Genomic DNA, 576716 nt, shown 5'->3' on the forward strand with positions numbered 1-576716 from the left:
TTCAAGGATGCGTCCTGAGGGATGGAGACGAGCCAGGCTCCACTGGGAAGATAGTCCTTGCTTTGTGTCTTGTATTTGATGTTACTTCCTACACTGAGTGGCTTACATCTTGGTCTATATGGTTACTTCTGAAAACCTCAGTCTTTATTCTGTAACAACAAGATTGTTAACTAATAACTCATTAACTCATCCATGACATGTTTGTAAATAAGAATTTCACATGATAATGTACAAAAAGGACTTGCCATACAGGATGCATTGAATTATGCATTTCATGTTAGTACATTCTGTCTCTTTTCCTATTTAACCACACAAGGTCAGAAATAGTCATGCAGATTTATGAGTAAATTGGTATCATCCAAAACCATCCACTAGTATCTGGGCAGACCTCACTTTGCAACTTTCCCTTGTGAATTCCTGTTTCTTTATCCCTTGGATTTTTTTTTCCTCTAAATTCACCAGTCACTCTCAATTTTTCTTTCTGATTTTATTTGTGTAAAATAAACATCCACATTGCTCCTCTGGTTTTTTTCTTTAAAGTCAACAAACCATGAGCAAAACCCAAATCCCAACCCACAAAAAACCACCAGCAAAACAGTGGTAGATTCAGATGCAGACTTGTGTAGGCTGGGTGCCAAGGCTCTGAACCCTTCAGTAAGAGAGGGTTTTGAAGTTACAAGATTTCCATAATACTTACTTTCATAAAAATGGCCCAAATTAATAGCTTGATGGTAAATTGATGATAATCTAGTTCATATTTCTTTTTTCAGCCTCTCCCACTCCCAAATTTATAAATTAGTACTTTTTATACAAGAGGATATTAACAGATGTACATCAAGGCTGTATTTTGTTACCCTGCTATTTAACTTATATGCAGAGTACATTATGTGAAATGTGGGGCTGGATGAAGCACAAGCTGGAATCAAGATTGCAGGGAGAAATACCAATAACCTCAGATACGCAGATGACACCACCCTTATGGCAGAAAGCTAAGAGGAACTAAAGAGCATCTTGATGAAAGTGAAAGAGGAGAGTGAAAAAGTTGGCTTAAAACTCAATATTCAAAAAACTAAGATCATGGCATCTGGTCCCATCATGTCATGGCAAATAGATGGGGAAACAATAGAAACAGTGACAGACTTTACTTCCTTGGACTCCAAAATCACTGCAGATGGTGACTGCAGTCATGAAATTAAAAGACACTTTCTCCTCAGAAGAAAAGCTATGACCAGCCTAGACAACATATTAAAAAGCAGAGATATTACTTTCTCAACGAAGGTTGGTCTAGTCAAAACTATGGTTTATCCAGTAGTCATGTGTGGATGTGAGAGTTGGACCATAAAGAAAACTGAGCTGTGGTATTGGAGAAGACTCTTCAGCATCCCTTGGACAGCAAGGAGATCCAACCAGTCCATCCTAAAGGAGATCAGTCCTGAATATTCATTGGAAGGACTGATGCTGAAGCTGAAACTCCAATACTTTGGCCACCTGATGCGAAGAGTTGACTCATTGGAAAAGACCCTGATGGGAAAGATTGAAGGCTGGAGAAGGGGACAACAGAGGATAAGATGGTTGGATGGCATCACCAACTCAATAGACATGAGTTTGAGTAAGCTCTGGGAGTAGTTGATGGACAGGGAAGCCTGGCCTGCTGCAGTCCTTGGGTTTGCAAAGATTCAGACATGACTGAGAGACTGAACTGACTTCACATATACAAAATTTATAAGGTCTTTAGGTAGAGATGTTAGTGCCAATGCAGCATGGTTGTAATAGAAATATAATTTTTAAAAACCTGAAGAAGTTTTTTTTCTATAAAATTACTGGGTTGCTGGCCATTTGATCATCAAATGTGTTGGTCTGATTTTTACCACATTCCTTTTGTGGCATTTCGTTGAGCTTTTGGATCTATGGGTTTACAGTTTTCATGAAATTAGGAAAATATTGAGACATTATTTTTTCAAATATTTCTTTCTGTGCTGTCTTCTACAGGGGCTGGAATTACACATGTATTAGAATGCCTGATGTTGGTCCACAGTTCACAGCTACTCTGTTTATTTACAGTATTTTTCTGTGTTTCATCGTTTTGGGCAGTTTTTGTTTCTAAGTCTTTTCTTCCATGGTGTCTAATCTACTGTTTATCTCATTCCGTGTATTTTTCATCCCAGGCAGTATATATTTTCTTTAACCTAGAATTTCAGTTGGGACTGTTTTATATCATGTTGTTGCTGCTCAGTAGCTAAGTCGTGTCCGACTCTTTGTGACCCCAGGGACTGCAGCATGCCAGGGTTCCCTGTCCTCTGCTATCTTCCAGACTTTGCTCAAACTCATGTCAGTTGAATTGGTGATGCCATCCAACCATCTCATCCTCTGCCATCCCCTTCTTCTCTTAACCTCAATCTTTCCCAGCATCAGGGTCTTTTCCAATGAAATGGCATCAGGTAGCGAAAGTATTAGAGCTCCAGCTTCAGCACCAGTCCTTCCAATGAATATATAGGATTGATTTCCTTTAGGATTGACTGGTTTCATCTCCTTGCTGTCCAAGGGACTCTCAAGAATCTTCTCCAGCTAAACAAAGGCATTTTTAAGTTTTCTCAACTCTGTTTACATTAAAAAAAAAAAAAACCCGTAAGAAAAAAAAATACCCTAAGTTAATCATGGCCAAGAGGTTTATTTTAATTTCAGAGTGCTCAGAATTTCCCTACTTGAAATATTTTTAATATTTACACATAAAAAATGTATGCAGTTAATTAATTTTTCTTTGTGTTGTTTACAGACCTCATACATGTGCCTGGAGTGGCTCTTTAGAAAGGATTTTACTGAGATGGTAAAATGGACAGTCTGCTAAAAATAGAGGAAAAAGTTTCTTAGAACTACAATTATTTTTCAAATAGATTAAATCTGTCAGGGACAAGGATTAAGTTGCTTCAGTTTTATCTGGCAGTTAGAAGACTTTTTAATCCTGACCTTCCCCAAATTTCAAGACAGAATATAAGGAAAATTTAATTTTTAGCCAAATACCATGTTTACATATGCCACTTTGATTGAATAAAATTAGTGTTGTGCAAGAGTTGGATACGACTAAACAACAACAAATTAATATGCTTATATTTTTTGGTTCACTCTATAAAGCTCTTCTATTTCAAAGAGATTGAAAAAATTTTGACATTAGAGCCAATCTCAGGTAGGTTGAGGCTTGTTTCAATGCTGTTCATTATCAATATTTTCACAGATTGAAATATTTCAAAGAGCTTTAAATTTGTATATGTACATTAATTGTTAGCGATTTGCTTCTGTGTACTGGCTTCTGGTTCTGAAAGGACCAAGAGGTTGTTTATTGCTTTGAGATAAAGAATGTACCCTCCAGCAACTCAGAATCATTTTTCTACTATTATTTTGTGGAATTTTGCTTCAGAGTGCTCCAAAACTCCTTTCCATAAATTTTATTCTCTGACTTCTAAAGGGCGCAATACCAAAGGCATTTGTTATATGTTCTGACCTGCTATGGGCTTCCCTGGTGGCTCAGCGGTAAAAAATCCACCTGCCATGGAGAAGCCTCAGGAGACGTGAGTTCAATCCCTGGGTCCGGAACGTACCCTGGAGGAGGGCGTAGCAACCCACTCCAGTGTTCTTGCTTGGAGAATCCCTTGGATAGAGGAGCCTGGTGGGCTGCAATCCATGGGATCACAAACAGTTGGACAGGACTGAAGCAATTTAGCATGCATGCATGCTAATCTGTTATAATTTCTTACAAAATGTATTACTGTTTGTTATTTTAGGGAGAGAGGCAGATTAGATAGAAAACATAACACTGTTTTATACTTTTAAAGAAAGTCCTCACTTTTGAAGGCTTTATTGCATTTGTTACAACATTGCTTCTTTTTTATGCTTTGGTTGTTTGTTTGTTTTTTTTTTTGGCAGCAAGGCATGTGAAATCTAAACTCCCTGATCAGGGATCAAACCTGAACTTTCTGCATTGGAAGGTGAAGTCTTATCCACTAAACTGCCAGGGAAGTCCCAGCTCTGCTGTTCCTACAATGAAATCTTGGCCTTGGTGCTCCCCTCTGACTGTCTTTCAGCTTTAGGAGATGAGGGCTTCATCCTGTACCACCACCAGGCCCCATCACATTCTTGTTTCTCTTCTCACTACTGTCTCCCTCCCCAGCACTAGGAAAACCTTCATATTTTAACAGCTCTGAAGGCTCCCTTCCAACAGCAATAGCCCAGCAGTAAGTAGAGTCGGCAGAGGATCGACCTTGGGCCACGGCTGGACCATGCCTGACCAGCTCTGCTCAGAGAAACTGACTCTACATCTGTGCTCTGATTGCTACTGAAGGCCTGGCTCTGGCTGATAATCCATCTTGACAAATGTTGTCCATTTCCTCAAATTCCTATTTTTCTAACCTTTCTGGTAAACGGCTGGACCCATTCTCGGCAGTATGTTGGAAAACCTATCAAGTTGAAGTGTGTTAAATTTAGGTCCAACCTGCAAAGCATCCTCCGCTGCTCAGACCCCCTCCTCGTTTGGCTGAGAGTAGATCTTTCTTTGTGCTATTTGTCATTTTATCGCTGTCACAGGCCGTTTACACTACTCTAGGGCTCCAGCTTCATGAACTGCAGTAGCTGAATCAGAAATGCACGAAACATTTTAAATTCAGATGCTGGTCTCACTGTACATGGAAGAAAAAAGTCTCCACTCCAACGGGTGATAGGCAGGTGAAGGAGGAACTGGGGCTAAGTGCACGGGACAGCGTACCTGTTTATAGCTGGCCATCTTCCTCTGTCCACAGCCCCATGAGAAGGGAGGGCTAGAGTCCCTCCGCGGGAGTGAAAGGGGCCTTTACAAGCATTGGAGGCTCTGCTCTCTCGGGCCCTCCCACCACCACCCATGGTTCTACTTCTAGTGTTAGACGTGGACTTCGCTCTCTGCCCTCCCGGATCACATGTGTTCCACAAAGTCCCGCTTCATCTTTAGCAAGGCTGCAGGGCTTCACTTTGCCCTGACTCACCGAATCAACAGGATCTTTGAAATCCTTGTGTTTCTGAGAGCAACTGCATTTCTTGGACAAGCCAGCTGATCACTTTGAAACTGACAAAGGAGAAGTTGGGATTTTGGAGCTCACAGCCCTCGGGCCTCCCTTGCCAAGGGCCCCCTGTCTCCCCAGTTGTGTCAAAGTTACAAATGCTATTGGGCAGCCTGGAGGCATCCCTGGCTGTTCGATTCTTGCCCCTTGACCATAACTGCCTGACATGTGAACCGTGAAAAATCTGGCTTGAGTTTAGAAACCTTCCTCTGAGAAACATTCCTGGCTTTCTGAAGAACAGTCAGCAGTTCTTCAGAACTTAATATCATAGTCAACAAGATTAATTTATGCCATTAGGAATGTGTACCTGGCTGACTGTGATACACTTCCCTGGAAAAAATAATAGAATCAATATAAAATATTGGTACCGTCTGCTATTTGACAGAGTGGCAACATGGGGCCAAATATTCGTAAAAATTATGTGCCTGCATCTGCGGCTTTCAGGGCAAAGGGTTTGAAAGACTCATCTTGAAAGTATGATATTTTCCCCTCCCTTCAGGATTTCTCCGCTGGGAAAGAACAGGAAAACCAGAGCCATTCAAGGGCTCTGAGGCCGCATAGTTTTAAGTGGACCCTGGCGGCCGCTGTGGCTCCGATGACCTCCTGCTTGGAGAGGCTCACAGACCAGCTCCTCGGGACTGGCCCGGGCTGCACACAGGAGGAAGGTTGCCGCCGTTTCAAGTAGTTGTTGAAATCGTCTTCCCTCTCCGCTCATGACTACAGCAGGCAAAACCAAACAGTCCCTAAATCATGCACTTAAAACAACTGAAAAAAAGATGCTGGACTGAATAAGAGGTCTTTATTCCCCCCTTTGCCAGAGACTTAAAAAATAAGAAACATAGGGTTATGCTTTCATCTTAGCTGTTATCTCAAAGAAGTTTAAGAAAGTGTGACCCTCTTCTGTCACAAGATTTATGGTGGCAACAGGCAGGTGAACATCTGACAAAGAGGCAGACTCTAGGGACTGATGTGAGAGGCATCGTGAGATACTAGGGCAGGGTTCCTCTGGGCCAGGTACTACCGGGCTGAATCTGAGCAAGTGCTTCACCTCTCTGCCCCCCACCCTCCCCTTTAAAAGGTGGTGATGCTCCATGTAGGTGTGGAAGTGATGTGATGTCATTCCTGGCCCACAGGGGCACTGTGTAGATTATTGTATGGTTGCCTGCATAGTTACGACTTCTTACATCCCCAAAGCTACACCAGCAGTTGCTCAGAATGTAAGGAAGTATAAGAGCTTCTCGAGGTCCTAAGGAAGCGTGCTTGTTTCCAGGGGAAGAAAGACATCCCTTTGGCCTCTCTGGGCTGACCACGCAATTTATAGTCCAAAGTGCACTGTACAGTCTATGAGTGGAAATGCTCAGGGTGTAAATTGTGCTCTGATAGCAGGTATCACCCAGGACCATCCTGGCAGCCAGCGTGTGGTCACCCTGCATCACATCCAAAGATCCCAGCTCTCCCTGGATGAGGTTGGGCCTCTTGCCTGGCTTCCACGGCCTCTGTCCTCCCACCAGAGCCCTCGCCACATTGGGTGGAACTGTTTCCTATGCTCTGTCACATCTAATCCCAGATAAGCACCTGCTCAGATGTCAGGTGAGTGGTAACGTCAGGATTAGGGCCTGTGTTCCTCTAGTACATCCCAGTGCTGGGCGTGTAGTTGGGGTTCAGTAGTTGTTGAGTGATTATAACTTTAGAGGGAGTGGTGTCTATGGGTATCAGTAGTCAGACCCATTTTCTGTCTCATTGGAATGTCTGGATGTGTGTGCTCCTGTGTTTAAAGTGGGGTCTCTAATGCCCACGTGTGTGTAGGGTAAAGTCCCAGATGCATCCATTCTGCCACTGTGCAATAAACAGCCACAGATGACTGTTTAAGTGAATAAAAACGAAGCAATAAAAGGATTCAGCACCTTATTTGCCTGGGTCACACTCCCACTGCTCTGATGGCCGCCTGCAGGTCCTGGAGACACATGGGGAAGCACTGATGTGGACATTCCCATCACTGAGGCCAGTTCAGTGGATGGTGCTAGCCTAGGCATATGTGCCCATTGCAGAAGAATGCTGAAAAGCCAATCATTATCAGTTCAGTTCAGTTCAGTCGCTCAGTCGTGTCTGACTCTTGCGACCCCATGAATCGCAGCATGCCAGGCCTCCCTGTCCATCACCGACTCCCATAGTTTACTCAAACTCTTGTCCACCTAGTCAGTGATACCATCCAGCCATCTCATCCTCTGTTGTTCCCTTCTCCTCCTGCCCCCAATCCCTCCCAGCATCAGAGTCTTTCCCAATGAGTCAACACTTCGCATGACGTGGCCAAAGTACTGGAGTTTCAGCTTTAGCATCATTCCTTCCAAAGAACACCCAGGGCTGATCTCCTTTAGAATGGACAGGTTGGATCTCCTTGCAGTCCAAGGGACTCTCAAGAGTCTTCTCCAGCACCACAGTTCAAAAGCATCAATTCTTCGGCGCTCAGCTTTCTTTATAGTCCAACTCTCACATCCATACATGACCACGGGAAAAACCATAGCCCTGACTAGACGGACCTTTGCTGGCAAAGTAATGTCTCTGCTTTTCAATATGCTATCTAGCTTGGTCATAACTTTTCTTCCAAGGAGTAAGTGTCTTTTCATTTCATGGCTGCAGTCACCATCCGCAGTGATTTTGGAGCCCCCCAAAATAAAGCCTGACACTGTCTCCACTGTTTTCCCATCTATTTCCCATAAAGTGATGGGACCAGATGCCATGATCTTCGTTTTCTGAATGTTGAGCTTTAAGCCAACTTTTTCACTCTCCTCTTTCACTTTCATCAAAAGGCTTTTTAGTTCCTCTTCACTTTCTGCCATAAGGGTGGTGGTGTCATCTGCATATCTGAGGTTATTGATATTTCTCCTGGCAATCTTGATTCCAGCTTGTGTTTCTTCCAGCCTAGCGTTTCTCATGATGTACTCTGCATATAAGTTAAATAAGCAGGGTGACAATATACAGCCTTGACGTACTCCTTTTCCTATTTGGAACCAGTCTGTTGTTCTATGTCCAGTTCTAACTGTTGCTTCCTGACCTGCATATAGGTTTCTCAAGAGGCAGGTCAGGTGGTCTGATATTCCCATCTCTTTCAGAATTTTCCACAGTTTATTGTGATCCACACAGTCAAAGGCTTTGGCATAGTCAATAAAGCAGAAATAAATGTTTTTCTGGAACTCTCTTGCTTTTTTGATGATCCAGCAGATGTTCGCAATTTGATCTCTGGTTCCTCTGCCTTTTCTAAAACCAGCTTGAACATCTGGAAGTTCATGGTTCACATACTGCTGAAGCCTGACTTGGAGAATTTTGAGAATTACTTTACTAGCATGTGAGATGAGTGCAATTGTGTGGTAGTCTGAGCATTCTTTGGCATTGCCTTTCTTTGGGATTGGAATGAAAACTGACCTTTTCCAGTCCTGTGGCCACTGCTGAGTTTTCCAAATTTGCTGGCATATGGAGTGTAGCACTTTCACAGCATCATCTTTCAGGATTTGAAATAGCTCAACAGGAATTCCATCACCTCCACTAGCTTTGTTATGCCTCTAAATAAAAGGCTACACTCTTATTTATGTCTCTTGACCAAATTTCTACAGCAGTCTAAATCTGTGTAACCCCTGTGTGCTTGATCTCTCTTTTTGAGTTTTCTAGATGCTTGCTCCTTGGAAGAAAAGCCATGACAAACCTAGACAGCTTATTAAAAAGCAGAGATATCACTTTGCTGACAGAAGTCCATCTAGTCAAAGCTATGGTCTTTCCAGGAGTCATGTATGGATGTGAAAGTTGGACCATAAAGAAGGAAGAGCGCTGAAGAGATGATGCTTTTGAACTGTGGTGCAGGAGAAGACTCTTGAGAGTCCCTTGGACAGCAAGGAGATCAAATCATTCAATCCTAGAGGAAATCAGTCCTGAATATTCATTAGAAGGACTGATGTTGAAGCTGAAGCTTCACACCTGATGCAAAGAACCGACCCATTAGAAAAGGCCCTGATGCTGGGAAAGATTGAAGGCAGGAGGAGTAGGGGACAACAGAGGATGAGGTGGTTGGATGGCATCACTGACTCAGTGGACATGCGTTTGAGCAAACTTTGGGAGACAGAGAAGGACAGGGAAGCCTGGTGTGTTGCAGTTCCATGGAGTCGCAAAGAGTTGGCCATGACTGAGCGACTGAACAACAAGAAATGGTAGCTGGAAGTGAAGATGTTCAACACAGGATTTTTCTTTTCCTTTGTCGATGCTGTTGCCTGACCTACTCTCTCTAAAGCTTCTCAAATTTAGAGTTTAGGAATTTACACAGATCCTTCAGCTGTGAGCCGAGGTATTTATTCCTTACGGGAATTTTCGTTCTATAATGCTGTTTATTTACTGTCCTGAAACTTAGTAAAAGAAACACTTGAGGACTAATTTCTTATTTTTAATTATTATTTGCTGTGGTAATAACGAGGAGTCATAACCTAGCAATGCAGTGTTGTCAGGCATTAGAGCATTAGCTGACTTTCTTAGACGGTGGGTTATCTATGAGCCTGAACTTTCCACACTCATGTGTGTGCTGTGTGCTCAGTCGTGTCCAATTCTTTGTGACCCCATGGACTGTAGCCCGCCAGGCTCCTCTGTCCATGAGATTCTCTAGGCAAGAATACTGAAGGGGGTAGCCATTCCCTTCTCCAGGGGATCTTCCTGACCCAGGGATAGAATCCATGTCTCCTGCAATGGCAGGTGAATCCTTTATTACCAGCTCCACCTGGGAAGCCCATCACTCTCATATCAACTAGCAAACCAAAGCCTCCTATAGTTTTAGTACCTTTGGTGGCTATTTAAGTTAAAAATTCTTTCATGTAGACCCTATGATGAAAATGACCTCTTAGACTTTTCTTCCCAAAGGCTTCATGAAGCCAGTGTCTTGAAGGGGAAATATTCCTGCAGCCACATCCTGCCCCCAAGTCCTCCTTCTGCCGAAGTCACAGCCTTGTGTTTACTCTTTGATTCTGGATCATGATTGTGCCTGGGGTTCTGGATAAAATATTTTAGATGAGATTTGATTAGCACAGTGGGTGCCACCAAAGAAAAATATTTTAGTTTGTTTTGGTTCTGCAATTTTTATGTCTGTATATGTGTGTTTATTTCCAGGAGCTGATAGATTTGCTTTTAGACATTTTGGTGTTGGAGCCACAGGGCACAGATTCCTTTCAGACCGAGCCAATGCTCAGATGTCAGAGGAGGATGGAGATGTAGCCAGTTCCTGGATTTATCTTTGGAAGAGAGATTTACGGTTGTTAATAACACTCAGAAAGAGCATCTGCCTTAGATGTAGATAGAGCAACTGGTCACCCAGTGGATAGAGGGTCTCCAGGGAAGCTTGCTCTTCCTAAAAATTAAGTCCTCTTTCTTGTGTATAAAGTTGTGGATGCTGCAGGTGAGGAGGTGGTCTTTTAGCATGAGGACCCTTGTCCCCTGTTGAGTACACACCTGAGCCTTTCATCTGTGCATCGTCACGGTCAGCTTATTAGCTTCTTTCCCAGAGTAGGTTTTGAAGAGTGAAGAGGAAGAGGAGAAGAACAGGAGGAAGTAAGTTTCCACAGGAGCAAGAAGAGGATGGAAAATGCAGAAAGTGGATGGAGTCGGTGCCCACGTGATATAACAAAAATTATATGGTTTTGGCCTTTTTTCATTTTTATAAGTTTGCCTTTTAAAATTTATTTAAATTAAGATTAAATCTATTTAATTTATTTAATTAAGATTAATCTTTTCTTTTTTAAATGTTAAGTTCCCACTGTTTCATTTGTCTTTTAATTTTTGAAATGATTTTCTAGGCAATATTATTGGAGTGGGGTTGCCATTTCCTCCTCCAGGGGATCTTCCTTACCCAGGGATCAAACTCACATCTCCATGTCTCCTGCATTACAGGCATATTCTTTACCACCTAGTCATCAGGGAAGCCCATACAAAACCTTTCAATCTTAACATGGTCAAATATTACCTTCTTTAAGGTTTTCATGTTTTTTAGCTCACTTAGGAAAGGCTTCTGTTTTGAGTGACTTCCTTATTCATGGAGGACAACAACAGCAAAGGCATTCTTTCAGATGAAGATTAAAAAGCGTTTCTATGTCATTAATTAGCTTTAAGGGTCAGTTGACAATATTACCCAATTATATCAATTATGTTAGACAGCATTTTGATTAGACTAGCATTTAATTGCCTTTGAGTTCGACTCTTTGAGTTGCCTGGACACACACTTTGCAACTGTTCTGTCTTGGTGAGAGCATCAGGCAGTTTTACTGTTCAGAGTCAAATACTCTATGAGAGCTTTATTGATTTTTTTTTTCAATTACAAGGGGGGTGTTTGTTCTTGATTTTAAACATTCCTGGTTGTTTATGTCACCTCTAAAGAAACGGGTTTCTGGGACTTGTCAGAAGGGCGGCTGTGGGTTAGCCTTTCTGGACTTGCTCTCAGTTGCTGGGGCCCCCATTAGGGACTGCAGACCTCACTCCCCTCAAAGGGGGAGCCATGTCCATCATTCTGGTGCTGTCAGGCATCCACATATAATTCTATTGGGATAAAGAATCTAACTGCCATAAGAGCCTTGAGAGCATGGATGATGGCCGAAAACTTTTAAAGGTGACCCTCCCGTGTTCTGATCTTTCCAGGTGGCTCAGTGGTAAATAATCCGCCTGCTAATGCAAGGAACATGGGATCTATCCCTGGGTCAAGAAGATGCCCTGGAGAAGAGAATGGCAACCTGCTCCAGTATTCTTGCCTGGGAAATCCCATGGACAGAGGAGCCTGGCAAGCTGCAGTCCATGGGGTCAAAGAGAGATGGACATGACTGAAGTGACTTAGCATGCTTGCATGTGCCCCATGACGGCCTTTCTGTGTCTGCCCCGTGCGCAAGGAGCTGCTCTAACTAGCCCTTGACCGCGGGTGAGCGTTTTCTTTCAGGCATTTCAGGTCATCTATTATTTCCTTCTTTTAATCTGTGGCCAAAATGCTCAGAGCCTTTAAAAAAAACTAGACTAGTCATAAATATAAATAAAAGACCTCACACCATGAGTTGGGTTTTATCTTTATTGCTGCGTCTTTGCTATCATTATTTTATTGATTTCGTCATCACTTTAATTTAAAATTTTGTTACAACGGATATGCATTTATGCAAACTGCCTACATTCCCTTTTCTTTAATTTTATAAAGGAAGGTATAGAAAATAAAAATTACAATTCAGGTATAAAATAGGATACACTCAAGTCAGCATGTTTCTACTCTGAGGCATAAGAAAGTGAAAGAAAGAAAGAAAGTGAAGTTGCTTAGTCGTGTCCGACTCTTTGTGACCCCATGGACTGTAGCCCACCAGGCTTCTCCATCCATGGAATTTTCCAGGCATGAGTACTAGAGTGGGTTGCCATTTCCTTCTCCAGGGGATCTTCCCAACCCAGGGATTGAACCTGGGTCTGCATTGCAGGCAGATGCTTTACCATCTGAGCCACCAGGGAATCTCCACTCTGAGGCATAGCAACTGGTTAAATGTTATTTCTGATGATTAAATAGAAAATTTTATCTCACATGTATGTGTGGAGTCATACATGCTGACCCTGCCCTGACCCCTCTACCCCAGCCCCTACCTTTCAGTCCACTAACCAGAGGGAGTGGTAGTGATTCGAAGGGGTGGGGTGGGGAGTGGTGTGGTGGTCTTGTGACTACATTCTAATAGAGAAAACGCAGACTCCTTAAGTGAAAGAAAGGAAATATGTGTTCCTCTAGTGTCACCACATCCTGGAAAGAAAGGCAAAGTTGAAAGCAATATTTAAAGCATTTTTAACAGATTCAGATTAGGGGACTGTACTCTCATATCAACAATTGAAAGCTGGCGTCTGGGGCCGGGCAGCTCAAATGTTCAGGACAGTACTCATTTCCATGCTGTGGTCTGTTATCCACATCCTCGTCACCTGTCTTCACCGTTGAGAAAACCTGGTCCCTCCATGCACCTATGAGATGTGAATTGAGAATACGGCTAAGAGGGAACATCTAGTAAATCAATTTGTAAACAGCCTTTCTTTTACAGAGACTTTTGCAAACACCCTGGGTTAATTTATTACCCGGCAGAAGTTTGTCCACATTGTTATATACACAGTAGATAACCAACAAGGACCTGCTGTATAGCATGGGGAACTCTACTTAGTATTTTGTAATAACCTAGAATGGGAGAGGATTTTAAAAAAGCCGTCTCCTCGGTGCTGTGATAAACATCATGAAAGGAAAACAAACTGAAAAATGCACACTGATTTATGTTTTTCTTTTTTTTGATTGAAATTGTTTTCAATTATGTATATAATTGAATCACTTTGATGTACATCTGAAAGTAACACAACATTGTAAATCAACTATATTTCAAAAAGAAAAAGGTAAATCAGTGTGCGTTTTCCCACTGATGCCTCTCACTGTTGTTGACAGTATAACCTAGTATTTTCCTTAGAGGACTTTGAAATAAGGGTGCACATGGGGATCCACGGTGCCTTAGATTCATGAACTGCACTTGTTAAATAAATAAATGGAGTTAGTGAGATGAGCCTGTGAATTAACCAGGACACGTTCCAGTTCACCTTCCAGGAGGTGAACTCCTTCAGTGATCCTTCAGGGAATTTAGAAATCAGCCTTTTGACTTGCTACCTGATTTATGAACATGAAACTCGGCTTCAAAACCCACAAAGGCCTTGGTTAGAATGGCACCCCAGGAACTTCACCCAGGAGAATGGGCTGAGGTCTAGTCATGCCCTGCACCACGAGGTGAGCCGGGGCTGAGCATGGGCAGTGAGGTGGGGCCTGTGCAGGTGGACCACCTGGGAGGCTAAGGCAGGCGCCGCTCCCACTCCTGTTCCCAAGTCTCTGTTCAAAGCCTGTAGCTGTAGCACACATGGACGTGCCCAGCCTCTTCCTTTTCTGTTTTTCTTGCTTTTGGTTCAAGACATCACTTCTCTGGCCAGGTGGCCTGGCAGCCTCCATCCCTAAAACAACACCTCGCTGTTTTTCACTGTTTATCCCGGCCCCTCACCTCTAAACTGCAGGCTGAACCCAGCAGCTGGCAGAGTCCTGCCCCCAGCCCCTGCACATGTACAAGAGCCCCACCACCACACCCCACACCTTTCCTGTCCCTGATCTGACTCTGGCCAGAGCTTGGACCACCAGCATCTCCTGCTTATATCCCCCCGGTGCTGTGATAACTATCAGGAAAGGAAAACAACTGCAGCCTTTCCCTCTTGTGTGTATCTGAGGGAGGGTATGCTCAGGGCTGATGGAGAATCAACATGTGGACTTAGGCATACTTGCCTTGCATCTGGAGAGGAAGTCAAGTCTGGGGACCCTGGTAGGAGAGAGATGCCAGCTTTCACGTGTACTTCCTGTGTCACATTCATAGGGTGTAAGACACACAGTATGTTCCTCCCACATGTACAGTGCAAACATGTTCACAGAATCAACATTTTTCACACGTGGCGTTAACTCTGTGATGTTGGGATTCAAATTACGTGACGCCCTGCCACATACAAACACTGTCCTCCTTTTTTTTTTATTTGAAAATAAGTATGCATTTTTTTCTTACAAAAGCAGTATGTGGAAAGCATTAGAGTATTTTTATTTAAAAAGGGACCATGACCTTTTCTACAGAAAGTGAGGGAGAACTTTAGCAAATTGCAGCATTAAGCTCTAAAAGAAATTTTGTGGGATGATTTCTGTTAATATTATCCATGTGTCTGTCAGGATACACAGCTCAACCTACAATGATTAGCTGTCGCAACCTCAAAAAAGATTGCTCAGGTCATTCAGCTTCTAGTAAGCTTAGGTGATTTGAGTCACAAAGCAATCTTTTTTTCTTCTTTTAAACAAACAGTACTGAAAACAACAGAATCGGGCAAGGCTATTGGATTCTTGAGTGGTCAATGGTGGGCTTGCTGGTTTTAAAAGCAGAGCTGTGTACCATGTGGGTAAAGAGACTTGAGATTCAAGCCAGGCTGGCTGGGAGGCTTTAAACATGGGCCAAATATTGAGGAAACTGGGGCTGAGGTTTGGTTTGGATGGAGGCCAGTGAATTCAGGGTGTAGAATAGAAGCAACACATTGTGATCAACATGGTTTCCATCCAGAACAAGGTAAGACTTCAGACCGCAGAGCTCCAGGAGCCAAATCAAGGAGCAGCCATCACAGAGCCATCGTGGAGCTTGGTGATCATCCAATGACGGTGAGCAGCAGGCCTTCCCCAGGGTGGACGGCGGCTGACCATGGCCAAGGATGTGGAAGGTGTCCTGCTGCTGTCGTGCCTGCGTGGGGAGAGCCGGGCCGCAGGGGGATTCCTCCAGACAGTCACGTTGTGATTTACCCCAGGCATTGTTTGGCTTCCTTGTCCCACAGTGACTGGTGCGGCCACACTTGTGACCTATGTGTGCCAGAGCTCCTGGTGTGGAGGGTGGGAGAGCTGGTCAGTGAGGCCAGGTGGGCTGCCTGCTCCCAGGTAGGGATTGGCCATCTATATCAAGGTCCACAGGCATTTTTAATGAAACTTCACTATCAACAAAATGTTTTAAAACACTCTGTGAACTGATGTATTTCCTTGTAAGCCTGAGAGCATTCTGTTGTCCAGGCCCTATACATTTTAAATGAAATGTGTAAAGGTCCACATAAAAACAAAATGATAACTATTCTTACCTGCACACGTGGCTCCTGTTAGGAGTATGAGTCCCTCATTTTTCTTCAGCTTGTATCACGACAGTCGTCATCAGTTGGTGGTTTATCAGTTAAATCTAGATGATACGATTGGTAAATTGTAGGAACATGCAGCCACCGATGCATCACGGGAAGCAAAACCGACGTGCCTGTACCTCTGCGCCATGTGACAGCGCCCAACACACACTTGGGGGGTGGATGGGATGTGTGTCTGTCCTCATTCCATGGGAAGAGAGCCGAGCCTTTCCTATTTTCAGGTGGAGATCACAGTGGGGGGATGTCAGCTGAGGTTTGGGCACCTCCCCCCAGCACTCTATTATTTTGTGCCCCCAGGTACATGAGCAGCTTTAGAGAGCTGGCTTCTAAATCTCCAAGAGTAAGTTCATGGTGGTTTGACCCCATCCGGCACTGCTTCCCAAGGCCTTGCCCCACGGATGACCCTCCCCGTCACGGCCCCTCTCCTCCTCCTCTTCCCACCTGGGTCTCAACTCCCCTTCCTCAGTTTGCTCTGAGCCTCTGCCAATCTTCCCCCCGCACCCCCCACCATGTATTAACCTCACCTTCTGGTCTCAGTTTGGGGCCGTTCCTGCCGGAAGCTTTCCTGGGGCTCCTATGTTGGATCAGATGCCCCCATAAACACACAGCAGTGCCTACATTTTCCCTCGTAGGGGTCATCGTCATTTACTTCTGTATGCTGTGATTATATGGCTCATGTTTGCTTCTTTAAAGAAAATAAAATAAGAGCTAGAGTTAAAAAAAGGACCATCTTTGCAAAATATTTATTTCCTTTGATAGGGCCCCTTGAGGACATAGCTTGTCTTTTATTTTCAAGGAACTAGATGAACCATTTCTGGCTCAATGGTTCACTGCCCCCAGACCCCTCTTACCCTTCTTCTGGGAGGAGAGAAGTCACTTAGCCAAGGAGACAACAGGTGTGTTCAAGAAATATTGTACATGCCTGCATCCTAAAATCCAAAACATTAAAACTCACTCAGAATTATTAATATCTTTTCCTCTTCTCGTGACCAGGGCTTTCTCTTACCTCCATTCAGGCCCAGGGACACTTGCTGATGACCTCTTGCTGTGGAGACAGGTCAGTACTGGGTAGTGGGTGTGGATGGTGTGGGCCTCTCTGCTCTAAAAAGGCTGAAATCCTGCATGAGCTGGTTGTGCTGTGTTGTCTGTTTGGCTATAAAATATCAGGTGGACAATTAATACACAGGTCTTTAGTAACTTCCACAATTAAGACTTCTTGTAGGGACTAGGAAGTGGCCCTTCTTGCAGACAACTCAGTCCCCGGGGGACTTGCCTAAAGACATCTAGCTCTAAGGTAGCGAAGTTGTGCTCGTGAGTTTTGACCCTTGGCCTCAGCCCTCTTCACATGGCGCCTTTGACCTGTGACTTGCAAAATGATGCGTCCTTTAGACGTTGAGGCTCTCAGTGGATGAAAAGGTGGAGACCAAGTTTCACTTGAGAGTTTATTAGAAAATGACTTGGTGACTGAGAGGACGTGTCTCACAGGGACGTGGTGGTGGACACATTCTGTACAAAGTCTTAAAGGCGGAACATGTGGTTTAGGAGTGCTGCCTGACGATGCCACGCTTTTCCTGATTTGGTTCCCAGGAACTTCATTTCTTAACCTGCATCTTCCAGCAGCCGGAGAGAGCTGATAGCACTTTTCAGCCTTCTCTGTTTGATGGTGAATCCTACTGAGTGAGAAGGGGCTGTAGAGCCAGGCTGAGAAGGCAGTGTGTGAGTCCAGGGAGCCTCTGTCCACTCTCCCCTACCCCAGTGGCCCTGTTGGTGGGGATCGTTATATGTTAAAACCCTTTGTCACGCATATCATTTTGTTCTGCTACCACCATCCAAAGAAAAATATCCCTGAAAAGGAAGAAGTTCAAACAGGAAGGAATCAACTAACGAACAAGTAATTCCACTGGTTCCCAGGTCATGAGGTGCTGCCCCCAAGGAATCTAGACACATGGACTTCAGTTAGGTTCCAGAGGTGGGTTAGGCACAGTTTAGGATTCTCTTCAAATTATTTAATAACTGAAACTTCTGAAAGCCTATGCCTAAGTTTCAAATCTTGAAGAAGTCTCTAGTTTGAGCTCTAAGAAAGATCAAATCAGGAGGTATGCCATACATCTTGTTAAAACTGACATATTCTTATAAACACATTTCTTTCTGTTTTTGAAAGGTTTAAGTAAAGGCTGAAGCCGTTATTCAGGATGTTTTAAATTGATCCTTTTACTTGTTGGGCAAAAATTGCCTGACTTAGTATTAATATCGACTGTCTTAGAGTATTTAATATCGACTATCTCACAGTATTTAATATTGACTGTCTCACCTTAAAAAAAAAAAACAACTTCCTTGGGAAACATTCCACAGCCACATTTGGTACTAACCAGAAGTAAATTCAAGTAGATTCATAAAAGTGAAAATGAAGTGAATTGGAGCTTCTCAAATATAGATTAAAGTAGTGAAGGCAGGTTTGTATTTTTCATGGAACCAGGCAATGGGAATCAACACTCCAGGTAATTTGTAAAATGCAGAGAACTTAGAGAGCTTAATTTTATACTTTGCAATTTTTTGTTTTGTGTATGTGAGCTCTTAAGAATAATTGCATTTAACTGAATGAATCAACATTAAGGTAACTATTTAAAATATCATATTCTTATTTTCAAGATTGTTCTTGATTTTGAATTCAATTTTTTAAGCAAGAAATGTTTAAATTGTTCTCAATCTAAGATGTAAATAACATAGAAATGCATCAACTGCAATCATTTGAAACATGGCTGATCCGTAGAAGAAAAAATAAACAAAATTACGAGATAAAAACCAAACTACTAGAAGCCCCAAGTCTGGCTGGCTCACTAGGGCTCCTCAGCTCCTTCTTAATTATAGGAAAAGGTTGCACTCACCTAGGAGTTCTTGGTAAACAAACTCAGGCCTTCATAATACCCTAGAAAAATCATTTATATATATTTTGGAAATCAACCCATGAGGTAACTTGGTTTCTTGTTCTAAAACCAGCAGTTTTAGATGTATAAATTACAGCGCTAGGAGATTGCCTGAAGTCAGAGGTACACTTCAGTTCACTTACTCAGTCCTGTCCGACTCTGTGACCTCATGGACTGCAGCATACCAGGCTTCCCTGTCCACCACCAACTCCCAGAGCTTACTCAAACTCATGTCCATCGAGTCGGTGATGCCATTCAACCATTTTATCTTCTGTCATTCCCTTCTCCTGCTGCCTTCAATCTTTCCCAGCATCAGGGTCTTTTCCAATGAGTCTGTTCTTTGCCTCAGGTGGCCAAAGTATTGGAGTTTCAGCTTCAGCATCAGTCCTTCCAATGAATTCAGGACTGATTTCCTTTAGGATGGGCTAGTTGGATTGCCTTGCAGTCCAAGGGGCTCTCAAGAGTCTTCCCCAACACCACAGTTCAAAAGCATCAATTCTTTGGCGCTCAGCTTTCTTCAGAGTCCAGCTCTCACATCCATACATGACTACTGGAAAAACCATAGCTTTGATTAGGTGGAGCTTTGTTGGCAAAGTAAAGTCTCTGCTTTTTAATATGCTGTCTAGGTTGGTCAGAGCCTTTCTTCCAAGGAGCAAGCATCTTTTCATTTCATGGCTGCAGTCACCATCTGCAGTGATTTTGGAGCCTAAGAAAATAAAGTCTGTCACTGTTTCCATTGTTTTCCTATCTATCTGCCATGAAGTGATGGGACCAGATGCCATGATCTTAGTTTTCTTAATATTGAGTTTAAAGCCAACTTTTTCACTTTCCTCTTTCACTTTCATCAAGAGGCTCTTTAGTTCTTTGCTTTCTGCCATAAGGGTAGTGTCATTTGCATATCTGAAATTAATGATATTTCTCTCAGCAATCTTGATTTCAGCTTGTGCTTTATCCAGTCCAACATTTCTCATGATGTACTCTGTATATGAGTTAAATAAGCAGGGTGACAATATACAACCTTGATGTACTCCTTTCCCAATTTGGAACCAGTCTGTTGTTCCATGTACAGTTCTAACTGTTGCTTCTTGACCTGTATACAGATTTCTCAGGAGGCAGGTCAGGTGGTCTGGTATTCCCATCTCTTTCAGAATTTTCCAGTTTATTGTGATCCACACAGTCAAAGGCTTTGGCGTAGTCAATAAAGCAGAGGTAGATGTTTTTCTGGAACTCTCTTGCTTTTTTGATGATCCAGTGGATGTTGGCAATTTGATCTCTGGTTCTTCTGCCTTTTCTAAATCCAGCTTGAACATCTGGAAGTTCATAGTTCATGTACTGTTGAAGTCAGAAGTACTTGTAAGTTCAAATCTTTGATCCTAGCAAACCAGGATGGCAGCTCCTTCATGGTGAAAACAACTTCTGTAGAGAGTTCTCTGACAAAGGTTAGATTTCAGTGGAAGATTTAAAAAAATCACAAATGTGGAGAAGGAAATGGCAACCCACTCCGGTATTCTTGCCTGGAGAATCCCATGGACAGAGAAGTCTGGCAGGCTACAGTCCATGTGGTCGCAATAGTCCGACACAACTGAGCAGCTAAACCACCACCACCACATGCTAAATATTATTAAGTGCATATGAAATATGCTAACAAATGATCATCATTCAATATTATCTTTTAAAAAATAAAAAATCACAAATGTTTTTGGTCTTCCAATAAAGATTTCACCCAATGTGGTGGCCTTATTAAGCTGAACAAAGATCCTCCAAAATTCAATTCAAGCTGTTCTTGGCGATGTCACTGATTGGAGGATGAAAGGCATGAATAAGGGGTTTAATGAGGCACATACTGCATCTGGCGTCTGCCTCATCTTGAGAAGAAACATGATGCGCCGCAGTCAGGATCCTTTGTCCATGTGTTTCCAATGGCTGCCCCCTCGCTGCAATTGGAGTGGGGCAGATGCCATTGTGACAGCCAGAGAGCCCCAAAATACTCATCTTTACAGGAAAAATGTGCCAAGCCTTTGCTGAGACACCAGCGACGTGAGCTGTTCCCAGAGCAGTGCCAGTGGACTATCTTTGTGCCCAGCATCCATCCTGAGCTCCACTTATCTACATGGAAAGATGCCTCCTCACCACTGATAACTCAGTTTTTAAGTTTGCTTTTGTTGGGGGCTTTAGAGTTTGTGTTTGAGACTTTTTGCCACTGTTTCTAGGCTTGCATCTACTCTGTTTTGCTTTACAAGTTTTTTTCTGTTTTCAAACCTGAATTTGGAGTCCTGCAGACTTGTATTTCCATCTGAACAGTGTGAGCAGAGTGACGGGGACAGTGCCCGTGGCTTGGCATCCCCTTGTGTAGTCCTGAGGCCATGGTCGGGGTATTAAATTGCTCTATTCTGTTCTGCGGGTGCCTGGTCGGGAGCCTCTTGGAGGAGATAAGCCCCCTCCATTTATTTCTATGCTGTTATGAGAGTGAGACAAAAATGTGGAAAAAGTTTTGGAAAAGTTGGCGTGCTATTTTATTTTAATGAGGATTTCTGGAAGAAAGATATGGAATATTGTCAGAAGACAAAACCAAATTAGCGCATCTTCACTGAGAGCTTCCCGAAAGAAAGTACGTGGAGGCCAGAGGTGGAGGAGAGTCGAGCCTGGAGCCCCCTCCCTGGCCCCACTGGCCTCCCCGGCCTCTGGAGCCTTCCCACACTCATGGGACCTGAGCCGCCCGACCTGGGCAGCCTGTGACGACCCTGAGACTCTGTCCTTCCCTGCAACGTCTCTCTGAACTTCCTGCGCTTTAGTGACCTTGGAGGCAGAATGCTGCGTCTGCACTTGGCTTCTCCCCAAACATGATCTTAGCTGGTTGGAACCCTCACAGGCAGGGCCTCCAGTTTCATCATGGACACACCAGGGAAAACTCAGCCATCTCGCCCAGCTGGCAGTAGAAAAGCAGTTAAGAGCAAACCCTCTGCAGTGAACGCGCTGCCAGCAGAAGCGATTCACAATGATGTGTCTGCATTTTTAATGTCGACATTGACCAGGAAGGCGCGGCCGGCGCTGCTCTGTGTCGTCTCCTGGATTCAGCCAGTTTCTCCTTTGAAATTAAGTGACAGCATTGTAGGCTCCACAGTTCCACAGATGTTGGTTATTTTGGAATGTTTTCTTACTAAATGCTCAACAGCATTAAAATAGTCTCTGGGGAGCCTTTCCTTCTCTCCCTCTCTCTCTTTTTTTAAACACACTCTCATTTCAGACAAATGGCCAACTTTTCACTTTTTAAATTTCCTGAAAATTCAGTGGGTGTAAACCATAGTTCCCAAGGATGAAGAGCAATGCAATCAGGAGATTATTCACTTGGTGTTTTAATGGTGGAAAATTGGTGAAAACGTGCACTGCTATTTACAGTGTAAATAGACATCCAGCATGTGGATTAATCTGCTTTTATGAGATGTAAATAGGATGACTTTTCTGCCATGTGAGGCCCCCTCACCACTAATAATCACTGTAGCTCTGGGCTGAAATTCAGTTTCCAGGGATGTGCACACACAAGGAATAAAAACTGAAAATCCTTGCGTTTTTGTGCTTACACTCTACCTGGAGAACAGAGGTAGCAAACAAGGTCGCTAACAGCTTGTTAGCTGAGTTTGGTTTTAGAATCTGGGTGACCCATGAAACGCTAATGCCTCTCTGTGTAGTCAGAAAGGCAGGATATCATGACCTCCACCTGCTACACCCGCTGCCCTGGTCATTGAACCAGTCTATTCTCAGCATCAACATTGCCTCCTCCCTGCTTGGCCCTAAAATTGTCATTGGTTTACACGGCTGAGAAGTCAAGCAAGGAAAGTTTAGGAGGAGAAATGAAGGTGCTGATGGAGCAGCCAAGTCACCCTGGACAGTGGTGTGGACTGTGAGTGGCTTCTTCTGTGGGTCAGACGTGGAATCCATTAACACAGCATCTCCAAAGGGTCCCCCTTCCTTGATTTCTAGATAAAAATTCCACAAAGTAGGAAAAATTAGCAAAGATAATCTTGCGTATGTATTCGAGGCTCAGTGTTCTGGTCAGGCCTCCTGAGGTTATTGGGGAGCATAAGCCCATAGGGCACCCTGACCCCTGCCTGGCCCAGCCATCAGGGTGGACCAGTAGGGGGCTGAAAGGCACGCTCCATGAATAGTGCATTTGATGTTTTTCCTCACATCCAGACCTGTGTTGGTTCCAATCCACCCAACTCCAAGGCCCAGATCTCTTAGACTGATGGCTAGAGGAATCTGCTTCCTAGGGAACCAAGAGTAAATGCATCTATAGATTGTCACCAGCATGCTTTCTGTCACTTCCATCTGAGCAGCAGTGCAAGCCTCGGCCCTGTCATCACACCAGCTGCATCCCAGGGCCAGGGGCTGACCTGCTGCTCGGTGCCTGCTCAGCTGCTCAGAGCCTGAGAGTGTGATTCCAGGTTCCAAATCCCAGGGCTCTGCTGCCTTCCTGCTGGGGGTCGGCAGGGAGCAAGAAGAACCCGGTCACTTGGGAGAAAAATCAAGCATTCACATACTTTCAGTGTCAGATGTCAGTGTCTGATGAGAGTTAGATTAGTAACAGAACGGGAGCTCTGGGAAAGATCGCCCTGTGTTTGAGGGTGATTGGGCCAGTGGTCTAAATCTTTCCTTGAGAACAAGTTTATCTTGTGAGGGACAGTCATGCAGATACAGGGTGCGAGTCGACCACGGTGAGATGTACTAGTGGACGAGTAAGCCTCTATGAGAGGAAAAGAGCAAGGGTCCCTCTGTTTCCCAATCCCCCCATCCCCCACTCCTCTCACCCCCCATCTAGTGATGCCAGACCCCCACCCCCTGATCCTGGCTGAGGACTCTGGAGACTTCTATCTGAGAGCGTCTCCTCTCATTTCCAGGTGGCTCAGAATCTCATTTATCTAACTCAGCTGAAGGAGTTGATTCTGCAAAACTGTCCCATGTCCCTGCCCTCCCCTCATGTCCCCCAGGTCCTTCCTCTCCTGAATTTCCCTCGTGGCCCCCAGGCCTATCTGTCCATCAGCCCAGCCGGCGCACCATCTGTCTGTCCCTGAAGGTATTTCTGACAATGACTTGAAGCAGGAAGAAGATACTATCATCAAAGTGATCTGCGTTGCATATTATATACTTTCTTAATAAGACAGGAACATGGATGGTTTTCATTTTCCTCTGTTTTTCCATCAGATTAACCCATCAGTTCATCAGAAAATTCAATTAATCAGCACTCCACGTTCCTCATGGAGAAGGCGATGGCACCCCACTCCAGTACTCTTGCCTGGAAAATCCCACGGACGGAGGAGCCCGGTAGGCTGCAGTCCATGGGGTCGCGAAGAGTTGGACACGACTGCGCAACTTCACTTTCACTTTTCACTTTCATGTGTTGAATAAGGAAATGGCAACCCACTCCAGTGTTCTTGCCTGGAGAATCCCAGGGACGGGGGAACCTGGTGGGCTGCCGTCTATGGGGTCTCACAGAGTCGGACACGACTGAAGCGACTTAGCAGCAGCACATTCTTCAGGTTAATCAAATCTTTGCTATGCTTTGGAAAAAAAAGCTGGGGTGAGGGCTCTTTTGTTCTTACAGAAAAGTCATAGTTTCGTTTTATGCACCAATTCCTTCAGGGTGACTCTACGTTATATAATTTTAGATACTGTCCAGAGCCACCACTATGTGCTTTGACACAGGTTATGCATTGAACATTTAAACATTGACAATGGTTACAAGTGTGATGGGAACAGTCTCTGTGGTTTGACCTCAGAGCAGCAATAGTGACTGTGGAAACTCAGGTTGTATCATGTCACCTTCTGAAGGAAGAAGGGAAGGAGGGAAAGATGAAATGCTTTCAAGGTTAATTTAGCATAATTCTACTTGATATTTTTTTAGTCAACTTTTGGATATTTGAATATCCAATTCTATTTTGGATATTATTTCCATGTTGAATTTATGAAATTTCCGGAGTATAACAATGTAAAATTAATCAATGTTGTTGTTGCTGTTGTAGTTGCTAAGTTGTGTCTGACTCTTTTGAGACCCCATGGACTGTAGCCCATCAGTTTCTTCTGTCCATGGAATTCTCCAGTCAAGAATACTGGAGTGCATTGCCATTCCCTTCTCTGAGGGATCTTCCTGACTCAGGGGTTGAACTCGAGTCTCCTGGATTGGCATGGAGATTCTTTACCACTTAGCCACCAGGGAAGCCCTAATCGGTGTTACTTGCAACAGTCGTTCCCACATGTGGGAGCGAAAACTTGAAGAAAACATCAGATGTGCTGTGATGAACAGCTCCCTGGCTGTTGGCAGACGGGGTTGGAGTCCATGGCTTAGCGTGTATTCTGTGGGACTGAGGGAAGCCACAGTCCACATTCATGGAAACAGGTCTTTCTCTGCACCTTCTCTAGAGGGAAGCCTGTGGCCCGATACTCCTTTGTCTAAATTCCTCTTCAACCACTACTGAATGAGCCCGACAATTCCTCCGCTCATCTCAGACAAGGTCTTAGTCATCAGCTCTTTGGCTGGAAGGACCCTGGCTTTCCAGAGATGCAGGGGCGTCTCCAGGGAGACCCCACAAGTGGCGCCGAGGGGTGGACAGTCGCATTTCACTCTCTTCCAAAACACTCCCTTTCCAGGAAGTAGCAGTCTCCTTAGCATCCTCTGGAGTAAAAAAAATTGTAATTGCCATAACAAATCGATTAAAAGGAGCATGCACAGACAGACGCTGCTCCTCCCTCTTTCAAGAGAGCCATGAAATATTAAAAGGAATGTGGAGAGGAGTCGAGCAGAGTCTGGAGAGATGGCAGTTAGGCCTTGGGGGTGGTGCTCTGCAGGGGACACTGTAACCAGTAGCAGCCTGGGGAGGAGGCAGGGGGAACTGGCTTTTTGACAGGTCTCCACTGAGGGTATCACCATGGAACCTTCTCTAGATGGGGCCTCCTTGTGGGCACCAGTCAGGGACTCTTGCACGGAGATGAGCTGTCTTGGGTTTTCTGTGCTGCTGTTTCTGGATTTCTCTCTTCTCTGTAGGATCAGGCTCCCCTCTGGCTGTGGAGAGAGGCCCGGTGGTTCCTCCTTTGCTGTCAGACCTCAGTTCCGAGACACTCATGGGTATCATGTTGGGACAGGTTCATTTGTCCCTCTGAGTTCTGTGGCATCGCAAGTGTCTAGCACTTTCCACCATGGCAGAGAACTAGACTTACTTTTATTTAACTTCTGAGAGTGTTAGGGGAAGGGGAACTTGGACTCATATGTATTTGTGTATTGGTTTAGAAATACTGGGGGCTGGAAATAGCACATGAGTGTGAGTGGATACAAGGTAGGGGAGGAGAGAGGGCAGCACAAGAGACAAATATGATACAGTAACACTTATATGCAGAGTCTAAACGAACCGATACACATGAACTTATTCACAGAAAAGAAACAGACTCACAGACAGAACAAAGTTATGGTTATCAGGGGGAAAGGGTTGGGGAGAGGGAGGGATAGATTGGGAGTTTGGAATTAACATAAAGACACTGCTGCTGTGTATAAAATAGATAACCAACAAGGACCTGCTGTATAGCACAGGGAACTGTAGTCAACATTCTGTAATAACTTACGTGGGGAAAGACTCAAAAAGAATGGACATGAGTATATGTATAACTGAATCATTTTGCTGTATACCCGAAACTAACACAATGTAATTAATCGACTCTGCTCCAGTATAAAATAAAAAATTTTTAAAGGAGGGCAAAGCAAGGCCTGACCAGGTTGGCTTCAGGCAAGTGTGTGAGTTGGGATTCAGGGCCTTGAAGGGGCAGGAGGCCAGGCTGGTCTTGGTGCTGGTGTGGGAGGGACAGCACCACGGGGGGTTGCCAGGTCGCCTTCAAGCCCTGGTGTCTCCCAGGCCTCTGATCAGGTCTGCCAAGGATGGAAGCTAGATGGTCACGCTCTAGATACCCAGAGACAGAGCATCTCTGCCCAAGGGGAGGAAGACAGACTCAGGGTAACTGGAGCAGGAAGGTTCTATTGTGGTTCAGGCAGGAAAGGCCTCCATGGGGCGGGGGGTGCATGAGGTGACCAGGGGAACAGGGACAGGCAGCATCTGAGGAGGGGCCGGGGCACTGATGGGGAGGGGCAGAGGCTGAGACATACTGTCTAGTCTTCACCTTTACGCTCCCTGGGGCTCTGCCCAGGAAATGATGCCCGAGGATCATCATAACAGTTGGTTCTGCAGGAGAGAAGCCCTGGTTCACATCTGCCCTGAGAGCTGTCCCTCCTGTGTGCTGACCACACCCACGGCACTGGAGTGAGTCACTGTGACAGGTGGTTGTTGGCAAGCCACACACAGGTTTTAGGAAAGCCCTTACCAATTTCCAAAGCCTTAAATCCCCCTATGTCCAAAGTTCTTTTAATATTGTAACTAAGGGTTAGAAAAAAACTGTAATTTATTGAAAAGCAATATTTCCAAAGGTCTTTTTATAGTATAGTAAAGGATTAGGATGAAAAAAAAAATCTATGATTCATGTAAGACGTGTCCTACTGACTGTAAGAAATAAAAGTTCCCTCATAATCTCTGCATCGGAACCCACAGGTATGTCGTCAACCACTTTTTCCTCTGACTCCCCAGAAGTGCCTCTAGCTCTCATACTGATGCACACACCCGTTTCCTGACAAACATCCTTACTGTCTGGATGGCAGGTATTTATAGGAGAGGTTTATGGACTCAGGCTGACCCTGGTCACCAGCCAACAACCCCTGCAGAATGAAAGGGTGGCTCTTGGCCAGCGAGGCCCCTCCCACACACCTTCATCCTGACCGTGATTTGTGATCAGTTTGCTTCATCTTAGAACTCATGGCACTGCCTCTAAAGAGACATCTCGTGGAAATAACCGTCAAAGGACATGGCTCAGAATATTATCTACAGCCCTTGAGGAGGAACTGGGGCTTCCCAGGTGGTGTTAGTGGTAAAGAAGCTGCCGGCCAATGCAGGAGAAGCAACAGACGTGGGTTCTATCCCTGGGTTGGGAAGATCCTCTGGAGGACAGAATGGCACTCCACTCCAGTATTACTGCCTGGGAAATCCCATGGACAGAGAAGCCTGGTGGGGTACAGTCCATGGGGTCCCAAAGAGTCAGACATGACTGAGTGACAGAGCGCACACACACTGAAGAGGAAGTGAAGGTCTTGGACTTTGTTTAATGGTTAAACCAGTATTATTTTCTCTTGCTTGATCCTTTCCCTTTCTTTCTGCGTTTTCTCACTTCCCTGATTAAATTTATTCTTTGGATCTCATGGGAGGCCTAGGAGGCTAACATTTTTCTATAGACAAGAGATAGGCAAGGGCATGGAGTGGCAGTCTATCCTGGGAAGGCCCCGTAGGGTCCTGCTTGGTTACAGTTTCATCACTGGAGTGAGGTTTCAATTGTCCAGGATGAGGAGCGTGAAGTTTCGAAGTGAAGGAAAAGCTAAAAATCATTTGTTTAGTGAACACTTCTTGTTTCCTTTCTTTGATTTCAAGGATGCCACTGATTACTTTCATTCTTGAAATGTCTCTCTTGTACAGAATCAGAATCCATCCATGCCATTTAGAAATTCATGGTGGGAGATGGAGGAGTTGAGAGACATGGTCTAAGGACTACTCTTAACATAAGACATTTCTCAGCCCTGGTTCTGCCCTGGTGACAAAATGCTGCCCACTTCCTCTCACTGTGACGGGTAAAGTGTGCCCAGGGAGGACTGGCTAGAAATGGTTCTGGAAACGGAGAAATATGACCGAGAAGAAGCAGCTGTTCCAGAAATCACAAACACTGTTATCTCTATTGGCTGTTAGGCATATTTTACAAAAGAAATCATGAAGTCAGCTTATTGGGTAAGATAAGAATTTAATGAAGTTTTATACAAAATATTTAACTGGTTAGAGGTCAAGGGCTAGCATTTCCCAATGAACTTCCTTTGCTTAGATGTTTAAGAAAAAAAGAGTTTCACTTGATAACACGGACTCATTCTCTCATGGTTCAGGCAGTGATTTCCTGAGACCAGCTCTTGAGCCTGCATTTGGAAATAGACTCTGTCCATCGTGTATGTGTGTGTGTGTGTGTGTGTGTTAGGGAAAAGAGGGTTGGTATAAGCTAGGCCTAGGAAGGAAGAGAAAACACCTCTGACAGTATAACCTATAGTGGAGACACAGAGGTGGACTATTTTGTCCAGGATTCATCAACAGCAGCTGTAATGGAAACCAGCAAGAATGTTTGCCCAGGAATCCCTCCCTTAAAGTTGCGGCCTCCAACCCCTGTTCACATAACTATCATGGAGACTACTGCATCGATCAGGTAACCCCACCTGCCAGCCTGCTTGTGTTTGTCCAGCCCTGGGAATGAGGTCTGTTCAGGTTAACACAAATGTCTCTTTCGAGAATTTTGGAAGGAGAAATCTAGAGCCTCAGTCTCTTCTGGGTGCCTTTATCCCATGATATGAAGGGAAGGGACAGGTGGTGGCCAGGCCGACCGAGCAGCAGAGAGGCCCACGTGGAGGAGGGAAGGCCCAGACGCACCAGGGAGAAGGGAGAGGAGCGATGACATGGCATCGGCTGGTCTCGTCCCCCCGAGCCTGAGGCTTAGCTCTAATCTGGTCTCTGAGGTTCCAGGTTCATCCTGGGAAGTTTGCCGCTTTGCTTTGTAAAGTTTGAGGTGAGTTTGTGTTGTTGAAAAACCAGAGTCCCAGCTGCTGTGTATCCTTCAGCAAAGAAAACAATGTGATCTTGAAACCAATTTTATTTATTAAAGATTTTTTGATATAGACCATTTTTAAAGTTTTTATTGAATTTGCTACAGTATGCTTCTGTTTTTTTTATGTTTTGGTTTTTTGACCCTCCAGGCATGTGGGATATAGCTCCCTGACAGGAATCAAACCTGCACCCCCTGCATTGGAAGGTGAAGTCTTAACCACTGGACCACCAGGGAAGTCCCTTGGAAGCCAGTTTTAGACCCAGGAAGTCCTTGGCAACCAGGGGTGGGTGGGCACTCCCACGGGAAGGTGGAGGAGCCAATGCCCAGGGCTGAGGCTGTTGCAGTTTGTACTGTTTCTGCTCAGACTGCCACTTGTACTAGCGGAACACAGAGAAGAGAACAGAGTATTCCTAATCTTGTTACATGAGAAAAAACCCCTAATTTGAAATTGCCAGGGGAGGAACTCCCCTGCAGAAGGTTGAGGGGAACAGAGTTAAACATACAAGGGAGGAGAATGCTCTGATTTTTTTCACAAAAAAGAGCCCAGAAATGCTGAGACTGTATGATTCTTGGCTTCAGAGTTTCTTGGACCTGATAAGTAGGAATTTGCAAAATGAGCACATTTTCCAAGAAAGGAGGATTTAAAAACTCTCAGTGAAGGCCTCCAATGAGAAAGCCCCAAACAAACAGTAAATTCTTGGCAAGGAAGCAGAGTAAGAGATGTGAGAATGAAGAAAAGTGTCAACAGTGTAAAAAAAGACAGAACACCACAGATCTGAACTCAAAAGCAGTGGCTCCCAAAGAGTGTGAACAGAGGAAAGCCAGTTCATCTGCTATTTAGGTCCATCTGTCTGTCCATACTTCATAGCAACAGTCGTTGTGTGGTATGTGGGTGTGTGGCCTAAAGCAGAGGCTTGGCTGAAAACCACAGTTTCCCAGGAAGTGGTGTGTATGTGTGTATGTGTGTGTGTGTGTGTGTGTGTGTGTGTATGCAGGGTTCCAGGTGGTGATGAGCATGGAGGTGCTGAGTTCACTGAAGCTCACTGTTTGCCCAGGATGTTGGACAGACCCATTCAGAGAATCCCTTCTGGGAGTTTCCCATTACAGGTAGCCCACCCCTGATGTACAGAAGGCCTTCTCCCGAGGGGTCGTATTTGTGCAAAATACGACTGTTCACACACTCACTGTTCAATCATTATTTAAGTTACGGGACACCAACTTAAGTGAGATGGTTGGATAGGATCACCAATTCAATAGACATAAACTTGAGCAAACTCTAGGAGATGGTGAAGAACAGGGAAGTCTGGCATGCTGTAGTCCGTGGGGTCACAGAGTCGGACACGACTTAGTGACTGAACAACGACAAAAACAACAACTCATGTGCTAGATTCTTGAGGTAAACACAACGTAGTGAAGACCCAGGAACATCCGGTTCCAGTACAGCCAACTGGGTGCGTGTAGACACTCTCACAACAGGAGTCTCGGTGCCCTTAGGAAAGGTGCCCAATCCAGCCTTGGAGGCAGCAGAGAAGGCTGAGCAGGTGAGGAGGCCTCTGCCGGGAACTCTGAAGGATGACGAGGCATCGGCAGGGGCTGGTGAGGAGGGAGCAGAGGTCGAAGAGGCTTGGAAACACAGCCATGTCAGCACGTGTGTGACCCCAGTCAGTAGTGTGAAGAGTGTGTGTGTACATGTGCATGTGTGCATGTGTGTGATATCCAGGTCATCTGTGGGGCTCACAGTGACCTCCACCAGCAACAAGAGCAGAGGGTGGGGAGTGGGTTCTTCTAAGAGCCACCCCCTCGATGGCAGGTCCTGACAGCTGCCTCATGGTCACCGTGTGTATTTTGGTGACCTCGAGCTCATGGTCCCTCTGTTCTCAGCTCACAGGGATAAGGAGACAAAGTAGAGCTCACTTTGGCAGCACTTATACTAAAACTAGAACGGTACAGAGATTAGCGTGGCCCCTGAGCAAGGATGACATGAAAATTCATGAATGTTTCCATATGTTTAGAGGGAAGGGACATATGTATACCTCTGGCTGATTCTCATCATTGTATGGCAGAAAGCAACACAACATTGTAAAGCAATTATCATACAATTAAAAAATTTAAAAAAAATTTAACAAGAAGAAGACAAAATAACCTTTGAGTTTTGCCTCTTCCTCACACTCCCAGCCAGCCTCTTGTGGAGAACACACCATCAGTGCCTTTGACAAAGGCAGAGGTGAGGGGGTTTGGATGGGAGGATAAGAGAGGAGGAGAGTGGAATCCGTAAAGCACAGCCCCTCAATCACTGAGCATTGGCTGCAGAATTGCACGAGGAGAGTATTGAAATGCTGTCCAACTTTTAGTTAGTAGAGTCAAGAATGAGTAATGAATATCCTGTTCACAATCGTAAGGTACCAGGGAACACCAGACTTCAGCCCCCAATCCCCTTTCAAGGCCTGAGACACGGCCTCTCATCAGGATCTCGAGCATCCACATGGACGGACAGAAACCATCATTCACTACCGCTCACCCTGAGCACAATCACAGGCCCATGTTTTCCCTTGGTGACACCGTCTCTGGCCCAGCGGCCTGGCAGCAGCACTGTATTTCACAACTAATAAGATGGGGTTGATGGAACTGGTGCACTTGAGGGTTTTCCCTAATTTACATGCTGCTTCTTTACACTTCCTGTCTTCCCTCACCTGCACACACACACACACACACACACACACACACACACACACACACTGGGTACACCTGAGGTAGTTTGTGGCTTCTAGGATTCCTCATTAAAAAAGTGGAACAACATTTAAGAAAAACATACCATATAAAACGTACAGTACAAAACCTGAGAGCAAGTCCTGGACCAAGAGCGAGTCAGGAGTGTGACCCTAGGCTCAGAACTCACAGCCTCTGGGACGCATTTTCCCGTGAAGCTAGCAGTGCTGGATGGAATGTCCTTTCGTGTCACTAAGGGATTCTGTGCAGGTCAAGGTCACACGAGCTCAGTGAACTCTGCGACCCCAGGGCATGGAGGACGTTCATTTGATGCTTTAGGTTGGAGTGTTCTTTGCTCTCCAACGGCTGGAGATAATTAATTGCAAATCCAAAAATACTATGTGCAGCCCAGCTTTAGAGATGAGACGCTTTGTAGATGGTATTTCCATGAAGTCTGCTGGATTTATTAGCTGTGGAATACAGACGGCTGGGCTTGTCTGAACCGACTTCAGGAATGGGATTGGAGCAGAACTGACTCCAAGAAGCCAGAACCACCTGGGAAGAAAGAGGTGACACTGATCCCATGAGACCTGGGATCTCAGTTGCCATAGTAACAGGGGCATGGGTGTGAGCCACAAATGAAGCTGAATATGAGGCTTTTTAATCTGAATTCTTACCAGAAATAGAAAAAATAATTGTTTTCAATCAGCTGGAGAAACTTTATTTGGACACATTCAGATCTCTTCTCCAGCAGCAAATTTTATTTTCACTTCCATAGGCAGGTCTATTACATACATTTAGGCAAATGATGGGCTTCCCTGGTGGTTCAGTGGTAAAGAATCCACCTGCCAATACAGGAGATGCAGTTGGGAAGACCCCCTGGAGAAGGGAATGGCAACCTGTTCCAGTATTCTTCCCTGGGAAATCCCATGGACAAAGGAGCCGGTGGGCTACAGACCATGGGGTCGAACAGAGTCAGACACAACTGGGCACACATGCATGTTTTCTTAATTTAACTTGTGATTCAATAAGTATAACAGAATAATTTCAAAGTAAAGGCATACTTTCCTTCTGAAAAGCTATCCCTTTCTTTTCACCCCAACCAGATGATAAATGACATAATACAAAAGAGCTCGAGGGCTGTCTGTTGTCAGCAGCTGGAAGTGAAACTTCTGGCGAGATGATGTGTCTGAACATTAAAATTCAGCAGCAGCATCAAGCCTCCTGGTCTGGATGTCTTTTGTTTAGACCCCTCTTTTTTTTTGGTTTCTGTTGCCTCGGGATGAAAAGAAAGAAAACTCAGCCTGAGATAGCTTAGCTGGCTCTTGGCACCGAGTCTCTAACTCAGAGAACTGCAATGCTTTTAGCTCTTGTAACTCTGACCTAGAGGAAGGCAGGATGACATCAAGCTAACAAGAAAAAGGTGTTGGAGGTAAGACTTGGATGCAGCGAAACATCGAATTTATCTCCTTGACTTCAGCACATTCTTAACTCTTCCCAATAGCAGACACAAGATTGAGATGTCTCAGGTGGAGTCAGGGAAAGCGCTGGGGGTCAGCTCCACCCAGGAAACCTATTCCATGAACTGGCACAGAGTGTGACCCTAGGCAAGTTCCCTAAACCAGAGACTCTCAGAGTTGGATTTCCAAGGGTAGACTCTTGGAGTATCTTTGAATTTTTCAAAAAACTCATGAGGGCAAAACTATTAATAAAACTAAAATGCTATTTACCCTTTCTAGCTATGTTGACTTTGGTATTTAAAAGAAAAGAAGAAATGTTAGCTGCTGGGCAGGACTTGTGACAAAACCAGAAGTCACTCCTGTGCTCGTCGTGGCCACAGCCACGGAGAAAAGGAATGTCCCACCCTAGAACGTTGTGGGTGAAACTGCACGCGTTACTAACTCTGTGACATTGTGTCCCTGAGCATACCTTTTGGATGCCTCAAGTGGAGAGGTGGGAAGTTCAGTCTGCTTGAGTGGGAAGCATGGGAGCCCTGCACAAGGCTCTCACTCAATTCCTTCTAATGCAATCAATGTGACTGTTTCTGAGACATTCCTGAAAAACCTCAGTTTCCCAGACCTGGGTTTTGGCCAAAAATGTCCTCAAAAGAACTAAACTTCTTACCTTAAATAAAACAACCGGCAGTATTTGTTGCCAATGATAAACCTCAAAGTTTCAAATTAAAAAACAAAAATCTTGAAAACTCGGAACTAGCTTACGCGTGTGTGCTCTTGTGCTCGTGTGTGTGTGTGTGTGTGTGCCTATGTGTGCACACACGCTCAGTTGTGTCTGAATCTTTTTGACCCAATGGACAGTAGCCTGCTAGGCTTCTCTGTCCATTCCATGGCCTGTGAACCTGAACACTGGCAATTTTAAAGAAAGGTGAGATTTGCCATGAAAATAACAATTGTCAATTTTTTACGTTGTGTAATGAAATGTATCAACATTTATAAAGTCAGCATAACTCTGTGAATCAGTGTTTGCCAGCTGATGAATGCATGATGTAACAAAATCTTATATAGAAAATGATCCATTCCAACTGAAACACAGACAATGATTTTTTTTAAATTCAAGTATAGTTGATTCACAATGTTGTGTTAGTGTCAGGTGTACGGCACAGTGATTCAATTATATATGTTTAATATATATAGTATATATTATGTAATATATTCTTTTCAGATTTGTTTCCCTTATAGAGTATTATAAGATATTGAGTCCAATTCCTTGTGCTATACAGTAGGATCATGTTGGTTACCTAGTTTATATATGTTAGTGTGTATCTGTCAATTCTAAACTCCCAATTTATTCCTTCCCTAACTTTCTTCTTTGGTAACCATACTGTTTGTTTTCTATGTCTGTGAGGCTATTTCTGTTTTGTAAATAAGTTCATTTGTATCATTTTTTTTAGATTCCACATTTAAGTGATATCATATGACATTTGTCCTTCTCTGTCTGACTTATTTCACTTCAGTATGATAACCTCTAGGTCCATCTATGCTGTTGTAAATGTCATTATTTTATTCTTTTTTATGCCTGAGTAATATTCCATTGTGTACATATACCACATCTTCTTTACCCATTCCTCTGTCAATGGATATGGTTGTTCCCATGTCCTGGCTATTGAAAACAGCGCTGCTAGGAACATTGGGATGCATGTATCTTTTTGAATTATAGTTTTCTCCAGATATACACCCAGGAGTGGGGTTGCTGGATCACATAGTAATTCTATTTTTAGTTTTCTGAGGACTCTTCATACTGCTCTCTACAGTGGCTGCTCAAATTCACACTCCCACCAACAGTGTAGGTGGGTTTCTTTTCATCAGTATCATTACTGATTCTTCACTGCAATTATACTATGAGAAATTACCATTTGTCAGATTTGGGTGTACTGTCCATGAAAAATACTTATAATAATCTGAGAAAACTCTAAAATAATCTTGTGTTTTCCACATCCATCATGCATCTCTGTGAGGCCGGGTGATTTTTCTCCTAAATGGCATGTCACAGCACTTTGATTATGGAAGCAGATACGAGAACCCACCCACTCTGTCAGTGAGGAGGCTGCCCTAGGTGAAGGGACCAGGGAGAGGGGGAGCCTTGCCTGGAGAAGAATGGAGATTGTGAGTCTGGGGAGGGCTGAGCAGTCAGACAGCACAGAGAGTGATCCCTGAGCCTGAGCCACGGAGATCTCTGCCCTGAGTCTTCATCTGACTGTGAGTCACTGAGTGAAGTAAGGAAAATACCAGGCGCTGGGGAAAGACCCACCCGAGAGGAAAAGAGGAAATGAGGCTGGAGCTGCAGGCAGGTGGGGACGCTTCCTGCTCCCAGCGGCCAGCGAGGACACCTCATAACTCACCGGGCATCGGGCAGAGTGTGCAGAGCTCCACGTGGACACGTACCAAGACTGACCGTATTCTGGGCCATGAAACAAATCCCCGCAAAGGATCCAAGTCATACAAAGTATGTCCTTTTCCCACAATGAAAATAATTTAAAGGTCAATAGCAGAAAAACATCAGGAAAATCCCCAAATATTTGGAAACTAAGTGGCATACCGAATAGTCCACGGAAAGAAGGGGGGCGGGGAAGCGGGATGGGGGAAGGAATAGAAAGTCTTTGAATTTAATGAAAATGAAACCGACAATCATCTATTCAGACTGATAAGGAAAAAAGTGCATGCACAGACGACAAATATCAAAAATGAGACAGGTGATATCACATTAATGAAAGAATAATAAGGGAAACTTATGAACAGCATTATGACAAACAATAATGTGGATGAAACAGTCAATTCCTTGGAAGAGACAAACTGACAAAACTTGATCCAGAAAAAAATGAGAAACCGAATTCCACTAGATTTACTCATGCAGCTGACAAGGAAACTCCAGGCCCAGGTGTCTTTACTGGCAAATTCTGCTAAGCATTAAAGAAATAAATAATAGCAATTATAAACAATTCTTCCAAAAAAATGGAAAGTTAGGGGATATTTGCCAACTCCTATGAGGTCAGCATTACTTTGATACTAAAAACAGACAAAAATATTGAACCACATTGTGGTAGATTTCTGGGTTTTCCTTTATCTCTCAGGTACCCCAGACTAGGCCCTGGGATGGTTTGGATCTTACTATTTAGGGGAAAAGGAGTCACACCTGTGATATTCCCTCCTCCCTGGCTGTCATTAACTGTGCCCACTAAATTTTCGGTACTTTATTAAGCGGGAGTGTGTTCTTCCTTTTGCCTTTCGTCCCCCAAAGAGCAAGGGCAGTGAGGGGATCTGTCAGTGTAGATGCCTCTTGAACTCTACATACAGCAAGTTCCTACAAATGGCAATTGTGATGACTTTTTAAATTAAATGCAGTCATCCCTTGATACCTGTAGGGGATCAATTCCAGAATCCCCTGCAGATACCAGACTCCACGGATGCTCAGGTCCCTCTGCAGTCTCAGGTTCCTCCTTCATGGATTCAATCAACTGTGAATCTTGTAGAGTTTTCCATCCCCTGTTCCTTGAACCTGTGGATGCGGAGGGCTAACCATGGCATGATGGACTCTTCCTACAACAAGGGTTCTTATTCTTCCTACAAGGATACTTACTCATAATAAAATCCCCATTAGAAGTATTCAGGTCTAGGGGGTTGTTACTAAACTAAATTGGGACTAGAAAGACTTTGGCAAAATGATATCTTAAAAATCCAAACATCCTTTTACCCACCCAAAGTCTTCAATACACTTATACATTAATTACACATATGTATTTAAAAGTAATCTCTATGTAGAGTTGTTTACCATGTACACATTCAATGTGGGGACTTCAGATCAATCATACTGACCTTATAATTCAACTAGCAATAAAACTTACCTTCTCTTTGGCTTTCCAGACCTAATGGGTACAGGAACTTTTAATAACACTTAGGTCAGCAGTCTACAAAAATTTATAGACAAACATTTCAGATGAGCCAGGTACTGCCAAGGCTTGAGATGGCTGCAGTTGCTAAGAAATCTTCATTAAACAGTGGAGAAGGCCTGCTTTTCCTTCCGTCCTGTGCAGAGTTTGTCACTGCTGACGAAGCTTCTATTTTTTTAATCCTTCCCTTCTTCTAGAGTTACTACAGTTGAACTTCAGAGTCCCAACACTAAAAATGTCTTTCTTTTCTTTATCTTATAATGTAATATTCTTTCTTCCCAAAGAAGATGAGGTAAGCAATGTTTCCTTCTGTAATTATTTTTTCAAACCAAACATCTTGGTAGTGAATGCTGCATAAGAAACAAATCTGATCATTTTTTCTAAATATAATATATTAGGACTTTAAGTAGGGCCTATATTTTCTATGATAAGGGAGTGGCCCCTCTCTGGGGTCTCCTCTCCAGCCTTACACTCCTCCTGAACTGAGGTCTTAGCTGCTTGGAACCCCTCAGCCCCCACCACCTAGCAACCTGGAGACAATTTGCAATGTGGACCCTCAACCAAAGTTAATCCCTTTACTTTCTTAATTTTGTTGGCAGTTTGGGTCTTTATAACATATGGCACTTTCTTCCAAAAGCAAATCCGAAGTCAGCTGCTATTTTTTTCCTCTTGCTTGACTTTTGGGCTATGTAGAGCAATTATGAGGTAGCCTGTGTGTGTGTGTGTGTGTGTGTGTGTGGTCGGGTGTGTGTGTAGTGTGCATTTATATGTAAAACCTACTTTGTAGGTTAACTTCCAAAGGAGAGATGTAATTACCAAATAGTTTTTTTTCTTTTCATAGGAGGAACAATCCCCTTGAAAGATAATACCCTGAATATTCATTGGAAGGACAGATGCTGAAGCTGAAGCTCCTATACTTTGACCACCTGATCGAAGAGCTGACTCATTGGAAAAGACCCTGATGCTGGGAAAGATTGAAGGCAGGGAAGAAGGGGATGACAGAGGATGAGATGGTTGGATGGCATCACTGACTCAATGGGCATGAGTTTGAGCAAACTCAGGGGGATGGCGAAGGATAGGGAAGCCTCGTATGCTGCAGTCCATGGGGTCGCAAAGAGCTGGCTGAGCTACTGAACCACAATAACAACTCTGTTGCCTAAGGAGAGAGTCCATATCACTGAAAACGTGAGGTATAACCTCAGAGAATAATTTCAAGTATTCACTTTTGAGGGAAACTTAAAATTCGCTGGTATGGAAAAAACCCCGGTATAACCAAGATATTTTTTCTTATTTAAAATTCTTAAGCTTATATTCTCTACTGAACTTGATTTAGGGTATCACCATTTGGGGGAAAAAGAATCAGAGCTGTGATAGGTCCTCATTCCTAGCTTTCAATATATGTGCCCACTTGATTTTTAGTAATTTATTGAGTAGGAATGTGCTGTTCCTTTTGCCAGAGTCAACCTCCCTTTTCTAAGACTAGCTTATCAAAATAGGCTTAAAAAAAAGCTTAAAGTCTAGTGAAAACAAAGTTTCATTGTGGTATTCTGATGTGATTCATGGCTCTTTAGAATGAGGAGAAAAAATTTTAAAGACATTCTTCAAAGATAATCTCTTAAAAAAAAAAACAAAGATAATCTCTTGTGAAGATTTGCGACGCTTTAGGAAAAAAAGAGTAAGCCTTTTCAGATAATCTGCTGAAATTATGCCTTTAGTGGATTTACTTACTAAATCTTTAAAGTTATGACATTTTTCTGACACAAATTATTTTTGGAATAAAAGATGGCATAAACAAATATTACCGTATTGTGACACTGTAAGCTTAAAGGCTTTTTTAATGAGCAAATGATGATGAAAGGCAGGAACTCGAGAAGCCCAAAATCTCTGTCATCACTCTTAAATCTGCATAAGGGCAAAGTTAGTGAATTCTGCCTTTCTAACATTTGATATGAGATACATAGCTTTTCTTCTACTAAATGATGTCCTTTCCAGTTAGAAACTGAAAATATTCTAACTGTAGCATCTCTATTATAACTTGAACATTAAAATGAAGTAAACTCAGTGTACCTAATGTACATAAAATCTCTTTCTTTCTGACACTATTCTCCTTTTCATTTCTGAGTAGCTAGGAAAGCCTTTAAGGCTGTGATGGAATTGAGCAATTGTTCAATTTCCCGTTCTTTGTTTAGTGAGAACAGAGCTCCTGCCTATGGTGAACAATTCAGTCCTTGTGGACAGGACTCCACGGATCAGACAGTGCTTTTGGATGAGATGATTTGAAGATGCATCCTGGTCTGTGTTGGTGATGCGGCACTAGCTTTCGTAGGCTCCAGAATTCAATAAACTCCTCTTCATGATGCCTGGCATATCACGAGAGCCTGATGAGTGTTTGTTGAGTATGTGAATTGCTGCTGATTGTAAGGTCACTGAGAGCTTGGCTTTATCTTCTTTTGGTTGTTGCTATAACCTTGTTACCTGCAATAGCGCCTGCCACATAGTGGGGACTCAATAAGTGATATATTTGGTGAATGTAACAGCCATCGGCCAAGCAGAACCATGGAGGGCCCCATATGCAGGTGTGGGTGTTCAGGTCACACCTCAGCCACCTGGCAGGTGTGTGGCCTGGGACCAAAGACTACCAATGAGGATGAGAATCAGTTTTCATGCAGGCAAAGTGGGCATCATTTTTATACCAAACTCACCAGGTTGTGGGGCTCCCCTGGTACCTCAGAGGATAAAGAGTCTGCCTGCAATGTGGGGGACCCAGGTTCGATCCCTGGGTCAGGAAGATGCCCTGGAGAAGGAAATGGCAACCCATTCCAGTATTCTTGCCTGGAGAATCCCCATGGACAGAGGAGCCTGGTGGGCTACAGTCCATAGGGTTGCAAAGAGTTGGATATAACTGAGCAACTTCGCTTTCTTTCTTTTACCAGGTTGTTGGGGAATATACGGGAAGACCCTGCCCAGGGCCTGGTGCTTGGTAAGCACAGTAAAGATGCACAGTGTGAGCGTTGCGCTGGACCCATGATGCAGTCACTAGCCATTCTCTGCAGGGTATTCGAAGCCCCGCCTACTCCCTGGCTTTCTGTGGAGCAACTCATGTGGCCCTTCTGGTATACCCTTGGACCTGCCGACTCAAAGGGCTAAATAGTTCAGGAAGTTTCCTATTTTCAGAGCCTTGAAGGCCCTAATGTAACCTCTTTATTTGACACAGAAGATCTGAAATAGATTTTGTGACTCATGCCTCACTGCTTCTACTAGCTTCTTTTTTTAAAAACGTTTACATTAAAATTTTTTTTGATCATGCCACAGAACAGGTGGGATTTTAGTTCCTGGGCCAGGGATTGAACTTGTGCCCTCAGCAGTGAAAAGTGCAGAGTCCTAAACCACTGGACTGCCAGTGAATTCCCTTCTAACTAGTTTTTAATTCCTGTTGTAACAAGTTATCACAAGCTTAGAGGTCTAAGACAAGAATGTGTTGTCTCACAGTCCTGTTGTTCAGGGTCCCACGTAGGCCTCCCTGGGCTGAGATCGAGGTGTGGGCAGGCCTGTCCCTTCTGGCGGCTCTGGGGAGGACCGTTTCCCTGATGCTCCAGCCCTAGGGGTGCCTGCACCTGGAACAGGTGGTCACCCCCCAGTGTCCAAGTGAACAGTTCAGCATTTCCCTTACCTGTCCCGTCATCACATCTCACTCTCTTCCTTTGGCTTCTTTCCTGTTTGTAAGGACACTGTGATTACATTGAGCCCACCAAAATCATCCAGAATCAACTCCCTACCTTAAGATCCGTTAATGGCAAATTCTCCTTCCCTTTCTCCTCGTAGCCAAACATATTCCCAGGCTCTGGGGATCAGGACATGTATGTCTCTGGGGACCATTGTTCTGCCTAGGAACCAGGCCCTCAGGGCCAAGTGTTCTGACTCTAAATCAGGTGATTTTTCAACTATGCACAATATTATTTTCAAACCAAAGATTTCCTTAACAGACATCAAACTACTGACTTTGAACAATGACGAACGACTATAGCCCACAGGTAACTGAGTCCTCTGCACGTGGATGGACGTAAAGTCAAGATTCTAAGTAAAACCAGGACCTTATAGAGATCAAAACCACTATGAGGTACCATTTCACGCCAGTCAGAATGGCTGCGATCCAAAAGTCTACAAGCAGTAAATGCTGGAGAGGGTGTGGAGAAAAGGGAACCCTCTTACACTGTTGGTGGGAATGCAAACTAGTACAGCCACTATGGAGAACAGTGTGGAGACTCCTTAAAAAACTGGAAATAGAACTGCCTTATGATCCAGGAATCCCACTGCTGGGCATACACACTGAGGAAACCAGAAGGAAAAGAGACACGTGTACCCCAATGGTCATCGCAGCACTGTTTATAATAGCCAGGACATGGAAGCAACCTAGATGCCCATCAGCAGACGAATGGATAAGAAAGCTGTGGTACATATACACAATGGAGTATTACTCAGCCATTAAAAAGAATACATTTGAATCAGTTCTAATGAGGTGGATGAAACTGGAACCTGTTATACAGAGTGAAGTAAGCCAGAAAGAAAAACACCAATACAGTATACTAACGCATATATATGTAATTTAGAAAGATGGTAACAATAACCCTGTGTACGGGACAGCAAAAGAGATACTGATGTATAGATCAGTCTTATGGACTCTGTGGGAGAGGGAGAGGGTGGGGAGATTTGGGAGAATGGCATTGAAACATGTATAATATCATGTATGAAACAAGTCGCCAGTCCAGGTTCGATGCACGATACTGGATGCTTGGGGCTAGTGCACTGGGATGACCCAGAGGGAGAGTATGGGGAGGGAGGAGGGAGGAGGGTTCAGGATGGGGAACACAGGTATATCTGTGGCGGATTCATTTCGATATTTGGCAAAACTAATACAATATTGTAAAGTTTAAAAATAAAATAAAATTAAAAAAAAAAAGAACAGAAGATGCAGCTCACTGGCTTGGACTTCTGACAGAGCAATCCTCGAGGGATTTGGAAACTCAGCGAGTCGAGCTCTGGTCCTCTGGTTCACTTGTCCCTGCACTGGGCTATATCCTTATGGGTTATTTGAGAAAGAAAACCATCTTAGAAGATGCCATCATGTGCACATGCTCCAAGGCCCAGGCCTCTCCTCATGCTCAAGCTTTTTTCAGCTAAAAGACTGGCAGTGGCTTAGGCATAGTTTAGGTGGAGCCTAGCAGGTTCAGTCCAAAGGCAAACAGTGACCATATTAGATGTGTCCAAGAGTGATGAATAAACATGAGAAGAAAGTGAGTAGGGGGGAGAACAATGCGATCTACTTAAATGTGCTCATTTTATCTTTTGATATTGATTTCTAAAATAATTCCACAGTGATAAGAGAACAGACTGTATATGATTTCAATACCATTAGACCATGAATTTTTTGTACTTTGTTTTATGTCCCTACATATGTCCCATGATCACTTGGTTTATAGTCTATGGCAACTTGAATAGAATTGTTTTCCTGCTATTGCATAAAAAATAAATTTTAATTATGTTGAATTGGTTCATAGTGCTTTTCAGGTCTGCTGCTGCTGCTGCTGTTAAGGCGCTTCAGTCGTGTCCGACTCTGTGCGACCCCATAGACGGCAGCCCACCAGGCTCAGCCCTCCCTGGGATTCTCCAGGCAAGAACACTGGAGTGGGTTGCCATTTCCTTCTCCAATGCATGAAAAGTGAAAAGTGAAAGTGAAGTCGCTCAGTCGTGTCCGACTCTATGCGACCCCATGGACAGCGGAAGAAGGCAATGGCACCCCACTCCAGCACTCTTGCCTGGAAAAATCCCATAGATGGAGGAGGCTGGTAGGCTGCAGTCCATGGGGTCGCTAAGAGTAGGACATGACTGAGCGACTTCACTTTCACTTTTTACTTTCATGCATTGGAGAAGGAAATGGCAACCCACTCCAGTGTTCTTGCCTGGAGAATCCCAGGGACGAGGGAGCCTGGTGGGCTGCCGTCTCTGGGGTCGCACAGAGTAGGACACGACTGAAGCGACTTAGCAGCAGCAACAGCAGCATATATCCTTTGACTTTTCTGTCTATGTATATTCTATTGATTTTTCAGAGTTTGATATTGAAGTTCTAACTAAAAATCTTAATTTATCTACTTAAAAAATAATTGTAACATATAGTGGAACTATATAGTGGGCTTCAGTGGGCTTCCCTGGTGGCTCAGATGGTAAAGCATCTATCTGAAATGTGGGATACCTGGGTTTGATCCCTGGGTCGGGAAGATCCCCTGGAGAAGGAAATGGCAACCCACTCCAGTACTCTTGCCTGGAAAATTCTGTGGACGGAGGAGCCTGGTAGGCTACAGTCCATGGGGTCGCAAAGTCAGACATGACTGAGCGAATTCACTTTCTTTCTTTACTTTTAGTGGAACTATATGTAACTTTGTTCTGTATTTTCCAATTCTCTTATAAATCTGTTAAATTACTTTCATAATTTTAAAAATTAAAAACAAAACTGCTCATTTTCACATTTTTAACTAAATTTTTCTCCCTTGATAAAACTCTTAAGTCTTATATTATTTAACTCAGTATTTCCTATAAACCCCTCAATATAAAGCTAATGGTGTGATTACATTAATATCATATATTAACACATGTTTTTCTGACTTAGAGAATGACTAAATAATACTGTTTTCTACAACATGGTATAAATAAGACTGTTTTTATTAGAAAAGAAAACAAGCAAAAACCAAAAGGCAGCTACCTATAAGATTTCTTGTAAAACATCCCTTGCTATGCTTTCTGCTAAATAAACAAGGTTTTCTTAGATTACTGCACATTTAGGCTGTCATATTATGGTTACAATTTCCTTCAACCTTAACCTCAAAAGTGAATTAAAGGCTTTGTAGATATCAATTCCTTGTCGATTTGCTGACTGTGCAGAGATCTGTGTAAAAAGTTGGCACGGCTGAGGAAACATCGTTATTGAACAAAGGCAATATGTCTTTACATATTGACTTCTGTATGATTCAATTTGCAGTAAGTATGACAGTAACCTCTCTAAATGGCCCTGTGTACTTAAAAGCAAGTTTGCATTTTGTGGTTAACTTTGCTTTGAATTCCGGACTGATGACCCAGCTTCTCTGAGCTCCTGAAGCCTTTTAACTGAGTGATGGAAATGAATGACTTTCCAAATGCTGCGAGTCAGAATCTAAACACTGGAGAGAGACTTGGGGGAAGGCAGACTCTATTAATTTATAATTGTAATAATTAAGTTAGTAAAAGACAAATTGTACTTTAATTCTTTGCATAGGAAGCCAATAAACATTTAACCTTAAATCTGTCATTCTAAATAAAGTCATAATTTCCACAGTAAGTAGAAGTTTTTCGTCTGAAAACCAAAGTGAATCCTTCAGTATATTAGTTTTAAATTTTCTCTTATTTTATTTTAGCCTCTTTGGCAACGTGAAAACCTTTGCACACTCAACTGATTATTAAGCATTATTCAAACCATGTTCTGAATCAGTATTTCCTCTGTACTTAACCATGGATTATGTTAAGAAAAACAAACACTGATTTTTATGCTTTTGACTCCATTATTTTCTTATATCTCATTGGTTCATTCTGGGCCATCACAGATCTATTTGAAAATTGTGGGATTTTCCCTATCGAAGTTCATTATTTTATATCTTTTGAAGATGGCCTTTTTATACTAGCAAAATTTCAGCTAAAATTAACCAAATGAAGCTAAATTAAACATTTGAGTAGAAGATTAGGAGACTAGTCCACAGTGTTTCCATAAGCCTAGTTCAATCGTCATTTTATATGATCTGACCCTAAACAGGCCTACGTGCTTTGCATCACGTATTTTCAAACATTCTTGCTCTCCAGAATTGCATGGTGTTACCTTAGGAGTTTGAAGTTCTGTAGGGGTAACTGATGTGAGGACGAGTTCGCTGCTCACATTAGTGTCTCGATTCAAAGGAAAATGAATGTGACGAGGCTAGAGCAGATGACCTGCAGAATCCCTTCAAGCTTTAATGTTCAATGATTTATACAGTGCACAAGGAGAAGTAATTTCATTGTTTCATCAATGAAATATTGTAATATCTTGTCTTTTTTATTGAAGTATAGTTGATTTACAATGCTAGTTTCAGGTGTGTAGTAAAGTACTCAGTTATAAAAATATATGTGTGTGTTTTTCATATTCTTTCACATTATGGTTTATCACAGGATATTGAATATAGTGCCCTGTGCTGTATAGTAGGACCTTGTTGTTCATCTATTTCATATATAGTGTTCTGTATCTGTTTATCCCAAACTGATAATTTGTCCTCCTCCTCCCCATTTCCCCTCTGGTAACCATAAATTTGTTTTCCATGTCTGTGAGTCTGCTTCTGTTTTGTAGATATGTTCATTTGTGTGTGTGTGTATATATATATATATATATATATATATATATATTTACACTTCACATATAAGAGATATCATATGATATTTACCTTTGTCTGACTTACTTCACTTAGTATGACAGTCCCCAGTTCCATCCACGTTTTGGAAAATGGCATTATTTCATTCTTTTGTGGCTGAGTGATATTCCATTGTGTATATATATACCACGTCTTCTTTATCCATTGATGTCTATGATGGACACTTACATGGCTTCCATGTCTTGGCTATTGTGAATAGTGCTGCTATTGGGATGTATGTATCTTTTTGAGTTAGAGTTTATTAATATATTTTCTTATTCCTCTTACACAGTTCCATTTTATTCATCTTTTTCAAAATTCTGAGACTCACAGATCTTAGAAATGTAAGTAATTATGGCACATGTACCTAATATCCTTCCAAATTACCAGACTCCACTCTCCCTGTGAGCAAGCTGATGCCCTGCAGAGTGAGGCCAACAGGGTCCCCGACCTCCTGGAGCTGGCAGCCTAGTGGGAGAGAAGGCATGTGATGAACAGCAATAAATAATCTATGAATTTGTGCATGACGGGAAAGCACATTCACTTTGCATTATGAATCAATCTTTCAACTAAATATTTCTCAGGCTCCTGCAGGAGAAGACCGCCTCTTCTTCCCAGGACCATCCCCTCACCACCCGCCAGCCCATGTCTCAGCAATGACCTGCCTCTTCTTGCCAGGACCATCCCCTCACCACCCGCCAGCCCATGTCTCAGCAATGACCTGCCTCATCTTCCCAGGACCTTTCCCCACCCCGGAGCTTTGGTCTCAGCAATGAATCCTCAACCCGTACCCCAGGGTGGGAGTCACCCTGGAGGAAGCTCGGTGCCCCTCAGATGCCATACTCCAGCTCTCTTGCGAGGGGCTAAGGACGCATGGGATCAGCATTTCTCCTAATAACCTGAATTGGAACCTAAAGCTAGTTGTTCTAGAAATACTGTTGTAGGGTGGTTAGACTTTTAAGTGCTCTAATTTAGTTGTACAGTAACGGATTAAAGTATCATGAATGAATTGGCTTATTTATTGTTATACTTGTAACCCACCTCTTCCTATTCTGGATTTTAAGCACAAATAAATAAAATGTAATTAAACTTTTGGAACACATGTTGTTTTGCTAATTTGTATTCTTCTCTTAGATGTTTGATGTAGATTATTCTCTGCTGCTACTAAGTTGCTTCAGTTGTGTCTGACTCTGTGTGACCCCATAGATGGCAGCCCACCGGGCTCTGCCGTCCCTGGGATTCTCCAGGCAAGAACACTGGAGTGGGTTGCCATTTCCTTCTCCAATGCATGAAAGTGAAAAGTGAAAGTGAAGTCACTCAGTTGTGTCTGACTCTTAGAGACCCCATGGACTGTAGCCTACCAGGCTCCTCCATGGGATTCTCCAGGCAAAAGTACTGGAATCGGTTGCCATTTCCTTCTCCAGGGGATCTTCCCGACCAAGGGATCAAACCTGGGTCTCCCACATTCCAGGCACATGCTTTAACCTCTGAGCGACCAGGGAAGCCCCAGATTATTCTCTGCTGCTGCTGCTAAGGCGCTTCAGTCGTGTCCGACTCTGTGCGACCCCATAGGCGGCAGCCCACCAGGCTCCCCCATCCCTGGGATTCTCCAGGCAAGAACACTGGAGTGGGTTGCCATTTCCTTCTCCAATGCATGAAAGTGAAAACTGAAAGTGAAGTCGCTCAGTCATGTCTGACTCTAAGGGACCCCATGGATTGCAGCCTACCAGGCTCCTCCATCCATGGGATTTTCCAGGCAAGAGTACTGGAGTGGGGTGCCATTGCCTTCTCCGAAGAACGTTATTACTGATAGAACTGGTCTATTAGTCAAATGGATAGATTTATTGTTCTGATAACACTTTTAGAATCATGAAAGACCTTTGTCACCTTATGTCTCTTTAAAGAAAAGCATATATTATGAAAGCCTCCAAGCTAGGTTTCAACAGTATGTGAACTGAGAACTTCTGGATGTTCAAGCTGGAATTTGGAAAAGGCAGAGGAACCAGAGATCAAATTGCCAACATCTTTTGGATCATAGAGAAAGCAAGAGAATTCCAGAAAAATATCTACTTCTGCTTCATTGACTATGCTAAGGCCTTTGTGTGGATTACAATAAATTGTGGAAAATTCTTCAAGAGGTGAGAATACCAAACCATCTTACCGGCCTCCTGAGAAACCTGTATCAGGTCAAGAAGCAACAGTTAGAACCAGACATGGAACAATGGACTGGTTCCAAATTGGGAAAGGAGTAAGACAAGGCTGTATATTGTCACCCTGCTCATTTAACTTATATGCAGAGCACATCACCTGAAATCCTGGGCTGGATGAAGCAAAGGCCAGAATCAAGATTGCCAGGAGAAACATCAATAACCTCAGATATGCAGATGACACCACCCTTATGGCAGAAAATGGAAAGGAACTAAAGAGCCTCTTGATGAAAGTGAAAGAGGAAAGTGAAAAAGTTGGCTTAAAATTTAACATTCAGAAAACTAAGATCATGGCATCCAGTTCCATCACTTCATGGCAAATAGATGGGAAAACAATGGAAACAGTGACAGACTTTATTTTCTTGGGCTCCAAAATTACTGCAGATGGTAACTGAAGCCATGAAATTGAAAAGATAATTGCTCCTTGGAAGAAAAGCTATGACCAACCTAGACAGCATATTAAAAAGCAGAGACATTACTTTGCCAGTAAAGCTCCATCTAGTCAAAGCTATGGTCTTTCCAGTAGTCATGTATGGATGTGAGAGCTGAACTCTAAAAAAAGCTGAGCACCAAAGAATTGATGCTTTTGAACTGTGGTGTTGGAGAAGACTCTTGAGAGTCCCTTGGACTGCAAGGAGATCAAACCAGTCAATTCTAAAGGAAATCAGCCCTGAATATTCATTGGAATGACTGATGCTGAAGTTGAAGCTCCAATACTTTAGCTACCTGATGCGAAGAACTGACTCACTGGAAAAGATCCTGATGCTGGGGAAGATTGAAGGCAGGAGGAGAAGGGGGCAAAAGAGGATGAGATGGTTGGATGGCATCATCAACATGAACATGAGCTTGAACAAGCTTCGGGAGTTGGTGATGGACAGGGAAGCCTGGCCTGCTGCAGTTCAAGAGGTCTCAAAGAGTGGGACAAGACTGAGCTACTGAATTGACTGACTGTGTTCCTTGAAAATGAATTTATTTGTTTTTCTATAACAAAGTCTGGATGCAAAGTGAGCCTAAAATGATCTGTGAAATGTTTGATTTCTTTCTTTTCTGAGTCAAATTTAAAGTAAACTCAAAGAGGAATGAGAGCTTGAGAGTCTGCTGCCATGAAATCTGCTGGGCTCAACAAAGAAGGTCTGTGTGCTTAGAGGGGTCTTAGCCCCTCCCCACACCCTCAGCCTTTGGTAGCAGTGACTTATGGGCTCTGAGGTGCTGTGCCTCAAACAAACCCCAAAACTGCTGAGAGCTTGACAGGACCATCAGTCATGGCGCCCACTCAATTTTGCACCCTGTTGAGTCAGCAGCCTGGATTTAAGCGTTGGGTTTTGTTGCATGTTTCGTGGGGCTGGGCCAGAAATTCCTTCTTGTATTTAGCTGTGGGTTTCTTGTTCACAAAACCTGGGCCAGCTCATGCCCTGGTGGCTTCTATAGTCTCTCTCTCCCATTTGTTCTTAAACCACAGGTGTTGTGACAGGAAGATTTTATTCCACAGGTAACACAGCCCTTCTTTCAAGAATTCCCTAGGAAGAGAGAAGTAAGGTTTTCAAACAACAAAAAAATTCAGATTGCCCAATTCCCACAAAAAGAGAATGTCTTTTTTTTTTTTTTAAATCTGTGAAGCCCTCTCTGTGTCTGTCAGGTTCTGCCATTGGGGTAGGGGGGTGCCACAGATGGTTGTCTGGACGTCGCCCCCCTCCACCAGCACCACAGGCATCCTTGAGTTCCAAGCTTACTCTGCAGGATCTGTCTACACAGCAGCCTGTGTTGGAGCGGCCGCATGCCCACACCCAGCAGGCAGCCTGTGCTGGAGACAATCCCACCCCATGGCAGCTGGCCTGACTCCAAAACCCCGGCTCTGGCCTCAGCTGGTACCCCACTGCAGGCGCCCCTGCTGACCCCCATCCTGGACGGGAGCTCTGAGTGGTGCTTTGCAAATCACCAGGCTTCCAATGCTTGGAGCCAGTATTGCCCGCCACTCACTGGCCTGAGCAGCCACCTGTAGAGGCAGCGGCTTGGTTCTGGAAGGCCTCCGGCTTCTGGACACACAGAAAAGGCTCCTTGACCTGGGTTTGTGTTCTTTCCCATGTTGAGAGCCAGTTGAGCCCAAGTTTGTCTCCTTCTCAAACTCCAAATGAGCACTTATTCTATCAAACCCCCTAAATTTAAGACTCCATCACCAATACATGTTTGGCCACAGCCTTGCCATCAGTGACAGGGGCCATGGTCATCACTGAACCTGGCTCCATGCTTCTTCCCATGTCTTCTGACGGCTTCTCAGGGTTAATTCAGCCAGAGGGAAGCCTGACAAGGGACAGGCAGTTGGGATTGGGGAGCAGGAAGCTCAGTGGCTGGTGTTTCACCAGGGGTCCTGCAGCCATGAGCTGGGGAACCTGTGATCGCCCGGCCTGCCTCTGACCCATAACCTTAAAGAGAAGGTTGCCTGGTAAGCACACACAAACTCATTCTTCTAAAGCAGTACTGACCATGTTGCTTTATTTACTCGTCAAGTTCATCTAGTCCCTTGCCAAGGGCCTCTCTACCTCTGCACCCAGCCCTCTCCCTCTCTGCCCATCAGCCTCCATTCATCCATCTTTTTGCCAGTTTTCACTAAATCTGGTTCACGTTCTATCTCCAGGACCAACCCCAACTGCTGCTGGGATCATCCTCTTGACCCATAGCTGGGTGAGCCTGTCTGTCTGTGACCCTGTGGGCTCCTCACCCTCCAAGGGTATGCCCAGGGCAGCTGGCGTCCACCACAGGGCTTCTCTGGTGTCCACCACAGGACTGACCTTGTCCCTCAGCCCCCTCTGCATCTTCCTAAAGATGCACTGATGCCAGATGCCCACCGTCATCTCCCTCAGCACCTCACTACTCAGCCTGGACACATGTAACCCTCCCTCTCATGTCCCATCAGCCCTGAGTCCACTACAGTCTTGCAGGGGTCAGAGTGAGGGGTCACCCTGGCTGAAGGTCACCCATACTTTCTTTCGGGGACCCTTGGGGTGTCTCTGCCACCAGAGATGGATTTTCATCCCAGTTACCTGCCCTGCTCCCCTAGGCAACCTTGTCTGTGACCCAGGGATGGTAGCTTCTGTCCTGCAGAGCTGTTGCTGGGGCTAGAAGAGGTCATCTTCTAGATGCATTTCTGAACACATGGCTGATACACAGGAAGAGTTCAAAGCAGACTGTTCCCACCTTCTTTTCCAGCAAAGAGCTGACGAGCCCCTGTCCAGTGGACCTTTGCTCAGTAGCTCTTCCCCGAGTGCCCACTGCAGGCTGAGAACCTACTTCCTGCATCACATGAGACAGTCCACCCCCTTGAAGGAGTTTAGGGCTGAGTGTGGGGGCAGGGCAGGCACAGGTGTGTGAGAAGGTACACAGGGCATCTCACAGAGTTGGGGGCAGGTGAGATTACCTGCAGGGTGGGGAGAGAGGGGAGGAGGCTGCCCAAGACACAGTAGGTGCTCAGGGAGCATCTCTGAACATGCCACATGTTACCCAAGTGTCTGAAGGAGAAGGACAGGACGCAGGGGCAGGCAGTCGGAGGCTTTGCAGCCTCACTCCCTTGGGGCGGGCCTTTTGGGTTCCTTCTCGCGGGCAGCCCAGTGTTTCTGTTTTTCAGGCTGGAACTCCTGTTTGGCGCTTCCAGGGGGAACTGCCTGACCTGGACATGGACAAGGTTATTCCAGGACTGACGATCAGGGAAAAAGGCGTCATCACCTGACAATCCTCTGGAGTTTTATTCAGCCTTGTGCCGAGTCCTAATGGTTTTTGCAGAAGGTGTGGGATGGAGGACTGTCTGAGTCACAGGGAATCTCTTCAGCTGGCAATCCTGAGAGGCCTGTGGAGGGAGGAGGTGGCGGACTCCCCCAGAACATCCAGGGATGTGCCAGGCGGCACAGCCTGTGAAACACGAACCTTCCAAGAGACACTGAGCATCCACTCTTCTGGAGAGGGTGCGCATTCCAGGACGTGCCTCGGGCCTGGGTCACACATCACATGCTACTATTACAGGTGTAAGACTTCATGAAGACCATCTGTGTTCCAAGGGCTGAACTTAAAGATGTCGGCTGCCCGGTGCAGTGGGGCTCGGGGCCGGCTGGGAGCCTGCCTCTCTCCCTCGGGGCTCGCAGGCCTGGAGGGCAGTGCAGAGAGTCACCATGTGACTTAAACACAAGAACAGGACCAGAGGTGACTGTGTGGTTTCCTTTACTTTGCAGATCACATTAATCCTAGTCCATCAACTGGTGGCACCCCACTCCAGTACTCTTGCCTGGAAAATACCATGGATGGAGGAGCCTGGTAGGCTGCAGTCCATGGAGTTGCTAAAAATCGGACACGACTGAGCAACTTCACTTTCAGTTTTCACTTTCATGCATTGGAGAAGGAAATGGCAACCCACTCCAGTGTTCTTGCCTGGAGAATCCCAGGGGTGGGGGAGCCTGGTGGGCTGCCATCTATGGGGTCGCACAGAGTTGGACATGACTAAAGTGACTTAGCAGCAGCAGCAACTGAAGCATGGCTTTTCTTATAAAACATCAGTTGAATATAGTTTTTTCTTATAACACATCACTGTGTTAGAGGTTGGTGTCTGTATCTTGAATGGATTGAGTGTAGCCATGCATGTAGAGAACCCAAAGGACATTTTCTAGGTGCTGCAGTTTCCACGGTTTCTTCCCGCTTCTCTTCCTTGGGCTGAGGTCACTCATTTCCCTTCTGAATGATGCACTGGGGCCTTCCAGGGTGAAAGGAGCCAGAGAAGGGATGGGCTGAGATTCTAGTATCGATGCTATATCATGCAGCACACATGGCTGCAGCTTGAACTGAGAGTGGCAGTGGGGTCACAGAGGAGGGAGGGACAGAGGGTGGAAGTACAGAGGGAGAGGTGAGAGCAGGCAGCACAGGGCTATCCCCTTACATGCAAACTGCAAGTGGTCCATGCGGCCGGTGATGCGCTGGCCAGCGAACTCGTGCTTGCTGATCCCTGTGTCTCTGCAGCACTGTTTGTCTTTGATTCCCCCAGAAATCTTTCCTTCTGTCATCTTTTCTCATGGCACAGCCTCAGCCACTTTTGTTCTGCCAGTTCCCATTTTTGAAGATGCTCCAGGGAGACTGGATTTGAATTTGATAGTGAGAGTTGTGAACTGGGATGAGGGAGGAAGGGAGAAGGAGAATGGGGGTAGGAAAAGAAAAAGTGGTATGGAGAAGTACGTGAACATTTTGTGGCCAATGAGCGTCGAAGCTCAGAAGAGCACCTTTATCCACTGAATTTACAAATTCATGTGAATTTAATACAGTGGTCTCATTGTTGTGGTGTTGTTTCTCTTTTCTTTGGGAAAAAGTGGGATGGAAACCGGTTTTCTACTTTTCTTCTTGGCTGCAGAAGAGCACAAGACAATTACAAAACTGTGCAAATATGATGTGAAATACCATAGCTCTGTAATTACCAACCCAAACCCTAGGTGCCTTCCAGGTTGCGTTGCCACAAAATTGCTGCATAGTTCTCACAAACTTCATCAAACCCCTTAAGATAATCTTAATCTTTTCAACTTTTTATAGTTTTGAAAGTCAGAAAAAGCTTTCCTTTAGTTATGAGACATGAAAAGTCCTAAAGCTTAGAGTCACTTTAAAAATATGCATATATGAAAAGGCACAGACTGTTTTAAAATTAAAAGACATTTTGCTTTCACAGCCCTTTAAAGGGCCAAAAATTCATGCGACATACTTGTCTCAAACTTGGGAAGATCCCCTGGAGAAGGAAATGGCAACCCACTCCAGTATTCTTGCCTGGAGAATTCCATAGACAGAGGAGCCTTGTGGGCTACAGTCCATGGGGTCACAAGGAGTTGGACACGACTGACTGACTGACTTTGCTTTACTTGTCCCAAAAGCTAATCCTGTGAGTGGTTTGTCACCTGCACTCAACGACATTAGAAGGGAATAGTCTGAAATCAATAAAGCGTTATTGAGCATTTTCTTTTTGATGAAAACCATTGTTTTTTCTATTGTTCTAGAATTATTTACTACTGAAAAGAGATACTTAAAAATTTTTTTCAGAATATACAAAATATTTATATGTTCCATTTACATATCAAAATTATATTAAAATGTACACTCAGAGAAGTCTTGCTCCCATATAAGCCCTCAGTTTCTGATGATCCATCTTGTATTTTTTTTTTTTACATAAATAAGCAAACACACACACACACACTTCCTCTCCTTCCTTTCACAAAAGACTGGACACTAAATTAACTGTTCTATACCTTGTGTTTTTTACTTAACAGTGTATGCTTTTATCCGTTGTTAAACTGAACTTTATTGTTTTAGAATTTACTAGAATACTATCTTATATAGAATTTTAAAATACAACCTTTAATAGTTTTTGTTTAGTAGAATTTATTTATGCGATAAGTTTAGGTGATTCAAGAATCCGAACAACATAAAACTGGTATATTGAGAATTCCTAACAAGTTCTTCCCACCTCCCTCCCCACCTCTATACACTTAGCTGCTGCTGCTGCTAAGTCGCTTCAGTCGTGTCCGACTCTGTGCGACCCCAGAGAAGGCAGCCCACCAGGCTCCCCCGTCCCTGGGATTCTCCAGGCAAGAACACTGGAGTGGGTTGCCATTTCCTTTTCCAATGCATGAAAGTGAAAGTGAAAGTGAAGTTGCTCAGTCGTGTCCGACTCCTAGCGACCCCATGGACTGCAGCTTACACTTAGAGGCACCCTTTATTTATCCTTGTGAATCATTTGGGTTATTTTATTGTAAATATGACTCAGCTATTATTTGTCCCACTTCTATACACAGAACGGGTCACTCTATAGGTATATTCTGCCATTTGGGTTTTCACTTAACAATATGTGTGAGAGTCTTCGAATCAGCCTAGAACTCATCTTATTCTGTTCCTGCCAGTCCACAGTGTTCTTCCTCATCTGAATGGCTAATGTCAAATTCAAGGTGTAAGCTGGGGGTGTATGAGTCCCCAGCCTTCCTTACATCTTCCCAGCTGCTCCCCTTCCCCTCTTCTCCCGAGGGCCCCCCCTTGGCCAAGCTCTTGCAGCGGAACCCCCCTCCCCACCTCCAGGCTCTGTTCCTCCAGGCCATATTCTTCCCCACAGGCTCTGCTCTCTGCCCAGACTCACCCCGGCCCAGACTCTGTGAGCCTGGGGACTTCATCCCAGGACTTACCTCCGCATCCTTGTGCCAAAAGCTACCGTCCAGGGAAACATTCCCTCTAGGTACTGCCTTACTAATGGGACCAGCTACTGACGGTATTGATTGCCCCTCCTGTTTCACGGCATAGCGTTTATCTGGTCACTGGGATGAACTGCTCCTCGCCCTCCATACACATCTGTTCTGTTTAGCTGGCATGTTGTTTAGATGTGTTAGTATCTTCTGTCAGGGCAGTGGGGTCATGTTTACTGCGGCTTATCCTGTGTATTTGAGGGGACTGCAGTTTTCTGGTTCTGTCACTTTGGGGTTTGTTGTACAGTGAGCTCTCAAAAGGCAGTTGTGCTCCATCACAGCCTGGTGCCCAGGGAGGAAGTGACATCTGTGCCAACTCAGTACCTGGGTGGGCATGAATCTCCCACCGCGCTTCTGGGAGCAAAACCCTCTAGACACTGTCATCATCAAGAAATCAAGGAGGAAGACTTTTGTTACAACATGTAGCTTGCGGAAGATGTGGTTACCTTCATCTGCACATCGACTTTCCCTGTGTGTGATCTGAATAGCAGTGTTTCTGTGCCCAGAAGGTGCATCTACTGGCAGAGAGGGCATTTCAATCTTCGGCTCTGAGTAAATCTTCGGGTTAGAAACTTGTCTGGCTCCCTTCTAACCTAACTCCCAGGAATGCATTGCAAACTCATGAGATAACATCTCAGAAGCACCCTGAGCTTTTAAGGGAAAGGAACCGAGGTTGCCAGGTATCATCCTTGTAGCTCGAGGTCTGGGTGACGTCTCCCCACTCTGCACCATTTCTGGGAAAGAGGCTGGACCCTGGTTCTTTCCAGGGGCTGTTTACCCAAGTGGCCGGATCCTTGCTTTCCACACAGGTGGTGAGCTGAGTACCCCAGTGGCCACACCTCACCTTCATTATTTTTTTGTTTTGTTTGTTTCAGAAACAAAACCACACCATTTTAAGCAACTGTCACGTCTTGCAGCTTGGAAGTGCACAAGCTGGGGTTTGACGGTAGGTCTGTTTAACTTCAAATCCCCTCCATGCCCCCAACACACATCTTGTTTTTCTATTGTGGAGGCTGAGAGGGCCTCCTGGACTCAACCCCCTGCTTCCACAGGAAGGAAGAAAGGAGACTCTGGAGGAGAAGGGAGGGCAGGCAGCCAGGTGGCAGTGCCAACTCTGGCAGGTGTGCCTACCTGAGCTCAGGCCGGGGGCAGGGTGGCATTACTGCACAATGCGGATTCCTCCCTCCCCAGGATTCTCCAGGATGGTTGAAGCCCTGCATCCTAGCACTCACGGGCGGGTCCACAATGAGCAGACCATGCAGGGGCTGTGTCTCTGGGGCCCCAGGGTTGAGCCCAGGCCTGCACGCTGTGCTTGCCCTCGAGGGCTCAAGTGTCACCATCTTGGTGAAGATGAATCCTGACTGTGCTCCACGCTTGCCATGACATCTTTAGAGGTCCACCTGCCCAGCCAAGATGCCACGTGAGCTGGGAAGTGGGGTGAAAAGCCCAATTTGGAGGCAAAGGAAAGGGAGACAGTCACAACCTCTTCACCTGTGCTTCATTCAAATGCACATGAACACACAGAATCGAGGGTATTTGACTCCCCCGTTGGCCACAGCTTTCTTCTTCCATCCCCTTGCCCTTTGCTTCCCAGGCTTCCATCATATGAGTGGTTGGAATTTTTGGAACTGAGTTAGATGTGGGCTGACTCAATACCGAAGATGACACCTGGACACACAGTTGGTGAGGAGGGACCGGATGGGGTTGTGCGGAAGGTACTCCGTTCCCTCCTGGGGGGCTCTGTGGGGGACCCACCTGACCAGGCACAGCTCTCCCCTCCCCCACCCCTAGAGGGCCTTGAACTTGATGTGATGCCCCTCCCCTCCAGCTGTGTGTCCAGGTGTCGTCCTCGGTGTTGGGTCAGCAGACATCTAACTCGGTTCCGAGAAATCCAACACATTCTATACCATTCCTGGCTCATTGCTTTTAAATTTTGTAGTGTGTTTCGCTTTTAAAATGTCCACTTTTCTCAGTTTTTTTTTCAAACAGAATATCAAAAGAGGCATTTCCTCCCCTGTTAGGAAGGGAAGGAAAGTAGAATGTTGGGTAGCTGTGGGCAGGGAAGTTCAGACCCCTCTCCACCAGGGGATTCTGACCCAGAAGCAAATCTCTTCAGTCTAGGGGCAAGGAGCCTAGTGTCTTTTATTTATTTTTGTAAGAGGGACCATTTCCTCACATCCCCAAACAAACAAGCAAACACTTGTTTGAAGGATCTAAAAGAATCTTGGAAAAACCTATGTTTATCGCATCCTTGGACAAACTGGAGATGTTTGTGCTGATCGATCAAGAAACATGACTGGGCTTTTCAGAGCCAATGACGTCTGCTCTGTTTGTGGGCTCACAACGGCTGACGCCATACATCTGATGAAAAGTCGTGGAAAAGTCAGCCTAGGGTGCTGCTCCTTCTCTACCTGTCTGGATAAGTCCTTCACTCATTCAACAAGCATTTACTCAGGGTCTGCTCTGGGCTACCTCCTATCTCAGGTTCCAGCCACACAGCAATGAACAGAAGAGGGTTCTTGCCTTCACGGAGCTTATACTCTGCAGAATCCACAGCCACTCTTCAAAGTGCAGCAAGCACCACCTTCTGGAGAAATGAGAATAAGTGTGGTTCACCACCACGCTCTCCCGTGGTACCTGATTCTTCCGCTCGGTCCTCTGCGCATGGGCCTGGTTTCCTTAACTATCTACAGTGATTGATTCATGTCTGTCTTTACCAGATGGTCTCTGCATGAAGGCGCCGCTGTGTGTTTGAGCCCATCAGCCTGTTGTTGGCTGCAAGAGAGGGTTGTTGGTTGTGCCTAATTTCTTGCTTTAGGTACTTGTATTTTTCATTATACTTTTAGCCAAAAGGTGGCGCTGCAGGAGAATAAGTGAAGGAAGCTCCGAACTTGCTGACTTAGTTACTGAAGGGCCTGAGACAGTCCCAGTTGCAAGTTAATGTAGGCTAATGTCAGTAACTAGAACTGGCCATACCCCAAACGTGTACACACCCCACACAAACACACATCCCAAAGTTTTTAAGAGCCAAGAATGAAAATCACTTTGACTCACCAAGAATATTCACATTTCAAAGACCATTTAAGAAATCCTGATGGAGTTCCAGGAAATGAAACTGGAATCCAAGTCATTTTGAAATGTGCATTTATTAACTAATAAATGTCTATAGAATACAGACAAGGAAACTTTTCCTGTTTCAGTGGATCCAAGTAAAGAAAAAAACTTGCAAATTTTTTGTTTACTAACTTGCTTTGAGTGACTACGTTTTACTGTTAAATTGCTCCCCAAATTCCTTTTAGACTCTTTCCAGAGTTTAATTTAGTCTTTCTGGATGAAATGAAGCCCTCAGCCTCTCCAAAGGCTTCAGGAGAAATGACACAGAAAGCAGCTAAACAATCCCGAGATAAAAATCTGCTCAGAAACCTGGTGTCGACTGTGAATAATACATGGTGGTTCCCATGTTTTAGAGTCAGCCATCTGGGCACCAGTGCCTAAGGTGAGTCACCGGCCTCCACAGAGCACCCTCCCCATGGATTCATAGTTGCTTCCTTTATGTGTCAACCCTGCAAAAACAGATAGAACTGTACATGCTCCTCTATTTTCATATGAGATCTTTCTTACCCTGTAATAGATATTTGTGTATGTGTGTCTGTGCATGTATGTGTGTGTATGTGTAATTGAAGCAAGTAACCAGAACACAATTTGGAGACGATATTTTGCTGTATAGCCTGCTTCATAGCTTGCTTTATAGGTGGAATTCCACCCATGCCCTGAAAACCTAGAATCTGATTGAAAAACTAAGGCATGGACATGTCAGTTGGCTGATTTTTCAAAGTTCTTGATCATCAGACACAAAACCAGCAGTCGGCTTCAGATTCTGAATCCACATGACAACTTAAAAATTGCACTTCAGGCCAAGGTGTAAACTTCTGTACATCCTGCAGAAAGATGGCAGGTAAGGGCCAGATGCCACAGATGGGAAAGCAGGGATACACATAGGGATTTTGTTCATTTTTGCTGTAGATGACTGTGGGGGAGACCATATAGGGGAGAACCTCTTTAGAAGAAGCAGAGCACAATGATGCCTCCCACAAATCATTAGAAGGTGTCTAGGTTTTTGGAATTTGGAGACCTTAAAAATACTTCGGCTGTAAACATCAAACTGACAGCTTAAAAAGTGTAACCACAGAATATATTAGCAAAGAGAAGACAGGCTTTCATTCTGCTTCCAAGTTTTTCAAGTTTAAGAGCCAAAAACCACGTGGCTTCTAACTAAAATCACTTTTAGACGAATACTGTGACTTACAAATGAAAACACAGAAATGTGAATCTCTGAAAATATAAAGTGAGTACATATGTTGACAGAACACACATTACTGATGGGAGAAGAGGACCTTAAGTTGGCTGGAGGCAACACTTTCTCTGCAGGCTCAATGGCGCCTATGGATCTTGGCAGATTTCACTGGGAGAAGAAAATGCCAAGTTGACAACTTTCATACTCCTCTGGGAAACACTGGTGAAGTTACCATTTGAGACTGAAAAAGGTTATTAACTCCGTGTTTGCATTTTGAACACAGTAGAGAAAATTAGCCTTTGGGACAAGGATGGTGTTTCTGAGTGATTTTGTCAACTGGGGGAGCATCAGACCAAGTTCAGAAAAGATGAACCTAACAGGTGAGATGAAACCCACAGGTGAGAAGAAACCCACAGAAGCCACAGTGACATATTCTCTGTGGCTAAATCTCACTCAGAAGAATGTCTCTCTGGGTGGCGGGGGTCAGTTTTTAACACGTTACTAAGGCCAGGACATCCTTATGAGTATCAGAGCAGGTTATGGTGTTTTAGCATAACAGCCTCAGAAATGCAGGAATAGTTCTGGTTTTTCAATAATAGCAATGGCAATAGCATTAATACTAATATTAGCCGCTACTATTCATCGGACGATGACTGTGCTCCAGGCATCTCTGAGGGTTCTCTCCATCTACGTAGTGCTTCATATGAGCTAGTCTGTATGGCTTTCCTTAAGGTATGGAAGAGGAATCCAAGGCAATAAAGTGTCAGTAATGACCCACCCATGTGGATGCAGAGATGCCTGGAGTGACCAGTGCCTGATTCATCACATGGGCAAAAGTTGGGGTTATATGCTTTAGGTGCTCATCAGATATCAAAATGCTGTGTTTATGAGTATCCAATGGAGTTGATTTTCTCCTTAAAGCATTTCTACTTTGTGCCAGGTTTCAGGCAAGATCATGCTCAGATGGAGGATGAAAGTGGCTGGCCAAACAGGGCTCCTCACCAATGGCAGCCGTGTCTTGTGGGCCAGAAAATCCTTAAAAATCAACCTGTCTAGATATTAGCTACTGCTCCTCATACTTGGAAAATTTTAGGGTAAAACAGCCCTTGTAAAGATAACACCATTGACTACTGCCGTGAAGACCTGTATCACTGCAGTATGAAAACACAGCTCCAGAAAGGTGGCATTGCTTGGGTGAGGCAAGTTTTGAAAACCATGGTCTGTTTCCGGAGTTCTGACATGTGAATGAGGACTGTGGTTCTCTCCTCTGACTGCACACCTGAGCACCATCTCCTGGCTTTCCCAAGCACACCGGTGTGGGGGCCGAGAACAAGTCAGAGTCAAACTCAAGGGCTTTGGTTTAATGGAGAGATCCCAGGTGCCTGTAGCATGCAGCCAGGGGGAGCACACCTTCTAGTAAAATGCAGACAACTGAAACTCCTTGAGTGTATGTGTGGGTGGACGAAGAAGTGGGATCTAGGTCTTAAAGTCTCTAAAGACCAAATGGTCAACTTGGTACACAGAGGGACAGGACAAGCAGGAGGTGGATTAGGGAAGATCGTGCCTCTCCTAACTGGGTATCTGAGACAGTGATTTGGAGGACATCTAGACAGGTCTAGGTCCTGTCTATTGGACCTAGTCCTGTTTGACCATTTGACCATAGACCATTGGACCTAGACCTGTTTGACTATTTGACCATAGTCAAAGCCATGGTTTTCTAGTAGTCATGTATGGATGTGAGAGTTGGACCATTAAGAAGGCTGAGCACTGAAGAACTGATGCTTTTGAATTGGAGAAGACTCTTGAGAGTCCCTTGGACTGTGAGGAGATAAATCAGCCAATTCTAAAGGAAATCAACCCTGAATATTCATTGGAAGGACTGTAGTTGCTGAAGCTGAAGCTCCAATACTTTGGTCACCTGTTGCAAAGAGCTGACTCATTGGAAAAGACACTGATACTGGGAAAGATTGAGGGCAGGAGGAGAAGGGGGCGACAGATGGTTGGATGTCATCATCAACTCAATGGACATGAGTTTGAGTTATCTGGGAGACAATGAAGGACAGGGAAGCCTGGTGTGCTGCAGTTCATGGGGTCGCAAAGAGTTGGACATGACTTAATGACTGAACAACAACAAGAAAAAGACGGTGTTGGAAACCTACCAAGAACACGACGAAATATTCAGAGTAAAGTGAGAATTCATGTGGTGACATAGTGTTACATAAAATTCAGGAGGGCTTTGTGACCTTCTAATTGGGTTCCCAAAACAAGTTGTACCAGAGAGATTGAGGGAGAGCCAGAGGACACCACCTATGAGCATCACAGTGTTAGACTTGGAAAATAGGTGCAGATTGTCATCAGGCTTCTACAAAACACAATTCCTGGTAGAGGACAATGATTTGCTTAAGTTCCTGTTATCTTTTCTAGGCCTAGTGTAGTGTACATTGACATTCGGAGTTCCGGTGGTAAACTTCTTGAGGACTCTAGAATACAAGGATGGTCTAAGTTTCGGTGTGTCTTTGCAAGATCTGACTGCATCAGACTTCATAAAAAAGTGTTGGTTCACAGTGTATTTGTCTTTCTCAGGGAATTTGTGAAGACATCTGGGCTCAAAATGCAAGGTTACTGTATCTCTAAAGGGAGAACTTGTTGGTTATCACAGAGAACTAAGGTTTGTGTAAATTTCTATCAGTAGACTTTTCCATCATCAAACACCAGTTCAAGACCAGAAGGCTGGTGGAAGTCAAATTCTTGCCTCTCTGCCCTCCTGATGGAAATGCCAGTTTTGAAGGGTCCTCCCTATAGGCCAGATCACCTGTTTCAGGTCTCCAGGGTCCCCTCAGTGACAAAACTGCTGGATAATTGAGAAAAGAGCATCTCCCAGCTAGAACCAGGTGTCTCTAGATCTTACCTAGAGAAAGAGAAAACAGGGGTTATGAGTAGAGAAGAGAAACAGTATACTCTCTTCCCAGGGGCCACGACAAGCAACAAACCCAAGGCGAAAACAAGACGTCTGCAAAATCTACTAAGTGGGCGCGCATCTGATCCCTATGTCCACTCGCAGATTTCCCAATGACCCAATGAATTTGGAAAGACCCAGAATTTCCCAGAGCTCCGTCAAAGCTGAAACTTCTTGCTCCGTTCAGAATGCGCAGGGACACTGGTCTGGACGAATTCTGCTTTTCTTCCTCTCAGTGCGTGCATGTGGGCACGTGTGGACCTAGCACAGTGACAGTCGCGCCAACTTCTGCTTTCCTGTCGCCTGTGCACAATTCCTGGAGCCTTAAAGGACTCCCCGGGTGAGCTCAGGGCCGCGCCCTGGGGAACGGATGGTTCCTTCAGTCTGCAAAAGGACAGGACCCAGCGGCGCTGAGGGTCCGGGGAGCGAGCGCGCCAAGCCCACCGCTCGCAGGCGGGGGCTTCCCTGCGCTGGGTCCCGGCACTCGGGCCCCGCGCCCGCCTCCAGCGGTCCAGGGGCGGGACCCCGCACCGCCCCGAGCCACCTCCCATTGGCCGGCGCGCACGCCCGTCCGCGAGCGCGGCTTCGAAAGTTTCATTGAAGGTGGAGAAGTGAGCGCCCGCCCGGAGCCGGGGCTGCGCCGCCAGGGCGAGGCTGCACTGCGCGGGGCGGGGGCGCGCTGGCCGCCGGGCGGCGTTCGTTTTTCATTTTATTCCTTTAAGTCGAGGCCGAGGAGGAGCGAGTGGAGGCTGCCCCCTCGCGCGCCCCGCTGCCGACCCGTCAGGGAGCCCCGAGCAGTCGGGAATGGTTACGCGAGTCCGGCCGCCAGCGCCCCACTGTCTCCGGCCCGAAGCCCGGGGGCGCAGAGGCTGAACCGAAGACCGCGGAGGGAGCCACCGCGGGGCCGCTCGGGGCCAGGGCCGCTCCGAGAGCTCAGGCCGAACGAGGGCCGCGCCGTCACCTCTATTCTGAGAAGACTCCACGGAGAAGGCTCCCCGCTGCCCGTGAGCGACATCCCGGGAGTCGCCAAAAGGACAGCACGCCCTCCTCTCCCCTTTTCTCGCCGCGCCGCCTCGCGGGACCCTCTCGAAGTGCCTGGTCCCCGGCTCCAGCCTCCGGCACCCGCTGCAGAAACCTCCGGCACCGGATCGGGGAGTCCACACTGGATGGGCCGGGTGTGAGGGGTCGGGCGCCCTACGAGGGGGCTTCCTAGGGCCTGGTGAGCGGCGGCCGGGAGAGCGGAGAGGCGCGGCCAGGAAAGCGGAGAGCGCGCCCTCGGGGCGCACGGCGCCGCGGCTCTAGCCGAGGCGATGCCCAGGCGGCTGCGAGCCGCCGGCCGCAGGAGGCCCTAGGAGGGCATGGGCTTGGCACCCCAGTCCTAGAGACCCTTTGCTCGGAGTCGAGGGACCGACGCGATGGCCTCGGAAGTGGTGTGCGGGCTCGTCTTCAGGCTGCTGCTCCCCATCTGCCTGGCAGTAGGTGAGTGTTTCCTTCTCTCCGAGGGTCCAGGGAAGGGGAGGGGGCGCCTGGGGAGGGGGCGGGCTTCAGAGCAAACCCGGATCACCAGCTCGAGTGCCCGAGACCCGGTTCGGGGAGTCAGCTCCGCGGTCTGGGTGCCGAAGCCCGGCACTTTCAATTCTCGCTCTGGGGCGCAGGAACGGGGTCTGTATGATCAGGGTCTTAACCGTCCAGCTTCACAGTCCGGGCGGCCAGATCGGCCAGTGCTGGAGACGGAGCTGAGTTTAGTAACACACGGAAATTTTTGTGGAGTGCTGACTCGTGCACAATGGATGCGAATCCTCCTGGAAGGTAGTTGTAGACCCCTTCCCAGGTTTGTACAAGAGCACCCTCCCCCTGTCCCTGGACGCAGGACGCTCGGCGCATCCAGAGGGTTTCTAGGCCACCTCTGCCCCATCCCGTGTCCCAGCCCCTGGGGGGAAGAAGGGAAGGACTCGGGTCGCGCAGGGAAGCGGTGCCCTGAAGTTGCTGGCTTTACTCACACAAAAGCCTCTACAACAAAACTGCTGGACGCAGAGGCTGCGGAAACGGAGGCCCAGCTCCGCTCCCGCGTGGTCCAGAAGGATCTGTAGCTGCGCTGGGATTCCGAGGTTTAAGCGAGGCCAGAGGGAGCCTCCCGGATTCCCAGGCAAGGATCTCACTGTTTTTATGCGGCCGGTAGGGCGTGAAAAGCCACCGGCCTTCAGGTCTAAAGACACCCGCGGGGCGCGGGCTTGGAGTGAGAGGGGCCCAATTTCTCCTCTAGTAGAAGTGCCACGCTGAACCCCGCTAAGGTGACTGTGGGCGCCTAGCCCTCACCTGTTCGCACAGGAGCTAGAAAAGAGGACACGTCTTAGCAAGTAGCAATTGCGTTTGCAAGGAGAGCCAGACCCATGCGGAAAAAGCCACCTTTGTCCATTTTGCTAGAGGTGGAGGATCAAGGTCACACCTGTGCTAAATGGGGACGTAATCGGAAGGGGGCTTGGGTGGGTTTCCTGAGGGCTGACCCCAGCTCCTGCGGGGATTATGTGGCCGAGTATTAACACACAAGAAACCTGCGCGGAAAACCGAGAAGGCTCGCGGAGAGGCGAGAGGCCTGGTCCCTGGGCAGGAGGAGGGGCCAGCGCGGAGGCGGTCGCGGCCTCTTTGCCACTCGAGTTTCCGGGCAGGACCCTTCTGCGGGCATCTTTGTCCTTGAGCATCGCTCTGCCGGCGAGGAGCGCGGCTCCCACGAAGCTCCTATGGGCGTCTGTCCCCGCCAGTTTGGGAAATCGATCAGGGACACTGTGCGGCTGCTTCGCAGGTCGCGTCAAGTCCAGGGACCGCGTGTCTCTGCAGGGCCTGACACCAAGCCCGGCTTAAGCAGGGGCTTTCGGTGTGGGGCCGATTCGTGTAGTCAGTGAGGTGGGGAGTGGCTCTGCCCCATTCTGCGCGTCCCTCCGGCCCCACCTCCCTGCTCCACCGCCCCCCCCCCCCATCCCAGCCCCGCGCCAGGTTCGGAGGGGTGGCAGCTCCTGGGGACTGCCGGTGGTTACCTGCGACGCACACCTAGCGGAGCGACAGGACAGCAGCGATTACCCGCTGATGGCTGGCGACCTCGCGCTGAACTTGGCAGCTGCAGAGCCTGCCGATTTCCCCTGGAGGTCCGCGGCCTCTGGGGTGGGGTCGCGTCATTCCAACTCATCTTGGGGGTCTACACCGCAAAACCCTTCTGCAGGAGGGTTAGCTTTGAGCCCTCGAGGGCCGGGCACCGCGCACTTTCCAGCTTTGGAGCCCGAAGCTCGAGGCGAGAGCCACAGGCTCCCCGGGGCGCCTGTAGGAGCGGGGACAACGGTCGTGCGGGTGGGATCCCGCCATCGTTCGGGGCCGCTTCGTCCCTCCCCTGGCCTCCTCCCAGCGCCTCTGAGCCCCGCGATGCGGTCACCGCCGGGGGCGCACTGGGGCCCAGCCAGGCTCGATAGGGGAGGGGACTCGCACGTGTGCCCCACGGGTGCCCGACCTTCCCGGCGGGAGAGCGGCATCCCGGAGCCGAGGACTACCCGGCCGGCCGCGGTCCAGCATCCTGGCTCTAGCCTCGTCGCCTTCCCTTTCCAGCCCAATCCTCAGGATTCCCTCCGCCTTCCGGATGCAGGGAGGGGAACCCGGGGTGTGCGAGTGTGTGTGTGTGTGGCTGCGCACCTGGGGCGTGCCAGTGTGACTGTGTGTGGGGGCGGGCTGCTTGCGCTGGGTGGGGCCTTAGGTTATCTCTCGTTGCTCCCCCTCCCTCGGGGAGGAAGGGGAAGTTTTGGGACCTCGGACCTCAGACTTCAGCCCCACCCCGCCAACCCGCCCCACCGCCTGGAAGAGAGCGGAGCTCCAGGGAGGACCAGAGCACTGACTCCTGCCACTGACCCCTCGCCGCTTAGTGAGGAAAGACAACCCACTTCCGACGGCTGCTGCGCGCCTTCTAGTCTTTGTACTTTAACTGCAGGACGCGAGGCTGCTGGGTGGGTGTTGCCTGATGTAGGCATTCAATTCTCTTCTACAGGAAGTGGATGTTTTCAAGGTTATTTGAGGGTTTTCAGGCTCCCCGGCTCCCAGGGTGCTACTAAATCAAATATTCAGATTTCCCTAATATCCTGGACATGGAGAGTGCAGTGATCCGCTTGCCATTAGAATCGATTTTTACGTTTTAGTCGTCTATTTTTGTAACTGGCGGAGGCAGTCTTCAAAGCCAAGCCTTTGCAGAAGCTCAGGCCTTTGTCTTTTATCCACCCCTCCACCATCCATGTTGAAATGTTTCTGCAGATGGATGTCCACCTCTCTTCCCCTAAGGATGGTTGCTGAACATTAACTGCCATTGTGCTTAATCTGATGTTTTAAGAGTTCTTTCTTGTCCTGTAAAAGAAATTTACAGAGAAACAATAAGTGAAATCAGTCCTCTTTCAAGCCGGCATTAGGTGGCTCTTGAGTGTTTAAAGCAGAACAAAACCATAACGTAGCATAATGTAATATAATACAGTATGATGTAATATGTTGTTTAGCATCCAAAGTAGACATCCAGTGACAGATTTTCCTACATCAATAGTAAATGAACATTTTGAAGATCTCCAAAACTGTCTGTGACTGCTTGAGTAACCACCCTGATTATTTTTCCTCAAACTATACACAAAGGAGAACCTAGATAAACCCTTCCATTATATTATGCAATCTTTAATAATAATAATAATATCTGGTCACCATTGAGCACTTTAGAAATATTTTCATGTTTATTATCTTTTAGCCTGACTCCACCATCCCGCTCAACTCTAAGTCTACAGTTGAGTCCATTCCAGGGCTGGGAACTGGTTGGCATGCTGCTGACCACTCCTTCCGTCTTGCCTGCTGTTGCCTGGAGTCTCCTCATGTCTTTCCTGGAAGAGCTGACTTAACGTTATTTTTGGGGGAGAGGGGAACCTAGCTTGGACAGAACGGGTTGGCCCAGGAGGGGCAGAGCCACAGGGCACCATGAACTTATGATGCCCCTAAACGAAGTGACCAGAGCCACATAGGAGACTGTTAGTTACAAAAAGAACCAGCCAACCAGTTAGCACTATGTGGGCAAGTCCCACTTGGATAATCTCATAAATCCAGCAAGAATCTCCAAAATTCCCTTTAGAGATAGTTGGCTTAAAGTGAGCAAAACCATGGAGTCATTTTTGGAATATGCATGCATGTGGCTGTATCTGAATATAATTTCCTCACTATTGCATAATATATTGCCCCTGCAGCATGTGTCATTTTGCAGCCACATTTACACATACTCCAAGAATTACCAGTGAAGCCTGAGCAAGGTCTCCCCCTTGCCTCTGCTGTAGGTCTTAGATGGAGGAGGAGGTCTCAGCTGATGAAGCGAGGTTTGGCAGTTTGAAATCGCTTTCTTTTTCTGTCACACCTTCTGAAGCTTAGACAGATAGATACTATTTATTACTTTCAGCAAGGACAAGAGTGCCAGTGAAAAGGATCAGGAATGTATAGCTTAAACCTAAAATAAAATATTTCATAAACATAGGCAGGCAAGAGGATTTTGTTAGCCGGGCAGTGAAGGCTGGAGCCATGTGTCCACCCCATAGATTGTCACTGGTCTGTCCCTCTACAGGCCATGTGTGCCTTGCTCATCATCAGAGATGACTTTGGGGAGAGGGTTTGGTGACTCCACAGTTTAGAGACCTCCATTCAGATCTTGCCTCTGATCACAGAGCTGGTTCAGCCTGTTTGATTTTGTCTTCTTTCTGCACACTGGAGATGTTAACACTTCCTTCCTTGGTTAGTTGTGAGAGAGTGTGCCCTGCACGTCTTGGGTAACGCCTGACACACTGCAGGTGCTCCTAGAGGGAGGGATCCTGGCTGCCTTTGGGAGGAGAGTGGCAGGAAGGTGTGAGGGAGGTCCAGGCAGAAGTTAACAGACCGTGAGTCATAGGAGCCTGGGCTGTGTAGATAGGGTTTGTATGAAAACAGTTTGGTACCGAAATCTAGAGCCAGATTGTTCCATTGAAAGTTGGTTTGTGTGTGGCAGGAGAATTTCTAATAATCAGGACTTTTCTGCCAGTTTGTTTAGTAGTTTGTATATCGGCATCACATTCTGATTAAATAATAGATTCTCCCTAGAACTGTACCGACAGTTTACTTTTGCCTTCCTGATGCTATACCACCATTTTCATAGCCTTTAATGTGATCTTATTTTTTTCCTTTATTTGTGTTTACACGGCCTTTTCCCTTTTAGATCCCGTGCTACTACAAGTTAGTTGTTTATGAAGTTGCATAGTAACAGCATGTATATCACATTATAATTTTTCCATAAATGTCCAGGAGAACTTAGAATAGTGTAAGTGTAGCCAGATAGTTAATGAGTGCTTGATTGAAGAAACATATGATACTATGATGCATAGAACATAAAACTAACTCATGTAAGATTTGCAGATATAAACAGTTGTTTGAGGATGAGGAATCAGGTCAACAAAATAAAGCAAATATCTGATTGAATGGAGGCTAGACACAAGGTTGAATTGAAAAACACTTAAAAAATATTTGGCTGTAAGAGATAAACCTAGAGGAAGCTTGTCATTTTCATCAGCCCCTCACATGGCCTTTTAGACCCACTCAGACATGGCAGGATCAAGAAAATGAGAAGACCACATGCTAAGTGTCTGTGTAAAGAGCATATCAGACATACAGTTTTAGCAATTGAATAATTTTTGAACTGTCCAATAATTATCTAATGGGAATTTAGGAATGATAACATGCAAATATGCGTTTTCCTATTTATTGGTAGATTAAAACAACTAAGTATACTAGCAATTTTAAAATGTTTTCCCAGGCTCCTGCAGAATATACAGATTTTCATCTGCCTTCTTTCATTGTGCGGGATGGTGCTAGTTCCTGATTCATAAGCTATTGTTGGATTCTTCTTTTCCGCTTTGCTGGTGGTCATACTTTTGCATTAAACTAGAATATTATAGGGCTTCCCTTTGCCAGCTCAGGTGGCAAAGAATCTGCCTGCAGTGCAAGAGACCCTGGTTTGATTCCTGGGTTGTGAAGATCCCCTGGAGAAAGGATAGGCTACCCACTCCAGTATTCTTGGGCGTTCCTGGTGGCTCAGATGGTAAAAAAAAAATCCACTTGCAATGCGGGAGACCTGGGTTTGATCCTTGGGTTGGGAAGATCCCCTGGAGGAGGGCATGACAACCCACTCCAGTATTCTTGCCTGGAGAATCCCATGGACAGAGGAGCCTGGCAGGCTACAGTCCATGGGGTCACAAAGAATTGAACACGACTGAGCAACTACATACAGTGCAACAGGATGAGGGGATGTTCAACTTTTTTCTGTATAAGTTTCAAGTTTTCCACACTTTTCATTAAGAAGAACAAAGCTGTGTATCCATGTGGTTAGTCCTGGTTTTCTGTGGCGATTTCACCAGTCATGGGGGGACTAGGGATGGTGGTGGAGGTTATGCTGAGCCTCCACCTCTCTCACAGGGAGTTATTCACTCTGTGACCAAACTCCGAGGATTCTGCCCCTTTGAACTGCCCCTTCCCTACCCTTAGACTTGACTCCATCATTGCCAGGCCTCCTGTCTTTGCCCTGCAGACATCTGCTGTGTGCTCAGTGAAAGCTTTCCTGCACTGCTGACCCTGCACATTTCTGGTGAGACATTGGGTACCACTGCCCAAAACTGAAGTTCTGTCCAGATCACACATCACATCCACAGATGTCCATCTACGTTTGTCTTTGCCCTTTCACCCTAGTTTACAGATGCATTGCCTGCGTTCACACCCTGTGTGTCCTGCAGTGCCAGGGATCCTCAAGTCTCTGTCTTGGCCTCTTGGTCCCTGTCCATCCTTCCCGTGTGCTGAGCCACGTGCCTTCCACTGTTGGAAGCCTTCCGCCCACTCCCGCAATCTACTCAGTGGTCCAGAGACCTTGAGCTTTCCTCCTGTCCATCACCGTCCAACCTCAGCGCAGCAATCAGCCAAAGCCCCATGGCCACGCCCACCCCCCCACCAGGCGTGGCCTTGACCCAGCAGGTGCGCAGGCTTGGCTTGAAGCCAGGAGATGCTTTCTTTAGGTGACAGATGGCCCTTTCAGTCCATTCTAAGCAAAGACACGTCCCCTTGTCAATGTAGGTTAGCAGGGTATTGAGGCTGAAATGAATGAACTTTCTTCGCCTCACTGTCGGGATGCAGTGCGCATGCTCTCTGTGCCCTGGGAGGTGGTCCAGGACAGCGGTCAGCACTCTGTTCTGCCGCAGGAGTTGCATCCTTTCCCGGGGTTCAAGTTACTGGTCACACATCCACGTCCAGCTGGAGGACGGAAGGAGGACACACAGGAGGGACCCCTTTCCCACCCTCCCAGGACACAGCCTGGAGGTCACGTGATTCACTGCTGTTCACATCCCAGTAGCCTGACCCTGCTAACGTCATTCACCTCTGACTGCTCGGGAGCCTGGGGAGTGTTATCTTCGTTTGGGCTGGTGTGAGCTCAGCTGAGGATCGGGGAAGGGGCTTCTGCCACAGGGGTGAGAAGGAGAGACGGGGAATATATGTCCAGATGTCGGTCTCTGCCTCCTGTGGGGAGGGTGGCTTAGGTGCCTGCAGACCTGTGGATCTATCTTCGCGGAACTCCGCCCTCGGCTTCTAGGCTGGAGTTCCAGCAGCTCCCACATGTGAGGGACAGACTGTGACCCAGAGGAGGCGCTCTAACCTCCAAAGGGGCGGCCCGGGTTCCCTAGTTTATACAGACAGGAGCCTGAGGAACTTGTGTGGGAGCGTCTGGGGGTGAGGGGGTAAGGAGGGGGAAACACAGAGCTGGCTCTGGCCCAGCTGTTGGTCGTGGAGCCTCCGAGTGGCGGTTCTGGATTCAGGATGCCAGGAAAACTCAGGGAGCTGCTCCCTGCAGAGACGTCCACTTCTAGGAAGGGCTCCTGTGCTTCTGCTCATTTCCCACCACGTTTGTGTGAGCCAAAAGTTCCTTCATCTAAAGTGTAGATATTTGTGGAAAAAGAAGACAACAGTTCCTCATCCTTGTGTTTATGTGATTTGTTCAATCAGCTTGTTACACTTTGTCACCCAGCTGGGGTGGGATGGGCATCTTGGCTGAATGGGACAATGTGGGGTATGGACGCTGGGTGAGATGTCATGGCTACTTTTAGGGGACCAGAATGCCCCTGGGAATTTGGAGGTTCACCAAGAAGAGCTCTGGTGCCAAAAGACACACATCTTCACAGGGCTAGCTCCTTACACAGGAAAGAACACAGAAATTCTTTCTCTTCCTCCTTCTCTTATTTGTAGTGCATGGTTTCTGATGTCTAAGGGGAAATGCCTGGGTTGTAAAGTCTGAATGTTTTAGATAACAATCTTGGCCTGTCATACTAGCTGTGTGACATTGATCAAAATGCTTAACCTCTCTGCTCAGTGATTTCCCTTCTAAACCAAGTTGTTAGTTGTAGTACCTAGCTCAGAGCATTGCTGACAGTCCTTGTGAAGCTCTTGGTGCAGTGCCTAGCCTGTGGTAAACACCTAATAAAACGTGGGTCTCCTTGTCAGGTGTAGGCTCAGAATTTAGGCATTATTATTGTCTGGGGGGAGTCTGAGGACCTACTCCTTAAATTGCAGTTGCAATCAACTTCAAGGAAGCTACAGAAGAAGGCCTGATTGAAGGAATGTCTGGATGCCCCTCAAGTCGGATAGGCTGGAGGGCCTCTGGGCCATTGCTTGTTTTTTGCCTTGGAAACAAGGGGACATCTGCTCACCTTTAGTCCTTCTTTCTAGGCAGGCTGAGCCATCTCCTCTGTGTTCCCCTGCCACTTGGCTTTATATAATCACAGACTTATGTGCTGAGTTACATGATCTCTCTCTTCCCTTCCAAGTGTCTGCAAGTTCCAGTACCCTGTGTGATCTTTCATGCCATCCCCAGCACTAAACCTACTACCTAACACACAGTAGATAGTAAACAGGTATTTGTAGGTTTTTGAACTGCAAAGATGTGTCCCAACATTGCCCTTCAGCTGCCCGGCCAGGGCTGTGACCCACAGTGAACACAGAAGAAATAATGCCGATTGATTGATGATGAATTCACGGGCTAAATTTTTTTCCCTTGAATATCTCAGAAGTCTGAAAAAAAAAAGTTTAGTCTAGCATCTTACGCTCTGGGTTTTTACATCTTTGAATGTAAAATTCATAATGGTCTGATCTGAATGCTCTGCAACTTTCCTAAATGTGAATTTCCTCAGTAGGACAATTAATACCTTTTACTTGCTTTGCAGTGAATAGAGAAAGGAAAACTCACTTGAGATGGTAGAGCTTGCCCAGAGCATCATCCTTGAAGTGCATATTATTTTTTAAGATGTTTTTAGTTCTCCTGGAACCACACGAATTGATCTGTTTTCCGTTGTGGTTGAATCCTCCAAGTCAGCAGTTTTGGCCACAGGTGCAGGAGAGGAGGATGGATGGAGGACCTTAGCAAGCTAAGAAGTTGGAAGCAGAGTGCCCTGGGAACAGGTTATAGATCTGAGCTAACCCAAGTCCTGTCTCCTCCTGCTGCCCCAGGACAGTGCCCACCTGCGGGCAGGTGCTGCTCCGGCATCTCAGTAGGAGCACACCGCTGTGCTTGGGGATCTGCACAGCACGTGTTTTGGGAAGTGGCCTGGTCTGAACGTCTAAAGACCAAGTCTCCATCCTGTTCATAAGGAGCTGTGGGCCTTTGCCAAGTCATGGAAACACTCTTCCTTAATTACACTCTCTAGAAACAAGGTGCTCCAGGCTAAGGAATATTTTCCTGATTCTCCAGTAATATTTCTACACACACTTTCTTTCAATATTAGAAAGGAGGACTAGAAAATCATACCTTTTAGTAAACACATTGGAATTGTTGTTGTTCAGTCACTTAGTCATGTGTAACTCTTTTCGACTCTGTGGACTGCACCATGCCAGGCTCTCTCATCCTTCACTATCACCGCAGTTCTCAAACTCCTGTCCATTGAGTCAGTGATGCTATCTAACCATCTCATCCTCTGTCTCCCCCTTCTCCTTTTGCCTTCAATCTTTCCCAGCATCAGGGTCTTTTCCAGTGAGTCAGCTCTTCAAATCAAGTGACCAAGTTATTGGAGCTTGAGCTTCAACACCAGTCCTTCCAATGAATATTCAGGGTTGATTTCCTTTAGAATTGACTGGTTTGATCTTCTTTAAGTCCAAAGCACTCTCAAGAGTCATCTAACAGCAATTCCAAATAAGAATATGGATCAAACCTGGCCTCCAAACTTATATTTTGATTACCAAAACCACTATGACTTTATGAAGTATCAACTTGTTAATAATTTCAGGTCATGGTTGATTTTTCATTGCTTTCACATTCATACAGTTGTTTATTTGCTGTTAGAAACTCAGAGATGAATAGTTTCATATCTTTTAAGCTAAGGAAAAGAAAGCTGTTTTAACACAGTCACCTGCTCCATTTACTCCCCAGAGTGATCTGGAGTTGGCAGGACAAGGGGCAGCCTCAGTGTGTCTGTGACGGAGAGCTGGGTCCAGTGATACTCAGGTTGAAATGCTGCACTGATGTCGAGGACCACATTCTTGTTCTCTGCTCATTCTGTGCCTCTGCTACCTTCATATTTCATTGTTAATATAACCCAAAGAGGCCAAATTAGCTTTTAGCAGAGAAAGTTCAAACATAGTTCTTTAAAACATAAATAGGCAAAGACAGTTATCTGTTGATGATTTTTAAATTAAGCCATAATAGGTTGATTTTCTTTTTAAAAACTTTTAAATTTTGTATTGGGATATAGCTGATTAACAGTGTTGTGATGGTCTCAGGTGAATGGCAAAGGGACTCAGCCATACATATGCATGTATCCATTTTCCCTCAGATTCCCCTCCCATCCAGGCTGCCATGTAATACTTTTTTAGATCGACTTTTAGAAGCTGATCAAAGGATATGCACATTTTATTCTATTTGCTGTACATTGCTGAATTACTTTTGAAGAGGGGTTTGTCAGTTGTGAGTCATAGTAACTTGGTTTTATTTGTAATCAGATGCTAATATTTGCTCTACTACTCCCCCACCCACCCGAAGAACTATTCTTTTCATCTTTTTTAGTTTGTTATAAATCAGACTGTTTGGGCTTCCCCCTCACTCCCTTTAGAGGTTCTCAAGGCAGAACAGCAGTTATATAACTATGTGACATGATGCCAGCTTCCCCAAGGATAGATTTATTTGTGTTGTTTGTTGTCAAGGTGAAGAATTAAAAATCCTCCTGTAGATTAACATTTGTGTCTCTTGCCCTGGGTCCCACTCTGCCTGCAATGATATCTAAGATGTTTACTTGAACTGCAGATTCTTCCTGTAGAGTTGGGTGCTTAAGTCTCTTCTTCATGTAACTAACCCCACCTGACAGATGATGTGTTTATTTGACTCATTCTTTATGTTAAAGACTCACATGAAACAGTGTACCCAATCTGAAGTTGTATCAGTGATTCATCCTTAAGAAACAATCTTACAATAAAATAAGGGAATGTAAGGCATCTTTCATGCCTCTCATTCCGCTTCTTGATGGTATTTTTTTTTCTTTTTACATTATTTCTTTTATGAAACTTTCCACCATTGTCTGGCCTTTGAAGGAGTTCCAAAGTTTGGGTGCAATTGATCGAGTCTTACTATTTTTTTTCTGATGTTCTAATGCTGTTTGGAAGAGTTTGTTCCCATCTGAGGCCAGTTGGAGATGAATGATGCTACCACATCTTGGGGTTCTCACTCCAGGCACCTCCATTGTGCCGTGAAATGAAAAGGGAACAGGTGTGAAAGAGGACAAGCCTTGGACAGTGCCTGCCTCCAGAACCCATAGAGGGTAGTTGAGAGTAGTTAAGATTGTGCTCTGGGGACCAGAGCGGTTGGGGTCACCTGTGGCTGGGTGACGTGGGTAAGCCTTGCCTCAAGTGTGCCCATTTGCAGTGATCACACTGCCTGGAGAAATAATTCACACAAGTAGAATGAGCAGAGGACAGGCTTATAGAGGTAAAAAGAAATGTCAGCTGGGTGAAATGTGTCAAGAAGTTTATGGGGATTGAAGGAAATATAAAAATTGCTACATGTATGCTGACAGTGTAAACTTTCAGCCTTGCAGCTAGGAAATAAAAAGAACGCTTAGTGCTCTGAGTCAAAGGAGGCGAAGCTGAGAAGCTGCTCTCTGAAGGCCTTTGAATGCAGGCTCTGTATCCCTTGGCGGTGGAGTATGGGGTTGAGCATGGCTTGCCTGGTGGCATTCAGCCTCTTGGAAGCAGAGGCACTGACTTCACGTCCCTCTTGGACCTGGTGATGCTCTTCCTTGTGAAGACTGACACCTGAAGAAGAAGCCCATTGATCCAACAAGCTCTTCCCACCCAACCTTTTTGAAACATTAGTTGGATCTTTCAAGTAGATGCCACGTTTGGATCCCATAGACCAATAAATATTCAAAGGCTAATGTTCTGTCTCAACTAGAAAGACTTGATTCTTAGACTTTGGAAACAATTTTAGGACCTAGTGATGTAGGTGATGAGTGAAATGTTGGGAAAGCATTGTAAACAAAACTTGTATTGTTGGAGGATTCCCAAGGACTCAAATGTGTGCTCACTGACCAGTCAGAAAAATCCTGTGTGTTGCCTTCACAGATTGTGCTGTGAGCCCTATAGACTGAAGGAACGTTTTATGGTCCCTTAGGTGGTAATGCCAGCTTTTCCCCTAAGCGCTCAATACAATCATGACTCACCTAACTTCAACCAGGCTGAGCCCTTAGGTTCCCTTAGTTGATCAGCATCTGTCTCCTCTTGATTTCTGAAGGTTTTCCCATCTGAAGATCTCCTTATGATTTGCCAAATCTCCTTCCACTTTAGGTATTGTGTTCTGCTTCCACACAGAAAATAATTTCTGACTCACTACCATGGGGTTGGAAAAGAAGTCTGCAAGTTTTATCCATTCACACCCAAGGAACAAATCAGCCAAGTGTTATGGAAGTATGTTTTCACGCCTTCTGAAAGCCACCTTCTGGAAGTTTTTCTATAGAGCTTCCTCCAGTATCTCTGGGGCTCAGAGGAACTTGGCCCTCATGGGAGCACTCACACCCCTAGAAGTTTCTAGAATCACATACCAAACAGGACATGGCCTGATATTGAAGGCATCATCGTACTCTGGACATTAGTCATTTTTCACTTTCATAATTCTTTTAAAATCTGTTATAATAAATGTTGGAAGATGGCAATAATTAGAGACAGTGACTGTATTTTTATAGGGTACTTTCTTAGCTTGTTATGTTTATTTTTCAGTTCTGTAGACTTTCTTCCTTAGAGCAGTTCTAGATCTACAGCAGAGTTGAGTGAGATTTCCCACGTTTTCCTGTTCCCCCATGAGCAGCCTCTGGCTCTGAGGAGTATGATGTTGCCGTTGCTAGGTCTACATTGACACATCATTAGGTCTGTAGAAAATAACATATTAATTGTTACAATGACTGTCTATTGGTTTTCTAGATAAATTATGCATATTTCACCCAAGGGAGCTCATTTAATCAAGTCTTTATAAAATTGTTGAGAAAATATATCTCCTGAGACCACATAAATTTAGATAGACTTACCCTTTCCAACTATAAAAGTTCAGCATAAAAATGTCTTTTCATTGGGCAGAGTGTTTTTAGGTCTAAAATATGACTTGGCTTTCAACTTGGTGGAGGAGAATCTGAAGAGCTGGGGTTGCCATGATGCAAGAGGTTCAGTTTATTTTCCCAGTTTTGTAAGCAAAAGGTTTGAGTTGTCTGTCGCTTACCAGAATTCAATAAAACTTGTCTTAGTTAATTTGAAACAATGTTCTGATATATTTTTGTGCCATGTATTTAGAAAGATTAAGTTTTCTGAAATACATTTTAACCATGTGTTAAATATTTCCAGTTCTTCTATGAAAATTCATTTTAATAGTGAGTTTTAGAATAAAGTCATTTTACTCCCAATTTAACTTAGTTTTTTCAATATCAATAGGCCATTTAGTCATTTCATTTTTTTTCTCTTGGATTTTGTGAGGAATAATTAAACACTTTAATCAGAAACTGAGCCTTCATTCAACACATGAAGTCATAACTTGATAGCATTTCATATTGTGTGGGTGGGTAACTGCAGATTTACTAAAATGCTTTTTTCTTTCCAGAGTGTTGCTATAGCATGTTTTTCCAATTCCAGATGGCTTCAGCAGCACAACATATTTCTGTCTTGATGTTTTTTTTTTTTCTCAACAGTCTCCCCTTTGCATAATGCTTTACGTACATTGGACCTTGCAGCATCTTCTTGATTTCTAGCCTTTGTTTTTTCTAATATTGCAAATGTGCTTATAGAGGCTCCTTTGCATCCTTTATGGAGGAAGGCAAGGCACATCTAAACAAACAATAAAATGACAAGATCAGGTAAGCTGGGGAGCTCTGTACCTGAAGGTCAAGGGAGGAGCCCTGGGGCTGGAGGAATCAGAGTTGGAGATGCTTCCCTTGGCATCTGGACAGGGTTCAGGGTGAAAAGGAAGGCAGGCCCAGGCACCTACACCTGGAGTTAACTCCGTGGTTACTTCTTGGAAAGACCCTCTGGGGTTTGTTTTCTGCCTGTTCTTTCTGAATGAAACCAATTCCTTGGCCCTGAGGACCGAAATCATGATTCAGTCCCGAGTAGTCCACAGGCTGGCAACAGAATGAGACAGAGGTGCGCAGAGCAGAGCGGGGGCTGGGGAGATGCTCCTGAAGGGATGGGCTGGGGACAGCCTGACCTGAAGCTGTCCCCTCTTTGAGGATCTCTGACTGTGAGCTGCACAGAGAGAGGGGAGGTCACTTAGGAACAGGTGGCATTATGAGGGATGCTGAACCGTGTTTCCGTGTTTCTCACAAGGGCTTCTGGCCTTGGACTTGAGTGTCTGTGGCTTGAGTGATCCCTCATAAGATCGCATGTTCTCTGGTAGCTTCAGGAAGATCCTCACCACATGACTCTGGGTAACTGCAGAGACCTGTAGTAACACAACTAGGGGTGCATATGAACTTGGGAAGTAGATTGAGAGGAGATTTGGGGACCTTGAGTGCAGGTGGAGGGGTTTAGACTTTGTGTGTGTGGGAAGCGTCATGTTAGTGATAGAATCTCCTTCAACCCAAACGTCTTCAGGTGGTATTTTGTGGCTGTGATGCAACTAGACATGTGCGATGACTCCTTCCACGCTTTTGGAGAAGCTTATCAACCTGGATGGTGTCTGGTTACTCAGCGCATCTCTGACTTGAATGTAGCTGACTCCATGATACCTGCACAAGATTGTCAAGGACTTGGCTTTGCTGGAGTTGTTGAACCACACAAATACTTCACAAGAGCCCCGGGAGTGGTGTGATACGTACTGAAAGAGAACAAGGCTGAGAAATTCTGTCTGAGGGGCTAGCAGTTGGGAACAGCAAGGTTGGCAGGACACCGCCCAGACACCTCCTGGGTTCTGTCCACCTTGGGCCTTGGGAGGGAGTGGGTGGCGGAGAGGACCTGCCCCACCACACACTACGCCTAAGGAGCTAACCTGTTGGCTAATATTTGAGTAGTTTCCTTAGTGAAATGCAAAACCCATTTTGGATTTCAACAAGGAGAGACTTTATCCCAAGGACCATGGGAGAAGGGCGGATGCTCTGGCTGTAAGACCCACCAGCATCTCATAGGTTGGGAAGATAGAGCTTCATTTTCATGGGGTGGGGGGAGCGGTAAACAAGTTACAGGGGTTCAGGGCTTAACAGGACAGCCCAGTGGTTTTCCCCGAGGGCAGTCTGCTCTCTGGAGCCCCTTAGGGAGGACTGTCCCACTCCCAGTGTCAGGTCCTGGGCCCCATGGGGGGCAGTGTCTGACTACAGTTTGGTTAAGTCGTGTCAGTGGGTATTTCTTCTTGATTGGTCACTGGGGACAATCAGTTCACCTTCCCACAAAGAATGCGAAGGTGCAGCATGCTTTTGCAAGGTAAACAAGGGGGACCCTGAATCTCATTGGGTGACAGCGGGAGAAAGCTTTTGTGAACTGAGCTTTTTCTGGAAGATGAAATGGGGAGACTTTCTTTCTTTCCTTCTTTCTTTTATTTTGATGATATTGCTATTTTAATAACATTAGTTTTGACATCTCTTTGTACATGTGTTTAAATGTGGCTTTCAGCCCCTGCGCCATAGCAGTTGGGTATTAAACCGTCTTTCCAGGAAGTGAGCAAAGCTGTTAATAGCAGACATCCTACCACCAGAGGTTATCTTATGCATTGTAGGGAAAAATAACTAAGCATCTACATTTTTCATTGCACACCTGTGGATTGGTTTAGATTGAATAGCTCAAATGAAGCAAATACAGGCAGGTTTCCTGTATACAGGTATTCTACCATGATAGGTATACCATATGTATTGTGAAAGGATGAAATTTTGACTGCATGTGCGACCTGGATCTGTTTCTGACACCCTGAATCCAGATGATGAGCAGGGCTCAGCGCTCTCTGGGGTCTGTGGTCTGGAAGCGCAGGCTCAGGTGAAGCTCAGTGCCACCCAAAGTGTGTTTCCAGGATGCTGTTAGCTCCATCAGCAACTTTTGGTGCCTGCGTTCTGCCGGGCGCTGGGTCAGGAGCCAAAATGAATAAACACAGCATGACCTTGATGTCCAAGTCTGGACCTGATGATCGGAATGGCTCTGTGCAAACCCCAGGGAGACTCAGAGAAACAGAGGACCCACAGGCACGTTTGAGCCCTGCCTGTCCCCTGTCCTCTGTGGTCCCCTGTCTGTGCACTGGCTGCAGAGGTAGAGCTGGGGAGTCTGAGCAGTCAGGGGATGGCCTGTGGGTAAATACAGTGCCATGTGAGTTTTGGCCTAAAGCAGCATTTTTCAGAGATGCGTAGGCAGGATGATCAAAAGGCATTTTAGAAGTGTATTCGTGGCTGACTTTTCATCCTTGTGCTGAAAAATGAGGCCTGAACTTTTCACATAACCCGGCCCTTGCTGCTTTCGAGAAGGGCCCCATGGGTCTGTGGTGTGGGACCACGTGTGGTTCATTAGGCCCCAAGTCTCGGCTGGAGGGAGGATCAGTCTAAATGCGTTGCTCCTTGTTGTCCAACATAATTTTGCTCATATCTTATAAGACAGTTTTTATGCAGTTAAGGAGCTTTACAGTCAAACCTCAGGAAGCACTGGCCTTCAGTAAACCATCCCCTAGCTTGGGCAGGCTGCCTTCTGAGTTCTGTGGGATCCTGTGGGGGAGACCTGAGCCCTGTGCAGACAGTCATGTACATTTTGTTCAAACCTCACCCCTAGGGCTTCCTTGGCTACTCAGAAGCTGAGGAAACTGAGATAAACTGGGCTGGAGAGACTTGCCAAGTGGTGGCTAAAGTGTGGGAGCGTGTGACCATGAAGTTGCTAAGACCTGGAACAAACTGCTGAGTCAAGCTTTATCTGTCCCTGGAAGCATTTTACAGATGGGACATCATCTTATCAGTTTGAAGAGCGTGGTGTCTGTCTGGTCCACTGGCTTGAGGAGGAACTCTGATCTCTGGCTTCCTTCTCTCCAGACACTGACTCTCCAAACAGGGGATGTGAGTCTATTTTGATTTGCAGTGTGTTGGCTCAGAGCTTTATTTTTTGGTTTCAAGTTCTGGAAACAAACCAAATCTTGATTAAAGAAAGTGGGTGATTTATTGGCACTTCCTCAATCATGGCAAGCCCTGAGGTCCGAATCTCATGTCCTTTTCTGTTTCCTGACCCCGCTGTCTACTGTACGGGTGTCATTCTTAGTCAAGCTGTTCTTCCAAATGCTGGCAAGTGGCATTTCTGTGCTAATAGACTTCAGACTTGTGGTTCCCATGAAAGGAATATCTCTGGGGGCTTGGCAGGTCAGGAGCCGTCTGGGAAAGGAGGGAGAGCCTGCCATGGGGAAGACAGTGAGCACTGTCTCCAGACTTCTGAAGGCTCCATAACCAAGATACCACGGATGTTGCCTTTGGAGGCACGAATGTGAGAACAAGTTAGGAGCAGGTGGTTGGAAGAGGGCCAAAGAATTTTGGTTCAGTAAAAGGAGAAACTTTACCGTTTAAAGTTCTTCCGAGATGAAATGTTATCTTGGATGATCCAAAGTTCCCTTTTCCTAGGGGAGTCTGGTGTGTGGAAGGGGTTCAGGAAGAGGTGGGAAGTGAAGCTGGGGGTTAGGATCTCAGATCCATGGCAATAGATTAGTTACTAAACTTCATGTATACTTATCCAGTGCTTTGAAAAGCTGAAAGTACTTGTATGATGCATGCCAGGTATCCTGAAGTCTGTTTCCTGTGATTTTGGCAGCTTATACTCACCAATGAGCTTGTCTGCCCATATTCTAGAATTTTCTTCCTGGGGCTCCTCCAGGACAGATCCTGAGAGCCTCTTCTCACAGAAGGAAAGGTGAGAGCACAGGGGACCCAGCATTTTTTGTGACAGAGTGATTGAATTCAGAGCAGTTCTGTGACTCCAAGTCACAAATCCAGGATGCATTTTTGGTTTACTTAGGCTTTTCTTTTCAACAAAACAATCAAATGATTGTGGACTTAGGGCATTGGGTGTATTCAATTAAAAACCTCATTCTTTTTGAATAATTATGGAAACTTTCCTCTGAGTCCAAACCTTTAATCTTCTCTGCTGAGCAAGATGTAATTTCCTGCTCAGATCAGTGAGGAAAAATGGTCCAGGTACTGGGGCTTCAATTTCCCATGTTATCTCTGTCTAGGAGAAGACTCTTGAGTGTCCCTTGGACAGCAAGGAGATCAAACCAGTCAATCCTAAAGGAAATTAGCTGTGAATATTCATTGGAAGGACTGATGGTAAAATTGAAGCTCCAATGCTTTGGCCACCTGATGTGAAGAGCCAACTCATTGGAAAAGACTCTGATGCTGGGAAAGATTGAGGGCAGGAGGAGAAGGGGGTGACAGAGGATGAGATGGTTGGATGGCATCACTAACTCGATGGATATGAATTTGAGCATATGAGTTTGAACTGTGGGACATAGTGAAGGACAAAGGAGCCTGGCGTGCTGCAGTCCACGGGGTCTTAAAGAGTCGGACACGACTTAGTGACTGAACAACAACAATTAAAAGCTTTATATTGATCCAATTTAAAATACTCTTAATTTTCTTAATATAAAATAATTAAAGGATTTTTTATGATGAAAACTTCATAAAGCTATATAAAGGCCAAATATCTCTGGGGAGAAAACATTTGTAATGTGTATAATGAACAAAGGTTTGCTCTCCATGGTTTGTTAGAGGATGTGATAATTTGGCTGCAATAAAAGAGAGAGAGCTTTCCAAGAAAAATGGAAAATATTTATCAATAACTTACAAAAAAGAAGTGCAAGTTACCAATAAGTCATACAAAAATAGAGTCAAACCCATTCATGATAAAAATGTAATTAAAATGATAAGAAGACCCCATACCTCACCTGTTGAAACATAAATGGCAAAGACAACAGACTGATTTGGAAGTGTTGAGGGTACATTTAACAAGGAGCTCCTAGACAGGGCTTTCCCTTTTTTTTTTCCTTGAGGAAAGTATGGTATTAACTGGGTTGCCCTGGTGGCTCAAACAGTAAAACATATGCCTGCAATGCAGGAGACCTGGGTTCAATCCCTGGGTCAGGAAGATCCCCTGGAGGAGTTATGGCAACCCACTTCATTATTCTTGCCTGGGAAATCCCATGGGCAGAGGAGCCTGGCTGGCTATAGTCCACAGCATTGTAAAGAGTGGGACACGACTGAAGGGACTTAGTATGCAGCACCCGCATGGTATTAACTATTGAAATTCAAAATATGCCCACTTTATCTTCCAAAAAGATGACCTACAGAAATACTAGCAAGATAACTAGATGTGTGTGTAAGATTGTTGAATGCAGGGGATGTCATAGTAACTATGGCAACAACACAGTCATTCTTTTTCATGTAAATATGTTAAGTCTGTTCTTATAGTGTGACCATCTCTGTTTACCATTCAGAAAGATGATTGTGTTATTAGATGTTCAGGAATCCTGTTTCCTGGCAGATGAATATTCTGAGGTCAGAAGACGTCTGTGCTTTGCCCTTGTTTAAATTTCTGTATGTCTTCAGGTACCTGGGGATTAAAACAAGGGACTGAGCTGGCTTGCTGGCTTAGGACAAGTCCATTCTTCTAGCCCTTCATATTCAGACTTGGGGGGTGTCGGGTCAAAGCTTCATTGCCCGACATTCTTTCATTCTACTTGAAAATAAGAAAGGCTTTGCAGTGTTGGGTTTGGAAGGATTGACATTTCTCCCTCACGGCATCTGAGTTTAATTTATGGTCTCCTATTCCAACTCACTACAAATAAACTGAGGGCCTTACTCAACAGCTGGGCCAGAGTATTATTTTTGGAAGTCTGGGGAAGTCAGTGCAGGAAAAGGAGGCCAGTTCATCCTATCTCGCCTCTGATCTGCAGCAAGGGGATTTCAGGGCTGTTTGGACCAAATCTTCCAAACTGGTTGACGTCCTAACTTGGGATCCAGGAATCCTGTGAGCAGGGGTTCACGTTGAGGTTATTAGCTTTTATTAACCACATGGCAGGATATGCCCATTTCTTTCCCACTGCCATTTGATTCTCACTTGGTATGAATGAAATAATTTTCACCAGCATTTTATGAGTTTGTTAGGTTTTCCATATGGTTCAGAAATATATTCGACCACATATTGAGTTAATTTTAGAAATGGCAGAGGGAGCTGGGGTGTGGGATAATCAGGAGGGGCCGAGTGGATCTGATCTGGGTTCTAGTTTCTAATTTAGCTCCGATCTGGGGCAAGTGTCTTGGCCCCACTGGGTATCAATTTCCTCACTTTTAAAATGAAAACCACGTAGTTCAAACACCAGTGATTCCAGAGCACAGAGCCAGGGCATTCTCTCTGTAAGTAGCTTGGATCTCCCATTTGGCAAGGAAGGGGAATATTACTTCTTTTTCGTTGGGCCCCAGGAGAAAGGGAAGGAGGCCGGTGTCTAGACTGCTGGGGCTCAGTAGGTTCATCCTTTCACTGTGAGCTGCACGTGGAAGTGGACTGTGGCTCTCTGCGAGTCTCTGCTGTGCAGCCATTTCAACGTGACCACAGAGAGATGCTCCATCAGAGGGGACGAGCATGTCCCCAGCCTGAACTGGAAGTCTTCTCCGTGGAGGGCTGAGCAAGAGCGGTGTGTAGGGACCACAGAATCCTGGTCTCCACCCCTGAACGTGCACCAGTTCACTGGTGGGCCTCGGATCCCTGTCCGGTGGGTGATTCCCAGGTTCCTAGGAAGAGCTGACGGGGCTCCTGAGATGGCTCCCTGTCAAACCAGCCCTGTGGTGCTTCGTGTGATGTTTTATTAAGTGCTTCTAAATTTGCAGACAAATGTTTACGAAGGAGAGATGCATTTATGAGAACTGGACAATGATTCCAGGCAGTATTTACAGATATTCTATAATTTATAGAGAATGATTGGTCCTCATCTAGCTCCTGTTTCTCTTTCCTGTTTAAAGTTTGTACTGAAAAATCGAGAAGGAATGTCTTCGTTTTATTAAGAGAAGCAAAAATACAGCCGGAGGTCAGTAGGAACGTTGGGGTGCCCGTGGGCAGTGGGTGGTGGCATCTGTTTTCAGATGGTGATGGGCAGGGCTTCTGGGAAGGCACCTGCGGAAGTCACCTGGTTTTGGAGCTGCTGGGACAGTGCTGTCGGCTCCTGCCACTGTATGAGTCTCTTGCATTTTGCCACTAGGCCTTTAAGAGAAGGAAGTCGCTTTGCTCACTCAGTGAGTGAAAATCACTCAGTCATGTCTGATTCTTTTGCGATCCCATGGACTGTAGCCCACCAGGCTCCCCTATCCATGGGATTTCCCAGGCAAGAATACTGGAGTAGCTTGCCATTCCTTCTCCAGGGGATCTTCCTGACCTAGGGATCGAATGCACGTCTCCCTCATTGCAGGCAGATTCTCTACCATCTGAGCCACCAGGGACGCCCCTTACTCACTGATGCCACTGGAAAATAGTGGAAAGTCATCAGTTTGGAATCACAGAATTCCTAGACTTAAACTGCTGTACCTGCAACATTCTGTCACTTGATACCTATTTATTGAATATTTGTGGTGCACTGGGTTCTGTGCCAGGGGCTAAGTGTATGGGTTTGAACAAAAAAAAAGATGTATTATTTACCTTCAGGATACTTACAGTCAGAGAAGCATTTTATTTAGCTCACTATAGTGCTGAAGATGTAAACCTTTTAAAGTTTCGTGTAAGGTAGTTTAAGATGTGGAGGGAAGAGATTTGATATGAAAGAGCAAGTCATCTTGGGGGCATCTGCCCAGCATTTGAAAAGGGAGAATTTTGTGCAAGAATATCTGGTGCCCTGATACCCGGCTTCCCTGATAGCTCAGTTGGTAAAGAATCTGCCTGCAATGTAGGAGAACCCGGTTCAATTCCTGGGTCAGGAAGATCTCCTGGAGAAGGGATAGGCCACCCACTCCAATATTCTTGGGCTTCCCTTGTGGCTCAGCTGGTAAAGAATCCACCTGCAGTGCAGGAGACCCTGGTTTGATCCCTGGGTTGGGAAGATCCCCTGGAGAAGGGAATGGCAACCCACTCCACTATTCTTGCCTGGAGAATTCCATGGACAGAAGAGCCTGGTGGGCTACAGTCCATGGGGTCTCTAAGAGTTGGACACGACTGAGTGACTAACACGCTACACCTATCTGGTGCCCCAGATCTGACTGTCATCTGAGAACATCAGAACTAGCCTACTGTCATCTTGATGAACTTAAATGAAGTCTTAAAAAGATTAAAAAAAATAATTAAACTGTGATCAGTTATTGTTTGCTCCTAAAATTGTATCCATGAAGGTGAAGTGATTTTTACATCTGTTTTAGGATCTTCCTCTTCTATCAGCTGTTGGTCATAAAGCCTGTTGGCTGGGAACCAACCTGGTGGGTGTTGGGCCATTGCTCCAAATGGTCCCCGCCTCTCCATTCATGTTACTCAGGTTTCTGGAGCTGGCAAGTCACCTTCTAGACCAGGGAAAAAGATAGTTTCCTTCAGGCTACTTTTCCGCCATGTATCAAGGGGAAGCAAAGCTGCTGAAGTTAGAATGTTTCCAGAAATCATCTCTGATTTGAAAATCTGGACACCAAGTGGCCCTGATGCCAAATACAATCAGTGTTGAAGGCTCTAGGGCTTGTCAGGCCTTAGAGTCTGTGAGAATGCCGGGGTTTTAAGATCGCCATGGACACGTATTAAATCAATTTTTCTGAGAACAGGTTTTGACAGCGAAAGGCAAGAGAAAATGTGAGACCTGCTCCTTCTGTGGAGGATGGGTGTGTGGGTCCAAGGCTGGGAATGGCAGGTGGGGGCGCTCAGGCCCTGTCATTTTCTTAGTTCTGACCCTAATGACACAGGCTCCGTTACTGATGGGCCCCGACTGAACTCATCTGTGACGCTGTTTCCTGGTTTTACAAAACCCTTTTTGTTCGTGTTTATCCAAGATTCAGAGTTGAATCCAGATTGCCCTGTCCAGTGAAGTTGATTCTTGGTTATGGAAAGAAATGTGTCTTGGTTTTTTTGTGAGAATTAAAAACAACTTTAATAACTTATTTTCCTGGCTACAAAAATAACCTATGTCCATTCCAGAAAATATAAAAAGAGACTGAAATCTGTAAATACAGAATACAAATCAATTGTAATTGCATTCCTGAACGATGACTATTCCTACTATCTTTATGTTTCCTTACCCTAGCTCTTATCACTTCATGTGACATCTCATAAAATCAAAGCAGATGTTTAGATGTGGTTTGTAATTTGCTATAATTATTTAACAATCTCTTGGTAAAAATTTGTCAGCAGCATGGCTTCAAGTGGATGAACAGTATTGCATATTATGGACTTTAAAGCATATTTTAAACTATTTCTTACTGTTATTTCCAATTCTTTGCTTTTGTTGCTAGAGTACTTGAGACGATGTGTTTTTAATATCCTCTGTGACTCTCCATCTTCAATCTCTTCCCGTAACCTCCTTCTGAAAGTTGACTTTCAGCGGCGGGTCTGAGTGAAACTGACCCCATGTCTAGGAGCACATATGCTGCCCACTCCAGAGAGTCCTGTATTGGACCCCTGGCTGTGTTTCACTAAAGTGCATGCAAACCTGCTGATCTCCCCCTTCCTGCACTGTGATGGGACAGGCCGGCTTCAGGGGCTTTTACAGCGGAAGAAGGGCATCTGTGAGTCTGAGGAATGACTCTGTCCAGGGAACTCTGTGCTCTTGAGCTGCGGCTGCCAGGAGATTTCCAACAACAACTGCTTTATGAACACGAGCAGACCCTTCTGTCATGCTCGCAACGGGCCAGCCCCTTCTGGGCATGCTCCCATCTCAGTTAACCTCCCTGTCACACCAAAATAGGCACCCATCTCCTGTCTATGCTGTCAGTGGGAACACATAGCCAGAAAAGCTCTCTTCAGATGAGTTGTTAGATCATCTTGCCTTGGAATAAATACATTTCCAATGTAACACCCCCTATTAATGCCAGGGCTCAAAGCCCGCCATTCTAGTAATTTGTCTCCACTGCACCTACACATTTATTAGGGGATGTTTCTTGTTTAATTTTAAACAGATACTAGAGGGGTAACATTTCTTGTGTACTAACACAGGGATCCGTGAAGCTGTATGCTTGTGGCTTTCTTTTTTATAAATTAATTTTTACTGGTGGAATGGATTGGCTTTACAATGTTGTGTTAGTTTCTGCTGTATAACAAAGTGAATCAGCTATGTATGTATGGACATATCCCCTCTTTTTTTGAATTTCCTTGCCATTCAGGTCACCACAGAGCACTGAGTTGAGTTCGCTGAGCTATACAGTAGGTTCTCACTAATTATCTATTTTATACATAGTATCAATAGTGTATTGGAGAAGGAAATGGCAACCCACTCCAGTATTCTTGCCTGGGAAATCCCATGTACAGAGAAGCCTGCCGGACTACAGTCTGTGGGGTCGCAAGAGTCAGACAGGACTTAGCGACTAAACCACCATTAATAGCGTATATGTGTCAATCCCAAGTTCCCAATTCATCCCACCCCCTCTTTCCCTTGATGCCCATAGGTTTGTTCTCTACATCTGTGTCTCCATCTTTGCTTTGTGAATAGGTTCATCTGTACCATTTTTTGTGGCTTTCTTAAGAAATGGACCTTCCTGTGCAAACATGTGGGCCTGTTTGAAAGACAACTGTGCCTCGTGCAGCCTCTCACAGAAAGCAGGACGTGTGGTTGGGAAAGTCTGATTGGAAAGATAAAATGCTTGTGCATCTATTTTTGCTTGTATTTATACTTGAAGCTTATTGGGCAGTTTGCCCGGAAGTAATTGACTTCCCTTGCCCTTGCCCTCTTCCCGACCACCCCGCCCCTTCGTCTAGAATAGGTTTCCGCAGCCTTCCGTCAGTGCAGTTAGTGGACTCTGTGAAGCCCTTAGACCGTTTGGGATTGGTGCGTCCTGCATGGAGGGAGCCTCACACTCACTTCCATTTTTTTAAACTTAAGCCAAATATAAATACTTAGTTTTCATTTTGATTTTAAATGAAGCCCTTAGACCGTTTGGGATCAGTGCGTCCTGCATGGAGGGAGCCTCACACTCCCATTTTTTTTAAGCTTAAAGCCAAATATAAATACTTAGTTTTCATTTTGATTTTAAGGGGCCGTTTGTGTTTCTCCCTCCCTCTCCTTTGTCTCTTGGGCATTTAATCTGTAGGCTTGACTTGGCAGTCAGCTTATCAGAGGTCAAAGGGGACTGCTATTGTCTGTTCCAGGAAAAGGGCCCTAAGACAGAGGCTCCGAGATGGGGAATCAATAGGAGGACAAGTCCTGGCTACTGAGCTGAGCTGGGGCACAGATCAGCAGGGTCTGGGCATCAGGGCCAACTTCCTGCTCTGCCTCCTCCCGTTGGAAGGGCTCTGCCTGGCTGGTCAATACCTCGAGCTCCATTTCAGAATTTCCAATTAAACTTGTGTGCTGTCCTCTTCACTGTGATGGAATAGGGAAATGACTGACATCTTCTGTCACAATTGTATGATCCCTCTGAGATCAAGGCTCAGGAGATCAATTGGCTTTCTTGGTAAGACTTGTGATGCTCTGGGCTTTCATCAGAGCCTTAACTGTGGTGGCCATGGAGGGCCAGCACAGGAGACAGAATTGCTTTTGAAACACTGCTCGCCTCCTTCTCACCTCTGTGGACAAAAAGGAGGCCCCCCTCCTTCTTGTTGAAACCTTCGTGATCGGATGGACTGTTTGAGAAGATGGATGGATCCTCCACCCGTCCACATGCTTTGCCATCAGGACGACGAGCCAGCTGGAAAGCTCTGTCATGGACATACGAGGGACTGGCTGGCACCCCATGCACAGCTGCTATTCTGAAATGCTGGACGGTGGTCATTATTCCCAGGATGAGGAGATGTCCCTTACCCACTCCCATCATTCAACCTGAAATCTTTGTCTTTTAAAACTAATTTCAGGAGTTCAGGTCATCAGATTACTGTACATCCTTTCCTTGTTATTTTGCAAGTCCTGGAATGGAAAGGCATTTGAGAAGGTCCCAGAGGCCATTGGTGATCTGTGCACACTTATCAGCCACCAGGCTTTGGAATCTCATCTGTCAATGAGAGAATAATTTCTCAAACTTAGTTACATCTCTTCTGTTGGAGATGCTCCATCACACCTGTTCAACCCAAGGACATCCCAGTTGTCCAGTTCAACCCAAGGACAGATTTTAAGTCTCATTAGGGAGGTCTTCAGTCCCTCTGTTGAGAATTCTATTGTCAAGATGAGTTCAGGGCTTCCCTAGTGTTCCAGTGGTTAAGAATCCACTCTGCATTGCGAGGGTAACCAGTTTGATGCCTGGTCTGGGAAGATCACACATGCCACAGAGCAACTAAGCCCGTGCCACACAACTACTGAACCTGTGCTCTGGAGCCTGCAAGCTGCAGCTACTGAAACCCTCACACTCTAGAGCCTGTGCTCCCCAACAAGAGAAGCCACTGCAATGAGAGGCTTGTGCACTGCAATGAGAGAGTAGCTCTTGTTTACTGCAACTAGAGAAAGCCCGAGTGTAGCAACAAAGACCCAGCACAAGCCAAAAAAAAAAAAAAAAGAGAGAGAGAGAGAAAGAAAGAAGAGTTCAGATGAATTAAGCTCTGAGACTTTACATGGATGGCTACCAACTTGGAAAAGCCACAGTTGTTAGGGTGCTGGAGTTTGGATTCAGAGGTTCAGGAGGTTGTGACGTGTGGCCAGTTGTCAGGACACTGAGCCGGGTACACACACATGGGCATGTCATGAACATGAGCAAACTGCCAATTGCTGGAACTGACATACACAGAACATCAGGGGAGCAGTGTCTGTGATAACTAAACAAAACTCAGTGCTGCTGGTGCAGGTACCTGGCTCGCTCCCATGGGCTATCCTTTGCTCTGCCCTCACTGGTCTGCGTGGACTGCATTAGGGTGCTTTTCCACCCTTGTTCTCCTGGGTTGGGTGGCCATGGAGAGGTGCTGGCAAGAGATGAGGAGGGTGGGGTGGGACAGAAGTTGGGTGCAGGTTTCTCTCCTCTGTTGATCACCCCCTGCTGCTCTGCTGTGCTTTGTACCTTTTTTGAACCCAGACTGTAGCCCTGGATGTAGTCCTTCATTACCCGATTTGACTGTGTCTCCTGTGTTCTGTTGGGACCTTGATTGACAAAGTCTTCTTTATTGGTGGCTGAGAGATGGCAGCTGTGATGAGGAAGATGATTGCTAAATGGATTATGCTTGGGCTCAAATAACTAGGAAAGTAGACATCTATGGGGTCTCTGTGAACATTCTTTGTTTCTGCCCCATAGAGATGAGGGCATGCTGATTAGTGTAGATAGCCATGGAGAATTCTCTGGATTTCTCACGTGAGGATATGTCGACACACTTCATATCATCTAGGTTTCCTTGGTCAGGCCACTGTCAGCGACGCATCAGAGTGGGAGTTCCACCTCATTCGGACTCACTGGGAATTCTGGTCTTGTGTGTTCATCTCAGGACCTTCTCTGTTGGTCTTCTGAAGATACAGGAAAACCTAGGATGGAGCTGATGCCTCTGGGAACTTAAAATGTTGGGGGACAGTCGAGACATAGTGGGTACATGCAGAGGTCTGCACAGGCCCCCTGGGAGCACAGCCCAGGAGGTGACCCCCTTCAGCATCAGACGCTCAGGAGATGGCTTCCTGAGGATGGCACTTGAATCAGTCAAGACGGAAACGCAGGACACCGTGGGTTTTGGTACAAAGGTGGCGAGAGAACAGGGAAAGAAGCAGCAGTGGGAGGGTCTGCTGGCAGGTGGTTACACCTGGACTCTGAGTGTGGGCAGAGGTAGCGTGTGGAAAGGCAGGAGCAGCAGGGTATGTGGTCCCCATGGCCCTCAGAACCCTCTTATTGCCACACCTGTGTCCAGCACTGGAGGAAGATGAACACCAGAGGGGGATGGACAGGAGCTGAAGACCTGCTGTGGGGAGTTAGGTGCTCTTGATGAAGGGCTTTGGGGGAAGGGAGGAAGTGTGGAGTGATTCGGGGATGCAGAGAGGTCCAAAGCAGGGACTAGCAGCCTCACCCATTGCAGGAGGCACCAGGGTGTCCACCTGGCTTCTTCTCCCTGTCTATTGAGCTTATAGACTCCTCCAGCACCAGCTCTGTGTTCTTATTAATTTGCAGAGAAAAGAAACACCTCCATTGTCTAGAGTCAGAAAAATATGTTTAGAATCAAAGGAGCAAAGACCAAGTGTATTGCTTGGGAGAGGACACTGTCAAGCAAGCAGATTGGCCAGGAGTTGCAGTCACCTGGGCTCTGCCAGTGATCAGGGCTGACGGTGACCCTGAGCAGGATGTGGGCAAGTTCCCGACAAGCCACAGCAGGACTGGCCACTCATTTCTATCCAGAACATACAAGACTTAGGCTATTCCATATAAATACTTTGGGGACTGGCGTGTAGTTTTGAATTAAAATCCTATATCTGTTAAATATGACATTTTCAGCTCCTTTACCTTTTCTCGTTAAAAAGACTTTGAATTATTTATTTGCCTCATTTTAAAAATTGCAACACAATTTGGTTAGAGGAACAAGACTCCATTCTCACCATTTAATAGTGTTTTCATATCAGTTACTTCCTTCAGAATAGTTACTGGCAAATTTGCAAATTGGTTCTTGTTGTTTGATTATTTATAATAACTTCCTTGTCCTCCTATTTCTTTTTTCCTCTTATCAGTTTCACTAATCTGTTATTAAGACTTCCACATTGAATTTTCTTATTGCTAGAAGAAGCAAGATGATGTTTTTAAAAGCCATCTTCACATCAATTTTTATGGTAATAAGTTTAATATTTCTCCTTTTTGACATATCCATTTTCAGGAACCTGTGTATATCATAATAAATATTATTTCTTGTATGTCACATCAATGCAGTTCAGTGAACAGGTGTTTATCCATCTTTTGCTGTGTCAGGACATCGTCCTGGGTGCTGGGGATGCAGGGGGATGGTTTATAGTCTCTGTCCTGAGTGGCTCACAGGTTTCAGGTCACCACCCTCACCACCAGGGTTTTCACTGTGGGAGGTCCACCTTCCCTCCTCCCCTCCCCTCTTCTTTCCTTCCTTCTTTCCTTCCCAAAGCAGGATTTTTGTGTGCCAGTAAGCATTCCAATTCAAGTCTGCTTTAAAAAGTGTTTGGTTTTTTTTTTAACACATTGTGGGCTGGACCCTCAGGCTGTGAATGGTGTGGTCTGGCAGGTGGAGTGGGTCCTGGGCTCACCCGGAGGTGGGATCACCTGGGCTCACCTGGAGCCTCCGAGGAGTCTACAGAACAGAGGCAGTGACAACTGTTAAGGTGACTCTGTGACAAACACTGACACCTCTGATTCCTAGCAAGCTACAGATCGATTCAATCCACTGTGTATCTTACATTCCTTCATCCTGGCTTGTGTATTTGATGTTATTTGCTGGGGCCAAATAGTGCTTTTTCCTATGAAATGGCCCAGTTATTGCTATCTGGAGGAGGCTTCCAGAAGATGAGTTTTGGGGGCCCCAGGATATGTTTCGAAAGAAAAAGAGTAAGAAGAAGAAGGCTGGAGATTGCTTTCCTTTCCAGGTTGTATTTCTGGGCAGTCTGCTTCAAAAATTAAGAGGTTCCAGCTGAAGATGAAAAAATACAGCAACAAACTTTAGTTCTCTATCTGCGGGGGGGAAAAAAGAGTTATTTGCTCTTTAGGATTCATTTGTGCCAAGGAAGGGTGGGTCAGCTTAGAAATGCAGAATCACCTCCACGTGGTACCCTTTTCTGTAGAAAGTGATCACCACCAGTGGTCTTCATCCCCCCTTCCTTTGGCTCCTGGTTACCTGTTCACGAGAAACTTTAATCCTTACTGATGAGGGAGGTGGATGTTATTTGGTTGTGGGCTATGGTGTGATTTATGCCAGATAGTTGAAGTTTGATTTTGAGAGGTTCCTCCCCATTTGGGGGCTTCCCAGGTGGAACTAGAGGTAAAGAATCTGCCTGCCAATGCAGGAGATACAAGTTTTATCTTTGGATCGGGAAGATCCTCTGAAGTAGGGAATGGCAACCCACTCCATTATTCTTGCTTGGAAATCCCATGGACAGAGGAGCCTGGTGGCCTACAGTCCATGGGGTTGCAGAGAGTTGGACATGACTGAGCGCAATCTCCATTTTTAACTGAAGAAATGGAAGAAAATACTGGAGATCCTGAGGGTGAATTTGATTTAAAGAAGTCAACTGGAAGCCTTTTGCTCCCAGCTATTTTTCTCCAACCCCAAGTGGAAGTTGAACTTTGCCCCTAGATCATGCCCGGTTAGTGCTAAACCAACCAAGGAGTCGTGTCCAGAAGAGAAGTGGCCCTTGGACAGCTTAGGAGGTCTTCAAAGTCCTTTCAACTCATCCTACCTATGATTTAAGTACTGCTGATTCAACTGGCCCTAGTAGCATTAAAAGATCATTCCTGGCATATTTCCTCCTCTGGGACAGGAAGTTGTTGCTCAGTTGTATCCGACTCCTTGTGACCCCATAGACCACAGCCCGCCAGGCTCCTCTGTCCATGGAATTCTCCAGACAAGAATACTGGAGTGGGTTGCCATTTCCTCCTCCAGGGGATCTTCCTGACCCAGGGATCAAACCTGCATCTCTTGCATTGGCAGGCAGATTCTTTACCACTGAGCCACCAAGAAAGCCATGAGACAGGAAGTTGAGGCTTAGATGTTGGTGGATTTGTCCAATGCAGCTCTATTCAGGTTCACATTTTGACTTCCTCTTAGTTGCCACCAACTAGGAGTCCGGTTGTGAGAGTCAATGTTTAAAGACGGACACTGAAAACACATTTCCCTACTTTCTTTGTGTGGTATGAATGGTTAAGAAACATCTTTCCATCCCCCAAAGCTGACCAAAGCCTTATAGAACCTCTTGCAGTGATGTAGAATTTGCACTGAATCCATCTGTAAGAAGGAAATGGTTAAGAATTGGACTTTTAACTTCATATACCTTTTTCTTCCAAGAGAAGCTCCCTAGAGTGTAACTTCATCATGACAGAAAGATTCATGATTCAAGAAGCTTTCTTGTTTCTTGCCTCTTCCTGGATGCCTAAGTGGAAATTATTACCCAGATATTGTTTTTCCAACAGATATCTTTGTCTCATCCCTTTTGAATATTCTTCTTTGTAGCCATATCATTATGTGAGCCAGACTGAGCATTGCAGAGTCATCTGTTTGGTGAAAGCCATTGAACATTTATACCACTTGTCAGACACCACAGCTTTTCTCAGATATCTCTGTCTCCAAGGGTAAGAGAAGTCCAGTGTTTCATTCCTTCATTCATTCTGCACCATTGTCACATGACTGTCATGTGAGAGGTACTCTGCTGGGCTCCCAAAATCACAGCTGACACACAGTCCTGCTCTTAAGGGGCCTACAGTCCATTCAAAAGGGTGATGAGTTTTCAGGGTGAAATACTTCAAGGTCACATGGAGCCAGATCATAAATGTGATGGGTATTCAGAAATGCAAGCGATTACATTTCCTTAGATTTAAAGAACTCACCTGCCAATGCAGGAGATGTAAGATACCCAGGTTTAATCCCTGGGTTGGGAAGATCCCCTGCAGGAGGTCATGGAAACCCATTCCAGTATTCTTGCCTGGAGAATCCCATGGATAGAGGAGCCTGGCAGCTATGGTTCATGGGGTCACAAAGAGTTGGACACGACTGAAGCGACTTAGCTTGCACACAGTTTGATTTTAAAATGCAAAATGTACAAATACCTGTTATGAGAAAAATTAATGTTATTATTTAAAAGGTGACTACTATTCTCCCTCCTTCAACCCTTCCTCCCAGAGGTTAATGGTCTGATGTTCTTCCAGATGTTTTCTGTGTGTATAGAGGGCTGGGGAGTGGAGGAGGTAAGACTCAGCCTGACTGGGATTAAATCCGAGTTCACCTTGACCTTGGGAAAGCTGCATATCCTTTGTGAACCTTAGTTTCTTGAAAATGGGAGACCTTAAAAATATTAATGTCAACCTCATAGGCCTGTCGTGTTGTACACAGCTGTCTAAGCCAGGTTTTGACCCATCATTTTGTGCATATCTTTTTGTGTTAACTCCAATGAGCAACAACCATTCTTTGTGGTGCAGAGTTCCCAGTGTGGCAGTCTTACCGAATTGTTTTCTTACTGCAGGAAAGGTGTGCTTTTTTATTCAGAGAATATTACTTTTTATTGGGTGATGGGGGCATTATCTGAAGGAGACAGACATTTGGGTAAGTTTGAAGTATGTTCTGGAATTTGGGACCTACGGTTGTGCAGAGGGCATTACAGGTTTGCATAGAAAGAAGCAGGGATCTATTTACTCTTTCAGTAAATATTTACTGACTGCTTACTATGTTTAGAAATGGGAATAGAAACTGGAAATAGGATAGTGAACAGGAGGGAGTCTGTGTTCCAATGTGGTCGAGGGCCTGGTGCTGTGCATTTGGGGAATGGCTAATGGGGGTGGGGTGGGTAGAAGGGGCATGTCTAAGGACATGCATTGTTGTGTGAGCTCTTCCTGGGCACAGGCCAAGGGTGGAATGTTTTGCAACCGCCCGTCCCTGTGGAAATGGGCCCAGTGACCTATTGATGACATCTGTGGAAGTAACCCAGCCTGAACAGAATCTTGATAGGAAGCGTCCAGCTGAGCTGGGCTCAGTGGGCTCAGTGGGCTCAGGACTCAGACCTGCTTTGTGGAGTTAGACTGGGATGCCCAAACAGTCTCACTCTGAGGACTTTGGGGAAAGTTCTGACAATTATGGGTCATCTAGCAAATCCAGGACATAGCCATGGGTCAGAAAAGGTCATCTACACTTGGAAATCTAGGAGATCCAAAACTTGTTCATTTAGTGACCAAAAATCAAACACGCTCTCATGTCAGGGTCATGAGCTGATTAAAGCTTGTATCGTAAACTTAAACATGTTCCTGTAATGATCAATTTCCCCAGTAGAGCATCTCACCAGTGATCTTTAACTGCCTTAATTTTATGAGGCAAGAGAATGTGGTGGGTACTGAAAAGAAGGGTAGTAAGAGAGAGCAGGGGCTTCCCAGGAGACTCAGTAGATAAAGACTCTGCCTGCGATGCAGGAGATTCAGGAGACGCAGGTTCAGTCCCTGGGTCAGGAAGATCCCGTGGAGGAGGAAGTGGCAACCTGCTCTAGTATTCTTGTCTGGGAAATCCCATGGACAGAGGAACCTGGCTGGCAGCATTCCGTGGGGTCCAAAGAGTCAAACACGACTGAAGGGATTTAGCATGCATGCACAAGAGAGAGAGCAGAAGGCAGAGGCAGCTGGGGATGGGATGAGGCTGGGGTCATGGCCTGAGTGTCCTGTGGTTTGTCCACTGCTAGGAGTGTGTGGTGCTCACCCCATCCTCAGTTATGCAGACTTTGAGTGGGACTGGCATTTGCAGTGATGAGGAAAGGACTGAGTGCAAAATCAAAGGATGTGAGTCCAAATTAGTCCCAAGCAGGCTATCTGGTGGAGAAGCTGATTTTGAGGCATTAGTCCAGTTCCTCACTGTGTTGGACGTTGTTCTGGAAGCAAGCGTTTTGCACTGTGGTCAGTGGCTGTTCCTCGTTACTGCGGTATCAGAAGCATAAAGCCCAGACATAGTCGAGGGCTGAATTCATGCCATAAAAGGTGTGTCTACTTCTCCAGCACCAGAAATATTTGAAGGCAATGGCGATGGCTCCATATATGTCAGGGAAGAGGGTGTTCCTGGGAAAAAGCAGGCGGAATGTCAAAGTAAATTTATCAACATAAAAACAGTGCTTTTTAATCATTTTTCAGCCATATTAGTTGTTAAAGGAGAGACCACGTCGGGCAGCATCGTGTGCTGAGGGTGGAAGAAATAGGACTTAATGTCGGCAGCTGAACCAACTTCTTTTCATGCTAATGCACACAGCAGTCTGGGGAGGATGCTGCCAAGAATAATATAGAATATTCTGAAGCCTACAGTGAAAGCTTGCAAAAAAAGAAATCTCATTTTACTGAGTTCTTGAAAGAAGGAAACTGTGGCAGGCAGTAAATTAATCCTGTTATTAAAAGTGGTGCTGCCTACATGAAGCCTACACACACACACACTTGCCTACACATACACACACACACACACGCCTACACACACACACACACATATTCTTCAGCCCTCATGTCTCCTTTTCTATAGCTGTCTCAGATCACTCAGGGACCAGCATGTGGGTGGCCTTTGAACACTGATTTCTCTTATTTCTAGATGAAGATGCCACTTAGTCTCCACTTATAATGGAGTCCAGTAATCAGTCCTGATTTATTTCAGGTTGAATGGCATGAACTTCCTAATAGTTGACTACTTTTGTTATATTTTTGTTTTAACTACTATATATTTTGTTATAACTACTTTTGTTATATCAAGTTCAATGGTTCATCCTAATAGTTTAGACATACTGATTAATGGAGGGTTAGCTTTCCAAATTTGAAATCTTGATGGATCTTATAGATGATTAAGTTGTGAATGAGACTTAGTATTAAAAATCTAAGAAATCCAGCAAGAAACACTGCCATATTATTAGGGTTCTAAGCACCTCTCTTAGGTTTTTCAAAGGACCAGTGATGTAAAAATCCAACTACTGTGAACTGGTAGTCTAGTAGAATTTGTATAAATTAGGAAGATAAGTTACCTTTTGGGAAAATTACAGAAAAGTAGTGTTAATTAAAAATGAGACAATTAATGAAATTAATTAAGAATTAAAAACTGGAATTTAAAAGTTAGTATAAAATTAAACATGACTGATTATCAGCTCTCTTTAAAAATTTTTCTGGGGAAAATAAGCTTTAAATTCTTTAAGATGAATAGATTTAATCTTTATAGATTAAATAGATACAATCTTTATAGACTAAAGCTTAATTGTAATTATTATTTAAAAAAACTACAAGATAAATCTGCATTCTGCTAGTAATAGACTAGTAGACAGGTATAGTGGTCTAGTTATAAATTGTTGCATTACCTAAAAGCGAGTTGACTTAGGTAAAGGGTACCTTCCTCACATGAGAATGAGTGTTATGTGAAGGATGATGAGTGATTTCTAAAGAAATCAGTAAATACCAAGACACAGACCTCGGTGACTCTGGATGACCCCATTTACAACACTAACCCTCCTCATCAAGAGATTATGGCGGGTGAGCAAAGAAACAGTTTCAATGCTGCACCTTTTCTCTGCACTTACTTACCCAGCCTAATTTCTTCTTCATCACAATAGTAAGAGAGCAGGTTCTATTTTGAGGAATTGTAGGAACTGTGGATTTAATTGTTGGGCCCTTCAGACTCAATGAAACAGATCTATTTCTGAGTATTCAGAAAGCTTAAGGAATTATGTACTGGTATAAAAGCTTTATTTACTCATTGCAGTCACGAGAGGCCATCCATGCTGTTACTCTCAGGATCGAGTTGCTGAACTGAACTGAACTTATGTGATGAGAAATTTCTGCTTCTTACAGTATCTGAAACATATAACTGATGGATTCAGTGTTGACTGACAGACTTCCAAGTACAGTCAGCTTTCATACATCTCTGGATAAAAAAGTAGTGTTAAAATACAGGGACTGCCTGTACGTGTGTTTTCTTATTTGACGAATACTTCTGTTCCCCTTTGTGTCTGGCACGTGTGAACTCGGTGGTGGTGGTGTGGGGAGCAGAGGGCAGGTGCTGCGTGGTAAGAGTGTGTGGTCAGATGGCTGCCTTCTGAACCGTAGTGGAAGGGACTCCCTGGTGTCCTCCTAGAAGAACTCATTTCTGCAACTTTTTGAAGGAAGCACTTGGAACCAGACCTCTGCTGGATGTGGAGGTCGGAGATACAAGAAGAGGGAAGAGAGGGATCTTGTCCTGTCTGTCAGCTGTCCTAAAGCATCACCATGTGACATTTATAAGTTTCACCAGATGTGAAACACAGGAGTATGTCCTGGAGGAAAGAATTTTACACAGACAGACAATGAATAAGGTGACTTGGCAGTCTTTCCTGTCTCTCGTTTCTTTGATGGTTTTGCTTCCTTAGGAAAAATCTGCAATTGTTGGGCTTTTTTTTCTGCTGCATTGTAAATACTTTGCAGCTGTTTCTCTTGTCTTTACTGTTTTCTATAAAAATCACCATGGTTTTGAGAGGACATCCTTTTAAAAGCCATTGATGGCTTCAGACAGCAGAAGGAAAATTATTGAAAGTATAAACACAAAAAGAAGTTCTAGAATCACTGACCTGACAGCACTGTTTTGTCTCTTGGTAGTGAGGTTGCTTATTCCGAATAATGTGTATCTACTGGTCTGGCAAGTTAAAATAAACAAAGCATTTTGAGGCCGTTAAGGAGTATTTAGAATGTACTTAGTTGAGATGGAGGTTCTAAACATTTAAGCTCAGTCCTCTTGCAGGCGATTCGTGGTGGGGGCCTCTTTGGCCTTGCTGAAGGGTGTGGAGGAAGGGAGGACACATTCTTGCTAAAAATTCAGCTCTGAGGGCACTTATTTTTAGTAAAGTCAGAGATTATTACCTTCAATTATTGTGGAAGTTAGAGTGTGCATAAATCTCTTTGTGATCATATAATACATTGTAAACTAGTACACCTGCATTGCAACCCAAGTATTTTGTATAAATGTTATGTGGCCATCTTAAAAATTTCACATTTGCAAGAGATTTTCTCCCTTCTATACTGATTAAACTCTAAGTTGTCAAAGTGACATCTATGTTTTCTCCTACTTAGAGAGTTTTTCCTGAACTATCTGTTTTCACCTTTAAAAAATGAAATTTGTTAATGAGACCAGTCCAGTTGTCTATAGTTCAAATGACTGTACTAATGTTGATAATGCTCTTTACTTGATAACTTGTTATCATGCAGTTTCTAATTGTGATCTCTCTAAGCCTGGCAAGGTCTTTTTTGGGGAAAATTCCTGTTGTCATTCTTTGAGGGAACTTTCCACATAATTTTGGATAGTTGAAACCAGGTAGAAATAGTGGGAAAGAGTGCATTCTTAGCTAGAGTGAAGAATTTTTTTTTCCCTAGAACAACCTGATCTGTATTGTAAAAACTTGTAGTGTCCACAGTAAATCCCTGAGGCAGAGGACAGGGTTCCAGGTGCCTGCGTGGCCCCTGAGAGGTGTGGGTGCTGGCATCTGATAGATTTTTACAAAGGCAGGGGGTGTGCTCCGTGATTCCAGGTCGTGGACCATGAGAACATCACACTGCATAAGAGAGCGTTGCTGTTTACCTTCTGAGGCTTTTCTAGCTCGAGTGTGCCTTGCTGACAAGTTCAAAGGCATATTTTGCCCGTAAGCTCAGGTGACTCCTGGGTGGCAACTTCACACATAAAATAAAGCAGAAAATTCAACAATTAGGCCACTGTCATCAGTCAAACTGGATAATTTCAGACAAAAATAAACGAAGGTGGATTTTTAGAAGTGGTTTGATTCTTTTAAATGAAAGTTTGGGTATTAGTCATCTGTTCTTGCATACAAATTACCCAAACATTTAGCAGCTTGAAGCAACAAACCCTGCCGCAGAGTTTCTAGGAGTGGGGAATCCAGGAAGTTTCAGCAGGCGCCTCCGGCTTAGGCTCTCATGGGCTGCAGTCACGGTTGGTCAGGATGTAGTCAAGGTCAGTCAGGGTGCAGCCTGTGAGGCCCTCTTCCAGGCTCACCCATCTCCTCTTTTTCTGGTGCAGGCTGGCTGCTGGCTGGAGACCTCGGCTCCTTCCTTTGGGGCCTCTCCTTGGGGCAACTTGCAACCCAGTGGCTGGCTCCCCTCAGGGACCAGGGGTACCCAGGATAGAGGCCCCCAAGAGGGATCCTGGTACTTTCACTGTCTCTGGTCACTCAGAGCCCCAGGTCCAGCCCACTCATGAGAGCAGGGGGTCACATATTGTATGGATGTGAGAGTTGGACCATAAAGAAAGCTAAGCGTCAAAGAATTGATGCTTTTGAACTGTGTTGTTAGAGAAGACTCTTGAGAGTCCCTTGGACTGCAAGGAGGTCAAACCAGTCAATCCTAAAGGAAATCCATCCTGAATATTCATTGGAAGAATTGATGCTGAAGCTGAAGCTCCAATAGTTTGGCTACCTGATGTGAAGAACTGACTCGCTGGAAAAGACCCTGATGCTGGGAAAGATTGAAGGCAGGAGGAGAAGGGGACAACAGAGGATAAGATGGTTGGATGGCATCACTGACTCCATGGACATAAGTTTGATCAAACTCCGGGAGTTGGTGATGGACAGGGAGGCCTGGTGTGCTACAGTCCATAGGTTCTCAAAGAGTTGGACACGACTGAGCAATTGAACTGACGACCCTCCTTGGGTTGTCCCTGCATCTCCTTAAGTGTTTGGGACTTGGTGATAAATAATGGGAGCTAAAGGCTCTGCCCTGAGAACCCAGGAGTGGGCTCATTTCTCCCTCTTCAGAGTTAGTGTTTGGGAATGTCCTCAGTGTACACATTTCCAGTGTGAACGATTTGATACCTCACAGAACGAGGTTATATAAAACCAAAACAGTTACAAGCATCCTGTGGAAGCAAGGTTCTGGCCCCTTGAGGCCCTGATGGTTTCCTGGGGACGAGTCAGACAGGTGAGGATGCGGAGTGGAGGCGGCCAGACTTCCTGATGGAGACGCAGAAGTGGGACGAGCTCACAGGCTCCAACCTCAGCCCGGCTGTGCTTCCTACTCCTGCTGCTTTGTCATATGTAGAGAGAATAAAAACAGGATCTGTGCAAGGAGAGTGGTGAGAGTGAGAGGTAATGCACAGATAAGGCTTGACGTGGGGCAATGCTGGTGTGAGCTGACACTGACATGAACTCATGTGTCCCAGGCATGTGTCTCCAGAGTAATCTGCCTGAAATGTCTTCTTATCCACGTGGTCAGGGACTAGTGATGTCAGCTCCACATTCTCTCTGACAAACGTTCATCCCCATACTTCTTCATCCTGTGAATCTGTTCAATGGACCAGCAAGTGAGTGGGTCCCTGAGCCTGGGGGCCCGTCCTTGTCAGACAGGGTTCCTGAGATAACTGGAGTCGAGCCTGGCCGCAGAGCGTTTGACAGACTTTCTTCTCTCATTTTTCCCTTCAGTCTCACCTCTCCTACTACCCATAGCCTCCTCTGAACACCTCACATACTCACAGCCCGTGCCCTGCATCTCTGAGGCACTTTTCATCTGTGACAGGTTTCGTTCCTGTCACAGGGGTGCTGGTGCTGCCTCCTGGTTTGGTGATGGGAGCACTGTCATTCCCCGATTCTCACCACACTCCGTGTGATGATGGGCACAGACGGATGCAGCTGTGTTTTCTTCTTAATGGAAGATGTGCTGTGGTCATGCAGCCGCCAGACGCCGCGATGCCCGAGGCCACCGTCACCGTCACTAACGCCCTCTTCTTTTCCCGCAGCCTGCGCCTTCCGGTACAACGGGCTCTCCTTCGTCTACCTCATCTACCTCCTGCTCATCCCCCTGTTCTCGGAACCAACTAAAGCCACCATGCAAGGTAAGAGCCCCTGGCTCTCTGCTCCAGGGCGGGGCACATCTGGGGGTCCCCCGGGTGTTGCTATCGGAAGGGAGAGATGCCGGTCCAGTGGGGAGCTGGGGTACTTGGTGGTGATGAGTTTCTGTCACTCGCAGTTGTTTTTCCCACACATATTCCCCAGCAGGCCTGCATTTGTAGGTTTACAGAGGGTCTGGAAGGTTCTGGAACTCAACGTGTGGTCATGAAAATGAAGTGGATCTGCAGGTTCTCTGTGCTGGGAGTAGGCGGTGGGAAGTGCAGCTAGGACATGAGCAGGAGGCCTGGGGAGGAAGCCGGCGGTTGCGAGGGCTTCACACGTCAGCTGGGATCTGTCGTGTGTGCCTCAGTCAGGTACAGAAAGACACAGATTCCAGTGCTAGTTTTTCAAGTGTGCGATTGCAAACCTGTAGCTCCTTCCCCAGTGCGCTCCAGGAACCTGAAGGCATAGAGAGAAATAGTCACTCTTTCTTGAGGCTCCGACAAGGAAGCTGGCCTGATTTGAAGTTCTTCACAAAGAGAGAAATTAAACTGCACTGAGTTAATCGAATTAATTGTTTTTTTGAAACGATGCCATTACAAGAAATCAGGACTGTGCCCTATGTCTTAGGTGAGAATGATGGCCCTGTGTTTATAGCAAAGGACAGGAAGTCAGGCTTGACATGGGAATGGCCATGGCTCCATGGTGCCAGCTCATAGTGCTGACTTCTCAGGAAAAGCAGTAAAGTCCTGGTGTAAACAGAGTAGTAAATCATGACTCTGTCTTTCCTGTTCTCCCCCGACTGTTAAACTGATTGTTCATCCTGATGGTTAGGACTGCAGATGCACTGTTGGTTTTCTTGCCTTAGGAAGAATTTAAGTAATAACTCTTCTAATTCGCTTAAATCTTAATACACACAGTGAAGAAGGGCTATAGAAATGTGAGTCTATACAAATCCTTATCAGACCAAAAATATGTTGTTTACGAGACCCTGCCCACCCAAGCCTCCTTCCTAGAGTCCAACATAAACAAAGACATTTAAACAGCATAGCTTCTGGCCTCCTAACCAAGATGGTAACACACAGGCAACTCCTACCTCATGGCTGGGAGTTCATGTATTAAAGAAAGAAGGTTTCACCTTTAGAATTAAGTGTTTTAGAAATGAGTACCTGTTTGTCCTCAATTAAATGATCTGTTGCTTTTCTGTCAGGGTGTCCCCTTGTTTTATCTGGAACCAGGTCATGGGGTTTCCTTGTCACACTCAGTGATGACGCCTGGCTTTGCTTCTTCCCAAGTGACCCAGCCCCGCTCTGCCCAGGGCCTCGGTCTCTGTGGGGGTGGGCGTGTGTAACGTGGCCCATCATCTCTGCCCGAGCACAGAGAGGGTGACTCAGTCAGGAAACACACAGGTGAAGGATGAGATCAGACACGCAGAGCAGTTTCTGTGTATGGGAAGCAATGTCTGAATCCCCAAAGTGTCGCAGGTCAGAACACAGACAGCATCGTGTACACAGGTGTCTGCCTCCCCCCAAAACACACCCCAACCACCTGGGGCTGAGGGACCAGCAGCTCAGAGGGAGCCTGCAGGCATCTTTCCAGCTGTACCTGGGGACAGGGCTTGAGGTTGTGTGTCCTGTCCTCCCATCCTTCCTGTCTTTCAGCGCCAAGGGGCATGGCCGAGACTCACAACCTTATCTATTTGCTGTGTCTGGAATCGCACAGGGACTGGAGGGAGGGAGGCCCCATGTGGTCTTTATGAACTCATAGGACTCACATTCTGGCAGTTCTAATTCTGTGATTGGAGGCACCCAGCCCAGGCGTTTCTAGTGGAGCTGTGGTCCAGGGTTCAAGTCACATGGTCCAGGAAGATGCCTGTGTGGCATCCACACAGATGGTGGTGGACCTGGTGGACCTGGAGGGGTGATGCTCTGTGGCTTTGCAGAAGTCTTGGGGTCACACACATTTCTCACAGATGGGTAGGAAGGTCCAGTGTCATCTGGGAGAGAACTCTAGGGAATCTGCTTTGCCTGCCGTTCAGGGCCTCTGCCGCACAGATGCACACACACACACATGCTCACATGTGCACACACACATACACACATGTGCATGCACAAACACATACACACTTGTACACACATGCACATGCCCCCACATGCACACATGCACACACACACCCCCGCATACACACACACAGGTGGGCATGCACAGTCAGGGCTCAGAGGATGGGAACTTCTAGTAAGTCAATGTGCAAATTGCTTCTCCCTTCTTTCTCCTTGGATTTCTCAGCAGGAGTCAGATGTCAGAATAGTTCAGGCTCAGGGTGGTCTCAGTGAAGCCCCTCTCCTTGGGCTGGGAATCTCCATCCTCCCAACTCTATTGGCTCCTCAGACATTCTCCTTGTCCCCCGTCCACTCAGGTCTCCCCAGAGGCTGAGCCAGAGCCCACTTTAGTGCAGTTAGTTATGGAGTCCCTCCTTATGCACCACCTTGAAGATGGCAAGGGTTTTGCTCTTTTGTTTGCGACTGTGTTTCCAGGACTGGGGACAGTGCCTGGTGTCTAGCCGTCTGTCCAACAATATTTACAGAATGAATGAATGAGTGCATTTGTTTTCAGAGTCTAGCGTTCTTGGCATCTAGGAACCCAGGCCTTGTCCTCTGCTTCCCTCGGCCTCCACGAGAGCAAACGTTGCAGGACAGTTGATCACTCACACCTGTCTCTCCTCTGGAGACAGAAGCTTGGGTGTGGGGTAATAGGTCCTGGGAGTTTGCTACTTTAGATTTACTGGGGATCAGAAGATTATGAATAATTGAAGAAATCAGAATGTTGTATGCTTTCCTTACAACGTTAAGGATTTTATTGAAGCCTAAGATACTGAAGAAAGGCCAGGAAATCTTCACTTGCTGTTTGCTTAGCAATGGGCTTTGCATTTAAATTGAGACATCACTCCATTAAATAGAAACTAATATGTAGTTAACTTCAGGTGGCCCAAATATTCCAAGTTGATGAGATATTAAGTTCTTTAACTAGACGTGTATGTATTAAGTTCCCTATGCCTATGCATAATGCGTATCCTCATTGTGATGGAACAGTTGGTATTTTGTTTGGATGGAACATAAGTGGTAAAATGTATGAGATATAAAAGTCCGTATACTGTGTGTACTCAGCACACACTGACTAATGATAACATGACTGTTATTTTGAAGGATAATGTTATTACTTTGAATATCAGAGTGAGCTAGATTTAGAAATCTCAATCTCATAGCTAGTCCTAACCTCAAGATATTTCCTAGTGCTCTTTAAATATCAGATAAGAATTGTGTGATATCCAGGCTTTCTTGTTAACAAGCCCAGGACACACAGGTACTGTGTAGGTGGTCATGCTCTTAACCCCTGTGTTGTCTGACCCATGCCCAGGACAGAACAGTGTTCTCAGTATTACAAGCACAGAGGGAAGCCTAATCACTGAGTAAATACTTGTTGGCTGATAGAGTACCAGGCCCTGGGCACAACGGTCTGGAGAGATGATACGGGTTTGTTGAGAGGAGACATTTCAATTTGCTTCAGTGCAGATTGATGACATGTGGATATTATATAGAAAATACATCTTATTGAGTGTGACTGTTTATTTCTTTCAACAAATGTTAATTGAAAGACTGCCCTTCACCAAACACTATGTTTGAGTTTGTGGAGAGTAACAATGAGAAGAAAGCATGGTTCTTCACCGTCATGGTCTCCCAAGCATGCTGGCTCTTGTGTGTTTCCTTGAAGCTATCTTTGGAAGCCATGGACTTATTCCAGTGATGCTGTCATTTTTTTAAACCAATCTCAGATTAATCCTCTGCAGTCTCCTTTGGACTTTGCCTTAAGTAGCTTCAATGGTGGGCTTCCCAGGTGGCTCAGTAGTAGAGAATCTGCCTGCCATTGCAGGAGTCAGGGGTTCAATCCCTGGGTTGGGAAGCTCCCCTGGAGGAGAGCATGGCAACCCACTCCAGTATTCCTGCCTGGGAAATTCCACAGACTGAGGAGCCTGACAGGCTACAGCCCATAGGCACACAGAGGTGGATACAACTGAAGTGACTTAGCACACACGCATGCAGGCTCCATGGTGGCAAGTCACTGCCCTTTTAAGGGGGGTCTGATGTGATAGTATTTGGAGTCAACTTTGATGGGGAAAAAACTGGAGATGAATTAGTTATATCAATTTTAGAGAAGAAAAAAAAGACAAAACCTAGAGTATTGAGTGTAAAACAGTGTCTGAAGGTCAAGCCTCATGATCATTGAGGTTTAAGATTTATTGGATGATACACCCGAGTGACAGAAAAATGGAACATCTTTCTGTGGTGGGTTCATGTGGATGCGCAGATGTATGAGACTAAGACGCTGGGCAAAGTGAGATGGGGGAACCAGAAGGCAGCATCCTGAAGGAGGTACTGATTAGCTCGATCTACCTGAAGTCTTGACCACAGCCATCCGGCTGCGCCTACCTGGCCCAGACCAGAGAGTCGGGTGGAGTATCTTCAGAGGCCTGGGGACTGAGGGTGCTAAGAGTAGGTCAGTTTCCTACGTGTCGGGAGCTGCGGTGAGTGCTCCCTACACACGACCTCATTTAATTAGAGGATGGAAAGTGATTGATTGAAATGGCAGGAACCCCCCTCCACTCTGGAATGGAAAAACCCACTGGGTTATAAATCCACTCAACAAGCTAGGAACCTGCATGGTGAGGGGCTGGTATGACTGCACTCTCCTCCTGCCATGGAGGTTGGTGAGCCTCAGTCACTTTTAGGACAGTCTAGACTCCTGACCAGTTCCCGTCCCACTTTATCAGCCTTTCCACCCATCAGGGAGCGTTTCCGCCATAAGGCTGGGACTCACCATCTGGTTCCACGCACCTGATCATACTTTCTTAGATTTTGGTTCTGTAGATGTTCAAAGTCCCGAGTCTTTTTCGGTTGGTTTCAACAGAGTTTTATTTACATCTTTGCCTGCAAGGACAGCTCTTACTGTATCAGTAAAGTGTCCGGGGTCTGGGGTGAGAGCCACAATCTGGTGTGGGATGTGGACTTTGCTGTAAATCTCTTCTGTCTCCTTGCTCAGTCCTGCCGGCATCTTGTCTTAGTTCTTGTGCCCTCCTGCAGGCTGGGGAGGGTAAGAAGGTCTTCTCCATTCTTTTTTGTGTGTGTGTGGTGGGGAGAGTCATTTACTTATTGGGGGCTGTTTGAGAAGGAGTTCTCCAAATGTCAAGACTACAATGCTTTTTGGGCAATACTAGTTGTTGATCTGCAGTGAAGATATCTTAGAAGCATCATTATTTAATCAGTTCACAGGTGACATGTTGTGTCTCTCTCTCACACACACATGTGCACGCACACACACATGCACACACAAACATGCTGAAGGACCAGAGACAAGGGTAGTCTACGGTGGGTAATTATTTCTAACTGCAAAGCTGTTGTTTGGTTCAGGGACCCTCAGTCATCGGAAGCCTTCTCTGAGATTGAACGACTCATAGGTGGGAACAGAGCCCTGAGGGTGGAGGGGAGGGAAGGGCTTTGGGTACCTGGGTGGGTCTTCCTAGGTCTCCCTGTTCAGTCACGGAAGCCGGGTCCTTCTGAAGCAGGTGAAGCTCACCTGAGGGTCCCAGCATGGCTGAGACACTCAGGTTGCCAAAGGAAACCAAAGGGACCAAACTTTCAGGATATGCCCTCCAAATATTTTTCAACATGTGGTTTTTGTGGAGAAGATTTTCTCCTTTAGTTGAAGGGGTGGGTTTCTAAATTTTTTTTTCCTACATAACTTTTTTGTATTTTTTTGAGCAAGGTAACAATTTCCCTGCTGTGTTTGCTTATGTTTACAATGATTCAAAAGTCATTAAAAAGGTCTTTTTCTCGTAATTCGGCTCTCTTTCAACATTTGGGAGGAGGATAGCGTTAGAAGGCGGGTGGTCAAAGAGAGGCTTCACTGTGCTTTGAGGACAAAGGCGAGCAATTTAGCAGGTCGGGTTCATTTCCGTAAACTGTTGACAAAGTTATTCGAAAATAATAAGAAAAAATATTTTATTCTCTTCAGCTCTGAACAGGGTCCTAGTTTAAGAGGAAATTGTAATCATCATAGGATAGTGTGTGTGTGTGTGTGTGTGTGTGTGTGTGTGTGTGAAGTAATCACCAGAAGGCCTCACCCTCATGTTCTGACCCAGGAAACACTTTACCAGAGTCACTGAAGGCTCCTGAGAAAAGAAAAATGATGCTGCATTTGCCGATGTGAAGAGGCAGAGCGGTCTGTAAATTGTAAAGCTGTGTTTAGACATCAGAGAGGAAATAGTAGCAGATATTTTAAACTGCTGGCATCTGGTTTTTGTTAAAAACACTGTTACTCTTTATACCATTAAACTTATTATTACTGTGGTTTATTATGTCATCATAAAGCAAAAGGCAAGGAAATATTTAATTGAGCAAATTATTTGGGGGTAAGTGCTTTATTATCAATATCAGCTCAACCAAACAGAATGCTACCAAAATGATGAGATGCTTGCTTCTTGAATTTTTGAATAAATTAATGGTAAGATGTTTAGGTTATTTTATCTGTTCTTTTTTTGGGGGGTGGTTATTTTGAATTTGGCAAAGAGCATTCAGTGACACAGAACTTTCAGGCACACATATAATTCTCATCTCAGGAAACACAGGGTCATATTATTATATGAGTCAGGAGATGTTTTCAGAAGTCCTGACCTTTGCATTTTATTTGGCTGTGATCAACCAAATCTGCAGTGTGACCTCACCAGTGATTTAGGTGCTGTTCATCATGACAAGGTCGGGGGTGGGTGAGGGGCCTGAACTGGATGTCAGTTTGCTGATTCAAGCTGGAAATGACTCTCTTGTTTATTCACTTGATGGACACACACTGCTACCCTGTACCAATGCTGTCCTGGGCATTTGGACGCTGAGAAATGGCACAGGATGTGCATTAACAGCACAGTCCTGGGCAGCAGGTTCCTTCAGTTCCCAGGGTCCTGGTTCTTCCCCCCATGTTGACTCCACATGCTGGTCCTGGACAGAACACTAAGTCATCTGCTGTGGAGTCAAGTTCATGGATACTGTGTCCCGTGCTTGTGCTGAATAAATGGTTAAAGAGCTCAGAGGAGGAGGTCATCCCTTTTACTTGAAAAATGTATCTTCCCTTCGAAAAGGTTCAGCTGATTTGATTTGCTTCTCTGTGTATCTGGAGTCCATTGGCTTCAGTTTTGAAGCCGATTTATTTCACAGTCTGGACGAGACTAATTTTTGATGGATTGACTTGTTAGAGTCTAGGCTTGGCTTTGCATATATCCATTTCTCTTAAACAGACCCACGTATGTTTGCAGATTCATACAAAAGAACCCTTTCAGATGAAGACTTACATTTAAGTTTCAAACAGTGCTAATTGCTAATTGGAAGAACAACTAGGTAACACATGCAGGGCTTGTGTCTGCCAGGCGGCTCCCCCAAGCTTTCTACACCTCATTGAGTCCTCCCAACACCCCATGAAATAGGAATCCATACTATTTATGTTTTACAGAAAAGGAAGCTGAGAAACACACAGAGGTTCATGAATAATTCCTGAAATGAACATTAAAAAAAAAATTGATCCAATAAGTGAAAGCTTCTAAAATAAATAATTCAGTTACTAACCCAGGCATTTCCCACATTCTACTGGTTTTATTATAAAATTAATACAGAGTGAAAATAAGTGGAGAGATTTTTTTCATATAATCCAGCCGCCTTGTGACAATGTAAGTGGACGGTTATAGTACTGCAAACACCATTTAGGATATTTTCTCAGCATTAAGCAGAGAAGAGGATCCCAAGGATATTTTTTTCTGAATACTTAAAAGTTATTCATTTATCATGTGTTGACTAAAAGACCATTCACATTTATCTCATTCTATAGATTATGTTGTGTATAGACATCTAAGAGAGGGTTACTAAAGGCTGATCATCTAAGAGCCTCTGCCACAGGGTCCTGGCCAAGAGAGTGTGTGAAGCCTGAATTCTGACCCCTATTTTGCTGACCAAGAAAAAAAAAATACTCCAGTACAGGGTCGAGTGCTTCTGGAGGAAGGGGTCCCATGGGGGAGGCAGCAGCAGTAGTCCTGCAGGGAAAAAGAGAGCACAGAAAAGGCATGTTTTACAGCAACACACAGGCTCCTGAAGATGAGTCCCATTTGTTTACTCAACACAATCCCGTCAACTCCCCTCCTAACCCCCCAGCATCCTTGAGATGAGCCCTGAGTGACCACCAGGCAGTGGTTAGCCTGTAAGTTCCTGCTTCGTCTCCCCAGAGAGACCTGGCCACCCCGAGGCCACAGAGATCCATCACCACTTCATCTCAGTGGAGACACAGAGGCAAGTGGTGGAAGGGCTAATGGCCAGGCCGGATCTGGACGGCAGAGCGATGGGCACCATAGCCGCGGGACCAGGTCTTCCGGTCCCAGATGCCATACTGCTCTGTTTTCCTCTGTTTCTCAATTACTTGCTTGCGGACTGTACAATAGGTGAGGATTAATCATCTCTTTGCTGCCAGGCTCATTCAACAGCCAGCTTATTGGAAAGGCATGATCGTGCATGCTGGCTGTGCTGGCTGTTCATGAAGGTGAGAGTAAAGCAAACACTTGTCCATCAGAGGAGCTGACAGTGTGATGGGGGCTGGTGGGCTGTGTCTGTCTGTAGATGGCAGGGACTGCTCTGTCGTTCAGCCAGATGCTGCTCATCAAATATTCAGCAGCCAGGGCGTTTACAAAGGCCTGTCGTGGGCCCACGCGCAAGCCAAAGGGAGCCAGAGGCCAGGCTTCTGGACGTGGGGCTGGGCTTGGATTTTTGTTTGGAAATGAGACACTGGCTTGTTGCATTGAAGGAGGGGGGTGGGGGGTAGTTATCTGGGGAATTAAACATATTTGTGGTCCAGAATTTTGCTGTTGTTTGGACTCTGGGTGTAATGCTCCGACAAGAGTCTGAATTAACAAGTCCCCTGTATTAATTCTCGGGACCACCTGTTGCAGGAAGATAGACCTATGTTGAGTGGGGGTCCAGATGAAGTGTTGATTCATTCCTTCATTCATTCATTCAGTCATCTGAAAATTATTGATGAGGCATTTACTCTTTATAAATAACATGTTGAGAACCAGCGATACCACAGAGAACAAAAGTAAACATAGCTCCAAAATCCAGAAACTTACTCTCCAGTTGGTAATACAAAAGGATGTTTAATTTTTTAGAATAGGTTGATCCTTATCATTGGCAGGTTCTGTGTTTGTTAATTTGTCTACCTGCTAAAATTCATTTGTGACCCCCAAGTGATGCTCACAGCACTTTCATGGTCATTGTTGGACCCTTGAGTAGTGGCAGGAAATTGGAGTTACCAGCCGTGCATGTGCGGCTGAGGAAGGTCAAGACCAGGTCTCCTTTTGGGTTCAGCTCAGACTGTGAACAGGACACTAGTTAGTGCCACGTATACCACGCTTTTGTTCTTTGTGTTGGTGATATTGCTGCTTAAAATGTCCTCAAGGGCACTGCACTTCCTGAGCTCAGGGAGGTTGGACATATGATTATACAACCCCACTCCTGGACATATATTTGGAGAAAACTCTATTCGGAAAGATACACGCACCCCAGTGTTCATAGCAGCCCTGTTTACGGTAGCCAGGACATGGAAGCAACCATAATGTCTGTTGACAGATGAAGAGATAAAGAAAATGTGGTATGTATACGTAGTGTAATATTACTCAGTCATAAAAAAGAATGAAATAATGCCATTTTCAGCAACATGGATGGACCTAGAGATTACCATACTAAGTGAAGTAAGTCAGACAAAGATAAATATCATATAATATCACTTATGTGTAGAATTGAAAGAAATGATACAAATGAACTTATTTATACAACAAAAAAAGACTCACAGACATGGAAAAAAAAACTATGGTTACCACAGGGAAAGGGGATCAGGGAGGGATGAATTAGGAGGTTGGGATTAGAAGATAAAAACTGCTACATATAAAACAGATGAACAACAAAGACCTGCTGTATAGCACAGGGAAATCTATTTAATATCTTGTGATACCTATAATAGAAAATCATCTGAAAATAATATACTATATCAATATTTATATTGATACATATCTGAATTCAGTTTTTTAAAATGAAACAAAAAGGAGGCTGGGATGTGCCTTGTGAGGAAAATGCATTTATCAGAGAGACTACATTCAAGCAGGAGTCACAGTGCTATTGGCCGTGAGTTCAATGTTGATGAATCTGCAATAGGTATTGAATAAGGTGTCTCTAAACAGGTTACATATTGATCGGTTGATGAAAATGTTGTAACCAAAGGCTTCCAGGATCCTACTGTGTTTCCCCAAGGACCAGTGGTCAGTATTATCCACTCAGTGTTCAGGGCATCATCACTGAGCGTCACTGCCACAGGCAACAGGAGGTGTGTGTGTGTGTGTGTGTGTGTGCATGCTCAGTCACACAGTTGTGTCCAACTCTTTGCGACCCCATAGACTGTAGGCCACCAGTCTCCTCTGTCCATAGGATTTTCCAGGCAAGAATACTGGAGTGTGTTGCCATTTCCTACTCCAGGGGATCTTTCAACCCAGGGATTGAACCCATGTCTCTTACATCTCCTCCACTGGCAAGCGGATTCTTTACCACTAGTGCCACTTGGGAAGCCCTGATGAGAGTTAAATGCATATGTTTTGCACTGGAATGTGGGGCTCAGGGTTGACCTGAATGAACACACATGAGGACTCTAGGGGGTGATGGTTACAGGAAGCCCAGCAATGCCTTCCTCCTTAAGGACTGAGTCTCTCCTGGAGAGAACATAGATGTGTGAACAGTCACCATCTGCCAGGAGCTCAGAACATGGCCCCACTACCAGGACAGTGGGACCTGGTTGGAATAAGGAGGAGACACTCTTTCTGCTCAGTTTCAGGTTATAAATTTTTAAAAATTAATTTTTATTGGAATATAGTTGCTTTACAGTGTTGTGTTAAGTTTCTGTTGTACGGCAAAGTGAATCAGCTGTATGTATGCATATAGCCCCTCTTTTTTGGATTTCCTTCCCATTTCAGGGACCTTAGAGCACTGGGTAGAGTTCTCTGTGCTACAGGCAAGTTAAAATTTTTGATGGGGCTGAATTTTGCACAAAGTGTCAATATAGATTTTGAGTGCGGAGGTGTTACTGTGTCAAGAATTACATGAAGATGTAACAAGTAGATGAGTTCCTTATAGGCTGTTTTACTCAGTTCTCTAGATTTTAGAATAGTTATATATTTTTAAGTGGTATTAAAGCAACTCAGTAATATGTACTGTTTCTCACGTTAAGAAGATCCATACAATTCACGGAGCAGGAAAATGAACAAATTTAGTCTAAACACAAAAAAACCACAGATGCGGGCAAATAATGTGGTAAAATAAACAGTGACGAACATGAGATTTCCTCCAGTTCCAACTATTTAGTTTAAAAATCCACTGACCTTTAGCAACAATTAGAGTGAGTGTCTGGGTCTCAGGAGGGCTTCTGTGTGCTGTTCGCTCTGAAATGGCGTCTTTGTTCCTCTGTGGGTTGAGGGCCATGAGGCCCAGTCACCCCTCCTCTAATCTGTGTGGGCCTCTCAGCTCCTGCACTTGGTCGGCTTGTTCTTTCTCGTCCATCTTGGAGCCTCGGGATTGAATTTGAGGAGTGTGTGAGTTGTACCTAATCTCCAAGTGCCCATATGTGTCTGTACCTCACCATTCAGGTTCCCCCAGGCCAGTCACCCCAGAGGATTGGGGTCAGTGATTAGAGCAGTTTAACTGAAGATAAACCATTCAGGGATTCAGTTTTCCCACCTGCCATGGACCATCCAAATGCCAACAGCAGACTCCTCCTCCTCCCCCATTGTCACATCTTCGGAAGACACCCCAGGTTCTGGGCTGTGTGATGCGGTCCAGTCCATCCAGAGAAGGTTCTGTTTCCACCAGAGGGAGCCGCTTTGTCCCAAACAGTTTCAACTGTGGCATTTCAGGGCCTTTTAGGCAGTTCCCACTAACCCCACTCACTTGGCCTCATTGATACTGTTTTTCCTGTTAAAAAAAAAAAAAGTAATCTTAAGTAACCATTTATTGTGAGTAGTATTTGAACTTAAGTTATGAAAAACAAGCATTTTGGGGAAAGGAAAGTGAGGGAATCCAATCAAACATCCTAGAAAAGAAAGTAGCCCTAAGTGCAAGAACTTAATGATGAAACCAAAACACACTTTTCACCTCCACAATGAGGTCCATTTGAGGAGTAGAGCTCCGAGGGTAGAAGAAAACATTTCAGAAAGGGAAGTACTCTATCCTAAGTATAAAGTTAGGAAGTAATCTATATAAGCACATAGGTAACAGTAGACAATGCCTTTTCTATATAAACAATGCAGTCCTGAGCATCTCAATATTCCAGGTCAAGTCCTCTCAAGCTCTCACTCAGGAATGACAGCAAAACATCCAGGGAAGTAACTACATTAATGACACCACAGACATGAGACACAGTTATCTCATTAGTAGTGGTGATGATGGTTACCTTCTCACTGTATTCTCAGGATATCCATCATCTCTGAAGTCTTCACTGGAGATTTTCTAAGTTAGGACTCAGGGTACAAAGAAATGTAAATAAGTCAACGTCTTTAAATTCAAGGAGTTTCCCATCTAATCCTAAGATTATACTTGGAAATTAAGAGTCAGTGGATAAGTGTAACATCATGTCAATAATATGATGAATATTATGATGGATAAGTGTGAGATCATGTCAATAATATGATAAATATGATGAATAACAGCACAAGTAGCTAAAGTTTGAGTTGTTAGTCGCTCAGTTGTGTCCTACTCTTTGCAACCCCATGGACTTTGGCCTGCCAGGCTCCTCTGTCCATGGAATTCTACAGGCAAGAATACTGGAGTGGGTAGCCATTCTCTTTTCCAGGGGATCTTCCTGACCCAGTGATTGAACCCAGGTATCCTGCATTGTAGGCAGATTCCTAACTGTCTGAGCCACCAGGATATAAATGATATATAAATATATGTTATATATTCTGCAACTAAAGAGGATGGGAGGGCAGTTCCTGAAAGCTCTGATTTTACTTGGGTGTCATTGATTTGTAGTCTGCTTTTCAGACAGTGTTTGGCCACAGCCCTGTGTGTTTTTGCGATGTCTTCTGAAATGTGCAAGCAAGGCCACGCCATCTGGGTGGGATGAACACGTGATTCTCCAAGGTGGCAGTTTATCTGAGGCTGTTGGATTTGTGAGGCTCTCTGTTAAAGGGTTTGAGTCTGTGCATCTTGGGGGGAGGGGTTGGGAGGGTTAATGCAATTGTATTTCCTGTTTGTAATAAAGCGTCAGGAAGAGATATCCTTGGGGGATCTTAACATATCAAGTACTTTAGCTGGTTTTTACTAAGTTTTGATCCTGAGGATGGTGATGGAGTGGAGAAGAAAGTGTGTGTGTGTGTGCATGTGTGGGAGTGTGTTAGGGTGCATTTTCAATAGATCCAATGTCAGAAGGGGGTTATTTATGTCCAGGAGAGGAGAAGAAGGGACAGAATGAGTTAGGAGAACTCAGAACATTTGCCTGAATGTTTGCAAGGAGTGAAGTACTATAACATAAAGCCAGATTGTGGGACATCACAGAAACTTCTCCAAAGCAGCCTGTGTTTTCAAGAAGTCTGTTAAAATGATGTCTCTACCCTATCCTGGAACTTGGCACTGCTTTTTCCTCCTTCTGCCTATAGAAAGCTTCATTTGTGGGAAGAAGTCCAGTCAGTGCCCGGCTGTTACGTTCCGCAGAGCGTGTGTTCCCGCCACCTAATCCGTGCCCAGCAGCCTGGCCCCTGTGCCTGTGTGCAGACCGTGCCTGGTGCTTTATGACTCTCAGTGTCCAAGGGCATTTCCTTCCCACTTCCTTTCTTTCTCTTCTTAACTTCCCTTCTCCATTCTTTTCATCTTCTCTGTGAAATCCTGCAGACAGTGTGAGTCTTGTGAGGACTAATTTTGTGAATCAGTTGTGCTTTAGGCAGTGCCCCCCTGGGTCTGGTATTTTGTGTAAGAACTCACTTATCCATCCACTTCTGGTCAAGTCTGCAGTGGTGGTCATGATCCTTACTGTCTTCTCTATTATCGTCAAGAAATGGAAAAAAATTGAAAAATTAATCATTGCCCTTTATAATTTCTTTTTTAATTTGCTTTTTATTTTACATTGGAGCATAGTTGATTAACAGTGTCAGTGTTAGCTTCAGGTGTACAGCAGATTGATTCAGTTATACATATACACTTATCCATTTTTTTGTCAGATTCTGTTCCCTGTATAGGTTATTACAGAATATTGAGCAGAGTTCCCTGTGCTATACAGGAGGTCCTTGTTCACTATCTATTTTATATATGTAGCTTGCATTTGTTAACCCCAGTCTCCCAATCTATCCCCGCCCCAACCTTTCCCTTTTCGTAGCCATAAGTTTTTGAAGTCTGTAATTTCTAAAAGCATCATAAGTGATCTAATTTGTCTGTCTCAACTGTACCTAAGGGTTGCATGGAGCTCATTTCAATTCTTTTGTATTGCATTTTACAAATGAAGAAATTGAAGCTGCACAATTTATCTAAAGTACTACCAATAAGAAGTGGCAGAGCCAACAGAGGCACCCATGTTTTGCGTTCTGATTCCGGGTACTTTCTTAACTACCATGTTGCTAAGTAACCACAGTGCCATGCCCCCTCCCCCATAGGTGCAGTCCAGTCCTCATGCAGGAAGTTTTCATTCAGGGAACCACATCCCAGAGCTCATGAGTGTTGAAAATGGTGGAGGAAACGATGAAATGGGATTGGGCCTAAACTTTTGGAATGGATGGAGAGTCTGAAATAAGGGCCCTGGCTTACACTTGCCAGGGGTATACTTACCTTTTAATTTCCTGTCATTAATAAGTTTGAGTTAAAAATCAGGGAAAGAAAATACACCTTAGACATAATACTGCCAGCTCAGCGGTTTGAAGGCTTGTGGTTCTTCTCTGCAAGTATTTTACATTATCCAAATATAACATGATGAATTCTATGTGAATAAGTGGTATGGTTTTTATGGCTATGCTGCTTTATAGTAAATCTGGAGAAGAAGAAAGTTATACAGAAGCTAAGATGCCAAGGACCTCTTACCGTATTTGAGCTAATGAAAACCAAGTGTGATGCTGCTGTCTGTCGTATTTTTACTTCTCACCCAGTTTTATTTATTTATGTATTTTTCAAACTGAAGTTTAGTTGATTTACAGCATTTTAGGTGTACAGGAGGCATATATATGTATGGGCTTTACTGGTGGTTCAGACAGTAAAGAATCTGTCTGCAATGTGGGAGACCTGGGTTCGATCCCTGGGCTGGGAAGATTCCCTGGAGAAAGGAATGGCAAGCCACTCCAGTATTCTTGCCTAGAAAATTCCATGGACAGAGGAACCTGCTGGGCTACAGTCCCTGGGGTTGCAAAGAGTCAGACATGATTGAGTGGTCAAAGCCACTACCACCACCCATCATGATATATATGTATGATATTATATATTCAGATTCTTTTTCATTATAGATTTTTACAGGATATTGAATATAGTTCCCTGTGCTATACAGTAGGTTCTTGTTTATCTATTTTATATATAGTAGTGTGAAGGCAGTGGCAACCCACTCCTGTACTCTTGCCTGACAAATCCCATGGACAGAGGAGCCTGGTAGGCTGCAGTCCATGGGGTCGCGAAGAGTCGGACACGACTGAGCGACTTCACTTTCACTTTTCACTTTTATGCACTGGAGAAGGAAATGGCAACCCACTCCAGCGTTCTTGCCTGGAGAATCCCAGGGACGGGGGAGCCTGGTGGGCTGCCGTCTTTGGGGTCGCACAGAGTCAGACACGACTGAAGCGACTTAGCAGCAGCAGCAGCAGTATCTATTAATCCCAAATTCCTGATTTATTCCTTCTTCCCTTTCCCCCTTGGTAACCATTAGTTTGTTTTCTGTGTCTGTGAGTTTGTTTTATAAATGAGTTCATTTGTATCTTTTTTTTTTAGAGTCCTCATAGAGGTGATATCATATGATGTTTGTCTCTTTCTTTCTGACTTACTTCATTTAGTATGATAACCTCTTAAGTCCACCCATGTTGCTGCAACTGGCATTATTTCATTTTTTTAAAAATGCCTGGATAATATTCCATTGTGTATATGTATCACGTCATCTTTATCCATTCATCTGTCAATGGACATTTAGATTGTCTATCTTGGCTAATGTAATTTTTTGAATATTGTGCGTGTGTTTTTTTGAATTTTAGTTTTCATCTTTTCCAGACACATGCCCAGGAGTGGGGTTGTTAGGTCATATGATAGCTGTATTTTGAATTTTTAAGGAACCTATATACTGTTCTCCATAGTTGTTGCACCAATTTACATTCCCACCAACAGTGTAGGAGGGTTCCCTTCTCTCCACATTCTCTCCAGCATTTATTATTTGCAGGCTTTTTGATGATGGCCATTCTGGTGGGAGTGAGGTGATACCTCATTGTAATTTTGATTTGCATTTCTCTAATAATTAGCAACATCCAGCATTTTTCATGTTCCTGTTGTCTGGCTGTCTTCTTTGGAGAAATGTCTGTTTAGGTCATCTGCCCATATTTTGATTGTGTTTTTTTTTTTTAATATTGAGCTGTATGAGCTGTTTTTATATTTTGGAAATTAATTTTGTTGTTACTTTCTCCCAACTTATTCCATAGGGCAAACTTAATAGAACGATACTGGTTACACTAGTGAAACCAGTGCCTTCAAGGTTATCAGAAGTTTTATAATGGCTTACTGTCTGCCTATCCACCTAATAACATATAGCATGATACAGAGCATAGGAAAAAAATACACCTGGAATAAAGTGAATTCCCAAGGTTCTGTGGAATTTAGCAGGGATGGAGTCACAGGAAAGTCCAAGCCCTGAAGCAGCCAAGTCCAAGAGGGAAGTCGTCACATGAAGAATTCGAAGCCCGTGAGATAAAAACCAGTAGGTTTCTCAGAAGCAGAGCGAGTCTTACTGCTGGAGCTTGGAGTCGGTTCCACTTACTCAGCCTCAGGAAGAGACGCCAAGAGAGGCTGCGAGCCCTGCACTAACAGTTGCTTCAGCAAATGAAAGAACCGCAGCTATTTCCTCACTTATCTCATCCACAGGGTGAAAACCCAGGCTTTGCAGGGCAACAAAAGAATGCGTTTGCTTCAGGCCTAAGCACTCAGCGCGACGCCATGTACCTGGGCCTCCAGGTGGCCCTGACTGTCCGCACCAGCGGCTGTTTCTGATTCTTCCTGCCGGCGCCCAGCCTTGCTGGAGCCCAGCCTGTGCTCCGAGGCTGAGCTGCAGACGTGGACTTCTCACTCATATGCAGGGGTTGGAGGGCAGCTGTTGAGTTTCTGCCTCTGACAGGTGTCTGGAGCACAGATGTTACTGCTGCTCCTAGGGAAACCCCATGGGCTTTTAGGTCAGGGCTTTGTGCATGCCTTGTTAGGAGTTCTTTTATTTATAGGTGTGTGTCACACCCGTGTCGCACAGGAACTGAGTTTTGGAAACACTGATCCCTCATCATTCTCTCACCTTTAAAGCCTATGTCGACCTTCTTCAGGGAAAAAAATGACTTCCTGTTCATACTGGAGGTCTTTGATGTTCTTTCTACTTCCTGATCAGGTTTCCCTGGTGGCTCAGTGGTAAAGAATCCGCCTGCAATGCAGGAGATTCAGGAGACATGGCTTTGACTCCTGGGTCGGGAAGATCCCCTGAAGGAGGGCATGGCAACCCACTCCAGTATTCTTGCCTGGAGAATTCCATGGACAGAGGAGCCTGGTGGGCTACAGTCCATGGAGTCTCAAAGAGTCGGCCATGACTGAAGTGACTGAGCACATATGCAAGTCAACATGATGCTGACTCTGATGCTTATCACACTGGATACATGTGGTGACAGGTGAGACCTGTGCACAGACCCCAGGCCACACCTGTGTTCAGTTGTTGGAAGGGAGGGGATCCCCCACTAGCCAGGACCCCCCACCTGCCAGAGTCAGCCCCCAAATCTAAAATCGAGGTGGCTGAGTGTCCAGACTTGGGAAGTCCATGAACTTGGAATCAGATCCACCTCCCCTGCTGACCAGCTTAGAATGTGGCAGTCACTTGGCACCTCCGCACCTTGGTTTTCTTGTCTGTATGGTGCAGGTAAGAGAAGGTGCCGGCTGGGGGCTGCTGAGAGCGACTGGGAGCTGGGCTCAGAGTGGGTGGGCAGAGATTGTCAGCTGTTATAACCTCCCTACCTGTTCTCGTCTGACCGGGTGGAAGGATGGCAGGTGCACTGGTCACTTGTGCCCAATCCCCACATACTTGACCTGTGGGGTACAGAGAGTCAAATGCTATCCTGGCTGAGAATGGCTGGGCTTCCTTCTCCTCTCTTCTCTGAATCACCAGGATGGTCCTGCTCAGACCCCTGTGGGCTCTGTGGGAATGACTTAATGGCCAGGCTCCAGAGGGTTCTTGAGTGTCTGACTTCAGAGCATCTAGGGTGGGTAGTCTGGAAGAGTAGCCTTTCTGTAGACAATTCAAGGTCTTGGGTGTGTACACTTCACACACACACATACACATGTGTACATATATACTTTTGCTTATGTGCAATAATGTTTTAAAAATGAAAGACACTTGCCTTCTGGCTTTGAGCATACTATCCTTTTCAAGGACACACACACATCTTTGTATCTCAACGTCCTCCCAGCAGCATCAGTGTGTTTGGCCCTGATGTTCTTAGACCAGCCAGTGGCCAAAGTCTGTACACTTGCTCTGGGCCAGTCTGAGAATAGTTCCCTGCACCAGGGCAGCTGGGGCTGATGCTCAGCACGTCCTATTCCCAGGTGGGATAAAGGATGTAATGGGCGGATGCTATTACCTCTGTCTGCAGACACGGAAATGAACGGCCGTAGCAGTGTAAGTGGCATTTATTCCTTTGCAGCAATCCCTGTGGCCTCGTTAAGAGATCCCTGAGCTTCGTTTGTTTCAAATGTAGTCCTCTGACTTTTAGACTGTCCTGGAGACCTGAAGATCCACAATGGGACAGAAGGCGCTCAGCCTCTGTGTTCATTTGGGTTTACATTTCTGCCATTCATTAAGTTTTTCACTTCATTGGTTTGTGGTTCAGATTAAATAAGATAATTAATGTCAGGTATGCCTGGCACAAGACAGATTCCCAAACAGTAAATTCTTGTGATTATTACTGTATCATGATGAGAGCTGACTGTACAGATCTGTGTACATGTGTGTGTATGAGAGAGAGAGAGAGAGAGAGAGAGAGAGATTGTTGTCTTTGCATCTGGGAGATGTGATGTGAGGATAAAGGATCGGGCTGATGTTCAGCTGGGATGCACCTGTGAAGCCAATTGGATTACAAATTGTATGAAAACACACCTGATAGGCTAATAAACAGCCACCACCCCGAGCTTGCCACCCACTCGCTCGCCTCTGTGCCCCACTACCCCAACGTCCCAGCTCCTGGCTCCTCCTCCAAACCATGGCATTATGATACAGTGATGAGCTGGTTATACCTAGCTCACCTGATCGCCCCCAGAACCTGCCCCAGTGATGCAACTGACATTGGTTCTGAGTAGTTGCTGTGTATGTCAGTTGGTGGGTTGGTTGGTTTAGTCACTACGTCGTGTCTGACTCTTGAGACCCCATGGACTGTATAGTCTGCCAGGCTCCTCTGTTCATGGGATTCTCCAGGTGAAAATACTGGAGTGGGTTGCCATTTCCTTCTCTATGTGTAGGTCAGACTGCTGGTTAAATAACTTGAATATTATTTCTGGAAAAATTATAAAAATAGTACAACTTAAATATCACTTTTGTGAAGATTATTAAAATGTTAAACTAGTATGATCCCAGAGTCATAAAATTCAGCTATGTTTTAAGAAATTACAGGACAATTAAAAAATCTTTAGCAGTATTCGACATTTATTTCTGCTAAGAATTAAGAGTGGAATATATCTTTAAAAATCGTGATGTATGAAATTAATTTGGGGAGGGGACAAAAAATGAGCTTACTCAAGATCCTGACGGGCCAGTTAAAAAAAAAATTGCAAAAGTAAGATTGTGTTGCCCAGTTGTGTTTGAGATGGGTCCTCAAATCCTGCTAAGTAGCAATGCATTTTTCAGTGACCAGAACTAAACCCAAGTTAACAAAAATGCAATTATTTACTGAAATACCATTTTCTCGATGCTCATCTTTATGGAATCCTTTCTTGAGTGTGTGCAGCCCTGGGTGAGGTCTTGCCAAGGGTCTGTAAGTGGCAGCACCAGTCCTGCCTGCTCCTCGTCGAGGACCCAGAGGAGACCAGAGGTTCTGTGCGGTTCTGTGAGAACCCAGAGGTTCTGTGCTGGCCTTCTCCTACACTGTTTTTAAGAATTTATTAAAGAAAGAGACCTCACTAGTGAAACTGTCTTCTTAACAATTATTTTAAAGTCTATTCTGGGGTTAAAAAGAAAAAAAAAATTACCCCTCTCAAATGGAAAAACCACTTACCAAGTCATAAACTGAAATTTCAGTATTGAACTGAAGCTCTAAATGACACATCAAGACCACTGGCCATCTTGGAGCTATGCTGAATGGCCATTTTCAGTTCATGTTAATGATTTTCACATTTATTTGTACAGCATAATTGTGAAAGGATAGCCCACATGAAACTCAAACCCACTGAACTCCCATTCATCCATCAACCAATTACCTAAGACAGATGTTTAAATGAAATTCGCTCCAGTTTTTCTTAAAAGATACCAACACTGCTTTCTAAAGAAAACCATACGAATAAATATGAACTTGCTGGTAATTGCAGATGACTTGTAGGTGCTCATGCAAAGCCTATATTGTCTTGAAAATTAAATTTATGCTTTTGAATTGTGGTGCTGGAGAAGACTCTTGAGAGTCCCTTGAACAGCAAGGAGATCAAACCAGTCAGTCCTAAAGGAAATCAACTCTGAATATTCACTGAAAGACTGAAAAGGCCTTGATGCTGGGAAAGATTGAGGAGAAGAAGTGAAGGGGGTGACATGAGATGCTTGGAAGACATCACTGACTCAATGGACATGAATTTGAACAAACTCTGGGAAATGGTGAAGGACAGGGAGGCCTGGCGTGGTGGAGTCCATGGGGATCACAAAGAGGTGGACATAACTGAGCAACTGAACAACCAGAAAATTTTCTTCTCTCTGTCAATTTGATTCCTGTTCTTTTTTTTAACCTCTTGAACCTTGTTACTGGAGCTCCCAGCAGGACCATGACTGCCTGGTGGCCCCCAGGATCTGCATGGCTGGTGGGTTCCCTCTCACACTAGAATGGGAGCCCAGAGCTCAGGGGCACGGCTGCTCCTTCTGTTCCCTCCTCCCAAATGCTGTTCCCTTCATCTCTCCAAGTCTTACCCACACTCCCGGGTCTGTTCAGATCCCCCGGACCCCAAGAATTCTGCACTGGCTTTAGTTATTTGGAGTCTGTCTCCATTATCAATGTGAGGCGGGGCTTCTGCTGCTCTGCACACAGCCCGGCAGTGGATGCTGATGCAATCTTTCCTGCATGTTGGTCGTATGTCACTGAATAGCCTTGGAGCGCTCTTGGGCAGAGTCAAGTCTAGTGACCATAAATCCTGGACAGAACTTGGAAAGGGCTCCCATCAGCTTGAGGGCTGCCAGAGGCACTTTTGACAATTCTTTCCAGGGCAGAGGTCTTTCCTGTTTCTCTTTCTCAAGGCTGGTTTGACTCCAGACTCATTTAATTGATGCTTCTCCCCCTATCTTGTCTGGGAGCTGACAGTCCAGAGCTGAATGTGTGGTCTGTGTTCCAAGCCTCTTATGGGTTAGTGGGGGAGATGGATACATCAACAGATAATACATAATACAGCAGGAGGGCTTGGGAGAGGGTATTGGGGAAACAAACAGAAATTGGCATCTGAGCCTCCAGGAATTTAGGGGAAGTATGTTCCAAAGACTAATAGAGTTTTGCCAAGAAAATGCACTGGTCATAACAAACACCCTCTTCCAACAACACAAGAGAAGACTGTATACATGGACATTACCAGATGGTCAACACCGAAATCAGATTGATTATATTCTTTGCAGCCAAAGTAGGAGAAGCTCTATATAGTCAGCAAAAACAAGACCAGGAGCTGACTGTGGCTCACCACCATGAACTCCTTATTGCCAAATTCAGACTTAAATTGAAGAAAGTAGGGAAAACCACTAGACCATTCAGGTATGACCTAAATCAAATCCCTTATGATTATACAGCGGAAGTGAGAAATAGATTTAAGGGCCTAGATCTGATAGATAGAGTGCCTGATGAACTATGGAATGAGGTTCGTGACATTGTACAGGAGACAGGGATCAAGACCATTCCCATAGAAAAGAAATGCAAAAAAGCAAAATGGCTGTCTGGGGAGGCCTTACAAATAGCTGTGAAAAGAAGAGAAGTGAAAAGCAAAGGAGAAAAGGAAAGATATAAACATCTGAATGCAGAGTTCCAAAGAATAGCAAGAAGAGATAAGAAAGCCTTCTTCAGCGATCAATGCAAAGAAATAGAGGAAAACAACAGAATGGGAAAGACTAGGGATCTCTTCAAGAAAATCAGAGATACCAAAGGAACATTTCATGCAAAGATGAGCTCAATAAAGGACAGAAATGGTATGGACCTAACAGAAGCAGAAGATATTAAGAACAGATGGCAAGAATACACAGAAGAACTGTACAAAAAAGATCTTCACGACCCAGATAATCACAATGGTGTGATCACTGACCTAGAGCCAGACATCCTGGAATGTGAAGTCAAGTGGGCCTTAGAAAGCATCACTACGAACAAAGCTAGTGGAGGTGATGGAATTCCAGTTGAACTATTCCAAATCCTGAAAGATGATGCTGTGAAAGTGCTGCACTCAATATGCCAGCACATTTGGAAAACTCAGCAGTGGCCACAGGACTGGAAAAGGTCAGTTTTCATTCCAATCCCAAAGAAAGGCAATGCCAAAGAATGCTCAAACTACCGCACAATTGCACTCATCTCACACGCTAGTAAAGTAATGCTCAAAATTCTCCAAGCCAGGCTTCAGCAATACGTGAACCATGAACTTCCTGATGTTCAAGCTGGTTTTAGAAAAGGCAGAGGAACCAGAGATCAAATTGCCAACATCCACTGGATCATAGAAAAAGCAAGAGAGTTCCAGAAAAACATCTATTTCTGCTTTATTGACTATGCCAAAGCCTTTGACTGTGTGGATCACAATAGACTGTGGAAAATTCTTCAAGAGATGGGAATACCAGACCACCTGATCTGCCTCTTGAGAAACCTGTATGCAGGTCAGGAAGCAACAGTTAGAACTGGACATGGAACAACAGACTGATTCCAAATAGGAAAAGGAGTTCATCAAGGCTGTATATTGTCACCCTGTTTATTTAACTTATATGCAGAGTACATCATGAGAAACGCTGGACTGGAAGAAACACAAGCTGGAATCAAGATTGCTGGGAGAAATAGCAATAACCTCAGATATGCAGATGACACCACCCTTATGGCAGAAAGTGAAGAGGAACTAAAGAGCCTCTTGATGAAAGTGAAAGTGGAGAGTGAAAAAGTTGGCTTAAAGCTCAACATTCAGAAAACGAAGATCATGGCATCCGGTCCCATCACTTCATGGGAAATAGATGGGGAAACAGTGGAAACAGTGTCAGACTTTGTTTTTCTGGGCTCCAAAATCACTGCAGATGGTGACTGCAGCCATGAAATTAAAAGACGCTTACTCCTTGGAAGGAAAGTTATGACCAACCTAGATAGCATATTAAAAAGCAAAGAGATTACTTTGCCAACAAAGGTCCATCTAGTCAAGGCTATGGTTTTTCCTGTGGTCATGTATGGATGTGAGAGTTGGACTGTGAAGAAAGCTGAGCACTGAAGAATTGATGCTTTTGAACTGTGGTGTTGGAGAAGACTCTTGAGAGTCCCTTGGACTGCAAGATCCAACCAGTCCATCCTAAAGGAGATCAGTCCTGGGTGTGTTCATTTGAAGGACTGATACTGAAGCTGAAATGCCAATACTTTGGCCACCTCATATGAAGAAGTGACTCATTGGAAAAGACCCTGATGCTGGGAGGGATTGGGGGCAGGAGGAGAAGGGGACGACAGAGGATGAGATGGCTGGATGGCATTACCAACTCAATGGACATGAGTTTGGGTAAACTCAGGAAGTTGGTGATAGGGAGACCTGGGGTGCTACAATTCATGGGGTTGCAAAGAGTCGGACACTACTGAGCGACTGAACTGAACTGAACTGATGTTCCAGACCAGGTAGGGGGCAGTCTGCAAGGCCCAACGTGGTCTGTCTGCATCCCTGGCCAGTCCACTCAGACCCTAAGTAGTTCCTCTGAAACAACAAATGCTGATCCTGCCTTATTTATCTCCTGTAATATTTGTGAGGCTCCAAAAAAACAAAAAAATATACATATTTAATAGATAGCTTACTACTTAAATGACACTCCTTCAAGAGTGTTATGTATTTTAATTGCAACTGAAAAGGACACGGATAGTTTGGTTGTCATCTCCGTTGTGCTGATGGGGACTCTGATCAGAGAGAGCCTGAGTTCTCACCACCCTTGTGTTAAGGAGCTGAGAACCTGGCACTGGTGTGGAGTGCCCCTCCGCCCCCAAGAAACCCCTCTTAGACCTACTTCCAGGAAGATAGAGTCTGTCTGCAGTGGGTGTGTTGCACATCCACCTGGAGGCAAAATTGCTGTCAGAGTCTCTTGGTTAAGCGAGTATGTCCACTTCCAGTGGTGAAACAGCTTATAATACCATCTGCTTTCTTACTTGTTTACCTGCTTGACTTCTTTGATTTTTCTTTTGGGTTAGATTTGTTTGGGTTTGTTTGCTTGTTTTTCAGTTTTAAAGATAACAAGAACTAACCTGAAGTGTAAGATGAAGAACCCAGTTGCAGGATAGAACTTGCTTCTGAAATGATGAATTCGTTCTTAGTGTTGCCTGCAAGCCCTTGGGCTTCAAGAAAGGATTCAATTAGTGAGACCAGTTAATTGTCTAGAAAGAAAGGGCTCACTTTGTGAAACATCAATTGTCATTTTGTCTGTCTCTTTTGCTAACTTTTATTTTGTGGTTGGCAGACACCTGCAATTTTAATGTTTTCAAAACACCATTCTGCAGTTATTGAGCAGTTCAGACACTGATGTCTGCCGTGATCTTGTCCACAACCCTAAGAGCTGTGAGAGTTTATTTTTCTAGAAAACTCCAGCAATTCATTAGGGCCAGGCACAGACAGTAAAAAAGCGAGTCTGCAAATGTGTAACTCAGAAATACCTAATTTTGCATTTTGACTTGAACGAATGATGGGACATTATTGTACTCCCAGTGCCAGCTCAGTTTCAGCCGAGCAGGAATGTTCCTGCAGGAAACCTCAGGGGGCAGACATTTGAATCATCAGATTCCCTGGAGCCTTAGTGTCTGTCGGTGATGCTGAAACACTGATGGGACCCATCAGGCAGAGAAGGGTCAAAGATGACAAATTCTATGGGATTACACAGAATATAACTAAAAGTCACATCTAATCTTTTAGCAAGTGGCCTCTTCCTGTGTTGTCTTTTCTTGCCGAGGGAAGAATTGTTTTCTGTTTTGTTTGGTTTTAAATCAGTCCCCAAATCCCAAACTTTGAAAACTAGGAAACTGAAGTTTCTACCTTGTTTCGTAGAGAAGCATTTTTTTTTTTTTTGAGAGAGTGCAATATTGGGTCAGATGGAGAATAGATCGACTTGGCCTCAAGTGAGTTCCTGCATCGATGGCACCAGCACTTCTCGGGCTCGCATCAGGCTCACTGAGATGCCTGTTGCCTTCACGGATTCTCTCTCCAGTGATTGTAGTAAACAAGGAAGTAATTCCATTACAGATTGTGATTAGTGCTGTGGAGAAAGTCAACAAGATGCTGAGATGGAAAGTGTATCAGACAGCTCTTGCTGCATAACAAACAATCACATCTCAGTGACAATCAGGAATCAGCATTTCTTACCCACATGTGTGTCTCAGGCAGAAAAGTGAGGGCATTTTGCCCAGCATGAGGCCTGGCCATATGAGGAAATACGCTCTTAGCTTCTGGGGATTAGATAGAGATTATAGAGTGTGGACATATTTGGGGGCCATTATTATGTCAAAAAACTTTTCAAATGGATAATGAACAAGTAGAAGATTTGATCAGAAATTTTTAGAAGATGTGAATAACCTAATGTTTTAAAAGAATGTGTTGATAACCAATGTAAGGGAAAGACAAATATTATATTTGTTTATAAGCTAACAAGTAGGAAAGGATGGCTGTCTACTTTCTGGTTTAAAGATGTTTTCATGTGCATATGTGTGCATGTGTTAGTCGCTCTGTTGTGTCCCACTCTTTGCAACCCCATAGACTGTAGCCCGCCAGGCTCCTCTGTCCATAGTGTCATATAATGAAGAATATAAAAACATCAACCTATAACACCACCTGGACTGTCATCCTGGACTGTCTCATGAAAATCAGAAATTTATATTTAAACTGCCCACACAAGTATTCATATCTGTCTAATTATTAAATAGAAATCAAGCTTGATTGAAAGTTGTTAGACTCTAGAGATGTGTAATAGGCTTTTCACAATGTCTGGAGGTGAGAGATGGGACCTACCAGGGCTGAGCTCTGTGCTGAGGATGCGGACAACCCCTGGACACTTGTTCATGAACCTGTTGTACCTGAGAAAACCTGATCAGTAGACACTGTGGGTGGACATTTTGAGCTAATACTTAGACGTCACCATGAAGCCCTTAGGAATTTGAAGAAGATGCTGAAAGGATGTTCTGAAGTTCTAAGGAACAATTGTTTAGATTTATACACTCTTGAAAATATTTTACCTTTAAGAATTGAGTGAAGCCCTCTAATGTCTCCCCTGGAACTTCTTTTTTCCCTTTTGCAAAAGAACAAGAATAATGAAACCATTGGTACTGAACCTGTTTCAGTTATATTCATATTTACATATATTTTTTTGTGAACATAGATATATCAAGGATTGTGGATTTAACTTTTCTTGGGGATACAAGTCAAAGAGCACCTAACTGCAGTTTGGGGAGGGGGCTGCTCCCTCGAAGGCCTTGAGGTGGGATCCCCTTCCTTATGCAATTATAGCATCTGAACAGCAGAAAATAAATGATAGAAAAGAAATAGGAATGCCCATTGCAAAGTGTTCAGTTCTACTTAAAGTAGAATCCTAATTCTAACATATGAGCATTAAAGCATAATTACTAGCATATTTAAAATAAACATTATACAAATATATGCAGTGATAAGAAATTTAGTAGCAATGGAAAGGAGATATTTAAATTGATATGAATATAAATACACTGCAAAATGAACAGAATTAACATGCATTTATGCCTCCTTGCAGAGCCCTGCAATACACCTTTCTCTGCTCCAGACTTCAGCGTTTTGATTTGGCCTCACTGTGTGTTGGGCACATGGACTTGTGTCTGATAACAGTTTCATTTAATTGTATAATAACTTTATTCTCCCTGATCCCTATTTTATTGCTCCCTCTCCCCAGTGGTAACCACTACTTTGTTCTCTGTATCTGTGACACTGCTTCTTTTTTTGTCATATTCACTAGTTTGTTGTATTTTTTTTAGATCCCACGCATAAGTGATACTATATAGTATTTGTATTTCTCTGGTTTATCTGATAATCTTTAATTACTGGTGAAAAGCTGCACATTTGTTCAAGCCTTAAGCCTCTAGAACACCTTGTCACCCTCTCTGATATGTAACTCAGTCATCTGTCCCCTCACCCCTTGGGAAACAGGAAAGCTTCCAGTGCAGGGACCTTGTGTTGTTTACTTTTGTCACCACGGCAGCCAATATATTGCTGGCATAAAGTGTGCAGCCATCAAGGGTTAGGATGGATGGTGAATGATTAAGAGCTATGTGAATGATGGAGCTCTGAACCACAAAAGCAACGTGGAAACTCAAAAGTCAGAGCTAGCTAGTGGTCCAGAGGTTTCAGTTACCAAAGGTCAAAAGCCAGTGGACCAGAGAGAGATGGGGGTATGCAAAGACAGATGTGCATGGGCAGGCAGTTCCAGGACTGGGATGGGCATCGTTAGACATGAAACATGCAGGCAGCCAGGAAGGCGCACCATCACAAAAATTAAGTAGTCACTGGTGGAATGACCTCCTGAAGAGGTAGGCCTGTGTTTGTTTTCTTTTTATTACTTTTTGGCCATACTTTGAGGCATGTGGGATCTTAGTTCCCTGACCAGGGATTGAACCTGTGCCCCTGCAATGGAAGCTTGGGGTCTTGAACACTGGACCACCAGGGAAGTCCCAGGCCTGTGTTTGACAATTGCTGTGACATCTCTTGGTTGGATAGATGCTGGCGTCCTAGTGTGCTGCCTATCTCAGTGTGGGGACAGCATCTCAGTGACCAGCACAGGTCATCCCTGTGTCTGGAACACATCGCAGCCTCAGAAGGCAAAGCGAGTTTGGTAATTTTGTAGCTGATCTGAAGAAAGGAGTCCTTTTCTGAAAGGAACATTTCTAGATTCAGAATGTGTGATGCCTACTCAGTGGTGGCCGGGAAAGCTGGTGGTAACAGAGACCTGTGTTTACATGTTCCTCTGTATATGCAGGTATTGGCCACTTGTCAAATACACCCCATATCTGCCAGGTGAGGAGGAAGCTGTGCCTCTGAAGGCAGTCAGGGGCTGGGGAACTCTGCTGGCGGGTGGGGTGGGGGAGGATATATCCATGCCTGCATTTGCTATTTCTGCACAATTTGGGATCCTGTAGATCTGAGTTGCTTGTTGTGTGATTTTCCTTCCCTGAAGAACTTCTTTTTGCATTCCTGACACAGAAAATCTGTTGGTTGCAAATCCTCTCAGTTTTTGTCTTAAAATGGCTTTTTTTTTTTTTTAATTTTTTTTAAATTTTATTTCATTTTTAAACTTAACATAACTGTATTAGATTTGCCAAATATCAAAATGAATCCGCCACAGGTATACATGTGTTCCCCATCCTGAACCCTCCTCCCTCCTCCCTCCCCATTCCATCCCTCTGGGTCGTCCCAGTGCACCAGCCCCAAGCATCCAGTATCGTGCATCGAACCTGGACTGGCAACTCATTTCATACATGATATTTTACATGTTTCAATGCCATTCTCCCAAATCTTCCCACCCTCTCCCTCTCCCACAGAGTCCATAAGACTGTTCTATACATCAGTGTCTCTTTTGCTGTCTCGTACACAGAAAATGGCTTTTATGCTTGCCTTCATTTTTGAAGGACAGCTTCACTGGGTATAGAATTTTTGATTGAAGAACTTTTCTGTTTCAGCACCATGAATATGTCATTCCAACTTCTTCTGGCTTCCACAGTTTTTGGATGATGTCAGTCATATATCTTGTCATTATCCACTTTTACATAATGTGTTATTTATTTCCAGCTCTTTTAAGCTTTTTCTCTTTTCTTAGACTTTCAGTAGTCTGGCTGTGATGTATCCCAGGGTGAGTTTCCTTTGTTTTATTGCCCTTGGGGTTCTTTGAGATTCTTAGATTTCTATAAAGGTGAGAACTGGCTGCAAAGGACATGAAGGACATTCTGGGTCTTGTTGTGGTGGTTTCACTGATGCAAACATTTGCCCAAACTCATTGCACTTTACTCTTAGCATCTATTCATCTCACTGTATGCAGCCTAGACAAGTGACTTAAAGCTTTAATGCAAAAAAAAGTGTAACCTATGGAAGCTAGACGTGTTGATTTTCCTTAATAAATGAGTCTATTAGAACTAAGTCTGGGGATTCAATTTGCCATTTCATTTCTGAGGACATTTTTTAAATCTCTGCAGATATTTTGTCTTCTAAATGATATAAGTTCTGGTTAAAATGAAAAAAATAGGTAATGTAATAAAAAAGAAAGATACTTTAAAATCATTTTCTAAACCATTAGGGGAGGATCTTCATGCTAAGAAGATGTGGTCAACAGAAAAGTAATCTATGAAACTGAAAGGGACACATCTTGAGATCTGTGTGTGTGTGTGTGTGTGTGTGTGTGTGTGTGTGAAACAGAAAGGAAGTTAAGGAGGAAGGAAAAGATGAATGAACTTGAAGGTGATGGGAAGGAGGATTTGTGAATTTGGCTGCTCTATTTCATGGCAGATGTTGGGGTGTGGATGCAGGCCAGTAGGCTAACACTAGGTAAATTTTTGAGCTCAAGGAGTTGAATTCTGCAGAGACGCTTCACTGTCATGCACTAATGTTCTGCTCCCCTCAGTCCTTCACCCTATGTCAACGACTGTAAGTTAACATATGACTTCTTCAGTTCATCTGTGACATTCCTTCATTTGTTCATTCATTCAACCAATACTTGTGTGCTAACCGCCTGCTAAGCATTCTTTTATGCATCTGGAATACAGTAATCACAAACAGGGCAAATAGGATCCTTGCACTCGTGTGTTTGTGTTTGTGTGAGAGAGAATCAGGTGATAAGAGAAATAAAGGTGATTGCAACCGATGCACACAGCAGGGTCCTGTGACAAGGAGTCCCTGAGGTGAATGTGTCTGTTACAGCTTAAATGACCAATGAAGGCCTAAACATCACATCTCGGGCCTGAGCCAAAGGGACAGAGAGGCATGTACCATCTACAGACAGAAATTTCATTGTCTTCTTGCCAGTTTCCTAGGTAGGTGAAAAAATACCATGGGAGTCATTGGATGAAAAATTAACAAAAAGGCTGGTTTTCCAAAGTGTGCTGGGCTCTTTCTGGGGAGAGAAGTTGTGGACAGTCTGTGCCTCTCCCTGGAGCCCCCTGTGTGGATGACTCACTGTCCAGGACTCAAGAGTGCAGAGAACAAAGAGAAGCAGGGCTGGCTGATGGCTGCCCCATAGCCCTGCAGCCAGAGAGGGAAGCACGGGGCTGGGGAGATAAACACACCAGGTCACGAGGCAGTTAGTCATGGTCACCTGTGTGTGTTCCCCAAGGGAACAAGATGGTAACAATACAAACTGTCTCTCCTGCTGGGTCAGCAGGACAGGAAGACTCCCAGCCAGCAAAGCTGGACATCTTACACCTGACAAGAGCAGATGTGAACACAGCTCAATGAGGCATGTGGATGGTCATTAGTCTGTACCTGGACCACTCCCTGGAGTGTGGAGACACCCCAGACCGAGGCTCTGACTCTCCATCAATGTGAAGCTGGAGGCGGTGACTATTCATGGCTGATGCTCAATCAGTGTGGAACCAAACTGGGCTTCCTGGCAAGAGAGGTGAAAGGGAAGGACAGGGCAGAGTCCCATGGAGTAGAAGGTAAGCCTTGTTTCCAAGTCATTGTTTTCCTAGAGGGACTGCAGGAGAGCTCCATGCAGGAAGCTAATGGCTGGAAGAATGAACGATTGTGGGAGAGCTTGGTGCAGGAGACCCAGGAGGCTAACAACCAAAAAAATGCTCCCCGAGATCAGCCGGCCTCCAGGGGAATGGACTCCATCACCTGGTGGTTCTTCACTCCTTACCATTTGCAGGTCCCTTGGTGCAGAATTCCACAAACGGGCCTAGTGGTTCAACGAGCCCTACAAGGTCTTCTGGTCGTCTGTACACACCCACAGGCACTGGGATCACTGCTCTGGGAGCAGCTCCTCTCCCACAGTTTTCACATCTTTCACGTCCTTCTGGTGACATTGGACGGGATGTGCCAAGCACTGTGCCAATGTTCAGGAGTGTTCCAAGGCTGTGATACCTCACTCCTGCCTTCTGGAGGCCTCTGGTCAATGTAGGATGTCACACATCTGTCCCCTAGGGTGACGTGTTGCCAAGGGCTCTCATCTGACAAAGCCTCCTTGCTGGAAGGTGGTGAGAATTTGGGGAGCAACATGTAGAAGGGGCTTTCCGCCTCTGAATGATAAACTAAGACAACTGAAGTTCTCAGAAATGCGACCCATGAACCTCAAAATTGCTTTTAAAAAGTGCTCCTTCTGGATTTTGACAGCTCGTTTTGCAGAGCAGATTTTAGGTGTGTATTATTTATTTTATATTTTTTTCCTTCCATATCCTCTCTGACCCAATGCCCCAAGGCTGCTGCTTGGTTGAAAGTAAACGTGTGGACAGCCAACCACACTTCTTATATTTTGGATCATCTTAAAAATGACTGAAGCATTTATTCCCAAATGGCTGCCCTCTGCTATACCTGGGCTGCAGTACAGTCCCTGAGGATTGAAGTTGGGGCACTGAATAATCTGACAAACATGTGACACCCCAGAACCAGGGGTGACGAGGGCTAGGATCTCCAGTCAGGAGCCACATCTGGTGGATATCTAAATTACTCCCTCTTTCTGCATGTTTTCCTCTGGACTTGGCAGGGTTTCCACCTACAGGGAAGCAGTGAGCAATAAGGTCAGTCCTGGACTGCTGGCACCCCGGGAATGACCACTGATAGCCCCTCCCCATGTGCCACGTGGAGACCCGGAGCTCCGGGCCTGGGCAGGGCATCTGTGCAGAAAGACAACGTGACAGTGGATGAACCATGCTCTACCTCACCTTCTCAGGCCTGGGAAGAGGAACACAGAGACCATCCAAAAACCTTGGACCCTTAGGTTCCAAGGGGCAGAAGTTGTAACGTGGTTAAAAGAAAAAAAGTAAAAGCAGCAAAAAATAGTGGTAACTCGCTTTTCTTAGTCCTATAGGTGGTTTACCGAATTGGCCCAAAGCTCTAGCTCAGAGGTTTCACTTATACATGAAAAGTTTTCCCAGCATGAGTAAATATCATACACGTTCCTGATGCCCCCAGCCTTATTCAGCCTCTGAAGGCTGTCCTGCCTCCAAGAGGAAAGACAAGGCTCATGGCAGAGGAGAGTCAGGAGCTCTGCAGAGGGCAGGGCAGCTTCCTGACCCCTGCCTTTGAATCTGTTGGCTGAAGCCTGCCCTTGACTTCATGCAAAGGCATTGGCTGCTCAACGAGAGGCCTCAGAGCTTGTGCCCTTGGAAACGCCTTCCTCTTTCTGAGCGGGGCTGGTTAATCAATTGATTCCATGAAGAGAATTCTTCATCTCCACGTTGGATGTTTGTATTGGCCTGCTGTCTGCCAAACCCACCCACGCAGGGCCGTGAGAATGTGCTAGGAAAGCCTTTTTCTTTGGGTGCTTGAACTTGAGTTATTCAATTTGGCCTCTTGTCCATAGTTCAGGCTTTCAGACTTTAGCAGGAAATTTTCAGTGTGCTTATACAACGTCCTGTGTGTTTTAATACATTTCTACCTGAATAGCTTTCTTTTTCCCCCTTCTCATAGAACATCGCAACAAGACAACTACCTCATGACATTATGAATCCAGTGTATATTTACAACTGGAGTTCTGAATGTTGGCTCGATTTCTTCTTTGAAATGGTGAAATTAGAGAAAGTGAAAGTGTGTGGTGGGTCCTCTCTGGGGAAGGTGGCCATGTGAAGGCCAATGGTGGGCGCCAGTGTTTACGACCTGGTCAAGCTAGATCAACACCTGCTTTGTTTGTTCCCTGTGAATGGGACTGACCCTCAGACATCATGGAACCAGGGGGATGCCTGCTAGGCAATTTCTCGAATATCAGAACTCAGTCTCTTGCTTTTCTAACTTGCGAACGTTTTGCTTCAGCTTCTGTGGGGCTGAAGTACACAAACTACAGCCCCAGGGTCAAATATACCTCTGTGTGAAAGTTGCTCAGTTGTGTCTGACTCTTTGCGATCCCATGGACTATCCAGTCCATGCAATTCTCCAGGCCAGAATACTGCAGTGGGTAGCCTGTCCCTTCTCCAGCGGATCTTCCTGACCCAGGAATTGAACCTGGGTCTCTGGCCTTGCAGGCAGATTCTTTTCCAACTGAGCTATCGTGGAAGCCCAATCTACCTCTGCCTATCGGTTTTTAAGATGATCTGCATGAAAAAAATCGAGATAAATCATGACATTTGCATGTTAACCTGACTTCCAGATTCAGTGCCCACAAATAAGGTTTTACTGGATCATGGCCTGTATTGATTTGTTCACATATTGTCTGTGTGCTTTTGCACGGGGAGGGCAGAACTGTGCCCTCATCTAAGATCTTTACTGGTCTGGTCCTTGGAGCTGGAGGATTTATTGTTAGAATTTTTAATTCAGTTGAAATCTTTGGCTCCTCCAACCTATTTTCATGCCCCAGTGTGTTTTTACATATATTGTTTCCAACTAAACAAAGCTGTTACTTCCAATTTCTGTCCAATTTTTACCATCTTTATGGTACACCAGGCACTTCCTCTGCTCTTTGGTAGCATGTCTGATCTCACTGTGTACCTGTTCTGTGCTGGAAGCCTGAAGTCTCAGCATGGTGACTCTCACATAGGAGTCATCAAACACTTGTTTGTTTATGAATAAATTAACAAATAAATGAACAGAAGACAATTCATCAAAATATTTATTTCCCTGTTTATGCTGCTGTTCTGGAATTCCTAACCACACGTAAGTAGAATTCTCTCAGCCTACCCTCTGTGTCTCCCAGCTACTGTTTAATTTCTTCCTTGTTACTCTGTGTTGAGTTCTGAGTGAACTCTGTACTGTCATCCACTTCACTAAATTTATCTTTGCCTTGGTATCCAACCAAGAAATAGATACAGCTTAGTGTATCTATTGATGTAATTCACTAATTATATGACTATGTTGTAAATTCCTAAGACATATAGTTGCTTTTGTCAGTGTCATCTTCTTCATTTCTGTTTGTAAAAAATAATTTCTTGTTTACATTTCAAGATTTAATTAATTAATTTTTTTGAGGATCCCAAACAACTTAGTTTAAAGTCATTTTCAGCGTGTTTCACAATTTTTAATTTTTGCTTTGGTGAATCCATGTCCCAGTTATCTTTTCTGGCTTTATTTTTTTCATAATGTTTTTAAAAATTTTTTAATCTTTTGGCCATGCCTAGAGGCATATAGGACCTTAGTTCCCCGACCAGGGATTGAATCTGCCTCCCCTGCATTGGAAGTGCAGACTCTTAATCACTGGACCACCAGGGAAGTCTCTCTTTATATGCTTTTGAATCATGTTTTGTTTCTTCATATTGAAAGAAAAGTTCTTCTTTGTCTCATTCCTTCTCTTTCTCTCTCTCTCTCTCTGCTCTTCTTCAAGCCCTTCCTCCACACCTCTGTGCTCACCTCTCCGACTCTTTTGTGTTTTTCGCACCTGGACCCCTGGGGATGGAGAGTTAAGATGTGCCCTTGGATGATGCTGGGTATTCAGGCTTTCCCACTAGTCATACCTACAGTCTTTCTCCTCCCTAAGCTCCTTATAAACCATAAATGCTTTTCCAGCATCATTTTGAAAACTGGGGAGCTGTAACCCAAACCCTTGTTTAATCAGTGATTCCTACAGTGGCCTCCTTGATGACACTGAGCATGTCATGAAATGCTCCCCAGGAAGCCCACTTTGGTCTCCAATGTCTGCCTTAAGGATGCCTGCACACAGCTTTTCATTTCTGTTCCATTTCTAACCTTAGAAATATTTATCTTGTGTGACTGACTGGTTATGTGTTTCTGGTGACCCTCTTCAGATTTTACCTATGATCTCTACATGTTTAGAGCCAAGAAAGTAGTTCTTACCATGAATTACTGTGTCACCTGGAAGCCCCCGGCTCTTGGAATTTTCTGGAATTGGAAGACCCCCACAACCTTATGCCCTCCCACTTGCTTCTTGCCTCACAGATATTTAGCCGTGAGGTTCCTGCGAAGCTTTCCCTGTGCTGGAAAAAGTCCTTGCTTCTAGGGTGCTTATGGTCTGTCTGAGGCCAATCAGTGTCTAGAACCAGAAGGCCCAGTGGCCCAGCACCCTGTGATCATGGTGCCAGTCTCCCGTGGATATTTCTGACTGTAGGCCTGCAGCTGGTTCCTCCCTAGGGACTGTCTTCACCTGTAGGAAGCTGCAAGTAATACTCATCTCTAGGGACAGTCCACATCAAATTTCTGGTCAGCGATGGAGTGGGTAAGGTGCAAACACTTAGCCCTGTTGCCTCAGTTCTAGGTATCTGTGAAGGGCCATTCCCACTCCAGGCTTCCCAAGGACCAGCTGAGGGCCCCCTGGAGCTGCTTTCCAGGCCAGCATCTCCCCTGTCTCAGTCCTGCCCCTCGCTCCCCTGTCATGTCCTTGCCTAGAGCTCTTCTCCCAGTAACTGTCTGCACAGCAGCCCCAACTCAGAGGCTGTCTCCTGGTAACCAGCCCAGGACAGCAGCTCACACTGTAAGATGCCAAATGTTAGATACAGACACTATGCAATGTAGGGGTCAGAGGGAGGTCCTTGTGGTCAAGGCGGTAAGGAAAGATGTAGAAGCAATGAGACCTGGTCACAAGCGGTAAGTTTGGAAGCACGAGAGGAGTGGACACGTGATACTGGAGGCTTCACATCCCCTTCTCTGGCCCCTCAGCCACCTCCCCCCAACCCTGCATACCCCAAGCACTGTTTTCTCTCTGATCATATCAGCTTTGGTGTGGAGAAACTTTTAGAAGAGGTTACAACACTTTAAAACTTATTAAGTAATAGTACATAAAGCCAGAGTAATAAATGATAGATCCAAATGGGAAGGGAGAGGGGAAAATATTGTTTTGGCTTCAATAATCTGCCAACAACAAAATTGGAAATAGAGATCTGAGCTTTTGCAAAGGAGGATTAAGGGGTGGGGCACAGGGGAATTCCAAGTCCCACTTGGAGACATGCCGTGGAAGCTTCTAGTTCAGGCGGGAAGAATTCTGGGCGAATAAGCTCGTCGTTTATTCTTCCATCGCTTCTGCAGTGTTCCCAGAAAGCCTCTCTGACTCATTCTTTTTAGCAGAAAAGGGTTCTGAGCAGTGCTAGAATGATGGCCTTGCTGAGATTTCAAACAGCATATGTAGTCAATGTGTATTTCTTCTCTCCTTTTGTATTAGTTTTGTGCCAACGAAATGGCACAGAACTTCTTGTAAGTCAGATGTTGAGTGTTAGCACCTTCTTATACTTAGCCTTGAAGCCTGACCGTCCAGTCTGTTTTGAAGTTGCAACATGCTCTTTCGAGCTAATGCATGCCAAGTCAATTCAGTTGTGTCCGACTCTTTGTGACCCTATGGACCATAGCCCATCAGGCTCCTCTGTGCATGGGATTCTCCAGGAAAGAATATTGGAGATCCCCCTCCAGGGGACCCACATCTTCTGTGGCTTCTGCATTGGAGGCGGATTCTTTTACCACTGAGCCACTGGGAAGCCCATCTAATGTGTATTTATATTCAATCTCATTTTGAAGAGAAAAAGAAAAAAGTTTTATGTATCAACTTGCTTTTCATTTCTTCTGTCTGGAGCCTAAAATTATGGGCGATTCATAAAACAGAAATACTTGCTTTCCAAGTATTTTTTCTAAATGCCATGTATATAGGCATCTTTCTAAATAAATTGTAGTCAGATAATAAAAATATTTTGGGGAAGGCTAAAGGAGACTTTAAAAAGTATTTTTTAAAAAAACCTCTTAAAACTCTGTATTTATACAGAATTTGCATTTAATTCATTAACTTGGGGGCTTACCTGGCAGCTCAGTTGGTAAAGAATCTGCCTGTAGTGCAGGAAACCTGGGTTCAACTCCTGGGTTGGGATGATGCCCTGGAGAAGGAAATGGCAACCCACTCCAGTATTCTTGCCTGGAAAATCCTATGCACAGAGGAGCCTGGCGGACTACAGTGTGTGGGGTCACAAGAGTCAGACAAGACTTAGTGACTAAACCACTATCCATAAAATCATATCAGTGAATTTTTTTGCTGTTTCATTCTTACCGCAAAAAAGATTGCTCAAAGGCTCAGAGCTCTTCTGGAAGAATTGCTCAAATATGGTGATGCATTGCTTCTTAATAAGAAAATTTCCAGATTAGCTTACAACAATGGGAATCATAGATCTTTCATATTAAAAGTCACCTTTAACATCACTTGAAACCATAGATCAGAAGTGGTGACTATAGCAATAACCTCTGAATTCTTTCAAGAGTGTAATAAATGAGGAGCTAGATTTATATTTAAATCCCAGTTCTTGGATGGACTCTATGGAGTAACTGTTGTCTTTTTTAAAGCTCTATTTGAGGAAATACATTAAAAATAAACAAAATCAATCAATAAAACCTAAGTTAAAGTTGATGGGAAAAACTCTACTTTTTCCTCCTTGTTATTTATTCCTTCCATTAATGTTGAATTTCTTCTGCTTAATAACCAGAGAAAACAGTGTATAATTGTGCAGGTTGGTGCCATGTCATGCTGGCCATGAATTGCCTATTTTGTGAATCTGCTATCTGAGTTACTTTGAGAAATCATTCTAAAGTTAGTGTATATATATATATATATATATTATTTCTTTTAAATATATGCCCCATTTTCTTATGATTCTAATTATGAATGATTATTTATTAGGTGACATAGCTTTGGATAATTCATATTTCTTGTATAAATAAGAGTGACTACTCAAGACACATGGGCAACATAACACCCTCAATTATTCCTGTGCACACAAAATACTTCAAAAACCAGAAAAACAGAGATCATTTCTAGAAATACCCTGAGTTAATTGGAGCATGGCTGTAATTGGGGTGTGTGTATGTGAGTGTGTGTATGTGTGTGTGTAAGAGAACAAACATCTTTTTACCCTTTCCTGTTGCTCTTACTCATGACTAGAGTTCCACATTTCCCTTTCACTGCCCTTCAGCCTGAAGAAACTACATTCGTGCTTCTTTTAGAGCAGACCTCCAGATGACAAATACTCTCAATTTTCCTTCATCTGAAAATGTCTTCATTTGCCCTCATTCCTGGAGGATGTTTTCACAGGGTATAGAATTCTGGGTTCGTAATTCTTTTCTTTCATAACTTTAAAGATGTCATTCCAGCTATCCTGGTCTTCATCATTTGTGATGAAAAGCACATAGTAATTCAAACTGCTGTCCCCCTGTGTATAATGTGACATTTTCTTCTCTCTGCTTTCAGAGTTTTTCTTTTCTTTGGGTTTCTAGCAGGTTGGTTATTCTGAGTCTGGCATGGTTTTTTCAAGTTCATCCTTCTTAGGATTTGCTGAGCTTGTTGAATGTGTAGATTATGTCTTCAAAAAATTGGGGGAACTTTTGACTATCATCCAATCCTTTTTCTGCACTAGCCTCTCTTTCCTCCCCTTCAGTAAACCTAATGACAGAAGTAACTCAAACATGGACCTTTGATCCGAGGCCTATGAATTCTTTTACTCTCTGATATTTACAGTGGATAATTTCTATTAATCTCTTCAAATTACTGGCTTATTTCTTTATCATCTCTACTCTACTACTGAGTCCATCAATTGAATTTTAAATTTCAGATATTATATTTTTTTTCAGTTCTAAATTTCTCCTTTTTTCTGTTTCTCTACTGACAGCTTCCATCTTTCCATTCATTTCAAGATTGTTTACCTTGAGCTCATGGAGTGTAGTTGTAATGGACGTTTTAAAGTCATTTTCTAATAATTTAAACATCTGGATAATTTCAAGGTTGACTTTATTGTATTTTCTCTTGGGACTTGGTCAGATTTTCCTGGTGTTTTCTATGCCAAGTAATATGGGTTTATATCCTGGTCACTTTGAATATTATGTTATGAATCACTGGGTCATCTTAAATCCTCTGGAGAAAGTTGTTTTTTTCCCCCTTTGTTTCTCAGTTTCCAACAGGCAATCAGTCTGGTTGGTTTCAGCTCACAAGCTTTGTCTCACTTTCTGTGACTGGTGGTTCCAATGTCAGTTCTCAAAACTTTGCTTTTCTATTTGGGCCTTCCCTGCACATGCACCCCTCAGGGGTCAGTCTGGGACCCATGTGGTTCTTTATATTGTAGTTCGGTTCTCAAAGGTCCTTTGGGTCTGTTGCACACATGTGTAGCTTGGGGGTGAGACCAGAACTTGTACTGGTTTATAACAGAATTAGAGGATTCTCATTTAGTCTTCAGCTCTTGAGACCCCTTTCCCTAGTTCCCCTGGTCAGAGAGATGGAATGGGGGTGGGGGAAACTTGATGTCTTCAGGGCAGGAGCCAGTTTGAAATCAGGAGTCTTTGGGGCAGGATCAGGAGGGAAAAAAAGTGTTTTGAAAGAGTATATATTTGATGGTCTTATACTCCAATTAATTAATTTAGTCTTATTGTTAGTTTGGAAGAAGGTATAGGGTTGGAACAAGATAGATATGACAAAGTCCTACTCTATAGCATAGGGAATTGTATTCGATATCTTGTAATAACTTACAATGTAAAAGAACCTCAAAAAGAATATATGCAATGTAAAAATTAATTAACTAATTGATTAAATTTTCTATGTTTTAGAAGATGATCTTATATAGGCAAACATGCTTCAAAAGTAAAAAACGAAGAAGTAATAGAGGGAACAAATAACAAAAAGCTATGACATACAGAAAAGCATAGCAAAATGTCAGAAATGTATCCTTATCAGTAAGTATTTTAATATAATTGGATTAAACTGCAATGAAAGGTAAAGGTAGCAGAATGCATAATAAAATATAACCCAATTATGTATTGTCTGCAGGAGATTCATTTAAAATCCAAAGAAGAGTTGGTTGAAAGTGAAAGGATAGATGTCCTATACAAATAATAACCAAAAAAGTACTGAGGTGGCTACATTAATATTAGACAAAATATACGTTGAGTCAAAAATCTTTACAAAAGGACATTGTATATTGATAAAAGGTCAATTCAAGAAGATGTAACAATTATAAACATTTACTCAACAAACAGCAGAGCCCAAAAATATATGCATCAAACACATTGGCAGACTTAAAGGGAGAAATAGATACTCATACAGTAATAACTCACTATTTCAATAGCCCACTTTCAATACTGGAGAGAACACCTAAATAGAAGAATGATGAAGAAAAAGAAGACTTGAACAATACTATAAACCAACGAGGCCTAACAGATAAATATGAAACCTTCCACTCAACACTAGGAGGATACATATTATTCTCAAGTTTATATGAAATATGCTCCAGGGTGGACCATATGTTAGATCATGAAAAAATTCTCACGAAATTTAAAAAGACTGCTGGAATGTGAAGTCAAGTGGGCCTTAGAAAGCATCACTACAAACAAAGCTAATGGAGGTGATGGAATTCCAGTTGAGCTATTTCAAATCCTGAAAGATGATGCTGTGAAAGTGCTGCACTCAATATGCCAGCACATTTGGAAAACTCAGCAGTGGCCACAGGACTGGAAAAGGTCAGTTTTTATTCCAATCCCAAAGAAAGGCAATGCCAAAGAATGCTCAAACTACCGCACAATTGCACTCATCTCACACACTAGTAAAGCTCAAAATTCTCCAAGCCAGGCTTCAGCAATACGTGAACCATGAACTTCCAGATGTTCAAGCTGGTTTTAGAAAAGGCAGAGAATCCAGAGATCAAATTGCCAACATCCGCTGGATCATTGAAAAAGAAAACATCTATTTCTGCTTATGGACTATGCCAAAGCCTTTGACTGTGTGGATCACAATAAACTGTGGAAAATTCCGAAAGAGATGGGAATACCAGACCACCTGACCTGCCTCTTGAGAAACCTGTATGCAGGTCAGGAAAAAACAGTTAGAACTGGACATGGAACAACAGACTGGTTCCAAATAGGAAAAGGAGTACATCAAGGCTGTATATGGTCACCCTGCTTATTTAACTTATATTCAGAGTATATCATGAGAAACGCTGGGCTAGAAGAAGCACAAGCTGGAATCAAGATTGCCAGAAGAAATATCAATAACCTCAGATATGCAGATGACACCACCCTTATGGCAGAAAGTGAAGAGGAACTCAAAAGCCTCTTGATGAAAGTGAAAGAGGAGAGTGAAAAAGTTGACTTAAAGCTCAACATTCAGAAAACGAAGATCATGGCATCTGGTCCCATCACTTCATGGGAAATAGATGGGGAAACAGTGGAAACAGTGTCAGACTTTATTTTTTTGGGCTCCAAAATCACTGCAGATGGTGATTGCAGCCATGAAATTAAAAGACGCTTACTCCTTGGAAGGAAAGTTATGACCAAGCTAGATAGCATATTGAAAAGCAGAGACATTACTTTGCCAACAAAGGTCTGTCTAGTCAAGGCTATGGTTTTTCCAGTGGTCATGTATGGATGTGAGAGTTGGACTGTGAAGAAAGCTGAGCACCGAAGAATTGATGCTTTTGAACTGTGGTGTTGGAGAAGATTCTTGAGAGTGCCCTGCACTGCAAGGAGATCCAACCAGTCCATCCTAAAGGAGATCAGCCCTGAGTGTTCTTTGGAGGGAATGATGCTAAAGCTGAGACTCCAGTACTTTGGCCACCTCATGCGAAGAGTTGACTCATTGGAAAAGACCCTGATGCTGGGAGGGATTGGGGGCAGGAGGAAAAGGGGATGACAGAGGATGAGATGGCTGGATGGCATCACCGACTCGATGGACCTGAGACTGAGTAAACTATGGGAGTTGGTGATGGACAGGGAGGCCTGGAGTGCTGCAGTTCATGGGGTCACAAAGAGTTGGACAAGACTGAGCAACTGAACTGAACTGAACTGAAAGCATACAAAGTGTCTTCTAAAAGTACAATGGAATGAAACTTAAGAGATTAATAACAGAAGGAAAATTCACAGGTCTATGGAAAACAATGCATTCTTAAACACTAGCAAGTCCAGGAGATAACTACAAGGGAAATTTAAGATTATTTAAAGGATTTCTCCCGTGGCGCAGTGGTTAAGACTCTGTCTGCCAATGAAGAGGACGGGTTTGATCCCTGGTCAGGGACGATTCCACATACCATAGAACAATTAAGCCCGTGCACCACAGCTACTGAGCTTGAGCTCTAGAGCCTGTGAACCGCAACTACCAAGCCCATGTGCTGAAAACCATGCCTGTGCTCTGCAACAAGAGAAGCCACCACAATGAGAAACCCACGCACTGTGAAGAGTAGCCCCCCACTCACCACAACTAGAGAAAGCCAACACAAAGCAATGAAGACTCAGCACAGCCTTAAATAAATAAATAAATAATTTTAAAATGGTATGAAGAGAGTAATCTATGCATATATAAAAAAAGAATACTTAAAGGCCAATGGAAACAAAACATAATATGCTAAAACTTATTGGATGCACAAAAGCAGTGTTCACGGGGTAATTTATAGCTGTAAACAACTGTATTAAAAAAAAAGAATGATCTTAAATCAATAACCTAGATTTACACCTTAAGGAGTGGAAAGGAGAAGGGCAAACTAAAATTCAAACCAGCAACAGGAAGGAAGAAATAAAGATGAGAGCAGAGCTAAATGAAACAGAGACTAGAAAAACCATAGTGAGAATCAGTAAAACCAAAAGTTGGTTCTTTGAGAAGTTCAACAGAATTGACAGACCCTTAACTAAACTTGAAAATCAAAAATGAGACAAACTGAAGCATTTTAGTTATATTTAAAACAGTTTAGACCTTTAAGCTTCAACTTAAAGGCCAATTATCTGTTCTTTTCAGGACTTAAAACTGATTGAATGGGCCCACCCAGATTATCAACGAAAAATATGTTAAAGTCAGTTCATTGCAGAATTTAGCAATATCTGTAAACTCACAGCGACATTTGATCAGTGTTAGATTATACTGACACCTTGACAAAGCCATTACAATATAGTTTTGTTTGCTAATTTACGCTGTATCTTGCTTTCTATTTGATTATTGCCAACACAGAGGAGCTATACTTACTTTTGCAAGATGATGTTGCATCTGAATCATTGTTGTGTATTTTTTCTAATAATTGGTCTGTGGATTAAGTTTGACATCCTATATTGATGATAAGGTCATCTGCAAATGATTCCATTTGATCACATTACTGGCAAATAATTCTAGTTATTACAACTCTTCTTTCTTTTTCTTATCTTACATCACTGGCCAGTATACCTAGTGGTATAAATGATGAGGGCTTCAGTTGTCCTTGGTGATTCTCTGATATTAATACAACTACGTCCACAATTCCACCAGAAACAAGATATTTGCTTTAGTTATGGTATAAGTTCTTTATTATCTTAAGGCCATTTCCTTCTATTCCCAGTCTTCAGAGTATTATATTGTCATAAACAGATTTTGAACTTAATGAAATTATTTTATGTATCCATTAATAAAATTATCAAATCAGCCTACCAGTGTATGATATAACATTACAGATTTTGTTACTATTAAGCCACATTTGTTTTTCTGCAACAAAGCTTATTTTGATGTATTTTTTTAACTTCAGATTCCTTTTTACTGTCTATATATTTGCCTTGAACTTTACTCAAAAAATTTTTTTTACAGTAGGTCCTTTTTGATTATCTCTGTACATGTTGATCCCAAACTCCTAACTATTTTGCCCCCCCTACCCCGCTTCTCCCTGGTAACCGTAAATTCATTCTCTAAGTCTGTGAGTCTGTTTCTGTTTTGTAAATAAGTTCATTTGTATCATTTTTAAAATTTTAGGTTCCACATATAAGTAATGTCATATGATATTTGTCTTTGTCTGACTTAGTTCACTTAGTGTTGTATTTTACTTTGCTATTTCAGCTGGTGAGCAAATATTGTTTTCAAATAATTTGTGTCTATATTCATAAGTAAAATGGCCTTATAATTTCCTTCCCTTTTCTAGCCTTATTTTATTTTGAAATTAAACTTACTGTAAATTGTAAAATGCTTTAGGCAACTTTCCTTCTTTTTCTACTCTCTGGAACTACTTTTATAAGATAGGGATTATCTGTTCCTTCAAAGTTGGCAGACTCCCTTATAAAGCTTTCTGGACCAGAGGCTTTTTAGTGGTTCCATTTTGTGGTAACATACCCTATGATAAGGGCTTCCCAGGGGCGCAGTGATAAAGAATCCCCTTGCCAGTGCGAGAGCTGCAGGAGATGAGGTTCAAATCCCTGGGTCAGGAAGATCCCCTGGAGTAGAAAACGGCAACCCCCTTCAATATTCTTGCCAGGACAATCCCACGGATAGAGAAGCCTGGCAGGCTTCGGTCCGTGGGGTCACAAGGAGTCAGACACGACTGGGCACACAAACATGCAAGCAAGCATCCTGCGATAAACGCATTTTCAATCAGTGTTAATCATATAATTTTATAAAGGTAATAAATTGCTTTTAGCTTTAAACTAATAATTAAGAGAGTCACTATTACATTTCACATACATTTGAGTCATTCTATAGAACAGATTGCTGTGCTGTGCTTAGTCACTGAGTTGTGTCTGACTCTGCTACCCCATGGCCTGCAGCCCTTTAGGCTCCTCTGTCCATGGGGATTCTCCAGGAAAGAACACTGGAGTGGGTTGCCATGCCCTTCTCCAGGGGATCTTCCCAACCTAGGGCTCGAACCCAGGTCTCCCACATTTCAGGCAAATTCTTTATCGTCTGAGCCACCAGGGAAGCCCATAGAACAGACGATGTAGACACATCTCCTATGTAAACTTGTGGGAAGGTCAGAATGAGTGTGGTCATCCTAGCTTCACTCACATCTCCCTGCTCTCCTCCCCAGGACACACGGGACGGTTGTTAAAGTCTCTGTGCTTCACCAGTCTCTCCTTCCTGTTGCTGCACATCATTTTCCACATCACGTTGGCGAGTCTGGAGGCACAGCACCGCATCGCGCCTGGTTACAACTGTGAGTATGATGGGGCCTTTTTATCATGCTGTGAATGTGCCTAACAAAGCTATGTGTTGTGACATTCATAGAAAATCTAGGCAACACATTAAAAAAAAAACTGTGGAAGTTTTTGGCTATTTGTTGACCTCATGCATCATAAATATATACAAAGAAATTCATGTGCCTTGACAATGGGGTAATGTGAATGCCTTAATTAATGCATCTTCAACACATATTAGCTACTAGACTCCAATCTGTATGTAACACACTATGGCTGGGTGTAGTCTTAAAAAAAATCGAGATTTATGTACAGACCCTAGAACTTTCATTACAGCTAGTGAGATGAGACAGGTACAGTATGTACCAGGATAAATAAGAGTATAAAAGTTGAATAACATTATACAATAGTGACCTCAATCCATTTCTAAAGCATAATGTAAGATTTCGCTCATCTTTATGGGGAAAAAGTAAACGACAGTTTCTTTTTCAAACTGTGATTACTTTTTGCTATTCATAATAAAATGATATATCTTACACAAAAAACCTTATATTTTAAGGTTTTGATCTGAAAAAGTCAACACATATATGCTTTATCTAGGTAGTGTCATCTTTCTAAAATTAATCTATTATCAGGTAAATTCTACTCCTGTTTTTTTTAGGATGTGTGTTTGTCATTTGAAAAAAAAAACCAGAAGGATTTCAAAGAGATGGAATACAATCCATATGTTTTAAGTTAAACCTGAAGAAATCCTGAGATATTTGGAAAAGACTAAATTAATAGTTTTACGTTGTCAGTTTTTCACTGAGGAACTCGTTTGTGGGTTTGAAATTTCCTGGTCTTTCATAAGTGCAACCACAAGTAAAAGAAGTAAACCAACCCTTCCCAGTAAAATAAAAAGAGATTAAAATTCTTCATGGATCAAAGAATGTTAGCATAAATGTAGTGAGAGATTCTTTAATAAAACCCAGAGTTATAGATTATTCGGTATCCCTCACTGCATAACTTTCAGAGAGCTAAACTTCACAGAGCTAAGTTAGTGTTCATTTTGGCCATTTTATTAACTGCCCAGGTCCTTGGATAATAATGCCTATCAAAGTGATTCTTGATTTAAGATCTATGAACTAAGATATGTTTTTAAAAAGACTTAGATAGGACTCATATACCATAAAATTCACCCATTTAAGGACTGCAACTCAGTGGTTTTTAGGTTGTGCACCCATTACTACTCTCTAATCCAGAAACCTCTCATCACCCCAAGAAGAAACCCTGCACCCATGAACACTATACCTCCTTCTTTCCCTCTCCACGCATTCCTAGGCAACCACTACTTTACCTTCTGACTCTGGTGGATTTACCTCCTCTGGGCATTTTATCCAAACAGAATTGCATGATGTCTGTGTCTGACTTCTCTTACTCAGCGTAATGTTTCCAAGGTTCATCTACGTTGTAGCCTATGTTAGGACTTCATTCCTTTTCGTGGCTGAATAATATTCCATTGTTACCATGTGGTTTTAATGTCTGATGAAAGTCACATAATTATTAAAAACTTGATAAAATGCAATGTTTAAATAATGGTACTTTAGTTATGTTATTAATATGATAGGAAGCATTTATTACATGTGGCCAGATTCAGGTCTTTTTGAACTTAGTAGAAGTGTTGCTGCTGCTGCTGCTAAGTTGCTTCAGTCGTGTCTGACTCTGTGCGACCCCAGAGACGGCAGCCCACCAGGCTCTGCCATCCCTGGGATTCTCCAGGCAAGAACACTGGAGTGGGTTGCCATGGCCTTTTCCATTGTGTGAAAGTGAAAAGTGAAAGTGAAGTCGCTCAGTCACGTCCGACTTGTAGCTACCCCATGGACTACAGCCTACCAGGCTCCTCCATCCATGGGATTTTCTAGGTAAGAGTACTGGAGTGGGGTGCCATTGCCTTCTCCGATGTTAGCAGTGTTATTTTTTACTGTTCCTGAATCAAAAATCCTTTGGGTAGGTCTTAATCAGGGATTCCCAGAGCCAGAAGGAGGGATTTTTTAACCATAAGTATTTTCTGAACAACTTGCTACCTTCCCCACAATAAAAGCTGAATTTGAAGCAAAAAAGGTAGGTGTGAGAGGAAGAACATGGAAAAATTATTTAATACATCGCATCCAGATGAGATTCCATAATCCAATTATATAATGTTATATATTCTGTATATATAATGTTTTGACATCAAAATTTTATTTTCTTTATCTTGAGTAATATCTCATACTGTAGCAATGTAGAAAATAAAATATCTCTTTGTTTTAAAAAAGGGTATTTCATAAATAATAAGTTATCTTTGTCACTGAAAGTATTTAATCACAAGATATATTACAACTGATCAGATTTTTCAAACTTGGGTTTACAAATATATAGCTTGCCTGTGTCTGCAAATACTGTTTGGTGCTGAGCGATGGTGTAGACAGAACTGTGCTGGAGGGTGTCTAGATTAGGATATGAACACATAATCTCCTCTGATCCAAAGTCTAGGTCTTTCTATTTTTATTCAAAATAGTATTTGAAACAGTTCTACAAAGGTCAAAACAAAAATGAAATGTGAAATGCTAAGACTGTATTCCATTTTTCACATTTACAAATGAATTTACTGTATGTGGAGGAGCTTCTCCCATAAGGTATAGATAGAGTCAGAAAGACATACAGGCTTAAAGCACACACGCATCATACATCACACACACACAGATCACACACATAGAGATCAGACATCACACACGCACACACCACACATACACAGATCACACACATAGCACACATCGTGCACACACAACATACACATAGATCACAAACACACATTACACACCCTACACACACATACCACACACACACGCACCACATACACACACACATCACACATCTCACATGCATACCACACACACACACACAACACACATACACATCACACACATGTCACACCCACACACCACATACACACATCACATGCCACACACAAAGCACACACACAGTTCACACACACATCATACACATACACCACACATATACCACACACACACCACACATCACGCACACCTCACATATGCACACACACAGAAGCTTGTACTTGCGTTTTCTCCGTCTTCCCAGGCCAGAGTCCACATTACTTAGACCCTTTGGATGGAACCTATGTTGGTGTCCTGGGCTGCCTTGCTCAGAGGTGAAAGTAGAGACAAGTCAGATCTGGCCTCTTGACATGTCTCTTACTGGCCATTCCCTGCAGTACAGTCTTGGAGAGTCGACCTGCCTTTCCTAACCTCACAGCTGAATACGTGGGCTTCCAGACACCATATATTCCTAGGGATCATTCTATTCACGTGCAGTGCTTTCTGCTGTTACTCTTCACAGAGATGTGTCTTGGACATGTCCAAATCTATCATACTGCCCTTCTTTCCTTTTTGACGTCCCATATAAAAGCTCTATACTCTTCCACCCAGGTCAATATAATAGAAATCTAACAGTAAACTATTCCTAACAAGTTAAATTCTACTTTGAAGCTTATTTTCACAAAAGTGGGTGTTCCAATGTGAAGTTCCAGCATTTTTGAGGAAGTCACCACAGAGACGGGAGATACAAAAGAATGAGTTAGAGAAGGGATGTGAGCCCCATGAGCACCTTGAGAGTGAATCTACAAAGAGAAATCACCAGTGTCTCCTAAAAACCAGCGATGCTGCAAAGCATCGGTGCAGCAGGTCTACAGAGTTTTTTTGTTCAGCTTCATGTGCAGTGTTTAAAAATCATACATTCTTGAAAAGGGATAAAAGAGGAGAGCAAACAAACTTCAGAGCTTTGCAAACTAGTTTAGTCCAAGGTTGACACAGACCAGGTTTTCAGCCTGGAGCATTTTTTAATGATCAAGTTATATAAACTCTTGAAAAACCCAGTCCCCGTGGTAATGGAAACACTGACTTTTCATTTGGGGCTGACTTCACCTTATTCGTGTTATTGTTTCTCTAGCATTTGAAGTTTCGATTACACCATCCGAGCTGTAAACACAAACTCCGCTGTTTTGATATCCCACATTTGACGTTCCGCCTTCTTTTGGCATCCATAGATGTAAAGTAGCAAAACTTCAAATGAAAAGGCACAGAGTGCCTGTGCCGTCTGAATGCCTCCTCTGTGTGCCAGACTTTGTCAAATTAAAATGAAGGAACCCAGACACGTCCGGCTTCCCCATCTCACTCAAGTGGTCTTCAGACTCCAAACCACCGAGTGCTCATTTATACGTGTTTAATTTGGTGTTCCTAACGACTCCTCTCCCTGTCTAACACTCATATGCCCTCAACCTCGTTATGGCAAAAGCTCCCAGGATCCCCCAGGAATCTGAGCCGTGAGTCTGGTGACAACGGTAGCCTTTATAAATATCCAGCCATTGGAAGTTCTCTCCCCCAAGAGCCCTGTGAACAGCCACTGGCAGTAGTAAAGGTTGTTTCAGACCAGCCCAGTTAGTGCTTGGCGGCTGGCGGATTTGTTAAAGATGCCATTGTGCAGAAGGGGGACCTGCTGCCCAGCCCCTCCCCCTTCACTTCCAGGTAAGTGAGGAAATCGTGGGGCGGGGGTGTGGGCGGCACCTCTGTAAATTCTCCTCAGACACGTGTTGTGCAGCTTACTAAAATATTTTCATTCCATCAAAACTGGACTGTTTCAGTCATGTCCTGCCAGAGCCTATAGAAGCAGTCTGTCTGCCTCAGTGAGGGACCTGCAGGGGTGGGGAAGCCAGGGTGGGGGGGAGATGCAGGTCCCGTCTGGATGATGCAGGGGCTGTGCTGAAGCAGGCTGTTGATTGAAAGAAATGTTTGCTGTCCGGACTGTGAAGGGAAGCTTTGCAGTGATGACGGCTACTCTGTATAGAGCCCCTCCTGTCATTGTATCCCTCTTCTAATTAATGCCTCCTTTATCCTTGTTACAAATGGGCTCTGGTATCCTTTGCATAGGGCACTCCATGCACACGGTCCCATTCAATTTAGAGCTGACCTGACCATGCAGGCTGGGTTTCAGGAGGTGAGTGGCTGCCCTCTTCCAGCCTGGATCCATCTGGAGATGGGGACCCAGCTTGCTCCTGCACAGAGGCCAATCTGATGGCCAAGTCTTGCCTCTGCAGAGCAGGGCCACCCGTGATCTCGCTTCTCCGGGGACTTGTAGCGCCCGGTTTGCACGTGCGGCTGAGGTGGGATAAGGAGGGGTGGAGGAGATGGGGAGGAGGGTGGCTTTGAGGATGGAGATGGAGAGCCCAGCTGAGAGGGCGAGTGAATGGGCGGAGCCACTGCCGTGTGAGCCAGGATCTTTTCTGATTTCTCTGCTCCTTCTTGTGGAGCCCCTTGTTTTGCACCAGTTTGGCATTAATTTCTCCACTGCACTTTCTGCATGCATGCAAGCTTAGTCACTCAGTCATGTCCAACTCTTTGCGACCCCATGGACTGTAGCCCGCCAGGCCCATCTGTCCATGGGATTCTCCAGGCAAGAATACTGGAGTGGGTTGCCATTCCCTTCTCCAGGGGATCTTGCCAACCCAGGGATTGAACCCCGCTCTCCCACATTGGCAGACGGATTCTTTACCATCTGAGCCACTGCGGAAGCCCATTGCACTTCCTAAGACTCTGGATTAGTGCAATTTCCAAGAGTTTAAGTAAGAGCTTCTGGTGTTCAGTCCATGGCTTTCTCTTCTTTGGAGATTTGTCCTTATAATGAATTGCATATTTTCATTGCTTCATTCAGTTGCTGGGTTCATTGTTAAATCTGTTTTACCCTGAGGGTCAGACCCCTCGGATCAGCTACTTTCTTCTCCTGTGGAGGGAGGAGCACCTAGGATTCCAACTTTTCTTATCCCATGAGCTTGGAAGCCACTGACCAAGAGGTTATTCTAGGCCTCGGAGGTACTTTGTCCTGCTGCCCTTCGATCCTCAGACCACAAGGGTCCTGATGCTGTGACCCAGCATCTGAAACCTTAGCAGGTAACAGGAACACCCAGGGCCAGTCATGGGTCTGGAAGTTGGGCATCCCATCCTGATGACATGGGGTGAGCACGGAGTGTGGAGCATCCCCTCAGTGCCCTGCTTCCTGGAGCCCATGCCGGCTTGTCTCTGGAACCTCCATCCCCAGTTGGTGCTTCATAAGTCATGCTGGTCAGAGATGAAGCCTGAGGTTTACTGAGTCACCTGGCGGGTCCATCCTCCTAAAATTAAGTCCATTTCTTTATGTTCCTCTTTATGTCTTCACTGGACACGGTACTATGGAAGCAAGAGCTGATGCTTATGAAACAAGAGACAAAATACTCAAAAGGACACTGGCCTCCCTCCTCTGAGAGCCGTTTTCTGGCCCCTGTCTGCTGCCTGCATCCTTGTGCTCCCTGACCGGGGGTCTCTGAAGGGTGGCGTCTGGTAGTGTCACTTCCTCTTGGCCCTGTCACACTCCTCTCCTCTGCCAGCTTCTGAAAGCAGGATCTGCCCAAGATACAACAATGAAAGCAAAAACCTGGACCAGGTTGTCAGCTCTCTCCTGGCCCTCTGTGCCAGGGTGAGGACCACTCTCTGATTTTCTCTTAAGGGAAGTAGTTTAAAAGCTTCTGGATTGTATGTGCACCTTCCACTAGCATATATTATAAGAGGAATAAGAGCCTTAAGTGGTATTTCCCACAGCCCCTGGTAATGGAGGCAGATTGCTTTTTCAACTCACTGCACATGGATGAATGTGCCCACTGAGAGGAGTCTGACGTCCAGCGATGGGGCAAAGGCCCCTCAGTCTGGGCCTGACCTGTGATCAGTAGACCTTGGTGGAGAGCATGCTGAAAGAGAACTCTGGTGACCTGATACAGATGAGTCCATGCTCCTAGAATGATGGACACAATTAGTTTTTACTGGCCAGAGCTAACCCCAGGTGTCAGGGAGGGTAGTGAATAGGGGTGGGGAACGCAGTGGGGAAGAGAGACCCCATCAGGGTGAAAATCTCGCAGGCCAGGGCTGCTTGGTGTCCTGGTTCACTTGCAGTGAAGGCTGTTGAGCACTGTCTGCTTTTATCATTTATCAGCATTTCTTCCAGGACAATATCCCATTTTACAGGAGAAACATTTTTCATGAGAATTTTTATACTATCTACTATATGAGTGAACGTAGGACCTCAGGGGACGGGGGGGAGTTGTTCTTGTTTGTGCCTGAGTTTCCTGGACTGTAAAGTGAAGGTGATGTGATCACCATCTCGCCGGGTGGCCATGAGGTCCACACACACGGGCCATGCACTGGGTACAGCGCCTGCCCCATGGCAAGTGGTCAGTGACTATAGACTATTACTACTGCTGTTGTTAAAGTTTCTGTCATTATTAGAGGGGCAGAAATAACCCAGAACCAAATTGTACACAAATTATACACAGTCACGTGGATGAAGCTTGGCGGAAAGGTAACAGAGATGAAATCGGATGACTTCATTGTTTGGAGACCACTTTTCCACGGGTGGGTCCTCACCTTCTGGGCCTGTGAGTGCAGCTCCAGGGCGGGGACGCCCTCTCCCTGCCCAGCCCGACTCCCTGCCCTGGATGCACACTGTACATCTTACCCTGTAGTGGTTACCACCTCCCTTCTTTTCAGTTCATGAGGGAGTAGGAGAAAGACATGTCCACTTGAAGCCTTTTATTGCTCTCTAAAAACACCCATCAAATAAAGTCACCTGGTGCAAAAGGAAACTCAGATTTCCATTTGGATTTGGGGACATTGGGAGTGTAAACATGAAAGACAGAGCTGGCCTTAGAAGCAGCGAGGAGGGGAGAGGATGCGGGGTGGGTGGGTGGGTAGGCCTGATTGATACCTGGGTGGGTGGGGAGAGAGGTCCACAGTGAATGACACCCCGGCCAGTCTCCTCAGGCCCCTCTGCTCCCACCCACACCCTCTGAGCTGGCTGCAAGGTCCGGGAAATTCAAGATGACTTGGGATCGATTGTGTTTGCTTAAATAACAATTTCCTTACCCTCAATTTCATGATGCAGCATTTCTAGTGTAAATTATTTACCATAAAAGCTCTAAGGCTAGTCTATGTGGTGTGGGAGTAAACTCAACCTCAAAATTATAGATGGGCAACATAAAGCTGTAACTGTGTGTTTCCAAACGCCTGGTGTGATGGAAGGGTAGTTCAAGGGCATCAAGGAGTACAGCTGGGCCAAGAACAGTCATGCCATTCTAGGAAGTGTAATTGTAAGATAGTTTAGTTATTCTTTAGACTCATTGAACAGGTGTGTATTGTAGGACCTAGGCATGTGGACTCATAAATAAAAAACATTTTTCCAGAAACAGAATTTTGGATTCAGAAAATTCCTCTTGATTTCATGTATTGAAAATATATTTCAGGGACATAGAAGACTGGCGAAGAAATTGCTAGTATAATTTATCTCTTATGTTCATGTTTAGAGACATTTAAACATTTCCTAAGATCCCCATTGTAGGACATGAGTATATAGTGAATAAAATACTAAAGATATTCCTATTATTGTTCATTGTCGTTCAGTTGCTAAGTTATGTCCATCTCTTTGTGACTCCATGGACTGAAGCACGCCAAGTTTCCCTTCGCTATCTCCCCAGGCTTGCTCAAACTCATGTCCATTGAGTCACTGATGCCCTCCAGCCATCTCATCCTCTGTCGTCCCCTTCTCTTCCTGCCCTCAATCTTTCCCAGCATCAGGGTCTTTTCCAATGAGTTGGCTTGTCACATCAGGTGGCCACAGTATTGGAGCTGATATTACTATTAAATGTTATATTGTAGATGGATGTTATAAATATTGCATGTTGATAATTATGGTTTCAAATGCTTTTCTTTCATTACTTTGCATTGTTATTTAGTTTATCATCTCTCATTTTTAAATGGGTGATCATTCTTGAAGATCCCAAAAGCATTTTAAGAAGCAGTGCAGTGGAAGATGGGTGGACAGCTGGTTTCCCAGGGTTCGCATGTGGTGGTTTCTTCCTCTTCCCCACTAGCCAATGGGTGATAATCAAATCAAAGGACTTATGATATGTAAACCACCATGATCAGAAGTGAGTGCACATATTTACTTCTTTTTAGTTTTGCAGAATTTGGAGGATATTTTCCTTTTTTTAATTTAAATTTATTTATTTTAATTGGAGGCTAATTACTTTACAATATTGTATGGGTTCTGCCACACATCAACATGAATCTGCCACGGGCGTACACATGTTCCCCTCATGTTTATTTTTTATTTACTCCTCAAAAATATTATTGTTGTTGTTTAGTTTCTAAGTCATGTCCACTTCTTTTTGATCCCATGGACTGTAGCTCTCCAGGCTCCTCTGTCCATGGGATTTTCCAGGCAAGAATAATGAAGTGGGTTGCTACTTCCTTTTCCAGTTTATCTTCCCAACCCAGGGATCAAACATGCATCTCCTGCATTGGCAAGTGGATTCTTTACTGTCTGAGCTGTATTTATTTTCTTAATTGAGAAATCCGAATGAATGTCATATTTAAATTGTAACAATGATATTATGATATCTTGCATTGTTAACTTTGAAAATGTTTCTCCATAAAGTAGACTCTACAACAACTACAAAGAAAATTAACTTTAAATAATTCAGGTTATTTATAATCCCACAGTCTTGTCATATATTAATTTATGTGATAATTTTTTATTAAATGCCTACTGTGTACATTCATGGTAGCCTATGGACATCACTGTCCTGCCTTCACAGACCTTACAGTCCACTGGTGTGAGGTGGGGGCCGATATATGAATGACCACCACCAGCAGAGTTGGATATAGTGCTGATATTGGGGATGTAGAAAGATCAGTGGAAATATACTTAATAGGTACCTAGTCTAGCCTGGGATGGGAGTCTTCCTGGAGAAAGTGATGTGGAAGTAGGTACCCGAAGGTGTAGCTATTTGTCGTGACAACCATGAAAGTGCCCTTCTATCATGAAATGCATCCACCTCTATCATCTCATGAACTCTGAAGATTAGAATTGGCTCTGGGGATACATACATACTCAAGAACGTTCCTCCTATCAAGTTTTAAAAAGGAGAAGGGAGCGGCAGAGGATGAGATGGTTGGATGGCATCACTGACTCAACACACAGGAATCTGAGCAAGCTCTGGGAGATAGTGAAGGACAGGGAAGCCTGGCGTGCTGCAGTCCATGGGGTTACAAAGAGTTGGACATGACTTAGTGACTCAACAACAACAACAACAAATCCCTGGAAAGAATCCGTTGACTGTGAGATTCCTAACAGCCCTTAAGACAGTAACTTTGACTCTGTGAAGTAAAAGCCACATTTCTGTGTCTCTGCCGAGAGTCTGTTGAAGAATTTCAATGAATACGTATCAAATTTAATGCAAGGTCTTGCCTTGGTGCATCACATCCAGAAAACGTTAAAGGTGGTTTTTCTCATTAACTGATTATACTAGAGAACAGTAAGGAAGACATTTAACTTCTTTCTGCATTTATCTTCTGTTTCCTCAAAATAGATGGCAGTCCTTCTTTGACATTGTCACAATGCGTGGAAGAAGGATGGATAAAAACACTTAAAAATTAAGTGTGATCTGGCTTCCAAAATGTATGGTATTTTAACTTCCTTTAGCAGAAGTTATTTATCAATTTGTGGCTTGGTATTGAGACATACACTTAGTTTATGTCTTACTCTGAAATGAAGGTGGTTGAACATGTCAATATATGGCAGTTCAGGCTGTTAGCATCTGGATTTTGAAGTCCTCCAAAACCTACATTTTCTACTTGTATTTTGGTTTTTCAGACTTCAGAGTCTTCTCCAAAAACCACCTTAATTTTCATGATGAAAAGAAACAAAAACAGGTACACTCTTGATCTATAAAAACCTAACTAAGCAAAATCAGTCATAAAGTTAGATAGTTTTTTGTTTTGCCCAACTAGATGAGCTGGTTGGACATCTCATGGGGAATGGGGGAGAGGATTGGTAAGCGCAGGTGTTAACGAGAAGTTGACAAACTGAGAGAGTTTTCAGAATCAGTTTGAAGACTTCATTCTTTAGATCTGGATGGATGTGTCACATACATAGCACCTTAGCCATACCTGCCCTGGGTTATCTCCGTGTGATCTTCCAACATGTTGGTAATGAACTTGGGCATGTGACACTTCCCTCTACCCAAACAATTGAGTCATCCAAAACATAAGTTATTATTTAAGAGCTGGCCTTTGGATAATTGAAAGCTTAGAATCCAGACAGGCTGTGAAGTCTCTGATGACATCTCTATAAGATCATTTACCCTTTCCATGCACTTGGATGCGGGTGAGCACACTATCTCACCATGAAGACTTTGAAAGCAAAACAAACGAAAACACATGTTGCATTTAAAACAGCCAAGACACTAGTTTATACTTTAAACTTTGAATCAATAGGCTAGTGAAATGAAACAACAGACATTTTACCCTTAAGGGTGAATAATCAAGGTATCTTTTTTTGGTCAACAAAATATATTCAATGCTTTCTTTCTGTGCTTCAGTTATAGATAGACATTCTTGTCCACAGTAACTGGCATTTATTTTACTCTTGGAAATATTATTTATTCTTGGCTTTGAGTCAAAGCAGTAAACAGTCTCCATAATGATGTAATATTAAAATTTATGATGTTTTAGTAACTATACCAGTAAACTTTATACTTGATAATATACAGTCCTCATAGAGTTGGTATTTTTATTTATATTCTAAAGTCAAAGGGACCAAATTTATTTCCTAGAATATGTCTACATTTTAATGGCTATAGCACTTATTCATTTGTTAGAATTTTTTCTAATTGAAGTATAGTTGATTTACAATGTTGCTTAAAACTTATTTTAAATTATAGGCTGCCTGAAGTCGCTGAATGTGCTTCTGGGAAAAGTAGGCTTTTTGTTTCTAGTAGAGTAAAACTAAGGGGTATTATTGTAAGGATGTTGGGATTAGTCTGGAATCATGGAACTGGATCATGATAAGACTTCTCCATTGAAAACTTACCGCAGGCACCGAGTCATATAAGACCTCGTACATGAATTCCATGAAATTTATTTCAATCAACAGAGAGAGGAGTAGCCCCTCCCCACCTCCAAGGATGTCAAGAGTCTTAAAAGCACAGCTCAAGTCCATCCATCCACCCAACAAATAGTTATCTGTTGTCTGTGTGTGCCAAGCACTGTTCCAGCTGCTGGGGATGCAGCAGTGTAAACGCAAAAACAATTGCAATTGTAACCCTTATGGAGCTCGTATTCTGTAACATGGGAGATGTATAAAATAAGTAAGCTTTATAATATTCCAGCTGTAATAATGCTCCGAAGAAAATTAACCCAGGAAAGTAGAAATGAAACATCAAGGTCAGCATGGTGATGTTTCAGGCAGGGAGGTCACGGAGAAGCAAAGTGGACACATGGGAAAATGCAGCCGCCACCGCCCCCTGCTCAGCGCCTCTGCTTCAGGACTCCTTTGCTACCTGTGCGCACACTCTGGATAGTTGTTCATGAGCTGAAACATTGTAGATTGAAGAGTTATTCCAACCAGTCTGTCACATCTTCCTGTGATAGCAGGGGGTACCCTACCTTCCTGATGTTATGAGCATGTGTCCCACAGCTCTGCTCACTCTGTGACCCCTGTGGCCCCTCAGAGCACGCGACATCCTCCTTCCCAGGGTCAGGAGTGTTTGTGACTGAGAAACTCTGCCAGTCCAATCTGCTTAGTGTTGTGTGTTGTGCATTCAACCATCTCATTCTGTCGAGGCAAGGGATCCTGCTCTCATCAAGAGGTGAATAGGAGGTGCTCAGAATACTGTAAACCACTGTAGTCGAGCTGCTTTGCTGCTGGTGAGAAGACAGACGTACACATTAGTGAGAGAGCAAGAGGGTACAGAAATAGATCTGCACATACATGGTCAGTTTTCAGCAGAGATGCAAAAGCAGTTTTGTGGATAAAGCACAATTGTTACTGAAAAAATGTGGGCTCCATATTTAAACCCATATTTAAATCCATTCCACTTTAAAATTCGTATGAAAAATAAGGGCTTTAACCTTTACCTTGTACCATATATAAAAATTAACTCAAAGTGGATCATTGAAGTTAAAATGTAAAACCATAAAACTCTTTTAAAAAAATAGGATCTTTGAGGCCTTGGGTTGGACAAAAGAAATGATTTCTTAAATATGACACCAAAATAATGATTCAAAAGGGGGGGAAATGGATAAACTGAACTTACATAAAAATTAAGAACTTCTTCTCAAAATCCAATAAGATGTTAAAAAGTGAAGCCACAAATTGAAAGAACAATATTTGCAAATCACATATGTGGTAAAGGATTTCCATCCAGAATATATGAAGAACTCTCAAAACTCAATACCAAGAAAACATACATTTCAACTTTAACGATGGGCAGAAATTTTGAGCAAGCACTACACTAAAGAAGATACTCAGATGACAAATAAATGCATGAAAATCACTTAATATCATTAGTCATTAGGAAAATGGACATTAAAAACATGAAATTACTGCTCCATATCTCTTAGTATGGGAGAAAGGAAGGAAGGAAGGAAGGACCCCAACTTCTGATGAAGATGCAGAGCCCCTGGAATTCAAACGTATTGCTGCTAGGAATGCAGAGTCATGCAGCCACTTTAAAAACTAGTTGCCGGTATATCTGAAGGTCAGCCACATACTACTTGTTCAACCCAGAACTCCTACTTTTGGAAATTTACTGAAGTGGAATGAAAATTTATATTCACACAAAAATCTCTAAGCGAATGCTCTCAATACCTTTATTTGTAATTGACCCAAGCTTCGGAAAAACCCAGATGTCTTTCAGCTGGTAAATGGATCAACAAACTGCAGACCCTGGATGGAGTATTAGTCAGCTGTGAAAAGTACACAGTGCTGATCCACACAGTAACACAACTGACTCTCCAGTGAAAGATGCTGAGGGACAGAAGCCAGTCTTAGATTCTCCAGCCCATATGTGACATGAATGATGTTCAAGAAAAGGTCAAACTCCAAGGACAGAAAATAGATCAGCAGTCACCAGTGGCTGGGAGACTTTGGGGCTGGTGGAGCTTCTCTGTATCTTGACAGATGTGTTAGTCACAGGACTGAATGCATTTGTCAGAACTTGAAGAGTTGTACAAAAATGAATGAGTTTTAAGTTATGTAAATTATACCTTAATGAGATTTTTTTTTCCCCTGGAGGAGGAAATGGCAACTCACTCCAGTATTCTTGCCTGGGCAATCCCATGGACAGAGGAGCCTGGCAGGCTACAGCCTGTGGGGTCACAAAAGAGTCGGACATGACTTAGCGACTAAACAGCAACAGCAAAGAATGCTTTTTAAAAACCACTGACCATCGTGGGAACAAACTGGAGCTTCCCCTTGTTATTTGCTTCAGGGCTTCTGTGAAGAGTGGTGGCATCAGAGTAGTAGACTCTGGTCCCACTGCAGATCCTAAAGGTCGTGATTTCTTATCTCAAGTGCTGTTGTGAAGACCAGATCGGAGAGGATGGATTTGAAAGCGCTTCCTAGCTTATTGATGTTTCATTAATTTATTCAATAAGTCTTGGTTGTTCATATGGGGCTTCTTTGTTCTGGGCGTGTGTCAGCCCCAGGGAACCACAGATAAGACTGCTGTAGCTCCCCCTGCTCTGGGGAGCTCCTCTTCTAAGGTGAGGGGAAGGCATGCAAGCACATTCCTGCAGTAACATGTGATCTGATGAATAAAGTCATCCCCCAAAGGCCTGAGGAACCCCAGCAGCTGCCGGGCATGGAGAGTGACCCAGGCATTGTTAGGTCTTGGATATCACTTAGACGAGTTCTCAATTTAGCAGAAGCAGGAGCCCCTGAGGTTTGTTTGTTTGTTTGTTTGTTTTTATGGCAGAAATAGGAATGAATGATTCTTTAAAGACTTTTTTTGATGTGGACTATTTTTAAAGTCTTTATTGAATTCGTTGCAATATTGTTTCTGTTTTATGTTTAGTTTTTTGGCCATCAGGCCTGTGGGATCTTAGCTTCTCAACCAGGGATTGAACTCGCACCCCCTGCACTGGAAGGCGACATGTTAACCACTGGACCTCCAGGGAGGTCCCTGACTGATGCTTTAGAAGGATCATCTTGGCCACAGTGCACACCTTTGTGTGGCTGTGTGTATGTGAGTGATGGCCGGTGGGGCGATGGAAGAGGAAGGGCCAGTGACAAGAACCTGAACTAAGGAGACTACAGAGGAATTTTAGAAGAGATGCTTCGAGAAAGACAGTGCTGTCTAATTCAGCATGGTGGAAGAAGAAAGAGACTGACTGGGTGGGTGGAGGTACTGTTTCAATAGTGTAAGGACCACATGGGGAAGATTTGACTTGGGGAGGGAGGGAGGGTGGGTATCAGTTTTGTGTTTGAAATCCAGATTCATGCATCTGTGTAGCTGTAAGAGGAAATGCCCAGTAGGTTATTGTGTAAATGGATCTATAGTTCAGGAAGGACATTCTCTTGGCAACACAGATGAGGGTGTTATCAGAGTACTGGTCATAGGTAAAGACGCATTTCCAGTAACTCACACGACCTGCTCCTTAGTTGAAAAAAATAGTTGAAGCCATAATAGTGTTGGGTTGGCGAGTGGCTGTCCCACCTGCATGGTTTCCACCCTGTTCTGAGTCTGTGACGATGTTCTGTTTGAGTCCTGGGAGGAAAAACGCCTCCTCACCTGCTGTGTTGCACAAGCTGGCCCTGTTAGTGGTTCGGAGGTGGCAGTTTTTCTGCTGCTCTGGCTGGTGTCGTGAGCACGCTCAACCCTGTTCTGAGACCTCCCCTTTGGGTGGAGCAGAAAGGCGGAGGGCAGATCACTGCGGAGGCCCCCGGCCGGATGGCTCCCCGTCCTCCTGGAGCCGTCTTGCCCTGCAATTGTGGACGAAGGGGTGGGAATGAGGTTCTAGAGAATTATTGGCTGACCTTTAGGGAGAGTGCTGGTGGAAGGACTCCTCTAGCTCCAGAAAGTTCTTGTCCAGCCTCTCTTTTTAAACATGATTTCCAGCATATTTAGGTTGGTATTGATGGCATTTGCTTGGTTTTTCTTATTCCTGGAGGTTTGCTGATGTGAAGGGCAAAAGCTACATGGACTCTCACCCATATCCTGCATTAGTATCGATTCAGGCGGCTACAAAGTGGGAGGAAATGAGAAAAAAAAGTTTCTTATTTCTCAGTCATTAGCCAGTGGGGAGTGGGGGGGATTAAAACTTAGGTTGCTGCTTCCTGGGAAATTTTATCTCAAAATAGATCTAACTACCATTTCTATCAACCAATAAATGATGATCTCTGGGTTAACACTCAGAGTTCCGTTACTCAGCCTTTAAGCTTCCTTAAAAGCTGCTTGGCCTTGCATTGAGATGGAAATAGTCTGTTTTCTGGAGCAGGTATAGGTGCTGGAATATAATCAACATGATTCTAAGAAGCTGATTTTTACAAACAGGCTGTAACACCCTCAGATCCCATTATGGAGGGAGCCAAACATCTGCACGTGTCTATCCAAGACATACCACTTGGTGTATTTGCATGCTTTGTAGTTCTGTAACACACATGTGAACACACGCTTGTGCACACACATACACGTTATAAAAGAAGATGTAGAGTCAGATTCTCCATAAGTGAAAGTTGTCAGAGAGGATCACATCTTGTGAATTATTACTGGGAAAATGACATGAGAGTTTGGATAAAGAATCAACCAGTCTCTTATAGCTGATTCGGGTTATTTCCCTCTTTGGGAGATACACAGTCTGCACCCCACTCTGAGTATTTCTGGTCTGTACCATACTAACTCCTACCATTTCTCACCCTCTCCAATGAACACACTCTTGGAACCCATTCCAATCAAGAAGACAAAAAAAATGTTTCAATCTTAAAACATCATCGATACCATGCATTAGACAGGGTGCTGAGGGCTGGTGCACTGGGATGACCCTGAGGGATGAGATGGGGAGGGAGGTGGGAGGGGGGTTCAGGATGGGGAACACATGTATACCCATGGCTGATTCATGTGATTGTATGGCAAAACCCACCACAATGTTGTAAAGTAATTAGCCTCCAATTAAAATTTAAAAAAATAGATACAAAACATCATCAATACCACAACTGGAGGACCAGATCAGCTTTTACTAGGATTATCTGACATTTGCTGGTATTCAAAGATTGCATTCATCAAAAAGCATACATCACAGGTTTTCTTGAGGATACATCTCTCGGTGTTATAATTTAAAAAAATTAATAATAACTCATCTCTGTGATAAATGAAGAGTTCTCAGTCAGAATATCAGAGTAGCTCATTTGTGTGTGCATGACCATTATTACAGTGATTCTCAATACTGTAGAGATTCTGTAAACACTTCTATGTATATTTTAATTTTTAGTATATGTTGGAATCATGTTAAAAGTGCAGAGATTAGCAATACAGCTAAAACACTGCCTGTATCTCAAAGGTGTTAAGTGTACCCCTTGCAATCTTGAGATCATCTACGTTCAATGTGGTGGTGAATAGGTTTGCATTGTAGCCCCCTCCGGGGGTCCTCCCTGTTGGAAAAGCTGGCCAACAACCCCTGGAGGCTGTGTCTCTGAAGAGGACAACTGTGGCCTGGGGTCCAGCTGGGAGTCATCTGACACGCACACATCTCCCAGGCCTGTGCAGAAGCACCCTTAGCGTCCGAAACAGAGTCCTGCCTACGGTCACCCTTCCTGTTAGACGGCTGTCGCGTTTGTGGTGTGTGATGTACGTTCTTCTTGGGTTGTCACTGTCCATCTCAGCTTTTCTAAGGGCAAAATGCACAGGCATCCATGGGAATTAAAGTTTTGCTGCAGCCTATAATTATTTGCTAAATCTCTCACTTTTTATAGAGTCTTCTCTTGAAACTATGTTGACAAAGACAAATATATGATATCACTTGTATGTGGAATCTAAAAAAAATGATAAAATGAACTTATTTATGAAATAAAAATAGACTCACAGACACAGAAAACAAATTTATGGTTACCAGGGGAAAAAGGGTGGGGGATAAATTAGAAGGTTGGGATTAACATATAGAGACTACTGTATATAAAATAGCTAACAAGGACCTACTGTATAGCACAGGGAACTCTACTCAACATCTTGTGATAACGTATAATGGAAACGAATCTGAAAAAGAATATACACATATGTGTGTGTAACTTTGGTGTATACTTAAAACTAACACAACCTTGGAAGTTAACTATACTTCAATTTTAAAAGTTTTTTAAAATAATGTAAGCCTGCTTTTGAAATGTGAATAACCATTACCTAGCTGTCTCTTTTGATGGAAATTTCCTTCTAGAAAATCACCTTAACTTATAAAATGAATTCACTTATTAATTCATTTTTAAAATGCACTGAGTATCCTCTTTTCTGGTTAAGAGGAATCTTTCAATAAGTTCATTATTGTCTGTTAGAACAATGTATTTTATTCAAGTCTAAATAATTGATTTCTAGCAGTCTTCTGGAGTTGTTCAGTGCTCATTTAACTGGAAGCTAAAAATGTTCAAGTCTTTGCTGACTTCCTAAGGATGCTTCTTAAGGGGACTGTTTGATTTATGGGCCTTTCCTTCCTCTGTCTGGCCCTGGATTTTTGGCACAAGTCAGAGCTTAAAATGGGTGTTTGCCTGTGGTCAGACCTCGCTGCTATTAATATCTATTAGACGCCTAATATGTTAGCTTTTTGTAGTACTGGGCTCTTTGCAAAGCATGCGTCCCAGTATTATTTCAATTTAATGCTAAGAACCACATGAGGCAGGTATTATTAAACCCATTTTACAGATGAGAAAGCTGAGGCCAAGGGTCAAGTTTACAAGTTCATAGTCTATGAGTCTTCCAACCCCAGGTTTGCTCTTTCTATTACTCCAGCGATGCCCTGCTTCCTGTCTTGGTCAATTATAAAGTGGAATTGAATATGAAATGAATATAAAAATATAAAATGAGATCTTTAAGTGCTATTTTTCAGATTAAGTTGGTGGCTCAGATGGTAAAGAATCTGCCTGCAATGCAGGAGATGCGGGTTTGATCCTTGGGTTGGAAAGATCCCCTGGAGAAAGAAATGACAACCCACTCCAGTATTCTTGCCTGGAGAATCCCATGGGCAGAGGAGCCAGGCGGGCTACAGTCCATGAGGTCGCAAAGAATCAGACACAACTGAGCAACTAAACACTTTAGCCAAAATCTGCCAGAATTCTCGGTCACCTGTCCCCTCCCAGCCTCGGCGTGGGGTGGCTCTGGCCCCTTTCTCCTGACAGAAAGCTCACAGGCTCAGAACAGGAAGGTGCTGTCTTTGCACAGCTGGTGGGGGAGTGCACTTCTGAAAGGCCAGAATGCCTCTGTCCAGAAGCCAAACTCAAAACCCGAGAAGAGTCCATTATGCCTTCTTGTGTGTGTTAGCGAAGAACCCCAAGACCCCTCAGGTACTTCACACGTTGGGGCGTCCCTCTGATTTACCCACCTGAGAGCCCCTGGCATAGGTGGCTCCACTCACCTACTTTGAGGAGATGTGTTTAATTCCGTGCCATCTCCTGGTTGTTACGTGTCATTTTCTAGCAACTAGTTTGCTTTTCATAAACTAAACATCCACTTCTCTTGCTGACAGTAAGCTGGATAGTCTACTTTAGGAGTTCTCATTGTAAAGAAAGCAGAGTAGGCTACAATGGATCTTTAAACAAGCTTAAAAGCAGCCCAGGTCTCCAGGATGTAGAGGAGAAGGCAGTCCCAGGGTCGGGGAGGGGGAGGTTTACGAGGCAGGGCTGGGGTAGCGTGCAATGCTGGAGAGGAGGCCTTGCTGGGCAGGGGGCTGCTGGGGCAGGTTCCCCACGGACGGGAGCTCTGTTGACTTGTGTGCACATAACCCTTTGAGCAGAGCCTGGTGGGACCCGGCTGCAGCGTTTGGCTTCTCTTATCTCCAGCACAGGTATGTTCTGTGGGTCAAGTTGCTGATCACTGGCCTGAAGTGATGACATCGGACAGCTTCCTTCCTAAGTTCAGGGGCTGAAATTTGAGCCCCAGGTATTTTAGTCTTGGCAGAAATCTTGCAGTTTTGATGCCAGACCTTGAACTTCCCCCAGCCAGGAAAGTTAGCCAGCCCACACATCAGCAGAAAGGAGGAGACAGCGAAGGCCAGGGTTTTGACAACAGCAGCACTGCACTGAGGGCGCGTTTCAGTCTGAACACTTCTGAACCTCCCTTCTAGGACCCTTTCTTTCTCTTTTGAGGAGTGTGCTAAAAAGCAGTTTCATGAGAACAAGCTCCAGGAGACATTCCAAAGCCAGCTCCACCTTTATAAATCCATGAAGGTTTATGAGCTGTAAAGTTTGCATGACTTTCTTAAAAAAAAAAAAGAATAGAGGCATTGCAATTGCAGAAGCCTGATCCTAAAACCGGAGAAGGCAACGGCAACCCACTCCAGTACTCTTGCCCGGAAACTCCCATGGATGGAGGAGCCTGGTAGGCTGCAGTCCATGGGGTCGCAAAGAGTCAGACACGACTGAGCGACTTCACTTTCACTTTTCACTTTCATGCGTTGGAGAAGGAAATGGCAACCCACTCCAGTGTTCTTGCCTGGAGAATCCCAGGGACGGTGGAGCCTGGTGGGCTGCTGTCTATGGGGTTGCACAGAGTCGGACACGACTGAAGCAACTTAGCAGCAGCAGCAGCAGATCCTAAAACTGCTCAGACAGAAAGTGAGGTGAGGCCTTCCTGCTGCAGGAGAGCGAGCATCATTTTTCCCTCCTCCCGGAAGCTGCTGAAGGGCCAGCACCAGCCCCCAGCACTGAGTCACGGCACAGAACCCTGCTTCTTCTGCTCAGTGACTGGGGCCTCTCCAAGGACCTGAGCCTCGGCTAATGTGAGGAAGAGGGGGTTTCTAAGATGCTGTGTTAAGTGAATCACTTCCCATTAGGACATACTACCAACCCTCCAAAGTGTTAGGAAAGTTGTGAGTCCTGGGACGTGCCATCTGCTCCCAGGCTAGTATGGGCTGAGAGCTTTGCGTGGACAGTCGACTGTGACTCCAGGTGACCCCCCCCCAACCTCTTAGTTCGAAATATTCTTCTCCTTTCTTTTACTTCTTAAAACTTTGCTGTAATTTTTAATCACATTGCTGTCCTTGTTGCTTCTCTTCAGCCCTAGACTATATACTGCAGGTGGGCACAGACCATGGACGCTCTGCTCCCAGGCTTTTACTCAGGGCCTGCAATGTGCTCAGCTGCAGCAGCTGCTCCTTCCACACTTTCCGCATGCTCAGTAAAGTAATGAAGTGCAGTTACTAAGGTTCTTTAAAAAATCTGCTTCTGGTATGTTGAGTCCTATGTGCTTAGTCTTCAGTCCTGTCTGACTCTTTGTGACCCCATGGACTGTAGCCCACCAGGCTCTTCTGTCCATGGGATTCTCTGGATAGAATCCCGGAGAATAGTGGAATAGTATAGTGGAATGGGTAGCCATACCCTTCTCCAGGGGATCTTCCTGACCCATGGATCAAACCCAGGTCTCCTGCATTAACGGCAGATTCTTCACCATCTGAGTCACCAGGGACGCATCCTATGAAATGGCTTTTATAAACAAAAGCAGTCAACTATATCAGTTTCGTAAGTTTCAAGTTGTAAATTAATGGGATTTTGGAAGACATTTTTAGTTGTAAATATTAAAAGGTATAAATATGTCTATCATCTTGCTAGTTCTTTGTTTAAGGAGATATCGTAGGGTTTGCCAAGGGGTAGCCACATGGACTGCAAGGAGATCAAAGCAGTCAATCCTAAAGGAAATCAACTCTGAACATGCACTGGAAGGACTGTTGCTGAAGCTGAAGCAACTTTGGCCATCTGACGTGAAGAGCCAACTCACTGGAAAAGACCCTGATGCTGGGAAAGATTGAAGGCAAAAGGAGAAGGGGGCAGCAGAGGATGAGATGGTTAGATAGCATCACTGACTCAATGAACACGAATTTGAGCAAACTTCCAGAGATAGTGGAGGACAGAGACGCTTGGCGTGCTGCAGTCCATGGATTTGCAAAGAGTCAGACATGGACACAACTTAGCAACTGAACAACAGCAACAACAACATAAGGGAAAAGAATCTGAGAAAGAATACGTATATATGTATTACTGAGTCAGTCTGCTCTATGCCTGAAGCTAACATGATATTGTAAATCAAATATACTTCAATAAAATAAAATAATCTGTGGGCGGTAACAGCAGCCTCTCCTATGAGGGCTGGTTGTAAATGGGGCCAAAAGTGGGGTGAGAGCCCTTCCCTCTCCCAGCCCACCTTGGACCCTCTTTTTCCCAGGCCCTCAAAGGTGAGATGCGAGTGTATGAGCCCAGTTTCCTGCTTGTGCCTCGTTTGAAATGGCTCCCAAATGTGAAACTTCGGAAATGCAAAATTATGGTTCACAGCGAGCAGTCAGGAAGAGCTGTTTCTTTTTTGTTCAGACTCTCCAGCCTTCCTTGAAGGTCCAGGAAAAGGCATTGGAATCCTGTCAAGACCATCCAGGATGCCTTTGCCCCTGGGGTGACTCTGCACCACTCTGGACTCCGTAAACACAGGATAATGATGGGTCCCCATCACACAGACCAGGGCATCAGCATCACTTAGGAGCATCCCCATCACCTGGTTTCTTCTACGGAGCCCGTATCTCAGCAGGGCGCTGAGGCAAGACACTCCAGCTCGTCACATAAACAGGGGTTTTTTCTGTGGCTCTGCCGTGCGCTGCAGCTGTGGTTACTGCCGGGGGTGTTTACACAAAGACCTTTTCAGCAGCAGCTGGGAGGCTGCAGTCAGCCAAAGCCTCCGAAAGTTCTGTAAATCTTGAGCCAGCACAAAGACAAACCAGGACTCTTTTTTTCCCTCTCTCTGTTAATGCATCCGAATTAAATCATTAAGCAGGGATGAAGGTGAAGTGCTGTAAGTTTCTCACAGATAGGAAGGGGCCAGACATGTCCAAACGTTTCATGTGCTTGCTAAGTTGCTCAGTCATGTCCGATTCTTTGCGACCCCATGGATTGTAGCCCACCAGGCTTCTCTGTCCATGGGACTCTCCAGGCAAGAATACTGTAGGTTGCCATGCCCTTCTCCAGGGGGTCTTCCCAACCCAGGGATCGAACCCGCGCCTCTTACGTCTCCTGCATTGGCTTTTTACAGCTAGCACCACCTGGGAAACCCTCAAAGGTTTTACAGCTCTTTCCAAATGTTCCTGCACTTTGAACCACAACCGGGAAGAGATGTTCTGGCCTGTGAAGTGAGGCAGCTCGTAGGATGGTGGCCCCGGATCTCTTCGGGTCGCTAAGTAAGAATCACCAGGATCTCTCGGCTCTTGTCAAGCCAGCTCCGTGGACCCGGATGTAACCGAGTTCAGACCGGGGGCTGTGCTGGCTGAACCACCTGCTCCGAGTTCATCACATTTTTTTCATTTGCAACACCCCCTTTTCATTGAAAGTGAAGTGGAACTGTGAGTGCTCAGTCGTGTCTGACTTTTTATGACCCCATGGACTGTAGCCTACCAGGCTCCTCTGTCCATGGGATTCTCCAGGCAAGAATACTGGAGTGGGTTGCCATTTCCTTCTCCAGGGGAATCTCCCTAACCCAGGGATCAAACCCTAGTGTCCTGCATTTCAGGCGGATTCTTTACTGTCTGAGCCACCGGGGAAGCCCTTTCATTGTTTATGTATAGTGTTGTAAGGATGCGGGATTGAAAATCTAAAACTCTGGCTCCTTCTCCTGTGAAGGGGAGTGAGGATCACATGTGAGGCAGAGAACTGGGGACTCAGGGACCCGGTGGGCATGTGTACCTCATTCCTGAGACGTCAAGACAGGAACAGTGCACATGCCCTGCCAGCAGCCCATCGCCTGCTTCTCTTCCCCTCAGGAGCAGTCTGTGGCCACGCTCAGGACTTCCCTTTGTCAGCCTGCACTCCCAAGCAGAGCTCACCACCCTCCTCTGCTTTGTAGACATTCCACTTCCAGTCCTAGCCTTCCTCTGCCTGTCTGTCGAAGGAAACACTGGTGTTTATTTCAAAGCCCAAGGCCTGGGCAGGTGGCGGGGGGTATCCTGTCTCCTTTCCTAACCATCCGCCTGGGGCCCCACTTCCTCCCCTGGGAGGTCACTTCCAAGGGACTGCATTAGGGACCCTGCCTCCACAGGAAGGGAGGGCATGGCAATCAAGGAGGGACTCCTAAAGGTCTGAATCCCCCAGACTATATACATTACCCATGTCTGAGTTCTTTGGGTTGCCCGCCCTCATCATAAATGTTTTATTCCCCTAGAAATGCAGTTTTTATGTCTTACTTTGACCAAAAGCAGAGAGAGGACACAATAAAGTGAAGGAGCCCGCCTGCTAGAGTTATCAGCGCCCAGACAAGCTTCTGTCTGCCATGAACAGTGTCCATCTGGATTCCTGGAAAAGCACAGAGAGGGGGCTTCTGTTGTGAGTCCAAGAATGCTTCAGCCTTTGCGTCAGGTGCCACCAGACACTTCGTGTTTGAAAGCACAGTATGGAGAGACTTTTTCAAAGGCGGGTACTTGCTGCATCTTTAAAAGCTGACTGATGGCTTTTCAGCTGCTTCACATTTCAAGCTCAGGGATTGTGCTCTGTGCCAGGAGATTAGTCAGACATTCTTATATGTGCCTGTAATGTCAGCAATATTTATCAGTAAGGAGCATGATTTTGGAGAAGACGCTTGGCTATCCCAGAACTGTTACATCAGCCTCTCTGTGAGCCTGCGGGGAGAGAGAGCACTCCCCCACCCCCCGCACCCTCAACCCATCTGAGGCCTGAAACTCCCCATGAGTCTCCTCATCTGAACAAACTTAGGGTTCTGGGCAGAGAACAGGGCTCTCCATGGATGTCTTTTGGGGCCAAGAACTTGCACTTCAGAAGAGTCTGTCTAAAGAAGTGCATGCATGGCTAAGGGGTTTCAGTCGTGTTCAACTCTGTGCAACCCTATGGACCGTAGCTCGCCAGGCTCCTCTGTCCATGGGATTCTCCAGTCAAGAATACTGCAGTGGGTTACCATTTCCTTCTCCTGGGTATCTTCCCCATCCAGGGATCTATCCTGCGTTGGCAGGTGAGTTCTTGACCACTAGCACCATCTGGGAAGCCCAAAAGCAGAACAGAAAAGAAGATCCTGACTTCTGAGAGTGTTAAAGGGTGGATCAGATAATTCCTGGGAAGCGGAAGTGAGGCCTTATGGGGATGCCCAGATGAGACACCTGGGAGTGTGCAACCTGCCTCCCCTGCATGTGACCCTGGACTGCGCAGGCCTGAGACCCCATCCCTGAGGCTGCGCAGCGAACTCAGCAAAAGAAAGTTCACAAAAGAAAATACTGACATTGTGTACAAACCTAAGAATGTTTGTTTAATTCGTTCTTATTTCTGAAAATATAAATTCAAAGAAAATGTCTTATTAGAGATAAAAAGATCCATAAAACAATTCAGTCAAGTATATATATTTGAATAAAATTTGAGGGTAAAAACTTTTATAGTGTTAACCAAAATTTTACATATGATACATCACAGTGCAATAGGTCTACTTTGAGAAATTTATCTTAAATAACTGAATAGATGTTCAAAGATATATGTAAGAGGTGTTCAAAACATTGTTATATGTAACAGCAAAAATGTAGGTATAATTTATATAGCACCAGAAATTGATAAGGAATTTACAGTTTATTAAATTATGTAACACTATGTACATTAAATTGATCATGGGCCCATATTTATTGACATGGAAAGAGTTTCATTATTATTACATGACTAAAGCAGTGTCATATAGATATTAAAGGTCAGAGCAGGGAGTAATGGACATTACAAAACAAGAGTATTAGGTAAAGGCAAAAATGATGCTTTAAAAACTATACCTGTATAGGTCATTTAATATTTTTAAAAAGTGTTAATTAAGGGGTGGTAAAGAATTTTTTTCCTTATCCTTATCTTTTACAGTTACTTTTAATCCCCTAATGATAAATATCTTCTGGAAATTAGGACTCAGAAAATTTTGCAGACCTCACCATTTCACCCAAAAAGCTGAAGTTGCTCCTTGTCTGCGAAAAGTGCATCATGTGTGTACACACCACCCGTCACAGCATCCATTTCTGTGGTTTGATGGAGCTCAGGCACAATTCAACACAAGAACCTCTTCACACTTGCAGAGTAAAATGTCACTCCTAATCAACTGAGAAGATTCTATTTTCCTCTTAGAACACATCCTGTCCAGCGTTCAATGTGTGGTAGAATCTTGATTCTTTGATTGGATAGGGAAAACTTTTCCTTTAAAGAGTTAAAAATAATGTCAATGAAGAAAACTCATAAGTGATATAATTTCCTGGTATTTGAGTGTTTTGTCACCAATTTCTGTGCCAGGTCCCATGTTCAGCTGTCTGGCAGTTCTTATGATATATGAAAATGCTTCCATTTTTATAGGAATATGCTGGCAAAAAATCTACCACTTCCATGAATTATTAGTCCTTTTCTGCTAATTATTTTGAAAAAAGCAGAGGTGCACGTCCAAGTTCAAGCGGCTGTTAACGTCTGGGACATACTTAGTGTAGGACTATTCAATTAGGAGAAAATCGGTGCCTTGTTTGACCACCAGTTTTCTAATTGCATTTTGAAACTTATAGGAAAAACCAAGTTACATTTTTTGTGTTAGAGATTGAGCAATAAGTTGATTTTAAATGATTGATAAAAGTAATCAGTGAGGAAACATAACAAAGTGAGTAACTAATCTACAACATAAAGATAGAAATTTTTACACTTTTGAATAACGTTTATGAAAAAATGAAATTACAAACTGAATGGGAGCTGTGGAAAACCCCCTAGTGTTGTAAAGACCCCAGGGTAATTTGTTTAAAAAAAAAAAATACAGACCAGAGGCAGGGCTGGGAGAACTCAGCTGTCTGGTTTCAAGTAGCAGGCAAAGTCCTTCAGTTTTCAACCACTACTGCAGAAAAATCAGACAAAATAAAGAACAAGCAGCCCTACTCCACGAGTCTCAGTCTTTTTGTGTGGACTGAGCTCTTGCGGGGCGTCCTGCGTGTCTAACAAAATTCCCGCAGGAGTAGCTCACTGGTCCCGCTGACGGAGGAGGGCTGGATGCTGCAGAACGTCTGCTGTAGACACTTCATGCTTCTCAAGTTAATAACCAGACACACAAAACTTTATGGAGCTAAAAATAAAACATTTGGAATCTCACATTGTAGCCAGATTGTGGCAAGAGACAAATGATAGGAAGGACAAAAAGGAGAGGAAAAGGAAGAAGGAAGGAGAGACGAGGACAGAACCCCATGCAGGACAGAGCAGTGAGGGAGGGAGCTAAATATGGTGCTGGATCTGGGGTCTGCCCCCCTCAGCTGATCACCTGAAAGCAGGGAGTTAGTAGTACTGACCTCACGGATTAAATGAACTAATGTGTATGAAGTCGGCACCTAATGAGGTGTGAGTGTAACCTGTTGGGTTTTTAAAAATTGAGTTATAGTTGATTTACAATGTTGTGTTAGTTTCAAGTACACAGGAAAGTGATTCAGTTATAGGCATATATGCAGATACTCTTTCAGATTCTTTTCTCTAACAGGTTATTACAGAATATTGAGCAGAGTTCCCTGTGCTATATAGCAGGTCCTTGCTGGTTGTCTATTCTATATACAGCAGTGTGTAATGTTCATCCCAAACTTCTAATGCATCCCTCCCCTCTCACCTTTCCCCTTTGGTAACCAGTTTTTACAAGTGAAGAACTGCAATGCATTATTTCTAGCTACTTCATCTAAATTGGATAGGAACACCCCCCTCTTGTGAACTGTATCCATATCTCTGCTGTATTTTCCTTTCCTGTTGTTTTTGCTGTCCTTTGCTTTCACCTGAAGATGGTAACGTGTTCTAAACTGCTCCATATTATAAATCTCATTTTTAAAAGTGTTGAATCCAGGCAGTCTGCCAGCGACTTTGTTTTCCCTACTTTTCTCTCTGTGTTGGACTTTTCTGGCATAGGAGAATAATATTACTTTACCATGTAAAACACGGGGAATGGCTTTAAAAGAATTCCCCAGCAACTGAATAATGGGCTGTCAAAAATATGCTTGGTGCCAAAGGATCTGGACACGTCTGTTCCATTTATTGTGTGTTTCTCGTTCCCTCGTGACTAAGTGCTCACAAAAGACACAAAAGCCCAAACCTCTGGAGTATGTGGTATTTGAGGGCAAAAACCATATTTTCATATATTCAGTCCCATACCTAACATATTAAGGTGATTAGTAGGGGATCACCAGCAGACAATGATGAGTGTCTACGGTATGTAGGATTCTCAAATTACTAATTAAGTTGACTTCTAGTGATGAAGAAAAGTGTGCTCCCCAATCTCCACTGTGCTTGGTTGAGTGGGTTAATAATGTTTATTTTAAGGAGCACTAGAAGTCTTGTCCCCAAAACTTTTACCTTATTCTACCCTTTTGAATAAGTTTATTTCTCTCAGAAATATGAAACTTATTTCTTACTTAAATTTCCATGTTTTAAAAGCCTGATAGTACAATAGAGCAAAGTCACTTATTTTTATTTTACTTTGATAATAAATTGAGTCTATTTTAAAAAAAATCAATATAGGAATGCACTGAGACTACCTAGGGGGAAAAATGGAAATGTGGAAAAATTTTAAAGGTGGCTTGTTTCTCAATGAAAGCAAGGAAAGTCAAGGAGAATAGCATCTGAACGCCTCCCTACCCTGGCTCCCACCGCGACCCTCCCCACTGGGTCCAGCACAGACTGTCTGCTTCTCGCTTGGCACAAGGTTCTTCATCTCTCCCACCTGAGTCTCGGCCGGGCTGTTGCCAGCTCCCCTGAAATTCAGCGTGGTTTCTGATTCAGGTTATAATTTTTGACCAGCATCTTAATGGCTAGCATCTCAAGGGCAAGAATTCCTGAGCCTGGAATCTCCACTGTCTAGCATGTGACTCACAGGACACATGACATTCTTATGGGGCCCACTCCCCCAGGCCATGAGAAATTCCTGGACTGCTTAACGAAAATTCCACGGCTTTCCTCCTACTCAGCAAAGTCTGTTGGAATTCAGTTGGGCAAGAGTAACGTCATCTGAGGAGATAAATCTGAATCTGCTTTAAATTTGTGTGTGAATGCAGGTGTGTATAGTTCAGATTCCAAATTTATCCTGCATCATTTATAGCAGTTATTGAAAATGCTCTATCATAACAAAGTAGTATGAACTCAAGTCCCTTAGTGAGATACCACATTCATGCCCACTTAGACTAGCTTGGAAACCATCCTGTCTAATGCCCGGGAGGCACTGAGTGGCCACCTGAGAATAAAGTGCTGGGGGGAGAGTTCTCTAGAAAGAAACCTAAATGCCCTCTTGGTTTATTTAGACTTGAGGAAAAGAAGCAGCGTAACTTCTTAGCTGCCTCTGGAGACCCAGTGCTGAACATTCCACTTCCTATTTGCAGGACCAAATTGTATGGAAAGGTGGTGATTATCTTCTGTGATTATTAAAGCAACTAGTACATGACACAGCTCATGGATTTAGGTCTGGGAGGCGAGCAGAGGTGATAACTCAAACAGTTACTAAAGTCAAGTTATTGTTGCCCCAGACAATGCACTGGGAAAATGTGAAAGTGTGGCTGAGCAGAACCCTTGTTGTTCTTCAGCTGCTAATTTGTGTCTGATTCTTTGTGACCCCATGGACTGCAGCACGCTGGGCTTCCCTGTCCTTCACCACCTCCCAGAGTTTGCTCAAACTCATGTCCATTGAGTCAGTGATGCCATCCAACCATCTCATCCTCTGTCATCCCCTTCTCCTTAGCCCTCAGTCTTTCCCAGCATCAAGATATTTTCCAATGAGTTGGCTTTTTGCATCAGGTGACCAAAGTGTTGGAGCTTCAGCTTCAGCATCAGTCCTTCCAAAGAATATTCAGGGTTGATTTTCTTTAGCAGAACCCTGAACTCTTATAAATGCAGACTTTTATTAACATGGTCTTTGATTAAAATGAGCATTTTCTTTATATAAAGTACTCAGAAAATAGTCACGCTTATAGTGTAAGGAGAAACATGAAAAAATAACAGAAAATCATTTTTATACCCAGCTTTTCTTTTGGGGACTTGGATACCCTTCAGATCATGTCATTGGAAACAGCACTTTTGCATTCAGGAGACTTCTGATTAAAATGTTTAGCTTTAAAAATAAACATAAATCCCATGCTTCAATATTGAGGAGGTAAAGGCATGATGGCCAGTGAATTGGAACATCAGAGTCTCCTCCAGCTTTCCAAATGCCACATGAAGTTAAAAGTTGAATTTTGGAGAGTACAGCTTATAATGTGCTACTATTTCATTATTTTTAACAGGAGAGTATTACTCATTTTTCTGCTCAGGACACATGTAGACTTTGAGAGGATGATTAATGGGCAGTCGTATCAGCAGTGGAAGGGGTGGGTGTTGTCCATGGCAGGGGGTGCTCACCCAGACTGGTCTCTGAGAGGGAAGACAGTCACCCCACTTACATGTATCAGTACAAGCAAATCTCTATCAGGCTGTGTAAATCTGGACAGAACTGAGTCTTTGATGTGCATTAATTGTGTCCCTTCCTCCCATTGCAGGCTCAACCTGGGAGAAGACTTTCCGACAAATCGGCTTTGAAAGGTGAGCTGGGCTTGGTTACTCATGACCTGTTTATTCCAGCAGTTCACTGATTATCCACTGATGATCTCACCACCACTACTTCAGTGACTGTGCCCTTGAGTAAATTGTCCTTTTTGAGCCTCAGTTTCCTTGTAAATTAAACCTTTGATTTATACCATCCTTGCCTGCACACAGATTGAATTTGATGATTTTAAATAGGGCAATTTATGTGAAAATGCTTCTTCTACTATGAACCAGTGTGAAAGATAAGTTGTAGAATTAGGGCATTGCAGAGAAGAGAGTTGACTTTCTTATTGCTTCCTGATGTCATATGTTATATTCAGTTCTATAGGTTTAGTACAGAGAAATTTATATTTATATTGATATCTTCCTGATTATTAAAATTATCTGATCTTATCTGCTCCAAGTGAAAGGCTGAGATCATGTCACTCTTAGCTAAAAGCATTTCTGCACCAGCATGTCCTGAAAAGAAAAAAAGTTGACTCATGATAACATCAGAAAATGTGCAGGTAGGCTCAGTATAGCCCTAATGACACCATACGGACAATTTAACATCTCACAGTGAACTTGCAGCATTGGAACAGCTATTGAGACAGAAAAGTAATTAAAAATTTTTTTACTCTAAAGGTAGATTTTTGACTAATTCTTCTCAGCATAATAGCATTTTTGCATTCAGAAGACTTCTGAATAAAATGTTTAGCTTAAAAATTAAATGTAAATCCTCTGCCTTGAGGAGGTAAAGCCATGGTGTCCAGTGATTAGAATGTCAACAGCCCTCTAGCTTTCCAAACACCACATGAAATCAAGAGTTGAATTTTAGAGAGTACAGCTTACAATGTGCTACTATTTCATTACATTTAACAGGAGAGTATTACTCATTTTTCAAAATGTGTCTTTATGTGTATCAATCAAGCTGATGGAGTGCTTAGAGCATATGAAAAGAATAATAAAATACCTTAAAATGCATTATTTCTCCAGTAGTGAGTAAGAACAGATACCTCATCACCAGGCTGACTGTGATGGCATTTCTGGTACCATTTGTAATTGACTCAAAAGTCTGTTTATTTCTCTGCCTGCTTGTCAATGACATCAGCACCGTCACTGTTGATCTCTCAATGAGTTCTCATGGTTGGTCCTTGAGGTTATTGGATGAAGTTGGTTTGGGGCGGGCAGATCTGGTGGACGAGCTTTCAGGCTGAAAATCACATGCAGCTTCGTGTGTGTGAGACCTTCCCCAAAGCATCTTTCTCTTGATTCTTCTTCTGTGTATCGACAAATGTCAAAGATAACCAAAGAAGCTGTTGTTTTTGTTTTAGTCTTTAAGTTGTGTCTGACTCCTTGCGACCCCATGGACCATAGCCTGCCAGACTCCTCTGTCCATGGGATTTCCCAGGAAAGAATGTTGGAGTGGGTAGCCATTCCCTTCTCCAGGGGATCTTCTTGACCCAGGGATCAAACCCATGTCTCTTGCATTGGCAGGCGGGTACCACTGGGCCACAAGGGAAGCCCGCTTGTTTGTTCACTCTATCCCTAAACCAAGGTTTATTGTAAACTTACAGAAGTCTTTCAAGACCCAAAGTCTTGTCAAGGAGAGAAGATAGCAAATTGAACATCAGTTATTTTTCTCCTGGCTTCAGGAAGACATTGCTATACTTGCTTTGTCCATTTTTAGGGTTGGATGGGACTGAAATATTGTAAAGAGAACCTCAGATACTGTGTCATCATCCCTACCTAAGTCAGTACTGTATGTCTGTGAAAAAATGGATGTTCTCTTGCAGAATCATGATGCCACACTGGTACTGAATACAAGTACCAGCCAGTTCTTAGCACCATCTAATACCAATCAGTGCATACACTTCCTGATCATCTCAAAAGTGTCATCTAACAGACACTGGTTGAATTAGCATGCTCGTAAAGCCCACACTTACTATTAAATTTTTTTCAACTTTAAAAAGTAAAAAAAATTTTTACTGAGTTATAATTAACATACAATATTATATTAGCTTTAGGTGTATGACATATTGATTTGATATTTTTATATGTCACGAAATGGTCACCACTGTGTGACTGGTTTCCACTGTCACCACCGATTCTGTTCTGTTGCCACATCTCCCCCTCTGTATTGAGATTGTGTCCCCCGAGTCTTTCCTACCTTCATTGGGTTTCTCTTCCTGTCACTAGCTTCTGAGGAAACCAGCTCCTCTGTCTTGCAGCACCGCTGTCTTGTCTGGAGTGTCTGTTTGTGGCTTTGTTTACCTTGTCAGTCTACCCTCTGATTCACATAAACTCAAATCGCTCCTCTTTGGCTGTTGGGGACAGCTTCATGGTGACTTCTTGTCCTTTGTCAATGGCTGCCTGGTCTTTTCTCATTTCTGTCCTTCTAGCACAGCAGGAGGTACCAAGACCATCCAGGATTTTGGACCTGGCATCCACCATCTGTCCTGAGGGTGGCCATCTGGGCATTTTCCAGCCTTTGGCTCTTGTAATGAACAAACTTGTGCACATCTATATTTTTGCCAGGTATTCTAGGGATAGATTCCTGAGTACAATCAAAGAGTAAATTTTTGTGGAATTTTGATGAACATTGCCAAGTTTCCCTAAAATTTTGGCAGCAGTTTCGGCAATTATTCCCCCAGAGCCTCACCAACATAACGTGCTGTCACACTCGAGGTTTTTTGCCAGCCTGATGGATGAGAAATGGTAACTTGGTGTCCTTCTAATCTGCGTTAATCCTGAGTCATTTTTCCATAGAGTGGAGCTCAGGCTGAGGTTCTTTGTCATCTCCTGAGTGGAACTCTAAGAGCAAGAGCTTCTTCTAAGATGGCTAAGGATTCATTGATCTGCAGGATTCAACAATTGAAACATTTTCTTTCTAGTTTGTGTGACCTTAACCTTTTGCCTACTTGAATAATGATGTAATGAAAACAATTGCCATATACCAAGGACTGTGTCACATCATTTTCAGTCTGTGCAGCAGCCCCACAGACCAAGGATTGGCAAACATTTTTCTAAAGAGGGAGAGGCCACATTTCAGGTTCCATAGGCCATACAGTTTCTGTGGTAGCAGAAGGCAATGAGCATGCTTTGTCCCAATAAAACTTTATTTAAAAAAACAGGAAGTTGGCAGGACTGGCTACTGGCCAGACTTTGTGACCCCATCTCACAGGTAAATAAACCTAAAGAAAACCAAGCAGCTACCCAGAGAGCTGTAGCCACACACATTGACCTGCGTTCAAGAGAAGGTCTGCCTGGCTTTCTACATCCAGCCACAATGAATGCTTGAATTATAGCTTTTTTTTGCTTTTGTGTTGTTTATATTTCCTATCCCTGTAGCTCTGGGAACATTGTCTTTAGTCTTATCGACTGTTCTTATTTTATGAATATTTTGAAGAAGGTCAGGGAGTAAAATTTGCATATCGTAATGCCTCTCTAAATGGGTATGCTTCTGAAAAGATGTATACATTAAAATATTATTAAGGGATATATTGAGTGAAAGCTGTATTTTTGAACTGTAGGCTAAGTTTGGTGCACATACCCAGTTTTAGATATTATCTTAAAACATCACCCTTTGTTTTCCTGTGTTGTCACATGTTTTCTCCTGAAAGGGCAGGAGTTGTCTCTGCCTTGCATCAGGTGTCTTGAAATACAGACTAGATATTGATAGATGGGGTTATTGTGCATTGACAGTTGCAAAGACTGTGTCATGCAGTGCTGTTAAACATGGCCTTGCTTGATTTCTTCTCAAGTTTAACACCATCTTTCTCTTCAAGGGAATTCCAATTATATCCTAAATGAAGCTGTCTGGCCCTTTAGAGCCATTGTGAGCGATATTGATCCTTTTAGTGCTGTGTCCTTTAAAGTTTGCCCGTCAGTCTGTTTGCTAACAGTATTTCGAAGTGGTCACATGTTAAAAAAAAAAAAAAAGTGACTAAGTCAGCCAAACCTCAAAGCTTTCTCCAAGAAAAAGAAAGCCAAGTTGTCCTCTGCTGTACATTCTGTGATGGGGAGGAAGGAGGGGACCTAGGGAATGAGCCTGCCCTTGTAGTAATATTGCCATGAGATACGTCCTGGTGAGCAAACTAAAAGATCAGATAGAGGGAGACACGTGAGGACCTGATTCTGTGGCAGCAGCGTCCGGGAGCTTAGCAGATGTCTGTAAACTGTTTCATTGTTTTCCCGCTTTCCTGCCTGTGGTTTCTTCAGGACATGGCAGCTGCTGGTACCCAACAACCCCACCTCCTCCCAAACCTCCCCAGGTCCACAGCCACCACCCTCAGGCTCTCTCCTCTGTCTTCCAACACCTCCTGTCACGAAGCCACCAAGTGTGTTCATGATCTTGTGTGGACTTACTGTGCGTCATTCTAGACCCTTGCTGCTGAGATGTATGTCTTGTCATTTTACACCTGCTAGTGCCAGCCCAAGGGTTGTCCAGTGATAGGCATTTAATAAATGTTTCAGAAACAAGCATTTTATGAGAGCACTAGTCCCATTCACTGGGTCTCAACACTCATGAGCTGATCACTTCCCAAAGACCCTCATATTTTAATACCATCTCATTGAGGGGTTAGAATTTCAGTAGGTGAATTTTGAGAGAATGAAAACATTCAGTCCATAACATGTGTCACTAACTCCCATACAAGTGAAAGAAAAGTTAGATCTTATGTTTGAGACTTTTATATCCTGTGATATCATATAATCCATTTCATTGGACTTTACTCATGCAGCTGATCAATTTTGCTGTTTTCTTTGATCGGCTGAAATACCTTGGTTATACTCGAAATGGAAAGTAAAAGCTATGATTAATATATGCACACATGTGTGTGTCTGTGTGTGCATGAGTATATATGTGTGTGTATTGTTTGTGTGTGTATAATAAAAGTAGGTGATATCCATTTCTTAGGCTGTTGAGAGCTTTACCTAACTTTGACTTCCAACTTGGAAAAGAACTTTTTTTTAATTCAAGTACAATGACATCATTTAGTAAGTATTTGGTGAACAGATCTATTTTTCTTCTAGGAAAAAAAAAAAGATGTAATCCTTCCTCCTTTTTCCTTCAAAATATGTCTGGAAGGAAAGATTTTCTGATTTGTAATCTCCAACTTCACTGAGTCAGGTCCCTAGGACTTAATATAAACAGTCTCTGAATGAATGAGTGATAAAGATCAGGTCCTGTGGAGAATGGTGCATTCATGAACTGAAATCCCAAATTCCCAGGTGGTAAGCTTGGCACCTTGTTCTGTACAAAATGTGAGGTACCAAGCCAGAACGTTTTATATTTCATTAATGACATGAGCAAATGAACTGTGTAATAGATCTCTGAAAGCTTTTTCGAACCTTGGTGCAGACAGCACCGTGAATAATAGGAAGTTCACGCTGTTTGATACGGAGGTAAAATCTGGATGTTGAGTCTGTAGAATGGAATGTTTTGGGGAATCATGCTAGCAGATACTCCCAAGCCTCAGTTCAGATTTCTCATTTGCTCTGCATCGTGAGATCCTGAAATTAGCTCTTTTATAGCTGTAACTGCAGTGAAATTTATTTCCCGCAGCCCAGCCAGGTAAACACCTCAGCTCGCGACCGAGCATCGTTGCTTTCATGAAGTGACAGTTTGTATGAGGCAGATTTCAGAGGAGCTGTGTGGGTTTTCCATCAGAATCCTCAGAAACCCCATCACCCACGGTGAACAAAGTGGAAACAGTTCCTCCTGGCTCTTCTTTTTCCCCCCTACTTATCTCTACATGCTCACAGCCACACAGACTTCTAAACGTACACGAAATCTTGGAAGTAGCAAAAGTGACGGTGTCACACACCTTCCAGAGTCTAGTGGTTTCATTCACTCAGTGGTGAGTAAATGAGGATTCGGAGGATTAAGTGACTTCTTTATGCAGGACCAGGTGGCATTAAGTCTTTCGTCTTGTGAAGCCTGTGCCTCTTCTTCTCTAAGCCTTGTGGACCTCTGAAGGTCTTATCACACAACAGGAGCAATCATGGCACCTCAGTTGATCACATCCCTTGGTGCCAAGGGGGCTCGGGAAGCTGTGGTCAGGCAGGACCCCACTCGTCCGAGGCTGGTGTATTAATCTCTTACCCTGCCCTCCCCAGACCATCCTGTACCCACTGCCTCACCCATGATGGACTCCCTTCTGCCTCTGAGAGGCTCTGATGTCCAAGTCCCCCTTCCACACCCTTGCTGTGGTCACTACTGAGGTTGATGCCCACCTCACTCTTCCTGGGGATAGAGAAGTGGCCTGGAGTCCTGTCATCCAGAGAGCAAGTGAAAACGCTGGTCAGTGAGCAAGCCAGCAGCCCAGGGATTGTAATCACCAGATGGGAACAGGCGGAGCAGCCTGGGGTACCCTCCCGTGGCCGTCCTGACCCACCTGCCCCACACAGAGGGAAGGTTGTCTCACCTGGTCCTCGCAAGAAGTGGTAGGTTTGAAATGTCCACTCTTTGCTCTGACTGGTGAGATATACTGACTGAGGAATCCAGGCAGGTCACTGCTTTCATCCTGGAGTGAGCGTGTTTCTGCGGACGTGCTGGTGTCTCCCGCTGGGACGCTGATGGACGTGCGCTGTGCTGTGGGGCAGCGGGGCCCAGTCCTCGGGCATCTGAGTGCAGCACTGGTTTCACCCTGAGAGCGGTAGACTCCAGCACATTCCAGAAAGAGGAGCATAAGGTCCAAAGGAAGATGGCAGAGATGCTGTTCTGGTTGACTCTTCACTGACGGTGGGGTCCCTGGGCTGAGGGGCTTAGTGGTCGGTGTCTGTCCCCTCACTGCCCCCCTGCACCCCTGGAGGGCTGCGTGTCCTTATCCACACGTTGCCTAAGTGACTTTTAGGGAAAAAAATAAAACCAAAGCAGACAAACAGAAACAAAGCCCACTCCCTCTCTTGCCAGGCACAGGGTCTGAGGAAGTGCTGCCCCCACCATGGGGTCCCAGGGGTGCTTCCTACTCTGACTGCCTGAGTCAGGCCCCACGTCCGCAGTCCCACTCAGGCCAGCACAGTACCACCCAGCCCGGTTCCGTGGGGGCTCTGTAGTAGGATGGAGCTGCCCCACCAGGTCCGGGTGTTCTCTGCTGGACAAGCCAGGGGAGCCCCAGGTTTCTGGACACACACTCTCTCTGGACAAACAATAGCTGGCTGAGGCCCGGGTAGGGGAGGAGGAACCAGGTGGGCGCTCAGGCCAGACTCAGCTCTCCTTCAGGCAATTTCCTGTCGGTAAGGAGGGGCCTGGATTGTGGAACCCAAACACATGGGACATAACATGCCGCGTGCTGGAGGAAGCTCCCAGGCCGGGCAGGGCCCAGAGCATTGCAGGCACTTCGCTGAAGGGCTCGTTTAGCTGCCCTGGGAGGATGAGAACTTCATTCCAGCCCTTATGGAAACATTCAGTGCCACTATAAAAATTTACTGTAAAAAAATGATGATTTCTCATGTAAGTCAGGAAAGGAGCATTTATACATGTAGACCTGGGTGGAGGGCGGGCGTGGAGAGAGTGGAAAAGATGGGTAAGAAACACCCTATCCTGAACTGCTGACCCACTCTCAGTGGACTTCCCAGTGCTCAAGGTTAACAGGGACAGCCTTGTGTTCATCAGCATCAGGGGCCAGAGCGTACGGACCCAGTGTGGGCAGCTGCTTTCGTGGTGGTGGATCCTGGGGGTCAGTGTTTGCACAGGGAGGGTCCTGAGAGGGGACCCAAGGACCCGAGGAAGCAGGAACTTCCTGAGCATCCTTGGAGCTCTTAATCTCTTCCACCTCCCGAGAACAGGACAGAAACGTGCACTGTTCAGATTTGCAGGCATGCAAACCTCAGTGGCCACTGCTCACTCTAGAAGTGTTTATTTTATATGCTTATTTATGAAAATAATGAATCTGTGTTTAGAAGAAAGTCTCCCAATAACCTAGCTCCAATCTCATAAATCAGCGATTTTGTAATAGGCCTTGAACTGTTAAAACATAATTTCCCAGAATTTCAAGCACAGGGATTTGCAGAAGAAACCGTCTCCTCCACACCCACGTGGTTAATTTTATCCCTGCCATAAATTGTTTGCGTGGGGAAGTCCCCTGGGAGAAATGGCCAAGGAGCAGCTCCATGGAAATACTGAGGAGAGAGATTCAGGGACCTTGGGGACCACCTTCCTTCCTGGGACCCTCTCTGCCATTCAGTACATTTTCAACAGTTACATATTTATAGATGCAGATGGTTTATACAGGACATTTGTATCAAGTATTTATTAGGTTTTCCTGCCATTTATTTATTTTTCAATTATTTGTTTCTAATTGGAGGATAATTGCTTTACAATATTGTGATGGTTTCTGCCATATATCAACAAGAATCAGCCATAGATATACATATGTCCCCTCCCTCCCACCTCCCACCCCATCCCACCCATCCAGAGTGTCACAGAGCGCTGGGTTGAGCTCCCTGTGCTATACAGCAAATTCCCTTTGGCTATCTGTTTTACATATGGTGGTGTATATATGTTTCAGTGCTACTCTCTCAATTTTTTCCCACCCTCTCCATCCCCCAGTGTGCCCATCAGTCTGTTCTCTATGTTTGTGTCTCTACTGCTTCCCTGCAGATAGGTTCATCAGTACCATCTTTCTAGATTCCATATATAAGCGCTGATACATGATATCTGTTTTTCTCTTTCTGACTTACTTCACTCTATAATAGGCTCTAAGTTCATCTACCTCAGTAGAACTGACTCAGATTCATTCCCTTTTATGCCTAAATAATATTCCATTCTGTGCATATACCAAAGCTTTATCCATCGATTACATTGTCTCAGATTTGGGGTTTCCTCTCAAGTTACCCTTGCCACTCACTCTGCGTTTCTCCAGTGCCTCCCTCATCAGGTTTATTGGGGTGTAATTTACAGCCTGGGAAATTCTCCCCTTTTTAGGTGTCTCATTCTATGACTTTGACAACCTAGGCAGCCATGTCATCACCTCCATTTCAAGATTTATAATATCTTCACCATTCCGGAAAGTCTCCTTCTGCCCCTTTGTCATCAATCCCTTACCTCCCCCAGCTCCAAGCAATCACTGATCAGAGTTCTCTTTCTCTGGTTTCACCTTTTCCAGGTTGTCATGTGAATGGACTCATAGTTTGTGGTTTTCATATCTGGCTTCTTTCACTTAACATAATACTTCTTAGGTTCAACCATAGAAGTTGAAAGCATCCTTACTTTCATTGCAAATTATATTGTGTTGTATAGATCACCGCAAATTATCCAGGGAGCAGCTGGTAGGTGTTTGGCCTGTTTTCAGCTATTGGTGATTGTGAATGAAGCTGCTGTAAACCTTTGCCTACAGATCTTTGTGTGGACAAATTTATGTGATATGTCCCTTGATTATGTCCTCTGCCTTCAGCCTCTTTAGTTAGTGAACCCTAAATTACTCAAAGTGCTTTCTGAAAAAACCTTGAAAACTCAATCACATTTTAGCTGCACGGAGAAGTGTATGTAGAAAGATGCTTTGGTGATTCTGTTCACAGTGTGGGCCAAGACACTATAATTTTTGCTTCACAAATTTTTATTTTCATTTCTTGGATTTACTGAGCATAGAGTGCATCTTTGGATAGGTGAAAATTCAGAGTTTTTTGCATTTGTTTGATTAACATTTTATTCCTGAGCAATTTTGGTTTGTTTCAGAGCTTAGTGTTTCTAGTTTGTTATGATGTGCTGGAGTATGAATCTTCAACCTTCACCTGCAATCTCAAATTCTAGTATGCTCTCAACACTTGGTATTTTAGTCTGATTTCTCGGTGGCAAAAACCTGACCTGAACTGACCTGGGAGCCAGGGGGAGAGCATTGCACTGAGTGTGAAGGGATGAGGTGTGTGTGCTGGAGGAGGGGACACTGCCCTCGAGCCTCCTGCCACGGTTACATGGTCTGGTGAGGCACCTTCCCGAGATCTGGAAAAGTATGAACTTTGTAATACATTCAGCTCCAAGAGATTTGGAGGAAGGATCTGTTTTTTCTCCACCTGTCTTCGGCACAACTGCCCCCTATCTGTTTGATGGAACTGAGTTGTGCTAGAGAGTCAGTCTGAAGCTTTTTTTTTCATTGTGACTACACCGGTACACTTCATGCCACGACCCAATACAATGCAAATACATCCAGTTTCCAAAGCAACAGCTCCTCTTACTGCATGTGGTGTACTCCTCTCTTCCTTTGCTGTGTTCATGAAAAAGAAAATGCTGGCTGGTGCCACTGCATTTATTTGATTACAAACTGGTTAGTCATGGCTGCAGCTGAGAGAGCCACGAGCTGCGGGTGGTGCTTAGCCAAGAGGGAGACTGGAGGTCCATGCCCGCCTCGCTGTGCCTGGGCCCATGTTTATGTGTCTGTCACAGTGACACATGAGGCCTGCTTTACCACAGAAATGCATGTGCAGGTTTGACTCAAAATCTTTGCAGTTCAGGTCGAGCAGAAGGAACCCTGAGACGGTGTCCTTCAAACTCCTGGAGTGAATCACCCAGCTCCAGAGAGACTAGACTAGATTCTACTTACCTCCTGTGTTTCGATTGTTCACAGGGCCGTGCAAACCAATCAGAGGATCACCATGGGGTGGGCTGGTGGAGGGAGTGTGAGACAAAGGTTGTATTTCAGGAGCTAGACTGTGCACAACCATCGACACTGCTGGGGAAATGAGGGGTCCTGGAGAAAGAGGAGGTGAACCAGTCTGCATTGGTGCTGAAGTGGGGCCCCGATGAGACTCAGGGAGGGTGCCTGGGGCATCCCTGTCCCTGTGCAGCTCCCCTGCTGTGGGATGGTGACCAAGCATCAGTGCCTGGGCTCCAGAGGCTACCAGAAGACCAGGTACAACCATCTCAGTAGTTCATATTCATCTAAATAATGCTCATTTGCATTCTAATTGTTTTATTGGAATTCAATTGAAGTTGACCTTCCTACCAACTCTGAACCAAAGGGCTGGCTTCCAAAGGAGTGGCATGAATGGGGTTGTACTTTTCCAGCTTCTGAAGGTAACAGCGTTTGTGTTTGTTCCTAAGTCTGCTTTTCAGCCCTACCTGAAATTCCAACACTCTTCTTCTTTCAGCCATACCTGGAATTCCAACACTCTTCCTCTTTCCCGGTCCCTTCTCAATTTCCCTGTGTCTTTATTTGGAATTTTCTGAGTCAAAATGAAACCTGACAGTTGGGAAGACCCTGAGAAGTCATTTTGTTGGTGGGAAACTGAGACTTACAAAAGCAAAGTGGGTTGCCCGTGAACATCCGCCCCAACCTCACTGCTTCCCCGGACTTAGATGGGAGGATGGTAATTGAGTTTGACCAAATATAATCATGGCTGAGACTGCAGCAGTTGGTCATTTTCTTTCCCAGGCAGGTAATCGACTTTGTGTTTTCATTATATGTTCTACATGAGGAATTCTGAGCAGTATGACACTTCTGATTTTAAAAAATAATATGAAATATTAAAAATACACTTTTGTGCATGCCAACCAGCTTTCAAAGTTAAGAACCTAGGTGCTGCAACACAGGTGACTGTGTCCCTCTCTCTGTCCAGAAACATGTTTGTTGCTTTCATGGAGTTCTTTATGGGTGAGTCCGTAAGTGATCAATATTCTGTATGCTTGCTACTTCTTTTTTTTTCCCTCAATATTGTGTTTATGAGATGCATCCATGTTTATTGGTGTAGATCCAGGTTGCACGTACATTTGCACTAACTTACTGATTCACAGTGTTTTATGGCTACATTTTCTCTCCTCTTGATGGATAAAGAATTTTTTTCCCAGCTTCCAGCTTCCTAGACTCCCTTTCAAGAGGAATAATCACCCTGCACAAATAGGATCATGTGACTGTAACCGGTTTGGAGAGGAAGTGTCTGCCTGTCGAAGAGAAATGAGGTTTTAAGTTGTTTAGCTTGTGCTTTTCTATACGGAAAATGTAATTGAGCTGAGCCCGGAAAGTCATGCGATATAGGATAACATTTTATGGGGAAATGTATACATCAATCTCCTTAATATATTAGAACAGGGCTTCTTCATATAACCTGGTCAGCCTGATTTCAAACACAGGATTTACTTTTATAAAATTTAATTTGTTGGGCTTCCCTGATGGCTCAGTGGATAAGAATCCATCTGCCAATTCTACCAGTGGAGACGTGGTTTCAATCCCTGATCTGGGAAGATCCCACATGCTGCAAAGCAACTAAGCCTGTGCACCACAACTACTGAACCTGTGCTCTAGAGCCTGGGAGCCAAAACTACTGAAGCCCACTCACCCTAGAGCCTGTGCTCTGCAACAAGAGAAGCCATGGCATTGAGAAGCCCGGCCACCACAACTAGAGACTAGCCCCCGATCTCTGCAAGTAGAGAAAACCCGTGCAGCAACAAAGACCCAGTGCAACCAAAAATAAATTAATTAATTACACTATTAAAACATTTTAATTGTTATTAAATGCTCTGAAATGAACACCGACAATTCATTTACAGAGCCTTCCATAAATATTTATACTCTGTGCAGTCCCTGGACCATCTGACTTACTCCATGGACTTTAGCCAACCTACATGAGAAGAAATCTCTCACTCTGCCCCTCCAGCCAAGACCTCTCTCAGGCACAAACCCCACGTGGGTCCAGGGTGACCTGTCACGTCCATACCTCATGTCCGTACCTCATGTCCGTACCTCACCCTCACCATGGAAAGGCCACCTCCCAGCCCCACTTCCTGCGACCAGATTGTGACTTTCTTCTGGGCTCAGTTCCTTGGTGATGGTGGAGAGTCCTTTGCTCCAAACCCTTCAGCCCTTCTGGTTTTGCAGATGCTTCACCAGAGTCTGAGTCCAGCAAGGAGGACCCGGCCGCAACACCTCTTCCTGATTTATCTCTGTGTTTAAGACACACTTTCATAACCAACACTCAGTGCTCAGGGAGAGGGCCTGGCACTCGATAGAGGCAGAATAAATATTTTTGGAATAAATAAAAAATCTGACCAAATCAAGCCATTTCATGTTCATTGGCTACAATTAATAGTTCTTGTTCTTGAAATGTTTTCTCTGGTGTATGCAAAAAGTGCATATATATTTTTAATGGTTTATAGTTTCCACTTGTGACCATTAACTCACATCCAAAGAACTGAGATTGTTACCCATCAACCTCCGGTCCTCAGGCGCTCCACAGACACTAGTGACTATCCTGCCCTTTGTACTTTATCTTCCCTGAACTGAATTATGGAGATACTTGTGGCAGACACCTGATCTAATTCTTCAGCAGGACTTTGCACAAACTATTGTCATAGGAAAGAAAGAGTAAATATTTGGAGATCGCATTAATTCTGCCAGCCTGTATTCAGAGCACACACTGTACCACATGTACACACACATATACACACATATACACACATACAAATATAATATATACATATATATATATAGTCCTCTTGGATATAGAGATTCACAAATAAGTGAGCAACATAAAGTGTTCGGGGTCTAAAGGAAACAGATGGTGAGCTTTGCGGTGGAGATGAAGGAGGGGAGTCTTGACTGATGAGGATGACGTGGAAGTGTGTGTGAGGAGGGCTTTGTGGTCCGAGGGAGAAGACGTGCTCTGACTCAGAGGGACGAACACTTGCCTGTCCTTGGATGTGCAGCCAGCACGGCTGGAATTTGAGGTCCAAGGAAGTCTTAGCAAGAGACAAGACACACACGTCTGCAATACAGAGGTCCTGTAGGTGAGCTTGGGAATATGGGCCTTCTCATCGCTGGTGCAGTGAGCAAGTCCAAACTGTGCTTCTAAAAGTTTAACTTGGCCTGGTTGGCAGAGGGGACACCCCAAGGCAAAGTGTCAGTCATTCAGAAGAGGAGGTGGTGAAAGGAGACTTGTGGAGATATGGTCAGGCACTGGGTAGAGACATCTCATAGGAAGAAGGGTGTCTGCAGATGGTCTTGGGCACGTGCTGGGACTGAATGAGCGGCTTTGTGAGTTATTGTGCACTTTCTGGTCTCTTCCAGTCTGTCCCAAGAGCAAGTGGACATTTGGGAGAGGGGGTGGACACTTGGGAGATGGGGTGGACAGCTGGGAGAGGGGATGAGGGAAAAAAATCAGGTGTTGCTGGCACTGTAGTTATTAGGGGCTTATTCAAAACCAAATATATGAGTATTAGTTACATCTAAGTACAGTTTCCAAAGTATCCATTCATTGTGATCAAAAATCTAGACCAATGAGGAGACTCCAAGCTCAGCATTTTCTAAAACCTGTGCCATGAGCAGTAGGTCAGCAGAATGTAGTCGATTTTAGATAAAACGTAAGAAATGGTTTGAGCTCAGATAAATTTGGGAAGCAGAGATTTGCACACAAGTTCAGTTGCTTCAGTTGTGTCCGACTCTTTTGCGACCATATGGACTGTAGTCCACCAGGCTCCTCTGTCCATGGGATTCTCCAGGCAAGAATACTGGAGTGGGTTGCTGTACCTTTCTCCAGGGGACCTTCCTGACTCCAGGATTGAACCCATGATTCCCATGTCTCCTGCATTGCTAGTGGGTTCTTTACCCACTGAGCCACCTGGGAAGCCCAGAGGTTTACACAAACTCCAATTTACTGTTTTTCTACAGAACTTCTCAAGTCCTTTACTATAATAATAACCGTCATGATTTTCTAACACTTATTTGACCAGAGGCAGGTTTTTTTTTCTTTTCTTTGGTCATGTTTTGCTTTAATTCCCAGTATTTCTGAGGACTAGCTCTCTCATGAATGTGCTTCAGTTGACTCTGGTCTAGACAGTGAAGATAGAGACTGTAGTGATAATATGGTCCCCATGGGAGGTATCAAGTGGACTCTGACCTGGTCATTGTCCATGGCCCACACCGTCATCTTCTGGAGGTTCCTGGAGCCCGTGGGCTGGCAGTGCTCTGAATGTGCTGCTTTGTGAGCTCGGGTGACAGCACCAGCTAACAGGTTGGCACCTCCATGGCTGATGGATTCCACTCTGAGCTGGACCACAGCCCAGTCTTGTTTCTGGGAGCTGCGTTCTGTCATGGCTGGGGAGTAATTGCTTTGCAGTTGGGGTTCATTTACTCTCTTCATGTTTGTGGGTGATCGAGTGTCTGCTTGGGGACCTAAGAGCTCAAAGCTGAGGCTGTTGACTCGAAGCCACTGTTTGCAAATTGAGAGCCATGTACAGAGTGCAGGTTGGGGGTGGCGGGAGTGGGGCAGGCAGGCACAGTGGCTCCTGGGTCCACTGTGCCGGGTGGGACTCTGGGTATGTTCCTCAGAGAACTCTTTCCCGCCAGTCGGCTTGGTTTGTGCTTCTCATAAAATGTCATGATCAATTCGTTTTCGGCAAAAGAGCTGCAGTAATTTATCCCCCAAATCCACTCAGGAGGGACTGCTGGCTCCCCCGACCTCAGCCCCATCCAGGAAATACTTCCCCGCCCAGCCTGGCCTTCATTTCCTGGCTTCTCTCCTTGATCTCTGAATTCCCGTTCTGATGATGTGAATCCTCCTCTGCTCTGTCTGATCACGTTAGGTGTACTTGCAAAGTAGGCAAAACCTCTATGGTTTTCTTATGATGAAATCAATCATCAGATTTACTTATAGATTTGGATTATAAATTTTATAAGTAATTATAAAATCTGGATGAAGTGTTTACAGTATTATACGTTTGGATGAAGTTTTCCTATTTGATTTCTCTTACTCTTAGCCCAAATGCAAGGAATTTGCTATTTTTTAAAACCTTTCACACAACCATGTGTGTTTTATTTATGGAGGTAAAGGGATGTCTCATCACATCCATGTTTCTCTGTTCATAGAAGTTTCAGTTCAGTCAGTTCAGTTCAGTCTCTCAGTCGTGTCCGACTCTTTGCGACCCCGTGAATCGCAGCATGCCAGGCCTCCCTGTCCATCACCAACTCCCGGAGTTCACTCAAACTCATGTCCATCGAGTCGGTGATGCCATCCAGCCATCTCATCCTCTGTCATCCCCTTTTCCTCCTGCCCCCAATCCCTCCCAGCATCAGGGTCTTTTCCAATGAGTCAACTCTTCGCATGAGGTGGCCAAAGTACTGGAGTTTCAGCTTTAGCATCATTCCTTCCAAAGAACACCCAGAGCTGACCTCCTTTAGAATGGACTGCTTGGATCTCCTTGCAGTCCAAGGGACTCTCAAGAGTCTTCTCCAACACCACAGTTCAAAAGCATCAATTCTTCGGGGCTCAGCTTTCTTCACAGTCCAACTCTTACATCCATACATGACCACTGGAAAAACCATAGCCTCGACTAGAGGGACCTTGTTGACAAAGTAATGTCTCTGCTTTTGAATATGCTGTCTAGGTTGGTCATAACTTTTCTTCCAAGGAGTAAGCGTCTTTTAATTTCATGGCTGCAGTCATCATCTGCAGTGATTTTGGAGCCCCAAAAAGTAAAGTCTGACACTGTTTCCACTGTTTTACCATCTATTTCCCATGAAGTGATGGGACCAGATGCCACGATCTTCGTTTTCTGAATGTTGAGCTTTAAGCCAACTTTTTCACTCTCCTCTTTCACTTTCATCAAGAGGCTTTTGAGTTCCTCTTCACTTTCTGCCATAAGGGTGGTGTCATCTGCATATCTGAGGTTATTGCTATTTCTCCCGGCAATCTTGATTCCAGCTTGTGCTTCTTCCAGCCCAGCGTTTCTCATGATGTACTCTGCATAGAAGTTAAATAAGCGGGGTGACAATATGCAGCCTTGATGTACTCCTTTTCCTATTGGGAACCAGTCTGTTGTTCCATGTCCATTCTAACTGTTGCTTCCTGACCTGCATATAGGTTTCTCAGAGGCAGGTCAGGTGGTCTGGTATTCCCATCTCTTGAAGAATGTTCCACAATTTGTTGTGATCCACAGAGTCAAAGGCTTTGGCATAGTCAATAAAGCAGAAATAGATGCTTTTCTGGAACTCTCTTGCTTTTTCCATGATCCAGCAGATGTTGGCAATTTGATCTCTGGTTCCTCTGCCTTTTCTAAAACCAGCTTGAACATCTGGAAATTCACGGTTCATGTATTGCTAAAGCCTGGCTTGGAGAATTTTGAGCATTACTTTACTAGCGTGTGAGATGAGTGCAATTGTGCGGTAGTTTGAGCATTCTTTGGCATTGCCTTTCTTTGGGATTGGAATGAAAACTGACCTTTTCCAGTCCTGTGGCCACTGCTGAGTTTTCCAAATTTGTTGGCATATTGAATGCAGCACTTTTCACAGCATCATCTTTCAGGATTTGAAATAGCTCAACTGGAATTCCATCACCTCCACTAGCTTTGTTCGTAGTGATGCTTTCTAAGGCCCACTTGACTTCACATTCCAGGATGTCTGGCTCTAGGTGAGTGATCACACCATCGTGATTATCTGGGTCGTGAAGATCTTTTTTGTACAGTTCTTCTGTGTATTCTTGCCACCTCTTCTTAATATCTTCTGCTTCTGTTAGGTCCATACCATTTCTGTCCTTTATCAGGCCCATCTTTGCATGAAATGTTCCCTTGGTATCTCTAATTTTCTTGAAGAGATCTCTAGTCTTTCCCATTCTGTTGTTTTCCTCTATTTCTTTGCACTGATCACTGAGGAAGACTTTCTTATCTCTCCTTGCTATTCTTTGGAACTCTGCATTCAGATGCTTATATCTTTCCTTTTCTCCTTTGCTTTTCACTTCTCTTCTTTTCACAGCTATTTGTAAGGCCTCCCCAGACAGCCATTTTGCTTTTTTGCATTTCTTTTCCATGGGGATGGTCTTGATCCCTGTCTCCTGTACAATGTCACGAACCTCAGTCCATAGTTCATCAGGCACTCTTATCTATCAGATCTAGGCCCTTAAATCTATTTCTCACTTAGAGTTGTGTATAAAACCCAGGCTTCTAATGGGGAGGTCCTTTTCCAGACCATTTTTATAAAAAGCCAGTCAGACTGGTCTGAGGAATTTTTCCTAGAAGATCCTGGATTAGGAGACTCTTTACTTAAGACTTGACTTACATTCATATTATGGTACCAAATAAATGGTAATATTCTAAATGTGCAACAGTAGTGGACTAGTTAAGTAACTACTATCTGCCTGTGAGTGTGGTAAAGGTTTCAAAATCTTCAGTGAGTTGTGAAGATGTGAGTGATGTGTTAAATGAACAAATTATTTTCAAAAACAATAGATAAAGTATAAGCCTAGTTTTGTTAACTCAAAGATTGCATGGATAGTAGTTTCTTATGGTTTCCAAACTATTGAGTAGAGTTCCCTGTGCTGTACAGTAGGTCTTATTGTTATATATAGTGCTGTGTATATGTTCATCCCAAATTCCTAATTTACCCCTCCCCCCTCACCTTTCTCCTTGGGTAACCAGAAGTTTGTTTTCTTTGTCTGTGAGTCTATTTCTGTTCTGTAAATAGTTCATGTCATTTTTTTAGATTCCACATAGAAGCAATATCATATGATTTTTTAATTCACTAAAATGTCAACATGATTATTTCTAGGTGATAGAGGTCTTGCTATTTATTATGTTTTTACCCAAATACGTCATATATCCAATGTAAATGATGACTATATATTTCATCACATAAAGTGTATTTGAAAAATACGTATCTTCACATGAGATAATTTCCTATCTTCTGCTGCTTTTCCAAACTAAACAAGTTTTAGCTCTGATACACACTGGGTCACTTTCATTTGAGTCCTGTGCAATAAAGATGAACAGTGTTATCTCTTCAAGACAGAGGGGAGCACAGGACGAGGGGAAGGTCCCAGTGAAACACAGCCACCAGGTCCTGCAGACACTGGGACCAAATCTTGTGAGCTCTGTGTTAACGACCTGCCTTTTCTTGGAACAGGATGGAAAACAAAATCGACTCAGCATTCAAAGTAATGAAGGGCTCCTGTTCAAGGATGGCTTGAATGTTTCCTATGTTTTCCCTCTAAACTTGGATTTACTTCCAGGGCTGCTCATGTACATCCAGTCTTTAACTGCTCCTACCAGGTTGCAAACCCCTGTCTCTGTCCTGGACACGTGGCTTATTTAATAACAGTTTAGTTCATCAGTACATTTTAGGAGTGAGAGTTGGTTTCGGGTTCTTCATGCTATTCCTGAAACTCCCTGAAAGCTTCCTGAGTCTTAGTAGATTATGTGAGGCTGGAGTCAGAGAAAAGCTTTCTGATACCTTCCAGGCAGAAACTGAGCATTCTTTAAGTCTTAAGAAGATTCAAACATACTGTGATGGTTTAACCATTGCAACGTCAAAACAATTGAATTTCCTCCTCCCTGTTTTTCCCTCCATAGCTTAAAGGGAGCCGATGCTGGCAATGGGATCCGAGTGTTTGTGCCTGACGTGGGCATGTTCATCGCCAGCCTGACCATCTGGCTGGTCTGTAGGAACATTGTTCAGAAGCCAATGGCCGAAGAGGCCGCGCAGTGTAACCCGGAGTTTGAGAATGAAGAGTCGGTAAGTCTGAGTCTGGGCCTCTTCCTGGTCTGATTTCTGGGGCCTTGTAGGTTGTGACATGAAAAGTGAGATATGCACAGAGCTTCGTGCCCTCCTATGCTGGGTGGTTGCTTTGTACACCTCGGGTGGTCCTCACGCATGTGCATTCTCACCCGCACTCGGCCACATGGAAACAAGTCCGGGACGTGAGGGCTGCCCTGTGAGATGCATTAACCCTAAGGGCCTGGGCCTGACCCGGTCGGTGTCTCTTCATTACCATCCGCCCTTAACTCACACTGGAAACCTTTCAAGTTTGTGTCATGGCCCGTGCCCTAGATACTTAGTTACTGCAACATGCTTAGAGAAGAAACACCTGGAAGTTGTCAGAGAAAAAAAAAAATTAATTCTACCTTGATGGAAGCTTCCAGTCTGTGCACCATGCCATCCTGAGTCAGTGGTTAAATCTGCATGCTTCCATCGAGGTATTTTTTAAAGTACTCCAGAGAAAAAAATACATGCATTTGGAAGAGTGTAAGAATGAGTTAAACGTTTGTGAATTTTTAGCTGGATCAGGGGACACGTCAGATTTCACTCCGTGGTGAATGGAAGCGGGAGACAGCTGTCGCTCCGTCACTGACCTGTTTGTTCTAATAACTGCACTTTGCCATGTGAGTCTAGGTAACAGTGACTTAAAAAGTAATTGATCTGGTAATTGAAAGATAAAATTTACAGGGAAAAAAAATCTTTAAAAGACTGTATTTGGACATTTGACCCAAGACATTTGTAAGTACTAAATGTTTCATTCATAAGCTTTGGCAAGAAATTAAACCTATAAAACTGAAGTTAGTTGAAATTACTTATATTGAGAATGGTAACCATGATGACATCAAAGAAAGAAAGTTTTCAGTTATGGCAAATAATGTGTGTGCTTCACAAATGAACAACATTTTCCCTTGATATTTATTAGAATACAACAATGAAGAAAGAATGAATATGATTCCATAAACCTCTGCAGATTAGAAATGATGTTATTGCCTAAAATCCTTGTGAGTAAAAAATATACAATCCTGTGGCATATCCATATTCTGCTGTTTTTAAGGTAAATGTTAAAAAGGGTACATGGTGTTAAAAATCATTACAGCAAGGTCATAACTACCTATCTCTTGCATTCAAGTTCACAAACTGTACAACATTTGTCAGCGTCCTAGAAATAGAACTATGAAGGTGCTTTTTCTTCTGGCTAAGACAGAATTTAAAATTTTAACCTCTGCTTTTATATTTGAAATTTCTTTTCTAGTATTTACAGTTTTGAAAAATCATCTGGCTTAAACAATCACCCTGTTTTTTCCAGATTCAGTGAAAATAAATCCATTAACTCAAGCTCTCCGGACTTAGGACTTTTCCTTATTATTTTTGATAAGGCAAGATTTGTTTTCAGTTCTCCTCATATTGTAGATGGAGGGTAAGGGATAGTTACTGTGAACTGAGTGGACTCTGAAGTCAGACTTGGAAGCTGTGTGATGTTGGGAAAATTGTTTATCCTCTTTCTTCTTCCGCAAAGTGGAGATTGTCCTGAAGACTTAATAAAGGGCCACGTGCTTGCCTCCCTTTGTTCTTCTCCAGTTTGAAAGGAAGTAGAACAATTGCAAAAATGTAAAATTTAAAGCCTCTTAAAATGAGAGAAAGATAAGTTGGAGGGTGTGTTTGAGGCCAACTCACTCAGTAAAGGACTTCCTTCCTTGTCATCGGTGAAGGACAACCATGACTGAATTACAAAGCTTCCTACAGAAAGAACTTCTGTCTCCAGTTCAAACACTGTTTTGACATAAAACTAGGAAAACCTGCACTGAAAACTAAAGATAAGGGATGTTAGGTCAAGGTCACCCGTCTGGTGAAGAAGAGACACGATGTCACTGACCGATACTAAAATCATGTTTCCTTCCTGATTCCCCTCTGTTCTCCAGGATGGGCTCATGATACCTCTCTCCCATGTGAAATTTGTTTAAATATTTGCACCCTATATATTATTGATTACATTCAGTTCAGTTCAGTCACTCAGTTGTGTCCTACTCTTTGCGACCCCATGAACTGCAGCATGCCAGGCCTCCCTGTCCATCACCAACTTCTAGAGTTCACCCAAACTCATGTGCATCAAGTCAGTGATGCCATCCAGCCATCTCATCCTCTGTCATCCCCTTCTCCTCCTGCCCCCAATCCCTCCCAGCATCAGGGTCTTTTCCAATGAGTCAACTCTTTGCATGAGGTGGCCAAAGTATTGGAGTTTCAGCTTCAGCATCAGTCCTTCCAGTGAACACCCGGGACTGATCTCCTTTAGAATGGACTGGTTGGATCTCCTTGCAGTCCAAGGGACTCTCAAGAGTCTTCTCCAGCACCACAGTTCAAAAGCATCAATTCTTTGGTGCTCAGCTTTCTTCATAGTCCAACTCTCACATCCATACATGACCACTGGGAAAACCATAGCCTTGACTAGACGGACCTTTGTTGGCAAAGTAATCTCTGCTTTTTAATATGCTTTCTAAGTTGGTCATAACTTTCCTTCCAAGGAGTAAGCATCTTTTAATTTCATGGCTGCAATCACCATCTGCCGTTCTAATCCTAATTGATTACATTATTTAATGATAAAAAGGGATAGATTCTCTAAGCATTATTTTTGGGGAGCTTGGAAAGTGAAAGTGTGAAAGCGTTAGTCACTCAGTCATATCCAACTCTTTGTGACTCCATGTACTGTAGCCCACCAGGCTCCTCTGTCCATGGAATTCTCCAGGCAGGAATACTGGAGTGGGTTGCCATGCCTTCCTCCAGGGTATTTTCCCAACCCAGATATTGAACCCAGGTCTCTTGCATTACAGGCAGATTCTTCACTGTCTTACTCACCAGAAAAAACCCTTAATATTGAAAATGCTAAATATCATTACTATAAAGTTGAGTTCCCTCTAGGTTAAATTTGTTTGTGCCTAAATTAGATATTAGTTTCCATAGTCTCAGTACATTCCAGCCCCAGGTGGCCCAGGGGAGCAGGCTAGAGTGACTGTCCAGAGATGAATCCAGGAGGAAATTTTTCTTACTGGGGAACCATCTGGCTGGAGTCTGAAAAGAATATAAATACACGGCCAAAATAAGCAGGAGAATTTATTTTATTTTGAAGTCCCTAGCGTACTTCCTGCGACTTGTAAATCTTGGCGATTGTGTTCTAGATTGCTTGGTTTTTGAGGATCCTTTGAAAGGACAGTGTTTGCTGGCGTTGCTTCTTCTTTCATTTATCTCAGTGGAGAAATGGCAGATTAGTCAACCCTCTGGTGCCTGGGAGAATTGCTTCTCAAATCCAGCTTTGTTTCAGAGTAGTAAGTAATCCCTGGAGAATTCTCAGGACTCTTCCCAAATCTCCATGGACATGATAATGAGGCTTAAGTTCATTGTTTTAAAGGGCATCAGAAATCCAAGGATTCTCCCAAAAAAAACCCAGTGGGCATGGAGTTGGGGAGGAGGCTTTGTCCTGTTCTTGAATTTTATAGAAAGCAAACCTCGGTCAAGGACCAACTCCCCAAGTGCCATGAAAGATTCTTTGCCAACTGACATACTTGTGGTCTTGTTTATTTGTTCCTTTTAATTCAGAAGCATATTGACAAATCATAACTGAAAGATTCAGATTCTTACGTCTTTAAAAAAAAATGAGTTGTGTTATGAGAGTTAAATTGTGTAGAAAGGTTATCTGTGCAATAAAACACCAATGACATCAGTAATTTCACCAAGTTGATAGTATCTGCATATTTATGTACTTCCAGCTCTTTCTAGCTATTTAATGAGATTTCAGGCTTTATTATTTTTTTGAAACAAAGAGTAGTTTAATATGAAACCAAATTTATGATAAATGTTTATTCACATAGGAATTTTAGTCTTGACTTAGTCTGCTGCAAGTGGCTTCTTCTATATGGTCTAACAAATCCAATATGAATGATATAAAGAATATTTTGGTGTCAGTCTTGAGAAACCTATATGCAGGTCAGGAAGCAACACTTAGAACTGGACATGGAACAACAGACTGGTTCCAAATAGGAAAAGGAGGACGTCAAGGCTGCATATTGTCACCCTGCTTATTTAACTTACATGCAGAGTACATCATGAGAAACACTGGGCTGGAAGAAGCACACACTGGAATCAAGATTGCCAGGAGAAATAGCAATAACCTCAGATATGCAGATGACACCACCCTTATGGCAGAAAGTGAAGAGGAACTCAAAAGCCTCTTGATGAAAGTGAAAGAGGAGAGTGAAAAAGTTGGCTTAAAGCTCAACATTCAGAAAACGAAGATCGTGGCATCTGGCCCCATCACTTCATGGGAAATAGATGGGGAAACAGTGGAAACAGTGTCAGACGTTATTTTGGGGGGCTCCAAAATCACTGCAGATGGTGATTGCAGCCATGAAATTAAAAGACACTTACTCCTTGGAAAGAAAGTTATGACCAACCTAGATAGCATCTTGAAAAGCAGAGACATTACTTTGCCAACAAAGGTCCGTCTAGTCAAGGCTATGGTTTTTTCAGTGGTCATGTATGGATGTGAGAGTTGGACTGTGAAGAAAACTGAGCACCGAAGAATTGATGCTTTTGAACTGTGGTGTTGGAGAAGACTCTTGAGAGTCCCTTGGATTGCAAGGAGATCCAACCAGTCCATCCTAAAGGAGATCAGTCCTGGGTGTTCATTGGAAGGACTGATGCTGAAGCTGAAACTCCAGTACTTTGGCCACCTTATGCAAGGAGTTGACTCATTGGAAAAGACCCTGATGCTGGGAGGGATTGGGGGCAGGAAGAGAAGGGGATGACAGAGGATGAGATGGCTGGATGGCATCACCAACTCAATGGACATGAGTTTGAGTGAACTCCAGGAGCTGGTGATGGGCAAGGAGGCCTGGTGTGCTGTGATTCATGGGGTCGCAGAGTCGGACACAACTGAGCGACTGAACTGAACTGAACTGATATACCTAATTTATCCCTGAAGCAGCCCTGTTGTTGAGGGCATGTTGGGACCTGTCAGTGCTTGATGGGGTAGAGACTCTCCTTCATCACTCAGGTTGAAGCCAGGGCTTCAGACAGCAGCAGTTTCTAAAGAATGGAGACACATTCAGTCCCAGAGCTGCGATTATAATCCTGGCTGTTCTACAGATGTAGAGTCTGGAGGTGTCCTCTGGGCAACAATTGCAGAAATTGGGAGTCTTGAGGGTTACATAAGCTCCTTCTGGAGTCTGGCTGAGCAGCAGCAAGGCCTCGGGGGTTCGAGGATGATATCTCATGGCTCACTTTCCCAGGGGCCCCTCCTTTACCTCCATGTGTGAGGGAAACCTGAGGCTCTAGGTTCCACAGACGGATCTTTTTCACAAGAAGCTTGGGGCTGTGTTTGTCTGCTGGCCTGTGATGCTTGGGGGTGGTGGCCTGATAAGAGCGCTGTCTCTGGTTGTTACTGTCCCGTGGGGCTCAGGGTCTCCAGTCCTACTGGCCACCAGGGCATGTCCCCATATGCACTGTGTATGCTCCTGCTGGGCTCAGCCAGAGGGTGTGGGGGCCGGACTTGCTCCCTTGCTTTGGGAAGACAGGGGGAGAATGACTTGACTTAGGTGGGAGCATAACGGTGCCTCAGTCTCTGGGCAGTGTCTTCCTTCCCCCACCCTCCAGTACACCTCTTTGGATTTGCGAATGACTGTCCCTTACACACAGTCTCAGCAGGTGTCACACTCTGGGCATTTCACCTCTCTTGGGGCAAGTTCAACCTTGTGCCTTCCCTACCTGCCTAGGTGTGGCCCTTCCTGTCCTCTGCTGTGGACCAGATATTCAGCTAGTTCTCAGGTCCTTTCCAGGGAAGATCGACCCATGTGTAACTGCATGTTTGTTCTTATGTCCTCCCATGAACATATTTGTCATGTCCATGGGAGGAGGTGGGTTCAGGCTCTTCCTTCCTCACCACCTTGAACTGACCTTGACCTAGGAGTTTGTAAGGGTCCAGGTACAGACTGCATCCCAGATATGTTCAGTCAGAATTCTGGGAGGCAGGCGAATGTTTGGTGGTACCAGGATTGTTTTATTAAAGCTCCCCAGGCCTGTGGTCCTGGATAGCCTAGCGGGTTGCTGCCTGCTAACTTGGTCTGTCTTAACCTCCTTTATTGAACTTGTATTGCTCTGTAGGAAGTGGCTGAAAGCATACATCTCTGTACTCACGCTTCCAAATGGAACAGGGAACAATTTAACTGTGCTTATACATTTGGAAAAGTAATCTTCCTAAAACAAGCTTAGTAACAGAAAAAAACCTTGGCTTCGTCTGCACCATGTTGTCACGATAGGCTTACGTGATGCACGTGACCCCTGCCAGCATGGCTCCGGAGCTCTCTGGGCACTGTGTCCATGGGGACACTGTGGAGGATGGTGGACGATGGTGATGAGTCACAGCACTTGCCTCTTCCTTCCATGGACTCTTCTGTTTCGATGACTCCACTCCATGAAGATTAATTATTAACTTTCAATAATAAACAATGAGTAAATAACTTGCAACATTTTAAGAAAGTGCTCCCTTTGCTTCTGGATCTGCTGGCTCATTATCTGTGCCTCTGATGCTCTCCCATCAAAGCATCTTTTCGAGCATGGTTTAAGATACAAGGAAGAGGAGGATGGAGTCCATGGTCTGAGGAGCGCTGGGCTAACATCTAAAGTTTGTCTGAAATCAGAAAAAAATTCCATTAGATAAATCACCTCAGTGTTTTCCAGTCAAGGGAGTCTGCCTCACATCCAACTCAAACACAAGGCTTCCATGTAGGATGAGTTTGTCCATGGTCACAGGTATCAGGAAGAGTGTGGATTCTAATCTGGCTGCTTCCACATCATCTCATGCAGTCCTTTAATCAGACAAGTTCCTGGGACTTGCTTCTGGGATTCCTGATTCAGGAACTGTGAGGTGGAGCCTGGTAATCTGGCCTCTTAAAGAGCCCCAGGTGAGCCTTGGATTTAGTCCAAGACAGGTAGACTCATTTAGTGCTTGGGGATAAGGGAAAATGAATGTCTGGTTCTACTAGAAGTAATTGGTGGTGTCTTCCTGGTCCAGAACTGAGTGGGAGTAACTGCTAATGCTTGACTGCTGGGGACGAGGCTGCAGGGCTGAACGCGGTGATGGGATGAGGCATGGAGGCTTGGGTCCAGGCTCAGGACACCATGACCTCACACCCAGTTGACTCCATAGCACTTGCAGTGTCCTCACGTGACATGAGATGCTGCCTGAGTACATCTGGCACATTTTGAAGTCAGGGACTTTTAAAGATGAGTCAAAGCACTTAACATTTCTTTACATAAGCTATAGACTTCAACCTGGACAATGCTGATATGTAATATTTTATTAGGCTTTTTAAATTATAAAGGTTTTCTTTATCTTTCATTTCTAAGATAGCTCAGGAACTAGAAAAATAAATCTTTATTTACAGCTACTCCTTCTTATGAAGAAACTGAAAGACAAAGTTTAAGCATGCTTCTCCAGGCAAGAATACTGGAGTGGGTTGCCATTCCCTTCTCTAGGAGATCTTCCCCAACCCAGGGATGGAACCCCGGTCTCCTGCATTGCAGGTGGATTCTTTACCAGATGAACCACCAGGGAATCCCTTCCCAGGTGGTGCTAATGGTAAAGAACCTACCTGCCAATGCAGGAGATGGTAGGAAATGGGAGTTTAATCCTTGGGTCGTGAAGATCCCCTCGAGGAGAGTGTGGCAACCCACTCCAGTATTCTTGCCTGGAAAATCCCATGGACAAAGGAGTCTGGCGGGCTACACCCCATGGGGTCGCAAAGAGTCAGACAGGACTAAAGTGACTTAGCATGCACTCCTTCTTAGCTCCAAGGCCAGGATCCAGTTGAGTTCCAATGTTGGGACAAATTTCAGCTCCAGCAGCCCAGCCTGCTTGCTGGTGAGTGAGCTGAGGGGCTTCCAGGGCGTTGGTGTTTATGCTGCTCCAGATGGATCATTTCGGGGAGAAGACCAGCCTGACGTGACTAATGGCACTTCTGGCCCCAGCTGGGATGGTGGGGCTCACTTTTGGCTCCCTCTCAGTTTGGCAGGTTTAGAAAGTATTTTCAACTGAAAGCCCCAGGGATTCCGGTACAAAAATGCTGAAAAACCTCAAGTACACTGGTCTGTTTATAAAAATCATAGGGTCCCTGTCCCGCCCAGGAGAGGTTGGGGAAATGCATTCATCTAAACTCGAGAAGGTTCTTGACTGGAGATTTCTATCTGATTTAATCTACATCCGTAGCGATTCCGTAATTGAGCAATAAGTCATTTATTGTGAAAGTTAGGAGTGTGTTTCTGACTGTGACCCAGGCAACCCTAGCTGTGTTCCCTCTCTCTGTCTCCTTGGTCAAGTACAGAGACTGAAGATTTTGGACTAATTTTCTTCCTCTAGAAGCATTTTTAGGATGTTGCCCACCTGCTGTACAAGTAGTATTAAGCAACAAATGCCCATGTGTGTGGTGATGTGGGTGTCATAGCAACAGCATCCCTGGATCAGTCCCCACAGCAACTCAGCTTTGGGAGATGGAGAAGTTGAAAGAAAGCTGGCCTGGGAGCCGGAGCCTCGGATGCTGGGGAAGGGCCTTCCCAGTGTGGGGACAGCACATACCAAGGCAGAGAGCCTGTGGATTCCAGGTTCTCTGCATGGTTCCCTGTGTGTGATGTTTCTGGGCCAAGAGATGAGGATAAAGTTGGAGAGAGAGACTGGTCCCAGGTGTGGCAACTCCAACAGGTAGGCAGCTGTGTGTTCTCCCCAGGTCACCTCATCAGAACCCACTTTGACAGTGACCTTCAGGTAGACCTCTCCAATTCTCACCTCTGTCCACACTCCAGGTTCCTCACTAGCTGTCCCCGTGATACCTCCACCTTAGAACTGGCTTCCCAACTTGCTCCATGACTGGTCATCCTGATCTCATCCACAAAGACAAGAACTCCCTCTGATTCTCCTTCATCCCTCCCCCTACCATGTGAAATTTACCAACTGGGGTCTGCTGACTGGACTTACGAGATGCTCGTCCAAGACGTGAACCCCCTTCAGCTCCACTCCCCATCCCCTCTTCCACCAGCACAGCCTCCTGGCTGCAGGACTCCCTTGCTCTTCCCCTACTGCAGCTGCTGGAGTTGCTCTGGGAAAGAGATCCCGTTGTCCCCCTCACTGGGTGGAGTGCTCTTAGCTTGGGTTCAAGAGAAGTGAAGCATCGGACAAGTCCTGCTCTGAGTCCAGCCACCTTGGAGACTTTTGCTTTGAAACTCCCTCTGTGGGTGATACAGGGCTGGGGGGTGGGCTTTCCTCCTGGTACCCCAGCTCTGTAGCTCTCCCATCATCCCAGGTGGGGGCCGAGCACCTGTGCACAGGTGGGGCTGCTGGTGTTGGCACTGACTGGAGCTCAGCCCCCATGTCTCTATGACGTGGGATGCAGGGGCATCAGCTGACAGTGAGGAGGAAGAGCAGGTGGAAGAAGAAGTGGGTCTGGGGATGCGCTATGTAGGCTCGGCCACCCCTTCCTGCTGTCTGGAAGGCTCTGGCTAGAATTTCCCCATGGCTGGTGGCTCTGTGACATTCAGAGCTCAGCTTAAATGTCACCTCCTCAGAGAGGCTCTCCCTGAACTCAGAATCTAAAATAGCTGCCCTGACTCCCTCAGTCACATCACTCTGTTTTAATTCTTGGAATAGCAAGTGTCACTGTGAGGTGTTTAGTTCCTGACTTATTTGTGTCTCTTACTAGTGACATTGAGGCACACTGGGCTCTGAGCAGATTGAAAAATCTTCACACATAAGCCTGAGACATTCTTCTTCCTTCTGGAAAAAGTACAAATGTGCTATGATGAAATACAGTATAATGCAAAACCCAATTTGGGTATATGAACTTGAATAGCCTGGGATTACATCCTCGTGTGTGTGTATTGTGTGTATTTATGTATGGTGTGCATGTGTGTCTTTGTGTGTGTGTGTGTGTGTGTGTGTGTGTGTATGCATGCACAGGGGTGGGAGTGCATCCTGTAGCCTTGGCTTCATTAACAGCCAAGGTAAATCCCAAGTGGCCTGTACCCACCTAGGCAAACAGCAGGTCTGAGCCCTCAGGTCACTCAGCACTTACTGAGCTGTGCACCAGCCTCCTATACCCATCTTCCTCCAGTGAGGTGGAAGCTCAGACACCAGCAGTGAATATTATGTAATTCTGAATTAAGCATATCAAGAAATATATATATGTATATATAAATATATATATGAAAAAAAACAAAGACCCTAATTGGAAAAGAAATAGATACCACAGTGTTCACAGAAGCACTATTTATGAAAACCAAGACACAGAAGCAACCTAAACGTTCATCTACAGAAGAATGGATAAAGAAGATGTGATTGATATATATATACATATATATATACACACACACACAATGGAGTATTACTCAGCCACAAAATGAAATAATACCATTTGCAGCAACATGGATGAACTTGAAGGGCATTATGCTCAGTGAAATAAGTCAGAGAAAGATAAGTACTGTTTGATATCACTTATATGTGAGCTATAAAAAATACAACAAGCTAGTGAATGAAACAAAAAAGAAGCAGACATACACATGTAGAGAACAAACTAGTAGTTAGTAGTGGGGTAGAGAAGGCGATGGCACCCCACTCCAGTGTTCTTGCCTGGAGAATCCCAGGGACGGGGGAGCCTGGTGGGCTGCCATCTATGGGGTTGCACAGAGTCTGACATGACTGAAGCGACTTAGCAGCAGCAGGGGAAAAAAGACTTATTATGGAATTAGATGAAATCATATGTGTGAAATCTTTGAAACTGTAAAGCACTGTAGAGTTTAAAGGATCTTTCAGTCAATAAAAATTTTTAAAAAGAAAGAAATTTTAAAATGGGAAAATGAAGCAAACGGGTACTGCTTGGACTCGATGTCTGATCTGGGCCTCAGAGTTGTCTGACTCTGCAGAAGCTGCTGTCTTTTCAAGATGAAGCCTGTCCTGCATCTGAGACAGGCACCTTTTGTCTTAAGGGAATGGTTTATATTTATAATTCCTTAAAAAAAAAATCCTAACCCTTCCAGGGAAAGATTGTAATTATCCAAAAAAAAATCTTATGTATTCTTTAAAAATGAACAAAAAAGCCCATGGTATACACAGTTTAAAATAATCCATGTAAGTGTGTATGTGCCGTGCATGTGTTTCCTTCTGAATCTCTAGTGATGGTCCTGAGGTCCCACGTGGCCTGGGATTGGACCCGTGCACAATTCTCTAAAAGGATGAGATAGGAAGCGACTGTTTATTTAGCCAAGTAGCCGGGACCACTCGTCCTCCCACGGGCAGGAAATACTAAAATAGTGAACAAAGATAAACTCCAGAAAGAAAAGGGATTTCCTCAGCGCTGATCTGGCCCATCCTTTCCGTTTAAGCCCATTCATCAAACTTCCCATCACCTTAGTGGCACACTAAGTAAATCTGGGGAGCCAAACCCAGATTGCTGAAAGCTAAGTTATGAATAGGTGTTTCAGACAGTCTTGGCTTCTGTGTGTAAAATAAAATGAGCTCATGTAGGTGAGATGACCTGCCATTGGGGACCCTATGATTAGCGATGCTTCCTGTTTATGCCTTGAAGAAAGATCAAAGTTCTTTGGGCTTCACACAGGGACCACCAGACACCTGAGGGGGCTTACGTGGTTGAGTGGTAGTCTGCATTTTTTCCTCATTTCTCAAATTCACCTCACTGACCTACTGGTAAATTAGAAACCATATAATATTCTGGGTGGATAGGCAGAGACTGCAGTGTTTTCTGTTTTTCATTTATTTAGGCTGGAGGAGAAAAAATAGACTCCGAAGAGGCCCTGATCTACGAAGAGGACTTAGACGAGGGAGACGGTGCTGAAGGCGATTTGGAGGAAAGCGCGAAATTAAAACTCTTCCGCAGGCTGGCCTCTGTGGCCTCCAAGCTGAAGGAGTTTATTGGCAACATGATAACCACTGCGGGGAAGGTTGTTGTGACGATTTTACTGGGTTCATCAGGTGAGAACCTCCAAGTCCTGGGGCGCACAGGGAGCGACCTGGCGAATGATGAAAGAAGGAAACTGTTCTATTCCGCGGCAACAGAATCATAACTGTAGCTTTTGTGAAACTGGCCACGTGTACAAACCACACACACGTGCGCGCACGTAGCTTTTCCCGTTCAGTTGTAGGTTTTATGTACTAGATGGTTTCTGTTAACCTCTGTAAAGCAGTCTTTTCCCTTAGCAGTTAGGTGGCGTTGTTTTCTACGTGACAAACAGGACCACTGTTCACCTCCCTCAGAGCCTGTGGGTGGTGATCTGTGACAAGGGACCCTTTTCTGTCCCCATCCAGAGCTACACATGGGCTTTCGGGAGCTTGTCTGTTTACATTGAGTCATTAGATCTCTTAATTTAACTCTTCAGGATACAGTGTTTTTCTTCCCCAGTTAGATGGTAATCTCGCAGCACACACGCCCACTTCCTCTCCCTGTTGGCTGCAGGCTGCTCCTTCCATAAAAACCTTATCTCCATCTTTGCCCCATCCCCATTGCCCCAGAGCTGCTGCAAACTTTATTCCATCCTACTTCTGTGAAGTTTCATGAGATGAAGCAACTGTTTTTCCATAGGAGAGTTAAAAGTTAGAAAAGTGAAGAGTATTTCTCAAGAAATGTAACTCAGGACTTTAATGAGAAGTTGTTTCAAAATGCTCCCTACCAAGTTTTTAAATGCCTATGAAGGAATGATTTCATTTGACATTTCCACTTTTAGTGATAGAGCAAATCACATTTTGTTGGGCAGGGCAAAGATTTAGTGAGGTTTTATCTGCCACTGAATGCAATATTATCATGAACCCTCGTCAACAGACAAGCAAAAGTAAATCATTATTTTAAAAATTTATCGAGGACAGTTAGAACAGACATACAGTATTCCTGAAAAACTGGGAGAGAAATAGAGACATGGAAACAGGCAAGTAAACATGCTAAATTCTACTGGTTGGAGAAGTGAATGTTTGTTGTTGGGGCTCAAGTGCCACAGGTAGGATTTCTCCTTATATGATATTTCCCCACGTTTACAAATTTCACTTTACATGTGACTTTTTTTCACAATACAAATAGCACTAATTCTGATATCATCAAGAGAGAGTGATGAATTTCACTACAAGCATAGGAGGCATTCCTCATCATCCCCAACAGTGACGGAGGCTGAGCTGTGCAGGGTTGCCTCCTCTCCACGTTTTTCACACGTGCACCCCCTGCCCCCGCAGGGATGATGCTGCCCTCTCTGACCTCGTCCGTGTACTTCTTCGTGTTCCTGGGCCTGTGCACTTGGTGGTCCTGGTGCCGGACCTTCGACCCCTTGCTGTTCAGCTGTCTCTGCGTCCTGCTGGCCATCTTCACCGCGGGACACCTGATCGGACTCTATCTGTACCAGTTCCAGTTCTTCCAGGAAGCCGTTCCCCCCAACGACTACTATGCCAGGTAAGAGGCATTGCTGGACAATTTGATGATTCCATAAGATAATCCTCGAGCCCTTGGGAGGACCCTACCGGGCCCTGAGCATCTGATAAGTTTCTTCTGATGCCCAGTGGTGGGTCAGCCGGGCTTTGGGGGGGATGGGGACACGGTCTCTGCCTTGATTGTATTGGCCACAGTCTGGAGGGAAGAGGTGTTTCTTCAGGTGGGGGTGCTGCTGGGGTGAAGCGGAGGGAAGCTGCTGTTTGCCGCAAAGAGCAGACACATGGTCTCGGTTGAGGAAGGAGACCAGGGAGAATGTTTTGCAGCAAAGAATAAGAACATGTCAGAGCATCTGTGGGAGGGAGCTCTTGAAGGCAAACAGAGGACAAATTGAGGGTCAAAAAGAACTGAGTGACCATAAAAATCTAAAAGTAAAAACGCATGAGTCCATGGTGTGTGTGTGTGTGTGTGTGTGTGTGTGTGTGTGTGTGTGTATGTGTGGATGAGCAAGAGAAAGAGAAAGGTGAGAGAGAGAGAGAGATTTTATGTGCTTCAGTTGAAGTTGACTATTATCCCAAAGTCTTGTATGAAAATGAGAATTCAAGGTAAAGAACCCAGCATTTATTTTGACTTTTTGGAAGGAATTCTAGGCTGTTCTCAGTTAATGAGGGAAAACTCCTCCTGACAGGATGTCACTAGTTGATGAAGGGAAAGGAGTGCTAGAATTAGAAAACTACCGTTTACCAATTCTTCATGAGATACTTAAATCTATTCACAAAGTGATACCATGACTTAAAGAGGTTTGTGGGATGAAGATTGTTTGCAAGGATGACAGAGTATAAGCTCGCTGATCATTTGCTAATTGCAAATGGAAAAGCCCCTTCTAGGGTAGTCAGCACCTTGACCAGTTGATCCAAACAAACTTTACCAGAGTGGGGTCCCTTGACCTTTCAGACTTCTAGGCTGGATGCAGTATGGGGAACGAGACATTGTATTGTTAAGGCTTTAGACCTAACCTCCAATTTCCAGGAAATATAAGGGGCAGGAATGTGGTTTACTTGACTCCACAGGGAAGCAGTTATTAAATCCAGACTGTAGAATGTAAGGGAAGCGACCTGGTCTCTTAAAAAACCAGCATTCTGAAAAAGAAGTGTGTGTGGAGGGTGTGGGCAGAGATCGTTCTACTTCAAAGGAGAAGCAAGGAAGCCTGCAGACAGATGAGAAGCCCAACTCTGGATCACATCTCGGTTTAAGGACAAATCCTTTTGAGATTAAATGGAGAAATTTCAATATTCACTGGTTATTAGCTGATAGTACAGACTTTCTGTTAGTTCTTAGGTGCATGGTTGTATGTGGTTATCTGGGAAAATGTCATTGTTTTAGAAGATATGGGGTGAATTCTTTAGGATTCATGGACATGAAAAACAGAGGAGCCAAGACATGGAAACACCTAGGTGTTTGTTGATGGATGAATGACCAAAGAAAGAATAGTATACATATATAAGGAATGTTCTGGGGAAGGAGATGGCAACCCACTCCAGCATTTTTGCCTGGGAAATCATACGGACAGAGGAGCCTGGCGGGCTACAGTCCATGGGGTCGCAGAGAGTTGGACACGACTGAGCAACTAAGCGCAGCACACAGGGAGTGTTACTTGCCATGAAAAAGAAGGAAGTCCTGCTATTTGCAACAACCTGAGTGAACCTGGAGGGCATTGTGCTGAGTGAAATAAGTCAGAGAAAGATGAATACTGTATGATCTCACCGCTTATGTGGAATCTAAACAGAAAGTCAAACCTAAAGAAACAGAGAAGGGAGTGACAGTTGCTAAGCGCTGGAGGGTGGGGAGTGTAGGCAGAGGTGGAAAAAGGTACATACTTTCAGGTATGAGATTAGTAACTCTGAGGATCTATATACGGGGCACTGTAGTAGTAGCAATGCATTGTGATAACATTGTACTGACATGTGCTGAGAATAGACCTTAAACCTTCATACCACAAACAAGAAAAGAAAGAGAGGAGCTATGTGAAGTGATTATTAACTTGATTGAGGTGCTATGCATCATTTTACAGTCTATGATTAGATCAAATCATCATGCTGTCCACTTTAAATATACTATAATTTCACATGTCAATTGTACCTCGATAAAGCTGGGGGGCACTGAGAAGTCTCTTTAATGATGTGGATTTACATAATATTTATTTTAAGCAGAAGTGGATAGATACAAAATTTCAGTGCAGACATTAGTTCTAGGCTAAGTGAGTCTTTTAGTTTCTTCTAGACATATAATTTTTGCTTTATTGAACACATAGAGAAAAATGATTTTACTGTTGCAAGATCGTTAGTTCCAGACTAAATGAATATTTAAGTTCCACTAGAAGTTTAATTTTTTATTTTATTGAACACATAGAGCAAAAAGTTTTGCACTGTTGGACTTTTAAGGGATGATTTAATTGGAAATGTTAAGTTGTATACCTTCTATGGGGGTGTGGTCACTCCACATACCCCAATTTAAGGCTCTTTTCTGCCATCTAGAGACTGATAATAGGAAATACAAAGACTATTCTGAACCACCTTGAAAACACCTCTTCTGTAAAGGATCAGTTAGTAAATATTTTAGATTTTGCAGGCCCATGGTCTCTGTGACAATTCTTCCAAGAAGCCATTTTAGTGCAAAAGCAGCCCTGTACAAGATTTTAAGGTTTCGGCTAGATTCTCGCAAAACTTTGTGGACACTGAACTTCGGATTTCAAAATATTTTCGCATTTCATGAAATACTATTTTGATTTTTCCCAACCACTTAAAAATGTAAAAGCCATTATTAGCTCACTAGTTATAACGGGTGGTAAACCAGACTTGCCAACCAAGTGTGTGGATAATAGCAGTCCTAATAGTGTAATAACTTACCATCTTTATCTTTTATTGGGATTGCCTCAAACTTAAAATTATGGTTGTAAGTTATTATGGACACTTTGAAGATAATACCTTTAAAAATTTTAAAAGCTTCATCGCCATACTCTTATAGAGTCATTAGAAGTTGGGTGGTTTATCAGAGTATAGATAGTTTGTGCTAAATAATGCAATATATATACATTTATATATACACATATGCATGTGTGTGTATACACATACGTTTGCATGTGAGCTGCCTTGTTGTAGTTTCTTCCTCCATTAACTTGGTGAAAGTAGGGCATTGCCTTTTAGCCTTTGAAAGCTTGGAAATTAATGTATTTTAAATGCTGGCTTTTTCTTAAGGCATACTTTCAATGCATTGCTATCCACCAACTGAGCTGGCAGAAAACAAACTGCAAACAAGCAGGAAGAAAAAGTCATCCTGCGTGGGCGTTTGTCACAAATTTCATAACCACAGAGACTTCAGTCCATGTATCTAGCTTCGGATGTGGCTGTCCTCAAAACAATCCAAGTCGTTTTTGTCTTCTTGTAAGCTTTCAAATAGGCTTTCTGATGAAGGTTAGCTTTATTTTTAGAATATATTTAGAATACTTTTAGAAATATTGAATTGATTTGTTTATCATTAGGATGCTTGTTGGTGGTTGTTTGGGAAAGTGTAAAAAAAGAATCAGGAAAAACACTTAAAAAAATAATCCTAACTCCCAGAAATACTGTTCATTTTTGGTCTGTATTCTCCCAGTGCTTTTCCTGTGCATAAATGTGCTTTTTCCAAGCAGACTTTGAATCATGATGCTTGACTGTTGCATAGTATGGTGCACAGGATGTTCTATAACTTGCTCTGTGCAACTTCTGCATCTCTTCATGTCATGAAATGTTCCTCTAAAGTGTGATTTTTCATGGACTGCAAAGCTTTTGATTGCGTTTGACTGTGTAGCTGAGCTGTAATGTAGTCAGTCCTTGATTTCTGACCCAGGAGATTTAGATTCTTCATTTTTGCTCTCTTGAGCTTCCATGTTACTTATGAACTTAGGAAAAACTCATAATGAGCGGAAGCAGCCCCAGGGTCCCTCAGCTGCGTGGGATCTTCTGCCGGGCTGGCTAGTGCTCTGCTCTGCGGGAGGGCATGGAGGTTTCCCTGGTCCTGGGACCACACGATGTTACTCCACAGGTCTTCACGCAGGTGTTGTGACCTGAAATCTGGCTCCTGTGTGGAGCACACCTCTGTGGGCTTGTGTTTCTCTAGGGTGATGTCTTCTTTCAACCCAGGGGTCCCAAGAGATCATATAATTCCTTCCAACTCCGCTCGCAACTGGGTGGAGCTCCTCAAAGGTTATAGCCAAGGAAGCCTGTGGAGCAGGTGGGTAGGGAAGTAGTGGACAGGGCAGATGGGAGACTGGGAGGACATAGACAAGGGGCAGGGAGGAGGGCTGCCCCGGGAAAAGTTAGTGATTCCCACCTGTTTGTGCACAGAACTGTCCAAATTCTCCAAAACAAAGTTCAGGGCTCTTTTCTGATAGTTATGAGCTTACCTATGGGAAGGTTGGGCTTCTGTGGTGGCTCTGAAGGTAAAGAATCTGCCTGCAATGTGGGAGAGTAGGGTTCAGTCCCTAGGTTGGGAAGATCCCTTGGAGAAGGAAATGGCTATCCCTTCCAGTATTCTTGCCTGGAGAATCCCATGGACAGAGGAGCCTGGCGGGCCACAGTCCGTAGGGTCACAAAAAGTAGGACGTGACGTGATGGGAAGGTTAAGGCAGAGTGAGAGTAGGATATGAGACACTGGAGTATATGGTTCACATGGTTATAAACCATAAAAAATTCAGTGCCCCCTCTTGTGAAGTTGATCCAGCACAATAAAGCTTTAAAGCTAATCCACATAACTTACAAAAGACAGATAACATACCACTCAGCACAGTTTGTTTAATGGAATAGAGCCCAGTTCCAACGTATCCTGGCAGGTCTCCCTAAGGAAAATGGCAGACTAAACAAAATTTGGCTTAGCTAATCCCAAGTATGGGACTTTCCAAAGGTTTTGTGTTTCCTCGGGAATTTCTGTAGACAGCAAACACCTTACGCTTTGAAGGCCAGGAAGCAAGGGTCAGCGTTCAGAGTCCTCACCTGGGTTCCTCTCTGTGATAAAGCCACCAGTCCCAGCCAGCTTGTGTCCTGTGGGTTTTCTGCACAGAAAGTGTGGGATGTGCACTGTGGAGGACGGGACCGAGGCAGGTGGACCTGACTTGCTCTGTGGTGTCCTTGAATCTGAGCTGAAATGTGTTGAATGCTGTAAATAAACATCTACTCACTGGTGACTTTACAAAAAGCCAGTTTTAATTTTGTCAGCTCACTGTTGACTGTTCCCTTGCAAAGATGACACTGCGAGTAATTCTGAGGTGAACTCATGTAAAAACAGTCCTGGGCAAAGTGGGGGTGGTGGGGGCGGTCCTTGTTTTCTCACCAAAGTTATCTGGACAATCGCAGCAAACATTCCGACGAGGGCCAGGTGGAGGGCTTGGCTGGGGAGTCAGCGTCTACGGTTTTCGCAGTCATGACTGAGCGTGATGGAACCTGTAGGTTTTCTTCTGTGTGTCATGAACACTTGTGCGTGGTGAGCGCTCATATGGGGGTGACTGAATAGCCCTCAGAGTCGCCTCTCATCATCTCTGACTGGCTGTCATTCCAACCTCTGCATTTTCTCTGCGTCAGTCACATCACTTTCTCTATACTGCAAGGGTTGGACTTCTTTGCTCAAATTCATTTTGTTGTTTTGCTGCTTTTTTTTTTTTTCACCTTAGATCCTGCAATCTGAAAATGAACAAGAATTGTGGGAAGGAATGGGAGAGATTCAGGCCATTCCCTGTGGAGGCAGCATTCTCTATTAAATAAATACACAACAACTTGTCCCATGTCGCCCTTTCCATGTCCTGTTTCAACAAATCACAATAAAAAAATGCACTTTGTTTAGTGAAGGAAAAACATGTTTATTCCAGTGTTAAAACAGTATAAGAAAGAAAAGCCAAAGCCTCAAACTTCAGCAATATTTAACCATTCTGTAACAAATAAGAAGAATGAAAAAAAAAACACAAAAAGTACAGTATTATTTATTATATTTATCCTATTCTTACACTAGTCATTAAAATGTCAGTAATGGCTGGAAGAAGCACAAGCTGGAATCAAGATTTCCAGGAGAAATAGCAATAACCTCAGATATGCAGATGACACCACCCTTATGGCAGAAAGTGAAGAGGAACTAAAAAGCCTCTTGATGAAAGTGAAAGAGGAGAGTGAAAAAGTTGGCTTAAAGCTCAACATTCAGAAAACGAAGATCATGGCATCCGGTCCCATCACTTCATGGGAAATAGATGGGGAAACAGTGGAAACAGTGTCAGACTTTATTTTGGGGAGCTCCAAAATCACTGCAGATGGTGACTGCAGCCATGAAATTAAAAGACGCTTACTCCTTGGAAAGAAAGTTATGACCAACCTAGAAAGCATATTAAAAAGCAGAGACATTATTTTGCTAACAAAGGTCCGTCTAGTCAAGGCTAGGGTTTTTCCAGTGGTCATGTATGGATGTGAGAGTTGGACTGTGAAGAAAGCTGAGCACTGAAGAATTGATGCTTTTGAAATGTGGTGTTGGAGAAGACTCTTGAGAGTCCCTTGGGCTGCAAGGAGATCCAACCAGTCCCTTCTAAAGGAGATCAGTCCTGGGTGTTCTTTGGAAGGACTGATGCTGAAGCTGAAACTCCAATCCTTTGGCCACCTCATGCGAAGAGTTGACTCATTGGAAAAGACTCTGATGCTGTGAGGGATTGGGGGCAGGAGGAGAAGGGGATGACAGAGGATGAGATGGCTGGATGGCATTACCAACTCGATGGACATGAGTTTGAGTGAACTCCGGGAGTTGGTGATGGACAGGGAGGCCTGGCATGCTGCAGTTCATGGGGTCGCAAAGAATCGGACACGACTGAGCAACTGAACTGAACTGAATGTGTCAGGAGTCATAATGACCCTGATGCTGTGTCTTTTTCTTCTAGTTTGGAGAAGCCAATGGGCTCCTGGAAAGTGACAGAATGCAGTCACTTTTGTGTTGTGTCTGGTGCCGTTGGCTTTGCAGGTGCTTGTCTAATGTGGCTTGTTCTAGTGCGTTTGCAGCCTTACTGGGACAGCCATGGTGCTGCCTCCTCATCAGAGCCGTCTTAGCCTAGCTAATGGAAACAGCACAGATAGACAATATTGTTCTTAATGGAGGCAGGTTGGTGAGAACTTCATCTGAAAGCAGTCCAGTGTGGGGAAAATTAATGTCAAGCAGGTCATTTTCATGCTGAGGAATGTGAATGAACCTGTGGTTAACACTCCCCCTTTTTGTTAAGGGTGTCACCACCAGGGAGTCAATGCTTTAGTTTGCCCAGTTGGTAGGTGACATAACAGCAACCAAACTCTTGTTTCTTTTTGGATTAAGTGACTGATCTCAGATCCACTTTATCTGTGCTCATCTAAACGGCAAAAACTGGGAACAAAGAGAAACAAATTGACTTTCCACAGATAAATGGAAAATCAATAGAATGTAAATACTTGACCCTCAAGTCCATTCAGGAAATCTCCACAACCTGATGGTCACCTGGGGCCGTGAGTGGGTGTGGTGTTGACCCAAGACCCCTGGGAAAGGGGGGTCCCTGGGTGGGGTGTCACCCTGCCACCAAAGTGACACCTGGCTTCGTGTTTAAAGTAGCCATTGCCCCTGACCAGGCAGACGAGCCTCCGCACTGGACATCTGTCCAACTTGAACCTGAAACCTCTCAGCCTGGGCTTCTGGAAGTACACCCTCGACCAGCTGTGTCTCGCCTTTGCTCTTGAGCATGCCTCTCAGGAAGGGTCTTCTTCCAGTGTCCAGGAAGGACCCACCCTGTCCTGTGACCTGATTTCCTTGCTGACCTGGAGGGCAGTCAAGCTCTGGAGCTTGGACAGAGCAGCTCACCTGCACGGGTCACCGCAAGTCAGGACCTTTCTGCCCAAGTGCTGTCCCTGCTCTCAAGGATAAAATGTAGTCCAGTGAAGCTTGCCAGGTGAAAAGATGACTTGTTCTACATTTAATCTTTCAAAATATGAAGAGGAATAGAGATTAGGCAGAGTTGGCAGTTATTTTTTTCTACATTTGCTCCAAATGATTAGTATTAATGAACGTATTACAAACTAAGCCTGGATGGTACATTTAAGTGCTTTCAACTTTAAAAATTAATAGCAAATTAATGATGGTAAAAGTTCTTGTGGTGGGAAGATGGACTAATCCTTCAAGTTAAAATAACAGCTGATGAAAAATTAAAGCGATCTTTTAAGAAAGGGCATTTTGGAACGAAACAATTATTTTGCTATCAAACGGTTTGTTGGAAAGTGTGACCATCTTGTTTATTAGAGCTAACATTCTCATTCATGGACTGGACTTTAATTCAATGCAGTAACACCTCGTTAATTTTTTAGACTGTAGATAAGCCAATTTGGCTGACTTGCAAAGCATTTTGAGGACAAATATACAGAAGGATGTTGCCTCATAACTGCTTGGCTTTCTGAAATTCAGAATGTTTATTATGCAGTAACTGTGGCTGTTGTTGTCTGCATTTTTTTCTTTTTCCAAACTTTAAACTTTTTATTTTGTATAAGTGTAGCTGATTAACAATGTGGTAGTTTCAGTTGACGGAGAAGGCAATGGCACCCCACTCCAGTACTCTTGCCTGGAAAATCCCATGGATGGAGGAGCCTGGTGGGCCGCAGTCCATGGGGTCGCTAGGAGTCGGACAAGACTCAGCAACTTCACTTTCAATTTTCACTTTCCTGCATTGGAGAAGGCAATGGCAACCCACTCCAGTGTTCTTGCCTGGAGAATCCCAGGGACAGGGGAGCCTCGTGGGCTGCCGTCTATGGAGTTGCACAGAGTCGGACACGACTGAAGCGACTTAGCAGCAGCAGCAGCAGTTTCAGTTGAACAGTTAAGGGAATCAGCCATACATATACATGTATCCTTTCTTCCCCAAACCCCCTCCAATCCAAGCTGCCACATAACATTGAGCAGAGTTCATGTCTGTACAGTAGGTCCTTGTTGGTTTCCATTTTAAATATAGCAGTGTGTTCATTTTAGTTCTAAACAAACTGACCCAGAAGTAAGAGGTTAGCTCTGGAAATGGGAACTGAGAGGCTTTGATTTTTCCCTTCAGAGTTTCTCTAAAGAAGCTTTTTTTCCTGAGAAAACTTAACAATGGTTTTCACAAAGTTGCTAGTTATTCACTTTTGGTGGAAGTAGTAGAATTGTTTTTCTTAACAGCTTTCTTGATGTATAATTGATATGAAATAAACTGGATAATTTAAAGCTTACAGTTTGATCAGTTTTGACATAATCATACCCATGAAACCATCACCATAATTAAGGGAATGAATATACCCATCTGTCCCAAGAGCTCCATCATCCCCTTTGTAATCTCTCTCCTGTCTTCATCCTCCTTCATCCCATCCCCAGGTAAACTCTGATGGCTCTCCCTGACTTGATTAGAGTAAATTTTCTAGGACTTCCTATAAACAAAATAATGTAGTATGTACTTTTAAACAGTACTGTTGCTCTTATTATTGTTATAATTAATACTATTATTCTGGGTGGGGGCAGGAGGCAGGTCTCATTTTGCAGTGTGAGAATTCATTTCTTTTTTCATCCTGTCTTAGTAGAGTCAATCTTTTTAAATTTGGGCATTCTGATTGTTGTGTAGAGGCAATTCATTGTGGTTTTAATTTAATGCATTTCCCTAGTGACTAATGAGGCTGAGGATCTTTTTCATGAGCTGATTTTACATTCATGTATCTTTCTGATGAAGTGTCTGTTAAAATATTTTACCCATTCTTATTTGTTTATTAAAATTTATTTTTAATTGAGAGGAAATTGCTTTACAATGTTGTGTTGACTTCTGCCATACAACAACGAGAATCAGCCATAATTACATATATATCACCTTCCTCTTGAGCCTCCCTCCCCTCCCCGCATTCCACCCCTCTAAGTCATCACAGAGTGCCAGGCCAGACTCCTTGTGTTTTATAGGAACTTCTCACTAGCTATCTATTTTACACACACGTGCATGTTAAGTCGCTTCAGTCATGTCCAACTCTTTGCAATGCTATGGACTGTATGTCGATGCTACTTTCTCTTCATCACACTCTCTTCAGATCGTATAAATCTTTCACCTTTTACCCATTTTTAAAAATTATGTTAACTTTGTTTTCTTACAGTTGAGTTCTGACAGTTGTTTAGGACACGAATCATTTATCAGGTATATGTTTCTGCAAATATTTCCCCAGTCTATGGGTTATCATCCTTTTACTAGTATCTTTGCAAGAGAAGAGTTTTTAGTTTTGATGAACTATACTTCATAGTTGTTCTTTTGTGAATCATACTTTTGGTGTGGTAGTTAAGAATTATTTGCCAAGCCCAAATTCACAAACGTTTCCTCTATACCTTCTTCTTAGAGTTTGTTTTGCCTTTGGTGTTAAGTAGTCCAGAATCATTTATTGAAATGACTGTGTTTTCTTTTGCATCTGTTGAAAATCATGACCATGATTATGTGGTTGGGTTTATATATAGACTATTCTATACAATTTGTCTCTTCATCTTTATGTCACTGTCTTGATTACTTGTAGCTTGATAATGTCTTGAATTTAAGCAGTGTCAGACTTTCTTTTTTCTTTTATTTTATTTTATTTTTTTTTTGCGGCGCAGTGTGCCTCGAGCGGCCCCGGGACGGGCACCGCCGCCCGTCCCTCCCAGGCCGCCGAGGGCTGCTCTACCCCTGCGTTCTGGCCGCCGAGAGCAGTGGAGCTCCGGGCGGGCAAAGCTCGAGGGGATTCTTTTTTCTTTTAATTTGAAGTTGTTTAAGCTATTCTAAGCCCTTTATGTTTCCATATGAATTTTATATCAGTTTGTTGATGTCTATAGCAAAGCCTGCTGGGATTGAATTTGTGTGACAGAAGAGTTGGTGTTGAATTTTTTATTATTATTTTTAAATTTATCCTTAAGAAGAAATCACTTATGAAACTATGTGAGTCTGAAATTTTCTTTATGGGAAGATATTTAAGCACAGATTCAATTTCTCTAACAAATATAAGATTCTCAGGTTATTTCTTCTTGAATGAGTTTTAGTAATTTGTGTCTTTCAAGGAATTTTCCTTTGCATGTAAGATGTCAAATTTATTAGCATAAAGTTGCTAATAATGTTGAGTTTGTTTTCTTTTGAATATTTGTAGAATCAGTAATGATGTTATTTAATTTATTGCAGAGAATAATTACTTAATTTATTCAGAGAATTTGTACTGTCTTTTTTCCCTAATCAGTCCACATGTCCATATTTCCGTCTATGATTATTTTTCTTCTGCATAAAATAATTTTTCACATTTTTTGTAGTGCACCTTCTGGTGATAGATAGTTTTGCTGGGTATAGAATTCTAGAGTAATAGCTTTTATTTTGCTACTTTAAAGATGTTCCCTCACTGTCTTCTCACTTGTGTTGTGTCTGACAATAAATCTGAAGTTCCTATTATTGTTACTTTATATATTAATATTGATGTAAAATTGCACTCACCTCACTGATAACTGATTGCCTGAATTTAAAAAAAAAGAAAAGAAAAAGAAACAAACAAAAAAACCCAGCTCTAACATCCATTCCATGATTCATTGGGTTTGAAACTGATTAACTTTACCATATTTCCATGATACATGTCTATTAAAATATATTCATGTTTTCCTAAAATAGAAAATTCCCAAGAATGGGAAAAGCTTATACTTTTTGTTGCATCACATTACAAGGACACTTCATGGAAAGCCGTTTCCTATGATGTAAGCTAGTGGAGGTGATGGAATTCCAGTTGAGCTATTCCAAATCCTGAAAGATGATGCTATGAAAGTGCTGCACTCAATATGCCAGCAAATTTGGAAAACTCAGCAGTGGCCACAGGACTGGAAAAGGTCACTTTTCATTCCAATCCCAAAGAAAGGCAATGCCAAAGAATGCTCAAACTACCACACAATTGCACTCATCTCACACGCTAGTTAAGTCATGCTCAAAATTCTCCAAGCCAGGCTTCAGCAATATGTGAACCGTGAACTTCCTGATGTTCAAGCTAGTTTTAGAAAAGGCAGAGGAACCAGAGATCAAATTGCCAACATCTGCTGGATCATGGAAAAAGCAAGAGAGTTCCAGAAAAGCATCTATTTCTGCCTTATTGACTATGCCAAAGCCTTTGACTGTATGGATCACAATAAACTGTGGAAAATTCTGAAAGAGATGGGAATACCAGACCACCTGATCTGCCTCTTGAGAAATTTGTATGCAGGTCAGGAAGCAACAGTTAGAACTGGACACGGAACAACAGACTGGTTCCAAATAGGAAAAGGAGTTCGTCAAGGCTGTATATTGTCACCCTGTTTATTTAACTTATATGCAGAGTACATCATGAGAAACGCTGGACTGGAAGAAACACAAGCTGGAATCAAGATTGCTGGGAGAAATATCAATAACCTCAGATATGCAGATGACACCACCCTTATGGCAGAAAGTGAAGAGGAACTCAAAAGCCTCTTGATGAAAGTGAAAGAGGAGAGTGAAAAAGTTGGCTTAAAGCTCAACATTCAGAAAACGAAGATCATGGCATCCGGTCCCATCACTTCATGGGAAATAGATGGGGAAACGGTGGAAACAGTGTCAGACTTTATTTTTCTGGGCTCCAAAATCACTACAGATGGTGACTGCAGCCATGAAATTAAAAGATGCTTACTCCTTGGAAGGAAAGTAATGACCAATCTAGATAGCATATTCAAAAGCAGAGACATTCCTTTGCCAACAAAGGTCCGTCTAGTCAAGGCTGTGGTTTTTCCAGTGGTCATGTATGGATGTGAGAGTTGGACTGTGAAGAAGGCTGAGCACTGAAGAATTGATGGTTTTGAACTGTGGTGTTGGAGAAGACTCTTGAGAGTCCCTTGGACTGCAAGGAGATCCAACCAGTCCATTCTGAAGGAGATCAGCCCTGGGATTTCTTTGGAAGGAATGATGCTAAAGCTGAAACTCCAGTACTTTGGCCACCTCATGCGAAGAGTTGACTCATTGGAAAAGGCTCTGATGCTGGGAAGGATTGGTGGCAGTAGGAGAAGGGGACGCCAGAGGATGAGATGGCTGGATGGCATCACTGACTCGATGGATGTGAGTCTGAGTGAACTCCGGGAGTTGGTGATGGACAGGGAGGCCTGGCGTGCTGTGATTCATGGGGTCGCAAAGAGTCAGACACGACTGAGCGACTGATCTGATCTGATCTGAAATCTAAGAAACATAGGGCTTTATCCTAGAAAATATAGAAGCATTTTATGTGGATTTAAAAGGAGAAGATCTGGGATTTAGCTAGATTTCTGCCAATTGTTGCCTTTTCTAGATGTTTGCTTCTTCCTGGAGTAACTTACTCTACAACTTTTCTTACAGAAGAGTTCTTGCTTTCCCCTGTTTGAGCATGCCTCCATAATGAATTATCCAATCTTTTTCCTTCTATATCTCTGACCTTTCTGACACTAAATGAAACTCCTTGGTCACTAGTTTGCAGGTTTCTCTTTCGTGCCCTTCAGATAAATTAAAATGTAAGAGCCAGCAATTGGCTACTCCACTGGGGAGTGAGATCCCTCCCATGGGGTCAGTGAGATGCCCCTGTGCCCTTCAGAGGTAATGCCTGCTGCTCTGATGCTCAGAAAGGGGTGGCACAAATCACCACTCTGCACCCACCATCCAGGCAAAGCAGTTCCATAGAAGGAAAACTTGATAACCACCTTCCAAAGGATGAACAGCTCAGAGCACATTTCCTAAAATCATTCCACCATATTTGAGTAGTTTTCCACCATCATGAATTCTCTATGATGACAGGGATAGTATCTTATTTGTTTGCACATCCTCGACAATAACTATAATGCTCAATAGACTCAGGACTCAGCACTTAAAAGGACAAATTTACTAAATGTGTCCTGTAGTGGAATCTTCCTATGACTAATGCCCTTTCCTGAGGGTTTCCTGATACCCTTGGGGTTTTCCTATTTCACCACTTACTACACCTGAGAAATGGAGTGGTGTGATTTGAAGCCAGCAGACCTGGATACATAAGCCCTACCACATACAAACCTTTGTATTCATTTGTGCCTCAATCTACGTGTATAATGGAGCCAATGGTAGATCCCCAGCAGAGCTGGCCTCAGACATTCAACATAGTGCCTGATTTATCAGAGGAACTGCAGAGTTGGCTTGGGTCTCCTTTCTGCCTTTGTAACATCATTGGTTATTAACTATGTAGGGCTTTAAAATGAGGTATTCAAATCCATGTTTACATTATAGCTACTTGGGGAAAATTATGTTTGTGGGTAATAAAAATGCCCACATTTGATATTTCTCATCCTGTGCTCCCAACATGGAAGGATGCACGTTTTAGGGGCCGAACTTGGTCTTGTCATGAGAAGCCATATGGGATGACCAACTGGTCCTGAGAGTCCTGGTTCTGACTCATTTCTACACTGCTCTCAGAGGTGAAAATGTGTTTAGACACAGAAAATAGGCCATAAATCTACAACATTCATAGCATATAAATGTTCTTGAGATGTGGCATCATCTCAAGTAGGGTAGTGGGCCTTTAGTGGTGAAATGGCAAGGAACTTCCACGGGGCCTCAGTGTGTTCATCAGCTGTCCCCCTTCTGAAGACAACACACCTTCTACCTGTGCAAAATTGTCCCATGGACAGAATGCTGTTATTATAAGGCAGGGTTCCGCGCGTGTAGGGCTAAGCCCAATTACAACCACCTGGCAGACCGTTAAGACACATGTGTGCCAAAAAGGACTTCAAAGGCGTGGTACAGAGCCCAGGGGACTCCATGCGAAGTTTTCCCAAGCTTAAGAAAACAATGTTGTGCGGAAACTGTCAAACTCCAGTTTCTCAAAAATGTCTATGGGTTTGGCATGGAAATGTGTTTAAAGCATAAGTAGGAAACTAATGAAAAAAGACGTTAAACATTGGCTGTGTTTTTCATATGATGCAATACAGAGGGGAGGGTGGTTGGAAGCCAGAATAGCAAGAACACGTGTGTAAAAGTGGTCTGTCCTCACCCACATGGGCTGTTGTAAGGACAGGGGAGCATCTTGCTGGGAGGACCACTGAGAGCTAGATTCAGTCTCCTTCCAGCAAAGTCATATGTCGAACTTTGAGGAAATGCCTTCAGGGGAGTGGAAGCACAAACCTCATTTTCTGTGGACATCTGACCTGCCTTGCCTTCTTGACAGTGTTCCCTTGCTTTTATTCATGTGTATAACTAATTCTGTTTCCCACCTGCCAGCAGTTAGATTTTTGGCCTTTACTTGTGCTCACTGCACCATGGGGTTTTGGAGGAGGAGGTTCTGTCCCCATCTGCTGGTGGGCCCCCGTTCTGAAGGGCCATCCCCCCCACACCTGCCCTGCCCTGTGACCCCCATAATGCAGGGTGCTGGACACACCAAGCCATAGTACAATTAAATTGTGACTAACAATGATAGAGAAAAATAGTAACAGCATCACAATAGAAAGTACATCTTGTGAAAGGGAATTACAGACTTCTCACCAGAAATTATACCAGTCTAAATGCAAGAGGACAACATCCTTCACATTCTCCTGGAAAAAAAAAAATCAAGATGTGATTTTATATCTTAAGGTATATATGGAGAAACATAAAGATCAAATAAAGATGTTCTTAGGTGAAACTTTATCGACCTAACAGAAGCAGAAGATATGAAGAAGAGATGGCAAGAATACACAGAAGAACTGTACAAAAAAGATCTTCACAACCCAGATAATCACGATGGTGTGATCACTGACCTAGAGCCAGACATCCTGGAATGTGAAGTCAAGTGGGCCTTAGAAAGCATCACTACGAACAAAGCTAGTGGAGGTGATGGAATTCTAGTTGAGCTATTTCAAATCCTGAAAGACGATGCTGTGAAAGTGCTGCACTCCATATGCCAGCAAATTTGGAAAACTCAGCAGTGGCCACAGGACTGGAAAAGGTCACTTTTCATTCCAATCCCAAAGAAAGGCAATGCCAAAGAATGCTCAAACTACCACACAATTGCACTCATCTCACACGCTAGTTAAGTCATGCTCAAAATTCTCCAAGCCAGGCTTCAGCAATATGTGAACCGTGAACTTCCAGATGTTCAAGCTAGTTTTAGAAAAGGCAGAGGAACCAGAGATCAAATTGCCAACATCTGCTGGATCATGGAAAAAGCAAGAGAGTTCCAGAAAAGCATCTATTTCTGCTTTATTGACTATGCCAAAGCCTTTGACTGTGTGGATCACAATAAACTGTGGAAAATTCTGAAAGAGATGGGAATACCAGACCACCTGATCTGCCTCTTGAGAAATTTGTATGCAGGTCAGGAAGCAATAGTTAAAACTGGACACGGAACAACAGACTGGTTCCAAATAGGAAAAGGAGTTCGTCAAGGCTGTATATTGTCACCCTGTTTATTTAACTTATATGCAGAGTACATCATGAGAAATGCTGGACTGGAAGAAACACAAGCTGGAATAAAGACTGCCGGGAGAAATATCAATAACCTCAGATATGCAGATGACACCACCCTTATGGCAGAAAGTGAAGAGGAACTCAAAAGCCTCTTGATGAAAGTGAAAGAGGAGAGTGAAAAAGTTGGCTTAAAGCTCAACATTCAGAAAACGAAGATCATGGCATCCGGTCCCATCACTTCATGGGAAATAGATGGGGAAACGGTGGAAACAGTGTCAGACTTTATTTTTCTGGGCTCCAAAATCACTACAGATGGTGACTGCAGCCATGAAATTAAAAGATGCTTACTCCTTGGAAGGAAAGTTATGACCAATCTAGATAGCTTATTCAAAAGCAAAGACATTACTTTAGCAACAAAGGTTCATCTAGTCAAGGCTATGGTTTTTCCAGTGGTCATGTATGGATATGAGAGTTGGACTGTGAAGAAGGCTGAGCACCGAAGAATTGTTGCTTTTGAACTGTGGTGTTGGAGAAGACTCTTGAGAGTCCCTTGGACTGCAAGGAGATCCAACCAGTCCATTCTGAAGGAGATCAGCCCTGGGATTTCTTTGGAAGGAATGATGCTAAAGCTGAAACTCCAGTACTTTGGCCACCTCATGCGAAGAGTTGACTCATTGGAAAAGACTCTGATGCTGGGAAGGATTGGTGGCAGTAGGAGAAGGGGACGCCAGAGGATGAGATGGCTGGATGGTATTACTGACTCGATGGACGTGAGTCTGAGTGAACTCCGGGAGTTGGTGATGGACAGGGAGGCCTGGCGTGCTGTGATTCATGGGGTCGCAAAGAGTCAGACACGACTGAGCAACTGATCTGATCTGATCTGATCTGATCTAGGTGAAACTGAGGGTGTTTGGCACCAGCAGATCTTCATGACACATGGATATATTTATTTTAATATTAAAGAGTGTTTTGCAGACTAAAGAAAGTGATTTTGGTAAAAACTCGGAGTTACAAATAAAAAGCTCCTGAAATAAGATTCACCCCTTGGCTATCTCTTTGTGAAGTTTTGTGAAGATATTGTGTCAACTGGTTAGTGAGGGAGTATTTGATTGGAGAATATGCCTCCAGGTGTCAGTATGAAGGGCTTGGATCATAAAGATCTCTGAGCTCTTGAAAGAAAAGGCTAAATTAAAAGCATGGTGTCTAAGGTCACGCTCGCAAGGATGGCTCCATCAAAAAACTTGAAACATGGCAGTGATGTACATAAATTGGAGCCCTGTGCACTGTTGGTGGGAACATAAACTGATTGTAGCCACTGTGGAAAACAGTACAGTGGTTCCTTAAACAATTAAAGAGAGACCTACCGTATGCTCCAACAATTCTACTTCTGGGTATATGGCCCAAAATATCAAAAGTGGGATCTTAAAAAGGTATTTGTATACCTGTGTTCATGGCAACTTATAATAGCCAAAAGGTGTAAGTCTCCATCTTTGGATAAATGGATAAAGAAAATGTGATCCATCCATACAATGGTGTATTATTCAGCCTTCAAAAGGAAAGAAATTCTGACACGTGCTACACCAGTGAATGAACCTTGAGAACATTATGCTGAGTGAAATAAACAGTCACTAAAGAACAGATACTGAGTGTTTCCACTTAGAGTCTACCAGGTGCGTGGCATAATCATCCTGATGGAGACAGAAGGTAGGATGGTGGTGACCAAGAGCTGAGGGGGAAGATGGGGTGGAGTTTTAGTGTTTAATGGGGACAGGGTTTTAGTTTTGCAAGATGACCAGTTTAGAGACTGGTTCTATGACAGTGTGAATGCAGTTAATACCCCTGTACTGTACACTTAAAAATGTAAGATGATAGATTCTGTGTTATATGTGAGATCCATATAGGAGATTGCAAGGAGAAAGTCACTCAGTCGTGTCCGACTCTTTGCAACCCATGGACTATACAATCCACGGAATTCTCCAGGCCAGAATACTAGAGTGGGTAGCTGTTCCCTTCTCCAAGGCACCTTCCCAACCCAGGGTATGTTATCTGTGTTTTACCACAATTTAATGTTTTAAAGTGGGGTGTTATTTTCAGTATTATGTATTTCTTGCAAATGGCTGGGTTTCTGTATTACCAGAGACCAGCAGATGTGATCTGGAGTGAACCTGAAAACAGGTGGAGGTTTTATAAATCTGCCAACATGTGCGAGGAGAAACAAACACCCAGCCAAGCCATAACCACCACGTGCTGTCAGATGCTGGGAGTGCTTTGGAAGGGGAGAAAATCACAAAGCAAGGGCTCCATGGAGGGTGGAGAGACAGTTGTGCTCCCGGCCAAGGAGGAGGAGGAAGAGAAGCAGGAATCTGATAGGAGTCGGGGTGGGGATGGTCACTAATATCACCCTGGCCTCATGATAATAACTGCAATATCTCTGAGAGGTTTTACAAGTGGAGAATTCATAGTCTTGGAAAACCTTAGAGCAGTGAAAAATGGGACATCAAAGTCAAAGGAAGTTCACATGTAAAAGCTACAAACGATTGAAAGATTCCATTCCAGGGAGATTCACTTGACATGTAAATGTTTCATTCACTTAGCAGAGTCATTTCTGAGAAAAAAATTCATATAAAATGAACTTCTTAATGAATCACATTTATACAATTTCCAATTATATAATCATATCTGATTATATAGTAGAAATCTACATTAAGAAAACACTTAATGACAATTGAGACATAAATTTCTAATAAGTGTGCAAAGGTTTAGTATTAACTAGATTTTTGAACCAGAGGAAAGGCCATCTGGGTAATGTTGGTATGAATTTTATACATACACAAATATACATATGTATGATTTAAAGATGCATATATTATATATGGGGCATCCCTGGTGACCCAGACAGTAAAGAATCTGCCTGCAATGCTGGAGACCCAGGTTCAATCGCTGGGTTGGGATGATCCCCTGGAGAAGGGAATGGCAACCCACTCCAGTATTCTTGCCTGGAAAATCCCATGGACAGAGGAGTCTGGTGGGTTACAGTCCATGGGGTCACAAAGAGTCAGACACAACTGAGCGACTAAGCACAGCACAGCTCGTGAATATGTCAGACAAGCTGGTTGTATTCTGTGGATCGGACCCAGATCTTTGTTGCATCTTTTTAATATTTATCTTTGTTTTTAAACAGGTTGTTTGGTATCAAATCAGTCATTCAGACAGACTGTTCCAGCACATGGAAGATCATTGCCAACCCCGACCTGTCCTGGTACCACCACGCCAACCCCATCGTCCTGCTGGTGATGTACTACACGCTGGCCACTCTGATCCGAATCTGGCTGCAGGAGCCCGTTGTAAGGACCAGAAGTTTTCATGGTCTTGTCTGCAAAGTAGCAGGAGACTCCGGGGAAAGGGTTCGTTCCTATCAACTGCTGACTATACTATATCCTGAAATAACTATAGTGTTCTTATCAGAGTGTGTTGTTTCCACACAGAGCCCTAAGCAAGTACAGATTCTATCAGATCAAAGACCAGCTTCCCTGTGTTAGCATCCCCCAGGCTGCTCAGAGGGCTGGTGATGAGTGCAGTGAAGCCTCGTTTTCATTGAGCACTCTCTAGTTGCCAGGCCGGGTGCCGGGCTGTTTACATACAGGTGCTGTACTCATCTTAGAGATGAGGAGACCAAGGGTAGAGAGGTAAATCACACACTTGATGAACAGTAGAAATCAGATTCAAGCCCATGTTTGCTGACAATGCAAGGGTCTCTGACCACCCGGACTGTTGTCATGGCAACTGGAGTTTCCTAAAGCTTAGACCTCTGACCTCTGATGATATGATGGGGATGTCCCCACTCTCGGTGGTGCTGTAACCCCCAGGGTCACAGGGCAGGGCTGAGGACTGGGCTGTTCCCTGTGGGGTTATTCGTAGAATGTGGTACGTTGGGGCACCATCGGGAGGATGGCTTGTGGTCCCTCTCTTTTCCTTTTCAGTGACAGCAACTTCAGTCCCTTTCGTTCTCCCAAAATGACTGTGAGAAGTTTGGCTGTGAGGGAGACAGGTGGCATAGACAGGGCTGCTACGCATCACCTCACGGCCGCATGCCAAGCAGGGTAGGGGATGCTGGGATGGGGGGCAAAGGTGAGATCCTAGGCTGGCACCTGCTCCCCTCCAGCTCCATCCATGTGGTCAGCAGCCAGGCCACCAGTGTGTACTGAGAGCGAGCCAGCATCTCAGAACCCCACCTGGGGCCACAGGTAGAGCATTGGCCCAGAGGAAGTGAGGGGCTGAACGTTTTACAAGAAGAAAGGCAGCCCCCAAATACGTGAGCAGCCGACGGCACAGGCGTCCTTGTTTGCCGGGGGTCTGCCTGCCTCCCTCTGTGTAGGGACCCTCACCCTGGCCCACAGTACAGGCGTCCTGTTTGCAGGGGTCTCAGGTCTCACTTTCCCTGGACCCCGAGACGGCAGTGGTGACAGGATGATTCCAGGCTCACAGAGAATCCCAGTCGCCTTGGTTACCTTTTCCTCCGAGCCTCTTCTAAGATATGAGGGCGCCAGTAGACCCTTACAGTGTTGCTGTGTTTCCTTCCTGCACAAACACACGGGTATGGGTACATGTAGACACACACAGAAAACTGTGCAAAAGAAGTTAAAATGTGAGAACTACTCTGAACAACGTCGTAGGCAATGATCGAAATGACCTTAATGCCTTCGGGTTCGAAAGAGTCCCCGGTGCCCCTGGCTTTCCCTTGGTGCCTCAGGCAGTAGCTGCTGGGCTGTTCCAGCCTCTCGGGCCCCGGAGACTCTCGACCTCCTTGGCCCCAGGCTGTCCAGGAACCAGGGAAGGCAGAGAGTGGGAAGGACAGGCCACATTCCAGGCCACACAGTCCACAGCAGGTCCTACTCTATAGCGTCTGCGGGTGTGTGCAGAGCAGGGTCTCATTCATACCAGATCGACCCATGGAGGGGTCAGTGTTTTAAATGGGGCTGGCACTCAGGACTTCCTCACCAAGGCGGTGATGGAGGGCAGGTGCCTGGCTGTATTAATATCATGGTTCCAGGTGGCCTGGTAGGTTTCATGAAAAACATGAGTTCTGCAGTAAAAGTCTATGACATAAGTTTGAGAAAGAGAAGAACAAGCGTCTGGAGCTGAATGTATGACTCGGGCTCCCTGGGGTCTGGTGCTCTGTGTGGATGCCAGACCCCAGGAATTGGCAGCAACACTGAACGCTGTCCCTCTGTCTGCAGATCAGTGAGTATAAGTGCCCTTTCATGGGGCATCTTTGTTGGAAACCATCCTCAACCACCAAGTGCGTACTGATCCTTCCTCTCTCTATCCATCTCTCCTGGACCAACTGTCTGATTTAGGCCAAGGTTCAATTAGGCGAGTGGCAGTGTTAGGCAGTAGCTGTGTTTTTGCTTAATGTTGCGTGTAAGCTCTAGATGGTTCTGCCTTTAGTGAATGTCTCTTTCATAAGAGTCCCCTGGCAGGTTCCATGGGCAGTTGTGGCCTCTGTGGACCTTGCATGGCCCTCCTTCTGCAGGTCAGAACATACATGGAGGCTCCTAACGGAGCATGGGCACCTGTTCCTGCAATTCACAAGCGAATCTGCTGTCTCTGTGTTTACAGAGTGGGCTTTTGGCCATTTGTGAAGTGTCTGGATGAAAGCCTGTGTAGGGTGTACGTTACTTTACGAGATCAGCACGCGGGGGCAGAGACAAGCAGCTCTGTCTGGGCTCCCAGGCTGCTGAGGGACCTGCTCCGGAAGCAGGGCTTTCCTGTGGGTTATTCTGTGTCTCAGGTGCAGGAAGAGAGGACCAAGGAGGAGGACAGAGCCCTGGCCTGCAGCCCTGCGCCCATCACAGCCGAGAGGAGGCGGAGCCTGTGGTACGCAACCCACTACCCCACGGACGAGAGAAAAGTAAGCCGCCAGGACAGGGGTTGTCTCTCATTTATTTTCTGCTTTTTATCATATTGCTGAATACAGGCCATGTAAGTCCACGTGCAAACCCAGGTTGCTAAGTTCACAGGGGCTGTTTGATGTTGAAGGTTAAGGTCAGACAGGGGAGCCCAGTGCTTGGAAAGGAAATCCCAGGCTCTGTCAGACCCAACCTTTTACAGTTCAGTGCTTCCCCCTGAAGCCTCTCAATCCCAGAAAGAGAGAGTGGTCTTAATTTTTAAAGATAATTTTGTCTTTAAAGCAAAACAAAACAAACAAAGCAATCCCTTGGCCCTGGGCAGTGACAGCCTAGGTGCTGGGATGCGCTGTGGAGAGTGATTCTATGTTGGGTCGGCTGCCGTGGTGACCACGACCGCTCACACAGCCACTCATGGGACACCAGCTAGTCTGTGTGGACATGAAGAGGGATCCCCCCTCCCTGTGTCAGGGTCACAGTGTGGGCGCCAGGGCCAAGAGCACGGCTGGGTGATTCTTGAGCTTTTCACCATTTGTTCACTATTTTCAACATGCCCCAGCCACTGACTTGTTACAGTGACCTATTTGCAATGTGGGGACCACAGATGCTCACACTTCTCTCGTGGGGTCATATTAGGAATCAAGCAGGAGATTCTCTGATTGACGCAGTGGCAGAGTTTCTCTAAGACACGTGGTCCCATTTATGCACCTGCCTGTTGTGGGCTGAGAGATGGGGGAAACAGTGAAGGAACTTCTCAGGGCACTGCAGCCTGGAGGAGTAGCCGTGGTGCCCAGGGACCTCTAGTGTCCTGGAGCCCTTTTGTCCCATCACACACGTGCCAGGCCGTCCTGCTCAGGTCACTAAGCCATGATATCCATGGAGACAGCATGGCAGTTTCCAAGGTGAGGGCCATGGACCATGGCTGGGGATTCCCAAGACCCTTCCTGGGATCTACGGGCTCAAAACAATTTTTGTAACAACATTTAAGAGCTCTGCCTTTTGGCTGTGCTGACACTCGCTCTGATGGTACAAGAGCTCCAGCCATAGAAATAGTCTTTGCTTTTCTTAAATCTCAACCTTGGGGCACACGCTTTTTTAATATTCTGAGTGACATCAGTGGAAGACCCCCTGAAGTCCCGATCCCTCGAGGAGAAGTGCTTGGCTGGCGAGTGGACCCAGCTGCCATCTATGTACCACAGGTCTACGTGCAAGAACAGCTGATGGACAGTTTGGGGGGTTCAAGCATGAGCTTTTGGCAGACAATTACTGGAAAATAAATGGAGTGGTCTTTTGAGCCCAACATTAAAGATACGCAAAAGCATGTTTTAATAAGACAACACCATTCTTTTCACTATTTTTTAAAAAAGATAACTATTTAGATAAAATTATTCATGTGAACAAGCCAATTTTTAATGAACGAACAAATGAATATTTTTAATTCTGCAATTTTAATTTCTAGCACAATAGATATTGATGGGTAGGACTCTCATAAGTAAAAGTCTCCAGGATCTTCAGTGATTTTTAAGAAAGTGAGCAAGTTCTGACCCAAAAAGTGAAAGAACCACTAGTTCAGCAGATGCTTGTTATTGAGGAAACTGGACCCCCCAGCTCTAATACAGCTGAAAGTTACAGCCATGTCATAATTCTTCTGTTGTGGACAGTATGCAAATCTTAATCCCAATCCATACTACAAGTCAAATTTTCTTTATTATGAAACTTCAGTTTCTTGAAAAGTCAACACTTTCAGAATCCTACAGACATCTCAAAGGGTCCTAGAAGTCTAAAGTTCAGTTCAGTTCAGTCGCTCAGTCGTGTCTGACTCTTTGCGACCCCATGAATCACAGCACGCCAGGCCTCCCTATCCATCACCAACTCCTGGAGTTCACTCAGACTCACGTCCATCGAGTCAGTGATGCCATCCAGCCATCTCATCCTCTGGCGTCCCCTTCTCCTCTTGCCCCCAATCCCTCCCAGCATCAGAGTCTTTTCCAATGAGTCAACTCTTTGCATGAGGTGGCCAAAGTACTGGAGTTTCAGCTTTAGCATCATTTCTTCCAAAGAAATCCCAGGGCTGATCATCTTTAGGATGCACTGGTTGGATCTCCTTGCAGTCCAAGGGACTCTCAAGAGTCTTCTCCAACACCACAGTTCGAAAGCATCAATTCTTCGGTGCTCAGCCTTCTTCACAGTCCAACTCTCACATCCATACATGACCACTGGAAAAACCATAGCCTTGACTAGACGGACCTTTGTTGGCAAAGTAATGTCTCTGCTTTTGAATATGCTATCTAGGACCAAGCAGCAATTCTGTGAGAACAAAACACTTGAAAAACAACATCAGCTTTTTCAGTCATGTGGTTAGCGACTGCTTGTTTATTGTGATGAAAGACAGCATCAGAAACTGGAAATGTTTACAATAAATAGCAGCCTCCAGCTGCATCATTGTCCCTCTATGTTTTGCACTGTGATGTTAACACACTTGCATGCTCCTGGCTGAAGGATCGAGTGCATGTGTGCTGAGACTTTGTAGCTGTGTGTAAACATCACATCGCTTTCTGCTCACATGCTAACATGCTGTCCTGTATTCCTTTTGCAGCTTTTATCCATGACTCAGGATGACTACAAGCCGTCCGACGTTAGTATACCCTAGAATTCTCATTTCTGCCCACGTCAGTGATGGAAAGGGCACATAAATGGAATTAGCTCCTCTGAGTGTAGTTTAATGCTCTGTAAAATTTTCATACGTTTTTGAATACTATTTTGCAGAAATTATATCTGATTTATTGCTGTTAAAACATTGACTCATATAACATGAGCTCAAGTATAAACATATAAAATGTATTTAAACTTTTAAAAAGCCACATTGGAGGGCTTTTTCTCAAAAGGCATTCTGCTCTGCAGATATGCCTGCTCTATGATTTGAATAAGAAGTCTCACACGTCTGTGGACAGACGTGTATGTGTGTGTGTCTATGTTTATATGTATCTGCATAAATTAAAAATCGTAAAGCCAAAGAGACCAGAGGGAAAAAGTAGGAGAATGTATTTAGTGTACGAGATGCTACAACACGGGAGTTGCAGGATGCAGTGTCAGGGAGAGACCGTGGGGTTGTAGCTAACCTGAGACTTTGCTCGTCCCGAGGGCCATGCGGGGTGTGGGGCAAGTGGGATCAGGGCTGGGGTGGGAGGAGGGGGGAGGGCAGGCAGCAGCTCCAGGCCAGAACCCAGTCTGTCTGGAGATCCTGTAGCTGGAGGCAGGCCGGGAGCTGAGGCTGAAGGGAGACCAGAGCAGGCCCTAAGCCCTCTGCAGCCTTTCTAGGCTTCACGCTTCACACGGAGAGCAGGGGGCATGGCATGGGCGCAGCAGAAGTGGGCTGGCTCAGGTTTGCCTTGTCCTGTGTGACTCTGTGGGGCTGGGTTTGGAGGGCGAGCAGGGCTGTCTTGCTGGCAGGCATCACTGCCCACAGTGCTCAGCTTCCCCTTGGCTCTGCAGCGTCCAGTGTGCCCACCTAGCAGAGCAGAGGAGGGAGGTCTGTGTGGAAAACCAGAGCTGCTGTCCCACTTGCCTTGCCCCACGCCCCCGGCAGGGCCTGCTGGTGACCGTGAACGGCAACCCCGTGGACTACCACACCATCCACCCTAGCCTCCCGCTGGAGAACGGCCCCGCCAAGGCTGACCTGTACTCCACGCCTCAGTACCGCTGGGAGCCTGCCGCTGCCTCCCCCGGTAAGGAGCCTGTGGGACCGCGGCCTGCAGAACTCAGCATCTCTTGTCTTTGGTTTATCCTTCATCGGATGTGGTTCTCTTTCCTTTTGATCTCTAGGAGAGGTTTTTTCCTTCCACAGTCAGTCTGATGAAGCCCATTTCCTTAGATTCTGCCTAGATTTTGCCCCTATATCCTGCTCTGTGCATTCTGTCCTTGGTACAAAATAAGTGACCTAATGGAGGTAAGGGCTTCCCAAGTGGCACTCGGGGTAAAAAAAGAAAAAAAGAAAACAACTGCTTGCCAATGCAGGAGACCTAAGAGACACAGGTTCGATCCCTAGGTTGGGAAAATCCCCTGGAGAAGGGAATGGCAGCACACTCCAGTATTCTTGCCTGGAGAATCCCATGGATAGAGAAGCCTGGTGGGCTGTAGCCCATATGGTCTCAAAGAGTCAGACATGACTGAAGTGACTGAGCACAGTGGGAATGAACTTTGAAAAATAGAAGGTAAAATATTATTTTAAACAAGTCATCTTGTTTGCGGTGTTAAACCTATATGCATATTTGTGTTTTAGTCTTTTTGTAATTTGATTCCACTATTGCGGTCCATAGTTTTGCTGGTTAGTGTATGAATATTTTCTGGAAGAATTTTTTTTTGGCTAATAAGAAAACCAAGAGGCCCAAAACTTTGACTAGACCTTTCTCCCTTTTCCCTCAGTTTATCCTGTTGAAGCACTAGTGGTAAAGAATCCGCCTGCCAATGCAGGAGATGAAAGAGATGTGGGTTTGATCCCAGAGTCAGGAAGATCCCCTGGAAGAGGAAATGGCACCCCATTCCAGTATTCTTGCAGAGAGAATCCCATGGACAAAAGAACCTGGTGGGCTACAGCCCATGGGTCACAAAGAGTCAGACACGACTGAACGACTTAGCACACAACAATCCTGTTGAAAGAGAGCTGCCTATTACTATAGAGGACAAATTTGTGCTTAGGGTTCTTATATGAAATTCACCTATGTGCATAAATTGTTACATAAAATAATCTGTCCCTCTAGAAAAGAAGGAGGAAGATGATGATGAGAAAGAAGAGTTTGAGGAGGAGCGGAGCAGGGAGGAGAAGAGGAGTGTCAAAGTGCACGCCATGGTGTCTGTGTTCCAGTTCATCATGAAGCAGAGCTACATCTGTGCCCTTATCGCCATGATGGTGCGTATGCGCCAGAGTCCTGACTTCTGCTTAGATTCCGCACCACACCTTCCTCTGTCCTTGGGATAACGTTAGCGCTGGCGGGATGGACAGTGCTCAAGCCCCGCTGGCTCCAAGCCCCACTGCCTCCTCCCACCAGCGTGACTTCCTCATCTTCCTGATATCTTGGCAGATAATGGCTGCTTCTGTTAATTTTTCATGGGATCTTTATACTATAGATTTCAAAACCATGTCCTCCTCTATGCCACTTAGCCTGATTTTAAATATTAATACCTGTCTCTCAAATTTAAAAGGACATGTTGGTAGTTTTTCTAAGAGGCTTTGAAGGTATTCACAGTTAACAAAGGCCAGTTTTATTTCTCTCAGATGATGAGGGTTATAGTCACATCTTGGATTTGAGTGAGACTATTCCATTTGATGGAGAAGGCAATGACACCCCACTCCAGCACTCTTGCCTGGAAAATCCCATGGATGGAGGAGCCTGGTAGGCTGCAATCCGTGGGTCGCTAAGAGTCGGAGACAACTGAGCGACTTCACTTTCACTTTTCACTTTCACGCACTGGAGAAGGAAATTGCAACCCACTCCAGTGTGACTTCCCTGGTGGCTCAGTTTGAACTGGAACAAATGCTTACCAGACTGAGCACCAAGCACTGAGTCCCCAAGAGTGTTTTCCGGTTGTGACCATCTTCCCTGGAAGCTCCCCTTAGCAGCAGACTTTTAATCACAGCAGATCTCTTCTTTCTAGGGCGGTCCTAAGCAGCCCGGTCTGTTAGAATGATAGGCGTCTTTATTCAAAAACACACAGTGCGAATATTCCATACCTTCAGATGATCCTAGAACTGCACACAAGAAAGAACATGAAGCAGATTCTACCCCCCAACAACCAAGGGTCGTATATGACTGAGGCCTTAAAAATGAGAGAAGTTTAACAAAACGTTCCCAATTTGTTTTCCTCCCTTTTTCATCCAAACAGGAATAGTGTACAGGGAAAAAAAATTCTCCTGAAATTACAATATCTGTGCAGATTACTCTCCTGGGTCATCCACACAAAAGTGGCAAGGTCAGATCTGAATTTTGTTCTGGGATAAAGGCATTAACTATTACTGACCTTTGATAACGCCAGGCTTCCCTGGTGGCTCAGTGGTAAAGAATCTGCCTGCAATGGAGGGGACCAGGGTTTGATCCTAGGTTGGGAAGATCCCCTGCAGAAGGGAATGACTACCCACCCTAGTATTCTTGCCTGGAAAATTCCATGGACAGAGGAGTCTGGAGGGCTACAGTTCTTGGGGTCACAAAAAGTCAGACACAACTGAGCGACTACCACTTTGATAGCACCATTTCCAAGGAATACTATTTTTCATGAAAATAATTCATGACTTAATAATAGCTGTCAGTTTCTCACTTAATTTTAATAAAAGCAGTTTTAATTTTAATTTCCATTTTTTAATTTCCATATGTTTTAAACAACAATTTTAAATAACTCTGTACTTAAAAAAACTAGCTTTGATTTAGGACACATTTGCAAGTTGCTGAGAGGAAGTATTTGTTCTGTGCTGACTTCATTCATTTATCTTATTTATCTCAATACTTATCTGCTTTCCAGAAGCCAAACAGACACAAAACCTTTCAGACTTTGCAATAACCCTTGAAATTTGTGATAGTCAGGAATACGATTGAACTCAGCCTCAACTAGAAAATATTTTTTAAAAATACGTTTATGTGTTTTTAATTGGAGGATAATTGCTTTACAACATTGTGTTGGTTTCTGCCATACATCAGCATGAATCAGCCGTAGGTATGCATATGTTCCCTCCCTCTTGAACTTCCCTCCCACCTGCCACCCCATCCCACCCTTCTAGATTGTCACAGAGGCCTTTTCACAGAAATTTGGTATTGAAGATTATGGTAAAAGAGGATAGATTTCTTGAGGTTAATGATATTCATAAGTCTGACTTTCTAGAATGTTCTGGAAGCTACCCTTTGAGATGTGTTCTAGGTCTGCCGGGGTTTGGTGTGACTGGAGGATGTCCTGCCCCCTACAGGACAGAAGCTGAGGCTGGGCTCTCTGTTAGCCTGGCTTTACTACTGGGGTGCAGACACCTTACACCTCCTCCTGCGATTCCCTGATTCCTATCACGTCTGTCTTCCCGATGGGTGGGCTAAGGGGACCCCTGAAGCCAGCTCATCTGCTGACCCTGTGGTCCCACAGCTTCCGTTTCTGAGCCCAGCTTGGCCACACTCACCCAGCACCCGGGAAAAATAGCCGACCCCAAGCTGATTTGGAAGAATGAAGGAGGAAGCACTTAGGGTTGCGTTTCATCCAGCAGATCCAGTGAAAAGGAAGACATCTGGGCTGGAGGGCAAAGGGCACAGAGTGAAGCCATCCCCACCCTCGCTTGACCCTCTTCCCTCCAGGAGGTTGAGGGCAGTGTCGGCTCACAGGGCAGCCTTTCTGCCTGCTTCGTCCCCTATGCAGCTGGGACGTTTCCCCCACAGTTTTACCATGATCCTCCTCCTAGTGTGAATGTCACTGAACTTTTCCTTGTAGACCACGTCTAACTCAGCAGAGTGGGGACTGTATCATGTACTGATTGCCCCGCTTTCTCGCCCTCTCCCCCTGGAGGCCTGGAGCATCACCTACCACAGCTGGCTGACCTTCGTGCTGCTCATCTGGTCCTGCACTCTGTGGATGATCCGCAACCGGAGGAAGTATGCTATGATCAGCTCCCCCTTCATGGTTGTCTATGGAAACCTGCTGCTCATACTGCAGTACATATGGAGCTTTGAGCTCCCTGAGATTAAAAAGGTCCCAGGTTTCTTAGAAAAGAAGGAGCCGGGGGAGCTCGCCTCAAAGGTAAGGGGGCAGGGGAAAAAGGGGCAGGGCATTCAGACAAAACAATGGTAATCAAAACAGTCATATCCAAGCAGGAATGTGCAAAAGTAGGTTCCAAGTATTCAATGCTCCTTGAAATCATTATTTTTTTTTTCCCTTGCCCTCAAGAAAATGTTAATATAAATGTGTGGGCACTTAGAAAAACTACCCCTTCAGCTTCCAGAAAACAATGGGAGGATTCAGGGACTCTGTTTGCTGGGATGAAATGTTCTCTTCCCCCCATTTCTGTGGATGTCTTCAAAATAAGGAGAAACACTGTAGAAGTAACAGGGCTCATAGAAGAAATACATCTTCCTCTTCTACTTGTGCTGAGGTCCCAGGCAGGAAGGAGACCCCTGGCCCATGTCGGTTTCCAGCCCAGGTGGTCCTGTGCCTCTTCCTGGAGTGTCCCAGGCATGAAGGCACCCCTGGCACTGGACCGCACGCCAGCGTCCTCAGGAAGGGAGATTTAAAAGCTGGCAACTTTCAGATGCAATGTAGTGGGTGCCTGACTGTCTTGAGTGGATGGGCTTATGCAGCGTGCTCCCTCTGAAGGGTGGGGAAGCATAGTCGTGGTTGAACATGCTTACAATTCAGAGGCATGATGCTCTGATCCCTATTGTCTCCTTCCAGATTCTGTTCACCATCACATTCTGGCTGCTGCTGAGACAGCACCTCACAGAGCAGAAAGCTCTCCAAGAAAAGGAAGCTCTTCTGTCTGAGGTCAAAATCGGAAGTCAGGAAAGTGAAGAAAAAGGTAATTAGTGCGCGCAGTGTGACTGGAAGAAGGGCCCCAGAGGACATCCCTGGAGGTTCTGCCCCAGACCAGAGGGAGTCCAGGCGTGGATATGAGCGGATAGATGACCGCGTCCCAGGGCTGAATTCCTGCCCACATGGGTGTCCACTGGAGCTGCAGAAACCCTGGGTCATTTGATACACACAAAAGTGATCCCCACTGCAGGGCATTCCCTGGGTCCCCCAAGGTCACAGCTTCTTGAGAGTTAGTACCAAGAGAATGACTCAGATCTCCCAAATTCAAATCCTCTCGCCTTTTCAAAAACGAATGTACCACAAAGTCAAAAAAAAAAGGAAGATGATGTTTTGATGATCACTTCTGTAGTTTTAGACCCCATTCCATGGGTCAAATGAGAGTCAAAAACCAACTCATCTTTTTCTTATAGTTTCTCATTTAGACCTAAACATTGGTTGTTTTTCAGCAACAAAAGTCTTTAATGTTTGAATCTTGACTATTTGAGTTTGGATGTCTGTTAACACAGTGATTAAATTCACCAGTTACTTTATGTAAAGAACAGTTCATTTAAGAACAACAGTTACTCTGACCTCTCACCCCATGTGCATTCCCCTCACTCTGTCGATCTCCTGGTCATTTGAATAAGTTATTCAAATGATAGGTCACCTTAGGACCACAAAGATGAGTCCTATATGTTAGCAAATTTTAAAGTAAGACCAAATAAGCTTTTACTTCCAATGCATAAAACTATTTTAAATTTAGTTAAATTACAATTAGTCCTGAAACCTAATTTAAATTATATTTGGCTTCCACTCAATTTTTTCATTCTATAAAATCATACTTTCTGGTTAACAGTATTACCAATAACTCAGATTCAATAAAAGACTGCTAGAGGCACACTGCAGTCAGAATCTGAAATTGTCAGAGTTAGTTCGGTTTGTGTTATTGTTGTCTGTTTATTTCTCTTGATCCTACAGTAATTATAACTATTGGACAATGCAAGTGAAATAGGTATTATGAAAAGCTGTATAAAAGTATAACAAAATGTGTTTCTTTTATGTTTCAGGGAGGTTAGGAAAGTGGACTATGATTAGTTCTATAAATTCTGCCTTGTTTATTAGAACTGTCTAAAATTATTTTAAATCATATGGTAATTTCCAAAGTGTGTGGCACCCACCTCACATGGGTAAGAGTGTGTGGTTCTGGTCCAGAGACCAGCTGCTCGTAACAGCAGGGTCTTCTGTCTTGAAGATGATGAACAGGACTTACAGGTGGACAGGGAGGCTCAGGAGAAGGAGGAAGAAGAGGAGCCGAAGGAGGAGCAGCAGGAGCGGAGAGAGGAAGAGGAAGAGGAAGAAGCAGACGAGCAGGACGTGATGAAGGTGCTAGGGAACCTGGTGGTGGCCCTGTTCATCAAGTACTGGATCTACGTCTGCGGGGGGATGTTCTTCTTCGTCAGCTTCGAGGGTAAAATCGTGATGTACAAGATCATCTACATGGTGCTCTTCCTCTTCTGTGTGGCCCTGTATCAGGTGGGTTGCCATCCTTGCGTCTGTCCAGGGGTATGCCTGAGCTTCCTTCGGTGAGGCTCTGAGTTACTGTGACCTCACGAACACATCATATAAAGGGGTCAATGAGATTCAAACATTACAGGCCAGGAATCCTAAAGTGAGGAGTGAGCCCCTTCCACCTGTTCACTAATATGAATTGTTAGGTTCTTAAAAAGTCAGAAAATTGGTTAGGGTGGCTTCCTTGTCTTGTACAGATGAAGGGATAAAGAAGATGTGGTATATTTATACAACGTAATATTACTTAACCATAAAAAGAATGAAATAGGGCCATTGGCAGCAACATAGATGGACCTAGAGATTATCATACTAAGTGAAGTAAATCAGACAGAGAAAGACAAATACCATAGGATATCACTTACAGGTGGAATCTAAAATACAGCACAAATTAACGTATTTCCAAAACAGAAACAGACCTACAGACATAGAGAACAGACTTATAGTTAACCTAAAGGGAAAGTGGGAGTAGGGATAAAATTGGAATTTGAGATGAACATATACATACTACTGTCTATAAAAGAGATAAACAAAGACCTACAGAATAACATAGGGAACTATACCCAGATTTTGTAATAACCTATAAAAAAAAAGAATCTATACATATATTATATATCTAATACCTACAGCTGAATCACTTTGCTATACATCTGAAACTAACACAACGTGCGTGCGTGCCAAGTTGCTTTGGTTGTGTCTGACTGTGACCCTAATGACTGTAGCCGCCAGGCTCCTCTGTCCGTGGGATTCTCCAGGCAAGAATACTGGAGTGGGTTGCCATTTCCTCCTCCAGGGGATCTTCCTGATCCAGGGATCAAACCCACATCTCCTGTATTGGCAGACAGGTTCTTTACCATCTGAGCCACAAGGGAAGCCCTCAGATTCCAATCTACGTTGTCCCAACTCTATGAGCAGGATGGCCTCAAAAACTGAAAATGAACTTGACTTTGCTTTCAGACATGTGTGAATGGAATCACCTGTTTTTGTTGAATGGAGCAGGTATTTTTGTGCGTTTTCCGCTAACATGCTTCTTCCTCGTTTGCTGTTCACCCTCTGACTCACAGGTGCACTATGAATGGTGGAGGCGGATCCTGAAGTACTTCTGGATGTCGGTGGTTATCTACACGATGCTGGTGCTTATCTTTATATACACATATCAGTTTGAAAACTTCCCAGGCTTGTGGCAAAACATGACCGGACTGAAAAAAGAAAAGTAAGTAACTGTGCTGGAGAGCAGGGTGGAAAGTGACCCACCGGGTGAAGTCGAAAGGGCGTGTTGTTCCAAACACCTTGCCAGGAAGGAGGTTTTAGTAAAACCTGACGTCATCACTGGCTGTGAGTTCCTCCAGAACAGAGCTCATTGGTCTTGGTTTTTTGGGCTTCTCATGACCTAGGCCTGAGCTTTTGCACATAATAGGTACTCAGTACTCAGTGGAGAAGGCAATGGCACCCCACTCCAGCACTCTTGCCTGGAAAATCCCATGGACGGAGGAGCCTGGTGGGCTGCAGTCCATGGGCTCGCTAGGAGTCGGACACGACTGAGCGACTTCACTTTCACTTTTCACTCTCATGCATTGGAGAAGGAAATGGCAACCCACTCCAGTGTTCTTGCCTGGAGAATCCTAGGGACGGGGGAGCCTGGTGGGCTGCCACCTATGGAGTCGCACAGAGTTGGACATGACTGAAGTGACTCAGCAGCAGCAGCAGCAGCAGGTACTCAGTAAGAATTGACTGGAAAGTAAATTCTCAGCCCCTTATTAATGAAATGGCTTTTTCTAGTGTTTCATGTGAAGCTCCCCTGCCTGGCTCCTTACAGTCATGTGGTCTCCCTTCCTAACCAGAGGCTTGTAACACAGAGCATCAGCCTCCCTCCCTGATGGAGCCGGTGCTGAGATTCTAAGGAGTTGTTGTTCAGTTGCTCAGTTGTGTCTGACTCTTTGCAACCCCCTGGACTGCAGCACGCCAGGCTTCCCTGTCCTTCACCATCTCCCGGAGTTTGCTCAAACTCATGCCCATTGAATGGGTGATGCCATCCAACCATCTCATCCTCTCTCATCCCCTTCTCCTCCTGCCCTCAATCTTTCCCAGCCTCAAGGTCTTTTTCATTGAGTTGGGGCTTCCCATCAGGTGGCCAAAGACTTGAAGCTTCAGCTTCAGCATCAGTCCTTTCCATGAATATTCAGGGATGATTTCCTTTAGGATTGACTGGTTTATCCCATTGCTGTTCAAGGAACTCTCAAGGAGTGGTTGGCCATGGAAACTAGCAGTGATGGTCTCTTTCTCATGCATGAAATAGACAGGACTCCAGCCTTTTCTACTCTGTTCCTCTAAACTTCCTAAATTCCTTTGGAAATCAAACCAGGACTGGGCATAGAGCTAAGTGTCCAGAGGAGGAGGCATAGAGCCAAATGTCCAGAGGAGGAAGCATAGAGCTGAGCACCTTGCCTGAGCCAGACACTCTTGTGCACCTGAATATCAACTGGAAGCCAGAGGGAGTCTGAGTCCAGTGGAGTTTACATTCTAGGACAGGAGACAAACCAAAAAGCCTACTTTATGTGAAATAAATTACAAACTGACACATCTGTGAAGAAAATGAAAACAAGCCGAGGTAGTGAACAATGGGGACACAATAGCTAGAGATGGAGTGGTTCAGGCAGGCTTCCCTGAGGAGGTGTCATTTTTAATTTTTTGGCTGCAGCACTTGGCATGTGGAATCTTAGTTCCCTGACCAGCCGGATTTCCCATGCTCTCGGCAGTAAAAGTGCCGAGTCTTAACCACTGGACCACCAGGGAAGTCCCAGGAGATGTCATTTAAACTCTTGAAGAATAAGAAGGAGCTTGTCTTTAGAAAACTGGGTTGGGAGCTGAGAGCTGGAAGAACATTCCAGGAAAAGAGGACAGCAAATGCAAAGGGCCTGTGGCGGGACAGGGGTTAGTGAGTGTGCTGAACAGCAGGCAGGCTCCCCTGCAGGGAGGGTGAAGGTCAGCCAGGCGCCTGGAGCTGCAGGGATCCTAGGTGATGATGGTTTGTGTCTCATTCTCAGTGAAATGTCAAGTCTTTAAAGCACCCTTGACTGGCAGAGAAAGCAGTGATGTGTGGGGGCAGGAATAGACACAGCCAGGTGGCCAGCCAGCAGTGGTGGCAGGGGAGGTCCTGTGATCGAGGATGGCGGCCTCACCTAGAATAGGAGGCACCAGAGAGGAAACAAGAGCACAGATTCAGGAGATGAGGGTGAAGGGATGTGGATGGTGAAGACAGGAAAGTGTGTTGGGGGAGGGGATGTCCTGACTTGGGCATTTTGCACAAGGTGGACGGTTGTGCCGGGGAAGACCAGGGTGGGGAGTGGGCGAGAACAGCTTAGCTGCTTCAGGAATATGGGGAAATGGAGACTTCTGTCTTGAAAATGTTCAGTATGAAATCACAGAGAAATAGCTGATTCTGGTGGACATTTGGGTGCGAGAGCCCGCCGGGGAAACCCACCCTGTTTCACAGGCTGGAGGACCTTGGCCTGAAGCAGTTCACGGTGGCCGAGCTGTTCACGCGCATCTTCATCCCCACCTCCTTCCTCCTGGTCTGCATCCTGCACCTGCACTACTTCCACGACCGATTCCTGGAGCTCACCGACCTGAAGTCCATCCCCAGCAAGGAGGACAGCGCTGTCTATAGGTGAGCGCATGCAAGCTCAGCCAGACCCTCCCGTCCTCTCACTGAGAATCTCACCCTGTACTTGCCATGACAGTCAGCCTCTGAGTGGGAAAAAATGAGAAAAAATGTGGAGTATTTGATTGCACTTTATGAAATAGTAGGTAGTGCTTTGGGTTTCCTAGGTGGTGCTCGTGGTAAAGAACCTGCCTGCCAGTGCGGGAGACATAAGAGACAAAAGTTTGATCCCTGGGTCAGGAAGATTCCCTGGAGTAGGAAATGGGAACCCAATCCAGTATCCTTGCCTGGAGAATCCCATGGACAGAGGAGCCTGGTGGGCTACAGTCCATGGGGTCGCAGAGTTGGACATGACTGATCAACTTAGCATGCACGCGGGTAGTGATTTGTGACATTTCATGGGTGATCTTAACAGGCGTGTGAGTTGGTCCAGAGGAGCTGTGCAGACTGAGGTTCCTTTGCGGTGGTAATGTGTCTTTCGTATCCGGGGTGGTAGGGTGTTTTTAGAACGTTTACAGAATCTGGCTAAATTCAGAGGGTGACTTTTCTGTTGCACTGACAGGTAGTAAGGAAGTCTCTATGAGTGAAAGCGGAGTACAGAATTCTCCCTTCTGTTTCGGGAAGGAAGGACCTCAGCTGAAAGGTTCTGCCGTCTGCGAGTAACCAGAGTAACATTTAAGGAAAGAGCGAAGGCAGTGTTTTCTGCCACCAGTTCACTGTTGCTGTCTTCCATCAATAAATACGAATACAAAGTGTTTCCAAGTAGCTGATGGGATCTGTCTCGCCCTGGCCATGTGTGTGGAGCCACAGTCGGTCAGCACACATCCATAGGCCTGCTCCATCTCAGGAACATTACAGGCATTTGTCTAATTAGCCTTGATACAGATTTTCCTCTCTGCTTCACATAATAGCCTGTGATTCAGCTTCTGGAAAACCCTTGTTGTGTAGATGAGGGAGCAAAGTGCTGCCTTCAGAGGAACACAGACACCACAGGTGAAAATTCCCGAGCCCCTTCTCAAGGGAAACAGTGAGTCCACGGAAAGAAGATGAAGCAGTAATTCATTAGGCACAGTTCATGAAATGTCAGACTGTGAACATTCTGCTGTGCTGGGGGTGGTCGTTCTTCGGTCACCCAGTCATGTCTGACTCTTTGTGACCCCATGGACTGCAGCACGCCAGGCTTCCTTCCTTCACTTTCTCCCAGAGTTTGCTCAACTCATGTCCATTGAGTCGGTGATGCCATCCAATCATCTCATCCTCTGTCACCCGCTTCTCCTCTACCCTCAATCTTTCCCAGCATCAGGGTCTTTTCCAATGAGTCACCTCTTCACATCAGGTGGCCAAAGTCTTGGAGCTTCAGCAGTCCTTCCAATGAATATTCAAGGTTGATTTCCCTTAAGATTGACTGGTGGAATTATGGAAAACTGAATGTGTTGAACAGGGTTTCCTTAAGTATGTAAACGTGATTTAATTATGTGGCTTCTGAAAAAGGATAGCAGGATGTGTCCTCCTGTTTTCCTCTACTGTCCAGCCAGCCCATAACCCCCTCACCTGGCTGGACAGGATGGAGGCCCTGTGGTCTGGTCAGTCTGAGGCCATGGCTGGCCCTCCTCTGGCCAAGGCTCAGCCCCTAGCACCCCCTGAACTGTTACTTTTCCAAGAGAATGTAAAGGGCGAGGCAAGAATGAGTAATGTCAGTAGTATGCATGGTTTCGGGTCATGGGATTTCATTTTTGGTTCTGTGAAAAGAGGAGTTCAAAGGACTCATCCAAGTTTGGTATTTAGGGATTTCATGCAGGAGTTTCATATAAAAGGCCCCAAATTTCTACCTGGAGCATGGGGCGTGTATCCCATCTTTTTCACAACTCTTTTCCATTGTAGTGTTTTCCTTACTAGTGATTTTTAGTCCCTAGGACCCTAGTAAGTCAAAATGATGAAGAAAGAGGTCTTTTCAGAATTGGATTGACTGTCATGCTTTGCCTTCTCTGTTCCTTCCCCCTTAGTAAATGCTACAACAACAACAACAAAAAAAAAACCAAAAATCCCAAATTAGGAATGATCAGTGCATTTTATCCCTTGCATTGATTTTCGTCCTGTTGTTTCTATGAACAGCCGGCTATCCTTTGCCTGTTTTGTCTGTTGTTTGTGTGGATTGTGTCTGCCCTGTAGGCGAGTGTCATTTGTGTCTGAAGCAGAATTCATCATGTTGAGCCTTCTAGAATTTATAGTTAGCATTATGAAAAATTTTATGAGAAATTATTATTATTTCTAGGCAGGCATTGTCAGGAATATCATTTCCCTTATATATTGATAAAATAGACACTATAACATAATTACAACATAATTATTATGTAATAAACACTTAATAGTAAGATACTGAATGTCCTTTCCTTATTTAAATATCTGTGACTGCCATGTGTCAATAATTTGCTTTAGAAGGTACTGTGACGCGTACAGAAATAGAATGACTTTTTTAAACTTTAACTTCAGAAAAACCTCAGAAAACAGTATCTTGAATACGGATACTCAAAGGATTTTATTTTTTTAATTCTGGAGAAGGACCAAGAATTAATGTTTTACGTGGTATTTTATTTGATAAGTGCACTCTGGATATTTAAACCTTACAGGTATCTGACCAGCCGTGTGATTCTTTGGGGGAGGGAGGGAGGAAGAGGCTGTTACTGCCACGTGTTTCAAACCTGACTCTGTCTGACTTCATGGTGCTGCCGATGCTCGCTGTCTGGACACCTTGCAGTGCATGAAAGGTGTTGCTGACACGCCTGGTGATGCCGAGCTCGCAGGGCGCCGTCAGCTCCTTCTCTCTGGCTAACACTCTCCTCTTTCTCTCCGACTGTCTCCCCGCTGCCGCCTTGTGCTTCCCGCGTAGCCATGCCAAGGTCAATGGGCGTGTGTATCTGATAATAAATAGGTGGGTACTTCAACGTTTTCTCTCTTGGCTCCTTTTTCAAATGGTCTCTGGGGGTGTTAAGCACTTTCTTAGCTTGTAAATGAAACTGACATCATCAGACAGTGGACATGGCCTCCAGGTATGCTATGGATGTCTTTTGCAAACCCAACCATTCGGTGTTTGGACTGAATGGTGCTGCTGAGTGGACTGAGAGGCGGCCGAGGGTCTTCAGCTGGCACTCGGCATTGGTCACTTTGGTAGAATTAGTCCTGGGCTTGCCTGCGAGCCCACATCCCTCCTGAACACATAATCAAGAGCTCAGCTCAAGAACCAGCTGCTCCACAAACCACCCATCTCTGCCGAGTTCCTGCTGAGTGTACCGGCCCTTCCTCTGAGTTCCCGGAGCACTTTCTCTTTGCTGCCGCCTTCCAACATTGGCCTTCAGCCCCATCTGCCTGCCTGTCTTATCTCCCCTGCCCGCCACCTCTGGCCCTCAGGCCCTGGGTCCCTTGTACAATCCACCGCAGGGCCAACATCTCACCTACCGTGGGGGTTTAACTGCTAGTGGATATGCCTGAATGAAGTGATAATAGGCACAACAATCTATGGTTAAGAGAAAATTAAAACACCAATTTCTTCAAGTATACATCTACTTAAAAGAGCATCATATAGAAGGATGGTATTTTACATGACAGATTTCACAATATATTTGCCTTCTGCAAAAAAAAAAAAAAAAAAATGCCAAGTTGGGCAGCGTGCCTTAGACGCACATCACCCAGGCGGGGAGATAACACCTGCTCATAACCACAGGTAACAAAGGGTGAGCTCTGACACCTGCTGTGTGTGGAGTTAGCCTCAAGTGCCCAAAAGAGAAGAATGTTCAGGTCTAATTCACCAAAGCTCTTCTTACTTTATTGGGAGAATTTAACTATCCACTCCTATAACTTCACATCCTAAGTAGTCAAGTCAGTAATTTAGGTAGTAGAAGCATGTATTTTGCAATAAATCCACTTAACAAAATAACTCTTGGAAAGATTTGTAGGTTTTCTACTCCACTCGCTTTCCTCTTAAGAGGAATGCTGAGGCTGATAACCAAGTAGCAGACCCGAGGAGGCAGCACGTCTAGAAAAAGGTGTAAAAACTTAGTGCATCTCTGTGGAGATCTCTATGGAAGAGGAACGAGGGGCTCCCTTTGGGGCTGGTTTTGGGGGCAACCTGAGAGAGAAATGTCAACCTCAAGTTTTTAGCTGCCAGCTAGAGAAGTAAGCTACAGACTTGAAGCATAAATCTTGAGCAGCCATATCAGTCTTATCCCTCTTAACATAAAGAACCACACTATATCTGTCTCTCTCCCTCTGTGTTTCTGATAAAGTCTTGACCATGTGCTTTAAGAGGAGGTGGCTGGGGCGCCCAAGAGGCAGGAGTGGTTTGATGGGCTCTGACAACTGATACACTCAGCCTTCCATATCCATGGTTTCTGCATCCATGGATTCAACCAAAAACATTTTTTAAAAAAATCCAGAAAGTTCCCCAAAGCAAACTTGAATTTGCTGTGTGCAAGTTACTATTTCCATGGCATTCAAATAGTGTTAGGTATTACAAGCCATCTAGAGATCATTTAAAATATACAGGAGGATGTGCATAGGTTACAAGCAAATACTATAGCATTTTATACAAGGGACTTGAGCACCTGTAGGTATTGGTATCCGTAGGGGTCCTAGAACCAATGTGCCAAGGATGCTGATGGTACAGAGTTGGCTCCCTGCATTCCTCTTGAGGCAAAACATATGCCCATCAACCCTTAACTGACTCAGGAGTTCTCAGACCTAGATGCAGCCATCTAAAATAATTAAAAACTTGAAGCATTCCACCATTAGCTCAACCTTCTTTCCAGTGAACTCTCATTTTTGTCTGAATACCCACATTTTAAGAAAAGTCAGAGCTGTGCCCTAGGGAGCACTCGACCTAACAAACCCTCTCTCCCTACACAGTATGTGCTTCTGAAAGGCTGCACGTGAGTATGTCCAGTTTTGAAGGGACGTCTCTTGAGTAGAATGATAGGGTGAACCTTTTATTGAGTAAATAAGCTTTATTTCTCCCCAAATTTATTTTTGTATGCTCAGTGCTGTTTAATAAGGAGAATACTGTGTTTGTAGATGGGAGTTCCAATGAAAGAGGGGACATACCTATATCCAACTTCTGGGTCAATCACAATTTAGACTTGACCGTATAAGATGTGAGGTAGGGCTGTGTTAAGGACAGTGGCTGACTGATAAAATTCTGATGGTGTGAAAAATTGCAGGAAGTTCCAACTGAATTTGTAAACAGACTGATTTAGAATATTTTAACAGGAGCAATGGTTAGTTCTCCTACATACACACAAACCAGGGCCATTACACCTTATCCTGTGTACATGTGTAACTGAATCACATTGTTATAATTAACACATAGTAGATCAACTATACTTCAATAAAATTTTTTAAAAATAAAAGACAGAGTAAGGAGCTTTGCCACTTCCCCTTGTTAGCAAGATGTCTAGTTTAGGCTTGAATCTAAATCTTTTTGATTCCAAAGAGCATGCTTTTAACATTGTTCTGGATTGTCTCAGAAAAATGCTATGAGAAAAAAGAAAGCACAATGAAAGGATTCATACAGTGTCTTTTAAAGTAGACACTCTAACCGTGCATTGAGAATACTTTCATCCAGAGGCATTTTATGTACACAGATTTTCTCAGGTGAATTATCTAGCTTAAGAAAATAAGCAAGTACATACAAGTAGAAAATAATGTTGTGGAAATCTGGCTATAATGTGGATTATCAAAGCCAAACTGAAAGGTGAATTTTTGGGGGATCATACGATGTAATTAGTTAATTTATATTTTGAAGTATAGTTGTGTTACAATGTTGTGTTACTTTCTGCTGTGCAACAACGTGAGGCAGCTATATGTACGCATATATCCAATAAGAGAAGAAAAGAAAAAGAAAATAAGCAAGTACCTGTCAGCACACTTTCTTCCACCGACCTCAGAACATTCTTTGTTCACTAAACTAGCGATTCGTTTCTAACATTCTGTGATCTACCTGCTTGACATCGCTAAAAGGAATTGCTTTTGAAGGATAACCTCTCTGAAAGTCCAAGGGCAATACAGAATCTTGACCACAGTTCTCCAATATCACAGGCGTTTAAATGCAAAACCAACAAGTTGCATGTGAGCTTAGATTTTTATCTAGCCGAACTTCTTCATTTTGTTTAAAAAAAGTAAAATTCCAGAGACATAAAATTGTCTCAGAGTCAATTACAGATATTACAGATAAAACTCAGAGTATTACAGATATGATAACATTATTAAGTGTCTGTCTTGTGATAGTCAGGCTGAAATGAATAAATTATTGCAAATGAGAAGGACTACCTGCATTATCTGTAATAGGCCTTTTCCTAATGTCTACTTTATTGCCCACAAATGTTCCTTCAAATATTCATTTGAATATGAATAAAAAGATATACTTTTAAAAAACTGAGGAGCAAGATCATACTCATTACTATTCGCTGTGAACTAAGCTGGACCCCCAAGAGTTGCTGAGCTCCCTAAGGCTGCAGCCCCTTCAGCCAGGCTCCCGCACTCTTCTCAGGAGATCTGGTCCCGCAGCTCACCTAGTGCCCGAGGATGGGGTGTGATACAGGCTTCTTACCCCCAGAAGCATTTGCATCCACTGCATACGCTTCAGATGGCCACAGGATGAGACTGGTCCATGCAAAAGTTGACCGACATTACACATTATTTAAGAATTAAAAAAAAAAAAAAATCCCTCCTTAAACTGTGAATGACTTGATTCCTAGGGGATGGTTTGCTGTGTTTCTAAGAAAGCATGACCTGACTTGCCTCAGCAGTCTCTGCGTCCTGCCCTTCACCACTGCAGCACCGTCCATTCTCAGATCAGCTGCCCGGCTCAGGGCTCCCAGTCAAAGCACGCTGTGGCCGCCATCCTGGAATGCACATGGCGTTAGGGCCCTGCACCCGGCATACAGGAATGCGATAGTAGATGACTGTAGCATGATGTGTGATCTCTGACTCTCCTTATAACTCTTCTGTTCTCATCTCCTTTTTTTTCCTTTCTATTTCCATTACTTTGAGCAGCATCAAGAAAAAATTACCAATCCACCACAATGAGTAAGTCCCCCTGTGAAGCCATGAAATGCTTGCTCTACATGATGCCATTTCATGCTTCTCCATCCTAAACTCTGACCATTTTCTCCTGCGGGAAAAAATGTCAAGTTTAGGTGTTGATAGCTCTCATGACTGACTCATCACTAGAACCTGAATTGGAAGAGCTCACCAAACCTGAATCTACAGTTCATTTTTAGAAAGAGCTTTAAAAAATAAAAAGCAACCAGATGCTAACAAGCCCACATGCCAGGCTGTGTAGTGACTTCCATTTTGTTCATCTTCCTCCACGTGCCCCTCACTCTCAGCTCCCAGTGCCCTTCCCTCCCTGACTTGTCTGCTCTCTGCTGACAGGCTGGCCCACCCCGAGGGAAGCCTTCCAGACCTTGCCATGATGAAGCTGACCGCCAGCCTGGAGGTGGCGGAAGTCAAGCAGCTGGCTGGGCCTGGGGAGGAGATGCCAGGGGGATGCCCTGCAAAAGCCAAGAAGGGCGAGCCTGGCAGGGACAGCGAGGACGAGGATGAGGACGAAGACGAGGAGGACGGAGAGGAGGAGGAGACGTCAGGTAAGCCACCCGCCCAGGAGCCGCTCAGATGCTGGCTCACAGGTGGAGGAAACCAACCACTGACTTGCTCCAAGTGAATCAAATATATACTCATTATATAAGTATATAATAAAATATATACTCAATATATGCTCCAGTATATACTTGACCCTGGCAGTGAGCTAGAAACGGGGGGAACGAGCTGTACACACCAGGCTTCCACTCATAGCTGCACACACGCCCTGCCTTGCAGATCAGAGGGACAAGGGACCCATCAATACAGGCCAGACCTCCACTCACAGTTGCACGCCCTGCCTTGCAGATCTGAGGAACAAGTGGCACTTGGTGATCGACCGCCTCACCGTGCTGCTCCTGCGGTTCCTGGAGGGCTTCCACCAGCTGCAGACGTTCCTGTGGTGGATCCTGGAGCTGCACATCGTCAAGATCGTGTCCTCCTACATCATCTGGGTGTCCGTGAAGGAGGCAAGTGATGCCGTTCCATCTTTAGGCCAGACCCAGCCAGACGTCTGCTCCAGCTGGAGCCTCGGGCTGCTTGGATTTAAGGTCCCCACGCTGAGCACGGGTGGGGCAGAGATGGACACTGTGCGCCACATGCCCACCCAGTGTGGGTATGTCTGAATTAGGCACAGCTTGAGGGCACCACTCAGGCGTGTTCTCTCCCAGGAGAGGTTCCTGAAGCTCCAAGTTGGGCCGAGGACCCCCTGGGTGTTCTCCCAGAAGCCTGTTCACCTCAGTAGTTTCCCACTGCGATATACTTAACATCACCTGGTTGTACACCTGTCTGTGTACTAGCTGTATATCTTAACACCCACAGCCATTTCTTGTACATATGAGCCCAGCCCGCCTTTGCTTAGCTCAGAGGAACTGAATCAATCAAGCTGCCTAAAAACATCTAGGTTTTTAGATGTTGTGCCATGTGACATATTTTTGTCCCCAATTCCAATTTTGTGTTCTCAGGTGTCTCTGTTTAACTACGTGTTTCTGATTTCCTGGGCTTTTGCTCTGCCATACGCCAAGCTCCGCCGTCTGGCCTCCAGCGTCTGCACCGTCTGGACATGTGTGATCATCGTCTGTAAGATGCTGTACCAGCTGCAGACCATCAAGCCTGAGAACTTCTCTGTGAACTGTTCATTGGTGAGCCTCGGAGATGGAGGGTCCCCTTGCCTGGCCTTCAGGGAAGGGAGGCACACCTTGGGGGACCCATGTCCCCCAGCCCTCGCCGACAGGCCTTCGCTGGCTCAGTGAGTCAGAGGTGTCCTGGCCCCGTCTCTCCTGATGCTGATTCCCCCTGAAGTGGGTCCTCCCCGCAATCCCTGTGTCCCTTTGCTCAAACCCGAGGGAGACTAGTCTGAACTCTCCTGACTGTGGGGCCATCTCTTACTCCTTTCTCTTTTCTTTTCAGCCAAATGAAAACCAGACGAACATCCCCCTGCACCAGCTGAACAAGTCTCTGCTCTACAGCGCACCCATTGACCCCACAGAATGGGTGGGCCTCAGGAAGTCATCTCCTCTACTTGTCTACCTGAGGGTAAGTCTTCCTCATCCTTAGTGTAGCCTCTGCCCAGTTCATGTCTGCAGCCCTTTCCCTGGAGACCGCTCACCTCACCTTTGAGAGCAGCCTCGTCCTCTTACATGGGGTTTGCAGTCACCTCCAAAACACACGACTGAGTATTAAAATCAGTACTGAATTGTGCTGAAAAGAAATCAGCTGAGTAATTTGAGATTCGTTGAATAGAGTATGACAAATATATTCACTGGAATGTTACGAAACTGCTCAAAGGCAGATTGATAATATTATCAGACACTGAAAGATATCCAAAATATATTGTAATGTTGAAAAAAAAAGCAAACTTCAAAGCAGGATACATAGAATGATGTCTTGTAGGCACAAAGAAAAAATATTGAGTAAATTACACCAAATGGTCAGAGTAATTATTTCTGGGAAGTAAGTGTAGCATGACAAGAAATGTTTGCTGTCTAAATTCTACAGATTTTAATTAACAGCATCTCTTATGCTTAGAAGTAGCCACAGACAAAGGGCGTGTCTTTGAAAAATGAATTCTGATTGCAAATAGTTGTAACAAACATAAGGAAAGCAATATAGTTCAGATTATTCACATGTTACTGTAATGGATAGTTTGAACATTTTATTTTGATGGATTATGCTGATGATGTAATTAAAGTCTTTGTACTCAACTCCTGGAATCTGAAAGTGTACTAAGCATCTCCTCTTTCTTGGTGTAGCTTCCTGATGTTTTCTCATATGACCAATATTGTTTGTAACATACAAATGATGTCTACCATTAAGAGCTGTTACAAGATAAAACCAACTCATATTTGAAAAGGGTGATTAGAATAGTGTCTGGCACATAAATGTTACCTATTTTATATTATTATTTTGTAGTATGATTAGTATATTTTTTACTCTACTGCTCTCTCTAGCCAGCTTTCAGAGATATTGTGTTCAAAAACTTTCTAAGTTGAGCCCCAGTCTGCAGCTCAGTCTGTTTCCTGGGGTCCCTGCAGGATGGTGTATAAGGGTTTCTCACATTTAGTTGCAAAGAAGGCTGGACAACCCTTCCGAGTAACTGGACCCAGCTGTCTGGTTCGGTGGTACTTTTTCTGGATCTGGTGTAACCATTGCCAGTCATTGGTGTAGAGGTTCTAAATCCTGTTATCATGAAAATTAGCCTGATTTTCAAACTGGAGATGACTCCACCCTTGTTACCACAAAACAGGGAAAATGAGCATTAAAGTCAAGACTGTTCATGGATGTGGGATCTGATCACACACTGTCCCTTTAGACACCCACAGTGAAGTGAGATGGCTTTTTAAGGAGACTGTAAATGACCACATGGCATCATGTGTGTTTTCCTTGTTTTCTAGAACAACCTGCTGATGCTGGCCATCCTGGCCTTCGAGGTCACAATCTACCGCCATCAGGAGTACTACCGAGGTCGGAACAACCTCTCAACCCCTGTGTCTAAAACCATCTTCCACAACATCACAAGACTCCAGCTGGATGATGGACTTGTTAACTGTGCCAAGTATTTCATCAATTACTTCTTCTACAAGTTTGGTCTGGAGGTGAGTTTCCTTGCTGACCTGTTCTCTTTTCTCTGAAAATTCCAGCAGCTGCTTTCAGCCAGGTGGCCACTAGGGCTTTGTGGCACGTCTCCATGCCCTGATTTCCGTCTCCTTGGGATCCAAGGGGGTGGGGGGGAGCTTCCGTGGCAGGGTTCCCTGGCCTGGTGGAGAGTTTCCAGGACTCGGTGCCTGTCCCCTGCTCTGCAGCCATGGACATGGCTTCTTGGGACGCCCAGTCTTACCGATTCCTGGGTGTCTGTTTAGTGCCTTCTGAATGTATGACCTCAGCCAGAGCACACTGTTTTGACCTGAATAGTGTGGGAGGCCTGCCCTCAGTACTTGGAACAGTGATTCTTATTGATGGCCACCTAGTCCGTCTTCTGTCTTCATGATGAAAGCACACTGCAGAGGCACAGCAGGTGAAGAACTCATCCAGGGTCTGGGCCCAGGAACGCGGGTCTCCACTGCCCCTGGGGGCTGCCTGCCGATGCCACTCCCCTTCCCTGTAAAGCCGACTTTCTGCCTCTTTCATCCTCACACAGACCTGTTTCCTCATGTCAGTTAACGTGATCGGCCAGCGCATGGACTTCTACGCCATGATTCACGCCTGCTGGCTGATTGCCGTCCTGTACCGGCGCAGGAGGAAGGCCATCGCTGAGATCTGGCCCAAGTACTGCTGCTTCCTGGCTTGCATCATCACCTTCCAGTACTTCATCTGCATCGGCATCCCCCCTGCCCCCTGCCGAGGTGAGTCCCCCCACCACTGGCACTGGGATACGGGAGCTCAACAGCATGAGGGGCTCCCTGACCGGCTCCTCCCACCTCACACCCCGCAGACTACCCTTGGAGGTTCAAGGGCGCCAGCTTCAATGACAACATCGTCAAGTGGCTGTACTTCCCTGACTTCATCGTTCGGCCCAACCCTGTGTTCCTCGTGTGTAAGTGGGGTGCTGGGGTCCCGCCTGCTCATCTTTCCCCTGGTGGTGCACTCCTGCACCCCGCCCCCGCACCTCTGCACATACAGTCTGGACAGGCTGGCTTCCACGCGTCACCATCACCAGCCACTAGCGGCTCCTGCCGGCCCTGTTTTATCTGCAGAGTTAATACCATGTTAACATTCCAAACACTTTTTTCACTTTAGTAATTTTATCTTCTGCCACACACCCCCACTATCCAGCCCCACACACCTGTATGCACCCACCTTCTAGGAGAGAGGCTGCGGGGAGCGGGCCTGGTCCTGGGGAAAGCAGTTGCTTCTTGCTGCCACCACAGATATAGACCTACAAACTGGAAAGGGTACCTGGAAGGACGAGGCCAGACCACAGATGCTTCTGTTCCCCCAGATGATTTCATGCTACTCCTGTGTGCCTCGCTGCAACGGCAGATCTTTGAGGACGAGAATAAGGCCGCCGTACGGATCGTGGCGGGCGACAACGTGGAGATCTGCATGAACCTGGACGCGGCCTCATTCAGCCAGCACAATCCCGTGCCCGACTTCATCCACTGCAGGTAATGCGGCTGCCCACGGGCAGCCCCTGGGAAGGTGCGACCCCCAAGCCCATGCCTCCAGCTCCTCTGCCTTTCCTGGGCACTGACCCGCTGATTACACCATGAAGCCAAGAATCCCAGGGCCAGACGGCTGGAGGCCATGGTCTGGAAGCCAAACCTCCTTGTTATCCTCCGTCCTCCACAGACATGCCCAGGGCAGTTCTGGGGAACAGATGCCCCTGAACCCCAGGACAGCCAGAATCTCAAGCACTCCCAGGGGCCCTGGAGGTCTTCCCTGGGGTATGTTGGCTGGTTTTGCCATGTTGTTCCCACAGGCTTGGTTTTATGATTTCTGAACCCAAAGCAGGTCAGGCTGAAGAGTGAGGGCTGGGGCTCCTGCAGGAGGATTCACAGCTGCAGGCAGGGAAGGGAAATGGATGGAAAGCACATGATGCACAAACACGTGTGCACGAGCACACACACACTCACACTCAGACATGCCAGCAGCCTAGTTCCACCGACTTCAAGTCACACACATTGAGAGGACTGGGCATTCAGATCCCACACCAGGACTGAATCATTGACATTACCTGTGTGACCGTGGAATGCTGAGAAACACCCACATCTTATGCACTCTCCAGTGTGTATGACATCAAGGATGAGTGAAACATAGTTTAGAGAAAAATCATGGAACTATTCAGAAGTGTTGAGTATTTTAGTCTAAGAAGAGTATAGTCCAAAAGTCCACTTCTGTGACAGTGATCTTCTCAGTTCAGTTCAGTTGCTCAGTCACGTCTGACTCTTCACAACCCCATGGACTGCAGCACACCAGGGTTCCCTGTGCATCACCAACTCCATCACCCTGTCCATCACCAGCATTCTTCTAGGGACCACTTATTCCCTAACCATACTGAAAACAGTGTAGCATGTATTTATCAGAGAAGACTTAAGAGCTCCCACAAAAGAACAACTCAGTTATCAAGTATCTGATGCCCTGGGATTTCTTTGGAAGGAATGCTGCTAAAGCTGAAACTCCAGTACTTTGGCCACCTCATGCGAAGAGTTGACTCATTGGAAAAGACTCTGATGCTGGGAGGGATTGGGGGCAGGAGGAGAAGGGGACGACAGAGGATGAGATGGCTGGATGGCATCACTGACTCGATGGACGTGAGTCTGGGTGAACTCCGGGAGTTGGTGATGGACAGGGAGGCCTGGCGTGCTGCGATTCATGGGGTCGCAAAGAGTCGGACATGACTGAGCAACTGAACTGAACTGATGCACAATTGATGGTTCTGTGCTTCTCCCCAAACTTGGGAAGAAAAACAACCAAAGCAAAGCCTCCATAGCCTAGAGACTCTGAGCAAATGAATCCAGATGGGTCGCAGCTTGTAGGTACAACATCTGTCAGCCGATACCCAGCTGGGGAAGCTCCCGGAGCTCCACCACTGGGGAATGATGGGGCCCGAGCATCTGCCTGTCTGCAGAGTGAGGAGTGGTCCCACAGAAGGGACCTTGGCTCGGCCCAGGAAGGTGCAGAGAGAATGCTGACAGAGCCTGTGAGCTCCATGTCGACGTGTAAAAAAGTGAAAGTGGTAGTCACTCAGTCATGTCTGACTCTTCGGGTACTAGGCAGAGAACATTGCTGCTTGTGGGAAGTTTGATCCCAGTTTGATGATAATAAAAGTGCATATGGCGTTTTCACAAAGAACTGCTCTGTCCATCACTAACTGGATGAGGATTGCCCGTGGACCAGCCGGCGATCAGAGCAGAGCGCCCTCTCTGGCCTGTGCCTCCAGGCCGAGTCAGGAGGAGGATGTGTGAACACGTTCCCTTCCTCGACTAGAATCTCCCGACTTGGTCTGCGCTGCAGTCTGTGTTGTCTCTTGGTTTTATTGTCCAGGTCGTACCTGGACATGTCCAAGGTGGTCATCTTCAGCTACCTCTTCTGGTTTGTGCTCACTATCATCTTCATCACCGGGACGACCCGCATCAGCATCTTTTGCATGGGCTACCTGGTGGCCTGCTTCTACTTCCTGCTCTTCGGGGGCGACTTGCTGCTGAAACCCATCAAGAGCATCCTGCGCTACTGGGACTGGCTGATCGCTTACAATGTCTTCGTGATCACAATGAAAAACATACTGTCGGTAAGTGGCTCGCACCGTGTAACACATTTGTGGTCCCAGCCTCAGAGCAAACAACCCATTCGGTGGTTACTGAAAGCCCTCAGCCCCTCATGCTGCTCTCTTAAAAGCCCCGAATAGGACGCTGGCAAACTCAGAATTGGAATGACCGTTTATTACTCCTTGTTTTGCCGTTTTAAGCAGAATCCTTTTTGCTCACGTCCACCCTCTCAAGGACAAGAGGAAATGTATTTGTAGAAAAAAAACCTCTAAAATGTATTTTTTCAATTAAAATCTATCCCTTCTGAGGAATGATTGGATTTCACTCCAGAACAGGCTGCAAGTGGCCCTTTATGAGTTGAAACGGTCATGTGATGTCTTCACAAATTATATCCTATTGGCTGAAACGGACTCTCTTACCGGGAAAACTCCATGCAAGTATAAATATTGATAGAATAGTCAAGATTTTCCATGACACCAGGTGGGGTATGGATGGGACGGACAGGCCCCCAAAGGTGCAGGTGTTTTATGGTGCCCTGATGCACGGGTGGACACGGGAGCTTCATGGCTGCTCTAAGCACTAGCATCTTGACTTAAAAACAGCTAAGATAGTTCAGGGTTGAGACCAACACCTCCTGTCCACAGAACGAGGCCGATTCTCTGTTAAATTCCCAACTTGCAAGCCACAGTGTGGCTCTTCCCTGGTAGATAAACTGTCCATGCATCATCCCAGAGTCATGTGAAATCTTGTAGGCTACAAAGATACCTTTAAAGCTATTTTTTGTGTCAAGAAATTAAACAGTGACCTTTCAGGATCTGAAGGAGTTAATCCACCTCTAGCTCTGATTCAAGCTCAATCCCAGGGCCTGCCCCTCATGGCTGTAACTGACAGAGTGTTAGAAGAACAGTGATGGAATGGAGTGGGAGGTGAGAAGGAGTTTCAAGAAGGAGGGTACATACATATACCTATGGCTGATTCATGTAGATGTATGGCAGAAACCAACACAATATTGTAAAGCAATTATCCTCCAATTAAAAAATTAATTAAAATAAAAATAAAAGAACAGTGATGTAGGCACTATGGCTGCCTACTTCTCCCCTTCCTAGCACTTAAAGATGAACTTGCCAGGCAATTCTACTGGAAAGCATTTGACTTTGGGTGGGAGGAGGCACATGCATTGCTGTGTTTAGAGGTCTGGCAAAGCCAAGTCTATGTAACCATGAGTGTGTATTTGAAGAATTTATTTTTTCTCAAGTCCATGAGAATGGTAAGTTTCTAATTGGTAGTAAAAGTGATTTTTGTTCCTCAGTTGGACTCCAGCAGTGCGTGTTTGCCTGTGGGGTGGTGTTGAGAGTTGTCGGGCAGGGGGTGAGGCAGGACAGGAGGTCACTCTTTCTCCTGAAGTCAGTCCGATGGGCGGAGACCAGTGCCTGGGAGCTGATCCCTCCCGACAGCTATTCCTGGAGAGTGTGTGACTGTGGAATCCACTCATTCATTCATTTATTCTGTAAACCCGGGTTTCAGACCTGGTCTTCACTTTGCTGTTGTTTTGCTGTTTAGTTGCCCAGTCGTGTCCATCTCTTTGCGACCTCATGGACAGCAGCACATCAGGCTTCTCTGTCCTTCACCATCTCCCAGATCTTGCTCAAACTCATGTCCATTGAGTCAGTGATGCCATCCAGCCATCTCATCATCTGTTGTCCCCTTCTTCTCCTGCCTTCAATCTTCCCCAGCATCAGGGTCTTTTCCAATGAATCGGTTATTCACATCAGGTGGCCAAAGTATTGGAGCTTCAGCTTCAGCATCTGTACTTCCAATGAATATTCAGGGTTGATTTCCTTTAGTATTGACTGGTTTGATCTCCTTGCTGTCCAAGAGAATCTCAAGAGTCTTTTCCAGCACCACAGTTCAAAAGCATCAATACTTCAGTGCTCAGCCTTCTTTATGGTCCAGCTCTCACATCTGTACATGACTACTGGAAAAACCATAACTTTGACTATATGGACCTTTGTCAGCAAAGTGATGTCTCTGTTTTTTAATATGCTGTCTAGGTTTGTCTCTGCCCAAATCTGAGTCCTGGATTAGTGCTCACCCATTGGCTATTGCAGAGTCAGGCTTGTTCCTATGATGCTCTAAGTATCCTCTTGGAAAATAGAGGCATTTCCCAGTGCAGAGAGCACCATGCTGTGGCTTCTCCTGCTTGCTCCTCGGGTTTAACTCCCAGAAGCGAAGCATCAAGCGCTTTATTGAGTGGGACTGGATTTTAGGAGCCATCAGAGCACTGAGCCACAGGGAATTCCTGCACATGTTGGGATTGCAAGACATCAACCTTGTTTTCTGGGTGCAGAGTTTCAGGATACTCGTTTCCCATTTGTTTTTCAGATAGGAGCGTGTGGCTATATTGAAAAATTGGTTCAAAATAGTTGCTGGTTGATCCAAGCATTCAGCCTGGCCTGTACAGTCAAGGGCTACAAAATGCGTGAGTATGAAAAGCAGATTTGGGAATGGAGGGACAGAAGGGAGGGCAGAGGTAGAGTTCTAATTTAAATATCTATGCCAAAGCCCCTGAAGGAAGGAGATGAAGGGACACCCAACTCAGTGTCTTCAAGGAGCTGTGGGCTGGCGCTGCCAGGCTATCTGTGGTTGGAACACCCCACCTTCAAGATAATCTTTGATCTATGACAAATGTCCCTTCTCCCTCCCCAAGCAGGTCTTTAGCAACTCCCTGAACTTCCTATGTTTATGATGGGAAGGGTCACAGATGCCCACACACACCTGTGGCTGCTGTAGTGGGCATCTTGGTCATCAGAGGAGCTCTACCTGCAGACCCCCCACCCTGAAGCTCAGAGAAACCCCACTGGGTGGAGAGCTGGGAGGAGTAACAGGATGTCTGCAATTAGACTCCCTCCCTGCTGGAGGCGGGACTCCCGTTCCCACCCTGTGCCTCTTGCATCAGAACCCTGGACAGCACCACTGTCCTCTGTTCTCCATGGGGCCTGGAACCTGGTGCTCCCCAGCCCTCACCCCGCCCGCCCTGCCTTCTGGTAGGAGGATGAAGAAGGAGCTAGAGCTTGTTCTGATTTGGGGTCAGACATGCTGTTGGCACCTCTCCTTCCAGTAGACTGTGGCTGCTCTGCTGGCTGCCCTGGGAAGGGCCCATTCCCAGAATACGTCTTGTTTGTGCCGAGATTCCCTCTGGCGTTGGGACATACAGATGCAATTTCTCCCTGACCTTTCCTCCTGAGCCCTAGAGCATCCAGAGCTCACTTGTGGTCAGCCTTATGAACTGGTGCTGTTACCGGACTTGAAGTTTGTGCCCTTGACTGCGAATAAATCCACTCACAGGGACTCAGTGCCTTGGAAGTTTGCTCGTATGTCTGTGTGATCATATCACAGAGCTTATAAAATAACAATGAAAATGGGTATTCATTTTAATTTTTTTCTTTTTCTTTTCCCCTCCCCTAGCTGATGATGACTCCTCCTGTAAACTGCCCAGTGGGGAGGCGGGAATCATTTGGGACAGCATATGCTTTGCCTTCCTGCTGCTGCAGAGAAGAGTGTTCATGAGTTACTATTTCCTGCACGTAGTGGCAGATATAAAAGCCTCGCAGATCCTGGCATCCAGGTGGGTCAGGCTGTGGAATCAAGGGATTTGTCCTAAGAAACCTGCCAGGAAGTGATATTGTACACGGCCTGCTGTCTGAGCTTGCTTGTAGAACCCACAAGAAATTAAGACACGTTCCTTCCAGGAGAAGTGATCCAAGGCTTTAAGATCTAGAACAGAGGAGTAAAGAGGAAGACTCTGGAGGGAGTTACACCTTACCAGGACTGGGATACCCTCAAAGTTCAAAGACAGACTGGACATTGAGCCCCTCAGTCCAGACCTCAGCCCTGGAGTAGTTCCTTAGGGCCTTCTGAGTCAGGACAGAAGCAGAGACCATGTTGGTCCAGAGTCCAGTGCATCTTCCCCAATCTCTGCCGCCTCCATTTTAAGGAGAAACTCCTGAAGATAGAGAAAAACATACTTATCTGTTACCTTCCAGAGTGTAGCTGGAGGAGCCCCTTTCCCCAGGGGAGGCTAGAGGCTGTGTGAGTCTGTCCACGAGGATGGGGCTTCTAGATAGGACTTGGGACCCCCAGCTCTAGCCCAGAGACTCCAGGCAGCAGCGCCCCCCTCCCCCTGCAAATATTGTCTCTCCGTTAGTAACCGTTGTCAGGGAAAGTGGCCAATACCAATAAAAATGCTCATTCATTCTGTTTCTGGCTTTCCTTTAGAGGGGCTGAGCTTTTCCAGGCCACCATTGTGAAGGCTGTGAAGGCCAGAATCGAGGAGGAGAAAAAGTCCATGGACCAGCTGAAGAGGCAGTAAGGATGCTTCCCTTTCATTTGGGGTTCACCTGATCCTGTCCCACCAGCTCCTGGCTCCCAGAGAGCCCCAAGCCCTGAGGAAGCCATTTGTGGTGACCTTCACACATGCCCAGGTGTTGGCTCCGTGTCGACTGAGGTGGAAATTGTCCGAAGGAGGATGCAGGGGAGTGGGAGCAAGGGGAAGAGCTGCCATGGGGAAGACCAGTGTCAGTCCTAGTTTAGATGCTTCTTCTGGAGCCCCCAGCAGGTTTCTGAACTCTCTGAATTCCAGTGTCCTGTTTTAGATTAGGACTCAGTTCTGCCTGATCCTGGTAAATATTAAACAAGCTAGTGAATGAGACAGGGTTGTTCCCAGCGACTCTAACTTGGAGAGAAGTCCATCATGTCTGTGGGTGAAGAGAATGAACATGGGGTTCTTACTTCAGAAGGATCTTTAGAGATAATATAGTCCAGTCTGGGGAGAAGCTGCTGACGCACATAGTAGATGACTTAAAACCCACACTAGCCGGAGCTGGCACTAAAAATACACCCACATTTCCATGTCCAGCTCACGGCCTCCTGTCCCACCACGCCATCCTGGAGAACTCAAGTAATGGACTAACTCCACCCAGGAGATCTGAGAAGTCTTTTTTGTTTTAAATTAGCCCACTGAAAATAATTATTTTCTTGGAGTAAAATCTCTAGCAGTAAGTGGAACTTCTGTGGAAGGCTAGTGCCTCACATGTTTGGGGCCAGGTTTAAGAGCTGATGGCCATAGAATTCAAAACCTAGCCACTTTCTCCAGGAAAATGGAGAGACTCTGTCAGCCCACCAGGAAAGTTCCCTGAGTTTCTAAGACTAGTTCATTCCATCCTGACCTCATCTCCCAGCTTCTTTCCCTGTGCAAAAAAAAATATTTGTCAGTATGAATCACACTACCCCATGGCATGGTTATTTTCATAATCAAAGATATGAGTTATATAAAATATACATAATGAAAGTACAATATGGTATAGCTACTGCTATTGTTGTTTATAGCTATTTAAATCAGCTCTAGAGAAATAGCAAACTTGAACCCACATGTAGTATGTGTTCCTAATTTCCCATAAGTGAGACCTCTTAGTATAATTTACATCACTGGATTTTTCCATTTCCTTAAATTAGAAGTCAGAATAAAAAAAAGAATGAAGGCAATGATCATTGCTAAAGACAAACAAATAAATAAAATATTATTTAAGATGCCCAAAGCAGAAATGTCACTTAAATTAGTTTTAAAACTTGGGCCATACATTTAAAATTTTAAGAAACCAAGAAATGAAATGTTTTAGGACTTCCTTGGTGGTCCAGCAGACTTCCACTGCAGGGGCAGGGCAGAGTTTTAATTCCTGATCTGGGAATTAAGATCCCACATGCTGCACAGCGTGGCCAAAAAAAATTTTTTTAATTAAAAAAATAAAAGAAATGATATCATTCAAGAGGACATATGGGGGAGATGAAGCTCAACACTGCAATTTCTGAATAGACTTCCTGAATAAACAGACAAAGAGCTACAACACAACATTTTCCCAGTAAGAGATTAGATGTGACACACAGGAGAGTCGTGGGGTCTGATAGAATGTTTGAGTGGCAACTTGCTATTTACAAAACAGTTCTTACATTTATACGTCTTTTCACTTGATCTTCACAACTATATGAGGTAGGCAGTATTTTTCTTTTAAAGAAGAAGGCAAAACCTGGGAGAATAAAAGAAACAAGGAGATACTTGTTGCTAACAAGCAACCATCCACAAGTCCCAACTGTTGCCACTCCATCCACGATTTTGGCTGTGTGCATAAAAGTGTAAAGGTAACTGGGTGTAGCCTGTGTGTATAAGTGTGTAGGTAACTGTGGGTGTGTTCTTGGCATTGCTGCTGCTATTTTGTTGTTCAGGATGGACCGCATCAAGGCCAGGCAACAGAAATACAAAAAGGGTAAGGAGAGGATGCTGAGCTTGACCCAGGAGTCGGGGGAAGGCCAAGATCTCCAAAAACTTTCTGAAGAGGATGACGACAGTATGTTGAAATATTTCCTTCTTCACTCAAGTACCTTGATGTTGAGTAAAATTATGATATAGGGTAGGGCTGTGAAATAACCTTACTATTCATTCTAGTTTTATGTTCTAATTGTGGGTGGAACGTGTTTGTTTCAGAAAGTACATATTTAATAAATCAATGACTTTATGAATAGCGCCATATTTAGCAAGATGACCTTTATATAAACCAGCTTCCATTTCACAGACATGTGCTTCTGAAAAAAATAGGATGAGTTGGCTTCATTTGTTCCTTTAGGGAAGATATGTGGTTACTGTTGTCTTTTATTTCTATAAATTTTATACAAAAATTAAATACATAAGCCCCTGAATAACAGTAGTTAAAATATTCAATTATGAACTGTTCCAATGAAACTTGAGATGAAATATATATTTATTATATCTAATTATAGATTTGTTATATCCAGTTAAGTTTAAAAGTTCTTAAAGATGCTTGCATGCTTTTCTATTTGAAAGGAATGGAGAAATAATACATGGTATTCTTCCAGTGCATAGTATCTATTTATCAACAGTAAATTGATATTTTCCAACCATGCATTAAAATGATCAAAAGAGATATTTCTGGTTATTGGAATGTACGTATTTTAGCAAATTGTCTGCCACTAAATTTTTCTATAATATCTGGGTGGTGTTTCTTTTTGTTAATTCTATGGAAAATTCAATGTGGGATGCATTTTTGACAGACAATCATTTTCTTATACTTTTTATATGCCCTCAGTCACTAAAAAGAAAGTGAAAATGTGGCATTCTGTTAATAGAATACTGAATATTTACCTTGTGGAATTGACTGCTGAACCACGTAAATGTTCAGTCAGTAGAATTTCTTTTCCTGACCTTGGGTGGTGTACTTTTGCAATATGTCTAGATTTTGACAATTGAGTTGTTAAAGCGTGGTTTTCAAAGTTTGTTTTCTCACTTCCTGAGAATTAATATTTGGACATATTTTATTTTAGGAGAAGCAGACAAACAGAAAACCAAGGGCAAAAAAAAGCAGTGGTGGCGGCCTTGGGTTGATCATGCTTCCAGTAGGTTTTTCTCGATCCTCTTACGATTTCATCGATTCTAACCCTTATATCCTTGACCAGAATTCAGGCATCCCCGTGACCTGTGTGTTCCATGCATGGTTTGATGCTTATGACTTGATAGGAGGGGCAAAGGGGAGAAACACTGTGATCTCTGTGGGTCTCTGAGCATGACAGATGGAATCTTCCAGAGCAGTCAGCCAACTCCCATGTGGCTCACATGTCCCTGAGCACCACCCATGGGCTCAGAGAGGGAAGAGGGGTTGATGGCTTTGTTATCGGATTCTGAGGTCCAGAGCTCTGCTGAGGTGTGTTTGTTCCATGGCTGAAAACCCTTATTGAAAATGCATTTCAGCTCCTCCTGGAACTCTGAATTTAAAGAAAATCATTGTATTTGGAATGTCCGTGACCCTCTTTGAAAAGCACTGGGTGTGAATGTGAATGACCTCCCCCGCCCCGCCCCCTCCCCCCCACCACCTGCCTCCACCGCTCTGCCATTCCAAGAGCATTGATTCCGTTTTTGTAAGGGTAGTTGGCAATTTATTAAGCACAAAGATGGGGATACCTTAAGACAGTTACTTTCTCACCCTGTCTCCTCAGTTTCAAAAAAGCTCTAAAACTACCCTCCAAATCCAATGCCTGATGTGTGGGTGGTCTCAGAGTCACCAGAGCTCAGACAGGACCCTTCAGAGCAAAGTCAGATGATGTTTTGGAAAAGCAGAGCTCGATGCCACACAGAGTTGGTGTGTTTCATCCTATCACAGAAAAAAAAGAAAAGAATGAGTAATTGCAAAATGCAGCGGCTATGCCTGCTCCGCTTAGCAAAGGATGTAGCACTTACTCTTGGCAATGGCATATTCTAATGGAATGATCCATTTCAGTCTGGCCCACTTTGAATTTGTTAGAGTACTGAATAATTATTCATTATCTTGCAGATTACTCATAATGTCTGCAGACTTTTATGTCTTGTATTATGTCTTGATTACTGCAGTTTATGTAATCAGACAAGTAATATCACAAGGTCCCTAAGGTCAACAGGATGGTGTTCAGAATCAATAGGAAATCAGTCAGAATCCTTTCTCTCACCTAATTCTTACCATCATTTAGATCTGGTTTTGGCCTTTCACCCAAGAAATAATTTCCTAAAATCAGCAAGCCAATTTCAGGAAGTGATATTCAAATTTTGCTCCATATACCTGGATGTAATAAAATGTAATCCCAAATACTGAATTTAGCATTATGGCATGAAAAAAATTCATGAGTTCTAAAGAGTTTCATTTCATCTGCTGCTCAAGTCAAAAGGCAAAAATTCAAGCTGGAATTCTGTGTGACCCACTGTCTGCTGGCGTGTCAGTCATGCCAACAGTCTCCTGTGCGGACACTATGTGCCAATTTCTATCAAGTCACAAGTAAACTGTGCCAATCTTTCTGTTTTTAAAGGGCCCTTTGCTAGTTTAGAGAGACCTATCCATTTCAAAATGGTGTCATACTGATGTTTTGTCCTTTAACTGGGGGTATATGCCCGCTGTGGTCATCATAAGACTTTCCTTTGCTCGTGTAAACATTGCATTTTGGAAGGAATTGGATATGGTCTTCAATCCCACCTTATGAGTTGGTTATCCTTGAAAGAACTTCCTCTGAATGTTGTTGACTTTAGAGTTTCTGATTCATTTCACCCTCATTATATCAAGTTCTTGAAGGCTGGGATTACACTACCTGTGCCTCGTTATAAGACTTCCAGTGCAATGATGCCGGGGTGTGTGTCATTCATAGTTTGGAATCAGATACTTCTTTTTACAAGCTGGGGAGGAAAGGAAAGGAAGTGATGTGTGGCTTATTTTGTAGACAATGACGAGTTCCAAAACCTATCTTTAGAGTTGGAAGCACTTTATTGAAAGCCCATTTTCCGATCTCTTGAGTCATTGGGCTTTTAAATATTTCTTAGAGGTGCCAAGTGTAAGAATAAGTGTCTTTGGAATACCCTTTGCAAACTCATTGATGATACAATAATGTTGCTGTGTTATTCACATTACTGGTGAGCATCTGCACTCTTAACATGTTCTGTAGGTGACATCCTCCCAGTTCCATGTCTATATGCACACAGACCATCGCATCATTGCTGTTCAATGATACCTTCCATGCTGGTGAGACGCACTTGTTTCCACATCAGTTCTGTACAGCAGAATCCGTGACAAGCCTCACTTTGTTGTCAAATATCTGAAATACAGGACCAAGTCCCTGGTGTTACAGGTGGTGGGATTTTAAAAGCCAGCTGTCAGCATCCATGTCCATGGTACATACACGGACCCAGGCCGGAGGCAGGACCCCTATCAGAACTCACAAACATAAATATAAGAGCTTCTCTACTTATTATCAGCAGATAGAACTTCAGGAAATATTATCTATTTCTAAGTTTCATTTCAATGACAATTTATAAAGGAATAGGAGATTTTTAAAACATTTTCTTCCATTTTTAATGTGTTAATGGCACATGTCCCATACAAATTGGCAGCATCTTTCAAACAATAAAAATCAATGTACAACTGCTCATGATGAAAACTGACTTCAATGACCCCATGAACAAAAGTTCTCGAAGGTATGATTGAATACAGTTGAAGCTATCGTTGATTTTAGAGCCAATAATGAGGGTAAAATGTTCAGTCCTGGAAATCTCGGTGTTTACCAAATGACCACGTGACGTCAAGTCCGTGTGACTTTCCAGCAAATCTCTGAGCTTATCTGAAGCATTACTTTCATGGTCTCCATCTCAGTCCAACGTAATGCTGTGACTTTGGTTCGTTCTTGCTTATTCTTACCTTATGTTGAATTGCATTTATTTCCTCAGGCCTGGGCCCAGTCCTCTGGGCTTGGTTCCTTCTTCAAAATAAACATAACAAATCACAGTGCTTCTGTTCAAGGATATAAGGCCCAATTCATTCATTCTGCATCTTCATGGATGAAGGTCTCAGATATGTCTGAAAACATGGGCAAAATTACTCACTATCATGTTTGGTGATAGCAACTAATTTTCAACAAGCCAAGGTTTCCTGTGACCTTACAGTGGATAAGTCCAGAAGATACCTAAAGACATCACGTGATGTCATCCAAAAGACACCTCAGCATTTGAAAATTCTAATATAACTTGAAAATATGCGTGTGTTTTCCTACAGTGACAGTAAAGTTCTTGCAGTATCAGAAATGCACATGCTGGGTCTCTTTTCTCTGATAAAATACTCATCAAACTGATAAAGATTCCATTCTCAAACTTCTTGAGCTCTCTGAACATTTCAGCTCTCTAGACTGCCTCTGTGTTTAAGACACAATATGTCTTTGGAAGGAAAATGCCAGGCAAGGACCATCCATATGGTTTGTGCTTTGTGTCTTGTGGTCAGTACAGTTCTCCTCAAATTTCAGTAAGCAACTGGGGGACTTCTTGTTGACCAGAAGCCTAACAGTGCTAAACCGTATGGATCTTGTCCACCTGGCTCCTTCTGTCCTAGCCTACGAGTAGAAAGAGCCAGAGTGTGGTGGTGGTGTTTTTGTGATTGTGCTTTCTTTTTTTTCTTTTCTTTTTTTTTTATGTTATTTGCCCATTTCCTCCTCATGATAATGTGTGATATAAAGAAAAACTCTTTTTCAAATGTCTTGCAGCCTGTGTTATGGCCTGTGTCTGCACAGTATAAAGTGAAGCAGAAGGTGGTGACATGTGACTCCTGGTCCCTAATCATCCCTATTGGCTTTGCCATAGCAATTTGTACCCATTCAGGCAACGCTGAAGCTTCCGCTTCACTTTGACCTTGTCTGAGGTCCCAAAGTGCTGAACTGTGACATGATGATAGTTTTCAGTCCTCTGGGCCATCTTGATAACAGAACTGGTTGCTCCAGGCTTGATCTGGTGCATCTGTGTACAATTTCCTGTGAAGAAGGAAGAAAATGCCAGATGAACCCAGCAGCGGCCAGGTCCCCTCCATGGCCTGGACGAGGCCTGGTGCTCCGCAGACCATGTAGCTCAGCCCAGAGTGAGGTCCCCTCATCTCCTGTTTCCTCCTCCCCACCGATGCCTTTGAGGGACAATTCATGTGTCTTTGGGGGGCATTTCATAAGTACACCCCAAACTGTCTCATATTTCTTCCAAGAAATAAGTACATATTTTGTTTTACTTAGTGGTCAGGAGTGGAGATTACTATTTGTTTGAAACGGATAGTGAAGAGGAAGAAGAGGAAGAATTAAAAAAGGAAGACGAAGAGCCCCCCCGGAGGTCAGCTTTCCAGGTAACTATGGGGATAAGGACATCACAGCCTTGGTTGGTTGAAGAGGTTTTCTTTCTGACAGACCTTGACCACAGGCCTCAACTTCCTCTGCCGTGTTCATGCGTGGTGGCCCCCAGAGGTTCTAGTTCACATCTGAAGTCGCGTGGTTCTCACTGTCCTGTCCTGCCGCTTGCTGTCAGCATTGCAATTGTTACTGCCAGAATTCCTGCAAGGACACTGGTCCAGCCAGCTGTTCATTTGCATAAAAAAAAATTTCTGGTGCTCTAAACAAAATTAAGGCTGCCCTGGGTGTACTTCGTTTCAAGCTTTGGATCACTTGAGTGGACTTCCAGTTCTATAGGAGAAATAGCCGACCATGAAAATAAAATCCTCGCTTGGTTTTGAAAACAGTCATTTTGAATTTTGAAAATCAGTTCCCTTGGTACTTCTAAAGATTTTAGACTGTATTAAAATAAAAACCTCCAGCCCAGTTTTGATGTTCTCAGCTTAACTGCCTCTCTTTTTCAGAACCTGCCGTATCGTTCTTGGTGACATGAGTCACCAGCCTAGTAGTGTGTGTCCAGCAATTGTATCATCAGCGTTTGTTAAAGATGTGGGCTTGTCAGTAGAGTTACATATGGGATGAAAACTCTGTAGATTTCCATTACAAGGGAGAAGACACAGGGCTGTTCTTTCCCCATTGTTAGACGACAAGGCACACAGATGGACATCCGGCCAGTTTCATGATGTGTCCATGAGGCCAGTGTCCGCTTGCTGGCCGGGTCTTCCCAAGCTGGCAGCTTACCTCCACCCTGTCTCCCTAGTGAAAGTGAAGAACTGAGTTGTTTGTGGGGACACTTGGCTCTGATGATGCTCTGTCACTTGCCCCACTGCTGCCCACGTGTGTTTCTTGATGACAGTGTGTGCATGTGTGCAGCTGGCTTGCTCAATACTAATGACTTGTTTATTTTTATTCCAACGAGTTTCCTTCTAATTCTCACTCATCAGGCAGCAGAGGAGAGAGCGGGTCGTCTTCACCATTTTTACAGATTACATGAATGATAAATCATTTTCTTTATTCCTAACCTACAAGCAGGGCACGTTTTATTACACATTCAGCAATGAGCACATTTTAACCCAGTCGGTTTAATTGTAGAGCCAAACTCATACTGATGTCTTATATTAAGTGATTGGTTTTTGGGTTTTTTTTCTACTAATTACTCTTGCTTTGTCCTTCTTTGTAGAGAGCTATTGGGAAGTTTGCATCAGCCATTTTAGCCTTGCCAAAGTCTATCATTAAACTTCCCAAAACTATTCTTCAGTATTTAATCAGAGCTGCAAAGGTATTTGACATTTTACTGATGTGTGGTGTGTGGCCCTCCGCTCCGTAGACCTTTAGATGGGCAGACCCCTGCTGCCCCACATCTGCGTTTTCCCTGTTCTATACATCTTACAATGAAGGAATGAGAAGAATTTGAAATATTGGGCAAATTTTTCCAAAAATTGTTCTGAGAAGCCAAATTCCTTATTATGGTGATTCTTGTTTTTCAGTCAGCATCAGAGCTGATTAAAAAATAGAAAGAGAAAATGCAGATACAAATCTTCTTGTAGTTCTGCCTAAGTCACGTCTCATGTTGAAAGGGTCACGTCTGGTTGCATGCATCAGATATGATGTGTCAAAACATGACCATTTTCTCAGAAAGCTGGTAAAATTACAAACAGGAAAAAACGACTCGTTTTGCTCCGTCTCCTTTCGGGCTCCCAGTTAAGCCTGCATCTTCCTAAATTGGACTCTTCTGGCATCTTCTCCCCAAGTTCAGTGTCTCTCTTCACTGGCCTGAGCTGCTGTGGACGGTCCACCCAGCCTCCACAGTCCACATCGTCAGAGACACTGCTGAATGAACTGCTCCAGTTATTTGTTAATTCACCCAACACACAACAGAAAGTATCTAGCTACCTCTGCTGTGGTCATTTCATAATTGGAAATCATAAATAGTGACTCACTACTCTTGTGCTTTATAGAAAGCCGCTTCTCCTGCCTTAAACTGGAGCATACATTTACACTAGCAAAATGCTCCACAAGGGTGTGGCTAGCAAGGGAGACCAAGGCTTCTCACCTTTTACCTGGGGGTCTTATTTAAACGCAGGTTATTTAAATTATATCAGGTCCAGAGGGACCTGAAATTCTAGATTTTTCTCAAGCTCTCAGTTGAACCTAAAAGCTGCTCTGCCTTGCATAGCACAGTCTAGACCCCTGGGTTTCTTCCCCTTTTGAAACACCAGGATTCTGAGTTCTAGTTTAATATTCTCTGTTGCTACTTCCTTGGATTTCTTTTCTTTTCCCCTTTTATGACTGCCTATGTATCTTTCCATTCACGTTTAAGAATTTATATGAAAGATTACAATGTGATTATCCCCCATCTTAGTTTAAAAAATTATCTTCTTACCAACAACATAAAGTTCTGGATCACAACTGGATTAAAAAACATTTTAGAAAACTTAACCAGCTTCGGTTACAGATCTCCCCTTCAATAAAGTCCTCTCCTGTTTCAAAAAGTAAATGCTTTTTGCCTAAGAAGTTTTCAGTAAAAGGAATCCCATTTCCCTAACATTTAAGATGAAATCACTGAGGGTGAGCTCTGAAATGAAGTTGGGTACAGGCTAGTGGCAGCAGCAGACGGAGAAGTCGATGTCATTTATACACATTTTCGTGTGTTTTTCTACCCAAGATTAGTTCTTCATGTGTCTGTTCTCCAGAGATACCCATGACACTGGGTGGTAGTTACCACTGAGACTTCAGAATTGAGACATTTCAGAAAGAAGCTTAATTCGGTGTCTTAACTCAATAAGAATTGGGATGCTTCCTCTTCCTCCTTCATCATCCAACTTTTCCCAGAAATAGTTGGTCTGATCCTCGGTCCAGTGTTCCTGGAGCTGTAAAATATTTGTACTTCCAAACATGGACATGAAGGTCATTTTCCTATAAATGAGGACTTGTCCTAAGATCCTCCCCTCCCCTCCTTTCTTCAAACACTCGTCTCAGCGAGGAAACACCAGCAGGATCAATCGCTGAAGAACCACGTGTAGAACCAGGAACACCATTTTAATGAGGCATCATCTGTGTGGCCAGAGCCCTTTCTACAAGATACCTTCAATTCTGTCCTAAACCCTGCCCTGCTCTCTCGTCTCCCAGAAGTTTCATTTTTCTTCAGAGCAAAAGAGTGTGCGCCTAGTGCACTCACAAATCCTGAATCACTTTCTTATTTTCCACTTTGGCATTTTTGCATTGTCCCAAAGCAATATTGTAATAACACTATTTTAAGGAAATGTCACAGTATGTATTTCTTAAGCCTGAAAATTTCTTTCATTTAGCAGTTCAGATTCTTTTAAAGAATCAATATTTTGCTGAAGCAAGTTTGTCTATTAATGACCTAAACCTCAGAGATATTCTTAATAGAATCTCCAGTTAACATGCTCAATAAACATCAACCATAAATTCCTTTTTCTGGTGCTTATTCTTCAAATTGCAATTCACTTTTCCTTTTCAAAATATGTTTCTGGCATAAACTAGGATAACTTTTTTGACTCCTGGGCTTATTATTCAGAAACTATACAGATCTTGTACGTGTGTGAATTGCCCATAAGATTCAGATTTCTACCTGTGAGGAAATGCTGTGACCTAGTAACCCACGACCTTTACATTTCCATGAATGGAAAAGTTGAACTCCTCTTTACTTCTACGATGCCAGTGGTTTGTTTACACTGTGTTTTTCAAGGATTTCAGAAATCTGAGAGTAATATAGAATAAAATGAAAGTGTTGGGGTATACAAGTGCCCCTCCTCCTTTATCTTCATGATAGAATCCCAGCTTCCCTGAGACCAGCTGTGTTCGTGGGTGCACGTTGAGCATGCTGCCCGGCTTCATGGTTGTGGATGGCTGACTTTGCGTTTCAGGGTTTTCTTTGTGTTCCTTCTGCATGACTTGGGACACTGTTGGTGGGCGGGACATTCAAAATTGCTCTGTTGTGGTTATTGGTTGTCATGTATTAATGCAACTATTTTCAGCTCTTGAACGAAAATGACAGAAGGCGACCTAAAGCTCCCCTGTTCTCCTTCCACCCATTCTGGAATAACCTCTTAACCTTCACAGCACATTATCTTTCCTCTCCAAATACTGATCAATCTACAAAGCTCTTCCTCAAGTTGTTGGTAATAGTTGTTACTCACAAGAGAGAGTATCAAACATGCAAAAGTAATTTCCCAAAGTAAATGAACAAAAGATGTTTCGGTCTTGACTCAAACTTTCTATGTGTTGGGAGAAAATGAATGACACTTAGCCAGCCTTCTAGCTTATGCCTAGTATGTGTCACACAAGGGAATCAGGAGCTAAGTGTCAGAGATATAGTAGGATGGGAGGATGGGGGAGAAGTGGGCATTCGTGGTTCTAGAGAATCTCATGATTGTCTGATACTGAACAAAATACATGCCTATAACATCTATTTTCACATTTTATTTCATGGCCAGTGAGCACTGGTCAACTCAGTATATTGAGAGGTGTAAGAAAGGGAGGTTTAATTCATGTTGAGAGAAAATATATATATATTTCTGAAAGTCAGGAAGCTTGGTGTTGGTCCCTTTTTCTTTAATTCAATTTATTAAAAGTTCAGAAAATAATGAAACTTTCTCCCTTCAGTTTGTTTATCAAGCCTGGATTACTGACCCTAAAACAGCACTCCGACAGAGGCGCAAAGAGAAAAAAAGATCTGCAAGAGAAGAACAGAAAAGAAGGAGAAAAGAATCTGGGGAGGGTGAGTGATGGAGAAGGCTTGCAGCTGACAGGCATCGGACCAGGGACAAGCTTGGGAGGAATGAAATTTTTAATGTCTAAAGAACACAAAGGCTTTTACTTGCCCTTAATTTCTCAGGTCTTGGAATAAATTAAAACATGAATTTATGTTGAGGTACATCTAATAAAATGCAAAGAGAGATAGAAGCAAAATAACCCCAAAGAAAGTAGAAGCAAAATAATAATTTTTAGGTGGCTATTAAGTCGTCGAAAAGACATAGAAGACGACCTGATCATTAAGTGAAAAGCTGTTCTTGGAAAATAAGAAAGATGAACCTTTAGAAATTTGATCAAGAAAAAAAAGGGAAAGAACACTTAAAGAGCAGTCAAGGGCCAAAAATGGAACATATCTACCAGTGCTGTATTCAACACTATCAATTCACTCAAAAACATATGATAGAAACATGTTTCTAAGGGGAGGAAATGACAACAAACACACCAAAACAAAGTTAAAAAGCAAGTGGGGAGCTCAGGGAAAATGTTTTCATTATGTATCAGACTAAAGATCAGTGTTCTGGCTATATTAAGAACTTCTGAGAGTCAGCAAAAGAAAAATTCAGCCCAGTGAATGAATGGGTATGAAAAGTAATTCAAGATCAGAAAATAGAAACAGCCAAAAGGATCTCAGTTTCACTAAGTAGCTCAATATGAGAAATGCAAACTAAATATTTTGACATTCTGTTTTTTTAATCGATTGGATTAGCAAGAATGTAAACATAGCTCTGGAGCTAGAGGAGGCGTCCGTGCTCTGTTTGGAGCTAGAGGAGGCGTCTGTGTCTGTGGTATTGTAAACAGCACCTTCACTTTGGAGAGCAGATGTCGATCTGAAAATTTAAGTGTGTGTCTCCTACCGGGGATCCCTCCCACCTCCAGGTGTGTGGCTTCATATGAGTCAATATTTGCACATAAGCACAAGCACACATGGGCTTCCCTGGCAGCTCAGCTGGTAAAGAATCCATTTGCAATGCGGGAGACCTGGGTGTGATCCCTGGGTTGGGAAGATCCCCTCGAGAAGGGAATGGCTACCTTCTCCAGTACTCTTGCCTGGAGAATTCCATGGACAGAGGACCCTAGTGGGCTACAGTCCATGGGGTCGCAAAGAGCTGGACAGGACTGAGCGACTTTCACTTTTTTCACATTCACAAGCACATGTGTCTAACAATATTCATCAAACATTATTATCACTAACGAAAATTTGGAATATCCTAAATGTCCACACAAAGAAGAACCAAGTAAATTATGTGACCAGTATATTACGGCATACTATGTAGTAGGTTAAAAAGCAAAATGAATTACTTTGAACTGCCATGGAGAGCAATTCCTGACATACTGTTAAGTGAAAAGCATGCTGGCATGCACATTATGAAACCACTTACGAAACGAAGGAAACCAAAGTGCCTCCATTTTGCGTTTTTAATGGATGCATGTAATCGTGTGTAAATGCACAAGGAAAAGACTGGGAAGAAAACTTAGCCAGTTAATTGCTGTGGTGACTTCTGGCAGAAGAGGTGGGGAGGCTGAGAGTAAGGGGTAGGATTAAAGAAACCTTCAGGCTTGTTATATTTTAATTCTTTACAAAGGAAATGTGTGTATTGATTCTTTGTGAAATTAAAAATGTATTCAAACAAGAAAAGAAAAGGAAAACATAACTTCTAATGGAGCTCTAATGGCAAAGCTGTTCTCTTTTTTGACCATTCTGCTCCCTGCTACCTCCGGTAGCTTTCATTTTATTTTACTTGATTGGTTTAAAAAGGCAAAATTAAGACACTGAGGATGTAGCAAGTCAAGCAGTAAGGAAGCGGATGCAGTATAGCCTGGAAAGCTACCCTAAGGCACCAAATCTTTGTAGGGGTTGTGTTCTCTTCAACCCCATTTCCTGGGTATACATACCTGTGGGCAGGTACTATTTCCTTTGATTCAAAAATGAGTCCATGCTGCACAGATTCTCCTGTATGTTCATTAGCAATATATCATGAACACTTCTCCAATTAAGTATTTATAAAACTATATCATCCTTTTTTAATAGCTGCAAAATATTCTGTAATATGGATATGCATAATTTATCCAACTCCTCCATCACTAATGGATATAAGATTTGCTTCCAAATTTTTGCCACAATAAATAACACTATCAAGGATTTCCTCACACAAAAATTCATATGTAGTCATGTGGGTGTGTGTTTAAATGCATGGCAAAAGCAGGAAGAACACACACTTTCCCCAAAATAGGCATTTGGGTAAAAGTGGAATTTCTGGGTTAAAGTGGGTGCTTTTATTTTTTTACTTTAATAAATATTTTCCCAGGAGATTTTAGAAATTTAAACTCCTCTGTATGAAGTATAGGAATGTCTATTTCCCTGGAGCCTTGTCCTATGGGGTATTACTACTCTTTTTATCGTGTGTCTTTCTCAAGGAGGACCAACGGCTTTTATTTTCATTTGAATTTTCCTAACTAATAAGGTTGAATATTTTTTATTTCATATTTTCTTGGTTTTGGCGGGGGGTGGGGGTGGGGGGTGGATTCCTTGTGGCTCAGATGGTAAAGAATCTGCCTGCAATGCAGGAGACCTGAGTTCGATCCCTGGGTCGGGAAGATCCCCTGGAGAAGGAAATGGCAACCCACTCCAGTATTCTTGCCTGGAGAATTCCATGGACTAATGGAACTAATAAGGTTGAACATTTTATTTCATATTTTCTTGGTAAATATTAAAATGAAAAAACTTTGAATACAAAAGTAAATAAATTTTACTTTCAAATCCAAGATGTAAACATTTTTATCACATTTCATAATATTCTATTGGATTGTCTTTATTAATCTAGAAGATATTTATGTTAGGAATATTATCCTTTTTTATGTGTTACAAGTATCTTTTTTTCCAACCCAGTGCTTATCTTTTAGTTCATGGTGTACGTTTTCTAAGCAATGTTTAATTTTTTTCTGATGTCAAGTAGGTCTCTCAAGTAGGTTTCTTTTTGGAATTTCTGTATTTTCATCTTGCTTAAGAAAGTCTTCCCCCCAGGTATTATGCATATGTTTTCTTGTATTTCCTCTTAATTTTATTTACCTTTTGAATTTTTATTATTCTTTGAAGTAGAGATCTATTATGCTAAGCCTGTTTGGTAAATGAATCTTTCTTTTTCTATTAATTTAAATGCTCCTTTTGACAGTGTTAATCTCCCATTTAGTCTTAGGTATGTTTCTGGGTTCTGTATTTTGATCCTCAAGGTGTTCAAAATTACAACATCATAGTTTTTAACAGCAGTCAGCACACTTTTTATATAAAGGGCTGGATAGTAAATATGATAAGCTTTGCACTGTAGATTCCTGCTGCAACTCACCCTGCCCTCTTGAGCAGATTTGGATGGTATGTCCCCAAGTGGGCATGACTATGTTCCACCAAAATTTGAATTTTATATAATTTTCATATGCATAAAATATTCTTCTTCTTCAGACTTCTTTTCAACTATTGAAAATACAAAAACCACTCTCAACTCACAGGCCATTAAACAACAGGAAGCAGGAAAGATTTGACCAAACAATTTGGTTTACCATCCACAACTCCACGATACTCATTCTGAAGTCAAGTGAGGAGAATCTGAAAGCTCAGCATTCTGACAACTCTTCTCTGGGAGCTCTTCAAATAGGCGGAACGTCCCAGATTTCATTATAAAATTCCTCTCAGTCCAGAAGTGTAGCATCGGTGTTAATTTACCCTGAAAGGATGTAACTCATGTTTCTTGGACACTCTTGGCAGGTCCTGTGGAGTGGGAAGACCGGGAGGATGAGCCAGTCAAAAAGAAGTCTGATGGACCAGGTAACAAAGTGAAGACGCCCATCAGCAGGGAAGGTGGGGGCGGGGGGTGGGAGTGGGACTATGTTTCTTGCCCAGATGGTGCGTGAGGAAGGCTGCCTGGAAACAGTGAATTAAATCCTGTTTCTGGACTCTGACTCAATAATCAGCATCCCTTGAAATTGCATCTCTAGTGAAATTGCATCTCTAGTGAAATTGCAAAGGGACTCTGAAAATCAGACCTACCTTTGCCTTGTGGGATGAGATGTCGGATTAGAGTCCATGTGTAAAGTCTTTTACCCAAATGCCTATGAAAGGGAGTTGGGAACAAATTATAAATGTCCCAGGGAAACCATCACCATGGAGGCCCCCCAAAATATTGGCATTTAGAAGTCATGGAAAAGGAGTGAAGTGAGAGGTAGTTTCGGTCCCTGGGTGGGGAAGATCCCCTGGAGGAGGACATGGCAACCCACTCCAGTATTCTTGCCTGGACAATCCCATGGACAGAGGTGCCTGCAGGCTACAGTCCACAGGGTTGCACAGAGTCGTACACGACTGAAGCGACTGAGCACACATGAGTGGTAAGTACACTGGGAAATGAGCAGCCTCCAGGGCTTGGGCTGACTCCTTCTTTTAGGGAAGAAACCTGAATCCCAGCGCATCTGCTCAGGACTCCACACTGTCAGGGACAGAGCTCACATCTTCTGAGCCCCAGCCCAGGCCCAGTGGCATGGGGGTTTCACAGAGCCTGAGACTGGGGGGAAGATTTCTCCATCAGGAAAAAAAAAAAAAAAAAGAGGAGAAACAAAAGCCTCTGAACGCAGTGAACCCACATCCCTCTCTGGCTCCACAGACACGTGGCTTCCTCTGCCTCAGGGCTGGCAGTCCTGGGTGCACCACTTACCCACAGGCAAGGTGTTCAGGCTCTTTTGTGCTGGACACAAATACATCCATGGATGCCATCTGTTGACACAAAACGAGACTTCCCAAAGGCTCTCCAAGCCCTCGGAGGCACGGTCCTTGAAGCGGGCCTCCATGTCCAGACGATCGTCTTGCTGTCTGTGGGGCAACACCCTGTTATTCCTGCAAACCTTTTCCTGGTAACAGTGCCCCTGCTTCGAGTACCTTGCCTCCTTCGCCATAAGCTTTACACACATTAGCTTGTTCAACTCCCTCAAAGCCCTCTTCCCCACTTAACAGAGAAAAAAACCAAGGCAGAGAAAAACTAGCCAAGTTTCCCAAATCTACACGACCACTCGGGGGTAGAGATGAGCGTCGGAGGTGAGCTGGTCACACGCAGCTCCCCAGGCAGGTCCCAGACACAGCCAAGAGGAGGGAGGTGGCCCAGGGTCAGTGGGCATCTTAGGGCTCCTATGGTTTGGAGAGGACTGACCACACAGAATTTTATAGTAAGCATAGCTTGGTGTCATTAAATACATGTGAGGAAGATGATACAGGGGTTTGGCTAGAGTCTTAGTGTGTAGACTGAATTCTGTACGAAATACCTTTGAAAGGTGTTCAATTACAGCTCAGCTGTAGTGGGAAACATCAGAGTCTTACTGAACCAACAGAACAAAAAAAGCATTAAAGGAACCAATTACTTGGATAGATTCAGACTGTTTCTGGCCAGTAGCAAATACCCTTGAATGCAGGCTGTACTTCTAATTAGACCTGGTGTCTCTATATGGACCTGTTTTGACTGAAGCTTTGACCTGCTGGAGTCCAGCTCCAGCAGCCAGGGATTCAACTTGAAGGGGTGGGCGGTGACTGCGAGAAACTGAGGCAGCTTCTCATTTTTCTTGGACTGCCTGTTTATTTCAAGCTTATGATTCTCTTTTATACTTTTACAAAAGCATTAGGTCAGAGGTTTGATATTTTCAGTTCCCACTGACCCAGATTTATTGTCTCCATAAATCATTGTTGCCCCTCAAAAGGAGTTCCTTCCTCAGCGATTCTCTTATCTACTTCTTCTCATGTGTCCTTGTGAATACACTGTAACTCATGCTAATGTCTGGGCCGCATACCACATTCCTCAGTTTATTTCTTATCTTTTTAAGTCCTGTTTGCCCCTAGTATCCTAAGCTCACTATTTCTTAGAAAGGGCTTCTACCTAATAATATCTCTAAAGTCCCTAATTTCTATAAGCTATAGTAGGATATGCTAACATTACAGCAATCCTTATATCTTTAGCCTCTAACTATTTTAATTATTCCTAAGCCCTAAATTCAGCAAACTCCTTTGCCATAAACACTTTTCTCACAAATGGGCTTCAGATAGCAGTCCCTCCCTTGGCCTCAAGCTGCAGCCTGTGTGCTCACCCTGGAACACTTTTTTGTAAAAGTCCTTAAACAAATGTCAGTGATTAACTTTATGAATTATTCTTTGAGCACAGCTGCAGACGGCTTTATGCCTTCTTATGCTCCTCTCAAAAACAATAAGCACCTTAATATTCTCTTCAGTCAACTCAGCCGAGAAAAGGAAAAAACAAGTCAGAATCACAAAGCCTAACTCCTTCATTCCGGGTCGTGCCTACGGAACAAAGGGTGGGGGTTTAGGGCCACGCCTACATTTTGTCAGTAATGCCTAATGCGGCTCCCGACATTGACCAAAGGTTAACAATTCTATCCGAGTTTGGTTTGGGTGCTGCCAGTGCAGGTGTGGAAAACCCTGCCCACCACTTCCATGCCTGTGCACACCAGCACCCCCCACCCCCACCATGGCCCTGTCTCTCCATGTCAGGGTCAAGGACAAAACCAGGCAGGGCTGCCTTCGGTAAATCACCACTGTCCACACACAGCACCACGACTGAGGGTGCAATGTCCCTTTAAATCAGGTTCTCTTCTTCCTCCTAGACAACATCATCAAGAGGATCTTTAATATTTTGAAGTTCACCTGGGTCCTGTTTCTGGCAACCGTGGACAGTTTCACAACGTGGCTCAACTCCATCTCCAGGGAGCACATCGATATCTCCACTGTCCTGAGGATCGAGCGCTGCATGCTGACCAGAGAGATCAAGAAGGTAGCCCTGCTCAAGACCCTGCTTCGCTTCTGCCCGAGTCACAAAAGTTCTAAAAGCCAGGGTCCAGACCTCCACAGAGGCTCAGACAAAATCCTTCCTCTCCAGTCTTTGCATAACCCCTCCGCTTTTTTGGTATATTTCAGTATTTTCCATGCTCAGAATGATAATATACACACTACACACACACACACACACACACACACACACTCACAGTCCTAGTATCTTGGCCAGCATGTTCACTCTGTCACCTCTCGTCACCACGGTTCCCAGCTGCACTGGTTCTGTTGTATCTCATAAAGGATCATGTGCTTTAGTCTGGGAAGTTTGGCCTGAAACTTCTCATAGGGAAAATTAGGAATATACACATGTGGAGGCTCAGAAGGTAAAGAACCTGCCTGCAACTCAGGAAACCCAGGTTCAATCCCTGGGTCTGGAAGATCCCCTGGAGAAGGGAATGGCAACCCACTCCAGTATTCTTGCCTGGGAAATCCCATGGACCAAAGAGCCTGACGGGCTACAGTCTATGGGCTGGTAAAGAGTCAGACATGACTGAGTGACTAAAACAAAATATAGCCATAGATGGTTTATAGGTTACATTTGAAAAAAAAGTTCACGGCTGGAAAGGTTACTCTCACTTAGCAAAATTATCAACATATGAAAAGGGATTCCTTTTTAATTTTTTAATTTTATTTTTTGAGATGTGGGTGGCATATACCATTTTATTCATTTCAAGCTTACAGTATAATAACTTGGTATTTATGTATATTGTAAAATGATAACCACAGTAGATAGATCTAGTTAACTTCCATCACTGCACCTGTTATAAATTTTATTGTGAAGAAGACTTTGAAGATCTATTCTCTTAATAACTTTTAAATACACAATACAGTATCGTTAACTCTAGTCACCATTGCATCCCCATGATTTATTTATTTCATAACTGCAAGTTTGTACATTTGACCATCTTCAGCCTTAAACTAGGAGGGGTTTCCCGTTCAGCATGACCCAGTAGCATCCGGCACCATTAATTCAGTGAGTTGACGTCAATCCTCAACTTGACTAACTTGGCTTTTCATCCTGCTCAAGGTGTGTGATGGCGGACGTTCTCAGATGTCCATACTGAGAAGCACTGACGTCTGCACAGGGCTGTGACAGTGTCTCCCTCTCCGCAGGGCAACGTCCCAACCCGGGAGAGCATCCACATGTACTACCAGAACCACATCATGAACCTGTCCAGGGAGTCGGGACTGGACACCATCGACGAGCACGCTGGCACTGCTGCAGGTGCCCAGACTGCCCACAGGATGGACAGCTTGGATTCCCACGACAGCATCTCCAGGTAGGTCACGTGCTCCACAGTGGTGCTGCTTTCTGCAGGGATGACAGAGGTGAGAGGTGATGGGAGAGGTGCAGGCTAATCAGAACCTTGGGGGTGCCCAGCTGCTCTGGGCTGTCTCCGTGGGCATGGCCCAGCAGAGCATTGCTGCCCCTGGTCCGAGCAGAGAGAGGCAGATATCAGTCATAAATTATGAGAAAGACCCATGTGACCCATGGGCCCAGGACTGGGATTTCCAAGCTGGAGTTAAGTCAGATGAGCCTCCTGACACAAAATGAGTAACTGTATCGAGAACTGCATCTTCAATGCCTTTAAAACGCTGTTCCACAAAGTATCTTCTGTTCTAGAGTCTTCTGCCACCTGTTGCTCTCCATCTTCTCCTTACAGAAATTTTACTTTATGATTCGGAATCGTAAAACTTTGAGAAGTGGTTCTGTGGGCCTCACCTTCCAAGTTGTGTGGTCACACCCCTGCTTCACACGGGCCCCTGCACTGACCCTTCCCCGGGGCTGCACTGTGTGTGGGTTTCCTCACTGCTTCCTTAACAGACCCCTTGAGATGTACTGTTATCATCCCCATTTGACAGGGACGTGAACTTCTTATGACAGTGCGTGAGGCTGCAGACTAGTTCCCAAAGGGGGAAATCACACATAATTACACATTTTTCCCCATAGAACTTCAGGCGTTTCACAGGCTTCCTGAATTTTATGCATGAGCCTGACTTAAGAATAGTGGCTCCAGAACCAAACTCTCAACCCAGTGAAATCAAACAGAAAATTAGAACATGAACTGAAAATCAGGTGTTCATAAAATAAACATACATGATTCCTGGATTAGTAACTTTCAGCTGTGTAACAACTGATAATATGATCAGTTAAGAAAGTGAGTAAATGTTATAAACTGCAACTTTAGGAGGGAGAAGAGGAAAAAGAAAACAAAGACTGGCTAAAACAAAATCAAGTAACTGCCTTTAAATCTGATCCAAGATGACAAATGTGCACCCATAGTCAAAACCTGTGAGATGGGAGATATTAGAATTCAATGATTGCCTTTTAACAAAGACTGTCAAAATACTCCAACATTTTTAAATGGTCAATCCATCAACAAATTTACTAATAGAAAACCAACACCTTTAAAATTATTTTTAATGTCCTTTTACTCATTATTTGTAATGTGAAGAAAAGGGAGACACAATATTGGTCATTTATGCCCTTAGTAAGGGAAGTAAGGGAGTGAACATATTTTCCTTCTTCTTAAAGGCCAAGGAAAACTTCCATTTTTGTTGTTGTTGTTGTTTAGGAAACTTTCAAATCTCCAAACAATTGTGTGTCTGCAATAGAGTCCATAGGAAGCCACGCTGATTTCTGACGAAGCAGTGGTCTTCTCTGGGAGGGACCCAGGTGTGGGCATTTGCCGTCAGCACACCTATGCCCTGGGGCAGGTAGCATCACCCCCAACAGGGGTGCGGGGACCCATATGCTCTATGTGGCCCAGCCCTTTAAGGACCCAACCTGCAAGGAGTTGTCCCACCCGCCCCATCTCACCCACTTTTCCCTTCAGCAGACAGTAGAGTAGGAACCTAACAAATGTGCTTATGTTCCGTTTGACTTACTGGAACAGTCACGATTTCTTTCAAATCCAGATGTATGAAATCAGATATCCTCTACCTTCCCAGAAAATAAAGTTCCTTAGAAGACATTGGTGACATTCCAAGGAACATTCCTAGATACATGCAGAGTGTTTCTTATTTGAAGTGTGTGCTGTGTGCCCCTGGGACGGCTCCAATGACCTGAGGACATCAGTTAGATTTGTCACCTGTTTTTGTAAAGCTCCTGCTCATCCCTTTCAGTTTTAAAACTGTCCTGGCTTGGACGACAAGCTAATCCACTGCAAATAACCCAGTAGTGTGGGGTCTGAGGGCGGGCTGCGTGGTGGCAGAAATCACCCAAGAATTAACAAGGTAAAGAGGACTTTGTGGTCAGAGCATTGATTCCGCACAGAAAATCGGGCAGGTCAGGGTGCACAGCCTCTTTCTGCTGCAAACTCCTCAAAGGCTGGGGGATCCACCTCTGAAAATATGAAACAGTACAGAAGCTCAGAGATCTAGTTCCCTCATCTCATAAATGATGAGACTGAGACCCAGAAGAGGGGGAAGGGATTTATCTAAACCCCGGCAGGTAATCAATGTCCACTATGTTTCTAGTTCATCTCACCATTATCTCCTCTTTTTATTCAGGATGAGTTGACATCAAAAAGAGTTAGGGATGTTCTTTAAAATCCTTATTAGAGACCATTTGGTTGCTCGCCTTGTCCCCTCCTTCTCCCATTGCTGGGTCCTGTCTTGGCCATGTGGCTGTGACATGCAGTCAGGGTGTTCTCCCGCAGGGCACTTGGGCGTGGGGGCTGCTATGGCTCTGAGAACCTGAAAGCCCTTAAAAGTTCCATGAGTGCCTCAAATTCCCCACCCCCAAAGGGGACCCCAGAGGTCACTCCCTCATCTTGAATGGTTTCCATGTCTGCCCCCACAGTCACTGACTAAGGGCACCTACTGTGTGGCCAGCACACAATAGGTCCCCTGGTGCAATCACTAGAGGCGGATGTTCATCCAGTAAATCAGCTGTCCGTAACATGAAAGGTCAGCTGGGTCACTCGCTCTCAGGCTGGAAGCCAGTGCCCCAGGAGCCTCCATGTCAACAGCTTCAGGGGGTGTTCCTCTCTGGGGTTAAACTCCACATGTGAACTGCAATCATGCCTCCATCTGAGCTGTTGGCTGCTACTGGGATTACCCAGTAGCAGCTCAGCCCTGAATCTGCCTCAGTTTCCTCCCTGAGTGTCGAGTGACAGGTGCTGAGGATTCAGCCAGTGGGATCTCACCCTGCTGACATCTGCCAAGACCTAGAATGTGATCACAGAGAAAATCACTGATTAGGCTCAATAAACAGTTAACAGACCAAATGGCCCTGCCACTGCTGGACTTCCTGTGCTGTTGCCTTCGTACCATTTCTTTTCTTTTCTTTTCGATGTTGGTTTATATCCAGTTGCATATCAAACCAGCATCTCTTCTCCAAGCCATCCAGTTTGGCTCGACTGAATATCACTCAGAAAATGGGGTGGAAAATTCAGTTTGTTGCAGTCAATCCTGAGCTTCCTTCTTTTCTTTTGGAAACCATGTTTTTTAAATGGCATTCTTACATAAATTTTACTTGAGCAGGTATTTCTGCTTAAGAACTGAACTCAGGATTGGGGAAGGGGGGCTCTGAATAAAATATATTTCCTGTCTTTGAAAAAAAAAACCCTCAGCTGTACAATTGTAAAGATGAATTTTGCTCTGTGAGAGACAGGTCAGGACTTGTCATTATTCTAGTTCCCTGTTCCACCCAGAGAGCAACACTTCATCCTTTGTCAGCAGTTCTGTTCCCAACCCAGTGCTATCCTGTCTCATCTTCCCTTCTCTGTCCTGGAGCCCCGCTGCGGTGGCCGCTGTCCGTGGTGCTGGAGTGGCGTGTGGTCTGCTGCATGGCGGTATCTGGGTCTCTGACGTGTGTGACTCCTGTTTCCGGCGCTGTTTTAACACTGTGTCTCTGTAACTGTTTGCGCTGCTAGCTGCTACACGGAAGCAACCATGCTGTTCTCAAGGCAGTCCACCCTTGATGATTTAGATGGACCAGAAACTGTGCCTAAAACGAGTGAGCGCGCTCGGCCCGGGCTCCGTAAAATGCTCAGCATGGATGTGTCCTCCTCGTCCGCCGAGAGCACCAGCTTAGGCTCCAGGTGCTCACCCGTGCATGCTTTGTCTGTGACCGTGTCAGCCCCTTCCGTGTCATTGCACAGATGAGTTATTGTGACCTGTGTGTTTTCGTTCACTTTTGTCTTAAGAAGGTGCATGACTAATGAAAGCATAACCAGCATCCTTCCTGGGACACAACTGGTCGTTCCCAGGATAGCGTTCTATTCAACTAACCGCTCTTTGCTTTTTGTCTGTTAGGAGTTTCTTAAAAATCCTACTATAAACATTCTCCTCCATTTTGTAAGTATTTCACACTTTCTATTTCCAAAGGAGCAAGCATGTTTCCTCCTTGGTTTAGGGTGCCTGTAGGCAGGCCTCAGGGGGAAAAATGGGTCAGGAAGAGTAGGAAACTTTCTCATAATTTTGTCCAAAGATCTACACAGTAGGAGTTAATCCCAAATCCTGTATGTAGTCACATTTGGTCAATACAGAATGAATCTGTCCACACGCTACATGTCCAACTGACATGCAAGTTAGAATATATTCAACCATTGTTTTTAAAATAGTATTATTATGCAGTAGAATGTATTACCTTGGGAGACCTTAGCTTGTTTGGTTTGGGAAAGATTACTTTGGGCTTACACTTTCTCATTAAACCTCACGATAAAAACTATAATCATGCATAGAAATGAAATCACTTGCTTAAAATCCAAAAGCTCTTCTTTGAAAAATCAACAGGAGCACAGAAGCACAAGCTGTATTGTGCTTATTCTGACACCAAACAACCACCCAAATAACCCACCCCAAATCTAAGGGCAGTGTCGGCAAGTCAGCCGATGTTAGGGGCTTGTCTCCAGCAGCTATGTACGTATGTACATTCAGAGCTTCAGGAGGCTGGCACCCGGTGTTTCAGGGAATGCCATGGCTATTTAAGATGTCCTCTGGTGGGCACATGCTATGCCATTCCAATCTGCTGATTCTTGAATGTACCAGGATTTACCTGAATCCCTTTGGGGTCAGACCTCATCAGGAACCATAAAGAGCATTCCTGTGATAGGTTATGGTCCCTCTGGAAGTTAGAACCTGGTGTGGGGCTGGTTCCAGTGGTCTGAAAACTGTGAACTGGGTGACCAGTCAGTTTCATGGTCATGTCTAATCAAGGTAAGTCTTAGCCAAAAGCATTGTCTTGGCATTCTGAGAGCCTAATGTGCTATAAGCACATGTAGGGCCAAAGTCCTGGGGCCCTGAACAACCCTGAATTAGGATCAAGAGCTCATGCAATTCTGGCTCTTCAGTCTCAAGGCTCAGCCAGATGCATTCATTCATTCATGTGTGTGCACCAGTGTCCATGACAAGAGAAATGGGTACAGTCTGCACCTTTAAGCGTCTCAGCGATATGACCCCAGCTGCTCACACATACCATTTAGGGAGCAGCACCTTCTCAGAGCCTAACAGCTGATCACTGCACACCCCGTATACTCGGCATCTTCAGGTGACTTTTCCCCCCATCTCTTCAGGGCCGGGTGTGTTGAGGTACGCAGCACAGCAGGCAAACCTTGATCTCACAGCTATGGCTGCTGTACTTTTGTTTCCAGTGTTTTTTGCATGAACCTGTCAGGAAGAGTTAAGAAGGGGAGGAGAGATGCAAAAGGGAAGACAGGACACAGAAGTAGAGTAAAGACCAGGGCAGAGGGGCTCCTGGAAAATGAAGCTGGAAGAGGAGCTGGTAGCACAAAACCAGTGGGAGGAGAAAGCAGGAGGGCAGTCAGAGGGGAGGGTGGGTGCAGCCCCAGGAGAGACCCTGGGACAGAAAGTGGTGGGCGAGGCTTCCACGTGCCAGGTGGAGGGGAGCCGGGAAAAGCACGATGGTGAGCGTCCAGTCAGGTGTCAGAGGCACCAGTGAGATGGCACAGGATGGAAGTGCAGGGAGGAGCCAGCATAAACAATGAGGCAGGCTTTATCTTGCCAATGGTCCACCATTCCGGGCCTCCCCTTAAGGGTGTGGGGTCTGTTGAAAGTAGAGCACATCTCTGTGGACCTGTGGACCCAGCCAGTTGAGACATCTGCTTTCCCTGAGTACCTTTCTTTACAGTCTGTGCTCTGGGAGGTGCACTGTGCTCACTGTGTCTTGACTGGAAATAAACAGTGGGCCTGCTGCCTAGGACCATCGATGGGACTGAAAAGTTACGCACGAGAGGGTTTGGCACCCCGGGACCTGCCACCCAGCACCCTTCCCCCGTCTCTGCACCCAGACATGATTATCCAGAAGGAGCAAAGCAGATGGAACGTGGGGAGTGAGGAGGCATCCCCCCCACGTGCCTGGGTGCGTGGCCATGGGTGCCGCAGGAGGCTGTAGGGGTTGCTGAGGCCAGGCGGCACCCTCCGTGTCTCCTGACAGCGAGCCCACGCAGTGCACGATGCTGTACTCGCGCCAGGGGACCACGGAGACCATCGAGGAAGTGGAGGCTGAGCAGGACGAGGAGGCGCCCGAGGGGGCCCGGGAGGCTGAGTCCCCACAGGATCCCACGGAGGACGGTGATGTGGAGGCCCCGCCATCCTACAGCAAGGCTGTCAGCTTTGAGCGCCTGTCCTTCGACTCCCGGGACGACTCGGCCGGCCAGACCCACATGGAAGTCAGCCCGGATGACAGCCGCTCGGATCGGCTGGAGGCCAGCATCCTGCCACCTCTGACCCACGAGCTGACAGCCAGCGAGCTGCTGCTGAACAAGTAAGAGCTGCGGCCACAGCAGTGGAGCTGGGAGTGACCCTTAGTGTCCACTGGGCTGCTGGGTGCAGAGACCACGTGGAAAATGTCCCCCCAGACATTTAGAGCCACATGTGTGCTCACCTCTGTCTCTGTAACATGACAGGAGGTTGACAGCACAGGACGCCTGGGGACCCAGGCAGCAGAGAGGGGTGGGCAAGGTCTCGCCACGTGGAATCAGTGCTGGGGAGGAACTGAGGCCAGTGTTCTGGCAGGATGTTCCATGACGACGAGCTGGAGGAGTCAGAGAAGTTCTACGTGGGGCAGCCTCGCTTCCTGCTGCTCTTCTACGCGCTGTACAACACGCTGGTGGCCCGCTCCGAGATGGTGTGCTACTTTGTCATCATCCTCAACCACATGGTCTCTGCCTCCATGATCACCCTTGTGCTGCCCATCCTCATCTTCCTCTGGGCCATGCTGTCCGTCCCCCGGCCCAGCAGGCGCTTCTGGATGATGGCCATCGTCTACACGGAGGTAGGCGTCCCTCCAGTGGACCTGCCTGACCCCTGCTTCACGTAAATAGTCAGTTAGAGAATCGTCTTAGGTCAGCACGTGATTATAACCAGCAGTTGTTGGTGCTGAGAACTATAGTTGTCTTTTCACATCTCACACCTCACACAACATAGAAGCTGATATCATTCCGTAAAAAAGGAATAAGGAACAGCCTTTATGAGATTAAATAATTGGCCCAAAGTGGGCTTCCCTGATGGCTCATTTGGTCAACAATCTGCCTGCAATGCACGAGACCCAGGTTTGATCCCTGGCTTGGGAAGATTGCCTGGAGAAGGAAATGGCTACCCACTCCAGTATTCTTGCCTGGAGAATCTCATGGACAGAGGAGACTGCGGGGCCACAGTCCATGGGGTTGCAAAGAGTCAGACACAACTGAGTGACTAACACTTTCACTTTACCCAGCTGGTGAGTGGTGGGGGAGGCTTTTGAGGTCAGGTGTCTGCCCTGTGATTTTTTTTTTTTTTTTGCCCTGTGATATTGACCAGCAAGATGGTAAGTACGAGGCAGACACAAGCACGGTGCCAGGGCCATGAATGGTCAGTGAGTGGACATTGGATCAAACAGTACAGTAAGCACTTGAAATACAGTTGGATGCAATTAGTAGACTTTGGAGGAGTGTTTCAGTGTCAATCTCTACAAACATCTCCACGTTTATACCCTGGGCTGGTAAGGTTTTGTTTCATTTGCTTTTATTTCTTTTTGAGGAGAACTTCCAGTGAGCAATAAAATGCTGAGAGGAAAGAGAGCAGAATAAAGTGAAAATTGTCTACAGTGCCTGTGCAGTTTTCTCCTAAAGATTACAAACTAAAGCCATACTTGCAGAATAAAGATCCTGCTGTTCACATTTGTCCTAATGACCTCATTTAATAGCTGAATATTCGTATAAGTATCTAACTGAATCAGCACAAACTAGCCCTTGCATGCATGCTAAGTCATTTCAGTCATGTCTAACTCTGCGACATTATAGACTGTAATCCTCCAGACTCCTCTGTCCATGGAATTCTCCAGGCAAGAATACTGAAATGGGTTGCCAATCTCTTCTCCGGGGGACCTTCCCAACCCAGGGATCAAACCCACATCTCTTATTTCTCCTGCATTGGCAAGTGGGTTCTTTATCACTGGTGCCACCTGGGAAGCCCAGAAACTAGCCCACCCCCTGACAATAGCAGAAGTCATTTGAGCCAAGTCAGGAATAACCTCCATGGCCCCGATGTGTCTGTAGTCACAGGCCCTGGAGGTGTGGTTCTGGCCTTGTCCTGAAGTCAGTATCTGTGGAAGGAGAATTCATTATTCCACATGCTGTGTGCATTCCCAGCACCAAAACTGAGACTTTTCCCCTTAAGTTTTGTATCACTGTTCCTCGTCTAGAACTATTCTTAAAGGGCGTCATTTATTCTAATTTCTCACATCTGTGCAGGTGGCCATTGTGGTCAAATACTTCTTCCAGTTTGGGTTCTTCCCCTGGAACAAGAATGTGGAACTGAACAAGGACAAGCCTTACCACCCACCCAACATCATCGGGGTGGAGAAGAAGGACGCCTATGTGCTCTACGACCTCATCCAGCTGCTGGCACTCTTCTTCCACCGCTCCATCCTAAAGGTGCTGCCCGCCCATCAGCCCTGGGATGTCCCCAAGAACCCGGCGCTGGGATCGTGAGGGGCTGGGGGGCCATGGGCGAGGTCTGTCTGTGTGCTCTTGTTTTCTTTGTTAACAGTTTTGTTCATTTCATTTGTTTTCTCAACACTGTGTTCTCAATAATGGAGTTTGTGATCAATCGGGGGAAATTTCCCCCTATTTCTACTCTGGGATGCATGCATGCATTGGAAGTTGCTTTAGTCATGTCTGACTCTTCTGCGACCCTATGGCCTATAACCCTCCAGGCTTCTCTGTCCATGGGATTCTCCAGGCAAGAATACTGCAGTGGGTTGCCAATCCCTCCTCCAGGGAATCTTTCTGACTCAAGGATTGAACCCACACCTCTTATGTCTCCTGTATTGGCAGGCAGGTTCTTTACCAATAGCGCCACCTGTGAAGCCCACCCTGGGATGAAGGCACCCTGATTATCTCGTGTTTGTGGGAATTGCCTGAAAGGTGTGTGGTTCTTACCACCGGATCCATCAAGTCTTGCCTGAGTTGAAGGCAGATCATTGGGGAGCTAGAATTTGGGGTCTCCTCTCCAGCCTGACCTTGGCCCACCCCCTTTCAGGAGCGTTGCTTTTCTCATGGTTTTTGCTCTGAAACCAGTGGTTTAGTGAGAGACTGCCCAATGCATAGGCCTGGGGATCCTAAGCTGTGCTCCCAGAGAGGCCGCTTCTGAGAAAGCCATACCTGGATTGCTCTGGGAAGACGGGTCTGCAGGGTAACTTTCTTGGGATCTGCACCTCCTGTCATCCTGCTGAGCACCTGTGGGGTTCCTTGTCTCAAACACTGTGAAATATAAGCTGAACTTGTGATACACCTCTCAAGTCTACACGTTAGAGATTGTCATACAGCATGCCTTGGATGTATTGATATGCCTATGGTCAGAATCTCACTTTCCTTCTCTTGTTTTAACTGTGTCTCCTTGTACTGATATAACATATCTTACATTCATTTTATCAAGTAGTATCTTTGTTAGATCCTTTTCATAACAAGCTTGGACTAAGTTAAGGCACACACATGCCACGCCCAGCACAGCGGGTGAGAAAGACCTGAAACGGGTGAGCGCGTAATGGAAAGACAGACATATATAATTTGGCAAGTGGGAGTCAAGGAGCCCTCTTGCTGTCCATGACAGAAGGACAAAATGGCTCCTTTCAGCCCACACTTTTATTGGCAAAAGTCACATGAGATCATTAGGGAATAGCTATACTGGGGAGTTTGATTAGCAAAGGCTCTGCTGTTGATCAGGAACATCTTGTTTTGTTTTCATGGGGATGGATGCAGGGGTATGCAGTGAAGTGGAGCAGAGACCACGTACGCCCCAAGAATGTCCATTCAGCATGCTTACCAGGACAATCACGAGAGTGCAGTTTGCCGCACCCTCAAGTCATGGGACAGGTTCTGGTCTCTGCTCCGCCAGGCTGCAACACACACATACATGCACACACACATACATATAAATGTGTGTTTGACCTCTATCCCACTTGCTGGGCTGTTTCACACAGACTTTTACCTATGTGGACTGTGACCAAGATCTTCCCTCTGCCTTCTGTCACCTTGCAAACTGCCAGTCCCTAACGCTCCATTTGGCTTGAGGGGGGGCGGGGGGGTGGTCTTTCCTGAGTCACTGGGGTGTGATGAGTTTGCAAAAGTACATATAGGTAGATAATAAGCTTTCTTAGGATCCCTGAACTTGCTTTGGTTTTCTAATCTTTTTTAAAAAAATTTCAGCTTTGTTGATGTATTGTTGTCCAGTTGCTAAGTCATGTCCAACTCTTTGTGACCCCGTGGACTATAGCACACCAGACTCCCCTGTCCTTCACTATCTCCTGGAGTTTGCTCAGATTCGTGTCCGTTGAGTCAGTGATGCCATCAGACCATCTCATCTGTCACTTTCTTCTCTTCTTGCCCTCAATCAGGGTCTTTTCTAATGAATCAGCTCTTCCCATCAGGTGGCCAAAGTATTGGAGTTTCAGTTTCAGCATCAATCCTTCTGATGAATATTCAGAGTTGATTTCCTTTAGGATTGACTAGTTTGATCTCCTTGGTGTCCAAGGAACCCTCAAGAGTCTTTTCCAGCAACGCAGTTTGAAAGTGTCAATTCTTTGACATTCAGCCTTCTTAAATCTGTACATGACTACTGGAAAAACCATAGCTTTAACTGAAGGATCCTTTGTTGATATATAATTGGCCAGTGAAATTGTAAGGTATCAGAAGTGTATATGTGGTGATTTGATAAGCGTGTATATGGTGAAAGGACCCCCGTCTGGTTAGTTAACACAGCCACCACTTCCTCGCCTGCCTGTTGGTTGGTGTTCGGTGGGAACACTTAGGTCGTGCTCTCCTAGCAGTCTCCTCTGTCCAGCAGTGTCGTTGGCTGCAGTCGCCCTGTTTGATGTGTGGTTTCTGATCCTGAGGGACACGCTGGTGGCCTGGATGTCACGGGGCTGAGTCCCAGCCTCTGGACAGCGGGCTGAGCTGTCCCTTTCCTGCCTCCTCAGTGTCACGGCCTCTGGGATGAAGACGACATTGTGGACAGCGGCTCAGACAAAGTGGACTCAGACGACGAGCTGTCCCTCGGCCATGGCAGGAGGGCCTCCTCCGACTCGCTCAAGTCCATCAACCTGGCCGCGTCCGTGGAGTCGGTGCACGTGACCTTCCCCGAGCAGCCGGCTGCCGTCCGGAGGAAGCGCTCCAGCATCGGCTCCCAGACCTCACAAGGGTCCAGCTTTTCCTCGAATAGGTCCAAGAGAGGTATTGCTGCGTGGTGTCACTGTAAGGACCCCTGAGCAGAGTTACTCCCTGGTGCCAGGGGTCAGGGGCAAGGGAGCTGGGTGCTGTCAAGGCAGCAGATACTGTGATGTGAAATGACTGTACTTTGTAACCAGACAAAGTTCAAATCCTGGCTGAGCTGTGTGGCCTGGGGCGCTCACATCCCTGTCTAGGGTGTCTGTCTGAATTCTCCAACCCCCACCTAGGACAAAGATTTCAGGTGTTGGTGAAAAGTGACCAGCACGCTGCCTCGTACCTAGTGAGTGTCGGACACAGGGTAGTTGTCAATCATACCCAGAGATTCTGCCGGGTGTGCCCAGAGTGCTGTACATCACAATTTATTTTGAAAGTGCACTTAGATTTAATCAATAGAAACTTTAAGTCAAACCACCTAGTTATTTCCTACGTTAGTTACTAATTTCTTACTGAATAGCCAGTGACAGGGAAATACACGTGCGTCACCCCTCTTGGGGTAACTGCGCTTTTGTGTTGACAGCGCTCCTGTCTGCAGCTCTCCAGACCCTCTGTATTCATCTTTTTTCTGGCCAACACTGGCAGGCCATCTCATATTGGTTTTACAGTTAGAGAAATTTGGTCCTGAAAAAAGGCATGGTCCTGGACCTGGGCTGGAAAACCCACAACCAAAACCTGGGACCCCACTGAGCAGGAGAAAACTGCTCCCCAGTCTAATTCTTCCTGGGACAGAGGTCCCACAGCCACCCAGGAAGGAGCCAGGTGTGAAAGCCCACGGACGCCTTTGGCTATGGAACTAGAGTAGGGGCTGCAGATCCCAAGTTCGCCGCTGCTGTTCTTACAGGCCTCTGTGCATCTGGCCCTCTAACCAGCCTCCAACTGTCCCTCTGCCTTGGAGCTGGTGGGCTTCTGCGACAGTTAACGGCAACAGACGCACAACTCAGGGCGCGTCTCGGTTCCTTCTTGTCTCCAGGCAGCACGAGCACCCGGAACAGCAGCCAGAAAGGAAGCAGCGTCGTGAGCGTCAAGCAGAAGAGCAGACGGGAACTTTACATGGAGAAGTTGCAGGAACACTTAATCAAAGCAAAAGCCTTTACCATAAAGAAGTGAGTGAGTGCGTGAGGATACCTGGGGGCTGGGGGCACTTCCTCGGCATCAGCCAAAGGCGACATGCTTGAGAAGTGACCTCTCCCATCAAAAGTGTCATCGGCTTTGGGCAGAACAAAATGCCCCACCATGATATTGCTTTCAAGAATCACTTTCCAATAGGATGATTCGTTTTTATATCCATTGCACTTCTAAACACACTAGCTCACGGTATATAATTCCAGGCACATGAATGAGTCCAACCAGACAGGCAGTGAAGTCAAATCAGAAGGTTCTCAGAGATATGCTCACCCTCTAGAGGGAAGCCGAGGTGCATTCAAGAAGTGGTTTGTCCTTCATGCAGCCCAAGGTCACCAGCCAAGGTCACAGGGCCCCCCTCCCAGGTATTAGGGAGGCAGACCGGCAGCAGACGGGAGTGAAAACAGGGCCGGTGCCTCAAGGCTGGCCCTGAGCCTGAGCTCTGAGACCAAGGGCTGTGCTCACCTGATCATGGTCTTGAATTATGGACCATGAAGAGAAGGGGCAGAGGCTTGGCAGACAGCCAGAGTGGAAACACAGGGATGAAGGAGGCTGAGCCCCAGAGCCCAGGATGATGCTTGGCCCTGGGGACAAGGGCGGAAAGGGGAGGAGAGGGGGCTCCTGGCATCTACCGGGGCCAGCAGGACCACGGGGTCCTGTCACTCTCACTGCAGCCCAGCCCCTCAGGTCTCGTTACACCTTTTACAGAAGGTGAAAGCACACAGGGCTCAGTAGCAGGATCCGAGTCTCACAGGTGGAGAGCAACTGAGTCAGGGCACAAACCAGCCCCTCGTTTCTGGGGCTACCACTCCGTTATGCTTTGGGAGAGAAGCTGTGAACTTGCGCAGAGTCTGTGTTAGAGCAGGGGCCCCTGCCCCCAACGAAGTGTCCTGAGGCCGGAGCAGGGGAGGGAGAGCTGTGCGGGAGGGCAGCAGAGGGCGGAGTGACGGGGTCTCTGGCAGGTCCTGCATTTCCACCCACCCCACACTGGGCATCTGTCCCATAGGACCCTGCAGCTCTACGTGCCCATCAGGCAGTTCTTCTACGACCTCATCCACCCCGACTACAGTGCCGTCACTGACGTGTACGTGCTTATGTTCCTGGCGGACACCGTGGACTTCGTCATCATTGTCTTCGGCTTCTGGGCCTTTGGGGTAGGTGGGGGACCGAGGCCACAGCACCGCGGGGACGAGCGATGCTGTCCTGCAGGTGCGTCCAGGACTGAGCCTGCGGTCTCCTCCCCAGAAACACTCGGCTGCGGCCGACATCACGTCCTCGCTGTCCGAGGACCAGGTGCCGGGGCCCTTCCTGGTGATGGTGCTCATTCAGTTCGGGACCATGGTGGTGGACCGGGCACTCTACCTCAGGAAGACTGTCCTAGGAAAGGTCATCTTCCAGGTCATCCTGGTGTTTGGGATTCACTTCTGGATGTTCTTCATCCTGCCTGGCGTGACCGAGAGGTGAGGCCTTGGGAACTGGAGCTGTGGGGCCACTTTCCTGGAACCCATAGGGGAAGGAAATGTTTTGTAAGGATAAGCCCATAGGGAAGGAGAGGATAGGGGTTAATCAGTACCACTGCAAAGTCAGGGTTAAATGCAAGTGCATTGTCTTACAGCTTTGCAGGCCAGGGGGCAGACCCAGGCCTCACTAGACTGAAATTACGATGTGGGCGGGGCGACAGTCCTTTCTGGAGAGTCCCCGGAGAATCCATCTTTTGACCTCTTCTAGCTTCCAGAGATGCTCAGGGTCTCCTCCTCCTTCTCCAAACCCTGTATCTCTTTCCTGCTGCGTCTCCTGCCCACAGCTGAGCAAGGCTGTCCGGCTAAGGCCTGTTTGTGGGGCCCCCTGGGCAGCTACACTTCTTCCTGACCCCAAGTCCCCAACCCTAGCATGTCTGTCAAGTCCTCTTGGCCGAGGAAGGTCACGCGTTCCCAGGTTCCGGGGGTGAGGACATGCCCATCTTCGAGTGGCCTCTTGGGGCATTCTTCGGGTGACCACACTGCTCTCCCAGCTTTGGAGGATGTCATTAGCTTAGGAATGACTCCTGCCAACCAAATGCGGCTGAGACGTCTGTGATAAGGACCTGCTTTTAGAAGCCAGAGGGAAGATTAGGCTTTTCTCTCACCCTAACTGGTGTCCTTCTGTACCGGAAGAGCATCCCACCCTGTACTTTTCTGTTTTCTCACCCAGGAAGTTCAGCCAGAACCTGGTTGCGCAGCTGTGGTACTTCGTCAAGTGCGTGTACTTCGGGCTGTCCGCCTACCAGATCCGCTGCGGCTACCCAACTCGGGTCCTCGGCAACTTCCTCACCAAGAGCTACAACTACGTCAACCTCTTCCTGTTCCAGGGGTGAGGGTGCTCGGTGCCATCCTGGCCACGCGCAGAGTATGGGGGGCCGGGGGCAGTAGGAGTATGGGGGGGCAGCCAGGGTTGGGAGTGATTCTGTGGCCATGGCAGGAGGGGAGCCTTCCCAGGTGGCGCTAGTGGTAAAGAGTCGCCCCCTCCCCTCCCTGCTCCAGTGTGGGAGATGCAAGAGATATGGGTTCTATACCTGGGTTGGGAAGATCCCCTGGAGGAGTGCAGGGCAACCCACTCCAGTATTCGTGCCTGGAGAATCCCATGGACAGAGGAACCTGGCGAACTTTAGTCCATAGGATTGCAAAGAGTCAGACACCACTGAGCAGCTGAGCACACAGCACACTCCCATTCACAAGAGCATCAAAAATAATAAAATATTTCAAGATAAATTTAGCCAAAGAAGTTTAAGATTTATACGAAGAAAACTATAACTGTAAGACTTAATGAAAGAAATTGAAGACACTTTCAAATGTATTTATAAAAGTTTTTTAAAACCATCAGCCAAAAAAAAAAGGAAAAGGCAAATACCATTCCTTAACGGACTGATAATGAAAAGCGGTTGTATTCCATGTTGAATTTTTATAGTAACAGTGACAGTCAGGACCTCCATGAGCTTGCAAGATTGTCCGGCGATGGGGCCAGCCCACAGCTGTCCTTCTAACAAGACTTGGTTTCTACAGGTTCCGCCTTGTCCCTTTCCTGACGGAGCTGAGGGCTGTGATGGACTGGGTGTGGACAGACACGACCCTGAGCCTGTCCAGCTGGATCTGCGTGGAGGACATCTATGCTCACATCTTCATCCTCAAGTGTTGGCGGGAGTCGGAAAAAGTAAGCCAATAGCAGTGCCTCAGCCGTATTTGTGTCTTTTAGATACAGGCCGGTTATAAGATTGATAGGAACTTCTGCAAGTTTTGTGGCCCAGTAAATGAGGCAGAACCCACCTGGACCTATGAATGCCCCATTGACTTCACCCTGCTGGAGTTAGGAATCTGGGCCTGCTGCTACCATAGCGAGAAGAGCCTCCAGATGATTCTTCTTCTGGCAGATGCTTGTTGTGTTGTTGTGAGAAGAGGTGACATGGTGCTGGACCACACAGTCATTCTGAAATGTCTCATCTGGGAGCAGGAGGGAGTGAGTTGTGCTGGAGGAAAGTGGTCCAGGTGTCTGAGACTCAGGTTCACCCTCTGAGTCACTCTTCAATGAGAGACAGAGGAGGCAACCTCTTTGTGCAAAGGAAATTAAAGTGAAAATATCTGCTCATTCTGCGAGGTTGGATTTTAAGGTTTAGATGTGGATGGAATTATGATTCCATCAATCCTAAAGGAAATCAGCCCTGAATACTCACTGGAAGGACTGATGCTGAAGCCCAAGCTCCAATACTTTGGCCACTTGATGCGAACAGCCGACTCGCTGGAAAAGACCCTGATGCTGGGAAAGATGGAAGGCAGAAAGTGAAGAGGGCAACAGAGGATGAGATGGTTGAATGGCATCATCAACTCAATGGACATGAACTTGGGCAAACTCTGGGAGATGATGAAGGACAGGGAAGCCTGGTGTGCTGCAGTCCATGGGGGTAGCAAAGAATCAGACATGACTTAGCGACTGAACAACAACATGATTATTCAAGGGATTTTTTCAAAAGTTTACCATACTTATGTAGTCCAGCCTCCAGAGTACCCCTGAAAGGAGACAGGTCCCATAGAAGCAGCATCTAAGTATGAAACAGGCGTGTAGACCCAAGCAGCCTCTACAACACATGTCAGAACTCAGCCCTCCACTCGCCTGCAGGCTGAGCTCTGGGCTGGGGAGACCTTGATGCAGCAAATGGAGGTGATTCCAGCTTGGACAGTGTGGTCCTGACAACATGTGTCACGAACGAAGTTAAAATGTTTTCCACCCGCCTAGGGGAGGAGGAGCCCCTTGAAAGGCACAGTTTCAAATATTCAGGAATTTAAAGTAAAATGTCTTTCTCCCACCTGATCCCTTAAAACCAGGGGTTTATTCAGCAGAAGCTTTGGTCCCTTGGTCCACAGGTCTGCCCCCAGCAAACCCACAGAGTCCTTTTAAGGAAAAAACCACTCAGGCCCCAGTGGACCCTGTGCGGGTCACAGAGCAGGCTCCTCACAGCCCAGCATTGCTGCCTCCCTTGTTCCAGGGCTGGGACTGGGTGCATTCTGAACAGATTCAGGACTCAGTCCCAGGCAGACTTTGTGGTCATAGTGCCCGCCTTTCCTGGGGACACCATCTGAGCATGCCACCCTCCCATTGCAGAGGTACCCGCAGCCCCGGGGGCAGAAGAAGAAGAAGGTGGTCAAGTACGGGATGGGGGGCATGATCATCGTGCTGCTCATCTGCATCGTCTGGTTCCCGCTACTCTTCATGTCTCTGGTCAAATCCGTCGCTGGGGTTATCAACCAGCCTCTGGACGTCTCAGTCACAATCACCCTGGGCGGGTACCAGGTAACCATGCCTCCCTCCGGGTCTCCAATCCCCCTCCCTTCTGTGGGTCCCTGCCGAGTGCAGCCCTCTCCCTGACCACCGGATGACTTACTGAGGTTCTGTGGACCCGCATCTCCTGTCTGAATATTGACAGTTCTGCAAATATGTGAGCTAAGGTGCAGGAGACAGGGAAGAGAGAGCCCTGCACTGGCTGTGGATAATACAGGGTTTAATATTGTTCTCAGAACCCAGGATGCACAGAAGGAATTTCAAATATTAACCATCCCGTGTGTCTTTGTTTTCCAGCCTATTTTCACAATGAGTGCCCAGCAAAGCCAGCTGAAAGTTATGGACCAGCCAATGTTTAATAAATTCATTAAAGCTTTTTCTAAGGACACTGTAAGTAGATGCATGGAGATAGTCTCTGTAAACAGCTGTCACCTTGACCAGCTGACTGTCGTCACCTTACTCACCACTTGGCCACGACCTGAGCTGGAGGGCAGGACTTCCCGGGGATGATCAGCTGTTACACTGCAGGTTCCTGGGCACTGGCCACTTTGATCATCTAAGATGTAGTGTCTGTATTATTGGACATAAGTGATAATAAACATAATTCTAATTCAGAGAATCTTCATGTTAAACACAACAGGTGCTGATCCTTTTCAAATCTCTAAAGTTTTTAAATCATGGTAGACATTGATCCCTTTGACTGGGAGGTCTCCTGCAGGAGTCTATCCTAAGGAAGTCATTCAGAATATGGGAGAAGCCCCAGGCAGGTGCCTGCTTGTGATAGCATCCTCCACATTCATAAGAACTAGGCAGCTTGGGGATTCAACAAGTAGGACTGAATGAATCAATTATGGCAGATTTTCCAAGCAACTTCCTTTCTAATAAGATGATAATTATGAAGATGATTTCATGGCATGAAAATTTCTCAAAATGAAAGAGATGTAAAAGGATGCCATTATTTTAAAATTGATTTTGAAAATTAAGGCATGTATCCTCGACTGTATAGAACGGGAATCAAGTTCTGGTGGTGGAATTGTGTGGCTGATGTCATCCTTCTCTCTGCATTCCATGCTTTTAATACTATGACAGCATGACTCTTCATGGTTGAAATCGGCTTTACAAATGATACTTTTAATTTAAGTACAGTGATTGGGCAAACAGATGCTTTTCCCCATTGTAAAATGATCGGCCTGTAATGCCCACTGTCAGCGCTAGTCTTGAGGAATACACAGCTGTGAGGAAGGGCCCAGATGTCCAGGGTGGATTAAACTTGTCTCTCTTATGAGAGGAATGTTCCCCAATAGTTGATACATTTCTTTTTTTAGTGGGAAGGAAAAGATGACACTAAATCATCTGATTTTTCTGTACTGTTTGATTGGAGTGATTCCATGGCCTTGTGGGGAGGGGGACTTCCCAGGTGGCGCTAGTGGTAAAGAACCTCCCTCCCCACCCCCACCCGCAACAATGCAGGACATGTAAGAGACATGGGTTCAATCACTGGATCAGGAAGATCCCCTGGAGGAGGGCATGGCAACCCACTCCAGTATTCTTGCCTGGAGAACCCATGGACAGAGGGGGCTGGCGGGCTACAGTCCACAGGGTCGCAAAGAGTGGGGCATGACTGAATCGACCCAGCACCCATGCCCATGGGAGTAGCGGCCCCACCACTGGGGTCTGGTGATGTGACTGAGCTCTTAGTGCCAGAACACTCCAGACAGCCCGTTAGGATGAAAATCCCTCTGCACAGCCAGATAGAGGGAAGGGTAGTCACCTTCTTGCATGTCCTCAGGGGTGTGGTCTATTTATGCAGCTGTGTTTGTGTGCACACAGGGTGCTATGCAATTTCTGGAAAATTATGAAAAAGAAGACATAACAGTTGCAGAACTGGAAGGAAACTCAAATTCTTTATGGACCATCAGCCCTCCCAGTAAGCAGAAAATGATACACGAACTCAAGGACCCCAATAGTAGCTTCTCTGTTGTTTTTTCATGGAGTATTCAGAGGTAGTTACTGGATTTCCGTGCATAATATCCCCCTTTTCCCCAACCTGAACCTGGGGTGGGGGTGGGGGGCATGGGAGGTTAGAAGCCTCAGATTAACGTGGATCTGGGTTTATGTTAGTTCTCGGGTAACATCCATTCAATGCCACAGCTAATGTTTTTGTGTGTTATTAAACAGTGATTTGCCTGAGACTCATTGACCCAGTGAGAACATCTCAATTTTCCTTTTTCTACTAACTTTAGCTCTAAAGCCTCTGACAGTGAGGTCTGTGAGTAAAAGAGAGAGGTGGAGAGAAAATAAATAGAGTCACGACTCATAAAATGAAACCGAGCCGGGTGAAGCATGAGATTTCCCTGAGCTTGAGGTTTGGTCTTATAACACAGGACCTGTAGCCCCTGGAACCCCGAGTCTCCTTTGCCGCCCCGAGCACTGGGCAGCCCCTGTGGCTCTTTTCTCCAAGCCTGAGCTGGGGGAGCCCCTTGGGCAGGCCCAGAGGGGGAGAGCAGGGATATTCCTACCCTCCCCCTGCAACATGAGCCTCTGGCCAGCCTGTGGCCACCACATCGCTTATCTCAGGAAAAGTTCTCCCATCCGAAAGCCCAACGTGTCCGTGGGGCTGTTTGGGGGCCTGACCCAGCACCTTGGCTGATGAGCTTTGTTTCTCTCAGGATTCCAGGCAGGCGTGGGGTAGGCTTGTTGTGTGCACAATACCAGCTTCTTGGCTGGAATTAAGAGAGAACCATGATAGCTAAACAAGAAAGCCTTCTTAAATCTGAATTCACAGGGAAATAGTAAAGAACAATTTTGGAGAGGGCTGCTGGGACTTTAAAGACCTCCTTCTTTAACCTTATTTTCTCCTTTTAAATGTCCCAAACTCCCCACATGGAATTCAGTGTTGGCAAAAATGCTCTTCTTAGCCCATCCTTTGAAGAGCCACCCCCAAAAATTAGAAACCAATTTCTGATCGAACATTCTGTTTTTAATTGAGATAATGGACATGTGGCATTGTTCTAGTTGCAAGGGAGCAACATGGTGATTTGATACTTATGTACTTTTCAAAATGGGCACCATAGTGTCTAGTGAACACTCACCACACGGTTACCAACCATTTTCTCCTGTGATGAGAACTTTTAAGATCTACTCTTAGCAACTTTCACATATGCAATGGAGTTTTATTAAAAATAGTCACCATGCTGGTCATTACGTAGCCAGGACTTAATTGTGTTTTAACTGAAAATTCATTCCCTTTAACTTCCTTTCATTCCTGAAATGAAATAATCCATTTCATTTACCACCACCACCACCTCTGGGACCCACCAATTCGTTCTCTGTATTTATGAGTTCAGGTTTTGTGTTTTTATTTCTAGATTCCACACACAAATGAGATTATACAGTATTTGTCTTTATCTGACTTATTTCACTTGGCCTAATGCCATCAAGGTTCATCCATGTTATCACAAAGAGTAAGAGTTCATTCTTTTTATTCCTGAATAATACTCCATCATGTATATGTGTCATATCTTCTTTATTCGTGTGTCTGGATGCAGACGTTGCTTCTGTATCTTGGCTATTGTAAATGCTACCGTGAACATGGTGGGGCAGATATGTTTTCAAGTTAGTGTTTTCATTTTCTTGGAAAAATACCCAGAAGTGGGATTGCTCCTATAGTAGTTCTGTTTTTAATTTTTTGAGGAATCACCAAACTGTTCTCCACAGTGGCTACACCAGTTTCCATTCCCACCAACAGTGCACAAGGGTTCCCTTCTCCCCACATCCTCACCAAAACTTGCTGTCTCTCGTCTCTTTAGTGATGGCCATCATGGCCATCCTGATAGATGTGAGGCAACATCTCATTGTGAATATTCTGTTTAAAATATGGATTCTGTGAGTCCTCATGGAAACTAACATCGCTGGGCTAATAGAACGTGTCTCAGATGCTCCATATTAGATGCTCAGGTCCATGTCTCTTTGGGTCCCCACACTCTTCCTCCTCACCTGTGATCGGTGTTGAAGGTGCTTGCAGCCTCCCTGGATATCTGAGAGGCTGGAAGTCCAGGTGAAGTGGACAGAGAGGTTGGGGTTGACAATTGTGGACCCAATGAAACTTGGTGAGATGAGTATTTCAGGAGTTTTAATCTCACCTGCAGATTTGTGAATAACCCACTAACCTTGACCTCTTCTTTTTTTCTTTCACAGAAACATGAGTCTGGGTGCAAAAGCAGAAATAGCAACAGATAAGCTTTCTTTCCCTCTTAAAAACGCAACACGAGAGAATATTGCTAAAATGATAGCTGGCGGCGACACGGAAAGCTCCAGGACGCCCGTGTGAGTTGGTCATCGTTGTTAACACAGTGACAGCAGGCGTGTGTATCTGGTACAGAGTCTCTTCTACAAACATGGGTGGTCAAGAAGCTCGACCTGCTCATTTGGGCAACTCAAGTGAGCCTGTGCTTAGAGCCCCAGATGGGCTGCATCAAAGCCCCACCTGCTCTCCACCCACTGCCTCTGCCCAGCATGTCTGGGGAGGACTGAACTCTTCTCCAGGTGACAGACTTTATTCCCAGCTGGCATAATCACCAAAAACCAAGGGGAGACCCTGGGAGACCCTTTTCTTCCATCACCCCTCTTCTGGGGCACTGAATCCCCGGCTAATGGAGGAGGGTGAGAAGGCAAAGGGGCAGATGGAAATTTGAGGGGGAAAATCTGTATCTTTTATATTAAGATCTTATATGTAAGCTGTATCTCATATATTCTCCTGCCACACGACACTGCACTCTAGACATCTAAGCTGTGATGTTAGAGTCTCATGTGAGAACCAGCAGGAGTAAACAACTGCTGCTAATCCCAAACTGCCCAGTGCCCAGCTCTGTCTCCAGTCTGCCCCCGTCTGCCCCAACCCAGGTCAAAGCGCTGAGGGTGAGAACCAGCACCATGCAACCCTCAGACATGGTTCTGAAAGTACCCCATGTCAGGCACTGAACACCAAGGGCCCCTGAGACCCGTCAGGCTCTCCCCATCGCTTTCTGATGAGAAAGCAACCTAGAGAGATGGAGTAGCCATGGGCTGAGAGCTCAGATGCCAGTCCTCTCTTTCCTACACCCGCATCCTCATATCAGCTGGAGCAGCCCATTCCGCTATAGAGAGTTTTGAAATCCTGAAAATTAAAATCGGAAGAGTGGGTGGATCTTAGCAAGAAAGATAGCCCCTTGCTTCAGAAAAGTCACAGGTATGGAAAAATCTGTATAGCCGTCTTTAAGCCATTAATTAGCTTGGTACAGAGGTGGCCTGAACATCTGGTTAGAACCTGGTGAATTTATTCAGCTTTGGAGACTTCTGATGTTAATGGACACTACGTGTATTTACATTATGTAAAATACACATAGCATATTTTAATACACTATGATGACTGCACATTGCATAATTATAGGAAGACTCTCAACATTATTTGTTTGAAATGAGGTCAAAAGTAGCAAAAAAAAAAATCATTTTTGCATGGTGATGCATTGGTAAAGAATCTGCCTGTCAATGCAGAAGACTCAGGAGATGTAGGTTTGATTCCTGGGTTGGCAAGATTCCCTGGAGGAGGAAATGGCAACCCACTCCAGTATTCTTGCCTGGGAAATCCCATGGACAGAGGATCCTGGTGGATTATGGTCCATGGGGTCGAAAAGAGTCAAACACGACTAAGCAACTGAGCGTGTGAAACAACTAGAACTTAATTACCTCTTTTTTTTTTTTCTTAATTCCCAGGACCATAGAAAGGATTTATCCATACTATGTGAAAGCACCCAGTGACTCTAACTCCAAACCCATAAAGCAGCTTTTATCTGGTAAGAATGAGAAGGAATGGCTTCGGAACAGTTCTTAATCTTTCTTTCAATCAACATTACAGTTTGCCCTTGCAGCCTCTATCAAGCTCCTTGCCAGGTTTGTTTCTCATGTGACATGGTTCACAAGAAGCCTAGGGCTCCAGGCGGTGTCCACCAGCAAGAGGGGATCACTTACTCACCCAGGGCAAGTTCGTCATCTTCCTTTCTTCATCGATATAGAACGTGATTGACTGAAATCTATATTGAGTGACAGGTTAACAGATTTATCAGAACCTATTTACTTGATTCTATTAGCAACCACATCTTTGGCAGAAAATTGCCTCCTACAGTGTTAATGCCAAAGGCCCCATGATAAAAACAAACCAAAAAAGATGGCAAAAAAGGGATGTGATTCAGCCCGAGGGTGACTGAGTGCTGGTAGTCAGGCTCCATCTATTAAAGTTCTCACCCAGCAAGACTCAGCTCAGACAGAGGTCGTCACCTCCTCTGGGAAGCCGACCAGAAGCGGTCTCCCCAGGCTCACAGACCTTGTTGATACAGGTGCTGTGGTGGTTGCCATGTGCCCATAAACTATGCTTGTAGAGGTGGCCTTTCCCACTGGACCAGGCTGCGTGCGACTGGGTGACCCCTGAGCCCCTCCTGCAGCACCTTCTTCCTGGAAGATGCTCAATAAACAGGGCTAACAGGAAGGAGCCCGTCGATTCCATCAAAAGTTGGTTACTGCGGTTTTTAAATGTCTAGTCAGTCGTTGGGACTTGTCAGCAAAGATCCTGCGGTGACGTGGTCCCCTTCTCCCTGTGACGTGGTTGCCGTCTCGTGTAGCATCAGGACTGGCCTCTTGGAGAAAAAGAGAGACCCCCCCCGCCACCCAGGCCCACCACTCCTTTTCCTCACAGAGTCGACATGCTCCCATGCCCTCATCCTGGAACCCAGTGCCATGGGTATCAACCAGCTTGTGCCATCCCGGAACTGCTAAGTGCATTAAATCCTTAAACTCTCCTGCTAACCAGATTTCATGTTTCTCTTTCTCCAGAAAATAATTTCATGAACATCACCATCATTTTGTCCAGAGACAATGCGACTAACTCGAACAGTGAGTGGTGGGTTCTCAACTTGACTGGGAACAGAATCTACAACCAGGAAGCCCAGGCCCTGGAGCTGGTGGTCTTCAACGACAAGGTCAGCCCCCCTAGCCTGGGGTTCCTGGCCGGCTATGGGTAAGGAGCCATTTTGCAATCGATGGTCATGAGAGGCCCCCTCTGCACCACACCAAGCTGAGGACGGAAGTCTTTTATCTTCCTAGAATTCTCAGATTCTATAGCTGTGTTATTAGAATTCACAGATCCTTGGCTCTTCATATTATATTTTTAAACTTTTATTGAAGTACAGTTGATTTACCGTGTTAATAGCTACTGTACAGCAAGGTGACTGTTATACAGGTATATGCATTTCTTTTTCATATTCTTTTCCATTATGGTTTGTCACAGGGAACTTAGTTTTAAAAGATGAGGAATCAGAGTCCCAGAGAAGTAAAAAAATGCCTTGGGTGGTCCTTCCACCAAAGACAGGACCCGAAGCCATATTTGCCGTATCTCCAGCTTTTTAACTATTCCTTCCTGCTACCACACAGTTTGGTGCAATTTGGGGTTTAATCTAGAAATTGGGGTCGAGTTCTCTCTTTTCTGCTAATGTTGCCTTCTGACCTTAGCAGATGAGAGTCAGTCAGAAATCAATTTGGGACATGCCTGATGCACTTCTCCGCCTTCTGATGCTTCAATCCTCTAACAGGCACCCCCGACAGGACACTGAGGTTTTCCACTTCCTAGAAAGAGCCTCTTAAGAAATCATTGTCTCTTTGGAATTTTATTATAAACACAAATCTCTGAGAAAGGCAGGGAAAAGTTCTCGATACAGAAAGTGTGTATGATACAATTGCATTTCTACCACATATATTATGTAGCTTCCCCAGCTGGCTCAATGGTAAATAATCTGCCTACCAAGAGACACTGGTTTGATCCCTTGGTGGGGAAGATCCCATGGAGGAGGAAATGGCAATCCTCTCCAGTATTCTTGCCTGGAGAATCCCATGGACAGAGGAGCCTGGAGGGCTATAGTCCATGGGGTCTCAACGAGTTGGATACAGCTGAGCATGCATGCACACCATGTAGCTTATGCATATGACGTCTGCAGTAAAACCACCAGAAGTTCATACGTGAAACTATTAATTAACACTGCTTGTCTCCAGAAGGTGAGATTTCAAAGGACTTGATTTTTCAAGTCCTACGATTCTGTACTGTGTAATTTAAAAAAAGAAAGAGAGCATGCATTACCTTTTTCATTAGCCAAAAAGTCAATGTTTTCACCAAAGTGGAATAATTTAAGCTTTGGTAAGTCTATCACATCCTCTGTGGCATTTGAGGGAAAGTGTTGTAATGTTTTCTGTGTGTGTGTGTGTGTGTGTGTGTTTCTGTTAACCATATTTAACTCCCAGATACTATTTCTACCTCTTTTTCTTCATCTTTTTTTTCCCTAGTATCATGGGCCTTTACGCTTCCGTGGTGCTGGTGATTGGGAAGTTTGTCCGGGAATTCTTCAGCGGGATTTCTCACTCCATCATGTTTGAAGAACTTCCCAACGTGGATCGGATTCTGAAATTGTGCACAGACATTTTTTTAGTCCGGGAGACGGGGGAGCTGGAGCTCGAGGAGGATCTCTATGCCAAATTAATATTCCTGTACCGGTCGCCAGAAACCATGATCAAATGGACCAGGGAGAAAACAAACTGACACGCTGGCCACAGACCGCGAGCCGAGTTAACGCGGGGATTTTCCAAAGAAAAAAAGAAAAGCACAATCTTGTCCTGCGAGCTAAGCGTTTCCAGTTCGGCAGAAACAGTCTCTGTGCTGACGGGAGCAGAAGGGCTGGGCTCCCTTTTGCCCCCAGAGCTACGAGCCAAGGCGCTGTTGAAACACCCTTCGTGTTAATTCCGTTCCTCTGAAGTCGGGGCTGCTCTCCTGTGTCAGTCCACGGTGTCTCGCGTCCTGATTGACTGTGTGGAGGAGTCGCTGACAGGTCTCATCCTCAGAGACCCAGAACAGCAGGAGGAGGAAGGAGAGACCTTCTCCTGGGTGGACGGTGCCCTCCTGGAGATACCAGGTCATCGCAACGCCACGCCCGGCGCTCGGCTGCCAAGGGGATGCTGCGTGGGGAGGGGCCAGGGGCCTGCACCCCGAGTATGCAGCAGAATGGGGGCTGAAGCCCCGACACATGTTTCTAGGGGGAAAGAGGGAGGGGCCGGTGACCCATGGTGACGCCAGTGGAAGGATAAGCCTCATTCTAAGCAAAAAGATAACCTTAGTGACACTTACTGCCTTACCTTAACTGAAGAGTAATACGAAATCTTTCCATTCAACACCAGTGACTTCTCAGGAAAAAAAAAAAAAAAGCAGCAAAACAAAGACATGGACGCAGTGTTGCTGAGGCCCAGCTGGTGGCTCTTCTGGTTCCAGAGAGTTCCTGCTCCCCGTGAAACCCCCGACCTGGGAGACAGAGATGCCACCCAGCGGAGGTGGGGTCCTTGGACGCTGTCACCTTTGCTAACTGAGGTCTGAGCTCCCCTTTGCCCCCCTCACCCATGCTTCCTCCCGTTTCCATGACTCACAGCAGTGGTTTTTCCAGTATGTGACATTTTTTTCCCTGTTTTTCAGGTCTCTCAACAAGTTTACATATTCCAATTCACATTTTTACATCTGAGACGGGTTTTTTTAAGTTCATAATTATGAAAGAAATATGTATATTGAGCTTGGGGAAATAAACAAATGGCCTTTTCTTAAATTATTATTATGGGTCATACAACGTCTTCATGAAATAACAATGTAGCATGAAAAATTGATGATTGACATGTAGTTTTCATTCCATATTAAAGGACAGTTTCTGAGAAGAATCATTGAATGGACTAGAATATGTCCCAAATAACTGACCCTCTGTAGTTTGGGTTCGGGACTGACTTAGAATAAAGCACATCCTGCAAAGTCACTTTAAGAATACTCTTCCTTCTGCCTTGTTGCATGAAATAAGAGAAGCGACCTTTCTGTACTGTGTGCCCAGAGCTAAGAACCCACTTCTGGTGGGTTGGTTGTATTGTCGGTTTTCTCATGTGTGTGCTCAAGGGGACTAATAAAAGCAGAAATGACTGGTAAAAAATAACCTTCCCAGGAGGAAACCATTACAGTGAATACAGAGTTTTTAAAACGTATCAGAGTTCAAACGATGCCCAGTGTCTTTTGGAGAATCAGTGCAGACCTGCCCCTCTGCTGTGAACACCTGGAGCCCACTGCCCCCCCACCCGACTTAGGGTAAATGCTTGTCATCATAGCAATAAATTCCAAGCACTCAGGGACCTCTCAGCCTTTCTGCACGCTCCTGGTTGTGAATTCTTTCTTTTAAAGACATCAGCAGGGGATCTGGAGAGAGAGTGTACAGCACATTTAGGGAGGAGGGGAGAAGGACTCCCTCTCACAGGCACAGAGGTCAAGGACTCCGGGATGGAAGACAAGTCCCATTGTCCAAGAAAGAGCCTCGGGTGTGGAGGAGGGAGGACACAGAAGGACACAGAGATGTAGAAGGCCCCGTCCTGCCTGTGTTTTAGGGGGACTCACCCAGAGAAGGAGGTGGCTGCCTGGGACCCCAGCCCAGCCTGTCACCACCCCATTCAGCTGGATTATCTGACAACAAGAAGGGGTCAGCAGGCTGTAACCAGCCACATCCTCAGCCACAAATAAGCACCAGGCCCTGCCCGGAGAATGATGGACGCGTGTCTCTTAGAATGTGTTCTCTGGAGACATCTTGTCCCCAAGGACTTGGGCGGTGGCCCTCCTGGCCAGTGAAGGGGGAGAACCTGGCAGAGAGCCGTGAGGCTGGCCCCGGCCCTGGGGGTGCTAGTGAGCTGGTGCCCCGTGAAGGCCCAGCATCTGGATGCTTTATTCACAATTGCCAAAATCTCAGAAGCAGCCAAGGTGCCCTTTGGTAGATGATCAGATAAATACACTATGTTAGAACCTAAATGATGGAATATTGTTATTCAGCACTAAAAAGAAATGAGCTCTCGGGACATGAAAAGACATGAAGGGAATATACACACATTTTACTCAGTGAAAGAAGACAATCTGAAAAGGCTACGCACTGTGGGCTTCCAACTATATGATGTTCTGGAAAAGGCAGAACTGTAGGGACAGTAAGACAGTTGGTGGTTGTCAGGGGATGAGGAGGAGGGAGGGGTGAATAGGCGGAGCACAGAGGATTTGTAGGGGAGTGAATATACTGTATGATACCAGGCGGATGGATACCTGTTGTTAGAAATGTGTCCAGACCCATACAATGTCCCACGCTGAGAGCGAACTGTACTGTGAATTACGTGTGGCCTTTGGGTGACAATGACATGTCTATGTCGGGCCCTGACTTATAACAAGTGTCCCATCTGGTGGGGGACGTTGGTAACGGCATGTGTGGGGTCAAGGGTTATTGGGAATCTCTGTATCGTCCTCGGACTTCTGCTGTGAACCCCAAACTGCTCTACAGAATGGTTTCAATAAAAAAAGCCACCTGTAATGTTGATAAAGGCTCAGTGAGGGGCATGAATATGAAAGTGGGAAGAGACCTGGAATGTTCGGGTGATGCTGTTCCTCCCTGTGGAAAAACCCATGCAGGAAAGCGAGAAGAGCCTCCCAGTCCTTCTTCTTTAAACCCCTTAGTTCAGTCATTAGCCCCTGATTAGTCCAGCATGTGGCTTCCTCTTGCGGCTCAGTTGGTAAAAAATCTGCCTGCAATGCGGGAGACCTGGGTTCGATCCCTGGATTGGAAAGATCCCCTGGAGAAGGGAAAGGCGGCCCACTCCAGTATTCTGGCCTGGAGAATTCCATGGACCTTATAGTCCATGGGGTTGCAAAGAGTCAGGCACGACTGAGCGACTTTCACTGTATTTCATACTGTGGCTGTTCCACTAGGTGGGGGGAAGCCAACCTGGAGACCCCCAACTGCCCTGAGCTCATCCTCCAACACCAGCATCTTCATGGGACTCCACTGATCAGTCTAGACTTTGTCCCCAGAAGACTCTGAAGTGGCTCTGAAACTCCATCGGTTCAGTGGTTTCTACGCAACACCACACCTAAGTCCAAACTTCTAGCCCTTATTCTGTTTCCATCAAACACTGTGGTCCCGGCACTTTGTCCAGTGTCACGTCTGTGAGGCTCTGCAGAGAAATAAGATGACAACATTGAGATACCAAAGCAAAACACTAACATGGAAATACCCCAGCTTTAAATGCCAGCCTCCTTTCACAATTTTTTCCAGGGAGAAATGAAAGTTAAAATAGTACATCAGTTTAAAGTCCAGGAATGAAAGAGCATGGATTAAACCCTCTCACCTTCTAAGTAACAGAGAGAGCTGAGTTCTCACCTGTCCCCGACTCTTTGCCCAGGAGGAACCGAGGCCACTTCAGGGAAGCGGCTTGAGGCGTCTTCCCAGGGCCTTCTGCTCCTTCAGGTGTGAATTCCACTCCACACCAAGGTTCCGATTGGGCCTCATTTTTTAAAATAGAGGGTCCCAAAATCAGTAAAACCCACAGGGGTGCCCATAATGATCGAATTTCAAAAGCATTTCACACAAGTCCCGGCCAGTCTGGCTGTGCACAGCTAACACGTGTCTCAGAAGCATGAAGGATGTCCCCAAAACCCAGAGCAGAAGCTCGAGTGAAGCTGGAGAAGTCACGCAGGTCCAAGACTGGCTGGGAAGCCTGTCCATCCAGCCAGGTGAGCAAAGTCCCAGCCCCTGACCATAACCTTCACTCAGCGACGAGCCGCAGCCTGGTGGGAGAGGCATCCCAGCTCGTGTCATGGAGCTCTACTTGGGGACAGGGCATCTAAGCCACAGATCCCTGATGTGGAGTAATATTCAGAGATGCCTCCAGTTCCCTTTAAAAAAGACAGACTTCTGGACCTCACACGATGCCACAACTCAGACTTGGGGGCCATGGACGAAGATCTATCAAGTGTAAACCTTCTGGGTGATGCTGACGTCAGCCAGGCTGGAGGACTCAGCCTCCCCATCCTGGTCCTGAGAGGTGCTCTGGAGATGCCCGCAGAGCTGAGCGGTCCTGATTCCAGGTGGAAGACTCTGCGTAAATGTGAACCCTGCCGGCCCTCCAGCTGAGCGGGCATCTACCCTATCTGGATCCAACGTTTCATCCCCCTACCCCCACGACAGGATGCCTGTCCCCAGGCGTCAAAAGCAACTGAGAGGCGAAAGCCCTGAGAAGGAAGGTCCATACCCACACCCCTCAGCTTCCCTTCCTGAGCACTTAACTTTCTCAGGTGTTGGTCAAATGCCTGATGGGAAAACTAGGTCAAGCTTATGGGGAAAAGTGAAGTATTTGTGCAGCCTTATAAAACTGATGGCTGATAAGGGACGTCTCTAGGCTGGGAACCAAGTGGTAACCTACCACTGGAAATGTCTGGGCAGCCTCACTAGTAAATGATAGTAAGTGTGGTGTGGCTGGGGGCCCTAAGCCTGGGCTCTACCCTAGAGCGGGCAGTGAGTCCTCACTTGGTGTGGGCTCAGTAACACCAAGGAGGTTCTAAGACCTCAGGCGAAATCACACCCCCACCGCCCCACCCCCACTGGATTAGACTGGAAATTATTTTGCAAAAAAACCCTACATTTGCAGTAGAGAGAAGCCCAAATGGAGCAGCTCTAAGGGAAGGGGTGTGTTGCCTTGAACTTCTGTGAAGGGTGGATGGTGTCTGGAGGCCAGACAAGTGCGAAAGGAGAAGGGAGGGCCTGGGGGCTGCGTGGGTCGCCAGGGAAAAACACCATCTGGTATGGAGCCTGGAACACCTGGACTGACCTGATGCCTGGACTGCTGGGCCTGCCCCAGTGTGCCCGCAGCACCCAGGCCCTCACTCCTTCCCAGGACACAGACCTCCAGGTGTGCAAGTGTAGACACTTAAGATCCCACCAAATAAAACTCGTTTCCATCTCCTCGCTGTTTTCTCTGATGTGTTCATCTGTTTAGATTGTTGGTACCACCTCCATCATGGCAAGCTTCTTTCAGGGAAAATTTTACATCCATCATGTTGTTCCATCTCCGCGTAGGAAGACTTTATGAGAACAGAGGCGGGTTGAACTGTGGAAAGTTCTGGGATAACTCTCTGGATTCCAGTGCCTTTGACTGGCTGGCTGACGGCTTGGCCAGGCTGCGTGCCTGCCCCTCCCCACCCCGGAGGGACTGCCCGGAGCCTGCCCTCGAGGCCGCCAGCACATACACTGAGTGCGCCAGGGCCGGGCCTTCCTGAAACGCTAAGAATGCTCAGGGAGCCACACAGAGCTCTACTCAGTCACGAGCGATGCTGCTGGGGCACCGGGCGGATGCAAAGCAGTGAAATATTAATGAGCCTTGCAGATGGTTCATTGCTCAGCACCACCCTGTGTCTGAAGACACTGATGACAAGCAGCCTCTGCCCTGTATCGCCCTTGGGGCAAGAAACCCAGAAAGCATATCAACTACCCACCCCCGCCATAAAACAAAGAATCAGAAAATATAAAACAGCCATAAAAATGAGGAGAGACCCTGTGGTGTCAGCGAGTGTCCTGAAAACAAAACCCCCATGCAGAAGGGGCAGAGGGGCCCTGCAAATAGCAGTCATGTGGGAGTCTGGCCGGGCTGTTGCCCACACTGGGGTCCAGCCAGAGTGAGCGTCAGGCTCAGGTTGGCTCTGCAGAGACACTGAGGCTGGGGGCGGCGGTGGGCCACAAGGGCCACGGGGAAGGTGCATGGGCTTGGCACTGCTCTGTGGGCTCCTGGTGAGAATGACCCAGGAAATGAACCACAGAAAAGGACATCAGTCCAGCTTTTCCAGACATTGAAAGGATAAAGAGGTTACATATTATGAAAAAATGTAGGTCATTTTACAACTTACACAAAATGGAAAAAATCCTTTTAAGATAAGGATTGCAAAAACTGACTTCAAATAAAATTTTCAACCCCCCCAGAAATGTTCTATGCCAATTAATAAATTGAATTCATAATTGAAAACTTTCCCAGAAAGAAAACTCCAGGCAAGATGAATTCACTTGTGAATTGTGGCAAAAATTTAAAAAGAAATACCAATCCCTACATAAAGTCTCTTAGAAAGTAGAGGAAAGAAGAATCCTCAATTCAAGGCCCATGTTACCCTGATTCCAACATCATCACAGATGCTTCAAGAAAAGAAAATTAGAGAAAGACAGCCCTCACAGGCTCAGACACAGAAATCTTTAACACAATTTAGCAAATCCAATTCAGCAGTGCACTAAAAAAATTCATGATCAAGTGGGCTTAACATCAGAAAAAGTCATGGTAATTCATCATATTAGCAGAAGTTCAGGTCCATCCACTAGGTTCCTAGGGGAAGGGTCACCCTGAAGTGTCAACCTTAGCCAAGTTGTACATAAAGTAAAAAGATACAAAGCAGATGCCACTGTGTAGGCAATAATTCAAGAAATCCATGAGCCTTTCTTGGAAAAAGAGAAATTTAGTTAATTAAGGGATGAGTCAAAATCATTTGTAAAAAAAAAAAAAAGGAAAAATGATGGTTTAAAATTAGTGGTGGTAAGTTCTGAAGCATTTAAATATAAATTTAAGAGTAAGTTTTTCAGACTTAAAAAAAACAGGGATTGTAGTTAAAGAAGAAGATGTCAATGTTACAAACCTCAAACACAGAAAATTAATAATAGAATCAGAAAAATATTTTTAAAAAAGGGTCTGGGTGGTGCTAATTTTCCAATATTCCAGAGCAGGGAATTGACAGAAAATGTCAAAATTTGAAATAGTTACATGTGGAAGTATAAACAATCCAATGTATTTTAAATGTGAGATCTTTTAGAAATACATATCTTATAAAGAAACACATCTGAATTTCAAATATTTCTTTAGCTTTCCTTCTCTCTCACTAAATTCCATGAAGATTAAGTGTCACAGGTTCATTTACAAATAGTAACTAGGAGCCTGTCCTGTAGAGAATTCGTACCTGCTGGTCCCTTTCCCAGTTTGTCCAGAGGCCTGGAGTGATGGTCGTGGAGGAAATGCTTGTTTCTGAAGACGAGATTGAAGAGAATTATTTTATTCTTTGTACTTTTGGGGTTGCTCGCTGTGCTTTTTTTCAGCACTGAAAATTACATAATTTCCATAAAACAAAACCCCAAGGAGGGAAGCCGAGCTCCATCCAGGGTAGAAACGCCCTCACCCTCTGTAGCCGGGCCGGGCCCCTGGGGGCCAGTGGGCAGCAGACGGGTGGGCGTTTCAGCCCCGGGCACTGAGCCGGTCCAGAGGAAACACCAGGAGTGCACACAGTCACGCCTCCCATCCCACCTGCTGCTGGCTGGATGACACCAGCGTCTCCTCTGCTGTTTCCTGGAGGCACCACTGTTTTCTTTTGGAAGTGAGGGATCTGAGCTGTGGAATTAAAAGCTCAGCCTAGCCTCTCTGTGAACCTCCTGGACTCTGCCGCCTGGTACCTGCCAAACTACCACTGGGCCTTGCCCACTGGTGTGGAAATGTCCTCCGGGTGTGATTCCTGCCTGAGTCTTCCCCACCCCATCCGACTCACCGATACCAGCCAGGCACCCAGACCAGCGCTGTCCAAGGGGCTTTCTGTGGCCAGGGACACACAGGGCCACCCAGCATCTCAGACATGACAGTGTGATCAAATAAATGAATTTTATTTCGTGTCCATTTTAACAGTTCCATGTGGCTACTGTGGGGCAGCAGGCTTGGAGGCAGGGCTGCTGCTACTCTGACATCACGTGGTGCTGGGGGATGGGGGCAGAGGGACGGTCTTGGTTCCTGACAAGGGACAGCACCCCGTGCCCGCGCTCATGGAGACATTGCTTATTCATCCCAGTGCTGGGGCGCTACCAGCACCTACAGGCAGCTGGCTGAACTGCACTGCCAGTAACACTCCCCAGTACCCCCCCCACATGCGACAGGTGGGCCAGGTCAAAGCTGAGTGGAGACCCCAGAGGCCCAGCTGGTCCTTGTCCACCACCAGCGTCAGGTGTGACATAGGGCAGGACGAGTAAGAGCAGGGAGACACAACAAACAGGGTTGATAAAGCCTGTGTCTGTGAGTGCGCGCACTCATGTGTTCATCCAATCGGCTGTTCAGACAAGTGTCGCCCATCCTGCGGTCCGTTCTGTGTCCATCAACAGTGACCCTGCAGCTGGTCAGGTCCCTCTGAGGCGGTCCTGAACCCGCTCCACAGCGCCACCTGGTGGCCAGGAAACTCGGGTGCTGGGCTGAGCCCTTGAGCGGAGACCTTCCTTAACAAACCTACATTATTATTATTAAAATCAGCATCTTTATTTCACTTCTCTGAAGGCTTATTCACATTCTCATTTTAGAGTGCAAATAAGAATAGGGTAGAACATATTTGAAAAGCAGTCATTATCGTAAGGTCTATAAGTGACATATAGTAAAAGAGATGAATTTGATACACTCATATTCTGAAGCGCACACAAATTCAGGTGAAAAGTGCAGGAATCATAGAAATAAAGTGATGATTTGCTAGACTTTTAATCTTGCATGACCTGTGCAGCTCTACGACTGATTTAAAAAATGTTCATAAGACACTGACAAAAAAATGCTAAAGGTCCTCATAAGAAACTAGGTGTTTCAGGCAGATTCATGAACCTAAGTTATTAAGCCAAAGAGGAAAGGGAGAGGGGACAGCCCACAATAAAGGTTGTTTCATGAAAAAAAAAAAAAAAAAAAAAAAAAAAAAAAAAAAAAAAACAACCTAAAAGCTGAGAATTACATTTTATTCAGCTGAGTTTCTGCAGACTTCAAGTCCAGAGGCAGCTCCTCAGGCAGCTTTGAGGGTCTGGTCTGAGAAGTGTGTGGGGGAGCCAGGTTATAGCTAGCTGGGGGTGGGGAGGTGTTTGCCACAAAGACCAGGTAGTCAGAACAGCAAAGGATTGCTGTTAAGAAAACCAGGGGGTTTCCCAGGTGGCTCAGTGGTAAAGGACCCACCTGCCATGTGGGAGCTGCAGGAGACCTGGGTTTGGTCCCTGGGTTCGATCCCTGGTCAAGAAGATTCCCTGGAGAAGGAACTGGCAACCCACTCCAGTATTCTTGTCTGGAAAAATCCCCACGGACAGAGGAGCCTGGTGGGCTACAGTCCACGGGGTGGCAGAGTCGGACACAACTGAGTGACTCACACACACCCGGAGGACCACACCTCTGCTTCCCTGTGTGTGGGAAGATTCGAGAGCCCGGGCTCAGAGACCATCCGTTCGATGTGCACCATCTGTGCTCCCGACCCCAAGTCCCCTCAGGGCTCACTGTCTGGGGCGGGTGGGGGCGCTGTGGGGGCCGATGGCCACTTGCTTACTGCCCCTCCCACCACAGCAGCCTTCCCGCTGTAAACTCAGTCTGGGTTCTCGTAACTCTCTGCTCCCCTCCCACGCTGTGTCCGCCCCACCTCCAAGGGGACCACCCTCCCCAAACCCCCCAGCTCAGTGAGAAGCTAGATCAGCACCCGCAGGAGAAACGCGGTTTTCTCGGCGGTGGGTGGCAGGACAGAGCCGAGAGGCCGGCTGGCACCTGGGCGTCGGAGCGGAAGGATCAACCCCGGCCCCCATCCGTAATGAACCCAGAGCTAGACCCCAGGACGGAGGAGCGTCATGGGGTAGGGGTGGCGGGTAGGTCGCATGTCCAAACAGGAGAACTGCTGCTGCAGGAGGCACCGTTCACACCTGGGCTCAGGTGGCGGGGTCTGGAGTCGGCGACCTCCGTGGCAGCACAGGGCCAGCGCCCAGAGGTGCCCGTGCTCTCAAGGGCGTCCCTGGGGCACCCAGAGTTCTTTACGAGTTTCATCTTTGTGTTTTGTCATCAAAAGTGGAAGTGTGATGGGGCCCTGGCGAGGCCTTGGGCCTCGGAGCCTCGGCTGTGAGGGGCCCCACCTCCCCGTCTCCCCTGGACTTTCCCCGCACTGCCTGCTCACCTGTGGCTACCCCCGCCCCAACTTCCGTCCTGGGGTCAAATCCTCCCACCGAACCCCACCCTCAGGAGGGCAGGGCCCGCATTACATAGAGGGTTTCCACAGTCCACACTCAGGGAACATCTGAGCCATGTCATGTGAATCCACAGGTAACCAAGGTGCACACCAGGTATTAAACGCCAACCTCCTCACTTTGGTTTTCTTACCTCCTCACTTAATGAAAGAATTACTCTCCTGGTATACTGAAGTGTGCTGAAGGCTCCCACCTCCCCGAGGCCAGAGAGCACGGTCTGACAGTCACTGGTGACGGGCACTCTGAAAAGCTCCCAGAGTTCACAGTATCCTCCAGATGGGGCCTCAGGACCCCCAGGAGCACGACTTACCAGAACAAACACTGCTCTCTAGCAGTGTGCTGTCTGGCACAGCTGGGCGCCTGGCAGTAGCTAAGGATGTATCTTTGGAAAAAGGAAACAAGTCAAGCATAAAATATAATAAAAAGAACAACCACACTTGCATGGTTTCAGATTTTATTTTTGTAATTATCTTCCCAAAGAAGCAATAATCGGCATTTCCATAACATTTAATATTATTCATCAAAGCTGGAAAAAGAACAGGAATAAAGCACAGTTTCATACACAAATACCACACTCTGCATATGTACAGTTAAGTTCAATATATTAGACTCTGCAGACTGGTTCACTCACACAGGACAGCACAGGGACTGCTGGACTCTGAGAACGTGCACGTGGACCCTCTCCAGGAAAGGGACCACATGAGCTCAGAACACCTTTCCCTGCTGTGACCACCACTCCCTGCTCCTGAGCACCCCCAAGGAGAACAGCTTCTGTGAGCAAGAAGAGGAGACACTTCTCGCCAGACCCCAGGCAGGAAGCCCCCCTGATGTCAGGGGAACAGCCACCTGCACTGTACACACCATAACCCGTGGGGTGGGGTGGTGGTAGTCAGGGATGCCCGGGTTCCAGCCCCCTGCACTGGGAGGCCCACTCCCCAAGCCCTGCAGGACCCCCGGCTCAGTACGCATTTTTGTTCTATTATTATGAAGAAAAAGAGTAGAACTGAAGCCTTCCTTCCAAGGCTGCACTGGATAACAGTCTACACAATGCAGTTGAGAGCATCTTCTAGGTGTGGCCGAATCTGCTGGGATGGCTGTGAACGAGCTCAAATGCACGTTAAGGTGACTCCTGGAGGGTGGCTGGATGTGGAGGGCACAGCAGCAAGGACAAATGTGCACTATTAACATGTCACTGAGCACAGATGCTACTGAAACCAGTGTCCCCAAACAAGGGCTGGAAGGAGCCACTGCCCACAGACCACGTGGGTGCCAGGTTGGGGGTGGGGGGCACTCGAGGAGGATGTTCATTAGTGTTCTGACCCGGACCTTCCAGAAAGAGTCCATCTACCGCCCACTCGCCCCCGCAAGGACACTCCCTGGACTCTCCCAGAGCTCAGGGTGACCTTGACCTCCCATGATACCACCTCTGTGTCCCCGGGAAGCCAGCAGACCTGAGCCCAGGAGGCCAGGTGGGTGGCATCAGCTGCACTGCAGGGTCTGGGCTTCTTCCCACCAGGAGAGAGGGCTGAGCTCAGGCAGAGAACACCTTGAAGACAACCCATCAGGAGAGGCCGGGAAGGAACCGCACACCAGCACACCTGTGAAGCCAGTCCTGCTCTCTCAGCCACACGCGGGAGGTTTATGGAGAGCACCTCCACGTTGAGCCGAGGTCCTCAGGGAGAGGACAGGTCTGTGGGACTAAGGCCGGCCAACAGCCTGGCGGGTGAGGAGACCGTCGCTGAGCTTCAGGAGGGAATGCCCACGGTCCAGGGAGAACTGCAGACATGCACAGGGCCCCTAGGACACGCCACCGTCAAAATGTTCAGGCACCCACACGACCCTCCAGGTGCGTCTTGTTCTGGGAGAAGTAACGTCGTAAGGCTCAGAACAGCGTCCTGGCCCACACTCCATCTGAAGGTTTAATAACTTAAGTGTCTCTAATTATCATGGGGCATAAATCTCCTTATGAAAACATGTTTACAATATTACTTTGTTTAACCAGTAAACTTCACTTTTAGCAGCAATTATGAAATAAAATGCAAACAATTTCTCTAACAAATGACACAAGCCCAAGAGAAAAGACTGCCCATGCGTGTGACCCCTTTTGTTTAGAACAAGTCTGTCGAGAAATGGGTTTGCCGATTTTAAAATCAACTACCCTATGACGTGATGGGATGTTTCTCTATTAATTCCTGCTGGTGTCTGAGAAGAGCTCTTGTCAGGGAAAGAAAGGAAATGCTTCCAGGCAGCGGGCAGGGCAGTGGTCCAGGAACCAGGAACAAGACTTGTCTTACAGCATCAGAGCCAGGACCCCGTGAGTCTGGCTGTCCTCTGTGGAGTCCGGGGGTGAGTCATGCAGGCAGGGCCGAGCCTAGCACAGCCCCCCTGCGTACTCATCCTCCTCCTCCTCGGCAGCGGGGACAGCGGTGCCTTCGGGGTTGGCCTGTGGGGGAGCTGCTGCCTTCTTCTTGATGCCGCCTCCTGGGACCACCAGGCTCAGGCCCAGCTTTGCGTACTGTCAATGACAAAGCGCAGCTCAGACCGGACATCCGGGCCTGACCTTCGATACCACGGCTCTCACCTGTGCGCCAGGTCCTGGTCTCTGCCCCCTGGAAACCTGGACACCACTCGGAGGGAAATACCGCCATAAAACCCAACACTGCTGGGCCGCAGGGTGGGGGCTCGACCAGTGTGGCCACTGCCTGAGGGGCCCCAAGACCCCGTGAGCCTGACAGAAACTCACTCAGTCAGTGACCTGGAGGGGGACCCACAGACCGAGCGGGGGGTGTCCCCACAGTATACCTGCTCAACGTGCACCCTGTGAGCCTCCTCTCTGAGCATCGGCCTCAGGGAAGGGGACAGGCGGGCAGGGCAGGGGGCGGGGTGGGTACTTACATCGTTGTCCATGTACTTGAACAGCGGCGAGTTGCACACCTCGGCCACCTGGTCCTGGTCTTGCTGGTCGTAGCCCTCCAGGAGCTGCTCCAGGGCAGCACAGTCCTCGCTGCCATTGAAGCCGGGGATGCTGCCGGGACATGCACATGGGTGCTGGGCCCCGCACACCCACCCCCAAGCACAGGTCTGACCACGTACAAGCGCAGATCACACCCAGGATGGTTACCAGTAGAGGACCTGGGGCCCAGTGTCGGGGGGCCTGGCCTCAGGCTGCTCAGTTTAAACATCACCTGTGAGAAAACCCCTTATCCTGACCTTCCTGAAACATACACCTGAGGACTTTCTCTTTTTTTCTTATATAGCAAATACAACAAAATTACTCAAGTCACTCACTTCCACAGAAGCACCAGGAGAAAAACACAGCCAAGAACCCAACTCATAAAAACTCTGCTGCAAAAGCTGAAAGGCTTGCCATGTACTCGCCCTGTCCTGAACTTCACAGAAAACAAAAGCCCTGCCTCTGAAGGCAGGGCCACCCGTTCCAGCAGAGCAGGGCGCACGGCCGGGCCTCACCTATAGCTCTCGCGGACACAGCGCTCGGCTGCCACATAGTCGTTTCTGTGCAGGTGCACCAAGACCTGGGCGATTGTTTTCTGAAACAGAAGAGGGGTTAGGCCAGGTTTACATCCACGCCGAAGTCGACTCCACGACACCTGGAATGTAACTTGGTTTGCATCTGACATTCATCTCCATTTTCAGATGAAGCCCATCCGCCACTGTGTTTCAGACCTTCTGTTTCAGCTCTAAAACTCTCATTTCGTTCATTTATAGTTCCTATTAAACCAGCCCCTCTATCTACAGCTCCACCAGCGCTGCCCTTGGTCGCAGGGAGCAACTGTCACAGCCACTTCACGGTCTAGACATGCTGACGCCAACACCTGGGTCTCTTCTCTGACAACCGTCACGTCTTCCTGGCTCCCTCTGTCCAGTCACTGGCCCCTGGCCCCTGCACCGACCCGCCCACCAGCCCAGGCTCAGGCCACACATTCGGTCTGCTTCCTGGGCAGTGGCTCTGGTCTTAGTTCAGCCCCTCTGCTCCAGGCCTGGCGACCCCCCCGAAACACACATGCACACACACTTGGGAGCCCCCTCCTGCAGCCCTCCTCTCTGGGCCCCTTTCCCTAGCTCCTCCGGCTAGAGAGACAGGGTTTCTATGGGGCCCTCTTCCCCAGACCCTCTGTTTAGAGGATGGGGGGTGCCTCTCTTGAAACTAAGAGGCAGAGGGAACATGAAGTCAGAAGCCTTCCCACCCGCTCAATGCTCAGAGTCCTCAGGGCACTGTCTCCTGTGCTCTGCCCAGCAGGGCTGGCTGTTGACCAGCAGGAGAGAGGCAACAGTAGGATCACTCCATCTCAGCCAAAAACAGAGGTCCAGAAGATATTTAAAAAAATTAACAAATGTTCATGGAACACGGTCTCAGGCAGTTACACCAATACGATCCAAGGAAAAGCCAAAACTAAGCACTTTGAAAGCATACCTTATAACAAGTTGGATAATTCTCAATTTCCTTATAAATGTTTTTTTCTTTCTGAATAGAGAGTGCCGCCTCATCAAACCTGAAAACAAAACAAGAAATGCTGAACAAGGCAGGTCTAAGTGCCCCACAGCAGAGACCATGGCGTGACGTGTCTCACGTCACAGGTTCTAGAGAAATGAAGGTGGCATCGGGCTCGTTAGTCACTGCCCCGCGCCCTCCGAAAGCTCCACGCAGTCGGTGTAACTACTGCATCTGACTTTCCCTCCTTGACCCCCAGCAGACAGCGAGAGGACTTCAGGACAGGCTGCTTCATATGGCAGTCGGGTCTGTAAGGACCATCCAATAATGAGCATCCATCAGATTCAACTAGCTGCTCTGCAAGCAGCTGTGAGAAGCCCTGGAGAGACAGGCCTGACTCCACCATTGCAGAGCCCTCTCCTTCCCTGGAAGTCCATGCAGACGCCCCAGGAGCACTGGCTGCTGCAAGGACCCCCACCGTGTCTGCATCCTCGAGCGCCCACCCCAGCCTCGTCAGGCCCTGACAGCTCCTGGGGCCCAAAACAGGCAGTGACTGGGGCCGGGGGGCCACAGAGTGGGCAGACAGGGAGAGGTGAGCAAACGTCCTGCTCGACACCACGATCCTCAACAGTCACCTTCTCCTGTCCACTCGCACACACTCTCCTCTGCACAACTTTATTAATAATGGAGATACGTTACTAAGCTTAAACTGCAGTGAAGTAAAAAACAGGGAAATTCCACAGGATCCTAGTTATCTGGGATCCAGCTGCTCATGCTGTGGGTCCTAAGTCTGAAGGATAAAATGGTAAACAACCTGTGCGACGACACTGTCCGGCTGTCAGAACCCCGTCCACGTTCCTGGGTGAGCACTACAGATACTTGTCCCCCAGAGACATCACGACCTCCCCTCCCCAGGTAAGAGACCAGACAGCCATAGAGCAGCCAAGCCAGGTCTTAACCAACAAGGCCCCAACGCATGTTGGGACGGCACTTAGTGCAGCAGTGGATCTTTCAATGTTTAACCCAATGTGCTGCCGTCTTATGGGCCTGGTGTGCCCCAGGTTGCACCCAAACGATCAACAAGCCCTTGCCTAAACATGGCCTGGAGGTCACAGGTCACAGGAGCACAGCAGTGTGAGACGTACCTGCGCCCACGCACCAGCAGCCGGGAGGCTTTCCCCAGGAGTTCGACAGCCTGCCGCAGGCGCTCTTCATTCTATGGATCCAAGAGAAGAGAGTGTGGGCGGCTTTAAGGCAGGAATTTTTCTCCTCCCCCAACAATGATCTGATTAAAAAGTAACCCCACTGGCTGGGGGGAGGGGATGGGGGAGGGACAGGGTGGGGGGAAGCGGGGGCAGTGATACCAAAGCCACTATCTCACTGCTCCCAGAAGAAGAGCTCACTTGTGAGCACAGGGGAGCTTTCAAAGTAGCCACTGTGTTTCTCACGAAACTAAACATTCTAAGTCTACTTAGAGAAAACAAATTCACTTACTTCAAACACATTGGCTGTCTGCTGATATAACTGCACAGCCTTTTCTGGATCTACATTCTCTATCAGCCTAAATGAAACAAGAATATCTGACTCATACATGAAACAGAAAACTTGTTTTCACCGGACTTTATCAAACAAAAAGACTCCCAGGCGGAGCCCCTGTCCACACTCACTTCCCGGCCCGCTCCAGGGCCATGGCGGCCGTGTCCGGGGTGCCGTTCTCCAGGTACATCATGCTGGCCTTCTCAATCAGCTGAACAGCCTCCGGGAGTTTCTGCATCTCCTTTAGGCAAACAATAGGGCACAAAGCAGTAAATGCATGAATTAAGAAATATAGAGTTAACAATCTGAAACTGAAGAAGGCAAAAGACCCAAAACATGACACAATACACATACTGAAAATGAAACGCCTTCACAAGGTCACTCTCCCCATCAGGCTTCCTTCAGCCAAACCAGAAATACACCAATTGATCCTGCAGAGCCCAGTCCTTCACAGGGTTTCAGAGAAACTACACAAACGGAGAAGCCCACTTGCTCTTCAGTGTTTCCTGAGCAGCTACAGTTCCTGGAATACTCATGAATGCCTGCTATACACAAGGCCTGTGCAAACCAGGCCGCACACCAGGAGCCTGAGGGCTGGGTCTCATTTCCAAGGTCACTGCGCTTTAACCATTCACATCTCGTAATCAGACACGTCCACAGAAGGTCTGTTGGTGGCTTCATATATTAAAATATCAAAAGCATCAGCAGGCTCATGCCCCCACACGGCACTGGCGAGCGGGGCAAAGTGGCAGCTGTAGGGACCTACCCCCTCCTGGAAGCTGCATTTCTCCCCACCCCCGGCACGTCCAGGCCTGCCTCCTCCATTTCAGCCATCCCCCTGTGTGCACTTGTGCTTGCAACCCTCTTACTGAGTGCCGTCAACAGAGTAACTCTACATATCTTACTAGTAAACTGAGTCTCAGCATCACATGAGCCATACATCTAGCATCCCCAATCCAAACCTTTTTTAAAAACTGGAAAAAATCATGAAAAAGCGAGGTGTAAAGTTTACAGGTGTTATCTACTCTAGGCTGACATGCTGTATCTCCATGCTGACCGTGCATGGCTTGTTTTCAAACCTGCCCATTCATCCTTCACTAAGCTGACAAATCGTTGAGGACATCACACTTGCTGGTCTCGTCCTTAAGACTACACACTGTAACTCATTTTACCTACAGGGCAGATGTGCCCCAACGTCACTGACCTTCAGCATCATGCCGGCTTGCTCGTATGCTCTGCAGAGAGAATACAAGTTCTCAGATGAGATCCTGATGGGAGGAGAAACCCCCTACCAGATACAAGAAGTTGCATCAGTCTAAACTGGCTCAGGCAATACATACTTACTTTAGGCCCTTGTTACGACACAACGAAATTTTTCTTCCATTTATCTATGTGGGCAACAATGCCTTAGAAACAGCAGGCATCTAAGGTAAAGAGACTTCTCTTTGCCAATGCAAAATTAAGTACTCACAGAAGCTAAATGACTTTCTACCTGACAAACCTAAATCCAAGTTTTGAAACAAATATTTTTTTCTCCTCAGAAGCAAAAGAAAACTTTCTGCTTCTCTGAACAGGCACCAGTAGCTATATTAAGAAAGAGGGGAAAAACAGGGTTTCTAACTCACTTGTTTTTTCACAGGTTACTAAACAAAATGGTTCTAAAAATATGATGGTGATTTAAACACTGAATATCTTAGTGAGGAGTGACTTCATCTTTTAAGGTTCAGGTGAAGACTGAAACAAATGTAAAGCACTATTTTATTTATAGCAGTACACATGAATGCACTATTTCTGGGCTTATAACTAGGAAAAATTTACTGACCTAAGGGAAAGCAGCAACACTTAAAACATAATAACCTACAAATACATGAACACATAGAAGAAATTTACTTACTTGGCAGCGTGAAAAAGGCTGAATAGATGTAATAAAGTCACAATTAAGGGAAAAAAAAAAAAAAAACAGTTTCTAAAGATCCATTATTTTAAAAAGCAAGGCTAACTAAATCACTGCCCCAATCTGTTCAAAAAGGCAAACCCCACAAAGCAGGTAAGTCAGTTTCAGTCAGTTCAGTCGCTCAGTCGTGTCCGACTCTTTGCGACCCCATGAATCGCAGCACGCCAGGCCTCCCTGTCCATCACCATCTCCCGGAGTCAACCAGGTAAAGAGGTCATTTAATGCCTGAGGATGTCTACTAAAAACTACGCAATTGACAAAAACACTGACAAAACACCACACAGATTTTTAAGCTACTTCTATTATGCATTAACCTGATGTTTTACTAAAAATGCAAGACTACTATAACCATAATCTACACGTGAGGTAAAACAAACATTTTTTAGTCAATAAGATTATAAAATACCTCAGGAAAATTTGTTTTCAACTACTTAAAAAATTTATTTCAAATACCCGAGGAAGACTACACTTTGAAAATAGTTATACAGCGGCCACTCTGTCTACCTGCACCACCTCTTCGCTTTTCAGCACCTGTCTCTTCCATCTCCCTCAATTCATCCCAAGTAAAACCATCATCGAGCAAATCCAGAATCAATAAACTTTCAAAGGCAGCTCTGCAAAGCAGTGTGGATCATGATCAAGTCTCCATAAATCACCTTCAGAGTTTAGACATGCAGAGTTGCTCAAGAGGCTTCTAAGCTAACAGCACTGTACCCAAAAGGCAGCAAACTCATAACCATTTCCAAAGGGTGAAAAGATACGCCCTGTTGTTCTCATGGGCCACAGCTTCCTTCAGGCAGGCATCTTTTGCTTGCTCAAACTGTTTGGCATTCTTAAAAGCAACAGCTGAAATAGAGGAAAATAAAAACAGATTTTTCTATTTCCATCATTTAAAAAAAAAAAACCTCAAATGAATCACTACCGAAATCTGTATGATAAGTAAGGTATTAGAAAATAAACTTAACACTTAATCAAATACTTAGGAAACTTCATAAAACTATAAATACTACTTTTTTCTAAGCCATTGTCTTATAACTTTTTTGATTATCAATAATCTACAAGTATTTTCAAAAGTTTTTTTTTTTTAAGTCTAACACCAGCACGTTCACTTTGAGGGACTTAGATCACAGCAATCAAGCAACACCACAAACAACAGGTGTCGTCACAAAGACAGCTCCTTTCCTCACCAGTTTCACAGTTAACAGCAGAAACAGTGCTCAGTTAAAGCTTATTCTATCGTTTAAATTATTTTGAAACTGAAGTCCAATAAGCACACTCAATATTTTTATAATCTTTTTTAGCACAATCTTTAAATACTATCTTAAAGACTTTGGAAAGCTCATGAAGTGTTGCTTACAAATAAATGAAAAGTATACTGCTTTAAGAAAACATTACTTGCTAAAAACACTCTTAAAATTATCTTTAATAAAATGCAGAAAATAAACAAACAACAAACCATTTCATCCCTGAATTTCTACATTTTGCTGTCATAAAACTTTACTGATGAAATGTATCTTGCATAAACCCTTAAAGAAAACAAACAAAGAATGTTTTAACGGGAAAATCTGACTTGAAGTACTTATTTCTGAAAGCAGAAATGGTCTCAAATGCATATATAACAGTTCCATGTTAAATTTCCCTCATGGAGGAGATCTGTAAAATGTCATGCTCTCCAGTTACAAAAACATTCTTGTATGAAGTGTCCATAAAACCCATGTAAAATGTGAACCTATAATTATTTTAATAATTATTCTCTAGAAACTATATCCTACATTGCGCTGATTAGTTTCAATTTTCCTGACTTCTTTCTTCCTGGTGATATACTGAAACTAAAGTCTGCCAAAAGCAGATTTCTTAGGTGATTTCTACCCAAGGCTACCACATGTGATCACAACCACTGCAGAAACACACAATAAAATGTGTTCAGCCTATTTCAAAATCGTACTATGCTTTATATCCAAAATCATCAGAGATATGCTGAAAGCTGTCATTCCATAACTGAAAATGCTGAATTCTTAATAAGTTCTCTTTCTGTTGGAAATTTCAGACTGCTTTTATCTTATATGCAAATAAAGATATTAAAATATGCCTATAAACTTAACATTGGATGAAAACCTATCAGCACATCTCCAAGCAAGGCTGTAAAGAATAAGAGTCTAACACGCACCGTGCACAACTGCTGAGAATGAGGCTTACGTGCTTTACAAAGTGAACCAAAAAGTCTTTATTCAGAAACAGCTGGGAGAAAAGCATGACAAAACTACTGGAAGTATATAGTATGAACTGACTGCAGTTCAAGAACACACTAATGATGCTAAAAGCCCACCGCTGCGCCCGCCCCACATTCTGCCCTCATGGGAGAGGGAGGCAGCTGGGTTTGCAACTCGGCACTCAAGACACCTGCAAACAGCACCCAGAAAAGCACAGGGTCTGGGCAGGTCTTTGGCTGTTTTTTCTAACAACTAAGATGCTACAGGAAGCACTAAGAATGAAAATTATGTCGAGATCAACATAACACACTGCGGGTGGCAGGGCAACTGTCACAAATACCTGCTTTTCCATACTCAGAAGCGGCGCTGTCATAATCCGGCTTCCATTTCAAAAAACCAGTTTTCAGGCTAAATGAAAGGAAAATGCAGTTAACAGAAGTTACCAACCACATTCTTAAGTCAGAACCCTGCTTGTAAGGACCTTGTAGGTCTGTAAATAGGGAGGGAGGGAAACCATCAGCTGGAAAGTCCCCATTAGTCTACCTCCGTCCAAATTTCCTGGTAACTACACACTTCATCACTTTCCCTCCCACTGTCACAGACACAGTCTCCCCCTTCTGAAATGTCTACATGACATCCAAGGAGAGTTGAGGTAATCACTGCCTGGTCCCCAGACAAGCAGTGCCAGTATTTGCTGCTAGCTCGCTAGAAATGTATGAATTGTTAAGCCTGCCCCGGCCCTGCTGAACTGGAAACAGGGTACCATCAGCAGCACCCAGGGTGTAATAAGCCCTGAGGCGCACTAAAGCCTGGGACAGCTGAGGCACCGCAGTGAGCGGCTGGATTCCTGAGACTGCAGCTCAGCAGAGGCACAGATGACTGGGACAGTCCAGGCACCGCAGTGAGCAGCTGGATTCCTGAGACTGCAGCTCGGCAGAGGCACAGATGACCTGAGCCATCGACGGGCCACACCAGCGCCCAGTTAAGATGCTCCAAGGAGACTGCAGAGCGAGGCCAGAAGACTGCTGAAGACAAACCCTCAGAGCGACAGAGGGCAGCAGCAGAAGGCTGCAATGAGCTGCAGTGGCCAGGACGGGCAACCAGAGAGGGCAGGGCAACAGGAGGAGGAGAGCAGGACTGGAGAACCAGAGCAGCTGCTCTCCAGGACCACAGGACAATCAGTCCCGAGTCCACATCTCCTTGTCCTCTCCGTGATGCTTTCTGTAACTTCAGACTTACAGCTTAAACTAACCCTGTGACTGTCAAACTTGGGTGTGCATAAGAATTGCTAAATAAACACCATCTTAAATTCTGAATTCAGTTAGTGAAAGCCAAGGAATCGGGGAGGGGGCACCTTAACTGAGAGAGGGGGAAGCCCCTATAGCCTGCAGACGTTCACCCTTTCTTGTGTTCCTTTTAATTTGGCCAAATAAATTTAAAGTTTATGTTTGTGTAATTCTGCTGTAAGATTCAAATTTGTAAACAACTCTCAAGCTTAAATGGTTAAAATGCAGCCTGTCTACTCTAATCCACAAAACTGAGAAAGCATCGCAATAAAGCAAAATTCTAATCTCCACCCCTACCCCGAGATCCTCATTATATTTTCCACCGTGTGTGTGTGTGTGTGTGTGTGTGTGTGCGCGCGCGCGCACTCAGTCGTGTCCGACTCTCTGTGACCCCATAGACTGTAGCCGGCCAGGTTCCTCTGTCGATTGGATTTTCCAGGCAAGAATACCGGAGTGGATTGCCATTCCCTTCTCCAGGGGATATTCCTGACCCAGGGATCGAAACCCCGTCTCCAGCCCTGTCAGATGGATTCTTTATCATTGAGTCACCTGGGAAGCCCCAATGTCCACCATAACATAACTTTTAAAATCCCACCAAAGACAAGACATATCCATTAAGTCGTCTTGTTGCTACACTTGAGAAAAGCTGGAGATTTTAAAACATAGTTGGGCCAGGTAGCTGCCCAACGAGACAAGAACCAGGAGCATCCGCTCGAAGATGCAGAGCGATGTGCCCGGACCCGTCGACGCCCCCACTACCCCAGGCGCGACCACTTCCGGCGGCGGAGGGCAGCGCTTCCGGGGCGCGGCGACCCGATCCCACCCCGCCCGCCCGGCTCCGCCCCCGCAGCAGCGCCCCCCACCCGGTGCTGACTCAGACTGGCCTAGGAGGCGCCGACCCCGGCGCTCGCCCAAGGCCGCGCTGAGCCCCTCACTCACTATTTCTCTGCTTTGGCCAGGTGTTCCAGCCCCTCGTTTATCTTCTGAGCCGCCATCTCCGCGGCGCGGCCCTGACGTGGAGGCCGAGAGCCCGCCGAGTGGGCGTGGGAACGCCGAGGAGGAGGCCGGGATGGCGCCGCCGCCGTGCTACCGGGGCTCGCAGGGCTCAAACCTAGCGCAGCGAAGCGGCCCGGCAGCCGCGCAGGCGCTATGCAGGCAGACGTTGTACAGGCGCAGAGCGTGTGGAATGGTCGCACGCGTGCCTCTCGCGCAGGCGCGGTGGGTAGAGAAGGAGGTTCGGGCATCCATTGTCGGGGTTGAGCTCAGGTGTGTTGAGCACCTGTTATGTATCAGGTGCGGTTCTAACCACGACAGGTCGGCAGGGAGTGCGACAGGCCGGGCCCCACGCCTCCCTCTCCCTAGAACGCGCGTGGGCGCTGCGATCTGTTCCTTTTGTTCTTCTGCCCGAACAGTCTGGATCATTCGCCCTACATCTCCGCCAAACGTCTGTCAGTCCATCTGCCAACCTGACTGTCCATCCAGGTCACTGTCCGGTAACCACGGGCCTATGCTCATCGGTGCGCGCCGGCTGAAGTCAGGGGCGAGGGTTTCGCAGAAATACTAGCAAACCAGCTGCCGACCCACGACTCACGGTGGTTCCAGCGTCCGCAGGTGACTCCCGCGAGGCCCTTGCTTCCTCTCCGTCTCCACCCACCATCTAGATACCCGTCCCGGAGCCACACCCGGACCTCGCCAGTCACTGGTAACCAGTAGCTAGGCACCGTGCCTCTCGGGGTCAGTTCAGGCAGCCCTTAACCTCTTGCTGCCCTTGCAGCTCAGACAATTCTTCACCTTCGCCGAACTCTCCGTTCCCTTCCCGCTGCTCTTGTTAGCGTCCCCCTTTACCCAGCGTGAATTCCGGGCTCAATCACTAGCTTCTCCGGGATCCCGGCACCCCACCCCCCGCCCTCTGCACCTCCTTTCTCCTCGTCTGGGGAACCCCCAGCGTCCCCCACCGACTCCAGAAGGGAGTTGAAGGGACTGGAGAAAAACAAAGCAGGTGCTGACACGACTGCCACCTAATTACTGCTCACAAACCTCCAGGAGGCCTCTAGAGCTGCGGAGCGACTCTGCATTTTCCCGGTCACGCCGCGTGCCTACTCACCTGGATGGCTGTTCACACCCCAACCCCCTCAGAACTCCCAACAGAATCTTCCTGTCTCCCTACCTTCCGACCCTTCTTGTTTAATAAAAATTAGCAAATAAACACTGTTGACTGGAGACCTTACCGGAAATATAAAGTTAACATATTTTGTATGTTATATGTATTATGTACTCGATTCTTATAATAAAGTGAGCTAGAGAAAAGAAAATACTATTAAGAAAATCAAAAGGAAGAGAAAATACACTTACAGTCCTATGCTGTATTTACTGACATAACTTTACCTGGTCTGTTTGCAAGATGAATCGTCTGTCAGGACCTACATCAAACGGGGCTTCCCTGGTGCCTCTGTGGTAAAGAATCCACCAAGAAGCAGGTTTGATCCCTGGTTTCAGGAAGATGCCCTGGAGGAGCAAAATGGCAACCCACTCACGTATTCTTGCCTGGGAAATCCCACTGGACAGAGGAGCCTGGTCCATGGGGTCACAAAAGAGTCAGACAGGACTTAGCAACTAAATGATAAGACCACGACAACCTACATCAAAATTGTCTCATGTGATACAAGTGCTGTAGATGTTACAAGTATTACTAACACTGGATGTCAAAGATGAAAAGCTAATGCAAAAAAGAAATTCATATTTATTTGGGGGTTTCCCTGGTGGCTCAGATGGAAAAGAACCTGCCTGTGATGTAGGAGACACAGGTTCAGTCCCTGGGTCAGGAAGATGCCCTGGAGAAGGGAATGGCAACCCACTCCAGTATTCTTGCCTGGAGAATTCCATGGATAGAGGAGCCTGGCAGTCTACAGTCCATGGGGTCGAAAGAGTTACAGGATAATAATTGATGTGTTGATAACGAAGAAGCAGAAATACGGATGTTTTATGGTCGCCTAGCATCATCCATCAGAGAAGGCAATGGCACCCCACTCCAGTACTCTTGGCCTGGAAAATCCCATGGATGGAGGAGCCTGGTAGGCTGCAGTCCATGGGGTCGCTAAGAGTCGGACACGACTGAGTGACTTCACTTTCACTTTTCACTTTCATGCATTGGAGAAGGAAATGGCAACCCACTCCAGTGTTCTTGCCTGGAGAATCCCAGAGATGGGGGAGCCTGATGGGCTGCCGTCTCTGGGGTCGCACAAAGTTGGACACGACTGAAGCGACTTGCAGCAGCAGCAGCAGCATCCATACGATTGCTGCTTGGTAACCCAGCCTACATACTCATGAGTGAATCGTTTTAAAACTTTTATGGCATACAGTATTATATTAATAATACAATAATAGGAGTATTGTTATACTTTTAAATAATACTCATCTGTTGATGATAGGCTTTTTCTTCAATTATAGGACAAGCATACTGTACAGTCATGTGCTTTTTTGAAAATAAAACTATAAGGCAGTAAGAATAACATCATTAATTTTATATTAAATATCACTCCCATTATACCTATATAAGGGGAGAATAGTGTCTACAGATATCTTATACATTCATGATACACTTTTAATTTTTTCAATATTTCTAGTCCATGCAGTTCATCTGTGAGCTTTTCAAATTGTTGAAAATCCCCCCCCAAATTTCACAATATATTTACTGAGCAACCCGCATATAAGTGGACCCACACAATTCATCCCATGTTGTTTAAGGGTCAACTGTACTGTATTAATAATAACTCATATTATGCCCATTTAGGTGCATGGACGGATTATAGATTTCCAAATGTTTTTAAAGAAAAAAATCACAGTGCACTTTACTACATATGGAGCTTTTTTGAAATTTCACTAATAATTTGAAAGTTGGACTTTCGAGTTTACTAGGTTTGATTGAAGCGGGCTGTCAAATGGCTCTCTCCCACCTGTCTCTCAGGCTCTGCAGTCAGAGGCCTGTGGGCTCTGTGTCCTGCAGTTCCGCCTAAAAACACCAGGTGGCACCACTTGCACATTTACAACCTGGAAGTACCCAAACAAAAGAGATGATGACTTTGGATGACAGGGTCAAATTTGGTTTTGCTTTCTTACTGAACGTTCCACATAAAAGCGATGCCCTCACTATGTTGTAGTAAGTTATTCAGTGCTGCCCAAGAGCCCTGAGTGCAGTATAGCTGGGAAGATCTACAGTATTGCTGTCCAACAATAAGTCACTTTCGCAGGTGCTTGAACCAGCACAGTCCTCTTGATGAGCATCACTCAAGATGGAGAAAAAACTGCTGCACAGCATGGCATGCAGGATCTTAGTTCCCTAATCAGAGATTCCACCTGTTCCCCCTGCATTGGAAGCTTGGTGTCTTAACCACTGACCACCAGGGAAGTCCCTTGTTCCCTTTGAATAAAAGGGAATAAAACCGCCTACTGACTTGGCTTGGTGGGTCCTACTCTATATTTTGTTGGACTGCTTGGAGATGACCCAGTTCCACCCTGTGAAAAGTCTCTTTTTAATACCACATCCCATAGGTGTATTTGTAAAAAGGACTTTAGGCTTAAATTATAATAGTTTAACTCTCTTGCAAGGAGAATATATTCATGTTGCTATATTTTGTGCAAATGTCAATTAAGAAATTTGAAATAATACAATTTAAAATATTAACACTTGACTTTTTTCTATGAAGTTTTTAAAAAAATAACATGCATCTTCCAAATGAAAAATTCCTCCAGAAGCCCTCAACGTGATGGTGTTGGGAAGAAGCAGATGCCACTTGGGTTTATCCTGTTTGCTCTTTAGGCATTCACTCAACAAATCTTTGTGGAGTGGATGCTCCAGGTTGTACCCCACCCCCGGGGAGGGGGCAAGTGTGATCCAGGAGTAGAGACACGCTAAATAAACAGCGGAGGGTGGTGGTTGGGGCGGTCAAGGAGGAGGAACAGAACAGAAGGAGGGACCTGGGAAAGCACATCTGCCCAGGTGGGCGTGGTTACCTCCTCAGGCAGGTGACCTGCCCAGTGAAGGCCTGAGCCAGGGTCAGTCCGGCCCAGGAGCACAGCTGGTAAAGCTAGGAAGCTGGCAGCCCGTGGAGAGGGAGGGGCTGCCCGGCCCTTCCAGGAACAGAGGGCACCAGTGAGCCCACACACCTTCCTAAGATCTGCCTAGAACTAGCCAAAGTTTGAATTATGTTTGAAAATCTTCAAGAACACATCTCTCTCTTAAATACAACTTCCAGCTACTTGTGTGATGAACAGTGAATACATGTTAACAGAGAAGCTAAGAAAGTACTCATAAATATGTACCATAGGAGATTCGACTCAAACGTGGAAATGTCAAGCCCACAGTTGCACTGGGATTGCAAAAGCAGCTGAAAGACCCGTTTTATTGAGATTTTCGGTAGCTAAGGAGATAGAATAGCAGCACTACGGTAGGGCGCTCACTAAAAAATGAGAAAAGGTTCACAGAGGGGCGGTGGCCACATCCACCACCTCCCCCGCCCAGGTCCCCAACGTCCCCGGCCTGCCCTTCCCTGTCTGACCGCTGAGCGGCGCTGCTGCCCGCAGCTCCGCCGGAGAATCAGGCAAGCAGAAGGGCCACGGATGCCAAAGGATTCAATCCTGCTAGAATGTGAAGAGTCCTTTCAGGTTCAGAAAAAGGAAGAAAAGCCCTCATCCTCCTCAGTCCCCAGAGAAATCAAAGATGAAAGAAGATGGATTTAGCCTGGCAAATAAGAAAATAAACAAGTGCTCTAAATGGATAAGTTTTTCCTTTTAAATTTGTTTTTGCAAAGGGTTTTTCTTCCCTGAAAAACAAAATACTAAAATAGCAAGTTACGTTTTCATTTACAAATCCTTCTCAAGAGGAAGTCTAATAATAACACGAGGTTCCCACTGGACCTGGCTCCTCTCATAAATGTAAATATATTTCTCTCCTCTGAGGATAGAAACCTGCCCTGGGCCAGGTAGCACTCATCTAAATTGGTGATTTTACTCCTCGGTATTTTTTTCACCTCTTTTACCTTGAACAACCTCTCAAAGAGAATGGAAATTGTAGATTATGCAGCTGTTTACCAGACAGAAGGAGCCTCTTCAGGGAGTAATACACAGTATAAAGGACGGTGGCAAAATGATTTGCTCAGCTTTATTCCAAACCCTGTGGAGAGCTGTCAGCCCCTCACCAAGTCCCATCTTGAATCAGGTCTGCAAGATGAGGGAGCTGGGCTATATCCTGGGAAGAGCAGGCCTGGGGTTCATCATCCTTTCTGGCCTCGGATGTGTTTCTTATAAGACAGAAATCATTTGGCTTCTTAAGCCTTGGTTTCCCCTTCTGTAAAATGGGAATAATACTGTGGTGGATTCACAGTAGCAACCAAATCTTGGACACTTGTCCCAGTGAGAGGTGGGGTCTGTTCCTAGGCTGCCCCCAGGTGGTCCTGTGACTGAGTGGACAGTAGAGTTGGAGGAGGGGCGGTTCCAGCGACCACCTTCTGTGGTCCTGGGAGCCCCAGACAGTCTAAGCCTGAGCTCACGGTGAGGGGCCCATGGAGCTCTTCCCGCCCGTTGGCAGTCACTGCAGGGCAGATCCCAGATGTCATGAAGCAGAGAGAGGGGGGCCCCCCATGTGCCCCACCCAGGATCCAGTCCACACCATGGAGAAAGACATCCATAGCCTTTTGTTCTCAGCCCCCGAGCTTTGAGACCGTTTGCTGAGCCGCGGTGGACAAGCCCACCAACAGCCCGGCCTGTAAGCCAGTCAGTTTTACAGCTGATGGTCCAAAGCTTGTGACTCGGGGCTGACACGCTGAGCGCTCTATCCATAGCAGCCTCTGTCATTCCTGTCATTCCCATGCCTTTTCCACGCACAGCTTTTCAGAACCATCGGCTGAGACTCTCCACCCAGAGCACATAGGACATGGAAATCCCTCACAGCTGAACCTCATGGGCGGCCAAGGGCTTCAGGGCTGCAAATCCTCCGTAAGTACTGCAGTTACCAGGTTCCAGCACGTGCCCATGGGCAGAGGAGAATGTAGCAACTCCGGGGGCTGGGTACCCACTTCCCCTCCCCCTCCGTCTGTTCTGCTGATGCTGTGCCACCCAGAGAGGAGAATGTGGGGCGGTGGGAGGATGGAAGGGGATGTGGGGAGGAGGAAAGGGATGAAGGGGAGGATGGCTCAGCCCAGGGGCAGCGGAAACAGAGGAGCGAGGCCTGGAGGGCAGGAGAGGGTCTTTGCTTGAGGACTTGAGCTTCTCACAATCTGCCTCTGGATCCTGACCTGGAGTCTCCAGAGCAGTTAAAGTCACCACAACTGGGACAAATAACTTTGAGTGACATGCTTTTCCTGTGGTTCTTTGCAGCTGCTTGGAAAAAGGGAGGAAAAACCAAAAGCAAAAAAGCAAAAAGGTGGAGGGGAAAGACTGCCAGCCAAGCCTCCAGGACCCTCTGCAGAGCTGGGACCTGGGCTTTAGTTCCTGTGCTGGTGCACCACCACTCAGACAGCAAGCTCCTGCCAGCTATACCTGCACCCTTTTCTTGTTTTCCACGATTCTGGTTTCCCTGTTTCCAGCTCCCCCCATCCCTAGGGGCCAACAGCTTGCCCATCGTGTCCCCACAAGCCCAGCCCTGCCCTCCATGTTGACCTGCTTCTGGACCAGCTCCCCTTGGTCCTCCTCCACCGGCCTTGTTACCTCTGGAAGGATGCTCCAGGGCAGCCTCTTACGGATTTGGTGGGCTTTCTACCACTCACCAAGTGTCACCCTGGGGACAGAAGGACAAGTGAGCTGGCTCTGTTCAGAGCCAGCAGGTCAGCTGTGACCCTGGTGAGAACTGAGTAGGTCTGTGGATGATTCTAGGACGAGTTTCACATTAGCAATGATCGACTCTGACTCCCCTGTTTCCAGGGGTCTGTGCTGACCCTTGGCAAACCCAGCATGATCCCATGCCCAAGGCAGGGGTGTGTGAAGAGCCTCCAGGGACCCACCTGAACACAGAGGCTCCTTGGAGCAGCCCTGACGCTCCAGTTCTAGAGCCTGTCTTCAGAAGCTACAGAATTTATTGCTGTAGAATTGAAATTCTGTGGTTTTGAATCTTAAGTCCAAGACAGGACCTATAATTTAGATAAGCATCAACCAGCCGGCAGTGTGTAGTTGAAACTACAGGCTCGTCTTTGATATTCCAAATAGACTCTCAAATCAGCCCTCTTACTGACTTACAATCTTCTATGTCTTATTTATTTTAAAGAGATAACAACTTAAGCTTTCCCTTTTTCAGTTTACCAAGACTCTTGGGTTGTAGACAGAAGCCCTCACCGGAAGCACAGCCCCCTTTCTGCCCTGTCCCTCTTCCCCTGCCCCCCATCCACACCAAGGACCAGCTTGTAGTCAAGCGGGACTGAGTCCATGCTCTTGGCCCTCGGGGCCCAGCGTTGGCCATCCTGCTGTCCAGGCACTGACCAGAAAAGACACAGATCTTCACCGTGTTGCTAGGGTGATCTGTACATAGTTCCAAGACAAGATCCCCCTCTGCCTCCTGGGTGAGGGGTCCCCTCTCTGTTTCTCAGGCAAGCACTGGGGTTCCCTGTGCCAAAGGGCACTTACAGTTACTGTCTTTGCTCCCGACAATAGCTTTAGACCGAGAATGAGGGTAACATTCATCTTAAAAATAATGTCTGGATGTTTTACACAGAACCAAACATTCTGAACTCAAACAAAAGACAGCTTTCTGAAGCCAGGGTTCTGCCGATTGCCAAGGCCATGATGAAATCTGTTTACATGATATTCAAATTCTGTAATATTCTGTAACTTTGAATTCCATCTGGGGCAGTTTTGAATCAAGCCAGGCTCTAAGGTGGGTGGGGGGAGCCAGGCGGCACATTCACTGTTTACTCCTTAATCCAGCACGTGTTTGCAAAATACTGGCGATCCAGGTGTGGACAGTGTGGGCCGGTCAGCCTGGCCCTTCTGCCAAGGGCCTCCCTCAGTAGCAGAAGTGACAGCTGTTAAATAATGTTAGAAAAAATGACAAATACAGAAAGTGCTACTGAGCCCAGTGGCTCAGACGGTAAAGAATCTGCCTGCGATGCCAGAGACCTGGGTTCGATCCCTGGGTCAGGAAGATCCCCTGAAAAAGGGAATGGCTACCCACTCCAGATTCTTGCCTGGAGAATCCCATGGACAGAGGAGCTGTCGGATCGCAAAGAGTGGGACACAGACACGACCGAGAGACTGACACTTTCACTTTCACTGGGGAGACAGAACCTGCCAGGAGGTGGGTTGGGCGTGGATGTAATCTCAAACAGCTCAGGAAAGCGTTAGGGAGACAAGATCCTAAGGACCAGGATAAACAATGGGTAAGGCAGCCTCCAAAACAGCCGGGGCACTGTGTGCTCCACCTGTGCTCAGGTGTGGGAGTGGCCCAGGCACTCGGCAGGTGATGCTTTCAAGATGGTGCAGGCTCTGTCTGAATCCTCAAAGTTAGCAGAAAAGATGGAGGAATAATAATAATAATGCCATAATTAGGAGGAAAGGAGCATCTGGGTAACTTTGCTGTTTTTCCCATGTGAAGTTTGCTCTTTAGAATGACCGGTGTTTGCACAATGGGTGAGTGGTGTGTACACAGAGGGACTGGCTCTTGCAAGTATGATGCAGTGAGGAAACACATTTATTGGGAGAAGGAAATGGAGAAGGGGGGATGACTGCAAATAGAGAAAGAGTCTACTTTGGGTTAGCTCTCAGATTGTAGCCAGTTCCGGGGAGTGCCGACTGCTTCTCAACGTTGCAGAAAAACAAGCAGACCCACCCCACAGTCCTGGGCTGGTTGCTAGTGATGACCTCTATCCCAGCTCATGCGGGAGCAGAATGCGAGGAGGCTGTGTAGACCCTCCTTCGAATTCACTTTGAACTCATTTAGGGGCCACTGCCTTCTCCTCCTGGTTGGAAATCAGCTGGAATCCAGCCAAGAAGGAACTTTACCTCCCAGTAAAGCCTGGGACAGGCAAAGAGAAAACTTTGTGATGCAAAACACAGACATGCACACACAAGCACATGTATGTGCACACACACACACACATCTCTTAGGAAGAACAGGATTTCCCAGAGAAGAAGTTGCTTGCATTGAAAGACTTAAAAAAACTTTGCAAGAAAACAAGGAAGAGTTGCAGAAAGAGGGAGAAGTGGGAGAGAGAGGGGAATCCTCGGGTCAGAGCCAGGAGGCCCATCAGTGACAGGGTGGCTCAGGGGTGCGACTGGTGCCGACATAAACTAAAAATCCTCTCTTTGGTGTTTCTGATTTGAGAGTCAGCTGACTATTCAGAAAGAAACACCACCCAGTGAAAGTGTTAGCCTCTGAGTTGTGTCCAACTCTGCGACCCCATGGAATGTGGCCCAGCTGTAATGGAGCCTGGTGGGCTACATTCCATGGAATTCTCCAGGCACAAATATTGGAGTAGGTTGCCATTCCTTTCTCCAGGAGATCTTCCAGACCCAGGTCTCCTGCATTGGCAGGTAGATTCTTTACCGTCTGAGCCACCAGGGAAGCCCAGGGTTGATGTATTGACTTGGGAATGGGGGGACTGTCTGGGCAGGAAGCATCCTGAAGATAAAAAAAGGAAAAAAGATTCTCCACTGCCAACCACCTTGTGAGAGAGCTGGGGTGAAGGATGTGGCCTGACTGGACTGGAGAGGGGAGACCCTCGGGGTTGGCCACATCAAGACCCCCTTGTGGTGGGGACTGTGAGGACCCCCTGATCGCCCCCTCCCACAGCAGTTTAAGCAAGAACATCCTTGGATATTTAAAAAAAAAAACACACACACACGGACCCTTTCTCATTGAGGTTGCGCACTAAATGGTTTTGCTCTCAAGATCTAGGATTTGAACTTGGATAATCACTGCAGATGGTGACTGCAGCCATGAAATTAAAAGACGCTTACTCCTTGGAAGGAAAGTTATGACCAACCTAGATAGTATATTCAAAAGCAGAGACATTACTTTGCCAACAAAGGTTCGTCTAGTCAAGGCTATGGTTTTTCCTGTGGTCATGTATGGATGTGAGAGTTGGACTGTGAAGAAGGCTGAGCGCCGAAGAATTGATGCTTTTGAACTGTGGTATTGGAGAAGACTCTTGAGAGTCCCTTGGACTGCAAGGAGATCCAACCAGTCCATTCTGAAGGAGATCAGCCCTGGGATTTCTTTGGAAGGACTGATGCTAAAGCTGAAACTCAGTACTTTGGCCACCTCATGCGAAGAGTTGACTGATTGGAAAAGACTCTGATGCTGGGAGGGATTGGGGGCAGGAGGAGGAGGGGACGACAGAGGATGAGATGGCTGGATGGCATCACTGACTCAATGAATGTGAGTCTGGGTGAACTCCGGGAGTTGGTGATGGACAGGGAGGCCTGGCGTGTAGCAATTCATGGGCTCGCAAAGAGTCGGACACGACTGAGCGACTAAACTGAACTGAACTGAAGCTTAGCAGAGAGGACTGCATGCTTGGGCATTTATTGACACATCTGGTAACGGGATCCCATGATTATGGGTCCCCTCTGGGCACAGAGCATTAAGAGTCCTTGACTGGAACGCAGCTTTGTGTGGCAAAACGACTTTTTGTTACCAGGAGACAGTCTGCCTTTCATTAGCACATAATAACATCTCACTTTTATGGGAGGTTTCTTCACTCCTTTTTCTTCCTTAGATTTAACTGAAGGATGAAAGTCCAGTTTTGCTACACAGAGCCCAGGAAAGGAAGACCCCCGTGTTTCACAAAGTAATCGAACATGAAAGCCATAGACTTCAAAGGTACACAAATAAGAAAATAAGGTTTTCAAAAGATCCCTGGGCCCATGAGGGTAATTTCAGATGGATTCAGGGGTTTAAATTTAAGAGACTTCCACACTGGGACTAGATTTGGGGCAGACCTGGAGTATCTTCTAAACAGTGCACAAAGGGGCACCCAGCTCAGCAGGTAGCATGCAAAGATTATGGAGCTTCTGAAGCCGTGAGTCGGAATAATGTGCTAGATAAACTGGGGAATGAATGCGTGGTTCTTCTTTATTGAACAAGTGTCCCGAGGAGAATCTCTCTCTCTTTCTCTGCTTCCAGAAAAGGTTGTTCTTTTTCCTGAGTAATTAATTTGTTCGAGTCACATGAAATTTTGTCACGTTACCTCTTTGGCTTCTAGAAAGCCTGACATTAACTGTAGCTCCCCTCTAGTGAGGGGCTAAGATTTGCGAGCACATCCTGAGAACAACCAGGTCACATCTGGATTGTTCTTATTTTTGTAGCCTTTGATTTTGTTTGCCCAGATGTACTCAGCTATTTTTATATTCTATTCGGTCCCCTTGAATTATAGGTATTTCCGTAAACTGCCTTGACTCATTTTTGGAATAAAGTGGGATAAAACTAAGTAAATAAAGAAACATTGATTGCAAGTTAAAGAACTCAAACTATTTAACCATGCTAAGCTAATGCAGTAAAATTTAAGCTAAGGCAGTAAGAGCAAAGCCAAGACTACAGATTTTCAAAAGCATAAACAACAAAGCACTAAGATAAGCAAAACAGAACTTTATAACCACTCCTCTATGCTAAGTACAATCACTTGCTATCAGACCAAGGTGATGTTCCCTCTTTTATCTTCCCCCGGAAAGATGTCAAATCCTTGAAGCTTTTGGTTCCACATGGAAAGGAAACCCAGTGGAGGTGACTCCAGTGATTCCCAAACAGGCCCTGCAATTAAGTGTCTTCTGTGAGCTTGTGATAAGCAAGGAATCTGTTAATGGTAAAATATTTTAACAAGTATCTTCATGCAGCATCTGTTATTTTGTGGATTACATTTGATGATGGCCGTAGATGCCAGAAGCGAGGGGGGCGGTAAAGCAGACATTGGAATAGCTTCTAGACATACACAACCAATACGTACACAAATTATTTCTTTTTTTAAAAACCTGTGATTCCTCTCAAGATTCTTATAGCAATGGTTTGTTGCTGCTGCTGCTGCTAAGTTGCTTCAGTCATGTTCGACTCTGTGTGACCCCATAGACGGCAGCCCACCAGGCTCCTCCGTCCCTGGGATTCTCCAGGCAAGAATACTGGAATGGGTTGCCATTTCCTTTTCCAATGCATGAAAGTGAAAAGCAAAAGTGAAGTCACTCAGTCATATCTGACTTTTCACGACCCCATGGACTATAGCCTACCAGGCTCCTCCGTCCATGGGATGTTCTAGGCAAGAGTACTGGAGTGGATTGCCACTTCCTTCTCCAAATGGTTTGTTGCATCCTGACATTTCTACACCATGCAGCATAAAAGAGACAGTTTCAACTTCTAAATATTTAAGGACCTCAGTGACAAAAATGAATGTCTTTAAAAAAAAAAATATTGGTTCCACCGGAGTTGGTGTTCCTTGGTGGCTCAAATGGTAAAGAACTGCCTGCAATGCAGGAGACCCGAGTTCGATCCCTGGTCAGGAAGATCCCCTGGAGAAGGGAATGGCAAACCACTCCAGTTTTATTGCCTGGAGAATTCCATGGACAGAGGAGCCTGGTGGGCTACAGTCCATGGGGTCGCAAAAGAGTCAGACATGACTGAGCAATTAACACTTTCAGCTGTTTTCAGAGCTGGTCTAGACTAGGGGAAGTAGTGGTGCTAAGATTATTTTCATTGGTCTATCTGTATCTATGATATTTTATTCAGTATTTTTAGAAAATTGTTAATTATAGAAACTGAAATTTAACTGAATAAGAAAGAACGGAGCAGTGATTTGCAGCACAGGGTCCAAATCATATTAGGAAAATGTGATCAAAACTCTACCAAAGAAGAAACCTGGGGAGAGCCGTTGTTTGGAAGCCTGTCAAGTGGAGAAGGAGTAATTCTTTCTGAGAGAGTTAGGATCGTGGGTGGAACTAGGGTCTAATATTCATCCCAATATTAGAATCTTTAAAGAATTTTAAGTGTTCAGAAATGGAATGACATGCCCTGACGTTTTCAGCAATGACTCTGGAAACTTTCAGGCTGACCCTGGATGTCCTCATGAGTTACCACACTGGCTGGGGGCAGGGGAGGGTCACTGCATTGAGTATATGATGGAATGAGACAAATTCAAAACTTTCTTTGAGTATAAAATCCTCTATTTATAGCAACATCACTGTTATTCCTAAATGGTGGCAGGGCATAGTCTAACGATCAGTTTACTTAATGTTGGTCATGCAAAAATAAGTGAAGAATAATCAAAATAAGTGTCTGAAGCTTAGAGTAACTGATGTAAGTCACAGCCCTGCCAGCACCCCCCGGGGCTGTGGCAGGACCCCCAGCGAGGAGCAGTTAGCTATGCAGTCAGCCTGAGGAGGGCGCTGGGACCTCAATGACCTAACAAGAACAGGTTGAATACCTGTTTCATTTCATTTCTTTATTTTATACTGAAACATAGTTGATTAACAATGTTGTGTTACTTTCAGATGGACAGCATGAATTAACTGTTTTTAAACTTGTTTGTTCATAGTTGTTTGCCTGTGTGACAGAATTTTGCACAGAGCTCCTATGAGTTTTTAGTTGTTTTAATCATCACCATTTTCTTCAATATTCCAATGCTTTTGGAGTGAATTGCAACGGAAAAGGTAACTTACAGCTCTCTGTGGTCTGGAAATGTGATGAGACGAGTGAACAAGTGTGCAAGATACCGTGGAATCGAAATCTGTATCACCCCCCAGGGGAGAAGGACTACTCCAGAAATAGAGCACATGGTTTGCTATATTTCCAGGCAGGCTGCTCATCTGAATTCATATTCACGGCTTTATTATGCTGAAAATGACACACGGCTTCTTTAGATCTCGGGCCCAATCATTGCTTTGATGTCTGATTTATTGATGCACAAAGGACTTGCCTTTCAAGTTTGTTATCTCTCATTTCAGTGGAATTTTTCAAAGTATTAAGAAACTTGCTCCACAGGGCCGTCTACCCAGCTGGAAGTTGGCACAAGGTTCTGCAGTGTTATTGGTGCCCCTGGCTATTTCCTGCTATTTAATTTCAAGCTAATAAGGAAATGCAGAGGTTGGCTAGGTTGTTGTGAATGCTGCGGGCAGACATTCATGCTGGAGCACACTCAAAGGAGGTTCTTTAGAGAACGCGCTTTATCGCACCAGGGACTCTGTTTTCTTGGCTACTGAAATGAATTTTGTTTGGAAATCAGAGCTATTTCTCATCTTTGACCAGTTCTTTTGTGAAGCCTGCACTTCCATGTTTATGCCATCCATTTCTGACATCATCCACTTGTTTCCATGGCAAAATTACTCAAAGAAGAGAAAATATAAAATAGAATATTTTTTGGAGAAATGTCTATTCAAATCCTTTGCCCAATTTTTTTTTTTTTAATGTGGACCATTTTTAAAGTCTTTATTGAATATTGCTTCTGTTTTATGTTTTGGGTGTTTTTTTTGCCCCCAGAAATGTGGGATCTTTCTCCCCAGTCAGGAATTGAACCTGCACCCATGCATTGGAAGTGCAGAGTCTTGACCGCTGGACTCCCAGGGGAGTCCCCCTTTGACCATTTTTATAAAGAGAGTTTCTTGCTTTTTTTTCCCTGCTGCTGTTGCGTTGTAGGAGTTCCTTTTGGAGATTAACCCCTTATCAGATAAAAGGTTTGCCATGTGTTCTTTCGTTCCATGGGTTGCTTTTTCCCTCTATTGATTTTTTCCCTTTGTTGTGCAGACGCTTTTTGGTTTGATGTAGTCCATTTTTAAATTTTTGATTTTGTTGCCTGTGCTTTTGGAATTATATCCATGAAATCACTGCCAAAGCCAATGTAGTGATACATTTCCCCCATATTTCCTTCTTAAGAGTTTTACCGTTTTAGGCCTTATGTTCAAGCCTTGAATCCATTTTGACTTTTGTTTTTTTGTTTTGTCTCTGGTGTAAGGGTCCAATTTCAGTCTAGTGTATGTGTATATTCAGTCTTTCCAATGTCATTTGTTGAAGAGACTCTTCTTGCATCTTCCTGGCACCCTTGTATTAACAGAAGATCAGCTGACTGCAGAAGTGTGGGTTTATCTCTGGTCTCTGTTCTGTGTATCTGGCTTTGTATCAGTGCCACACTGAAGTGTGGCTTTGCAATGTACTCTGAAATCAGGAAATGTGACTCCTTTGGTTTTGCTCTTTCTCAAGATAGCTTTGGCTACTCAGGGTCCTTTATGGTTTCCACATACATTTAAGGATTGGTTTTTCTATTTTCCAAAAGAAATACCAGGGATCTAGTATGATACTGGAGAAGGCAATGGCACCCCACTCCAGTACTCTTGCCTGGAAAATCCCATGGACGGAGGAGCCTGGTGGGCTGCCGTCTCTGGGGTCTCACAGAGTCGGACACGACTGAAGCGACTTAGCAGCAGCAGCAGCAGCAGTATGTGTTACAGGGATGGGACGTACCGTTTGCAACAGAACATCACAGGGTTTGTGTGGATGGCTATGAACATCATCGCTGTTTTCAGTAGGATGTTTAGAGTTGATGAACTAGAGAACCCCACTTCTACCGTCATCAAGACTTCCCTTCAGCCGGGAGCGACAAGGCCTGCACTCAGGCTGTTTCCACCTGGTGTGTGTGTGTGCGAGGTCCTGGGCTGCCCACCCTTCGAACAGGGCTCCTCCGTGTTGGGAAGCACGGGGTCACTCAGAAGGGCGGCTAGGCCTGGGAACCCTGTGATGGACCATTCAGGATGGACAATCCTGGCAGTGCTGGACGCTGGACCTCTGGACGGACAGTGGTGCTTGTCATGTCTGTACTGGGGACACTGGGACCCTAAAAGCTCCTTCTTGAGTCCTGGGTCAACTTGGATTTTATACAGTCTGAAGCCCAGGTCACACTCAAATTGTATTGCTGACCAAGAAGCAGCTCTCTGAGCTGCCTGCGACCAGCCTGCTGCCCAGGACGAGACGTCCAGTTCCAGAGGCCAGCGACGCTGAGGAGAGCCAGCCAGTGTTCATGCCCTGCCTGCCCCAATCTTGGAGTTACAAATATGACCAGCTTTTAACTTCAGGGTAGACTGGCCAGTGCCTGAGTGCAGATTATGGAGTATTTTCAGCTTTTATGGAATATTCTAGAGTCAGCCATTCCTTCCTCAGAAACAGCACCTTGGCCTTAAGTTAAAATTTCCAATTCTTGAAACAGAATGACTGTTAAAGGATAGGCCACTGTGTTTCTTCAAGGTGATAGAGAATCTCTTAAAATAAGACCATCTTCGTAGGCTACGCAGGCAGCTTAGTTTTAGGACATGAAGTATGTGGGTGAGACGGTGAGTGACAGGCACAAATCCAACTGATGATAATTTGTGAATAAATTATACTGGTCATTCTCTGTCATGATTTGTAGTGGGTCAGAAAGTGACAAGACCACATGAATGTCATCTTGTCCCTAAGACACATACATATCACACACTATATACACATTAAAACCTGTGTATTGGGGTATATGTGCATATGGATATGAATATATGTGTGTGTGTATACACACATGGAGTGTACTTTTAAACAGTATGAACAGCTGAGCCTAGCTGAGTGACTCACAGAGGTATTCTGTAGTGAACATTGTTTGTTTGTTTGTTTGTTTGTTTACATAATTTTATTATATCTTTTAAAGACAGCATTAGTGTTAATTAAATAGATCCACAGGTAAAATGTATATTGTGGGAGTATCTCTGACATCTCTGTTTATTAAACTGGGCAGACATTAAGTTAGTACTTTCATTGGAATAACCCCCCTCAACCGCAATGTAAAATATCATCTAAAGACACAGCACTGTGGTCCCCCATGCCCCCTTATAACTTATCACCACAGCATCTCATAAAGGCAGCTCTTAAGTACAGGTGGGACTCTTGACCTCAATCATGGTTTGCACTCTTGACCTCAATCATGGTTTGCGTGCCAGGCTCTAGTTATGTCCAGGCTTTCTCTTGGTGACTCACGCTTCCCTCCATGGGTCTCTCCTGGCCACCACCTTCGGTGTTCAGAGGGCACATTTCCTAATAAGCCACAGCAACTCGTGCACCCTCACAGACTCTGTCGATGATGCCCTGAGACTCTCTGCAGTGACAGAGCTGGGTCAGCCCGGCCTGAACCCTGAGCAGGGTGAATGGTCTCTGGGGACCCAGCTAGGATGCCCCCACTGCCTCCTCTGGACAGCCAGGGCCGTGGCGCCCACATGTGGTCTCTGAGTCTTAGTCTTTGAAGCAGCAGAGATGACAGAGTAAAGCTCCAGGCACCACGTGAGCCAGGACAGGGTCCCCCAGAGAGGAGGCCAGACCAAACAGGCACCGCGTCACCCGGGTCATTCTCCCTGAACCGTGGCTCCTGTCCGTCTGCAGTGGGAAGGGTGCTGATCCACACCACCCCACCCTGTGCCTGGACGGTAAGAGTGATGAGCGTCCGGTAGCCAACCGGGGACCAGCACAGACCAGCACCTCCTTTCCCAACAAGCTAAAATGACCATTGTTTAAATGACTCTGAAACTTTAATTACAGATACTTTTCAACATCTGAAAGTGTGGATTTGTTCTCTTTCTGCGGAAAGGCTGGCACGGTTGTTCCCTTACACCCATGTCTTTTCCTGCTCCCCTGTCTCTTCTTTATGTAAAAAAAAAAAGTCTGGATCACAGTGCCAACCAACTCTGCTCTGCATCCCTGGCTGGGAACTCAGAGAGCAAAGCAGGTTCACAGGAGCAGGAAGCAGCCACAGAGAAGCAGCAGGAAAAGCTGAAGCCAGAGCTCCACCCCAAAACTCACAATGATGGAAAGGAAGAAGAGAAGATGGTGGAGCTCTTGCCCCGCTGCCTCTGCCAACACGCTCGCCCGAAACCCTCTGCGGTCTTAAAGTGCAATTATATGGTGAGGACGCCCAGGCCCGGGACCTGACTGGATGGAGTTCAAAGCTGATTCTTCAAACAGCTCATGACTCAGGCTGGGCGGGTTGGGGGGGTGGGGGTGGCGGGCGGGTAGGAGCACCATTTTCAGCCGCTCAAGTGCATCTGAGGAAGAAGTGTCTCTTCTTTTCATAAAGAAAGTCTGTAAATTGTAAGGCATCCTGGTGTGAGAGAAAAAAAAAATCACACCCTTGGCACTTCTAGCCGAGGCCGAGCCAGGGTGACAGAGTCCAGAGGCCGGTGAGCCCAGCCAGCAGCAGGGGACCTGGGCTGCTCCCGGGGGCCCGGCTGCGGTGCCCGTGCCCCCCAGGGTCCTCGGAGAAGTCCTCAGGCCTGGGTGCCGACGAGGCACACTGCACCAGGGGCATCTGGTAGGACGTGGCTCTCTTCTCGGGCCGGTCCGGGCTGGAGCCGTCGCTGGGTCTCTGGCCGTTGAACAGCAGGTAGCGGCCGCGTGTGTCCCGCTCCATCTTGAAGATCTCGTACTCTGTGTGAGGCAGCCTGATGCCCAGGGCCACGCAGCCATTGGTGTGGGTCACATCCTGCTGGACGCCCACCTGCCAGGATCCCTCGGCCCCACACTCATTCCCGCTGAAGACGTTGAGAAGCGAGGCCGTGGCCGCATCCATGGGGGTGACCTTCATGTGGTTCACTGCCAAGGAGACAAGATGGCTCCGTGACGCACGGCTGCTGGTGGCACCATGCCTCAGGCCCCTGCTGTCAGCCCACCCCGCAGACCATGGCCCACAGGAGGGACTCTCAGATGGAAAGGGTATCACGTGTGGACGTGACCAGTGGCCACCCCCGGCACCCTGCAGGGACCACCAGGGGAAGTCCAGCCCATCTGCTGTCCATGCTGAGCCCACAGAGCGGCTGACCCAGCCTGTCCTAGGAAGCCAGACTGTCCCTGGGGAGTGGTCTCTGGGGACACCACTCATTGGGATGGACACCATCATCAACAAAAACTGGAATTTGTTTTTATGAATAGATTTTGAGGTTTTTAAGTAGTTTTGGTGTCACACATCTATACGAGTGAGCAGTCGTGCAAATTAATACTGGCCTGTGAATTGGGCGACTAAGGTTAATTAGGTGGCAAGCAAGAAAAATATGCTTAAATCCATTAAAGGGAAACCCCAACCAACTTCAAGCCCCTCTCAGGGGCCATATTCTGTGTACACACAAGAGCTGGGGGGGGGGGGGTGCGGGTCTTAGACCCAGAGGGTTGTTCTCTGGGCTACCACCATGGAAGGCCCATTCTCCCTGGAGCCTAGCTTCCTCCCTATAGGGCTCAGGTGCCCCGGGGGGCTTATCTGCATTGTCAGATACACTTCAAAGTAAATGGTGGACTGAACCCTGGGATGCTGTCATGGGAGGGGTCACACCACTGTCTTATTTGTCCATGACAGGGTAGACGCCTGCCTAAAAAGATGCACAAGCTCACACAAAGCCTAGAAACAGAGCCCATAGGACCCCCTGGCTGACGGCGGCCTGGCGGTGTCACCCTTCACCTGCCTGCAGGCCTCCGACCTCCCACCTGCAAGTGGGTGGCATCTTCTCCAGGGCCAGACGGGGAAACATTGGGGCACCAGAGGCGCCACTGACCACAGCCCAGGGGCCGCAGTGAATGATGCCCTGGAGGCTGGAGGTCTCCTCCCCAACATCCCTGCAGAGAAGATGCCCTGTGCCCTGGCTCCGCCTCCAGACACGCCCCCGGACCGCCCCCATGACATCAGCTCCGGGGCGGGGCGGGCCCTACCTTTGAACACGAACTCTGTGCCGCCCAGGACCCTGGCGGAGTGCACGCCACGGCTGTAGCGACCCCTGGCGTAGAGGGTGAAGGTGGGGTGTTTGCACACGGGGTCCGAGTAGTGATAGTAGTGCCCCTCCCAGCTATGGTTGTTGTCGTGGAAGATGAAGTGGCGCGTCAGGAAGAGGACCTCGGGCCGCACCTCGCAGCGCTGGCTCACCCACTCGCCATGTAGCCCCACAGTTAGGTCCGCCTTGGGGGGCAGCAGGGGTGGCCGGTGCTCGTCTGAGCGGTGGATGATGCGGCAGGCGACGCAGGCATGGTCATGGTTCTGCAGCCCAGACACAAGATGGGAAGAAATGGTGTCCAAGAGGGCAGTGCAAACGCACAGCCTTCGCCTCCCCCGGGGCCCTGTGCCCTGTAACCAGGGTACCCGAGGGCGCCTGGGGGCGTGTGTGCCCGCCTGTTCTCACCAGTGCACGCTTGTGTGGGCTGATGGTAGAGCCAGGCCTAAATATTTCAGCTGTGATCTGAAGGCCCTTTGAAAATCCTGTTACATCTTATTCCATACCACCTGTCCTGGACACTTGATGTCAAAAAGAAAGGCTGGTACCACCTTGCCCAATTAGGATGGGTACTCTCAAGACCCGGCTTCCCCAGTGACTCAGCGGTAAAGAACCCCACCTGCAATGCAGGAGACATGAGAGACCCAGGTTCGATTCTTAGGTGGGGAATATACCCTGGAGGAAGGCATGGCAACCCAGTCCAGTATCCTTGCCTAGAGAATCCCATGGACAGAGGAGGATGCTGGGCTACAGTCCATAGGGTCAGGGCTGAAGCGACTTAGCATGCACTATCAAGACTAGCAGAAAATGAGAGTCTTGGTGAGGACGTAGAGAAACCGGAACCCCAGTGCACTGCTGGTGGGAATGTAAAATGATGTAGTTGCTTCGGAAAAGAATTCACTTAGGACCTGGCACCCCGCTTCTGGTTTATACCCTAAAGAACTGAAGTCAGGGCCTCAAAGAGGAATCTGTTCACCCATATTCACATCAGCACAATTCACAATAATCCAAAGGCGGAAGCAACATTGCGTATCAGTGGCTGAATAAAGAAAATGTGGTCCAGACATGCAAAGGAATAGGATTCAGCCTTGAAAAAGGAAGGGGATTCTGACACATGCAGGTTGTTACATGGACAAACCTGGAGGACATTATACCCAGTGAAATGAGCCAGTCACAGAGGACAAACCCCCGTACAATCCCACATAGAGGGACCTCAAGTGGACAAATCCATGGAGACCAAAAGCAGAACAGAAGTAACTGGGGGCTGGGATGGATGGAGAGGAAGGTCATACAACAAACCGAATGTCCTTGACATCACCGAACTGGATGCCTAGACGTGGCTAAGATGGTACACTTTGTTACCTGTATTTTACCACAGTTAGATTTTTCCACTGAAAATAATTATGAGACACTAGAAGGAAAAAGGGCTTCCGAGGTGGTGCTAGTAGTAAAGAATCCACCTGCAAATGCAGGAGACATAAGAGACGCAGGTTCGATCCCTAGGTGGGGAAGATCTGAAGAAGGGAATGGCAACCCACTCCAGTATTCCTGCCTGGAGAATCCCATGGACAGAGGAACCTGGCAGGCTATAATCCATGGGGTTGCAAAGAGTCAGACATGACTGAAGAGACTTAGGATGCACACACGCTCAAAAGGAAAAAAGCACTTCAGTTACCGTGGGTGACTCGGGGCGCTGTGTCATGAGGGTAGGGGTCTCCAAGAAAGAGGGCATGAGGGCTTGGCCTCAAGGAGGCAAGAGCAGAGGCCAGGGAGGATGTGGGCACTCCTGTACCCACCTGTATCCACTGGCCCGAGGTCTGGAGAGTGTGCCAGCTCTTTGTGATTTCTGCTTTATGGCTTTAAGCCATGTAATTAGTGTGAGAGCAGCCAGTTGTCTGTGGGGAGTGCCTCTTTGCCTGGGCCTGCCTTGGGGCATCAACGTGGATTCTGCACGAGGGCTGTCTAGGGCTGCAGCTGAGAAAACCCCCTCTGAGTAGGGGCCCCAAGACTGTCAGCCATGTGGATGCTGTCTGCCTGGAGCAAGGCTCGGGGTTCATAGAAAAAGCTGAGGTCTTGGAGTTGGGAGGGCAGCTCTGTGACCAGACAGATGGCCACTGCCAGCTGCAGGACCCAAGGCACAGGAGGCCCGTGGCCAGGGCTGCCTCCCCAAACGGGCATCCTCTCTGCCTCTCTCCCTGCCACCCGGGCTGTCAGGTGCTGGCCACGCTAGAAGCCCACGCCTATGTGACTGCTCTGTGATGGGAGAGTGGCCCTGGCTCTGCCCCCGCCTGGGGCCCACCAGGCACAGCTCCTGGCCTACGGGCAGGACTGACAGGTGGTCACTCGGCAGGCAGGCACTTGTTCTCTGGGCAGAAATCCAATGTCCAGGCCTTTCCATCCCTCGCACTAACTCTGAGAGGGGCTGCCCCTGAGAGCGGACGGGCAAAGGAGGGGACCAGGGCATTCCAGTCGCCCCCCCCGCCCCCGCCCCACGCTCTCCTTCTGGGACAGTGTGACACCCACTGACAGGCCTTGTGCTCATCAGTGGAGCCAGGCACTGTTTTCGGGAGAGGAGGTTTGTTTGGGGCTTGAGGAGGAGATGCAATAGGCAGCACAGAGGCTCCTCTGTCCCAGGCCCCATGTGTTTGTGCACCTGTGGTTTCCTGCCCGGATCTCTGAGATACACAAGAAAGTGCCCTACAGCCCATGGTCAGCAGGGGGCTGTCTGCAAGCCACCACGAGGACACGGACTGGAAGGACACGTGCACACAGCATACGAGGGCTTCTTTGCACAAAAAATGATTCCAGCCATGGCAGGAGATCCAAAGGCCAGCGACTGCAGCTGGGGACTGTAGGAAAGTTACCGATCTCTCCATGTCAACGTCCCCATGCATAAAATGAGCACTGTTATACCTGCATAAATGCTGTAGGAAATGAGCACAGATTAAGGCAGGTCCCACTCTGTACTCTGAGAATTGCTGCATAGAGAAGTTTTCCGTGAGTTGGGTCTGTGCGTGCATGGCACTTGGTAGGAAGACCAAACAAACAGCACTTCTCCTGCTGTATGTGCTGCATGATAGGATGAAAAAGATAAATTTGGTTGAAAGAAAGCATCACTGAATTCAGTAATTTTGCCATGATGTATTTTCTTGTAAATTTCTAGGAAGTGAAGGTTTCAAATTTTTTTTACACCAAAAGGAGGTTCTGATATGCAAAGTCTGGGATGGAAAGCTAATACAATGCCTGTAACACCATATGAGCTCCCGCATCCAGGAAGTTAGCCCCTTAATGGCTAGTGTTATTGTAAGCAGCACCTTGATCAAACTATACCTGCTGTCCCTACTTCCCCACCCCAGTCCACAATATCTGAGTGAAACCAGCCCTGTACTTAGACTCAAGTCTCTGAGATTTCACAAACATTCTGATGCTGGTGCCTATTCGCTACCATGCCAGGTGGTGCAGGAGACACCCTGGAAAGAGAGAGAGCCCTCTGAGAGCACACACCAGGCTGCTTCCAAAACACACACAAGGAGCAACAGTTTGGCTACTCCCCTGGGAGCTCACCAGCTGGCAGCCTGCTGACTGCTCCCCCACTCCTGCCTACCAGCTAGATCCTACACAGCCCACGTGCACTGCAGGTCCCGACAGGCTGACCCAGCCTGCACTTGCTTGCTCCTGCTTCCACCACTCAGTTTGCTATCTGGGAATTTAAAAACATCACTTGTGACCACTTCATTTCTGGCCAATCTAGGAAGACACGAGCCTTAGTCCCTGAAAAGATCTGTTTGTTTCCTCAAACACCAATATCATTCAGGAAGTGCCCAGAATTCTTCGACTGGGCGGATGGGGCAGGAACAAGGGGTCTTAGTTCTTAGAAGAGCTGCTCCGATGACACCAGGGATCAACTGCTCTTCAGAAAAGGAACCAGCTCAGAGGAGGGGGCACTACTGTGGGGCCCAGGCTGGTCCATGCGCAGCACGGTGGTGTCTGGTGTTTTTCTTTAAGAACGACAGGGCAGGGGTCCTAAACTCTGAGATGAAGACCTGCTGAACTCTGGTCCCTTCATGTGAGTGAGGGTCCCAACTGAACCATTTCTGGTTGGCAGCGGAGAAAGGCAGGCTGGGTAGTTTTGGAGAAGCTTGTCATCCATCAGCTGGGAGGGAGTGGGAGGAAGCTGGCCCTTGGGTATTGATCTTGCCAAATTTGTAAACTAGTTACTTGATTTCATGCATCCTAAGTTGCTTCAGTCGTGTCTGACTCTGTGAGACCCTATGGATTGTAACCCGCCAGGCTCGTCTATCCATGGGATTCTCCAGGCAAGAATACTGGAGTGGGTTGCCATGCCCTCCTCCAGGGTATCTTCCAAAGTCAAGGATTAAACCCATGTCTCTTATGTCTCCTTCATTGTCAGGCAGGTTCTTTACCACTAGTGCCACCTGGGAAGCCCCTGTAATGGTAAAATCTACATAAAACTTTCCATTAAAGTGCATTCACATAGTGGTCCAATCATCACCACCAGCCGTCTCCAGAACTTCTTCATCTTCCCAAACTGAAACTCTGTCCCCCCTCATTCGAGCCCCTGACAACCAGCATCCTACTGTCTGTCTCTAAGAATATGACAACTTGAGGTCCCTCATATATGTGGGATCATACAGTCCTTCTTGTAACTGGCTTATTTAACACAACGTCCTCAAGGTTCGTTCACATGTCAGCCTGTGTCAGAATCTCCTTCCTAAGGCTGAGTGGTACTCCACTGTGTGCGTGCACATGTGGTTTAGCCATCATCCGCCGGTGGACACCTGCTCTGCTTTTACTTGTTCCCTACAGTGAACGATTCTTCTGTGAACATGGCTGTCCAATATACCTCAGTTCTTTAGGGTCAATACATGGAATTGCTGGATTGTAATTCTGTCTTTGGGCTTCCCTGGTGGCTCAGTGGTAAGGAATCTGCCTGCCACTGCAGGAGGCACAGGTTTGATCCCTGGGTCAGGAAGATCCTCTGGAGGAGGACATTGAAACCCACCCCAGTATCCTTGCCTGGAGAATCCCATGGACAGAGGAGTCTGGTGGGCTACAGTCATGGGGTCGCAGAGTCGGACACGACTGAGCGACGGAACAACAACAACAACTCTGTGTTTAACGTTTTGAGGACTTGCCATACTGTTTTCCACAGCAGCTGCACACCGTACATTCTCACAAAGGTCCCCTTTCTCTATATCCTTACCAATTGCTACTTTCTCCTTTCTTGGTAACAGCCATCCTAATAGGTGTGAAGGTGGTAACCCACTGCAGTTCCAATCTGCATTTCCCTAAGGATTAGAAATGCTGAGCATCTTTCATGTGCTTATGGACTAATTTGTACATCTTCTGTGGCTGTGCCACGTGGCTTATGAAATCTCAGCTCCCCAACCAGGGACTGAACCTGTGCCCTGACAGTGGAAGCCTAAAATCCTAACCACTGGACTACAAGGGAACTCCCTTTACTCATTTTTTAATTGGGTTTCTTTTATTGTTATTGTTGTTGAGTTGACTAGTCACTATTTTAAACAACTCTCTCAGTTGGTATTAAGAAACCAAATGTCACAAATGAGTGTGGGATTTCTGGCCTCTCGATGGACACTGTCAACAAGGGGACAGTTTCAGTCATGGTTGGATAAAGGGAACAACTTTCTGTCTTGTGGACAGGATTTTTTTAAAAGTTCTGATTTGTGCTGTTAATTACCACTATCCTTGGCTTGAATATTGGACTTCCCCGGTGGCTCAGATGGTAAAGAATCTGCCTGCAATGCAGGAGACCCAGGTTCAAGGAAGGGAGTGGCAACTCACTCCAGTATTCTTGCCTGGAGAATTTCATGGACAAGAGAAGCCAGGTGGGAAGTCCATGGGATTACAAAGAGTCGGACAAGACTGAGCGACTTTCACTTTCACTTGGCTTGAATAAAACTCAAAAGACCTATAGGAACAACCGTGGGGAAGCAGAAATTAAGGCTGAGATACTGCCCCAGGTGTGAAATTTCTCTTTTCCAAGATGCTTTTCTTTTTTAAAAAATGTTTATTTATTTGGCTGGGTTGGGTCTTAGTCACGGTACTTGGGATCCTTCCTTGCAGCACAGGACTCTCTAGTTGCGGCAGGCAGGCTTAGCTGCTCTGTGGCGTGTACGATCTTAGTTTCCCAACCAGGGATCAAACATGTGTCCCCTGCATTGCAAGGTGGATTCTTAACCATTGGACTATCAGGGAAGTCCCCCAGATGCTTTACTTAAATAGCGGGCTTTTACGATGACTAAGGGGGAAGAGCATTTCAACATGAGGAGTGACCTGCAGCAAGAAATGGGTTGGGTGTCTGTAACTAAAGCCTTAGGCCCCACTCCCCACCCCTGGAGGCTGGCAGTCTGTCTGGCCAGGCCAGAGCAGTGCTCAGACCCCACTCATCCTGGTTACTGCCAGCCAGGAACTGAAACGGGTGCTGAGGGAAGAGGATTCAGCCGCACAAAGATGCTGCCCAGCAACCCCGTAGCTGTGATGCAGGCACCACGGAGGGGCCCAGCTGGAAGGACAATGGGAGAGGGCAAGAGAGGCTTGGCCGCTCCTCAGTCCTGTGTGTGGCTGCCGGATGCTTCCGGAGCAGAGTCGAGGGAACACTGCATCCTGGAGGTAGGATGGGGCATTGGGTGTGTCCCCTGGGGAACAACACTGCATTTCCTAGAAACGGTTTCCTAGGAGGTTTAGAGTCTGAGCTGTGAGCTCCCAAAGACCTTCCCTATAAATCACACAAGAGAGAATCCTGCCTCCGGCTTGCCGCTGCAGACACACTGTGCCCAGACGCAAAAGCCAGATAGAAAGATCCTTGAGAAGACGGCTGGCTCTTCAATACAGATGACTGTAGGGGAGGTTTCAGAAGGAACTCTGAATTAACGTTTACTTGGTTGTGTCTAGAGCATTTAAAGAGCTGAAGGCGACTCATCTTCACAGTCAAGTTTGCCATGAAGGCAGTGGACCCCACGTCTGACCTCTGCCCCGTCCTCTCCCCGTAGCTTGGCCAACACCCCGAACGCCAGGACTCCCCCTGGACTTCCCAACAGTTGACTTCCTGCACCCAGGAGCTCATGCCATCTTCCCAGCCTCCTGCCCTTTTAAGGGATGAAATGCTTACCGCGTGCATGGTCCCTGACAACAACAACTTCCTGGTCTGCTGACTCCCTGAATAAAGCAATCTTGCACTCAGGAATCAAGAAAAAAAAAGAAAACACGTTTCTACAGACACAGCGGAGGCCAGCAGCCATGAGGAGTGGCCGTTGTGTGATAACACATTTCTCGGCCCCAGGGTGTCCACCTGAGCAAGCCCTCTGGAGTCCAGAGCCCATCAGCTGATCCCATCACTGCTGGGCAGCACCCAGCCCCAGGGGCAGGGTCATGGTTCTTTACAGCAGCATCCTGAAGGTAAGCCGGCTTCTGACACTGTCTCAGTCTTGACTCCTTGAATCCCCCGTCCTCAACCACCTCTTCCAACTCCCATCACCTCCGCAAACCCCTCTCCTTTCCCTGCACTGGCAGAAAAGAGCAGGGACTTGGATTCCTCTGTGAGCTTCTGGATCCTTCTACCAGTGCACCTGTGACACTCACTCACGCCCCACCGAGAGTCACGCCAACCACAGGCCCAAGGAGAGACCCTTCCTGCCACAGACCCGCCTCCCGGAGCTGGGCAGAACACCTGCTGTCCATGGCCACGTGGTCCAAGGTCCCTGGGATGTCACAGATGTCACCGTAAACCTGTATTTCTCACATGCCCTGAAGAGCCTTGGAAAGACAAGCTCCCTCCAGACAAATGGCTGTTTAAGCCCAGAGGTCTGCAGAGAATGCAGGACAGAAAGCACATGGGAACCCCTGCTTCCTCCCAGGGTTTAGGCAGCCCCAAAACACGCTGCAGGGCTTCTTCCTTGCCAGGCAGCCCCGACATCACATTCCAGGCCAAATACCTCAGGCACGTGGCTGGGGAGAGTGGTCTGGTTTGCAGACACCTCTCTGATTTACGATGCTGTGGCCTCACCGGCCTAGGGTTTTGGAAAAAGCCCAATTCCGTTTGCTCGCAAGCTTGATCCTGAGGCCCTGGTGTTTCCAGAGACCCCGGCAATCTTTGCTCTAATCACTTTTGATTCTGCCGAGGAAAGAAGGCGCCTGGCTAACCCTCCGCGGCATAGGAATCCAGGCAGAGGGGAACGTGCCCTGAAGCTGAACTCGACTCAGGCCGAGCCTCTTCTTTCAGGGTTACTTTAGGGGGTCCTGTTTTTCTTTTTAATGAAAAGTAGCCAACTTCATCCGGAAGAATCCTCCCAGGAGGCTCACCTGAGTCTCTTCAAACATCGCGTATTTGCCGAGGGCTCTGAACCTCACAGCAAAGTTGTATAAAGCTAAGAAAAACAAGCTGATTTAAATTTTCTATTTTTACACGGTGTCCCATTTCCAGAGGGGCTGAAACGAGTGGTTTTAAACTCAATTTAGCATTTAAGCTAATTTTCAGCCAGGTCTCTAAGGACTGGCGATTAGAGGAGGTGAAGGGTTCAGATGGGGGGCGGCTGGGCCTGTGGTCTGTCCGGAAGCACCCCCAGCCCCTCCTTTCCCAGGCGGTGGGAGGGCGGGCCTGCGGGAGCCGGTGGGCAGGCAGCACCTAGGACCCTGGAGAGGCCCCGGAGGCCGAGCCCATTGACCTGCTCTCCCGGCCCGCCTGGGGAGGGATAGCAACACTTCCTGACCACTCGCTAGCGGCAGGCCCAGACGCACACGCCAGGGACAACAGGAGAAGAACGGGCCTTTTCAGCTCCCCAAGCCACGGGGCTGGGCCGGCCTCCGCAGAGAGCACAGCCCAGGCCCTGGACACAGGCCCGCGTCCGCCCAGCCCCGCCACCACTTCATCTGTGGCCACCGCGCTCCTTCGAGCCTCGGAGTCCTGCCTTTTTAGAATTTGTTTTGAGTGTGGTAACAAGTTTGGATAGCGTAAGATCTCGGCACAAAGGTACAGAAACGTTCCCAGTGACAAACATCTGTCCCTGGCCGTACTGTCCCCTCCTCCTTGTTCTGACATTGCAGAAACACCAGGTCCCTGGTCAGCCTACCTTCTTCTTCTGTTGCTAGTTTTACACATGATATCACACTCTTCACACTGTTCAATACCTTCCTTTGAAACAAAACAAACAACAAAACTCAACAGTGCGTCCTGGGTAGGTTCTATGGTCCAAGGCTTTCTCCACCCTTAGCGTTTCTTTAACAAGGAGAGGGATCGTGGCCTGGGGTTTAAAGAGTTTACCTAAGCATCTGGGGAAACATTCCCCGCAGAGAAGGGAAGAGAAAACAGGAGAAGCCACCTTACAGCCTCGTCATCGCTGGGCAGCCCTCCTTGGACACCCTCCCTGCAGGAGCCACCTGCCCCAAGGGCTCCTTGCTGCAGGCCGGGTGGGCGGCCTCTCCCAATGCCTGACAGTGCTCTGCATGTCAACCCCATCAATTCTGCTTCTTTTACAGAAAAGATTTAATTCCAGAGGTCAGAAAAACACTGTCAAGCCTGCAGCTGGTGACCCCGGGAGGCCTGGACCCTGGGACTGGCTCCATCTCCAAGGTCCAACGTTGTCAGAAATCAAGGCCTTGACTTTTTAATGAAAATCCTAAGAAGATCAGCCTCATAGCTGCCACCCATGCTGATATGTCATGACTCACTTCCGAGATGTGTGTGCTCCAGGAGCTGGGGTGTGAGCCTGGCTCTCCCAAAGACGGCAGGGCTTGGTGAGGGAAGTCAGCCCAGTGGGCACAGGAATGGGGGTGCCTCTCTGGAGCCACCAGCTCAGGAGCAAGGATTTACCCTTTAACTTTGTTTTAAGAGCCGCAGAGCATTGAGAAGCGGCAGAGACAGAGGTGGGAAGAGAGAGCTGGGTGCAGGCATTCCCTGCTTTTCCAGGTGTAAGGAGAGTGCAGGAGATCAAAGAGCCCATGTGAGCATCCTCAGGTGACGAAGCAGGGCCTGGACCCCATGATGTGCACACACAGCCCCAGGTCAGGTCCAGGCTATCTGCGGCCTCTCCCGGGAAGGGGGCCTCCGTCTGGCCTCCCTCTCCTTCCTGGCCCCTGACCATCCTGCTCACTAGCATCCTCGCTGGACCATAAGCAGGAATAAAGGCTCTGCTCCCAGGCAATCCTCTAATAGGCTCAGCCAGGCTGGGTCGGGACTCGGGCTCCCGCGGAGTTTCCGGACGAGCTGCAGGCCATCCTCGCCAGTGACACACTCATTCCCAGAGACAATGTGAATGTCAGCTCGACTGGGCTCAGAGAACGCCAAGTGCACGTCTGCAAACCCCCTTCCCACAGTGTCTCAACACCAGGAGTCTGGAGAGGAGCCACAGTGTCTGGATGTGGCAGCCACCCGCAGAGGTCCTGCCACGTCCTTTCACTTCCCAGAAGCCGGGCCTGGGGCCCCTCCATCAGCTGTGGAGCAGGCAGAGCCCATGCCTGCCCTCTTTCTGTGAGGGCACCTAGGGTCCTAGGGGCAGGTGGGCCACCCTCTCCCCCATGACCCTGTCCCATCTTTGCTCCAGATAGCCCAGGAACTTGCAGGGCACAGCACACGGACCTGATCTGGGTCTGCTTGGAGCCCGAGGAGAGGATGTCCCCAAGACATGCACCCAGAGGAAGCAGCGTCTCCAGGCTGGCCTCCTAGCAGATGTCCCACATTCCTCACAAAGGTGATTTTCCCAACTTTCATGGAACAAGCTCGCAGTCACAGAAAGAAAACAACTGCGCTCTGGGGGGCAATACCGTGCGGTACCCTCACCAGCCATAAGCGCCCTCAGAGGGTAGAGAACAAACCGGATGAGAAACCAAGACAACATTGTAAAGCAAGAAAATGAAAGTTACTCAGTCGTGTCCGACTCTTGGAGACCCCATGGACTATACAGTCCATGGAATTCTCCAGGCCAGAATACTGGAGTGGGTAGCCATTCCTTCTCCAGGGGATCTTCCCAATCCAGGGATCGAACCCAGGTCTCCTGCATTGCAGGTGGATTCTTTACCAGCTGAGCCACCAGGGAAGCCCAATTCTCCCCCAGTTAAAAATAAATTTAAAAAGACAGAAAAATAAAAATCCAACAAATAAACTACCAACCAAAAGTCAGACAAGCCCTGGATTGGAGAGCTGCTGTTCTAAAGAGGATTCCAGAAAAGCTGGTCTGATGTGGGGGGCGGACGGGGAAGGGGTTCTCTGGCCCTCCCCCCAACATCCCAGGCCCCCTGCCTGCCTCCCCAGATTCTGTGGCGGAAACCATCCTGTTACTGCAGACACAGACTCCAAGCCTGCGGGAAGGAAGTGCCTGGTGAATCCAAGTGTAATTAGGGGGTTAGCATTCAAGATTTTCATTGTCCCCATCACATCCTCCCCAGCGTCACAGTGACTTAGGTCTCATTCAGTCCAACCGGGAGAGGGTGGAGTCTTGGGAAAGATCTGGGTTCAAGCTCTGACTCTGAAAGTCACTAACCAGTGACCCTGGGCAGGAGACCACCCCTCACACCTCAGCTGCTAGCTCTTCTGCTAAAAGGGTGGTCATGGAGGCCTCACAGGGTTGTTGTGGAGACAGAGCAGGAGGCTCTAAGGGTCCACAGCCCCCACCCCCATGCCCACCTCCAGGGCCAGGGGATCCTCACCTGGCTGCCCCTCTGTCTTCCCAGGTGCTAAGATCATAACCCCTCTCCATTTCCTGCAAGCTTTCCTCTCGGACTCATAGAAGAAGCTCCCAGAGGGTCAGGACAGAAAGAAGACTTAGAAATTTTCAAGGATGGCCACCAAGGCCCTTCTGAGCCACCAACCCAGGCCCATCACCCTCCTCAGATGGGAAAACCAGGCCCCAATACAGAGCTGGAGGTGAGCCCCCAGGTGCCCTGACCCAGGTCCGTGTCCCCCGGCCTGCGGCCCTCTGGTCCCATCACCCCTAGTGGTCCCTTTGTGACAGAGCCACCCCCAACATCTGGGGCACAGTGGGGCATCAGGGTTCCTTGGTGTTCTTCTGGGGCGGCTGGTAGCTGGAACCCCCAGTTCCCCCATGATGCAGCCCCCCACTCCCAACCCCCCACATCCAGGGCCAGCGGGGTACCTTGGCCTTCTGCAGCAGCAGCTGATAACTGGACCCGCCCAGCCCGTCGGTGTTGCGGAGACCCCTAGCTCCGCCCCCCACATCCAGCCCGGCTCCTTACCTTGGCGTTCTGCAGCGGCGGCTGATAACTGGACGGCCGATAGAACATCCTCTGGGCGGTGTCGGTGTGCACATCCCCGAGGAAGAGCTCCTCCACCAGGCGGTCCAGGCTGTGTGGCAGGTGCTGCTTCTCCACGCGCACCAGCTGCAGCTCGTGCATGGCGAAGTTCACGGCCCGGGTGCACTCGCGCCCGCCCTCCTCCTGCCACAGGTCGTAGGGCACGTCCTGCACCCAGGCACCCCCGGCAGGCACGAAGCCGGGGCACGTGTGGTTGACCAGCTGCCCCAGCCGCTCGGCCACCGCTTCTGAGTGGCACACGACCTGCACGCGGTGCAGCTGGTAGTCGGCCTCAGTGCCGCCGCGGATGATCCAGGAGGCCTGGCGCAGGCGGATCTTGCCGCGGACCACCAACGTGTAGGTGGGGCTGGTGCAGCGGTTGCCGCCATAGTAGAACTGGTAGGCCTTGAACGTGTTGTTGTGGTAGAATCGGTAGGACCTGGTGATGAACTCGGGGCCCGACCGCACCTCACAGCTGCGGGAAACCAGGGCAGACACCCAGTGAGCCCGGAGCCGCAAGAGGGGGGCATCACAGGGGCCCAACCCTCACCTCACAGCTCCGGAAACATGGAAGGATCCTGTGAGCACATTAAGCTGGGGAGGTCATCACAGGGGTCCGGCCCCATACCTCACAGCTGCGGTCAGTGGGCTGGCCAGAGAATCCGTCCACTCATCCCAGATCCTAGTCTTGGTGACATTGGGACGTTCCTCTCACCAGTCTTGGCCTTTAACCTGCTTGTGTCTATTATTTATATATAAACCTAGTAGGTATGGTAAATCTGGTTTAAGCCGTGTGTGGCTAAATCAAGCTGTGAAGCTGACATCCCAAAGGCCAGTGGTTCTCAAAATTACTGTTAGCTTACAAACTGGTGGATGGGCATTAGGGCTTCCCTGATGGCTCAGTGGGAAAGAACACCTGCAATGCAGGAGACGCAGGAGATATGGGATTGATCCATGGGTCAGGAAGAGGAGGAGGAAACAGCAACCCACTCCAGTATTCTTGCCTGGGAAATCCCATGGACCGGGGGCTACAGTCCATGGGTCACAAAGAGTCAGACAAAACTGAGCATTACTGGAAGTGGGTGCCATTGGCTGGGGAGAGACCTTCATCTACCAGCAGATGCTGAGTGGACATATGGCACCCAGTGGTCCTCTGAGCATCTGCCTCTGTGACAGAGGGAGAGGAAACCCATATTCCCCCCATCCCCCAGGGAGAGAGGAGTCCTTCCATGTAAGAGGCATTCATGTCTGCTGCCATGGTTTAGACAAGAGCACCACTGACTTCTCACACCTCATGTCACTTGAGAATCTGCTGATCCAGTTTTGAGTTCACATCCACTGGCTTCTCCATCAGCCCCCCAACTGACTCCCCTCACCCAGCCCTCAGCCATCTCCAGCTGGAACTAGTCTCCAGCTTTTTAATTGGTCGTCCCCAGGTTGAGACAGGCTGGGACCTAGGACCCTTGGCTGCAGTGCCTGCAGCTGGACACACCTCTCCTCCAGCAATGGACACACAGAAACTACGAGACTAAAAATAACTGTGTGCATGTGCAGTTGGGCAAATTATGGACAACAAGATACAGAAAGACCAAAAATCCCACTGCCTTCTGAAGAGCCGGGAGCAAAACCAGGGGACTGTGTGTACCCCCTGCACTCAACACCACTTAAGGGGTGGGCAGACCACCTAAGCCATCCCACCTGCCGAACCCTGAACAACATACCCCCTACCCTCATCCCATGTAAGGAACAAGCTCGCCCTTCCCTTGGGGGGTTGTTGTTATCCTTGTTAAGTCGCTAAGTCGTGTCTGACTCTTGTGACTCCATGGGGTGTAGCCCGCCAGGCTCCTCTGTCCATGGGATGTCCCAGGCAAGAGTACTGGGATGGGTTGCCATTTCCTCCTCCAGGGGATCTTCCCAACCCAGGGATCGAACCCGAGTGTCCTGCATTGGCCGGTGGATGCTTTACCACTGAGCCACCTGGGCAAGCAAGGCAACCTATTACTTCTTTTTGCTCCCCTCTGCAGCAGCAGGGGCCCCAGTAAAGCCTGGCCTGAATTTCTTGTCTGGCCTCTGATTGATTTCTATTGATTAAGGAGGCCAAGAACCCTACTATCCTGTCACTCTTTCGACCATCCCTTTGAGCCAGAGCATCCTTCAGTCACATTGCATCAGGCTGTTAGCAGGGCCCTTGCTGAAATCTCTTCAATGGCATCCCAGTTCTCTTACATTAAAAGCCAAACTCACAGAGACTTGGCCTGCAGGGGCCCTGGGAGCCGGTTTAGCCTCCTCCTTGGCCTGCTGGGGGCTGTCCCACCCCCGCCCCAGGCACAAGGGCTACCATGGTGCTTCTTCAGTCCAGCCTCTGCTTGCCCCCCAGCAAGAGCTCTTCCCAGTCTTGCATGGCCAAGGACATCTCAGCTCAAGTGTCCTCATCTTGGTAGCCCTTCCCACCCCAGCCTGTCCTAAAATAGGGGCCCTGATACTCTCCTGGAGCACCTGTTGTTTTTTTTCCCTCCTTATAACACTTCGTGTGTTTATTTGTGAAATTCCTGAAGATGTGTCTGTTTGACTCTCTGCTACACACACAAAATCTAGAACTGTGCTCAGGCGCAGTAAACGTTTGTGCACTTCAGAAATATTTGTTGAACAAAATGATAAATTATTTAAAAGTACACTGGGTTAAGATTGTCTGTGCCAATACTGATGAGGTTATTCTGAGAAACCCCATTTTTAGGGGAAAAAAAACCTTCTGGGTCTTCCTTGTCTTATTCACTTTTTCCTCTCTTCTCCAGATGCCTGTGAACCCTCCGAGGCACCTGGGCAGGGTCTACACAGAAGGCGTCAGATTTCACTATTCCTTAGCCTAGTTAGCCATGTGAATTTGCAACAATTTAATGGGCAGGGTGAAGACTACAGGTCTGCCTCTGGGCTATTTTTAAAAGCTCTAATGGAAGATAAACCAGAGCTCAAACCAGGATAAATCTCAGCTCCACAGCCTGGAAAAGAAGCCAAGAGCTGTGCCCTGGCTGGTCCAGGCAGTGTGGGTCCTTTTTAACGTACTCTCAGACTCTGAAGCTGGATATCAACTTACCAGAATACCGCTAGACTATTTAGACCATCAGAAGCTTGCACGTCATGTTTCAGGGTTGGTGAAACACAGACTCCTTGCTAATTTCACTTGCTAATGGTTTCTTTTCATACACGAGTGGTCCTCAGGTTCAGTAAACAAGGACGCTTTCACTCCCAGGTGGCTTCACAGTGGCACCGTATCCCCACTGCCCAGGCTAAGATTTCTGCAGGACCGAGCTCTGTTTCTTCATCAACCCAGGCTTCCAAGAGTCGCTTGGCTCTGAGTGAGAACTCAGACAACCCCAGGATCACTGTGGGTTCTAGAAAGTCTCTGTGTACCTGAGAAACCCTAAGAAGTGCACTTGCCGGGCCCTTGCGCCCGGCCGCTTACCCGGTGGACACCCAGTGGCCCTCGATGGCAGGTGGCATCTGCACGGTAATCCTGGCTCCATTGTGGAGGTGTTTGAGCATGTGATGACACTGGGATTCCTTGAAGGCCCGCCAGGCACTTTTCTCCAAGGACCTGGGATGGGTCCTGCTGTCCGGACGAAGGAGAGCAGAGCCCTCTCCCAGCCCTGAAACAGAAACGTGGAAGCAGGTGTCAGTGGAGCCCTAGAGACGTGAGACTGGCAGAGCAACTTCCCCGAGGCAGGGATGTCCCCCAGGTGGGAAACGCCGGGTCTGTGGCTGTTCCTGCTCTCCTGGAATTCACACGCCTCAGTGGGAAAGGGTATCAGGAGATCCTTGCCCAGCTGAGAATATGGGATCTGGGGAGACAATGAACGTGACTTCCATGATGTCACTTGATGAGTCCCTAGCAAAGCCGGAGCCCAAACCCAGTTTCCTGAACCAGCCAACAAGGCCACGCCTCTGGAAGCAGCTGTGCAGGGCTGCAGGGGAGAGAAGCCCGTGCCTCAGGGCCACCGAGGCTGGAGACAGGGCTGGAAGGATGGCAGGAAGGGAGGTCCGGGAGGTGGACAGGCCACACACAGCAGTGGCCTCAGCAAAAGGGTGAAAGGAGATGGTGGGAGAGGCCCATGGAGCTCAGGAGACACCCTGCCATAAGGGCTCCCTTCTGCTCGTGCTACCTCATGCATCTTGGGCTCATGGGTCTCCAAGTGGATACCCTCTAAAGGTGATGCCAGGCCGCCACTCACCTTCCAAGGGGGCAGGGGTGATTTCCCCCAGTGATCTTCCAAAGCTGCCACTCAAAGTTGGTGACAAACAAACATATGTTACAGGGTTTAAGAAGACTGAACACTTGTAAATGTTTTCCAGGGTAGAGGGGACCTAGGACAAACGTCTCTTTAGTACATGTGGACCAGGTTGGTCAAAATGTGCATACCACCGTGTGTTCAGGAAAAGGCAATGAAAACAGACGGAGCTGTCTTTCTGAAAGCCTGCTGTTCCTTCTGAGAGTCACTCCTGAAGTAACTCATGATCTGATGGGTCTTTATCGTGGACCCACTAGGTATTCAGCACTGTGTTAGCAAAAAACAAAACAAAACCAAAAAAACCACCATTAGACAAACATACAACAATAAAAGATGGGTGTTAACAAGACTGATTGTGGTAATCGTTTCATAATAACTGTTAAATGCTATGTCACCACCAAATCTGTTCGGCCAAACCATGTAAATCACACCCAACTTAGAGTGTGTGTATGTGTATGTGCTCAGTTATGTACAACTCTTTGTGACTCCATGGACTGTAGCCCACCAGGCTCCTCTGTCCATGGGATTCTCCAGGCAAAAATACGGGAGTGGGTTGCCATGCCCTCCTCCAGGGGATCTCCCCAACCCAGGGATCGACCCCATGTCTCTTACGTCTCCTGCATCGGCAGGGGGCTCTTTACCAGTAGAGCCACCTGGTAATGCGGTGACACTAAGACTCAGAAATCTGCATCAGGTGGTGCAGACACCAACGCTTAGGGCTGTTAAGTAAGGAGCCCTTTCCTGTGGCCTTGAACTCCATCCCAGTGAAGGCCCTTCTGCTGTAGTGATGGTCCTGGGTACTCCATTCCCGACCCTCCCCAGAGAGGAGAAGGAAACAGGCAGGACACAAGCCTGCTAACCTGGCTATTTCCCTTTGCAAAGCCAGCCTGTTTTCAAAACACAGGCACTTTGATTAGCCCCTCTGCCAGCCCCACAGTGAGGCCCCTTCAGTAGGAAGGCTGTGGCTCTGAGCAGGAAAGTCTGGAAAAGTCAGGGGCAACCTGTTAGCAATCCTACATGGACGTCCACCCTCACTATCTTCTGGTGGGGTATCTATCCCAATTCCAGGGTTCCAGTCCCCATTTGTCTGGCACCTGTGTGGACCTCTCTCAGTTGGTTCTGAACTTGAGGCTGGAGGGGGGTGCCTCCACCAGCCCCAAGAGCCGTGATCATCCTGACAATAGGAAGCACTTCCTGAGTCTCCCGGTGGGAATGAAACGAAGAAATAATACAGTATAACTTGCCATCTGTTGAGTAGTCAATTGTGTGAGCAATTGTTATGTGGCTAAAAATAATAGACTTTAATTCAAGTCTTCAAGTCACGAGACACTGGGAACTGGGGAAGATTCTCTTTTAAATGTGACACTCAGCATTCAGTCAAGATGCCATGCTCTCAGATCAACCAAGCCAAGCTCTGTTCTAAAACTGATTTATATAAACCCCTTTACACTCTGCAAATGTGTCCCCGTAAAGCTAAGGAAAGCTAGAAGGGAGTGGATATGGGAGAAATGCCAGAGCTGGGCTACTTGGGTTTGAAACCGGATCAGCCACTTAACAGATTTCATCAAACCCAAGACTTCAGTGATTGTTAAGATGCATCATTATTTTATTACCAGTGACAAAAAGCACTTGCATTTAAACAGTGACACAGGCCTTGGCAGCAGTGCCCAGACACCCTCAGAGTACGGCCTCTGACTGCTTCATCTCTGCAGTGAGATCCGGCCTTCAGCTGCAAAGCTTCACTCGGGACAGTAATGGCTCTGCTCTACAAGGCTCTCAACAACAAAGCTCAAACACAGCCTCGTCTTTTCGTGGGCATCTTCCCTTCCACATAACTGTTTCTCAGTGAGGAAACATGTAAGGGCAGCTACTTCCCACCCTCACTCTGAGATAAACACTTGACCCACTGATGTCACGGGACACCCCCAGCTCTCTTACTGGGCTGCCTGATTTCCACCCTGGTTTTGTTCTTGGCACTGAGAGTGGATTTCCCTGGTGGCTCAGATGGTAAAGCGTCTGCCTGCAATGTGGGAGACCCAGGTTCAATCCCTGGGTCAGGAAGATCCCCTGGAGAAGGAAATGGCAACCCACTCCACTACTCATGCCTGGAAAATTCCATGGATGGAGAAGCCTGGTGGGCTACAGTCCATGGGGTCGCAAAGAGTTGGATCAACTGAGCGACTTCACTTTCACTTACTTTCACTTTTGTTTTCAGCACTGAGAGTAGAATTTACAAGTGAATTCTAACACCTGGCTCAAACTTTCACTCTATTTTCAGGACCAAGCTATTGGCAACTATGCCACAGATGGAGAGTAACAAGAGCGCACAGAGAGGAAGTGAGGTGAGGACAGTACGGGCAGCTGGGTCCAGGCTCACGCAGGTGAAGACCCACGTTCCCAGCATGACTGCCACCCACAGGCTCACGGCTGGAAGATGCACACCCACTGTAAAGACCTTATTTATGAAAAGACATCAGTCCTACAACCGATGAAACACACAACGGCACCATGACCACAAACCCATCACTCGGCCCCACAAGCTCCCGTGCGCGCACCTGTAAGGAGGAGGTGGCAGCACTGCAGGGTCCTGGACTCAGTCTCAGGACTCGCCAAGAGCGTTTCCTTTAGCACATGGTTCACGGTTCTTATTAGATGTTAGCTGCTATTATTTTGGAGAAGGCAATGGCACCCCACTCCAGTACTCTTGCCTGGAAAATCCCATGGACGGAGGAGCCTGGTGGGCTGCCGTCCATGGGGTCGCTAGGAGTCAGACATGACTGAGCGACTTCACTTTCACTTTCATGCATTGGAGAAGGAAATGGCAACCCACTCCAGTGTTCTTGCCTGGAGAATCCCAGGGACAGGGGAGCCTGCTGGGCTGCCGTCTCTGGGGTCGCACAGAGTCAGACACGACTGAAGCGACTTAGCAGCAGCAGCTATTATTTTAGGGCTTCCCCAGTGGCTCAGTGGTAAAGAATCCACCTGCAATTCAGGGGCCTCAGGAAACGTGGGTTTGATCCCTGGGTCATGAAGATCCCTTGAAGGAGGGCATGGTAACCCACTCCAGTATTCTTGCCTGGAGAATACCAAGGATGCTGGTGGGCTACAGTCCGTGGAGTTGCCAAGAGTTGGACAAGGCTGAAATGACTTGGCATGCACACATGCTTTTATTTCAAATGATGATCAGGCTCTTGGAGGCCCTGAGAAAGCCCTTCCTAACAAGACGGCTACCATAATGGAGAGAGTCCCCCTGAGCCTGGTGCACTCTGAGCTCTGCATGGACAGAGTGCCCAGAGGTCTGGGCTCCCAGCAGCTGACTCACTGGTGACCCAGATGGACAGGAGCATGGGGGCCCGAGGCCGGTGACAAGCGCTACTCACCGTAACAAGTGCCCATGTGCTGCCCCTCTGTGCAGCGCAGGAGCTGGAAGCACAAAGAAGAATGAAGCTGAGTTTTTCCAACATGGAGACTCTCAAGGTCTCACTGGGCTGGATGTCTGAGGACCAGTGTGGATGGTGGCCAGGTCTGGAGAGGAGGTAGGTTCGGGGTGGGGGAAGAGGGCATGGTACTCAGGACCTGTGTGGTTGTGCGGGAGGCGGGCGCCACCCAAGGAGGGTGCCCACAGGCAGCTTTATAACAAGGGAAGGAAGAAAGAAAATCCCCAAACTACCAATTGCACATCATTAGAGAGCAGGCAGAGTCAGACATGACTGGAGCAACTTAGCAGCAGTAGCAGCAGAGAGCAGGCAAAGGGCTTCTAGAGACCAGTCTCCATCTTGCTGCTGCTCCTGTTGGACAACGAGCCACATCAGGGCCCAGGCGAGGTGTTGCCCAGGAGGCCAGCAGGACTGAGGACTCAATAGACAACCCCTCCCTGGGATACAGGGCTACCCACCAGGTGGGGATGAATCTCTAGGGTGGGAAATGGGACTGGAATTTATTCTCTTTTTATCTTTTTCCTTCGAAGTACCCATCAACTTGATGGTTCTTAGGAAGCAAAACTGAAGGGGTCAAGTGGGAGTAGGCAGGAGAAGCTGTCTCTAAGGGTCAGCTCTGGATGGGGTTGCCAACACTCACCCAGCTTGCCTGGTGTGAGTCGTGGACACCTGCCCCATGTGAAAGTGAAAAGTGTTAGTCGGTTGTGTCCAACTCTGCGACTCCATGGACTGTAGCCCATTGGGCTCCTCTGTCGATGGGATTCTCCAGGCAAGAATACTGGAGTGTCACAGTGAAGAAACAGACATAGAGAACTGACTTATGGGGAGAGGGGTGGAGAAGGTGAGATGTATGAGGAGAGTAACATGGAAACTTACATTACCACTTGTAAAATAGATGGCCAATGGGAATTTGCTGAATGTCTCAGGAAACTCAAACAGGGGCTCTGTATCAACCTAGAGGGGCGGGATGGGGCAGGAGATGGGAGGGAGGTTCAAGAGGGAGGAGATATATGTATACCTATGGCTGATTCATGTTGCAGTTTGACAGAAAACAACAAAATTCTGTAAAGCAATTATCCTTCAATTAAAAAAAAAAGAATACATAAGTGAGTAGCCATTTCCTTCTCCAGGGGATCTTCCCAACGCAGGGATCAAACCCAGGTCTCCTGCATTGCAGGTGGATTCTTTAGCATCTGAGCCAGGCTCCGACTAATATTCAATCAACGGCTGGGAGTGAAAAGGCCACATGAGGCACCTAGTTCAGCTGTAGGGGAGGCCATGTGGACCCCACTCCCCGCAACTCCTTACACCCCAGGACTCCCTTCCCAGGATCAGCCATCGGGTACCCTCCAAGACCAGTCTTAGACTTCTGGCCAACCCAGGGTCCCATTTTCTCACATTGCCAGGACTGTGTCAGCTCCAAATCTGGGACTGAAACTAGCAACTCATTCATTCACACCATCAGAAAGGCTCTGGAGGGCCAGGCATTCACTCTGTAGGCACATCCTACAGTTGGGGAAGAAACCAGACCCCAGGGCTTATGGAGGGGCTCGTGAGGGGGAGTAGGCTCTGAGTTCAGCCTTGGGGGGGTTCCTGGAGGGGCTGCTGTGTCCTGAAGACAGTGGACGTGGTCCAGGCAGTTTGCAGCCCACGCCCAACACAAGGAGGAAGGATGGAGAGGCCTCATGGAAGAGAGACCCTGGTGTGGCCAAGGACGGAGCCCTGTGTATGTCATCTTGAGCATGGAGTGGGCTGGACCAGGGAAGAGGAACCCAAAGCTTTTAAGCAAACTAACACAGGATAAGGATTCCATTTGGGAAAGACTGCTTTTCCCTTTTTTGGAGGGATGAGCAGCAGGAGGATCAATTATGAAGCTTCTGTCATGGCTCAGTGTATCATTTTTGCCTGAATATGTGAGAAAGATGAGCGAAGGGACTTGCTTTCAACAAGCAGTAAATCTTCTCTGTGGTTCTAGAGAGGCATGGACCATCTCTGGCATGTGGTAGGGAGAGGTCTCACCAAGAAGATATTTAAAAAGGAAAGGAGGGAGGGAAAGACAGAGGAAACCAGGAGTATTACTAACCAGCACTAAGTCTGGAAACAAACTCTTGCAAAATACTTAAGGGTCCACTTTCACCCGTCTTCAACAGCTTAAATCGACATCCAACTCCAAGGCGGCGTCTGTGATAACAGTTACTACCTGAGTGTACTTATTACTTATAATAGTAAATGTCTTATCATGCATAATAACTTTAAAACCCTCCATTTGATTAGATTATCGGTATAATCAGAAGTGCATTGGCTAATCACCGTATCTGCTGTGCTGTGTGTTGTCCTGTGCTAAGTCGCTTCAGCCGTGTCCAACTATTTGGGACCTTATGGACTGTAGCTCGCCAGGCTCCTCTGTCCATGGGACTTCCCAGACAAGAATGCTGGGAGTGGGTTGCCACTCCCTCCTCTACGGGATCTTCCCAACCCAATTTGAACCTGAGTCTCTTAAGTCTCCTGTACTGGCAGGTGGGTTCTTTACCACTAGCACCACCTGGGAAGCCCCGTCGCCATATTTGGTTGCTGACAATTCTGCCATTGAACACTGAGTGCAGTTGACATGACGGTCTTTCAGGTTCTTAAGGCGGTGCACAGTGAGGTCACCGTTAGGAATAGCAGTGCCTGTGGGCGGTGCTCTGGATGCAGCAGTCATGGGTGAGCAGGTGACAGTCCTATTTAGGCCATGAGAGGGTCCCCCTCTCTGTGTTTCTCACATGAGTGAGGAAACACACATGTATGATACACACACAAATAACATCAAGGTTTTGGTGAACTAAGGAGTCTAGATGTATTGGTCAGTTGAGAAGACTCACTCATCGGGTCTCATTCGTTAAGTTTTGTTGCAAATGACTACAAGGAAAAGAGCATCTCAAAGGTTAAACAGCACCAGCACGGGTAGAAAGGGGCTGTTTCTAGGCTTCAAGGTGACTCTGGCCAGTCATCGAACAGGTGCCTTTGTGCCCCAGTACAAATTAAAAATTAGAGGAATGGGAATGATAACTACCATCTGCAAAATACTTGAAGATTCACTTGACTCACATATTATCTCGTTTCTCAAATATCAGGCACATGAACAGAAAGGAGCAGAGGAAAACCAGTCTTCAAGGTCAAGGGTGTTAGGAAGAGCCAGGCCCTGATACAGCCACACCCAGCCGGCCCAGTCAGTGGTGCTCTGATGAAGCGGCTATCAGTGTGACTTCACTACAGAACAGTCTCTGACATCTGAGGTCTCAGGCCTGGGCCCAGATCAAATGGTTATGACAAAGGGGTAGCTTCTTCCAAGTACAGGACCCTGGAAGGAGACTGTTCTCTTGCTGAAAACAAACTAATTCCTCAAGGCTCAGGGGACAACTTCATAGATGACCTCTTGCAGAGAACTACATGAGTTCCTAGGGCTCTGGAGGGTGTGTTCACATGCCTGGATGTGTGCGTGCATGTGTGTTCCTGCATGTGTGTGTGCAAGAGAAACTCATTCCCACAGGCAAAATCACTCACAGCAGAAGTCCTAAATGACTCCAGAATGAACTTTACTTCTACCATGATTGAGAGTCTACTGTTCAGACAGTGAAAACTCCCAGAGATAGCAAATAAAAGACCAGATTTCCCCAAACGAGAGGAGACACAGGATTAACCATTTACCCAGGGATTTGTGCCCTAAGTTCAAGGCCCATGGGGCCAGGTGACTATTTACAGCCTCCAGGTCACCAGGCTCTGCTCACAGTAAGCACCCCTGAACACTGGCTTCAACAAGGACAAATGCAGTATTTCTCCATCACCCACGCTGATCCCTGAACCCATGCTGTTCTTGAAGAGTGAGCCAGGCCATGGACAGGATCAGACAGAAGGTGAAGGGCGGGTGTAGGGGGCGGACAGAGTAGTGACTCAGAGCCAACCTTCCCCTCAGCAGGTGGCTGCAGGCCTACTGGGTGCAAGGTTGTATTATATGAGGCCGGCCCCGTCACTGACACATGAAGGGAAACTTGGGGGAGAGATATGGTGTGTGGCCACATCCCCAAGTTCTCAGTAACATTTAAAAAATCTGAGTCCCCTCGATATACCCTGCAGCTTCTGACCTGCCCATCTAGACTGAGGACCCAACACTCCAAACCACCATCCATACTATAAAGTGAGAAATCAGTTGGGAAGGAAACACTTCCAGGCACACTTGGACACCTGGGACTGAACTCAACTCTGAGCTGGGTAGTCACTGCAAAGGTGCTTTAATGCTTAAAAAAATTATATCAAAACAGCCAAGTAAGTATAACATCAAGACATGCACAATGGTGGTTTTGGAGGGTGGCAGGTTTCTGAAAGACCCGTCCCCCCTCACCATGCACCTTGTATCCTGGATGCAACGTGACCTGCATCCCTCTTGCACAAGAGCGAGGATGCCTCTCTGGGTGGAGCATTGTGATGCAGACAAATCCATGGAGAGACGATGGGACAACAGGGGACATGCAAGTGATCATTCCACCAAGACATCGCCTAGCCCATGAAGGGGGCCCTCGAGACGGTGAGTGGGCTGTGAGGTCGGCAGGCTGCTCCACCGCCCACACGGCTGCCATGTTTTGGAACAAAAGCTGGAGTTCACTCCAGACGGGCACCTACACTCACCATGCTCTTGTTTTTATTTCCATGTCTCTGGAGATCAAAGCTGAGAGAGTTGCTTTTGCCAGTCTTTAAACTTTCTTATCTGAAAGCATTTTCCCTTTATGAGAAACACAATAAAGTCAAGATTTCAAATTCCTGCTTTCATTTAACTTCAGATGAAAACGAGGTAATTCTCTAAGTCGTTTTCTTCTAAGGCCTCGGTGTCCGGGCCAGACGCTGGGGTTGAACCACAGATGGCAGTCCTGCCCGCTGGGCCTGGAGCTGACGGCTGCCACCACAGACTGCTCGCCAGAGTCATGTGTGTGTGTGAGGTGTGTGTGACTATGTATATGGTGTGTGTCTGTGCGTATGTTGTGTGCATGAGGTGTGTTGTGTGTGCATGTGTGGTGTGTGTGTGCATGTGTGGTGTGTGTGTGTGCATGATGTGTGTGTGTGGTGTTTGGGCACTGTGTGTATGCACCTGGGGTCTTCACAGTATGTATGTATGTGGTGCATATATGGTATGTGTGTGGTACCTATGTGTATGGTGTGTGTGTGGTATGTATGTGTTTGTGTATAGTGTGTGTATATGTGCATGGTGCACATGTGGTGTATGCATGGTATGTGTTTGAACGTGTCTGTGGCACGTGTGTAGATGTGTATGGTATATGTGTGTGTGGTGTGTGTGTACATGGTGTATGTATGGTGTGTGTGTGTGGTGTATGCTGTGTGTATACATGCTATGTATATGTGCATGGTGTGTTCATGGTGTGTGTGTCTATATGCATGGTGTGTGACAGTGTATGTGGTGTGTGTATATATGTTATAGTATGTATATGTGATATGTGTGTGTGTATGTGTATGGTGTGTGTGTGTGTGGCGTGTGTATATGTGGTGTATGTATGGTGTGTGTACGTACATGTGTATGGTGTGTGTACGTGGCATGTGTGTGTGTTATGGTGTGAGTGTATATGTTATGGGGTGTGTGTGTGTGTGTGTATGGTGTGTCTATGTGCACGGTGTGTGAGTGTATGGAGTGTGGGACTCCCAGAAGGGAGAAACACTGCAGTCAGGGCAGCGCGCCAACCTCCCGGCTCTGGGCTCTCCATAAGCTCTCCCCTTCCCCAGGTGTTCTCAGGAATCTTCAGGAAGGGACTGCCCCTCCTCCCAGCCTTGTCCCCAGCCAGCAAGGACACAGGCACCAGGAGGCCCTGGTAGACAGATCTGGTGACGGAATGGCTGAAGGAAGGAGGCTAGAAAACCCTTCGAGAACAGGAGACCCTCAGTCACTGCAGGGTGACTTCACATCCTTTCTCTGACCTAGGTTCCTCTGATTACACGATTTTCCAAAATAATTTTATTCCCAAAGTGAGAAGAACTAAACGTCAATGTCAGGACACACAATGTCAGGACACAGCAGGCGCTCCTCCTGGGATGGTGACAGACTCTCCTGAGCTTTTCCCCAGGATCACTTCCACCCCACACAGGGGCTCCTAAAGACACTCACGCCACGTAAGCTTCCAGCAGATGCTCACAATCACCAACATACCTTTTCACATTTCTAGTCCCAAATGTTTTATCAGGCTGTCATCAGTCTGTCCCTTAACGATGTGCATTTGCACAGCCCTGTCTCCCACTGATGTTGAGCTCTTTACTCACTTAGGGAGAAAAAGAAGGAACACAGCTACAATGAGTCAGCTCAGCCACATGCTTGAGGCCGGTCGGTTTCTTCCACAAAAGAATATTTACAATCTGCCTACGACCCTTGCTCCCTGCTATGAGCAGCTGAGTCCTATTTCTTTTCAAGATTATATTTTATGACTAAGGGGGAAAAGGTATAGGAAAGGCAATGTATTTTTGGTCACAAGAACTGCCTTCAGTAAAAATCATATTTCAAAGATTCTATTTTACCCTATTGCAATGTTTCCTTGCATTCTGTTGGTTAAACAATCTTTTGGTAATCCACACAGTTTTGGTTGGGTTTTTTTTTTCAACTTTAAGAGACTACACTGGAGTGAAACAGAATAGCTCAAAAGTGTCTTCCCATTTCAGAAAAGTCAATGAATGCTACAAAGTAAACGGTGTTGAGGAGAAGACCATCTCCCCAACATCGGCTCCAAAACTTCCTCCCAAACGTTTTGTTTCCATCAGCAGAGAGAATCAGCACTCGGGGCACGTGACAGCACCACTTATTCTGAAACGCCTCGTGTTAATCTGTGTTCTGGAGCCGGATGACTTTTGTGACTTTTTATCGAAGCAAAGAAAACAGCAACAAGGGACATCCCTCAGCTGCAGACCCTCATGACATTCAACCAGCTTTATTTGGACTAAGAAATGCAATTGTTCTCAGGAGGTGAAGGAGGGGAGAGTAAAACTGACATGCATGCTTTCACATCATCACATTTTGAATTTGGGTCTCTCACCACATTTACAGTTTAAAAAAAAAAAAAAGCTAAAATAAACAAAAGGCTCCTGTCTTGCCAGACCCTAATTTACTCACCAATAGGATCTAGGGGTGATTTATGACTTGCCTGAGTTGAAATAAAAGTAACCCCCAAACTGAACAAAGATCAGATGCCAAACACAATAGTTTCTCCAGCGTCTTCACCTGGAATCTTCCTGAAGGTCTTGTGCACTCTGTAATCTTATTAATGAGACTTGGTGGAACAAATAATCTATAAATGATGTCAGGAACTAAATTAATTAAAGTTGGCCCCAAGTACATGCATCACCATAGAAAATATGTTTTAATCTACTAATTGCTACCATATTAATAAATAAACAAATGGCATCCTAAGGTTGTTTTTGCTATTCGGTCACTCAGTCATGTCCAGCTCTTTGTGACCCCATGGACTGCAGCACACTAGGCTTCCCTGTCTTCCACTATCTCCCAGAGTTTGCTCAAACTCGTATCCATTGAGTCAGTGATGCTATCTAATCTTCTCATCCTCTGCCACCCCCTTCTTCTCTTGCCTTCAATATTTCCTAGCATCAGGATCTTTTCCAATACCAGCAGACATATCATTAAGCCATTCTAAAAGAGTGCAGGCAATTTTATTCAGACTGATGACTTCTCTTAAGATAAATGATCAAGCTCCATCTGTTACTACAGAATCTTTAAATACTTGCAAGACCCCTAACTACAGAGTAGGACACACTCTGAAGCCACTCCCTTGGGTTAGATGGACTAATGCTCATATTTTGTTAAAAGTACTTCAAGTAAGTAAAAACAGGTCAGAAAAGGGGGAAAGGAAGAATACTCAGTTCTTTCCTGGTGCTCTACACTACCCTAAGGCATCGTACCAAGCAAGCCTCTCTCAGATCACAGAGATTTATACCCAGAAGTACTACTCCCTCACTTTCTCTTCTGTGCTGGAGCCCCCACGAGCGCAGCTGGTCTGTGGGCAACATCAGTGTGCATAATTTTGCCACAGGAGGTTCACTTTGAAATGGGATGACTTTTTGTAGGATTATCCTCGTCATCCCCTTAAACTTGGCAAACCTTGTTTTTTTATCTTACATCCTTTCATCATATGTATGCCTGCACACACATGCACACATGTGCACACGTGCACAGCGGCTGGCCCCACTGGCTTATGCCCCTTTCCTGACTCCCTCCCAGCACACTGTGGGTCTGGGTAAACCCCGACCCCACAGAGTTCAGGCTGACTTCAGCTGGAGTCCAGAGATCTGGGGCTAGATTCGAGCCACACTGAGGCTGCACTTGGGCTCCCCTTACCCCTTGGTACTATCGCAGCTTGCACTGTGGTGCAGGAAGTGTGGTTTCAACTTCCATCCCTCGAAACAAGGAGGAAAACTTCAGGACGGGTTGGCCTAGGCTGCGTCTCTGAGGATGGCTTTTGTAGTCCAAAAGGCAAATGGCCTTGTGCAAAAAAAAAAAAAATTCTGTTCATGCCAATTTCAAATACTTTTTTCACTTTAAAGGCATTCACCCATATGCCCATTTTCTTTCAACTACGATGAGAGGTTTTTTAGGGGACACTCTCCCCTTCATCCTCTCTCTCTGCCTCTCGTTTCTGGTGTGGGTGGCAGCTGCCGTTTGATCTGCCCGTGGGCTCTGATTTGTTTCATGTTTCAGCCAAAGATGAAGACTGCTCTGTAATTCCAAGCAGATGGGCCGAGGAGCGCAACCCTGTAATTACACCTTCTCTCTTTCTCTGGCCCTCGAACTGCGAGTCTTCCAACCTGACTTTTAAAGTCTGGGATCACTGGGGTTCTGGGTACGTACACCTTGGCCGTCCAGCAGGTCTGGCCCAGCCCAACTGGTTCACAGGGCCCTTGGAACTGTGCTGCCCACGCCGCCCGCCTGAGCAGGATGACAGAGAAAACAGTCGCTCAGGGATCCCAGGGTGCTACCCCTCCCTCTCCTAGATGGTCTGAAGGGTCACTGCCTGACCACCTTCTGAAGCTGCATCAGAAACCTAGAGGCTGCGAGGGCGCTGACCTGCTGATCTGACGTGCAGAGGTCATGGTGGGTGTGGAGACAGGAGAGCTCTGCTCTTGGTGGACACTCTACTAAAGGGCCAGGCGTTCACCTGTAGGGAAAGCTGACCCAGGACATCTGGATCATCACACGTGCTTGCCACCACCCAGCCCCACAAGTCCGCCTTCCCATCCTGGAGCAATGCTGTCTTACTTTCTTTAGTGCAATTTCTGGAGTACTTGTAAAGCCTGCTGCTCTCTAGCTGGGGGTTTACTGGGACCGCTGAGAACATGTGACACACGAAGCAGAAACAAAACCCACGAGAGCAGGAGGGAAGCAAGCTCAGGTCCTGGAGAACTGAGGGGACTAGTTTTAATTACTGCCCCTCTGCTGCTGCGAGGACCCCACTCCCTGAAAGTGCCTCCAGAGAACCTACCGGTCCACCTGGGACAGACCCCTGCCCAGCCCCCTGAGACACTCGTTCTCCGAGGGGCGCGCAAGAACACCCGCGCTGCTTTCGCCCTGAAATGATCACAGTCCTCTGCACGGTTCCCCCCAAAGCCTGGAGCTCAGCGCGAGCCCCCTGCGCTCTGACACTCTGTGAAGGGCGCACAGCCTGCGGGTCCTTGACGGCCTGTAGTCCGAAGCCCTGCGAAGTGGACACAAGTGTCGTGGGACCTGGACGGAAAGTCTGAGCGCGCGCCCTTCCAGAGAGAGCGCGGCCGACGCCCGGGAACGCGAGCCTCTTCCAGGGCGCCCAGAATGGGGCTGTGCCTTGCCGCGGGGTCACCTCGGTTCTAGGGAGTCCCCGCGGGGACACTCTCGGCTGCCGTCCCCCCCCCACCCCCACCCCCGGACTCACCGTGAAGCAAGAGGGCCGGGAACAGGGATGTGAGCAGGAGGCGGCGCACACAGGACATCTCCGGGCCTCCTCCGGGACCGGCCGCGCGCGCCGCACCGCCAGCCGTCCGGGGACCCAGCTCCCCGGGACCCGCCCGCAGTCCGGGCGGCGCGGCCCGGCGGCGCGGGGACAGGGCCAGGCACGCTTCAGGCGGCCGCCGCGCGCCCCATGCCCGGCCTGGCCCCTCCGCTCCCGGCCTCCCGCCCCGCGCCTGGCCCTGAGCGCCCGGCCGCCCCGCGCCCGCCCGGCCGCCGCCGCCGCTCCGAGCTGCACTGGCCGCTGCTGCTGTGCCTCTTCATATTTCCAGGGCGCCGCCGCGGGAAGAGGCAAGGCGGGGCCTGGAGGGGGCGGGGCGGGAACGGGGCGGAGCCGGGGCGGGCCTGAAAAGGGCCAGGGGCGGGGCGGAGCGGGGGCGGGGCGATTGGAAGGGGCTGGATGGGCGGGGCCTGGAGGGCGGGGCGAGAACGGGGCGGGGCCTGGACGGGGCGGGGTGATTGCCGGGGGCGGGGCTGAGTGGGGCGGGGCTGAGTGGGGCGGGGCGATAGAGTAGGGCCTAGGAGGGCCGGGGAGCCTCCCGACCCCTTGGGGGAATAGAAGGGCGCTGGGGTCCGCCGGCCTTGCTCTGCCCCATCGCCGCCCCTTCGCTCCCTTCCTCTCCCCTGTCCCTCCGGCTCTCCCCCCATCGTCTCCCTCCTCTTATCCCGCGGCCCTGCCGCGCCCCTCCTCTCAAACTTCATCCCCTCTCTTCCCCCAGGCCCGCCCCACTTCCCTCCTCCTCGACTCCCACTCTAGGACAGGTTCTCCTGCGAGGGTTTCACAGGTCTAGGCCCAGGACCCCCTCCCGAAAGGGGGAACACATGTTCCTCCCCGTCCCTGCCCTCCCCACTCCGGGCAGCTCTGGACCGGTGTCTTCCCTCCTCTCACCGGGGAGGATTCCCCACTTGTGCAAGTGTGGGGACAAAGAGTGGGGCGCTGCAAGGCCGGGGTCTCCAGTGGATTCGAAGAGAGTTCCGCGTTCCAAGCTTGGGGTGTTCGTGCGACTGAGGGAGAGGAGAGGAGAGGTGGCAGGGGGGAGAAAAGGCTCCTCCCACCCCGGTGAGGATGCTGAGAGCCTCCCCCCCGGGGGGTTCACGAGCAGGCGCGGGGAGGGATGCAGACCCCTCTTCCAGTCTCCTTCCAGGAGACGAGGACTTGTGGGGACAGGGGGAAATTTTCAGGGTCACACTCTCTGTTGGTCTCCCCCTATCTCCCCTGCCTCCCGGCCCAAAGCTTGGTTCTGTTTAAGGTCTGTGGGTCTTGGGAGTTTGTTCATTTTTTCCTGGGCTTTAAAGATACAAAGGCAGGGACAGCCAGAGCTGCTTTTGGTCAAGGTGGCTGCCTTGCTTGCCGACTTGGGGGCTCACTCTGGTGGGCCTGGAGTTCTCTCTTCTGAGCTCCTCCAAGGCTTCCGGGCGCTCAGGAGGAGGTTTGTCAGTAAAGGAGGCTGAATCTCACCTCACACTGGCTGAGGAAAAGCAGGGACCACATGGAATCGGGAGGACATTCTGGACTCTGCTGGTGTTTTTCATAAATAAAACACTTAGAAGGAGTGACTTCCATGAGTTTTCTGCCCCTTTGAACAAAGTAGCATCAATAATTCAACTCTTTGTGTTATAGACTCTCAGCACTAGTTGAACTTCAGCATCTTTGTAAAACTTGGTAAAACAGATGAGGGCACGTGTGACAATTTCCTTTTTTTTTTCCTGAGAAAGCCACAGGTCTTTTGATGTGATGGTGCTGATACTGTTTGATGTACTTTAATTTTTATCACCATCACTATCACGTTTCATCTTTAGTTTGAGGAATCATATCATGTACCACCTGCCTACCTCACAAGGATGTGGTGAGGGTTATGTGCCTATGTTTGCAAATCTGGAGGATGAAAGACACTCATGTGTGAAAGAAGGGACAGTTGTGTCATAAAACCCTGGAGCAGGAACATAGCTGAGTTGAGCTTGCATTGCAGCATCTCTCTCTGGACCAACTCTTCTCCATCCCTTGCTTGTGTCTGTTTCTAGGTTTGGGCAGTCAATTATGACCTGTGGGATTTGAATGTTGCCCATGTGTCAGTCGGGTTTAAAGCAGGAACTTGATTTCCTTGTGAATGTTGGCCAGTTGGGAATGATATAAACAGTGTATTTGACTGCTTAAACAGGACTTAGCCTTGTCACCAACAACACACACTGGGAGGTGTCTAGCTTCTTTATGCCTTTTGTCATTGGATGCCTTTTAGTCTATCAGGAAATATTTGAAGCAAGTAAATGACACGAGAGAGTGTTAGGATGGTGTGTTTATGTACAAGCAACTGGTCATTGAAATGTGAAGGTCATTCATCGCATGTTAGCAGAACAATTAGGTGATAATTTTCATAAATGATTATTTGATCCTGTCATTTAAAAGGAGAAGAAAACCAACAGGTCAGCCATGATTTGGTGTCATTATAACCATCAAATTGATACCATTTTTGTCTTTCCATCTGGCCTTACTGGTGTGGTAGAAACAGCCAGAATGATGTCACCAGTTTCAAATCTGTTTTGCCAGTTTATTTTCCACATGTGATGTCATCGCTTAAAATGCTTGACCCTCAACATCCAGCCAGAGTTGCTGCTCCCTGAAATTCCCTCACCGCCTTGTGCTGGTCTAGAAAGATAGAGTGTTCTCAGTATAGGGCTCATTTTCTATATTATTTTTTGCGGTTGATATTAGTGTACTTACTTCTGGAAGAGAACAGTGATAAACAAATGATTTAAGTTTGTCTTAGAATGATTACATGTGGATAGACGATTAGAGTCGCAGAATTGGAAGGGAGGCATTTCCAGGCAGGTAATAAGGTGACTATGGGCTGCACCTCAGAAGCTGGCCCCCTGAAACCAGCACAAGGAACTTCCCTGGGGCATTTGTAAGGACCAAGTCTTGAGCAGGTCCTGGGGTGTTGGGAGAGTTCCAGGCAGGCACAGCTGGACAAGATGCCCTTAGCAGCATCAATAAGCAAGCATGTTAGACTATTTGGAGCTACTCATAAATAACTTTTGTCATGTTGATGGGGAAGAAGAAACACAGAGTGGCTGCTCCATTTCAGAGGTGCACTTGGAACCCATGACTATTCAGTCACCCACTCACAAGGCCACTCACATGTTTACCAAGAAGTCTTTTCCCATGAACACTGAAGATCCTCAGAGCCTCGGTAGCTGGCTCAGTCTTTGAAAACCAGTCCTTTGCTCTCCCCCAGTAATCCTGTATCATGAGCAGGTTTTCAGGGATGGACTGTGCTGGGCACAGAGCTTGGATGGTCACCTTGGCTGGATTTTCTCAGAAAGTGTCTCATATCTTAGGGACCACAGAGCAGCTCAGTGTCACTTGTGTTATCTTGGGAAACACAAGGACCAAAATCCTTTAAAGCTTTGGCTACAATTTGATTTCCTAATGTCTGTGAAATTGATCTAAAGGCATGCGATCCTGCAAATCATTTGGAATTTCGGAGGTCCCAGGCCTTTCAGTTCTTGAAGAAAATGACATTTTTAAGAAGGATCATAGAGGGACTTCCCCAGTGTTCCATTGGAGCTAAGATCCTACAGGCCAGAGGGCAGCTAAGCCTGTGCATCACAACTACAGAGCCTGAACTACAATGAAGATCCCACATTTCCCAACTGAGATCTGATGCAGCCAAATAAATAAATTTTTTTTTAAAAAAGAAGAGTCAGAGGAATTAAAGCATCAATTTCAGAACCTGTCTGACCGTGAATGTGGTCGAAAGCATCATCCCACATCCTCAGAGGATAGGCAAGGTCTCCAGGAATAGATGTCTCTCATAATTTGCTATTAGATGTCAATGCCAATCCCATGACACCACGGTGATTCCTCTGTATGTAAGAGCCCAGAGGACAGAAACGGAGCCAGGTTACCTCCCTACCCCTTTGATCACCTGAGCCAGTGTTTCCAGTATTTCACCCACAGCAGAGCTTTACTGGTAAAGACAATAAACTTGAAAAATCCTACACATCTTCCTCAGAGGCAGAGCTAATAAAATTATTCCGAAGAGTCCTTAGAAAGGGATGGCCTTCTGGGTTATGTCTTTAAGACATGTTAATTAGAGTAAACTCTATTTTGAAAATAACATGCCGTTTAGATGCATCTCTGAACAGCCGTCTTCTGAGCTTAAGAAATTAAAGTTTACTTTCCATTTTACATTCATAGTTATCAGAGAAAACATTCAAATGTTTGTGAGCTTAGCAACCATTCCTTCATCCACCCACCCATCCATCCGTTAGCATGTGTTAATCAATTGCCAAGTGGTGATGCTAGCCGTAAAGAACCCGCCTGCCAATGCAGGAGACAGAAGAGGATACAGGTTCGATCCCTGAGTCAAGAAGATCCCCTGGAGGAGGAAATGGCAACCAGCTCCAGCGTTCTTGCCTGGAGAATCCCACGAACAGAGGAGCCTGGTGGGCTAGAGTCCATAGAGCTGCAAAGAGTCCAAACTGACCAAAGCGACTTGGCATGCGTGCATCTGAAAACAGGGGCAGACCTGGATAAGGCTGATTCAGTCTAACAGTCTCTTCACCCTGTGTCACAAATTTGTTTGGGGAGCTGCTGGCAAACTGAAGCCCTACCCACTGAAAGAAAATAGAGATCTTCCAGGGGCAGGAGAAAATACAGGACTTTAGTAGCATTTCTGTCTGTACTTTCACATCCTCTTATAACATGCTTTCCTGTAGGGCTGGCTGGCTGCGAATTGCTTTATCTGCTCCACTCGATCATCTGGCTCTTTGAGGAAAGGAAGAAAATTGGGTATTATGTTACATCTCCTCCCCTGGCTCCTTCGAAAGACTTTCCATAATGGGCGTTTGTTGTGCTGGTTGATGAGGCTGGATAAGATCAGAGCATCAAGAAAGAGTCTTTATGAGACCGACACGACCCTTGGCCACGGCAGGACACAGCGACAGAAGCAGGAGGAGAACACAGAAGCTCTGGCAGTCAACCTCAGCATGCCCTAAGTTGTTCGTGCGCTCGTAGCAACACTCAGACACGCTCGACAAATGAGAGGCGGGATGGCGCTCTGCTTAGGGGGCCAGAGTCGCCAGGCTCAGATCCCTTATCTCTGGGGCCTCGGGCAAGCTGTTTAACACAGCTGTGAGATGGGAGGAATAAGGTTATGGGCCTGCACATGGTCCAGCACTCTGTAAGCATGCCCTAAAAATAACCCACTGACACTGAGCCCTGCCGCTGGACCACCTGGTGCAACTGCACTGCACCCCCCATCCCAGACTGCATTTGGTGGGGGAGAGTGTGAAAAAGACGCAGCTACTGCAATAATCTGTGGCCCTCCAAAGGGTGAAATGTGTACCCACATTACCTACATCTTAATGGGGGAGAAATTAAGAAGAAATGTCTAAAGCAGTTCCCTGCTGCTGCTGCTAAGTCGCTTCAGTCGTGTCCAACTTTGTGTGACCCCATAGATGGCAGCCCACCAGGCTTCCCCGTCCCTGGGATTCTTCAGGCAATAACACTGGAGTGGGTTTCCATTTCCTTCTCCAATGCATGAAAGTGAAAAGTGAAAGTGAAGTTGTTCAGTCATGTCCGACTCTTAGCGACCCCATGGTCTGCAGCCCACCAGGCTCCTCCGTCCATGGGGTTTTCCAGGCAAGAGTACTGGAGTGGGTTGTCATTGCCTTCTCCAAAGCAGTTCTCAGGGGGCAACAATGAAGAAAAGTTTGAGAAACACTGTGTTAAAAGAATAAACTATAAGATGACTGCTATTATAATTAAGGATATACTAAACTTGTGCAATAACTTCGTTTCTTTATTTCACTGGGTACATTTTGATTCTATGAAACCAAATTATGTTTCACTTCAACTGGACATCTGGATGGCCTTCTCCCATCTGGTTACATCATCATAATATCACATTCAATATTGTTTATCTTTGATTTAAATACTTCAGCTATTACTAATCTCTTTTTACAGAGGGGGAAACGAAGGCCAGAGAGATTCAATAGTTTGCCTAGAAATCACACAACTTTTGGAGGATAGAAGCAGTAGGTTTTCTAACTCCCAGGAAGGTGCTGTTTTCAGCTCTAAAGTGTTACTTGCTCAGTAATGTCCAACTCTTTGAGAACCACGGACTGTAGCCCTCCAGGCTCCTCTGTCCGTGGGAGTCTCCAGGCAAGAATACTGGCGTGGGTAGCCATTCTCTTCTCCAGGGGATCTTCCCCACCCAGGAATGGAACCCAGGTCTCCTGTATTGCAGGCAGATTCTTTATCATCTGGGTCAACAGCGCTCCAAGGCTGTACTATAAAAAAAATACATAAACAAATGTCATTTACCTCTCAGAAGTAGAAAATTGATTTCCATGTTGTTCTGAGATATTCAAACTCAAAGGGGCTGCTAGACAGGTTATCTGGACATTTACTGCAGTTGATATCTGGGTACTTGGGTCTGCAGTTCACTGTTTTATGTGTCAGTTCAGTCGCTGAGTCATGTCCAACTCTTTGTGACCCCACGGACTTCAGCATGCCAGGCTTCCCTGTCCATCACCAACTTCCAGAGCCTACTCAAACTCATGTCCATCCTGTCAGTGATGCCATCCAATCAGCTCATCCTCTGTCATCCCCTTTTCTTGCTTCCTTCAACCTTTCCCAGCATCAGGGTCTTTTCCAATGAGTCGGTTCTTCCCATCAGGTGGCCAAAGTGTTGGAGTTTCAGCTTCAGCATCAGTCCTTCCAATAAATATTCAGGACTGATTTCCTATAGGATTTACAGGTTGGATCTCCTTGCAGTCCAAGGGACTCTCAAGAGTCTTCTCCAACACCACAGTTCAAAAGCATCAATTCTTCAGTCCTCAGCTTTCTTTATAGTCCAACTCTCACATCCATACATGACTACTGGGAAAACCATAGCCTTGACTAGATGGACCTTTGTTGCTAAAGTAATGTCTCCACTTTTTAATATCCTGTCTAGGTTGGTCATAGCCTTTCTTCCAAGGAGCAAGAGTCTTTTAATTTCATGGCTGTAGTCACCATCCGCAGTGATTTTTGAGCCCCCAAGAAAATAAACTCTGTCACTGTTTCCATTGTTTCCCATTTGTTTGCCGTGAAGTGATGGGACCAGACACCATGATCTTAGTTTTCTGAATGTTGAGCTTTAAGCCAACTTTTTCACTCTAGTCTTTCATTTTTATCAAGAGACTCTTTAGTTCTTCTTTGCTTTCTGCCATAAGGGTGATGTCATCTGTGTATCTAAGGTTATTGATATTTCTCCTGGCAATCTTGATTCCAGCTCATGCTTCATCCAGCCTGGCATTTCGCATGATGTACTCTGCATATAAGTTAAATAAGCAGGGTGACAATATACGGCCTTGACGTACTCCTTTCCCGATTTGGAACCAGTCTGTTGTTCCATGTCTGGTTCTAACTGTTGCTTCTTGACCGGCATACAGATTTCTCAGGAGGCAGGTCAGGTGGTCTGGTATTCCCATCTCTTTAAGAATTATCCACAGTTTGTTGTGGTCCACACAGTCAAAGGCTTTGCCATAGTCAATAAAGCAAAAGTAGACGTTTTTCTGGAACTCTGTTGCTTTTTCAGTGATCCAGCGAATATTGGAAATTTGATCTCTGGTTCCTCTGCCTTTTCTAAATCCAGCTTGAACATCTGGAAGTTCACAGTTCACGTACTTTTGAAGCCTGGTTTGGAGAATTTTGAGCATTACTCTGCTAGCACAAGATGAGTACAATTGTGCAGTAGCATGTGAACGACTACATTCTTTGGCATTGCCTTTCTTTGGGATTGGAAGGAAAACTGACCTTTTCCAGTCCTGTGGCCACTGCTGAGTTTTCCAGATTGGCTGGCATATTGAATGCATCACTTTCACAGCATCATCTTTTAGGATTTGAAACAGCTCAACTGGAATTCCATCACCTCCGCTAGCTTTGTTCGTTTTATGTATAAAATATCCAAACAGCCTAGTTTTTAAAACAGATCATTGTAATCAGTGAAACAGGTGGTTTGACCAGATAGCCACTGCGGTGCTGCCCTGTGGCTGTGAATTTCCAACTGTAGAGTGCATGTCTTTGTTGTCATGGCTTCGGGTGTATGTGTCAGAGTGACGAGACATGCAGGCTTGGCCCTACACACCACCTTCCAGCAACCTGAAGTTTAGGTCTCCAGGGCAGCCTGAGCCAAAACTAAACAGTGCTCTGGGCCACCAAGTTCAACAGTGCCAAGTCCACGGTCATGCTTAATCTCCACACTTGTGTAACATGCTATAATCCTCAAAAGGCTTTCAGATGCGTGGTCCCTCTTGATCTCATGCGATTTTGTGTAGGCCGGAGGACAGTCAGGGTGGCCCTGACCTGGACACGTAAACCTGACATTGGAGAGGTTTATTGTGTCTGTGCTAATATCTCTGGCTGACACATGGCACTCTGAGGTGGTGCCTGCCTGCACATAGACGTTGTGTATTTCATTCATGTCAGATCACATCATGCCCTAACCTAGCATCTCTTTATTTTCGTATACAGATTTTGATGCCTTTGCTGCCTCTCTCCTTACAAAGACAGCAGCGGGGAACCTTTTCTAAACACACACAATCATTCAAAAAGCACAAGAATTCAGCTGAAAATAAGTTAACCATATACACCTCAGAAAGCTATATGCATCTCTAGTTTGTTTTCTCAGGTTTTGTCTAGATTTCTCATCAGCTTTAGCCCAGTGCCCAAGTTAGTAACTCTTTATGGACCCCCAGTCGATGCATGGATACGAGATGTTCTACTATACGGGAGCCCAGAGGTGAGTGAGAGACGCAGGATTTCCAGGCCAGGGTGGAAGCATAGCTCCCCCAACACCGTCTGGAGCAGCCACCCGAGCCTGGGCACCTGGGAACCTCTGTGCCTGTGTGGACGGGGCTCCAGCTCCCTGTGGGGGTAGGGGTGAGGGGGCAGCAGGACTTGGCTTCACTGTGTTTATTTTGAACTCTGCAAAGCCAGATTTCTCTTTGATTTATGTGATGGCTCTGGTGGTTTTATTTATGATGTTTAGCTGGGGGTGGAGAATTTGGTAACACCACTGGGAGCGTTACATTCAGGTTCTGTTCTGACTCGTCAGTGTTATCTAGTTCAGTTCTGTTTTCCACCTTACGTAACATAAATTCAGCACCTGAATTATCCGAACTGTAAATCAGGTTGCAAAACCCTCCCCGTTCCCACGTGAAAGCAAAGGAAGATCAAGGAAGATGTGGCTCAGATCTCTAGGTCTGTGGGCCGGTGGCTTCTCCTGTCCTCTCTACATTTTGGGCCCCCCACTGCCCACCCATGGCTCCCCCTGGCCTGTTCCCACCCTTGGGGAAGAGACTTGATAGACAGGGCAGTCACCAAAAGCTCTGTCTGCTTTTCATCCCACACTTTGCCCCAGATCACTGCATCTTCCACTTTCTGGTGGCAATTTCTCCATCATCAGCAAGCCAGGGACCTGGGACTCCTGGTCCCTCTTCTCTGTTGGTCAGTGGCTTCACCCACAAGTCCTCCCATGATAGGCGGGCAGTTGATGCATTCCAAGAACTGGACTATGATTCGGTTACTGAACACGCCGACACACGGCCTTTGTGTTGTCCAGGGATGCTTCATGACATGGGAAAATGCTGATGTCACCCAGCAATGGTACTTTGTGTCATGATGGACCTGGCAAGTCAACTACACTGCATGAGGGTATGGCTGTCCCAAGACTCAATAAAATTGTTCTAGTTCTGTGCTACCTAAGGAAAACAGAGGAATCTATTTTTACACCTGAGACTTGAACATAAATGTCACCTATCACAGACTTATTTAGAGCTCATTATGAAAAGCAGTGTACCTGGCTCAGATAAACAAACCAGTAGGGCAGAGCCTAACTGATGCCTTAAGATCCCTTCTTTCATTGCTGAGAAGTTTACTGTTTTGGCTCAGATGGTAAAGAATCTATCTGCCAATGAAGGAAACCTGGGTTCTATCCTTGGGTTGGGAAGATCTAGAGAAGGAGATGGCAATCCACTCCAGTATTCTTGCCTGGAGGCTCTCCATGGACAGAGGAGACTGGCGGGCTACAGTCCATGGGGGTCGTAGAGTTGGACATGACTGAAGCAACTGAGCACAAAGAACAACTTCTCATAATATTAAGATGCATGGTCTTCAACTTATTCAGTTAATTTCATTTCAAGTGGAGACAGAAGTTGTTACAAAGGAAAAATGAAATAGTTTAGCTTTAGCTCATTTGCTTTTTGAGGGGTGTAGTTTTACTTACAGCTCATGAAATATACCAAATGGCTAAAAACCAGCCTAAAATTACACACACAAAGAAAAATAGCTGTATTAAATAACATTGTTCTTACTACACAATGGAGCCATCTTTCAGGCAGATGGTAAACAACCACGCTCTGTGTGTGTGGGTCTGTGTGCGTGTGTTTGCAGGGGTGTGGGGGGTGCCTGCTTCCCACATTCCCAGGATACCCATGGTAAAATGAATAAACTGGAGAAAAAACAAACCAGAACTGGACCAAGTGAACACTGCCAGCCGATTGACAATCTCCTGGGAGCATTTTGACGCATTCATACAAAGAAGGAAAATATTGAAACCATATCAGGGAGAACCAGCTTGTCCTATGAAATTCATGAAGGGTGGATGGTGTCAGTAGCTTAGACAACACGGTTCTGTGAAACCAAACCAAACCACGTGCTGAACAAGCCCAGGGCAGGGAGGCAGGGTTGGAGTTCGTGTCTGCATTGAGTAAGCTTCCGGTGTCCTGATCCTCTGTGTCCCAACTCCATGGTGGCATTGCCCAGCCTCAAGCAGGTGACAAAGGATGTACTTCATCAGGTGGCCCCATTGTGGGCTGAACTGGCTGGGAGCTGTGGATCAGACACTCAGGAACAAACTGAGTGTCTCCTGGTGGGGCCTGGGGAGCAGGAGTGTTTGAGGACTGCAGGTGGCTGCGCTCTGAATATTCTGGCCAATCTACCTGGGGTGGCCTCCACCTTGCTGAGGGTTAGATGAAGGAACATGCATTGGGAATAGAAACTCACATAAGTCTGAACAGGGAAAACACCCCCAAGTGTTGGGGGCAGAGGCCCTGGGAGAACTGGCTGGAAACCCTCAGCCCTGGGGGCTTCCTTCCGAGAGGGGCTGGATGTTTGGTCACTGGGAGGTCAGCCCAGAGCATGTGGTCCCAGGCCCGTGGCTCCAGCATCCTGGGGCCTCCACCTTGGCTGCTGTGGAGGGTTGAAGAAGCCCCTCGTGCTCCCGGTACTCCTGCTGAAGCCCAGGGTGGTCTAGCAAGGCCAGGCACCCTCCTGTCCCCGGGCCCAAGACACAGAAAAGAAAGTCGTCTCAGGTATAATTGGCACCTGTGGGTTTTACATCCCAACTCATGGTGATGCCTCTTCCCAAACCTGAGATTGGAGATAGGAAGATGGACACAAACACGATTGGGAAAGCCATTCAGAGGGCACATGTCCACCCCATGCCTGTTGGGGATGGAAAGAAAACAGTGACATTTTGCTTACTTTATTCTTATGTTAGATGTTCAAAGAAGCGTAGTCCAGCATGATGCAAAAAGATATCGTTTAATGCCATTAATAGTGTTCAAGAGTCTATTCAGTTTATCCTCTTTTTATCCTTTTAGAAATCATAGTCTTTGTGTATTTTTTTAAAGATATAGTAGAGTAATTTTTTAAAAACTCAGGGGTATGTAATCAAAAATGTTGAGCCATCAGCTTTAGATTTTTCATAAAGTTGGAGGAAATTGGAACCCTTCTTTCAGGCAAGGAAAATGGAAGATGATCCTGTCTCCATTGGTCAGAGGCTGCTTTCTTCACACCATATACAGCTAAATTTAAAACCTCAAGGGGATTACTGAACTCTGCTCATTTGGTCTCAAAATAAAATGTTAAGGACAAAGGTTAGAGTATTAAACTGAGAAAGTGTGTATAATTTCACCTATTGAACTCTTCATAAACATATTGACTATTACATTTTTGAAAAACATTACCTGAAAAAGCAACAATCAAATAGAGCTGCTAGCGGTCAATTAAAAATTATAAAGCAAAAACTGTTGACCTATTAAATATAGTAAAAGGAATTCCAGCCTGTTTCATTTAATTTCTGTATCTCTTAAATGACTCATTTCCAACTTCTAATTGGATACATTTTCAAAATGGTTTACTAAAGAATATTGGAGCTTTTTTTTTTTTGATATGTTCATAAAGCAAAGGAGAAAAGGAAAGATATAAGCATCTGAATGTAGAGTTCCAAAGAATAGCAAGAAGAGATTAGAAAGCCTTCCTCAGCAATCAATGCAAAGAAATAGAGGAAAACAACAGAATGTTGTTCAAGAAAATTAGAGATACCAAGTGAACATTTCATGCAAAGATGGGCACAATAAGGGACAGAAATGGTATGGACCTAACAGAAGCAGAAGATATTAAGAAGAGGTGGCAAGAATACACAGAAAAACTGTACAAAAAAATCTTCACGACCCAGATAATCACAATGGTGTGATCACTCACCTAGAGCCAGACATCCTGGAATGTGAAGTCAAGTGGGCCTTAGAAAGCATCACTACGAACAAAGCTAGTGGGGGTGATGGAATTCCAGTTGAGCTATTTCATATCCTGAAAGATGATGCTGTGAAAGTGCTGCACTCAATATGCCAGCAAATTTGGAAAACTCAGCAGTGGCCACAGGACTGGAAAAGGTCAGTTTTCATTCCCATCCCAAAGAAAGGCAATGCCAAAGAATGCTCAAACTACCGCACAATTGCACTCATCTCACATGCTAGTAAAGTAATGCTTAAAATTCTCCAAGCCAGGCTTCAGCAATACATGAACCGTGAACTTCCAGATGTTCAAGCTGGTTTTAGAAAAGGCAGAGGAACCAGAGATCAAATTGCCAACGTAGGCTGGATCATCAAAAAAGCAAGAGAGTTCCAGAAAAACATCTATTTCTGCTTTCTTGACTATGCCAAAGCCTTTGACTGTGTGGATCACAATAAACTGTGGAAAATTCTGAAAGAGATGGGACTACCAAACCACCTGACCTGCCTCTTGAGAAACCTATATGCAGGTCAGGAAGCAACAGTTAGAACTGGACATGGAACAACAGACTGGTTCCAAATAGGAAAAGGAGTACGTCAAGGCTGTATATTGTCACCCTGCTTATTTAACTTATATGCAGAGTACATCATAAGAAACGCTGGGCTGCAAGAAGCACAAGCTGGAATCAAGATTGCCAGGAGAAATATCAATAACCTCAGATATGCAGATGACACCACCCTTATGGCAGAAAGTGAAGAGGAACTCAAAAGCCTCTTGATGAAAGTGAAAGTGGAGAGTGAAAAAGTTGGCTTAAAGCTCAACATTCAGAAAACGAAGATCATGGCATCTGGTCCCATCACTTCATGGGAAATAGATGGGGAAACAGTGGAAACAGTGTCAGACTTTATTTTTCTGGGCCCCAAAATCACTGCAGATGGTGACTGCAGCCATGAAATTAAAAGACGCTTACTCCTTGGAAGGAAAGTTATGACCAACCTAGATAGCATATTCAAAAGCAGAGACATTACTTTGCCAACAAAGGTCCATCTAGTCAAGGCTATGGTTTTTCCAGTGGTCATGTATGGATGTGAGAGTTGGACTGTGAAGAAAGCTGAGCACCGAAGAATTGATGCTTTTGAACTGTGGTGTTGGAGAAGACTCTTGAGAGTCCCTTGGACTGCAAGGAGATCCAACCAGTCCATTCTAAAGGAGATCAGCCCTGGGATTTCTTTGGAAGGAATGATGCTAAAGCTGAAACTCCAATACTTTGGCCACCTCATGCGAAGAGTTGACTCATTGGAAAAGACTCTGATGCTGGGAGGGATTGGGGGCAGGAGGAAAAGGGGACGACAGAGGATGAGATGGCTGGATGGCATCACCGACTTGCTGGACGTTAGTTTGAGTGAACTCCGGGAGTTGGTGATGGACAGGGAGGCCTGGTGTGCTGCGACTCATGGGGTCGCAAAGAATCGAGCACGACTGAGTGACTGAACTGAACTGAATAGAACTTAATTCGACCCTAACTTTTCCGAGTCCTTCAGAAACCAAGGGCCCTGGTACGGGGTCTGCTTCCTACTAAGTGTTGGGGACGTCTCACCCCAATTGCTTCCAGAAATCTCCCCTCACCCACACCAGCTACTCACCAACATGTGCACTTCTTTTGGGCAGGGGCATAATCTTTTTGTATCAGAATCTGTTTTTTCAATGTTCAGGATATGAAACTGGACTATGAAAACTCGGGCATTTGATGTGGTCCAAAGCCCATCTCTTCTTCTCGTGTATTTGATGAACCTTAATGATTTGTTTTAGGTTTCCTTCTAATGATTTACTTCAAGAAATCTTCCCAAATGCTTACTCTTTCAAGACAATGTCATATAAAACAGACATCTGAAATGTCACATGTGGCTTGCTGAAAACAATTATGTTTCTTCATTGAAAGGTTTTTTTTTCTTTTCTTTTTTCTTTTTTCCATAGTTTCACTGGCTTTTAAAATGTCAAGGAAAAATGCTAGAGAAAAAATCAGTTAAATCACATTTACATGAACAATAACAAGTTGTCCTGGAAGGCAGAACGATTTGACCACAGCATATACATACTGGTATCCATGTAAATTCACTCACACGCGTGTGCAGCTGTGTGTGCTCAGATCTCTGTCTTCAGGCACCCGATGGCAATCATAGACTTTGAAGATTAAGTCTATTTCAAAAAACACAAAGGAAAAAAGCTATAAAAGAGAAGAAAGCTTTGAAACATGTCTGTAAACCATGTGAAATGCATTTAGGTTTTTCAAAGGGACCTGAAGGCTTTCAATTTCAACAGAAGTAAATTGCTGTCATTATTAATAGCAGGCATGTGGTGGGGGTTTTAATTGAGACCAAAAGTGTACAAAGACAGTGCCGGCTCAGAGGCTGTAAAATATTCAAAATCAAATTTTGGTTCCCCAGAGGGTTTTTTTTTTTTTAAATGTCTAAAACTTCAGTGCATATAACCTTAGAGCTCAAGGGTAACATATTATGAAAAGTAGTGATGATCCTTTGATCAGGAAAAGAATGTCTATCATTATGACAAAATGAGGGGAACCAAGACCTGTGGCTTTTAGTGAGAATTAGGGCAAAACTCACTCTTACAGATGCTTCCGGGCAACATGTGGACACCTGCTCCTTTGTCATTTCCCCACATCCTTTCCCCTGGGATCACACACTTCTCTGTAATATGGTTTGACCTGGGGAGCAAAATAGAACTTAATAAGTCTGTTCTGTTAATAAAAGAGTTAATAAAACTGCCAAGAATATGCAAAGATAGACCGATGTTACCTGGAGAGCAACAGAAAATGCCAATGCTGTCTTCAGAGAACTTGCTGGACAGGTGGTGGATTGTCAGCTGATAACTGCACTCGAGTGTTAACAGGAAAAACACCACCAGGCTCATGGTGATGTGGACATGGCTGGGGGCTGATGAGCCAGCTGGAGAGTGGTCCCTGCTCAGGAAAGGTTTCTGGGGAACTGATTCTCACCCTTCCAGGTACAACAGCATCCCTGGAGGGTTTGTCAAAGCCCAGAGCACTCGAGGCCACCCCAGAGTTTCTGGGTCAGTATGTCTAAGGTGGGGCCCATAGATGTGCATTTCTGACAAGGTCACAAAGGGCTCTGGAGCTTCTGGTTGGCAGCGACCTTTGAGATGGTGCCCACCCACCATCCTGGAGGATGAGATGTAGGCTGGATTTTATAGAAGGAGATAAGAAGACCATTCTCAACCCACAGAATATGAGGAGTGATGGCCCAAGGGAGCCTTGGGGGAGCAGAGGGCTGCAGAGAAGAGTCCGGGTAGTGAGACCCATCCCATTGTCCTGGTTTGCCAGGGACTGGAAGTTTCCCAGGATCCATGACTGAAACAGGACCGTCCTGCGGGAACCTGGAAGGTTGTTCACCTGGGAAACACTGGGGATGTGACCAGGCAGGTGGGCATCGCTCACATCTGGTCAAGAGGCTGTGACTCTGACTAGAAAGCCACCAGCAGCCATCAAAGGGGCTTCAGCAGAGAAGCACAGTAAGGTTGTGTGTTGGGACAATCACTCTGGAAGGTATGTGGATGATAGATTAGAAGAAGGGGAAGCTGCCTGGGGAACTTGCTGAATTCAGGGAGAAAGGAAAAGTGGTTGCTGTGTGACATGTGACATGTGGATGGAAAAGATGCTCGTATGCTAAGAGGTGGAATCCGCTGGGCTTGCTGGCCCTAAAGTACGCAGGGTTGAGGGCTCAGGGTGACGCCTGGTGTGCATGAGGGGTTGAACGAGTGGACCAACCTCTCACAGATGAGGAAGCTGAGACAGTGACAGCTGACATGACCGGCTGAGGCCTGAGGGTCAGCCAGCAAAGAGGCTGTGAGTCTACATTCCTACCCAACTCTTCTAACTCCTTACTCACCAATAACACGGTGTTCTAAACCTTTTCCTGGCTGGCGAGAAGCAGCATGTGTGCTGTGGTCTCTGCAGGGCCGTGGGGACCAGCCTTGGTGAGAAGCTGTTTGCAACAGCTGTGTTCCAAGCATCTGTTTGGTCCCCGGTTTTCTTCACGGAGGCATCATGCCTGAGTCAGAGGGCAAATGCCGTCTGCTCTATTTCATTCATGGCTCTTCCCTGCCCTGGCCCTAGCATGCCTGTTTTCTCTGGTCTTTGCTCTGGGCTCCACATCAGTGAGGCTGGGTACATTCCTGGCCTCTGCCTGTTTTCAGGTGTACCCTACAGGGACTAATTATAATTTTTAAATGAATATCCGTTGCTTGAAATGAATCCCTTCTCATTTTTGGCCCACTGAGTATCAGCCCCTCCAAACATGGTCTCTGCGAACCATGCTGACCTAGGGGTGTTTCCTGGTGGCCTGAGCATCTCCTCCTGGACATTCCTGCTGACTGGACAGCGTGAATCAGTCAGCCAGACAGGAGTTCAACGCCACTTGTGAATGACTGCTTTGTAAACCGACCAATCAGGCTTTTGGCTTTTCTCTAGGGGTTGCTGTTGTTGTTCAGTCACTCAGTCGCAACTGACTATTTACAAACCCCCTGGACTGCAGCACACGAGGCTTCCCTGTCTTTCATACTATCTTCCAGAGTTTGCTCAAACTCATGTCCATTGAGTCAGTGATGCCAGCCAACCATCTCATCCTCTGTCGTCCCCCTCTCCTCCTGCCCTCTGTCTTTCCCAGCATCAGAGTCTCTAGGGGTAACTGCTTTAAAATTCAGGAACAGGTGAAGGTATTTGAAACAGTGGTGTGTGGGGTGACCAGCACAGAGATAGTCCCTTCCCTCATCCAGAGGAGACCAGCCGCTCGCTCCCTGGATAGATCCCTCCAGGGGATCCCTTCTGGCTCATCAGAAGAGGTGTGTCCTGCAGGTCCCCCGGGCAAGGCTGCTGGAGACCAGGGGCAGGTCGAGGATGGGCGGGTGGGTCTTTGGGGCTTGGTTACCTACTTTGCTCTCCACACGCCCTCCCCCTTCAAGGCCGTGCTGTGCCCACTCCCAGTGGAGACAGAAACCTTCTTGGTCTCTCAGATTATGAGGTGACCCCACCCAAGCTATCCCACCTCAGACATGCCTCATATTCCAACCTTATTGCTACACTCCTCAGGGACCAAGACCCATGAGTTGAGCCTGTGATGTGAGCCAGAGTTTTAGAACATTTCTATTTCACATTGTAGCATAGCTCTCTTTTGGAACGATTTCTTTCTCCCCGTTCTTTCACTGAGGCTATTCTATGCCCTGTTTCTTTTGATTTATCGCTTGGTTGGCTGGATTTCACTCTCAAATGCTGAAAAGAGAGACTCCTGATTCTGCTTAGAGCCCTGAAGGCTGCTTCAATATCTTCTGGCACTGAACGTTACACTTCAGTCTCTCCATTTATTCCTTGCTCACACCAGCAAGTAGTTCTTTAGGAAGGACTCCAGAGTGCTGTATTTCTCAAGTCCTTTCAAGCTGGGGATGTTTGTACTTGAACGCATCTTGGTTGGGTGTAACATCCTTGGGTCATGTTCTCTTTCCCTTACAACTTTGCTCCACTGTTTCTGGGCTTCGAATGTTGCTGTGGACAAGCCTGATTCTGGCCAGATACTCCCTAGAAGATTCTTAACTTAGACAACTGAAGAATTCCTGATTTTCTCCTGGAGAATTAAATAACAACCAGGATCATAAGTTAGGTATCAATTTTCTGGAATATGTGCTCTGTGATCCAGAGTTTCCCTTCTCCCTGAATTTAAGGAAAATTCTTTTCATGATTAATATTTTTGAGCACCGTGAGTTTTTCTTTGGCTGACTTTTTTTCTTAAGGACATCCACTTTTACGTGTTACATTGTCTTAGTTATAAGCGACTTGTCTTTTTTCTCTTGACTGCGATCATATGAAAACACTCTTTTACATTGGTCATTGATTTCTGACCTTAACTATTGTGTTTCTTGCTGTTTCTAATCTACTGGTTGATCATGTGATGGTATTATTTCAATGCTCAATTTATTTTTGCCACTGTACAATTCCATAATCCTTTATATGTTTTTTTTCTAAGCTTATTTTGCCTATTGTTTTATGGGTTGCCTTCCAATGTTACAGCAGTGATTTTATGTGCAGAAAAGATGATCTATGAGCTATTTGGCTTCAAATGAATATCCAACTGATTAAAATGGCAAATATTAACATCTTATTTTAAGACTTCAGCTATAACCCACAAATATTATTGTTCTGTTTATACATGTAAATTAACACAAGTAATTAATCTAATAAATTTAATCTGATTAGTCTATCTTTATATTTATTAATAGTTTTGTTTTAGAAGCCCATGTACTGGTGCTTTCCATGTGTCACTAGTGGTAAAGAACCCACCTGCCAGTGAAGGAGACATAAAAGATGCACATTCGATCCCTTCGTCCAGAACATCCCTTGGAAGAGGACAAGGTAGCCCATTCTAGTAGTCTTGCCTGGAGAATCCTGTGGACAGAGCAGCCTGGTGGACTATAGTCCATCGGGTCACAAAGAGGAGGACACAACTGAAGTGACTCAGCACATACGCGTGTATTGTACATTTCCATATTGAACAGGAAGGAGTGGTTTTGCCTCCTTAGGTGGACTGGGGTCTCCTGGACAAAAACTCCTAGGGCATCAGTGCATTTTTCCATCAAAGGGGGATTGGCACCCAGGGCTCGGGAACTGGGTTTGCACTCCAGTGTGTGAGTCCTTCCGGGTGAAGAAGCAGGAATGGGGGTGCAGGCTGTGCCCTGCACCAGGCACTGTGGCAGGGGGGATAGTGACATCCAGCCTGCTCTCTGCCAAGCCTTGGCCCCAGACAGGGTGGGGAGGGAAGGACACCGTACGGTGACTGCCCAGAGGTGGTGCCTTCTCTGACTGGTCCAGCCAGACGGGCGTCTTTTTATTCTTCAACGTATTCTAACTGGAGCTGACGCCTTTTTCTAATGTGTCCCAAGTGCTTGCAGTGGCCCCGAGCCCCGGACAAACATGCTCACCTTTCTGACAGTCAGGGTTAGGGCAGTGCAGAACCCACACCCACCCCCGCTTCTGGAGGTGGTGGTAGGAGGGGGGTTGGTTTCACAGACAGCCCCTCCTGAGTGCACCGCCCGGCTTCTGGGAGCGCTGTCCTCTAGGTGTTAATCCCTGACCGGGACACCGGCATTCTGTGGGTGCTCGTGTTACTGCCGGTTTACTCTGTGATGCGATATTGGTACATTCAGTTAACCTCGCTCCTGCTGCGGCGGATATGGCATTACTTTACGTTTCTCTTGGCTAGATCGCAGCCACATCCCATGATCATTTATTAACTTGCATTTTCAAAATCCTATAGTGTGAAGCACTTGGGAAATTTCTTCTTTCCCTCAAGTTATATTTGAACTTCTTCCATTTCTTAAGTTATGTGTTCTTCCTAATTGGGCCCTTTGTCATTTAATGCCTCTTTTTTTATCTTCTTTTTCCTTCCTTCTCTCTTTCTCTCTCTCCCCACCCCTAACCCCCGCTCTTTGTTTTTAATTTTGTTGCAGCAGATCTGTGTACTGGCTAAGAGGAGGCTTTTGTTATTATTTAAAACACTTTTTTTAGTTGTTTAGGATTATAGAAAATTGAGGGAAAAGTGCAGAGAGCCCCGGTAAACCCTCGACTCCCTCCCCCTGACACCTCCCCTGTGACTAACATCTTGTGTTGGTGTGGTCCGTTTGTTACATCTGATGAGCCGTCTTCACACACTACTACTGATCTAAGCCACAGTTTACGGTAGGGTTCACTCTTTGTGTTGCACATCCAATGGGTTTTTGACAAACGTAGACTGACATGTGACCACCTCTACAGTGTCACAGAGAAGAGCTTCTTGGCCCTCCCATTCGTCAGAGGAAGCCTAGTCGTCTGCACCAGGCCTGGGGCCCCGCTGATTCACTAGATGTTCTCAGAGGTCCCATTTGTACCACACACTGTGGACAAGACCTGACTCCTGAGGATTAACAAAACCTCCAAATACCAACCTCTCTGTTTGATGCTGTCGATAAGAAGGGGTCAACCAGTGCAGATGGAGCAATTGTCCCCAGATGAAAACTGTGGATTTCTTTACCATGGTCCCCACGTAACTGCCAGCGGCTGGTAGTCCTGGTAGGACTAAAGTGACAAAAATACAGTTGGTCTACAATGGGTTTCCTGAGTGGAAATTGTAGTAAAGTATATGTTAAAATATTTAACTGAGAAGAAATAGTTTGTGCACAAGTATCACTCACCTGCCTTGTTTATTGACATGATGGGAAGTCTATTGAAATCTACTAGAAACGTTTGGAGTGCCTGAATGGGGAGGAAGTCCACCTTTGAGCCTTTTCCCCCATGATTTCAACAACTTGATTCATAAAACCCAAGAATTGAAGGTAGGATTTTGACATCACTCCTGGTAATGTTACTGACAATATCCTACAAAAACAAGGGAGAAGTGCCACAGGGGGAGATGGGAAGAAAATGGCCTCAACTTTCAAAAGAGGGGAAACAGGCTGATGGCAAAACTCCACAGCAAATTACTGCAGTTAGGTTGTGTGTATTCCTTAGACAAGGGCCGTGGCCGCTTTGCAGTCCCTCAGATGTGTATGAGTGTTGCCGGCGGGGGGCGGGGTGGGGGGGGGCTCTGGAGTGGTTTTGAGGGTCCCATTTGGGGAGGTTTATTGTTATCTGAAGCATCTTTGAGAAGGAGTCACATGCTTACCCTCTAACTCCTGAAAGCCTCTTCTTGACCCCAAGAGGAGGGTGACCCCTTGTTACAGGACATGCAAGGCCACAGAGAAAGGACAGTCTATGTCACCACTTAGCTCTGATGTCAGACAGACCTGGTTTTGAATCCTGCCTGTGCCTATTGCTGCTCATGTGATCAAGGGCAAGTTAACTAGCATCTACCCCTCAGTTTTCTTATCTATAAAATGCAGCAATCAGCAGTTCCTCTTCAGTAAGTTTGTTCCAAAGGCAGACTGAGGATGCACCCAGAGCTCTGAATGTAAGCTATTACTCTGCCCTCAAAAAGTGGAGCAGTGTAAGATAGGTTAAGGGCCGATTACTGCAAACCCAGGCAGTTTTTACAAGCCCTCAGCCCATTTCCCTTAACCAAGACCCCCTCCAAATGAAGCCACACGTTACGTCACTGCCTGGTCCTCCAACATACATCACAGGACCATCCATACCCTAGCTCCCTGGGACATTCTCCTGCTCCATGCTGCCCTGTTGATCCCATTCTACCATTTCTGCCCTGTTCTAGTCCATCCTACCCTTCCATCCTGGCCTTGGATGTGCCCTGATGGCTCAAGGGGTTCCTCCAAGTCCACCTGATCTCCACTCAACTGGCTAACTGCCCCCAGTCTGGGCTCCCCTCCGCTCCTCCCCCAGCCCCCGTGCAAGGACTTCCCACTCTCGGTTCCACTGAGGAGTGTTCTCCTGCCTGTTCAGAGTCAGAGCCCAGGGGCAAGGCCTGCTGATGCCACCACACCCGGTCTTGGCGCGCAGCCCCTCCGCCCCCGCTCAGGTGCAGCGCTCCGGGGCCTGCTGCGTGGGAGGGAGGCTCCCACAGTGAGTGACTTGCTCACAGGCTGAAAGACGGGGATGGAGATAGGGCACGCATTCTAAGTCAGGCAGGCAGGCTCGCAGAACCTGAGCACCAAGGCTGCTTGTCAGGGACCCAGGGGAGCCAGGGAGCCAAGGAGAAAGGTGCAAAAACATCTCCATGTGACCCAGGGGGACTGGCCACCACTGCTGTTCAAATGGGTTCCAGCCCTTCCTTGGTTTAGGGTTTTCACGCTGCCTGTCTGTCCTGCTCACTTTCCTCTGGGAAGACTTTGATTCCCAGCTGCTTGGACATTTTAATTTGCCCTTCATACACTGTGTGCAAGGTTCTCACATGTCTCAGGACATACTTCCTAAGTCAGGAGTGACACTGATCCCCCAGGGGCCTGGCGGCTCTTCCAAACCACCCACTGAGATTGTATGTGGAAAACCTGGCATTTCTTGTTCCTTCCCTTAAACCTAGAAAAAGTATCAGACATGACTGGTTCATATTCCTCTCTGGATGTCTTAAGCCAGCCTGCCTGGGTGACGCCCAGGTCACAGCAGCCGTTTGTACCAAAATAATCGCCTTGGTACCATTTCCAAGATGCTTCTGAGTGCTGTTAAACTTCAAAGAACCTATATCCCCGTTGGAAAAGTGGGTAATTGATGTCTGCCAAGCTACAACTCCATCAGGCACAGAATGTTCTAGAGATTTCCAGTTGAAAGTTCTCCAAGGACCAGAACTCACTGAAGGTGTGCAGTCTCAGGGCTCGGAGTTGAAATCCAGCATCACAGAGATGCCCCTGCAGAGCTGTCACTGGGGACAGAAGGGGTAGGGGGCTGGTGTTTGCGGCAGGATGGGAGAGCCCTGCAGAATGACACTCGCAGGGAGGGCGTTCTGAACCAGGAGGATCGTCAGCTTTCAGGAGCCGGGTGTGGGCAGCCTGGTCCTTTCAAGTCATAAGAAGGAATCCCATCACCAGTCGACTCCAGCGGTGCCTCCAGAGAGGAAAGCGCAGGAAGATTTCTCAGCCTTTCTTATGAGTGAGAAAGACAGAATCTTGGGGGTGGAACTTTCTGGAGCTGGGGTGTGAGTGAGCACTTTCCATCCCCTGCTTGTGATGCTCTCTTTCCATTGGCACCTTTCACGTTGTACTGGGGGGCAGAGAGGCACCCCCAGAAAAGAGATGCTGGGTCATCCAAGGTCGTTGGGCAAGGGCACCCTGCCCATACAGCAGCACCCCATGGGCATTCAGATGGGAAGGCACGTGAGGAATGTGCCATCACCAAGTCTGAACAGAGAGGCTGGGACCTTGGCTCAGACCTGCTGGGTCTTGATTCCACCCCCGGAGAAGCTGTAACAGCCTGGCAGGCTTCCTGCCTCACCAAGGGGGCTGTGGGGCTGCAGGCAGTTTTTCACCCTCTGCCCACATAACACCATCTTTGCAACGGACGCACAGACAAAATTTGTGATTTTAAATCTGCTGTGTCAGTTGACAAGATGGGGAAAGGTTAGTGCAAAGGTGGGGACAGTGATGGGGGAGCAGCCACAGGGTCTTCTGTTAACCTGTCCCTCTACATCCAAGGACCCAAGTGAGGAGACGGACATCACGTCTTTAGAAAGAGAAACTAAGGTGGGCTCAGGGGAGAGACAGGGCAGCTGCTTCCTGTGAGGACTGGACACGCAGAGGGAAGGAGAACTATTTCAAATGTTAACAATAGTTGAGGAGAATCATTAGTCACCGGGATGAGAAGTGGGGAGACTGCAAAAAAAAAAAAAAAAGTTCCACTCAGCACCCATGCATGTTTTCTGATGATCAGGACAGTGAAAGGAATGCATATGGGTTCCAGGTAGGGACACCCAGAGTTCAAATTCCAGGGCCATGATGGGCCAGCTCCACTGCCTTGGGCAAGTTAGGATGACCGCTCTGTTTGATTTCTCTTGCTCAGTTGTGTCCGACTCTTTGTGACCCCATGGACTATAGCCTACCAGGCTCCTCTGTCCATGGGATTTTCCAAGCCAGAATAATGGAGTGGGTTGCCATTTCCTTCTCCAGGGGATCTTCCCGACCCAGGGATCAAACCCGGGTCTCCTGTATTGTAGGCAGATGCTTTACCATCTGAGCCACCAGGGAAGTCCTGAGAGAGGACGAAAGAGTAGAGAACCAAGTGACATGTCCACTGTGCCCCGTGGTGATAAGTTTAGAGAGAAAGACGAGGCAGAGGACGGGCAGAAGGAGGAGGTGTGGGTTTGGATGTGGGGATGTTGGTGGTAAGAGTCTCTGCCGCCTAAGGTTTTAGGACTGGATGAGAAAACAGGCATCTGAAGCCCTCAACACTCGGTGAACAGGGAAACCCCACCCCTTCCTGCCCCCCTCCCCACTGAAGCACCGGCCCCCCACCTACTCTACAGCCCCAGCGGCTACTGCTCTGTCTCTGAAATGTCTCCTCAGGAGTGAACGAGCCCATGTGGACGAGCTCAGAGGGCAGCCAGCCCCCTGGCAAGCACTCGCGGCACAGAAGGCCAGACTCTGACAGTGGGTGTTCACAGCAAAGTGTTCATTTGCCAGCGCCAGGCAAGGAGAGCAGGCAGCTCATACTCAAGACCCACACTCCCCGATGGCTTTCAGGATTTTTAAAGATGGTGTGAGGGGAGAGGGTTGAAGGCTGCACGAGTGGCTGGCGGAACTTCTGATGGGTTGTTGTGAGGTAATGGGGTGATGTTCCAACCAGTCTGGGTTTTGCATGCTGTGGTCAGCGTGTGGTCACCATCCTCCACCTGGGTGGGGGTCTTAGTTTCTACAGAACATCTTACAGGTATGCATCAGGGTCTAACAATCTGTATTCCTTCAGGAGGAGCTCGGACAGTAAGATGACTTGCTTATCCTAATCATGAACTTCTGGAGCCTGCTCTCTGGAATTTGGGGAAGGCCTGGGAGACAAAAGCCTTTTTTTCTACAAATGAGAATCAGGACACAGAGGGGCTTTTATACCTGGGAAGGCTCCCCAAATCCCCTCTCATCACCTTGAACCCCACACTCTCATGACTTTGAAAGATCTAAGACATCCCTTTTGTGCAAATTATTCTGAGGGTATTTGAGTTTATTTCAATTTCCCCCTATTTTGCACAAATCATTAAAGTTTTTTCTTAGGTTATTTCTGGGGGGTAGGATTTGGAATGGGAAAGGCTAAATCTGAACAGCGAGCTTACTCTTAATATGAACAGCATCAGAAATACTGAAATAATTCACCTCGCCACAGGAAATGGAACAGTCTCCTCTCAGGCCTACCTGGACTGGGCTTTGTCACTCAGAGATGGTTTTTGTCCAGTTTCTGATGCTGATCAAGGTACCTTTCGGGGGCTGACACTTGTTGGTGATGCTGTGAGTGTGCACAGGTGGGGTGACATGTTTACTTTCCAAGTTCATTTCTTCATGTACTTATTTAAGCAACATTATGGAACTATATAGAGATTCATGGATAATTTATCCATCTTATGTCTAAGTCAGTTCTATGATATGGTCCATAGAACTGGATGTGGGCTTAGGTTTCAGGAAAGCTAAAGCCCTGGGGATAACATGCGGGTGTGCTTTCTGTGAGTGCTCACGCCACTTGTTCATCAATCGACCTAACAAGAGTGCTTTCTTGCATCAGTTTGGGGGCATGACAACACCTGGTCATACCTGCCAAAAGCACCCACTGCCTCCCCCAGGGCTGGGGAGGCTGGAGAGTGGGCATGGGGGGACAGGTGAGAAGGTAGGAGCAGGTGGGAAGATGGGAGGGTGAGAAGGTGGGGGCAGGTGGGAAAGTGGGGCATGTGTGAGAAGGTGGGGGCCAGGTGAGCAGGTGGGGGAGCATGGAAAGGTGGGGGGCAGGTGAGAAGGTGGAGGGGTAGGTGAGACAGTGGGGAGTAGGTGGGAAGGTAGGAGATGGGTGAGAAGGGGGGAGCCAGGTGAATAGGTAGGGGGAGGGAAAATGGGGGGCAGGTGAGGGGTAGGTGAGAAAGTAGGGGGCAGGTGAGAAAGTGGGAGCATATGGGAAGGTGCCGGGGTGTTTGAGAGCTGCTGGAGTTGCCTGCTGGGAAAGCCCCTCCTTTCCTCTGGATGTTGACCGTGGACTCTGCGTCTACTCTGCAAACAATGGACGTGGGCTGGCGAGTATCCTGGCTGGAGAAGGCGCCCAGCTGGGCTATTTCCATGCTGAGCCCTTGATGTCGGGGTGAGGGGGCAACCCCACCTCAGGGAGGTTTCCTGCAGTGAGGAGGGGGCTTAGCCTGGTAGGGGCCAGCACATGTGCCAAGAAACAGGCTCAGGTTGAGGGGGAGCTTGGGTTCGAACAACGTGGAGGTGACGGTGGGGTCACTCTCGCTGGGGCGGACATTTACACAGGTGCCAGGCTGCCGCTCCTCTGTGGAGCTCCCTCCAAGCCAGCGTTTCCGGCCACATCTCTGCTCTGTGCTGGCGGGAAGCAAGACCTGGATCCTGAGCCCAGCATCCTCTCTCTCACGTGCACGTAATCGGAGTTTGCATTTTTTGGCAGGAAGGGTGGAAGTGCCTTCGTCTTCCCTCCTGACCGGCTGAGGAGGAGACATGCTGGCTCCCTTCCCCAGTCCAGTGCCCACAAGTGAGCATATGCACACCTGTCTGCTACACGCAGGTAAAGGCCAGCATGGTCTGATGGACTCAGTCTCTGTGTCTAGGAGTCACATCGGGGCGGGGGCTGTCTCTGCAGCACAGAAGCCGGGTCTCTGCCTGAGGTAGAAACACACACTTGGAGCACAAGTGTCTAAGGCTCAATTTCCAGAAACCCGGGGTGGGTCCCCCGAGGAGTCACTGTCCTGTGGAGCCTGTCCCAGGTTGGCAGGTAGCCCTCTGTGAATGGTGGGGTCATGGTGGCCCCTCTCTCAGCGATTTTTGGGGGGCTGGGTCCTGTGGGAAAGATTTTCCTTTAGATCCGTGCTGTTTTGGGGCCTCTTTCTCAGAGAGGTGTTCTTGTGAAGGTTTTCCCTTCATCGATAACAATGTGCCAAAAACCCGGCTTCGTGGCCATGACCTTCTGAGCGCCGTTCAAGATACACACCGGCTTACACATGGGCTGTGCGTCTTCTCGAATGTGTGAGAGCAGAAGTTCCCATCTTCACCTGATTCAAAAAGTATCGCCCAAACCAGTGAGTTTACAGGACGCACAGCAGGCCCAGCACCTGTCTCCTTGTCACCGTCACCAGCAATGCCATTTCATGTAGATCCCTTTCTTCGTTGTTAAGTATTAATATTTCCTCTACATTTTTATTTCAAACGTCTTCTGCCCTCTGTTGATCATTGATAATGGCTTTGATAGAACATAATGGGCCCACATAAAGGATGAGGTTATTCAATGTGTTCCAGATGCAGGCAGTTGTCAGGGGAACCGTGCAAGGCTGGGGGCCCTGCAACCCCACCCTCACCTCCCCTACGTGACCAGGGCCCTGGGTCCTGTTCTGGTTTCCAGAATCCATTTTCACATCATGCGACGGGGTTGAGATGAGGCGGAGGGTCGGGAGCATTTGTGAGGGTCCACAATGATGTTGTCAAGTTTTATTCAAACCTCCTAGCTATAAATGACACTGTGCACTGTTTATCATCAGGCCGAATGGTCCATTTGGGTCCAAATTATAGTCATAGAACTGAGACATAGGGTGAGTGATTACAGACAAGAAGAATGGAATCAAAGAGCACACCTAATTACTCTATGCCACTAACATCACAAAAATGCAGCCATCTTTAACTTCCAGATTCACTTTTCCTTAATAAATGATAAATCATCTTGTATTTAAAATTTGTTTCTGAGACAGGGATGGTGTGGAAGGACCCCACATCTCAGGTATAAGCAATCTTTGTTTAACTGATTCTCATACTGCAGTGTTACGAAGCTTAACTTTGTTTGGAGTCATAAAAACGCCAGTTTGAAAATTGATGGGTCGCACAGAGTCAGACACGACTGAAGCGACTTAGCAGCAGCAGCAGCAAAATCATATTTTAAGGCACTTTTGAATCCTGACATGTTTTTAAGCCATTTTTTCTAGTTATCAGGTCTGTGAGTGCACAGAGAAACTGGCAGACTGGTGACCTGTAACCATTTAAAACTAGAGTCAAAACTTAGCATCTTCATTGTTCCTAATTTGCCACTAGAATTGGAGATGAGGGAAAGGAACATGTACTCATGGCTTTCAGACTCTCTGATCCCCTGTGCCATTTCCCCCTCTTCGACTCCTGCAGTTTGCTCGCGGCTTCTCTCCTCACCCGGTGTTTAATCCTCTTAGGGCCCCATTCTCTTGGGCTGCCCTGAACCTCCAGGAACAGAGGAAGGCGTTGGCTCTGATCAGACCGATCGGCAGAAAGACCAACCCCAGCTTGTCCTGCTCGGACTCCACAATCAGAGAAAAGGCTGGAGGAGAGACACTGGGGGTCTTTCAGGCACAAGATAGGGGGGTAGAGACTTGGGGCTGGGCCCTCACACTCTCTGCAGAGCCAGGCCAGCCTGGGGGCTGAGCTCAGAAGCCCCTCTCAGGCTGGAATAAGGTGTTTTTGCAGGCCTTATCAGAAACTTGGCGTTGAAGCAACGGGCTTTAAGGATAAGGATTTCTCGAGCACCCCTTTTATTCAATTTTATTGCAAATAAATCAGAGTGCTTTGGAGTTCCTTGGGTGGTTGGGCGGATAGGCAGGGCGATTATGACTCTGGTGGGTGGAGTACAACGGCCCCTTCAAAGCCACAGGAAAGGAAACCCAGGCAGTAAATTAGCCGCAGGCTCAAAGCCCCGCTCAGCCAGCCATTCACACCATCACCCCCCCACACACACATCACGTGCCCTCGCTGCTCCTTTCTCTGCCCGGCATGTAATCCTTGGAAAAAATAGAAGCCTTTTTGTGTGCCGGGGCTGGGGTGGGGGTGGGGACCGGCAGAGCAAATACCCCCCCACCCGCCCCCGACCCCCACCCGGGCATGGATGTGAAGCTGTCCTAGTTGCTAGGGAGCTTTTTCAGCCTCTGCGGAAATTCAGGAACTCCTGGAAGGGGGCTTGCCCTCCCATGATGGGGAGTCTGAGTGGACAGTGGGGCCGGGTGGCCGAGGATTACCCAGCCAGTTACAAAAGGCATCAGGACCTTTGAGTCTGAAAATCAAATTTATGCATTCAGTGACCCTACCGCCAAGGAGGGCGCCATGCCACATGAAGGAACCTCTTTTTTTTCACGATGGCAAATCTCTTAGTGTGGAAATATTGCTGTGAAGCTTCTGATGTTTAACCAGCCTTTTCAGAACCCTGGCTGCATAATTACACTTCTCAGGAGCCTGAGAGTGTGGGTCATATCATCAGGGGGTTGTGGATACTGCAGCCCATCCACCCCTGGCCTGAGATGCCAAGGGAGGTGGGGCGGGATCATCTCAGAAGGAGGAAGGATGTGGGTGGGCCATGGGGGACCACCCATCCTCCCCAGACACACTGGCTCGCTTGAGAGGTGTGTGGACATTCAGTTTATTCATCTGCCCTCTTCTGTCCTGTTTGTTTCTTTCATCTCAAGGTGCTTATCCCCTGGGGAAGACAACCCATCAGAGTACAGCCTGAAGAACAGTAAACTATTTTAATATATCTACAAGATGTGCAAATTCTTGCTGGGTGCTTGGCTAGGATTTAGGCCGTCCTGCGTCCTCTGTTCTTCCCAGGTGGCTCAGTGGTAAAATATCCACCTACCAATGCGGGAGACACAAGAGATGTGGGTCCAATCCCTGGGTTAAGAGATGCCCTGGAGGAGGGAATGGCTACCCACTCCAGTATTCTTGCCTGAGAAATCCCATGGACGGAGAAGCCTGGCGGGCTACAGTCCATGGGGTCTCAAAGAGTCGGATATGACTGAGCAACTGAGCGCGTGTGCACTTGCCCTTCTGTGTGTGTGGATGAACATGGTTTTGTATGTTAGGAAGACGTTAAATCTTACCAACATTCACCCAAGGGAGACAGCGACAGTGAGCCTTGTCCTAGAGCTGACCTGCTTGATGCTGTGCCCTTAGGCGACCAGGATACAAGGCTGCACCCCCGTGTACCTGTGTGGACTAGATGGCTCCAGGACCATCACCGGGTGTGACTGAGTTTCAGCCACATGGAGAGAAACTTGTGGGTCTTAAGAAGTTAGATTTTAAAGTCCGAGGAGTGGCTGCTTCTGCTTTGTGAACAGCAGGGTGAGGCGGACCCGGGTACCCCACTGATCCCTGAGATGCGCCCCCGGGGAACAGACTTTGTTCTCAGATGATGTCTCCGAGCTCCCGCCCCAGGAACTGCTGTGGACATGTCCCCAGAGTCAGCATCCTTGCTCTGCTGCCCCTCGGTGCCCCGGAAGACCCAGTGAAGGCTGGTGTCGTGACAAAGAGCAGGAGGCTCGGGCTGCACACTCAGGTGGAACTGTGTCTGCCTGAGCCCCTTCCTGCTGCACCTGAGGGTCTGAGGGGCCCCAAGGGGTGAGGAGGGCACAGGACAGGCAGCCACTCAGGACACCTGAGTCTGGGGAGGTGACGCAGGATGCAGGTCCTTCCCCTCAGCTATCTCTGGCTGCTCTACACTGGAATCCAATGTCATCCTGGGAGGCTGACTCAAGTTTTCATCAAAGGACAGAGAGCTTGGTGGTCTGAGTGACTTCTCCCGTGATGGGGGTCCCTGGGCTGGGAACCCAGAGCTCTCACTTCAGTTCTCTGGGCCTCGTAGCTGAAACCATGAACTAGACGGATGGGTGGGCATTGGTTTCTCAAATCACAGATTCCTGTGATTAAACAATACCAAGAAATGGGCCCTAAGAAATGGGCCGTTTTTGTTCAAATAAAAGTAAAAACAGGTGATAATATATTTATCTAACTCATTATGCCAAGAGCATTTTCAGCCTAAAAAGAACTTTTATCAAAAAAGCAAATTCTTGATCACCCCCTTCCTCCCCCTCCCCTCCCCTCCCTCAACCAGACCCCAATTCAGGATTCAAGTCTCCAGATTTTCATCTCCTACTCATCCTTACATAGACCATCTTGGTATCTCCTATCCTCACAGATGTGCAGAACCTGCACAGTAAGAAATGGCACAGGTGTCCTTTAGTATATATAGGACTTTAAACCTAAGTATAAATTGATTTTCGATCGGCTGTTGCTCTGAGTGATTTCAGCCTTGTGTCCCTTTCTCAGAGGGAGTAGCCCAAGTCAAGAAGAGGCCCTGACACCTCCCATGGGCAGGGCATGAGGGAGGGGAGGTGGCCCCACTCTTGCCTGACCCCACAGATCCATCCATGGCACCTCCTATCTCCACTCAGCCACGCCCCCTCAACACCAAGAGACAGATGGTGAGCAGCCCATGTTTTGCCAGGAGAGCCTCTCAGAGCTCTCAAGGGCGAGGGCTCCCTGGGTGGAGGAGTCTGTGAGAAGCTGGCCTTCAATCTCCAAATAATGAATAGGCTCTAATGTGATTCTAGAAAACCATTCAACCAGGAAAAGTTGGCGCAGATGCGTGAAGCGGTTCCCATCTCATTTACATCCCATCTTCCAACTGTGTTTTCTTAGGAGCCCAGAGATGCCAGTGGCTCTCCCAGTAACTGATTAAAAACTAGTCAGATACTCTGCCCCAAACAGACACTAGTCTTCCTGTGCTTTATACTTATCTTCAAGGCCATGATATCAAATTAACAGATGAAAACAAAACCAGGGATGTGGCTATTGCATCACCATGAACTTCTTACCTCTTAGTAAGTACATTGAAAATAGTGGCCTACCCCTATATTAGTCAAGAGAATGCAGTAGATTCTACAATTACATCACTTGGTCCTCATATAACCCTACCAATCAGATGATAAAATAATCCCAAAGTGGTTACTGAGTCTTCAAAGTTTCCTGAGCAACAAGCGCCTCTTATCTGAATCACACAACCTTTGCTGTGGTGAGTGCTCTAAAGCTTCCCTGGTGGCTCCGTGGTAAAGAATCTGCCTGCAATGCAGGTGATGTGGGTTCGATCCCCAGGTCAGGAAGATTCCCTGGAGAAGGGAATGATAACCCACCCCAGTGAGTACAAAATTTTAATATAGACAGGACCCAGACTCAACATTTTTCTTGCACATACTTTATTCTTAGTAAGCACAGAACTTTTTTGTATAGAGTACACAGTTTTATTAATATTTAGAGCAATCAAAGGACAGATTTATGACCATTTTTATGTAAGAATCTGAAAGGCCATCTTCTCAATTCTTAGCATCACTGAGATTGTCCTCCCAGTGGACCTGGCATCCTTTACCTGCAGGGCACAAGTTCTCACTGGCCTTTATTCTAAAGATATTCTTTCTTCTTTTTTTATTTAAAGAAGAAGTATATACAAACATCCAAATGCTCCCTATAAAAGACTAGAAAGTTAGTATTTAGTTTTTCTTTCTCGGTTTTATTAAAATGAAATATGTAGAAGATGACAAACTTGCATCAAACCTTGACCCCCAAGTAAAACTCGCTCGCCCCTCCTAAGAGAACCACCATCGCAGACTCAGTGAGTGGCCCTCCAGGTTATATATTTTACATTTTCAGATGGCATGTGGTAAAGAATCTGCCTGCCAGTGTAGGAGAGGCAGAAGGCTTGGGTTTGATCCCTGGGTTGGGAAGATCTCCTGGAGTAGGAACGGCAATGCTCTCCAGTATTCTTGCCTGGGAAATCCCAGAGACAAGAGGAACATGGTGGACTACAGTCCATGGGGCTGCAAAGAGTCAGACACTGAGCATACACACGCGTAACAAAATTGCCATTTGCCTCTTCCTGCTTTCTTTGTACTTCTTTTATGTCTTTGCTGAGACTGTATATTTTCCATTTGTTTCAAACATGTTCAAAATTGCCTGTTGAAGCATTTTAGTGATAGCTGCTATGAAATCTTTGTTAGATCATTTCAACCTCTGTTGTCACCTCAGGGCTAGCCTGCATTAAATTGTCTTTTCTCATTCAAGTTGAGATTTCCCTCGTTCTTGGCATGATGAGCAGGTTTCAATTATGTCCTGGATATTTGGGTATTATGTTGGAAGATTCTGGATCCATTTAAGTCTTTTATTACAGCAAGTGTGTGTGTGTGTGTGTGTGTGTGTAAGATGCTATTGTTGTCATTCAGTTTATTTCTGTGTATGTCATAAGCCCCACATTGTTAATATTTTTCCTTTGAGTATTCAATGATATTTCAAAGATATTAAAAGTAAGAAAAGTGCCTATTATATGGAACATTATTTTTATTATTTCCATCATCCTGCTTTTCTTTGTGTTCAACCACATTTCCATCTGCTAGCCTGTTCTTTCTTCCTGAAAAAGTTTCTTCAATATTTCTTGGCAGTGAATTCTTTCAGCTTTTGTTAAAAAGTCTTTGTTCTGTCTTCATTTCTGTAAGATATTTTCACTGGACACAGAACGCTGGGTTTATTGATTTTTTTCTTCCAGTACTCTAAAGACATCTCTTGATTTTCCTCAGGCTTGATAAATTTCTGATGAAAAATTGGCTATAATTTTTTTTCCCCCTCTATGTAACTTTTCTTCTGCTGCTGCCTTCAAGATTTTTCTCTTTTATCTTTGGTCTCCAGGGGTTTGATTATGATGTATCTAGATTTGTTTGTTTTTCTGATTTCCATTTTCCTGAGCTTCTTGCATCTGTAGTTTGTTGATTCTCTAATTTAAAACAATTTTCTTCACGTATTTCCTTTGCCCATCCTCTTTCCCTGTCCTCTCCAATCACATGGATTCCAAATTGTCCTACAGCTCTTACATGTTTTGCTTTGTTGTTTTGGTCTCTTTGTTCTTTGAGTTTCAGTTGGTTTAACTTCTATTGACCTATCTGTATTCACTAATTTTTTTTTTTATTCTGATGTGGCCAGTTTGCTGATAAGTTCATTGAAAGAGTTCTTCTCTGATAGTATGTTCTTTTTTTTTTAATTACTGGCATTGCCATTTGATTCTTTTTATAGTTTCTATCTCTCTGCCAAAATTCTCCATCTGTTCATGCATGTTGTCCATCTGTTGCACTGGATTCTTTAACACATTTGATGTCTTTATTTAAATATTTTACATATTTAGCATCTTGTTGATAGTTCCAATATTGAGGTCATTTCTGGATCAAGATCTGTTAACTGTTTATTATCATTGCTACAGCTGAACCTGGTACTGTAGGTAGTAGTCATTATTAGAAAGAAAGAGAGAGAAAGAAAAGCAGTGTAATAGTTAAAAGGGGAGAGATAAATATGTCATTATTTTCAGACACTGTGATAATAGAAAATTCAAAATATCCAACAGAAACAATGAGGGTTTACCAAAAATCAAATTTTAAAACTCAACAGCACTCTTTGAGCTAAAAAACAGAAAAAAAGAATTAATAAGCTGTCATTCACAATTGTAACAATATCTGTGCAGCATCAGAAACTAACAAATTTTGAATAAAATCTCCTTAGAAAATGAGAAAATGTTACAATTTAATTAAATTTTGTAAAACAGACTTTAAGTAAATGGAGAATTAATCATGTTCTTGAATAGAATGACAAATTTTTGACAAATTAATTCTCCCAACACTGTTCTATAATTTTAAAACAACCTCAATCAAATGTCAGAGATGTATTTTAATGTATTTGGTGAACTGGCTCTGAAATATATGTGGCATAATGTTCTAATGTCTAATTGTCGATGGAAAGTTAAGTCAACTTTGAAAAAGAAGAGTGGAATTGTGTTCCATGAGCTATTAAGATATGCTACACAGGCACATTTTAAAAACTGGATGTCACTCATCAAAGAACATAAATAGGCCAACAGAATGGCATAGAGAGCTCAGACACAGATCCTTGTATTTGGGGAACTTAATATATGATAAAGTAGGGGAACTTAATATATGATAATGTAGCAGAACAGGTCATGGGAGAAAAGATGATTAAGTAGCCCAATTAAGGGTCTACTGGTGACCATCTCTCTAAGAGAAGAAAGGCCTGCTTTATGGAATTTGCTGGTCTCCATGGTGTAAACACTCCATCACAGCCAACCTCAAACCCTCCAGCACTCCGCAGACATGCCTCCTTGGAACTGCCCCTGCTGAGGGCACAGTGTGCAGCCTTGGGATCCACTGTGACCATGGGCTTGTGTCTCCCAAATTTGAATGCTGGAACTCTGACCCCATGGGATGGTTTTTTGGAGGTAATTAAAAGTAATTGAGAGTTAATTACCTTTGGGCAGTAGTTAGACCTTGGTGGGGGAGGTCTCATGATGGGACTGGTGACCTTGAGAGAATAAACAGGGGAGCTTTCCCCTTCTGTCTATGATATGCAATCTGCTGGCACCTTGATCTTGGACTCCCAGCCTTCAAAACCCTGAGAAATAATTGGTTGCTGTTTAAGCTGCCCAGCCTGTGGTTTTTCTTACAGCAGCCAAAGCAGAATCCGTCCCCCTTAGAGAAACATGGGTTTTCCCAGGTGGTGCTAGCGGTAAATAACCTGCTTGCCAATACAAGAGATGTAAGAGACCCGGGTTTGATCCCTAGGTTGGGAAGATCCCCTGGGGAAGGGAATGTCAACCCACTCCAGTATTCTTGCCTGGAGAATTCCATGGACAGAGGAGCCTGGCAAGCTACAATCCATGGGGTCTCAAAGAGTTGGACGCAACTGAAGCGACTTAGCACGCACACACACAAGAGAAATGTGGCGGGTGGTGGGGGCAGGTGCTACAGGGATCATCAAGATGCTAGAAGAGAGAGCAGACCCTCTGTGCAACAAGGAAGGAAGGCAAAGAACATGGACCACCACTCACATGTAGAGCAATGTGCAGGAACAGCCCCACAGCAAATGATGAATTCATATACCTTCCCAGCAGCTGGCAGCCCTCAGGTCTGGGAAGGAGAAGCAGAGGAAAATTGGTGATCCGTTGAGGCTCCACTTGAGTTTGGGGAACCTTCTGAAGGAGCAGGATACAAGATGGTGAGTTTCGACTTGTTCAGGTCTTCCTCATTCCCCAACAAGGGCTTACTCTGGGTCTGCAATTTAGGAGCTGTGTGACCGGGAGTAATCACTTAACCTCTCTGAGACTCGTCTCCAGCTGGAAAATGAAGGGACCATACTCACCCTCAGCAATGGTGTTTCTGAAGCCGACATCCAATCTCACTTGGAATCGTGCTGAGATGCCACTTAACGTGGAAAGGATGAGAAGTCCACCGTGGGAAAGAGATGAGATGATAAACGGTGGTCTGAGGGGCATGGCACACGGAGGCAAATGCTGCAACTTAAGCGTGGCAGAGAACAGGCACCCGGAAGGCAGATGCACACGGCCTGTGGTCAGACTCTCAGGGAGACACACCCAGAGATGTAACACATGCAGGGGACGCAGGCGAGGGTGAGCCCCGCCCCCCTCCCCGGCCAAGGGGGAACGCAGGCAAGCGTGAGCCCCGCACCACTCCCCCCACCCCACCCCCACCCCCGCCTCCCCAGCCAGGAGCATCCCGCTGCCCAGAGAGAAGGTGCATGTCTGACTCTGAGGTGTGCAGAGAGCCACAGGTAGGGAAACGTGGACAGGATGCCCTCCGGGGAGGAGCCACTGAAAGCATCTCACAGAGGAAACACTCACGTGGGATCTGAGAGGATGGACAAAGGGCCTTGTGAAGCCTTCTGCTCCTCCAGCTGGACTTCCATCAGCCAGACTTCCCATGTGGAGAAGTGTTCAGACTCTAAAGCAGGTTCTATCGAAGGCCCAAAATACTGGCAAGTCTTAATGGTGTTGAGATCTGTGTATAAAATAAAATCATTCTGAGCTGGATCTAGTAACAAAGGCAGGTGATCAGTCTGGATAATAGCATTTTGAGCCCCCAAAAAAGCGAGGAAAAAGTCTACAGTCATAAGACACTCTTATCTTTGGTGGTTAATATGCTAGCTGTGATGCTATTTCCCCAAAAAGAACCAGGGAAACTGTCAGACACCAGCCAGCTCCCTGAGTAACTGAAGCGAATGAATCTCTGGTGTTTCCTTAAAAATGGAGATAATGTTGCATTAAGTGAGTCATGGAACTCTTCTAATGCTCACCTGCCCTATGGATGTGGGGTTAATACCGCTCACGAGGTTGTCCTGAAGCTGAAATGACAGAACATGGGAAGTCACTCCACACCATGTCTGCAAAGCACAAAGTGCTTCGTGAGGGTTGGCCAAGAGAGATGGTTGTTCAGAACTTCCCCTTCTCAAGTCCTTCCCCTGGGAGCAGTTAAACAGAATTTTATTCAAAGCTGAACCCCGCCCTAAAATTAGGGATTTTTGAACTGAGAAACCTGAGTCTTCGGGACTTTGACTAAAGCCTGAGTGAGTAAGTGGCAAGTGGCAGGATTCCAACCCAGGTTACGTGGGTCCACACTCTCCCCACTACCCACAAAATCTCACCTGTGCTTCTGAGTTCACATCGGATAGGTCCACACTGGTCTGCAGGTGCAGGCAGCCGGGGGTTCCCCTCTGGTGAACAGATGGGGAATTTAATTAGGTGCCCATTGCCCAGTGAATTGGGGAACCAACTAAAAAGCCTCTTGGTGAAAGTGAAAGTGGAGAGAGAAAAATTTGGCTTAAAGCTCAACATTCAGAAAATGAAGATCATGGCATCTGGTCCCATCACTTCATGGGAAATAGATGGGGAAACAGTGGAAACAGTGTCAGACTTTATTTTTTTGAGCTCCAAAATCACTGCAGATGATGACTGCAGCCATGAAATTAAAAGACGCTTACTCCTTGGAAGGAAAGTTATGACCAACCTAGATAGCATATTCAAAAGCAGAGACATTACTTTGCCAACAAAGGTCCATCTAGTCAAGGCTATGGTTTTTCCAGTGGTCATGTATGGATGTGAGAGTTGGACCATGAAGAAGGCTGAGCGCCGAAGAATTGATGCTTTTGAGCTGTGGTGTTGGAGAAGACTCTTGAGAGTCCCTTGGACTGCAAGGAGATCCAACCAGTCCATTCTGAAGGAGATCAGCCCTGGGATTTCTTTGGAAGGAATGACGCTAAAGCTGAAACTCCAGTACTTTGGCCACCTCATGCGAAGAGTTGGCTCATTGGAAAAGACTCTGATGCTGGGAGGGATTGGGGGCAGGAGGAGAAGGGGACGACAGAGGATGAGATGGTTGGATGGCATCACTGACTCGATGGACGTGAGTCTCAGTGAACTCCGGGAGTTGGTGATGGACAGGGAGGCCTGGTGTGCTGCGATTCACGGGGTCGCAAAGAGTAGGACACAACTGAGCGACTGAACCGAACTGAGCTTGGATCCACGTTCACTGACTTACAGACAAGAGTTCTTTCTAAACCAGTGTATATAATACATACCCTCTCCCACACCAAGTCCACAAGCAAGCCTGCTCCGTCGATTTCTATCTGAACATCACACTATGCCATTCTCACTCACCTCCTGAAGCATGGCCCCCAAACACCCTGCAGTGGTAGAGGATGCATGAATGTGATTTACCGGGAAACCCTTGTGATGAGCAGTGATGGTTTGGTAAGACCACGTCATCAGGAACTGCTGTAAAATGTCTGAGGAAAATGACTGAACTTCTCTTTAGAAAAGATCTGCCAGGATCATCAGCCCGTTCTTGCTACAACTTCCCATTTCAAATTTCCGCTTTTCTCCAGGACTCTGGAGTCTCATTCTGTAGGAATGAGACTCAGTTCAGTAGGAAGTGGTTGTTGGATGAAATCCTGAAATGCTAACGCAACAAGCAGTCTCTGATGGAGTCACCATGGCCACTGTGTGTCCCTCACTGAGCAGTTTCTGTGGCTGCACTGAGATGGTCGCTTGTAGCCTGTGGATTATGCCATCACCATGGGCCACAAACCACGGCCCGTATCCTTCTGCTGCTGTTGGTGATGCAAAGTTTAAATTATTGCTCATTTTTAAAGCCCTGAGGTGTGGATATTTCTGGTGTATTGGTCTTTTACTGTTTTCTTTTGTAGACTGGGGTATCATTGGGTAAACCACTCTTGGCTCCACAATGACTAGAGTGTCCATTAGCTTAACAAGGACCCAGCCTTCTGCTTGTTCTTCTTAGAGGGACGGGTGACCAGTGGTCATGTTCCTGCAGTGGGGTTGGACCCTGTGGGAGTTTCCCACAAAACACTGGGGCTCCATCTCAGCTGTGTGCCCACATGTTTCTGCTTCCATTCACCTCTACCTCTCTGCTTCCTTGGAAGCTTCTGCGACTTTAGATTTGTTACCAGTAATTTCTGTAGCTAAGAAGGAAGACAAATGTGGACTCTGTTTTTTTAATTGGTTAATGTATAAAATAACTGGGCTAAGCTATTTGGGTTGAAAAGAGAGGTCTGTTGGCTCATCAGTGCTTGGGTGAGTGCATTCGTTAGTAAGCACGTATTTACATTAGTTTCAGCAAAAACACATTTGTTTGTACAAACATGGAGCAGAGTAGGAGAATGTTTACAATATCCCCACTTGCCAACTCAGAAACAGCTCATCCTGCAGACGCAATGAGGCATCAAGCCCCTGTCCTCCCCTGGAGCACCAGCAGGGAGAGCGGCCAGGGCTCTGCATGGAGAACTCCCCTCTTACAAGGAACCCCCCAGTAGCCCGGTCACCCCTCCCAAATCAGAGGCACCTCCACCAGCATCCCTGACAGGTGCTTTCACAGCCCTTCCTGAACAGGTTCAAAGACAGAGCCCCTCACTCCCTGGAGAACGACCACTCTCTGTCTAAACAGCTCTGTTAGAATGTTCTTTGCTATTGATGCGAAGTCTGGATCCTTACAACCTCTTTCTATCTGTTCTAATTCTATCCTCTGGAGCCAAACAAAACAAAGCTCCTTCCTCCTCCAGACAATGGTGCTTCAAACATGTGGAGGAAACCCTGTCATCTACGCTCTGTGTTTTGTCTCCAGTAAACATTTAGTGCTTGAAACATTCCTTTTAAGACATGGCTTCTAGTTCTTTCCCCATCCAGGGTCCCGCCCTGCCCTTGGGCTTGACCTGGAACAGAGGGGACGATGCCCCCTCCCCCGGTATCTCGTTCACACTCGCTCGCACCCTGGCTGTGGACTTCCTCTGATAGACTGTAAGAACCTGGCGGCTGATGAAAGTCAGAAAGCAACTGTTCTCGAACATCGTGCTTTTACTGTAAGGTCGTGGAAACGTATCTGACCTTCTGGGTCTGCTCCATCAGCGGTTGGGATAGAGACGTGGATTCTGGAGTTGGGCACATTTTCCGTGCCCACACCTCTCTGCTCCTGCATGGCTAGTGTGGCTGCCCCAGTTTGTCTTTCTCTGGGGCAGAGGTTCTTGGGGAGCAGATGGTGAAGGCCAGGTGCCCCCATCTCTCCAAGGGGTGGAGGCAAAGCCTCCCAGGGACTTTGACAGGAAACTCGTGTCCATTCCCAGATCTGAGAACCCTGCCTCAAGGACCAGGCTGCCCCTTGAAGAAAGACACCTGAGATTTCCCTCCTGATTCCTCAGAGGATTTCCTACTCACCAGCCCAGGGGAACCTGCTTATATCCACTGCTCCACTTTCTCAGAATCTTCAGGAGAAAAAAGTTATCTATGAGCTTCCCTGGTAGCTCAGTTGGTAAAGAATCTGCCTGCAGTGCAGGAGACTGGGGTTCAATCCCTGAATCAGGAAGATCCCCTGGAGAAGGAAATGGCAACCCACTCCAGTGTTCTTGCCTGGAGAATCCCATGGACAGAGGAGATTGGTGGGCTACAGTCCATGGGTCACAAAGAGTTGGATACGATTGAGCAACTAAACCACCAAGGGCTTTGAAGCTGGTTCCGGACTGATGTCCACACACACGCCATTAGTTTGGAACATTGCATCCCCCGGGACACCCAGAGCCCAGATGCCATGTTCTCACTCAGCAGGCCAAGTGCGTCCCCTCCCAGGAGCCCGGCCAGTCTCCCCCTTGATGTTTTGGGGGGAGGGGGGCAAATGCTGTCCAGACCCAAAAAGCAGAAGGGATTACAGTCAGAGATTATTTTGAAGTTTAATGTCTTGGAACATTTTTTCTTTCAAATCTGTTATTTTAAGCACACATTGTGATTTAATGACTCTTTTGGGGAGTTCAGTCTGTGGTTGGGGCTCGGGGCCCTGAGGAATGCATGTTTAATTTTTTTTTCATCCTATAACCAGTATTTCATCTTAGACTAAATAGATGCACATTTTAGAAATCCCACAGAATCAGTGAAAGAAACACTGCTGTTTATAGAAACGCATACATGTTTGGGTGAATTTAGCTAAAGGAAACAGCCAGAGCTGGTTCCAGAGGCATTTAGGGGCTTCCTTCATCTCCTCCCAGTTCCTCCCATTCTGTATCTTTACAGGACTTACGCGCATGCCCAACCCTGTAACTTGTCTGCATACCTGGTGCCACCATTGATTCTGGTCTCTGTGACATAAAGACCAGGTCCCGTGCTTCTAGACCCAGCAGCCAGCACAGGGACAGCTCCCTCGCTGCACCGGGTGGAACTCTGGTTGAGTTTGGACATATGGGTGAAATTTTCATCCTCTCTGAAAACATGGTGAAGGGAACTGGCCAGTGAAGTGGAGAGAGTAAGAGAGAACTTTGCAGTGGGACCTCTGACAAACAAAAGTCCCTCTGCTTATTCCTCTCCTGCCCCCTAACTCCTCCAACGGCAGCACAGGAAATTTCCTCAAAACTTCAGCGGCCACCTCTTCACCACATCGACAGTATCACTGACTATGCCTAACCCACTGAAAACCAAAAGCAAAAGGAGTTCTAAAATATAATGTGCAATCAACACATGAGATTTAAGAGGTCATGTATTTCTGCTCTTTGTCTTTCAAAAATGTTTGAGTAGTCATAAAACGGATATGAGGGCTTCCCTGGTGGCTCAGATGGTAAAGAATCTGTCTGCATTGCAGGAGACCTGGCTTCAATCCCCGGGTTGAGAAGATCCCCCTGGAGATGGGAATGGCAACCCACTCCAGTATTCTTGCCTGGAGAATTCCATGGACAGAGTAGCCTGGTGGACTACAGTCCATGGGATCACAAAGAGTCAGACACGATATGACTCAGCTAATGAAGTAATAATGAAATGTATAGTTAGCCTTTCTTTGGGGCCTCTTTCTCTGAAGTTTCTGGCAGCCACATGGTTTATCCACGCTACACACCATCTGTAATTCAGCACTACCGTTGCAAAAAGAGCACTATAGGTACCATAAAATAGCCTTGGTCTACTGAGTGGACCTGACGGGACATTCTTAGCATCCTAGGTATTCAGGTGGGTCAGCTGGAATGGAACCAGATCATGAAAGATTGTATCCTTGGAAACGATTTTAAGCCACAGAGGGTTACTGAAAGCTTCACACACTGGGTTAATGTGGACTTGTTTGCATCTCAGAAAATTGCTCAGGCAGTGGAGTATATGGTGGTTCGAGAAGAAAGAGAAAAGAAGGTCAGTGAGAAAGCTGCTTCAATAACCCATCCCTCCAGCAAACCAACGGGTCTCCCGCTTCTAGATGTCCCAAGTCCTTGGATTCGGGGGCTGGAAGGCAGGAAAAGAGGAAGCAGTGATTTCATATGTTTCTCCAAGTTACAGAAACCGTGCCGGGCCCTTCCTGGGGGTCTTGAGTCTTGTGTCAAGAGGTGGGGCCCCAGCTTTGACAGGTGGGTCTCTTCCCATCCAGTTGCCCTTGGCAGTCAGTGTACTGTGTGGAATGAACAAACCCCCGAAATGTGTGCACACAGAGGGGTCTCAATAGGTCAAAATGTAAAACTTCATTATGTTCCTTCTTTAAGGTGCAGCTCAGAATGGCCTCTGGAGGAGGAGTGGGAGTTATTAGCGAACGTGGTAAACCAAGCACACAGCCTGAGGATCAAAACTGTTAGCTGACATTCCCAGTGCTGGGGAGACGGGAGCTCCATGAGCTGGAATAAGTGATGTGTTACGAGGATATTTCTATTGAGAATTCTTCACTGACGACTAGACTCTTTCCTGCTGCTTAAATTATTTCTCAAAGATGTCCACTTGATATTGTTCCAAAGAGAAAGAAAAGTTCTGTGGTCAAAGATCTCTCCAAGTGCATTTGTTTACTTCAGAGGTCAGATGGGGAGACCGGCTTGGGTTTTTACGACACACTCACACAGGCTGCAATTCCTTTAAATCCATCGATGCAATGGTAAGTCAAAAAGGTTTGAGGACAAATTTGTAACTAGAAGTAAAAAAATCTCATGACTCTCCTTAACTTTTTTTTTTTGAAGTTCTATAAAAGTTGGTTTCAAAAATCAGTTGTGTAACTTAACTTTCACTCTTAGAATTTGAGAGCCCAATTCCCGGAGGGCGGGGTGGGGGGGGGGGTGCGGGGGCGGGGGGACACAGTTGCCTAGAGCTTAATTCAGAGTCTAGAGCCCTCCTGCTCCTGCCTGGGGTTGCACCCGTTTTGGGCACAGGCCCTGCTGACTCACTCCCCCTAAACTTGAACTAGCAGACTCTGAAGTTAACTGATGGTCTGGTTTGTTTTACCCACAATTCATTTTCATTTGTTAGCAGAGGAATAATTCCTTTTATCTCTGTCTTCTCTTGACTAATTCAATTAAATCAGCCCTCAAATATACCATGGGATTAGTGAGGTCATATAGCTTTTATTCTTGAATGATGTAAATCCAACTTCCTAATTTCTAATAAAATGTTTTTTTTTTTTAATGAAACTTGCCTTTGACTTCCTGATAATTGAAAGAAAAATTCAGATATCGTAAATCATAGTAATTCACACAGAGCTTAAAGAACTATAAAGTATTAGTCACTCAGTCGTGTCTGACTCTTTGTGACTCCATGGACTATAGCCCACCAGGCTCCTCTGTCCATGGAATTCTCCAGGCAAGAACACTGGAGCAGATTGCCACTTCCTTCTCCAGGGGATCTTCCCGACCCAGGGATCAAGCCCACGTCTCTTGCATTGCAGGCAGATTCTTTACCACTGAGCCAACAGGGGAGCCCCAGAGGACTGTAAGACCCAGTCCAAAAGGAAAATGTTTGCTGTAAATGAGTTGATGGTGGTACCAATTAAAACCTTGTCAGAATCAGGCTCAGAAAAGCCCAACCCTGGGGATTTTAAAGTTTAAGAAAAATACGTCAATGGGTTTTGCCTTCTGTCTCTGATCAAACACCCTTCTTCAGGCTGTTGTTTCATGCAGCGGGTGTGGAACTCCTGAGGGGGCAGGTGGCAGGGCTGGCGCATTCCTGATGCAGCGCCTGGGTGGCTGGGGGACGAGGCCTTGCCTCCCAAGGGCCTCCAGCCCAGCCTCCCAAGTCCCAGGAGAATGTGAGCACTGGGGTCCCTTTCTCCTCAGGGGCCCTGCGGGGCTGGGGAGCTAACAGGCGGGGAGCAGAATCTGTAGAATGAAGGTGCTTGGTCCCCAGAGTGCCCCAAACACAGAGGGCATCCAGCCCAAGGCCAGGGGTACACCTACAACCAGCTCTCTGAGCCTGAAAAGACCAGCTGAGGTCCTGCAGGTGGGCCTGTAGCACCAACTTTGGGTCAAAAACCAGTTGGAACTTCAGGAAACACAGCAGCACAATGTGTGGGGCTGGAGGGTGGGAGAAATGTAGGTCTGGGACACAAAGGCGAGAAGTGACAACAGTCACATCACAAAGGGTCCCGCGAGGCCCCCGAGACAGCTGATGCCTCACTTCCCATCAAATTTGGATTAGCCGCCGCAAAGGAGGAAAGAGAACAAATAAAGGAAATCCACAGATAATCCCCAAACCTCCCTCTGCCCTCCCAGTTTAAATTCCTCCTATGCCAAGTCAGGCCTCCGTTCTGTTGACCGGGGCTGATAAAGAGGGACAAGATTAACCGGCCCTCCTATGAGCTCTGTCCTGTGCAAGCACACGGGAAATGGGGAGGGATGGGGGACCCCCGATTTGCACAAATCTGGAGCTGCAGCCTGGAGGGGCTGGAGAAGGGGGCCCCGGCTGCAGGGTGAGGAGTAGAAGAGGATGTGGGTTGTGCTGGGGTGGACATGGAGGGACACGCTGGTGGGAGGGGCTGAGGGTGGGTGACAGGGGACCCAGCCATGGAGCCACACAGTCAAGAGCTCTTGAGCCCAGCCAGAGAGAGAGACAAGACAAGGCAGGGTGCTGAGGAAGTGAGCCATAGGCAGCTGGATGGCATGAGGCTGGGGTCTCACTCTCCCTCCCGTGGACTCCCCCTCGATTAAACCCATAGCACTGAGGGGGATGACACCAGCCCAGACTAAAGCCGGCTGGCCTGTCACGGCATCTGCTGCAGGACTGACGCTGTGAGCCCCACACCCAGGCACATGGACGGTGCTTTCTTCAAGTCTTCAGACACAGAGCCAGTCAGGGTTTCTCGGGCAGCCACCTAGTGACACAGCGTCCCCTGCTTCCTCAGGCCTCCTTGGGGCGTTTCCTCTGTTGAGCAGCTGCAGGGCCCTCTCCGGCTGTGTCACCAAGGAACGTGGTCTCTTAGGCAAGTCCCCTTTCCTCTCTGTCACCTTCTCTGGCTGGCCTCAGCTCACGGGGCTGATGCCTCCAGAGGGACTTGCTTCCCAAGTGATAACAGAAATAGCTCATCTCAGGGTCTTTTTCTCCTCCCTTCCCGTCTTCCTATACACTTTCCTTTTCCTCATTTTAAATGTACCTCTGAAAGAAAGTCCAGCATCCTCTGCTGATCTTCTGGTGTTTTTTAGCCCTTTTCCATTTAGTGTGTGTATGCATGCTAAGTCATTTCACTCATGTCCAGCTTTGTGCAACCCCACGGACTATAGCCCACCAGGCTCCTCTGTCCATGGAATTCTTCAGGCAAGAATACTGGAGTGGGCTGCCATTTCCTTCTCCAGGGGATCTTTGCAACCCAGGGGTCCAACCCGCATCTCATGTATCCTGCATCAGGAAGTGGGTTTACCGCTAGCACCACTCCATTTGGCAATAACTTCATAAATGTATTCTGGAAAAATTTTTTTTTATTTAATTATAGAAATCTGTGAAACAGAGGACAGAGAAGTCTTTTGGACACTAAGAATATTCTACCAACAGAAGCTGTCACACTGTTATTAAAGAACTGGTCTTCTGGGGGCTCAGGACACACTAAGGTCAGATTGGGCCTTAGAGTCCACCTCACTCCAACAGGGCGGATTCCATCCAGATTCTGTCTGGAAAGTGGAAGCTCCAGAAGTGTGTTGTGTTTATGACCACCTCAGGCGCTCCTCCTCCTGGGGTCTGAAGGGCTTCAGTATAGACGGGGACCCCAGGGGCTTTTGCCAGCTGTCAGTAATTCACACTCTCAGGGTAGCATCGCATGTCTTCCTTCTGAGAACAGAACAAACCGGCTTGGTTCACTGCTGAGCCCCTAAGCATTCCTGGTTGAGAGGCAGCTCACCCGCCTCTGTCATCTTCAGTCTGAGTACAGAAAATGGTCCCGGCCCTTCCTCATCCTTCCACACCCCCCCGAGTCCAGCACTCCCACCAGGCCCGGAGCCCCGAGAGTGAGCAGCAGGGCTGGCTCCTTGTCCAAGAGCAAAGGGGTCCCATGTCTTGGGCAGTAGTGTGTCCCGGTGCCCCCTCCACGTCCCCACCAGCTTGGAGACCTCCTCCAGCACGGCCTGTCACCTTCCCAGCCCCCTCTCAGAGCCCCAGGGTCCAGGGCCCAGGGCACGTGGCCTGAGGCCTGGACTCACCCAGCTGCTCCTAAGGGGGAAGCGACACCCTGGGAGGACACAGCACTAGGGCTCCCAGAGGCCTTGCTGTCTCTGGGCCTCATAGGATGCCGCACATCACACGTGTCTGCACAGATCGTTGGTGTTGGTAACAGCAACCCCACCCGGGAGTGTAGGCAGCTGCCGGGATTTAGGTCCTGTGGTCTCCCCTCCCCCGATCCTGATCCTCCCCTCCCCCACCCCACCCCGTCCTCTCCCATCCTCTCTTCTCTTTTTTGTGCTAAGACACTGAGTGCAGTGGATCCTCGGAAATAACAAGAAACTGTTATTGTTTTTATTACTCAGTTGTTTTGGGGAAACGTAGTCACAGGCTCCATTCTGACCCTCTCTCGTGGGTCACTGTCCCCACGTGTCACTAGGAGTCTCAACGATCACTCAGACCAGTGCGGGACCACGCCAACCCAGAGGCTCCCCGGTTCTGAACACGTGTCTGCCGTCTTCAGGGTGCTCGCCTGGCCTCGGTGGCCCTGGAAGGACTTCTCGTGCAACACGAGTCGCCTTCCACAGAAGGCATGTGAAATCCAACCATTTTTTAAGTTGCAAAAGAGACTCCCTTCTGCAGACCATCTGTTATTCAGTAATGTGCAAATTACCAATAAATAATTCCAGATTCTTCTTTGCAAGCCCAGCTATAAACAAATGCTCCACAGGCCGAAATGGAAGTTGTTTTCCCTTTGAGGACTCATTACATTCTGCGTGATTGGAACAGATCAGGGTGGGGAGAAGCCTCCCAGCAGAGGCCCAGAGCATTGTGTCCTCACACAAATAACTGCAGGAAGTCAAACCCGGCACGTCTCTGGACTGGACCCTCTCCTCCCAGGGCACGTCTGCTCCAGGCCCTCACCCCGTGGTGCATCTGTGTGCTCGTGAAACCCGTAAGGCGGGTTTATGTGGACTGGTCTTATTTGTTCTTTTAGCCATTGAAAACATTGGCAAACTCAGGATTCCTCTCCTACGAAACAATAGAACATCACACATGAAAACTGCATCTGACCTCTTTGTTCCCAAGATGTGGTTGGGAAACCATATTTCCTAAGTGCTTCAGTAACCAAAGCACAGCCATTTCATAGGACGCTCTGATCATGTTCCTGCTGAAATGGTCCTCGAGGGAGGGTTTATGAGAAGTAGGAGAAAAATAATAAGGAGGGAAGTCTTTGTTGAGCAGATTGCAATGCTCACCGCAGTTAACTGTTCATTCTCCTGCAGCCAAAGCAAACTCCAGGGTCAGACTCCGGGTGGCAGTAGGATGCAGGTCAGTCCTCAGCTGTCTCTGTGGTTCTTTCTGAGGGGCATCTATGGAACCTCCAATTCTCTTACAGCCTCAAGATCAGTAGGCTTAAAAAAAAGACATAGTTTTACCTTCTTTTCAGTAAGGACTCTTTTTCTATTGAAAAAGAGATTTGATTCTAGACAGCCTGGGTAAATATGGCACATTAGAAGTTAGCTTTGTCTTCTAGTTAATGGCTGGAAATTTGGCTGGTTGAGCACTCCTAAAGATAACATTTACAAAACCTGCACAAAATGCTGTACCCCCTACCCCCAAATCACAGCTAGGTGGTGTGTGCTCAGTCGCTTCAGTCGTATTTGACTCTTTGCAACCCCATGGACTGTAACCCACCAGGCTTCTCTGTCCATGGGATTCTCCAGGTAAGACCATTGGAGTGAGTTGCCATTTCCTTCTCTAGGAGACCTTCCTGACCTAGGGATCAAACTTGGGTCTCCCACATTGCAGGAAGATTTTTCACCATCTGAGCCACCAGGAAAGCCTGTACATGCCATAAGTATGCTTTTTAATAAAGCTGATTAAGGAGTAAACAACAGTATTCAACAATGGCAAGAAAACCCTAACAGAGAACACTGGTGTGGTATTCTGAGAAAGTTACATGCCCAGTATTTAACTGAGTGTTAGATTGTTTTTGAAGGCATTCACAGCACAATATGTAAAGACCATAATAAGGCATTTTTAGGAACAAGTTCAGAATTTGATTCTAGAATGGTAAACATGAAAGACAGATAAAAACAATTAAACAAATGATGAATCTGTAGGAGGGAGAATTCAAAATAAGATTAATAGTTTGAGGAACGATAAAGTGAAAAAGATCAAGGAGATCAAACCAGTCAATCCTAAAGGAAATCAACCCTGAATGGAAGGACTGATGCTGAAGCTGAAGCTCCAATACTTTGGCCACTTGATGTGAAGAGCTGACTCACTGGAAAAGACCCTGATGCTCGGAAAGATTGAAGGCAGGAGGAGAAAAGGGTGACAGAGAATGAGATGGTTGGATAGCATCACTGACTCAATGGACATGAGTTTGAGCAAACTCTGGGAGATAGTAAGGGACAGGGAGGACTGGCGTGCTGCTGCCCATGGGGTGCCAAAGAGTTGGACACAACTTAGTGACTGAATAACAACAATAACAAAGTGAAAGAAAAAAATGTAAAACTGAGAAAATTGAGTATTACTTATTTCAACTAGGTCATACTTGATAAAAAGGCACATTGAACAACTAATATTTATTACACCTGTTGATCTGCCTTCAGAATGAAAATAAGGAAGCTGGGATTTGTGAGCAGCTCACTGCTTTCACACCTGCTATAGGAAGTACAGGTTTGACTTAGGAACTGAAAAAGTAACTTTTAACATTAAGCAGCGATTCGAAAGCCTTTCTCAGAGAGCCTGTGAGGGTGAATAACCATAGGAGGGCAAAGAAAGAGGTGTCAGCAGAATTCTGACCAGAAATCCCAAAGGATTCTTGTGTCAATAAAGATGTATAGCATGAATATGAACCAAGAAGATGTGGTCTCAGCTGTGAGTGTATTCATGTATACTTTTATATGTATAAGAAATGAAGAGATGGGTAGATACGGAATGAAGAAATTGATAGAACAATGTCAAAGGTAGAGAACAGGCGGTAGGCACAAGGCGTCTACTGAAAATTCTTTTGACTTTGCTGTCTTTAAAGTTATTCATGATAAAGTGTTGGGAAAAAGAGAAATTGTATGTGAAATCTGCAATGAGTGGCATTCCAATAAACTATAAGAGAGTTTTTAAAATGAAAATGTTCACATGACTGAAAAGATTCACATACAAAGAATGGCAAACCCAATTTCTATAGAGACAATATTCTGGCCATTAAAGATCAAGCTACAATATCATCTTAATTAGAGACTTCAAGAAATTTAAAATTGAGCAGTAAAACTGCTATTTTCAATTTTCTTCATCGTAACCCAGAATTTTAAAATTTGGAAGAGGAAAAACTAACATACTGTGTGGATATCAGTGATGAAAAGTCATAATATAAATGATAGCAATTTACATAATAAAATATTTCATAAAATTTTCTGTGATAGAGACAATTTTTCTCAAATAACCCATTGTGTATATATTATGATGTCACATTTTCAGTTCATCTGAATCTAAGAATTTCTTTAACACTTCTGTTGACATTCCAGTTGGTTCTCTTGGCAGAAGAATTTCTCCAAATTGAAATTAAAGGCAGTGTAATAACTGCAATGACTCGAGAAAGTCTGCTTCATTAGGCATTAATGACAACAGAACACAAATTACATAAAAATTTCAATTACAAAAACAAAACTAGTAACTCCATTGGAAAGAAGGAAGGCAAGAAAATAAATTTCGGGAAATAAATACACAATAAATGACATAAGTGAAAGTGAAAGTGAAGTCGTGTCCGACTCTTTTCGACCCCATGGACTGTAGCCCACCAGGCTTCTCTGTCCATGGGATTCTCCAGGCAAGAATAATGGAGTGCGTTGCCATTTCCTTTGACTTATTAAATACATGAGTCATCACCAGCCTATCAGCAGATCACTCAGACATTTGTAGTAATAATTAAATTCAATTATCTTTGATATCTTTCCAACCTTCACTTTGCACTTATTTTTCAATTTAGATAATATGACATGAAAAATATGAATTGCCAAAACCAGATTCTAGAAGAAGTAGAAAACCAGATAGTACTATTTTTAGTAAAGAACTTGAATTTGTAATTAAACACATTCCCCAAAATCTCCAGACCCAGGAGGATTACTGGAAGATTCTTCTCATGAGTCTTACATAAACTTTTCCAGAAAATATAAAAAAGAGCCTACTTCCTTGCTTATTTTATGAACCCAGAAGAACTTATAACAAAATCCACTGACAAGGACTCTAGAAAGAAAGAAAATTGTAGGCCAGTCATCCTCATAAGCAAAGATCCAAAAGTCTTAAATAAAGTGTTAGTGGTTACTTTAAATCATATATGCTTATAGTATACAGATGAATATTAACAGTGTATAAAAATGACCAGCCATCATAAACATTGGGTTTGTTCTGGGAAGCAAGGTCGGTTTCACACTTGAAAATGAATCAATGTCATTCACTATGTCAGGAGAATAAAAGAGAAAAAATCAGGATCGTGTAGGTAGATGTCTAAAATACATTTTTAAAAGTTCATTACCAGTTCATGGAAAAACAAACAATTCCATGCAAAGAAGAAATGGAAAAGCAATGTGGCATTGTCAGTGCTTTACCCTCATCCCAGCTGGGACCCTCCCTCTAGGGTTTTTTTCTACCCTGGGAGGACAGTAAGTCAGAAATGCTGGAGGGCTGATGTTTACGACACAGCCTTCACCCCTGCAGATGAGTAGGGGGGTGGGGTGGTGGTGGTAAATACTCCAGATTCCTTGCCCCTCCGAACAGGAAAATGTGGGGTAGGCCCCCACGCCTCTCAGATTCCCCAGGGCCCTGAGCCCCAGCTGACCAGCTGACCTTGCACCGGGAGCTGGTCTCTGTCCATGCAGCTCTCTCCTCCCCAAGATCCTGCTCCATCAAGTCCAGCCAGCCTGTCTCATTCTGTCTGCTCTCTTCCAGAGACATCCGGCCTCCACCGTGGTCCCGCCTGGAGCTGCAGCTGGAAACCTGAGCAGGCAGTGAGCTGGGGTGGTCATGGGCTCACCTCACCACCCCCTTTAAGGAAGTCAGTGAGGACCACCAAAGGGACACGAGCAGATGCCCTGCCCATGTGAGAGCTGCGGGCATGGGGAGTGTAGATGACATGGCAGCTCCTGCTCTACCAGCCCCACCGTGAACATACCACCATCTGGCCATCACCGGAACCCTTACGGGCTGATCCAGCCCTGAGCCATGGCAGGACTCCTGGGGCTACACTTGGACTCACCTGGGATCTGCCCAGGGCAGCTTCTCACCAGATGAGATGCCCCAACCCTTGGTGAGAAGACCTCTGCCCAGGCTCAGACACCCCTTCCCCAAAGGGCAGGGTGTTTTAGGGGAAAGATCCTCAGAATTTGGGAAAAAGTCTATTCCCCTTGCACACGATCACATGTTGGAACAAGTCTTTAGATTTCAAACATGTCTTTAGTTTTTTGAAAGTGTTAGTTGCTCAGTTGTGTCCGACTCTTTGCAACCCTTTGGACTGTAGCCCACCAGGCTCCTCTGTCCATGGAATTCTCCAGGCAAGAATACCGGAGTGGGTTGCCATTTCCTTCTCCAGGGGATCTTCCCAACCCAGGGATTGAACCCCAGTCTCCTGCATTGCAGGTGGATTCTTTACCATCTGAGACCGATGATACATATATGTGTACACACTCCAAGGTATACACACAGAGATGAGTGTACAATTCATTGAATTTTCACTAATGGAACACATCTATACAGTCAACACCAAAATCAAGAAACAACACTGGAATTTCATTTTTGTCATATTTTGCTTGGTGGTCTGTGTTCTGAGGTGTCAGAAGCTCCCTGAGGACAGGACTGTGTCTTGCGCCTCACCTCTGAGTTTCTAGGGTCCCATCAGAGCACCCACCCCACACAAGGGGCCTAGCTTGCTGAGTACGTCTGCTGACTGCAGTGGAGGAAGTGGAGCTATGCTCTTATTGGAAAGAAATTGAGCCCCATCTGTAAAACATGAAATTCCTTTCCCCTTCACTGTTACAAATCTCCTTCTCCCATATATGTTAATATACAACAGAGCTCAGTAAAATTAGTTATTGAGAGTAAATTCAAATAACGCACAACTCAGCCTCTTTCTCTGCACCGTACCTGTGAGCTGAGCCACCCAGACCCTCCCACCCTGGCAGTCGAAATGGTGTGAATAACTGTGTGTGTTGGCAGAAAAGACATCGAAGTTGGCAAAACCCATGACTCTCTGGCAAGTTGAGCGACAATGAGAATCTGATTCCATTCCTCTTGGATGAGGCGGCATGGGGGCAGCTGGGGTGCGGGCTCCCCGGGCTGAGTGGCCATGATCATGGTGTGGCCTCATTAAGTCAGGGGCTCATGACCTTGTCTTTGAGAGACTTGAAAGTGACTTCTTTGCTCCCTGCAAATGTGGGGGAAATATGTTTGGTGATGACATTATCCCAAGCGCTGGACGCTCCCTGAGGTGAGCAGGGCCGGAAGCAGGAGAGTATCCTGTTAGTTGCAGAGAAGGGTGGGCCCTCTGCCCCCTGCAGAGGAGAGGGACTTGGAGAAGTGACCAGCCTTCCCCCTATCACGTGGTCACTGGAGCAGCTGCCAACTCCTTTACTGTCTTTTCTTTTTTAAAGAAGTTTTATTGAAATATAGTTGATTCGCAGTGTGGTGTTAATTTCTATCATACAACAAAGTGACTCAGTTACATATATATATTCTTTCCATATTCCTTTACATTGTGGTTTATCATAAGATATTGAATATAGTTCACTGTGCTACACAGTAGGACCTTGTTGTTTATTCATCCTATATGTAAGAGTTTGGGTCTGCTAACCCCAGACTCCCAATCGTTTCCCACTCACCGGGGGTCCTTTGCTTTCATGAAGTCTGTCTTGATTCATGCCCTCCAGAGGAGGAACCCAGTAGAACCTGGTTTATCTTGTGAAGGCGATGCAGAAACCCTGGTACAGTTGGGGGAAAAGTGACACCCCTTTATTATCTAAGGAGATGGGAGAGGGCTTCCAGTTGGCACCCCACTGGATCTGGGGGTGCTGGAAGTGGAGCCAGGGGTTGGGAGGAGACACACCGCCGGGCGGGCGGCTGTGCGATGTGTGAACAGTTCCAAACCCTCCGAGCTTCCTGCCAGGGCCCTGGATCCTCAGGCTCGTTGTGGAATTTGGATCTGGGACAATTTGCTCTAAAGGGGGTTTGGCATCAACCAGTCATTATTATTAACAAACACTTGGCGAATGCCAACCACATGCCTAATGCTGGAGCAAAGATTTCCTTTGCTTCTTTTCCTCTTCGGATAGGTTCCCAAGTTGAGGAGAAGATGCCCAACCCCATTACCCAGAGGAGGCTCTTGCCCAGTCCTCCCAGCCCCACCCTGCCATCTCTGAAGCCCTGGGAACTTTTTCCAAGGGGCTTTTCTCTTTTAAGAGAACATTTCAGAACATCATAAGTGGTGGCTTTAAACTCTTCACCCCCTTATTATCTAGAGAGAACAGATTTTGGAGAGAAATGCACCTCCTGACCCAGCCGTAGTCTAACCTGTTCTTAGGGCTGACTCACCCCAGAGGAGGAGTGGCCGGGCGCTCCTGTTCTGTGGCCTCCATCAGGGCTGCGTCTAAATGATGGTTCTTGAATTACATGGAGGAGTCTTTAAAAATGCAGAGCAGGATGAGCTGTGTTTATTTTTAGTGGGCTTTTCCCCGAGCTGTCCGCCGGCCTGTTTCCCTGTCTGTGCATGTGGTCTCACATGGGACCCATGAAAAGTGTGGGTCCTCGAAGGAAAACATGCAAGAAAGGTTTGGACAGGGCTCCTCTTCTATTTCCCAGCTGTGGCTCGTGTTTAAGACAATTGGCATTGAGAACAAGATAGTTTGACCCTTTTTATTTTTTAAGCAAGAAGTGGTTCTTCTAAATGACAGTGATTCCCATTGAAGAAGACAGGTTCGGAATTGGAAGAGCATCAGAGGAGATGTCCCAGAGGCAGGGGGCAAGCTAGAGGCTCCAGCACCTTCATGAAGGGTTTTCAGCTCAGGATCTATGGGCCCCTGATAAACACATGTGCAACGAGGCTTAGCTGCCAGCGTAGCAAATAAAGGCCATAGGAAAGTGGAGAGTTCCGGGGACTCTGTCACAAGATCCCTGTTTCTCTCATGGCCCCCCCCACGTCAGCGGGTGTCTAACCTCAGGCTGCATATGTGCCCCTATTAATGTCATCCAAGACGTTACCCTTAGGTGGCTTCCTGGCCAGCCCAACAAAGTGCTGGAAAGTTTACCACTAAAGAATCATTTATTTATCCATCCTTTCATTGAACAAATCCTTCCTTGGTGCCTGGATCTTGCGTTAGAGCGTAATGGCTGGGCTCCATGTGAGTTGCTGGTACTTTTTACTGCCCGAAGTCTTGGCCAGCATCACTGATGAATCACCCTGCTGTTTCTTGGAGATCCATGGTTCCAACAGCCTCCCCAGACACCACCATCTTTAGGCCTGGAGTGACCCAGAGACCCCAGGCTGGACGTCCATCCCTCACAGACACTGGTGCTGGGGTCCTGCTCAGCCTCGGCCTGGGGTCTGGTTGGGAGGAAGACGGCAAGTGGTAATGCCTTCCAGATGTCAACAAGATGACGTTACCTCTGCAATTTAATTGCTTGTAATATTGACGGGGTTGAGAGAGGCAGGGAGTAATTAAAGATTTGGAGAAAGCAGAAGTTCAGGTTTAGCAAGTTAATGACATTGGCAGGACACTCCAAAGCCTCAGCCACCTACTCTTTTTGAAAAGAATGTGGTTATAGTGACTGTATTTTATAAACCAAAAATATGGCCTGACGAAGGAATCAAAACCACGCTGTAGAAAAACACCACTCTTGACTTTGGAATTTATTTTTTATAAGTCTTAACAAAGGAAAGAAATAAATCTATATACTTATACATTTTAAATGGTCTTTGGAAAAGAATAAAAGTACCTAAGTTTGGGACTCTCCCAGAAAATCTGCCTTATAAATATGCCTCCAGAGAGAAAAATGACTCTTGTTCACTGGGTTGTGTACACGAGTTTGTGCAATTTAGAAGTTTCCATTTTGGCTACATACTTACTCCCTCGATCAAATCACTGAACTCTGGGTCAACTCTCATGTCCATAAAATGATAGAATTACAGAAATTGCTATGGACCTTTTGAAATTCTATGACTCTATACCTGCCTCAAGCATTTCCTTTCAAAGATACTTGTCATGTTTTAGTAACAAATTGGTTTAGTGAATGGTAGAAGAATGACTGGAGGGACAGGTGTTCACAGCTTCACTTGCTGCGGCCCCTGAGAGCATCATCTGGTGAAGACAAGGCCACATGCCTTGTGTTCACTGCTGGGTTCTAGGTGGCCAGACAGGGGATGGCTATTGAATGGATGGATGGATGGATGAATGGATGAATGGATGGAGGGATGGCTGGATGGATGGATGGATAGGTGGGTGGATGGGTGAATGGTGGATGGATGGATAGGTGGATGGATGGATGGATGGATGAATAGGTGGGTGGATGGAGGGATGGATGGATGGATGGATGGATAGGTGGGTGGATGGGTGAATGATGGATGGATGGATAGGTGGATGGATGGATGGATGAATAGGTGGGTGGATGGAGGGATGGATGGATGGATGGATGGATAGGTGGGTGGATGGGTGAATGGTGGATGGATGGATGGATGGATGAATAGGTGGGTAGATGAATAGATGATGGATGGATGGATGGATAAATGGTGGATAGGTGGTTAGATGTATAGATGGATGGATGGATGAATGGATGGAGGGATAGATGGATAAATGGATATGTGGGTGAATGGGTGGATGCATGGATGAGAGGATAGATGGATGGAAGGAATGATGGATGGATGTATATGTGGATGGAAGGATGGATAGATGAGTGGATGGATAGTTGGATGGATGCAGGGTGGATGCATGAATGGGAGGATAGATGGATGGGTGGATGGGAGAATAGATGGATGGATAGGTGTATGAATGGACGTGTCCATATCTATTATTATATATGTTCATTCAGGAATTGGCTTTTCTTTTCTGGAAGAACATATCATTTTATTAAAATATTTTGTAAAGTTTTCAAACTATATCAAAGTAATCACCCTTACAATCTCACAATTTATGCAACAAACTAACATATACTGATATTCATTTCAACATAAGGTGGTGAAAGAAAATTGCAAAGAAAATATAGAATTTATTTTGTGAAACTGAAACATTTAAAACAGCTTTACTGATATATAATTCACACAGTGTAAAGATCACCCAATTAAAGTGTACAATTCAATGATCTTCAATAGATTTATAGAGTGGCCCAACCATCACAATAATTTTAGAACATTTTTTTCACTCTAATAAACTTATACTCATCAGCAGTCACCTGCTTTCCCTCCTCACTTCCTCTCCCAACTCCCAATCCTGCTGCTGGTGCTGCTGCTGCTAAGTCGCTGCAGTCATGTCTGACTCTGTGCGACCCCATAGACGGCAGTCCATCAGGCTCCACTGGCCCTGGGATTCTCCAGGCAAGAACACTGGAGTGGGTTGCCATTTCCTTCTTCAATGCATGAAAGTGAAAAGTGAACGTGAAGTCGCTCAGTCGTGTCCGACTCCCAGCGACCCCGTGGACTGCAGCCCACTAGGCTCCTCCATCCATGGGATTGTCCAGGCAAGAGTACTGGAGTGGGGTGCCATTGCCTTCTCCGACTCCCAATCCTAGACAATGGCTAATCTACTTTCTTTCTCTATAAATTTGCCTATTCTGAACATTTCATATAAAGCATAATTGAAAAAGCTTACAGTAGCATAACCTCAGTTATGATATATCCAATTTTTTATTATGGATATTCACATATATGTCCACACTGAAGGAAGCTCACCTAAATATTAAAGTTGATGGCCTTCGATCATTTATACTAATCTTCATTTTCCTGATAATGTGTGTTCCTGATATTTTTCCTGATAATGTGTTAATTCTCCATAAAAAATTGTTTTTCTGAATTTTAAAAGTTTTTAGAACATTGAGGTCACATTAATGATGCTATGAATGGTTGTAAAGGGTTCATAGGATCCTGTTTTTTTGAAGGAATGAAGTATGAGAATTAGATTGAGACGTTTCCACTTAACAATGAACACTTCTCTTTTCAAACAGCAGTGTTGACTCTTAGTCTGTATTTTCCCCAGTTTTTTATTATCAATTTTACTTCAACTTATATATGATGTGGTTTGTGAGAGGCTTTGAAATTCTCTCTAGAATGAATCCCAAGATAAACATATGGGCTAAAAACATAAAGATTGATGAATTTAATGCCAATGTGTTAGTTAGAGACAGGAGAGGAAAACCCTTAGGAACTGAAATCCGTAGTGAGGTACAGTCACCTGCCTTTTCAGATTCGCCAACAGGAGAAATGCACACCCGTTTGGAATCTATGTTCTTTTCTTGCTTCCTCAGGATGCTCCTTTATGTATAAGGGAACATGTCAGATTTGGGAACTTGACAAACTACTTCAGAAATGTGCCCAGTGTTATTAAAAATTCGAGGCTTACTAGGTTCAGAGCTCTAGGGGCCACGTCTGGAAATTTATCCATCACTGCTCCCTGAGTACTCTGAGTGGACACAGAAGCTCGGAGCTCCAGAATGGAAGCTGAAGGGAGAGTGAGGGCCTCACAGTCTGATGGACACAGAGTTTGCCGTCCACTTCCCTCAGGAGAAGGCACAGGTGGACCTGGTCGCTACAACCTGGATGGTTCCTGGAGAGGCTGCCCTGTCTCTTAGCCAGGACCCTGCCTCTACAACTGCTCCCCGCCACCCCCACCACGAGCTCAAAGTCCAAAGATTCAGGGACCCAAGGGACAGGGTTTTCCCAAAGTAGATGATCAGCTTTTTTGTGTAAAAGCCCAGTAGTCTCACCAGGAGACAGCAAACCTGCTCCCTGAGTTCAAGGATGCTGAGATGTCGGAGGGAAGTGAATCGAGGATATGATTCATGCTCCTGCTCATGGCCCAGGTCCCTGGCAGGGCTACCCTGAGGCCAGAATCACTTTTTCTCTGAGGTTCACTTCCAAGGACCACCATCCTCTGCACCAGCTTGCATTTAACCAGGGTCAATCTTAGGTTTTTCTGCCCACAGATGAGTTCCCACCAGGAACCCCGCTTCAAGGGCTTCCCTCATCTCAGGCTTGGCCTTGGAGAGAAATATTTCTTTCCAAGGGGCAAACACAGAACACAGGTAAACATAAGCTGTTTGGGAAAGTGTGAAGTATGAGGTTGGACATTCCTTACAATCTGCTTTATATTTAATGTAAGAAAGTGAAGATGTTTTGGTAAAATTATGGTTCAAGGGGAAAATAATTTGAACTGGACCAGATAGTTTGATAACTTCCACTCTGCTCTTAGGTTTCTGTAGAAAATAAAAGAGCTTCTTTATCAAGAGAAAGAAATCTGAGGGGAGTCTCAGATTGCAAATGCATGAGTGAGGGGTGTGTGTGTGTGTGTGTGTGCATGTGTCTCTGCATGTGTGCATGCCTGCGTGATTCCAAAGATTCTTTCCTGCTTTCATACTTTCCACAACCCATCAATGACTTAGATTATCAACAGGGTTTCCCTCTTTTTTCATGGAAAATAAGTTTTCTGCCAGGCAGATATGATTTATCCTCCTCGGGATGTGGAAAACAAAGAGGTTTCAGAATGTCTTTGCTCTGCTGGCGTCCTCCCATCTCCACAAACACCATTCTCCCCTCCCTGCAAGCAGACCATTTTGTTCCGGTTGCAGCATCGGTGGCAGGCTGTGAGTGTGTGAGTAAGCTGCGTGTCTGTGGATGTCATGTGTGTGTCTATGTGGGGTGTGTGTAAGTACATGGGTGAGAGTGTGTGTGAATATTCGTGCATATATGAATGTGTGTGTTCTGTAAGCATCCTAAAATTCATAAGATCTAGGAAACCAAGGTGTCCTGGGTCATTCAGGTGCTGGTGGCTTATCCAATGCACCAAGAATTAGTCTTAGTAATCCACTCTTGGGTGCTGGCAGCCTAGGGAGCTGAAAGAAATGGATGAGGGTCTAGTCACAAGCCTAGTGTCTAGAAATTGGGTCCCCAGCCAGCCCCCCAACAGCTGGTGCTGACGGATCCCTGACTGGCAGGCCCCTTTGGAGCTGCAAGCCCTGCATCACCCCTGAAGTTCCAACCTCACTGTTGTTTTTGGCGACCTGGCCTCGGGCCCGAGACTATGTAATGGGGTCACCTGGAACCCAGATTGTTCATTCCCAGGAGAAATTCTGTGTGTTCCCATGGATGGGCACTGCTCCCACTGCTGTGGATAAAACTTTATAGAGGATAAGTTCTCACATTCACAGAAGGGTTTATTGGAAGGATTAATCCTAAGCGTTTGATCCATTTTCAAAACTAGTTTGCCAGCCACTCCGATGACATGTACCATTAGAGGGTCACAGCCCAGCCAAAGTGACCCTTCTATCCTTGATTGACTTTCCTCCAACGTCTCAGCATTCTTGAACTCAGGGTGCGAATTCCCAATGGTGTGGGTGCAGAGCCAGCCTGCGATCTCGTGAGCCAGTGCCCTGGGATGCGGGCTTGCTCAGGGTCTCTGCCACAGACATCTGCACCGGGATATCCAAAGGGCAGCTGAAGGCGGCCAGGCCAGGCTGCCCTCCACCCTCAGACACTTCCAAGAGGGCGGCCCCTGTCACGCATTGCTTCACCACTTCCTTCTCTTACTGGAAATGATCCCACCTCCCTCTCGGACTCTCTGCCACAGGGGGCTGATGGCCAAGTCCCTCACTGAGGGCCCTTGTCCGGCCAGGCGGGCCACAAGGCAAGACAGAGCGGGGAGCAGAGGCTGGGCTCCCAAGAGACCCCAGTGATGTGGGCACCCAGCCGGGGATGTGGCCACAGTGGTAATGAGGCTGAGAGGAGGGGCCTGTGGCTCCCCAGAGGACACTTCCCCATCCCCAGCTGGGAGTGACTGCCTCCTCGTCTCTTCCCCACCATCCACCTCATCCCAGCATTTTCCTTTTCCGAGAGCCAGATGAGCAGGTTCACTTTTGTAGTCAGTCTCCCTGACGTGCCGCACAGAGGGAAGGGGAGCCCAAACCACCGGTACTCCTTGCCAGGCGCCTCTGCTCCACGGGGACTCCAGAACAGTCCACTATCTGGTTGTCCCCCTTCATCTCCCATCAGCTCGCAGGTGGAGAGTCACTGGGCACTTGTGTGTTGTCACAGAGCTGGCAGGGTCCTTTCCGTGTGGCAGGGCAGGTGTGGACAGTGGTCCTCAGTCTCGGAGAGGGTCACATGCCCAGGGCCCCTTGGTCTGCAGACAGCATCCCCAGATGGGTGGTGGTCGCTGTTTTGGCCTCCATGAACCTACCCTACAGACCAGGTGGTCCCGGTAAACCTCCACCTGAGGACAGCATCTGAGTGACTTCTCAGCCACCTCTCCTGCCTCCTCCCCAGGGCACCAGGAGCCATGGCCAGCCCCTTCCCGGGTCCTCTGAACGCCTGACACATCTGTGGTGGCCTGTGCAGCTGAGCAAAGGCCCCGGGGCTTCCTGGCTGACAGGCTGATTTTCTTGGCATTTTCTTTGTTGTTTCTTCCTCCCGTTCCCATGGGAAGGTGGGAGCTGGGCTGGGCTCCCTGGCACCCGCATGGCTGCCGCCCCAGGACCTGAGCAGGAGACAGAGGCTCAGTTCCAGGTTAGGAACGAAGGGCCCATCCTGGAGGCCGGCTGTAAGGGAGACCTTTTCCAGACCACACTCTTGCCCTCCTTATACCTGGTTGCCATCCCGGATAATGCAGGGCCGTTTCTAAAGGCTTGTCCAGCCTGGGCCGGCAGGTGCTGCCCTGGAACTGGGTCTCCAGACCTCGGCCCGATGTCACGTGTTCTCCCACGGGCGTGCATGCTAAGTCACTTCAGTCGTGTCTGACTCTTTGTGACTCCATGGACTGTAGCCCACCAGGCTCCTCTGTCCATGGGATTCTCCAGACAAGAACCCTCCTCCAGGGGATCTTCCCAACCCAGGGATCGAACCCAGATCTTCTGCATTGCAGGCAGATTCTTTATCGACTGAGCCTTGTCATAGTGCAATTCAGATGTTTTAAAATTCTCTAAAACAAGTGATTTTTCTAGATTTGCACTGAGATTAAAGTAGACTTCTGAAAACTTCTCACAGAATAGAACAATTCTCCTGGGCAAAAACTTGAGAACCCAGAGAATTTGGGTAAATGTGTCATTTCCACCAGGGGCATCTCCCTTCTCTCTCTGGAAGCAAAGGTGCTTGCCAACACAGTGGAGCAGGATGGAGCCTTGATGCTGCAGGGCAGAGAGCATATGCCCTTCACGGAGAGCATCTTGCTTCCCAGGGAGTCAGCTGCCATGCCAATCTGCCTCTCCACCTCCCTCACGTTCTCTACCCCACTGACTCATCTGGGAAGAAAGTCTCTCTCTTGATTGACCCCAATATGGGTTAATTAAACTAGAATCCAACCGCTCATCACATTAGCTGTGGAGATACGCCTTTCCTCCACGTTTGTATTGGAACGATTATTTCCAGGGTCTTGGCAAGGCGGGGACACCCTCACCAATATCCTTAAAATTCACGCAGTTTATAACCCTGTTCGTACACAAGGCATGTACAAACACCACTGGTGTCCCTACTGTCTGTGCGGGGCTTGGGTCTCTTACACACGCATCTCTCATGAATCCTCCCCCAAGAGAACCTTGTAGGCGGTGGGAACTGACATTTGTTTTCCCCTCCTGTGTGTCACTCGCTTCAGCTGCTCCAGTTTTCATCCCCTCTAATCCTCACTCAGTCCTGCAAGGGCCAAATAATTTTCCTGGTTTACGTTACAAAAGTGCTGGGAGTCACCAAGGCTTAGCTAAAGCCAGACAGGTGCTGACAGACCAAGTCAAAGTTCGGTGAAACCTCAACACTTCCACCTCCTAATTCAGAAATTTCCAGCTACTCTCCCGAAAGCAGAACTAATAAATCCAGCAACGCAGGAACAGGCCATGAGGCAGAAGCTCAGAACCGGGAAGACGGCCTGTGTACCTGGGGGTCAAACAAAAACAAAGTTCAGCAAAAAGACCGTGATGATAAACATCATAAACGCAATGGGGCAGGTGTTTCAATGATTCTATATCATCCTTTTTCCCAATAAGCATCTAGTAGGCACCGACACAGAAATGTTCATTTTGGATCTATGTGGATTTTCTTGTTGGGTGTCTTTAAGCAGTGGCATTGTATTAATTACTATTCTATTTCCTTCAAACCCAAACTTCATTTGAGTTAGACAAAAATAAAATTCATTAGCATGAACCAGCCCTACTGTGTTTCTTTAAGCCCAACTTAATATTGTCATTGGCCGTGTCCTCATGTTTCCAAGGTCAGAAACACAGCCTCTTTCTCTCACAGAGTCTAGAGGTCAGTGGCTGGTTCCACCACCAGTGGGCATCACCCAGGGCCATGGGCGCCCAGGAGGGGTCTGTCCCCAGTCTGCCCCTTGGTCAGTGTGGCCTGGCCTGCCTGGAATCCATTGAGACTCGGGGACACTACGGGAACCCTTTCAACTCTACCCAGCATTTTCAAGGACGGCTGATGAGATGTGAGGGTGACCCTGGGGACAGTTAAAGAGATGAAAGGAAGCTGCTCAGATTAAATAAGATTTAGGAAATAAAAGGATTAGCAGGACACAAAAGCTAGACTTACCCATTTATTTAGCCAGCGCAGTGTGGCATGCGGGGAAGCAGGACATCCAGAAAGAGATAAAAGAGGCTCACTCAAGGGGGTCGCAGGGCGTCAGGGATGAGCAAGGCCCCCTCCCGAAAGCCTGGCAAATCTTCTGATAATTGAAAACGAATCAGAAAGGGATCCTTCCCCATGGCTAATTCTGGGGCCTCCACCAAGTAATAAGAAGAGATACAATGAGCAGCCATCTCCCAGACTGGGGTTAGGCGCAAAGAAGCTTAGGACGCAGAAAGCCCATTTTATGGCAAAGTCTTATCCACAGATCATTTCTATCAAGAGCAACAAAGCAAAGGTTAAAATTAGGGGTTAAGGGGGTCGATATCATTTGTGAGAAGTAAAAATCTCCAGGATCCTGTCTTCTGACAGCTTAGGTGGCACTAGTGGTAAATAACCTGCAGGAGATGTAAGAGACTCGGGTTCAATCCCTGGGTCAGAAAGATCCCCTGGAGGAGAGCATGGCAACCCACTCCAGTATCCTTGCCTGGGAAACCCCATGGACGGAGGAGCCTGGCAGGCTACAGTCCATGGGGTCTCAAAGAGTCGGACACAACTGAGCGACTTTAGCAGCGCAGCACAGCGCCACCACTGGTGACTTCTCTGCAAGGTGATAACCCCAAGACCAAACCCTCTGTGTGTGCAGCCAGCTGGGAGGATGTCCTTAAACATTCACTTCACTGGTTGAACTCACCTCTCTCTCGGTAACGCCAATGATTTGAATCCAGGTTGCCTCCTGGGGGCGGTCACGGGAGGAGAGTGTGGTTCTGAGTCTCCTTCATACCTGCTATGCCCAGAATCCCGGGGGGGGGGGGGGGTGCTATCTCCCCAATCTGGTGTCTTCTAATCCCTGGATCACTGTGCTTGTTAAAATAAACATCCCCTGAGGCTGTCCATGCAGAGTCTGTTCCAGTGCGAGGCTACAAAACCTGCCACCAGGAACCAACCTCAAGAGGTATAGTTGGTGGACATAACCCATCTGCTAATCGGACATTTACGGGCCACCTGTTGGCTACCTGGTGTCCACCAGAGCTGGCAGAGGGTGATTAAGACACAGTCTTGGCCCTGGAGGAGCTCACGGTTCAGGACAATGCATCCACACAAACAACTGGAATTAAAGCTGATAAAGAAGCAAGTTTGGGAGAGCAGATTTGGGAACTTCTGAATGTTCTCAAGGAAATAGCAAGGAAAGGACTTTTCTCAGGAGGAGGATTGTGGTGTGTGGGGACATGGAGGCAGGTGGAAATCTGGCACGTTGAGAAAACCACAAACGAAGTTGAAAGGCTTGTAACCCAGAGTGAAGCGAAGAGGGAGAGGGAGGGAGGAGGGGATCTTACTCCAGCCTGGGACAGGGAGACCTGACAGAGGTGACATGTCTGCCTGAGACTAGTGGCTCCATACAGGTGGAGCAGGGGGCAGAGGCAAGAGACTGCCATATGTTACCTGCCGTCACAGTGATAAGGACCACCTTGAACTTCATATGTTACGACTCCTGTGAGTCCATTTATAGAACTCATTTCCCATAGATCATATTTTTCACTGGAAATGGCATATTGTCATAAAGACTTCAAACAGGATAACACAAAGCTAGAACAATAAAGGCAACCCTAAATTTTATTTTTAGAAAGCCATATAGCCTAACTGATTTTTAAGAGAAAATAAAAGAAAGGACCTAGTCTTGGGACCTGAGAGAGCTAAGTTATTTACCATTTTTCGACTGTTCAATTTCCGCTGATAGAAACAGGAAGGAAGCCGTAAAGGGCCTGTCCATTGAAAAGAGACCAAAGTAAGAATGCAAATAAATACTGCGGCCCAGTGGTTATGGTAAGTGACGAGCTCCAAGGGTTTCCACATCCTCTCCAGGGAAAAGAATGTTTTATGCTAATTTTTCGATGGTGATTGATGGCACTTAACCTAATACGTAGATCCCAATGAGAAAATAAAAATTTCCTCGCAGAAGATATTTTTCCACTCCATGCCAGTTCCAAGGCCTCAGAAGCTTAAAGAGGCAGAAGTGTTTTTGTTCCAGTCAAACTTGATTGAGCCTTAAATCATCATAATGAGATTTTCAGCGGTAACAGCATGTTCTCTGCTTCTATTTCCCTTGTTTCTGAGGCTTCCATGCAAGTCTGGTTCTGGTTGTGGGGAGAATGAGGCCGTGTTATTTTCTCCGGGAGAGACAAGGAGATGCCCTGGGGTCTGGGGCTTGTTGAATGTGTCCTTTGTTAATCGGCACTGAGTGTCCACGGGACATCGGCAAAGCCCCGTGGGAAGCCAGCAGTGCTGCGTGGACCGGTCTGTCACGCCAGGCCAGCGTGGCAGCGCCATCAAGACAGCTGTTCCTGTTGGGCTTCTCACTTCAAAGGCTCCCGCCTTCCTGAACATGCATCCCGAGTTTTATTTTCCAGGGCTGCAAACCACCCCGTCCCTAAGGGCACAAAAGGTCAAGCTTTCATCCCAGGCCGAGAGGAATATGCACTTGGATCCTTTCCTTTTTTGTTTTCCTTCAGGGAAGTCATAAAACCCGCTTTGATAATTAGTAAACAGCCAGCATGTTCCCAACACTCATAAAACATAAAGGCAACATGAAAACCCAGCTCTGCTTTCAAGTTTTGAGCAGGCTCCCGTTTTGGGGGTCCCACCCTTCCCTCAAACGCAAGCACATCATCCAAGCCGCACGACTGGGTCCTGAGAGGAGTGGAACCAGGGTCAAGTTTCTGTCCCTTGTCTTCAAGGTCAGTTCCCTGAAGGTGGAGGAGAACCAGCCTGGCCTGTGACTGACCAGAGGCCACAGTCACAGCTGAGAAAGTTACTGAACTTTTCATTAGATAGTGGAGCTCCATTTTTTTTTTTTTCCTCTTTCTGGTAAACTCAGTAACATCACTCAGAGCACGTAGGAGAATTTTGAAGCTGTTTCGAATAACTTTAAATTTCTCAACCCAGCCTCTTCATTAACTCAAGGAAATAAAAATATTAGCAGCCAAATTTGAATCCCTACTATGTGGCTGCCTGCTGCCACATCATAGGATTAGCAAGCTGATCGCCTGTCTATCCACTCAGCCTAATGGCCCCAAAATGAATAGAAATCTCCTACAGCCTCGTCTGCATGACATGCAGTTGAGAAAGCCTGGGCCGTGGCAGTCAGGCCACTTATGGGCCACTCTATGAAGAATTTACACACAGATTAAAACAAACTGCAAGGAAATAAGGAAACTAGAGTAGAATGATGTGCAGGTATCATTTTCGTTCTTAGAATTGCTGTTAATATGTTTATAATATTATTCTTAAAAAAAAATAAGGAGTCCTTGGTTGAATATGCCAAAATAGGGTCTTGACACAGCACTATTGTGACATGAAATAATCCCCCTGTGCACTCAGCTCCAGAGTCGACTCAGGGTCCCCTCCGTGTGGTGCCCCCACAGCACCAACCACAGCAATGGTTCCCCTGGCATCCCCTGAATTGAGTTTACTCCAAAAACCCACTTCACTTGGGCCTCACTTCTGTTCACCTCTCAACACTCTCCTGTTGTCTTTAACCCTGAAGGCAAGGTGCTCACAGTCTAAGGGAAGAGCTCTAGGAACAGAAAATTTGGGGCTTTGTTTTATTTTTATTTATTTCATTGAGATACAATTGACAAATATTAGTTTCAGCGGTATGACATAATGGCTTGATATCTGTATTCACTGCGAATTGGTCACCATAGTAAATTTAGATAGCATCCATCACCACACACAACTCGCAGAAAGTGTTTTTCTTGTGATGAAAACTTTAAGATTTACCCTTGAAGTGACCTGCTGCGCATTAAAGTCCCCAGGACTCACTCATCCTCTAACTGGGAGTTTGCGCCCTTTGATCCCATCACCGGTTTCACCCTCTCCCTCCCCCCACCTCTGGCTGCCGCCCCCAATCTCTTCCGTGTGTACGAGTCCAGTTTTTGTTTTTTAAGAGTCACATGTGAGCGATAGTGTGTGGTGTTTGTCTTTTTCTGTCTGACTTACTCCACTTAGTGTGATCATCTCTAGGTTCAGACATGTCACAAAGGCGGGATCTCATTCTTTCTGTCTCCAGTATGACTTCTCTGTGGTCTCTTGTCCCATCCATGTGGCTGGAAGTGAAGGGACACGAGGTTGAGGGATGAGGGACATAGATCCCCAAGCCTCCTTGTGGAGGAGGGCTGCCGGAACCCCCCAGCCCCAGGATCTAGGAGAGAACCGAGATCTGATGGTGCTAATACTGTCTTTGGGGTTATTTGTCACAACGGCCAACATTTGTCATCCTTCTAAATCATGACAGCTCTAGGAGATCTGTCTGGAGAGTCTACAGTCTGATCTCAAGTCTATTTTCTTTTCTTTTCTTTTTGCCACTCTGTGTAGCGTGTGGGATCTTAGTTCCTCAATCACAATTGAACTCACGCTCCCTGCAGAAATGTGGAGTCTTAACCACTGGACAACCAGTGAAGCCCCAACTCTGTTTTCATAAAGAAATAAACCCTATGTCCCTTTGGAAGACACTAATTCGCTTTCCCAATCTCAGTTCTTACATCTGCAGTGAAAAGGAAAATCGTAAGATTCTCCAAAATGTTGCAAACAGCACATGGCCTGACACACTTGTGTTGCCAGCTGCATGTTGTCTGTGAAAACCCAAAGAGCTCTAGCTGGATTCCAAATGTCTTGGTTTGGAACTGTTTTCCCCTCATGTTGTTCCCTTTGCCCGAATGCCTTTTCCCTCCCTCTGCCTGGCACAACCCACACGCTCCAGGTCCTGCTCAAGTGTCCAGCTTTCTCTGCTGTGTCTCTGGGTCCCTCTCAAGGTTCGTCCTCCTCCACTCTGTCGTGGTGAAGCTTGTCTGTGACTTCCCAACCAGCCAAGTCTTCTTTTCAGTCTTTTTTCTGTTTACCTCTTTAGCGTTTGTTAGTATTGAAAACTCCCTCTTTATTCAGAAAAGAAAAGATCTCTCCTTTTCATTTGAGAGTCCCTTCTCCTTGTGGATACGCTGGGTACATTTTCACCATCCTTCTCAGCCCCTTGCCTGGCTCCACCCATGCCCCTCATAGATGTTAATGTTTTCAGGATCATCTCTTCTCATTTTACCAACTCACTGAAGACTCATCATTCCCCTTGGTTTCCATAAAGAGCAGCAAGCCCATGACTAGGCTAGGTCTCCAGCTGACCTCTCCCCTAGGCCCTATTTCCAATCGTCCACTAGGAATCTCTACCTCAACCTCCTGGTGCTGCACACACAGCCCAGTCTCCTTCCTCCCCAGCCCCCTCAGCCTCCTGCCACTTTTGGTCCAGCAGCACCACCCCCACCTGATAGCTGCCCAAGCCAGGGTCCTCCAGGTTCCTGTTCTTCTCCTCCCCTTCTTCGTCTTCCACATACAAATTACCACTGGCTCCCACTAGAATTTCCTTGGTGTAAAGAAAAGAACAGCCCACATGTTGACTCACCCACTTCCTAGTTATAGTCTGTTAGTCGCTCAGTCATGTCTGACTCTTTGCTGACCCCATGGACTATAGCCCACCAGGCTCCTCTGTCTATGGGATTTCCCAGGCAAGAATACTGGAGTGGGTTGTCATTCCTCCTTCAGGGGATCTTCTCGGCCCAGGGATCTAACAGGGGTCCCCCACATACAGGCAGATTCTTTACTGTCTGAGCTACCAGGGAAGCCTTGCATCAATTTACTTAATCTCTCTGAACCTCTTATCTGTAAAACAGGGATAATAATTAATGTGAAATTCTCATGAGTGTTTCAAACAGTAAGTGAGAAAATGTGTGGAAAATGTCTAGTGGGAGGCAGACCAGATACAAGTTTCAGTTTGGTGTTTTTCCTAAAAACCCACATTCCCACTGCCCCGTCTCAGGACTTTGTTACCTCTCATCTGGGTTATTACCGTGGCCCCGGCCCCGACATCCCACCTTCCCCTGACCACATCCTACCCATCCTGCTCAGAGTTTGCGAGGTGAAAAGTCCAGAGACTGAAGCCAGCTTTGAGAAGGGGCATTTCGGCAGGGATGCCAACAGCTCTTGGGCTGGCAATGACCTTGGACTGCGTCCAGGCCTAAGCAGACTCCAACCCACTCCCCTCCTTCTGGCCCCCAAATCTGGAATGTGGGGAAATGTAATAAAATAGCGGGTTTGGTCTCTCTACATGTTTAATACTAAGGGAAGAATCCCTAGATGTCAGGAATGAGAGGCTCAGATTCCGAGCAGTCAGTAAGAGATGAACCAGGGGTGTCCACCCAGAAGTTTCCAGGGCTCTCCCTTCTACAAGACAGGCATGGGGTTAGGGGAACCAGCCCATGAGGGAAGTGGAATCTGCCTACATGAAGCTTCTGCCTCAGTTCTTAAAGGGCTGAGAAAAGGGGGACAGAGTCTGCCCCTGGGCCTGGACGAGCCACCAGAGACTGGCCACCCTCCCAGTGGACACAGAGCCCAGGATCTGCCTGGGGTGCTCAGAGCCCTAACTCTGACTCCAAGGGATGTATCCCCAGGCAGGGCTGGAGTGAGCACAGCGCTTTCCCCTGGGGTCACACCTGACGCCCGGGTCACCTGCGTGTCCCTCAAACATAGTACCTGCCGGAGCTGCGTCCTCAGGGTGACAACATGAGGACTGTGACTGCCTGGTGATGGGCGCCTCCTCTCTGGGCCAGAGCTTCTCCAGGGCAGACTTCAGCTTACCCGTCCTGTGTCCCTAGCACCCAGCTCACCCCTACGACATGGGCAAGACTCAGTGCCGCCTGCCCTTGACCTGTGAGTGCAGCCTTCTGCCCAGTTTGTCACCACGAGTGAGTCCACAGGGGTTCTGGACACCAAGTCCCAGCCTCCTTGATGGACAGATGGGGAAACTGCTGCATGGCTGGGGAGGGAGCCTGACCGGGTCCCAGGCCTGGAGGGGGATGGAAGCCTCCCCCAGCATCCAGCAGATAGGAAGAGTCTGTCCACATCGGTGCTGCCTCCAAAGGACAGAGCTGGAGGGGACCCCACCCCCGTCCCAGGCACCTGTACATCGGAGTGGGGGAGCGGACATCTCTGTATGCCATCAGCTCTGGAGGAATGAGCACCCCCAGACCCACCGCTGCAGGCTCCCTGTGTTCTTTACTGCATCTTCCTCAGTGCAACCTGGGCCCCCAGGAAAGGTCTGGCCTCCAGGCTTTGGAGTTTGTGTCTGAGGCTCTCCTGACCCCGGTGGCATGGGCATGGAAAGAACAGGCTCCCCTGGGCCCATTCAGATGCCCAGCCATGACCCTGACCTGCCCGAGCCCATCCACCACGCTGGGCCGGGCTCACAGGAAGCCCCTGGTATCTCTCAGGCAGGAGCCTACAAAATTCCTCCCAGGACTGATAAACTCCTGTTTGGTTTGGATTGGAGGAAAATGAGGTGCTCAGGATAATAGGGACAGACAGGGAGGCAGTGGGACCCCAAAATGGGAGCAAAGGAGGATTATTGCTGGGAACCTGCTGGGGGACAGCCCTGGGACCAGGAGCTCGGGGGTGGGGACATGGGCTCAGCCAGCCTCCCTCCCCCGAGGCCTGGGTTGGGGCCAGTGCTGTGCTGGGGCTGCAGGAGGATCACCAGAGCAAGTCAAGAAGTCGGAGCCCCTTAGGGCTTGGAGGACCCCAGGGTGGCTGCTCCCAGCGACAGGTGCCCCTTCTCCACGTGAGTGGCAACAAGAGAGTCCCTGAAGGGAAGAAGGAAGCAGGTGGCGGCTGTGCTGCCGAAGGTCCACCCTCCCTCACAACAGGGTGATGGGAGCACCTGTTCTGGGGATGGCAGGTATGCTGGAGACCTAAGAGACATGAGGTCAGTCCCTGGGTTGGGAAGATCCCATAGCAACCCACTCCAGTATTCTTGCCTGGAAAATCCCATGGACAGAGGAGCCTGGCAGGCTACAGTCCATAGAGTCGCAAAGAGTCAGACACGAATGAAGTGACGTAGCACACACACACGTGTTGGATAGCCCTTTGTCCCCAGCGACGCGTGTTGGACCAACTCAGGGGACTTTGTTTTGTTGAGTGAGGGATGAAGTTGAGACAGAAAGCAGAGGATGTTGGGGAGGGGGGGCAGGTTTCAGGGCCAGGCCAGGGCCCAGTAAGAGGAGAAACAGCTGGTGGGAAGAGAAGCTTTGGGATCAAAGAGATGTCTGTGGGGAGTTTCAGCTACTCCAAGCGATGGACTGTGACTTTTCCTTTGCCTCTCTCCAAGAAACTTTCCTGAAAGTTCAGGGAAATATGCATTTCTTCCTCAGGCTCTGTGGGATGATGGCTTTGGACCCTGGTTGGTGTGGGGTGAGAGCCGACTTTCCTGTGGCCTGCCCCAGCTGGGTTCTGCTCTTAAACAAGTTGTTTCGATGGAACTTCCCATGCCAGGCCTTCGACAGAAGTGCCAACTTGGCCAGAATAAAGGAAAATGGTTTCTTCCCTTATCTCCACTCCCAGAACTCTGCCACTGTAGTTAAAATGCGATGATTTATTAACAATTTAATGCAGTATGGTACTTCTTGAGAAATTTTGTACTTTGTTTCTCATGGTGGCAGACCCATTAGGGAAGAATAGAACTAAGAACAAAAAATAAAAAATAGAAGTTGCTAGGCACGGCCTAGGAAAATAAAAACCAAAATAGGCTTTTTTTAATCCCCAAATTCTAGGCTCACTGAGGATACTTAATCCAGATTATCCCAGAATGAATGCAGGTGAAGTCTTGGAAGTCCAAGGCAGAAGGAGAGTAGCTCCATGCGGGGCAGGTCAGGGCAGAGGGTTCACACTGATTTCTGTGCCATCGGCTTGGACAGCTAGGCCCTGCACAGCTGGGCCTTGGGCAGCAGGTTCCTGGGACACCAGCCAGAAGGCCGGGCCAGGACCAGGCTTTGGACACATTCCCACCTTGACCCGTGGAACGGACCTCTCCCAAGTCCAAGTGCCGTGCAGACTAGGAAACACCTCACAAACTCTTTGTTCTCTTGTGTGTGTGTGTGTGTTAGTCACTCAGTCATGTCCAACTCTTTGCGACCACGTGGACTGTAGCCTGCCAAGCTCCTCTGTCCACAGGATTTTTCAGGCAAGAATACTGGAGTGGGTTGTCATTTCCTTCTCCAGGGGATATTCCCGGCCCAGAGATTGAACCCAGGTCTCCTGCATTGCAGGCAGACACTTTACCATCTGAGTCTTATTGTTGATTTATTTTCTACCCCATCTTTTAAGACCCTGTTAAAACTCTGCCCCCTTCATGGAGCTCATGACATTTTCTCCTCTAAAAATTCTGAAAATTTTTTCAAATTATTTTGAATTTCATAAAATCACAGCCCAGTTTTCCAATTCTCCCACAATTATATCACTGTGTAGATATGTATTGTTTTGCTCACGACTTTTTCCTGGAGTATGTGTATATATAGTCCCTCTAACTAGAGTAAGATCATGATAAGCAGGGGCCTCTCAGAGTAGATTTATAGTAGATCCTTCATGAGTCATTCTGCTGATTGGATGGACTTGGGTCACCCACTGGTGCTGTAGGAGGCCTGTTTTGGTCTATGTATAATTGGGATAGGGTTTCCCAGATGACTCAGTTGCCAAGAATCCACCTGCAAAGCAGGAGATGCAGGCTTGATCTATGGGTCAGGAAGATCTCCTGGAGAAGGGAATGGCAACCCACTCCACTATTCTTGCCTGGAAAATTTCGTGGACAAAGGAGACTGTCAGGCAATAGTCCATGGGGTTGCAGAGTCGGACACAACTTAACTAAATCACCACCACCACCACCATAATTGGGATGAATTTTCACTGATAACCCAGACATAACCCTGGGTCACAGGATTTTATTCTTCTGAAAGAGTGACTCTCAACAAAACCACAGCTTGTCTCTGGAATTCTGTGGATAATTCTGCCCACAAGTATCAAGGAGGACATTGAACAAAAAGTCCAGAGGGGGATGAGCGCTCAAAAGTTCCTGGTCTTAGAAAGAGAGCTGTGTCCACCAGGGGATGGATCCCTCTGCCTGGAAAGAAGCTTCGAGACCACAGGATGGAGGTGGCTAGGAAGGGCATGGCTTTGTTACAGAATCTCAGAATGCTAAGCTGGAGGACAGGCCCCTTAGAGTTTGAGGGAGGTCGTCCTGGTGACAAATAGAAGAAATATTGTTTACTACAATAGGTTATAAACATATGGGGCAAATTATACTGAGGATGTCAGGGGGAACTTGTAAATAGATTCAAAATGGATTTAGACGCATTCGTGCATAATAGACCTTATTACTAGATCTTGAGGGCAGATTCTGTTGGGCTCATTACTCCTTTCGGACCAATGAAAAAGAAAAGGAAAATGGCAAGATTAGAACTATAACATTCAAGCAACACACGTTGCCCCTCACCTGGGTCAGAGACAAGCTTGGGTGTGGGGGATCACTGACCTGACATTCCATGGCATTTATTAGATCCTTATCTTTTAATATCTCGGAGTCAAGAGCCTTGGGGTGTGTCTACACTGAATGGGATTAAGTGAATTTAGGAGGCAGTGGAAGTATTGGTCAGAAAATGGTTGATGTTTCTGGGAGAAAAGTGGCTTTATCAATACTAAATAATTTGTGAATGCAGACAACCTCTCCCATTCAGACAACCCAATTAAGTCAATCCTGGCATCTATTCAACCTTAAATTAGTACATATGGCCCCGACTTGTGCCCATTAGACATGTATTAGGACCAACCACTGTTAGCTGATCTTGCCTCAGAGACAGGAGGAAGGCTGTGATTTAAACCCCCTCAAGTAGAAATGCTTCCCCAGTGACTCAGTGGTAGAGAATCTGCCTGCCATGCAGGAGACACGGGAGGTGTGGGTTCAATCCCTGGGTCAGGAAGATGCCCTGGAGAAGGGCATGGCAACCCACTCCAGTATTCTTGCCTGGAGAATCCCATGGACAGAGGAGCCTGGCAGGCTATAGTCCGTGGGGTCACACACAGTCGGACACGACTGAGTGGCTAAAGCACACAGCAAGTAGAAATGCAAGCGAGCAACACTGTCCTCAGCCACAAAGAGAAGCGTTCCCTTGACTGGAGACAGTGGAGCGTCCTTCCAATGGTCTGGAGTGGTTCAGACACTTAGTGGCTTGGACAAGAGGTCCCAGGAGGGATGATGGCCCAGGAGGACACACAGAAAGGGGTGCAGAGGTGAAGGCCAGGCCCACCCCCAGGACTCCTATCTGGGGTGCCTGGCACTAAACCGTGTTCACACTTTGCCGATTAGCTTGTTTCAATACAGGATGAAGGGTGGTAGACCTTGATGTCTGGGATGAAAGCCATTTTATTGCAGGATTTTATTGAAAATGCTAACATTAAAAGAAAGCATCTGCGTTTACAGTTGGAAGGATGTTTGGGCATCTGGCATTTGGAGCACCGTGTTCAGGGACATGTTGGGAAGCAGATGACTGAGGACTGAGATGAAGAGAGGCAGTACCCACCTCGAGAAATCAAAAGACGTGCCCTCCCTTCCCCCACAGAGAAGGCTTCCCTGGGGGAGGGGACACCTGCCCGCATGCCCTGCTCTCAGTTGTTAGTAGCTTCTGTCTCCGTGTCCAGCAGACTTCTGACCATCCCAGTCTTCCTCCTTGATTTTGCTCAAGGAGGTTGGAGAAATGTAGTACAGGGTCAGCATTCTATTTTTCTGTATTTTTAAAACCCGGTGCTTGTGACCTCTGTGCAATTACAGACCCCTCCAGCTGCCTCTGCTGGAGAATCTGTTGCCAACCCAATGAACTTTCAGTCTCGTTTGAGCTTGACCCACATCATGAATCACACTTTATGTCACCATCCAGGACACACATAGACACTCATACACATAACTGAAATGCAAGTTCCCTGAAATAAAACTCAGCCGGACCACCTGAGCCACGTGGATATTCTCTATTCTAGGGATTTATTTTGGTAAATGCTCGTGCTCTCAGTGCTTCCTGACCCACAAGTGGTTTGTGACCTACAAGGGAGAACCTGGGTAAGCGTGAGTCCTAGAGTAGGACGCACTGAGCCTTTGGGCCAAGTTCAAGGGCACCACCCCTCTGCTTGCTCCTGGGGGTGCTGGGGAGACACAGGGTCTTGAAATGTGGCATCAGCATCGGCCAGCCTCCAGCGGAGGTTTCTGGACCCTGGCTTCTCTGGCAGGACTGCTGAGGAAAGAGGCTTCTTTCCGGGCAAAGGATGGACGGGCTTGGCCCGCCAAGAGCCAGCGAAGGTTCTGCATTATCAACCCACCCAGGCGCTGTCCTCGCTCTGTAGGGGAGGGCTGTTGACGATCCAGTTTGGAATTCTGTTCCTCTAATTATTCCAGTCGACTGAGGCACCCGTGTCTTTTCATTTTCCTCCTGAAACGACTGGTTCTGAAAGCTGAGGTTTCACATCGGAAAGATAATGAGAACCTTCATGACTCTGGGATGAGATGCAGGGAAGGCACTGGTGGGACCACTCCCTGGAGACCAGGAGAGGCGAGCCCCGGAGGATGTGGGACTTTCTGAAACAGCCCTGGCCACCGCGAGACACATTTATTCGGATTCTATTTTTCTCGTCTTTTCTGAGAAGTGCCATTTGCCTCTGAGTCTCAGAATCATGGAGACAGGGAGAAAGGCTGTGAGGGGAGCAGTGACTTCTGGTGCCACAAAGTCACTGCCCAGAATGAAAAGTTTGCCGTCAGATAAGTAGCACTAGGGGAAAGAGGCCAGGAAGAGCAAGCAGCGATTTTCCTAGATATCACCAAAAGAAAACCAGAAAAGTGTTAGTTTTGGGGCTTGTGGGAACCCAGACAACCAGGTGAGACATTTAAAATCCACGCTGTGTAACTATTTTGAATTTGTGATGCTGGACGGCCAGCTTGTCTGATGTTTTCCCCTGAAGCCTCATAGAGAACAAAGTCTTATCTCCACACTTGTGCAGACATGTTGGAAATTGTCTTCGATAGGATCTTTTGGGGGACTTTCATGGAGGAAAGTAAACTGTGCTCCATTACTTCAAAAATGCTGATTTTAAAACTTCTCTCTCTTTTTTTTTCTTGGTATGATGCCCAGATACAACTTTCCATATTCCCTGTTTTTAAAGAAATTTCTGAATTCACAGTGCGGCCAATTGAAACCTGTGGTCTTCATTCATGGGTGTTTTGGGTCGAAAGGAAACTAGCTGGCGGAGAAGATCAGGGTCTCGGCTCTGGGCAAGAGGATGGCCACTGAGCAGCAGGAGTCCTGCTCACTTGCTAAGCCCCCAATTTATTGGACTCCCCCGAGTTTCATCCTGAGGGAGGGAACCACTCTTTCTGGGTAAGAACAAGAAGAGCAGGAGTGATGTCTGTGACCTTAAAGACAGTCAGAAAGTCCTGCTCATTTTCAAACTCTTAATGCCTCCTTTCCAAGCCATAGGGATGCTCAGAAACAAAACGCTGGCATTATTAATACATTAAAAAAGAACAGAAAATGATCAGTTGTCTGCAAACTTAGTTCTCCTTTACTCTCTCCAAGTCCACTGATAAATGCACTGTTTCTCCTTGACTTGCCCACGCACCCTGGGAGGGTGTTTCCAGGCCAGCAGGTCAGGGCTGGCCCCGCCATCAAAGGGCGCTCTGTCCGGTGGCTGCAGCTGGACCAAGTCAGGTCCGTGCGGTCAGGAAGCGGCCTCTACAAACTCCATCCGCTCTCTCTCCAGGCACCTCTGCGGCTGACTGAGGGCATCCTCGCAGGCCCCTGGTGATCACCGATAACCTTGAGGGCAGCCGCCTCCCACCCTGAAGGCACACACCCCCCAGCCCATCCCCACGACCCCTTAAGAACCTCCCACACTCAAGCCAGTCAATCTTCCAGCTTGAAAGAGAAAGAAGTGAGCCGCTTTCTCTCTCTGGGGTGTCAGCAGAGTGGCGGGAACACTGCACCATTGACAGCCCTCACGCCACGTGATCCCCTGCAGCCTGCATGGTTTTTGAAAGACAGATTAGAGGTGCAGCCAAGATTTCATCCCTCTGCCAAATTCCTCAGCTATAGTTGTCAGTGAGAGGAGACGATTTTGAAACTGGTGCAGAAGTGTTTCACCATCGTATTTCTACATTATATTGAAATATCTGTTTACGCTTATTAATATGTACACGCTCTCAGTATAGATTATTTGCAGTTGGAACATGCTTTAGTCTCTGAAAAGCCAGAGCAGTTCTACCCTAGCAAAGCTGGACACATTCTTAGAGGGCAAAAGCATGCTCCTGAACTTGAGCCTGCCTTGACCTTGTTGTTGTAGGGCCGTAGAGCCTGCAGGCACTGGCCAGGGGGGTGGAGCTGCCCGCCTCCAAGGCCAGGGCTTCAGTATGCTTTGTGGGGCTTGTCGTGACCTGTCACATGACGGAGAGTCTGTTTGCAGCTTTGCTCCCGAGCAGGAAGCACTGCTCGCTGCAAACAAGACCTAGAATGTCCTCATGTGGCTAAGGAAAAGCAGAAGACAGAAACTGACCTCGGAAGCCACAGGGGCACAACAGGAAAAAGACAGACACACGACCTAGAGAACTTCGGTGTGGGGCGATGAGCTGAAGCGATGTCCCGGGTTCTGTCTTCATGGTCTGGGCGGACCCCGGCTCTGCACCTATTAAAATCTGCCCAGGTGATTCCTGTGTGCAGCCTGGTTGAGAACTGCTGGTTTAGAGAAAGTGGATGTTGCTCAGTCATGTCCAACCTTTTTCGACCCCATGGACTGTAGCCCTCCAGGCTTCTCTGTCCATGGAATTCTCTAGGCAAGAATACTGGAGTGCGTTCCCATTCCCTTCTCCAGGGGATCTTCCCCATCCAGGGATCAAACCCAGTCTCCTGCATTGCAGGCAGATTCTTTACCATCTGAACCACCAGGGGTTTAGAGGAAAGTGGTGAATAAAACAGACTTCCTGCCCTGGAGAGGCTCAGTCACTTAACAAACTCTTTTGCTGCCTTCAAAGAGCCCTGGGCTCCTCTTTGTTAATACAAGAAAAACAAAACCCAGACTGTCCCAAATTGTCATTTCTCACCAGTTTGGCAAATATCCTAAGATTTGGGGAAAATTGGGATGCTCATATACTGAAGGTGAAAGTGTAAGGATGACACAACCCCATGCTGGGCAGTTTGGAAATACCTGGCAAAATTTCCAGTGCACACACTCTTTGACCCAGCAGTTCTGCCTCTGGGAATCTACACTTCAGAATAAATTGAACACATACAAAATAGCATGTTTACAAAGCTAGTCATTGCAACACTCTTTGCAGTGATCCAAAGACACTGGAAACACCCCCAGTGTCCATCCACATGAGGCGAGGTCAATGAATTATGATGCTCTACACACTGAAATACTATGCGGCCGTGAAAAATGATGGGGACACGGTCTGAAGAAAGGTGTGGAAAGAAGCCAGAGACTGAGAAGGAGACAGGGAGGTGTGGGGATGAGGAGGCAAGGTGGGTGCAGGGGGTCAGACTTCCAGTTATAATGTACTGAGTCCTGGGGCTGTAATGTACAGCATGGGGACTGTAGTTCTAATACTGTGCTGCACACTTGAAAGTTACTAAGAGAGTAGATTTTAAAAATTCACATTGATAAGAAAAACAATTATAACTATGTGAGGTGATATTAATTAGACACTTTGGAGATCATTTCACAACAGATCAGATCAGTCGCTCAATACAGATACAGATATCAAATTATGCTGCACACCTAAACTGATATAATGTTATATGTCAAGTCTATCTCACTACAAAAATTAAAATAAATTTTGAAAAAGCAAAGAAGCAGATGACAGAGTAAGAACTGGAGAGAGGGCAGGAATGTATTTATTAGTATTCACATAAAGAAATACTGGAATAATAGACAAGAAGCAAACAGAAAAAAAGGGGGTAATAGAATAGAGTGGGAGGAAAGAAGAGTGGGAGGAGAGAAGTGTGAGAGTCAGACCCTCAGGCTGTGATTTTTTTTTACACTTTATTATAGTTTTTATTGGGGAAGGAAATGGCCACCCACTCCAGTATTCTTGCTTGGAGAATCCCATGGACAGAGGAGCCTGGCAGGCTACAGTCTATGGGGTAAGAGTCTGACATGACTGAGCAACTAAGAACATGCATGCACGTAGTTTTTATACTTTTGAATCATGTACCTATAGTGATCCATAAGTTCTTCCATAAGAATTTAATTGAAAGAAAGTCCTGAGTTATACACACACACACACACACACACGGTGATCAAGTGCAGGTATCAGAACTGGTGAATCTTACTTGACAAGTACAGCCCAGAAAATACAACTAGTGTCCCTTCACTTTTAACAAAGATTTATTTTCTTTTGGGGTTGGTGCACTCTAAGTCAAGATTTTTAAAAAAGAAATAGAATTATTAGGAGTCCTAAGAAGCTTAGGTGTTGAAGAAATCTAGAAATAAATGACCCTGTCCTTCAAGGCACTCAAGTTCAGAAGACTTGGTCCCGTAGTCAGGGTCCCACAGTCAGAGGCAGAAGCAGATCCAGGCCCTCGGCCAGCATTCTGTGTCCCTCAGGGTCCCTGGCGAGAGGGCCGTGTCCTCTGAGACCACCAGGAAGCGCTATCAGCTCTGGCCTGGGGCCCCTGAAGGGGAAACAAGGCAAGGAACCAACATGGCTTCAGCCTGGAGAGTTAAAAAGGTGAAATTTAACCTAAGTGAACCTTGTGTCATGTCTAAGAAGCTGGAAAAGGAGCAGCTGGTCTCTGTCTGTAGTGAAGAGCAAACTAGAATCAAGGTCCCTGTACAAGGCAGGAGGTGAAAGGAGGAAATTGCACATCTGGATGCAGAGAAAGATTCCATCATGGGAGGTGGTGATGCCTCATGCAGGTCTTTAGAGAGGTGTCTTTCTCTTCTGCAGCTCTTCCCAGTACGTGTCATTTGACGCAGCCACAAAATTTAGGAGAAGTTCAGCTAAGGCACACCTGTGCCCGCATCCCCCACGTGCTGGCTGCCAGGGCCGGGTCCTCCTTCAGTCCATGGTGCCAGGGGTGTGAGCCCAAAGCAGCTCCCAGTGGTCTCTGAGAAGGCTGAGGTAGGAGGTTGGGGTACGGTGGGCTGCGTGCTGGTCCAGGTCCCCTGGTCCCACTCCCAGCCCTGCCTGTGAACCTGTTGCCTGTGAACACAACAAGTGACCAGAGCCCTCTGCCCGCATGGACACCATGGAAACCTGCTGCCCTGGCACATCGCCCAGCACCCTGTAAACTTTCCAGAAATGCATTTGTACCAGTTTCCCTGTTGGCCCACAGCGAGGCTGTCCTAGTGTCTCCTGAGGCCTGGAGGTTGAATGAGCTGAGTTCTGACCAGCGGGAAGCGAGGGTGGATATGTGACAGTGGGCCTGGCCCTTTAAGACTTCCTGCCCCTCTTCTTCTGGATGGACGAGGTGCAGATGAGCCAGGCGGTGAGGATGACAGCACCATACAAGGAAAAGAGCTACAGTTTGAACCACTGCTTTGAGAAGAGCTGGTCACAGGTCAGGATCACCTGTTTGGGACTTTTGCACAAGAGATGAGCAGACTTCAATCCACTGGCCGTGGGCATCTCAGCGATGCAGGTCATGGTGGCTGGGGTCAGCATAACTGCTCAGAGGGACATAAGGACGGGAACGTGCAGCCAGCGGCTTCTTCTGTTGGCACAAACTGGTGTTTCTTCCCAGAGTGAACACCGAAACCACTGGCCGTTTTTCACATGGCATCAGCCTTGCTGAAGGAGCGTGAGTTACCCTGAGCAGCACAGAAAAAGTTCTATTGGAAGTAAATATTTGCTGAGTGAATGAATGACCTTCATGCCAACTCTGCAGACGTGAAAGGCCATGATTCATTATTTTATGAATAATCTACCTTGTTTGCTACCTGTTTAACTTGTATTAAACACTAAATTGAATAAGATAGTATTTCTTTCTCTGTGCACCATTTCTTCTAAAAATCTTTTGGCACAGGATATTATTTAATTAACATGAAACAATATACATCAGCATTGACAAAGAAGTTGGTGTATTAAGCCCGTTCACTAGCTGCCAAATTCCCCATTATTGGAGCATCCTCATCGCTCAGACAAGGACAAAAGATGGAAGAACAATCCTCCCTTGGTTCCTTCTCCATAATCACGTGGCAGCCCCCCAGGAAACCCATAGTGATCATCACGTTGATGACCAAGCAGCTTTCAATCATGGGCCTTTTTCAGCTTCAAACCAGCTTATGTCCTAATGTTGTACATGTGAGTCATATGCTGAGACCTCCTGCTGGGTTTGGGAGCCTTTGTCCTGATCCCTTGAGGTACAGCTCTTTCACGAATGTGTCATGCTATACTTCCTGTCAGTAAAGGGGTCACTTCTAACTTCCTGTACAGCTCACTTTTCTATGACCAGAAAGTCAAAGACATTCTGCAAAACCCTCTCCTGATGAGTACGTAAGTAATTGGATGGATGGATGGGTGGATGGGTAGATGGGTAAATGGATGGATGGATGGATGGATGGGTGGATGGAAAGATGGGTGGTAGATGGATGGATGGATGGATGGAAAGATGGATGAGTAGATGGATGGATGGATAGATGGGAGGATAGGTGGATGCTGGTCTTCAGTAGCCTCTACCTCTATACACCAGAACCCTAGAAACCTCAGAATCTTTGTGGGCCTCTAGAGGCTATGCCTCAGGAGTTTAGAATTAAGACCAGTTGTCTCTCCAAATGGTCAACTGTGCTCCCCAACCAACATGACAAGGAACCCCATTGAGAAATGTATGTTACGGGGCACAGGCTAAACCGTGCACACCACTTTCTCATAAATATGGAACTATCAAGGGGAAAGATCAAATAATGAATGATCTCATGCAACATTTATCTTTTTCATTTAGAAATTTTGAAAAGCCTAATTTGAAATTTAGTTTGGTTAGATTTCATCTGCATCTTCAGTCTGAGATAATAGTTTCATGGGAGGTACAATTTTTTTCTTCATTTTTCCCTCCCCTTTGGTGTGATCTTGGACACTTTGCCTGACTTTTTCAGGTTATAGGCATCGCCTGCTTGGCACCCTTTAGGACTGGCCTGTGGTTGGTTGACAGCGTGCCTGCGTGGGCTTTCTCAAAACCAGCAGCATTTGGAGTCAGAGTGACAGTTCTGCTCATTCAAGCAGGAAACCCAGCCAACTGGCAATGACTGCCGACAATAAAATATTAATACGAAGCAACAGTCTTTTTATCGTCTAAGGTATTTGTAGCAGATTCTCTGAGGCACTTTCTTCCCTGCCTCATTCATTCATACTGTGTGGAATACACTGAATTCCATCTGCTTATAGCCCTGGAGGGAGAAGTCATGCTGGCTTTCGTCCAGTGAGTCTTGGCAGCTCCCACTGTACGTCGCTATTTGATGAAGGATTTGGCATGTGTGCCGAGGTAAGCCTTTCTGTGGCGTTATCCAGAATGAGCTTGCTAGTAGAAGGCGCTCCCCTCAAAGGTTCTTCCCAAAGACACTGCCACAGTGCTTACTGTGGGTAGAAGTTGCATGTGTAACCTGCTCACTTTATCTCGGGGACATGACAGCATTCCACTAACCCCTCAGTGTCTTACCAGGCGGGGTTGGACCTCCTGGATGAGGGGGTGGACATCCACAGAAATTCTGCAGGAGCCAGAGAGTGGCTTGGCAGCAGCTGCTGTCGGCAGCAGTAGACAGTGGGAGAACCTACAGGAAGAAGCAGAAATTCCGTATCTGCTGGGCACTCCCTACTTCCCCAGTCTGCCCAGACTTTAGATCGGCCATCATGATGGGAGGAGAGGAAAAGTCACTAGACCAGCTGCTGATCACGGCGAGGCTGCAAGGAAGGCTGGGGAGCCTTTGGGAAGCAGAGGACTATTGAGTGATATGCAAGGTCACGGGATTCTGCCTAAGAGGCTGCAGTGAGCTTTCAGGACTCTGCTGGCTCCAGAGCCCTTCAGGCAGCCACGCAAGATCCAGCTCATGGCCATGGAGACCTAAGTGCTGGGGAGGACACCAGCTTCCCTGCGCAAGACCCTTAGAGAGGCGGTGCCAGAAGACAGACCCCAAGTCTGGCCTGAAACACCAAGGGACTGGCTCCACTTCCTGCCCCCACCCACCTTCACTGCCAGTGCCTGAGTGCTTCCTCTCTTTCATTAAGATGAGTGCATCATCAGAGACTGTCTTTACCATCAGGGATGACCTTCCCTTCTGCAAACGAAGGCTCATGGGAAAGCATCTCAGTCCAAGGGGATGCAAGTGGAAGAAGCACACTGCCTAGAAAATAAGAACTTTCTGGTGGGGTTTGCCCAAATCTAATAACACTTTCCAGGCTTCCCTGGCAGCCCTGTGGTAAAGAATCTGCCTTCAATGTAGGAGACAATGCAAGAGATGAAGGTTCGATGCTTGGGTGGGAAAGATCCCCTGGAGGAGGGCATGGCTATTCACTCCAGTATTCTTGCCTGGAGAATCCCATGGACAGAGGAGCCTGATGGGCTACAGTCTATAGGTCACGAAGAATCAGACATAATTGAAGCAACTTAGCATGCATGTACCCAATAACACTTTCCATTCCCTGGGCAGGTGAGATCAGAAACCCCCTCAACCACCAAGGGAAGGAGGCCCCCAGCCCTGGCCCTGGCTCCCCTCCTGCATCCCAAGCTGTCCTGTGGTTACTCTAAAGCAGACCACCGGGCCCCATACGATCCTAGCTCCTGGCTGGAATGTCGGCCACTGGCCTTGCCTTTTGACTCCACAGGAGCTGAAGAGAGAAAATGAATGCTGCATTTAAAATGCTCTGGTGGGTTTTTATAAATTTTTTAATTCACTTTTTCCTCTCTTAGCACCATCTCCCTTCAGTTCAGTTCAGTCACTCAGTCATGTCTGATTCTTTGTGACCCCATAGACTGCAACATGTCAGGCTTCCCTGTCTATCACTAACTCCAGGAGCTTACTCAAACTCATGTTCATCAAGTCAGTGATGCCATCCAACTATTTCATCCTCGATGATCCCCTTCTCCTCTTCAATCTTTCCCAACATCAGGGTCTTTTGCAATGAGTCAGTTCTTCGCATCAAGTGGCCAAAGTATTGGAGTTTCAGCTTCAGCATCAGTCCTTCCAATGAATATTCAGGACTGATTTCCTTTAGGATGGACTGGTTGGATCTCCTTGCAGTCCAAGGGACTCTCGAGAGTCTTCTCCAACACCACAGTTCAAAAGCATCAATTCTTCGACACTCAGCTTTCTTTATAGTCCAACTCTCACATCCATACACTACTACTGGAAAAACTATAGCTTTGACTAGACAGACCTATGTTGGCAGTAATGTCTCTGCTTTTTAATATGCTGTCTAGGTTGGTCATAACTTTCCTTCCAAGGAGTAAGAGTCTTTTAATTACATGGCTGCAGTCACCATCTGCAGTGATCTTGGAGCCCCAAAATATAAAGCCTCTCACTGTTTCCACTGTTTCCCCACCAATTTGCCATGAAGATGGGACCAGATGCCATGATTTTAGTTTTCTGAATGTTGAGTTTTAAGCCAACTTTTTCACTCTCCTCTTCACTTTCATCAAGAGGCTCTTTAGTTCTTCTTCACTTTCTGCCATAAGGTGGTATCATCTGCATATATGAAGTTATTGGTATTTCTCCCAGCAATCTTGATTCCAGTTTGTGCCTCATCTGGCCCAGCATTTCATATGATATACTCTGCATATAAGTTAAATAAGCAGGGTGACAATATACAGTCTTGATGTACTTCTTTTCCTATTTGGAACCAGTCTGTTGTTCCTTGTCCAGTTCTAACTGTTAGTTCTTGACCTGAATACAGATTTCTCAGGAGGCAGGTCAGGTGGTCTGGTATTCCCATCTCTTGAATTTTCCACAGTTTGTTGTGATCCACACAGTCAAAGGCTTTGGCATAGTCAATAAAGCAGAAGTAGAAGTTTTTCTGGAACTCTCTTGCTTTTTCTCCTTTACCTCACATACTGGTAAAGGAGACATGGGAGAGGAAAAAAAAAGTCCTGTTTTGAAATTGTGTTTATGATTCTCCATCCTTGAACAAGGATGTTTTCAAAGTCCAGACAGATGGTTCAAGCTTCCAAAACCTCCACAATTACATCATCTCTATTTTTGGAGTCACGTTGGAAGTAGCTGGCAGGAAGAAAAAATAGTTGAAATCAGGGAGATCCCAGAAAATCCAGGATGTATGGTCAACGAATCTCTGGTTTTTGCAGCGGTGAGCCCTAGCACCAGCCGGCAAGGGCATGGGGAGCAGGGACTTCTCTGTACCTGTCAGCGCTCTGAGGACCAACTCCATCAACCATCTCTGGGTCTCTCTCCAGCTCCCTGCCTTTATCTTTCACCTCATTCTCTGTCCCATGGAAGTTTTTTCTAGTTAAATTGCTAAACTTTATTCTTTTTAAAATTGAAGCATAATGGACATGTGTTGTATTAGTTTCTGGTGTATGACATAATTCAGTATTTGTATATTTTGCAATATGATCAGCATAACAGTCTAGTTAATATCCATCACCTCACATAATTGCAGAACTTTTTTTTTCCTTGTGATGAGAACTTTAAAAATATACTTTCGTGGCAGCTTCCAAATTTGCAAAACGGTATTACTGACTAGAGTCACCACGCTGATGCTGTACGTCACAGCCCCAGGACTGACTGACTTTATAACTGCAAGTCTGTATGTTTTGATCTCCTTCATTTCATCCACCCCCTACTCCAGCCTCTGAGCACCACCAATCTGTTCTGTACATGAATGAGTTTTTTTTCTTTTTTAGATTCCACAAATAAGTGAGATTATATGTCATTTGTCTTTCTCAGACTAATTTCACTTAGCATAATGCACTCAAGGTGCATTATTGTGATCCGTGCCACAAATGGAAAGGTTTTGTTCTTTTAGACAGCTAAATAATGTTCTCCTGTATATGTATACTGCAATTTCTCTATCCATTCTACCCATTGATGGATACTTCAGTTTTTTCCATGTCTTAGCTATTATAAATAATGCTGCCATGAACATGAAGGTGCAGGTATCCTTTCAAGTTAGTGTTTTCATTTGCTTCTGATAAACACCCAGAAGTTGAATTACTGGATCCTATGGTAGTTCTGGGCTTCCCCCATGGCTCAGAGGTAAAGAATCTGCCCCCAATGCAGGAGACACAAGAGACACGAGTTCAATCCCTGGGTTGGGTGATCCCCTGAAGGAGGGCATAGCAACCCACTCTAGTATTCTTGTCTGGAGAATCCCATGGACAGAGAAGCCTGGTGGGCTACAGTCATAGAGTAGCAAAGAGTTGGGCACGACTGAAATGATTCAGCACGAACATGGTAGTTCTGCTTTTAATTTTTTGAGAAATCTCTGTACTCTTTTCTACAATGGCTGCACCAAGTTACATTCCCATCAGCAGTGCACAAGGGCTCCCTTTTCTTCACATCCTCACCAAAACTTGTTATCTCTTGTCTTTTTTATCATAGCCATTCTGACAGGTGTGAGGTGATACCTCATTGCAGTTTTTGTTTGCATTTCTGTGTCAATTAGTGATGCTGAGTATCTTTTCATGTATCTCTTGGATATCTGTATATCTTCTTTGGAAAAATATCTATTCAGATCCTCTGTCTGTATTTTAATTGGGTTTTTTAGTTTAGTTTTTTTTTTTTTTTGCTATTGAGTTAGTTATGAAATTCTTCATATTTTTGGATATTAACCCTTATGAGATACATGACCTGCCAATACTTTCTCCCACTCATTAGGCTGCTTCTCATTCTGTCGATGGTTTCCTTTCCTCTACAGAAGCTGTTTAGTGTGTTAGGGTCCCACTTGTTGAATTCTGAACTCCTGAAAGTATGGGAATTCAGTACCACCAGTGGCGGTCAGTCCAGCACTGACCAGCCGGAGACTTGGTACATTTTACCTCAGTTCTGCAAAACTTTGCTCCCCTGGTACATGGTAAATCCTCAGTAAACCTCAACTGTTATCCATTTCAGTCTTTCTGCAGATTCTGAACCAAATGAAAAGTAGGCACTGGGCATCACGTAGAAACCCAAACAAGATCATTTGACAGAGATCAAAGCACATTTCCCAACTCCATTTTCTTCAGCTGAGACTTTGGGAAACATCGAAAGGGAGAGTTGGGGCTGTAGAGTGGTGCCTGCCCACCACACAAGGATGCTGTGACGTGCCCTGCACCTGCTAGAGGACAGAGCTCCCAGGAGCCCGAGAGGGAGAGAGCTCATGGGTCAGGCAACCCCAGGTTCATCTACTGTGTGGAAACACACGTGACAGGGGAGGCTTGTAGCCAGAAGGTAGATTCAAGGTGAGAGGAGACAGAGAGCGCTAAGCCATGCATCTTCCTGGGGTGGAGAGGACCCTCCTCTGGCCATGGGTTTCTCCAAACAATGTACTGATGGTGGGAATGTAAATTGGTGCTGCTGTTGTGGAAAAGAGTACAGAGAGTTCTCAAAAAATTAAAAGTAGAACCACCGTGTGCATGCTGAGTCATTTACATCATGTCCACCTCTTTGCGACTCTATGGACTGTAGTCCACCAGGCTCCCCTGTTCATGGGATTTACCCCCCTCTGTGGGTGAGCAGGGGCCCAGGAGGGGAGGAGGCCCACTTCTGCTGGGGCCTGGGTTTATTGTTTATAGTCCTCCTGGCAGAGGACAAGTACACCATGGTCTCTCTTACAAAGAGAGCCCCCTCACATGAACATGAGCGCCCGGACACATACGTGCTGGGATGCATGTGACCCCAGGTGCCCCAGTGTCGCCCAGCCACAGGTGGGGTCTCCGCGTTTCTCATCTGACATCTCTGAACCCCTACACTCCCCTCCAGAGAGCTTGCACTGTTTTCTTCAGCTGATTTTTCTCTTTCAAAACAAAAGTACCTTCAAAGGACTGCTCTCCCACTGGGAGAAATACTCCCAAAGGCCCTGGGCTGTGAAAAACAGAAAATGCTCCAAACACCCCAGTGTTAGGCCTCTGAGAGCTTCTTCTCGGGGTGGGAGGGGGTTGGAGGGCGCCTTCAAAGGACGTGCCATCTGGAAAGGGCAGGGCACGGGGGTGTTTGGACAACCCTGGGCACAGGAAATGTGAATTCTTCAAAAACAAACAAAAACAAAGCAAGCAACAAGAGGAAACTGCGTGATGATCCAGAGCGACCTGAGTGGAGCCACATGTGTCTTCCGGGGAACAGAGCCTGAGCCTGTTTTGTGCACAGCTGAGCCCTCCCAGCCCTGGACTCATGCAGGCAGCTCTGGACAGACCCCGCAGGCTCCCATCAGTGCCCCAGGGCCACGGTTCTTGGTCCTTCTGCAGGGGCCCCCTCCTTCCCTCGGCCCCTCACCACGTGACCTACAGGGGGAGTTTCCCCACCACCGGACAAGCAGTGCCAAGCCAGAGGACGATGTGGGCTGGAGATGGAGGGGCAGAAGGTGGGCATCGGCCCCACCAGTGTGCAGTGAGCCTGAACCACCTCCTGTGAGGCCAGCTCCTCCCAGCGTGGACCCTTCTCCCCATCTGAGGACTGCTCTCTGCAGGGACCCCCAGTCTCAGCTGCCTCTGAACTGAGGGACAACCTGTATTTGACAAGGCGGAGAAGAGGGAAGCGTTAACTTTGAGTGTTGTTGCCCGGGCCTGAGGCTCCTGTCTATGGCTGCTCTGTCCCAGGGGAATGAAAGCTAGGATTACAGACAGTTCACTGCCAGGGACCCAAACAGGCCAGCCCGGCCACGCTACAGACGAACACCGAGGTCTGGCTCTGGGGGGCTGTGGCCCTGTCACCCTGACTCTCCCAGGCCTCTCACGGCAGCTGTGGTCAGCCGTGCTATCCTCCATTCTGTCCATAACATTCGGACCATCGAAACGGTGCACATGGGTCCGTTCTGGTTGGGTGAGACCTCACCCAGGTCCCCTGCACACAGAGTATAACAAATAATAAACAGGTCTTAACTGGCAGACGCTACAAACTACAGAAAGCTCACCAGACATCCCGACCAGGCCAGACCTGCCCTTCTTGGAAAACCTTCTCTTGGAACCCTCAAAAGCGTTCTGCGATGCTCCCCAGATGGTTGTGCAAGGAGCCAAGAGAGCTGAGCCTGGGGGGGAGCAGCGGCCAGAAGGCGCCAGCCGAGCGAGCCCCAGGCCTCGGAACTATCTGTGCTCTGCAAGGCCTTCAGCCAAGGGAGACTTTTTGGAATGTGGACACAGGACACACGGAGCACTGTTAATGGGAGGGCGAGTCAGTGCAGTTCATGGAAAAACATTTTAAGGAGAAGAGCATTTGGCAATTTCCCTGAATGGGAAACAAGCCAAGAGAAATTAAACAGGGGACCCCAGGGGCAGGCGCCAGCACACAGGGGTCAGCTACATCCTCGTGGGCTGAGCCAGAGGGTGACGCGCAGGGACTGTAGCAAAGGGTTTCAGAAGGTGCTTTGCATGGAGTTTTACCTTGCTAAAGGTGACCTGTCAAAAACCTAACAACTGACCGCTCATCAGGAGCTTCAGCAGTCTGATAAGGGTGATGGATGCCACCTTAGAATAATGTTTTTACCTGCATGAAATTAGACTCATAAGATCATAAAAGAACCAGCTATGTTGATAATTGTTCTTCAATGTAATTAATTTCCCTTGTAATCTTTGCTGTTGTTTAGTCACTAAGTCGTGTCTGACTTTTCTGTGACCCCATGGACTGTAGCCCGCCAGGCTCCTCTGTCCATGGGATTCTCCAGGCAAGAATACTGGAGTGGGTGGTCATTTCCTCCTCCAGGGGATATTCCCGACCCAGGGATCGAATCTGTATATCTTATATTTCCTGCATTGCTGGCAGATTCTTTACCACTGACCCACAAGCACATTAAGTAACCAGGTCTCCCAACAGACGTCACGTCAATTATAATTTTGAGGATAGGAGGAATGGAGGTATTTCAGGACATTTGCAAAAACGGATCTGCCATATGAAATTACCTTAATTCTATGGTGGTAAAAATCACAGATTCTGTTGACAACAGCTGTCTATCAACCACATCTGACAATGAAGGAGAGGCTAGATGTCAGACAGGGATTAGTAGAAGTCAGGATGGAGTTCTCCCATCTGAGTGCATGAGCCCCAAAGGGAGGTGGACCCAAGTTCAGAGCCCCTACTTGTGTGTTATCCCCTCTGCACACACACTGATGACCACCCCATCCCCCAGCACTCAGAAGGGGATACAGAAGTGGGATCAGGTGGTTCCTTTTGGGGTGATGGCACATTGTACGTATCACTCCCACTGCCCTCCAAAGAGGCAGTCAAAGCCCGCCTTGATGAGTCTCCATCCAGGCAGCCAAATGCCTAAAACAAGCTCAGTAAACACTTTCCTTAAGAGAGCAAAGTGGGGAATGGACCTTGGGGGCCAGTGAGAAGTTTCTGCCACACGTCTTCAGTCATGAGATTTCACACAATGAAAAGTTCACAGTAGCTGAAGTCCTCTACAGGGTCTGAAGGTGATTGCCTTTCTTTGTTTGGAAAATACTCGCTGCTAGTATTTCGCAAGGGTTGAGCTGATGGCTCAGTGGTAAAGAATTCGCCTGCCGATGCAGGAGATGTAGATTCAGTCCCTTGGTCAGAAAGATCCCCTGAAAAAGACAATGGCAACTCACTCCAGTATTCTTGCCTAGAGAATCCCATGGACAGAGGAGATTGACAGGCTACAGTCCATGGGGTCACAAAGAGTTGGACAAAACTTAGCAACTAAACAACACAGTATTTCTCAGACTCACTAATTCTCGAAATAGATCTCTGTGGCTCTAGATGCCACAAAAAAAAGCACTGTTGTGAACACAGGAGAATCTAGCAGGGGTCTCAGTGGGTTTTCTGTCCGCCAACTGCCTCTCTGAGCTGAGAAAATGCTGCTCCCTGTGTCTGGTCCCTGTAGCTCTGGTCCACATGATTTTTATGTTGTAGCTGGTGGCAAAGGTGTCAAACTCTTTTTTTAAATTCCTTCAGAGGAGAAATGCTCTTTTCATGGATTGAGGAAGCTCAGAGCACAAAGCATGACAGTCTCAAGGAAGCCGCCCACTCCCCCAGCCCTCTCCATGCACCCTTCCATCACAGCTACGTGTTGGGTCACCCCGTGTGTGGGACAGCACCGCACACTTTGGGCTCCAGAGTCATCATGAGGAGTTGCTTCTCGGGGGCTCTAAGATGACCCGTCCTCCCTGTGATGGGTGGGAGGTCTTCCTGAAGCAGGGTGCAATCCCCTCTGGAGTCAGTTATATGTTATCTTTCAATGTCTTCCATCACCCCTCAACTTGACCTGCGTCTTAGGAAATATCACACCCTGTTCTCCTCCACACACCTGGAAATAAGAGACCGTCTGTGTCCAGATAACTGAAGAAAGCAAGAGGTGTTTGCATCTCTACAGCCATGATGTGACCAGACCAGTGAGGAGAGAGACAGCCAAGCACAGGTTAAGGTCGAAGACAGTGACCTCTGACCACCCTTCACAGCCAACTTAGAGAATCTGGGAGAGGCTTTATTAAGATAATCCACAGATTTTCACGCAAAATAAGCCAATCATAACTTAAGCGTATGCCCGAAACAAATGAGTTTTGGAGGATTGTGTGCGTGCTCAGTCGCTAGGTCGAGTACAACTCTGTGCGACACCACGGACTGTAGCGCACCAGGCTCAGACTCTGTCCACAGGATTTTCCAAGTAAGATTATATATCCATTTCTGCTGTCTCTGGTCACTCTAGAGACTGGAATGAGCTCACTGTGGACAGCGTCCACCAGAAGCTCTAAACCCTACAAATAAAACTGGGTCACGCTATAGACGCTCCAAGACCCTCCACTGAGCAGAGTTCTTCTAATTGAGTTGGTCTGCCAAACAGCCCTCCAGCTCAGTCTCTGGTTCTGCGTGGCCCGTCTCCTCATCCCATGCCTCAGCTGTGGGTTCCTGTAAAGGGACTTCTTCCCACACTTCACAAAGGATTCCAGCCAAAGATCCAGTTTTCCCCCTGTGAGGTCCGACATCATCTTCAGAGCTTGGCCCCGGGTTGACTGGGAATGTCAGGTTCCAAGTGCATGAGTGTAACATCCTCTGTGCCTTGTCAGGAAGTCACTGCTAAGCAGTGTCTATCCAATGCCACCTCCCTGGGGACTCTGCCGGTGAGCCCCCTGGAACCCATTTTCAGGCCCATTTTCAAGATGCTGGACATCAGAATCCAGATCTATGATTGAGGCTTAGAGAAGGCAAGATTTTAGATGTCTGATTGACTTCATTTTTATTTTTAAATAGCATATTGGAAAAAGTTATTAATTCCTGGTTCAAACCATGTAATAATGATTCCTGGGGTTATAGTAGTAATAATTTGACCACTCTTTATTAAGCATTTACTCTTGTGCTAAACATCGCATCTGCTTTGTAATCAATGAACACTCATAGGTACCCTAAGACATAGGTACTATTATGTCCATTTTATAGATGAGAAAACTAAGGCTAGAATGTAAATGGTTTATCTGGGGTTTCACAGCTTACCAATAGCAGAGCCAGGATTCCTGTCCTAGGTGTGAGGCCCCTGCTCCATGCGTTTTGCTGTGTATATCTCATAGGTATCTGCACCAACCCCCTCGGTAGGTTGACAGCTTGCGGAAGCAGAGGGCGGCCCAGGTCAGTCCTGGCAAAGGCAGTGGTCCATCTCCCTATGCCTGGTCGAGGGGGATGTCAGGAAGATGTCTTTGGAGGTTGAAGGCAAATAAGGCAAATCGCTTTGCCTAAATCAGTGCCCAGATTAAGTCAGCACTCAACACTAGAGACTTAATCATTTTATTAGTCGTTTTATCACTTCCTCCCCCAGGCAACCCCCAATCCCAACCAGGGCCATGTGTAAAGAAGCCGGGCCCACCGCAAAGAACACGTGCCTACCCACGCTCTCCTCGGAGCTTTGCAGTCTGCCTCTCACTGAGTTTCTGGAGACAACACACCAGGGTTCCAGGGCACGAGGTTGAATGCAAGTGGATTGTAACCCAGAGTCACGGGAGGACAGAGACATGGACAACTTTGCCTGCTGCATCTCTGGTCCCGGCCTCCTGTGAGGATAACACCTGTCAGCCTCTAAGTGACACCTGTCAGACCCTGGCTTTCTGAGCTGTGTGGCTGTGGTCCACTGGGCTGGACTACGGTGGGGGGTGACAGCTTTAACAGGCCATTGAAAACTGTCCCTGGGGGGTCGGCCTACCGAGTCAAAGCTTAAGTCAAATTCCAAAACCACTTTTTATGGGAAATAGAAACTGTAGGAAAGAGGAAATTCAGAGGATTTTTTAAATTTATTTTTAATTGAAGGATAATTGCTTCATAGTATTGTGTTGCCCTATATATAAAATAGATAGCCAGTAGGAATTTGCTGTATGACTCGGGGAACACAACCCGGGGCTCTGTGACAACCTAGAAGGGTGGCAGGTGGGAGGAAGTTTCCGGAGGGAGAGGACATATGGCTCCTATGGCTGATGAATGTTGATGTATGGCAAAGGCTGTCTTTTAAAAGGAGTAGTTAAGTTATCCGCCGTGAAAACATGAGCTCAGCAAAACCCGTGTCCAATAGGTACTCTCTCAACTTCCATTTCTCTCTGTCTTTCCTCTCTCTTTCCTCCTATCTATGGAAAGCAGAGCAGAGCCGGCCAGGCCTGTGAGAGGCTGCATGCATGCGGCGGTGGTTACAGGACCCTGCCTGCCAGAGCTAAAGTCTGAGAAGCAACCCTCATGCTATCGCCTTAACGTGAACCAGTAACTGTGTTGTTTTAGGGACTTCAGGGCCAGTTTGGGGGCCTCCAGACCTGGTTCTCTATGGAGCTCGATAAGTGACAATTTATAGTTGACAGAGCCAAGGACTTCCACACACTCGGGGCCGGCGGGGACTGCAGGGCGATCCCGCCGCGGCCCCCTTGGGTCTCTCTCTGGGAAGCAATGCCAGGCCAGGGACTGCATTGAATGCCTGCCCATCCCGCCCCTCGAGTGTCACCCAGCACATTCTCTTCTTTTGTTCCTCTGGGAAGAGGACTCAGGTCCACATCTCCATGCTTCCCGAGTGTCGGGTGGGTTGGGAGCTGCGGAAACTGGGCCAGGTTAGCCCTTGTTGTAGGAGGGACCCCGACACACAGGACCCATGGGGGCACAGTCAGCTGTGACCTCAGACCCAGTCAGGGCCACCACGAGCCTGCAGCATCTGGGCCCCAAAGCAGCAAATGGAGGTGAGTTAACACCAGGGCCCCAGGGGTACTGAGGATCTCAGATCACCCACTGGGGTAGAGGATGTGTGGGGGAAGGGTCTGGGCAAAATGGATGGAATCGCAGCTCCAGGAAAAGGTCGTGTTTCCCAGAGAACCTGGAGAAAATTTCACTTCCCAGTCTGACACCAGAGCAGAGGTGTGGCTTTCAATTCAGGAGGGGAGGGGAGGCTTTGAAACAATGCAGATCATGTACTGGTGGGGAGGACAGGACCCTGTCACCTGGCCGCACCAGAAGGTCAAGTGCCCAGAAAGGCTCCCTCTTGCCCAGGGCATCCATCTGGCCACCAGTCCAGGGACCCCTCACAGGCGCCTCCCTGCTACCTCTGGCCAACCCGCATGCTGGGTGCAGAGCTCTTGCTTATAAAACCATTGAAACATCGCCAGATGTGGGCGTGCAGCCAGTTTTTACATGATTCAGGCTGGACTCTGCTCAAGATGGTACAACTTAAAGGAGCCTTAGAAGTTGTCCTTTCATCTCCCCTCCACAGCCTCCCCACCCCCCCGCATCCTTTCCTGTATCCTTTCCTGCCTCCTTCCCCCTCCCCCCAGCAGCAAGCCCATGCTGGCACCTTATCACGTGGGCTGGACATCCCTGCACCAGGCGCAGAGGACCAGACCCGGACTGGCGTTCCCAGTGCCACCCCCATTGTCCAGCCCAGCAGAGCTGTCACACATACACACCTCCCACCCCCCCGAGCCGTCAGCTTTCGGGTACTCAGATGGGAAGTTCAGGAATGTGAGAGGGGAGGACGAGGAGCCTGCATGGGGGGAGCAGACCCGCTTTATTCCCATCATCAAAAGCAATCTTTCATAATGTAAAGTCACTCTTCTCATGCAGGAAGATCAAAGCTCTGCTCTGAGCCCTGTTCAGGGCTGCGGGGGACTAACACATTTATCCTTCAAGTCGGGGCTGAGATGGGACTTTCCCGATGATTGAGAGGGGTCATGGATTCTGGGAATTTTAATTTCCGTGTGTTGTCGTTGGAGGGAGTGGGTCACACTGGTTTTCACGAGGGTTCAAATCCTGCGTGCTTTTGTCATCTGGGTCACATCTGAAAAGGCCAGAGGGTGGTGGGAACCGCAGCTTGGCTCAGAGACACAGACTGGAGAGCATGTGTTCTGGGAGCTTCAGGGAGGGAGAATCACTCTGCTCTCTGTCTCTTAGTCTCTCAGTGTCTATCTCTGGCTCTCTGTGTTTCTCTTGCTCACACACACACACACACACACACTACAGATGGCTCAGCCTCCCCCAGTTATAATAGAACATCCAAAACCCAATAGATGTTTCATATAAAATAAAAACTAAATTTAAAAATGCACTGGGAAACCTTAAGAAGAATCAATAGACATTCCCGCTTTGCCTCCTTGTTGAATTCCTCTAACTGGACACGGCCAGAGGCCCCACCACCCACACATGGGAATCAGGGCGGCCTTGGCTTCACGTTGGGCTGGGGAAGACAGGCTTCAAACGGGACCTCAGAGTTAGTGCTTGTGAGCAATCTCCCAGTACCTTCCGCTGGTTGTGAAGTTCTCTCCAAGTTATCTCACTCCTGATAAATAACTGGGCTGATAAGGAACCATGTTGGTTTCCCTCAGCTTTGCCAAGATTAAAGCCAGTTCTTTACTGTCTCAAAACCCACACACATTTTAAGGGACTGAAAAGTGTCCAGAAAGATTTTCTTTCGGTCTGTGTTTTGAAGCACATCTTTCTGAACATCTGGTCTTCTAAGGGGCTTAGAAGCAGGATGGACAGGGCTTCGCCCCCAAATCCAGAATTTCTGGACTGACCAGAAGCAGGAAGGCTGAGAACCATCCACAGGACCTGGGTTTGGCCTGATTCTGAAGACCAGTTTCTGTGAGGAGTGAAAGTTGCTCAGTCGTGTCCGACTTATTGTGATCTCATGGACTATATGGTCCACGGAATTCTCCAGGCCAGAATACTGGAATGAGTAGCCTTTCCCTTCTCCAGGGGATCTTCCCAAACCCAAGGATCGAATCCAGCTCTCCCTCATTGCAGGCGAATTCTTTACCAGCTGAACCACAAGGGAAACCCAAGAATACTGGAGTGGGTAGCCTATCCTTCTCCAGGGGAATCCTCCTGACCCAGGAATCAAACTGGGGTCTCTTGCACTGCAGGCAGATTCTTTACCAGCTGAGCTATGTGCAGTGAGATGTGCTTAAGTCCAGTATAACCCCATCCCTGGTGCCAACCACACCCAGCAAACAGATAGGAGAAAACCACAATCTTGTCCAGAAGTCTGCCCGCAGACCAGCCTTGATTAGAGCTCTGGGTGCCATGTAGAAAAACCAATATGGCCATTCCGTGTTGAGAAAAACATTGCCTTGGTCAAATTTAAACTGTTTACAGATTCAAGTTCACCTACGACAGGGACTTGGCCATGAGCAGACTCTAGGATAAGGCACTTCACGCGAGTCTCATGTGCCCCTTCAGGCAGCTGGTGGGGAAATAGATGTGGTGGTCTCCCACCTTCAACCCCACCTCTGAAGCCCAGCTACCTCCTTGGGCACATGTGTGTGTGCCCCAGGACCTGGGGGGCCCTGCTTTCTGACTCCACTTCTGGCTTCTCCAAAATCATTTTTCAAGAAAATATCAGGGAAATTCCAGTCTCCTCCAGATGTGGTGAGTGTTTCTTCATCCCTTCTTGCCACATGGTTCTCCCTGAAGAGTTCAGCCTTGATTCCTGGCTTGGGTGGTGTCTGACTCAGTCCTGTGTTGACCTGCAGAGGGAGGCTGGACTACAGCCTCCTTGAGAGAAAATGCAGACTCCCTTTTTGAGAGAAGCAGACTCTTGCACATCTCTGATGGATGATGTCCTGGGAGAAGCAGCCGGGGGGTGGGGGCTGGAGAGGCTAGGTGTCAGGACCACCACGTCCTAAGGGTGCTACGTCCACCCAAGTCCTCCTGAGTACAAGGGAAGTGACTATAACCCCTGGACGGGGTAGGATTGCATGTAAGGTACGTGACATTCCTGGCTCACAGGAAACAACCAACAAGAGATGACTTTTGTCATCCTCTGCTTTTAAATATCAGAGGCAGCAGTATGTCATGGTTACTCAACTTTGGGGGTTAACTTTGTTTTACCAGAATTTTCTAGCTGTTTCCCTCGCCCATGTGGAAGACGTGTCTAAAACATGTGCAGGCACTTGTTTTCCTCCCACAGAACTGAACATAGCTGCATTTTCTGCGATGATGAAGCATCTTGCTAAGCCCTGGGCAGCAATTAGCAGCAGAAGCCTCAGCCATGCAGCCTCAGCAGTGGGCACTGCTGTGGGCATTTGTGTTCAGTCAGCCTCTGGTCTTACAGCCCTTCGCCGGGGTCCACCGTCCACGTATCACAGCAGATTGGGAAGCCTGTCAGGGTTGGTGGTGCTCCTAGTGGAAGGTCGGCTTCTAGAGAATCTGAGTTTTGCTTGCTCTTTGTTTGCGATGCTCATTTGTCTTCCCCAGGCGAGGAGAGTCAGGTCAATGGCAGGCACCCAGCTGAACCCACGGCCGGGCTGGCCCTTTGTCATCAGACCGATGTCAGAACTCCCTACATTTATCTGCCTCCCCAGACTCACTTACAACGCTGAGTGCTTTCTAAGGAAAGGGAAGCGAGAGGAGATGGGAGGTAGGAAGCGAGCCCAGGTTTTTCTTATTAAGTCCTTAGGCAGGTTTAGGGGGATCACTCACAGATTCTAGGCATGGAGAGTTGCGTTTACTTTGGCCCCGTGAGGTTCTGCGGGAGGAGACGTGGTCTGAAGCGGGATGAATACAGGCCATGCACCCCATACCCTGCGAACTTGGCAACAGCTCCCTTGGGTGCTGCAAACACCACCGGACTGCACCGACTGATGGCAGTCTGATGAGTTCAGCATAAGTGAGTCAGAGACATACGGTCTGCATTTCCCTGAGAAAATAGATCACTTTAAAAATGAAGGGGCAAAGTGCTTGGGAAAATGCACTATGGACTCTGTCAAGGCCAAGAAGGATGCAGACTGCTTCGGATCCTCTCTAAACACCAGATGTGAGCAGGCATCTCAGGGCAAGCATTTTCCAGGGCTGCCCAGGCACCCAATCCTGCTAATGTCCCGGCCTGGGAACTTGACCAAGAAGACGGGCATCCGGGAGCCTTCAGAGGTTGGGAAAGTGGTTTCTGCCCAAAAGGATACACACACAAGACAGTGAGGCCAACCTTAATCCAACAGAGGGGTGGGCAGTGGGGGGGAGGCGAGGGGCTGAAGCTGAAGTCAGAATCTTCTCCCAGAAACCCAGTCCAATCTGCCTTGTTTTTTCTACCTTCTGAGTTGAAAGCTATCAAACATGAGAATCACGTGAGTTCCTTCCATTATTGTATTTTGTCCTTTATCATGGATTTGTATTTACAGTTCACAGAAATAGATTGGCTTCTATTTTCAGCAAAGATGAGACAGCATAGTTTGAAGAAGGGACTATTCCACACAAATATGAGTGAAATGCCTTAAGCCCAGTGGTCCAAAATGCTTTATGTGTAAAACAAACACAGAGATGAAATGTGCACTTGATCATCTCAGAACTCAGAAGGGAAGGGTGTTCCAACACCTTAATAAATCTGAAATGAAAACCCACGTCAGAGAAGAATGGACAGGCTTTTTTGGACAACTGAAAAGAAGCAACCAAGCCAAGCACAGCCTTGAACTCTTGAGCCCCTCAACGTGTAAGGAGAGAAATGGGGGAGAACAGGGTGGCACTCTGGGGGAATTGGGAAGGTCAGCTCTTCCTCAGGAAAACTGTGCAGTTCAGAGACAAGTGGGAAATTTCAAGAAAAAAAAGCATCCCCTCCCCACTCTCTCTGTCAATGCAATAACCCTAAAAGTCCCGGCAGGACACAAACCACATGTTGCTGTGGATAAACGCTGAGAAGCATCTGAGGGCGAAGGTTTAATTACACTTGGCAGAGCTGCACCCCTCACTCTCCAGACAGGAAATCCCCAACGGTTAAGTGCACTCGACCTCGACGGGCCCGACGTGGCCTTTCAGGACGGTGGGGCCAAGCACGATTCATTCATTTCAGGGTAACAGGAGTGCCTGAACCCAAAGGCTTTGTGACGTGGTTCCTAGACATCGGAGGCCAGGTGAAAGCCACTGCCACATCCTCAGGGGCACTAAATAAAAGAATTAAATCTGTTCCAGGCCAAGTCCCCTTGGGCCTCTGCCTGGGAGTGTTTAAGGCAACTCTTTAATGAGATGAACTGAGCCAAGCTTTCTCCCGATGATCTGAGACGGCCTCTGTTCTCTGAGCAGGGTGGAGGGGATGTGAGTCCAGTCCCAGACAGAGTCGAAGAAACCAGATCATGCCTTCTTTTTAGCACCTGCTTCCTGTAGAGGACACAGCATCTCCTGCACTCCTCTGAAAGTGAAAGTAAAAGTGTTAGCTGCTCAGTTGTATCCAACTTGTTGGAGACCCCATAGACTATAGCCTGCCAGGCTCCTCTGTCCATGGAATTCTCTAGACATGGATACTGAAGTAGGTTGCCATTTCCTTCTGCAGGGGGATCTTCCCGACCCAGGGATCGAGCCTGGCCTGGGTCTCCTGCATTGCAGGCAGATTCTTTACCATCTGAGCCACTGGGGAAGCCCACTTAAAGGAACACTTCTTTAAGGCTTATTAAATATCAAAACACAATTTGTGACTAAAACCCATATGAGTTGTTAGATGTCATCTGGCTCCCCCTCCTCAAGAATCGCTGAAGTAGAATTTTACCCCTTTTTTGTTCATTGTTTTCACTCCATCTGTTTTCAACGTGTGTCCATCTATCCTAGACCCACTTATTCATCATCAGTATTTACTGAGGACCGGCCCACGAAGCTATGTACTAAGTATTAGGGAGACAAAGTGGAATAAACTATGGTCCTTGCCCTGGAGAAGGATAATAGACACTGTAACTGCAGCAGTTCTGCGGGGAAGGCGTGTCTGAGGGAGAGTCAGGGGCCCACCTGTCCCACAGGCAGGGGGTGGGCTGTCAGGGAAGATGTCCCCTCTCTCCAACTCCCATCCAAACCCTCTTACCAACTCTTCATTCAGATGAAGATAAAAATCACAAAGGTTCTCTAAATCATTAAATCTTAAACATCTTAACTCTTTAGTCCAGTTTCGCGATGCAGAAAATTGAGGGCAGTGACGACCACTTGTCCTGGGTCATGGTTGCTCATAAAAGGGACTAGAGAGCTGATTGCAAACACCTACCAGCTTGAGTGCTTATCCATCCACCTGTGGGACGCAGGGGGGCAGGTGGGGGCACAAAGTGATCAGGCCAAGAGAAAGACCCTCTGGACCCATAAAAGCACAGGGATCATGCCTCACTCTGGAGGAAACAACAGATTTACCTGCAGAGAAGGAGGTCCAGAGACAACTACAAAGTGAGGGGAATACATGACACATTTATGCAGCAAAGGTGCAAATAGGACAATGGTTTCTCTCATCTCCCTGCTCCGTGCCGCATTTCCCGGGAGGGAGCCTGGCACTAATTCCTGAGTCTGTCTACACTCAGGTTGGAAACCAGGCTCGGTCCTGGAGAGATGCATATGTATTCCCAATAGGGCAAGGATGCAGATTCACTGTTCCTCCCAGAAAATACTCTTAAGAGAGGAAAAATGGTCTTGGGGGCCTGCATAAATGGAGAAGATGATTCTCCTTTATCCTTACAATAAACATTTGGGTCATTTCCTGTTGTGACTACTTCAAACAAAGCTGCAGAAAACAGCCACGTCCTGGACACACGTTTCTCTTGAGTCACTTGACTCAGGAGTGGACAGGCTGGTCTGGACCAGAAAGAGGGTGTACATGCCCAGGGTGCACCCCTAGGCACCTCAGGTTCCATCTCCCATGGGACGGGGTCTCCAGTGGGTCATACAGAAAGCTTATAACACATGGCCGTACCTGCTGGTGTGCATATTCATCCATATTTATATCATACATATATATAACATGTATACATACATGTGGAGAATCAAATCATCGTTTCCTCTGTTCACTAGAAAATGTTTTATTAATAATGGCAAAAGGCGTTTTCAATTCTGAATTAAACGTGCTTATTTCCTAGAAAACTCTCAGAGGCTCTGACATGAGTCTGTTGCTGGTGATTCATTTGTTCCTGGTTGGCTTTTAGTTCCTGAGTTTGCTCATTCAACTATTGATGAACAACAAATGTCTTGGCTTTCTTAATTAAGTCTTCATTTATGAAAGCCCATCCAGGTGGTTTCAATATAGACACTGGGTAGGGAAGACCTTCTGTGACCCTGCAAACTGACATCCAGAGATTCACAGGCCTGATGGTGAATACAAAGGTGGTGGGTGGGGCCCCTTGATGAGGCCTCCTCACCGGGTGCAAAGTGGTTTTCAGTATTTTAGGTTTTCTCTTTGTATTTTCTTTTATTTATTAAGTTAGTTAATTCCCTGACCAGGGGTCACACCCATGACCCCTGCAGTGGAAGCTTGGAGCCCTAACCTCTGGACCACCAGGGAAGTCCTCTCTTTTCTAAGGTGGTGAGATGGGAAAGAGATGGGGAGGCTGAGGTCTGGCCCAGGACTAGTTCCGCCTTCCTTCATCTGAGTCTGGGAAGATCGCACACGCAGTGACAAGTCCAGCTCCCTCCTCCCTCACAGAGACGTTTAATTGTGTCTGAAGGTCTGCAAAGAACTGGAATCCAGGGCAAATCTGATGAAAAAGAAGCACAGAGCATCAAAGATGATGGACCTGAGAATAAACCGCGGATCTGACGATATGTGGAAACTTTTGATTGGTTCCATACCCAGCATTGTCAGGGCTCCATCAGGTGAGTAATGAAAGAAGACAGACATGTCACCCAGAGAGAACTGATGCACAAAGTGGTCCAAGTGTCTCCCACCACCTTGCCCCCACACTGGTATTCTCTTCCGTAGGCCTTAGTTAATCAAATTAAAAGAGCATGTGTTTTGCAGAAAGAGACTCACAAACTTAGAAAATGAACTTGTGGTTGCCTGGGGGAAGGGATGGTTGGGGGATTGGGAAAGGCCTGTACACACTGCTATGTTTAAAATGGATGACCAACAGGGACCTACTGTATAGCTCCAGGAACTCTGATCAATGTTATGTGGCAGCCTGGATGGGAGGGGAGTTTGGGGGAGAACGGATCCATGTATACATATGACTGAGTCCCTTCACTGTTCACCTGAAACTATCAGCTATACCCTAATACAAAATGAAAAGTTTAAAGTTAAAAAAAAAAAGTATGAGCTTTGTTTCTCTGCTGAACTAAGTGAAATGATTGCTGACATGATTATAGTTCCCAAAAGGTTTCTCATAGCAGACCTTTCCATACCAATATACATGAAAGGAAATCTGGTCGGTTTGTTTTTAAAATGTGTGTATGCCCTCACTGAATGCTGCTTACTTATTACGACTTATGTTTCCAAAGAAAGTGTAGGGCCCTAGATGAGAAGAGACAGCAGAGTAAGAGCAGAAAAGTGATTGTACGGCCTCCTGGGCTCACAACAGGCCCATTGCTTCTCAGAGAAGCCAGTTCATAGTCCCGAGAATCGGTCAGTTGGGTCAAAGTCTTCTTAACAGGCCCATCAGTGGTTTGTGACAGTTTGGAATAATAGGAATAACAATAATAACACCCTTGCAATTCTAATCCCCTGGTTGAGGTATCAATCTCTACACTTTGTTGTCACTATTTGAATCTGCCTTCCCCTCCTCCCCCGTGGGTGACATCTCCCCAACAAAGACGCAGAACGACCGGCACCAAACACTTGGAGCCCTTCATTTAGAAGAGACTATGTGGGTGAGGACAGAAGGTAACAGGAATTCCTCCAGGGCACTCATGCTTTCCAGAGCCGCTGCATCTGGTCACGCCAATAGCAAACCCGTAGGAAGCACCACTGTGCACGGTGGACCCCGGTGCTGGGAGGCCAGCCTGTGCCTTAGGCTGTAGTCATGCAGACAGACACAAGGGGACCCAGGCACACGGAGGCTGGAGTAAGTGTAGGCCTTGTCCAGGGGAGGCCGAGCTAGTTCTGCAAGAGACTATTGGACCATGACAAACCAGGCAATAGGTTTCTGTTGTTAAGCCTCTGCATTTAAGACTGGTTGAGCAACCAGCTGGAAAACTCAGGGTAAGCCTTCTGGTCCCACCCAGGCAGAGTTAATCTCAGGCTCTCCCTTCCTGGAACTTTGTTCTTTTCATTAAGCAAAGCCCTACAGCATCGTGTAACAGGAAGTGCGCTGTCGGCTTGTCTGCCCCATTCCCATCTCACAGAACCGAACTCCTGCATGGGCTGCAAAGCCTCTGGGTGTGAAATGAACAAGGCAATGAACAAGGGGCTGCCTGTTTCCTCAGTGTTTCTCTCTGAGCCGCAAGTGTGGAAGAAGTGTCTTTAAACCGGAGCCTTCCCCTCCATCCCTACCGCCACTCCCCACCTCGAAGCTCAGAGACTCATCTGATCCTTATACCTCTTGGTTTCCTAGTGATAATTTACTGCACTAGAGGAAGGCCCTGGGAGCTCTTTTATAAATTCTGGCGGCTTAACTGACAGGTGGAACATGTCAGGATGCTACTTTGATACCCAATGGGAAACAAACAGAAAATGTGCATCAAACAGAAGCTTGAAATAAATGTTTGAATAGATTACGAATATAGACTGCTCTAAAACTGTTTACAGTACCCAAGATGAGGTCCAGGGAATCCTTTGAGGAATTAGCTTTTTGAGTTTTTTCCAAACATTTCGATGTTCCCTTTTCCTTTCGTTGAGGTATTAGTTTCCCACCTCTGGTATAAGATTAAAAAGCCCTGATGGTCCTGCTTCTTTCCGTGTGTACAGAACAAACAGTGAGTCACTGTGGGGCTGGCGTGTCCAGGCAAAATCTGAAGACAGATCAGGTAGGGGTTTGAGTGTGTGTGTGTGTGTGTGTGTGTCTGTCTGTCTGTCTGTGTGTATTTGTGGGCCAATTCAGACAATTAACATTCTTTCTCCTGCTATCAGTTCAGTTCAGTTCAGTCGCTCAGTCGTGTCCAACTCTTTGTGACCCCATGAATCACAGCACGCTAGGCCTCCCTGTCCATCACCAACTCCTGGAGTTCACCCAGACTCATGTCCATCGAGTCAGTGATGCCATCCAGCCATCTCATCCTCTGTCGTCCCCTTCTCCTCCTGCCCCCAATCCCTCCCAGCATCAGAGTCTTTTCCAATGAGTCAACTCTTCGCATGAGGTGGCCAAAGTACTGGAGTTTCAGCTTTAGCATCATTCCTTCCAAAGAAATCCCAGGGCTGATCTCCTTCAGAATGGACTGGTTGCATCTCCTTGCAGCCCAAGGGACTCTCAAGAGTCTTCTCCAACACCACAGGTCAAAAGCATCAATTCTTCGGCACTCAGCCTTCTTCACAGTCCAACTCTCACATCCATACATGACCACAGGGAAAACCATAGCCTTGACTAGACGGACTTTTGTTGGCAAAGTAATGTCTCTGCTTTTGAATATGCTATCTAGGTTGGTCATAACTTTCCTTCCAAGGAGTAAGAGTCTTTTAATTTCATGGCTGCAGTCACCATCTGCAGTGATTTTGGAGCCCAAAAAAATAAAGTCTGACACTGTTTCCACTGTTTCCCCATCTATTTCCCATGAAGTGATGGGACCAGATGCCATGATCTTTGTTTTCTGAATGTTGAGCTTTAAGCCAACTTTTTCACTCTCCACTTTCACTTTCATCAAGAGGCTTTTGAGTTCCTCTTCACTTTCTGCCATAAGGGTGGTGTCATCTGCATATCTGAGGTGATTGATATTTCTCCCGGCAATCTTGATTCCAGCTTGTGTTTCTTCCAGTCCAGCGTTTCTCATGATGTACTCTGCATAGAAGTTAAATGAGCAGGGTGACAATATACAGCCTTGACGTACTCCTTTTCCTATTTGGAACCAGTCTGTTGTTCCATGTCCAGTTCTAACTGTTGCTTCCTGACCTGCATACAGATTTCTCAAGAAGCAGGTCAGGTGGTCTGGTATTCCCATCTCTTTCAGAATTTTCCACAATTTATTGTGATCCACACAGTCAAAGGCTTTGGCATAGTCAACAAAGCAGAAATAGATGTTTTTCTGGAACTCTCTTGCTTTGTCGATGATCCAGCGGATGTTGGCAATTTAATCAAGAATGAATATTACTTACATCTTGAAACATTTTATTCCCAGAAAAGCCAAAGAAAAAGAAAATAAACACTTTGTTAAAGACTGTTAGTGTGGTGTGTTGGGTGGTGCAAATTATCTTTCTTCACTTCATCCTTTGGAGAATGTAATTAATAAAATTGAGATTATTGCAGTAAAGAATGTATCCCTCTGATTTCTCCTACTATTTGAACTACATAAAACAATCCATAGTTCACGGCTTTGTGGTTACTCTTGTTGCATTTGTTTCTTAATAAGGGTATTATTTTGCTAATATTTTGACATACTTGTTTCTGCAGACTCTGGTTCATCTTTGCCCACTGGTTTGTATGATCCATTTAAGTAACACTTATGATGACAAGGATAATGCTGATAAATGTAAGAACCAGGCAAAGTACCGAGGGCCTTTCACGTGGTGTCACACCTGAAGATACCAAGTGTCTCACATGGGTTTTATTTTTCTCCATTTACAGGAGGGGAACAGCATTTCTGAGAAGATGAATGACTTTCTCGAAGTCACCTAAAGAGCAGAGTTCCATCCTGGAGCTACGATTTCCCTCACTTCCTCTAGTGCCTATGAAAATTCATCCACATTCCATGGTTTCAACCTGTACAGAAATATGCTGGTGACTTCAGCCCGGATAGCTCTGCAAACTTCAGACACACATATCCAATAGCGGCAACTGGACGTCTCCTCCTGCTCACTGCAAAGATTTGGGTTCATCACCAATACTACTTGTTCTACTACACCAAAACTACTGTTCTCTGTGTAGCTGACTTCTCCACCTTAAGCCCAGAGAGAAAGATTGTCAGATTTTAAAAATGTATACATGGACTATAGCCTGCCAGTTTCCTCTGTCCATGGGACTCTCCAGGCAAGAATACTGGAGTGGGGTGTCCTACTCTTCTCCAGGGGATCTTCCCATCCCAGGGATCAACCCACGTCTCATTCATGTCTCCTGCATTGGCAGGTGGGTTCTTTACCACTAGCCCCACCTGGGAAGCCCATACATTTATAAGTTTGTGTCAAATATTGCATGGGACATCCTGATACTAAAAGCATCCATTCCTTATTTACCTGAAACGCAGGTATCACTGAGTGTCTGTCTGTCTGACCAACGGTCCCACCAAAAGGCCAGCCTCAAATCCCCTCAACCTCACATCTGCAGCATCCATCACCTCCTGCTTCTCAAAAACATCTCCTCCCCGCTGTCTTCCCCCTACAGCTGCTGCCCCAGCTGAGGCCTCACCATCTCCAGTGTGGGCGAGTGTTTCCAGCTTGTTCTTTGTTTATCACACCATTGGTTCAAACGAAGGAACAGCGTGGCAGAGCCAAGACCTCAACCTAATCTGTTACCCGCAAAGCTTGGGGCATCTTCATACCACACAGTGAAAGGCATTTTACCTTCTAATGAGTCAGAGTCCCTTTCTGTCACCTACATGGAGAGTGAGCATGGCTTACTTCCAGAATGATGGTCCTGGAGCCGGCCCCCAAACTCATCAGGCCCCTGCTACCTCCACACCCATGGGTACTCTGCTCTCAGCCTGTGCCCTGTTCTCGGCTCTGCCTACAGACATCCCAGGCACCCTTCAACATTCAGCCAAAATACTGTCATCGTGGGGAAGACTCTGAGGTGTCTGCACCCCCAAAAGCCCCCCACCCCCACTCTCTGGTCCAGAGTGTTCTGTATGGTTTGGGGACTGAGACTGTTGAAGGTCAGTCTCCTCGCTGGACTAGAACCTGTCCGGGGGTCTTGAGCAGCTTGTTCACAACTCAGGTGCCTCATAGGTTTCTGTTTCTAAATTATCACCTTCCATAGAATTTTGTTAAAGGAATTTTATACTTTCTGACCCTTTGAACAACTGGTCAGATCACTCCTTTCCCTGTGCTGTTAAATGACTAAGAATCAACGCACTTTGATCTCTGCTTGTTTTTTTTGTTTTGTTTTACTTTAAGCAGTTTTCACTGGGAGGTCTTTACCTCCCAGTGAAAGTCATAAGAACATCCTAAAAAGAAGGCTCTGTCGCTCTTTCCACCATCGGTCACCTGCCTACCTGTCACCAGTTGACATTGGACTGGATGAAGCTGGGAGAACAGACTCTATCCGCACCACGGGATCCCCAGTGCTCAGCCACAGTTGTCCACACCAGCACTCGGAAAAGCACGAGGGAGGAGGGAGCCAGGAAGGAGGCTTGCACACACCCCTGCCCATCTTTGATGTGCGGCCTTGGCTCTGCTCCATCCCTACCCAGGCTGGCGGGAGCGCAGCTGGTCACCACGTGCGGCGGGCAGCGTGGGGTTGAGGGGGTGCCTCCCCTGAGCCAAGTGTAGATCCCACCATGGAGTGGAAAATCCACCTCCTCGAATAACGGGGGGAGGGGAGGTGGCCCTGGCATCCCCCACCCCCACCCCGCCACCCCCAGTAAACCAGAAATTCTGGATTTGAATCCTCCATCAGCCACACATTAGCAGCAGTGACCCTGAGCGAGTTCCCCCTGCTCCCAGGGGAGCTGCACCACCAGGTCAGTCCCTGGGGCTCGAGGGCTGCTGTGAGGACAGAGGACTGAACCACACAGAGAATCCTCGCAAGAAGATCCCACAGTGCCCACAAGGCTAGCAGCCCGCTGGCTCCCAGCTCTACCCACGGGAATGCAGAAAACAACACGCGATTCACTCACAAGGGCCTCGTCCATGTCAGGGCACCTGCAAGCTGCTTCCTGCTCAGTGAATGACATCTGTCCCCTTGGCATCTGAGAGCCCAGTGCCTGAGGACGGAGAGGCCCCAAGGATGGAGAGGCCCCTGAGGATGGCAAGGCCCTGAAGAGGCCTGGGGAGTGGACCTTCAGGGTGCTTGGCTGCTGCCCCCCACCCTGCTCGTCTGTCCAGACCAACAGCAGGACTCTCACCCATGACCCCTAACACCAAACGGTCCCTCCAGCCTTTGCACTAAGTGGCTTCAGGATCCCAGCTGTTTCTGGAAGAGAACCTTCTTGCCCCTCTTTTCCAGGTTTTGACTCCTTGGTGGTTGTCTAGGAGACACACCAGGTGGGGGTGGTGGGCACAGGATGCTCGGGTCGGGGGGTGGGGGAGAGCAGAGTGAGCGGACACAGCCCCATCCTGCACCCCCCACCTCTCGCACCCGGGTTGCCTGTCTGACAGCTGCCGCCAGAGTACTGGACACACTGGTCCTTCACTAACCCTCGGGGTCTCAGGAGAGGGAGAAGAACGCAGGCCTCTCAGCACAGGACACTCTTGCTAATCTTCAGGCCTAATCCACTGAGAGCCTGGCTTTCAAGTCCCATTTACAGCAACACAGAGGCCAGGACCGAGGCAGATACGCCCCCTACTTGAGGGGCTCAGCCACACTGGCCAGGACCAACCCCTCCAGGCACGTCTGTGGCACTGCTTGTCCTGTTGGGATGTGTGCTCTATGCTTGGGGACACAGCGGGGGAGCTGTGATCCTGAGAGTTGGGGTCCTCTCGCTTTCCATCCAGCAGCAGAACAGGCGCTGCTGACCACCGTGGCTCACAAACAGCTCAGAGGCCCTGCAACAGAAAAAAGTATTGATTCTATTGGGGCCTCTGGTCCTTTTCCATCAATGAGGGCAGCCAAGAGTCTCTCAGGCCAATGGGGGTGAAGGGGCAGAAAACTCATAAGCTCCCTCCGACACTCACCCGCTAAAAACAAACTGACGGCCCTGGGCTGAGAGTTTCGGCCAGATGTTCATTCAGACACAGAAGGCAAACAATACCCTGCACACAGCCCTTCCGGACAGACCCAGAGCCGGTCCCCCTGCAGCCAGACAGGGCTGCCAAAAAAATGGATTGATAAATAAATAAAAGGAAAATAAACCTGTAGAGTCATTATTTCCAAAGACATAATAGAACACGGACAATGGAGACATTAACTCACAGGGAAGAGAAATAGATATTTAAGTTATTTCCTCTTGGTCCCACCTGACTTTAAAATCCCTCTCCACTTTAAGAACTCAAGTAGTTTTAAGAAAATATAATTAATATTTCAGACACTTTAAGTGAACAGAGGGCTTGCCTTCTCTTCTAAGGGTGTGGGAGTTGGCATCAACACTTCTTTTCCCAATTTCCCTTGCAAAAATAAAATGTGCTCACACATGTGTGTGTGTCCCTGTATGTGTGTATATGTGTGTGTGTCTGTGCATGTGTATCTGTATAGGTGTGTGCATGTGTGTCTTGTGTGTGTGTGTGTGTGTGTGTGTGTATGTGAGCAGCTGTGTATCTTTTCTCCTACCACGGAGTCTATAAGTTACTCGGTCTCTTGAACTGAAGCAGAAACTCTGACGTGTCATCACAACATACAGTGAAGGATGTACATACAGACGTGTCCTGCTTTTAACACATCTGGACGTTTCACATCCCACAGCTGCTGTGGGACACTGAGAAAGACTGTAGCCTCTCTGGGCCCCATTTCCTTATACACAAAACAAGACCACTGCTGGAGATGGTGGTGAAATCCACTCGCTTATTGCATTCTGTTAGGCTGTAAAAGTCCTGATTCACCAATCAGCTACTTCTTTTCAGAAGAATTCACGGTCATGGCCACATCTCAACACACATGTGGACTGATGATTCAGTCTCCCCAAAACCCCACTGACACTTCACTTTTTTAGGAACATGTGGACGGCAGAACTTCCTGAGGACCATCTAGACTCCCCAGCAGAAGAAAGAGCCATTGAAACTGAACATGGAGGCTTGTTTATAAACAGGAGGCCCTGAGCCCCAGACCGTTCCTGCTGGCCTGTCTCCTCCGCTCAGCACCTGCCTCAAGAGGCATGTGGGGCGGCATTTATGGTTGACAAGGGGCCGCCCCCAAGGCCCAGGTGAGGAACAGACACAAGCAAACATCCACTGGCCCAACTCTTGGCCGGCTGGTGTCCTTTCATGAGAGTTCATTGCTCTCTGGGGGGATTAAAGCATTTCGTATAAATCCTGTTTATGTTTTCCCAGGAGTGTGTTTAAAGTGCTCAGACACAAGTCCATGTGCCTGGACTCCTAATCTCACCGCAGAGATAAAAGGAAGGTTTTCTTTTGAAGTGAGCAGCAGCAGCTCTGGGAGCCTGCCGGGTCTCCTAGAAGGGCCGGCAGAGCACAGGGTGGGGACCCGGAGGAGGAACCAGGTCAGGAAGGCCTCCTCCTGCTTCAACCACCCTGGGGTCTGACACCCTCTGCGGGATTTCTGGGGGCTCTGAGTCAGGCCAGGACCCATGGGGGACACCCAGGGCTGGACCCTCCCGAAACCTGCCCAGGCCAGCCAGGAACCTTGTGTCCTCCACAAGCACCCCATCCTGGGCACCCAAGGCTCAAATCCTGGTGCTGGGAACCTACTTGTTATATGTGCATCAAGATGTAAGTTATGGCTGAGGGCTGTTCTATGAATCATTTAGGGGGGAGGGTTTGGCCATACCATGCGGCTTTCAGGATTCTTGTTCCCCAGCCTGGGATCAAACCCGGGCCCTTGACAGTGAAAGTGCAGAGTCTTAACCACTTGGACCACCAGGGAAGTCCCTTATGTATCATTTTGATGCAAGGATTCAGTGACTCAAATGCACCAATAGAGGCCTGCCCTGTGGAGGGCAGCCTGGACAAGACAGCTACAAAGGTTCTGCTCCCCGGAAGGTCCTCATGGGTTCCAGAACTTTCCAAGCCCAAAGGTCCCACTTGAATGATGAGTCTGCCCGTTCTATGTAGTGGTGGCTATGCCTGGGATACACTGATTAGAAAGATATGTGCTGACTGTCGGGACAGAGCTGCCACGAACTCAGTAATGTTCAGCTGAGTTTGTATGTATCAATCACAACAGTATCGACACGCATTTGAGATAAAGTCTGAGAAACACCATTTGTCCCGTCTCCAAGTGGAAGAAATGGATTTAAGAGCCACGTTCCAGCATTCAAGGGACAACCTGCTCTCACTGTTCACGTCCATCACGACCGGGGTGTTAGCATCAGAGAACTGCCTCCATGAGACAGCCGGATTGCGACCCTCTGAGACAGAAACACCTTAGACGTGAGTTACATTTCAGACGCTATTCTGAGCGCTTTGTTCTCCCTGACATGAATTTTTGTCCTGCCCGAGATTAATATGAGAAAGTGCACATTTGTTTGCTTTTTCAAATACAAAAGATACTCCTAATGTGTTTCCATTAGGAACTGGACACCAGCCAGGTGAGATGACCGAGGTGTTACCATGACTCCTCCCATAAGAATGAACATTCATAAGTGGGGACAAGCACAGGCCATAATGGGACCAGAACAGACCTGGCATGTCACACAGGAAATGGTGGCAGATTTAGCCAAACAGCCAAATACCACTAATGGTGTCCGGCTGGCTTACTCAGTGATGACTGAGCCAGGAACTGCTCAGTAAAGTGATCAGTGATCGCAGCCAGGGGCCAGGTCCAGGGAGACCCTGCAGCAACAGCGACCCATGCCCAGATCTAGAGGGATCTTGCATGGCTGATTTGCATCACAACCAGGAAAATCTGAAAATCTGTTGCCACAGACAGAGGGAAACTCTCCTGTAGATGCCCCCTGTCAACTCAGGACAAGAACAGGCTTTCCTGTGTAAGGTGACCCGGTGGAACTGGGGGCCTAGGTGGAGCGACCATTCTGCAAACATGGACGTGTGGAGGGTGGTTGGGGCCCTGGGAGGAACCCCAGACCCCCCATGGAGACCATTTGCTTCCATTCTATATCAAGCGCCTGGAGCTGCTGGGCCCGAGGAGTCCTTGTCCCTGACAGGGGAGGGGCCTCTCCTGATATAAGGTCAGTGCTTGGGTCTGCGGTGAGGGCTTACTCAGTGTCCCAGGCTCACACAGCCAGCCCCTGCAGAGTAGTGCTGACGTCCGAAAGCACGAAGCTTCAACACTGGGACAGCACTGGGGGGGTGGGGGGAGGAGGTGCTGCCGGCTTGGTGGCCTAAGAGCAGAAGGTGACAGTGAAGGGGGAGAGAAGGGGGACCAAGACCCCTGAAGTGGAGGGAGGAGCGTTCTGGTGCTCACTCACCTCCGGGTTACCTTGACGACCGTGCAGACGCACCCTCCAGGGTGGCCCTGCAGGGACCCTGAGGCTGCTCACCTGGGAACCGCAGAGGATCGGGCCTGGTGAGGTGATGCAGGGAGAGCAAAGGACACTCCCAGTAGCTGTGAAGGACAAGGGGTGAGAGGTGCCAATCCCAGGGATCTGGGGCCAGCCCAGGATGACAGCCACTCCAGGAGAAGCAGGCCACGCCCCATGGAGAGGGGGCCAAGGATCCAAACTCTGAGAAAATCTACTTTACATCTCCCACGACTTGTCGGGAGCCTGAGCTCTGTTTCCCAGCACCATCGGTGGCCAACAGTCAGGCACGTGCCAAACACTTCCCTTGTGTAGCCCTGCCCTGCAGGCTCTTTACTTCACAGATGAGGAAATGGAGCCTGGGAAAGTCATGTAACTTGCTCAAGGTCATGAGGCTCTGAGAGACGGACCACAGGTCCAGTAGGGGAGCTGCAGGTCCTATGTCCTTCCTCACTGGAAAATACCAATGGTTCCCTGATTCTCAGATTCAGATGTGATGCCAGTTCTGAACTTCAGCTCAGAACACCTCACATTCTGAACCTGGCTCTGAGCCTTCAGGAAATGGAGAAGCACACAGCAAGTTGAAGGTGTTTTGAGGCTACACGATGGGGCTACACCAGACAGACACAAACCAGGAGCTGTACAATGTTGGGAACAGCCTGGGAGTCCGGTGGTTGGGACTTTGTACTTTCACTGCCAAGGGCCCGGGTTCTATCCCTGGTCAGGGAACTAAGATCCTGAAGGCTGAAAGCTGCGGCTGAGGGGAAAAAAAATGTTCTCAACTGTCCTACTGGGAGGGTGTAACCACCAAGGCAGAATGAACAGAATCGTCATTGTGAAGGACACAGCACCGAAAGAAAATTCATGAGAATAGGAGTTTTTCCCAATCTAGGAAACCCTGTATGTTTGTGGATACTTTTCCAAAGGCAGGTTATGGAAAGCTCGTTAGCTGAGTCACGTAGCATGGAACCAGACAAAAGTCCACAAGCATTGGGCGCCATCTCTCTCACTCTGGACAAAATGACCTAACTGTCCCTTCACCTCCCATTGTGAGGAGTCTCCTCATTTTTCCACACAGAACTCCTCAGCCAGTTTATCATCCTTTCCTCCCTTTTGGGTTCATACAAAGTATGAGGCTGGAGCACTGTGACAGCCTAGAAAATCCAAACACTTGTTGGACTGAATTATCCTGAAGTCTTTCCATTTTCTGGCAAGACAGGAAGAAGCAATTTTTTAAAAACCCAAAGCATGTGTGAAAACAATCTCATGAAAATATCCTTAATGGTACACAGCAAAGTGGGGTGTGGGGGAGAAAAAGCAAATGCTCTACGCCAATTTCGAAAATAATGTGGTTGGAATAGAACTCAAGGCATCTAGATAAAGCTGCAGAAGCCAAAGCTCCATTATTTCAGAAATACTTTTTCTCTGTGGCTTCCCAGTCCCATGCAGCTGGTTATTCAGATTCTGGGGACAGATGACTCAGAAGAAATACCCTGCTTATGATACGAGGGGCTTGCTGACTGGCCATCAGCTACAGCACTGAAGCTGAGTTCCTGGGTGCGTGCGGCCCTCACACGTGCTCCCCCTCCCTCCTGCTCCCCCTCTGGCATGGAGTCTCAGAGCACATGGGGCCATGGTTTAGTAGAGAAGGAAAATTCAGAATCAATGAAGGGAGCTGGCCTTGGGTATCTCCTGTCTGTCCGTCTTGGGGGAGTCACTGAACGGCAGCATCCTCTCTGGAAGATGAGCACGGTGCCAGCACCACCGCATGTGGCCTCCCCGAGTCTTGCCAGAGACGGCTTCCCCGTCCATCCAGTCCTCCCAGTTTCCACAGGAACATTCCAACCACTATGTGTGTGTTAAGTGTTAGTCGCTCAGTTGTGTCCGACTCTTTGCAACCCCATGGATGGTAGCCTACCAGGTTTTCCTCCGTCCATGGGATTCTCCAGGCAAGAATACTAGAGTGGGTTGCCATTCCCTTCTCCAGGGGCTCTTCCCAAGCCAGGGATCGAACTCAAGTCTCCTGCATTGCAGGCGGACTCTTTACCATCTGAGCCACCAGAGAAGCTCCCAACCACCATGGGAATTAGTCAGACATCAAGTGGCCAAGGGACACTTGGAGACGCTGGCTCTGTCTCTCACTGCAGGCATCTCCCACAGGGCCCAGCTGTGCCAGTGTTTGTCCTTCCCAGGGTAACCTTGGTTACTAGCACAATGCGCCTTCTGGGGCGCCTTCCTGGTCCCTGCCTGATGGGTGGTGCCCGGCCCCTGCTCCTCAGAATGTCCTCTGACCCCACCCATCACCTGGGGCCTGCTGTCCCTCCAGCCCCAGCCAAGGTCCCTCAATCCCTCTGAGGCCACCCAGCTCAGGGTGATGACGACAGACATGCCCACGGTGCTTCTGCCTCCAGCCTGAAATTCACAAAGCGCAGAAACACAAAGGTTTCAAACATCATTTGGCAGCAAAACCTGCCCTGAATGGCCATGAAGCTATTTACAGTCTCTGTGTCTCCTACTTAGTATGGTACATGCCACGTGCACCTTATCTCCTTTCTGAAATATGAGGAGTTCTGAATTCTGAGACGCACCTGGCCCTGGGGCTTTCATCAGGGAGCCTAGACCCATGTGAAGGGCACTCATGTGGCTATAGCTGGTGCCGGGCGAGACAAAGAGCATAGTGACACAAAGCAAGTGGTTCAGCCATTTGATTCCTAGGGCTTTGGCTTTACTTGGTTGATTCGGGGAAGGCACTGAAGATTTCTGAGCCACAAAAGAGCAGAATCTTATGCCTGGGATCACTCTGCTCTGAAGTACCTCCTATGACTAGGAGGAGGCGCTGCTCAGCGGGTGTTGACCATCCAGGGGCCCTGCCCTTAGGCACGTCCCCAGGACAGGGCTCAGGGGCAGGAAGCAACAGAAACTGCACCTGCCAATCCCGGGGGTGGGGGCGTGGAGGCAGAGTGGGCAGAAGGCTGAGCCCAATGGCCAGACCAGGGCCTGAGAGCAGGGCCGGCTCAGGAACAAGTGCCCGGACCCAGGGGCCAGGCCGTCATGGCCCTCTCTGGTCTCTGGGCTCACTGGTGAAAGTGGGGCACACTTGCCTGCCTCCCACGCTTCTGGCTCCCTGTGCTGTGTTCAAGCAGACAACATCCCAGAAGAAGAAACAACCCGAGAGTTGGGCTTCCAAGGCCTGTGCTTGGCTGAGACCTGAGGCTGCCTGGTGTCCGGCTCAGGAGTAGCTTCAGGGCTCCCAGGGGCTGGCCCTGACCCCAGCTGGTACTCACCCTCGGCCTGCACGCAGCATGGCTGCAGGGGCTAAGGGGCAGTGAGCAGGGCACACACGGGCCTGGCACCAGCTCTCAGCTCGCAAACAAGCAAACTTCAGGGTGAGCTCACTCCTGCAAGGACCCTGTAAGGGCAAGGACAGGGCCTGGGAGCTGGAGAGACTAGAGTAAGTGTTAGCTTCCAAGAGCAGCCAGGGAGCAGAGGGAAAGATGGGAGAGTATCATTCCATCCGTCAGTGCCCAGAAGTCGGAGCCAGGCCAGCAGCATGGAATCGCTGGTAGCCTGAGGAGCCAGACCTGAGGACCCAGAGTCCACGGCGATGGTTCTTAAAATTGTCCCAGGGTCTGTGTGGACCGTTAAAACCGGGAAGGCAGGGGTTAGCAGAGGTCATTTAGCCCCCATCTCAAGAGCAGGCAAGGGCGGAGTCCACACATGAAGCAGGGCCCTGGGGTTCGCCCTCATTGTTCTGTCTCCTGGATTTACACTTTTCAAACACTTTAGAAGAAAAAATGCCCAGAAAGGTCAATGGTGCCAAGTTAGTGACTACCACCAATGCCCTCAGGACTGATGCTGAAGTTAAAGCTCCAATACTTTGGCCACCTGATGTGAAGAGCTGACTCTGGAAAAGACTCTGATGCTGGGGAAGACTGCAGGCAAGAGGAGATGGGGACGACAGAGGATGAGATTGTTTGGATGGCATCACCCACTCCATGGACGTGAGTTTGAGCAAACTCCGGGAGACGGTGAAGGACAGAGAAGCCTGGCCTGCAGCAGTCCATGCAGTCACAAAGAGCTGGACACGACTTGGCAGCTGAATAACAACAGTGGGTGCCCTTGACATGGATCCCAGACTGGTCCTCTTCAGGTTTCTTTTATGTCTTCAAAAGCCCAATCTTCCTGCTCATCCAGGACATTAAAAAAAATACACCCAAAGAACATTCTTTCAAGTGCACCGCCACTACAGCGAGATGATTATTACCCTCGCGATTAATTACTGTTATGGTTCCTGATGGCACGAGCTCTGCCTTTTCCCGGGTGCCGTCAAACCCCAGACCCACCAGCTGCAAGATGTCCACCCCTGATCTGAGCAGGAGACACTAGAGCAGCAGGTGTGAGCGGCGCTGAGCGTGTTGAGAACAGGTGAGGATAAAGGGCAGGAGGCAGGCTCCACCCTGGCTAGATTGGGGTGCCTTCTGCCCGTAGACTCTGAATGTGCATGCGCATGTGTAAGTCACTTCCCCCGGGGAAGCAGCCCTATACAAGGACTCTTTGGGACCCCATAGACTGTAACCCACCAGATTCCTTCATCCATGGGATTCTCCAGACAAGAATACTGGAGTGGGCTGCCATGCCCTTCTCCAGGGGATCTTCCCAACCCGGGGATGAAACCCAGGTCTCCTGAGTTCTCAGGCAGATTCTTTACTGCCTGAGCCACCAGGGAAGCGTAAGGGGCCCTACATATCCTTTAATAAAATCCACACCCACAGGGAACGAATGACAGAGACCTGCCTGGAGCCAGAAGCCAGCAGGAGCTTCTGCTGCTGCGGCTGCTAAGTCGCTTCAGTCATGTCCAACTCTCTGGGACCCATGAACTGTAGCCCACCAAGCTCCTCTGTCCATGGGATTTTCCAGACAGGAATACTAGAGTGGGTTGCCATTCCCTTCACCAGGGAATCTTCCCCACCCAGGGATTGAACCCTCATCTCTTGAAGTCTCCTGCATTGGCAGGTGGGTTCTTTATCACTAGTGCCACCTGGGAAGCCCAGCCAGTAGGTGCCCCTAATTTCAATAAACAGACCTGTTCTCCAGGGTGGGCGGGGCCGGCAGGCAGATGGGCTCCCTGCCTCTCTGCCCCTGCACTGAGCCCAGCCCCTTGGCATCAGCCAACCAGCAAGGACCGTGGGGGCAATGTGCGGGGCGCTAGGGCGGCAGGAGAGCCCCAGACATCGTTTCCCCAGCAGTAAATTCCATAATTACAGGTCACCGAGTGGGCGCCCCTTTGAAGTGGGGGACTTTCTTGATGTTTCTGCAGCGGATACAATTTGGCTGAGATATCAAATGTAGATAGCAAAAATTTAATTAACAAATCAAAGCCTTTATCTGGAGTTTTCAGAACTGTGGCCAACAGTTTTCTTGATCTCCAGAGCGCCTGTCAGGGCTGGGAAGAAAGCTGCGCCTTTGTAGTACAGAAAACGTCCAGCTTCTCCTGAAGATTACCCCGACAGATAAGGCTTCTCTCAACTGCCTGCCCTTGGGAAGAGGTCCTGAGGCCCCTCTGCAGAGGGGCTGCATTTCTGCTTGCCCTCTGACTCCTGGCTCTGACTAACTGCCTGTCTCAGAGCCGAGGGTGTCCTCCCAACAAGCCAGGCTGGAGATGGCTGGTCTCCCATGGACAAAACGCCCTGGACTGAAAATGGAGCCATTCTTTGTGCTGTGGACTCAGCCTCAGGAACTGCAGAGATAAGGCACAGATTAAGTAAGCTGGATGGACCACAGGTAATGGTCTACTTCTGCATCAGCCTTTCAACATGTTCATGAGGGAAACAACCAACGCTGCTGTCCACCAAGGGTACAGATGGAGACACTGAGACCCCGGGTAGGCAGAGAGTAGCCAGACAGAGCTCCTGTAAATAAACCAAGATTCAAGGCAACGTGTAATTAAAACACGGAAGTCAACTGTGTGGGAGTGTATACTATATATGTACCTACATTCACATAGTAAAATTATCTAGGTGGAATCTCTCGAGTGTGATCAAGGTGTTTTTCCCCCTCCCTCCAGTTTTTGTGTTTTGCTCTAGCTTTCAGGTTTTCTAAAATAAGCATGTACATTTATAATAACAAATTATTACAGCAGTTAATTGAGCTCCCAAAGACAGAGAGAGGTCCCCGGTGGCTGGTGCCCAGCACAGATCAGCCTTGGTTTCCAGGTGATTGAACTGGATGGGGTTGAACCAGATGGAGCGAAGGAAGGATAGGCTCGTCCAGGACTGCACACAGAGGTTATGCGGAGGGTCTGAAAGGGGAAGCAGGGAGTCCTCTCTAGGACTACCTATAAAGACACGCAAAGGCTGAGCAGAGGACACTTAGGCATTTCCCCCTGCTCTCACTCCCTTTTCCCGTGTCCAAGGGAGGAGCATGACCTAGAGAGTCCTGGCTCTCGTCCTCCGTTCCATCAGCTATCCCATCGCTCACGCCAGCCCTGTGTTTGGAGAAGAGGGAATGGGAAGGAAGCTGAGGAGGAGAGAGGGGGCCTGGGGTCTGGAGCAGTGTCAGCAGTGTTCATTTATCCAGTAGCTTCCATAACGGGTGCAACTCACAGGCTGCATCTAGTTGAGCCACAGCTTGGATCAGGTTGGATGGGAGACAGGAGACACGGGCAGGCTGTGGAGGAGGGGTGGGAGCCGAGGAAGTTAAAATGGCCCGTCAGGAAGCAGCACGACTCGAGGACCTTTATTACCATGTGGCAGTAGATGCCTCTCCAGGTCTGGGGACGATTCAGCCAAGCTGCTGTCCTGGACAGCATGTCCTTGAAGTCAAGGGCCTGACTGCTCTGAGACCCCTGTCTGAAGCCACCAGGGGAGCCTCTCCTGGAAAAGTTGGAGGCTGCTGCCCAATGGGGTCCCCTCCAGCCTTCATGGTGAAACTCCATCCCACTCCTCCACCATCCATCCCCCAAGAAGGTTTCTGTTTCACTCACCAGAATGTTCCATTTCTGCCCATAAATATCATCAAAGATGCATTTGACAATTAAAGCTGTGTATTATTGTCAAAGTTTCTCTTCTAGGCAATCATCGTGTTGGAAAAACAAATGAAAATGCCTGCAATACTCTGAAGATGGGTGCAAGTCATCAGAAAAACCACAAGAAGATGCCATCTTTCTAAAGGTGTCATCAGAAAAACCGTAAGAAGATGCCATCCGCTTTAAAGCATCACAGAGTTTTCAACCATGCTTGCTCATGCCATGGTTGAAACAGAAAGAATTTTTAAGGGTTTCAAAAAGCGGTGACATCACAGCCTTTAATTTATTTTTACAATTCCCTGGGTCTACAATGTGTTAAACATGTATTAAACATGAGAGGCTTCTCCTGGCCAGCCTGTTTTTCATGAGCCTGCCTCGCTGGACACTTGCTTAGGAACCACCTGTGAGGGGAGCAGCGCGGGGCCAAGTCTGTAGGCTTCTTCTTGAGCTGCTCTCCGCTAAGCATGTACTCACTTTGGTGAGAATTTGACGAATATGATCTAGGAAGAAAGAAGCTGGCGTTTAGGCTACACACCCTGAAGGGAGATAGCCAAAATCTCATGGGTCCCTGCTAATTTGTTCATGTGATTAATGAACCTATCAATACTTATTAACTGTAGTTACTGTTTTGGGGGCACCTACTCTGTGGCCAGCACTGTGCTGAAGTCCTGTTGTATCCTCAGAGCACCCCTGAGAAGTAGAAACCATCACCCCACCCCAATCCCCCAAGAAACGATAATGAACAGACCAGGAATTGACTCCAGATCTCTTTTATCACAGGCCTCCCCTCGTGGCTCAGAGAGTAAAGAATCTGCCTGCAATGCAAGAGACCCAGGTTTGACCCCTGGGTTGGAAAGATCCCCTGGAGAAGGGAATGGCTACCCTCTTCTGTATTCTTGCCTGGAGAATCCCAGAGACAGAGGAGCCTGGTAGGTTACAGTCCATGGAGTCGCAAAGAGTCAGACACAACTGAGTAGCTAACACTTTTACTTTTTCTTTTAGCTTGCTCCTTGGAAGATACGCTACTACAAACCTAGACAGCAGTATTAAAAAGCAGAGACAGCATTTTGCCAACAAAAGTCCATGTAAGTCAAAGCTATGACAGGTCACGTACGAATGTGAGTTGGACCATAAAGAAGACTGAGAGCTGAAGAACTGATGCTTCCAACTGTGATGCTCAAAAAGACTCTCGAGAGCCCCTTGGGCTGCAAGGAGATCCAACCAGTCAATCCTAAAGGAAATCAACCCTTAATATTCATTGGAAGGACTGATGCTGAAGCTGAAGCGCCAGTACTCTGGCCACCTGGTGGGAAGAGCCAACTCATTGGAAAAGACCCTGATTCTGGGAAAGATTGAAGGCAGGAGGAGAAGGGGGAGACAGAGGATGAGATGGTTGGATGGCATCACTGACTCGATGGACATGAGTTTAAGCAAGCTCTGGGAGTTGCTGACAGACAGGGAAGCCTGACATGCTGCAGTCCATGGGGTCACAAAGAGTTGGACATGACTGAGCAACTTAGCTTACATTCATGATCTCCTCGGGTGGAGGCAGGCACTCCATTCCTGGGGAAGCTGGTTTTATGTTTCTCGGGAATGTGGCCCTGAAACGAGCTCTGTTCCCCAGATCAATACTTTATGAGGCTGAAATCTGCAGATGAAAGGGGTTGGCGAGGCTGTGATGCTGCCTGCCAGGAAATCTGTGAAAACTATTTTCATCTTTGCTAAGAGGTAAAGTATTTGTGCCTTTAATAAGCATGGTGACTGAGACATGAGTGTGCTTATAAATAGCTGCACCAGAAATGTGCACACACACCTCTTAAGTAAGAGGAATGTGAGGCCTTCCAAGCACCTCTGGGATCCCCCAGCCCACGGTGGATGGAGTCAGAGCTGCCGCCATGAACCTCCGGACAGTCTGCCTCTTCCGTGGCCACGAGGCCTCACTAGGGGAGGCCCCGCCCTTCCTCTGTCATGACCACCCTCTCCCACCGCCCCCATGGCAGCCGTGGCTATTTCAGATGGGCAGCAGCAGCAGCTCACACACACAGAGCTGTGGGTTTCCCACCACAGGTCAGCTGCACCAGGGGTCTCGGGGCAGGGGGTAGGCATCACATGGAGCTGACCTCATAGCAGCAGGAGCACCGCCTGTCCACGCAAGACTCCCTCAGGGTCTTCTGAGCACCCCTGTTTCAATCACAGCATAAACACACCTCCAAACATGACTGTCCAGTAACCGGTTAGGATAAAGCCATCATCCGACAGTCATCACCCAAGCACTCAGTTTGGGGAGCTCGGATTACAGGGACTATGAAACCAAAGTAGGACCTGAAAGACCCAGGACATTGCCCACCAACCTCCCGCTTCGCTGCAGAGTTAACAGCAATGGGGGATGAAACGTGTGTTGGCACCAGCAGCAGTTGTGTGACCAGATGCTCTGTGCTCAGCGCTGCAGACCAAGACGGGGTGACACGGACAGCCCTCAAGACAGAGGGAGCTGAGGCCAGGAGAGGAGCTGGAACAGCAAATAAACACCATTCACCAAGAGTACAGAGATGTCTCAACTTTTGTGGGGGGACGGCAGAGTCCCAGGGCACTTCTGGATGCATTTTTGGCATTCGGCGTCTGCTGCAAGCACGTGCTCACACTGTCCCTCGAGGAGAGGCTGGGGTGAACATAATAAAGCAACCCCCCATTGGCCCTCGTCCACACCCAGAAATTAATCCTGTGATTCTTCATACGCAGTGGAGTACAGTGAGGAGGTGACATTAAGTCACCCCAAACCAAGTCACACACCTGCTTCCTGTACGCACAGCAGCCCAGACTCTCCCATAAACAAATCCACACTTGACACGCGTAGCGATGGGCTGTAGTTCAGACGTGGGCCCAGAGAATCTTCTGTGCGAGATTTTGATTGAAGATGTTTAATGAACATTTTCCATGTATAAAGCATTATTAGAATATTCTTATAGGAGACATACATCCTAAACCACAAGTGGATTATGAAGAGTTTAATTATCTCACGTTTTAAATGTTATAAGGTATGATTATGCGTCATTCCTACAGGTTCCTACAGTTTGTTCTAGGATCTCCCCAGTTTCAGAGTGTCCCCTAAGGTCACCGGGGAGGGACCTTGGCTTTGCCTGTGTGAATAGTGAGGCGGGCCATGGGTCTCCAACAGCTAGGCCAGAGTGGGACAGGGCAGTCCTTTCCTCCACCCTCTCAGGTGGTTGCAAAAACCTTACAGGTAAGGCTCAATTCTGCTGCTCTAGGACAGTGAAAAGCTGAGTCGTCATCAGCCATGGTCAATACTGCCCCAGGCCACCCAGCTGGGTCAGCTTTGTTTCGCTCCTCGGACAAACACTTGACTTCTTTTAGTAGCAGGAAGTTTCCATCATGGTCAACAGTAGTCTCAGAATAAACTGATGATGAGGGAAGCACAGGCTGAGTTTCTTGGTTGCGGTGGTTTCTGCACAGAGCCCACACTTCCTCAAGCTCCGTCTCTCCTCCAGATCGGCCTCCCCCTGACCAGGGCTAGATTTCTGAGACAGGCTGGACACAAGTCATTTGTGAACCATAGTTGTCAGGAACAACAGTGCCTCAAAATACAGAAAGAGCTCAGAACCCTGGACACAGGACGCAGGCAGGCATGGCAAGTCTCACCTGCCTGAGTGTTTAACTTGCCTTTACAGAATAGAGAGATAGAAAAGTAAGTCGGAACGTTCCTGGTGGTCCAGAGGTTAAGGCTCCACCTCCCAGCGCAGGCAGTGCAGGTTCTAACCCTGGCCAGGGAACTAGATCCCACATGCCTCAGGGCCAAAAACCAAAACTTAAAATGGAAGCAATATTGTAACAAAGTCAGTAGACTTTAAAAATGGTCCAAAAAAAAAACTTTAACAATAAGTAAATATATGTGAGAATAGGACCATAAAGAAGGCTGAAGGCCAAAGAAGAGATGCTTTCAAACTGTGGTGCTGGAGAAGGCTCTCGAGAATCCCTTGAACTGCAAGGAGATCAACCCAGTCTATCCTAAAGGAAATCAACCCTGAATATTCATTGGAAGGACCCATGCTGAAGCTGAAGCTCCAATACTTTGGCCACTTGATGTGAATAGCCGACTCATTGGAAAAGACCCTGATGCTGGGAAAGATTGAAGGCAGGAGAAGGAGGGGACGACAGAGGATGAGATAGGGGGATTGCATCACTGATTCAATGGACATGAGTTTGAGCAAGCTCTGAGAGATGGTGAAGGACAGAGAAGCCTGGCCTGCTGCAGTCCATGGGGGTCACAAAGAGCTGGACATGACTTAGCAACTGAACAACAACAGATAAATATATAAAGGCAAGTTAAATATATTAATATATTTAAATCTTCTAATTTACATTATTCTTGTCTCAATGTTTGAGTAGTCAACTACTCAGAGCAATGGATATTTGGCTTCTATTTGCTGAGATGATTAAATCTAAACTGTATTATTTGAATTTTAGTTAAAACTTACAGATTGTTCTTTCCTTAACAGAGGAACATCATTAGTTTTTTCTTGCACTTAACTACAATTTTGAGTCAGAGAGAAATTTTCCTTCCATGGGGAACTGAGAATTGGAAGGGATCAAGGAAAAGGAGGATTTTTGTGTGCACATCAGAGAAAAGATTTCCTAACATAAAAAGCACTGATCTGTGAGAAATGAACGTTGGTGGCTTGATCTGTCTATTTCCAAAGGAAAGGAAAAAATGGTGGTCGGGACTTTGGTCCAAGAGTTCCTCACATCAACCACCAGCTGTTCCTCTGCCTGGGACTTGGGCAAAAAAAACCAACAATGATATGGTGATAAATAGTGTTTACGGAGCACTTACCATCTGCCAGGCACTCCAGGGAGATCCTCTTTTATTTTAATTTCTGCTGGAAAAAATTACAGAAGATTCTGTGATGGGCAGAAGAGACTACTGGTCATCGTTCCCATGGAATGCCCCCATTGCCTCTCGGGATGCTTGTCTTTGACTGGACAGGGCACGCTAGGGAGCTGATGGTCAGCTTGTGGAAAGTGGGCTTCAGCCCAGAAGCATGTGGAGCTCCATAACATCCAAAAAATGACTTTTCTTTTTACCACATTGATTACAATAAAGCAGGGGTCCCAACCTCTCGGATCTAATGCCTGATGATGTGACATGGAGCAGACGTAATAATAATAGAAATAAAGTACACAATAAATGTAATGCACTTGAATCATCCCCCCTCAACTCCCAGTCCATGGAAAAATTGTCTTCCGTGAAACTGGCCTCTGGTGCCAACAAGGCTAGGGACCACTGAAATACAGGACATGCTGTAGAGACGGAGTTTGACGCCCTCAGCACTCTTCAGTATAAACATATTTCTTATCATGTGAGGTCTCCATGACATATAGAGGCCCCTTTGATATGACGTAGCCATCACAATCACGGGGAAACAGGCACCAAAAGAGTAGGTGAGAGGCCAGAGGTCACCAGCAGGGTTAAGGATGAAATCAGGTTTAAAAGTGAAAGTTTCCACTCTGTTAGTCACAGCTCCCCCTGAAACTCCAGAACATCCTGTAAGACCTTGTTGTGTCTACCTTCAAAGTGAGTTTCTATCATTAGCAAGTGCGGAAACCGTCTGAGTAACATCACAGGATTCAATTGTGCAGTTTTGATTGTTTGGGTCTAGAAACGTACGTATTGCTTCCAGTGTCAGGAAATACGTTCAGTGTTCCCCTCAAGTTAACTCTGTGCTGTGCTGTGCTCAATCATGTCTGACTCTTTGCCACCCCATGGACTGTAGCCTGCCAGGCTCCTCTGTACACGGGGATTCTCCAGGCCAGAATACTGGAGTGGGTTGCCATGCCCTCCTCCAGGGGATCTTCCCAACCCAGGGATCGAACCCAGGTCTCCTGCATTGCAGTAGGATTCTTTACCTTCTGAGCCACCAGGGAAGCCCTGGTGGGGCCAACCCTTAAGCCTCCAGTGAGTTCCTCATTCACTGCTTATGTCACTTCTGCGGGAGCCCCAGGTAGGATGTATTGACAGGACTCTGCACCCTAAGACTTCACTTCCTCTGAGTGATCAGCATTTACGGTCATTAGTGTCCCTGCCTCAGCTGAAGTCCAGAACATCTCTTCATCCACACAAGGGAGCCTGGGGTGGGCGGTAAGGATGTCATTTGAACAGAGAACCAAGCCTGCAGCATTTAACACAATGCTTTAGCAACAAAGTTAGAGCATTTGTGTGGCTATTCCCACATGTATGGGCTTCCCTGATCATAAACAATCAGCTTGCAGTGCAGGAGACCTGGGTTCGATTGCTGGGTCGGGAAGATTCCCTGGAGAAGGGAATGACAATCCACCCTAGTATTCTTACCTGAAGAATTTCACGGATGGAGGCGCCTGGTGGGCTACAGTCCATGGGGTCACAAAAGTCAGACACAACTGAACAACTAACACTTTCACCTTCCCACATGTCAGGAAGGGAAGGCAAGCTGTGCACGTGGCTTCTGTGGGGGAGACACATCCCCACCCATAGACTGCGCACAACGCTGTCCTCAGGTCAGGGCTGATCCAGCAGCTCACCAGAGCCAGGGACCAGGCCGTCCAGCCCTAAGCTGGCAACAGAACAAACAAACCTTGCCGCCTTGGGAATCTTGCTACAGGAGCTCCAGGCACCAAACCAAGGAGCGAGCTCCTTGGACCATTGTGTTCAGGCCTCTCAGAGCAAAGATCAGTTTGGGGCAAAAGGAAGTTTTGAACGTAACAGGATTTTCCTGAACATACAAAACTGGAACAACCTGACAGGCTGGGAGCAACTAACCAGCCGCATACAATGCTTCGGGGCAGCAAGGTGGGTGCACGGGGCCAGTTCGTCTGGGCCTGCAGTGGTGCCGCCTTTAAACCTGCAGGTAGAACGCCAGCCCCCGACAGTGACCACGAGGCTGGGACAAGAGGAGGGGGCGGGGGATGGATTAAAGCCAGCGCACCAGTACCCCGATGTGCGCCTTCCGAGCTCTGACACTTTGATGGGAAGAATCTGCTACAGGACTTGGAAGTTCCAAGGCTCACCCTGCAGGGCACGGGGAAAGAGCAAGGAGGTCAAAGTGAGTAATTACCTGTTATTGATGTATTACATTTAAAGACCCTGGCTAGGGATTAAAGACACTCTCAAGGCCGTTAACAGGCTGCAGTAAACAAGTCAAGTTTCAGACGGGAGGAGGAGGAAAGAATTTCTCAAGGATTTCCTCCGCTCTCCTGGAACTCTTGTAGGCAAGGCCAAGGGTGTGTGCGTGTGCATTGCACAGAGGGGCATGTTTCCACCAGGGAAAGAAATCACAAAAGTCAGACACAACTGAACAACTAACACTCGGGGAGCTCTGTCTTCATCCCCGAGTCAAGCCCCATGAGAGTTTTACTCTTGTTCAAGACTTTGTCTTGTTAATGGTTAGATGCCTGGCACCTCAGATGGGTGGGCAGTCAGTAGGTGCCCAGTGAACTTGGCTACTCGATTGGCAGGTTGGCTGGTTGAATTCAGTTTCTCTCTTCTTTATGCTCTCAGTAAAAAAAAAAAAAAAAAAAAAAAGGCTTTGTCACTGAAGTTACTGGTAGCCCATCAGACCCAGAGCCGCTTTCCAGGGACCAGCCTGGAGATGGGACTGTTTCTCCCTGGCCACGTCCCCTGGGTGCCTCCTGGGGGGCACACTTGGCAATACCTTGTCTCTTTTTCTGTTTCCCCTTCTGTGGTAGCGGGTCTTCTGATCTCTCAGCTGAGGACTATTATTCTAATGAAAAACACTTCCAGGAAATCAGTCCAAGACAGACTTAATTTGATGTGGAAAAGAATTTCCAACGCACGTTACGTCCATCGGAAATTAAGATCAGCCTTAGCTTTCAAGTACCCAGATCTGAAGATGCCACAGAGCTTTGAAGGAAACGGGGAGGAGTGCTTTTTTGTGTGTTTTTTTTTTAGGGGAGAAAAATGAAGAAGAAAAAGGAGAGCCTGGGGTGGAAAAGAATCATGATCAACATAATTACAACCTGCGGATGCCAGTGCCTGCCCCGCGCTGAAGTCACGTGGGCCACGTGGGCCTCTGGGGAGCTGCCGGACAGTCTAGCCTACCCAGGAAGCATCCACCTGCCCCCGGGAGGTCAGCTTTTCCCATCCACACTGCTCAGGAACCCTCAGCCTGTTGGGCTCCAGCACACACTCTGAACCAAGAGTCAAGGCCTCCCCGCCGCCTCCACCCCATTTTCCACGTTCAGCTTCTACACATGTCCTGGGTCCTCCACACCATGTCCCACAGCCAGGCCCTCTAAAGCGTGTCACCGGGGAACATTCACCCAGCCCACAGCCAGCCTCTCTGCCCCCTCCACAAAGAAGGGATGCTGCTGCTGCTGCTGCTGCTAAGTCGCTTCAGTCGTGTCTGACTCTGTGCGACCCCATAGACGGCAGCCCAACAGGCTCCCCATCCCTGGGATTCTCCAGGCAAGAACACTGGAGTGGGTTGCCATTTCCTTCTCCAATGTATGGAAGTGAAAAGTGAAAGTGAAGACACTCAGTCGTGTCCGACTCTTAGCGACCCCAAGGACCACAGCCTACCAGGCTCCTCCATCCATGGGATTGTCCAGGCAAGAGTACTGGAGTGGGGTGCCATTGGCTTCTCCGAAAAGAAGGGATAAACTCCCACATTAGTAGAGTGAAAAGGGACTTACCAGTTTGGCACCTGAGTCCCAGGGAAATAAAAAGGTCTCTCCATGTATTATTAATAAGATGCCTCTCACGGCTCAGCATTGAGACCCACCTCCAGATCCTCCTCGGGGCTGGACTTGGAGGCTGCGGTGCCACCAGGTCTGGCTCTTGCCCCGGAACCGCCCCCTCACAGGTGTGCAGAAGCACGCTAGGAACCATAACGGTAACTGTCACCCCTCCATTTACATATTTTTTTATTCTGGTGAAATATATATATATAATTAGCTGTTTCAACCATTAATTACATTCACAGTACTGTGCAACCATCAGCACAATGTGTTTCCAAAATTTTCATCATTCCAGACAGAATCTCTGTCCCCCTTCAGCGATAACTCCCCTCTCTTCTCTCCCCCCAGCCCCTGAAAACCTCTGTCTACTTTCTGTCTCTATGAATTTGCCTCTTCTGAATATTTCATGTAAGCAGACTCCTATTTGTTCTTTTGATTCTGGTTTATTTCACTGAGCATAACGTTGTTAAGGTTTATCTGTCTGTGTTTTCATTCTATGTACTGTGGAATTATTTTCCATTGTATATATGTGCATGCTCAGTCATGTCCGACTCTTTGTGACCCCATGGACTGTAGCCTGTTGGGCTCCTCTGTCCATGAGATTCTTCAGGAAAGAATACTGGAGTGGGTTGCCACTTCCTTCTCCAGGGGTTCTTCCCAACCCAGGGATCGAACCCTCATCTCCTGAATTGCAGGCGGGTTCTTTACCACTGAGCTACCTGGGAAGCCCCTCTATTGCATATGTATACAGTATTTTATTTATCCATCCATCCATCAATGGGCATCTGGGCTGCTTGCGTCTCCTGGCTGCTGTGAACATGCCTGTTGGAGCCCCTGCTTCAGTTCCTTTGGGTAAAAACCTAGGGGGTGGGGTTGCCAGGTCACCCCTTCACTTATATTTGATGAATGAATGAGTGAGGGTTTCCAGCAGCCTTGTGGATTTGGTCACAGACCCCAGGATGTAGCACAGCCAGGGAACTCTGTGCAGCCAACACCATGTGCAACGGATGCCCTGGGGCCAAGGGGTGGGGACCCTCCTCGAACCCCATCGTCTCCATCTTCTCAATGCACTCACTCCCAGCCTGACAAGCTACCAGGAACAGGACAAGATGTGACTGGTTCCCAAACTCTCCTGGTCCCTGACACCCAGGATGGGTCACCCAGAGAGGCAAACGCCCTCCACGGCCTGCCAAGAAAGTGGCCCTAACACCACCCTTTCTCAGTCACTCCAGAAAAATCTCAAGGTAAGAGATTTGTGCTTTTCAGGGAAAATCCACTCTAACACATTAGACCAACCTTCAGTGTTTGATCTTGAACACCTCTGACCCCCTCATGATCAACACGGACACAGTTCCTGGAGGAGGAATTTTCGGAGAACCTGAGAACACAGCGGGCTGACATCGATCTCAGACAGAGACTGATAGACACCCCTGGGGTGGGGGTAGGGATAGGGGGCAGGTCTCCAGGGCAATGTCAGCCTTGAGAGAAAGATGCAGGAGTCATTGGCATACAGGATGAGGTGGCCCAGCCTGGGCAACAGCTTGAGAGGAAAAGACCAAGAGCTGAATTCTGAGAAATTCTGACATTTAAGAGATGAGTCAGCAGAGTTAGAAGGACAGCAAAATATCACAGAGGTCAAGGGAAGCAGTCCAAGTTGCTGATAACCAGCACCCAGTCCCCCCAAGTCCTGGGCACATGAAGGGTCCCCCCTGGATCTGACAGTTCCTGGGACCGTGAGGTCTCACACATCTCAGGGAGCAGTGATCATGTGTGAACTGAATGGGGCATGCTTGGCACATTTGGAACAGAGGCCATATACACAGGAGACAGATGCCTACTGCGTAAGTAAATGCAGAAATAAACACTTGGAGAAAAGCAGTTAGAACCATCTATCACTGCTGAGTACATGACCCGCTGTGCTTAGACTGAAAGATGAGCAAGTTCACAACTGCTCAGCAGTTACAGGAGAGCTTTGAGTTGTTTAAACTGGAGAAACACTATTTACTGATATAACTCTGAAGCAGTCCGTGATTGTAATAAATGCAATAAATCCATCATTAAATGCACTACTACAAGGTGATTAGAAGATACCGGACTTTGAAAATCTGATGATCTGAAACACTAGAACTTGCTCTCACTCAAGCAGAGATTAATCTTTCTCACCTAAAGTTAAAGGCAATACCAAGAGTCTGAACACTTTTGTTGTTGTTGTTCAACAGTCGTGTCTGAGTTTTTGCAAACCCATGGACTGCAGCACACTTGGCTTCCCGGTTCTTCTCTATCTCCCAGAGTTTGCTCAGATTCATGTCCATTGAGTTGGTGGATTCTATCCAACCATCTCATCCTCTGCCTCCTGCTTCTCCTTTTGCCCTCAATCTTTCCCAGCATCAGGGTCTTTTCCAGTGGGGTAATCTTATGTTAGCAAACATAAAAGATGATGGCAATGCAGAGGGCTCTGGGAGAACCACACAAGCCAGGGGCCAGTTCATCACAGGCCAGTAAACCCAGAGCCCACCCGCAACCTGTTGTTGTGGACAACCAGGAGCTACCATGGACCCTACTCTCCCACTGGAGGCGGGGAGAAATGAAACAAAGTGAAACAAAAGCGTCCGCATCAGTTCAGTTCAGTTCAGCTCAGTCGCTCAGTCGTGTCTGACTCTTTGCAACCCCATGAATCGCAGCACGCCAGGCCTCCCTGTCCATCACCAACTCCCGGAGTTCACCCAAACTTATGTCCATCGAGTCAGTGATGCCATCCAGCCATCTCATCCTCTGTCGTCCCCTTCTCCTCCTGCCCCCAATCCCTCCCAGCATCAGAGTCTTTTCCAATGAGTCAACTCTTCGCATGAGGTGGCCAAAGTACTGGAGTTTCAGCTTTAGCATCAGTCCTTCCAAAGAAATCCCAGGACTGAGCTCCTTCAGAATGGACTGGTTGGATCTCCTTGCAGTCCAAGGGACTCTCAAGAGTCTTCTCCAACACCACAGTTCAAAAGCATCAATTCTTCGGCGCTCAGCTTTCTTCACATTCCAACTCTCACATCCATACATGACCACTGGAAAAACCATAGCCTTGACTAGACGGACCTTTGTTGGCAAAGTAATGTCTCTGCTTTTGAATATGCTATCTAGGTTGGTCATAACTGGACACAAATCCTCACGTATGGTGCCCTGCTTTAATTCAGAGTGGCCCTCGCTGATAACCAGGGCCTCACTGGGAACCCTGAAACTTGGGCAGACAGACCCACTGTGGGGTTCAACACCCCTGTCATTTCAAAAAAGGTGTGGGCACAGGTAACGCAAACTGTTTGCCCTCCAAACTGCGCTGGGCACACTCTGCCCATCTGACCCGTACAACCTCCTGCAGCTGGATGTTAGCTTAGTGGCACACAGCAAAAGAAAATACTCCCAACAGTGAAATGGCTTGGTCATCAGCAAGGGTCTCTGTGCAGCAGATTTCCATTTCCTCCATGTGGCGGGACCACCATCCTTGTTCAAACTCCACTCACAGCATCCTCCCCCGTGCTGCTAAGACCAGACCTGCTCAGAGAGTCACTTGGCAAAGATAAGGACTTGGACACTTGCCAGTAATGAAGTGTTTCCACCCAGGATTCTGGAGGGGATGCAAGGTTGTGACCCCCTCCTCTGGCCCCCTCTATGCCCAAGACTTCTCTGAGTCAAGCATGTGGCTTGGTGGCACCTGGTACCCACAGGCAACCCTGACTGATGGAACAGAATTGTCTCCTGCTGGATTTCTTTCTTGCCTGTGACCTGAAGATACCTTCATCAGACTCTTTATGGTCATGGATCTTAATCTCCCTTGTTTCAGAAATTGCACCCAAGGCTGCAAGAAGCTAAGTGCACAGTGTCCTGCTTTATGTGGCATTTTCCACTGATGTCTGTAAAATTCAAATCCAAAATTTAGCTTCCATCTTTAGGATCATTAAGCATTTTCATCTGAGTTTTGTTTTTTTTTTTTTTTAACTTGGTGCTTTTAAGAAAGAAAAATTTTTAAATGTGCTTGTGTACAGGGCAAGGGATTTGAATGATGTTTCTGGTGATTATCCCACTTAATCAGCAACCCCAAACCCCCGAGCACCTCATGCATTGCTGAACCATGTGTTTGCAATCGGCAGCTGCTCTATGAGCCTGGCCAGAGCACGTGTTTGGCTTTTGAATTCAATTTCAGCAACCTTGAGAAGGCTCAGCAGAGCCCAGCAGGAATGTGAAGGGTGTTTGCTTAATTCAGGTTCCATGGAAGCCAGACAGTGTCCACCACATCCACTCTGGGGTGCCCACTCGCACATGTGCAGCTGTCATGCTTGATTCTGGGCCTCCAAGGCACGTGTGTGTAAGGGGCAGGGGATGAGAAGGTCCACAGCCTGTTTGACCAAAGGTCCGTTGGTCAGTGTGAAACACCTGGACATCTGCACTGAACACCGGAGAACCCTGCTGGGCTGTGGGTTCTAATCGGCCAGAGTCTGATCAAGGGCTCACTGCTGGGCTGTCTCTCACATCCTCTGATATCTGGAGGGAAAGGCGGAGGGAGTATGTTCCACTGGTCCCAAGCGCCAGATATGTGCCATTGCCCTGCAGTAGCGTCCAGATGCCGGCCATCCCCTACGTTCCTCCAAGCGTCTTTCCCCAAAGCCTTCTTGCAAGTCAGATGAAGAAGTCTAATCAGGGCTTCCTCACCCAGGCATTTTCGGCCACCACAACCATTTAGAAGAGGCTGGGTACAAATAAGGAAGTGTTTTATTGTGAGACTCAGGAATTTTCTAATTATAACTCTGTTTTTAAATAGACTTTATTACACAGATGTGAATGTGGGAGTGTTTACCTGAGGTGTGTGTGTTTGCATGTGTGTGTGTGTGTGTGTGTGTGTGTACATGTATGTGTTGGCAAGAGCCTGGATTTCAGAACAAGGCTCCCAGTCATCATGAATCTGAAAAACTTTCCAGAAATATAGATCCCTGTTCCCAAACTGGATCCATGGAACCAAAATCTCCAGTTCTGGAACCAGGAGTCAGTATTTCTAAAATGCAGGCAGCGGGTTCTGCCATCAGAGCACAGAATGGCGCCTGGGAACAGGAAGCCGGGACTAAATCATGGCAACACTGTCGCTGACTCTAACGCCGACGGTTAAGGTTCCCTGAACTCTGGCCAGGCGCCAGGCACGGTTCTCAGAACCTGTTAGACACCCGTTTAACCGGTATGAGCTCCACATCATGGAGGTATTACACTACAGCATTTCCACTTTAAAACCGAGGGAATGGGGACTCAAACACAAAACTGGCAAGTGGCAAAGTTGATCCTCAGAGATCGTGGTCTGAAGAGCTGGTTCTCATTAAACTACGAGCTCCAGGCAGACATCTGTCCCCGCCCCCCCTGGTCTCCAGTTGATTGGGACTGAATCGGGAGATTAATCTCTCCTCTGATCTGAACCCGCCTATTTGTTTTGCAGATGAGGAAGTTTTGAACTAGAGAGAGTGAGTAAGCGACTCTTCTGGGAACACCCAGATGAGAACTTAGATTTCCTAGTTTGATCAGAGCTCTTATGAAAGCACCGAGCTTCTGGTCTCATGACTGTGCTCCCTCCATGGTATAAACACTAACAAGTCCCCCACCCTACAAAGATAGACACACTTAATGGTGCTCAGTGAATTTTCTGTAAGCTCTAGCCTTAAGGATCTCTGGAACTAAGACTCCTGTAACCCTTACAGCGTTCTGGGGTTGGCTGGCTGGTCAGTTTGTTTGTTTAGTGATCCAGATAAGAAATATCTCCAAATTCATCTTAGAAGCCTGTTTGCTCAATCCCAGTTCCATGAACATGTGCTTAGGGGGTAAAACAGAAAAAGGGTTGCCTCATGGCCTTTGGAGACGGCAGACACATCTTATCAGTTTCCCTGAGGCTCCCACCTCCCTTGCTTGTTGCTAAATTTCCAGTTAAATGGCCATCAGCTGCAGAACCTTCTTTTGCCGAGAAACCCACCAAAACCAGCTGCCTCGAGGGTCACTCAGCAAATGGGTCAGAGTGATGTGGCCAAAGGAATTATTTGCTGCCTCCAAGCTCCAAGAAAGCCCACTGGACTTTGTGTTTTCTTCTTAGTGGAGGCAGTGTGAGATACAAAACTTACCTTCTGACAAGTTTTGTAGCATCGGGCCCCTTAAGATGTCCACAGAGTTTCTGTGAGATCAACGTCCACTCTCTGCCACACACAGGTCTTATCAGAGTCTGGGTTGTTTCTTTCTAGCTCAGTCCCTGGAGTCCGGTCAGCGTGAGGTCATCAGTTACCATGATGTCCTAGGCTGGTGCACTACCCTGCTTGGTGCAGAGACCAGCATGAGCCCCGTGGATCACAAGCCCCATGGATCATACAGTGGCGGAGGGACAGATGGTCAGTTCAGCCAAGGTGTGTCACCAGCCCTGCTGGGAGACAAACTGCTTCTCGTGGTCCTTACCAACAGGTACAGTGGGAAAAGCGCCCTCCAGCCTAATGACCGGATACCACCAGACCCTGGAGGACACGGAGAACACGCACCTGGAGTAGCCCCTGCGCTGAGCCTCCATCTGACTGGGTCCACAGTGATCCACAGTTGGTTCCTCAAACCCACTCATCCTCTGCACGGGCAGAACAGGCAAGGTAAGCGGAAATATGGCAGGCTGCACCACTCTGACCTTCACATCCCTGGTAGTGACCCCAAGCTCTGCAGTTCCAGGGACGCCCAGAGGCTGTTCTTGAGTCTTCCACTCGGCCTTTCCCACCCGAAAGCCTGTGGGTCGCTCCATGTGTCAGAGGGGCAACGTGGGAATTCTGCCAAGTGTGTCCGTCCAGACGATGGAGTCGAGAACTAGACATACACGTAGGACAGACTCAGAGACACACCTGGCTGGCTGTGGGGGGACCTGACCCCAACACCCCCTCCCCTGGCTGATGGATTGTGGTGGCACGTGAGTCCCAGCCAGGCTCGCATACCCTCCCCCACCCCGCCGAAGTCTCATCTCCCCCTCCCCCCGGGCACGGTCTCCCTGGGAAACGGCCAAGAGGGAGACTGGGGGGGTGGGGCGCAGTCACGGCCTTGCTTCACAGTCGCCTCACTGCAGACCCGCTCTCAGCAATTGAGTGGTGGTCACGCCCCCACACCCTGGCTCCTCTCCAGACACCCCCACTGTCAGAGAGCACCCCCTCACACTGGGCCTCACGCAGCCCTGCAATCCCCAACGTGCCGCTATTTGGTGAATTTTGGTCCTTAGCCTCCAGAGAGGAACAGGCTTCCCGGACTCCTCTCCCCTTGTATGAGTGTCTGGATATAAATCTGTTGACACCTTAGAGGCCGCAGGAGTCGGGTGTTATAAACCTCTCGGTCTCATTTCCTGGGGCCGCTGGAATAAACGACCACAAACCAGGGGCTTAAAACAACTGAGATGTACTTTCTCCCAGCCTTGGAGGCCCCAAGTTAGAAATCAGAGTGTGGCCAGGGCGGTGCCCACTCTGAAGGCTCCAGGGAGGACCCTTCCTGCCCCTTCCAGGTGGTCCTCAGCGCGTGTGGCATCCATCTGCGCCTCCGTCGGCCAGGCGGCCTCCTCCATACGCATCTCTACGTCCTCTCCTGCTCTGACAAGGACACGGCGTCTGGACTCCAGGCTCACCCTGCTCCCATGTGAGCTCAACTCACAATGTCTGCACTGACCCTGATTACAAAAAAGGTCACACCTGCCAGTCTGCGAGCAGGTGAATGGGGGCAGGAGGGTAGGGAACACGGCCTTCCGCAGTGTGTCTTGGCCCCTGACTCACCCAGCGGCTCCCTCGAGACCCCTGCCGTCTGGGCCCCCTCCCCTCCTGAGATTCCGCGGCATTTCAGTCCTGCTGGGAGGGCAACTGAGTGGGCCAATTTCCTGGCTGTAGCCCTGTGGTTCCCATGGTGTGGGCACCTTCACCCACCTCGATCCTGAGAGGACCCTGGTCTCTGACCCTCCTCAAACCCCTAGTCGTTGTAATAGTCCCTGGTCTGGTCCACGAGGATTCTATAAGATCTCCAGTCAGGACCCTACTTTTTCCCCTACAGAATATGGGGCACTGCGTCCACATGTGTGGAGTCTGGCCCTATACACATAAGCACTGCTGGGCCCGGCTTCCCTCATCCTGGCCCTGGGCTTACATAGGGCATCTCTTCTGGGTCATCCCTACAGCGCTCCAGGCAGTGCATTTCTGGGGAGGGACCACACGTCACATGGCCCAGCCTTCATCACCTGGGCTCCCAGCCACCCAAGTTACAGCAACCCCAGAAGACACAGCCCCGTTATTTCTCCTGCTCCCTCGGTGGAGTATTTCTCAGGGTAGGGTGACCCCTGGGGGCCCCAGACCTTCCTCCTCTCTCCAGCTGGTCCCACAAACTTGCATGTCCCCTGCACAGCCAGGGCCCCACCTTCCTGCCTCATCCAGCTTCCACAGCTCCCATCCTATTTGTAGGGGCTCAAACACACACACAAATACACGAGGTGTCCGCTCTGTGTGTGACAGGTGTCCCTGAGAACAAGCTCACTTGCTACTTTCAAGTTTTCACCCAGGATAAAAGCGAAGCCGCTTACCCAAAGCTGAGGCTTGATAGTTTTCTTGTCAAGCTCAGTTAAGAAAAGACAGTCTTCCTTTGCTCCATGTTAGTTAGTTTTCCAGTTGTGCAATAAAGGCCGTGTTTTTCATTCATGCCTCCTAGAGGAAATAAGTCCTTTTTTTTTTTTAACCCTGGATGCTCACAGAACCAGGGATTTTCCACTGTGGAGCTGCCCCCAGATTGTCTTCCTAAAACAGTGCCCTACCCTCCAGGGATGGCTCGGCCTCTGCACGGGCCGAGTTGAGGCTCTGTCTCGGGTCCTCTCAACGCCATGATGGAGGGTTAGCAACCTGCAGGGGCGGGGTGGGAGGGGGGAGCTTGTCTGTGAGTGGTACTGTGCTGTGCTAAGTCATTTCAGTCATGTCCAAGTCTTTGCAACCCCCATGGACTGTAGCCCACCAGGCTCCTCTGTCCATGGGATTCTCCAGGCAAGAACACTGGAGTGGGTTGCCATGCACTCCTCTGGGGGATCTTCCCAACCCAGGGATTGAACCTGAGGTTCTTATGTCTCCTGCGTTGGCAGGTGGGTGCCTTACCACTTGCGCCACCTGGGAGTGCAAACTACTGCTAAGTAGTCCCCACATGCTGACCCCAATATGCTGAGTATCAGATGTTGCTCTTCAGTCACTAAATCACGTCCGACTCTTTGTGACCGCATGACCTGCAGCACGCCAGGATTCCCTGTCCTTCACCGTCTCCTGGTGTTTGCTCAAATTCCTGTCCACTGAGTATCAGACAATAACATATAAAGTTATGACGTTATATGAAATACAATCATCAGAAGCAACTTTTCCTGTCACCTTGTGGGCTATAGAGAATCCTGGGATTCTAAGCTGCTTATAAAATAGATCATTCGCAATCCACAGCAGGTGCCCTGGCGTGCCTGTGTCCCTTCTCTCCATGGCCATGAGTCCCTCTCTTCCTCCCCCTCCCCATCTCCCGACGGTCCCACCCTGGTGGCTGTTTTCCTTCATGTGCTTTGCTTGGGGTATTAATATCCCTGTGTTGAGAAGCTCATCAGCCTGTTCCTGGAAAACTATATATAAAGTCAAGGAAGCTAATCAAATGCCCTGGAAAGGACACAAAGCACCAGCACATGTGCCCTTCCCCACGGCTGCTGAAAGCTCTCCTGCTGCTTCTGGCGGGGGCCACAGAGAAGGGGACAAGCAGAGGTTCTTGCCTCCCCACCTCCTCCCTGGAAGCAGGGCACAACCCACCCTCGCTTCTTCCAGCTCAGCTTCCAGCAAAGGCCCCCCACCCCCACCCCCGATGCCAGGCATCACTGATCACTCTGGCAGGAGGCTACCTGCGTGGGCAGGACCACAGCCCTGAGGAAGCCAGGCGTGGGGGCAGGGAGTCAGGGGAGGCTGTATCCGAGGACGTGTTCCCCTCCCTGCGCCTGGGTCATCCCACATCTAACAGTGAAGGGTTAGTTCTAGCGATCTCCATACATGCACTTCCAAATCCAACGATCTGGCCCACTGGGGCAACACCAGCTGCTGACTCACACTAGCAGGCCCAGCCTCTGGTCTGACCTTTTAACTCAAACTGCTGAAAAACATCGGAGAAGGCAATGGCACCCCACTCCAGTACTCTTGCCTGGAAAATCCCATGGATGGAGGAGCCTGGTAGGCAGCAGTCCATGGGGTCACTAAGAGTCAGACACGACTGGGCGACTTCACTTTCACTTTTCACTTTCATGCATTGGAGAAGGAAATGGCAACCCACTCCAGTGTTCTTGCCTGGAGAATCCCAGGGACGGGGGAGCCTGGTGGGCTGCCGTCTATGGGGGTCGCACAGAGTCGGACACGACTGAAGCAACTTAGCAGCAGCAGCAGAAATACATATAGTTAAAATCTCAGTGATGTTGTATGGCAGAAACCAACACAATATTGTAATTATTCCTCAATTAAAAATAAATAGATTAAGAAAAAAATAATTCTCATAATCCAAAAAAGAAAAGGTCTCGGTGATTTGCACACAGATCTGTAACATATGCTCACATAGGGAGCCTGGGCTCACAGCCCTCCCACCCTAGCCCTCCTCCACCCTGCCCTCCCCCAGCTCCTCGAAGGAGCCTCCACCCCCTCCACCCAGCTTTCATCCACCTGGGAGCCAACTCCTGGGCTCCTGGCAGGAATCATCTAACTAGAAACAAGGTCACCTCCAGGAGCTGATGTTGACCTGCAGCGGAGACCAGGGGTCCAGGAAACGAGGCTCCCCGCTCTACTCCCCTCTTGCCTCTTGTCTGAACTCTCCCGAGGAGCCTGTGAGCAGGTGGGGTCCCCCAGCTCCTCCCACCTGCACAGTTGAGAGGCTCTTTAAACTGATCTTGTGGGCTTTTTAAATTACAAAGCGAAAAGAGTCTTAAGTGACTGAAAAGATCAGGGGACCTGGTAACCACAAGTGTTTCTGGCACAAGGAGTCAATTTCTATCCACTGGGATGGCCGGGGTGAGAGGACCCACCACATAGGAATAAACAGGTCAGATGGATAAATGCCCATGAAGACCCTACTGTGTGCAAGTGTGGGGGTCTCTGGAGTGTCTCCTTGGGCTGGCCTGGCATTGATGTCCCTGCAGAGCTCCTCAGCAGGATAACTGGAGACAGAAAGGGAGACTGGTGCCTCCTCAGGACCCACGACTCCCCAGGGCATCAGTCCCCTTGCCTGACCCCCCAGAACCTGCCTCATTCCTCACCCCCTGCCTGACCCCCCCTGCTCCCTGCCTCATCCCCCACCCCTGTCTGACCCCCTAGCACCTTTCTGAATGACCCCCCCACCCCCTGCATCACCTCCACTTCTCGCCTGACCCCCAGCACCTGTCTGACGTCCCAGCCCGCCTCAGGCCACACCGGTCAGAACCCCTCCCAGGGGGAAGGGGCCACAGCAGCCTCTGCCCCCGGGTGGCCCCACAAACTGTGGTTCTGAGGGGTGGGTGCCAGACTGCAGGGGACCACATGTCTGAAACAGCAGCCTCCCTGTCTCATGACTGCCTGCTCCAGGGAGCCTCTCATGGGGCCCTGCTGTCCCCCAAACCTCTGGAGTCATTGCTTCCACCCTCTGCCACCTGTCCTCGCATCCTCTCCCCACCCTCCTGGTGCAGAGCAGCCTGTCCTGCAATCACCACGCCAGCTGGGACACCATCAGGCCTGCCCTCAGAGGTAAAAGTGCTCCCACCCCACACAGGTGGGCCTTCAAGAACAGGACAGATTTCCACTGGACCTCGTCTGCAAATGCAGTCACCAAACAAAGTCCACAGCACTGCCCTGCATCCTCAGATCACAGCGCTCTGATAAGTGTCAGACTCTGCTCAGAACACCTCTGAATGAGAGGAGGTCGGCACCGCACAGTAAAGTTTTATGAATTCAGCTGATTTGAAACGATCGTGAGGAGGAATCTTTGAGAAACGCAGCCTGGTAGAAACCTCCATGCAGGATCCTGCTTGAGTTTGGTCTTTATATCTTTTCAAATAACAAATCCCATCCTTTCTCTTTGGGAGTGGGGCAGGCCTTGAGGTCCTGGCTTCCCTGGCTTTGAGCTGGGGAGTTTCTCTCCCTTCTACATGAGGATCGGTGTATATTGGTCCCTGCCTGTTTCTCTCTGAAGGTTCCCACTGGTCCAGGCTGGGCCTGAGGCAGAGACAAGCCTGCAACATCCACCCCAGTGTCTTCAATGGCTGGTCATCAGGGAATGGTGGTGATTTTCACCTGCTGTTTCGAGTGTGATTTGACTTTCAATGCATCCATGTCTTTCCTTCCACAACATTGTTAGAGACAGATAAGTGTAAACCCATTGTTCTACTATTTTAAGAATACTGGAAGGGATTATCATTCCCTTCTCCACGGGGATCTTCCCCACCCGAGGACTGGACCCAGGTCTCCGGCATTGCAGGCAGATTCTTTACCATCTGAGCCACCAGGAAAGCCCTTTTAAATAACATCAACAAAGAGAACACTTGTGTAACACTTTGTGGACTGTGTGGCATTGAAACAAAAATCATGTGGCTTAAACATCCAAATAACCAGTAACACCGGAATTGCTCTTTCCCTCATATTTTGATTGAGGTGAGTAAGTGGGTTGTCAGAGGTCAAGGGTTGTCAGCAGCAGGTGGGTTTGGGGCTTGAACCAGGGTCATCTGCCTCGACCATCACTGTTCTGAGATCTGGTCTCCTGTCAGGAGCTGCTGAGCGGCAACACCATATATGTGGTAAAGAGACAGCCTACCTGATTCCAAGATTCTCTGAGGCAGACGCCCCCTGGTCTTCAGTTATGGCGACCAAGGTCAGACACCCACCCCAGCAGCATGTCCCTGGACCGGCCTCCAGTGCACACTCTCGCCTCCTGTCATTATCTCTGGGGCATAGAAGAGCCCACCGCCTTTCTCCCCAGAGCACTCTTCTCAGAAATGTCAAAGGTGTGTTCCTGCCACAGACCACTTGAGCTGTTTTGGAAATTGGGGTTAATTGCAAGACGGGCCCCAGAGCCCAGTGAGCCACCTCTGGGGCTGGCGCTCAGCCAGAGGTCAGCAGGGCTGGGCCCCAGGGAGCGAAGAGGGCCCTGCTGGGGAGACAGAGAGGGACAGCATCACCGTCTCTCCAGCTGGGATCACATGGGTGACCCGCAGGAGACACTGATGACGAGGAGATGCCTGGGACCCAGAGCTGCCCTGGTCTGTCAGCTGCCCCCTGACAAGGCAGCCGGCAGGTGATGGCTTCTGGCTTGACCTATGCCATCTGATGAGCAAGGAAACAGCCACCACCTCGCGCCTCCTTCCCAGTCGCACAGGGGTCGCTCCTTCAGTGAAACACACCTACAGTGGGTCACCCATCACCCCTGGGACCTGTGTGTCCACAGTTATACCCTCAGACACAGCCTGAAAGAATTCCCTGGTTGAAGGAGAGTTGATGCCTCCCTGTGTTAAGGTCCAGGTCTGGGCACCATGGCCTGTTTTGAACGACTTCTTTAACACTCTCTACCTTGTCCTCTTTCATTCCAACTTCAGGGAATTTTTCAGAGACGTGTACATGAGTAAAATAATGCTTTTTTCTTGCCCAGTCAACGAGTCTTGCCCCAAAGCACACTTACAGTATTGACAAACTGAAATTCACCTCCTGTCGTTGGTCCAGCAAACCGTGGACAGGCTTTCAATGCGAAGGCCTTTCCCTCTTCCTACATGTGGCTTTAAGTTATTGAACTAACGTCACTCCTGGGCAGCTCAGCCTCAGCGATTTCACCTGTGACATCGGTATGTTGCTCCATCTGACTCCCCACTAATCTCGTGCCCAGATCAAAGGCGGTGCGCACCAAGTATTCTCCTAAAAGAAACAAAGCATCTCATGTGCTCCTTGAAGACTCTGCTTAATGAAACCTGGCAAGTCTTTTTTCTGTGCACACGTGTGACATACACACTGATGAATAAAACCTGTCCAGATGGGTGGAAACCGTCTGATCTGTTATGAATAACAAATGGACCAGAAATCAACAGATCCCCTGAGAGCGTGGTGCTGATTATTTCCTTAGTTGATTGGAGTGTCCAGGCCATCCTGATGGATGGAGCAGAAGCTCCATTGTGAGGGGAGGAGAATCCAGGAGTCTTGTTATCCCAGGAAATGCCAGCAAAATTCCACATCTGGTTGACAGGACTTTCGTACAAGTTCGATATTCACCAGAACAATTTTACTGTCATGGTTTTAAATTTCAATAGAATATATTAATTGTATGTATATAATTAATACAAGGGGATTCCTAGTGGTAAAGAACCCACCTGCCAATGCAGGAGACATAAGAGTTTCAGGTTCAGTCCCTGGTGGTGGGGAAGATCCCCTGGAGAAGGGCATGGCAACCCACTCCAGTATTCCTGCCTGGAGAATCCCATGGACAGAGGAGATTGGCGGGCTAGTCCCTGGGGTCGCAAAGAGTAGGACACAACTTCGCAACTAAATAACAAGAGACTAGATCTTAAAAGTTCTCAAAATAAAATGCCAACCACAAAGGTTCTACTTAGTAGCCACATTAAAAAGAAAATCAAACAGGTGAAATAAATGTTAGTAATAAATTGTGTTTAATACCATGCAGCCAAAATATTATGATCTCAAAATGTAATCCATATAAACTGTACTGGGAGATTTTACGATCTTCTTTTCGAAACAGATCACAGAAACCTGGTGTGTGTTTTACCCTTCAGCACATCTCCCTTCAGATGCTGAATTTTCATCAGAAATTCTTGCTTTGTGTTTAGATTTCATAGTCTTTGCAATTGAAAACACTAGATACACACACCCAAGTGGTGCAGTCATACTGAACAGTTTTTTGATAGCTGCTTTAAATTTAAGGGCTACATAATTAAATGAACAATGCATTTGCCTGGTTCAATAACTGTCTGTCCAGGGGCCACCCTTCTGGACATCACAGTGGTCAGGGCAGACAGAGCCACGGGGCCACATGACCCGGAGCAGTAAAGGGCCAAGGTGCTTCCCAAGGGCATGGCTGTGGGAAGAAGCCACGGTTCCAGTGGCTGTTAGTGGCAGAGACTGCAGTGGAGGGTCGGTGGTTAAAGGAAAGTTAGGAAAAGTTAGCCAAGCCAACTTCTTGGGTATTGACTTTATAGGGAAGGAGAGACATGATATGGGGGCCTCAGTGGGTGCAGATGGGAGAGTGTTAGGAATATTAACTCAGAGAAAGGAAAAGTCCCGGACAAGACTGCATAGAGGAGAATCACTGATGCCATCTCAGAGGCTGTTTTTCTCTGAAATCATGGTTTTCTTAGTCTTTTTGGCCATGGCTTGCAGGATCTCAGTTTCCTGACCACAGGCTGAAGCAGTGAGAGGCCGGATCCTAACCAACGGGCCACCAGGGAACTCCTTTGAAATCCCTGTTTAAAGCCACGTGTGATCATGAGAGTCACGGCAGTAAAGTTTACCAAGGGCCTCCTGCATGTTGGTTGTACTTGGTCCGTGAGTTGTCACATTAATTGATATGTAATTACAGAATCATAGGTTCTGCTCTGAGCAGGAAAGGCGAGGCCAAAAGTTCAGAAGTACCAACCCATCACCGCGATGGGAACGGAATCCCGAGGTGGACGCTCTGTCTGGGACCTAGGCTGAATGTGGTGACCCAGCCCCTGTGCTCGTTCCTCTGTGCTGTGGGACTCACTTCCTCGACATGGAACTGATGCAGAGCAGCTTCTGACACAGCAGCCACTTTGGCGCAGACAGGACGGAGAGCAATGATGAGCCTGCGGGCCAGCGCAGCAGGTCCCGGGTCACAGAGCCCGCAGTGGCCTGAAGGCCAGCACTCCCAGGGGCTGTGGGGCTGCGTGTGAAGCCCCCTTATTTGTCCGCCATGATCAAATCGTTTGCACAGTCCCGCAGGACATGGATCCTTCACCAATGGCTGGAAATCGTAGGGAAACCGGTTTATCTGCACCAGGCCTGCAGAGACCACAGCCGCTCACACGTGCAGAAAACATGCCTGGCCCACTTCAAAGGCGCCGTGCCTGTCTTCACCACCAAAGGAAGGAATTCCGAAAAGAAAGCCATAAATAAGCCTACGGGTGCAGGGTGGAGCAAGGGGAATTTCAGCTTTTTGGATCACTCTGTTGAAAGGCAAATTTTTCCCCCTTTTTTCTTTGGCTGATCTTGAGCCACTAAAGCAATTGGCATAATTTTTAAATACTGAGCACTAAATAAGATGTATTTTTTTTTAAGTTTATCCATCTGTAACAGCAATCCTGGTTCATGAGAAAGAAGGCGGTGACCTCACCTGCTCACAGAATCCCACTGCCCACCGGTTCCTGAGAGACCCGAGAAGGGCTGAGTCAGGCGGAAGTACCAGACAGAGAACCTCAGGTGAGAAAGCGGGTCCCAGGGTTCACTCTTCACCCAGTCCTGCCGGCTCATTTGATGGGGAGGACTGTTGGGAAGTCAGCATCACCCAGTCAGTGTGAAGGCCCTGTTACGTACGACCCTACAGGAACAGCCCACATGTACACAACACACTTGCCTTGTTCCAGGCAAAACTCTGAACATGTTACATATGTGTGCATGCATGCTCAGCTGTGTCCGACTCTTTGCCACCCATGGGCTGTAGCCCACCAGGCTCCTCTGTCTGCCACTCCATGGGCTATAGCCTGCCAGGCTTCTCCGTCCATGGGATTCTCCAGCCAAGAATACTGGAGTGGGTTGCCATTTCCTTCTCCAACAACACATATGGATATATTTAAATCCCTTCTGTCTTCATAACAACACTTGAGAACAAGGACACTGAAGCACAGAGAAGTTAAGTCACTTGCTCAAAGCCACATAGCTGAGCAGGGCAGAGCCAGAACTGGACGGCAACGTGGGCTCTGAGCCTGTTGGAGATGCACTATTCCTGTCTCACCCCAACTCAGCTGTTCTCTGAACAGTTTCTACATTTAAATCCCGGGGAGAAGGAACTGACATTGAAGGAAATCCCCTCCCTCCAGACTCCAGCTAAAATTCCAACCTCCTTATCTGTGTAGCTGATGGATATACAGATGCCATTTTAAGGGCTTTTTTTTTTTTTTTGCTTTGCTTTGCTATTAAGATTTTTCTTTTAACATGCCATGAGATATCTTGACTGTATATTTCCCAAAGTACTTTTCCAGCTGCATCTCCCAAGACTTCACTGAATGTGGGCTGGTAGCTCTATATCTCGTGTGCGTGTGTTCAGTCGGGTCTGACTCTTTGTGACCCCATGGATTGTAGCCGCCAGGCTCCTCTGTCCATGGGATTCTCCAGGCAAGAATACCTGAGTGGTTGCCATGCCCTCCTCCAGGGGATCTTCCTGACCCAGGGATTGAACCCAGGTCGCCTGCATTGCAGGCGGATTCTTTACCATCTGAGCCACCAGGGAAGCCCCATGGCCAGGGCCCAGGTAAAGACTGGCCTAAATTTCTTGTCTGGTCTCTGATGGAATCCCCTTGATTAAGGAAGCCAAGAACCCTGGTGAGTAACCATCTGCAAACGTGACCCATGGTGTGGTCACAGGTCCCAGGAAGGAGGGTGTGAGCGTCACCGGGGCCATGCCATCTGCAGTTCTGACCAAGGCCAGGGGAGATGGTCACAACCCAGGATGAGGGTGGAACCACCCAGATTCAGCACAGAGTATGTGTGTCAGGAGCCTGGGGGCTCTAAGCTGCTGGGCTTCAGGCGAAGGGCTCGGGCCCCCAGTCTCCACTGCCGGGTGAACAGCAGGGAGCCATGTAAGCTCTGGTGTGCGTGGTCTCCGGGCCATGCGTGCCTTCACCGTTTTATGAGGGCGGCTGTGGATCCTCAGACCATTCAACAAACAGATGTGCAAATGGAAATACCAAAACCCGTTGCAGAATACTCATTTGTATGTTAATTTATTCAGTCATTCATTAAACATCTATGGAGCACTCCCTGTAAGCAGGCGATGTGGGAAAGCTGTGTGGATCTGTAGCAGCTCTGAATTATTCATAAGATCGTTCCCTTGCTGAACATGGATGACTGTGTGGGCCTCATTTTTGCCTGTCCGTGCTCATGAACCTTCTCTCAGCCTGTGGACAGTGAGAAGCCCTGGGGCGTTGGCTGGTCTTTGGGGTAGGTGTATGGAGGTAGGAGCTGAAGGTGGGGGACCTGTGTGCAGGGCGAGGGCCTGTGTTTATGGTCACTGTCCTTTCAGGCCCCAGCATCTCATCCTTCTGCCCGGCATGGATGAGGGTGCACCGAGCTCCTGGGCAAGGCCATAGGCCATTCTGCTTGGGACACACGTCATGGGCCTCCGTGCAGATGCTGCCAGTGCCCTCTGCTTCTGTGGTCCAAGGCTGTACAGCCTCAGAGAACCAGCTCACCTCCAAACAGACTGACACAGGAAATCTGAAATTATCAGAGCAACCTCTTCTGTGAGTAACGACCCTTCTCCAGAAAGACCCAGTGTTCATCAGGTAACACCTTTAAACCACAAGCTTTCTCTAAGTGTGGCTCAATTTAGGAACAGATTCCAATTTCTGAAGCTGGAAGAGGCCTTAGAATCCAAATTTTTTATTTTAAAACAAGAAAAATGGGGCCCAAAAAGGCAGAGTGACTGGCCCGGGAGCCCAGCTGGTGTGCAGGCAGGGGTGGGACTCAGAATCCCTGAGCCTCTGTACCCGCTCGGCATCACATACCTTATTGCCTACAGCAGTGCTTACAAACTGTGCGCAGGATATATTCAGTTCTGAATTATCCTCACTGCACACATCACTTGATCCAGAAGCACAGAGAAGTGGGAGAGACTGGCTGAAAGCCAAAAGAGCTGGGGTCCAGTCTCAGTTCTATAGGTAACACACTGTGTGACCGCAGGCAAGTGGTCCAACCTCTCTGGACTTCATTTCCTTTGTGTGTAAACTGACCAAAGTTGAAAGTCTTTCCCATCTCCACTATCCATGGCTGAATGCAAAAAGCCTTGCACGGTTAGACACAGGTCATGAGCAAAAGAGAACTAGGGGAGGGTTTGGGCTGAAACTTGCTGACTTAATTTGCTCTGTGTTAATAGCTTGAGTAAGGGAACACATGGTCCACCAGGAGATCCCCACGTCCACTGAGGTGCAATGTGCAGGGTGAAGAGCCACTGTGGTGGGGGACAAAGGAATAGATGGTTCACAGGGCCACCCACTGCGGAGTCCACGCCCCTCTGGCCACTGCATCATGACTGGCTGTCAGCAACCCCATCCTAGTCAAGGTTGGGGGGAATGGCAGCCAGTCCTGGTCCCTGAACTTTTTACCTGAGCCTTCCTTCTGAGACACCAGGCAAGGTGCGCAGAGGGACCCCTGAGCCCTGGGGGCCCAGCTCTGCTTCCTGGAAAACCCCACCCTCTCTGATAGAGAGGACGTGCCTCTGATGTGCAGGACGGCCTCCACTGGACCCTCACACTAACCCCAGGAGACTGATGTTACCCTTATTTTATAAATGAGACAATGAGGGCTCTACAAAGTGACCTGGTGGTCCTGCTCATGATCCACAGCCCCCCACCCTGCCCTGGGGGGCAGGATCAGAGTTTATATACTGTGCATAATGGGAGAGCCCAAAAATCCAAAGGAGCTGACAATCCAGCGAGGAAAGCTCAAAACTCATCCAAGATGCTCGAAACTAGCAGAGGAGGGTAACCATGTCCTACCTGCCCCGGCTGCACTGCCTGAGGCTACAGGAGGTCCAGGTGCGGGGTGGTGGGGAGGTGAGCAATGACCCCACAGCCTTACCTGTCACCTCGCTCACAACCATGACACCGTTTGCTGGGCAAAAATCAGCACACCAAGTCCCAAGACAGTAATAAATGCTGTCGGAAGACAAAGTCCAGATGTTTTATCACTAGGGGCAATATTGTGGTTTCCGCTGTAACTTTTGCCCTCCGCGCACAGAGTCAGGGCAGGGAAGTGGGGGGGCAGGACATTTTACTAATTTTCCCCAGCAATGGTGGTGGCTTTTTGTGATCAGAGGTGGACTTGACATTCCCCCAGGAATGTGGTGGGAACTCTGATCAGGTGGTAACTCTGATCTTTCCCAGAAGAGTTAAGCTCATAAAGAGGGTTTTTCTGCTTTTGAAAAACAGAAAAATCCTCAAATTTAAGCACCAAAATATTGAGAGAGGCAACCGCTTAAACAAATGGAAATTCCCCACCCAAAGAAGAAAGGTCTCAGCCCAGGTGAGTCAGAATTTAAGGATTAGCAGGGACTGCAGACTGAGCGTTGATGAATGAAGCTGCTCCAAAGAGGCATGAGGATTACAGCTCCACGGGGTCTTGGGACCACCTGGCTCCTCATGCCATGGTTGCACACTAACTGCATCCAGGATCCAGGCTTCCGTGTGCAGTTAGACTGTGCAGCTGTACATTTAAGTCTGGGCCCACCCTCCCTCCCTCCTTGAGTAGGAAACCAAGGAAGGAGGCTCTTCAGGTTGGCCCAGGTCAGGATGGGATACACAGAGGGGCAGAACCGGCAGAAACCTCGAAGGTTATAGGTTCTGTTCCATCTGTTGACAGTGAAGGAGCCTGAGTCCTGTGGAGGGAAAACAATTCCCTGAGATCCCCAGGGTACTCGCTGATGGAGCTGAGGTCCCTGCTCTCCAGGACCACAGAGGCCGGGCACCTCATGCCACGACTGAGAAGCCCAGAGGGGCAGGCATTCTGCCCAGTCCTGCTCCAGTCTCTGCAGACTTTGCTCCTCATCCCAGTCATGTCCCCTGTGGTGCCCTGGCCCACACTCTCCTCCCATCTCCAGCCCCCAACCTCATGCAAGTGGCCTGGGATGTCTGCCTTGGTCAATACATGGCCCCTGCATGTCCTAAGCAGAGCTTCATCCCACGGGAAAGGCCTGAGAGAGTGAGGGGATAGGAGGGGAGGGATGGGGAGGGCAAGAGGAGGGGGATGGCAGGAGGGGGGATGGGAGGAGGGAGGGGAGTGGGGGGCAGGAGGAGGGGGATGGCAGGAGGGGGGATGGGAGGAGGGAGGGGAGTGGGGGGCAGAAGGAGGGGGATGGCAGGAGGGGGGAGGGGAAGGGGGTGGGGAATGGGGGGCAGGAGGAGGGGAATGACAGGATGGGAGGGGGAGGAGAGCGGGGCGGGGCAGGGGTGGCAGGAGGAGGTGTTGCAGGGGCGGGGTTAGGGAGGCAGAGTCCCGCCTGGGAACACTCCAGGCTGGCTGTATGTGGACTCACAGCAGGTCAGTGAGTGACAATGGGGGTCAGGAGTTTAGGGTCTTATCCGCTTAAACTCTCCCCTCAGACCAGAAAGGTCTGAGTCCTCCTAGGCCATCAGGGCCTTACTGTGCTCTCCAGGGGGCAGTTGTTTCAAGGCCTCACTAGAAGGAGGGAAGATTTGGCCGGAGAGGGCGGCGGGGCTGCCTTCCCCTCATTGCGGGGAAGATGGATTTTCTGACGGGGCAGCCCGGGCAGGCGGGGCTTTTCCCTTAATGCCCATTAGACTCGGAGAGCTGTGGGCAGTGAGGGTTTATCACGTGTAGCTGGAATGTCCGAGCATCAGTTTTAAAAGCCTTACATCTATTTATGAGGTGAGGTTCAACCTCAGTGGAGTTTGTGGAGTGTATGGATTTGTATTTCTTAATCCTCAGAAACTGCACGTGTCTGTGTGGCTTTAGACCAAAGGAATCAATGCTGCTCCATCTTTCTGATCATTTAGACCAACCTGAGTATTTCCAGGTGTTGTTTGTTGTAATTCATTCTCCCTACCCTCCAACACTTTAAGAGATGTTATATAAAACCACCCTTAATTATTTCAAAATGAAATTAACTTTCGGTGTAATTTTGAGAGTAACCATCAATGACAGAACTTTTATATTAGTAGCAACAAGTAAAAATCAAACATTGTGATATAATATGTATTTTCATGTCTAACTGCATCTGCTTATCTTTGAGGCTACTTGATTGAATCAGCGATCATGCCTTTTATTTATGAACTATGGACTGCCTGAGGTAAGAATAAGCCATTGCCACACGGAGGGATGTTTTTCAAGCATCTGCGTGTAAGACCTGGTTTCCAAAGGTTTTCATCTGCAAAGTACTGGGGACAATAGGAGTCTTTTCTTAGCAGCTTGGCTCTGGAGACCGGGTTCCATTATTGTTGTCCAATAGCTAAGTCATGTCTGACTCTGCAACCCCATAGACTGCAGCATACCAGGCTTCCCTGTCCTTTGCTATCTCCCAGAGTTTGCTTAAACTCATGTCTATTGAGTCAGTGATGCCATCCAACCATCTCATTCTCTGGTCCCCCCTCTCCTTTTGCCTTCAATCTTTCCCAGCACCAAGGTCTTTTCCAATGAATCAGCTCCTCATATCAGATGACCAATGTATTGGAGCTTCAGCTTCAGTATCAGTCCTTCCAATGAATATATAGGGTTGATTTCCTTTAGGACTGACTGGTTTTATCTCCTTGCTGTCCAAGGGACTCTCAAGAATCTTCTCCAGCATCATAATTCAAAGCATCAATTCTTAGGCACTCAGCGTTCTTTATGGTCCAACTCTCACATCCGTACATGACTACTGGAAAAACCATAGCTTTGACAATAGGGACCTTTTCAGCAAAGTGATGTCTCTGCTTTTTAATATGCTGTCTGGGTTTGTCCTAGCTTTTCTTCCAAGGAGCAAGCATCTTTTAATTTTGTGGCTGCAGTCACCATCCGCAGTGATTTTGGAGCCCAAGAAAATAAAAATCTTTCACTATTTCCACTTTTCCCCATCTATTTGCCATGAAGTGATGGAGCCAGATGCCATGATCTTAGTTTTTTGAATGTTGAGTTTAAGCCAGCTTTTTCACTTAACACGACATTATAAAGTAACAATACCTCAATTTAAAAAAAAAAGGTGTATGTATATGTCTGTATAACTGAGTCACTTTGTTGTGTATCAGTAATTAACATATTATAAATCAATGATACTTCAGTTAAAAATTTAAAAATAAGTAAATAAATAATAAATGTCACGATTGTCTCCGTTTTTCACAGGGTGCCTCTCTGCAGTGAATAGATCCTGACAAGTACAAGGTCCCAGTGACCTAAAGCATTGCCTCCACCCCGCTGGAGTGAGTCCTAACCCATCAGTGGATCTGGGTCCCACCCTCACATGTTTATTCAGAGCTGAGTCCTTTGGGGGGCCTGAGGGGAAGGGACCCTCGCAGGATGGGGAGGACAGGCAGGACCAGGGAGGGGCTGGCTGGGCTGACCTTGCCTGGGCCAAAGTAAACAGGCCCTTTGTGGCCATTATTTTAATTAGATAATCCAATCAGTCTTGACAGGCTTTCTAAACACAGACAGGAGCACGCCCAAACTGCCACAGGGTCAGTGATCCTGAAAAGCTGATTTTTCCACTCCCTCCTGGATATAAAAATAATGAAAGCTGGGAAGAGTTTTATTAACTTTTTTTCCCCTTCACACAGTACCACTGAATTTTTTTCCAAAGGTCTAGAGAAGAAAACAAGCCATAGAACCAATTTTTTAAAGGAAATTATTTGTTTCTCCTAATCTTTGTAAAGCAGTGTTAGTCACTCTGTTGTGTCCAACTCTTTGCAAACCCATGAACTATAATCCAGCAGGCTCCTCTATCCATGGAATTCTCCAGGGGAAAATACCGGAGTAGGTAGCCATTCCCTTCTCCAGGAGACCTTCCCGACCCAGGGACTGAACCTGTGTCTCCTGAATTGCAGGCAGATTCTTTACCATCGAAGCCACCAAAAAAAAAAACCAAGGTGATGGCAAAAGACCAAATGAGAAAACTGGTATCCACAGGCTTTACCCTCCCCCTGCTCTGCCCCCCACCAAGCAGACCCCTGGTTGCAGCAGCTGGGCCTTCTGGGGGCGGTGGGGGGGGGGGGGTGGGGGGGCAGGTGGATGGGGAGGAAGTGGGCAAGAGGAGGGAAATCTGAGGCCAGGTCAGGATGCTTTAACTTTTAGAAAAGCATAATTAATAGGAAAAAAATAATACACATTTAAGCGAATTTCTTCTTCCTTTTCAGAAGCAACCTAATACTCTTTCAGGCAAAGGGAGCAAAGGAATACAATGACCGCGTCCAAATGATGTTTCAGGAAGACTTTCCATTTCTGCTCATCTAGGATGGTTCCTTTCCCTGGAGGGCAGTCTCCTGACTCTTTGTCTCTTAGAGACTGTTTCAGGACCCCCTCAGGGCCTGGCTCCCTCCCCCATTCCCCCACCCCGCACCCCCCCACCCCCCCGCCCCCAGCCCCGCACCCCGCTCCCTCTCTCCTCCCAGGCTGGCCAGGCTGCTGTTCAGAAGCCTCATCATCCAAGCACTCTGCAGGCCCTGGACTTGCCCTGGCTTTCTTACTACTGTAAGCTCTGCCGCAACCAGTCATCAATCCCCCGCCACCTGACCTCCCCCCTCCGCTCCCAGAGCAGCTCTCACCCGACACAGGCTGTCCCGTGGAACACACTGTCCTAGGAAGGTCAGACCCAGTGGTTTCTACACATGCTGGATGCTCATACTTAACTACTTCAGTGTGTCACGTCATTTTCTTCCAGACTGTAACTTGATTTTCATTTTTTTAGTGTCTTTTGATGATTCAAATTTCTCATTTTATTTGATGATTCAAATTTCTCATTTTATTGGGATAAAATGTATTGTGCAAATCGCTTAGTAATATCTGACTCTTTGCAATCCCATGGACTATGCAGTCGGTGGAATTCCCCAGGCCAGAATACTGAAGTGGGTAGTCTTTCCCTTCTCCAAGGGATCTTCCCAACCTAGAGATCAAACCCAGGTCTCCCATATTGCAGGTGGATTCTTCACCAGCTGAGCCACAAGGAAAGCCCAAGAACACTGGAGCAGGTAGCTTTTGGCTTCTCCAGGTGATCTTCCCAACCCAGGAATTGAACTGGGATCTCCTGTATTGCAGGTGGATTCTTTACCAACAGAGCTATCAGGGAAGCCCTGAAAGTCGTTCACTCGTGTCTGACTCTTTGCAACCCCATGGTCTATACAGTCCATGGAATTCTCCAGGCCAGAATACTAGAGTGGGGAGCCTTTCCCTTCTCCAGGGCATCTTCCCAATATAGGGCTCAAACCCAGGTCTCCCGCATTGCAGGCAGATTGTTTACCAGCTGAGCCACTTTTTAATATATTGCTTGTGTTTTTCTGTGTCTTGATTAAAAAAAAAATTTCTCTCCAAAGGACATAATGATGTGCTGTTATAATCTTTTCCAATGTTTTTTTTTTTAATTCACATTTAAGTGTTAACACAACTGAAATTCGTTTTTGTTACAGTATGAGACAGGCCATGATTTTTATTTGTTTTCATATGGATAACCATCTGTCCCAGCTGCTTTTGTTAAATAGTCCATCCTTATGTGCATGAATTCTATGTCACCTACCAAGTTTCTACCTGCAAGTATCTAACTTTGTGCCTGTATACCAAAGATGTGACTTTGTTCTCAGATCTCAGAAGCCAACCCAGCACTGCAGGGCCTGCTCCAGCCAACCCCTCAGCTTATTCACATCTTTTCCAACTGTGAGAAACATGGTTCTCGTTACCTACAACATATTTGCTCTTTTGTTCAATCCTAGAATAAATACAAAGTAGGTTCAATAGTTAAAGAAGAAGAAAAGAAAAAGATTAGACCCAAGCAAAAGAGAGGACATGATAAATGTCCCAAAGATGCAGGTCTGGGAGAGAAAGACCCAGTCTGCCCTGTCCCCAGCTCCCGGCTCTGAGCACAGCAGCCTTATCGGATAGCCAGCACCCACCAGGAGCGGAGTAGACGCGGAGACCAGCATTTAGTAGCCACCCAGGAGCAGAGCGGATGCAGGGACCAGAGTGCAGACAGGACAGCTCAGTGCTGGGTGGGCTGCAGGGTGGCAGGCAGTCCCTCCCGATGAGCTTGGTCCCACACACGTCCATCCTTCTCAACCAAGAAAAGCATACAGCATCCTCCTCCAGGCTTATCTTCCTGCCCAAGGGAAGCCATAGAGAATTACAACAAAGGGGATCTTGTTTCTCTGTTTAATGCTCTCTAGAGAGAGACTGGTTTGGAGACACAGATTCAGTACATTCACCTCCTCACCAATTTTATCTATTCTTCAGAGTCACTTTGTGGGCTTGGAGGTGCCGTCAACCCACTCAGAAGTGAGGAAACGGGGACAACAGCTTCTGTCCTTGAGGACAGCATAGAAAAGAGCCAGGGGCTTCCAGATGAACATTTGGGAGCTTTGTTCTCCACTGAAGCCTGAAATATCTGGTGGGAACCATCTGGGGGGCATCTGGGGGAGGTGACGACAGGGCGGGAGGCCCAGCCCCAGACTTCAAAGCCAGCTTCCCACCCTGCAGTGAGGGAAGTTCCCCTCGCCCCACATGTCTGCCTGGCTGAGTATAAATCCATCTGGGTTTATACTGTGCGGCCTCTAATTGAATCACATTCTTCATTTGTTTGATTCAGAAGCAAGAAGCCATCCTGAGTCCTCCCTGGGAAGCCTGCGAGGCTGCGGGGGGTGGGGGTTTCTCGGCTCCTGGAGAGGAGGGGTCCTGCCTCCAGCATCCACCACAGAGTGATTTGGGGGCTGAAAGGTGAAGGTGCAAAGATGGACCAGTTCTCGGAAACCCATTAACATAATCCCTACATCAAGAAGCCCAGAGAGACCGTCAGCCCATGAGATGCCAAAGAGGTGTTTCAGGGTGTTATCCCTCCTTTTTGATGTAACCAAAACTGCTAAGTAGAATCAGAACAGGTGGCACGTCCTTGATACGATGGAATGTATACCTGGAGGAAGGAGCCAGGCAAGCGGGTCCCTGCCACCCTGATGTCCAGAATTACACCGGAGATGTAAACAGATGAAGAAGAGGGGGATACAGCAGAATGGTCCCTGCTTGTAGATGATATGATTACATACCAAAAAGTCCAGGAGAATTCATTAAAAATTTAAATTTAGAAAAACCTCCTCACAAGTCAGTACCTAGAAACTCATAAGTCTATGAAATCAGTTTCTGATTCAGCAAAGCTGCTTTCTTTCACTCATTTGGCAGCTACTGAGCACCTGCTGGTTGCCCGTGGTGGTCTGGATGCTGGCAATTTACAGAGCAGTGCAGACCCGCACCTCCCCAGTGCAGACACCTCCTGAAGCTGGACGGCAAACAAGGCTGTCAGCAGGTGCACCAAGTCCAGGGGGTGATACTCCATTGGTGAAAAATAGGGTGAAGGAGGCAGCCAGTGACGAGATGAGGGATCCAGTGACTGGGTGAGGGATCCACTGACCAAGTGAGTGGATCCAATGACAGGGTGAGGGATCTAGTGACTGGGTGAGGCATCAAGTGTCCGGGTGAGAGGCTGCTGTCTTAGCAGGAAAAATAGACAAGTTGTCTCTGCAGAGCTGACTTGGAGAGGCAGAGGTCTCAGCAACTGAAACTGACATCTAGGCTCCTTTGACTTCCCTCAACCCTGCAGAGCAGAATAGTTGGATCCAGGGGAGGCTGGAGAAGAAGGGAGTCTCACAGGGAGGACATAGGGTCCCAGGGTGGGTCTGAGAAAGTGTGGGGCCACCAGGAAACGAGGCCAGAGGACCCCCTCAGAGCCCAGGGGCCTGTGAGGAAGACTGCAGCTGGTGTTATTTAGAGGGCTGTGAGCAGAGAAGCAGTGTGATCTAACTTTCTGTCAAAAGAGAGTAGGACATGCCAAAATACCATCTCACACCCATGAGGATGGCTACTGTCCTAGAGATAAACAAGAACAGATAAGAACAGGTTTTAGCCACGATATGGAGGAATTAGAATGCTTGTTTACTGTTGGTAGGAGTGTAAAGTGGTCACCACTATGGAGTACAGTATGACAGCTTCTCAAAATATGAAAAATAGAATTACTATATAATCCAACTATTTCACTTCTGGGTATTTATCCTCAAAACCACTGAAAGCAGAGACTCAACCAGATATTTGCTCACCCATGCTCACAGCAGCTCTATCCACAGTAGCCACAGAGTAGGAACCACCTAGGTGTCCACCAACAGGTGAACGGATAAATAGAATGTGGTCTGTGCATACGTGTAAAATTATCCAGCCCAAATAAGAAGGACGTTCTGACACCTGCTACAGCAGGGATGAGCCTCAAGGGCATTATGATGAATGAGGTGAGCCAGTCCCAAAAGACAAAGACTTTATGTCTCTACTCACATGAGGGACCTAGAGTGGTCAAGTCCACAGAGATGGAAGGTCAGGTTGGGGTTACTTACCAATGGCTGGGGGAGGGGTGGGAGAGGTTGTGCAACCTCAGACTTCAGTTTTGTAAGATGACAAGAGTCTGAAGGTGGTGGTGGCGCTAAGTGCACAACAGTGTGAGTGTAGTTAATACCCAACCGTGCACTGAAAAATGGTGACAAATAGACCATTTATGTTCTGTATATTTTACCACAATTGAGAGAGAGAGAGGAGGAAGGAAAAGAAGAGGACAAGGAGGAAGAAGAGGTAGGGAAGGTGTGGAGGGGCAGGAGAAGAAGAAGGCAGCCTGGGTTAAACAGTTTTATTAAAATCTCGTTGTACACATCACATGACCTGAGGGCCCTCCGCTGACAGTCAGGTGTTACTGCCCAAGTGTCCACAGGGCACAGCAGGCAGGTGGCCCTGCAGATGGGGAATGAGGGCCACCTTGTGAGGCCCCCTGCACAGCACACAGCACACCTGCTGGCCCTTCCCTTCAGGGATGAGGCAGGCTGACAACCAGAGATATTTGAACAGCAACCGAAACCCTTACGGCCATTTCTGGGGAAATGGCAAAGGGTGGTCTCATTCATGACTCACAGCAAAGCGTTTTATGATCCTGGCCCACCTCCTTCTCAGCGTTCCCCCCCTCCGTGTCCCCTCTTCCCTGCCAGCACCCCCCATCTGGATCCCATGCAGGCAGAGCCCCACCCACCTGGCTGTCTCAACTTGCTTCAACCGGACACGGTGGGCCAGAACCAGCAGAAAGAGACCTCCTGCCCATGCTGGATCCAGGGGCTGTGAATGCTCATATCCTCCCCATGCAGAGCGCTTTGGGGGGCTCATTTGATTTTCCTCCAAGTGATCAGAGTGTGAAGGTGGAGCTGCAAGCAAAATTCTCTGAGACCCCAAAGGCTGAGAGACGAGCAAGGTGACTGGTGGCCTCCCTGGGAAGGGGGATGGGGAAGATAAGAAACAGCCCTGGGACCACGTCCTTTAAGTGAGGACAGTGTCAACCTACAAAGTCACCCCCCAGACCTCTTCCTGACCATGACACTGGACAGAGCCCTCGACTTCAGCAGCCTCCAGGCCCCCATCTTGATCTCTGAGGCTGCCCCCCACCTCCCCAGAAAGAACTCCCTTTGGTAGGGCAAGTGCTCGGCCAACTGGACTTCACCGTCAGACTGTAAGATGGCCTGTCCCTACAGAACCTCCTGATAAAGGAGAAACACAATCACATCTCACACAGCTCCCCTAAACCCCATCAGCACCAGGGAAGGACTCCAAGCCCAGGTGCCGAGACTCACGCCAGCCCACTCCGGGACGGGCCCACCTCCCAGAAGGGTACTTGTGAGAGCCGTCTGAGTCTGGGGCACTCCTAGACTCAGGAGCTGGGCTGATCCTTTTCTATCAGGGTATCATCTCTCTGGCTGACTCAGGTGAGACCAGACCCCCAGGTACCTCCCGGCAGGTCACTGCTGGTTCACACCATTGCGACATCTTCCGACTCAAGGCCAAGCCCAGAGTTTCTGTGGTTCGGGGTTTTCCATTTGATGTGGTTTTTGAAAATACAACTAATCCTTAAAGAGCATCTCTTATTTCAAACCGCAGCTCGAGGCCATTTTCCAGAAGGAGGGTAAACGCTGCTCCAAACGTCCTCCTCCCACTTTCATCTTAGGGACCAGTTAACTGAGCCCTGGAGGCAGAGCTGGGGAGGTGGAGATGCCCACTTTCCCCCGCTGAAGCCCGATAGACCCAAGCGTGGGCAGTGGTCCCTGAGCTGTGAGCGTCTCTGGCAGGTGGCCCCAGGGCCAGACTCGCCCGCTCTCACTCTGGGCGTCTACTGCCCACTACAGGGGAGCAGCCACATCTGATAAGGGAGGAAATGAGTAGAATTGGCTGATGGCCAAGCGACAGCCCCAAGTTATCAGTTTGATTTCTCTGTCTTTGGATGTTTGTTCTGAAAAGATGCATTTTCCCTGTGAAGTGGTTCCATGCCATTTGTCACAGCAAATGTGATGAAGCAGACACCAAAGCTCAAGTTCAAGTGTGCATTTTCACATGTCACACGTGTGCTGCATCACTGACAAGTGCCAAGCACCGGCTTAAGGTCTTCCTGGCCGAGTAGAAGCGGTGGCCGGTCCCACCGCTGTGAACCACCAGCTCTGCACCCCTCCTTCAGGCTGCAGCGATGCTGGGGTGGCCTGGAGGCTGGCGGTGGTGCCAGCAGAGGACATGCCCTGCCGTATCCGAGGTGAGGGCCATGTGAGCATCTACCTGCCATGTATCAAGCTGGCACCTGTGCTGTGTTAGGCCTGTGACAAGAGCTCATTGCACCTTCACAATGATTCCATGATAGAGACCCTTCTGTTTTCATATGACCTCTGAACCCTGTTCACAAGAGGCTGTTTATGACACTTGGTGGCAGGCATCCCCACCCTCCCCCCAGATGCCTAAGTTGTGTTGCTCCTGGGATCCATGTTTCTCTGGTCCCTAGTGAGGATGAGCTGAGGGACAGGGTGCCTCTGGGCCTAAGGAGCAGTGAAAACTCCTTCCAAGGAAAGAGGGTACTTGGTGACCATGCAGGCTCACAAGGAACAGGGCAGACTCCAGAAAAAGGAGGTGGACTGTCCTGCCGGGTGCCCACCACACAAGCTGTCCCCAGCTTGGGCCCAGGACATACACCGGGGGCTGGGGTTCTCTTCCAAGATGTCCTGGGCCACAAAGTCAGGAGCAGGAGTGTCCTGAGGGCCTCACAAGGGGGTGGCCCACACCTGATTGGCCATGAGGACCCAGCAGCACATCCAAGGCCCTTAGCATCATCACCATGAGACACGGACAGTACACCCCAGACGTGGTGCCGGGAAGCTCTCCACATAAAACTGAAGGGGATGCTCGGGCCAGAGGAGGTGGCTGTCCATGGCAGTAGCACGGATGCTTTCTGAACGCTTCCCTATGCGCTCCAGCACCCAGGGAGGTGAGTTGGAATACACCAGACACAGATCTCCAGGGGCCATCTGCCCCACCGTGGCCTCGGGGCTCAGCAGCTCTCCGTTCACTCAAGCCAGCACTTTTGCCGCCCTTTGGGACATATTCCACAAGAAAGACCTACTTTCTCTATTTTGCACTTTTCTTCTACTCCCAACCAAACTTGACGAATCCTTGTTCTCCGGGGTCCTGCACCCCTGCCTGCCACATGCCCAACTTCCCTGGGACCCCCGTTTCTCAACGTGCCTTCAGTGTGACCCAGGTCACTCACACGGCTCTCAGGGTCATGCCATCCACAGTCCCCTCCAAAGTGCAGCTTTGTTTTTCATCCAGTCATAGAGATAATGGAGAAGGCAATGGCACCCCACTCCAGTACTCTTGCCTGGAAAATCCCATGGATGGAGGAGCCTGGTAGGCTGCAGTCCATGGGGTCGCTAAGAGTCGGACACGACTGGGCGACTTCACTTTCACTTTTCACTTTCATGCATTGGAGAAGGAAATGGCAACCCACTCCAGTGGTCTTGCCTGGAGAATCCCAGGGACGGGGGACCTTGGTGGGCTGCTGTCTATGGGGTCGCACAAAGTCGGACACGACTGAAGCGACTTAGCATCAGCAGCAGCATAGAGATAATACTTGCATTCAAACAAGACAGAAAGGAAGGAAAAACAAAGCAGAGATCAACTGATATCTCCTTTGCTTATGGGTAAATTAGCCCATTTTGCAATGCCAAGCCAGCATCTCTGCTTTCTGCCATGCCCACGGCTAATGGCAATGGAAGCAGGTTTGGTTTGGCCCTGGTTCTGTTAGCCTATCTCCAAGAGGCAGAAACACCTGGGCGGTCCCAGGATGTGGACAGGCAGCTCCACCACCCCACCCCACCATGCCACCAGTGTCCCTGCCTTCACAGAACCCAGGCCTGTGCTGCCAGAAGTCTTCGGCTGCATTCATCAGATCAACCGGGTGAAAGCGTCGGGAGTTGCTGTGTCCCCTCCATGGACCAGCTCCTGGTAGCGGCTGCGTCATCAGCGTGCCATCTGCTCCTCTCCCCGGGCTGCCCGGCCCCGGGCACGATTTACCTTTGGACACAAATAACTCAGCTGTTTGTCCAACTTTCACCAAGAATCTCCTCAGTCTCTCCTAAACCAAGAGGATTTTGCGAAAACAACATAGTGTAAGCTTTAAGCGGAGTTAATCCCAGCAAGGGAGTTTCAGTGGCCTAAAATGGCCCAGCAGGTGGATCTCAGAAAACCACCTGCCACCAAGATGACTGGACCTCCGATGGAGAAACAGAGTCAGCCCAGCGATGGCCACAGAACCAGCTGTCCCAAAAGCAATCGAATTCAGCCAGGCTTTTTGCATGGCCTGTGAGTTATGCACCACCTACTTACAAGTGTGCTTTCACAAGGGAGGCTGCTTCCCAAATCCCCACACAGCTGCTGTCAGGAAGAGCAGAGGGCAGGGATGGTTGGGCCAGTGATGGAGGGGAGGGCACCTTGAAGCTTGGGAAGAGGTAGAGTCGTACCCATGGGTGAAAGGGGAGAGCTCCAGACCAGCCCTCCATGTGCTGGGACCCCCAGAATGAATGGGAAGAGAGCTCTTTGATTCCTGGAGGAGGACCACACAGGCTCTTGGCCACGCTGGTTTGGGATGGATCCCTTCTTGGGGGAGCTGCTGAGCAGGAGCAGCGGGGCCTGGTGCTTGTGCAGCTGGCCAGGAAAGGACTGTTTGGGGCCTGGAGCTGCTGGGCTTGGGAGGAGGGGGTGTGGCCAGGTCAGCTGGGAGGAGCAGGGAACCCTCGGCCCCTCCTCGTCCCTTCTCTTCCACTCAGTCACCACCTCTGCCAGCTCCAGAATTTGGATCCACCACCGTCCCCTCTTCTCAGGCCTAGTTACTGTCACGGGGTCAAAGCTGTGGCCTCCCAGGTCTGCGGGGCTCCAGTCTTGCTCTGTGCTGAAGCTGAAGCTCCAATACTTTGATCACTTGATGCAAAAAGCTAACTCATTGGAAAAGACCCTGGTGCTGGGAAAGATTGAGGGCAGGAGGAGAAGTGGGGGACAGAGGATGAGATGGTTGGATGGCATCGCCAATTCAATGGACATGAGCTTGCTCAAACTCCAGGAGATAGTGAAGGACAGAGAAGCGTGGCGTGTTGCAGTTCATGAGGTTGCAGAGTCAGCCACGACTTAGTGACTGAACAACAGCAACAGCTCGGGCTCTGGCTGCAGGTGCCACAGTGTGTCTGCCCAGGAAGCCTCTCTTCACTGTGGTTTGGACGAATAACTGTTGCTGTCAGTGTTCGTGACGAAGACCCTGTGAAATTCTGGTGTGTTCCTCAACAGTACCCATGGCTCGGCCTCTGCTGACAGCTGGGGATACTGGAGCTGTTGTTTTCCGAGCGTGGCTCACAACGTTGGCCAGAATCACTCAGGGACAGTTAATCAGAAGGCAGAGGCGATAACAGCATCTTTATGATACACAGCGATGTGATAAGACGCAGACGTAATGAGAACTCTTTTCTTCTGGAAAAGATTAAAGACATGAAATCCTGGCTTAAGAATAAAAGACTGTTTGTCCCACTGAAATGAAGTGACCGGATGTCTTGATTCAGGGGAACAAGGCCTGACGCATCAGGACTAGACCCCCATGTATTTGGGGTTGTTTGCCTGGGCTTATGAGGCACCACTGAAAAGAATCCAGGCTCTGCTGGGGCTGATCCTCCTCCTGTGGGAAGCAGTGCTCCCCTCAGAGGCAGGACCAGGGCTGGTGGTCCAGAGCACAGGGAGGCAGGGACATGAGCCCTGAATTGCTCTCCTGGCGCCCAGGTCTGGGAGCCGTGGCATCAGCAACAGCCCCCTGCTGGTCCCCCTCCAGGGATGCTGTTCCAGTTTTCCTCCCAAGGGATCCATCAAATGGACACCATCACCTAGTCTAGAAGGATAGGACATAAAGCAGAGCTTTGGAACCACTCTCCATGAAGAGGGTGTGTGTTCTTCCTGCTGATGTAGAGAAGAGGGGTGTTGGATGCCTGCTCTCCTCTGAGTTGGTGACCGCATGGGCAATGGATTGAAGTCGAGAGCTGTAGGGCCAAGGATGGGCCATCAGTGACCAGCCACCTGGCCCTTGATTTCCCATTGCTGAGCCCATTTTCCACCTGTAAGCTTAGAGCAATGGATGAAGGTCTGACATTGTACCCCTTAAAAAGGCCACTATCCATCACAGCTGACACTGGCCCTCCAGCACCTCACATGGGGCCTGCTGCGTGGCAGGACCTATAAAAATTGCTGAATGAACTAAGGAATGCCTGCCCAAACAAAACAACCTCTAAAAGTCCCCTGTGTCCTGAACTCTGATTCTTGTCAGGTTGCTTTTCTTTCAAATCACTCAGCCTGCAAAATTTGCTCTGAGCATGACCCTCAGTAACTTTGTTCACTGCCCAGTGAGTCCACAAGATCTGCCTCAGTCCTGAGACCTCTGTGGGGGTCTCCAGAGAAAACCAAGCAAAATTAAGCCAAAGGGAGAAATGGATCACGCTTAACAACCTCTGGTGTCCAGGCCCCATGAGACTGTGGCACGCTCCAGGTGTGGAGACAGAAAATACAGTCTGAAACTCACTTTTGTCAAAAGTGGGGGGTTTTGCCTTTGGATAAGTTGCTTGATCCCTCTGAGACTCAGTTTACCTATCTGTGAAGTCAGATAACGATGTCATCACCAAACAGACACACACACACAGACAGACACATACACATGCTCACACAGGGTTGTTTTGATGATTAAATGAGAAGATATTTATGATCATACCGGAGAGCAAAAAAAACGCAATCACATGTCATTCTTTACTATTATACAGACGGGTTGTCTTCGGGGTCTGTCTAAATGGACAGGGCTTGGACAGCAGTGACCCACATGGCCTTGAACTCCAGCTGTCAGACGCTCTCCCAGTCCTGCCACTTTAGGATTTCTGAACATCAAACCATCTCCTGGAATAACATTTTGATGTTTTTGGTATCCACAGATGAGGAACAAGTGGATTCAACGTCATTGCCTCTAGGGCTGCAAAAAATGTCCTGGTGAGGCAGAATGTGATGCTGGGGAGAACCTTACAATAATTCAGAAGAAAGGAAAACCAGTATTAATGAGTGCATGGTCTGACCAGACATCTATACTCATCACCCCCTGACCCTCAACACCCCCACAGAACGTGGACTGCTTGCCCTGTTTATAGAGAAGGCAATGGCGCTCAGAGAGGGCGAGTTACTTGCAGGAAGTCACAGAGTGCACCCAAGCTCAGACTCAGATAAGCCCCAGTCTGACTGATGCCTCTGGATTCTCCTTCACCACATCTCTCTCTGCCACAACTCTCAGCTCAGAAAGCGGTCACCACAGCCTCTTGGCACACAAAACGTCACCTTTCTCGGAAAACGCAGACTGTCCTCCACAGGCTCTGTGGACCTTAAAAAACCTGTAGGTTGATAAACTTCCTCAGGCCCTGCTGGGAAGAATCCAGAAAACGGCCTCCCTCTGAGAGTTAACGCCCACAGCTGCTGCACTGGTGCCTCTTCAGAAACACGTCCCCAAACGCACTTGCTTATTTGGTAAATATTTACACGCTCAGCCACTTGGCCACATTCCATCCTGGCTCGTGAAAATACCATATTTGGGAGCTTTACACTGAAGCAGAGAATCTTTGATAAACCGTGTGGAAATGACCATGAAATCAACTAGGACTTCTTGGCTTTCCTGGAGGAATCTGGCAAATTCTCCCAGTCCGTTTCCAGGAGGGCTCGGCCTGGACGTCTTCCCGTGGGAGCCAGAGACACCGGTCCCTGGTCCAGTCCAACAGGACAACACACCCAGCAGGGTCAGAGAGGCGCATGGTGAAGGCTGCCCACAGCCTGTCCCCCGGCCACTCGACTCGTCAGGTCCACAGCCAGAGCGGACACCCAACCTCTCAGAGTCCCCAGCAGACTTTCAGAGTCCCCAGCAGACTGAGCAGGGGAAGTCAGGCCAGGTATCATTGCTAGCACTCGTAGGGATGTTCTCTTTTATCTCCTTCCCACTTATAACATCTCTTACCCTCTGGGCTTCCAGGAAACCAAACAAAACGTCTTCAGTGCCTTGAGCATCCTGGGTTCGTGAACCATGTTTACATGCTACTACATATAAACGTCCTGCTCTTAATAAACACTTGTTGAATTCGACCAAGGAGGACTACACCCAGCACAGAGAATGTGCTTTTGCAGGGACCCTAACAACTAAACCATTCGAAATTAAAATATTTTGAATTTAAAATGTTTTAATGCTTTTATTTTTTTCTAGTTCAATTAATTTAAAACACACAGGTTTGGTTTCAAACTGATACACTGGGGTTTAGAATTAGAGATTTTGTTCTCCTCCTTGGTAGGATTTTTTTTTTTTTTAATGACATTGGTTCCATTCATGGTTGGGGAAACAATGAATATTTGATTTCAATAAAGTGCTCAATAAATGAGCACAACCCACACCCGTTCTCACTGCCCAACCCTTTACATGCCTGGATCCTGAGAAAAATCGTGATTCCCAGGCCAGGAACTGGATACCTTGGAGCGTCACAGCCCTTTTAGGGAAAACCACCAGCCAAGATGGAGCTCATACTCCTGGCAAACTTCATTTCTATGTCATCTTTTCCCATCATGTATTAACATATTTAATGGATGTTCATTGAGCACCAACCATGTACTAGGCACTATGCTAAGCACCATCGGGGTACAAAGGTGAAATAAAACGTGGATCATCCTAAAGCTCCTGCAGGACAACTATGCATAAAAGGGAACTGTTACAGTCAGAGGATTGACATGGGAAGTATATATATATTTTTAATATTAACAAGGATGAAGACAGAACCTTGAGAAAGACCTGTGTGTGGAGGGAGGAGGAAGAAGAAGAGGAAGAGGTAATGGGGAGACCGCTCTCCACCCCCGGGTGCAGACTTCTTCCTACCCACATAGTATGGGCCTCTCACTCAAGGCTCGGGAACACCCACATATGAAGCAGGGCCGGGGCAAGGGCCAGTGCCCAGCTTGGCACCCGACAGTCAGTGTGGGAAAGAGGAGCCAAGTCAACAGGGAAGCCGCTGCCCAGGACTGGCCCCGAGGGGACAAACCGAGGTCAGAAACCTGCCTGGCGTCAGGTGGCTGGAGCCGGCTGGCTTGGAAACGGCAGTCCAGGTTAGCCACTCGGTCAAGCGGTTGACCCTATGATAGCTGAAGGCCAGGCCATGTTCAATATGTGTCCGATTTGTAACCCTGGACTCTAAGGTGTGGATCATGGCTGACAAAATCCTCAGCAGCCCCGAATGTGCTTTCCAAGCAGCTTCTTCTGACTCTCAAGCTTCAGTGGAGAGAAAGGCCAGCCCCTCCTTCCCAATGACAAGCACGGGTCTAGACTGATCGAGCACGCAGGGCAGATGGCGCAGGAGGTGCGGCTTGTCCGTGGCCCGGCCCAGCCCACAGCCACTCCCACCCTTTCTAGGATGGCTTCCTGCCTGGGTGTCGCCATTCAGTGAGAAGTGAAAGAGTGAATGAGACCAGCGAGATGTGACGACAGAGGCTGGAACTGCGGTGGCATCGTCAGGAGAGAAGTCAGAACCTACCGTCCTGAAACATCGCCAAATGGCCATGAACCTCCCTCCCAGTGATCATGAGCCTTCATGCCAAGCGTTTGCTCATTTCTAAACCATGGGCAGGAATTTTAACAAGGACTGTCCACCCTGTTTAATCGCCTTCCAGGGAAGCGGCTGGAGGCTTCCTGGTGGCTCACTCCTGGGTTTCACATGTTTAAAGTACATCATGTGTTTAAAGCACGTCATGTGTGTTCAAACATTACATGTGCTCATTCATCACGTGTGTTCATCTCAGGTGGGAATTTTCAGCAGGACTTTCTTCACTTTACATCATGTCAAAATGTAAACATTTATAGGGAAAGGAAAACTCATTGAAGACTGACAAATGCTGGTGATACTGCAGGTCAGGAGGCAACTGGCAGGGAGAGGCTCAAAGTTCCCGTGGGTGACCTGAGAGTCAAATCATGTTCCCTGGGCACTGAGTGGACCCCAGGGTCCCCGGGCGCCGGGAGGCTCCAGCCAAGAGCCCCGTGAGTCACCGCAGGCCTTCGGGATTCCTAAAGGCGGGCAAACAGAGGGCTATTCTTCCTCCTGTTTTTGTTGGACGCCCAAGTGTCTCCGAAAACGGACACGTATCTCGGAGCAGATTAACGCGAAGAAAAAGTCAGGATTGGGGAGAGAAAACAGAGAGGCTGTGTAGCTGATGCTCTGCGGCCGCTCCAGGGCTCAGCCTGACATGCTCCCGGGCACCGGGGACTCCAAGGCCAGGGTTGCCAGGCTCTGGAGGGAGTGGAGGGGGACCCAAGGAGACCCCAGGACAGCCAGCACAGCTGCCAAAGCCGCATGGAGGCCCGGGACCCAGAGCTGACCGCCCAGCCCTGCCCCTCCCAGCGCCGCTCCGCCATCCAGCCTGTTCCAGTTTCTTCTCTGAAGGAGGCTCTTTGATGGAGCCTCATTCTGTGCTCAGTGACATGAAAGAGATGCTGGAGCTGATTATCAAAGGCTCCTCCACACGCCAGCGGTGGGGCCTGGGGCGTGTAACCTTATCTCTTCCTCCACGTCTGCATCCTCCCGCCAGGCCAGCCGACACACAGCTTTTCCCTCCTGAGCCCCCATCAGATGTTCCTCTGAGTGGGGATGTGAATTCATACCTTAAGCTTGTAGGGCACGGTCAGGTGAACAAGCCCCACAGAGCTAAAGGCACGGACGCTGAGCGGAAGCTGACCATGACCCCAGGTCTGGCTGTAGGATCCTCTCTGCCTACGGTGGCCACGTGGCGTCCAGACCTCCTTCTCTGCCAGCCCCTCCCCCAGAAAAAGCCCCTACCTGATCTCCAGGAAACCCAGTCCCTGGGAAACCCCGTCCACTCAGACACCGGAGAAGGCAGGGTATAGCAGCAGGGGTGACACAAATCAGCACAGTGACCGTGCAACTGGGTGCAACCGTGAAAGTCATCTTAGGATGTCTACTTCCATGGAAAACGCTCATCCTGTAGTCCTGAGGGAAAGCCGGGGATCTTAACAGCACGGGTGGAGTGACTTAAGTTTTGTAAAAATAAAACAAGTTGAGTCCACAAAGGAAGCCTGAGACTAGTGATTCCAGCCACAGCTGTGGTCATGACGGAGAAAAGGGCCTGGATGGACTTTCCTTCTGTCTTCCTTTGCTTATGCATATCCCCTAACTTGTCCATAAAATGCATCATTTCCTAAAGTTATCCAAGTTCAGGATTTAACCCTACAAACCTGCCGAGTCCAGGGCCGCCCTCTCCCCTCTCCCCCCTCTCCTTCCCCTGCATGGGGCCACCCCTGCCCCCCTCACACACACCATCCAGGTTCCCCAGAGGCCCCCCTGGGCCCGTAGCATCCACTGGACACTGGGTAGCACTGTCTGGCTCCTCTGCGCCAAGGGGGTCAGGTCAAAGCAGAGAGGCCCCCATCGTGGGCCCAGGGCTCTGCATTCGTCCACTAGACCCCCCAGCTCTCTGAGTACTTCAGAGGCTCACAGGCCTGCCCTGCTGCCTGGAACCATCCAGGCACCCACGGGGTCGGGGTGGGGACACCCCACCCCTCACTCAGAGGCCAGGCGTCCGTTGCTCTCTACTGCCCCCAGGTGGCCGAGAGCAGAGCCCTGGAGTGCAGGCCCCCACCTGCCCCTGAGCTGTCCACATCCCTTTAGATGGTCAGCCATGCCTGGACAGACCACAGGCCAAGCTCACAACCGCACACCACGCAGCCAAGGGTTGGTCCTTTGATTGCTTCTCCCCAGGAAGCCCCCCGTGAAGGAGAGCAGGAGGCCGGGACTGGTGCTGCCCTCCCACGGTGGGCAGGCCCTGCCGGGAACTGAGCTTCGTGAGGAAGACAGAGATGCACACGGTCCTACCTGCCAGGGTGTGGCGAGAGATGTGCCTGGCAGTGTGGGGCTCTTTCACAGACGGAGTCTGCCCTGCTCCCCACCAAACAGGGCCACCAGATGGGATGCAGACACCCACAGGAGTGGAGCTCAGGTTCACAACCAACAATGCTTTGGTATAAGCACATCTCATATGTTTCATGGGATATACTTGTCCTAAAAACTTTTCATCATTCATCTGAAATCAATGTATCTGGGCATTTGGTCTGGGGGAGTTTTGTTTGTCTTTATTGGTTTGGGGAGTTTGTTTCTTTGTTTCTAAATCCGGTAGCCCTCTTCCCACATCAGCATCCCCACCTTAACAGGACTCACGCCCTGAAATGCCCGCCCCTGAGTCTGTCCCCCAGCAGCACGATCATGTAGTGACACGTGACAGGCCTGTCCTGACAAGGGAAGCCAAGCAAGTTCAGAACCTCCGGCTAGAGGTGGCCGCTCCCGGGGCTCCTTCTGCTCAAGCGGTCACCTTAGGACAAGGGCTCTAGCTGCCTTGGGAGTGGCCACTTCTCTCATCCCAGCTGATAATTTTTTCAAAGTCAGAGATGAAAAGCACTTTTAAGGCCCCAGCATCTCCCTAATGTCTGTTACTCATTCTCTTTGACCTTGATTTGTCTCAATCTCGTATAAGGGCTCAGGCATGCCTGTGACTATCTGATTTGTATTCTAAGCTGATTACACTGTGGAGCTGGCATTTCCCTCTAGATAAGAGCGAGAACACCCACATTTGTTTCCAAAGGCCTCTGCCATGCATCCCGTCATGTTATCTTTCTGCACTGGAAGACAAACAGAGCAGCAGCCCCCACGCCCCACGGAGACCTGTTGGAATTACCTGGAGGTGCCGGGGTGGATAGGGCTTCCCAGGTGGTGCTGGTAGTAAAGAACCTGGCTGCCAATGCAGGAGACGTAAGAGACGTAGGTTTGATTCCTGGATTGGGAGGATCCCCTGGAGGAGGGCATGGCAACCCACTCCAGTATTCTTGCCTGGAGAATCCCATGGACAGAGCCTGGTGGGCTACAGTCCGTAGGGTCGCAAAGAGTCAGACACGACTGAAACAAGTGAGCACAGCACCGCACAGCAATCTCATCATGTTCTTCCTTTAATTCAACTAAGCACCTCTGGGGTACCATATACATGGTTAGGAAGACAGTGAGTAGGTGAATAAGAAGGTAGATAGGTAAGTAAGTAGGTTGGCAGGTAGTTAAGTAGGAAGGCAGGTGGGTAGGTAATTAAGAAGGTAAGCAGGTAGGCAGGTGGGTAGGTAAGTAGGAAAAAGAACACATGCACACATAGCCATGAACATTTGAGACAACTTAGAAAATTAACCACAATATGTTTTTTGTCATTTAGTCATTAAGACATGTTGTTGAGTCATGTCTGACTCTTTGCGACCCCGTGGACTATAGCCCACCAGGCTCCTCTGTCCATGGAATTCTCCAGGCAAGAATACTGGAGAGGGTTGCCATTTCCTTCTCCAGGGGATCTTCTTGGATGTATACACAATATACAACAGAAAAACAAATAGTAAAATTAGAGTCAAAGTCTGATTGAAGAGCAGACAGACATACAGCACCAGGCACTGGGGCGTGGGGAGGCAGCCGCTGGGGACCCAGTCCCGAGTGCCCTGTGACAATGCAGGATCTACTTGTCACTGTTAGGTGAACAGAAGATTCATCTCGGGAGCAAAGCTTTCTCTGCTCTGCAAGTTCTTAAGTAAACCTTCGTGTACTTTGGGTAATGCGATCAAGTCCTTCTCTTTGCTTTTCTGAAAGACCCCGGTTTGTTCTTCAAACGTGCATTTCTGCATCAGCTGCCCTCTGTGAAAACTGAAGATGTGACATTAAATCTTAATTCAACAACTGCTTTTCTGTGGGGAGCTAAAGTAACAAGGTCCAGGCACATGGCTCTTGAATGCTCTAACTCAGTCACGCGCACAGGTCTTGTGCTCTGCTTTCTGTCTTTGAGTATCTAACCCCAGAGACAGGAAGAGCTCTCAGTGCCTGGGCATCTGACACCCCATAAACATCCCAGCTAGGAGCTGCAGATGCACTGGACTCCGATACCCAGGAGTTGGGACACCAGGCAGAGAGAAAAGGTGACAATCAAGGGAGAAAATAATAGGCTATAAATGGAAGATTCTTGATAAGATCGTGTGTTTACAGTCCCCGTGGACGAACACAGACACAGTCCAAGTGCCAATGTCAGCTCCTTGCAGGCTTGCACTCTCACATCTACTCAGCAGTTTCTGCATTAACCATACCTCTCATCTCTGAGTGTTACGTTCAGCTGGTTTACCTTATAGAGCTTCTTGGGTCCTTGTCTGTTTTCCCTTATTCTCTGCCACCTGCCTGCTCATTCTGACATGTCTTCATTCCATGGAAACACAAATCCTTTCCAATTCTAGCCGCAAACCAGACCTGCAGGTGTGGTCTCTGAAAGAATAAATGAGGAGAGAAGGTGAAAATTGAGTCATGCTTGAATAAATGTATATCCAGTCCGGAAAATGTCTATTGAGCTCTGTGTCTGCCAGGAACCGTGCTGGGATTGAGCTTTCAGAGCTGAGAAAGGCAAATCCTGCCCACCAGGGAGCTCACTAGTGAACAGAGGAGCGTGTGCTGTGGATCCATGATCTGAGACAGGAAATCAAGCCAGTCAGCAAACCCATCTGCCTCTCTGCATTGAGGTTCTGTGACAGAGGAGTGACTGGAAAGACTTGCTGACTGCAGAGGAGGAGTAGTGATGCAGAAGGACAGGACTGCCTACCCCAGCGTCCCACACCTCAGTTCCTGGCTGAGTTAGTCTTCTGTGTATTTATAGTAATTCATATTCTACAAAAGGTTACTTCACTCAGTACACTGAAACATCTGATCAGCCCTGAACTTCCCTTCTGGTCTCTAGGTTGAGCATTAGGCTGATTGAAGCATCTTATGATTGCATCAACTGTATAATATCACCCTTTCCCATCTTTTCATTCCACACTGCAAAAGTCTTAATGGCTTTATTTGCTCATCTTGGGCCCTTTGCCCATCCACAAGTCTAAAATACATCATAAACACTGTGAGACATCTTAAATATTTTAAGTCATAGTTGATATTTTCAAGATGACTCGGCCTTTAGATACTTTTATTTCAGGGACTTTTTTCATTGTTGGTCACATCCTCTTGAGATGCAAGCATGTAACTAACTATAGCTCATTATCATAAGAGGGGCAAGCTTCAAAGAAACATCTAATCATTCACATCAAGTTCTCAGTTTTTCCTTGACAGACTTATCTATCGATGCCAGACTTAACTAAGCCCTAGTGTCTCCCAGGCTCAAGGAGATCTTGCCTGGAGGAATCTCCCAGAACACAGCCACTTTCAAGTATTTCTGGGATGTTTTAGAGGTGAAGACAGTCTTGCATTAAATCAGCAGCAGGCAAACTTTTTATCACAGCCAGGCAAAAGCTTCTGACTTCACAGCCAGACGAATGCTTCTGACTGCTGTTTCATAGCATAATCTCTGTTTTCTGTAGCTCTTCCCAGAGATCAGAAACCAAAAACCGTATCACGCTTTTGTTACTGTCACCTCTGCAGGAGTTCTTTGCGTCTTTCTCCTGCAGAGGCCCTGACCTACCAGGTGAGAAGTTCCAGGGTCTCTCTTCATCGCTGGGCCGAGCGCTCGCATCTTCGCATGCAGTGATCCAACTGTCTTCCTGGCAATCAGGAACGAGTCTATCCCAGCCTTCTTCATCAGGGAGCATTTATGGAGGAATTCCCACAGACAAAGCTGCACTGATCCTGGCGTACATGTTGGTCAAAGCGAGCCCTAGAACAAGACACACAGAGGGTGACAGTAGCCCATGGGCTCAATGACCACCAGGGGCCAGATGCCAGGACACCAAGGAGGCGGCGACCACTCTATCCTGAGGACTTGGCAGGAGCCTCGGAGATGGTGACCTTTGAACAGGACTTAAAAGGTCAATAGTCATTCCCCAAGCAGAAGAGAAAGGGCCTGAGGCATTCCAGATGGGAAATGTCATGTGCTCATGTGCCAGCTAGAAAAATACAGATGGAGAAACACGATCCTTTCTGTTGTGGACGTAATAAGGATGAGCGTGTGCAGGGCCTGGAGGTGGGAGCATCCAGCGAGGAGTCTGAAACTGGAGGCTGGAGCTCAGGAAAGGTGCTGAAGCCACGGCAAGGCTGCTCTCAGCCAGGATGAGGGAGTAGACAGAGAAAAGGAGGTGGCTCGAGGCAATAAGCATAGAGCCGGGGGTATTTCTCTTTTCTGAAAAAACTACAGAGAGCTGGACAAGAGACTCGCCAACAGAGCCCAGAACACAATCCCACCCTCCCGTTGCCCATGCCCACGGAGGGCTGCTGCCTTGGACTCTCCCATCAAGCGGACAGATGTGGACCCTTTATTGGCTTCAGTAGCCCAAACTCCATCCTCTATTTTCCATTCATTCTAACTCCCTCGACTGCTTTTTCTTCTGCATTGTCCCATGTTTATAAATGGATGCAAAATAATTTGCAGAATAAGAAAGTTTATAAATAAAACCCCTCTATAGCCTCCCAATAAATTCTTTTTTTTTGGCTGAAGTTAGCCAAAACTGGTTTGTGTTGCTTGCTACCAAAGAACACTTAATCACCCTGCATCTGATCACACTGTCCTGGCCACCCCACAGATTGTCCTGAGGACAAATAGACCAACGAGTATGAGAGTGTTTTGCTGGCCATAAAGCTCTGGACGGGGTTTGGCATCTTCACCACGTGGATTCAAAGTCACAGAGAGAACAGGCCAGGAACACAAGTCCTAGAGGCTGGGAAATTCCCACTGCATTGGTCTCATGGAGTTTAGAATCCATCGCGCCAAGGTAGCCCAACACCCAGAGAGAACGATGTGCATGGCGCGCTGCAGATGTGCTTTCCATGGGCCCCGAGCACCTGGCCAGCAGCACCAGCACTGCCCACTGCAAGCAGGCATCACAGGCTGGGTTTGTGGTTCACAGATTCGGTGGGTTAAATCCTCTGTGCCTCAGAAACCAGCTAAACAAACAAAGGAGCGCATGACGTCAGTGCCTGCTTTGCCTTCTGAAGACCAGGAACGGGCAGAATGATTCTGGGGTTATAATTAGCTCCATTGAGATGCTTTGCAAAATGCCCAGCGGTTTTGATGCGAACCATCCAGCCTGCTGTTTCCTTGGTTTCCTATTGTGGCTCTTTCCAGCCATAATACATGAGCCCAGAACACTGTTTGTTCTCTTAAAAGAAAGGGCTTGCCTTGAGAGTAGGGCTTCCCTCGTAGCTCCAGTTGGTAAAAAATCTGCTTGCAGTGCAGGAAACCAGGATTCGATTTCTGGGTCAGAAAGATCCCTGGATCCTGGAAATGGCAAGATCCATCCATCAAGGAAATGGCAACCCGCTCCAGTATTCTTGTCTGAAGAATCCCATGGACAGAGGAGCCTGGCAGGCTACAGTCCATGGTGTCTCAAAGAGTCGGACATGACTTAGTGACTAAACCACCACCACGGTGAGAGCTCAGGGTGGGCTCTGTCTGCTCAGCCAGTTGATGACTTCTAAACACCCAGTCGGGAGGTAAGTGCTTATCCCACTGGTCTTTGTTGTACACTGTCAAGAGGAATTTTAAATCCTAAAGTGAACAGAAATGAAATACACAAGCCAGTCTCGCCCCTCAGTTTTTAGTGCAGAAGAAGCACAGCTTTCCTTGACTTGGTGTCCAGTGTGTGCAAGATACTATGCACGGACCTCCCTGGTGCCTCAGTGGTTAAGAATCCACCTGCCAATGCAGGAGATGCAGGTTTGATCCCTGGTTCAGGAAGATCCCACATACTGTGGAGTAACTAAGCCCTCAAGCTACAACTACTGAGCCTGTGCTCTGGAACCCGGGAGCCGTAACTACTGCGCCCACGTGCCACAACTTCTAAAGGGTTGTCCATAGAAACCAAGGCCTCCCTGCAGAGTTTGAGAGGAAGAGCTATGGTGACTATGGAGCGCCAGGCACTGGAAGCTGCAGCCTAGTCCTGGAGATGGTCCTTGTGCGGCCTCTGCCCAGGGAAACCTCAGGGAGGGCACTGCACACGGGGTCATGGGGCAGTAGGGGTTTGCCGGCCCCCCGAGGGGCAGTCATCATTCGCCCAGGAAGGGTCTGCTCTGCACCTGCCATCCTGCTGCTGGTGGCGGGGAGGTGAGAACCCTAGGTGCACCCCGCCATCCGAGAGCAGTGCCCAGGAGGCAGGCGAGTGTGGTCTGAGCTGCAGAGGGGACCCCGGGTCCTCAGACCTTCGGGGTTAGCAGACCCACTCGTATGGTGCTGGTGAAACTCATTTTAATCTCCGCAGCGTGATCACTGCAGTGCCTTAGATGCAATGACACATCTCAGAACCTCACTCAGAAGAGTTTCAGAGCCTCTCCCTCCATTTGCCTGCTACACCTTAACAGATGGTCGATTAGGTATCCACCCAGGTCAACTTTACTCTAACCTGGGCAGGACGTGCGGGAGGCTCTGAGCTGCACCCTCCATGGGCTGAGACATCACAGAACCTCCCCAAAGAAAGCTCTGGATGACACAGAGCAGCCATAGAGCAGCTAAGGGGCAGAAGGAAAAAGACACCACTCAAGAAAGAACCTTTCTTGTTGACTCAGGACCAGAGCAATTCATTTGTTCGAGGATTTCATTTTTCACGAGTTACATCAGTCACGATTTCCGAACACACAGTGTGTGCCCACACGTGTCAGAACCACGGATGTGCTTGCAGATGGGACCAGAGAGAGCACTAGGTGGGCTTTGGACACCCCAGTTTTGAGGAACAGCAGCCATACTGATGCTCCAACCCAGGGAACATCCCCAGGCCCCAATTCCTTTTAATTCCCTTTTCAGTCCAGTGTTCAAGGCCCTGTGGTCACCAGTGCTCTTGGAAGTTCTGCCTTGGAGGCTCTGGGAGCAAGAGCCAAAGCCCATCCATCCCCCACTCCCCCAAGCTGGCAGGATCACCCGCTGTGGTCTCCAACCACATTTGCACAAACCATCATTTTCTTGGATTTCTAGGTTCTGTTCTCATGCACAGGCCAGGCTTGGGAAGTTGTGCAAAGCTCAGGAAGTGAATTCCTCATAAGAAAATGATTTATAACATGACCGCTCTAGGGCTACGCGCGGTCAGAATAAGTCCAGCTCAACTTCTCCCCAAGTTCATCAATTATTTCTCCCTCAGCCCCTCCTTGTCCGTCCCACCACACACATGTGCACATTCATGCACACACAGCACACACACTGCCCTCAGCTCACTTGAGTCATGCCCCTGTTTTCACGTCTGTGTCTCCCTCACTGGCCAGCCATGCCCCGGGACTGTGACCCAGCTGGGAACCCTGGTCTCAAACGTCAGCCTGGAGAGTGACCCCCGCTGAGGGTCTTCAGACACCTGTTGTCCCTTTGTTGGCAGCTTATCCACACCAGCCAGAGTCTCAGAGCCTTTCTAGAAGGTCCTGCCCACCCCAAGGGGATGGTGAATGATAAGAAAGGCAAGTACCAAGCAGGCTCATATGTCGTCCTCACCCTCAGACCAGAACAGCGTCCTTTGGGCATCCCAGTGCCCACCGAGAGCCCAGTGGGACCCAGTGAGGCAGCTGACATCCAGCCTTGGGAGTGTGGGCGCCATGATCCTCGGAGCAGCGGCGGGTTGGTGTGAGGAGGCCCCTGGGTAGCTGATACTCTTTCCCTCCAAGCGGCCCGGAGACCTGTTTTAAGCAGGTGGAGGAATGCGGGGTGGGGGTGTGATCTGTAGTTTCCCGGTCACCCCTTCTTCTCTGGGGGCCTTCAGAAACATGGCCTTAACACACAGCCTTCAGAGACATTTCTAACCAGTTGCCCTGGGCCCCACCAGGGTGACTGGCACCTACCCTCTGTTTCTCTTGAAGAAACAAAAGCAGGAGGACTTGCCTTCAGGGTTTGAATAGCCTGCTTTCTGGCCCCAGATCAGAAACTTGGAATGACTGGGCTGTCACTTTGCTCCCGTGTGTTAGGTTCCTTGGAGGCGGCCTGGACCTGTCTCCTCGCTGTCGGCCCAGACAGAGGGCTGGCTCAGCCTCTCCCAGAACACGCATGGGTTTGCACAGCAGTGTCAGAGGAGGGAAACGAATCCTGTGTTCTGTGGTCCCTACCAACTTCTTGATGATCAGCAAAAGTCATGGACAATTAACCATCCACTCCCAGGGACATGCTTGACATGGACAGGGGCGTGGACAGGGTCACCAAGGCAGGCACGCCTCCAGGGCGTCAAACCACAGGGAGAATCCAGGGTCATACAGGGTGTGGGCTCTGGGCACAGATGGAGCCAAGTCCCGCTCCAGTTGTTCCCAGTGGCTCTTACGGGTCACCCAGGAGCTTGACTCCTCCTGACACACTTACCAAATTTCACTCAAACTCATAAAGAATACAGATTTGTCCATTTGAAAATCATAAAAATCTCCCAGCTGGAGAAGACTTTAAAGTCACTTATTTCAACCTTTTTTGTGACCCTCGCACCACAGGTAGGTACGCAATCTCCCCATCAGGGGGTCCTCGCCCCCCAGGGGCTCGACTGGAGGGTCCCTTCATGCTGAGCCCCACTCCCCCACAGCGTGTCCTGGCCCAGCCTCATGGGAACAGCACGTACACCGTCCAGGGGCTCATCAGCTCTCTTAGCCAGGTGTGTGTCCCCTCCCCCATTTCTCATACAGCATGGGTGCGGGCCCACAAGGCCCCAGCTCTCGTCTTGGCAAAGCTCCCCATCCGATGTGACCCTGATGTGGAGAGAGGTGCCCCTTGCAGGACCAGTCGCACTGCTCAATGGTCCAGCAAAGCCTGAGTGGGATGAGCCCTCGTGTCTTCAACACTGCCCTTCTATTAACGCAGTGGCAGCTCAGATTCCCGGCAGGCACGACCCTCCAGGACTGAGGATTAACTTCATCCTCAACCAGCTTGCAGCCCGTCCCAGCCCATCTCAGCCCGTCTCAGCCTGTGCCCACTTGCTCCCATCACCCTTCCCCAAGCTTCTACAATTCACTTCCTGGACCCAAGAGCCAGGCCTTTTGTTTGCTGGGCATTTTAATTTAGAAGTAGACAGCTAAACCACAAATCAAAATCAGGGCACACCCACCTACATCCTTCGAAAGTTGCCTGAGAACATCCAACAAACAAGATCCAACAGGAGAGTAAGAATGGTCGAGCTGACCTGAAGCCCAGCCCTCATCTCCTCTGGACACTTGATGCCCTATCCATTTTAGCCGGTGATTCATTCAAGCCCTGCAGGGTCCAGTGGCCTCGAGGGATGAAGGCATCTATTAAAGCAAATGTTCTGATGTCGAGAGCCACAGGGCCTTTCCCTCTCTTCGGCCCGTGGAACACAGCCGGGGCTGGGGCCAGCAGAGGGGCCCAGCGAAGTTGAGCCTCCTGGTCCCAAAGGGGCTGCCAGAGAGCCAAGCAAACCAGTGCTCTCCCACCTGGCCCACCATGCGGGCTACCTGGCACCCAGGGCTGGGTGCCCCCACTAGACTCCGCCAACAGCAAGCACCAGTGCCACCTCTGGGGTCCCCACCACTGTAGTGGGGTGTGCCAAGCTTCCCTCTTGTTTCCCTTGAGTCTCAGTCTCTGAACAGCACTGGTAGAAGGAAAGGAAGAGAAGGGAGGATGAACAAGGCAAAGATGGAGAGACACAAGATGAGTCCTGGGCCTCTTTGAAAACCTGGACAGAACTCTGCACTCTGATGTTTTGCAGGAAAGCAGACTCTAAGAGGAACAGTGGGCACTGACCTCCCTGCTTGGAGAGAAAAGAAATTTGTCCTTCCAGCCTGCATGGAGAAAGGGGGGCTTCCCCAGTGCACCCAAGCCACCAGCCAGGGTCACACCCTGGACACAGAGTCCAGAAGGAGGGCTGGCCTCGAATTCCCTAACAGCAGTGACCCTGGGCGAAGGCCCTTCCCGCTGGGGATGTGGGGTCTCGTCCACTGAGGGGTGACCCCGAGCGCTGGCCGGCTACCCCGGGGCCTAGAGACTGAGCACAGAGGATCACCCTCCCCGCGGGCGGTCTTTGCTCCTCCTGGCTCATAAATCACGCTTCATTACCAGCCCACGAGTTCTCCTGGGGACCGACTTCTTTGACTCCGCTTTTGGTTGAAAGGAAAACGGAGTGCAGCAAGAAGCACGACTCAAGCTTTTCCCCAAACGTTTCCAAGACGCTGTTGGTATGGTTCCTCTGATGTGGGGGCTGTGCTGGCCAGAGGCACCCACTCCGCTCACACGCAGCTGGGGAGCAGAAACACTACTGGAGCATCTCCGTTATTCAGCAGGGCTTTCTGTGGTGTCTCAGTTTTTAACTGCTGTTTCCTTTGGAAATGCTCAGAGCAAAGACATCTGTTTCCTTTCATTGGGATTTTTATGTTCTTCCAGCCAAAAAAGGAGAGGACAGAGTTCATTAATTCAGCCTAGTAATAATTACAGTGTCCACATAAATTCTGTTGGGTTTGGTGCTTTCAAATATTGAAGCCTCCACCCCCTCCTCCCCTCCTGCTTTCTCAGTTGAGAGGTGAAGATGACAAGAAAACCGGGACGACCCTGGAGGTCTTGCCAGCCATAAGGAACTTGCCACCAGCTCTCCAGGAGCACGGTGACGTCCCCAAGACCCCCAGACAGCATAAGGACATGGTGGGCCCAATTCCGTGGACACAAGGAGATTCAGACCGCCCCACGTTTTATTTGTTGAAAAAGTAAAAATCTGCCCCAGAGAAGAGAGGGCAGAAGGAGGCGGGGCCAGGACGTGAAAGCCCACATAAGTTAAGAAACTTGGACTTCTTCCTTAAAGCATGGGCTCTCAACTCCTCAGAGGTCAGGACTGTGTCATACATAGCTCCTGTCGTCCAGGTTCTAAGCCTGGTGTGGAGCCCACAGTCCAAGCTCTGCACATCCCAATGAGTTGAGGTGATTGATGGATTTTAATTCAGTACCACTGCTCCTCAGGTAAAAATGAAAACTGATGGTGTTTGATAATGACACCAGGAAGCCTGATTCTCTGGGACCTCAGAAGCTTCACAAACTCTCAACATGTGCAGCTTTTGTACCAAACAACCTAATTAGTTTTTTCACAAAATCATCTGGGTATGTATTCGGCACGCTTCTCAGGAGAGCTCCTGCAGACTCTATAGGAGGCAGGTTCATTGACCATCATGGTTAGGCAAAGCCAGCAGCAGTCTGGCCCTTGAGGTCAGCAGGCAGGCGTCAGCCGGAGCCTCCCTGCCTGCCCTCCTCCAGCAGCTGCAGCGGAGCCAGAAGAACAAGCTTCCTTATTTTGTTCCTGTTGCTCATGACGTCGAAGCTCCTACGTTCATGCGCTGTGCCCCCGCCTAATGGGAGGCGTGCAGAGGGCAGTCTGCACGCCCAACTGCCCAGCTCCCCTGCTAACCAACTGACTGCGAGAGCCCTGTGCTCACCTAAAACATGCAAGAATGATCACGTGGGGTCAAACTAAAAAGCTTCTGCACAGCAAAGAAAGCCATCAACAAAAAGAGAAGGCAACCTATGGAATAAGAGAAAATGTCTGCACATCATATATATGATAAGGGGTTAATATAAAAAAAAATATTAAAAAACTCAAACAACTGGAAAGCGAACAAACAGGGAGCTCCCTGGCGGCCTAGTGGCCAGGATTCAGAGCCTTCAATGCTGCAGGCCGGGCTCAACCCGGGTTAGGGAACCAAGATCCCACAGGCCACGAGGTGTGGCCAAATATATATGCATGTACATATGGATCTCTATATATCCATATATATTTTCATATTGTTGTTCAGTCACTCAGCCGTATCTGACTCTTTGTAACTCCATGGACTGCAGCATGCCAGCTTCCCTGTCCTTTACCAGCTCCCAGAGTTTGCTCAAACTTTTGTCCATTGAGTCGATGAAAAGAGCAAACAATTCAATTTTCAAATGAGCAGAAGAATAGACATTTCCCCAAAGAAGACATACAAAAAATGGTCAACAGGCTTGTGAAATGAAAATCAAAACCACAATGAGATATCACCTCATACCTGTCAGGAGACTACCACCAAAGAGACAGTAATAAACGCTGGCGAGGGTGTGGCGAAAAGGGAACCCTGATACGGCGGTGGTGGGAATATAAATTGATGCAGCCACTGTGGAAAACGGTATGGAGGTTCCTCAAAACATTAAAAACAGAACTAGCATATGACCCTACAATTCCACTCCTGGGTTTGTATTCAAAGAAAATGAAAACACTAACCAGAAAAGGTGCCTGCACTCCAACGTTCACAGCAGCAGTATTGACAATAGCCAATACATGGCAATAACCTCAGTGTCCATCAACCAATAACTGGGTGTGTGAATACAAACACACACAGGCACTGGACTACTACTCAGCCACAGAGAAGAGAGAAACTTTGCCATTTGCAGCAACACGGATGGACCAGGAGGGTCTTCTGTGAGTAAAGTCAGACCCAGAAAGAAAGGCTGTATGTTTTATGTTTCAACCGCTGCCTTCTTTCATAAATTAAGTTTTACTGGAACAGGGCATGCTCCCTCAACTACATATTATCTATGGTGGCTCTTTGCTACAACGGATGTGTTGAGTAGTTGTGACAGAGACCACACATGTCCTGTAATATCTGAAATATTTACTATTTGGGCCCTTTGCAGGCAAACTTTTCCCAAAACCTCTGGTCAAAAGAGGTTATCTTCTCTGTGGTAACAAACAACTCCAAAATCTCAGTGGATTCACATACTGGGTCTGGATAAACCCCAGGCATGCTGTTCCCCATGGAAAATCATGTCTCAATCCCATGACTCTGCCACCACAACACAAAGCTTCCTGGATCACTGAGTAAGGAAGAACACATAGGCTTCTCACCTCCCCACCCGCACCACGACTCCACCCACAGAGCTTCAAGGCACCTGACCAGGATGGCTGGAAGCAGACAGAAACCAGGTATTGGTAGGAAGTATAATATCTACGAAACAGATTTTATTACATCTCAGTAATTTCTTTCCATTCGTATTAAAAAGTTTTTATTTGGTTGTTAAATTTTCAACATGTATTGAAAGATTCTTATGGGTTTTCTCCATAGGAAATGCAAAGTAATAAATTATGCTCATAACTTTTCTGTGGGGGACTCATTCATGTGTTACTGCAATAAAGTCTATTTAGTGAAATTTTTATGATGGTTGACTTTTATATATTAATATTTTATTTTTGCAGCTATATCCATGTGTGAGATTAGGCTGTTGTTTTCCCTTTTAGTACTACCTTTATCATATTTTATGCTGGGAAAATCTCAATCTCAGTATTCATTAAAATCACAAGGAGCTTTTGCAAAACACCAATGTCCATATGTTTTGGACAGTTAGGCACAATGAGGAGACAAGGGAATATGTCCCAAACAAAAGAACAAGACAAAACTTCAGGAAAAGAACTAAACAAAACAGAGATAAGCAATCTTCCAGGTAAAGGGTCAAGAGTAGGGACTTCCCTGGTGGTTGAGAGGCTGGGACTCCACGCTCCCAATGTGGGGGGCCAGGTTTCAGTCCCTGGTCAGGTAACTAAATCCCACAAGCTATGATTAAGATCTAGTGCAGTCAAATAAATAAAAATAAATATTAAAAAGTAACAGCAATAAAATTACTCACTGAACTCAGAAGAATGGAGGAACACATTGAGAACTTCAACAAAGAGATAAAATATTAAAAAGAACTGAATCAGAGCTGAAGAATACAATAACTAAAATTTTTAAAATATACTAGAGGAAACCAGGAGCAAATTAGATGATACAGAAGAATAGACTGGGGATCTGGAAGACAGTCTGGTAGAAATCACTCCCATCAGAACCAGCAAAAAAAAAAAAAAAAAAGAAGATAGTTTAAGAGACAACATCAGGCTTACAAACATTGCCATATAAGGGTCCCAGAGGGAGAAGAGAAAGATAAAGGAAAAGAAAACCCAGTGGGAGAAATAATAGCTGAAAACATTCCTAACCTACTGAAAAAAAGAGACATGCAGGTCCAGGAAGCACAAAGAGTCCCAAACAACCTGAACCAAAAGGCAAATTCCTTTAAAGGAGTAATAAATAGACTGATAGCTGACTTCTTACAGGACCAGTGAGAGCCAATGACAATGGAAGCATGTTTTTAAAGGACTGAAAGAAAATAACTGCAAACCTAGATGGTACACCCAGCAAAAATATCATCCCAGGATACAGATGAAATGATGACATTTTCAGATAAATTATTTAAAAGACAGGCTGTAGCAAGGGCAGGCTAGGACACATCAGTGCTCAGCAACACCATTCAAACACAGCAGAATCTACTGGGAAGCAGCAGACCCTGCCAATGGCAGTCAGGTTTCCCAGTTCCTCTCTGCCTGGTTTTGGAAGTAGAATGGACACCTTTGGTCAATTGTGAGGGGTGGGAAGGCTGGCAGGAGAAAAGGTCTATGATCCTCAGTCTTTACTTCATGGTCCCAAGACGACCACTTTGGTCCCAAAGCCAACCAAATTCACATTTCAATCTGGAAAACAGTATCAAGGAAAAAATGACATAAGCAAAAATAAGAAAATGAAATGTCCCAGTAGCTTCCAGCAGTCTCCCACTTACTTCTGACTGCTCATATCACGGGATCATCCCCCCCAACAAGCAGTGTCAATGTTTTTACCTGGAAAATGCCACCCCAAACAATGGCAGGGTCTGTGGATGCAGAAGGAAGGGAGTGATGTGGAGAAAAGGCAGGTGGGCCTTCACAGCTAAGTCAGTTTCACAGGAAATACACCATCCAAACTACGTCAAAACTCAATGGAATGCCTGCTTTGCAGTCAACATTTTCTTTAAGGTTACATTCTAGTCTCTGAAAGTCTGTGTGGCATCTTTTGGTTGGTTTGTTTCCTTTTTACAGATGCTTCCAGGCTGAATTTGTGGAACATGGTTTGGACACCACAAAGACTGTTTTATTCTTTACGGTCAATCAAAAATGTCTTCTTAGAAGTCAAAAAACATCATTAGAAATGGTATGCAAAGGAATAAATCTAAAACTGTTCCCCAAAAGTTAAAATCAGATTTTTTTTAATTGATAAGTGTCCTGAGGCATCATTCCTTTCCATTGAGGTAGGTCAAGGAAGTGTATTTATTCATCCTTAGGATAAACCATATACTGGCGATAATGAACTCCACCCATGCCTCACTCTCTGCACTGCCTAACGAGAAGCAGACGGTCCCAGCGGCCCCCGCCCTCTCCTTTCCCTTCAAGGCTGGCAGCTTCAGAAGGAGCTGCTCGTGGAGCAGGCCAATCATTCCCTTTGTCCTGGTGCACTGTGCCAGGCAGAGGGGAAGATGCCCCCTTCATCGTAGGGGAGACACTGCCATTCACTTCCAGACTGGCCATGGGACCAGAGCTACTCACCCAGAGGCATCGTCCCCTCTGCCCATGTGCCCAGGTGGAGGGTTTGCACAGATGAGGTCAGGGTCCAGGCTCCAAGGCCAGCTCCCCCGCCAGGACAGTACGTTCCTGACCATCAGCTTGTGACTGTGGAGGCACCCTCTTCAAAGACAATAGCTACACAACTCGGTGAGGAGCCGGCCACCCAGGCAGGTCCCCTTTCAGAAGGGCCGGGGTGACCCAGATAACTGACCCGCCGAGTGACCCACTCCTCTCTGCCTGCACCCCAGTTTCTACCCTTATGCTTTCAATTTGCCAATAATTGAAATAACGTACAAAACACAGAGCACCCCACCCGGGACCCTAATAAAGGCCGAGCCCCCGGTCCTCACTCCTTCCCTCCCTTAACCTTGACCTCAGTATGTGGTCAGGGTGTGCTGCACATCCTCCAGGACTGCTGAGTCATAAATCTTCTTTTTTCCAAAGTTTCCTGGCGCGTGTTGCTGAGGTGCATTCTGCAGTCATAAGACCCACGACGCCTGACCCAGCCACACCCTTGGACCCCGGTCAGGGAGATGCCTGTAGGGGCTGCTGCAGGTGGGATGATCGACATGAGCACCACAGGCAGTTCTGGCCAGGAGCATCACTGTCATAGACTGAGACTTTCAGGAAACACTCTGCTGTGAAGACGTGTGTGCAAGCCAAGTCACTTCAGTTGTGTCTGACTCCTTGCCAACCCATGGACTGCAACACAGGCTTCCCTGTCCTTCACCATCTCAGAGCTTATTCAAACTCATGTCTATTGAGTCAGTGATGCCATCCAACCATCTCATCCTCTGTCACCCCCTTCTCCTCCTACATTCAATTTTTCCTAGAATCAGAGTCTTTTCCAATGAGTCGGTTCTTTCCATCAGGTGACAAAGCATTAGAGCTTCAGCTTTAGCATCAGTCCTTCCAATGAATATTCAGGGTTGATTTCCTTTAGGATTGACTGGTTTGATCTTCTTGCAGTCCAAGGGACTCTCAAGAGTCTCTCCAGCACCACAGTTCAAAAGCATCAATTCTTCAGCACTCAGCCTCCTTTATGGTCCAGCTGCCACATTCCACATGACTACTGGAAAAACCATAGCTTTGACTATACAGACCTTTGTCAGCAAAGTGATGTCTCTGCCTAGGAGATTTACTTTTTAAATTTCTGTTGCTTTCAAGCCCGTGTTGAAGCTTTCCTCTTCCCTCGCCAAGGTTCAACCTGAAAGTCAGTACACAGGCCTCTTACACATTAGCTAGGTGGGCAGGGTGTGCACATGGAACCCAGAATTCAACCACTTCAATTGTTAACTTAAAAAGCTGCTCATCAAGAATCAGATAGAAAAGCACATAACGCCTTATGCAATTACCAGATATTGTAAAAAGTTAAAGCTTACGATGAAAGTCAGTAATGAAATTAAAGGTATTATTCTATAGCGTCTTTTCATTAAAGACATCACTAGCATTTACCCACATTATTGCTATAATTATCCCAATTTTATAATGGAAAAACAAACTTTACATCAGCTATCTGTTATCCTCTGAAGGAGAGGGGAGAAGTTTCGTATCTATCCTTAGAATCAAGACAAACGCTTCCTTCATTTGGTAACGACAGTTTGCATAATAAACATAAAATTCTGATTTGTTTGAGATGATAAACCAGCTCGCCTGGGTTGCCCGTCCCCCTCAAGACTTGAGACTGCACTGCCACCTGGTGGCAGAATTAAGTTTGACAACAATTCATTTGTGAGCTTTTGGGACAGCCTTTGGGAAAGACCAACATGCTGGTGAAGATTGAAGGCAAAAGGAGAAGAGGGAGACAGAGGATGGGATGGTTGGATGGCATCGCTGACTCAATGGACATCAATCTGAGCAACTCTGGAAGATGATGAAGGACAGGGAAGCCTGGTGTGCTTCAGTCCATGGGGTCTCAAAGAGTCGGACATGGACACAATTTAGTGACTGAACACACACACACCCACACACCTACACACCCACACACACCCACCCACCCACCCACACACACACCCCAAACACACACACACACACAGCCTTTGGTTTACTATTTTTAAAAATGAAAAGGCGGTTATCATTTAACTTAAAAAAAAAAAAGGAAGGGTCTGAGGGACACAGGATTGAAGGTGCCAAATTAAAACAAAATTTCCAAATCTTCTTAGAAAGCCGTTAGCCCCATCTATCCCCTGGAACAAAGCCCAACCCCACTGACACCTGGAACTCAGTGAGTATCCCCCAGGTACCCCGTGGAGGTCACACTACACTTCCAATATCCCTGTTTGCTTTAAAACCCAGTGATGCCTCTCGGCCAAAGCCAAACGGCAAGGCTCTGGAGGTTAGGAAACCTACCAGTTAGTGACCTAGTTCTAGAAAACCTGAAAGAAGCTACGAGCACAGGTGTTACTTGAAACCAATGAATTCTGGTGATTCTCATTTCAAACATCTCACAGCGCTTACAATATTGAAGCTGAGATTTTAAGGAGCATTTCCTAAGACCAAGTGGTTTAGCACAATAGCCAACGAGCTGTGGACAGGAAGAGGATGCGTTGCTGCCTCTCAGGGAAAGGGCTTTGGGGGTGCCCTCAGCAGGACCCCAAACTCTCCCCAGGATGACCCCACTGCAGCCCAGTACAACCACACAGAACTAGACTTGTATGTGTTGTTGTTCAGTCGCTCAATTGTGTCTGACTCTGCAACCCATTGGGCTCAATGGACATCACACTTCTCTGTCCTTCACGGTCTCCTAGTTTCCTCAAACCCACGTCCACTGAGTCTGTGATGCCATACAACCATCTCATCCTCTGTCCTCCCCTTCTCCTGCCTTCAATCCTTCTAGGCATCAGGGTCTTTTCCAATGACTTGGTTCTTCACATCAGGTGGCCAAAGTATTGGACTTCAGTAATTAATGTATATTTACATCAAATATTATACTAACTCTATGTACTTGATACTTAGCTCAGCATTCAAGAAGCTGCTGATAAGCCATCTCTGGGGAGAAGTATCAGAATTCTTTTCTACTATATGCATCTCTATAATTTCTAAGCTTCTAAAGTCAGAGTTACCTTCATATTCAGAAAAAAAAATGGAAATAAAAAACCAAAATGCATCATGTGTAACACAGTAAGAACAATCCTAAATGTTATGGTATTTTTACATTTTCTAACTCAAGGTCCTCACTTCCATTACACAGCTGTTAGAAACTTCTAAATACTTATTGTATCTTTCTGATACATGATCAGAGTACAAACGCCAATTTTCATATGCTTATTATGTACCCCAAACTATGCTGGGTTCTTTAAAGTGCCCTGCAGTCCTCACCACACCCTCACCTGGATTGCACGGGAAGTGTGACCAGCAGGCGTGTGGCTGCCAAGGGGGCCTTGCGGAGGTCGCACCATGTGCAAGGGTGGAGCTGAAACCCGAACCCAGGCTCCTCTCTTCTCCAAAGCCAGGGTCAGTTAAAGGTGTTTGCATTCGACCAGGCACTGCATTCAGCAGATCTGGTTCACGACTTCAAAATGTCAAGCCAGTCCCCTCTCTGAATATTGCACTTTAATTCTTGACCCAAATAATCAGACAACGGCCCACTTTCTGCCTCCTTGTAGGTGGACAACACCTGCTTCCATCTACTGAGTGTCCACTTGGCACCAGGCTCTGCTTTCCCACCCCCTTCATGCTCAGTGAAGCAGGTATGGGTAGGATGCCCTCTTACGAGCAGAAAAATTGGGGTGCAGAGAAAAACACCCCAGGTCATAACCAGGGATGTGACCAAACTCAGAACATAACCCATGCCACATCAGCCCAGGCCCCAGGCTAGTAAACCCTTTGACATGCTCCCTTCCCAGCCAGCGCATGCTTCATACTCAAAACTGTAACACTGAACACCATATATATAGCTAGTCACCTGATTAACTGGTTGAAAGGCCAGCTGTAAAGAGCCTGGGTTGCAAAATGCTTAAACTCTGAAACCATATCATGGCCACAAGCTTCTAGCCACTAATGCAGTGTGTAATAAGTGTGGAATATTGTCTTGACGCCAAGATTTTCAAAAGCAGAAAATTACTTAATACATTCAGTACTGAGAGACTAAGACCAAAGAGTGCTCTCATTTCTATTGAATTGAACATCATTAAGCAAGAAGAGATAAGAAAGCCTTCCTCAGCGATCAATGCAAAGAAAGAGAGGAAAACAACAGAATGGGAAAGACTAGAGATCTCTTCAAGAAAATTAGAGATAACAACGGAACATTTCATGCAAAGATGGGCTCGATAAAGGACAGAAATGGTATGGACCTAACAGAAGCAGAAGATATCAAGAAGAGGTGGCAAGAGTACACAGAAGAACTGTACAAAAAAAAGCTTCATGACCCAGATAATCACTATGGTGTGATCACTGACCTAGAGCCAGACATCCTGGAATGTGAAGTCAAGTGGGCCTTAGAAAGCATCACTACGAACAAAGCTAGTGGAGGTGATGGAATTCCAGTTGAGCTATTTCAAATCCTGAAAGATGATGCTGTGAAAGTGCTGCACTCAATATGCCAGCACATTTGGAAAACTCAGCAGTGGCCACTGGACTGGAAAAGGTCACTTTTCATTCCAATCCCAAAGAAAGGCAATGCCAAAGAATGCTCAAACTACCGCACAATTGCACTCATCTCACACGCTAGTAAAGTAATGCTCAAAATTCTCCAAGCCAGGCTTCAGCAATATGTGAACCGTGAACTTCCGGATGTTCAAGCTGGTTTTAGAAAAGGCAGAGGAACCAGAGATCAAATTGCCAACATCCGCTGGATCATGGAAAAAGCAAGAGAGTTCCAGAAAAACATCTATTTCTGCTTTATTGACTATGCCAAAGCCTTTGACTGTGTGGATCACAATAAACTGTGGAAAATTCTGAAAGAGATGGGAATACCAGACCACCTGACCTGCCTCTTGAGAAATTTGTATGCAGGTCAGGAAGCAACAGTTAGGACTGGACATGGAACAATAGACTGGTTCCAAATAGGAAAAGGAGGACGTCAAGGCTGTATATTGTCACCCTGCTTATTTAACTTATATGCAGAGTACATCATGAGAAACGTTGGACTGGAAGAAACACAAGCCGGAATCAAGATTGCTGGGAGAAATATCAATAATCTCAGATATGCAGATGACACCACCCTTATGGCAGAAAGTGAAGAGGAACTCAAAAGCCTCTTGATGAAAGTGAAAGTGGAGAGTGAAAAAGTTGGCTTAAAGCTCAACATTCAGAAAACGAAGATCATGGCATCTGGTCCCATCACTTCATGGGAAATAGATGGGGAAACAGTGGAAACAGTGTCAGACTTTATTTTTCTGGGCTCCAAAATCACTGCAGATGGTGATTGCAGCCATGAAAATAAAAGACGCTTACTCCTTGGAAGGAAAGTTACGTCCAACCTAGATAGCATATTCAAAAGCAGAGAGATTACTTTGCCAACAAAGGTCCGTCTAGTCAAGGCTATGGTTTTCCC

The 576716-nt window shown here is 46.8% G+C and overlaps 5 protein-coding genes, 3 long non-coding RNA genes and 1 other non-coding gene across 17 annotated transcripts; 5 read left to right on the forward strand and 4 right to left on the reverse strand.

Moving 5' to 3' along the window:
- Positions 1–31379: 31379 nt before the first annotated feature.
- Positions 31380–31483, forward strand: LOC112581482. The gene has a single exon (XR_003106064.1). It is a non-coding gene; the product is annotated as a U6 spliceosomal RNA (small nuclear RNA).
- A 28950-nt stretch (positions 31484–60433) lies between these two features.
- LOC123465281 (proline-rich protein HaeIII subfamily 1-like) lies at positions 60434–63921 on the forward strand. Its single transcript, XM_045164020.1, has 2 exons — positions 60434–60475; positions 63091–63921. The coding sequence occupies exons 1-2, from the start codon at positions 60434–60436 to the stop codon at positions 63919–63921; spliced, it is 873 nt and encodes a 290-aa protein (XP_045019955.1).
- PIEZO2 (piezo type mechanosensitive ion channel component 2) lies at positions 63424–315656 on the forward strand. 8 transcript variants are annotated; one of them, XM_044934794.2, is made up of 54 exons: positions 63426–64219; positions 103748–103843; positions 149440–149565; positions 180163–180205; positions 199458–199620; positions 211456–211666; positions 212912–213125; positions 232736–232898; positions 235346–235465; positions 238057–238095; positions 239047–239185; positions 240218–240366; positions 242991–243221; positions 243873–243996; positions 245242–245522; positions 246620–246768; positions 249049–249222; positions 256642–256853; positions 257155–257315; positions 257811–257987; positions 258256–258381; positions 259740–259940; positions 260483–260687; positions 260777–260878; positions 261284–261449; positions 263329–263572; positions 265932–266028; positions 267015–267174; positions 267825–267914; positions 269826–269947; positions 270939–271010; positions 275172–275278; positions 276502–276600; positions 279951–280065; positions 283858–283917; positions 286746–286912; positions 288085–288251; positions 291852–292019; positions 294374–294703; positions 294955–295213; positions 296670–296852; positions 299396–299648; positions 300613–300745; positions 301771–301918; positions 302010–302224; positions 302955–303113; positions 303803–303950; positions 305394–305582; positions 305868–305960; positions 307401–307573; positions 309768–309896; positions 311322–311401; positions 312435–312618; positions 313935–315656. In XM_044934794.2, exons 1-54 carry the CDS (start codon positions 64156–64158, stop codon positions 314185–314187), a joined length of 8433 nt encoding a protein of 2810 aa, XP_044790729.1. In that variant the 5' UTR covers positions 63426–64155; the 3' UTR covers positions 314188–315656. The 8 variants fall into 8 exon arrangements, 7 of the variants coding, with proteins under 7 accessions (XP_044790729.1, XP_044790725.1, XP_044790726.1 ...); XM_044934792.2 differs by lacking the exons at positions 63426–64219; positions 276502–276600 and adding exons at positions 134504–134616; positions 134964–135240 and having other exon boundaries at positions 103742–103843; positions 232736–232958; XM_044934790.2 differs by lacking the exon at positions 276502–276600 and having other exon boundaries at positions 63427–64219; positions 232736–232958.
- Positions 315657–324942: 9286 nt separating this feature from the next.
- On the reverse strand, positions 324943–337185 carry NAPG (NSF attachment protein gamma). Its single transcript, XM_006066256.4, has 12 exons — positions 336881–337185; positions 334996–335063; positions 333207–333291; positions 332386–332403; positions 331696–331726; positions 330623–330732; positions 330450–330516; positions 330101–330171; positions 328938–329016; positions 327974–328053; positions 327401–327530; positions 324943–327020 (listed from the first exon to the last, which is right to left on the reverse strand). The coding sequence occupies exons 1-12, from the start codon at positions 337183–337185 to the stop codon at positions 326877–326879; spliced, it is 1188 nt and encodes a 395-aa protein (XP_006066318.3). The 3' UTR covers positions 324943–326876.
- Positions 337065–338147, forward strand: LOC102413519. 2 transcript variants are annotated; one of them, XR_328227.4, is made up of 3 exons: positions 337065–337207; positions 337354–337643; positions 337985–338147. It is a non-coding gene; the product is annotated as an uncharacterized LOC102413519 (long non-coding RNA). The 2 variants fall into 2 exon arrangements; XR_006547828.2 differs by having other exon boundaries at positions 337094–337234.
- Positions 338148–353608: 15461 nt separating this feature from the next.
- APCDD1 (APC down-regulated 1) lies at positions 353609–386924 on the reverse strand. The gene is made up of 5 exons (XM_006066257.4): positions 386609–386924; positions 372405–372588; positions 368888–369419; positions 356604–356925; positions 353609–355499 (listed from the first exon to the last, which is right to left on the reverse strand). Exons 1-5 carry the CDS (start codon positions 386664–386666, stop codon positions 355048–355050), a joined length of 1548 nt encoding a protein of 515 aa, XP_006066319.2. The 5' UTR covers positions 386667–386924; the 3' UTR covers positions 353609–355047.
- Positions 386925–401046: 14122 nt separating this feature from the next.
- LOC123331168 lies at positions 401047–407532 on the reverse strand. Its single transcript, XR_006547678.2, has 3 exons — positions 407249–407532; positions 401866–401966; positions 401047–401440 (listed from the first exon to the last, which is right to left on the reverse strand). It is a non-coding gene; the product is annotated as an uncharacterized LOC123331168 (long non-coding RNA).
- A 102386-nt stretch (positions 407533–509918) lies between these two features.
- LOC102391475 lies at positions 509919–515242 on the forward strand. Its single transcript, XM_025273132.3, has 3 exons — positions 509919–509999; positions 513463–513852; positions 514719–515242. Exons 1-3 carry the CDS (start codon positions 509919–509921, stop codon positions 514959–514961), a joined length of 714 nt encoding a protein of 237 aa, XP_025128917.3. The 3' UTR covers positions 514962–515242.
- A 41521-nt stretch (positions 515243–556763) lies between these two features.
- LOC102414608 lies at positions 556764–572003 on the reverse strand. The gene is made up of 3 exons (XR_328230.4): positions 559390–572003; positions 558070–558206; positions 556764–557600 (listed from the first exon to the last, which is right to left on the reverse strand). It is a non-coding gene; the product is annotated as an uncharacterized LOC102414608 (long non-coding RNA).
- Positions 572004–576716: the final 4713 nt, after the last annotated feature.

This window comes from Bubalus bubalis, chromosome 22, assembly GCF_019923935.1.
Source record: "Bubalus bubalis isolate 160015118507 breed Murrah chromosome 22, NDDB_SH_1, whole genome shotgun sequence".
Lineage (NCBI taxonomy): Eukaryota > Metazoa > Chordata > Mammalia > Artiodactyla > Bovidae > Bubalus > Bubalus bubalis.

Bases quoted from the DNA above. Each gene is read 5' to 3' on its own strand.
- LOC123465281 (XM_045164020.1), top strand. From the start codon at position 60,434: ATGACTGTGCTCCAGGCATCTCTGAGGGTTCTCTCCATCTAC. The intron at 60,476-63,090 runs GTAGTGCTTCAT...GGGTGAGCTCAG, and splicing joins TGAGGGTTCTCTCCATCTAC to GGCCGCGCCCTGGGGAACGG.
- PIEZO2 (XM_044934794.2), top strand. From the start codon at position 64,156: ATGGCCTCGGAAGTGGTGTGCGGGCTCGTCTTCAGGCTGCTGCTCCCC. The intron at 249,223-256,641 runs GTGAGCGCATGC...CTCTGCTGACAG, and splicing joins GAGGACAGCGCTGTCTATAG to GCTGGCCCACCCCGAGGGAA. The intron at 257,316-257,810 runs GCAAGTGATGCC...TTGTGTTCTCAG, and splicing joins TCTGGGTGTCCGTGAAGGAG to GTGTCTCTGTTTAACTACGT.
- NAPG (XM_006066256.4), bottom strand. From the start codon at position 337,185: ATGCCCGAACCTCCTTCTCTACCCACCGCGCCTGCGCGAGAGGCACGC. The intron at 330,733-331,695 runs GTCAGTGACGTT...GTTTGCCTAAAG, and splicing joins AAGCCGGCATGATGCTGAAG to GAGATGCAGAAACTCCCGGA. The intron at 327,531-327,973 runs GTGAGGCCCGGC...ATGTCCCGGCAG, and splicing joins TGTGTCCGCGAGAGCTATAG to CATCCCCGGCTTCAATGGCA.
- APCDD1 (XM_006066257.4), bottom strand. From the start codon at position 386,666: ATGTCCTGTGTGCGCCGCCTCCTGCTCACATCCCTGTTCCCGGCCCTC. The intron at 372,589-386,608 runs GTGAGTCCGGGG...TTTCTGTTTCAG, and splicing joins CCCGGCCCTCTTGCTTCACG to GGCTGGGAGAGGGCTCTGCT. The intron at 356,926-368,887 runs GTAAGGAGCCGG...TCTGGGCTGCAG, and splicing joins CGCCGCTGCAGAACGCCAAG to AACCATGACCATGCCTGCGT.
- LOC102391475 (XM_025273132.3), top strand. From the start codon at position 509,919: ATGGGTCTCCAACAGCTAGGCCAGAGTGGGACAGGGCAGTCCTTTCCT. The intron at 510,000-513,462 runs GTAAGGCTCAAT...CATTGTGTTCAG, and splicing joins TGGTTGCAAAAACCTTACAG to GCCTCTCAGAGCAAAGATCA. The intron at 513,853-514,718 runs GTGAGTAATTAC...TTTTTTTTTTAG, and splicing joins GAAAGAGCAAGGAGGTCAAA to GGGAGAAAAATGAAGAAGAA.